This window comes from Hemitrygon akajei, chromosome 21 (genome assembly GCF_048418815.1).
Source record: "Hemitrygon akajei chromosome 21, sHemAka1.3, whole genome shotgun sequence".
NCBI lineage: Eukaryota > Metazoa > Chordata > Chondrichthyes > Myliobatiformes > Dasyatidae > Hemitrygon > Hemitrygon akajei.
Genome location: NC_133144.1, coordinates 21,593,996 through 22,170,711, shown reverse-complemented (window position 1 = coordinate 22,170,711; position 576,716 = coordinate 21,593,996). Strand labels below are relative to the sequence as shown.

Genomic DNA, 576,716 nt, shown 5'->3' with positions numbered 1-576,716 from the left:
CTTTGCCGGCAGCCCATTCCACACACTCACCACTCTCTGCGTAAAAAACTTACCCCTGACATCTACTCTGTACCTACCCCCAAGCACCTTAAAACTGTGCCTTCGTGTGCTAGCCATTTCAGCCTGGGTAAAAGCCTCTGACTATCCACACGATCAATGCCTCTCATCATCTTTTACACCTTTATCAGGCCACCTCTCATCCTCCGTCGCTCCAAGGAGAAAAGGCTGAGTTCACTCAACCTGTTCTCATAAGGCAGGCTCCCCAATCTAAGCAACATTACCTTACATAATAATAAAAACTGTAAATTACAGTAAAAATATATATACTGTATATAAGTTAAATTAAATAAGTCATGCAAAAAGAGAAAAACAAGTAGTGAGATAGCACTCATGGGTTAATTGTCCATTCAGAGATCTGATGGACAAGGGGAAGAAGCTGTTCCTGAATTGTTGAATGTGTGACCTCGGGTTTCTGTACCTCCTCCCTGACGGCAGCAAAGAGAAAGGGGCATGTCCTGGGTACTGGGGGTGGGGGTCTGTAATGCTGGAAGCTGCTTTGTTGAGGCATCACTCCTTGAAGCTGTCCTGGGTACTGGGGAGGCTAGTGCCCATGATGGAGCTGACAGAGTTCACAACTTCCTGCAGCTTATTTTGATGCTGAGCAGCGTGGCCCTGCACACCAGACAGTGGTGCAGCCAGTTAGCATCCCTTCCGCTGTACATTTGCAGAAATTTGCAAGTTTCTTTGGTGACATACCAAAGTGGAGACTTAAAGGCGAAGATTGACAGTTTTTGCTTTCAATTCTGAGAATGAAGGGACATTGAGTTAGTGCAGAAAAGTGGTCCTGAGGAAGGGTCTCGGCCTGAAATGTTGACTGTTTTACTCTTTTCCATAGATGCTGCCTGACCTGGCGAGTTCCTGCACAATTTTATGTGTGTTGCCCTGAAGTAAAAGATTAGTCATACAGGTAGAATAGAGTCCTGCAGTTTGGAAACATGCTTTGGCCCACTGATCATGAAAAACCCACCTACGTTCATTAACTTTTTATTTTCACCATGTTGCCTTCAGCTTCCCCCGGATTCTATCGGTGACTGGGGCAATTTACAACCGACCAAACTGCGCAGCTTGAGAGGAAACCAGAAAAGCTCAGGGAAACCCACAGGGTCACAGGAAGAATGAATAAGAGCCTGGTTCACTGTGACACAACAGCTGCCCTAACCTCACCTCCGCTGAACAATCTACTCCTGTTTCTATTTTTGACACTTTTATGGTGTATAACAGTCTGAATTTCCATGATTTATTATTATTTCTATTGTTTTTGGTTCAGTGGAAAGAAACCTGTGTTCTGTGCATCACCCCAGTGCATATGTTCCACTTCCTCCCTGCCTATGTTCACTGGGGGGACTCTGCTCGTCAGTCTTTCCCTTACAGAGAGAGAGACCAAATTGTTTGATGTCATGAATTGATAATCTTCCTGTCCTGCTTCACCTCTATTTGTTATAGCACTTCACAACGCTGGAATGGAAAATGATACGATCCTTTGGTGACATTCTTTTTCACAAGTAGGTCACTGCACTTATCACCATTCTGCTGGTTACCACAAAACTTCCTATTCACGCCGTTGCTAATTATTCCATCTGTGTTTGTTGGAAGGTGAACAGAAAGTGTGGTTGTCAGCCCTCCAGTCATCACCTCTGGCTGCACAACAGTTAAAAGATGATAAGATAGAGCCCTTGAAGGGTGTGTTGGCAGATCTACACATCCTCCTTGAAATATAGGGAAAGAGAGGTTAATTCTGTTACATGGGATGGGCACCAAGCTTTTGGAGCTGATGTCCCATCTCACGACTGGAATATACACTTAGTCTCCACTTTATTAGGTACAGGAATGGAAACCGGTGTGGCCTTCTGCTGCTGTAGATCATCCACTTTAAGGTTAAAGGTGTTGTGTATATTCAGAGATGCTCCTCTGTTGTAACATGTGGCTGTTTGAGTTACTGTCGTCTTCCTATCTGGCCATTCGTCTCCCACCTCTCTCATTAACAACACATTTTTGCTCACAGAGCTGGATGTTTTGGGGGAGGGGGGGGGGGGTTGCAGTATTCTCTGTAAACTCTAGTTACTGTTACTGTGTGAAAATCCCAGGAGATCAGCAATTTCCGAGATACTCAAACCACCGCATGTGGCACCATGGTCAGAGTCACTTAGGTCACATTTCTTCCCCATTCTGATATTTGGGCTGAGCAACTACTGAACCTCTTGACCACGTCTGCATGCTTTGATGCATTGAATTTCTGCCATGTGATTGGCTGTTTAGATATTGGCATTAATGAGCAGGTGTACCTAATAAGGTGGCCCACTAAGTATAGAACACAGAACAATACAATGCAAAAACAGACTCTTCAGCCCACAGTATCTGACCCACGCACAGTTACACATTGACTCAATCTCTAATGCCAGCACATGATCCATATCCTCCATTCCCTGAATATCCATGAGCCTATCTACTATTATAATCAACTTCCACCACCATCCCTGGCAGCCCATTCCAGGCACTCAATGCTCTCTGTGTAGACGATCTTGCATCACACATGTCCTTTAAACTTACCCTTCTCATCTTAAATGACAGCCTCTAGTTTTTAGCATTTCCACCTAGGGAGAAGAATCTGACTGTCTGTGCCTCCCATTATATTGTAAACTTCTATCAGATCTCCGCCCGGCCTCCAATGCTCCAGAGAAAATAATTCAAGTTAGTCCAACCTCGTTTTATAGCTCATATCATCTAAACTAGGCGGCATCCTGATAAACTTCATCTGTACCATTTTCAAAGTTTCCACCTCCTTCTTGTAATGGTGTGTCCAGAACTGCAGGCAATACAATAATCCAGCCCTGTGCCCATGAATTGAACCTTAATGGAGCTGGAGATTGCCTTCATCACCAAAAGCTGCACAATCCTTCCTGACATCCAACCTAGGCAGCTCTACCCAAAGGATTCTTTCGCTTCTATTGCTTCTTATTAACAGATGTCAGACGTACTAAAAGGGTACATTACCTGCCTCTTAATGAAGTGGAATGTGAAGAGGATTCAGGAAGTGATCCTTCCCCTACCACCACTACTCCCATGAAGAAATAATGCTAATAATAAGGATCATAATACAGGAGCCTGTAGCAGTTTAACTCAATCTGATTACTTAGACAGGCACAATCAAGTGGCAAATATCATTCATCAAAAACTTGCTTTAAAATACAAACTCATGAATGAAATCACAGTTTACTATAAATACAAACCGGATCCAATTTTAGAATCAGGTACCACAGACTATATTATGCCGATCAGTTATTACAGATAGGACAATCCATAATAACGGTCTGGATATAATAATGCAGGATAAACAAGCAAGAACAACTTATTTAATAGATATAGCCATTCCAAACACACATTACTTACAGAAAACAGTAAATGAAAAACACCAGAAATGTGCTGAATTAAAGGAGGAAATAGAAAGACTTTGGAACATTAACAGGGTATACATTATCCTGATAGTAACATCTACAACTGGTATCTTCCCAACTTCACTACATTACAGCAGTAGACAATTAGGGCTACACAGCAATATCTAAGTAAATCTTCAGAAAACCAGAATGCTGAACACCACTGGAAGTTCTTCACAATTGAGAAATGAGTGTGCTTGGCTCTGCTTGTACCTCAGGTTTTACCAGCTTGAGCTGAGAAAAAAAATAACAGTACGAAAGAAGTAAATATATAAACACCAAACGCTATTGACTTAAATTGTACTGAACAAACCAACAAGGTTCAAGAATCTAAATACTTTCTTATGCTTCTCTTGTGCTTATTACCCATATCCCACAAACTATCGTGCTTTCAATATTGCTTAACGATATTGGGTCTATTTTCTCTCCCACTCGTACGCCCTACATTTCAATATTACTTATGAGATTGTCTCTGGATGTGATACTGTCTACATTTACCTGAAATATGTTTACCAAGTCTGAGTAATGTGGCAATTAAACTAGTATAGCCAAGTCTAAGCTGAATAATTATAATTTCTTCTCCTAAGTAACCTCTTTCTGAATTCCATATAAGTGCCTCCCCTTCAATTGTGTGTCCCACAGTCTTTGCCAGATAGAGAGGATATGCTCCTTAATTAAAACCTTCACCTCCCCATTGTAATATCAATATCAACAGCATTGACGTTCATAGACTGTTTAGCCAATCTTTTGATTATTTAATTTCCTTCCACCCCTACGTGAGCTGGAATCCACAAGAAGCAGACATAAACTACTAAATACCGCAGCCATAACTGTGTTTGTCTAACTTCCAACAAAACATCCAGATAACAACTGGACAGGCCCACCTTAAGACGACTCAATACAGAGAAGGAATCAGAAGAGAGTTCGAAGTAAAATTTATTATCAGAGTACATACGCATCACCACATAAAACCCTGAGATTCTTTTTCTGCGGGCATACTTAGCAAATCTATAGAACAGTAACTGTAAACAAGATCAATGAACAACAAACTCTGCAAACAGCAATAAATAAGGAAGGTGAAAGAACACGAGAAAGAGGCAACAGCCCTGTTAGACTCTACATCCTCTATCCGCTGCAATGCAAGAAGAATTGCCACCATTTTAATAGTATAAACTGGAAGTTTATTAGGTAACTTTTTTCTAATTGACACCTGAAATCTAGGGACATAGACTGCCACACTAGTGTTGTGAGCCGCTGGGTCTTCAGAGCCATCTGTGAATACTGGATGATGCATAATTAGAGTCATCACTACTTCTTCAGCTACGCTCTGGGCATGTTCTGACAGCCTCTGCTGAACAATCAAAGAGTAAAGGAAATAGTCTGGGAGGAGTAATGGATAAAACCGCACCAGAAGAATAGGTCATATTAGACAGAACAATGTTCTCTGCCTAATCATATCCTTCCCACCCAGAACTTGCAAATCTTGTGATTTTGATGTTCCCAACAATCTTCCTTAGTTGGATGATTATCCTCATGACCACTGAGGTGTACCCAGTAATTTATAGCCATCTGCAATCTTCACAGCATCGAACCCATTTCCACCTGCAGAGGAGAAACAGGAGAATCCTAACAGTGCCACAACACCGACGTAAAGCCTGGGGTTGAACAACATCCAGTGATTTCAAAGCTGAGGGAGCAGCAGACTCAATTCTCAGAGGATATACACTCAGTGGCTGCCTTATTAGGTACACCTGTACACTACTTCGCTAATGCAAGTATCTAATCAGCCAATCACGTGGCAGCGACCTCACGCTTAAAAGCATGCAGGCATGGCCATAAGGTTCAGTTGTTGTTCAGACCAAACATCAGAATGGGGAATAAATGTGATCTAAGTGACTTTGACCGTGGGATGATTGTTGTTGCCAGATGTGATGGTTTGAGTATCTCAGAAACTGCTGATCTTCCGGGATTTTCAAGCACAACACTCTCTAGAGTTTACAAGCAGTAGTGTTGTTACGAAGGTGAAGCAACTTTGAGGGGCCGAAGTGTACAAAGTCCTTTTTGAGAATCACAAGATCGCTATTATTTCGGGTCTGAGACCCAGGAAATGAGAGACACACAGAATACACAACCAGGTGGAATGTGTCCTGACATAAGCGGAACGGAACCACTGATTACTGCCATTGTCTCTTGGAGAAGGAATTGTGTATTGAGTACTGTACTATTCATTGAAACCCCTCAGGGGACAACCAGAGTGGGCTGGTTGAGGGATTGCATCATCCCAACCTGACTGACATCTGAGACCCCGTGAGTGAGGATAAAAGAGGGGTCTGGGGAACAACCCCTTGATACACACCAGGAGAAATGCTAGAAATCCCGTGATAGCGTTTTATAGCGAAAGCCGGTGAGAGTTCGTGTGCGTCCTCCCTTGCCGGGGTGGCGGGCTCATCACGGAAGAACGGTTTAGCTAAAGGAGAGGTCACACTTGAACGGCCACGACAACGAGACCCCTGACGGATCGAAATCATAAAGGAAAGCCGGCAAGTTTTTCTCTTTCTCTCTCTCTCCAGCAATTGCAACACAGTGACACCCAAAAGACGGCAGCCTGTGGAACTGCAGTGAACTGTATATTTCCATCGGACAATTCATTATCCCCTAGACAACGATAGAGCTTATTTCTTATTGATTATTATTATACCCGCACTTTTAGATTTAGTATTGACGACGTATATTATCTGTATATTTGCATTGATATTATTTTTGTGTATTTTTACTAATAAATACTGTTACAAATAGTATCATCAGACTTCAACGGATGTCTCTACCTTTGCTGGTAAGTCACCCAGTTACAGGGTTCGTAACAGTGTGAAAAACAGGAAACGTACAGTGAGCAGCATTTCCGGGGGCAGAAATTTCTTGTTAATGAGAGAGGTCAGAGAAGAATGGCCAGACTGGTGACAGTAACTCAAATAACCTCACATTACAGCAGTGGTGTGCAGCAGAACATCTATGAACACACAACATGTTGAACCTTGAAATGGATAGGCTACAGCAACTGAAGACCATAAACCTACACTCAGTGGCCACTTTAATAGGTACAGGACTATTAAAGTGGCCACTGACTGTAATGAACTATATTACCTGATCATTTTTATATATAATTACAATATTTTTTAATATTTTATTTAGAGATACAGCATAGAATAGATTCCACAGGCCCTTCTAGCCATGCCGCTAGCACCCCTCCAATTTTAAGCCCTGCCTAAACATAGGACAATTTACAATGTCCAAATAACCTACTTGGCCTGTGGGAGGAAACCAGAGCACCGGGAGGAAATCCATGCATTCCACCAGGAGGATGTACAAACTCCTTACAGAGGACAGCAGGATTGAACTCCAAATTCTGACGCCCCAGGCTGTATTAGCATCGTACTATGCTACCATCTTGGAGCCCTTCATGAGGGGTTGCAAATTTGCTTCAACTTGTGATTCCAACATTCATTGTAAATCTGTTACAGTGACCAATTTATTGCTGATTACAACTGCTATTTTCACACTCTACTGGGCAAAAGATGTACTGTTAGGCATTTCCTATACCAAGTTCCCTTGGCATGATGACAACCCTAATATCTGGGCTGCAAAGAACTGCTTCATGAACACCAGTAAACAATCCTAATCTGATGAAAAACAGACGTGGGAGCACGGCGGAACATCTGGAAATCTCCAGGAAGGCCTTCTTCCGTGCTGCTGCTGTTGTGAGGCCCGGGTCTCTGCTGAGAAGAAAAGATCCCGTCCTCAGAGTCATGTTACCGGTGGCCGTTGGCGGGGGCGTCATAGTGCGCTCGGCAGAGGATGGTGCTCAGAGAGGCTGTGCCGGAGGGGATGGTCGGAGGCTCGGAGGTTTGACGGACTCAGAGTCCACTGCGGTCGGGGCGCTTTCACTGTGTGCTGCGTCTGCGAGGCTGAGTTCGGCGGCGTGGAAGTCCATAGTGGGATATTCCCTTCTGCTGCCTGCGTGGGCTGACGAGTCTATCGGGACCCTGGGGACTTGTGGAAACTGTGTGGTGGTTTTTTTCGAACTTATAGTCTTTTAACATCTTTGGACTATTTTTACTGTGTCCATGGTCTGTTTTTTTTTTAATCAATTATGGTATTGTCTGCACTGTTGTAACTATACGTTAACTATAACTATATGTAACTATGTGGTTTTGTGTAGGTCTTGTAGCTTTAGGTTTTGGTTTGTTGGGTGGTAGAGTTGGTCTCCTGACTTGGTGTGTCTGGGTAGTCTTGTTTTGTCTGGTGGATTTGGAGCTCCTTTCCGGGGAACGCGCTAAGATGGTAGTGCGATATCAATACACAGCAGCCTCTCCAGACTCTGGATTTGGGGATTACCAAACGTTATGTGGATTTTTTGGTGTAGTCTGTTTTGTCTTGTGCTTTTGTGATATCATTTTGGAGAACGTTGTCTCATTTCTTAACTGCATTGCATTTGTGGTTTCTAAATGACAATAAACTGAAATGAACTGAACTGAAGTTCAGCGAATAAAAATAAAACTTTGCTAAAACATAATCTTGGCAGAAAAAATCTGATATCTGGGGGAGGGTGTGGCAAGGTGTGGAGAATTAGATGGGATTAGTGTAAAATTAGTGTCAATGGGTTATTGATGGTTGGTGTGGATGCTGTGGGGCAAAGAGACTGCTTTTGTGATGTTTTGACTCCATTCCCATTAAAACTCCAACTAGCTGGTTTAGCAATACTTCTTGGAATTTGTTGATGTATAAAAAAACGCACAGAGAAATATTTAGAGTTCAGCAAATAGTTCAAACAGTGCTGAATCAAAATCACTCAGACATTTTTGTTGTTTTCCATTTGGAGTGATTAGTGAGTAATTATAGACATCCGTGAACCAGACTTTTAAAGTGTACATAAACACAACAAAATTCATTTATCCTCTTTTGATCCTAACCTTAAACAGCTTCTAAAAGATTTTTAAAAATTAAATCAGAAAAAGCTGCAAATACCCTGCAGGTTGGGCCTCACTGGTGTGAGCAGAAACAGATGCACGATCTATCTCTATGGATGTGCTACACTGGAAGATCTTCACTTCACTTGTGAAGCACTACAAGCTCAAAACCACTCAGGATATTTTTAAGACAATGGAGGAGCATTGCAGGGGACGTAAGAGCACATCGGTGCACTGCAAGTGTTTAGCCAAGGAAAGGATGGTACCAGCTATCATTGTAGTGATGCTGGCCAAGGGAGTTTTGATTGGATCACCGACAGGAGCTGCTTGAACAGTAAATAGTGTCACAGGATCTTTTGTATCCACATGAAAGGGTATGAGTGAATATGTTGTAGATACCCACCCAGCAAACAAAATCTAAAGGAGTCCATCAGGTCACTCCAGATTTAAGTCTTGTGCTTCTAAAACAGAACTCAGACCTTCAGCCATAAAGGGAATTATAGGGTGAAGAGGGTCACACCAAACTATCTCGTTGATTCAGATCCCTGGGGAGGTGAGAACTTGTAGGTTGCAGGTTGAGATGGATGTAGGTAGATTGGTGGGTGAAATTGGTTTGAAGAATCCCACTGGGTAGAGGGAGGACAGAGTGTGGGGCAATAGTTACTGGTGAGAGATGGGAAATGTCAGTTATTCTTCAATAACTAACACTTCACATCCATAACTGATGCAGGGATGTGATGCGAAGAGTCAAGGACCTAGATGACTCACATAAAACCCTACTGGGTAGATTCAATGACAACAAAGATTAACAAAATTAGAGGAACTTCCTTCTAGACCCAAAGAAAAACTTACCATAATCAGAAAAACAAAACATAATGAGTTATTTGTCACAGCTACAGAAGCTTTTACCATTTTTCTTCAGTCCTCATTAACATTAATCAACATTAATTGAAGCTTTTACATCAATTTACATTGCCTTCCCAAACAGTCTTTCAATAATCTCCAATGTTTGGCCAGAGTCTAGTTTGACTGAGGAAATGGTTGATTATTTCTGTGATCTTTATCTATTATGGATGTGCACAAGCTTGTTGAAAAGCCCTTGAGCAACAAGGGCTGTCATGAGCACTGTCTTTGTGCTGTCTTTTCAGATTATGTGATCAACAGTGAGGACTGGTAGGGGTCACCCTAGTTTGGGAAAGGAGTCCGGAAGAGACCCTATGAACTGTGCTGCTATTAAGAGAGAGAGAGGGAGACGTCCAGTGCAATGAGAGAGAGAGAGACAGAAACTGCTCGAAAGAATGATGTTATGGTTCCTCTGCTGATTGTTTACCTTTCTCCGAGGTCACTTGCCTGCTTGTAGAGAGTCTGCAGAAAGCGATGGGAGGAGCAGGTTGATGGACCGCTGGTGTCCAGCATGTGGAGATAAAAAGCAGCCACACCGAGACACACAGTGTCGAACGCTGAATGAGCTTTGTGCACCCACACGAAGGTGGGGTTTTGGAGGATCGATTCGGGGAAATCGATCAGTGGCTCACAGTGTGAAAAGGTGCGACCGGTGGGGAATTATTTGTGTGTCCACCCTCGCCTGGGTGATAATTCCACCACTGAAGAACGGACATACGTGCTATGGTCATAGTCGGAGACCACAACAGGACTTCAGAAGCCAACGGGAAGATTGACAGCATCAGCTCACCTCTCACCTCTCTCTCTCTCTCTCTCTCTCTCTCCAACATTACTCAACTAACTACCTCGAACTGAACTGAACTCTCTTCATCATCGTAAGACTGTACCCACTTAACCCCTAGGTTTGCAAGAGCCTAGTCTTGATCCTATTTCCACACACATATATATCTATTGCTAACCTGTTCAATATATTTGCATTTATATTACTGTATTGCTTAGTTACTAATAAACATTATTAGTTTATAGCGATACCAGACTCCATTGTGTTTTCCATTTCTGCTGGTTCTTTAACCCAGTCACGGGGTACATGACAGGACAATAACATTTTTCTACCAAGTCTAAACTGTTGCAAATATGTCTGCAAAGATCTCATATACCACTTCAAAGAAAGCAGGGAATTTTCTGTCCAGATTACTGATCTAGTAATTATCTCTGGAATGAAGGTATTAGCAACAAGGCCACTTGTATTGGTCCTGGAGGAGATTATGGTGACCCACCATCTGGAAATGATAAATCTCCTCTAGTGACTATAGGCCTAGTTACCCAATCTCACTCACTCACTCACTCATGCCTGATACAGAATGAGCTGCTCACGTATTCTTCATCATTGTAACTCAACCCCATTAGGAGCTTAATAATTTTAACAAGATTTAGGCCCAACAACAATGAAACACTTCAGCATGGTGCGTGACTTAGATGCGATCCTGCAGTTGACCGGGTCTCCGTGCACCTGCTGCCTTTGTCCTCCTCGGTAGCAGAGTGTTCAGGTTTGCTTTGTGTCAGATGTGACTGAGAGAGAGAGTATTATTGGGAAACCGTTTACAGTTTCTCCAGGAACTCCGCTTTCAAGACTCTCACTTCTTGTTCAAAGCTTTCGGTCTGTCTGCAGCAAACTTTGCAGGTTCCTACCTATCCACAGAATGCATACCCATCTGAATCAAAAAGGAAGTCTGTTTTATATTGATAGTCATTGGGGACAGTGATAGAGATACACCTACACTTAAACTTTAGATTGGAAATTCTACGTCTGCCTTCATACTCTTGCTCTCTCTCTCTCTCACACACACACACACACACACACACACACACACACACACACACACACACACACACACACACACACACACACACACACACACACACACACACACACACACACACACACCTAATATCCAAGTATGTAATGTATGTGCACAACTACGTTTGTGCCATATTCATATACTTGTGTGTGTGCAAACATAGTACATACATGTCAACAAGTATACAGAATGTTTAAGGATATGCCTGCATGCACAAGCACAGACATCACAGCCTCTTGTATCACACAATGCACTTCCTCAGATCGCCTAAGAGATCAGCTGCCGCTCACTCCAAACACTTCTGCTCTCTGTCAGTTCTGTTTCAGTGGTCCCTTCCTCAGATAGCTTCTGAACAGTTAACCCCCTGCCAGTTTCTGCCTTCTCTTTTACCTCATTGCCCCTGAGAATGACATTTGACTCCAGACTTCCCTGCAGTCAAAGCACTCCCACCACAAGACCATACACATAGATACCAGATAACTCAGTTTTAAGACCTGATGTAGAATCTAGCCCGAAACATCAACTGTTTTCTCCGCTCCATAGATGCTGCCTGACCTTCTGAGTTCCTCCAGTGTTTTGTGTGTGTTGCTCAAGATTTCCAGCATCTGTGGTATCTCTTGTGTTGCACTTTTCCAGGATGCTTTCTACTGCTGGTCTTATCCCAGAACAGTGCAAGAGATCCAATTCCCAGTCTCTGTGGATACCTAATCCTCTTCATTCCTCCAACCTTCCCCAAATGCCAGACTCCCAAACACACGGAATATTGATAATTGTGCTGACTGTGAACATTTCTCCACAATGCAAAGCGACAACACAATGTAGATTTTTTTCTCTCTCTTTCTCTGCCTCCATCTCTCATTCATCTGTAACTGCCTCATTAACTCTTTCCCAGTATTCTCCCCTATCTGCATCAACTTACATCCCTCCTCAGGTCCACCAATCACCTCGGGTCCCTGTCTCCTCACTCTTCACACCGGCCATCTCTCCTTTTCACTCCAATCCTTTGGAGGGTTTTGACATGAGACATCAACAATGTTTTTTCCAACCAGTGATGCTTGACCCACTGAGTTCCTTCAGCAGATTGTTGGTTATGCCAACTGCTCTTAGTTGAAGGTGAACCTTATTCTTTCCAAGTTCTCCCAAGAACTTCAGAGATTCATAGAATCTCTAAAAGTACTGGTGAACAGCCTTGGCATTTATAAAAATAGACTGGTTAGTTGGCAACACCTGTAGCATATCCAATAGTTTGATACAAATAGAAAATATATTTATATATTATTGAACCATGTATGGGTGGTAGAGGGAATGAGAGGTAAAATGGAGTTGGCAATTTGCTGATCACCTCATACCCCTTTCTCCGTGCTATTACTGGTTCAAATCTTCCAAGGTCCAACATAACTAACATTCAACAACTGCACATCATGCAGAACTGAGAATTAATGACTTCAGGCCTTGCTAACAGGACGCATTCCATTAATAAAACCAAAGCACAAGAAATAGGGGAGGCCACTCACCTTCCTCATGACTGCTCACCATTAAATATGAACAATGCAATCCACTACCCCAGCACCACGTTCCAGCTTTGGTTGCATATTTCTTGATTCCCTTAACAACCTGTAGTCTAGCGATCTCTTGCACGGAAATCTTCTTATCTCCTTCTGGAAAGGCTGAGCAACAGTTTGAGTCTCGTAGACTTTTTCCACAGAGTTCCATTATTACTTCCAAAATGCCTGATACTGCCTCCTTCAGAGATATTTCAGTATTTTCCCTACCAAAGATACCAAGCCAAATGTCTTGTAGTTCCCTCTCACCATCATTCAGAGCCCTTAACAGCCCTTCCAGGTGAGGCAATCCTTCACGTGCGTATCCTCTGCAGACAAGAGAACGTCAAGGGAAATCACCTGGGTGGTCTATAACCCGATGGCATGAACAATGAATTCTCAAAACTTCCAGTAAAATGCACCTCTTCTGTCCTTTTTCTTTCTCCTCCTGAACTAACACACCCCTCCCTCTCCTGCCTCTTTCCCCTCCTCCACCTCATTTGGATTTCATGCTCTACCTTCCTCTCTTATCAAATTCTATCATCTTCAGCCCTTTGTTACTTTCACCAATCATCTCCCTGCTTCTGACACCATTCCCAATCTCCCCTTGCCCTTGTGCCTGTCAATCAACTTCACCCGGATCCATAAATCACCTGCCAGCTCTTGTTCACCCTTTCATACATCTTTGCAACATTTTCTACCTGACACAACGTAAACAATAGTTTGTTTACTCTCCCTTCCAAATTGTAAAAGATGATGAGTTATAGATAGAGTGGACAACCAGAGACTGATTTTCGACATGCAAATAACTGATACATTTGTACATATCATTTTTAAGGTGATTTGAGGAAATTATGGGATGGTGTCAGAGGTAGGTTTTTATTTAACACAGAGAAGGGTAATTACGTGGAACAAGCTGTCAGTAGTGGAGGTAGAGGCAGCTATGTACATTAGGGACATTTAAAAAATCTTATATAGACTTGTGATTGAAAGAAAAATTGAGGCTATATGGGATGGAGAGATTAGATTGATCTTAGAGTAGGTTAGAGAGGGCAGAAGGATCTGTACTGTGCTTTACCCTTCTACGTTCTAAATGGATAACCTCACATTTTCTCAGTTTTTTTCCATTTGCCACTTCGTTTTTCTCTAACCCAGGTTTTCCCACACTGGGGTCCACGGACCTGTTGCTTAATGGCTTTGTTCCTGGCATAAAAAATATCCCAATGTTGGCAATTTGGACTCCCCATAAACAGAAGACATTCTCCAGATGCTGGAAATCTTGAGCAACACACTCAAAATGCTGGAAGAGCTCAGCAGTTTATGCGGCGTCTACAGAGGGGAATAAATAGTTTATGTTTCAGGCAGAGTTCTTTCATCAGGACTGGAAAGAAAGTGGGCAGAACCTAGAATAAGAAGGTGGGGGAGGTGGGAGGAGTACACGTTGGCAAGTGATAGGTTTGGTTGTTGTTTCATCTGGCAGGTGTTTTTCTCTTCACACTTCTAACTGGGTTCTTTCCAGCCACTCCTCCGGTGAAAAGTTGGCTTGATTCATGGTGAAGTGTGGCAGATGTGAGACCGTCCATTTGGGAACTGGGGCTGGATCAATTTTCATCTGGTATCTCATCCACAGCCGCCCCGACGTGGGTGGTCGTGGGCTGGCATCGCCTGACAGAGTCCTTGAAGCTTGCAAACCTCCACTCAACATGTTCATCCATGTCGTGGAGGAGGTGATGGATGAGGCCAGGTGAAGGGAAGGTGACAGGTGTTGGAGGAGGTATGAAGTAGGAAATTGGGACGTGCTAAGAAGAAGAGGTAAAGGGCTGAAGAAGAAGGAATATATTAGTGGATCATGGAAGAAAGGGAAGGAGGAAGGGAACGAGAGGCAGGTGATGGGCAGGAGAGGAGAAGAGAAGGGGTGAGAGTGTGGCATAATGAGGAATGGAAAAAGAGAGAAGGAAGGAGGGGGAGAAATTACAGATTGGAGACTATCCTGACGGAATATGAGATGCTGCTCCTCCAACCCAAGTTTGGCTGATCCTGGCGGTAGAGGAGGCCCTGGACAGATATGTTGGAACAGGGTCTCAAGATGGCAGCGCGACGCAGCGCACAGCAGCCACTTCAGGAGTGAATATCTGTTACCTGTAAGTAGGGGCCATGCACAATCCTGATTTGATGGAGACGGACGTGAGAAGCACGGAGGAACATCTGGTGAAACTTCTGACATGCCTGTTTCGCTGCCGCTGCTACTGTGTGATCGGAAAAATCTCCGGAGAGGAAGACCCCGAATCCTCGGCTTTGCCTGTTGCTTGGCGGCCGGTGCTGGGGTCGAAGCGCTCGGCAGAGATGGTGCTCAGTGCTCGGTGTCGGAGGCTCAAAGTTTTCAGATGGACTCTGTGGTTTTCTTGCACTTTGAAAGTTTTCCAGAGTTCCCGGACTGTTGGTTCAGAATACAATCAACACATCAACTCCCTGTACACGGCTTCTTTTAAGCCCCTGGGCTGCTGGCCAAAGGACCAGAGAAATTGACTCTGAGTCCCATCAGTTTGCCTAGTGCTTTTGTTCTAGTGACTGAGGTTATTTAAATTTCTTACCACACTACAGTCCCCTGCAACCAATCATTATTGCAGGGCTGCTTTCATCCCTTCGCCAGGAAGTCTAAAACAAAATTAATTATTTAGTACATCTGTTATTCCTCAATTATCCATTATTAATTCCCCAGTCTTGTTCTCAAGGCAGCCAATGTTTATTTTTCCCTTTTATGTTTCCATGTTATGTACTTGTAGAAGATTTCTTATTTGAAGTTATAAATTATTTCCCCTATTATTTGATAGTTTACTTTTATTTCTGATCTCCTCTCTCTTTAACATTCATTAATCATCCTCTGCTAGATACTAAAAAGTGCTGAATCCTCTGGCCTCTGTATTTTAGGCCTTTTCCTTTCAACTGCTGCCATCTTTAACTCTTTTTATCCACAGTGGATGGTGTATCTGCCTTGTATAACCTTCTTTCCTTTAATATATAGTAGAGTAGTGAAGTACCTTCTTAAATGTCTGCCCTTGCTAGAATTCCATGTTTCCCTGCCCATGTATACCAATTTTCTCAATTGCAGGCCCCTTTGTTTAAGTTTGAGATGTTGGCATGAAACACAATTTCCTCAGAATGAACTTGAAATTCTATCAAGCAATAACACTTTTCAAGGCATTCGTTATTCTGAGATTATTATTGCAGATCACTATTCCAAATCGAAATCAGTTTGCCTCCTCTGCAAACACTCTGCTGGAGGAAGTCAGCACGTTGTGCAGCATCTGTGGGGAAGAGAGGAATTGTCGACGTTTCAGGTTGAAGCCCTGCTTCTCTGAGTTTGGAGAGATAAGGAAGCTAGTATAAAGAGGTCAAAATTCAAAGTCAGTTTCAAAGTTCAAAGTAAAGTTCTTATCAAGTACATGGATCTTACCATACACTACCCCACGATTTATTTTCTTGCAGGCATTCACAGTAGATGCAAAGAAGCAACAGAATGAATAACAAAGCTATACACAAACAAAGACGAACAAATCAAAAATCAAATCAAATTTAATTATTATTCAATCACACATGGATACATCGAACAAGAGAGCGTTCCTCTGAGCCAAGGTGTAAAACATACACAGCGCATTCAAAATACTGAGGAAAAAAAACATAGTCGCGCAAGAAAACACATGTATAGTCCAAGACCCTGAGCGACATGTCCCACAAATTGATGGTACTGTTCCCAGCAATCCAGCCTGTCATTCCACAGGATGAACACTGGAAGGCAGTACCGACAGGAGAGGCCAGCTCCCAACTGAGCACAGGTGCCATGCCACACTGCCTCCGGCATCTCCCCGTCTGGACTGCAGCAGCAGGCAAGCCCGCGGCTTGAGGCCTAGTCCTTGCTACAACCGAAGCCATATTGCTGCCTCGCCGTCTGTTGCGCCACCAAATAAGGGAAACAGGCCTGCAGCATCTGACGATATCAATGTCCAACATGGTCTTGCGATCGTAAGAGAAACTTCCAAGACTGTGACTGCACGCTGCTATCGTGCATCAAATCTGATGCCTTTTGAGTAGCAGGCAGCAAGATGATCTGCACCCAGATCAGCTCCTTCAAACCCAGTCCAGCTCCACCTAATCTAATCTGGCTCCTCCATTCCACTGGTCAGCTCCTATGACTCCTTGGCCAGCTACTCCAAACAGCGAGAAGCTCACTGATGCAGTAGACCTATGTACCTCTTGTTCTTGGAGTCCAGTATAGTCCATAAAAAACACGTTTACCATTCATACTTATGATCGCAAAAATCTCAATGTACCATTGTAATGAAATGATCTGCAGAGATGGCATGCAGTACCAAGTTTTTCACTGTGTCTCAGCAATAAAACAATTTACCGATGTACATGACTAGGCATAGCCTGTGGAAAGTGAAGTGAAGGAAGAATTTTGTTCGAGGATCTGTTGCCAAGCTGAACATTGCTGACCCATCTAACTTTAGGTTAGCGGATCACCCTCTCAGTAAGGTGACGACAAAACTGAGGGCCAAACCCCAGTGCGTCACGGAATGGCTGACCCTCCATTGGAGGGGACATCGCCTGACTGAGACATCAAATAGATCCTGCCCGCTCTCTCAAGAGGAGGGAAAAAAATCTTTAGGCACTGTTTTAAAGAAGTACAGCATTTCTCGCATTAACCTTGGCTGATAGTTATCTCTCAATATTTTTCTCCAGTTGGCATTATGTTATTACAGTTCCATGGGCCTGAATTCAGTTTCCTCCACATTCTCCCTGTGACTGTGTTGTTTCCTCTGGGTGCTCCAGTTTCCTCCCACATTCCAAAACCCTATGGTTTGTAGGGTAATTGCGGGCTCATTGAGACGGAGCGGCCTGTTACCATGCTGTATCTTTTAATAACATTATAACAGCCAACATTACCAAACGAGATCACTTGGACATTGTCTCCCTGCCGCACGTCATCTAGTTGCTCCTTTTCCCAGGTCACAGTGCTGACCTGAAATCAGTGTTGCAGCTAGACAGGGTGGTGGGGGGAGGTTTTCTTCAGTAAACCAACCTTCATCAGTAAGTAAGTCCTGACGAAGGGTCTCGGCCCGAAACGTCGACAGTGCTTCTCCTTATAGATGCTGCCAGGCCTGCTGCGTTCCACCAGCATTTTGTGTGTGTTGTTCATCAGTAAGTTGTTGTTATACACCACATTGGTGGGGCCGCATTGGAATATTTGCTCACCCCGCTATAGGAAAGTGTCATTAGGCTTGGCAGAGTGCAAAGGAGATTGACTAGGATGTTGCCACTACTCCAGGGACTGAGTCACGGAGAGAGGTTGAGCAGGTTGGGATTTTATTCACTGGAATGTACGAGAATGAGGGCTGATCTTGTAGGTGGGTAAAAAAATCACAAAGAGCGTAGATAGGGTGAATGAGCAGAATCTTTTCCCAAGGTTGGGAAATCAAGAACTGGAGGGCTTAAGGTGAGAGGGGAGAGATTGAATAGGAACTTGAGGGGCACCCAGAAGGTGCTCGGTATGTGGAATGAGCTGCCAGAGGAAGCGGATGGGGCGTGCACATCAACATGTAAAAGATACTTGGACCAGTACACGGATAGGAAAGGAGGGATATAGGCCCTCTGTGGGCACTCGGGACCAGCTTTGATGGGGGTTAGCATGGAGCAGGTGGGCAGCAAGGCCTATTTCCGTGATTCATGACACTTTCACTGCCCTTCAGAAGTATTCATCTGTGGAGCTACGATACCGTGCGGAACTCTCAGACACGCACTTATAGCTAGCGGGCTCAACACTTTTACACGTTACCGTAGTTGTCAACATAGAGTGGGGAGCGAGTTTGTAAATCTGGCGGGAGCAAAGAATGGTAGGAATAGTGAGGGTGGAAGGCTAGAGGAAGGACGTGGGACAGGTGGCAGAGAAGGATTGACAGGGACAGGGTGGGGGTTAGGAATGACCCCCTTCCCACTCTCCATCTACAATAGAGACCCATATCAGGGTCTGGTACATCATCACTCACATATGTCATGATGGTTTTTCTGGCAGCAGAACCGTGCAATGCATAAAACTACTACAGTACTATGAAAAGGTCTTAGGCACCCTAGCTGTGCATATATGTGCCTAAGACTTTTGTACTGTACTGTACTTCTGACATCCTGAGGTTGTGGAGGGCAGTCTTGTTATAATTGACTCATAGCATTCAGTATTCTCATCATTATTCTGATTGGTTTTATCCACCTGAAGATAGAGTTAGCTTTAATGTCCCAAGCATGGATATCAAGGAATATTAACAATAGTGATCGATCACTGTCCGTGATGTAACAGTCTCTGCTCAAAAGACACAGCTGAGGTTGTGCTAAAGCTTTCAGAGAGAAAAACAAGAATCACAGTATCCAGGCACTGGCCCAAGACTCTGTGTGAAATAGGATCAAAGAGTTGTCAGGTCATACAGCTTACCATATACATCATCCCAATTGTCCGCAGGCGGAATAAGTGCTACACCTGCCCATTCACCTCCTCCCTCACCGCTGCTCAGGGGCCCGAGCAGTCCTTCCAGGTGAGGCAATACTTCACCTGCCTGTAGTGTTCCCAGTGTGGCCTCCTCTACATTGGTCAGATCTGACATAGATTGGGGGACTCTGCTTTGTGAAGCACCTTCGCTTCGCCAACAACAAGGAGGATTTCTAAGTGGGCAGCCATTTTAATTCCACTCCCCATTCCCATTCCGACATGTCAGTCCATGGCCTCCTTGACTGCCAGGAGGAGGCCACACTCAGGTTGGAGAAACAACACCTTATATTCCATCAATTTAACCAGTTTCTGGAAATTTCTACCCCCCCCTCCACTTTCTCTCCTTTTCCATTCATCATTCAGGCTCCCCTCTTACCCCGTCCCCTCATGTGCCTATCACCCCCTCTGGTGTCTCTCCTCCTCCCCCCCTTTCTCCCATGATCCACTGTCCTCTCCTATCAGATTCCTTCTTCTTCACCCATTTACCATTTCCACCTATCATCTCCCTGCTTCTCACTTCATCCTCCCTCTCCCACCCACCTACCTTCCCCCTCACCTGACTTCACCCCTCAACTTCCAGCACCCCCTCCCGCACCCTCTTACTCTGGCTTCTTCCCACTTCCTTTCCAGTCCTGACAAAGGGTCTCGGGCAAAAACATTGACTCTTTATTCCTCTCCATAGATGCTGCCTGACCTGCTGAGTTCCTCCATCATTTTGTGTGTATACTCCATGTCCTTCTAAGCCTTGTCCGTTGAAGCCTCTGCCTGGATGGACTTAAACACAGTGATTATATCTGATTCCATCTCCTCTGCTGTCACCCATTCTCTTTGTAAAATACTTTCCCCTTACATCCCCTTCAGACTCCTTCTTCTCACTTTAGACCTATGTCCTCTTGCTTTTGATGCACTTACCATGGGAAAAGATAAATCTCTGCACTTCTAACACTGTACTTTTATCAGGTCACCACTCAGCCTCCTTTGATCCAGGAAAAACAAGCCCAGCCTGCCCAATTTCTCCCTGTAATTGAAGCCGCTTACAAAAATCTTATAAACAAAAATGTTTATAAGCTCATAGATGTAGAGTTTGCAGTTGTCATCCAAACTAAATTAGATTAGATTAGATTCAACTACAGATACAAAGCCAAATGAAATGCAGTTAGCATCTAACCAGAAATGCAAGGAGTAGTGTTATTTACAAAATAACTGCGAATGAGAAGTAAACTTACAGGCTCAAGAGGCAGCCTAAAGACAATCAGATGTTTATACTCCTTCACGTAGCACCTCAGAATGTGACATTTCATTAGATGCGGAGAAAGCATTTGATAGAGTTGAATGGCCATACTTATTTACTGTGCTTGAGAAGTTTAATTTTAGTCCGACATTCATTTTCTGGATTAAACTGATATATCATACTCCAGTAGCCTCGGTTTTTACTAACAATCAAAGATCTCCCTTTTTTCGTTTATTTCGGGGTACTAGACAAGGCTGTCCTCTTAGTCCATTATTATTTGATATTGCTTTAGAACCTTTGGCAATTGCTATTAGAGAATCACCGAACATTTTTGGCATTACTCGTGGGATGGATATACATAAGTTATCATTATACGCAGATGATTTATTATTATTTATTTCTGATCCTGAGAAATCCATTCCTGCAGTTATATAATTGTTGGCTCAATTTAGTAATTTTTACGGGTATAAATTAAATCTTAATAAGAGTGAATTGTTTATTTTAAATAGACAGGTTCCAATTTATGGAAATTTACCTTTTAAATTAGTTAATGACTCTTACTTAGGGATTAAAATTACTAAAAATTATAAGGAGTTATTTAAGGTTAATTTTTTACCCTTAATTGATCAGATTAAATGTTTGTTCACTAAATGGTCACCATTATCTTTATCTCTGATAGGTCGGATTAATGCTATTAAGATGATTATTTTACCCAAGTTTTTATATATATTTCAAGCGATACCAATTTTTATTCCGAAATCTTTTTTTGCTAATAGATAGATAGATAGATAGATACTTTATTCATCCCCATGGGGAAATAATGTTGATTCAAAAATTTCTTCATATATATGGCAGAATAAAAATCCTAGATTAGGTAAAAAATATTTACAGAAGGCAAGGAAGGAAGGTGGATTGGCATTGCCTAATTTTAGATTTTATTATTGGGCAGTTAATATCCGATATTTGATATGTTGGTTAAAGGATTGGGATTTATCTTTTAGCCCTCATTGGGTGAACTTGGAAACTAAATCTGTACAAGAATTTTCATTGGGTTCTATTTTAAGGTCTTCTCTTCCCTTTGCTCTTTCTAAATTGCAGAAACGAATTGACAATCCGATAGTTAAACATACTTTACGTATATGGTTTCAATTTCGGAAATTTTTTGGGTTGAATCAGTTTGTTTTAACTATTCCTATTGTATCCAATTTCTTTTTTTATCCTTCTATTGTAGACCAAGCTTATTCAGCTTGGAAGACTAAAGGATTCCTACGATTTTCCGATTTATTTTTGGATAATTGTTTTATGTCTTTTGAACAATTATCTAATAAATATAATTTGCCTAGATTTCATTTTTTTAGATGTTTACAGATTAGGAATTTCTTAAATACTGTACTTCCTACCTTTCCAAATCTTGAGTCTTCGGGTATTTTGGAGAATTTGTTAGAACTAAATCCTTCTCAGAAAGGTGTAATATCAAAACTCTACAATATAATTATGAAAATACGTTCAGAGCCCTTCTGTAAGATTAAAAATGATTGGGAAAGAGAACTTAACCTTACTATCCCTATTGAGAATTGGGATAAAATTCTTCAATTAGTCAATTTATCATCTGTATGTGCTAAACATTCATTAATACAGTTTAAAGTTGTGCATAGGGCTCATATGTCTAAGGATAAATTGGCTCGTTTTTATTCCTATATAAATCCTATTTGTGACAGATGTCATTCTGGGATAGCATCCTTAACTCAGATGTTTTGGTCATGTCCGCTTTTGAAAAAATATTGGAAAGACATTTTTGATATTATTTCCATGGTATTGAACATTGATTTACAACCTCATCCTATTACTGCAATTTTTGGTTTACCAATGATGGACTCAATCCATTTATCTTCTTCTGCTTGTCGAATGATTGCATTTCTTACATTAATGGCTAGAAGATCTATTTTGTTGAATTGGAAAGAAATTAATCCCCCTACCGTATTTTATTGGCTTTCTCAAACTATGTAATGTCTAAATTTGGAGAAAATTATAAGTGTTGTATTTGACCCTTCTATTACATTTGAAAAGACATGGAGACCATTTATTCAATATTTTCATATGATGTAATGAGACCCTGTTCCAAACCTATTCGTTTTTCCAGTTTTGATTATACATATGTTGAGAGGATTGGAGTTGGCGACACTGATGATTTTGTATTTTTTTATAGATATTATAAACAGCCCATTTTTAAAAATTATTTTTTTCTCTTTTTTTCTTCTTTTTTTCTCATTATTAGGTTATTAGATTAGTTTTTTCTAGCATAATTTTTTTTTCTTTTTCTCTTTTTTGTTTTTTTTAAATATATGTTATGATATAACCTAGTTTTGCTTTGTTTATATGTTATTTGTATCATTCATGATTTGGGAAGACTTAATTATATTGTAACTATTGCTTGTGTATCCTTTCATGTTTAGTATAAATTTGTAAGTTTGTAATCCCAATATATATTGATAATAATAATAAAAAGATTGAAAAAGAAAGAAAGAAAAAGACAATCAGAATAGTTGGTCTGGAGTTTCTTGTGGGTCAGGCCAATAAGGATGGAGACTTCCTCCCCTGGATAGAGTTTTACAATAATGGAGTATCTTCATGATTATTGAGACTGGTTTATAAAATTCCTGATTTATTTAATAAATTGAGCTTACATTTCTCAAGAGTGTTTATTGCAGTTATTTGAACAGTTGACATTTCAGGCAGAAGGGTCTCAGCCCGAAAAGTCAACCTTATTCTTTTGCATAAGGAAGGGGCCTGCTGAGTTCCTCCAGCATTTTGTGTGTGCTGCTCTGATTTCCAGCATCTGCAGATTCTCCTTTGTTTGCGATGCAGAACTAAGTATTACAATTGCAGAGAAACTGTCGTGCAGGTAGACAATAAAGTCCAAGGCCATGTCGACATAGATCATGAAATCAAGAGTCAACCTGATTGTACGAGAAATCTCTTCAATAGTTTTATGAGAGTGGGATAGAAGCTGTCCTCGAGCCTGGTGATACATGCTTTCATCTTCTGCCCATTGGTAGAAGGAAGAGGAGAATGTCAGGGTTGTGTAGGGTCTTTGGCTGGCTGCTTTACTAAGGCACTGAGGAGTGTCGACAGAATTCATGGAGGGGAGGCTGGTTTCTGTGATTCTTGCAGCTTCTTGCAGTCATGGGCAAAGTAGTTACCATACCAAGCCCTGTTACGTCTGGATAGGATGCTTTCTACAGTGCATCAATAAAAATGAGTGAATCCAGGACTCCAGCAGCTTACCCTCCACCCTACCACATCTTCCTCCTGACAAGCAGTGGAATGCTGCTTCTGTCAGATTCGTTCTGTAAATGTGTGATCACTCACAAAGTCAGTGGGTGACATGGTAGCTGGGACGACACAGTAACGTAATAATTAGCATCGTGCTTTAAAGCGCCAGCGATCAGAAAATTAGGGTTCAATTTCTGCCGCAGTCTGTAGGGAGTTTGTACGTTCTCCCGTGACAGCATGGGTTTCTCCCGGTGCTCCAGTTTCATCACACATTCCAAAGATGTACAAGCTAGGGTTAATAAGTTTTGGGCATGCTATGTTAACACTGGAAGTGTGGTGACACTTGTAGGATCCCCCAACTATGTTGGTCATTGACACAAATGATGCATTTCACTATATGTTTATATCTATATGATAAAGAAAAAAAACTAATCTAATCTAAGATAATCTAAAAACCTAAACTATTATTTGTAAACTCCTGACAGGTAATTAGTTTATTGCATTAAAACTCTCCATTTTCTGTGGTGAGATAAACTCACATTATTATTGCATGCTTCAGGATTATTAGCTCAATTACATCACGATTATCCCTGTATGGTCTTGCATTTATCCTCCCAATCCCTATGAGTTAGGCTGCTTTTACTAAGTGTAAATGTGTACTCTGGTTTCAGGAGAACTGTCTAGGTAGCCAAGAAGTGCTGCTGACTCCTATCATTATCATTCCTTGCCAGCTGTGTGGAAAGGCGACAATTATGTGGGAATGACAAATGGGGAGCTTCACAATGATCTGCCCTTCGTCAACATGATGTGTGACTGAGCAGACACCCTCCTTTCAACACCTTTCCTCCCACACTGTCTCAACCCCTCAAGCTCATCTGCAGACAGGTAGGCTTCTCAGGTGTGACTGGACCAACCTCGAGACCCTCCCTCAAAGATTAAAGGCTGCTTGCAGCAACCTGGAGTTTGCTTATTCTCCCTGTGATGGGGACACCGCCTTCTCCCCATTTCCCAAAAACATGTGGATTGCTGGGTAAATTAGTCGCCATAACTGCCTGTACATTGTAGTGTGAGGTAGAATTGGAGGGGTGGCAGTACATAGGAATGTGGGGACAATTGATTACATTGAATAATTAGAAAGGAGTGGGATTGCTTTGTGGGCCATAGTTGACTGGATGGACTGAAATAGTTTCTTTCTGTGTAATAAGGAACACAGAAACATGCCGATGACAAACCCTGACTGAACATGTGAAGGTGTTTTAACAAGCAACCTATTGGCTCCACAGAAGGAATTAAATGATTCATCAGTGATAGTTTGAAGTATACATAAGAACCCTCAGGCAACAAATTTATACTGCTTCATATCTCAGATAGTAAGACTGATGATGAACTGCTTAGTCCCAAAAATAAATTTCAATGTGTGCATAAAAAATGGTGAGTCAGCAGGAAGTTGATCAGCATGCGTGAATAAAATTGGTATGTATGGAAATAAGTTGGTAAGTGGCATTGTCCTGAGAGATAGCCTGGACTTGATGGGTCAAATGGGCTATATAGTGCGAAGAACATGAAATAATAGAGGTATTGGGGAATTTTATTGCCATCAATTATCATTTCTTCTGCAAGACAGGCACACCCTCTTCAAACACATTCACACCTTCCCTGGACTGAATTAGTGTTTGGAATATTATTCAGAATGAATTGGTATTAATATCACTTCCTGATATTAAATCCCTAATTATAAACTGCGGCAGGAATTCCGGGTAGATAAATCCACCAGCTGCTACAACCCTTCCTCGGAATGTGTTCTATAGTTAACTTTAATCAGAATCAGAATCAGATTCAATATCACCGGCATATGACGGTAAATTTGTTGTCTTTGCAGCAGCAGTTCAATACAATTTGTAATAATAGAAAACCCCATGAATTATAATAAGTATATATTTTAAATAGTTGAATGAAATAAGTAGCGCAAAAAAATTGAAATAGAAAGTCATGAGATGGTATTCATAGGTTCAATGTCCATTCAGAAATTGGATGGCAGAGGGGAAGAAGTTGTTCCTGATTCATTGAGTGTGTGCCTTCAGGCTTCTGTACCTCCTTCCTGATGGTAACAATAGGAACAAGGCATAACCTGGGTGATGGGGGGGTCCTTAATAATGGATGCCACCTTTTTGAGGCATTGCTCCTTGAAGATCTCCTGGATACTACAGAGGTCAGAGCCCATAATGGAGCTGACTAAGTTTACAACCAAGTTTACAATCCCCGAATGAGTGACCAGTCTCCCTACAACACACGCAAAATGCTAGAGGAACTCAGCAGGCCAGGTAGCATCTAAGGAAAAAAGTACAGTTGATGTTTCGGGCCAAGAGTCTTCAGTGGGATCAAGCTCCTCATTGACTTCCACAGGGTTGGAATGGCATGAAGAGGAGGAAGAGGAAAGGGAATGTGTTTAGGTCCCAAATAAAGTAGGAAGACAGAAAGGAGGATGTGGAATCTAGTTCAGGAATAGACTAAGATCACTTAATGAAGCCAGGAGTTGCCCTTGACCCTGATAAATACCACAGCTTTCAGGGTTTTCCAATCACACCAATCCATGATATACAATGTACTGTACAAAAGTACTATTGTTTTGCCTCTGTGAATCAATTTGTAAGGAAAAATCTGCAAGTGTAAATGATCACCAACTCAAATGGCAAAATGAATGACTAGCAAGCTCCAAGCAGAGTTTTACAAAACTTAGGCTCAACCCCAGAGCCTATTGAAATGCCAGAACCCACCAATGTTTGGGCAATGATTGAAAAGGTCATGGTGTGGGACCGGAGGTGAGGGATGGGCTGGTTCATCTTGCTACCCAGCTCTGCACTGAACTTAGGGCCTATGGACAGACTTCCATTTTCTTGCATTATTTGCTTTTTTTTTCTCTCAGCACATTGGGTGTTTGATGGTCTTTTTTAATGTTTTTCTTGGGGGGTATTTCTTTGTTTTATAGCTTCCTGTTAGGAGACAAAACTCAAGGTTGTATAATGTATAAATATTTTGATAATAAATGTACTTTGAACTTTGAAATGAGCAAATAATGGGAGAAAGGAGGATTAAGATGAGGAACCAAGACTTAGTCCTGATGAAGGGTCTCAGCCTGAAACAACAACTGTTTATTCTTCTCCATAGATGCTGCCTGACCTGGTGAGTTCCTCCTGCATTTTGTACGTGACCAAAACTTAGACATGCATCATGAGCATTTGGTCAAGGATCTTTGTAAGATCATACCTCAGTTATAAAGCTCAATGTCTCCTCACCAGGGTCAAAAAAGCAATAGAACTGATTTAACTACAGAGATATTTATAAGGTATGCCAATTAATATACTTGTACTTTATATCCTTTTAACATTTAGAATGCTTTGAATATCGATGACCTTTAGAGCAATCTACAGCAATTTCATGAGGTTAGGTTCACGAGGTTAATTCCTGGGATGGTGGGACTGTCATATGTTGAAAGATTGGAGCGACTGGGCTTGTATACACTGGAATTTAGAAGGATGAGAGGGGATCTGATTGAAACATGTAAGATTATTAAGGGATTGGACACGCTAGAGGCAGGAAGCATGTTCCCGATGTTGGGGAAGTCTAGAAACAGAGGCCACAATTTAAGAATAAGGGGTAGGCCATTTAGAATGGAGTTGAGGAAAAACTTTATCACCCAGAGAGTTGTAATCTATGGAATGCTCTGCCTCAGAAGGCAGTGGAGGCCAATTCTCTGGATGCTTTCAAGAAAGAGTTAGATAGAGCTCTTAAAGATAGTGGAGTCAAGGGATATAGGGAGAAGGCAGGAACAGGGTACTGACTGTGGATGATCGGCCATGATCACATTGAATGGCGGTGCTGGCTCAAAGGGCTGAACGGCCTACTCCTGCACCTATTGTCTATTGCAAAATCCTTAATTTCTCAATAATTTGGTGTCGCTAATCAGCCTTGCAAAGTCCTTTGCACAAAATAATGTAAGTAATCAGAGAAATCAACAATCAGACCGGCTGCATCACTGTCTGTATGGTGGTGTGGGGTGGGCCACTACACAGGATCGAAATAAACTACATAAAGTTGTAAACTCAGTCAGCTCCATCATGGGCAATAGCCTCCCTAGCAGCCAGGATATCTTCAAAGAGTGATACCTTAAAAAGGCAACATCCATCATTAAGGACACTCACCCCCTCCCAGGACATGCCCTCTTCTCATTTCTACTATCAGAAAGGAGACACAGGAGCCTGAAGGCACACACTCAATGATTCAGGAACAGCTTCTTCTCCTCTGCCATCCGATTTGTGAATGGACGTTGAACCAATGAACACTACCTTAATACTTTTTTTTCTTTTTTTGTGCCATTTATTTAATTTAACATTTTTAATATATATAGTTGCTGTAATTTACAGTTTTTTAATGTATTGCAATGTATTGCTGCTGCACAACAGCAAATTTCATGACATATGCTGTTGATATAGAACCTAATTATGAATCTGAAATATGATTCAAAATGCCCGGAACACAGGTCAAGACTCAAGAGCACAGTGAACAGCTCGCTGTCTGGTGATGAGATCTCGGTGGTGGCAGGGTCTCACAGCCTGAGGAAAGAAGCTGTTGCCCAGTCTGGCAGTCCCAGTCCTGATGATCCTGAACCTCCTTCTTGACGCTAGTGAGTCAAAGATATTGTGGGATGGGTGGCAGGGATCCTCAACAATGCTTTGGGACCTTCGTCTACAATGTTCCTAGGAAATGTCGCAAATAGTGGGGAGTGAGACCCAGATGATCCTCTTGGCAGTTTTAACTATCCTCTGTAGGATCTTGCTAAATTGACAAACTGATTTAAATCTGGAATAATAATCACAGAATAAAGAGTGCTTTGATAAGTGTTATTGCATGATAGAATTTCAAGTTCATTCTGAGGAACTTGTGTTTCATAGTAACATCTCAAACTTAAATAAAGGGGCCTGCAATTGAGAAAATTGGTATACATGGGCAGGGAAAATATATTAAAGACTAACATGGAGTTCTAATGAGGGTGGATATTTAAGAAATTACTCCATTATGCTACTATATATTAAAGGAAAGAAGGTTATACAAGGTGGATACACCATCCACTGTGAATTAAAAGAGTTAAAGATGGCAGCAGTTGAAAGGAAAAGGCCCAAAATACAGAGGCCAGAGGATTCAGCACTTTTTAGTATCCAGCAGGTGATGATTAAAGAATGTTAAAGAGAGAGGAGGTCAGAAATGAAAGTGAACTATCAAATAATAGGAGAAATAAATTATATCTCCAAATAAGAAATCTTCTACAGGTAGATCAAATGGAAACATAAAAGGGAAAATAAACATTGGCTGCCTTGAGAATAAGACTGAGAGATTAATAATGGATAACTGAGGAGTAATTGATGTTCTAAATAATTAACTTGGTTTCCGACTTCCTGGTGAAGGGATGAAAGCAGCCCTGCAATAATAAATAACCAAGGGACTGTAGTGCGGGGGGGATCTAAACAACCTCTATCACTAGAACAAAAGCACTAGGCAAACCGAAGGGACTCAAAGTCAATGTCTGTGGTCCTTTGGTCAGCAACCCAGGGACTTAAAAGAAGCCGTGTACAGGGAGTTGATGTGTTGATTGTATTCTGAATCAATAGTCTAGGAATTCTGGAAAACTTTCAGAGTGCAGGAAAACCACATATAATGCCCCATAGATCTAAGGAGTGGAACTGAAAACAAGAAATTATATAATTATACCATTATAATTATATAATTAGGCCATTACTTTAACAACTGCCATAGAAAAATTACTAATCACTGAAGTAACAGTAGAAGATTAGAAGAGTTACAAAATGATAAATCAATCAAATAAAGTTTCAATAATATGATGGCAGGAAAATCTTGTTCTCTGAGAATGTGATGGAAAGGACAGATAAAGGGAACCTGGTGGATACAGTATATTAAGATTTACAGAAGGCTTTCAATCAAATCCCACATAAAAGGTTAATGGACAGGGTAAGATCACAGCCTGTAATGAAACAATGAAGGTAATATGTTGGTACAGATGGGGGAATGGCAATGAATAGAAAATAGTGAGTGGATAAATAGGTCGCTTTCAAATTGGTGATCCGTAATGAGTGCGTTGTCACTAGGGCCTCAATTATTTCGCGGCTCGGATGAAGGACTTGGATTTACTGTCTACACACTTTGTGAACATGCAGAACTTGCTGAACAGGTGCACAAGCAAACTATGAGGCTTTCCATTCCCATTCCAACATGTCTGTCCATGGCCTCCTCTACCACCATGATGAGCCAAACTTGTGTTGGAAGAGCAACATCTCATATTCCATCTGGGTAGCCTCCAATCTGATAGCGTGAACATTGATTTCTCAAATTTCCACTAATTTCTCCCCTTCCCTCATTCTGCTGCACTCTCACCCCTTCCCTTCTTCTCTCCTGTTCATCACTCCCTTCTGGTTCCCTTCCTCCTTCCCTTTCTTCCATGATCCACCATTATATTCCTTCTTCAGCCCATTACTTCCTCTTCCTATCACCTCCGAGCTTCCTACTTCATACCTCCTCCAACACCCACCAATTCCCCTTCACCTGGCCTCACCTATCACCTCCTCCATGACATGGATGAACATGTTGAGTGGAGGTTTGCAAGCTTCAAGGACTCTGTCAGGTGATGATGCCAACTCACGGCCACCCACGTCGGGGCGGCTGTGGATGAGAAGGACAGACTGACATCTGTCCCTCCCGGGCCACACTTCACCACGAATCAAGCCAACTTTTCACCGGAGGAGTGGCTGGAAAGAACCCAGTTAGAAGTGTGAAGAGAAAAACACCTGCCAGATGAAACAACAACCAAACCTATCACTTGCCAACGTGTACTCCTCCCACCTCCCCCACCTTCTCATTCTAGGTTCTGCCCACTTTCTTTCCAGTCCTGATGAAAGAACTCCGCCTGAAACATAAACTATTTATTCCCCTCCGTAGACGCCGCATAAACTGCTGAGCTCTTCCAGCATTTTGAGTGTGTTGCTCAAGATTTCCAGCATCTGGAGAATGTCTTCTGTTTATGGGGAGTCCAAATTGCCAACATTGGGATATTCCCAACCTTTTGTATGCCATGGACAAAACCATTAAGCAACAGGTCCGTGGACCCCAGTGTGGGAACCCCTGGGTTGGAGAAATGCTAAGTGACAGATGGAAAAAAAGAGAGAAACTGTGAGGTTATCCACTTAGAACGTAGAAGGGTAAAACACAGTACGGATCCTTCTGCCCTCTCTAACCTACTCTAAGATTAATCTAATTTCTCCATCCCATATATCCCTCAATTTTTCTTTCAATCACATGTCTATGTAGCCCCTGGGTCGCCTCAGGCTCGCTCAGCTTGTTCTCGTCTAGGGGTAGCAGCCTTCGGCCCCGCCAAACTGGGTAATCAGCTTGTGTGGATGCTGTGTGATGTCCCTGCCTCGCCCAAAAACAGACAGTACACCATATGCGATTAAATAATTACACTTTGTAGATCTTACTAGTACAAAGTGATTAATAACGATACAGTATATATGAAGGAAAAGAAAATAAAGAAAAGGCGCCAAACTTATCAAAGTCCAAACCACTTCGTGCACAACCGTTGGAGCTCAATTACTGAAATCTTCTGGCCACCATTCGATCCCCTCAAACCTCCTCGACTTGTGGCTCAGGACCACCTGAAGTGATCAACCAAGCACCCCCGGCATGTCTGTCTTCATCTCCTCTCCTCGCCAACAATCCTGGCCTCAGACCCCCGCTCGGGGTCCGTTCCATCGCACAGTTTCAAGCATCGCGTCCTCTCTCTCTCACCCCCTTGCACCGACTCCCCAAATGCCCCCCAACAATAGCTTACAGACCCAGAAGAGCGAATAACATCTATACCAATTGGTTAACAAATAAATACAATTCTCATTATCAGCAACTCTAAACCCAAACAAGCTGCGAGAGAAAGCACTTATCATAACAAAGCATTCCTACTTTTAACAAAACAAAGAAGCCATTTTGATTAACACACGCAGTAACATAAAGAAAGAAGAAACCCCCTTACATCTATATAAGATTTTAAAAAATGTCCCTAATGTACATAGCTGCCTCTACCTCCACTACTGACAGCTTGTTCCACATACTTACCCCTCTCTGTGTTAAATAAAAACCTACCTCTGACACCATCCCATAATTTCCTTAAATCACCTTCAAACTGGTACGTATCAGCCATTTGCATGTCGAAAATCAGTCTCTGGTTATCTACTCTATCTATAACTCATCATCTTTTACACTTTGGAAGGAGAAGTAAACAAACTATTGTTTACGTTGTGTCAGGTAGAAAATGTTGCAAAGATGTATGAAAGGGTGAACAAGAGCTGGCAGGTGATTTATGGATCCGGGTGAAGTTGATTGACAGGCACAAGGGCAAGGGGAGATTGGGAATGGTGTCAGAAGCAGGGAGATGATTGCTGAAATTAACAAAGGGCTGAAGATGATAGAATTTGATAAGAGAGGAAGGTAGAGCATGAAATTCAAATGAGGTGGAGGAGGGGAAAGAGGCAGGAGAGGGAGGGGTGTGTTAGTTCAGGAGGAGAAAGAAAAAGGACAGAAGAGGTGCATTTTACTGGAAGTTTTGAGAATTCATTGTTCATGCCATCGGGTTATAGACCACCCAGGTGATTTCCCTTGACGTTCTATTGTCTGCAGAGGATACACACATGAAGGATTGCCTCACCTGGAAGGGCTGTTAAGGGCTCTGAATGATGGTGAGAGGGAACTACAAGACATTTGGCTTGGTATCTTTGGTAGGGAAAATACTGAAATATCTCTGAAGGAGGCAGTATCAGGCATTTTGGAAGTAATAATGGAACTCTGTGGAAAAGACTATGAGACTCAAACCATTGCTTAACCTTTCCAGAAAGAGATAAGAAGATTTATTTTCTGTACAAGAGATTGCTAGACTGCTGGCTGTTAACGGAAACAAGAAATATGCAACCAAAGCTGGAATGTGGTGCTGGGGTAGCGGATTGCATTGTTCATATTTAATGGTGAGCAGTCATGAGGAAGGTGAGTGGCCTCTCCTATTTCTTGTGCTTTGGTTTTATTAATGGAATGCGTCCTGTTAGCAAGGCCTGAAGTCATTAATTCTCAGTTCTGCATGATGTGCAGTTGTTTGAATGTTAGTTATGTTGGACCTTGCAGGGTTTGAATCAGTAATAGCATGGAGAAAGAAGTACAGGGAGATCAGCTAAACGCCAACTCCATTTTACATCTCCATGCAACTCCCACCACCACCCATACATGGTTCAATGGATCAATAATATAAATATATTATATATTTATCAAACTATTGGATATGCTATATGTGTTGCCAACTAACTAGTCTATACAAGTTCTAAAATATCAAGGCTGTTTGCCAGAAGTTTTAGTGATTCTGTGTCCCTCCAGAGCTATTGGGAGAATCTGGAAAGAATGAGGTTCACCTTCAACTAAGAGCAGTTGGCAGAACCAACAATCTGCTGAAGGAACTCAGTGGGTCAAGCATCACTGGTTGGAAAAAAAATTGTTGATGTCTCATGTCAAAACCCTGCAAAGGATTGGAGTGAAAAGGAGAGATGGCCGGTGTGAAGAGTGAGGAGACAGGGACCCGAGGTGATTGGTGGACCTGAGGAGGGATGTAAGTTGATGCAGATAGGGGAGAATACTGGGGAAGAGTTAATGAGACAGTTACAGGTGAATGAGAGACGGAGACAGAGAAAGAGAGAAAAATCTACATTGTGTTGTCACTTTGCATTGTGGAGAAATGTTCACAGTCAGCACAATCATCAATATTCCGTGTGCTTGGGAGTCTGGCATTTGGGGAAGGTTGGAGGAATGAAGAGGATTAGGTAACTACAGAGACTGGGAATTGGAACTCTTAAACTGTTCTGGGATAAGACCAGCAGTAGAAAGCATCCTGGGAAAATGCAACACAAAAAATACCACAGATGCTGGAAATCTTGAGCAACACACACAAAACACTGGAGGAACTCAGAAGGTCAGGCAGCATCTATGGAGCGGAATAAACATTTGATGTTTCGGGCTAGATTCTACATCAGGTTTTAAAACTGAGTTATCTGGTATCTATGTGTATGGTCTTGGGGGTGAGTGCTTTAGCTGCAGGGATGTCTGGAGTCAAAGGTTATTCTCAGGGGCAATAAGGTAAAAGAGAAGGCAGAAACTGGCTGGGGGTTAACTGTGCAGGAGCTGTCTGAGGAACAGACCATTGAAACAGAAGTGACAGAGAGCAGAGATGTCTGGAGTGAGTGGCAGCTGATCTCTCGGGAGATCTGCGGAAGAGCGTTATGTTATACAAGAGACGGAGGTGTCTGTGCTTGTTTGTGCGTGAGGGCATATCCTTACACATTTTGTATATTTGTTGGCATGTATGTTTCTACAGTAAATCTTTGAACACTACAGAAGTATATGAATATGGTACAAGTGTAGTTGTTCACTACAGTACATATTTGGATATTACCGTAGATTCCGGACTACAGAGCGCACCTGATTAAAAGCCGCTGGCTCTAATTTTAGAAAGAAAATCAATTTTTTACTTGTACAGGCCGCACCGGATTTTAGGCCGCACCGGATTTTCGGCCGCAGGTGTCCCACGTTGTAATATGAGATATTTACACAGAAAGATATTACACGTGAGGATTTTTTAACTTTTAATTAAATCCATATGGTAACATAAACAAATACATATTGCAAATGCTTTTTTTCGAACCGTGCCTGTAACGCGGCTACTTTTAAATATACGTTGCGTATACTTTTTTACTGAACAACATTCCAATATCTCCTAACGACTGGTAAAAAATATATATACTGCAGCCTACCAGGAAAAGTTATTGATCGCCTTTAACTTAAAAGCAGCGTTCACTCAGATCCAATGCCGCTCCGCCGCTCGCCCCCCGCCTTCCCGTTTATCGCAAACGGCATTTTTCCCACAAGACGCGGCGAAACCGGGTGTGACGTCATAGCATCCCGCGATGTAGTACTGAAAACAAATATAGTTAAAACACTTCTAACTTTAACTAGAAAATGAATTACTAAGCGAAAATATTATAAACTAAATAACTGCCATAAAGGCAGCACAATGCTTTTCTTCGAGTGTTTTCCATGTTGATGAGGGTGAGTACAAATGACTGATTTACAATAATTTAATTGTGAAAGTGCGCTTGATTTATCGTACAATTTCATTGGACCTCTGTGAACTACTCATCAATTTTATTGGTCTACTGTTACGAGGCAAAATGTTTTTGGCGGCATGAAAAAAATCATGTATTAGCCGCACCGTAGTAAAGGCCGCAGTGTTCAAAGCTGTTCAAAATGTGGGAAAAAAGTAGCGGCTTATAATCCGACATCTATGGTAGATTTCTTTTGCATCTTTATGTACACATGTGTGTGTGTGTATGAGAGAGAGACCAAGAATATGAAGGCAGACGTAGAATTTCCAATCTAAAGTTTAAGTGTAGGTGTATCTCTATCACTGTCCCCACTGACTATTAATATAAAACAGACTTCCTTTTTGATTCAGATGGGTATGCATTCTGTGGATAGGTAGGAACCTGCAAAGTTTGCTGCAGACAGACCGAAAGCTTTGAACAAGAAGTGAGAGCCTTGAAAGTGAAGTTACTGGAGAAACCGTAGACATTTCCCAATAACTCAGTCACATCTGACACAAAGCAAACCTGAACACTCTGCCAACAAGGAGGACAAAGGCAGCAGGTGCACGGAGACCCGGTCAACTGCAGGATCGCATCTAAGTCACGCACCATGCTGAAGTGTATCACCAGCCTTTCACTGTTGCTGCATCTAAACCTTGGAAAAATATTAAGCTCCAAATGGAGTTGAGTTGCAATAATGAAGAATATGTGAGCAGCTCATTCTGTATTAGGCATGAGTGAGCGAGTGAGATTGAATAACTAGGCCTGTAGTCACAAGAGAAGCTTTAACATTTCCAGATGGTGGGTCACCATCATCTTCTCCAGGACCAGTACAGGTGGCCTTGTACCAGTACTCTCATTCTACTAGTGAATAATTTGTGATCATTTACTCTGGATGTAGAGTCTCAACCCAAAATATTCATCATCCCTCTGCCTCCATAGATGTTACTTCACCTACTCAGTTCCTCAAGCAGCTTGTTTTATTGGTCCACAGTTTGGAATCTGTGGTCTCCCCAGTCTCTGTCATCGTTATACTCTATTTATTTACACTAATTGTCTTGAAGAAGATGAACTTGGAATCAATAGTAAAAGGCTCCAGCCTTCTGCCATCGCAAGCCAGAAAAACAATCTAATGATTTTATAAAGTATTTCAAAGAATAAATAATTTGTTCTTCGAGTGGTTTTCAGTTTCTACAGAGAGTTTTGGCAAAATTAGCATTATTATATTTGTGCAGTTGAAGATTCTACAAGATTTCATTGGAACTAGAGTGAATTAGAAACATAGAAAACCTACAGCACAATACAGGCCCTTTGGCCCACAAAGCTGTGCTGACCATGTCCTTACCTGAGAAATTACCTAGGGTTACCCATAGCTCTCTATTTTTCTGAGCTCCATATACCTGTCCAAGAGTCTCTTAAAAGGCCCTATCGTATCCACCTCCACCACTGTCGCCGGCAGCCCATTCCATGCACTCACCACTCTGTGCATAAAAAACTTACCCCTGATATCTCCTCTGTACCTACTTCCAAGCACCTTAAAACTGTGCCCTCTCATGCTAGCCATTTCCGCCCTGGGAAAAACCCTCTGACTATCCACACGATTATTGCCTCTCATCATTTTATACACCTCTATCAGGTCACCACTCATTCTCCATCACTCCAAGGAGAAAAGGCCTAGTTCACTCCACCTATTCTTGTAAGGCATGCTCCCCAATCCAGGTAACATCCTTGTAGATCTCCTCTGCACCCTTTCTATGGTTTCCACATGCTTCCTATAGTGAGGTGACCAGAACTGAGCACAGTACTCCAAGAGGGGTCTGACCAGGGTCCTATATAGTGACAACATTACCCCTCATCTCCTAAACTCAATTCCATAATTGATGAAGGTCAATGCACTGTATGCTTTCTTAACCACAGAGTCAACCTGCGCAGCAGCTTTGAGCGTCCTATGCATTCTGACCCCAAGATCCTTCTAATCCTCCACACTGCCAAGGGTCTTACCATTAATATTATAGTTTGGCATCATATTTGACCTACCAAAATGAACTACCTCACGCTTATCTGAGTTGAACTCCATCTGCAGCTTCTCAGCCCATTTTTGCATCCTATCAATGTTCCACTGTAACCTCTGACAGCCCACTACACTGTCCACAACACCTCCAACCTTGTGTCATCAAATTTACTAACCCAACCCTCCACTTCTTCATCCAGGTCATTTATAAAAATCATGAAGAATAGGGGCCCCAGAACAGATCTCTGAGGCACGCCACTGGTGACTAATCTCCATGCAGAATATGACCCGTCTACAACCACTCTTTGCCTTCTGTGGGCAAGCCAGTTCTGGATCCACAAAGCATTCCCTTGGATCCCACGCCTCCTTACTTTCTCATTAAGCCTTGCATGGGGTACCTTGTCAAGTGCCTTGCTGAAAATCATGCACACTACATCTACTGCTCTACCATCATCAACGTGTTTAGTTACATCCTCAAAAAATGTAATCAGGCTCATAAGGCATGACCTGTTTTTCACAAAGCTATGCTGACTATTCCTAATCATATTATGCCTCTCCAAATGTTCATAAATCCTGCTTCTCAGGATCTTTCCCATCAACTTCCCAACCACTGAAGTGAGAATTCTCGAGTCATTCCCTGCTCTACTGCCCCCTCTGGTCAGCACAAGGATTGCTGTGGAAGAGAATAATACTGTTAGTTTGACTACATCAGGCTGTGTTGAACTCTCCAGTTTAGATCCCTGCCTAAGTCATGGAGCTATGGAGGAGGAGAGTACAGAGACAGACCCTTTACCCAAACTATCCCTGCCAAGATACCATTAGTCCTATTTGCCCCATTTGGCTCTTACCCTTTATATCTTTCCTATCCATTTACCCATCCAAGTGTCTTTTAGATGCCTCAACCAATTCTTCTGGAGCTCATTCCACACATGCACCTGTCTCTCTCTGAAGAAGTTGCCCCCTCAGGCCCTTCAAAATCTGTTTTTTCTCACTTTAAATGTTTGCCCTCTAGTTTTGATTCCTTTTACTGAGAAAGGAAGAATTGTGTTCATTCACCCTCATGATTTAATTTACCTCGATAAGGTCTATAAAACATAAGAGATTCCATCCTTGGACTTTAAACCCTGATGCTCGGGAAGTGGAGCATAGGAGCAGTCATTGTCAGAGTAGTCTGAAGCAGAGTCAGACTTTAGCTCAACAAGGCTTCAGTGAGAACAGATGGAGGCAAGGTAAGTAGGTGAGTTCATTCCTTCTTACTTACTTAATTTTAGATAGAATAATGGGTACATCTACTGAGCCAGTGTTCTGTTTTGGGTGTCAGATGTGGGATTTTCAGCAGACGCCCAGCCTCCCTGATGGCTACATCTGCGGCAGAGGCATCAAGATGCAGCTCAGTAGAGACCGTGTTGGGCAACTGGAGCTGCAGCCCAAAGACCTTCAGCTTGTTAGGGCAAGTGAAGCAGTGATAGACAGGAGCTACAGAGAAGCAGTCACCCCAAGGCTCGAGGAAACAGCTAAATGACAACAGATAGACAGAGAAGAATAGAGGAACTTAGGAGGAAAGCTGAGAAGCAGGATCTCTGGATTGCTGCCTGTGTTGCAAGGACGTGGCTGTGCGTCGAGCCCAAGTGCTGAACACGGGCGTGCAGACTGCGGAGGGAGACGTTGTCGTCGTAGCGAGCGTGGGAAGGGTTCCAAGGGGGGTTTCGTCAGAGTCTTGGTCTCAGTAGATAATTCAGGAACAAGGCTGTGCTTAATCGTTCTAACCATCATGGAGCGAGATACTCGTATACGAGTTGACCAACGAACTGGCACCTTCTAGTGGTGGTCTCAGGACTTTCATACTACTCTGTTCGATGGCATGCAGGTGTTCGTAATTCTTGGAACCTGGGATTAGATTGGGTACTAATGAGGTGTTAATGGCCCAATTCCAGAGTAAGACAGCCAGGTGCCAGAAGGGGCCATGACAGTACCCCCCACCCCCCCCAATGGGAGGCTCCCGGCGATCCTCAAGGCCTATCTGGGTGGTCCCGATGGAAGTCCTGAATGAGGGAGAGGTCCAGGATAAAGGAGCGGGAGACCCAGGAACGCTCTTCAGGACCGTACCCTACCCAGTCCACCAGGTATTGGAGGCCCTTGCCCCGACGGCGCACATCTAGCAGTTGTCAAACAGTGTATGTCGGATGGTTGTTGATGAGCTGGGCAGGGGGAGGGGTGGGGGGAGTCTCAGCTGGGGGACACAAAGGGCTGACGGAGACTGGTTTTATCTGGGACACATGAAAGGTTGGGTGAATACGCATGGACTTAGGCAGCGTGAGGCAGACCGCTGTGGGATTGATAATCCTATCGACCTTGAATGGTCCCAGGAAGCGGGGGGGCGAGTTTCCTAGGTTCGCATTTGAGCGGGATGTCCTTGGCGGAAAGCCACACCACCTACCCTGGTTGGTACTCTGGTGCTGGAGTCCAGTGTCGGTCGGCCGTTTTCTTATTTTGGTTTGTCGATCTGAGTAGGGCCGTGCGAGTCTCCTCCCAAATCTTCTGGCACCGATCAACATGGTCCCGAACCGACGGGTACCGCAATCTCTTCTTCCTGAGCGGGGAACAGCGGGGGTTGGTACCCAAGGGAGCCTCAAACGGGGACCTCCCAATGGCAGAGCTCACCAGGGAGTTGTGGGCGTACTCAACCCACGGGAAGTGGTTGCTCTAGGTCAACGGGTTGTTTGCCGTTACACAGCGTAACATCGCTTCCAGGTCCTGGTTGACCCGTTCTGTCTGCCCGTTCGTCTGGGGGTGGAAGCCAGATGACAGGCTGATCACTGCACCTAAGGCTTGACAGAAGGCCTTCCATATCTGTGAGACGAACTGGGGACCTCGATCGGATATGATGTCCGCGGGGATTCCGTGGAGGTGGAAGACGTAGCAGACGAGAAGATCTGCGGTCTCTGAGAGGAAGGGAGTTTAGGGAGGGCCACAAAGTGCACCGCCTTGGAGAATCGGTCTACCACGGTGAGGACAGTTGTGTTTCCGCGGGAAGGGGGTAGACCGGTGACGAAGTCTAGGGCGATGTGCGACCAGGGATGGGTAGAGGACGAAGTAGACACGCCGGTAGTCGATGAGAGGCCTTTCCCCGGGCACAAATGGAACACGCTGAGACGTAAGAGCGGGTGTCCTCCTCCATGGATGGGTACCAGAAGTACCTCCTCAGGAGAGCCAGGGTCCAATCACTCCCGGGGTGGCAGGCAAACCGGGATGTGTGTCCCCATTGGAGGACCTGAGGCCCGACGGAGGCCGTACAGGTGATCGCTGCGTCCACTTCCAGGATCGGGGTCATCCCGCTGGGCTTCTCTTACCTTCGCCTCGATCTCCCAAGAGAGGGCGGCCACCACGCAGGTTGGAGGGAGGATCGTCTCGAGACTGGAGGTGTCCTCCTTGGAGTCATGTTGACGGGATAGCACGTCTGGCTTCTCGTTCTTGGATCCTGGGCGGTATGTGAGGGTAAACTGGAAACGTCCGAAAAACAATGCACAACGGGCCTGACGGGAGTTCAATCGCTTGGCGGTTTTAATATACTCCAGGTTCTTATGATCCGTCCATACCACGAACGGGTGTTCTGCCCCCTCCAACCAGTGCCTCCACTCTTCCAGCGCTAGTCTGACCGCCAGCAGTTCCCGATTCCCCACGTCGTAATTCCGCTCGGCGGGGGACAGTCGGCGAGAGTAGAAGGTGCAGGGGTGCAGCTTTTCGTCCGAACTTGCCCGTTGGGATAGGACCGCTCCTACCCCGGAGTCGGAGGCGTCCACCTCCACGATGAATTGCCGGGATGGGTCCGGATGAACCAGGATGGGGGCAGTGGTGAAACGCTTCTTCAGATTGGTGAATGCTGAGTCAGCCTCAGTGTGGTGGGCAAGGTAAGCCGGGTAAGGGGGGGCCGCCACCTGACTGTAATTTCTGCTGAACCGGCGATAGAAGTTCGCTAACGCCAGGAACCGTTGGAGTTGCTTGTGGTCCGTGGGTTTGGGCCACTCCGCCACAACCCGGATCTTCTCGGGATCAGCTCTCACCTGTCCCCCCTCGATGATATACCCTAGGAAGCTGACCGAGGGGACGTGGAATTCGCATTTCTCCGCTTTACGAATACTTTATTCTCCTCCAGCCTCTGCAGAACTTGACGGACATGGTGCACGTGTTGCTGGGGATTGCCAGAAAAAAAAAATCAGGATGTCATCCAGGTAGGCAAACACGAAGCGGTTAATGAAGTCTCTTAGGACATTGTTAATCAAGGCTTGAAAAATGGCGGGGGCATTGGTGAGGCCGAAAGGCAAGACTAGGTATTCAAAGTGGCCTAAAGGGGTTTTGAAAGCCGTCTTCTATTCGTCCCCCTCCCTTATCGGGACCAAATGGTAGGTGTTTCGGAGGTCCAACTTTAAGATGGACGCAGAACTTATGAGAGGCAGTGAGTATTTGTTCTTAATGGTTATATGATTCAGGCCTCCGTAGTTGACGCAGGGAAGGAGAGAGCCATACGTCTTCCCCACAAAGAACCCTGCGCCCACCGGGGAGGATGAGGGTCGAATAATGCCCACCACGAGAGATTCACTGATGTAGCCTTCCATTGCTTCCTTCTCTGGCTGGGACAAGTTAAATAGGCGACTGGTGGGTAGCGGGGCCCTGGGGAGAAGGTCGATTGCACAATCGTATGGGCGGTGCGGGGGTAGGGAATGGGCCCGCAGTTTGCTGAACACCTGTGCTAAGTCATGGTACTCCTTGGAGACCCGGGACAAGTCAAGGGGTTCCAAAACAGGCGGGGTCACGGTAGCTTCTCTGGGAGACAGGGCCGACCGCAAGCAGTTGGTATGGCAGGACGGGCTCCATTCGGCTATCCTCCCGGTATAATGCGGGATTGTGCTGGGTCAGCCATGGGTACCCTAGGACTACCGGGGCTTGGGGTGACTGAATGAGGCTGAATCGTACCTCCTCCCGATGATTGCCGGAAAGAATCAAGGTCGGGGCGGCATACAGTGGGTCACCCGAGCCAGCAGTTTCCCGTCCAGGGCCCGTGCCTCCAGGGGGTGGTCAGCGGCTCCCGGGGTATTCCGGCCTGGGTGGCTATCTCTTCGTCCAGCAGGTTGCCCTCCGCACCGGAATCCACCAGAGCTGATAGGGACAGGGACTGCAGTTGGTGTTTCATGGTTGCCGGGATCTGCATCCGTGTCTGGGGTGCTGAAGGGAGCATCATTCGGCTCACCAGGGCTCCCTTTCGCACTGGTGCCCTCCCTTTTGTCCGCTGAGGGCAGGTATGCCGGAAGTGGCCTGGTTGGCCGCAATAGTAACAGTCCCCAGCTCTCCACCTCCGCGTTTGTTCGGCCGGGGAGAGCCGGTTTCGTCCCAGATGCATCAGTTCCTCCCCCAGGCTCCTATGTCTTATATATTATAGTACAAACTTGTGCACATCCATAATAAATGAAAATCACAGAAATATTCAACCATTTCCGGAGTCAAAATAGACACAGGCCAAACATTGGATATGTTATATTGCTTGGAAAATCAATGTAATTTGAGTAAAAAAGCTTCAATTAATGTTGATGAAGGTTAATGGAGGACTGAAGAAAAATGGTAACAGCTTCTGTGGCTATGACAAGTAACTCATTATGTTTTGTTTTTCTGATGATGGTATGTTTTGATCTGGGTCTAGAAGGAAGTTTCTCTAATGTTGTTAATCTTTGTTGTCATTGAAAGTATCCAGTAGAGTTTTTGTGTGAGTATTTTTGGTCCTTGACTCTGTGCTTCACATCCTACATCAATTATGGGGGTGAAGTGCTAGTTATTGAAGAATGACTAGCAATGTTCATCTCTCACCAGTAACTATTGCCCCACACTCTGTCCTCCCTCTACCCAGTGGGATTCTTCAAACCAATGTCAGCCACCGATCTACCTACATCCATCTCAACCTGCAACCTACAAGTTCTCCCCTCCCCAGGGATCTGAAGCAACAAGTATTAATAGAAAAGTTTGACATGACCATATTTAACGAGCTGAGCTCTACTGAGATAAACGAACAAAGGAACAAAGATGAGAGTATCTTTTTTTAATGCTCTGATGCCACAAGAGCAATGTTAAATGTATTGACGTAATTTTGTTGAAGTGTTCTTACTGATAGAGTTTTGCTTGGTTTTAAGAGTTTTTAAGAACTGGAAAGGTTTATTGAAATCAAGATCACTCTTACTTTTATTGATTTATTTGGAGATACAGCGTAGAACAGGTCCTTCCGGCCCAAGAAGCCACATTGTCCACATAAGTAGCAGTTAGCTAATCACAGGACAATTTACAGAGACTAATTAGCCTACCCACTGGTATATCTTTGGACTGTGAGCGGAAACAGAAGCAGCTGAAGGAAACCTATGCAGTCCGTGGGGGGAACAGAGAACTCTGAACTCTGGAAATCCCTGAGCTGTAATAGCATCGAACTAACTGCTACACTACCATGGTCCCCATTTCTTTCTTCCTGTTTGCTATTGGTATTGGTATTGACTTATAATTGTCATGTGTACTAAGATGCAATGAAAAATCTTTATTTTGCATGCAAGCCACAGATCATTTTATACCTAAGCATATCAGTGGTAAAGAATCAAAGTAGATTCATTATCAAAGTGCATATATGTCACCATATATAAACCTGAGATTCAATTTCATTTTCTTGCTGGTATACTCAATAAATCCATAATAGAAACAATTAGGGCACCAATTTGACCATTGGTGATGGGCATGTGAAGATGAGTGAAGTTATCCACTCTGGTTCAGGAGCCAATGATACTAAACCTGATTCTGAACATACTCAGTGACTGAGCTCCACAGTACTCTCGAGAGATGAATTCTCAAAGATTCACTCCTCTCTGGGTGAAGATATTCCTTCCCATTTTCAGTTGTGAATGACTGATCCTTTGTCTTGAGACTGTGACCCTGGCTCTGGATAACCCAGAATCACTTATTCAGCATCTCATTTCACAACATATGCCAATGATATTAAACCTGTTTTTTATTCTGAAATGATTTCCGACTGAGACTGGTTACTGGTGGTAGTTGTGAGGTTTAAGGCAGAGAAATGCGAGGTGGTCTCTTTTGATAAGAAGACTAAACACAATGAAACCATAAAGCATAGGAGCAGAATTAGGCCGTTTGTCTCATCATCTGATCTGCCATTCTATCATGTCTGATTTAGAGTCATAGAAAAGAACAGTATCGAAACAGGCTATTACAGGCTGTTTGATGCTATTACAGCTCAGGGATTTCCAGAGTTCAGAGTTCTCTGTTCCCCCCAAGGACTGCATAGGTTTCCTTCAGCTGCTTCTGTTTCCGCTCACAGTCCAAAGATATACCAGTGGGTAGGCTAATTAGTCTCTTTAAATTGTCCTGTGATTAGCTAACTGCTACTTATGTGGACAATGTGGCTTCTTGAGCCGGAAGGACCTGTTCTACGCTGTATCTCCAAAACATTTCAACTGCCTCGTCCCAATGACCTGCACCCAAACCATATCCCTCAATACCCTGCCATCCAGGTACCTATCCAAACTTTTCTTAAACGTTGATGTCGACCTCACATATACCACTTGCACTGGCAGCTCATTTCACACTTTCATAACCCGCTGAACGAAGCAGTTTCCCCTCATATTTCCCCTAAACATATCACCTTTAACCCATGACCTCTAGTTGTAGTCCCACCCAATCTCTGGAAAAAGCCGACTTGATTTACTCTAGATACACTCCTCATAATTTGGTATACCTCCATCAAATTTCACCTCAATCTTCTACATTCCAAGGAATAGAGTCTTATCCTATTTAATATTTCCTTAAAACTCAGGTCCTTCAGTCCCAGCAACATGCTTGGAAATCTTCTCTGCTCACTTTCAACCTTACTTATATCTTTCCTGAAGGAACGTTACCACATTCGCACACATTACGCAAAGCAGACCTCCCCAATGTCTTATACAATGCAGAATCAGAATCAGATTTAATATCTCAGGCATATGTCCTGAAATTTGTTAACTTTGTAGCAGTAGTATATTGCAATACATTATAAATATAGAAAAAAACTGCATTACTCTAGGTAGATATCTATATTAGATAGTTAAAATAAGTAGTGCAAAAACAGAAATTAAAAGAAGTGAGGTAGCATTCATGGATTCAATATCCATTTAGAAATCAAATGGCAGAGAGGAAGAAGCTGTTTCTGAATCGCTGAGTGTGTGTCCTCAGGCTTCTGTACCTCCTTCCTGATAGTACAATGAAAAGAGGACATGTCCTGGTGATGGGGGTCCTTAATCTTGGATGTCACCTTCTTGAGGTAAAGCTCCTTCAATGAATTATGGACCTGTGTTCGCAGATCCCTTTGTTCTACCACACTCCTCAGGACTCTATCATTCACTGTGTAAGACCTACTTTGGTTGGTCCTACTGAAATGCAGCACTTCACACTTGTCTTCCATTTTTCAATGCATATTGCCAGCTGGTCCAGATCCCAGTGCAGTCTCTGATAGTTTTGCTTGCAGTCCACTATACCCCCAATCTTGGTGTCGATTGCAAACTTGATGACCCAGTTAACCATGTTCACATCCAGATCATTGATATAGATGACAAACAGCAATGGACCCAGCACCAATCCCTGCAGCACTCCACTAGTCACAGGTCTCCAATCAGAGAGGCAATCATCTACTATCACTCTCTGGCTTCTCCCACAAAGCCGATGTCTAATCCAATTTGCTACCTCATCTTGAATGCCAAGAGACTGAAACTTCCTGACCAAGCTCCCATATGGGACCTTGTCAAATGTCTGATGAAGTCCACATAAGCAACCTCCACTGCCTCGCCTTCATCAGCTGTCCTGGTAACTTCCTCAAAGAACTCTACAGCGACAGGTGAGGCACCAGAAATTTGGAGGGTAGCTAACGTTACTCCGCCGTTTCAGAAAGGTTCTAAAAATAAACCAGGAAATTATAGGCTGGTGAGTCTGACATCAATAGTGGGAAAATTATAAGATTGGTAGATATAATCTACCATGGATAAGCCATGCTGACTAACCCTAATCATCCCCTGTCTATCCAAACACTCATAAAACTGGACCCTTAGCATACCTTCTAATTTTCCAGCTACTGACGTCAGGCTCACCAACCTATAATTTCCTGGATTATTTTTAGAGCTTTTCTGAGACAGCAGAACAACATTAGCTTTCCTCCAATCCTCCGTTACCTCACTTTTCACTAAGGATGATTTAAATATCTCTTCTCAGGCCCCAGCAATTTCTGCACTGGCCTCCCACAGGGTCCGAGTGAACCCCTTATCAGACCCTGAGGACTTATCCACTCTATGTTGCCTCCTCCGTAATCTGTATAGGGTTCATGACCTCGCCACTGCTTTGGCTTGCTTCTACAGACTGTGTCTGTTTCCTGAGCAAATACAGATGCAAAAACTCCATAATCCCCTATCTTTCTGACTAGGTGCATAGATTACCATTCTGATCTTCCAGAGGACCAATTTTGTCCCTTGCAATCTTTTTGCTCTTACCATATCTGTAAGATCCTTAGATTTCTCCTTCGCCTTGTCTACTCGGACAACTTCATGACTTCTTTTAGACCTCCTGATTTCTTTCTTAAGTGATCTCTTATACTCCATAAGCACCTCATTTTCTCCTACCTGCCTGTACCTGCAATGCACCTCCTTTGTTTACTTAACCAGGACCTCAATATCTCTTGAAAACCAAGGTTCCCTAAACCTGTATCTTTACCTTTTATTCTGACAGGAAGATAGAAGTTTTGTACTCTTCAAAATTTCTCTTTTGAAGGCCTGCCACTTACCAAGTACACACACTCTCATTGGGACTTCTACATACTGCTGAAGGAAACATCCCTGAACACACTTAACCAACATCTAGTCCTTTTACAGTATGGGAGTCCCAGTCAACTTGAGGAAAGTTCAGATCACCTACTATGAAAACCTTATGCTTCTTGCAAAAGTCTGTGATCTCTCCATTGATCTATTCCTCTAAATCCCGTGGACTGTTGGGTGGTCTATAACATGGTGGGACTTTCTTATTCCTCAGTTCCACACATAATGCTTCACTAGTCGAATTCTCCAGTCCGCCCTGAATGAGCACCACCGTGACATTTTCCCGACTGGTATTGCCGTCCTTCCCTTTTTAATCCCTCCCACTCTGTTGCATTTAAAACATTAGAACCCTGGAATATTGAGCTGCCAGTCCTGCCCCTCCTGCAACCAAGTCTCACTAACGATACAACGTAATAATTTGATGTGTTGATCCACGTCCTGAGCTCATTGAAATACATGCAGCTCTGGACATTAGTTTCTGATTTACTGTCCCTGTCAATCATTCTCCTACCTTCTCCCCAGAACCTTTGATATTCCTACGAATCAAGAACTTATCAACCTCCGCTTTAAATATACTCAATGACTTGTCCTCCACAAATTTCCATGGCAATTAATTGCGCAGATTCACCACCCTCGGGTTAAAGAAATTACTCATCTCTGTTCTAAAGGGACATCCTTGTATTCTGAGGCTAATCCCTCTGGTTCTAGACTCCTCCACTATTGGAAACATCCTCTCCACATCCCCTCTATCTATGCTTTTCAATATTCCTTAGGGTTCAATGAGAACCCCTCCTCATTCTTCTTAACTCCTGCAAGTATAGGCCCAGAGTCAGCAAATGCTCCTCATTGTTAAAGAACGACATTATAAATGTCAAAGTCATGCATGAATTCATGTGCAGGAATCACAAAGGTTAACAAGAACTCAGGCAAACCATACAGAATCTTGAAGAACTGAAATTACTCATAATACACAATATTGCAGCATGCCGCTGTACAGAGGGACTTGGGAGTGCTTGTGCATGAATCACAAGAGGTTAGTTCGCAGGTGCAGCAAGCTATCAAGAAGGTAAATAGAATGTTGGTCTTCATTGCTAGAGGGATTGAATTTAAGAGCAGGGAGGTTATGCTACAACTGTACAGGGTACTGGTGAGGCCGCACCTGGAGTACTGTGTGCAGTTCGGGTCTCCTTATTTGAGGAAGGATATACTGGCTTTGGAGGCGGTGCAAAGGAGGTTCACCAGGTTGATTCCAGAGATGAGGGGGTTAGACTATGAGGAGAGATTGAGTCACCTGGGACTGTACTTGCTGGAATTCAGAAGCATGAGAGGAGATCGTATAGAAACATATAAAATTATGAAAGGGGTAGATAAGATAGAGGCAGGAAAGTTGTTTCCACTGGTAGTGAAACTAGAAATAGGGGACATACCCTCAAGAATCGGGGGAGTAAATTTAAGATGATGAGGAGGAACTGCTTTTCCCAGAGAGTGGTGAACCTGTGGAATTCTCTTCCCAATGAAGCAGTGGAGGCTACCTCAGTAAAATTGGATAGATTTTTGCATAGTAGGGGAATTAAGGGTTGTAGGGAAAAGGCAGGTAGGTGGAGATGAGTCCTTGGTCAGATCAGCCATGATCTTATTGAATGGCGGAGCGGGCTCGATGGGCCAGATGGCCTACTCCTGCTCCTATTTTTTTGTTAACTCAGTCTGAGTTGGACCAGACATGGACTCACAATGATCGAGCAAAGGGAGGTTCAAGCCCTCCTGGAGCATACAGGAATTCAGGACCCATCAAACAGCTGGACCCGGATCCAGATAATACAATATGCCCCAAAGACAACAACCACAAGGCAAAAACTGAAAGTCTCGTGATAACTTAATTACCCTAAATTGAATAAAAGTGAGAAATACAAAGACGGCTTAAAAATCCCCAATATACAAAACAAGACACCTGCAACACAAAGGGAAAATTTAGAGTAAGTCCAAAGACAAACAACTGGACATAAAAGTTCCCCTCTACACCACTCATCTCCATCTGGCAGAACTTGGCCTCACTCTCAATAATTTCTCCTTTGGCTCATCCCACTTCCTTCAAACGAAAGGGGTAGCCATGGGCCCTCGCATGGGTCCCAGCTCTGCCTGCCTTTTTGTTGGCAACATGGAACAGTCTATGTTCCAAGCCTACACTGGTATCACTCCCCAACGTTTTCTATGCTACATCAATGACTGCTTTGGTGTGGCTTCCTGCATCATTCTAAATTTTATGGCCTTCTGCCCAGCAATGGGGTAATTAAAGACTCTCTTTAGGGCACCAAATATATCGGTCAATAAAAAAGTATTCAGAGTCCTCTCTCTCCCAAAACTTTACCAAAGAGGAGGTAAACAGTGTAAGGCTCTTTATTTTGGTCGGTTGAAAACTTGTGCAGAATCAGTTCGAACACCAGAGAACACAGTTATAAACCCACGGCACAACTGGGGATTCTTATCAAAATGCTGTAGCGTGTGGAGTAGGTGGAGTAGGGACTGTATATATTCTTTTCCCGAGAGTGTGGCGTGCCACATTCCTGGGCTTTTACATTTTCCTTGATGCAGAGAGAGACGCGACTTGGCCAGTTCCTGCTGCTGCTGCTCGTGCCCAGTGATTGTGGCCCTCTGCTTTGCCGTTATCAGGTCAGACATCGTCTCCTGCTGAGATAATCTATGGCTCAGACATAGGCAGGAAAAGGGAGGAGGTCCTGAAAGCAGACCACAGGGAGTTAGGAAGGAAGTTGGATCACAAAGATAGCCTTTTTGGGATTACTGCCTGTGCCACATGACAGTGAGTATAGGAGTAGAATGAGGTGGAGGATAAATGCGTGGCTGAGGGATTGGAGCAGGGGGCAGGGATTCAGATTTCTGGATCAGTGGGACCTCTTTTGGGGCAGGTGTGACCTGTACAAAAAGGATGGGTTGAACTTGAATCACAGGGGGACCAGTATCCTGGCGGGGAGCTTTGCGAAGGCTATTGGGGAGAGTTTAAACTAGGATTACTAGGGGATAGGAACCGAACTGAAGAGAAGGGGGAAGGGGGTGGTTAACTAACAAATAGATAAAGCTTGGAGACAGTGCAAGAGGGAGGATAGGCAGGTGATGGAGAAGGGACAAAGGTTTGAGATGTGTCTATTTTAATGCGAGGAGTATTATGAACAAAGCGGATGAGCTTAGAGCGTGGATCAGTACTTGGAGCTATGATGTTGTGGCCATTACAGAGACATGGATGGTTCAATGGCAGGAATGGTTACTTTGAGTGCCAGGCTTTAGATGTTTCACACAAAGTACACTGCAGATGCTGGGGTCAAATCAACACGTACAAACAAGCTGGAGGAACTCAGCAGGGCGGGCAGCATCCGTTGATATGAGCAGTCAACATTTTGGGCCGAGACCCTTCCTACGACCCTTTGACTTGCTGAGTTCCTCCAGTGTGTTGTACATTTAGCTGTTTCAGAAAGGACAGGGAGGGAGGCAAAAGAGTTGGGGGTGTGGCACTGTTGTCAGAGATAGTGTCACGGCTGCAGAAAAGTAGGAAGGCATGGAGGGATTGCCTACGGAGTTTCTGTGGGTGGAAGTTAGAAACAGGAAGGGGTCAATAACTCTACTGGGTGTTTTTCATAGACCACCCAATAGTAACAGGGACATCAAGGAGCAGATAGGGAGAAAGATTCTGGAAAGGTGTAATAATAACAGGGTTGTTGTAGTGGGAGATTTTTATTTCCCAAATATCGATTGGCATCTCCCTAGAGTGAGGGTTTAGATGGGATGGAGTTTGTTAGGTGTGTTCAAGAAGGTTTCTGGACACAATATGTAGATAAGTCTACAAGAGGAGAGGCTGTACTTGATCTGGTGTTGGGAAATAAACCTGGTCAGGTGTTAGATCTCTCAGTGGGAGAGCATTTTGGAGATTGTGATCACAATTCTATCTCCTTTACCATAGTATTGGAGAGGGATAGGAACAGACAAGATGGGAAAGTGTTTAATTGGAGTAGGGGAAATATGAGGCTATCAGGCAAGAAATTGGAAGCATAAATTGGGAATAGATGTTCTCAGGGAAATGTACGGAAGAAATGTTCAGGGGATATTTGCATAGGTACGTTCCAATGAGACAGGGAAAGGATGGTAGAGTACAGGAGTCGTGGTGTACAAAGGTTGTTGTAAATCTAGTCAAGAAGTAAAGAAGAGCTTGCGAAAGGTTCAATAAACTAGGTAATGATAGAGATGTAGGAAATTATGTTAGCAGGAAGGAGCTTAAGAAAGAAATTAGGAGAGCCAGAAGGGGCCATGAGAAGGACTTGGCGGACAGGATTAAGAAAAGCCCCAAGGCATTCTACAAGTATGTGAAGAGCAAGAGAATAAGACGTGACAGAATAGAACCAATCAAGTGTGACAGTGGAAAAGTGTGTATGGAACCGGAGGAGATACAGAGGTACCTAATGAGTACTTTGCTTCAGAATTCACTACGGAAAAAAGATCTTGGCGATTGTAGGGATGACTTACAGCAGACTGAAAAGCTTGAGCATGTAGATACTAATAAAGGGAATGTGCTGGAGGTTTTGGAAAGCTTCAAGTTGGATAAGCCACTGGGACCAGATGAGATGTACTCCAGACTACTTACTGTGGGAGGAGATTGCTGAGCCTCTGGTGATGATCTTTGCATCATCAATGGGGACGGGAGAGGTTCTGGAAGATTAGACAGTTGCAGATGTTGTTCCATTATTCAAGAAAGAGAGTACTGTAGAGATAGCCCAAGAAAATATAGACCAATGAGTCTTATCTCAGTTGATGGAGAAGACCCTGAGAGGCAGGATTTCTGAACATTTAGAGAGGCATAATGTAATTAGGAATAGTCAGCATAGCTTTGTGAAAGGCAGGTCATGCCTTACTCTTACGAGCCTAATTGAATTTTTTGAGGATGTGACTAAACACATTGATAAAGGTAGATCAGTAGATGTAGTATATGTGGATTTCAGTAAGGCTTTTGACAAGGTACCACATGAAAGGCTTAATGAGAAAGTAAGGAGGCATGGGATCCAAGGGGACATTGCTTTGTGGATCCAGAACTGGCTTGCCTACAGAAGGCAAAGAGTGGTTGTAGATGGGTCATATTCTGCATGGAGGTCGGTCACCAGTGGTGTGCCTCAGGGATCTGTTCTGGGACCCCAACTCTTTGTGATTTTTATAAATGACCTGGATGAGGAAGTGGAGGGATGGGTTAGTAAATTTGCTGATGACACAAAGGTTGGAGGTGTTGTGGATAGTGTGGAGGGCTGTCAGAGGTTACAGTGGGACATTGATAGGATGCAAAACTGGGCTGAGAAGTGACAGAAGGTGTTCAGCCCAGATAAGTGTGAAGTGGTTCCTTTTGGTAGGTCAAATACGATGACAGAATATAATATTAATGGTAAGACTCTTGGCAGTGTGGAGGATCAGAAGGAACTTGGGGTCCGAGTCCATAGGACGCTCAAAGCTGCTGCACAGATTGACTCTGAAGAAGAAAGCAGACATTGCATTGGCCTTCATCAATCATGGGATTGAGTTTAGGGGCTGAGAGTTAACGTTGCAGCTATATAGGACCCCAGTCAGACCCCACTTGGAGTGCTGTGCTCAGTTCTGGTCACCTAACTATAGGGAGGATGTGGAAACCATAGAAAGGGTGTGCAGAGGAGATTTGCAAGGATGTTCCCTGGATTGGAGAACATGCCTTATGAGAATGGGTTGAGTGAACTCAGCCTTTTTTCCTTTGAGCGATGGAGGATGAGAGGTGACCTGATAGAGGTGTATAAGATGACGAGAGGCATTGATCGTGTGGATAGTCGGAGGCTTTTTCCCAGGGCTGAAATGGCTAACACAAGAGGGCACAGTTTTAAGGTGCTTGGAAGTAGGTACAGAGGAGATGTCAGGGGTAAGTTTTTTACACAGAGAGTGGTGAGTGCGTGGAATAGGCTGCTGGTGATGGTGGTGGAGGCGGTTACGATAGGGTCTTTTAAGAGACTGCTGGACATATACATGGAGCTCAGAAAAAAAGAGGGCTATGGGTAACCCTAGGTAATTTCTTACTTCTTTAATATTTTTATTAATTTTCACATAGAAGAATACAGAGTACATGAGGATATATATTATGAATCAAATAAAGATAGAATAGTACCAAAGATAGAATAATACATTGTATTTGAATCACACTTGCAATCGCAGTACCCTATATTCATAATCAAAAATGAATATTAATTAAATTGTAATTTGAATTGTAACAATTTTATTATAAAAAAAAGAATCTAAACCCACTACCAAAGTTAAAACTGTATGGTAAAGAAAGAAAGACATAGTGATTTATGTTAGTAGCCATCATCTGTACTTTAACACCAAATCAAAGGTTTGGAATGTAGTTCAAGAATGGTCCCCACAATGTTTTAAAGTCCTGGTTAGAAACAGAAATTGAACAATGGAACTTCTCTAAATTTAAGCATGACATAACATCATGTAACCATTGAGTGTGAGTAGGCGGAGCAGCATCCTTCCATTTAAGCAACACCGCCCTCCTAGCTATAAGAGAAATAAAAGCCAATATATGCAAATCAGATGTCTCCAAAGTTATGCCTTTTTCTCAAACAATACCAAACAAAGCAGTCAAAGGGCTAGGCTTAAAATTTACTTTAACAAGTACAGAAAAAGTTTGGAATACTTCCTTCCAGTATTTTTCCAGACTCGAACATGTCCAAATCATATGGATTAGTGAAGCCTCTCCATTGTTACATCTATCGCAATAGGGAGATATATCTAGATAAAAATGAGATAGCTTGTCTTTGGACATGTGGGCCCAGTGGACCACTTTAAATTGTAGGAGGGAGTGGCAAGCACATAGTGATGAAGTGTTAACCAGTTTAAAAATTTCATTCCGAGTCTCTGGAAAACGCTTTTGGCACAGCTGAATGTTCAGCTGATCTCATGGTGAAGTTCAGACACACATTCTAAGAGGAAGGGGAGAAGGTTTCTGCCTATCTTTTCAGGTTAGATAAGCTGCTGCATAGGGGGCATTCAGCTGTCTGAGGTAAATTGCTTAAGAGTGGAGCAAGTTGTGAAAGGTTTACTGTCACATGACATGGTTGTTCTACGTATTTGAATAACCCCCCCGCCCCCAGGATAAGAGATCCTTCATCTTTGACTGAGTTACTTAGAGAAGTCAGTGAGGAGGAAAATATGATTGCCGAGTAATGTCTTCCGTTGTCGCCTCTGTTGCTGAAGTGCCACACAAGTAGAGCTTCTGAGAAATGAGGTGAGAAGCATTTGAGCTGAGATGACTCAGTTGAAATCTGTTACTGTTACAGCTAAACGTGACACATCAGCTGGAAAACCCAGCCTACCTGTGAGAATCACAAAGCAGAAGAATGCTGCTCCAAAGGATTTCTTGACTGAAGATAGTTACAAATGTGGAGGAGATCTTCAAGATGGCGGCACGACACAGCGCGCAGCGGCCACTCCAGGAATGAATATCTGTTATCTGTAAGTAGATGCCGTGTACAATCCTGATTTGATGGAGATGGACGTGTGAAGCACGGAGGAACATCTGGTGAAACTTCTGACATGCCTGTTTCGCTGCTGCTGCTACTGTGCGATCGGAGAAATCTCCGGAAGGAAGGCATCGAATCCTCGGCTTTGCCTGTTGCTTGGCGGCTGGTGCCGGGGTCGAAGCGCTCGGCAGAGATGGTGCTCGGTGCTCGGTGTTGGAGGGCTGGTCGGAGGCTCGAAGTTTTCGGACAGACTTGGAGTTGGCTGTGGTCGGAGCTCCCAAAGTGCTGTATCGGCAAGCTGCGGCGCTGGAGGTTCATGGCAGGAAGAGTTTTTCTTCCTTCTACCGTCTGCGTGAGATGATGGGCTGTCGGGACTTTAAGACTTTCTTTTAAACCATGCATGGACTGCTCTTTATCAGATTATGGTATTGCTTTGCACTGTTGAAACTATGTGTTATAATTACCGTAGATTCCGGACTACAGAGCTCACCTGATTAAAAGCCGCAGGCTCTAATTTTAGAAAGAAAATCAATTTTGTACTTGTACAAGCCGCACCGGATTTTAAGCCGCAGGTGTCCCACGTTGTAATATGAGATATTTACACAGAAAGATATTACACGTGAGGATTTTTTAACTTTTAATTAAATCCGTATGGTAACATAAACAAATACATATTGCAAATGCTTTTTTTCAAACCGTGCCTGTAACACGGCTACTTTTAAATATACATATGTATCGGTAACACACAAATTACGTTGCGTATACTTTTTTACTGAACAGTGCATGAACAACATTCCAATATCTCCTAACGACTGGTAAAAAAATATATACTGCAGCCTACCAGGAAAAGTTATTGATCGCCTTTAACTTAAAAGCTGCATCATCGCGCGGGTCTAATGCGCTCGCCCCCTCCTTTCCGTTTATCGCAAACCAGTATTTTCCCACAAGACGCGGCGAAACCGGATGTGACGTCATAGCATCCCGGGATGTAGTACAGAAAACAAATATACTTAAAACACTTCTAACTTTAACTAGAAAATACTAACACATGAATTACTAAGCAAAAATATTATAAACTAAATAACTGCCATAAAGGCAGCACAATGCTTTTCTTCGAGTGTTTTCCATGTTGATGAGGGTGAGTACAAATGACTGATTTACAATAATTTAATTGTGAAAGTGCGCTTGATTTATCGTACAATTTCATTGGACCTCTGTGAACTACTCATCAATTTTATTGGTCTACTGTTACGAGGCAAAATGTTTTTGGCGGCATGAAAAAAAACCATGCGTTAGCAGCACCGTAGTAAAGGCCGCAGTGTTCAAAGCTGTTCAAAGCGTGGGAAAAAAGTAGCGGCTGATAATCCAGAATCTACGGTATGTGGTCTTTGTCAGTTAGTCTTTTATCAGTTATGGTTTTGTCTGCACCGTTGAAACTATATGTTAACTATAACTATATGTAACTATGTGGTTTTGTGTAGGTCTTGTAGCTTTCGGTTTGTCTGTTGGGTTTGTAGTTCCTTTCCGGGGAACGTGCTAAGACGGTAGCGCGATATCGATATGCAGCAGCCTCTCCGGACTCTGGATTGGGGATTACCAAACGTTATGTGGTTTTTCTTGTGTGGTCTGTTTTGTGCTTTTTCGTGATTTCATTCCGGAGAACGTTGTCTCATTTTTTAACTGCATTGCATTTGTGGTTTAGAAATGACAATAAACTGAATCTGAATCTGAATCTGAATCTGAATCTGAGATAAACATTTCAAGTGAGACTATGAAGACAGGAAAACCTTTGAAAAGTAAACCGATGGTTAATTAAACAGAAAAAGAAGATGGGAAACTACAGAGGGATCCAGTAAAGGAACAGCCTGATACCCAGAGCAAATAGATTCCATCAGTGTATCAACAGAAATACTGAAACACTATTCCTGAAGGCTTAGTGGGGACAAGCTCTGATGTATCCATACAGATTGAAGGCATTTATGCTAGAACAATACTTGACACATGTTACATTACTCCACAGATCCTTTTACAACAGGTATTTGATGCAGTTGCCATTGACTCTTGTCAATGCTCTTGAGGTCTGGGGGCTTAGTACTGATGATTACCCTTATGATGGATATCTGTCATTGGAACTGGCATTTTTGGAAGCAGATTCTGGAGCAGCTGAGACTATTATACTCCAGTGTCGGTCTGCTCGGATCCAGTTGTAAAAAAATTAAAGCTTCCATTATTGTGGAAACAAACACTTCCTTTGTGAGAAGGCTCGTGGAAGCATGTAAAGAGAGAAGGGGAGAGAATGTTCGGAGAACCTTGTCTATACATTCTGTATTCAGAGCCACGTTTGAGAATATGCAAGTTTCTCCTATGCAGGATGATGAGCATAGAAAAGGACCTGTGCGGTAATAGTCTAAGTCCTGGTGGAGTAGCTAGACTGATGGGAACACCCACATTTTCCAGCACCCCAGTCATTCTCGTGGATGCTCCTGTTGATCAGGAAGAAGAGTCAGTCTTACCTCCAGGCATGCAGGTGAAACCTGAAGTGCAGAAACCATCAGCTGTTTATTCTAACAGTGATTGACAGGAACACCTTAGCAAAAGCTGTCACCCTCAACCGTGGCAAGCAGATTGCACATCTCTTTCCTGTGGCAGCAGTTTCTAGTCTTCGAATGAAGAAATAGGAAGAGAAGCAGTCTCCTGCATCAGGAAAGTTGACATCGAAATCATTCTTGACGACTCACCAAGACCAGAGGAATGGAAGAAGAGACCAACTGATAAGATGTTGGGATGCAAAGATGTCTTCTCTACAGACAAGTTTGATGCTGGTTGCTCCAAAAGTACTCATCATACTATCAGAGTGATAGAGGACACATCTTTATGAGAAGGGTCTTGCCTGGTAGCTCCAGCAGAGGATGAAGATGTTAGACAGTACTTAAGGAAGCTGGAGTTATCACAGAGTCAAGGAGTCCCTAGGCATCGCCTATAGTTGTTGTGAGGAAAATGATTGCGAAAATACAAATGCATGTTGATTATAAAACACTGACCAGACGTACAATCCCAGACCACTGTACAGTTCCATGGGTCGAGGGTACTCTGGCCTCATTAAGTGAGCTTTAGGTGGAACCTTTCAAATGTTGAAAGGCCTAAACAGAGTAGATGTGGAAAGGGTGTTTCCCTTGGTGGGAGAGTCTAGGAAAAGAGGGCACAGCCTCAGGATAGAAGGATGGCCTTTCAAAACAGAGATGAGGAAAATTTTCTTTAGCCGAAGGGTGGTGAATTTGTGGGAATTTTTGCCACATGCAGCTGTGGAGGCCAGGTCGTTGACTGTATTGAAGGCAGAGATTGATAGGTTCTTGATTAGACATGGCATCAAAGGTTACCGAGACAAAGAACTGAGGTTGAGGAGGAGATTGAAAAAAAGATCAGCCATGATTGACCATGATTGAATGGCGGAGCGGACTCGATGGACCAGATGACCTAATTCTGCTCCTATGCCTTATGGCAGGGGTGTCAAACTCATTTTAGGTCACGGGCCGGATCGAGCAAAATGCAGCTTCATGCGGGCCGGATCAGTCGGACGCGTGTGAACACAGCTTTCGTTGCCTCCGTTTTTTCAGCCTGCTCTCATGTGTCTCAGTCTCTGCTATAACTACAAAGTGTTTCACTTTACAAATTCCGTTTCTTATGAAGAAGACTGCCGAGCAAGACTGCCGAATAAACACTAAAAACCCTGAAAACCTGGTACCTGAATAAACTCAGCATTAGCCATATCATACGCCATAGGCGCTTCGATTACTGGGGCCAGCTTTAATAGTAATTAGATATTATCTCGCGGGCCAAAGATAATTCCACCGCGGGCCGGATTTGGCCCGCAGGCCTTGAGTTTGACATATATGCCTTATGGTCTTATGGTCAAATAGTTCAGTTTGTTGGATCTAAGGAGTGGGTATTACCAAATGCCAATGAGTGAATCTGATCAAGTCAAATCAAGTCAAGTCACTTTTTATTGCCATTTTGACCATAACTGCTGGTACCGTACACAGTAAAAATGAGACAACATCTTTCAGGACCATGGTGCTACATGAAACAGCACAAAAATTACACTAAACTACGTAAAAACAACACAGAAAAAAACTACACTAGACTACAGACCTACCCAGGACTGCATAAAGTGCACAAAACAGTGCAGGCATTACAATAAATAATAGACATGACAATAGGCACAGTAGAGGGCAGTAAGTTGGTGTCAGTCCAGGCTCTGGGTATTGAGGAGTCTGATAGCTTGGGGGAAGAAACTGTTACATAGTCTGGTAGTGAGAGCCCGAATGCTTTGGTGCTTTTTCCCAGATGGCAGGAGGGAGAAGAGTTTGTATGAGGGGTGCGAGGGGTCCTTCATAATGCTGTTTCCTTTGTGATGCAGCGTGTTGTTTTGTTCACATTCAGAGACAGGTTGTTGGCTCTGCACTAGTCCGTTAGCTGCTGCACCTCCTCTCTGTAAGCTGACTCATCGTTCTTGCTGATGAGACCCACCACAGTTGTGTCATCGGCGAACTTGATGATATAGTTCGAGCTGTGTGTTGCAGCACAGTCATGGGTCAGCAGAGTGAACAGCAGTGGACTGAGCACACAGCCCTGGGAGGCCCCCATGCTCAGTGTGATGGTGTTGGAGATGCTGCTCCCGATCCGGACTGACTGAGGTCTCCCAGTCAGGAAGTCTAGGATCCAGTTGCAGAGGGAGGTGTTCAGGCCCAGCAGTTTCAGCTTTCCAATCAGGTGCTGAGGGATGATTGTGTTGAATGCTGAACTGAAGTCTATGAACAGCATTCGAATGTACGTGTCTTTTTTGTCCAGGTGGGTTAGGGCCAGGTGGAGGGTGGTGGCAATGGTGTCGTCTGTTAAGTGGTTGGGATGATACACGAACTGCAGGGGGTCCAGTGAGGGGGGCAGCAGGGTCTTGATGTGCCTCATGACGAGCCTCTCGAAACACTTCATGATGATGGATGTGAGTGCAATGGGACAGTAGTCATTGAGGCAGGACACTGAAGACTTCTTCGGCACGGGGACGATGGTGGCGGCCTTGAAGCACGTTTGGAACGTTGGCACTGCTCAGGGAGATGTTGAAGATGTCAGTGAGAACATCTGCTAGCTGGTCTGCACATCCTCTCAGCACTCTACCAGGAATGTTGTCTGGTCCAGCAGCCTTCCGTGGGTTGACCCTGCACAGGGTTCTTCTCACATCGGCCACAGTGAGACACATCACCTGGTCATTTGTAGGAGGGGTGGACTCCCTCGCTGCCATGTCATTTTCCGCCTTGAAACGAGTGCAGAAGTTATTCAGTGCATCTGGGAGGGAGGCATCACCCGCACAGTCAGGTGATGTTGTCCTGTAATTGGTGATGTCCTGGATGCCCTTCCACATGCGCTGCGTATCGCCGCTGTCCTGGAAGTGACTGTGGATTCGCTGGGTGTGTGCACGCTTTGCCTCTCTGATGGCTCGGGACAGTTTGGCCCTTGTTGTTGTTAGGGCTGCCTTGTCGCCCGCTCTGAAGGCGGAGTCGTGGGTCCTCAGCAGCGCACACACCTCCACGGTCATACATGGCTTTTGTTTAGCGTGTATAGTGATGGTCTTGGACAGAGTAACATCATCAATGCACTTGCTGATGTAGCTGGTCACTGATGCTGTGTACTCCTCTCAGTTGGTAGAGTCGCCATCGGTTGCAGCCTCCCTGAACATGTGCCAGTCTGTGTGCTCACAGTAGTCTTGAAGAGCAGAGATGGCTCCTGCTGGCCAGGTTTTCACCTGCTTCTGAACTGGTCTGGAGCGCCTGACGAGCGGTCTGTATGCTGGGATTAGCATAACAGAGATGTGGTCTGAGTAACCGAGGTGGGGGTAGGGCTCTGCACGGTACGCATCGGGGATGTTTGTGTAAACAAGGTCCAATGCGTTCTCCCCCCTCGTTGCAAAGTTGCTGATAAAGAAAAGACAACATTCACATGTCTTCTTGGCTTATTTCAGTTTAGATTATTATGTGCACACTTTAGGCTAATATATGTGTAATGGGCCGTTTTCGTTATTTTGTTTGTTAGAGTTTAAAATATTTTGTCAATACAACTTTAATATAAGCTTATACTAGTGGGAGTTAAATTATTCTTTCTGGCGAACAGTGAATTTGCAGGAGTGGTCAGTGTTGATACAAGTAACAAGCCTACTTTCCCTTAAAAGAACATTCACATTTTTATGTCTGGTTTACCCGAATCATGTTTACCCTAGACATGTTTATTTATTGGAAATGGCCTTCTCATCATTACTCCCAATGCACTGTAGAGTTATATTGCTGTTACTTTAGATTCACAGTAAAAGCTGACTCATTATGAGCCTACGGTGACAGGGTTACACAGAAATTAACCAGCAAAACTATCAAGAACTCAGGCAAACTATACAGAATCTTGAAGAATGGAAATCACTCATGATACACAGAAGAACTCGGTCAGAGTTGGTGTGGTGAACTACATATACCTGTCTGGACACGCACCCCTGCTGACTGCTCCTGTGGCTCCTCCCACAGACCCCAGTATAAAGGCGATTGAGGCCTGAGCCCTGCCCTCAGTCTCCAGGATGTGGTATGGTGGTCAATTGCTGCTTGTTCTTTCTTCCAGTCAATAAAAGCCAATATCTCGCCTCACCTCTTGGAGAGTTATTGATGGTGCATCAGTTGGACCAGACGTGGACCCACAATGATCGAGCAAATAAAGGTTGGCAAACCCCTTGAAATACCCCCTGAGCAGGTAGGAATTTCAGACCAATCAGACAGCCCTGGTGTCCAGATGAAGCAACAACCCCCAAAGGCGACGACCACAATGCAAGACCTTGAAAATCCCGTGCTAATTTAATTACCCCAAACTGAATAAAAGTGATAAATACAAAGAGAGTTGGAAAAAACCCCCATGGTGACAAATGAGACCCTACAACACAAACTGAAAAACCAGAGCTAGTTCAAAGAGAGGTCAGCAATTCACATACTAACTTGAAACAGATTTCTTTTTAATAATCCCTAGCTGTGACAATAAATTAAAGGGTAATGCTAAGAACATAAGACCCTAAGAAGCAGGAACAGCAGTAGGCTATTCGGCTCCTCGAGCTTGCTCTGCCCTTGTCTAAGCTCATGGCTGACCCTACATTCTCAGCCCTTTCCCATTAACCCTTGATTCCCTCACTGAGTGGAATTTTACATCTCCCAGCCAGAAATATAGCAAAGCACTGTGCTTCCACAGATCTCTGTGGCAAGACCTCACAAATCTCTGAGAGAAGAAATGCAAAGCCATTTTAATTTTTGTCACTTATTTTGGAATTTCCCATAAAGGAATAATCCTCTCAGTTACTCTGCCCAGTCCCCAAAGAATCTTATGCATATTAATAAGAATGTATTTCATTTTAGTAAATTCCAATGAGTAAGAGAGCAAATAATGTACAAACATGTATTATCATGGGATAATCTCTTGAGAACTGAGATCATCCTGATGAAACTCCACTGCAAGTCTCTCTCCCAGTGACATATCATCTTCTCTTAAATGGAATTGTTCACAGTACTTAGCCCGCTTCCTGAAATAAGGGTAAACATTGCATTAAATTCTGTTGTATTCAACTGTACTTGTCTGTTTAAAAAAAAACCCAACAACACACACAAAATGCTGGAGGAACTCGGCAGGTCAGGCAGCATCTATGGAAATGAATGAACAGTCAACGTTTAAGGTCGAGATCCTTCTTCTGAAGAAGGGTCTTGGTCCGAAACGTCGATTGTTTATTTTTTTCCGTAGATGCTGCCTGACCTGCTGAGTTCCTCCAGCATTTTGTGTGTGTTGTTTTTAATTTTCAGCATCTGCAAAATTTCAGAAGGGGCTTGGAAGTAGGTACAGAGGAGATGTCAGTGCTAAGTTTTTTATGCAGAGAGTGGTGAGTGCGTGGAATGGACAGCCAGCTGTGGTGGTGGAGGCGGAAACGATAGGGTCTTTTAAGAGGCTCCTGGATGGGTACGTGGAGTTAAGAAAAATAGAGTGCTAAGGGTACAGCCTAGGTATTTCTAAGGTAAGGACATGTTCTGCACAGCTTTGTGGGCCGACGAAGGGCCTGTATTGTGCTGTAGGTTTTCTATGTTTCTAACCAACAACCCCCTTTGCACTGTAGCTTTCTGCAGTGTTTCTCTATCTAAATAACACAGTTCTTTTGAGCTTTCTTCCAAAATGTTCGTATACAAACATAGGTAGTAGGTACACAAACGGGTGAAAGTGGCAAGGTGATAAGAAAGCAATTAAAAGAAACATTCAGTTCTGAGACTCATATGAGAAATTCCGCAGATGCCGAAAATCATCTCAAAACACTGAAAAACCTGGAGGAACTCAGCATTTCAGACGGCATCTCTGGAAAATATCTCTCAATTTTGAGACGTATTGATAAAGGCTCAGAGTTTTGAAGAGTGGGAAGAGTAAAAGAACAATGGGATCTTGGGGTCCACATCCATAGATCCAACAAAGTTGCCGTACAAGTTGATACGTAATTAAGAAGGCATGTGATTAGTTGGACTTCATTAGTTGTGGATTGATTTCAAGAGCCACAAGGTAATGTAGCAGCTCTTAAATATTGTGTTCAGTTCAGGTCGTCTCATTATAGGAAAGATGTGGATGCATTAGAGAGGGTGCAGAGGAGACTTACCAGGCTGCTGCCAGGATTAGAGAGCACGTCTTATGAGGATAGGGTGAATGAGTTAAGGCTTTTCTCTTTGGAGTGAAGAAGGATGAGAGGCGTCTTGATAGAGGTGTACAAGGTGACAAGAGGTGCAGATTGAGCGGACAGCCAGAAACTTTTTTCCAAGGAAGAAATGGCTAATATGAGAGGGCATAATATTAAGGAGATTGGAGGAATATATAGGGAGGTATAAGAGGTACATGTTTCACACAGAGTGGTGAGTGCATGGGATATGCTGCCAGAAGTGGTGGTAAAGGCAAGTACGTTAAGGATGGAATGGCTGAGAGTGAAATGGAGGGCCATGTGGAAGAAAAGGGTTTGATTGATCTTAGAGTAGATTTAAAGATCAGCACAAACTTATGGGCTGAAGGACTTCTTATATGCTTTACTGTTCTACGTTCATACAGAGCCATGAAAACATACTAAACACAAAGTACACTGCAGATGCTGTGGTCAAATCTACACGTAGGGCCCCTGCCCCCTCCTTCTTCAGTCCTGACAAAGGGTCTCGGCCCAAAACGTTGACTGCTGGTTTCCACGGATGCTGCCCGACCGGCTGAGTTCATCCAGCGTGTTTGTACGTGTTGATGAAAACGTACTGTTCTGGCCTCAATTATTATCACAGTCAGTCCTGCTGTCATATCTGTACGTATCCTGGAAAGAATTGACCCTTGGGATGAAGGACAGCAGCTACAAGGATAGATTAGAGAGGCTGGGAGGGACTTGGGGAATGGGGGTAGTAGTTTCTTTCAGGAGAGAGGCCGAGAGGAGATTTGACAGACATATAATGACTTGGGTTTGGAAAGAGAGAATCATTTTAAATACTAAAGATGTTTAAAGATTATATTTATTTGTCACAGGAACATTAAAATGTACAGTGAAATGTGCCATTTGTGTCAATGACCAACACAATCCGAGGATGTGCTGGGGGCAGCCCGCAAGAGTCACCGCTCTTCCAGCGCCAACATAGCATACCCACAACCCTAACCCATATGCCTATGGACAGTGGGGGGAAACTGGAGCACCCAGAGGCAGCCCACGCTGTCACAGGGAGAACATACAGACAGCGGTGGGAAATGAACCCGGGTCATTGGCACTCTAAAGCGTTGTGCTAACCACTACACTATTATGCCATGCCTCATCATCTTGAAGGTTATTCCTAGTTTTGCTGGGGTGGTTGGAGGTCACAGCTATGATGCAAAAGGGGAAAAGAACTAAAAATGACAGGAGAGGAAAACTTTGTAACGCAGCGTGTGGTTAGAATTTCAGGCACAGTTCCTGCGGTAGAGGCAGGTTGCATTAAGGCCCTTAAGAAGTGCAAGCATCAATGGCGACACATTTGCAAGGCTGCAGAGAAGAGGCCAGTGGATGGCACAAGTGACTCATTCTGGAAGAGAGTCATGGAAAAATGACAGGCTGAATGATCTCCTTTTATGTTGCAATCTGCTAAGATTGTATGATTAAACTTACATAGAACATAGCACAGTACAGCACAGGAACAGGCCCTTCGGCCAGTGATGTCTGTGCCAAACGTTAAACTAAATCTCTTCTGCCTGTACATGATCTACACCCCTCCATTAACTGCACATCCACATGTCGATCTAAAAGGCTCATAAGCGCCACGTATGAGGAGTGATTGATGACTCTGAGCCTGTACTCACTGGAGTTTAGCAGAATGAGAGGGGATCTCATTGAAACTATCGGATATTGAAAGACTGACATAGAGTGGATGTTTCCTATAGTGGGGGAGTCTTGGACCCGAAGGCAAATCCTCAGAATACAAGGACGTCTCTTTAGGGCAGAGATGGGAGGGATTTCTTTAGCCAGAGGGTGGTGAATGTGTGGAATTCATTGCCACAGATGACTGTGGAGGCCAAGTTATTGGGTATATTTAAAGTGGAGGTTGATAGATTCTTGATTAGTAAAGTTCCAGGGAGAAGGCAGGAGAACGGGATAGGGAGGGGAATAATTCGGCTGTGGTGGATTGGCGGAGCAGTCTTGACGGTTGAATAGCTTAGTTCTGCTCCTATGTCCTATGGTCTTATTGTGTCTTCTTCCTCCACCACCTCTGGCAGTACATTCTTTGTCAACATCTCCTTTCAACATTGCCCTCTCACCTTAAATCCATGCCCTCTGGTGTTTGACATTTCTGCCCTGTGAAAGGGATTTGGATTGTCTGCCCTATCTGTGCCTCTCATAATCTGATAAAATTTTTATCAGGCCTCCCCTCAGCGTCCGATGCTCCGGAGAAAACAACCCAAGTTTGTTCAGTCTATTCTTATAGCTCACGCTCGCTAACCTTTGCAGCATCACGTTAAATGGAAATGTAACTGTTAGCACAATCACTTTACAGCATCAGCAATCACCGATCTGGGTTCAATTCCCGCCACTGCCTGTAGTCTGCGTACACCCACAATGTCACTGGGGGAGAGTTTCAGGATTTTGACCCAACACAGTGAAGGAAGGATGATATATTTCCAAGTAAGATGGTGTGGGGTTTGAGGGCAACTCCCAGATGGAGTGTTACCCAGGATATACAGTATAGAAGTGGTCTACTCGACCCATCCAGTCCATGCCAGCACATGCTCCAAATGAGCCTCCTATTTTCTTTCCTCATTTGTCCTTCTCTTCCCTTCCCTCTCTTGCATTTATCCATCCTTCTATTCAGTATGTCTATACTATCCACCTCAACCACTGCCTGTGTGGGTTGGGGGGGAGGGGAGGCTGGAGTTCTGTATTCTCACTGCTCTTTGAGAAGTTCCTTCTGACACCCACTTGATGACAATGTGACAACCTTACACTGATAGTCATTGCTTTAGACAATGCTTGATCATTTTAATGGCCTCTGTTATACTAGGCCTCATGCTTTTCCTCTCTCAAGACAAAAGAGACCCTTCATATCTGTATTTCTCTCTTTCAATATTTTTATTAATTTTCTACATAGAAGAATGCAGAGTACAGTAAGATATATAAGTCAAAAAAGGATTAATTATTATCAAATACATTATATTTGAATCACACTTGGAATCTCATTACCTTATATTCATGTAATTAAATTAAATCGTAATATTGAAATGTGATAATTTTATTATGCAAAAAAAGAATCTAGTCCCACTACCAAGACCAAAGCTGTTTGATAAAGAAAGAAAAAAGGAAAATAAATCCTTATCATATAGTGAAATATATTAGCCAACATCTGTACTTTAAGAGCAAATCAAAAGGTTTTGAAAATAGTTCAGAAATAGATAGATAGATAGATAGATAGATAGATAGATAGATACTTTATTCATCCCCATGGGGAAATTCAACTTTTTTTCCAATGTCCCATACACTTGTTGTAGCAAAACTAATAACATACAATACTTAACTCAGTAAAAAAATATGATATGCATCTAAATCACTATCTCAAAAAGCATTAATAATAGCTTTTAAAAAGTTCTTAAGTCCTGGCGGTTGAATTGTAAAGCCTAATGGCATTGGGGAGTATTGACCTCTTCATCCTGTCTGAGGAGCATTGCATTGATAGTAACCTGTCGCTGAAACTGCTTCTCTGTCTCTGGATGGTGCTATGTAGAGGATGTTCAGAGTTTTCCATAATTGACCGTAGCCTACTCAGCGCCCTTCGCTCAGCTACCAAATAGTTCATATCTGTACTTTTAAATTTATTTTTTAGATAATTCTTATTCTTTGTAATTGTTGAATGGTGTTTAGTGTTACATGTCACACCAACACACCACAGCAAATTCTTATTGACGTAAATGTATATGGTGAATAGAGTTAATCCTTGATCCTGTGAGTTAACTGAACTCCCTGACACTACTCACGTCATTTCACATATGAAGTGCCAGTAGCATTAAACTGTTTACTTTTAACTTGCGTCATAAGTGCGCCTTATTATTTCTTTATATATATGAGTTGTGATTACTAAGTTTGTGGCCTAACGCAGAAGGAGTCAATTTTAGAAAACCTCGCACATTTATTTTTCAACATAGTCCCCTCCTACATTTACATACTTAGTCCAGCGGTCGTGGAGCATACGGATCTTGGACCTCCAGAAAGTGTCCACAGATGTGGTGATTAATAAGTTTGTGGCCTAAGGTAGAAGGAGATGAATTATACAGCTCTCATTACATGCACATGTAGTTCAACACTTTGCGTGATTATGCAGAAAGTTTGAAGTTAAGAACTCATCTTCTTCTACCTTAGGTCACAAACTTATCAATCACCCATCTAGATGTCCAAGATCCGTATGCTCCACGACCGCTGGACTAAGTGCGTAAACGTAGGAGGGGACTATGTTGAAAAATAAATGTGCGAGGTTTTCTAAAATTGACTCCTTCTACCTGAGACCTCAAACTTAGCAATCATCCTTCGTATGTGGTAATATTATTTTATATGTTGTGAATTATACGTAGTATGTTGTACGTCTTGGCCCGGTTGTTTTGTTTGGCCGTATACATATATATGGTTCAATAACAATAAACAACACCACTGACATTTGTCCGAATGAAAGGTGTTAACAAATCAGCATATAGGAAGGAGATTTAAAAACTGTCTGAGTGTTGCCACAATAACAATCGCTCGGTCAATATCAAAAAGAGCGAGGAGATGAGGACTAGAATATCAAAGCAAGGATGTAAATGTTGAGATTTCATAAAGCACCACTGAGGCCTCACTTGGAGTAATGTATGCGGTTTTGGGCCCTTATCTTAGAAAGGACGTGCTGAAACTGGAGAGGCTTCAAAGAAGGTTCACAAAAATGATTCCAGGGTTGAATGGTTTGTTATTTGAAGAGTGTTTGATGGCTCTGGGCCAGTATTCACTAGAATTCAGAAGAATGAGGGTGACCTCATTGAAACCTATTCAATGGTGAAAGGCCTTCATAGAGTGGATGTGGAGAGAATGTTTCCTGCGGTGGGAGAGTCTAAGACCAGAGGACGCAGCTTCAGCATAGAGGGGCATCCTTTTAGAACAAAAATGAGGAGGAATTTCTTTAGCCAGAGAGAGGTAAATCTGTGGAATTCTTTGCCACAGGCAGCTGTGGAGGCCAAGTTTTTATGTACAACTAAGGCAGAGGTTGATAGATTCTTGATTGCTCAGGGCATGAAGTGATACGGGTAGAAGGCAGGAGATTAGGGCTGAGAGGAAAATTGGATCAGCCATGATGAAATACCAGAGTAGACACGATGGGCCAAATGGCCTGATTCTGGTTCTGTGTCTCATTTGTGTTATGGTCTTATGATTATTGATTTCAGGAGGAGGAAACCAGAGGTCCATAAACCAGTTCTTGTCCAGGATCAGAGGTGGAGAGAGTTTACAACTTTAAATTCCTCGGTGTTATCATTTCAGAGGATCATCCTGGGCCCAGCACATAAGTGCCATTGTGACGAAAGCATGGAAGTGCATTTATTTTTTTGGAACTTGCAAAGATTCAGCATGCCTTCTAAAATCTTGACAAACTTCTATAGATATGTGGTATATTAACTGGCCGCATTATGGCCTGGTATGGAAGCACCACTGCCCTTGTATGGAAAAGCCTACAAAAAGTAGTGGATATGTCCCAGTTTATCACGGATAAAGCCATCCCCACCGATAATCACATCTACACAGGAAACTGTCAAGGGAAAGCAGCATCCATCAACAAGGACCCACCCCTTCATCACCACCACCGTCTAGTCTATGTTCTCTTCTCGCTGCTGCTATCAGGAAGAAGATACGGGAGCCTCAGGACCTGCACGACCCAGGTTCAGGAACCATCAGGATCGTTCTTTTACTCGGGGAGTTGCGGATACCTGGAATGCCTGGTATGGTGGTAGAAGCAAGTACATTAGAGGCTTATAAGAGTCGTTTAGATGGGCGCACGAATGTGACGAATATGGACGTTGTGTCGGTAGGTGGGATTAGTTTATCGGGGGTTTTGGATTTACTTTTTAGCAGGTTCAGCACGACATTTTAGGCTGAAGGAGCTGTTCCTGTGCTGTACTATTCTGTGTTGTAATTCAGCGTATTCCTGGCGTTTTTCACTTGTTAATTTCTAAATGTTGTGAGTGTTTGGAATGGTTATAACTATTAAGTAAGTTGTTCTTGTTTGTTCATCCTGTAATATTATATCCAGATGGTTATTATGGATTGTCCTATCTGTATTAATGGATCAGCCATGATGTAATTTTTAGGCCTCTAACACTAAAACTGGATCAGACTGGTATTATAGTAAAATATGGTGTCTTTTATCTGTTTGTACCTTAAAGCAAGATTTTGGCGAATGATGTTTGGCAGTTGATTGTGCCTGCGTAAGTAATCAGATTGAGTTAAACTGCTGCGGGATCCTGTAACATGGGGGCTTGTTTCTGGTTTCTCTTGGCACTTTCTGAATTTATCATCTTGAATTTGTTGGTCTTTTATTATGTATTTTGGATCATTTTTGGTGATAACCATCTGGTCCTGTATTGCCAAAAGGAATCCCTTTATTTCTGGGAAGAGGTCTCCAACTCTGAGCCAGGAGTTCAACACTTCCTTGTTGCTCAGCTCACGGGGATGTCTTCCATGGGGGGTCATGCTCTTCCATTGGTTAACTTTTCCTTCTATAGTATTCCGTCTCCCCTCCAGTTCAGCACCTGAATTAACAACACAGGGTACCGCTGTCTACGTCTGCTCCTTGCCCTGCACCTCCACATACCAACTGCTATGGTTCTGATCTTCACCACCCACCAACTCCCCAGTTATTATGGACTCACCTTCACTACTGAACCGGTGAGAATGGCTCTGGGGAAACTCAGACACAGTAAAGCAGTGGGGCCGGATGGTGTGAACCACAAGGTCCTGAAGGAGTGTGCTGAGCTGCTATGTGGAGTTCTCCAGCGCGTTTTCAATCTGACTCTCAGCCTGGAAAGGGTCCTGACTGTGCAGAAAACATCATGTGTGGTCCCAGACCAAGAAGGGCAAACCAAAAGTCTTGAATGTGTCTGTGCAGTGGCCCAGACCTCACATATCATGAAGACCCTATAGACACTGGTCCTGGCTCACCTGCGTCCCTTGGTCAGATCAGCCCCCGATCCTCTGTAGTTTGCCTACCAGCAGCACATTGGAGTCAACGATGCTGTCATCTACCTGCTGAACTGAGCCAACTCCCATTTGGATAAGCAGGACAACACTGTGAGGATCATGTATTTTGATTTCTCAAGTCCCTTCAATAACGTACAGCTTTCATTGCTGTGGGAAAAGCTCCACTCAGAGCAGGTTGGAGGAGCAACACCTCATATACCGTCTGGGTAGTCTCCAGCCCCTTGGCATGAAAATCGAATTCTCCAACTTCTGGTAATTCCCTCCCTCTCCCTTCCCCCATCTCAGGTTCACTCTGCCTCCTCTTCCAATTGCCTATCACCTCTCTCGTGATTCTGCCTTCTTCTACTGCCCATAGTGCTTTCCCCTTACATTCCTTCTTCACCTTTTCTGCCTATCCCCTCCCTGCTTCCCCTCCCCCACCCCTTGATCTTTCCTCTGATTGGTTTTTCACCTGACACCCACCAGCCTTCTCCTTCCCACCCTCCCCCCACCTTCTTTATAGGGCCCCTGCCCCCTCCCTCTTCAGTCCTGATGAAGGGTCTCAGCCCGAAACGTTGAATGCTCATTCCCACGGATGCTGCCCGACCGGCTGAGTTCTTCCAGCGTGTTGTACATGTGGCACTTTCATTGTAGCCTGGATAAAGGACTAGCTGACTGGCAGATCACAGTTTCTGCGGTTTCAGAGCTGTATCAGACATGGCTATAAACAGCACTGGTGCCACTGTATTGGCTCCCTTCCTGTTTACTCTGTATATCTTGGGTTTTAGATACAACACGGAGTCATGTCATCTGCAGAAATTCTCTAACTCAGCAGAAATTCGCTGATGACTCATAAATAGTGGATGTATAAAGGGAGGACAGGAGGATTTATACAGGGTCCTGGTGGAGTCTTTGTCAAATGGAGCAAGCTGAATCATCTGCAGCTCAACATTAGTATGACAAAGGAGATGCTGATGGAGTTTAGGAGGACTAAGTCTGCACTGTTCCCTGTTACTATTGATGGTGAGGATGTGGATGTGGTGAGGACCTTGGGGTTGCACCTGGATGACAGACTTCAGTGGAACATGAACGCAGAGGCTGTGTACAAGTAGGGGCAGAGTCGTCTCTACTTTCTGAGGAGACTGAAGTCCTTTGGAGTCTGCAAGCCACTCCTTCACATGTTCTGTTGTCGCCAGTACAGTCTTCTATGTGGTGGCGTGTCAGGGCAATGGCATCAACACGGGTGATATCAACAGGCTCAATTAACTGATTAGAAAGCCTGGCTCTGTCACACTGGAGGGTGTAGTAAAACAAAGGACCCTACGGAAAATCCTGGCTATTCTGGACAATGTTTCTCACCCTCTGCAAGCCACCTTAGCTGAATGGAGGAGCACTTTTAGTAATAGATTAGGACAACTGTGTTGCTCTAAGAGCGCTATATGAGATCATTCTTACTTTTGTCCATTAGGCTGTACTGTGAGTCAACCTATAGCTGGGGAAGTGATGACCCCCTCCTGCTAGATTGTTTGAGGTAACCTTTTTTTAATTCTTTCTTATTTCTCTTCTAATATTTGTATATCTGTGCACTTGTAATGCTACTGTGACACTGTAATTTCCTTTGGTATCTATACAGTATCCATCTATTTCTTCACTTTTCTGGATTGTGCTTTCATTTCAGTTTAGTGGTGCATACTGCTTATCAGAATTGCATACATTTGCGTGGAATGCTGAATCCTGTTTGCATTGCTGAAAATATATTCTTAGACTTTTGGTCTGACTGTTGTGTCAAGTTTTAATGTGATATTCTGATACCTCCTTCTGTCCTAGGTAGTGTTAACCAAAGTGTGTCTTCTAAAATCTGTCATTACAGTTCTTATTTTTCTTTGTAAATTTTCCAGATCGGCTTTGGACCAAGATATAATGCCAAAAGAATACATTAATATGGGTATAGCAAACATGCTTATTGCCTTTGTTATATCTTTACTATTAAGCTCTGTTTGGCAGATTATCCTAAACTTTGAAGTAAATTTTGTCGAGTTTTCCCTTTATCAAACGATGATCTATTTTCTTGTAATTTATTTTTTATTGAAGTTCATCATCAAACAAACATTTCCATAAGATGTATTTCAGACATTGTACATATATATCATATAATCATATATATCACAAATCTCTACAAAGAATTTATCTGAGGTATATACTTATAGAAAAGAGTGGAAAGAAAAAACAAGCAAAAGGAAAGAACTATGTACAAGTAGGGAGTGATCTTTTTTTTACAACAGATTCATTGATTTGTGAGAATAAAATCAGGCCTATGAGGCATTATGTAGTTAAACCATTTTTCCCAGTATGAATCAAATTGTTCCAGCTTATGGTTAACAGATGCTGTTATCGTCTCCATTTTGTAAATGTCCATTGTAATTTCCATCCATGTATTTAAAGTTGGGCTCTCCTGTGATAACCATTTCCTAGTAAGAGTCTTTTTACCAGCCACCAACATTAAATATTTATCTCTTTTCAACCATTCCTGAGGTATATATCCAAAATATATGGTCTTACTCTCTAAGGGCATTTCACATTTAAGGATGTCTTGTAGGGCATTGTGTATCCCCATCCAATAGTTTTTGATAACAGGGCAGTCCCAAAAAATATCATAATGATTTGCATTTTGATTTCCACAATTTCTCCAGAAAACAGGGAGGTTACTATCATAATGGGATTTCTGAGAGGGTGTAATAAAATATTTTATCAAGTTTTTCCATCCAAACTCTTTGCTTCTTCAACCTTCTACCTCTCGCTTCGACAGTGCATGGTACCCATTTGATTAAAGCAAGCTTCAACCATAGCAGTGTCCAAGTAGAACATGGTAACCTGTCCAAATGATGCCGTGTATGAATGATAACTTGGATCTGCTCCAATTCACCTACCAAAACAACAGGTCTACAGCAGATGCTATCTCGTTGGCTTTGGAACATCTGGACAGCAAAGATGCATACATCAGGATGCTCTTTATCAATTACAGCTCAGCATTTAATACCATTGTCTCCTCAAAACTAGTCAATAAACCCCGAAACCTGGTCCTCAATAACCCCCTTGTGCAATTGGATCCTGGATTTCCTCACTTGTAGACCCCAGTCAGATTGGCAAAAATATCTCCTCCACCATCTCCATCAGCAAAGGAACACCGCAGGGATCTAAACTTAGCCCCCTGCTCTACTCGCTTTACACATATGACGGTGTGGCTAAGTACCACTGCAACACCATATTCTAGTTTGCTGATGACACCACTGTTGTGGGCTGTGTCAAAGGGGGTGATGAATCAGCATACAGGAGGGAGATATAAAATTTGGCTGAGTGGTGTAATAACAACCTCTCAGTCAATGTCAATAAGACCAAGGAACTGATTGTAGACTTCAGGAGAGGGAAACCAGAGGCCCATGAGCCAGCATCAGAGGATCAATTCCTGGGTGCCACTATCTCAGAGGACTTATCCTGGACCCATCATATAAACATTACTTTGAAGAAAGCACGCCAGTTCCTCTACTTCCTCAGGAGTCTGCGGAGGTTTGGCATATCATCGAAAACCTTGGCAAAATCTATATAAGTGTGGTGGAAAGTTTGCTGACCGACCGCATTGCAGCTTGGTATCAGAACACCGATACCTTTGATCAGAAAATCCTACGAAAAGCAATGGATTCAGCCCAGTACCTCACGGGTAAAACCCTCCCAACCATTGAGCACATCTACATGAAATGTCGCCGTAGAAAAGCCGCATCCATCATCAAAGATCCTCGCCACCCAGGCCGTGCTGTCTTCTCGCTGCTGCCATCAGGTAGAAGGTGCAAGTGCCTCAGGACTCGCATCGCCGGTTCAAGAACAGTTACTACCCCTCAACCATCAGGCTCTTGAACAAAAGGGATTAACTATACTCATTTAAGGACTTTGTTACTTTGTTATTTAATGTTTGTTATTTATTGCCATTTACTTATATCTGCATTTGCACAGTTTGTTTACAGTTAACAGTTCCTGATGTTTACAGTTTTCAGTTACTGTTGTATAGATTTGTTGAGTATGACCGTAGAAAAAGAATCTCAGGGCATGTATGTACTGAACTCTGATAATAAATGTTGCTTTTACTTTGCTTTTTGATATCACAAGTACATATATGTTTCTTATAATCTATGCTGTATTGTATCCTGATGGCCTGCTTTATATTCACCCAGCTATATTGCACCTTTCTTTATGTTTAATGGTCTGCACTTATCTAGTCCAAAGCTCATATCTATATTGTTCAAAAATAGTTCTACTATTTGAATTAATTGCTTTAGCTTTACTGATGAAGGAGCGTATAATTTCAGATTGTCCCAGTATAGAAACTGTGTCAAGGTATAATTCACTTGGTTGTCTTCGATTTGATATCCTGTCTTCATCCGATTCAGTAAATTAGGGAGCGGGTTTAAAGCTAGACAAATCATATTGGGATTAGAGATTCGTCCTGGAAAACGCCTCAGTTTATTTTGATAATGATGGATGTTTTTTTCTGATTGTTAATAGATAGGGTGATTAGAGTATGCTTCATCAGATGTTGCAAGAATTTCACAAGTATTGGGTGTAGTTTAGACGTATTAAGAACTTCTATTAACCATGTGTTTGGGACAGAATCTAATGCTTTTTGATCGTCAACATAACAACAAGTAAGACTTCTGCTTTTCCTCCGGATTTGATTATAAATTACAAAATCTCCTATCAGTTATTCGTTACATCATTTCATACCCTTACGACATATCCTTTCTGCTCTTCTCAAGTATATTATGATTATCTAAGTGAGTGGTGATTAGTTACGAGACACGGGATGTTACAATTACAATATGCGGCAAACACTGTAGGACAGACGGGAGGATGACTCTCCACGGGACTACATGAACATCAGCTAGCCGTATGATGCACCATCAATAACTCACGCTGAGACTTAGGAAGTGAGATATCGGCTTTTATTGACTGGAAGAACAACACTACATCCTGGGAAAATGAGGGAGAGCAGCAGACCACAGTCGCCTTTATACAGGGGTCTGTGGGAGGAGCCACAGGAGCAGTCAGCAGGGTCTGTGGGAGGAGCCACAGGAGCAGTCAGACAGGTATATCTAGTTCACCACACCGTAACAAGATATAATCTTCCATCGCTCATCTCAGTACATGAAGGTCAAGAAGGACACAATAGTAATCTAGCCAGTAATATTAATGAGGGTACCAAAAGTTTGTTCAGATACATAAAGTGTAAGAGAGAGGTGAGAGTAGATAATTGGACTGTTCGGAAACAGTGCTTAGAAGGTAGTAATGAGGGACAAGGAAATGGTGGACAAACTGAATAACTATTTTGCATCAGTCTTCACTGTGGAAGACACTAGCAGTATAGTGGAAGTTCCAGATATCAAGAGACATGAACTGTGTGAAGTTACCATAACTGGAGAGAAGGTTCTTGCGAAACTGAAAGGCCTGAAGGTGGATAAGTCACCTGGACCAGATGGTCTGCACCCCAGGGTTCTAAAACTGGTGGCTGAAGAGATTGAGGAGCTATTAGAAATGATCTTTCAAGAATCACTAGATTCTGGAATGGTTCTGGAGGGCTGAAAAATTGCAAATGTCACTCCACTCTTCAAGAAGGGAGAGAGGCAGAAGAAAGGAAACTATAGGCCAGTTAGTCTGACCTCAGTGGTTGGGAAGATGTTGGAGTCGATTGTTAAGGATATGGTTTCGGGGTACTTGGAGGGACATGATAAAATAGGCTGTAGTCAATAGGTTTCAATAGGTACATTTAATGTCAGAGAAATGATAGAATATACATCCTGAAATTCTTTTTTTCCACAAACATCCATGAAAACAGGAGTGCCCCAAAGAGTGAATGACAGTTAAATGTTAGAACACCAAAGCCCTCCCCACACCCCCCAACGTGTAAGCAGCAACAAAGCAACGAACCCCCCCCCACCAGCAAAACAGCAACAGCATCCCTACCGAGCACGCAAGCATGCAGCAAAGCATCAATAAAGTCAGAGACTTGCAGTACCCCAAAGACTACTCGTTCACTCAGTAATTCGACATACCAAGAGGCACTCTCTCTCTCTCCCCTTTCCCTAATAAGGGAAAAAAGAGGTGTCCCCATTTCACAGTGAGAGGGGAGACTTAACGAAGCAACTCGCTGATTTTCAGTGATAAAAATCTGTTGCGTCGCTTTTTCCAAGCTCTGTGCTCAAAGAACCTGTGTCTCCGGGCACACAGCCAGCAGCCAGCTCGTTGCTTACAATCCTCCATCTCCCATGATACATCATGCGGCGGTACCAACCTTAAATCCACCCGCCTCCAGAGCCATGAAAATCCGACACCCTGAAGGCACCCTAGTCTTCCAGGCCACATCCTTAGCATATCGAGAATTGGTCAGTCGTGAGGCCTTGAGAGCGGGCTTCATTTCCACAAAGAGCCAAATTCAGTACGTCACTCCAGGGTCAGGGTCTTCAAAAGAAATTTAAAAAGGGAAAAAGAGGTATCAAAGATTGAAATAGAGCTGTTTCCAAAGATGCAAGCAAAGGAGTCACCGATAGGTGCTACCATCTTCCTAAGCTCCACCCAACATGGTTTCCTCAAGAGAAAATCTAGCCTGACAAATCTGTTGGAATTCTTTGAAGAAATAACAAGCAGGATAGACAATGGATGATTGGTTGATGATGTGTACTTGGATTTTCAGAAGGCCTTTGACAAGATGCCATGCCTGAGGCTGCTTAACAAGCTATGAGCCCATGGTATTTCAGGAAAAACTCTAGCATGGATAAAGTAGTGGCTGATTGGCAGGAGGCAGAGTGGGAATATAGGGAGCCTTTTCCAGTTGGCAGCCAGTGAGCAGCGGTGTTTCACAGGGGTCTGTTATGGCTCCGATTGTTTTTACATTATATGTTAATGATTTGGTTGATAGAATTGATGGCATTGGTGCAAAGTTTGCAGAAAATATGAAAACAGGTGGAGGGACAGGTAGTTTTGAGGAAGTAGAGAGGCTATTGAAGGCCTTACACAGATTAGGAGAATGGGAAAGAAATGGAAGATAGAATACAATGTCGGAAAGTGTATGGTCATGCACTTTGGTAGAAGAAATGAAAGGATTGACTATTTTCTAAATGGAGGGAAAATACAAAAAAAACTGAGTTGCAATGGGATTAGGATTCCTTTTGCAGAATTCCCTAAAAGTTAATTTGCGGGTTGAGCCTGTGGTGAGGAAGGCAAATACAACGTTAGCATTCATTTCAAGAGGACCAGAATATAAAAGTAAGGATGTAATGTTGAGACTTTATAAAGCACTGGTGAGGCCTCCCATGGAGTATTCAGAGCAGTTTTGAGCCCCTTATCATAGAAAGAATCGCTGAAACTGGAGAGGGTTCAAAGGAAATTCATGAAAATGATTCCAGGATTGAACTGCTTGTCATATGAAAAGCGTTTGATAGCTCTGGGCCTGTACTCACTGGAATTCAGAAGAATGAGTGGTGACCTCTTTGAAAGCTATCAAATGGTGGAAGGTCTTGATATGGAGAGGATGTTTCCTATGGTGGGTGGGTCTGCAATCAGGACACAGCCTCAGAATAGAGCAGTGCCCTTTTGGAATGGAGATGAATAGGAATTTCTTTAGCCAGTGAGTGGTGAATCTGTGGAATTCGTTGCCACAGGCAGCTGTGGAGGACAAATCTTAATGTATATTTAAGGCAGAGATTAATAGATCTTGATTCGCCAGGGCATGAAGTGATTCAGGAAAAAGGCAGGAGATTGGGGCTGAGAGGAAAAGTGGATCAGCCATGATGAAATGGTGGAGAAGACTCAACGGGTCAAATGGCCTAATTCTGCTCCTATATCTTAATGTTTTATGGACATGTTGTCTGGGAAACTACAAAAATTCTGGCAGAAGCACAAAACAAGAAATCAAGAGAATTCCTTAAAATTTGGTTCTCAACAGAAGACTCTATTAAAGAGCATATTGAACTGGATGCAATTTACAAACCTTTGCACCTCTGGGATCAGGGTCGAGGGGTGAGCTGTGGACAGCCAAGGAACCAATGCTCACAATGACCGATAATCAGGGATACAGACCAGCAGAGATCACTCAGCTACCCAGTTGGCCAAGACCCAGTAGTGGCCATTATGACAGCGAACCAATCTGAAACAATGAGTTGGACCAATAACAAGACGAGCACACAGCAGAAACAACACTCAGTTGAACACTGATGGAGTCACCTCCACTGGCTATGAGACATTTACAACCCAACCTCCAGGTTCGGTGAACAACCCTACAAACAAGTGATTGATTATGCTATAGACAAGTTAGGTGAAAGGTGAATTAAATCAGAAGGTGATAAGGGCTTGATAGGTTTTGGCTTATCAGGTCATGAGGTTGATTAGCCTCAGAGTTTTTTAATCTTGGTGCTGGTTCAGTTGGAAGCTAGGCCTTAATTAAGTTAGTAATACACACAAAATGCTGGAGGAACTCAGCAGACTAGGCATCATCTATGGAAAAGACTAAACAGTTGACATTTCAGGCTGAGACCCTTCATCAGTCCTGTTTACATTGACTGTTCACTCTTTTCCATAGCTGCTGCCTGGCCTGCTGAGTTCCTCCAGCATTTTGTGTGCTTTACTTTGATTTCCAGCATCTGCAGATTTTCTCTTGCTCCTATTTAAGGTAGGGCTGGATAGGATAGGGCTGTGATTCCCAGCAGGGGTGGTTACATGTCCTAATTGGCATTAGGGGAAATAAAAGTCATTGGAAAAGTGATCAAGATTCTTTGGGGGCGGAACCATAAGCTGCACCCTAACTATGGCACTTTAATTATGAGACCTTACGTGACTGGTCAGTCGCACTAACTGGAATAGTATAAAGCTGGCTTTCCAAACACCAGCTCTATCCCGACTAACATTCAGATTCCAATATAAATTCTTGTCAATGTAATTTTCACTGTTGCGATAGTCCTCATCATCGCCTCACCGTTCCTTTCTGTGCCCCGACCATCATTCCATCCATGTCAACTGGCTGCCATCGTCAACATCAAATAGGCATTCCTAGTTTGTGTTAATTTTTTAATTTAACCCCATTAAGGATGGATAAAAACATACAGCACAATCTCTAGGAGTGTAAGGGTCCACAGGGGTAGTCAGCAGGGTCTTGGGAGGAGCCACAGGAGCAGTCAGACAGGTATATCTAGTTCACCACAAGCCTTGAATTCTAACCCTGCTAAGAAACAGAAACCACAGAAAGTGCATCAATACAATGTTACATTCCTGGAGTATGGTTTTATTCCATTTCCATCAGATCAGCAATGCCCGGTGTGTCTTATTTGTAATACTATATTATCTAATGAAGCCAGGAAGCCATCGAGATTGCAGGAGAACTTCTGTAAGAGACTCACTGAGAAGTCTACTTATGGTTTTACTCAGTTCCAGAAGATGAAAGAAGCATTTGAAAAGCACTGGAGACTCGAGTCAGTCATCAAGAAAGCTAAACATGACAAAAAGACCTTGATAGTGGTCTCATTGCTTCTTGTAACATTTCCAAAATGATAACAAAATGTGGGAAATCTTATATAATTGGTGAAAGATTAATAATGCCTGCTGTATCAGGTGCTAACCACTGTTCTTATAATGAATCGCAGTATTTTAAAATCAATTCCTCTGAGTAATAACTCATATTGACAAAATGAGTGAAGACATTGAGTACCAACTATTCACAGAGCTACAAACAACAGAGTTTGGGATACATCTGAATGGCTCGAGTGTGCAAGACTACAAGTCATTGCTAATGGCAGATGTACTGTTTATCAAAAATGGAAACGTTTATGAAGAGATTCTCTTTTGTAGAAAATTAAAAACAAATATCAATGCAGAATCCATTTATGACAAGTTCAAAATGCATATTGAGGACAAAAGTATTCTGATTAGGAACATGGGTTAGAATTCAAGGCTACACTACCCTTACACTCCTAGAGATTGTGCTGTATGTTTTTATCCATCCTTAATGGGGTTAAATTAAAAAATTTAAAAAATCAGTTATGCCAAGATAATGATGAAGAGTTTGAACACTTGCTTCTGTGCAAAAGTGTTAAGAACATATACTGCATATATATAGCTAGAGTCCCTAAGACTTCAGCACAGTACTGTGGGAACTCTATGTATTACACTGTACTGCTACTGCAAAAAATAATAACCACGACAACATATTTATTGTAGTGTTTAAAATATCACAGAACAACTAAACAATAACTGGGAACAGAAGTGCAAGGGGTGAAACTTTATTGAGAGGGTTCAAAGAAAGAAGAAAAGAAGCTTAGGCTGCTGATAACAAACTGGGTGAGGTGAAGTGATTATTATCGGGCCCGTGTGAACACTAGAACTGGTCTGTCATCGTCACTATATTTGGAGTGTGTCACTGAGTGGAAATAAGGTGCCACATTCTCCTACCATCCTCCAAGAGGACCACGACCTTGTTGTTAGGGTTGGAGGCTTGCGTGCCTCAATGACCTGGAGAGCTAAGTTATCTAGAGTCAGGGCTTTATACTTTGGTTGTTGGTAGGGTCACCCATACCGAAGATGTCAAAGGGAAAAGGCCAGATTAAGACAGGTCCACCAGTCCTCTAGGTTCTGGGGTTCAGATCAGGGTTAACAACTCTGACGGGTCAAACAAAATTGTTACAGAAACAGCAACGAAGAATCCTACAAGTCTGATGGTATTCTTGGGTCTCTACCCAGAACTTGCATGACTGACAGTAGTGAAATCCAAGAGAAAGCTACTGACAGGATGAAGGAAGGCCTGAACACTACCAGAGACAGAAGACCTTCACTGCTGCCCTAAATGCCTCAAGAATCCTGAGTGCATACAGGGATACAGAAATTCAAGTCATATCGTTTCTGTCACTTGCTCATTTCAGGAATCCATTCTGGGAAATGTTACACTTGTCTCATTCTTGTAGATCCAAGAATGACTTCAAGTGGAGTTCTCCTAAAAAGGATGAGTTTTTAAAAAATATCATTGTAGTCTTAGTTGAACTCTGTCAGGATAGTCAAGTTCCACTGCTCAGTACAGTGGATGGTTGGTCTGTGATGTAGAAAACCAAACTGGTTGGTCTGTGATGTAGAAAACCCACACTCTCACACCACCAACTCCCCCCACCTCAGACCACCCCCAGCTGAATTCTGAGTAGCTTGCTTTCTGAAGCAGACAGACCATATCTTATCAGTTCCTAGAACCCAGCGGAAGCAGCGGAAGATAAAAATACAACGTAAAAAATAAATAAGTTTCTAAGTATTCACTTCTTTCTATTGACTTACACATCAACATTATTTTAAATTTTAACTGAAATATTCTCAGAGAGCATTGGTCAAGTGCCAGAATACTACAAAACTGTGAAAAATTCTTAAGCACATATACTGTATATGTATAGCTACAGTGCCTAAGACTTCTGCAAAGTATTGTGAGAATTTTATGTGTTGCACTGTAAACAAAACATAATTTCATGACAGATGTGAGTAATAATAAACCTGATTCTGATATGGGTCTCTATTGTGGACCGAGTGTGGGAAGGGAGCACGGAGAGGGGAATCATGGAAGGGAGAGGAGAAGGAGTAGAGAGCACCAGAGAGACATTCTGTAATAATCAATAAACCAATTATTTGGAATCAAATTACCTTGCCTGGTGCCTCAGGGGTGGGTGTGCCTGCACCCGCACCATTCCCCCACCAGCCCTGGCAGTAAGATAGTGAATTAAACTTGTAGGCAACACGGAGTTCCAAGCGGTCCCCGCAGATTGGACACAAGTGATCAGCAAGCCATTAGCCAATCTGTGTTTGGTCTCTCCAATGTAGAGGACTCCCCGTCGAGGAGCAGTTCACCAGGTTGGAAAAAGGTCAAAGCAGGCAGCTTGATAGGCACAACGTCCACTCACTCCACCACCGACACACAGTAGCAGCAGTCTGCACTATCTACAGCACCTTCCAAACCCAGAGCCTCTACCAGCTAGTCAGACAAGAGTAGCAGAAGGGTGAGAACTCCACCATGTCAAAATTGACATCCAGTCCACACATCATCGACTTTCCTTCACCATTGCCGGATCAAAATCCCGTAACTCTCCCTCAGAGTATTTTGGGTATATCCACACCCAAAGGACTGCAGCAGCTCAAGAAGGTAGCTTCTTAACAACAGTTAGGTCTGTAGTTAAATGATAGCTCAACCTACAAAGCCCGCACCAGTCAATCTTGCTTCACTTTAAAGGACCATCTGGTAGATGTTGTATTTCCTGCATCTGCAGCAGTGTGTACTATCGACAAGATGCCCTGCAACAACACACCAAAGTCCTAAGGCAGCACCTTCCAGACCCACGACCATTACCATCCAGAAGGATGAGAACAGCAGATGCCTGGGAACACCACCACTTGGAAATCCCCCTCCAAGTCACTCACCATTCTGATTTGGAAACATACAATGTCACTGGGTCAAGATCATGGAATTCCCTCCCTAGTAGCACTGTGGGTGGACCTACACCTCAGGGACTGCAGCAGTTCAAGAAGGAAGCTCATCACCACCTTCTCAAGGACAACTAGGGATGGGCAGTAAATGCTGGCTTAGCTGGTGACACCCACATCCCGTAAATGAAAAGAAACTGCAGCAGGAAAGTGGAGTAAGGGGGAACCAGAAAGGCTCCTTTGAAATAGTGAAAGCAGGGGAGGGTGGGGGGGAATAAATATGTCTGGTGCGAATGTTGAGGGGGATGCATAAGGACTTGCTGTGGAGGACAAGGGATGTGGAACTGGGAAGAGGGCAGTTTCGGAAGGAGTAGAAGAATCAAAGGGTTATTCTTGAACTGTCCCTTGATTCTAGATTAGTAAAGATTTTTGGTCAGGGTGTACAGTGACCGGTGGTGTTTAACACATCCTCTAACAATGAATGTCTCAAGCAGCTGTCAATCACATCCAGGCTGGTCAGTGTATGTTGGGCACAAGAGCAGAACTACAGGTTGTACCACAGGAAGAAAGAGTAATGGTGTTGGGCAAAGGTGGAGCTAAGGATGTGGTTGAGAAGACTCGTAAGTCTTCAACAAAAAGTAGTCGATACAGCTCAGTCTATCATGGGTAAAGCTCTCCCCACCATTGAGCAGATCTGCATGGAACGCTGTCGCAGGAAAGCATCATCCATCGTCAAGGACACGCACCACCCAGGCCATGCTCTCTTCTCACTGCTACCGTCAGGAAGAAGGTACAGGAGCCACACCACCAGGTTCAGGAACAGTTATTACCCCTCATTCTTCAGGCTCCTGAACCAGAGGGGATAACTTCACTCACCCCATCATTGAAATATTCCCACAACCCATGGACTCACTTTCAAGGACTCTTCATCTCTCATTCTTGTTACTTATTGCTTATTTATTATTTTTCTTTCATATTTGCACAGTTGTTGTCCTTTGCACATTGGTTGTTTGTCCTTCCTGTTGGGTGCGGTCTTTCATTGATTCTATCGTGTTTCTTGGATTTACTGCGTACATTCACAACAACATGAATCTCAGTTGTTTATGATGACAAATATATATTGATAATAAATTGTCAGGACGCTGGAGCAGGGATCCAATCACAGACCCAGTACTGAGCACACAGCGATATTAGTTGATTAACAAATCCCGAGGTGCAAACAAAGTCGGCGTCAAAGTTCAGGCGGAGATCAAAACATCCAAAAAAAACCAAAAACCAGAATTGGGAAACAGGCAGAGTCGCTATTCAGACAGGCAGAGTACAGATATGAATTCTGGAAAGGCTCAGGAAAATTCACTGACACAATCTGGCCACAAACAGGTGAAAACACAGGACTGAAATACACTGAGCAATAAACAGAGGCAGATGCAGCTGGCAGCAATACAGGTAATAATGAGAAACAGATGAGAGACGGAGTACTCAGTGACACAGGGGCCGGAGTAGAGCAGGAGCGGGGACAGGAGCACATGGCTACACAAAACCACAGACTGACAGCTGGGGGAAACACACAAAAAGACAGAGTTCAACTGGAGATACTGACAATACACCCCATCCCCCACAGACGCCTCCTGGTGTCACAGCAGGTAGAGCTGGGTGCTGGTGATGAAAGTCCCTGATGAGAGAGGGCTCCAGGATGTTACAGGCCGGACCCAGCGCCTCTCCTCAGGACCACAGTTGTCCCAGTCCACAAGGTACTGGAGGCCCTGGCAATGAACATCCAGCATTCGACGCACCGTGAATGTCTCTGGCCCATCGATGAGCTGTGGGGGAGGGGGGGTCTGGGGACAGGACACAGGGGGTGGCTCATGAAAGGCTTGATGTGGGACACATGAAAGGTGTGATGAATGCAGCGGAGGTTGGAGGGGAGCTTGAGACGGACGGCAGCAGGGCTGATGACTTTAGTAATGGGAAAGGGGCTGATGAAGCGGGGGGGCGAGCTTGCGGGAATCCACCTTGAGGGGCAGGTCTCGGGTTGAAAGCCACACACGCTGTCCCTGACGGTAACATGGGGCCTTGGAACAATGACGGTCACCTTGACATTTGATCCTAGCAGAGACACAGAGATGGGCAGAGAGAGTGCGCCCCCACGTCCACTGACAATGGCGGATGAATGCCTCAGCAGATAGAACGTCAACCTCCTCCTCCTGGGCAGGAAACAGTGGAGGTTGGTGGCCAAGGCAGCACTCGAAGGGGGACAGACCGGTGGATGAGGACGGATGAGAGTTTATGTTGTACTCGGCCCAGGGTAGCTGCTGACTCCACGCGGAGGGGTTCTGGGAGACCAGACACCGCAATACTGTCTCTAGCTGCTGATTGGCCCATTCGGTCTGGCCATTGGTCTGTGGGTGGAATCCTTGAAGACAGACTCACGGACACACCCTGAAGATTACAGAAGGCCCTCCAGAATTTGGATGTGAATTAAGAGCCTGTCTGACACAATGTCTACAGGTAAACCATGCAATTTAAAAACATGCAATACCAGTAATTTAGCTGTTTCTTTGGACGAGGGGGGTTTAGGTAAAGGAATGAAGTGTGCAGACTTTGAGAAATGATCAACTGCTGTGAGAATGGTGGTGTGACCATCTGATGGGGGAAGACCGGTGACAAAATCCAGGGCAATGTGGGACCAGGGTCTCTTGAGCATAGACAGGGGTTGTAACTGACCAGCAGGTGACCGGTTAGAGTTCTGCCTTGAGCACAGACCAAGCAGGCTGAGACAAAGTTGTGGATGCCATCTCCCATGGAGGGCCACCAGAACCACTGACTGATGAAGGCCTGAGTACACTTGGTTCCAGGGTGACAGGATAACCGGGAATAATGACCCCACTGCAATACTTGTGAGTGGACAGAGCTGGGAACATAAACACGGTTACTGGGGCATTGACTAGGGGCTGCCTCGCTCTGTTGAGCAGCTTGCTCAATGGATTCAATGTCCCATTGCGCTGCACCCACGAGACAGTGAGCAGGGAGGGTGACATCAGGTACCTCAGGGGTCTCAGAGGAAGGAAATCTTCAAGAGAGGGCATCAGGTTTTCCATTCTTGGAACTGGGGCAGAAGCACAGAGTAAAATTGAATCTTGAGAAAAACGGGGACCAACGAGCTTGAGAGGAGTTGAGATGCTTGGCCAAATAGATATGTTCCGGATTCTTGTGATCAGTCCAGGCTAAGAATGGCACCTTTGCTCCCTCCAGCTGAGCCTCCACTCCTCCAGAGCTACCTTCACAGCCAGCAGCTCCCGTTTTCTGACATCGTAATTCTGCTCCATGAGAGTGAGACAGTGAGAGAAGGCGGCACGGGGTGAACCTTCTCATCCTTGGCCGAGCGCTGAGAGAGAACAGCTCCTACGCCAATGTCAGACGCATCCACCTCCACAATGAGCTGCCGGTCGGTGTCGTGTTGAATCAGGATGGGGGCAGAGGTGAAACGTTCCTTCAGGTCAGAGAATGCTTTTTCAACAGCAGGGGACCAGGAGAATCTGACAGCTGATGAGACAAGAGCAGAGAGTAGTGCAGCCAGTGTACTGTAATTTCTGATGAAGCAACAATAGAAGTTAGCGAAGCCCAAAAAGCATTGCAACTCCTGACAAGTCGATGGTTGGGGCCTTGACCTTCTGTTGGTCCATCTGAATGGAACCGCCTGAAATTAGATACCTCAGGAAGGAGACAGTATTGCAATGAAACTCATTTCTCAGCCTTCACGAAGAGCTGGTTCTCCAGAAGGCATTGGAGAACTCTACAGACGTGACCTTTGTGTTCAGCAAGGGACTTAGAGAAAATCAAAATGTTGTCGAGATACACAAAAACCAAATTGGTTCAGCATGTCCGTGAGAACGTCATTTACCAGGGCTTGGAAGATGGCGGAGGACTTGGTGAGACCAAATGGCACGACCAGATACTCGTATCGGCCTGAGGTGGTGTTGAAGGCCGTCTTCCACTCGTCCCCTTCGCGGATGCGGACAAGATGGTAGGTGTTACGGAGATCAAGCTTGGTGAAAACTGAGGCTCCTTGCAGTCGTTCAGATGCTGAGGTCATGAGCGGAAGAGGGTAATGGTTCCGAACAGTGACTTCATTCAGTCCCCGGTAATCAATGCATGGACGCGAGGAGCCGTCCTTTTCAACAAAGAAAAACCCGGCACCAGCAGGGGAGGAAGGCGGCCGGATGATGCCTGCAGCCGGAGACTCTTGAATGTACTCATTCAGGTGTTTCTGTTTCAGGTACGGACAGGGAATACAGGCGGCCCTTGGGGGAGATGTACCACGCAGGAGGTCAATGGATAGTCATATGGACGATGAGGCTGCAGGGAAGTGTCCCGGAACTTACTGAACACAGCCTTGAGGTCCATGTATTCCGGAGGGATGGCACTGAGGTCTGGAAAATCTTTGGAGGGGTTCTGGGCTTGGAGACAAGGGAATCTGGGCACGGCAGAGGAAGTGGGAGTGACAGAATAGGCTCCAGCCTACAATCTTGCGACTGAGCCAGTCAATGTGGGGGTTGTGTCTGACTAACCAGGACAATGGGAGCTTGAGGAGAGTCAATAACATAAAGGGTTAACTGTTCATGATGGTTGCCGGATAAGCTGAGACTCACCGGGGCCGTGACATGGGTGATGTTAGCCAGTCTCTGACCGTTCAAGGCATTGGCGATCAATGGTGACGTGGGTACTCCCAACTGGGCAGCCAATCTGGAATTGAGAGTGAGTGGTGTCGAGGAGGGCCAGACAGGGGTCACGCTCACCAGTACTCCTCATCCTACTGCTGACCGCTTGGATTTACTGGGCAGGTGGAGATGAAATGGCCTGGTTGGCCACAGTACAGACAGGACAAGTGCTGATTCTCCTTTGTCTTTCAGTCGGCGTCAGGCGGGTATGGTCAACCTTCATAGCCTCGGGCTCTGGAACAGGAATTGTAAACGGCAGGGCAATGTAGACTGATGAGGAGCTTGGAACTTGTCCAGTGCCCCCAGGGACCTTCTGGAACCCCTCCCTCTGCAGCGCTGCTGAAGGTGAAAATCAATACGGATCACCCAATCCACCAGGGCTTCAAAGGTGGCAGGAAGGTCCTGGGTGACCAGCTCATCTTTGACGTGTTCGGAGAGGCCATTCAGGAAGGTGTAGTGTGCCTCCGAGTTCCAGCCGCTGGAGGTGGCTAGGGTCCGGAACTCTATGGCATAATCTGACACAGATCTGTGCCCCTGGTGCATGTGCAGCATTTCATGGGCAGCCCCTCTCCCATGTTTGGAGTGATCAAACACTTTACTCATCTCCTCAGAAAATAATTGAAAACTGATGCAGAAAGGTGAGCCTGCATCCCAGACAGCCGTTCCCCATTCTCTCGCCTGACCGGACAGTTGGTTGATGACATATGCTACCTTGGCTCGATCAGTCAGAAATGTTGTTGGTTGCAGTTCAAAAATGAGGGTGCACTGGAAAGAAAAGAGCAGTGGGTGCTGGGCTTACCTGAGTACTTTTCTGGAGGAGGCAGACAGGAGGAGCATGCGAGGACACCGAGGACGGGGTGGAAGATGCAGTCACAGAATGTTGATGGGTGCTCTGGGACAGCTGGAGTGATTGATTCGGGGCCACAAGATCGGCTACATCGGCAGAAAGTGACTCCACTACCCTGAACACGGAGTCCGGCTGGTTCTGGTGTCTCCCCAGCATCACTCCCTGTTGTTCCAGGACAACTCTCAGACAATCAGGGTCTGCTGGATCCATTCTGGCCAGATTGTACTGTCAGGACGCTGGAGCAGGGATCCAGTCATAGACCCAGCACTGTGCACACAGTGATATTAATTGAGTAACAAATCCCGAGGTACAAACAAAGTCAGCGTCAAAGTTCAGGCAGAGATCAAAACAGCCAAAGAAACCCAAAAACTAGAATTGAGAAACAGGCAGAGTCGCTATTCAGACAAGCAGAGTACAGATACAAATGCTGGAAAGGCTCAGGAAAATTCACTGGCACAATCTGACAACAAACAGGTGAAAACACAGGACTGAAATACACTGAGCAAAAAAAAAGAGAGGCAGGTGATAGGTGGAGCACAAGGGGAATATTGAGGCCCAGGTGTTTGAGCTCATTGATGGGAGGCTGGACGTCGGAGAGGAAGGTGGTGGTGCATGTGCGAATGTGGTTTGGAACTTGTTGAGGGAAAGAGAGTGGGGAAGGAGCGGGAATTGCTGGGAGGGGGTTGCCTGGGTCTGGTAATGGCAGACAAGGCGAGAAGAGGGGCTGAGGGAAAGAGAGTGGAGAAGGAGCGGGATAGGGATTTGGGATCAGAGGTAGGCAACTGGGAAGGAATGGATTATTGTGAAGGGAGAAATAAAGGGAATAAGGAGATAGTGAGGGGATGGATGAATGAAAACCAAGACAAAGGGAATAAAAGAATAAGAAATGACAGTGGAGAGAGTTCTGAAAGTGAGGAAGATGAACAAGTTCAGAGAGGAGGTGTTGTCATAATTAGGTTTAATGAGAAGTTGCAAGGACACATGAAGAAAATTAACCCGTTTGTGCTAACAACAACTCTGGCAAATAAGATAGGGGAAATAGTATTTGCTAAAGTCCTTAATGATGGCAATCTATTGGTAAGATGTGCGAATGAGGAACAACTTGAGAAAGCACTCAAGCTAAAAGAGATAGAAAAATGCAAGGTGGAATATACAGGGAGGGTGGGAGCATGAAATGGTGGTTGTAAAGGAGTGATCACGGGTGTACCAATGAGTAGAAACATGGAGGAGTTGAAGAGGAATATCAAAGGGGGGAAAGTAATTAATGTTCTAAGACTGAAAACAACAAAGGAGGGAATGAAAAAAGAAAGTGAAACAGTATTGATTGAATTTGAAGAAGAAAGAGTGCCAAGGAAAGTGTTCCTGGGTTTCATGAGTTACCCAGTAAGGGTATATGTGTCAAAGCCATTGAGGTGCTATAATTGTCAAAGGTTTGGACACATAGCTAAAAACTGTAAAAGGCAGAGGAGATGTGCTAGATGTGGGGGTGATCATGAATATGGAAAGTGCGGAACAGGAGTGCAACCAAAATGCTGTAATTGTGGAGGAGCTCATAATGTGGTGTATAGTGGGTGTGAGGTTATGAGACGGGAGAATAAAAGTCAAGAAATAAGAGTGAAAAGAAAGATCACTTATGCAGAAGCTGTAAGAATGTCAAGAAAACAGAATAATGCTCCTAATGACCAGAGAGCAATAGGGATGCAAGAGATGCAGCGAAGAGTAAATGACAGGATTTATGTGGAAAAAAAGCTCTAGTAACATTCATTGCAGGAGTCAGTAATAGTACGGCAGAGGTAAAGTCAAAAAGTGACAAAATTCAGCTGGTGGTCAAAGCAGCAGTAAACCATTTAGGGTTAGTAGGACTGACATGGGAAGAAGTGAGGGAGAACCTCACTAATCAGTCAAGCCAGGAAGTGTCATAGGTTGGTTAGTACTCATTATGGTGATTCTTTTGCAATGGAATGCAAGGTGTTTACTGGCCAATGGCCAGGAATTTAAGGACTTTATTAAGGAAATGGTTGTAAAACCGAATGTAGTGTGTATTCAGGAAACTTGGTTGAAACCAGCTTTAGACTTTGTGGTACATGGGTATACAATGATAAGGAAAGATAGAAATCTAGAGGGAGGAGGAGGTTGTGCTATGTTAATCAAGCAAGGTATACCGTATAGAGTACTGGAAAAAGGAGACGATCAGGAATACATAGTGGTGGAAATATGGGAGAGAGGGGAGGGAGTGGTTATAATTAACTACTACAATCCATGTAAAAGGTTGGATTTGGACAGCCTACTAAGGATACAAGGACAAAATGGACATAAAGTAGTGTGATGTGCAGATTGCAATGCTCACAGCACAATATGGGGGGTGATCTGATTACAGATTCAAATGGAAAGGTAATTGAAGATTTGATGGAAGAAAGGGATTTGGTATGTATGAATGATGGTAGAGGAACAAGGATAAACATAACAACAGGAACTGAGTCGGTATTAGATATTACATTAGTGTCTAGTGTCTTGGCTGGCATCAGTAACTGGGGGGTTTGGACTGCTTCAACAGTAGGCAGTGATCACTACCCAGTTTTATGTTCAGTGGGTGAAAGAGTTGAAATAAGACCAGTTGGGGGAGTCCCAAAGTGGGTGTTTGGAAAAGCAGATTGGGGTAAGTTCCAGAAGTTAAGTGAAGAAGCATTGACAAAGATTGACATTTCTGGAGATATAGATGAATTAAACAGTCAGGTGACTTCAGCAATTATTATGGAAGCAGAAGGATCTATACCCAGGAGTAAAAACAGGATGAATAGAAAAATAGTGCCATGGTGGACAGAGAAATGTTGTCAGGCTGTAAAAAACAGAAATAGAGCATTCAGGCTAGTTAAAAGAACCCATAATATGCAGCATTTGATTCAATATAAGAAGGCACAGGCAGTGGTGAGAAGAACTATACGTCAAGCTAAAAGGGCAAGTTGGAGGAGTTTTTGCAACAAAATAGGAAGAACAACGCCTGTGGGAGAGGTATGGGGAATGATTAAGAGGATGGGGGGAGATAGAAGGGATTGGGAGTATCCAGTAATGATATCTGAGGAGGAAACAGCAGTCTCCAGCAGGGATAAGGCTGAGATCATGGCCAAGTCATTTGTAAAGATATATAGTTCAGAAAATTTGTCTGAAGAAGGGAGAAGGAGAAGGGAAAGAACAATGAGTCAATACCCAGGTGTGTTAAACAGGAGGAAAGAAACAGATGATATAATTGATGATCCATTTACTTTGGCAGAAATGGTGACAGCAATAAAGAGATCGAGACCAACCTCCCCAGGGAAAGATCTAATATGCTATGTTACGCTAAAAAATCTAGAAGGAGCACTCTTGAAGTTACTGCATTTTTATAACAGAGTGTGGGAGGAGGGAAGATTGCCAAGTGCATGGAAAGAAGCAGTAGTAATTCCAATAAGGAAACCTGGCAAGGATCCATCAAAACCCATTAGCTACAGGCCAATAGCACTAACATCAAATATATGTAAGATAATGGAAAGGATGATAACTGAAAGGTTATCGTATGATCTTGAGAAGAGAGGAATGCTGGCAAGTTATCAGAGTGGTTTTAGGAAGGGAAGGAATTCCATGGACTCAGTGATAAGGTTAGAAACTGAGATAAGAAAGGCCCAGGCAAATAAAGAATCAGTAGTTGCAGTGTTTTTTGACATTGAAAAAGCCTATGATATGATGTGGAAGGAAAGATTATTAATTAAACTGCACAAGATGGGGGTTGGGGGGAGAGTTTTTAATTGGATTAAAGATTTTTTGTTTGGTATAAAAATTCAAGTTCGGATTGGATCAGAATTATCAAAACAGTCCATAGTGGGAAATGACACACCTCAGGGTAGTGTGATTAGCCCGTTACTTTTCATCATTATGATCAATGATGTCTTCACAAAGGTACCAGTGGATATAGGTAGGTCACTGTTTGCGGATGATGGGGCCTTGTGGAAAAGAAGCAGGAACACCGAGCATATAATCAGGAAACTACAAGGAGCAATTGATGAAGTGGTAGTGTGGGGTTATGATTGGGGATGTAGATTTTCAGTGGAAAAAACTCAAACTGTATTTTTCACTAGGAAAAGAATTGAAGCAGGGAAGAAGTTAAGGATGTATGGGATTGAATTAGAAAGGGTTGGATCATTTAAATTTCTGGGAGTTATATTTGATTCACGATTAACATGGGCAGACCATATCAGGAAAGTTGAGGAGAAATGTAAAAAAGTAATAAACGTGATGAGATGTTTGACTGGTAGGGAATGGGGAGAAAGTTGTTCAGCATTAAAGAGAATGTATGTGGCTTTAGTAAGATCTGTGTTGGATTATGGAAGTGTAGCATATGGATCAGCAGCTAGGTCTCTTAGAAGGAAACTGGATGTGATTCAGGCTCAGGTTTTGAGAGTGTGCAGTGGGGCTTTTAAAACATCACCAGTATCAGCCCAGCAGGTAGAAATGGGAATAATGCCTTTGGAATTAAGAAGGATGCAATTGATGGCAAACTACTGGGTTAATTTGCAGGGACACAATGATTCTCACCCTGTTAAAGGAGTGTTGCAGGAGTCCTGGGAAAATGGGAGGTTTCAGAGGGAAAACTTTAGTCGGGTAGGGAATGATATTGCTAGATCATGTGGAGTGTTTGATCTAAGGATAAGTCCTTCAGTAGTTTATCCGGTTGTAGCTCCATGGAAGCTGGTATGTATGGCCTGACGTAGACTGGCATTTGTTAGAGGTAAAAAGGAAAGGAAAGCATAAAACTGATTTGGTAAGTGCATTTAACTGTTATGTGATGGAAAAGTATAATGATTATACTCAGGTCTATACAGATGGTGCTAAGGAACCTGAGACAGGAGTGACAGGGTTTGGGGTGGCTATACCAGCAAAAGCAATTGCAATCAGCAGAAGAACATCTGATAAGTTAGCGGTGTATACAGTGGAGATGATGGCAGTGTTGGTTGCGTTGCGTTGGGTGGAGAAAACTAAACCAGTCAAAGTGTTGATATGCTCAGATTCATCTTCAGTACTAGCAAGTTTAAGGTCTCCTCACTCGCACAGCTGGCAAGATGTACTTCATGAAGTCCTTCAGTCAGTCACAAGAGTTGCAAATCAGGGAGGTCAGGTTAAATTTCTATGGGTTCCAGCTCCTGTAGGGGTGAAGGGCAATGAAAGGGTGGATGAGTTGGCAAAGAGGGCAATAAAGAAAGAAAATATAGAAATACACATTAGTATCAGTAAAGCAGAGGTTAAGTGTGTAATCTGTGAAAAAATGAACTAAGTGTGGCAAGAAAGATGGGACAGGGAGGGGAAAGGGAGGCATTTATATCAGATACAAAAAAGTGTTGCAGGTACTAGGGTAGGTAGTAGATACAGAAGAGAGGAAATTGTGTGGACTAGGTTAAGGCTGGGGCACTGTGCACTAATCCAAACACTGAAATTGATAGGGAAACACCAGACAGGACTGTGTGAAGAATGTCAGGAAGAGGAGTCAGTAGAACATGTAATTCTGAGTTGCAGGAAGTATGGGTTACAGAGAGAGATGATGAGAATTAATCTAAGGGAATTGGGGGTGCAGGAATTCACATTAAAAGGGTTGCTGGGCATGGGTAAGAGAACACAGGTCAGGGTATTTTTAGCTTTCTTAAGGGGTACAGGGGTTTTTTATAGGATATGATGGATAAGCAGAAATAGGGTACTAGGATGGGGAGGATAAAGTGTAGGTTAGGGTATGTGTATGTGTGCGATTGGGTGAAGGGACTTAGAATGTGAGTCCATCCCATACTCCGGAGCAGAAGGTGGCGGTAATGCACCATTAAGCTGGGTGCCAACCGCCGTAAAACAAGACGGAGAAAGAGAGAGAGAGAGGTGGAGCACAATGAGACACGGGTGGCAGCAATACAGGTAATAATGAGAAGCAGATGAGAGACGGAGTACTCAGTGATACAGGGACCGGAGTAGAGCTGGAGCGGGGACAGGAGCACGTGGCAATACAAAACCACAGACTGGCAGCTAGGGGGAAACACACAAAAAGACAGAGTTCAACTGGGGGTACTGGCATAAATATACTTTGAGCTTTGAAAAGTCCAGACTGGTGAGATTTCAGAGGTGGAGATGTTTATGAATTCTGAGGTGACTTTTCTCAGCAGAGGCAGAGCAGGAGGAAGGGCTGATGAAAGTGGCTCGGGGGATACAGTAGTTGAAGCTAACAAGAGTGTTCAAGATCTGTGCATCTGCATCCCATAGTACGGTACAAGGAATGCTCAGGGTCTTTCTTCTCCAAACACAACATTCCACAAATTGTCTGAACCTTTGGAAGCTGGTGACCTAGTTGGGTTTTGCACACGAGCATCACTGGCCCAGGCTGGTGTTACAGCCGGTAAGCAACGTTGTTTCTTCTGTGGTTTACCACATCTGATGTTGATTCTCTTCCCACAACCACGCCCATCCAAATCCTCAATGATTGCTCTGCTCGATAATATTATTCCTCCGGCATGGTTTAAAGTTCAAACCAAACTGCCAAGATTTTTGTCTGCCTCACAATGCAGTGGGTGGGTGGGAAGTTCCAAGGTTTAGACCAATGATGGGAAAGGATCAGTAATGTAGTTCCAAGTTTTGATGACATTGATTGTGTTCGCTGACTTGGAGCCAAGCACAGCCAGGGATGGGAGGAGTGAACGTTGTGAAATTCTCCCATTCACACACCGTTTACCCAACACATGCTCATGATCCACCCCTTCATCTCAAACCCCTCCTGGAGAAAGGGCTCTGGAGGCTGCAATTTGTCAGCTCAACCATCTTAAGAAATATGATGTTCCTCCTCTAGTCTTCAATGGGGTCATGGCTGCAGAGTCTGAGAACAGAGGTCTCTGTCCCAGCATAGAGGGTCGACTACTGGGCAGCGAGATGACGAGAGATGTTTTCACACGGAGTGCTGCGTCCCTGGAGGGAAGTGGGATCTAGTCACTAAGTTTGTTCAGAAAAGAGATCGATAAGATATCAGGTTGGTAATGAATATGGGGATAGTACAGGGCATGGTCACGAGGAAAGTGATCAGCAGGGCACAGATCCACGGCCATGTCGTGTACATTATGGAGAATTTGTACTAATTTAAACTCACATGAATTTAAGAACGTGTCGGCAGCCCATTTCCTTCCATAGATGCTACCTGACCACTGAGTTCCTCCAGCACCTACGTCCGCTGCTTGTGATGTTTGCAATGCATGGTTGCAGCTGCTGCACAAACCTAACGCTCATGGCATTTATACCCTGGGCTCATAAGCTTAGCACAATAAACTTGAACTTGATCTTGAGTTTGACTCCCACCAAGGCAGCTGGCAAATTTAAATACTAGTAATGAATCCAGAATTTTTAAACATTTGTCTCTGTGTCAAGAAAGTTTGGTGTTGTTATAAACATCCATTTAATTCACTAATATTAATCTGCCATCCTTAACTGGCCTGGCAATATGTAGCTCCAGGCTCAACGATGAAATCAACCTGAATACTGAACAATGTGTTCAGACCTGGGCAAAAGTTCAAAAGGGGAGGAGCTCAGGGAAGAGCAACAAAAGCACCCAAGAGAGGCATCCTCTCTGGAGCTTCTGTCAGGGACCATCCACCAGCCCACAGGTTATCACAGACACAGCAGTCTGTTGGCTTCTGGCCCATTATACTCAGCCAGCAGTGTGGCTCCCCTGCCAGTGTGCACAGCCCGACAGCAGGCAGGCACGACGCTTTCAGAAAAACCCAGCCGATACACAGGAGACAGTGACCGAGAAGCCGCAGCCCTTTGTGATCTCCCTGCAAGGGAGGCGCCAGCGAGGCAGAGTTACTGGAGCACCTGGGCAATGACGTGGATGGAAGCTGACCTCCCCACCGCAGATTGATTAGATATTCCAGTTGGAGGTAGAGATGTTCCAGCCGAATAAACACACACCACAGCGCATCAGCCTTGAGCCTGTGGCTGTTGTTATGCTTCCATTTCACGCTGCCAATAGCCCATTGACAATCACTCTTGCCCATTTGAATTGAATTGAATTGAACAATCTTTATTGTCATTATACATAGGTACAATGAAACTCTGTTTGGCTTCCTCTCAGGCAATCAAACAAAGTGGTAGATAAAAATAAGATGGTAATAGAAAAACGGTATTAAATAGATAAGAAGCAGAAAATAAGTTGCAGCAGCACCAAAATGTCACAGTAATGCACAAAGTGCCATTAGTGCAAGTATTTGAGTCCTTGTGTGTGCTCACAGTTTCAGTCATTGTTCTGTGGGAGTGGTGTGATGGAGGCCACAGCTCTGGGGTAGAAGCTGTTCCTCAGTCTATTTGTTCTGGTCTTTAGTGTCCTGAACCTTTTGCTGGACGGCAGCCGGTCAAACAGGGAGTGGCCGGGGTGTGTGGTGTCTCTGGTTATGCTGATTGCTTTCCTCCTGAGTCTGCTGGAATAGATGGTGTCCAGTCCTGGGAGCTCCATCCTGACAATTCGCTGGGCCGCCTTCACCACGCGATGCAGGTCTTGCCGCTCAGTGGCTGTGCAGCTGGCATAACACACTGTGGCGCTGTTGGTCAGGATGGATTCAATTGTGCTTCTGTAGAAGTTAAGCAACAGCTTTTGTGGGAGTTTGGCCTGTTTCAGCTTTCTGAGGAAGAGGAGTCTTTGTTGTGCCTTTTTTACAAGCAGCGAGGTGTTGGTGGTCCATGTCAGCTGTTTTGACAACATAACTCCAAGGAACTTCAGGTGTTCCACACTTTCCACTACCTCTCCATGTATATGGAGGGGGTGTGTACTCTGTTCTTTGATCTCCTGAAGTCAATGATCATCTCTTTTGTTTTAGAAGTGTTAAGGACCAGGTCGTTGTCCTTACACCAATCCGTCAGATGATCCACCTCGAGCCTGTAGGCTGTTTCATCCTCGTCAGAGATCAGGCCAACCACTGTGGTATCGTCCGCAAATTTAATTATGGAGTTGGAGGTGTAGATGGGGGTGCAGTCATGTGTGAAGAGTGTGTAGAGCATAGGGCTCAGCACACAGTCCTGTGGGTTGCCTGTGTTTAAGATGAGGGTGGTGGAGGTGTGCTCACCAACTCTGACTTGCTGTGGTCGGTCTGTGAGAAAGTCCATGACCCATGAGCACAGGGAGGAACCAAGGCCAAAAGTGTTCAGTTTGCTGACCAGCCCACGGGGGATGACTGTGTTAAATGCAGAACTGAAGTCCAAAATAACATCATCACATAAGTGTTTGGTTCCTCTAAGTGAGTCAGAGCAATACGGAGGGCTGTTGTGATTGCATCCTCTGTGGAGCGGTTTGCCCGGTAGGCAAACTGGTGTTTGTCCAGATCAGGTGGGATTGTAGCCTTAATGTGTGAGAGCACAAGTCTCTCAAAGCACTTCATGGCAATGGGTGTCAGCACTACAGGGTGATAGTCATTCAGGCACTTCACAGCTGATTTTTTGGGCACTGGGATGATGGTGGAGGTTTTAAGGCATGTTGGAACAACAGCTTGTCGCAGTGAGAGGTTAATTATTCTTGTAAACACCTCAGCAAGCTGGTCGGCACACGCTTTCAGTACCCGGCCGGGCACTCTGTCTGGGCCAGCTGCCTTACTCGCATTCACTTTCCTCAGGGTGGATCCTCACCGAATCTCACCATTCGGCTTCCTCTGAGCCCCCCAGGCAGCGTGAGTGTGTGCACTCTCCGAATGAAGCCCAGCACACCAGGTTTCCATTGATTCATGTCTGACTGCAGCCCCATGATGACAAGTGTCTGTCCCTGTTCTACACACCCAGTCCAGCCTGTTTCTTCCCCACTCACCTCACGGTGTAAGCATCTGGGCTGGTGGTCATACACAATGGAGTTAGGTTTTGTCCCTCTATAGTATCAGAGACAGTCACCTTCTTCTCTTCCTCCCTAACCTCCTCTTCCTCCTCCCACTGCTCCTCCCCTTCCCACATCTCATCCTCTTCCCCACTTCCATTTCTCATCCCTTCCCTGCTCTTCCATCTCACCACTTCCTCTTCCATCAGGCCTCCACTCCACCACCTCTCTCTCTCTTCACCCTCTACCTCTTCCTGGATACGGATAAACAAAAAATGACAATGCCAGGCACTGTGGTGTTTGATGAGAAGAGTCGATACATTCATTGATTTTTTTTTCCCGAAGGAACAGCCACTTCCACACAGAGGGAGTGATGATGGGGGAAGAAAAACACTGGCATATCTCAGAGATTCTGTCCCTTCTCTGTGGTACCACTGACATAAGACCATAAGATATAGGAGCAGAATTAGGCGATTTTAACCCCTCGGGTCTGCTCTGCCATTTCATCATGGCTGACCCATTTTCCACTCCAGTCCCAATCCCCTGCCTTCTCCCTATATAGCTTCATGTCCTGGCCAATCAAGAATCTGCCTTAAATATACCTAAAGACTTGACCTCCACAGTCAGCTGTGACAAAAGGAATTCCTCCTCATCTCTATTCAAAAAAAAACACCCCTTTATTCTGAGGCTCTGTCCTCAGGTCTTAGACTCTCCCACATTAGAAAACATCCTTTCTCACATCCACTCTACTGAGGCCTTTCAACATTCGATAGGTTTCAATGAGGTCACCCCTCATTCTTCTGAATTACAGTAAGTACACACCCAGAGTCGTCAAATGTTCTCCATATGGTAAGCCTTAAAATCCCAGAATTATTTTTGTAACCTCTTTCGACCCTCCCTAGTTTCAGCACAACTTTTCTTAGAAAATGGGCCCAAAATTGCTTACAATACTCATAAAGCTTCAACATTTCATCCCTGTTTTTTTTAATTCAAGTCCTCTTGAAATGAATGCTAACATCGCATTTCCCTTCTTCACTACAGACTAAACCTACAAATTAAGCTTTAGGGAAACATGAACAAGAACTCCCAAATCCCTTTGCACCTCAGATTTTTTAATTTTCTCTCCATTTAGAAAAATATTCTACCTTTTTATTTCTTTTACCAAATTGCATGAACATACACTTCCTGACATTGTATTCCATCTGCCACTTCTTTGCTTTTCTTCTAATTTGTCTAAGTCTCTTTACTCTCAGCCTCTCCACCTATCATTGTATCAGCTGCAAATTTTTCAACAAAGCCATCGATTCCATCATCCAAGTCATTGACATATAATGTAAAAAGAAGTTGTCCCAACACAGACCTGTGTGGAACACCACCAGTCAACAGCAGCCAAACAGAAAAGCCTCCATTTATTTCCACTTTGTTGTGTCCTGCCAATCACCCACTGCTTTATCCATGATAGTATCTTTCCTGTAATACCATGGGCTCCTAACCTGTTAAGCAGCCTCATATGTGGCACTTTGTCAAAGGCCTTTTGTAAACCCAGTTAGGCACATCCACTGATTTGTCTATCCTGCTTTTTATATCTTCAAAGGATTCCAACAGATTTGTTAGGCATGATTTTCCCTAGAGGAAATAATGAGGACTACAATATATTTTATCATGTGCATCTAAGATCCCTGAAACCACATTCATAACAATTGTCTACAACATCTTTCCAACCACTGAGGTCAGACTAACTGGCCCAACATTTCCTTTCTTCTTCCTCTCTATCTTCTTCAATGGGGGAGTGACATTTCCAATTTTCCAGTATTCCAAAACTATTCCAGAATCTATTGATTCTTGAAAGATCATTACTAATGCCTCCATAATCTCTTCAGCCACCACTTTAAGAACCCTGGGTGTAGACTATCTGGTCCAGGTGACTTATCTACCTTCAGACAGAAACAGAAAACCTACAGCACGATGCAGGCCCTTTGTCCCACAATACTGTGCTGAACATGTACTTACTTTAGAAATTACCTAGGGTTACCCATAGCCCTCTATTTTTCTAAGCTCCATGTATCTAACCAAGAGTATCTTAAAAGACCCTATTGTATCCGCCCCCACCACTGTCGAGGCAGCCCATTCCACGCACTCACCACTCTCTGCGTAAAAAATTACCCCTGACATCTCCTCTGCACCAACTTCCAAGCACCTTAAACCTGTGCCTTCTTATGTTAGCCATTTCAGCCTTGCGAAAAAGCCTCTGACTATCCACACGATCAGTGCCTCTCATCATCTTATACACCTCTATCAGGTCTCTTCTCATCCTCCATTGCTCCAAGGAGAAAAGGCCAAGTTCACTCAACCTGTTCTCATAAGGCATGCTCCCCAATCCAGGCAACATCCTTGTAAATCTCCTCTGCACCCTTTCTATGGTTTCCACATCCTTCCTGTAGTGAGGCGACCAGAACTGAGCACAGTACTCCAAGTGGGGTCTGACCAAGGTTCTATATAACTGTTCACATTACCTCTCAGCTCTTGAACTCAATCCATGGTTGATGAAGGCCAATACACCATATGCCTTCTTAACCACACAGTCAACCTGTGCAGCAGCTTTGAGTGTCCTATGGATTTGCACCCCAAGATTCCTCTAATCCTCCACATTGCCAAGGGTCTTACCAGTAATACTACATTCTACCATCATACTTGACCTACCAAAATAAACCATCTCACACTTGTCTGGGTTCAACTCCATTTGCCACTTCTCAGCCCAGTTTTGCATCCTATCGATGTCCCGCTGTAATTTCTGACAGCCCTCCACACTTTCCACAACACCCCCAAACTTTGTGTCATCAGCACATTTACCAGCCCATCCCTCCACCTCCATATCCAGGTCATTTATAAAAATCACGAAGAGTAGGGGTCCCAGAACAGATCCCTAAGGCAAACCACTGGTCACTGACCTCCATGCAGAACATGACCCATCTACAACTACTCTTTGCCTTCTATGGGCAAGCCAATTCTGGATCCACAAAGCAAGGTCCCCTTGGATCCCATGCCTCCTTACTTTCTCAATAAGCCTTGCATGGGATACCTTATCAATGCCTTGCTGAAATCCATATACACCACATCTACTGCTCTACCTTCATCAATGTGTTTAGTCACATCCTCAAAAAATTCAATAAGGTTCGTAAGGCATGACCTGCCCTCGACAAAGCCATGCTGACTATTCCTAATCATATTATACCTCTCCAAATGTTCATAAATCCTGCAACTCAGGATCTTCTCCATCAACTTACCAACCACTGAAGAAAGACTGTCTGACCTATAATTTCCTGGAACATCTCTACTCCTTTTCTTGAACAAGGGAACAACATCCGCAACCCTCTAATCCTCCAGAACCTCTCCCATCCTCATTGATGAAGCAAAGATCATTGCCAGATGCTCAGCAATCTCCTCCCACACCTCCCTCAGTAGCCTGGGGTATATCTCGTCCGGTCCCAGTGACTTATCCAACTTGATACTTTCCAAAAGATCCAGCACATCCTTTTTCTTAATGTCTATATGCTCAAGCTTTTCAGCCCACTGTGAATCATCCCTACAATCGCCTAGGTCATTTTCTGTACTGAATACTGAACCAAAGTATTCATTAAGTACCTCTGCTATCTCCTCTGGTTCCATACACACTTTTCCACTGTCACACATGATTGGTCTTATCCTCTTGCTCTTCACATTCTTGTAGAATGCCTTGGGGTTTTCCTTAATCCTGCTCAGCAAGGACTTCTCTTGGCCCCTTCTGGCTATCCTAATTTCATTCTTAAGCTCCTTCCTGGTAGCCTTATAATTTTGTAGATCTCTATCATTACCTAGTTTTTTTGAACTTTTCATAAGCTTTTCTTCTTGACTAAATTTTCTATAGCCTTTGTACACCATGGTTACCATGCCCTACCATCCTTTCCCTGTCTCTTTGGAATGTACCTATGCAGAAAGCTACGCAAATATCCCCTGAACATTTGCCACATTTCTGCCATACATTTCCTTGAGAAATCTGCTCTCAATTTATGCTTCCAAGTTCCTGCCTGATAGCTTCATATTCCCCCTTACTCCAATTCAATGTTTTCCTAACCTGTCCAACCTGTTCCTATCCCTCTCCAATGCTATGCTAAAGGAGATAGAATTGTAATTGCCATCTCCAAAATGTTCTCCCACTGTGAGACCTGACAGCTAACCTTTCAGTTTGCCAAGAGTCTTTTCCCTAGTGATGGCAACTTCACACACTTCTGCTCCCTGACAGTCTTGGACATGCTGCTAGCATCTTCCCCAGTGGAGACTGTTGCAAAGGACGTATTCAGTTCATCAGCCATTTCCTTTTCTCCCATCACTACCTCTTCAGCTTCATTTTCCAGTGGCCTGTTAACCTCTCTCCCTCTCTTTTGCACTTTATATATCTGAAGAAATTTTGGTATCCTCTTTAATATTATAGGCTAGCTTACTTTCATATTCCATCTTTTCCTTATTGATGATTTCCTTAGTTGACTTCTATTGTTTTTTTTTAAAACTTTGCAGTTCTCTAACTTCCCACTTACTTTTTGCTTTTCAGCTTTTAAGTTAGATTTGAATTTGACATGTGAGCTACCCACCCTAGTACTCAGCAAGAAAAGGCCTCATATGTTATGGGTATGGGGCCGTCCCTCTGCTGTACAACCCAATGAAGAGTTTCCCCATCATTTTCCTGTTTAGATTAGATAACTATGATATTCACCATAGGGCAATGGAATCCTTTGCTCACATGAGCTGACACAATAAACATGGAAAAAGGAGTGAACGTTGCTCATTTGAATTTTCAGACGGCCTTTGATAAGGTGACACAAATGAGGTTGCTAAACAAGGTATGGAATTACAAGAAAGATACAAGCATGGAAAGAAGATTGGCTGACTGGCAGAAGGAAAAGAGAGGGCATAAAGAAGGCCTTTTCTGGCTGGCTACCAGTGACTGGTGTCAGCCGGTGGAGTAGTGGCATCAGCACCAGAGTGGTCCCAAGTTCAAATCCAGCTGGTCCCCCTTGCACACTTTCCATCTGGGCTGGGTTGAGCGTTGAGCTTGCAACTCGGCCTCATAAAAAAAAATGCTAAATGCTACAGAGGCGTCAAAAATGCTGCCTAGAAAATGCACCACGAAGTGTGAAAAGAAACAACAATTACCGGTGACTGGTGGTATCTTGCAGGGGGCTGTGCTGGGTCCATTTCTTTTCACATTTGGCTTTGTGGTAGTGTTGAGAGGAAGGATAAGACAGATAAGGAGAATGGACAACAAAGTGACAGATGTAGGGAAGTGTATGGGCATGCACCTTGGGAGAAGGAACAAAAGCATTGACTGTTTTCAAAATGGTGAGCAAATTTAGAAACCAGAGGTGCAAAGGGACTTGGGAGAATTCATGCAGGACTTCCTAAAGGTCGACTTGCAGGCTGAGCTGGTGGTGAAGAAGGCAGATGTAATGTCATCATTCTTTTCAAGAGAACTAGAATATAAAAGCAAGGACATAATGCTGAGGCTTTATAAGGCATTGGTCATTGCAAAGTCAATGGAGATATTTAAAGTGGAGGTTAATAGGTTCTTGATTATTTAGAATGTCCAAAGTTGCAGGGAGAAGGCAGGAAAATGGGGTTGGGGGGAATAATAAATCAGCCATGAGATAATACAGAGCAGGCTCAGCGGTCCAAATGGCCTAATTCTGTTCCCATGCCTCATGGTTTTATAATAAAGACAACAAATGCGATGAGTACAAAGTGACAGAATAGTGCAATGCGAAGTAGAGCAGAACAAATGCTGAAACGTCAATAGCGGAAAGGTAGAGCGAAAAGCCCAAGAACGTGACAGCACCACCGGGAAGCACGTATGAAGGGGGTGATCACTTCAGAATTCTGCTAGCGGTGGGGAAGAAGCTGTTCTTAATTCTGGGCGTTGAGGCTTTCAAGAAAGTATCGTCTCCTAGAAAGTGGAAGAGAGAAAAGAGAATGGCTAAAGGTGGCCGGCATCTTTGATGACCCTGTGAGCCTTCCTCAAACAATGCACTGTTCACCAGCATTGTTCACCTTGTGGTTCCCCTTTGGACATCACACAAACACATACCCTTCACGTCCACACTTACAACTGGGTTGATATTACTAAACTACAAAAGGCTGTCCTTAATTTAGTTAGAGAAAACAGGTGCAATATGAAATGAGTCATTAGGATACAGGACAATGTGTTTCCATTTCAGCCAAGTTGATGCAAGGCACCTCAGTTTCAAAACTCATTTCAGTAACTTCTTGTTATATTCTCCTCTCCCTGTTGAAAGGTTTCTGGCTGCATAAAGAATTGCAAAATGGCTCTTGATTAAAGCAAAGATCAAGCAGCACACCACAACGTCCTTCCCCCCCAACACCTCGGTGCAATCTACCACCCACTTCCTTGTTCCTTCATCTCACACCTCATAAAACCCCACATCTACTTTCTGCTCGTTTTACACTTCTTTCTCTTCCATCTGAGATGTGAGACTCTGAGAGACGCTTTGGTTTTCTTGGGCGGCCGAGGGTTTCTTCCCGAGAATGCAGGTGTCAGGTATCAATTTTATTACCTGCTCGGTAGGGAAACCATTGTAGCTTACATCAACCACAACACACGAAACAGACTTCAATAGTTGCTACAAAATGGTAGAAGTCATATCGCGTGGTATGCACAGTTCTTAATGATACGCTCACACTCATATAGATCACAGTAAATTGACACTGCATGGCCCTATTGACTCATACCATTCCCAACTTTCTTCTCTCCTTAACGCTTCTTAGCTTGTTGTGAGTTATCAAATGGCTAAGTACCGCTTTTGTCTGCACTTTGTCTAATTGTGATACATCTGCGTTCTGCTGTTCCTTTTGTACTACATAGGGAATGAGCTGTCTGGATGGAACCCAGACAAAACCTGAAGTTTAAGATGGCGGTGGGTTTCCACTTTAAAATGGCGCTGGGGAATCTCAGCGACTTCTGACTGAAGGCCAATGAAACAAGGAAAACAACTAAATACTGTTAATCTCTCTTCTTCTGGCAAACGATCATCACAACCAGAGCCTGTAACTTCCCTTCGGACTTGGAGGCAATTCGATGTGGCAGAACTGAGGCAAGGCAAGGCAGTGGGCCCATCGTCAAGAGCGAGGAAGACCTGAGGATCGGTTGATTTAAGCATCGGACCAAATCGGAAAGCGCAGGTAGAGGCTGAATTGAGGCAGTGGGATCCGGGCCCCAGAGCATATTGAGGCAACTGAACCCAATGTTTGGACGACCATTTAAGTGCCGGGCTGGACCGGAAAGGTCAGTTACAGGCTGAGTCGAGCTGGTGGGGTCCAGGCCACAGAGTGTATCCAAGTGACTGAATCTAATGTTTGGATGATTTAAGTGCTGGGCCAGGTTGAAAGGTCAGGATGTCAGGGCCTGAGATGAGGGACAGTGTCCTTGAAAACATAATTGGCAGGTTAGCCTTTATGAACTACACTCCTAAACTGTGGAATTCAATACCTAAAACTAAAAGGCATGCAGACTCACTTTTAAGTGCTAGCACAAATCTTATTTATTTAACCTTGCTTTCAACTAACATCATTTTCTCTTTTATTTTTGAGTTTTTTTTTAATTTTCATGCTTGCACTTTATCCCATTCTAAAGTATTTTGAACTACATCGTCTGTATGAAAAGAATCAGAATCAGGTTTAATATCACTGGCACATGTCACAAAATTTGTTGTTTCGTGGCAGCAGTACTTTACAAAAAACTATAAATCACAATAAGAAGTATATAAATAATGGGAGATTGATAAGTTCATGGCCTAAGGCAGAAGGAGTCAATTTTAGAAAACCTAGTACATTTATTTTTCAACATAGTCAACATTTACACACTTAGTCCAGCAGCCATGGAACATACGGATCTTGGACCTCCATACACTATCTGCAGCAGGGGGATTGATAAGTTTGTGGCCTAAGGTAGAAGGAGATGAGTTATACAGCTCTCGTTACATGCACATGCAGGTCAACTTTTTGAGTGATTATGCAGAAAGTTTGAAGTTAGTAACTCATCTCCTTCTACCTTAGGCCACTTCCTGGAGGTCCAAGATCCGTATGCTCCACGACCGCTGAACTAAGTGTGTAAATGTAGGAGGGGACAATGTTGAGAAATAAATGTGCTAGGTTTTCTAAAACAGACTCCTTCTACCTTAGGCCATGAACTTATCAATCACCCCTCATACATCCTTCACATACATGAAAAGTGAAAAGCTTGAAACTATGTCTCCGTCTGAATGTCCAATGTGCAATCAGTAATTTATAATAAATAGAAATCGAGAATACAGCACAGAAACGGAACCTTCGACCCAGCAAGTCCACACAGACCACGTTGTTCCTCTATCCAGTTCCAATTTCCAGCTTTCAGCCCATGTACCTCCAAGGTCCGCCTCTCCGTGTACCTATCCAAGGGCTTCTTAAAAGTTTTTATTGCACCTGCCTCAAGCACTTTCTCCAGCAGCTTATTCCTCTTCATGAAAAAGTTGCCTCTCAGGTTCCTTTGAAATTGTTCGGCTCTCACCCTAAATTTATACCTCATTCATTTTGGATTCCCTTACCCTGGGGTGGGAGGAGAGATGTCACTGTATACCTTATCTATGCCTCTCATAATTTTAAACACTTCTGTAAGTCTCCCCTTATCTCCTCCATTCCAAGAAATAAACACCTAGCCTGGCCAACCTGTCCCTATAATTCAGGTCCTCTAGTCCTGGCAACATCCATGTATAACTTCTCTGCACTCTTTCTAGTTTAACCATGTCTTTCCTGTAACAGGGTGAACAAACTTGTACGCAGTACTCCAAGTGCAGCCTCACTAGTGATTTATATAACTGCAGCATAATGTCCCAGCTCTTATACTCAACGCCCTGATTGATGAAGTCCAGTATGCTAAATGCCTTGTTCATCACCCTGTCCATCTGTGACGCTGCTTTGAGCAAACTACACACTCGTACTCCTGCGTTCCATCACACTGTCTAAAACATTTAGATAATTTGTAAATGAGTCACATCCTAATCATTTATGTAAATAATGAATAACAAGGGTTAGGAACTCTGCAGCACACCATGAGTTACTGGCGTCCATTCTGTGAAAGAACCATAACTTAAAACGTTAACATTTGCATGAAATGTTTTGAATTCCAAATACATGAGAAATTGATTAGAAAATGGGAACTTAATCTCACCTACCCACAAATTCTTGGCTAACAAGAAACAGAAGTACAACAAAAGAACAGGAACAGCAGTAGCCCACCCAGCACCTCATGCCTGCCCTACCTTTCATCGTGATCATGGCTTATCTAGACTGTAGAACAGTATACCACAGAACAGGCCCTTTGGCTCAAGATGTTGGGCTGATCTTTTTATCTACTCCATGATCAATCTAACTCTTCTCTCTTATGTAACGCATAAACATCTACTTTTCTCACCTATGTGCCTAAGAGTCTCATAAACAGCCACCAAATATATCAGCCTCTACTGTCACCCTAGCAGAGCTTTGCAGCCATTTACCACTCTCTACGATAAAAAAAACTACCTCTGACATCTCCCCTACATTTTCCTCTATTCACCTTAAAAGGATCTCTTTTGGTATTAGCCATTGCCACACTGGAAAAAGGCTTTGCTGCCCACCCCCCCCCCCCCCCATCCAGGGCAATCTAGTCTGGCCTCAACTCCCCCTCTCTAGGGTTCTTCCATTACTGCAAAGGGAGGGGCCAGGTTGAGTGAAGAAGTCCCTCAAATATTGAGGCAGTGTACTACCCAGGGGGACATATGAGTGGCAAAAGTACTTGTGCTTTTCACAACTGCAATATAACACTACTTAACGCATTGATAATGAATATATGTGCTGTTATTGATTTATTAAGTATGCCTCCAAGCAATAAATCTTGGGGCTGTATATGGTGACATATAGGGGGAGTCATAGAGGTGTACAGCATAGAAATAGGCCCTTCAGCTCATCTAGTCCATACTGAACATTTAAACTGCCTGTCCCATCGACCTGTACCGCCATAGCCCTCCATACCCCTACCAACTATGTACATATCCAATCTTCTCTTAAGCATTGAAATCGAGCATGCATGCACCACTTGCCCTGGCAGCTCATTCCACATTCCCATGACCCTCTGAGAAAAGAAGTTTCCCTTCATGCTCCACTTAAACTTCTCACCTTTCACCCTTAACCCGTGACCTCTGCTTGTAGTCCCACCCAACCTCAGTGGAAAAAGCCTGCTTGCATTTACCCTATCTATACCCCTCATAATTTTGTATGCCTGTATCAAATCTCCTCTCAGTCTTCTGCATTCTAAAGAATACTGTCCTAGCCTTTACAAACTTCCCTTATAACTCAGGTCCTCCAGACCTGGCAACACCTTTGTAAATTTTCTCTGCACTTTCTCAACCTTGTTTAATCTTTCCTATAGATAGGTGACCAAAACTGCAGAAAATACTCCGAATTAGGCCTTACCAATGTCTTATACAACTTCAACGTAACATCCCATCTCCTGTACTCAATACTTTGATTTATGAGGCCAATGTGCCAAAAGCTTTCTTTACAACCCTATCTACCTGTGACGCCACTTTCAATGAATTATGTACCTGTAATCCCAAATGCCTTTGTTCTACCACGGCCCTCAGTGCCCTACTGTGTAAAACCTACTATGGTTGGTCCTACTGAAGTGCAAAACCTCACACTTGTCTGCATAAAATCCCATCTGCCATTTTTCAACCCAATTTTCCAGCTGATGCAGATCTGCAAGCTATGATAGCTTTCCTTACAGTTCACTAGACCCCCAATCTTGGTGTCATCCACAAATTTTACATCTTCATTATCATCCAGATCATTGATAAAGATTACAACTAACAAAGGACCCAGCACTGATCTCTGTGGCACACCAGGAGTCACATGTCTCCAGTCAGAGAGGCAACCCTCTACTACCACTCTCCGGCTTCTCTAAAACACCAATGTCTAATCCAATTTGCTATCTTATCCTGAATGCCGAGTGACTGAACCTTTTTGACCAAACTCCCATGCAGGACCATGTCAAATGCCTTGCTAAAGTCCATGTAGACAACATCCACTGCCTTGCCTACATCAACTTTCCTAGTAACTTCCTCAAAAAACTGTAAGATTGGTTAGACATGATCCATGCATGAAGCCATGCTGACTATCCTTAATCAGTCCATGTCAATCCAAATACTTATATATCTGGTCCCTTAGAATACCTTCCAATAACTTTCCAACAGCTGATGTCAGACTCACCAGCCTATCACTTCCTAGTTTCTGTTTAGAGCCTTTTTTAAAAAGCAGAACAACGATGGCTATCCTTCAATCGTCTGGTACCTTTCCTGTCGCTAAGCATGTTTTAAATATCTCTGCTAGAGCCCTAGAAGTTTCTGCACTTGTCTCCTGTAGGTTCTGAGGGACCACCTTGTCTGGCGCTAGGGATTTATCTCCCCTGATTTGTCTCAGGGTAGCAATCACCTCCTCTTCTGTAATCTGTACAGGGTCCATGAAGCTGACACTGTCTCACTTCGATAGACTCTGTAGCCATCTCCTGAGTAAATACAGATGCAAAGAATGCATTTAAGATCTCCCCTAATGTTTTAGTTCCACATATGGATGACTATTCTGGTCTTCCCGAGGACCAATTTTGTCTCTTGCAATCCTTGTGCTCTTAACATATCTATAGAATCCCTTAATATTCTCCTTCACCTTGTCTGCTAGGGCAACGTCATGCCTTCTTTTAGCCTTCCTAATACTTTCTTAAGTGTTCTCTTGCATTTCTTGTTCTCCATAAGCACTCATTTGTTCCTACTTGCCTTTAGCTGCTATCCACCTTCTATTTTCTCTTAAGCAATGTCACAATATCTCTTGAAAACCAGGATTCCCTACCCTTGTTATCTTTGCGTTTTATTCTGACAGGCACATAGAAATTTTTTATTCTCAAAATTTCACTTTTGAAGGTTTCCCACTTTCTCCTATTTCTCCAATTTACTCTGATTTAGAATCTCAACCTACAGATCAGAACTAACTTTTTGCATAATTACTTCTGGCCAGTTTTGATTGTATCAGATATGATCTGTCAATTATGAATTGGGACAGGCTGTTTTCTGGCAAAGGTGTACTTGGAAAGCGGGAAGCCTTCAAAAGTGAAATTTTGAGAGTAAAAAGCTTCTATGTGCTAATGGCATTGTGGTCACTGTATGCAAAGTGTTCTCTTACACAAACTTCTGCCACCTGCCCTATCACATTCCCAAATAGTACAGTAGATACGATATCACACACTCCCTTGTAAGGACTTCTATGTACTGATGAAGGAAACTTTCCTGAGCACATTTAACAAACTCTAGCCCATCGAGTTCTTTTACGGTATGCGCTTCCCAGTCAATATGTGAAAAGTTAAAATCACCTACTCTAACAACCTTACGTTTCTTGCAATGATCTGCGATCTCTTTACAGATTTGGTCCTCTAAATCCCTAGGACTGTTGGGTAGTCTGTAATACAGTATAGCCCCATTAACATGGCCATACCTTTCTTGTTTCTCATTTCCACCCATAGCACCTCATTAATCGAGTTCTCCAGTCTGTCCCGATCGAGCACTGCCGTGACATTTTCCCTGACTAGTAACGCCACCCCTCTTCCTTTAACCCCTCCCGCATGGTCATGCCTAAAACAATGGAACCCTGGAATATTGAGCCCCCAGTCCTGCCACTGCTGCAGCCAAGTCTCACTAATGGCTACAATGTCATAATTTCAGGTGTTGATCCATGCCTTGAGATCATCTGCCATTCCTACGATACTTCTTGCATTGAAATATACGCAGCTCAGGACGATAGTTACACCACGCTCAACCTTTTGATCCATGACTTGTCTGAGGTCTTACCAACATCTGCCTCCACAATCTCTCCACTAACCGTTCTGGCACTCTGGTTCCCATCCCCCTGCAACTCTAGTTTAAACCCCACCGTGGAGCACTATCAAACCTTCCCACTAGGATATTAGTCCCCCTCCAGTTCAGGTACAAAGCATCCCTTCTGTACAGGTCCCAGCTTCCCTGGAAGAGAGCCCAATGATCCAGACATTTTATGCCCTCCCTCCTACACCAAATCCTTAGCCACATGTTAAACTGTATAATCTTCCTCGTTCTGGCCTCACTAGCACAGGGCTAGGGTAGCAATCCTGAGATCATAACACTAGAGGTCCTGCCCTTTAACTGAGCATCTAACTCCCTGAACTGCCTAATCAGAACTTTGTCACTTTTCCTATCCATGTCATTGGTACCTACTTGGACCATGATCTGCATCTGTTCACCCTCCCGCTTAAGAATGCCAAGCACTTGATCCAAGATGTTCCAGACCCTGGCACCCAGGAGGCATCATACCATTCAGGAATCTTGTTCTCATCCACAGAACCTCCTTTCTATTCCCCTAACTGACTAATCCCCTATCACAAAGCGCCTCTTCTCCCCACTTCCCTTGGGAGTCACAAAGCTAGACTGAATGTCAGAGACCTGACTTTCCTCTGTTAGGTCATCCCCATCAATGGTATCCAAAGTGGTATACCTGTTGCTGAGGGCGGTGGCTACAGGGGTACCCTGTACTGGCCATTTGACCCCTTTCCCCTTCCTGGCACCCAGTTTCCTGTGTCCTGCACCTGGGGTGTAACTGCCTCTCTGTGTGTCCTTTCTATCACCACTTCAACCTCCCGAATGATCTGGAGTTCATCCAGTTCCAGCTCCAACGCTTCAATGCAGATTGTTAGAAGCTGCAGCTGGATGCACTTCTCATAGTTGTAATCCTCATGGACACTGGAGGTCTCCCAGCCTTCACACATCCCACAAGAGGAGTGTCCAACTATCCTGCCTGACATTTCTGCTGTCCTAGTTGAGCAGAAGGAAAGGAAAAATAAACTTACCCAAGAGCTTTTCTTTTTTCTCGCTTTCTCTGACTGAAGCCTCTCTTTGCAGAAGCCTCGAAGAGCTAAAGCCTCAAGATCGCCACTCAAACTCTGTCCACTACAACGACGGCCGCTGCACTTGCCCCTGCTTTCCTTTAATTTGTTCTTGCTAATCAATTCCGAACACCGACTGGTCGCTGGTCAGAACTCAATTACACTGCCGCAACCCATACTGCCTTTTTTAACTCAGTCAGTGGACCTGATTGAAATGACCTCCTCTCAAATTTCTGATGTCCGGGTTGGTCGCTAGTCGGAGCTCAATATATTTTGATAATAAATTTACTTTGAACGTTGAACGCAAGAATAAAAAGGCATTGTGCAGTATATTCATGTAAATATTTTGTGATGAATAAAGTTTATACTGATACAGAGAAAATACTCCCCTTCTGTGCCAGTTCCTCATGACCCTCAATCTTTCAACTATTTATCTGTCTCCAACTTAAGTCTACCTAATGATCAGGACTCCACCATTCTCGGGGGTAGAGAGTTCCAGAGATTCACTACCCTCTAAGAGAAGAGATTACTACTCACTCTAGTTTAAAAGGGTTGTCCCGTTATTTCATAACCCTGTTCCCTCATTTGTAACTCTCACACTAGAGAAAGCAGCTCATCACCTACCCTTTAGAGCCCTGTTAGGATTTTCCATGTTTAAATTAGGGCATCTGTCATTCAAGTTCAAGTTTAAAGTCAGGGCATACATTCCTAGGGTATAAATGCCATGAAAATTATTGTTTCACACCGATGGCATAGTAGTTAATAATATGAGAAACATAAGCTGATGTAAACTTAAGTTAACTGAAATTATACCAAAGTTACAAAACAAAATAAGCATACTGTAACAAGCATCACACACAACATGCTGGAGGAACTCAGCAAGCCAGCTGAGTAACAACCTCAGTGCAAGTTAAGAGAGAGAAAAAGAAATAAAAGTCTGATGTAGTGTCCAGGTTTTTCAGGTCAGTTCAAGAACCAGAGTAGAAGAAGCTGTTGTTGAACCTGGAGGTTTGGGTCTCCAGACTCTTGTACCTCTGGCCTGATGGCAACATTGAGAAGAGGGCATGGCCCAGACAGTGGGTGTCTCTAAAGATGTATTTTGCTTTCCTGACACATTGCCTTTCTGTAGATGTCCTCATTGATGGGGAGAGCTCTACCTGTGACAGAACTAGCTGAGTACAACGCTCCCTGTAGCCTCTTCCAATACACTGGGGTTTCCATACCAAGTGATGCACCATCAATAACTCTAGGAGACTGGAAGTGAACGATAGGCTTTTATTAACAGCGAAAAGGGAGCACGACATCTTGGAGACTGAGGGAGGAGCAGTGCCCCAATCGCCTTTATACAGGGGTCTGTGGGGGGGAGCCACAGGAGCAGTCAGCAGAGGGGCATGTCCAGACAGGTATACATAGTTTACCACACCAAGCCACAATGAAACCTGTCAGAATGCCTTTCATTCACATCTCTAGTAGTTTTGCAGAGCATCTGATGACCATCTGAATCTCCAAAATTTCAAAGGAAGTAGAGGCACTGACACGCCTCATTCAGAGACAATCAATGTGCTGGGCCCTGGGGCAATCCTTTGAGATGTTGACACCAAGGAACCTGAAGTTCTTTACTCATTCCACAGCAGACCTTTCAATGAGAACTGTTCACCTGACTTCCCTTTCTTAAAGCCCACAACCAGTTTTTGGTCTTGCTGATACTGAGCGCAATGTTAGTTGTTATGACACCAGTCAATGACAGGTTCATTTTATTTTCAAAGTATGCATATACAATACAACTCTGACCTTAGTCTTCTCCAGATAGCAAAGAAATACAGGAAGACCACGGGGTTGCTGTTGAAAGAAAAGACATCGCTACCTCCGCTCCTCCCCCCAGCACGAAAAGGAAAAGGAAGCAAAACTTGCAAACCCCCACCCCCCTCCCTCACAGAAAAAACCTGCGACAATAGCATCAAATCCCTGACTCCCTCCTCCGCAGAAAAAAAACAGTGACATTAACATCAGATCCCTGACTCACTTTGATCTGCACGGCTTATGGTCCCCCAGTGAGGAAGTCAAGGATCCCATTGAGGCCCAAGTCTTGGAACATGATGATAATTTTTGAGGGAATGATCATGTTGAATGAACAACAGTCTGATGTGTGTGTTCCCTTTGTCTATGTGGTCCAGAGCAGAGAGGAGAGCCAGTGAGACAGCATCAGCTGTAGACCTATTGTAAATTTCACAGCTTCGGGTCCTTACTGAGCCAGCAGGTGATTCTGAGGCAGAAGGGGTGTAAGTGCTACAGGACTGTAGTTCTAGAGGCAGGTCACCCTGTTCATCTTGGGCACTGGTATAATCGTTGCCACCTTGAAGTAAATGGGAACATGAGAGCACAGTAACGAGGGGTTGAAGTTGTCCCTGATGTTCCCAACTCCCGAACAGCTGGCCAGCACAGGTCTTTAGAACTCGACCAGGAAGGCTTGACGCCTTCATCCTCTTGAAGGATGTTCTGACTTCAGCCTACAAGTTAGATAACACAGGGTCATGGTGTCTTGGAGGGGTTCACTGGGTGTGTCATTATTCTCCCTCTTATAAAGCTGTTGGGCTCATCAAAGCGTGAAGCACCGTTCAATTTCACCAGGTTGGAGCTGATGGCAAGTCATCACCACAGCTGTGAGCATCCGTTTGTATCTCCAACTTCATCCAGAATTGTTTCTTTGCTCTCACAATAGCCATTTAGATTTCCCATTTGTGCAGCTTCTCACCATAGGCTTTTAATGAGTTACCTATTACTGTGAATACACCCTAATAGCAATATAACAATAGACAATAGACAATAAGTGCAGAAGTAGACCATTCGGCCCTTCGAGCCTGCACCGCCATTTTGAGATCATGGCTGATCATCTACTATCAATACCCGGTTCCTGCCTTGTCCCCATATCCCTTGATTCCCCTATCCATAAGATACCTATCTAGCTCCTTCTTGAAAGCATCCAGAGAACTCCACAATGAAAGGATAATTTCCATTCAATAAACATATCTAGGGTAATATAAAAGATTGACTGTTCCTTCTAAGAAAAATGAAGGCAACTACTTATATGAATACTGATACAACCATGCAAATTTACAGTTCACCAGGAAACAGTAACTCACGCCAGTATAAACTTAGATCAAAATTGTATTGACAAAAATTCTTAAACTTAACGAACACAATGATTCTATATAATACAAAATAATGAAAAAGGCCCATCATATACAGTACATAAATATGAGTCTATATCGTGCTTTGGAGCTCATTGTTGCGTACTCAGTCTAGATTACTTCACTTCGTCTACTCGCAGAACGGAAACAGTTTTGCAATGAAGAACTTGCCCCAGGAAACAAATTTTTACACAATGTCCAAGGAAAAAGGAGTTGAACATTTTGCAATGTTGTGTGCTAACTACCTAACTGAAAGTTATCTGCACTTTCCCCGTGAGGCTATTGTCTGCATGAGAATTTCTCCACCGCAATATCTGTCCTTCTAAATGGGTTCCGAGAGCATTTCCCAATGTTCCTCTTCGATGTTAATTGTCCGTTTCCATTCTCCTTGTTCGAACCCACGCTCTCCAGAAAATGGATCCTCATTCTTTTCCCGCACTCTCAAAGAAAAAAAATTGTTAACAAGACAATTCCTATTGGCTAGTTCAATAAGTCTAACTTAATCAGCTGAATTTTATTTTAAACAACAAAAATGAAATACTCAGTTATCTAATGCAATGAAAGTAACACCTGTTGCATTCAGCAGCATAACTGTATTAATAAAACAACACAAGGTCTTAACAGGGTATTACACTTGGACTTCCTTTAGGTCTCTGGATTGTTAATCCTAAATCCCACAGAATGAGTCCTCAGTGCTCTAAGAACCTTTTGATTTGTCCAGGGCTTCTCGATGCGGAAGACTCAATATGTCCTAATGCAAGGTTTCAACTTGATATGTCGATGGTTCCTACACTCTCACAGGTGTTGTTTCACCCGCTGAGTTCCTCCACCAGATTCCCTGTTACCATGTGAAACGCGACCTTCCTCGTCAAGCCCCACTTAGTAAAAGGGAAATGTTTTTTCTCAAGTGCAGGGCTGCAGCTCAGTGCCAAGAACAAATTGAATACTCTGAATATCTCATTTACTAATCTATCAAAGTCAATTGTTCTCGAGTCACTTTGCACTAACCAATGTTATGACTTGATAACATTAAACTGCATTGTTCATCTAATTATAGAACCATGCTAGTGAATTTAAATGATCCAAATTTCCACAAACACAACAGATGTCTTTGAGATTACTCTGCTAGATATTAAGCGGCACATCTCAGTTTACTGAGGGGTTGTACACAGCCTGTTCCACAACAGGCACTCTCTCTGGGACACACACATGGATGGACATGATGGAATATCATTACCACTATGAAGGATGCTCTTTGGACTGCCTTGAACTTGTTAGTCCTCCGGTGCAGTGAAATGTCTGAAAGGGAATGTTGCTGGCTGGCACATTGCAGGTCACAGAAGGACTCCTTGTTCTGGGCACACACCTCGCATGCTGCACATATTGATGCACCTCTCTCTCCATTCCAGGCTGACAGTATCTTCTCTTGATGAACTCAAGGGTCCTGGCAAACCCTAGGTGAGCGGCCATTCTCGATGCACGACCCAATTGAAGTATCTGAGACTGGATGGAATTTGGAACGAACAGCTGATCCAGAAGACCATTCGTAGTAATCGTCCCGTTCGCTTGGGCCTTGTGGGCAAGAGCGTTGACTTCCCAGTGAATTTGCGCTATCACTTCGGCTTGGTGCAAAATGGTGGTAGGCTGCTCCTCTTATTCGGGGTCATTGAACTGACAGGACAACAGGTTTCGATAGTTATATTTAATGTATACAATATACATCCTGAAATTCTTTATCTTCGCAAACATCCACATAAACAGGGGAGTGCCCCAAAGAATGAATGGCAGTTAAATGTTAGAACCCCAAAGCCCCTACCAGCTCCCCCCTCCCACGCATAAGCAGCCGCAAGCAATGACCCCCTCCCCACCAGCAAAAAAGTATTGGCGCCCCCCCCAGGAGCACTCAAGCATGTAGCAAAGTATCAATAGGACACAGACTTGCAGTACCTACTCATTCACCCGGTATTCGACACACCACAGGCTCTCTTCTCTCTCTAATAAGGGAAAGGCAACTGATTTCTGTTTTTTAGTCCCCAGTTGATAGGTTAGGACAAAATTAAAGCAGTTAAAGAAAAGAGACCACCTGGCCTGCCTGGAATTCAGTCTCTTGGCCTCCTGAATATAAGCCAGGTTTCGGTGGTCTGTTCATACAATAAAAGGGTTCTTGGCCACCTCGTCAGTGATACAATTCTTCCAAAGCCAACTTAACTGTGACCAGCTCCTTATTCCTGATGTCATAGGTCACCTCAGCCAGGGATAACTGCCTGGAGAAGGATGCACACGGGTGCAGCTTACTGCCAAAGGTGTCCATTGAAACAATATTGCACCCACTCCGATGTCCGGGGCATCCACTTCCAAGATGAAGGGAAGGTCCAGGTTAGTTGAAACAAAAATGGGAGCTGTTGTGAACTGCTGATTGAGTTCTCAAAAGCACCTCTGCTTCACTAGTCCAGACAGAAGTGTCCATGGATCTCTTAGTTAGTGCTGTCAGCGGAGCCACTCCTGAGCTGAAATTCCTTTTGCACTTACAGTAAAAGTTGGAAAATCTCAGCAATCATTGGACTTGTTGCATGTTGCATGACACTGGCCTGGCTCTGTCTGCCTGGGTCTTAGATGAGACCATCTTGAGATTGCTATTAAAGGTGATAAAACCCAAAAATGAAATGGAAGTCATGTGAAATTCAGATTTCTTCAGCTTGTCATAAAGTCCATGGTCTAGAAGCCTCTTTAAAATGTTCCTGACGTGAGTGACATGCTGTTCAATGGCCTTGGAGAAGAATAGTATGTTATCCAAGTAGAAGAAGGCATATTTATGAAGAGATTCCTGGAGCACATCGCTTATAAAAGCCTAGAAAGCTGCTAGTGTCTGTGAGGCCGAAGGACATGACCAGGTATTCATAGCGCCCGGTCAGGGTGATGAATGCAGTTTTCCACTCGTTACTCTCCTTCATACAGACCAGACTGTACACATCCCACAGGTCTAGCTTCGTGATTCCTCTTCCCCTTGGAGAATCTCATAGGTAGTGTTCATGAATGGAAGGGGTTAACAAATCTTGGCCGTTATGTGATTCAATCCTCTGCAAGCGATGCATGACCATAGGCTCCTGTCCATTCTCTGTACGAATGTAAAGGGAGGGGGGGTTCTTCTTTTTCTTTGTTACTGCGTATGTTAATCAAAATGGCTTCTTTGTTTTGTTAAAAGTAGGAATGCTTCTTTGTTGCGAGAGAGTGCTGGAAGCTTGTTTGGGTTAAAATTACTGATAAGGAGAATTGTATTCCTTTGTAAACCAATTGGGATTAATGTTGTTCTTTCTTCTGAGTCTGTAAGCTATTGTTGGCGGGCTTTTGGGGAGATTCAGCGCGAGGGGATGAGAGAGGGAGGACGCAATGCTGTAAGCTGGGCGAGGAACGGACCCCAAGCGGGGGGTCCGAGACCAGGAGGTACCCCGAGGAGAGGAGACGAAGATAGATGTGCTTGGTTGACCACTTCGGGTGGTCCTGAGCTGCGAGTCGAGGAGTTCAGAGGGGATCGAATGGTGGCCAGAAGACTTCAGTAATTGAGCTCCAACGGTTGTGCACGAAGTGGTTTGGACTTTGATAAGTTTGGCGCCTTTTCTTTATTTTCTTTTCCTTCATGTATACTGTATGGTTATTAATCAGTTATAGTAATCTTTATAAACTGTAATCATTTAATCGCGTATGGTGTCCTGTTTGTTCTTTGGCGAGGCGGGGACATCACACAGCATCCACACCAGCTGATTACCCAGCTTGGCGGGGCCGAAGGCTGCTCCCCTAGACGAGAACGAGCTGAGCGATGCCTGAGGCGACCCAAGGGTTACATTGTGGGGGTGTTCGTCCGGGATTGTTTCTGTGGAAGCTGTGTGATCGCCCTCTTTAAATTATGTCTGCGGCGAAGAGCTGGTGTGCCTTTGCGGGTGTGCGACTGCTGGTTATCTCTGCATGTGTGTTGGGTGGGGTGGCTGTTGGTGCCCCAGAGGGCGTTGTTCGAGTTCCGACTAGCGCTGACGAAATGGTGGTGGGGCCATGGGCTGTCCATGCTGTTAAGGGAGCGGGGAAGGACTGGTGGGTATGTTCCAGCTATGGTGGGCTCTGCCCGGTTGTTGGAATAATGTCCAGCCCTAAAGGGGCGGAGGCGTGGGCGGAGCGGACCTCTCAGTTGTTGGGTGAGTGGCAGTGCTTGGCTGAGGGAAAGTGACAGGGATTGGTTGAAAGTTTGGGTAGGCGGGCTGGTGACGTTGTTAGAACTGTCGGGTACAATTACCTTGAAGTGACAGCTGCCAGTTCTGGGAAAGTGTGGGAAAATGCATTTGGTTCGACTGGAAGTCAAATGCCGCAGCTGGGGGGCTTATCATATCCGTGGCAGGAGATTGGTGGAAAGTTTTTAGGGTATCCCTTTTGGCTAGGGGGGCAGATAAATTGCTTACGGTGCCAGGGTGATCTGTCAAGGGGATCAGCTCCTCCCTCAGTTGTTCCGTTGATCCGAGAGGTGTCGGGAAACTTAGAGGAGGCCCAGTGGGGGAACGGCTTGGGGTCTCTGGGGGAGCACGTTCCCATCAATGTACCAAGGAACTCCCGCAAGGAACAGACCCTATTCCTGAAGGCTTAGAGGGATCACGCGCACAGGTGTTGTTACGGATGGATGGAAGTCAAGTTAAAGCCATCCTCGGCACCGGGGCGCCGGTTAAGTTGCTGTACAGTTTGTTTTATAATCGTTATTGGAAGCACTTACCCTTGATGATATTGACGGCACTGGAGATTTGGGGTACCAGTGCCGGTGATTATAAAGACGACGGTTGTGGTCAGTGAAAATGGAGTTCTTAGAGGCAAATGTGGAGGTGACTGAGGTTCGTGAATCGTTAATGCTGATGTGTCCGGACACTGTTGAGACGGGCAGTGTTTCGGTTCTGGAGAGAACCAATATCCTGCTGGTGCGCTTGGGGGCCTGCCCGGAGGAGGCGGGTGAGAGCTGTTTGGAGGCATTGTCGATGCACCCAGAGTTTCGAGCTGCTTGTGCGGACGTGTGTAGCAGCATTGGGCCAATACCGAATTCAAACAAGAGCCGGTGGTGGTACGGCCTGGGGGAAGTATCTGAGGGTGAGACCCTCTTCGTGGACACTGTGAAATACCACGAGGGAGGGGAGTTGACTGCTGAAGACACCTCGGTGAGAGAGAGGTTGCGGCAACTGGCCCCTGAAGCCGTGGAAGACGTAGGCAGCGTGTGTGTGGATTATATTGCGCTGAAGAGGCGCACTGTCAGTGACCAGAATACGGCCCTGAGGGCCGAAGAGGCGATGGCCTATCTGAGTGGTGCGAAGTGGTTTAAGGTGCTGGATCTGAGGAGTGGATGTTGCCAGATCCCGATGAGTGGGGCTGACAAGGAGAAGACGGCCGTTATACGTTCCCTAGGATTCTTCCGGTCCAAAAAGATGCCACAGGGCATATCCGGAGCCCTTGCAACCATCCCGAGGGGGTGAGAGAGGGAGGACGCGATGCTGTAAGCTGGGCAAGGAACGGACCCCAAGCGGGGGTCCGAGGCCAGGAGGTACCCCGAGGAGAGGAGACGAAGATAGATGCGCTTGGTTGATCACTTTGGGTGGTCCTGAGCTGCGAATCGAGGAGTTCGGAGGGGATCGAATGGTGGCCAGAAGAGTTCAGTAATTGAGCTCCAACGGTTGTGCACAAAGTGGTTTGGACTTTGATAAGTTTGGCGCCTTTTCTTTATTTTCTTTTCCTTCATGTATACTGTATGGTTATTAATCAGTTATAGTAATCTTTATAAACTGTAATCATTTAATCGCGTATGGTGTCCTGTTTGTTCTTTGGCGAGGCGGGGACATCACACAGCATCCACACCAACTGATTACCCAGCTTGGCGGGGCTGAAGGCTGCTCCCCCTAGATGAGAACGAGCCTGAGGCGACCCTGGGGGGTTACACGAAGAAGAAACCCATGCCGGCTGGTGAGATGGAGCGCCCGGTGAATGCCATGGCAAGAGCCTCCTTTATGAACTCCTCCACGGTGCTTCTCTCTGGGTCTGAGAGCGCGTACAATCAACCCCACAGAGGGCAAGTACCAGGTAGCAGGTCCACAGCACAAAGGGTCAGCACAGTGGAGGAGTCGAGACCATTCCTTTGTTGAAGACCTCTTCCAAATCCTTGTAGACAGAAGGGATTTTGATCAGTTTGGATGTAGTAATCTCCTCTGAACCTCGTTTCAAGGTCGTCTCCAGAGGCTTCTTAGGTGAGAGGGGTGTTTCGACAGACCTCAGAGTCTCTTCCATAGGTTCACCAGACTCTTTCCTCGAAACAGTGGCCAATCAGAGTCCAAATTCTCATCTATATTCTCAGATGACAGTAATGTGGCATTACAAACGGCCCTAGTGCCCCCGTGACAGGCTCCAAGGGTCTGCATTTAGGAGTCTATTCTTTAGTCGGGACCTGGTAGCCCGATCACTTAGGCTTGGTTGCTAGAGTTCCAGACTGCTTGGGCTCCTCCTTGGTTTGCTCCTGATCTAGAGATCCCCTCCCTCCAGTTCCAGCATGCCCTTGACTAGATAGTTCTGGGATCCGCACAGTCCTGTTAGCTGGAGCCAGCTTGTCTGCCCTTGAGGGCAGGACTGGGTCTCCAGAAGGCTTCAGGCTACCCCAAATAGGTTGTTGGTCTCAGCTTAGCCTGGGAGTTGGAACACCATGCTGAAAACATACCCTCTTGCAATAACTGGATCAAGCAATGATCCTCCATTCCTTCCAGTTCTGCTGGGACAGCCAAGGGTGCCCGAGGATCAGGGAAAAGAGAAGCGAATCGATGATATAGAAACTGATGTCCTCAATCCTCATCACAAACCCAATGCCTGTTGCTGGATCTGCCCAGACCCTCGTGGATGGACGTCCCGGACAGTTGTGGGCATGGGCTGGCTCGACTCCTGCAGTGGTATATTGAGCCAATAGGCGGTCCCCAAGTCCAGGAAATTGCCAGCTGCCCCAGAGACCACAAAAGCATTTACCCCTCTTCAGTTCTTACCTCAGGAGGTCTCTGCCTTCAGTGTGACACCAGAATCCATGGGATTGGGAGTAATGGCTGCTACAATCATAGTCCTCCTGATACTGGATGGTCTGAGCAGTTTCCTGAAAAATGCAGCTTCGGACATTTGGCCCACGGGTGAACTACTTCCCTGCAATAATAGCAGCAAACCGGACTCTGACCCCGGGTCCTCTCATCGGCAGAGAGTCTAGTTCAGCCGATTTACATGGGCTCAACAGGATCCTGAGCAGGAGTCATTGCCTGAAGTCGGGAAGTGGAACTGTGATGGGTTGTGGCTGGACTCGGGGCAGCCCTCTTCAACCTCTTGAAGTAATCCCACTTGCGTTCTGACAGACAATTATCAAGGTAGGTGGACTGACTGATCAGAACCTCTAAGTCCTCTGCTGGCTCTCCCCAGGCAAGGCATCCTTCAGTTCGTTTTGGAGCCCGTGGCACTATAGAGTGGTCAAAGCCTCCCTGTTCCAGCCTCTTGGGCCAGAGTCTGAGACTCGATAGCATAGTCAGCCACTGAACATCTGCCCTGTCGCACTTTCATCAGAGGGTCCGAGGCTCGGCTTGCGGCAGTGGGATGATGGAACATCTTCCTCATGGCGGCTATGAATTCCTCCAAGTCCGAGCAAATCTCTGACCTGCGTTCCCAATGCACAATGGCCCAGGCCAGGGCTCTCCCAGTCAGAGGAGATAATGAAGGCTACCTTTCTGTGCTCTGAATGGCACCAGGGCAGCTGGAGTTCGAACACCAATGAGAATTGAGTGAGGAAGCCGTGGCAAGAACCCAGTTACCGTTGAATCTCTCCGGGGTCAGGTGGTGTGCTGGCTCCACAGAGCAATCGACAGCCTCACCTGAGCAACTCTGGCTGCCCCCTTGCGCAAGTTGGCCCACGGGGACTTGATAGTCACATATCTCCAGGCTCTGTCTCGAAAACCTCTCGCTGAGGCTGACCGCAGTGGACGAGAGACTCTGATACCCTGCTGAGTCTATGTCTGGCTCAGTCGTACTGTGATGAGAGGCCTAGGCAAGAATGGCTGTGATGCACCATCAATAACTCTCGGAGACGTGAGGCGAAAGATAGGCTTTTATTAGCTGGAAGAGAGAGCACTATCAGCAGCAAGAGACCATCACACAACATCCTGGAGACTGAGGGAGGAGCAGTGCCTCCAATCGCCTTTATACCGGGGTCTGTGGGAGGAGCCACAGGAGCAGTCAGCAGGTGGGGGGGCATGTCCAGACAGGTATATGTAGTTCACCACAGGCTGGACCCAAGTGCTGGAGTTTCTGAGGCTGGAAGTAAGACATGACATGAGATTGAAATGAGAACAGAATACTAAACTCTAGGCTACATTAAATTACAAAAAAAAAATAAAAGTTCAAAGTTCATAGTAAATTTACTATCAAAGCACATATAAAAACATAGAATCAAAGAACACTACAGCACAGTACAGGCCCTTCAGCCCTCCATGTTGTGCCAACCCATATAATCCTTAAAAAAAGTACTAAACCCACACTACCCCATAACCCTCCATTTTTCTTTCATCCATGTGCCTGTCCAAGAGGCTCTTAAATACCCCTAATGTTTTAGCCTCCACCACCATCCCTGGCAAGTCATTCCAGGCACTCACAACCCTCTGTGTAAAAAACTTACCCCTGATGTCTCCCCTAAACTTGCCTCCCTTAATTTTGTATATATGCCCTCTGGTGTTTGCTATTGGTGCCCTGGGAAACAGGTACTGACTATCCACCCTATCTATGCCTCTCATAATCTTGTAGACCTCTATCAAGTCCCCTCTCATTCTTCTACGCTCCAAAGAGAAAAGTCCCCGCTCTGCTAACCTTAAATATGTCACCATATACAAGCTGAGATTCACCTTCTTGTGGGCATTCACAGTAAATACAAGTAACACAATAGAATTAGTGAAAGAATCCGCCCCCCACTCCCCGATCCGACAGACAATAACCAATCTGCAACAGACAATAAACTGCAAATGCAAAATGAGAAAAAAACAAAATAATAATAAATAAGCAATAAATATCAATAAAATAAGTTGTAGAGTCCTTGAAAGTGTGTTTAGAGATTGTGAGAACCATTCAGTGATGGTGTGAATGAAGTTGAGTGAAGTTATCCTCTTTGGTTCAAGAGTCTGATAGTTGTGGGTCGTAACTACTACTGAACCTGGTGGTGTGAGACCTGAGGCTCCTTTGCCTTCTTCCTGATGGCAACAGTGAGAAGAGAGTGTAGCCTGGACAGTGGGGGATTTTTGATGATGGATGTAGCTCCCCTGTGATGGTGCTTCATGTAGATGTAATCTATGGTGGAGAGGGCTTTACTCATGAAGGACTGGGCCGTAGCCATTACCTTTTGTAGGTTTTGCCATTTAAGGGCATTGGTGTTTCCATACCAGGTCATGATGCAACCAGTCAATATACTCTCCACCACACATCGATAGAAGTTTGTCAGACTTTTAGATGGCATGTCGAATCTTCACAAATTTGTAGGAAGTAGAGGCGATGCCCTGCTCTGTTTGTTTTATAAAAAGTGGGGAGGGGAAAGAGATGAAGCAGGAACTGGCAAGTGACAGGAGGATCGAGTCGGAAGGGGAAAATGGGAATCGCACCTGACAGGTGGAAGTGGCAAAAGGTCAAAGATGATGGAATCTGATAGGAAGGTGGAGGATGGGTAACAGGTGGGAAGGGCAGATGTGTATAGAAGGGGACAGATGGCAGAGAAGGAGTGCCAGGGCAGGCGATGGTGTGGGCGCAGACGCACCCAGTCCTGAGTCACCAGGAAAGGTCATTTGACTCCAAACAACTGGTTTATTGAGCATTACAGAACACCTCCCTGGTGCTTCCTACTCCCCCTCCTTTCCCTTCCCCATTTCTCAACCATAACTTCCCTCTCTCAGTCCACAATAGGGACCATAGCAGAATGAGGTTCATCGTCACTCACATATGTCATGATATTTTTGCAGCAGTACAGCGCAAAACATAAAATTGCTACAGTACTATGCAAACGTCTTTGGTACCCCAGTGTGTGTGTGTGTGTGTGTGTGTGTGTGTGTGTGTGTGTGTGTGTGTGTGTGTGTGTGTGTGTGTGTGTGTGTGTGTGTGTGTGTGTGTGTGTGTGTGTGTGTGTGTGTGTGTGTGTCTATGATTTTTGCACAGTTCTATAGAAAGAAGATTAGTGAGGACAAATATAGGTCCTTTATGGTCAGAAATGGAGAATTTATAGTTGGGTGCTCAATGAACTGGCAGAACAACGGAATGAAAACAGGTTGAAATGTTCTGGGTCAGCTCTGTGTTCTGGATCTGGCTTCATTAGTTTGCTGACCAGCCAATGTATTAGCTTTTCATATTAGCAAAGTTTTTTCTGTACTAGTAAAATTTGACATACCAAATAAAAACTTGCTCTTACAGAATTTATGTAAGAAAATAATATAAAATTCAGAGAACTGAATGAATTTCCAGCAGTTTGATTTGGAAACTGACAGCGTAAGTATCTTTTATTAATATGGTTCACAACTGAAATGGCAAGCCTAGCATTTATGTAGATGTTTAGTGAAAGTGGTTGCTAAGGCTGTGATCTGTATTTTCTGTGAAGCTGGCATTTCAACTGCACTTCCTCTTTCACAAAAGAACTTAACTAACTTCCCAGAAGTGGTGAAGGGTACCAGGGAGTTGGGGAAATAAAGGGGTTTGCAGTAGAGATAGTTGGGGAGAAATCAATAACACTGAAAGTGGATAAACTACCAAGGACCATAGAGCAGTCAAAGAAGCATGCATGGAAATGGTTGATCAATTGGTTGTCATCTTATAAAAATATGTTAAATATGGAATAGTTACTGTAAACTCAAGGGTGCTAAATCAGACTAAGAGAAAAAGGAACTACAGTCCAGCTATTTGTCATGAGTAGGGTAAATTACAAAGGACGTGATTACTGGACACTCTGAAATTTTCAACAGATTACACAAAAACATGTACAGAAAGAGAAGGTATAAGAGATTCTGCAGCTGCTGGGAAATCTTGAGAAGCTCACACACAAAAAGCTGAGGAACACAGCAATCATCCGTAGAGGGGAATAAACAGTTGACATTTCAAACCGAGGTCCTTCATTAGGTCCCTTTCAGGACAGTCCTGATGAAGGATCTCAGCCTGAAACATCAACTGTTTATCCCCTCCATAGATCCTGCCTGCTTGCTGATTTTCTTCATGTATTCTGTGTGGTACCTAAAGGGAAATCATATTAAACAAACTTAACTGAGATTTTTTCAGGAACTACCTGTTAAAATAGTTAAAGGAGAACCAATGAATGTGACGTGTTTGGATTTTCAGAAAATCTTTAATAACATACCTCATGTACAAAATGAATCCTGTTGCATTGGTGCCAGTGCACTGTACTGATTGATTCACAGGCAGTAAATGAACCTCAGGCACTTCCTCAGGCTGGGGTAGTTGAGGTAGGTTGTGTTCGTCTCTGGTGGGGTTCTGCAGGGATCAGTGCTTAGTCCGCAGCTCTGCACAATTTCCGTCAATGATTTGAATGTGGCAACACAGTGCAATATTTCTGAATTTACTGATGACAGGAAAGTGGGTGGGATTGTGAGTTCTGAAGAGACAAAAAGCTTCCAGGCAATTTTGACAAATTTGCTTCATTACATAATGGTGCCCTTGATAGAGATGCTGCCTCACCGCCCCAGTGACCCGGCTCCAGTCCTGACCTCAGGTTGCTGTCCTCTGCACTGAACTGAAGCTGAGGCCCAAGACTAACGGCCAACTGGACTGGCTGCAGTGTTGACTGGCTTCACGGATGTGCACTCATTTTCATGAACTTCAGTTATTTGCCTGCTTTTGTTTGTACGAGTTAGTTTTATTTTCTGCTTATTGGATGTTTCATGGGTTTTTTTTAAATGGGTCTTATTGGGGTTCGTTGTTTTGGGACCCCTGTAAGGAGACGAATCTCAAGCTTGTATAGAGTAGATAATCAATGTTCTTTAAACTTTGCTGTCTGTGTGGAGTTTGCATGCCCTCCATGTGTTACCTCCAGATTCCTTCCATATCCCAACAGACATGCAGATTGGTGGTTCAACTGGCCACCAGGAAGGTGATTGGTTGAATACCTCTCTGAGATTCTATGACTCTTCAGAGACTGGACAATTGAGCAGTGGGTGCAGTGGAAGGTGGATAAAAGTAAAGTTATCCACCTCATTGGGAAAAACAGGAAGATGGAGAACTACTGAATTCATGATGGACTGGAAAATGACATACGGCACTGAAGTATTGGGTGTCCTTGATGTGAACATGCAGATGCAACAGGTAACAAGGAAGGAAATGATAAATTGGCCTTGGATTTGTGTACAGGAACCAGGATGTCATGCTGCAGGTATACAGAGTCTTGGTGAGGTCACATCTGGGGTATTGTGGGTCATGCTATCCCACACCCACCCTTTGGAAAGTCTGATCATCTGGCTGTACTTCTATTCCTGAGTATAGGCAGACACTGAAGACTGTAGCACCAGCAGTGAGAACCAGAAAGGTATGGACAAGTAGGCTGCTTTGAGTCAGTGAACTGGACTGTATTCAGGGAGAACTAACTACATACCCGAATCAAAAGTCGTGGGTGAACCAGGAGGTTCATATTTTGCTGAGGGCTGGATCTGTGGCATTCAGGTCTGGTGACCCAGGTGTGGTGAACTACATATACCTGTCTGACACGCCCCCCCCCCCCCCCCCCAGCTGACTGCTCTTGTGGCTCCTCCCACTGACCCCGGTATAAAGGTGATTGGGGCCTGAGCCCTGCCTCTCAGTCTCCAGGATGTAGCATGGTGGTCAATTGCTGCTTGTTCTTTCTTCCAGTCAATAAAAGCCGATATCTCGCCTTCACGTCTCAGAGAGTTATTGATGGTGCTTCACCAGGTCTGTACAATTAAACCAGGAACAACTTGCAGAGAGCTACCTCAAGAGCAGAGGTACAATTCCAAATGACGTTGGAGGCGGAATCAAATGCACATTAACTCTGGCAGTGTTTGCAGGCTGTTACTTCCCACAAAGTGAAACCCAACATCATGAATGGCAGTGATGCTTCACTCCCAGATGAGCTCAACACCTTTTATGCTCACTTTGAAAGGGAGAATAAAACTACAGCTATGAGGATCCCTGCAGCAACCGGTGACCCTGTGATCTCTATCTTGGAAGCTGATGTCAGGTTGTCTTTTAAGAGGGTGAACCCTCACAAGACGACAGGCCCCAGTGGAGTACCTGGTGTGGCTCTGACAGCCTGTGCCAACCAACTGGCTGGGGTGTTCAAAGATACTTTTAATCTCTCATTGCTACAGTCAGAATTTCCCACCTGCTTCAAAAGGACAAGAATTATACCAATGCCCAATAAGAGCAGAGTGAGCTGCCTTAACGACTATCGCCTAGAAAGACTCACATCTACTGTGATGAAATGCTTTGAGAGGTTGGTCATGGCTAGAATTAACTCCTGCCTCAGCAAGGACCTGGACTCACTACAGTTTGCTCATGGTCACAATGGGCCTACGCAGATGTGATCTCATTGGCTCTTCATGCGGCCCTTGACAATACAAATACCCATGTCAGGATGCCCTTTATTAACTACGGCTCATCATTTAACACAATCATTCCGAAGGTTCTGATTGAAAAGCTCCAGAACCTGGGCTCTGTACTTCCCTCTGTGACTAGATGCTAGACTTCCCGACGGGAAGACCACAATCTGAAGATTGGAATTAGCATCTCCGCTTCACTGACAACCAACACTGGTGCACCTCAGGGTGTCATAAGGGGGGCATTGGGAGCGGACCCAAATGCAAGACACAGACACTGAACTATCAGGAACAGGACTAGGCATGAGAAGGAAGCAGGGGAAGAGAGGAAGAAAAAACGCTGGGCATGATACCGGCCCTGGACGAGACAAGGACTCCGGGCCTGGGCTAGGACCTGACTAGGATAGGGAACCAGGACATGGAACTGGGGACTAGGATCCTGGGCTTGGACTCCAAGCCAGAGACTGGACAAGGACCCAGAACCTGGGTCTTGACTCGTGCTCGGACTCCAGAACCCGGTGAGGACAAGACGTGGCTACAGGACGAGGAGAGGCACAGTGCTGGACATGAGACTCCTGGACATTAGATTTGTTTTTACAAGACTGTTTAATGTCCTTTTCACAGTTAATGGATAAATATGATATCTCTAATACACATTTTTTCAGATATTTACAGGTTAGGAATTTTTTACGTGATTTTTTACCAAATTACCCCTCGGCCTGCTCTTTAAATTTGGCTTATGCTATTTTTCAGTTTAAACCTTTTCAAAAACGATTAATAGCTATCATTTATAAACAGTTAATGAATGCTCACATGTTGCCTAATGATAGGGTTCAACGCATCTGGGAAGTAGAACTTCAACATTCACTTTCAGATAATCGATGGAGTAAATTTTATTATTTAGTCAATAATTCATCTATCTGCACACACCATATCTTAATTCAGTTTAAGATAGTACACAGGGCCCATATGTCCAAAGATAAACTGGTGCATATTTTTCCTAATATAAGCCCTATTTGTGACAGATGTAACGCAGAAGTGGCTACTCTAACTCATATGTTTTGGTCATGTGTAAGTTTAAACAATTTTTGGAGGGAAGTGTTTGGAATATTATCTAAAGTTATAGATGTGGATGTTCAACCTAATTCACTAACAGCAATTTTTGGGATTATTCCAGAGGAAGCAAGCAAAGTGTCTGCCTCCGTTCAACATGTGATAGCTTTTTCAACTTTACCGGCTAGGAGAGCTATTTTGCTACACTGGAAAGAACCTAACACCTACTGTTTTTTATTGCCTCTCCTCCATTATGTCATGTCTAAGCTTGGAGAAAATTAGAAGCCAGACATTTGATACATCCTTTAATTTTGAACAAGTCTGGTGACCCTTTATTCAATATTTTCATATGATTTAATTTATTTTTTTCTTCTTTATTCTCTTTGGGGAAAATCCTTATCTGTGAAGGTTCAGAGATGACTGGAAGGATTTTTTTTTCTCTTTTTTAAAAATTTTATCCTCAATTGGACTGCCCAATCTTCCTTTTTCTTTCTTTTTTCTTTCTCTTTTTTTTGTTTCAGTTAGTTAGTGGGGTTGTTTTCCTTTATCAAATAGAATTTCCAATTTTTTTTTATGATTGTTAGGAGGAGTTGTAGTTTTTTTTGACCATTGTATATATAACAGCGTAATATTTTACCTATTTGATTTTGACATTATATACTTTCTGTTTTTATTATTGCTGTTTATATGTCTTTTATATTATCTGTTTGCTAAACTCCTCCTCTGATTTGTATATTCTTTATTTGAAAATCAATAAAAAGATTGAAAAATGAAATGAGACTCCTGGACGGGACAAGGGAACCTTAGCACAGGACGAGGGAATCCCAGCACTGGGCTGGGCAAGGTACTCCTGGGCTGGGTGAGGCACATGGACATGACAAAAACCCAGAGCCTTGGTCGAGGGAGAGACAGGAACATGGAACACCGAGCCGGGACCCCTCCTTGGATACAGGACGAAGGGCCGGGACTCATTACACAGAACGCTGAACACGACGAGACAGTTCCCAATGCTAGGTAGTGGCAAAACGGCCGGACCTACCTAACAAAGGCGTGGACACAGACAGTTCCCAACAGGGCAAGGCTCCAGGCAGAGGCAGGGCGAGGCTCCAGGCAGAGGCAGGGCGAGGCGAGGCTCCAGGCAGAGGCAGGGCGAGGCTCCAGGCAGAGGCAGGGCAAGGCAAGGCTCCAGGCAGAGGCAGGGCGAGGCTCCAGGCAGACGCAGGGCGAGGCGAGGCTCCAGGCAGAGGCGAGGCAAGGCTCCAGGCAGAGGTGAGGCAAGGCTCCAGGCAGAGGCGAGGCGAGGTTCCAGGCAGAGGCGAGGCGAGGCTCCAGGCAGACGCAGGGCGAGGCGAGGCTCCAGGCAGAGGCGAGGTGAGGCAAGGCTCCAGGCAGAGGCGAGGCGAGGCGAGGCAAGGCTCCAGGCAGAGGCGAGGCGAGGCGAGACTCCAGGCAGACGCAGGGCGAGGCGAGGCTCCTGGCAGAAGCGAGGCTCCAGGCAGAGGCGAGGCGAGGCGAGGCAAGGCTCCAGGCAGAGGCGAGGCGAGGCGAGACTCCAGGCAGACGCAGGGCGAGGCGAGGCTCCTGGCAGAAGCGAGGCTCCAGGCAGAGGCGAGGCGAGGCGAGGCAAGGCTCCAGGCAGAGGCGAGGCTCCAGGCAGAGGTGAGGCGAGGCTCCAGGCAGAGGCGAGGCAAGGCTCCAGGCAGAGGCGAGGTGAGGCAAGGCTCCAGGCAGAGGCAGGGCGAGGCAAGGCTCCAGGCTGAGGCGAGGCAAGGCGAGGCAAGGCTCCAGGCAGAGGTGAGGCGAGGCAAGGCTCCAGGCAGAGGCGAGGCGAGGTGAGGCAAGGCTCCAGGCAGAGGCGAGGCGAGGCGAGGCAAGGCTCCAGGCAGAGGCGAGGTGAGGCAAGGCTCCAGGCGGAAGGTGAAGGGAAGGGATACAGACGGGGGTTTGGACAGGAACAATTCAGCAGCCAGAGTCTGAATCCTGAAGCTATTTATGAGGTCAGCCCAAACAAGAATTCCATATACCATTCCATATCCCTCCATGTTCCCATCAAAGTGTTTCTTAAAAGCCTCTAATGTATTTGCCACCATACCGAATCAGGCAGCACAGTCCAAGCATTCATGACTCTCTCAGTGAAAAACCTACCCCTCACATCCACCTTCAACCTACCCCCTGTCACCGTCTGGTATTAGACTTCTCTTTCCTGGGAAACAGATGCTCTCTGTCCATTCTGTCTATGCCTCTCATAGTCTTGTAAACGGCGATCAGAATCAGGTTTAATATCACCAGCATATGTTGTAAAATTTGTTAACTTAGCGGCAGCAGTACATTGTAATACATGATCAATATAGAAAAAAAAGCGATTACAGTAAGCATACATATGTATTTTAAATAGTTAAATTAAAAATCATGCAAAAACAGAAATTTAAAAAAATTTGAGGTAGTGTTCACGGGTTCAATGTCTATTTAGGAATTGGACAACAGAGGGGAAGAAGCTGTTCCTGAATTGCTGAGTGTATTCCTTCAGGCTGTGTACCCCCTTCCTGGTAGTAACAATGCGAAGAGGGTATGAACTGGATAATAGGGGACCTTAATAATGGACGTTGCCTTTCTGAGGCAGCACTCCTTGAAGATGTCTTGGACACTACGGAAGTTAGTAATCATGATAGGGCTGACTAATTTTACAACTTTCTGTAGCTTCTTTCAGTCCTATGCAGTAGCACCCCCTCCCCCACACCAGACGGTGATGCAGCCTGTCAGAATACTTTCCACAGTACGTCAGTAGAAACCTTTGAGCGCTTTAGGTGACAAACCACATTTCTTCAAGCTCCTACTGAAATATAGCTGTAGGCTTGCCTTCTTTATAGCTGTATCAATATGTTGGGACCAGGTTAGATCCTCGGAGATCTTGACACCCAGGAACTTGATATTGCTCACTCTTTCCACTTCTGATCCCTCTTTGAGGATTGGTTCGTGGCTCCTCGTCTTACCCTTCCTGAAGTCCACGATCAGCTCTTTGGTCTTACTGACTTTGTGTGCAAGGTTGTTGCTGTGACTCCACTCAGCTGGCTGGCTTATCTCACTCCAGTACACTCTCTTATCTCCACCCGAGATTCTGCCAACAATGCTTGTATCATAAGCAAATTTACAGATGGCATTTGAGCTATTCCTAGCCTCACAGTCATGGATATTGAGAGAGTAGAGCAGTGGGCTAAGCACACATCCCTGTGGGGCGTGTGGTAATTGTCAGTGAGGTGGAGATGTTATTACCAATCCTCACAGTTTGTGGTCTTCAGGTTAGGAAGCTGAGGATCCAATTACAGAGAGGGATACAGAGGCCCAGGTTCTGTAGCTTTTCGATCAGGACTGAAGGAATGATGATGTTAAATGCTGAGCTATAGTCGATGAACAGCATCCTGAGGTGTTTGTATTGTCCAGGTGATCTAAGGCCACGTGAAATGCCATTAAGATTGCATCTGCCGTAGACCTAGTTGGTAGCAGGGAAATTGCAGTGGATCCAGGTCCTTCCTGAGGCAGATGTTGATTCTGGCGATGACACAGTTCTCAAAGCATTTCATGACCGTAGATGTGAGTTTTACTGGACTATGGTCATTAAGGCAGCTCACACTACTCTTCTTGGACACTGGTATAATAGTGTCCTTTTGAAACAAGTGGGAACTTACGACACTAGCAATGACAGATTGATAAGTTTTTGAACACACCTGCCGGTTGGTTGGCACAAGTTTTCAAAGCCTTACCAGGTACTCCGTCAGGGCCTGCCACCTTGTGAGGGTTCACCCTACTGAAAGACATCCTGACATTGGCCTCCGAGACAGAGACCACGGGGTCACCGGGTGCAACAAGGATCCTTGTACCTGGTGTTTTATTCTCCCTTTCAAAACGAGCATAAAAGACCTTGAGCTCGTCTGGTAGTGAATCATTGCTGCCATTCACAATGTTGGGTTTTGCTGTTAAGGAAGTAATGTCCTGCAAGCCCTGCCAAAGTTGACATGCATCCGATGTCACCTCCAACCTCTCTCGGAATTATTTCATAGCCTTTGAAATAGTCCTCAGGTCAGCAAGTCATACCTGGTTTTCCTGTACAGGCCTAGGTCGCCAGTCTTAAATACCACAGACCTAGCCCACAGAAGACGATGAACCCCCTGGTTCATACATGGCTTGTGATTTGGAAATGTACAGCAAGTTTTCATGGGTATACACTCATCCACAGAGGTTTTAATGGAGTCGGTAACAACTGAGGCATACTCATCCAGACTCAAAACTGAACACCTGAATACATTCCAATCCTTATTCAAAGCAGTCCTGTAACTGCTCCTGTGCTTCCCTTGTCCATACCTTCCTGGTCCTCACTACTGGTGCTGTAGCCTTCAGACTCTACTTATACTCAGGGAGTAGAAGTACAGATCAGATCTCTCCTCAGACTCCAACGCTCCAGAGAAAACAACCCAAGTTTATCTAGCCTCTTGTGATAGCACATGCCCTCTAAACCAGGTAGCATCCTGGTAAACCTCTTCTGCACCCTCTCCTAAGCCTCACATCCTTCGTATAGTGGGGCGACCAGAAATGTGCACAATACTCCAGATGTGGCCTAAACAGAGTTCTATATTCTTGCAACAGAACCTCTTGACTTTTGAATTCAATGGGTCAACTAATAAAAGCAAATATTCCATAAGCCTTCTTAACCACCTTATTGATCTCTGTAGTCACTTTCATGGAGCTATGAACTTGGACCCCAAGATCTCTCTGCACAGCAACACTGTTAAGGGTCTTGCCCTACCATTCTCCTATATACCTCCTTGCATTAGCCCTGACAAGTTACCACACTTCACATTTATCTGGGTTAAACTTTATCTGCCATTTCTCTGCCCATATCTGCAACTGATCGATATCACACTCTATTCTTTGCCAGTCTTCTACACTATCCACAAATCCACCAATCTTGGTATCATTTGCAAATTTACTAATCCACCCATTTACAATTTTCATCCAGATCACAAACAGCAGAGGTCCCAGCACAGATTCCTGTGAAACTCCACTAATTACAGACCTCCAGCTCGAATAAGTCCCTTCAACCACTATCTTCTGTCTTCTATGTGCAAGCCAGTTCTAAACCAAACAGCCAATTCGCCTCTGATCCCATGCATCTTAATCTTCTGGATTAGCCTCCTATGAGGGACTTTGTCAAACGCCTTACTAAAATCCATGTAGACAACATCCACTGCCCTATCCTCATCAATCTTTCTCATCATCTGGTCAGAAAAACTCAAACAAGTTGGTAAAAACAACCTGCCACGCACAGAGCCATACTGGCTCTCACTAAATAGGCCATGGGTTTCCAAATGCTCCTAAATCCTATCCCTAAGAATTTTTCTCTAGCAATTACCTTACAACTGACATAAGACTTGCCTGTCTATAGTTCCCAGGATTTTCCTTTTCTCCCTTCTTAAATAGAGGTTCAACATTAGCCACTCACCAGTCCTCTGGGACCTCACCTGTGGCTAGAGAGGACACAAAGATACTAGTTAAAGGCCCAAAAAACTCTCCTCTTGCCTCCTTTAATTACTTGGGGTAAATCCCATCAGTTGGGAACTTATCCACCTTGATACTTATTTGGAGGCCCAACACTTTTCTCCTCCTTGACCTCTGAATGCCCTGAAGTATCCATACACTCAGCACTGATCTCCTGGTCCTCCATATCCTTTTTCTTGGTAACTATTGAAGCAAAGTACCGTAGATTCCGGATTTTAAGCCGCTACTTTTTTCCCACATTTTGAACAGCTTTGAACTTTGCGGCCTTTAATCCGAAGCGGCTAATGCATGATTTTTTTCATGCCGCCTCGTAAACATTTTGCCTCATAACAGTAGACCAATAAAATTGATGAGTAGTTCACAGAGGTCCAATGAAATTGTATGATAAATCAAGCGCACTTTCACAATTAAATTATTGTAAATCAGTCATTTGTACTCACCCTCATCAACATGGAAAACACTCGAAGCATTGTGCTGCCTTATGGCAGTTACTTAGTTTATAATATTTTCGCTTAGTAATTCATTTTCTAGTTAAAGTTAGAAGAGTTTTAACTATATTTGTTTTCTGTACTACATCGCGGGATGCTATGATGTCACACCCGGTTTCGCGGTGTCTTGTGGGAAAATGCCGGTTTGCGATGAAACGGGACGGAGGGAGGGAGCGCATTACGCGAGCGGCTTTGGATCTGAGCGAACGCTGCTTTTAAATGCCGTTTGCGATAAACGGAAAGGAGGGGGGGAGCGCATTACGCGAGCGGCTTTGGATCTGAGCGAACGCTGCTTTTAAGTTAAAGGTGATCAATAACTTTTCCTGGTAGGCTGTAGTATATATATTTTTTACCAGTCGTTAGGAGATATTGGAATGTTGTTCAGTAAAGAAGTATACGCAACGTATTTAAAAGTAGCCGCGTTACGGGCACGGTTCAAAAAAAAGCATTTGCAATATGTATTTGTTTTTGTTACCATATGGATTTAATTAAAAGTTAAAAAATCCTCATGTGTAATATCTTTCTGTGTAAATATCTCATATTACAACGTGGGACACCTGCGGCCGAAAATCCGGTGCGGCCTAAAATCCGGTGCGGCCTTTACAATTAAAAAATTGATTTTATTTCTAAAATTAGAGCCAGCGGCTTTTAATCAGGTGCGCTCTGTAGTCCGGAATCTACGGTAGTCATTAAGTAATTCACTCGCATTCTCTGCCTCAAAACAAATGTTCCCCTTCCCTTTATCCTTGAGTAGTGCACCCTCTCCCAAGTTATCCTCTTGCTCCTGGCGTATGTTCAGAATGCCTTGGGAGTCACCTTGATCCTAATTGCCAAGGACTTGAATGGCCCTCCTGGCTTTCCTGATTCCATTCTTTAGTTAACCTCTGGCTTTGTTATACACCTCATGTACTTTGTTTGATCCTAACCTCTGTAGATCTAAATGCTTTTCCCTTCTCTTCTTGACTAAATTCATCACCCTTCTGGACATCTGATGTTCTTTTATCATTCCCGCCCCATCTTTACCTTCTAACAGGAAAATACCTTTCCTATACTCTCTACAATTGATATTTAAATGTCTGATGCGGACTTACCAGGGAAATGATGTTCCCAATTAACTCTGTTTAGTTCCTGCCTCACGCTCTTGTAATTTGCCCTACTCCAATTTAAAGCTCTTCTGCAAGGACCATACCTACCCTTATCTATAGCTGTCCTGTAAGTTAAGGAGGTGTGGTTACTGTTCCCTAACTGTTCACACACTGAAGGCCAGGCTCATTATTTAACACCCGGTCCAGTACAGCCCTTCCTCTTGTTGGACCGTCCACATATTGATTTAAGAAACCTTCCTCGATACACTTAACAGATTCTGCTCTATCTAAACCCACGTACAGTGAAAAGAAGCGGTCCCTTGCGGAACATCACTAGTCACTGACAGCCAATGAAAAAAGGCCCCCTTTAGTCCCACACTTTGCATTCTGCTAGTCGGCTAATCTTCTATCCGTGCTCGTATATATTCTGCAATACCATGGGTTCTTGTCTTGTTAAACAGCCTAATGTGCACACTTTGTCAAAGGCCTTCTGAAGATCCATGTAAACAACACCCACTGACTCTTGTTTGTCTATCCTGCTTGTTATTTCCTCAGAGTTTCAGGAGACTTGTCAGAAATTAATTTCCCTAAAAGAACCGTGCTAATTTTGCCTTCAAGTACCAGAGGGTATGCACTTTAGGTGAGAGAAGTTAAGTTCAAATGGAGACTTGAGGGGCAAGTTTTTTTACGCAGAGTGGTTGGTGCTTGGAATGCGCTGCCTGGGGAGGCAACAGAGGCAAATACCCTAGGGACATTTAAGAGGCACATCATAAATGTGAGGGGAATGAAAGAAAATGGACACTGTGTAGTCAGAAGGGATTAGATTAGTTGATCATTTGTAACTAATTTAAATGTTTTGGCACAACATTGTGGGTCAAAGGGCCTGTTTCTGTGCTGTTCAGAAACAGTTCTCTGTGTTCTCTATGTTTCTCTACATGGAATGGACTCTCCTGATCAAATCTGAGAACAGCCATGACCCCACTAATTCTACCATCGAGAGGAACAAGTGCGGCAGGTCAAGGGGAACACCATCACCTTGCAGGTCCTCCCTTCGATTTGCACTCCATTCCGAATTGGAAATGCCACACCATTCATTCATCAGTCCCCGGGAGAACCTTTGCCCGAAAGCCTGCAGTAGTTCAAGGAGGCAGCTAACCAACAACTTCCCGAGGGCAGTTAACACATGCAGTGAAACCCTCGTTTCAAAGTTTAAGTGCAGAGATTTGTGGACAGCCCAGTCCATCATGAAAACCAGCCGCACCTGCATCGTCCCTGTCTACACTTCCTTTGCCTCAGGAAAGCAGCCAACATAATCAAGGATGTCTCCCAGCCAGTCATTGTCTCCCCTCCCTCCTCTCATTGATCCACCTCAGTGTACGCATGTTTACAACAATCTGTCTGGCTGGCAGCAAACAAAGGCACTTTATTGTATCCTGGTACATCTGTCAGCGATAAACCAATGACGAACTACCGGTTACCAATCAGTCCACTTCCTTGGATCACTGTTCTTGGAAACCAATGCAGTCAACAGCTGCAAACCTACGTACAATCTAAACCACTTTACCAGAGTTTGGACACCAGGTTACAACTAAACATAAAGGGTGCAAAAAAGATTCGTGAGGTTGTCACCAGGACTGGAGAGCTTGACTTCTAAGGAGATGCCGGATAGGCTGGGATTTTTTTCTGAGGAGTTTCGGAGGCTGAGGGGTAATATTATACCGGTATGGTATAGAAAGTTAAGAGGGGGTAGATAAGGTGGATGGTCAAAGTCTTTCTCCCGGGGTAGGGGAATCTAAAACAAGATTTAAGGTGAGAGTGGAAAAATGTAAAGGGGACCCAAGCACAGAGGGTGGGGGCATGTGGAAGAAGTGGTAGGGGGTGGATACAATTTACAACATGTAAAACATAGTTGGCCAGGGACATGGATAGAGAAGGGTGAGGGAGATAAGGGCCAAACATAGGCAAATGGGATTAGCTCAAACTTCTCAGCATGGTCAAGTTAGGACAAAAGGTCTGTTTCCACATTGTGTAACTCTATGGTTTATGACTCTGTTTATGTTGCCTGTTAACTTACCGCCATGTCCCTGTTTATGCCTTATTCTGCCTTAAACCCTTTGTCATGTGAAACTTCTGTATCGAATCTCATTTTTCTCCAAGACAATAGCAACTACACTTTATTGCACATTTGTTTGGTAATGAAACTTTGGTAGCTCCAAAGTTGTGACAGTCTCAAAAGTCCAGATTAGTCAGGAGAACTTTGGGAATCTGTTTGGAAAGTGATAGATTTTGTGAATTACTCATGTGACATGCCACAACTTTCTCACTTCACTTCAGTATTGAAAGTGAAGCTGCACAGAAATTACTCTTGGTATCGGTTCATATTATGTTTCTGGCTATAGTTCTTTACGGAGAAGGAGAACGTTTGGCCCATTCAGTCTCTGCTGGCCCCCAAAGCAATCCCATCAGTCTCACTGCCCGTCTGCCTTGCAGCAATCTATTCTCTCATAAATGACCACAAGCTACTCAACTACTGCTGGAGGAACTCAGTGGGTCGAGCAGCTTCAAAACGTTTTGAATCAAAGTCCTACATCAGGACTCAGAGTGGAGCGGGGAGATGGCCTGTATAAAGAGGAGAGGAGGAGTGGTGAGACAGGAGTCTGAGGATGGGTGTAAGATAATGGCAGGTAGTGCCAGAAAGGGAAGGGGAGTAGGATTTAGAGATAGTATCAGGTGAATGATCAATGGATGCAGACAAGGAAAAAGTACAAAGAAGCAGATGAATCCAGTGAGTTTCTCCAGCGGGTTGCGTGATGCTCCAGATTCCAGCATCCGCAGACCTTGTGCTACCATTAATTCTACTGACCCCCACCCTTCAGACTCTCCTACCACCCATTCTCTAGGGCCAATTTACCCACCAGCCCGCGTGTGCTTGGGATGTGGGAAGAAGCCAGCAGAAGGAGAGCATGCAAACTCCACACTGACAGCAGCAGAGATCAGGATCAGTGCTGTGAGGAAGCAGCTCTACCACCTGTGCACCCAAAGGAAGCCGGCTATTGTAAGGCTGTTCTTAGGGGCGCTGTAGCATAATGCTTTACCGCGCCTGTGATTGGGGTTCATTTCCTGTCGTCGTCTGTAGCAAGCTTATACACTCTCCCCATGGGCTTCCTCCAGGTTCTCCAGTTCCCTCTCACATTCTAAACACATACGGGTAAGTAAGGGTTAACAGGTTGTGGCGGTGAAGGATGGCTGCCCTCAGCACATCACCATAATGTGTTTGTTGTTGATACAAATGACACATTTTACTATGTTTTGATGTATACATGACAAACAATGCTAATTTTATTCTTATCTTTCCACGCAGAAATGGCTTGGTTACTGTTCTGAGAAACTGGGTGCTGGAAATCTAGATTAGCATGAAAGTCCATCTTTACATGAAGAGCTCTCTCACTGGGCAAGTATTGAGAGCAGGCAGGGTTCCAGTATGGCAATGGCACTGCCAAGAGCGAGGTGGCATGTCCAGGAGCTGTAACACTGTCACAAGCAGAGAGAGACAAACAAAGTGACTGGAAATCTTAGGTGCTTGATAACTAGTGTGATCTCAGTGTGCAGGAGACACCCTTTCCACAATTGTACCTCAGGGCCTCCGGGCAGAGAGAGGCAGGGAAACTTGGGTGCTTGATTGTTGGAATGGTCTTGGAGCACTGAAGGCTCTTTTTCTATGTTGTATTCAGGGGTGTCAAACTCATTTTAGGTCACGGGCCGGATTGAGCAAAATGCAGCTTCATGCGGGCCGGATCAGTCGGACGCGTGCGAACGCAGCTTTCGTTGCCTCCGTTTTTTCAGCCTGCTCTCATGTGGCTCAGTCTCTGCTATAACTACAAAGTGTTTCACTTTACAAATTCCGTTTCTTATGAAGAAGACTGCCGAGCAAGACTGCCAAATAAACACTAAAAACCCTGAAAACCTGGTACCTGAATAAACTCAGCATTAGCCATATCATATGCCATAGGCGCTTCGATTACTGGGGCCAGCTTTAATAGTAATTAGATATTATCTCGCGGGCCAAAGATAACTCCACCGCGGGCCGGATTTGGCCCGTGGGCCTTGAGTTTGACATATATGTTGTATGTGATGCACCATCAATAACTCTAGGAGACTGGAAATGAACAATAGGCTTTTATTAACAGCAAAAGGGAGCACGACATCTCGAAGACTGAGGGAGGAGCAGTGCCCCAATCGCCCTTATACAGGGGTCTGTGGGAGGAGCCACAGGAGCAGTCAGCAGAGGGCCGTGTCCAGACAGGTCCAGACAGGTATACATAGTTTACCACAGTATGACACTCTGTGTCTGCATTTCACTGCAGGAACAATCAGCTGGAGAAACTCAGCAGGTCAAGCAGCATCCGTGATGGTCAAAGGAACTGTCAATCTTTCCAGTCAAAATGCAGCATCATGACCATTTTGACAACTTTCGATTTCCCGGCCCCACAGCCTCATCTCCACTATTTCACCAATTCCTTAAGATACTTCTTGCACTTGTTAATACTAACCTATAAATAATTAAGCATTCCTCCTTTCTCAACCCTGTCTAAAAGTGAAAATGAATTCTGTAGAGTGATAAGTAAATACAACTTTAGTTTGCCTCAATGTTGAATAGCATTGAATAGCTGATGTGGGCTTGAGATACCGCTGCAAATTTATAGTCATTGTTCCGACTTCAGAGACATTGAGAGGCTGTGTCCTGTTTCACAGCCTCTTACGCTCATGGAAAAATAACCCTAAGTGACATTTCTGCTTTGTAGGAGCGTATATTGATCGGATGGCACGATGAATGGCTAATTGATTTTCCTCTTTGGTGTTCATGAATAAAATACATGTTCAAATTAAAAAGAACAAAGTCATGTTTGTAAAATGAACAGGGCTATGGGCTTCTGGGAAGTGGTACTTATCAGGTAAGATCAAAGGCAGAAAGAGTAGAGGACTGGGGTTTTAAAGTGGAAACGGGAAACGAGATAGAGATGAGAACATAGATAGGAATATGGAAATGGAGAAAGAGATAGTTGAGATAGAGAGATGGAGATAGAGAGAGGGACAGAGATAAAGGTGGAGATAGAGAGATAACCAAAAGTTTCTTCAGATACATAAAGTGTAAAAGAGAGGTGAGAGTGGATTTTGGATGAAAGGAAAATGATGCTGGAGAGGTAGTAATGGGGACAAGGAAATGGTGGATGAATTGAACAAGTATTTTGCAACAGTATTCACTGTGGGAGACATTAACAGTACGGTGGAAGTTCCAGGTGTCAGGGGTCATGAAGTGTGTGAAGTTACCATAACTAGAGAGAAAGTTCTTGGGAAACTGAAAGGTCTGAAGTCACCTTGCCAGATGGTGTACACCCGAGGGTCCTGAAAGAGGTGGCTGAAGAGATTGTGGAGGTATTAGTAATGATCTTTCAAGAATCACTAGATTCTGGAATAGTTCCAGAAGACTGGAAAATTGCAAATGTCACCCCACTCTTCAAGAAGGGAGAGAGACAAAAAGGAAATCATGGGCCTGTTAATCTGAACTCAGTGGTTGGGAAGATGTTGGAGTCAATCCTTAAGGATGAAGTCTCAGGGTACGTGGAGGTACATGATTAAAATAGACCGTAATCAGTATGGCTTCCTCAAGGGGAAATCTTGCCTGACAAATCTGTTGAAATTCTTTGAAGAAATTACAAGCAGGATAGACAAAGGAAAATAGGTTGATGTTGTGGGCTTGGATTTTAAGAAGGCCTTTGACAAACTTCCACACATGAGGCTGATTAACAAGCTATGAGCCCATGGTGTTTCAGGAAAGATTCTAGCATGGATAACGCTGTGGCTGATTGGCAGGAGGCAAAGAACGGGAATAGAGGGAGCCTTTTCTGACTGGCTGCTGGTGACTAGTGGTGTTCCACAGGGGTCTGTGTTGGACTGATTCTTTTTACATTATATGTCAATGATTTGGAAATGACATGAGTTGCAAAGTTTACAGACGATATGAAGATAGAAGGAGGGGCCGGTACTTTTGAGGAAATAGAGAGGCTATAGATTAGGAGTATGGGCAAAAGAAGTGACAGATGGCATACGGTGTTGGGGAGTGTATGGTCATGGACTTTGGTAGAAGAAATGAAAAGGTTGACTATTTTCCAAATGGAGAGCAAATACAAAAAAAACTGAGGCACAAAGGGATTTGGGATCCTTGTACAAGATTCTCAAAAGGTTAATTTGCAGATTGAGTCTGTGGTGAGGAAGGCAAATACGATCTTCGCATTCATTTCAAGAGGACTGGAACATAAAAACAAGGATGTAATGTTGAGACTTTATAAAACACTGGTAAGACCATAAGACTGTAAGATATAGGAGCAGAAGTAGGCCATTTGGCCCATCAAGTTTACTCTGCCATTCAATCATGGGCTAATCCAATTTTTCCAGTCATCCCCACTCCCCTGCTTTCTCCTCATACCCTTTGATGTCCTGGCTAGTCAAGAACCTATCTATCTCTGCCTTAAATACCCAATGACTTGGCCTCCACAGCTGCTCGTGGCAACAAATTCCACAGATTTATCACCCTCTGACTATTTAATTTCTCTGCATCTCAGTTCTAAAAGGACATCTTTCAATCCTGAAGTCATGCCCTCTTGTCCTAAAATCCCTATCATGGGAAATAACTTCGCCATATCTAATCTGTTCAGGACGTTTAGTATTCGGAATGTTTCTATGAAATCCCCCCTCATTCTTCTGAACTTCAGGGAATACAGCCCAAGGGCTGCTAGACGATCCTCATATGATAACCCTTTCATTCCTGGAATCATTCTCGTGAATCTTCTTTGAACCCTCTCCAATGTCAATATATCCCTTCTAAAACAAGGAGCCCAAAGCTGCACACAATGCTCCAAGTGTGGTCTCACGAGTGTCTTATAGAGCCTCAACATCACTTCCCTGCTCTTATATTCAGTACCTATAAAAATGAATGCCAACATTGCATTCGCCTTCTTCACCACCGACTCAACCTGGAGGTTAACCTTTAGGGTATCCCACACAAGGACTCCCAAGTCCCTTTGCATCTCTGCATTTTGAATTCTCTCCCCATCTAAATAATAGTCTGCCTGTTTATTTCTTCCAGCAAAGTGCATGACCATACACTTGCCAACATTGTATTTCATTTGCCACTTCTTTGCCCATTCCCCTAAACTATCTAAGTCTCTCTGCAGGCTCTCTGTTTCCTCAATGCTGCCCACTCCTCCACCTATCTTTGTATCATCAGCGAATTTAGCCACAAATACATTAATCCCATAGTCCACATCATTGACATACATCGTAAAAAGCAGCGGTTCCAACACCGACCCCTGTGGAACTCCACTGGTAACCGGCAGCCAGCCAGAATAAGATCCCTTTATTCTCCTTTTCTGTTTTCTGCCAACCAGCCAATGTTCCACCTTTGCAAGTAACTTCTCTGTAATTCCGTGGGCTCGTCTTTATGGGCTACTAAGCAGCCTCATGTGTGGCACCTTGTCATAGGCCTTCTGAAAATCCAAGTACACCATGTCTACTGCATCTCCTTTGTCTAATTGTAGTTGGTTTGTCAGGCAGGATTTTCCTTTCGGGAAACCACGTTGGCTTTGGCCTATCTTGTCATGTGCCTCCAGGCACTCTGTAATCTTATCCCTAACAATCAATTCCAACAACTTCCCAACCATTGATGTCAGGCCAAATGATCTTTAGTTTCCTTTCCTTTGCCTCCCAACCTTCTTAAATAGCAGAGTAACATTTGCAATTTTCCAGTCATCCAGTACAATGCCAGAATCTATTGATTCTTGAAAGATCATCGTTAAATGTGCCTCCACAATCTCTCCAGCTACTTCCTTCAGAACCTGAGGGTGCATTCCATCAGGTCCAGGAGGTTTATCCACTCTCAGACCATTAAGCTTCCTGAGCACCTTCTCAGTTGTAATTTTCACTGTACATACTTCACTTCCCTGACACTCTTGAATGTCCAGTGTACTGCAGATGTCTTGGTGAGGCCACACTTGGAGTATTGCAAACAGTTTTGGGCCTCTTACCTTAGAAAGAATGTGCTGAAACTGGAGAGGGTTCAAAAAAGGTTCACAAAAATAATTCCAGCATTAAATGGCTTGTCATATGATGTGTGTTTGATGGTGGTGGGCCTTTATTCACTAGAATTCAGAAGAACATGAGGAGACCTCATTGAAACCTATTGAATGGTGAAAGGCCTTGATATGGTGAAAGGATGTGAAGAGGATGTTCCCTTTGGTAGGAGTGTCTAAGACCAGGGTACACAGCCTCAAAATAGAGGGGTGTCCTTTTAGAACAGAGGTGAGGAAGAATTTCATTAGCCAGACAGTGGTCAATCCATGGAATTCTTTACCACAGGCAGCTGTGTAGACCGTCTTTATGTATATTTAAGGCAGAGGTTGACAGATTCTTGATTCGTCAGGGCACGAGGGGATATGGGGAGTAGGCGGGAGATTGGAGCTGAGGAAAAATAGATCAGCCATGATGAAATACTGAAGCAGACTAGATGAGTGATATGGTCTAGTTATGTTCTGGTATCTTATGATCTTAAAGACAGAGAGTCAGAGATGAGGAGAGGATAGAAATAGAGATATGGAAATGAAAGTAGACATAGTGAAGCAACACAGATGGGGATAAAGACATAAATAGAAATAAAGATGAAGATATAAAGAGAGGGTGAGAGAGATACAGAGGGGGAGAGCTAGAGACAGAGAGTGATAGAAGGATGGAGATAGAGAGAGAGGGAGATAAAAATATTGACGGATATTTGGGAAGAGAGGGAGAGAGTGACTGAAAAATGAAAAGAAATAGGGAAGTAGGTAGAGAGAGGAACAGAAACACAGAAAGATAGATACAAAAGAGCAAGCAAGAAAAACTTAGTATGTAACTGAACAAGCAAAGTGGGGTGTTGACTTTCTGGGACAGAGTGATATATTGTGAAGGTGTGTGTGTACACAAATTGGATGATCTAAACTGTTGCTGGGTAGGCCCAGGCGTTGGCTCTCTCTGAAATAAACTCTAAAACTCTGCATGCCTCCATTTGTGTTCAGTACAATTGCAGTCATTTATTTAGTGACAGAGGTCATCTGGGGTTTTGCAACATCGTTCAGTGATGACACGGTTAGAAACTCTCCCAGTGAGCTGCAGGAGGAGATGGTCAGTGATGAGGAACAATCAGCTGCAAAGACAAGAAGTTAAAGTGAGAACAACACACAAAGCACTGGAGACACTCGTGTGTCAGGCAGCATCTATGGAGGGAAATGGACAGTTGATGTTTCGGATCAAGACGCTTCATCTGCACTGGAAAAAACCATAGAAACATAGAAAACCTACAGCACAATACAGGCCCTTCGGCCCACAAAGCTGTGCCGAACATGTCGCTAGCTTAGAACTACCTAGGCTTTACCCATACCACTCTGTTTTTCTAAGCTCCATGTATCCATCCAGCAGTCTCTTAAAAAACCCTATTGTTTCCACCTCCACCACACCCGCCGGCAGCCCATTCCATGCACTCACCACTCACTGCGTAAAAAACTTACCCCTGACATATCCTCTGTACCTACTCCCAGGCACCTTAAAACTATGGCCTCTCATGCTAGCCATTTCGGTCCTGGGGAAAAGCATCTGACTATCCACACTATCAAAGACTCTCACTATCTTGTACGCCTCTATCAAGTCACCTCTCATCCTCCGTCGCTCCAAAGAGAAAGACTGAGTTCACTCAACCTATTCTCAAAAGGCATGCTCCCCAACATCCTTGTAAATCTCCTCTGCACCATTTCTATGGTTTCCACGTCCTTCCTGTAGTGAGGCGACCAGAATTGAGCACAGTACTCCAAGTGGGGTCTGAACAGGGTACTATATAGCTGCAACATAACCTCTTGGTTCTTAAACTCAATCTCACGATTAATGAAGGCCAATGCATCGTATGCCTTCTTAACCACAGAGTCAACCTGTGTAGCAGCATTGAGTGTCCTATGGTCTCAGACCCCAAGATCCCTCTGATCCTCCACACTGCCAAGAGTTTTACCATTAATGCTACATTCCGCCATCATACTTGACCTACCAAAATGAACCACCTTACACTTTTCTGGGTTGAACTCCATCTGCCACTTTTCACCCCAGTTTTGCATCCTATCAATGTCCTGTTGTAACCTCTGACAGCCCTCCACACTATCCACAACACCCCTGACCTTTGTGTCATCAGCAAATTTACTAACCCATCCCTCAACTTCCTCATCCAGGTCATTTATAAAAATCACAAAGAGTAGGGGTCCCAGAACAGATTCCTGAGGCACACCACTGGTCACCCACCTCCAAGCAGAATATGACCCGTCCACAACCACTCTTTGCCTTCTGTAGACAAGCCAGTTCTGGATCCACAAAGCAATGTCCCCTTGGATCCCATGCCTCCTTACTTTCTCAATAAACCTTGCATGGGTTACCTTATCAACTGCCTTGCTAAAATCCATATACACTACAACTACAGCTCTACCTTCATCAATGTGCTTAGTCACATCCTCAAAAAAATTCAGTCAGGCTCATAAGGTATGACCTGCCTTTGACAAAGCCATGCTGGCTATTCCTAATCATATTATGCCTCTCCAAATGTTCATAAATCCTGCCTCTCAGGATCTTCTCCATCAACTTACCAACAACTGAAGTAAGACTCACCGGCCTAAAATTTCCTGGGCTATTCCTACTCCCTTTCTTGAATAAGGGAACAACATCCACAAACCTCCAATCCCCCAGAACCTCTCCCATCCTCATTGATGATGCAAAAATCTTCACCAGAGGCTCAGCAATCTCCTCCCTCACTTCCCACAGTAGCTTGTGGTACATCCTATTCGGTCCCGGTGACTTGTCCAACTTAATGTTTTCCAAAACCTCCAGCATATCCTCTTTCTTAATATCACCAAGATCCTTTTCCATAGTGAATACTGATGCAAAGTATTCATTAAGTACCTCCACTATTTCCTCAAGGTTCCATACACACTTTTCCACTGTCACACTTGATTGGTCCTATTCTCTCAGGTCTTATCATCTTTCTCTTCACATACTTGTAGAATGCCTTGGGATTTTCCTTAATCCTGTCCACCAAGGCCTTCTCATGGCCCCTTCTGGTTCTCCTAATTTCATTCTTAAGCTCCTTCCTGCTAGCCTTATAATCTTCCAGATTCATATCATTACCTAGTTTTTTGAACCTTTCGTAAGCTCTTCTTTTCTTCTTGACTAGACTTAAAACAGCCTTTGTGCACCACGGATCTTGTACCCTACCATCCTTTCCATGTCTCATTGGAACGTACCTACTCAGAACCCCATGCAAATATCCCCTGAACATTTGCCACATTTCTTCGGTACGTTTCCCTGAGGAGAACATCTGTCTCCAATTTATGCTTCCAAGTTCCTGCCTGATAGCCTCATAGTTCCCCTCACTCCAATTAAACATTTCCCTAACTTGTCTGTTCCTATCTCTCTCCAGTGCTATAGTAATGAAGATAGAATTGTGATCACGATCTCCAAAATGCTCTCCTACTGAGAGACCTGACCAGGTTCATTTCCCAATACCAGACTGAGTACAGCCTCTCCTCTTGTAGGCTTATCTACATATTGTGTTAAGAAACCTCCCAGAACACACCTAACAAACTCCACCCCATCTAAACCCCTCATCTATGGAGATGCCAATCAATATTTAGGAAGTTAAAATCTCCCACCACACCAACTCTGTCATTATTACTCCTTTCCTGAATCTGTCTCCCTATCTGCTCCTCAATGTCCCTGTTACTATTGGGTGGTCTATAAAAAACACCCAGTAGAGTTATTGACCCCTTCCTATTCCTAGCTTCCACCCACAGAGACTTCGTAGCCAACCTCTCTATGTCTTCCTCTTTTTCTGCAAGAAAGAGGGGAGACATGTGGTATAAAATGTGGAAGGAAGGGATGGGCTGTAAAGAAAGAGAGGGGATAGTGGCAGCCACAGATCTACAGCCTTAATAAAGTCCTTGAGATGTGCACAATTCCTGGTAATGCTCTGAACCTCTTTCTTGCTAAATGCAATGTCATTAGTTCCTCTTGCATGGCCAAACACTGTGACATTCAGGAAGGGTGGGTGGGGTTAGTCTGTTCATGAGATTTCAGAAGAGGATTTTTGTTTTAGTGGAGGAGAGTGAGGCCACGTTAGTTTTCATGGCTAGAGCTGGCATTCTTCTTGAAGGCATGACATATCAGTATTCCTCATTTCAAAAGAAATAACTTTATAGTTCAAAACTTAAGCTGAGTCGGTGGAGTTCATAGATTGAAGTCTTTCCTCTATGTCTGAAGATCTCTATTAAAAAGCTACCTGGACTGTAGATCTTTAGCTCTTCATATTCTTGCTTTCGCACCAAGAGTTTGAGTGTTAGACACATTTTTTTTTGCTAAATGGATTCAAAGTGCTTTCCATCACCTGCAATTCCTTGCATTTGCAAGTGATCCTTCTATCAGGTTTCGATGGTCTTCCTGTCCATGATACCATCTTTGATCACAAGAGGGAAGGAGTTTTCCACAAGAATCTGGGCCATAAGTTACTTCAGTAGCACCATATGTCATGCCCATCCACAATCTGTTGGATCTCCCTCATGTCCTCAAACCACCCATTGCTAATTTCAGCTATTGGTGCTTGTGCCTTGATTTATCAGTGTGCTTATGAAGGATCAAGTTGGTTTTACCAGCATAAAAGATGTTCCTCATGCTTCAGTAAATTCCAGGCATCACTCCAAACCTGATGAAGCTTCGTAATGCAGTATGGAAGCTCAGTAGATAGCAGTTTTCAGAGCTTTGCACTGGCAATGTGTCATACAACACAGAAGAGTACTGTATGTAAACAAGCCTACAACACCTGTGTCAAACATGATGTTGAATTTAAGTTAAATCCCCCCTGCTTGCACATGAATCATATCCCTGTGTTCCTTGCATTTTCATGTGTCTATATAATAAGCCCTTAAATGTCACTTATCATACCTGCTACCATCAGCACCCATGGAAGTCCATTCCAGGAACCTGTCATTCTCTATGTAAAAATACCTGCCTTGTGCATTTCCTTTAATCCTTCCTCCTCTTAACAAATTAATCTCCTCATTTCTAGCAAAAAAAAGATCTGGCTACACTACTTGTGTATGACATAATTTCTTGAACTTCTATAAGGTTCCCCTCATTCTCTGATGTTCCGAAGAAAACCTCCCAACTTTATCTAAGCTCTAGCCCCTAATCCAGGTGAGCCTCTCCTGCACCTTTTCAAAGCTTTTCACACCCTTCCTGTGATAGGGTGGCCAGAATTGTTGGCCATTGCTATCAGTTCAGCAATGGAAGTGTCTGTCCTTCAACAGCCTTTCTTCTGATTCTTTGTATTTCCCAGGATGCTGCAGCACCAACGTGTTGTTTTCCACCTGGAGCCCTCTGAAGTTTCTGCATTGTATGGGAGCACCCCACCTCCCTGCCCTTAAAAGGGCATGATTTAACAAAGGAGGCAAGCACCTTTCATATCTCTAGTGATGCAAAGTCCCTTAGGATCCCAATGCTTCGTGATGATGCAGTCTGAGTGCAAGCTATTGCAAGGGATGGAAGTCTGAAACGTACTGACTTCCCCAAGACCATGGCACCAGCTGTCCCATTTCCATCCCTGTCGAGTTCAGGTCCTGTCTATACTGCCAGAAACTCACTCCCACTGCATAGCGCCCTCGGGGCAGCTGCGATCGCTCAACTCTGGACAGGAATTGGCAGTCTAGTTCCGAGACCCACCCAGAGGACTAATGAAGGGTTGAGGCCTGAAGTATTGACTGTTTGTTCCTTTCCATACGTGCTGCCTGACCCGATGAGTTTCTCCAGCATTTTGTGTGTGGTACCCTGGTTTTCCAGCATCTGCAGAATCTCCTGCGTTGTATGATCACTCACGTCTTTGTGGACTGGGTAATTGTGAGGGAGTTCTGAAGCAGGAAGCAAGGTGCCTTTTTGTGGCACATCCCAAGGAACTGTGGAACAAAGGATTTCCTGATCTCCGGGGCGAGGAACACACACACAATCAAGGGCGGCTGGCAGATGGTCAACTCAGTAAACAACGTCTGTGTGAGTCTGCTCAAAATCTGTCAGTCTTCTAGGACAACTGGATGTCCATAAGGAAATGCTCCCGCCCAGGCTGCGGGAGTACGTGCTGAAGGATGCACCAAAGGTCACTGCAGCCAACACAAAGGCTCTGTGCTGAAGAAGCAAAGACTACGCTCCTTCTGCCACCAGACATCGAGGGGATGTGCTCCTGTGTAGAAACCCCTCAAGCACTCATGTGCAGCTTTGGTCACCGAATTACAAGAAGGATATTAATAAGGTTGAAAGAGTGCAGAGAAGGTTTACAAAAGTGTTGCCGGGACTTGAGAAACTGAAAAAGGTTGAATAGGTTAGGACTTTATTCCCTGGAGCGTAGAAGAATGAGGGGAGATTTGATAGAGGTGTATACAATTATGATGGGTATAGATGAGTGAATGTAAGCAGGCTTTTTCCACTGAGGCTAGGGGAGAAAAAAACCAGAGGACATGGGTTAAGGGTGAAGGGGGAAAAGTTTAAAGGGAACATTGGGGGGGCTTCTTCACACAGAGAGTGGTGGGAGTGTGGAATGAGCTGCCAGGTGAAGTGGTAAATGCGGGCTCACTTTTAACATTTAAGAAAAACTTGGACAGGTACATGGATGAGAGGTGTATGGAGGGATATGGTCCAGGTGCAGGTCAGTGGGACCAGGCAGAGAATGGTTCGGCATAGCCAAGAAGGGCCGAAGGGCCTGTTTCTGTGCTGTAATGTTCTATGGTTCTATGGTTGTCTCGTTCCAGGAAGCCAGATCAGAGTCAATGGTGCTCAGTACACAGAACATATGAGCAAGCACTGTGTTTGATTTACACAAAAATATTTAATGTTTATTTTTGGAATAAAAATTTTAGAAGGAAATGTTATGAAGGTTCACTGGATTGAATCCTGTGGTGGCGTGTATCAAAGGAAAGATTAAACATTCTGGAACGCCTGTGTCTTATATTTATTGTATACTCCTTTTGAGGCTGAATTTTACTTTGAAGTACAAGCAGTTGCTGCACTATGCTCGGCTGCCAACAGAAAGTAAACGTGTTTCTGATCAAGAACACCAGCAGAGAGCTGTACAGCTTGAGAGAGGTCCTGTCTTTGTTGTGTGTGTGCTCTGCTACAACTCGTTAAACTGCAAATTATGTTGAATAGATAGTGTGTCAGTCTGTGGGGATATTATTAACGTCTTGCCACATAAGAGATATGTAAGCAAGCCCGCCTGTAATATGGAAGTTTCATCATAAACAATAGCATTACATTAACATCAGCACATTAACATTAGTGCGTAAAACCTCTAATTTTTATGGATTGCATCTTATTTCATTCACGCCAATTGATAAGCCACCAGCTTTGTGATTACATGCTTGCACAATTACACAAGTCTGAAATCCAGACTCTACACCTCCGTGTCTGTTCAGATTTTGCTGTGCTGAGAGATTTCTTTATTCTCAGACAAGAATCCACTGATTAATGCCCCATTCTTCCCACTCGCTGTTTCTCTGCCTTTTATTGCTCGGTGAGTAATGGTCTGTAAACCTAGCTGATCCACAAACTGGCTCATCGACGTACTGTTAACTCTCCTCTCCACCTGCTCTTGATCTTCTTCCTCCTGCCTCAGAGGAGAAGCAAGATGTCAAGCATTTATGGAACAGAGGGGGAAGGCAATGGGATGGTTGAAGTTTGGCGGAGGATGGCACGAGGAGTGCAGGAAGTGGAAACCTCTTCACATTTAAAATGTTCCTGGATCTGTGTCATGTAGCATGGAAACAGGCCCTTCAGCCCATTGGGTCTCTACAGACCATCCAAATCAGTCCCATTGCCAGTGTTTGGCCCAGAACCATCTAAATCTTTCCTATCCATGACCCTTTCCAACTGTCCTTTACAAGTCATTATCGCACCTGCTTCCACCACTTCCTCTGGCAGCTCATTACTGTTGCCACTGGGCAGGAGGCACAGAAGCTTTAGGTCCCACGCCAGCAGGTTCAGGAACAGTTATTACCCTACAACCGCCACTGGTGTGGATAACTTCACTCTCTTCAATGCTGACTGACTCCACAACCTGTAGACTACTTTTCCAAGGACTCCGCAGCTCAGTATTACTCACTTACTTCTCTTTATTATTCCCCTTTGTCTCCTTTTGCACATCTTTTGCTTGTCAGACTTCTTTATTTATAGTTTTTCATAAATGCTGCTGTATTCCTTTTAATTTGCTGTAAATGCCTGCAAGAAACCGAATCTCAGGGTTGAATATGGTGAAATATATGCACTTACGATAATGGATTTACTTTGAACTTTAAACTCCATTCCATATATGGACAGCCTGTGTGTAAAATGTTGCCTCTCATGTTCCTCTTTCACCTTCAGCCTGTGCTCTCCAAGCTCTTCGTTCCCCAATCCTGGGATTAGACTGAGTGAATCTACTCTTTCTATGGATTTCATGGCTATAAACACCTCTGTAAGATCAGCACTCAGCTCCAAGGAAAATAGTCCTAGCCTGTCAACTTCTTCCTGTCTCTCAGGCAGGATCCTTGTAACTCTTAACTCTCTCATTTAATAACATCTTTCCAAAAGCTAAGTGTCTAAAGCTGTACACCATCCTCCAAGTGTGGCCTTACCGGTGTCCTGTAGAATTATAGCATAACGTAGATCCAAGGAAGGCGACAGGCCCAGATGGTGTCCCGGGACGGGTTCTCCGGGCCTGTGCAAGTGAGCTAGCTGGAGTGTTTGCTGACATCTTCAACTGCTCCCTGCTTCGGTCTAAGATCCCCTCGTGTTTTAAGAAGGCAACGATAATCCCGGTGCCAAAGAAAAGCAAGGTAGCGTGCCTGAATGACTACCGACCTGTGGCTCTAACATCAATTGCTATGAAGTGCTTCGAGCGATTGGTTATGGCACACATCAACCATAACCGACCGGTCAACCTCGACGCTTTGCAATTCGCCTACTGGAGCAACAGGGTCAACGGCAGATGCCATCTCTCTGGCACTACATTCCCCCTTAGAACACCTGGAGAATAAAGATGCATATGTAAGGCTCCTTTTCATCGACTACAGCTCTGCCTTTAGTACCATTATTCCAAATAAACTGATCCCTAAGCTCCGGAACCTGGGTCTTAGCACTCAGATCTGCAGCTGGATCTTCAACTTCCTCACAGATAGGACCCAGGTTGTAAAAATAGGGGACAAGCTCTCCTCTACAATCATTCTGAGCACCGGTGCCCCACAAGGCTGTGTACTCAGCCCCCTGCTGTACTCACTGTTACACCCATGACTGTGCAGCCAAGCTTCCATCGAATTCAATATATAAGTTTGCTGATGACACCACAATTGTAGGCCGTATCTTGGGTAATGATGAGTCTGAGTACAGAGAGGAAATTAAGAACCTGGTGGCATGGTGCGAAGACGATAACCTATCCCTCAGCGTCAGCAAGACGAAGGAATTGGTTGTTGACTTCAGAAGGAGTAGTGGACTACACGACCCCATCTACATCGGTGGTGCGCAGGTGGAACAGGTCAAAAGCTCTAAGTTCCTCGGGGTGAATATCACAAATGACCTGATTTGGTCTAACCAAGCAGAGTCCACTGCCAAGAAGGCCCACCAGCGCCTTTACTTCCTGAAAAAGCTGAAGAAATTTGGCCTGTCCCCTAAAACCCTTACTAATTTTTATAGGTGCACCGTAGAAAGCATTCTTCTAGGGTGCATCACACCCTGGTATGGAAGTTGTCCTGTCCAAGACTGGAAGAAGCTGCAGAAGATCGTGAACCTAGGCCAGCACATCACACAAACCAATCTTCCATCCTTGGACTCACTTTACACCGCACGCACTGGAGCAGTGCTGCCAGGAAAATCAAGGACACGACCCACCCGGCCAACACACTTTTTGTCCCTCTTCCCTCCGGGAGAAGGTTCAGGAGCTTGAAGACTCGTACGGCCAGATTTGGGAACAGCTTCTTTCCAACTGTGATAAGACTGCTGAACGGATCCTGACCCGGATCTGGGCTGTACCTTCCAAATATCCAGACCTGACTTACACTACCTTACTTCCCCTTTTCTATTTTCTAATTATGATTTATAATTTAAATTGTTATTATATTTACTTTGATTTGTACTTCAGGGAGTGCGAAGCGCAGAATCAAATATCGCTGTGATGATTGTACACTCTAGTATCAATTGTTTACAATAAAGTAAAGTAACTTCCCAACTTCTATATTCAGCATTCTGATTGGAGCCAAAAATCTTAATCCTGTTTACATCCTCTAAACTCTCACGAGATGGTGTACCTAATTGCCAAGGTCATTGTTCTACAACACTCCCCAGGTTCCTGTTGTTTACTGATGTGTTCTAGTATTCATGATTAGGATCTGAGAACTAGGAAATGCCGAAGGTTTTAACTGCTCGTTGTTGTTCTTCTCCTCCTTCTTCTGTTCCATAACAGAATGTTGTGGTGGAGTGAATCTCATTCTGCCCTAAATGTATCAATGTCCATCTTGCTGCACAAAGGAGATTGGGGATTGGGGACTCAACCGCTGTCTCAGAAAAGTCTCTCCATGTTGACCTACACCTGTGACATGACCCCACCCCCACCTCCACCTCCTTCCCAGTGCAGCTTTGCCAGTGAAATGGTGGCATGCTGTTGAAGTGAGCAGTCTTCTTACTGCTGCTATCAGGAGACTCAGGACTTACACCACCCGGTTCAAGAACAATTATTACCTCTCAATCATCAGGCTCTTAAACCAGAGGGCATAACTTCTCAATCTATAGACTCACTTTCAAAGACTCTTCAGCTCATGTTTTCGATATTTATTGCTTATTTATTTATTAACTTTTTTTCATTTTTTATATTCCGTATTTGCACATTCAGTTGTCTTTTGCACACTGGTTGTCCACCTTGATGGGTGCAGTTTGTTGTTCAGTCATTGTCGAGTCCAAGTCTTCGTGACCTCCTGGACTCCTGCACACCAAGCCTCCTTGTTGGAAACTGCCTCTCTAAGATCCTCCCAAGGTCATACGCACTGTCTGAGTGATATTATCTATCCATCGTAGCCTCCGTCGTCCTCACCTTCTTTTACCTTCTGCTTTACCTAACATGAGGGTCTTCTCCAAGGAATCCTGTCTTCTCATGATGTGGTCAAATATTTGAGCTTTTGTCTCATAATCAAGCCTCCTAGTGAGCAGTCTGGCATATTTCTTCAAGTGTTGACTTGTTGGATCTTCTTGCTGTCCAACGAACTCTTAACAATTTCCTCCAGCATCCAAGTTCAAAGGTGTCGATTCTTTTGAATTCAGTCCAGCTCTCACAGCCATACATCACAATTGGAAATACTATAGACTATACAGATCTCCGTAGAAAATGTTATGTCTCTGCTCTTCAGTATTTTATCTAAATTTGCCATTGCTGCCCTCCCCAGAAGTAAGCACCGTTTATTTTCGTGGCCGCAGTTACCATCTATAGAAATCTTTGAACTGAGGAAGACAAAATCCATCACTGCCTCCACTTCTTTTCCATTTATTACCACAGAGTTAATAGGGCTGGTCAACGTAATCATGGTTTCCTTAATATTGAGCAACAATCCAACTTTTGCAATTCTTCTTTCACATTGCTCAGATCGTCCTCACTTTCAGCCATTGGAGTTGTATCATCTGTATATCTAAGGTTGCTAAAATAATGATAGAGGATTGTTGGAATCAAAATTGCCGGATAAAATGTTAACAACCTCAGATATGCAGTTAACATTACTCTAAAGCTGAAAGTGAAGAGGATTGGAGAACGCTTCTAATCAAAGTGAAAGAAGGAAGTACAACAGATGGGTGCAGTTACTGGATTTATTGAGTATGCCTGCAAGAAAATGAATCTCGGGGTTGGATATGGTGGTGACATTTACGTACTTTGATAAATAAATTTACTTTGAACTTTGACGCTCTAAGAGCTGGGGGAATGTAGAATTATCCATGATCTTGGTATGTTGCAAAGGAAGTGGGGTGCTGTGCGCAATCATAATCGATTGAAAACAGACGTGGGAGCATGGAGGAACATCAGGAAATCTCCAGGAAGACCTTCGTTGCTGCTGCTGCTGTGAGGTCCGGGACTCTGCTGGGAAGAACAGGCCCCCAATCCTCAGGGTCGCGTTGCCGATGGCCGTTGGCGGGGCCGTCTTAATACGCTCGGCAGAGGATGGTGCTCGGAGAAGCTGTGCCGGAGGGGATGGTCGTCGGCTCGGAGGTTCGACAGACTCAGAGTCCGCTGTGGTCAGATCGCTTTCGGTGTGTGCTGCATCTGCGAGGCTGGGTCGGGAAGCGCCATGGAAGTCTATAGTGGGGGTATTCCCTTCTGCCGCCGGCGTGGGATGGCGAGTCTGTTGGAACCTTGGGGACTTGTGGAAACTGTGGTGATTTCTTTTGAACTTACAGTCCTTTAACATCTTGGACTATTTTTACTGTATCCATAGTCTGTTTTTTTATCAATTATGCTATGTTTGTTTGCACTGTTGTAACTATGTGGTTTTGTGCAGGTCTTGTAGCTTTGGTTTTTGGTCTTGTTTGTCTGGTGGATTTGGAGCTCCTTTCCAGGGAACGCGCTAAGACGGTAGCGCGATATTAATACGCAGCAGCCTCTCCGGACTCTGGATTGCCAAACGTTATGTGGATTTTCTGGTGTAGTCTGTTTTGTCATGTGCTTTTGTGATATCATTCTGGAGGAATGTTGTCCCATTTTTTAACTGCATTGCATTTGGGGTTTCTAAATGACAATAAACTGAATCTGAATCTGAAGTGGCAACTTATTGAGGAAAAGGTCAAGGAGGGCAGTCATCCTAGGCGGGCATCACACAGACAATCCCTAGCCAGAGCCCCTCCCTCAGGGGAAGGAGGCTAACTGGAAGCTAATAGGTGAAGCCAGGTGTGTGGGAAAGGTCAAGGGCTGGAAAGAAGGAATATGATAGGAGGGAAGAGTGAATATGATAGGAGAAAGGGAAAGAGGAGGAGGGCGCGGGGATGATAACAGGCAGGTGAGAAGACATAAAAGGTCAGAGTGGGGAATAGAGGAGGTTGTGGGGGAGAAATTTGTTTACTGGAAGCAGAAACCAATATTCATGGTTGCAGGCTACCCAGACGGAATACAAAGTGTTACTCCTCCACCCTGAGGCACGAAAGGAGGAGGCCATGGTCGCCACATCGGGATGGGAATGGGAAATGGATTTAAAATGTTTGGCCACTGGGATGTCCTGCTTGTGGCAGATGGTGCGGAGGTGCTCATCGAAGCGGACCCCAGTATACGCCTTCTTCCCACCCTGTTTGTGTCACCACTTTCAGGGAACTGCGTACGTGTCCTGTGGAACAACACTCCCCACGGTCCTGCTCTGGTTTAACTCCGAAAATGCATCACTTTGAACCTGACTGAATTAAATTCTATCTGCCACTCGTTTGTCAACTTCTCCAATTGATCTAGATCTTATTGCAACCGGAGACTTTAACTTTCCCTGTCCATTGCCTCACTAAATTTGGTGTCATCCCCAAACTAACCAATCATGACACTACATTCTCATCCAAATCATTAAAAGATATGACAAGGAATAGGGGACTCAGCGTTGATCCCTGCAGCACACCACTGGTCGCAGGTCTCTAATCCAAAAAACAGGCCTCCACTAAATCCAGCTGCTAGTTTGCAATATCTCCTTCGAGGGAATGAATATTTGATGCCAGCTGGATCTGTTATTTGTATTGAAAATTTTAAAAAAGCTGCAAATGGGAATCTGAAATGTGAAAGGATACTGCAAACACTCAGCAGGTAAGGAGTTTAAATAGAAACAAGGTGAATGTTTTCAATGAAAGAACTTGTCACTTCTATTATTATTAATAATTTATTTAGCCATTTTATATGTCAATGAAATGATATTTCCATTACATCAAACTGAGTAATGTTTACTGACCTGAATCTGGACACATTTTTTTCAGCTTTAACTAGTAATAAAATATTAACATGTCCTTAGCAACAGGAGAAGTGCCTGACGATTGGATTTCCATTGTTTAAGCTCTAAATAAACCAGGATACTATAGGCTGGTAGGTCTGACATCTGTCGTGGACAGTTGCTGAAAGGTATTCTAAGTAACCAGATATATAAATATTTGAACAGGCAGGGTCTGATTAAGGATAGTTAAACTAATTTGCAAGGGGGATGGGACCCAGAGCAATAGAGCAGTGGAAGAAGTGCATGGAGTAATGCCAGATCTAACATATAGAGAGGCTTTGAGGAAAGAGAAATAGAATAAAGAGTGTAAAGGTAGTAAGGTAAAAGGGCTAAAGTGTGTGTAGTTCAATGCAAGAAGCATCAGGAACAAAGGTGATGAACTGAGAGCTTGGATACTTACATGGAATTATGATGTAGTGGCCATTATGGAGACTTGGCTGGCACCAGGGCAGGAATGGATTCTCAATATTCCTGGATGTCAGTGCTTTAAAAGGGATAAAGAGGGGGGAAAAGGGGAGGAGGGGTGGCATTACTGGTCAGGGATACTATTACAGCTGCAGAAAGGGTGGGTAATGTAGCAGGATCCTCTTTTGAGTCAGTATGGGTGGAAGTCAGGAACAGGAAGGGAGCAGTTACTCTACTGGGGATATTCTATAGCCCCCTGGTAGCAGCAGAGATACTGAGGAGCAGATTGGGAGGCAGATTTTGGAAAGGTGCAAAAATAACAGGGTTGTTATCATGGGTGACTTTAACTTCCCTAATATTGATTGGCACTTGATTAGTTCCAAGGGTTTAGATGGGGCAGAGTTTGTTAAGTGTGTCCAGGATAGATTCCTGTCACAATATGTTGACAGGCCGACTAGGGGGAATGCCATACTAGACCTAGTATTAGGTAACGAACTGGGTCAGGTCACAGATCTGTCAGTGGGTGAGCATCTGGGGGACAGTGATCACCGCTCCCTGACCTTTAGCATTATCATGGAAAAGGATAGAATCAGCGAGGACAGGAAAATTTTTAATTGGAGAAGGGCAAATTATGAGGCTATAAGGCTACAACTTGCAGGTGTGAATTGGGATGATGTTTTTGCAGGGAAATGTACTATGGACATGTGGTCAATGTTTAAGGTTCTCTTGCAGGATGTTAGGGATAAATTTGTCCTCGTGAGGAAGATAAAGAATGGTAGGGTGAAGGAACCAAGGGTGACAAGTGAAGTGGAAAATCTAGTCAGGTGGAAGAAGGCAGCATACACGAGGTTTAGGAAGCAAGGATCAGATGGGTCTATTGAGGAATATAGGGTAGCAAGAAAGGAGCTTAAGAAAGGGCTGAGAAGAGCAAGAAGGGGGCATGAGAAGGCCTTGGCGAGTAGGGTAAAGGAAAACCCCAAGGCATTCTTCAATTATGTGAAGAACAAAACGATAACAGGAGTGAAGGTAGGACCGATTAGAGATAAAAGTGGGAAGATGTGCCTGGAGGCTGTGGAAGTGAGCGAGGTCCTCAATGAATACCTCTCTTCGGTATTCACCACTGAGAGGGAACTTGATGATGGTGAAGACAATATGAGTGAGGTTGATGTTCTGGAGCATGTTGATATTAAGAGAGAGGAGGTGTTGGAGTTGTTAAAATACATTAGGACAGATAAGTCCCCGGGGCCTGATGGAATATTCCACAGGCTGCTCCACAAGGCGAGGGAAGAGATTGCTGAACCTCTGGCTAGGATCTTTATGTCCTCATTGTCCACGGGAATGGTACCGGAGGATTGGAGGGAGGCGAATGTTGTCCCCTATTCAAAAAAGGTAGTAGGGATAGTGCAGGTAATTATAGACCAATGAGCCTTAAGTTTGTGGTGGGAAAGCTGTTGGAAAACATTCTTAGAGATAGGATCTATGGGCATTTAGAGAATCATGGTCTGATCAGAGACAGTCAGCATGGCTTTGTGAAGGGCAGATTGTGCCTAACAAGCCTGATAGAGTTCTTTGAGGAGGTGAACAGGTATATAGATGAGGGCAGTGCAGTGGATGTGATCTACATGGATTTTAGTAAGGCATTTGACAAGGTTCCACACGGTAGGCTTATTCAGAAAGTCAGAAGGTATGGGATCCAGGGAAGTTTGGCCAGGTGGATTCAGAATTGGCTTGCCTGCGGAAGGCAGAGGGTTGTGGTGGAGGGAGTACATTCAGATTGGAGGGTTGTGACTAGTGGTGTCCCACAAGGGTCTGTTCTGGGACCTCTACTTTTTGTGATTTTTATTAACGACTTGGATGTGGGGGTAGAAGGGTGGGTTGGCAAGTTTGCAGACGACACAAAGGTTGGTGGTGTTGTAGATAGTGTAGAGGATTGTCGAAGACTGCAGAGAGACATTGATAGAATGCAGAAGTGGGCTGAGAAGTGGCAGATGGAGTTCAACCCGGAGAAGTGTGAGGTGGTACACTTTGGAAGGACAAACTCCAACGCAGAGTACAAAGTAAATGGCAGGATACTTGGGAGTGTGGAGGAGCAGAGGGATCTGGGGGTACATGTCCACAGATCCCTGAAAGTTGCCTCACAGGTAGATAGGGTAGTTAAGAAAGCTTATGGGGTGTTAGCTTTCATAAGTCGAGGGATAGAGTTTAAGAGACGCGATGTAATGATGCAGCTCTATAAAACTCTAGTTAGGCCACACTTGGAGTACTGTGTCCAGTTCTGGGCGCCTCAGTATAGGAAGGATGTGGAAGCATTGGAAAGGGTACAGAGGAGATTTACCAGGATGCTGCCTGGTTTAGAGAGTATCCATTATGGTTAGAGATTAAGGGAGCTATGGCTTTACTCTTTGGAGAGAAGGAGGATGAGAGGAGACATGATAGAGGTGTACAAGGTATTAAGAGGAATAGACAGAGTGGACAGCCAGCGCCTCTTCCCCAGGGCACCACTGCTCAGTACAAGAGGACATGGCTTTAAGGTAAGGGGAGGAAAGTTCAAAGGGGATATTAGAGGAAGGTTTTTCACTCAGAGAGTGGTTGGTGCGTGGAATGCACTGCCTGAGTCAGTGGTGGAGGCAGATACACTAGTGAAGTTTAAGAGACTACTAGACAGGTATATGGAGGAATTTAAGGTGGGAGGTTATATGAGAGGCAGGATTTGATGGTTGGCACAACATTGTGGGCCGAAGGGCCTGTAATGTACTGTACTATTCTATGTTCTATAGTCAGCATGGCTTTATGTCTGGTAGGTCATGTCTAACCAATCTTACAGAGTTTTTCAAGGAAGTTACCAGGAAAGTTGATGAAGGGAAGGCAGTGGATGTTGTCTACATAGACTTTAGCAAGGCATTGGAAAGGTTCCACGTGGAGGATGGTCAAGAAGGTTCGGTCGCTCGTATTCAAGATGAGGCTGTAAATGGGACTAAACTTTGGCTCTGTGAAGAAGCCAGAGAGTGGTTGTAGATGTTTGCCTCTCTGACTGGAGGCACATGACTAGTGGTGTGCCACAGGAATCGGTGCTGGGTACTTTGTTGTTGGTCATCTATAGCAATGATCTGGATGGTAATGTGGTTAACTGGCTCAGCAATTTACAGATAACATCAAGACTGGGGCTGTAGTGGAGAGCGAGGAAGGCCACCATGACTTGCAGAGGGATCTGCAGCAGCTGGAAAAATGGGTTAAAAATGCAGACAAGTGCGAGGTGTTGCCCTTTAGTAGGACCAACGAGGGGAGGTCTTACACAGTGAACAGTAGAGCACTGAAAAGTGCAGTAGTATCTGGGAATACAGGTCCATAATTCATTGAAAGTGGTGACACAGGTAGATAGGGTCATAAAGAAAGCTTCTATCACATTGACCTTCAGAAATCCAAGTACTGAGTACTGGATACTGGAGATGGGGTGTTATGTTGAAGTTGTATAGGACGGTGAGGCCTAATTTGAAATATTGTGTGCAGATTTGGTCACCTATCTACAGAAAATATGTAAATAAGGTTGAAAGAGTACAGAGAAAATTTACAAAGATGTTGCTGGATCTGAAGGACCTGAGTTATAAGGAAAGACTGAATAGGTTAGGACTTCATTCCTTAGAACGTAGAGGACCGAGAGGAGATTTGATTGAGGTATACAAAATTATGAGGGGTATAGATGGTGTAAGTGCAGGCTGGTTTTTTACCACTGAGGCTGGGTGGGTCTGCAACCAGAGGTCATGGGTTAAGGGTGAAGGATGAAAAATTTAAGGGAACCATGAGAAGAAACTGCTTCACTCAGAGGGTTGTGAGAGTGTGGAACGAGCTGCCAGAACAAGTGCTGCATGTGACCTCAAATTCAACATTTAAGCGAATTTTGGATAGGTATATGGAAGGTATGAGGGGTTATGGTCCCAGTGAAGGTCGATGGGAGTAAGCAGTTTAAATGATCTGGCACAGAATAGATGGGCCGAAGAGCCAGTTTCCGTGCTGCATTTATCTAAGACTCCATGGCTCTATAAATGTTTTTTTTAAAATCCAATTCCTCTTAGTTCCTTTAAAACATGTATTCCTCTTTTGTGAAGTCTCCAGAACCAAATAAGATGGTAAGTCCATGGGAGAAATGAGTTTTGGCTTATTCAATGGATAGTCACACCAACGTGTCGTACAAATGCAACAGAATATCTCAAGTCCTATCTCAGTGCCTTGAGTGTACCTGGACAAGAATGGACCACTTTGCACTACAATGGACTTTGCTTTTTCTTTGTTCTAATTATGTTCTTTCTTGTAAAACTTGTGTATGATTTACGTTTAATTTAATGTTCTCTATCTGATGTAATCTTCCTGTGATGATGCTGCAAATAAGTTCTTACAGGTCTCACTTCTGTAGTCTGAGCTTTCCACCTTCTTTAAAAATTGAGGAACAGGTATATAATTAGATTAAGGAAATATGTAAAAACAGTAGGGTTGTTGTCATGGGGAATTTCAACTTCCCTAATATAAATTTCATAGTGCATGGGATTTAGATGGGGCAGAATTTGTTAAGTGTAGCCAGGAGGGTTTCTTGAATCAATATGTGGATGGTCCAATGAGAGGAGGGGCTGTACTGGACCTGGTGTTGGGTAATTAACTCACCTTTCAGTGGATGAGCAGGTAGGGAACAATGACCACAACTCCTCAACTTTCAGGATAGCTATAGATAAGGATTGGTATGATCCTTGAGGAAGAGTTTTAAATTGGAGTAGGGCAAATTACAAGGGCAATAGGCAGGAACTAAAAGTTAATTAGGAACACCTCTTTTCAGGCAAATCCACATAGACGTGTGGAAGGTGTTTAAAAATAATCAGAGTGTAAGAAAGATATATTCCTGTTAGAAGGAAGGATGGAGATGGAAAGATCAGAAATCCTTGGATGTCCAGACAGCTAATGAATTTAGTCAAGAAGAGAAGGGAAAAGTATGTAAAGCTTCAGAAGTTAGGGTCAAACGAACCACATGAGGAGTATAAAGAATCCAGACAAGAACTAAAGAATGGAATTAGGAAAGCTAGGAGGTGCCATGAAAAGTCCTTGGCAAGTAGGATTAAGGTGAATCCCAAGGCAGTCCACACATATATCCAGAGCAAGAGGATAACTAGGGAGAGGGTCGGATCAATCAAGGACATCACTGGCTTTAATCAGCCTAGCTGTAGAGACTCAGAATGCAGCCATGAATGGGCTAATGAGTTAAACCAATTCTTCAATAGATTTGACAATTGCCCTCTTGTTCACACCCCCTCAGCATATAATTCCAGGTGCCGAGGCACTCAATGTTCCTTCAGCACCAATGCCTCCCCTCCTCCCTCCTCTCCCCTCCAATTCAGCACATGGATGAACAACTCAAGCTACCATGCCCTCTCGGTCTACACCTATAATCCACAGCTCCACGTAGCAACTGCTATTGTCCGGATCTTCACCTGCCCCAGTCCCCACCATCCACCAACTCCCCAGTCATCATGGACTCGCCTTCACTACTAAGCAGGTGAGAAGGTCCTGGGGAAACTCAGGTAAAGCACTGGGACCAGACGGTGTGAACCCTAAGGTCTTGAAGGAGTGTGCTTAGCAGCTGTGTGGGAGTTCTCCATTGCTTTTTCAATCAGAATTTCAGCCTGGAAAGGGTCCCGACTATGTGGAAAGCATCATGTGTGGTCCCAATACCCAAGAATGGCCAACCAAGTCTTCAATGACTGCCGTCCAATGGCCCTGACCTCACACATCCTGAAGACACTGGAGAGGTTGGTCCTGGCTCACCTCCGACCTTTGGTCAGATCAGCCCTCGATTCCCTGCAGTTTGCCTAACAGAAGCACACTGGAGTCAACGATACTGTCATCCATCTGCTGAACATTTGGATAAGGAGGGCAGCACTGTAAGGATCATGTTTTTTGATTTCTCAAGTGCCTTCAATACTATACAGTCCTCATTGCTCTGGGATAAGCTCTGTTCAATGCAGGTTTGCTCTTCCATTGTATCCGGGATAATGGACTCCCTGACTGGCAGACCACAGTCTGTATGGCTTCAGAGCTGTGTGCTATAAGTAGCACTGGGGTCCTACAGGGGATTGTATTGGCTCCCTTCCTGTTTACTTGAGATACAACATGAGTCATGTCATCTGTAGAAATTCTCTGATGACTCTGCAATAGTTGGGTGGCTAAAGGAAGAAGGGGATGATAAATACAGGGCCGCAGTGGAGAACTTTGTCAAATGGTGCAAAATGAATCACTTGCAGCTCAATATCAATAAGACAAAGAAGATGATGATGGAATTTCAGAGGACTAAGCCTGCACTGCTCCCTGTTACTATTGATGGTGACAATGTGGAGGTGCCTGGGGTTGCACCTGGATGATAGAATTGAGTGGAACACCAGCATAGAGGCGGTGTACAAGAAGGGCCAGAGTTGCCTCTACTTCCTGAGGAGACTGAGGTCCTTTGGAGTATGCAGGCCTCTCCTTCACATGTTCTCATGTTTTTTTGTCACCAGTACAGTCTCTTCTAATACTTATATATTAGTACACTTGTAATGCTAATGTGACACTGTAATTTCCTTCGGGATCAATAAAGTGTCTATCTATCTAGCTATGTATTTGTTCACTTTTCTTGATTGTTCTTTCATTTAAGTTTAGTGATGCATATTACTTATCAAAATTGCATATATTTGCGTGGAGTCCTGAATCCTGTTTTAATTGCTATATATGTCTTTCGTTTTCCTGACCAGAGCCTTAATACCTCTCATAAACCAGAGTTGCTTAAACTTGCCAGCACAGCTCTTCACTCTGATGGGAATCTGTTGCCACGGAACCCTGAAGGTCACACTTCCAATTGCCGGACATCACTTTACTGGAAAACAGTCTTACCCATTTGACCTTCAAATTCTCACCTAATGCTTCTAAAATTAGTTCTGCCCCAATGGACCAGCCCTACCTCCACTATAACTGTTTTAAAATGAATATAAATATGGGCATGTGTCACAAAGTTCCCCAGTGCTGACACTTCCATTACTTCCCCTACGTCACACACTCAGGGAAGGTTCAGCGCTACTCCCTCTTTAATAGGCCCCTCTGTAGATTGATAAAGAAAATTTTCTTGAACGTATTTAACAACGTGACCCGTCCAAGCCCTTTCCACTTTGGGTGACTCAGTCAATGGACTCTTGGTTGGTATGGGAATCGATGGATGTGGGGACCTGCTGGATGCTCAGATGTGACACTGAACGTCAGAGCAGTCTGGGGATGAAAGGGTTAATGCACGAGGAGAGTTTGGCGGCTCTTGGTCTATTGTTGCTGGAGTTTAGAAGAATGAGAGGGGGTGGGTAAATCACTGAAACCTACCGAATATTGATAGAGTGGGTTTTTCCAGTAGTGGGAGAGTCTCGGACAAAAGGGCACAGGCTCAGAAGGACATCCCTTTATAAAGTTGATGAGGAAGTATTTTGTTAGCCAGAGGGTGGTGAATTTGTGGAATTCATTGCCACAGACGGCTGTGGAAGCCAAGTCATTTGGTAAATTCCATGAGTGTTATCAATTCAGAGGACCTTCCTGGGCCCAGCATGTAAGTGCCATTAGGAAGAAAACACAGCAGTGCCTCTACTTCCTTAGACGTTTATGAAGATTCGGCATGACATCTAAAACTTTGAAAAGCTTCTATAGATGTATGGTGGAGAGTGTATTGACTGGCTACATCACAGCCTGGTATGGAAACACCAATGCCTTTGAAAGAAAATCCTACAAAAAGTATGGATATGGTCAGTCCATCGCGGGTAAAGCCCTCTCCACCATTGATCACATATACACAGAGCATTGTTGCAGGAAAGCAGCATCCATCATCAGGGACCCCACCACCCAGGCCATGCTCTCTTCTCATTGCTGCCATCAGGATGAAGGTACAGGAGCCTTAGGAGCCACACCACCAGGTTCAGGAATAGTAATTACCTCTCAACCATCAGGCTCTTGAACCAGAGGGGATAACTTTACAGCCTATGAACTCAGTTTCAAGGACTCTTCATCACAAGTTCTCGATATCTTTTGCTTGCTTAGTTACTAATATTATTATTTTTTTCTTTTAGTAATTGCACAATTTGTTACCTTTTGAACACTGGATGTCCACCCTTTTGGTGCTGTCTTTCATTGATTATATTTTGGTTATTGGATTTATTGAGCATGCCTGCAAGAAAATGAATCTCAGGGTTATATATGGTGACATATATGTACTATGATAATAAACTTACTTTGAACCTTTTGAATTTTGTATATTTAAAGTGGAGGTTGATAGATATTTTAAGGTGTCAATGGTTATGGGGAGAAGATAGGAGAATGGGGTTGAGAGGGAAAATAAATCAGCCATGATCAAGAAGCAGAGCAGACTTAATGGGCTGAATGGCCTACTTCTGCTCTTACATTATATGATCTTATGGTCCTATAGTTTCTCCACCTTCTAGAGCCTCCCCACATTGTATTGGTATGGACAGATCACAGTCTGCTAAGGTTGAATGAGATCTCCTTGCTCTTTGTATTGTTGGGATAAACAGGCTGCATCACTGCCATTGAAATCGTCAACTACAAGATCTGGTGCAGGTTCACTGGCCACAGTGAGAGCTGATGAAAAAGGATCATCACTGGAGCAGGACAGCGGCATTAGAGGGGCACTTTGGAACAGTCCATCCACCTAAGAAGATCCCCAATCAGCATGCACCTTACATGGGCTGTCCTCCAGCAGCAGAACATCGAGACCAGAATAATGGCATTGGTTGTGTCTTGGCCAATCAGGTGGCCTGTAGGAGCAGGACCAGTCCTTGGAGAAATGCAGTGGACACACTTCTCTCTGACGTGACGTAGAATCAGAATCACTCACTGATATGACATGAAATTTGTTACTTTACTGCAGCAACACAGTGCTAAGACAGAAAATTACTATAAATTACAAAAATAAAGTGCAAAAATGGAATAACAGGGTAATGTTCATGAGTTCGGGGACCATTCAGAAATCTGATGGCAGAGGGGAAGAAGCTATTTTTGAGTCATTCAATTTGGGTCTTCAGGTTCCTGTATCTTCTCCCTGACGCTAGTAATGAGAAGAAAGCATGTCTCAGATGGTGAGGGTCTTTAATGAGGGATGCTGCCTTCTTGAGGCACTGCCTTTTGTAGATGTCCTCAATGGTGTGGATGGTGGAGCCCATGATGGAACCCCCATCATCTACAACCTACCTCAGCCTTTCTCGATACTGTGCACTGGAAGCTTCATACCAGGCGGTGATGCAACCAGTTGGAATGCTCTGCACTGCACATCTGTAGACATTTCAAAGAAACATGTAATTTGTTGGTGAAGAACAGACAGAGAGCAGCAAGGACAGTAACAGAAATATGAAGATGCCTGGATTATCTCAATACTATGGTATTTACATTTCAATATCAAATTATCAGTTTAAAATTTGGAAGAAGAAGTTAACTGAATAGAAGTGACCTAGACCTCGATAAGATGAGGGAGTCAATTCTTGACAATCTGTGGAAAACCCTTTGAATCAACAGTCATGCCACTCTCCTAATAAGTCCTAATATTATTAGACTGCTTTGTTGAACACATTTGTTCCATACGCCTCAAAAGGGTGGATTTTCCTGGTGATAATTCTTCTTCCCATTTCCATTCCTACGGGTTGGTCAATGACCTCCTCTACTGCCATGATGAGGCCACTCTCAGGTTGGAGGAACAACACCTCATACTCCATTTGTGTAGCCTTCAGTCTTGTGGCATGAGCAACAATTTCTCTAACTTCTGGTAATTTCTTTCCCCTTTTTCTTTTTCTCCTTTTCCATTCCGGTTCCCCTCTCAACTCTCTCAACAAGAGAGCTGGACATTGACTTCAGGAGCACATGCTCCTGTCTTCATCAACGATATTGAGGTCGAGGAAGTTGAGAGCTTCGAGTTCCTCAGTGTGAACATCACTAATAACCTGTCCTGATCCAAATGCATCGATGTCACGGCCAAGAAAGCCCGCTAACTCCCGCACTTCCTCAGGAAGCTGAAAGAAATTTGCCATATCCCCGTTGACTCTTACCAATTTTCATCAGTGCATCATAGAAATCATCCTAACTGAGAACATAACAGTGGCAACTGCTCTGTACGGACCCACAAGAAACTGCATCGTGTTGTGGGCACAGCTCAGCACATCATGGAATCCAGCCTCCCCTCCATGGACTCTCCCTATACTTCTCACTACCTCAGCAAAGCAGCCAGAATAACTAAAGATCCCATCCGCATTCTCTCCTCTTCCTTCTGCCATTGAGCAGAAGACACAAAAGCCTGAAAGCACGTAGCACCGGGCTCAAGAATAGCTTCTACCCTGCTGTTATAAGAATGATTCTCTAGGATAATAAGGTGGACTCTAGACCTCATGACCTACCTCATTATGATCTTGCACTTTATAACTCACCTGCACTACACTTACTCGGTATTTCATTCTATATTGTCACTGTTTTACCATGTTGACTTCAATGCACTGAGTAATGATGGATCTGTATGATCAGCGCGTGTAATAACAAGAAACCACTTCACAGCAAGAGGCTGTAGACACTGGAACCTGGAGCAACACATTATCTGCTGGATGATAAGCAGCATCCTTAGGGAAGAAAGGAATTGTCATTTGTCCTGGATCAGGACTGAGAAGAGTGGAGAAGCGAGAGAGAGCCAATGTCACGCGGAGAGGGGGAGTGGTGCAGCGGAGGCCAGAGGTGACTGAAGGACAAAGGAGGGGGGAGATTGAGCTAGGTAGGGGATATCGCGGGGTGGAGTTGTGGGACAGAGGCAAGTGAATGATAGATGAAGATAGATGAAAAACAAGAGGCGAGGGAAGAAGGGAAGAATGAAGGTGAAGACATCTGCTGGAGGCTGATAAGCAGGATCAAGGCTAACACTGCTGGAAGTTGATAGGTAAGGAATGTGATCATGGGAACAAGTAGGGGGGAGGAGAAAGACTTTCCTGATTGGAAGAGTCAGGCACATTTCTGACATGTGACTCGGTGGAGGGGGACACTCTGCCTTGTGAGGGATATAATTTATCTAGACTTGGCTTTATTTACTAGCACAGCCCATTTGATAATTATCTCTGAATTGCTCCATTTATTACAGCAAGCCATTGCCACTTCAGCTGAAGGGAAAGACTGATTACTAATTAGTCACCATAATGAGCTAGTTATTTAGGTGGATTGTTCATTTTCTATCGGTTGAGTGTCCTACCACAGAATTAGTGGTGTAACATTCTCACAGAGATATCTTTCTATGTAGTGCTGTAGTGTTGGAATTAGTCAGGCCTCTGACAAGTTTGCTTTTTGCTCTAGATTTCGGCATTGGTGATCTCTCATGTCTTCAGAGATGCGGTGATGGAGTCAGGGGTCCAGCAGCTGCTCTGGTTTTATCGTGTGTCAGTCCCAGGGGCAGAGAGACAGTTGCAGACTCAAAGGCCATCTGTATCATTCTATCCCAGCAGTTGCACAATAATCCACTGCACAACGTCCAGCAACCTTGAAATTAATGAAAGCTCCACAATCCCACTTACATCATTGGACTGAGTCTGGAATTACAGAAGTCAACCGACACCCCCCAGGGACTGTGGGCACATGGTGAGGTCAACACTGGAAACTTAACCCCAACCCCAGCATTTCATGCATGTCAGAGAGGGATTTCATGAATAGCCTCTCACAAATTTACATCTCTTGCAAATGAGCAAATTTGCTCTCACAGATAACGGGAAAAATGTGTTCAAGGGTTCAAATTCAATAAGGAGGGGAGGCAGATGCAGACTGGATGTGCTGTCTAAAATATTATAGAAAAGTTCAAGGCTAACAGGGCCAAAGTGAAATATCCATACAAATAACACTGTACAGTACAGCAGGAAGATTTGGAGGGATACGTCACAGAACAGGAGACAGCTGTGGCACTTCGTGAAATAATTTAAGATTAACCAGTGTAGCCAACAATAGAACTCAAGGTTCAACACATCAACCATCTCTGATTTTTGTTGCATTTGAAGCTTAATTTAGAAATGCAGATGTATTGAGGAAGGGGAAATTTGATTGAGATGCTGAATCTGAAGAAATATCTGGTTAACAGGAAAACACCTGGGGAACTGTTAACTTTAAATACTAGAGCTTTCATCAAATAACTTGAAGCATGCAAATTGACAAGCCTGGGGAGTGCGGCGGGGGGGGGAGGGGGGTCTACAGAAGGGAAACGTGGCAGACGGTACCGAGTGTTTAGGAGGTAATGAAGGAGGTTCTGAGACCTGAGTTCAGTCCTGACCTCAGGTCCTGTCTATGCGGAGTTTGCATGTGTCTGTGTGGGATACTCCAGTTTCCACCCACGCTACAAAGACATGTGGGTTGGTAGGTTATTTGGTCACCTTAAATTGTGCTTGGTGTGAAGGTGAGTGGTAGAATCCGGGGGAAATTGATGGCAATATGAAGGAGATTAAAATAGCATTAGTGTAAATGGGTATTTAATGGTCAGTGTGGGCTTGGTAGACAGAAGGGCCTATTCTCATGTTGTATCTGGAGCTTCAACAGTAGAAAAACCAAGGAAGGTCAGGGAATGGGTTATCAGAGGAGGGAGTGCCACGGGGGGGGGGGGGGTGTTATAGACCCCACTTCTTATCACAGACATGATCATCTTGGGCAACAGTCCACATCAGGCAAAGCCACAGGAGGCACTGCCTGTAAGCTTTAAACACCCTAAAATATTCCAAGTCAGAATCAAGTTATCAAGTTCATTGTCATATGCAAAGTATATGATGCACAGGTGCAGTCATCAAACTTACTCCCCACAACATCACAGGAGCATTGCACCAGATAAGCAGCATTCGCAAGAAAAGCATACATAAATTGGACTGCAACACACATGTAAAATGCTGCAGGCCAGACAGCATCTGTGGGAAAGAATACAGTCGATGCTTTGGGCTGAGACCCTTTGGCAGCACTGGAGAAAAAAGCTGAGGAGTAGGAGTTAGAAAGTGGGGGGGGGGTGGTGGTGGGAGAAACACAAGGGGAGGGGTGAAACCAGGAGTGGGGGAATGGGGTGGAGTAAAGAGCTGGGAAGTCGATTTGTGAAAGTGATGCAGGGCTGGAGAAGGGGGAATCTGATAGGAGAGGACAGAAGGCCGTGGAAGAAAGAAAAGCACCAGAGAGAGGTAAAGAGTACGTAAGGAGATATGGTGAGAGAGGGAAATGGGAATGGAGAATGGTGAAGGGGGGGTGGGGGGGGCTTTACCGGAAGTTTGATAACTCGATGTTCATTCCATCAGGTTGGAGGCTACCCAGACGGAATATAAGGAGTCGCTTCTCCAACCTGAGTGTGGCCTCATCACGCCAGTAGAGAAGGCCATGGACAGACATGTCAGAAAGGGAATGGGGAAGTGGAATTAAAATGGGTGACCACTGGGAGATCCCGCTTTTCCTGGCGGACGAAGTGTAGATGCTCGGCAAAGTGGTCTCCCAATCTATATCGGGACTCACCGATACACAGGAGGCCACACTGAGAACACCAGATACAGTATATGACCCTACCAGACTCACAGGTCAAGTGTCGCCTCACCTGGAAGGACTGTTTGGGGCCCTGAACGGTAGTGAGGGAGGAGGTGGAGGGGCAGGTATAGCACTTGTTCCACTTGTAAGAATAAGTGCCAGGAGGCAGATCAGTGGGCAGGGATGAACGAACAAGGGAGTCACGTAGGGAGCGATCCCAGTGGAAAGCAGAAAGTGGTGAGGGCGGGAGGAAAAAATGTGCTTGGTGGTGGGATCCCGTTGGAGATGGCGGAAGCTCCAGAGAGTTACGTGCTGGACGCAGAGGCTGGTGTGGTAGTAGGTGAGGACAAGAGGAACCCTATCGCTGGTGGGGTGGCAGGAAGATGGCATGAGGGCAAATGTGTGTGAAATGGGAGAGATGCAGCTGAGGGAAGCATTGATGGTGGAGGAAGGGAAGCCCCTTTCTTTGAAGAAAGAGGACATTTCTTCCATTCTGGACTGAAAATCCTTATCCTGAGAGCAGATGCGGCAGAGACGGAGGAATTGAGAGAAAGGAATGGCATTTTTACAAGTAGCGGCAGGAAGAGGTATAGTCTAGGTAGCTGTGAGAGTTGATGGATTTATAAAAGACATCAGTAGATAAACTGTGTCCAGAGATTGAGAAAGGGGAGGGAGGGATCAGAAATGGACCTGGTAAATTTGAGGGCAGGGTGGAAGTTGGAAGCAAAGTTGATGAAGTCGATTAGCCCTACATGACTACAGGAAACAGCAGCAATGCAGTCGTTGATAGTGAAGGAAAAGTTGGGAAGTGAAACCAGTGTAGGCAATACTTCACCTGTGAGTCTGTTGGGGTCACCGACTGTATCCTGTGCCCGCGATGAGGCCTCCTGTATATCAGTGAGATGCAACATAGGCTGGGAGACCACTTCGCCGAGCACCTATGCTCCATCCACCAGAAAAAGCAGAATTGCCCAGTGGCCATCCATTTTAATTCCAATTCCATTTCGATATGTCTATCCATGGCCTCCTCTACTGTCACGATGAAGTCACACTCAGGATGAAGGAACAACACCTTATATTCCATCTGGGTAGCCTCCAACCTGAAGGCATGAGCATTGATTTTTCAGGCTTCCAGTAATGCCCCCCTTCAGCATTCCACACCCCTTTTCCCCTCTCTCACCTTATCTCCTTGTCTGCCCATCGCCTCCCTCTGGTTCTCCTCCTCCCTTTTTTATCTTCCATGGCCTTCTGTCCTCTCCTATCAGATTTTCCCTTCTCCAGATCTGTATCCCTTTCACCAATCAACTACCCAGCTCTTTACTTCACCCCATTACCCCCTCCTGGTTTCAACTATCACCTTGTGTTTCTTCCTTCCTCCCACTACCCCCAACCTTTTAACTCTGACTCCTCAGCTTTTTTTCTCCAATCCTGATGAAGTGTCTCAGCCCAGAATGTCGACTCTACTCTTTTCCATAGATGTTTCTGGCCTGCTGAGTTTCTCCAGCATTTTGGGTGTGTTACTTGGATTTCCAGCATCTGCAGATTTTCTATTATTTGTGATTGGCATAAATTAGACCGATTTTTACGAGAAGGGACACAATTAGTTGTGCTGCTTGCTTCAAGAACCAAATTGTTGAAGGAAAGCAGATGTTCTTGAACCTGATGTTGTGGGACTTTAGCACCCTTTGCCCGATGGGAGCTGTGAGAAGATGACTTGGCCCAGATGGTGGAGAACTTTGATGATAGATACTGCCTTCCTGAAGCAGCACCACCTATAGATGCTACAGTGGTGGGGAGCGTTGTGCCATTGATGTATTGGACAGAGTCCAATACACTCTGCAGCTTCCTACACTCATGTGCATTTGGATTACTGTCCCAGACCATGGTGCAACAGTCAGGATACTTTCAACAATACATCTGTAAAGGGTTGTTAAAGTGTTGAGTGACAAGCCAAACCTTCTTAAGCTTCTACGAGAGTAAAGACGCTGGTGTGGATTGCTTGCGATTGCATTTATGTACGGGGCCCAGGACAGGTTGTCCAATATGCTAATTCTCAGGAACTTCCAACTGATGCCTCTCTCTGCCGCCGTTCCCCCGATGTAGAGTGGCACTTGTTAGCCCACCTTCTCCTTCCTGCAGTCAACGATCAGCTTGTTAGTTCACATCCTACCCCATATCCGGCCAATCTATCATGGCAGTCTCAGCTCCCACGACTTCAGTGCAGCCCAACATACAGAAGGGGCTGCTCTCACACAACGGCTCCACCAGCTGGTGCAGTCTCACCCCCCAGACTCATTATTCACTTTACGCAACATTAAGTGAAATGGTGGGGTTTTCAGAGAGCTAAAATTTTAAAAGGAATGCTCTTCACATTCATGAAGTAAGGATTCAAACTATTGGAAATTAGCCAGAATATACAATGAGTACACAATATTCCCCCTGCCCCAGAGCCAATGTCTCCCATCCAGGTTCAGGTTCAAAGGGAGGTTTCCCAGCCTGAAGGTCAGGCTCTGTGGAAAATTGTGCTGTCCACTTGAATTGCATAAGGAGTTTGCCAGAGCAGTTTCAAGCAGGGGATGCCGGGTGAAAGATTCCACTGCCAGCCTCAATCAGATTCATGGAGCCTTAGAGTCATAAAGTCATGATCATACTGAATGGCGGTGCAGGCTCAAAGGGCCGAATGGCCTACTCCTGCACCTAGTTTCTATGTTTCTATGTATGATAGGAGAGGAGAGAGGACCATAGATGAAAGGGAAGAAGGAGGGGACACAGGGGGAGGTGATAAGCAGATGAGATGAGGTATTAGGCCTGAGTGGGAACTGAAGAAAAGGGGAGGGGGAGAGAAAAGTTTTTTTTATCAGAAGGAGAAATCAAAATTCATGCCATCAGGTTGGAAGCTCCCCAAACGGAATATCAGGTGCCGTTCCTCCACCCTGAAAGTGGCCACATCCTGGCACAAGAGGAGGCCATGGACCAACAAGTCGGAACGAGAATGGGAATGGGAATTAAAATATTTGGCCACTAGGAAGTTCCGCTTTTAGCAGATGGAGTGGACGTGTTTGAGGTATTAATTAGTCCAGGGTTTGGGTCCAGAGGCTGTACTGCAAGGGAGACATTCTGCGAATCAAATGAGAAATGAAACAAGAGAACTAACGCATTGGGTGACTAATTAAATGATTTTCAGGTAGTATCTCTCATACAATATAGGACACTTCAAAACTGTCAGTGCAACAGCATTAACCACCACATGCATACCTTTGAACCAGGAAGTTTAAGGCAGCCCTCAATCGACCAGTGTGTGGTCTCTGCTCGGGCAGGACATGGAGATCTTATCTCCTTACCAGGCAGCATGCATTTATAGTGATTTTAATTGAGATGCAATTGTAGAAAACAAAATAATGTTATGTTGTGACTTTATAAAACAGTGGTGAGGCCTCACTCGGAGTATTGTGAACAGTTTAAGGCCCTTTATCTTAGAAAGGATGTGCTGAAACTGGAGAGGGTTCAAAGGAGGTTTATGAAAATGATTCCAGGATTGAATGGTTTGTCATATGAGGAGCGTTTGAAGACTCTGGGGCTGTATTCACTAGAATTCTGAAGAATGACGGCTGACCTCATTGAAACCTATTGATTGGTGAGAGACCTTGATAGAGTTGCTGTGGAGAGGATGTTTCCTATGGAGGGAGAGCCTAAGACCAGAGGACACAGATTCAAAATAGAGGGGCATCCTTTTAGAATGAAGATGAGGAGGAATTTCTTTAGCTAAAGAGTGGTGAATTTATGTAATTCTTTGCCACAGGCAGCTGTGGTGGCCACGTCTTCATGTATATTTAATGCAGAGTTTGATAGATTCTTGATTGGCCAAGACATGTAGGGATACGGGGAGAAGGCAGGAGACTGGGGCCGTGAGGAAAATTGTATCAGCCATGTTGAAATGACAGAGCAGACTCAATGGGATAAATGGCCTAATTCTGCTCCAAATCTTATGGGCTTAAAATAGACCGCAGGTTTGCGAACGAGAAAATACTCAACTACAGAACTGAATATCAGAGATCTAATTCAAGTTCCATCTATGATACCAAAATGTTGTCAAAGCAATTTTCTGGATGTGGGGGTTCCCAATGAACTTGATATATTTTATCATTCTTGGCTGTCATTGAGAAGGAGGTTATAACCAGTGATGCCCATGCAATGAGGGTTTATGAGGAGGATTAGAATCAGATTTATTATCACTGGCATCTGCAATAAAACTTGTTGTTTTGTGGCAGCAGTACATTGCAAGACATATTGTAAGGTAAATAAATACCGAGTTTGGGTTCATGGACCATTCATTAATCTGATGGCAGAAGGCCAGTGATAGTGAGGGATAAGTGTGGTGTGGGGCCCACAATCTGGAGATGAGACTGTTTCCTACTCCTACTGTTCTTGTTTTGACAGAAGGATGAAGGCAATGATTTGGGATCTGTATCCCAATGTGCTCTAGAGTTCAACGAGCTCTGCCTGTGAAGACTACTCACCAATTCAGAGAGACCCTTAAACCGTAGTGCAGCTTCAGAGCCTGGGAAAATAATGCCCGCTACTGTTATACAGAACGTAGACACAGGAAGCTGCAGATGTGGGCATCTGGAGCAAAACGAAACAAACATACTAAAGATGTTCAGTCGTTCAAGCAGCATCTGTGGAGGCAATTAGACCGAGAGCATTTGGAGGGAAGACAGCCAGAATAAGGAGGTGGGAGGGGGAGCTGAGGCAGAGGCTGTCAGGTGACAGGTGGAACCAGGAGAGGTGGGCATTGATGGAAAGGTGGAACCAGATGAGGGAGGGAGGTTGTAGAGACGGAGAAGAGAGAAAGGAAGCAACTGAAACTGGAAGTTCATTTAGTTACCATGACCAGTTTTGTTATTACCGTAGATGTCGGATTATAAGCCGCTACTTTTTTCCCACATTTTGAACAGCTTTGAACTCTGCGGCCTTTACTACGGTGCGGCTAATGCATGATTTTTTTCATGCCGCCAAAAACATTTTGCCTCGTAACAGTAGACCAATAAAATTGATGAGTAGTTCACAGAGGTCCAATGAAATTGTACGATAAATCAAGCGCACTTTCACAATTAAATTATTGTAAATCAGTCATTTGTACTCACCCTCATCAACATGGAAAACACTCGAAGAAAAGCATTGTGCTGCCTTTATGGCAGTTATTTAGTTTATAATATTTTCGCTTAGTAATTCATTTGTTAGTTAAAGTTAGAAGTGTTTTAACTATATTTGTTTTCTGTACTACATCGCGGGATGCTATGACGTCACACCCGGTTTCGCCGCGTCTTGTGGGATACCGGTTTGCGATAAATGGGAAGGAGGGGGGCGAGCGCATTACGCGAGCGGCTTTGGATCTGAGCGAACACTGCTTTTAAGTTAAAGGCGATCAATAACTTTTCCTGGTAGGCTGCAATATATATATTTTTTACCAGTCGTTAGGAGATATTGGAATGTTGTTCAGTAAAAAAGTATACGCAACGTATATTTAAAAGTAGCCGCGTTACAGGCACGGTTCGAAAAAAAGCATTTGCAATATGTATTTGTTTATGTTACCATATGGATTTAATTAAAAGTTAAAAAATCCTCACGTGTAATATCTTTCTGTGTAAATATCTCATATTACAACGTGGGACACCTGCGGCCGAAAATCCGGTGCGGCCGAAAATCCGGTGCGGCCTGTATAAGTAAAAAATTGATTTTCTTTCTAAAATTAGAGCCAGCGGCTTTTAATCAGGTGCGCTCTGTAGTCCGGAATCTACGGTAGTTACAAAATTGTATTCATGGTCTCTAAATAGAATAATGCATCGATTTTATCAATCCCCTCCTCTTAAATATTTCTATCGTTATCATTTAGCCTATACTTTTCGAGAGTATTATCCTTTTCAAATTTTCCTATAGATGCACCCTAGTTTTGATTACCTTCTTTATGAATCTTATTTAGAAGTCAGAACTGAGTAACAAGCAGGGTCACACATGAGGGAATCTGCAGATGCTGGAAATTCAAACAACACACACAAAATGCTGGGTCATGTTGACGGGAAGTGACTGCATTTCAGCTGACACCACGAGGGGAGGTCAACAACAAAGCACCCATTGACCCACAGTGAAGATCTGGTGATGTCCAATGAGGAATATGGTAAACATGTGATAAACACATGATCCTTCTTCAGTGAGTTAATACACATTAACCTATTCCTGCCTACCCTCTCCCCATCTTGTTCCAACTGCCAATTACTTTTTCTTTCTTTGCCTCCCTCCACCTACCACTGTCTCCCAATTCCATTCCCTTCCCCTCTCCTCCCCTACCTGGCACAACCTGTCTGTCATGTTCCACTCCTCCTCTGTCCACTCTACTTCGGACTCCTGACCCACCTCTTTACCCCTCTGCACTCTCAATTCCAAGGCAGGGCTTCAACCCGAAACGTTGGTAACTCCTCCCACTTCTCCCTCCCCCCACAGATCTTGCTCGACCTTCTGAGTTCCTCCAGCCAATTATTACTCCTCACGCCACTTGCTTTGTCAAAGCCATCTATTTCTTACACACTATTAAAGAGCGCAAGGACCTGACAATAAAATATGTAATTAGCTTAGATCTTCCGGCTTTTAAATATTCATAAGTATTTTTTTGTATCAGCTCCACAGGAAATGTCTCCAAAAGGCCTTTGTTGATTTTGCCAGCTGGCTTCAGGATTAAACAAGAGGTTCTTTGAAAGAATGTAATCAGGTTGCTATTGACGGCGAGTGGGGAGGAGGGGTTTCTCTCCGATACAACCTGTGGCTCAGACCCGCAAGGGAAAGGACAGCTCAGCGGAGGGAGTGAGGACGGCGATTCGCTCTGTCCCCGCGTGGTGCTGCTGTGCGGATTTTCACTTGAAGCTCGGTGAGGAATCGGGATGGAGGGAACTGCTCACCCATTGCACTCACCAATCCACCCATTCTAGCCAGTGGGAGCACAGACGCAGACAGAGAGGCAGTAGATGCTGGAACCTGGAACGACAAACAAGATGCTGGAGGAGCTCAAGGGAGGGCATCAAACAGCCTCTATGGAGGGAAATGGACAGTTGACATTTTGGATCTAGACCCTGCATCTGGTTTGAAAGGTAGTGGGGAGATAGCCAGTATAAAGAGGAGGAGCAAGAGCTGGAAGGTGATAGGTGGACGCAGGTGAGAAGGGTATTTAGGCAGATGGAGGAGGAAAGGATAGAAATAGTGACAGGCTGTGGGGTGATAGGGCTTCAGAAGATGGATCTGATAAGAAAGGAAAGTGGAGAACGGAATCAACTACTTACTGGATGTGACGTGGGCAGCTATGGAAACTAACTTCTCCCTCACCGTCTCTAAGCACTAGTTTCAGTGTAATTCCCACAGCACTGTTGAGTGGGGTTATAATAACCTCACGGTCAACATCAGCAGGACTAAGGAACTGACTCTGAACTTTTGAAAGGGAAGTCAGATGAACAGCTCAGGAGATTTGGCAGCTCTGAAGACTGTAACAAACTCCTGTGTAAGCACAATGAAAGTCAATCCGGCTAATTGCACCGCGATGTGGTATGGGAGTTCAAATTCACAGGAAAACATGAGAGTTGTGGGCCCAGCCAATTCCGTCAGAGGTGCAGATCTCCGCATTATAGGGACGTCTACAAGAGGCAAAGTCTCAGGAAGGTAATATCCATCGTCAGGGACCCCCACCATCCACACCATGCCCTCAACTCGTTGCTGCCATCAGGCAGGAGGTACTGGAACCTGAAGGAGCACACCGGAAGTTCAACAACAGCTTCCCCACTGCCACCAGGCTCTTGAATTGATCTGAAAACCCCAAATTCAAAGTTCAAAGTAAATTTATTATTAAAGAACGTATAAGTCACCATATACAACCCGTTTTCGTGCAGGCATTCACAGTAAATTCAAGAGACAGAATGAAATCAATGAAAGACCGTACCCAACAGTACGGGTGAACAACAAATGTGCAAATGACAACCAACTGTGCAAATGCAAAAAAAATAATAATTAATATACAAGCGATAAATATCAAGAACATGAGATGAAGAGTCCTTGAAAGTGAGTCCATATGTTGTTGCAATAGTTCAGTGATAGGGTGACTGAAGTTGAATAAATTGTCCCCCTTGGATCAAGAGCCTGCTGGTTGAGGGGTAATAACTGTTCCTGAACCTGGTGGTGTGGGTCTTGAGGCTCCTGTACCCTCTTCCTGATGGCAGCAGTGAGAAACAAGCATGACCTGGGTGGTGGGGCCTTGATTACGAATGCTTCTTTCCTGCATCAGAGCGCCATATAGATGTGCTTGAAGGAGGACAAAGCTTTACCCATGACGGACTAGGCTGAATCCATTACTTTTCATAGGATATTGCATTTAAGGAAAATGGAATCTTCATACCAAGCTGTGATGCAACCTGTCAATATACTCTCCAGCGCACATCTATAGAAGTTCATCAAAGTTTTAGATGCGATGCCGAATCTTCACAAACTTCTTGCTACCTTACTTTCTGCCTAATGGACAGGTCATCTGAAATGCTATCACCGAAGAATTTAAAGTTACTGACTTCTCCGCTTCTGATCCCCCAGTGAAGACTGGCTCGTGGACCTCTGGTTTCCTCCTCCTGAAGTCAATAATCAGCTCCTTGGTCTTGCTGACATTGAGTGAGAGATTGTTGTTGTGGCACCACTCAGCCAGATTTTCAATCTCCCTCCTATCTGTTGATTCGTCACCACCTTCGATTAGGCCAATGGCAGTGGTGTCATCAGCAAACTTAAACATGCACCTTAGGCTGCATTTCCCTCAATTTGTAGTAATGTTGTTATGTTTCCCATTGTTTATTTTTTCGTGCAAATTACATATAATGAATGCTAATTTAACATTCTGTTAACTTATTTTTGTCATTTCTGTAGTGTAATGTGCTACTGCGGCAAGAATTTAGTTTTCGTGGCATTTATACACTGGGTATGTTCACCCTTGGCATCAACTTGAACTTGGACAAATTACAATGGGCCTTTTCTTGCTTGCTCTTGATATTTATCCAGCTTGCAGTCTTACCTCTACCCCCACAGCACCCCCACCCTGTGAAGCTTCAGCAGCAAAGTTGCTGCCAGATTCTGACTGAGCGGCTCAAACCCAATCAGCCAGAGGCAGAGATCTGACGGTGAAGCAGCCCTGGCCAACACTCATCTGCTTTCAACACAGGAGATTCTGCAGATGCTGGGACACACACACACACACACACACACAAAATGCTGGAGGTACTCTGCAGGTCAGGCAGCATCTCTGGAAGAGTCAACGTCTTGGGGCAAGACCCCTCTTCAGGACGTTCATTTATTTGTAATTTCATGCTCACACACCTCCTCTCCATAGCAGATCCAACAGAAACTTCCGACAGAGAACTGAGAACATTTGCAGGAAATGACGGGTTAGCGCAGACAGGGTGTGCTTCCACAATGTCAGCAAACACAATCCTTTCTACCCTTGGAGCGACAGCAGTTTGAAACTGCCACTTTATTCCATGGTGACAATGCTCCTTAGAGGCTGGCTGGCTGTTTCTCCTTTAACTTTTTGTAAACTCCTGCTCAGCACAGGATTACGTTGGGACACACATTACTTTGCAACTATTCACAGTATTGAACTCAGTCAGAATTTCCCCTGACCCCAAAGAGTTTTGCTTCCCAGGTACAAAGCACCAATAGGCAATGGAACAAAAGCATAGGGCCCTGTGTAACAGTTTTATATGAATAAGATTAGATTAGGTGATTTCCCCAAAGAAATCCTATGTCCGTATTCTGAAGTGCAGGTGGTGAAGCCCCCTTCACCCAGAAAGTATTAGAATCAGTAAAACTAACCCACGTGGTAATCACAAGAGATTCTGCAAATGCTGTAAGTCTCGAGCTGTGCACATACAAAATACTGAAACTGAGAAGGTCAGGCATATGGTATCACCTCTGCACTTTGATTCACTGTGCAACAACCGGACAGCTCATAACCCCTGTAACACCTCACAAAACTGTTCATTTCAAAAATAATTTGGCACTTGTTTTAAGTAAGTTTTCAATGTTCTCATGCAGTGACTTCACAAAAGTAAAAGACAAGTGTTCCTGAATAACACACACAAAGTGCTGGACAGAACTTAGCAGGTCAGGCAGCATCCATGAGGAGGATTAAACAGTTAATGTTTAGGGTTAACACCCTTCCTTGGGGCTAATGAAGGGTCTCAGCCTGAAAAGTCAACTGTTTATTCCCCTCCATAGATGCTGCCTGACCTGCTGAATCCTCCAGCATTTTGTGTGTAATTCTGGATTTTCAGCATCTGCAGTATCACTTGTGTGCAACTGTTCCTGAATTACTTGAATCATTTGGCTGCAAGTAAGCCAGGATTAGCTGCTGAGTTTGATTGATGTGCAGACGTTTGTGTAGTAGGTTAGGGTCACGTGCAGGAAAGGTAGAGGCTGATTGATGCACTAAAGCCAGCTCTGTGGTGTCCTCTGGCTCTCTGTCGCATGCGGTAAGCTGCCTCTATCTCTGTTAGACACAAGCAGGTTACTACATTGACAGAGAGTGGCAGTAACCTTTAGCTTGATGGGTCCCATAATCCAAATGACAATCATGCTGGTGATCATTGGGAGTTCTGCCCTCTGTAGAGTGCCCACTTTCCCTGTGAAGTCTGAACAAATTTGAAGCTTATTTCACTGTGGGGACAACCTGTCTTTACTGGACAACTATGTAAAATACAAGCAGAACAGTTCACTTCAAAAGTCCGGTTGACATTAAAGAAGCATTGCACACAGAGATTTTACAAATCAGGTCACATTAATACTTATTGGACCACTAAGTAAAACACAAGCAGAACAGTTCATTTACAAAGTCTAGTTGATATTAAACAAGAATTGCACAGCAATTTTACAAATCAGGTCACATTAATACTTCTGTCCGTTGTCAGTCGGGACACGACATCTCCAGTCACTGCACTGCAGACCCCACTTGTCTGGCACAGCTTGTGCTTCCTCCCACGCAGTCATATGGGGGGCAAAGGTCACAATGTACCAACAGGAGAACTTGTCTTATATCTTCACCTCAATCGCACATCCTCCCTCCTTTCAGCGCACTCAGGGCCCAGCCCAGCTGCAATCTCCCTGGAGGCCCCTGCGTCACAGCCGTTCACACAAATCACAACCCAAACATTCAATTATACAAGCTTAGACTCACTCTTACAGAATTTATATGAATAAATAAATAAACACTAAATATTTGTTTCCCAGCTCACATTTCTGGTACACGTGGAGATGCACGGCTTCCTATTACAGAAAATGGTGCTGCAAACACCACCCCTCCATAATGCAGGCTCTCTGTACGGCAGCGCCACAGCAAAGATTAGACCTGTTGCCGGGGTTTCAGGTCGTTGCCAGGAGCCGAGCTTCCTCCATCATCTCTCCACAAACATCTGCTGGACCTCCAGGAATATTGCCCTGAACTGGTACGACAGATTTCAGGGCATCAGAGTGCAGGGTGTATGATGCAAAGGTGAAAAAATGCAAATTGCAATCAAAGTTATATCTCATCAGTGGCAAATAGAAAAATAATTTATAATATGGTCAGTACAGTTAAACATATTCTAACAAAATGCAATAAATACAAAGTTACTGAGGTATAAATCCATCCTTCAAATGTGAACTAATCTACTCCAGGAATGTACTGGATGTCAACATTCCTGTAAAACACCATGTTAACAGCTCAGAGTTCATTCATCCATTCACAGTGAAACACAGCCCTAGACCTGTGTGCTCACTGTACTGCACACAGAGAGGAACAATCAGCATTTCGTCTTGGCAACTTTCTGATAAACAGCCAGAACTGTTAACTCTGTTTTCTTCTCTCTGTTACTCCAGGACAGTTTCTGCTTTACTTTGGGATTTCCAGTGTCCATAGTATCTGGCTTTTGTTGGGATTGTGAAGAATCTACAAGCCTGTCGGAGAAGGTGACATTTTGAGAGCGATGCCACTTATTTTAGTGGTCTCACCTCCGCTTCCCTGGGGACAATAATTGTTGGAACTCCCTCGTCAGATCCAAAGTATACAGCAGAACGTAAATCCATGAACTTCCTTTAAAATCTTCAGGACGTGCACAGCACAATGTCAGACCACCCAAAATATTTGTGTTCGGTTTGAATTGCATAAGACAAACAACAAAACTTTGAGCAGCTGGAAATATGCAACTCTGCCTTAGAATCATAGAATCCACCTGACTTCACACACACTGATGTAGTGCTCTTCTCCTTCTTCCTTGCTGTCACATTCATATGGCAGCGTTAGTTTTCACCTTCTGCACAAACTTATCCACATTACATCAAATTCCCCCACTCAGTTCCAGATTAACCCAGACCCACCCTCCCCCAACAAACCCTATGTTTATGGAAACACGTTGGCTGAAGATCCCATTAGTCAATGCCAGCCTTTGTTGAAATATCCAAACCCCATCCTCATTTCTCCATCTCCCCGATAACTACATTTCCCGGATATCGATCGGCTTCCCTGAAATACTTGTTGATAACGCCATACATCAGAAAATTCCATTCCAGAATAACTGGTGGTTAGATTTTGTTTTCCAGCAGAATGCACATTGCCTGAACATTTAAATATAGTTTTTATAAAGAAAGCCCCCAAACTTAACCCGAGCCTAATCACGGGAAATTTTCAATGGCCAATTAACCACTCGGAGGAAACCCACATGGTCTCAGGGAGAACAGACAAACTCCTTACAGACAGCAGTGGGAATTACACCCAGGGCGCTGGTACTGTAAGACATTGCTTTCCATGGCTTCTGAGGCTTAAACATCCCAGACCAAGGGGGATCTGTGTTTCCATTTTAAACTCTGACCCCCGTTGCCCCAACCCACCCCACCCCTGCCCTGGTTAACCCAAGATTTGAGCTACAGATTAGCCAGGGTTAACCTGAAGGCCAAAACAGCCTGAAGATGTCTCGGTGTACCTAGTCCCTGTAAAAAAAAACTGCGCAGAAGTATGTTGGAGCATTCCGGAAACACGTTCTGCAAGCTTGCTGTCGCTATTAGCAACGTTAGCCTTTTCATTCATGGCAGCTCTTTCTGCAGATTAGGCTGGCAAAGTTACTCAAAGCAGGAGTATCTGAAGCATCTTATCACACAACGGACTAAAGTGGCAGGTTGTACACTGTGGGGACTCTGGGTAGGGATGGATGGTGCGGGCTCCTGATGCTCAAGGTCAAATCACCTGCCAACTCCAACCAATCACGATGATTATGAGGGCAAGTTGCTAGAGTACAGTCAGAGAGAGGGCAACGGGGGAGGAAATACATGTTGAAGGAAAACATCCCTATTGAAGTACAGACTCCCATCCCACACTGTAACTTTACTGCAATGAAATAGTTTCTTGTCGGCCCTCGATAACACACGTCACTTATCAAAGTCTGTCACAGAGTCCTGATCTAGCTCACCTGATTCACATTACAGGACCTCCTTCCTCTTTCTGCCTGCTCATCAGGACCTCTGTTTGTTTATCCGACCCCTTTTAGAATGCCCCACAAACAGCCTGTGATGGCTTTGGCCCTGGCATCAGGAGGCAGGACCCCATCCTGGAAGTGACTGTCTATTCTCCTCACTATTAGTTCTCCACCCACTATCGCCCTCGGACCCTCATTCCTCTAACCCCTTCCCCACGCAGCAATGTCACCCACTCAGTGCTGTGACCTTAGATCTGGATGGATTTCCCAGAGATACAGCCACGCCTCCCAGCACCCGGCAGGAGAATGTTGCTTTGGACTGGCGTGCACGGAGGCTGCCTCCTTCCTCTGGCTAGCAGGGTTCTGAACAGAAAATTAACTTAGTTACTCAGCGCCCTTTCACCTGTGGATCACCATCATACATCAGAAAATCCCAGCGTGAGCTCCAGTTTCCTCACTGGCTCACCTGGTCCAGGTTTCTGGGGTAATGGCCAGGAGGTGGTGTGGGTTGTGACAGATTGGAGCCATGGCACACAGCACAGAAACAGGCCCTTCAGTACAACTCCATGCTAGCTGACCTACTCCCATTGCCTGCATTTGGCCAATATCCCTCTAAAGTTTTCTTGTCCGTGTATCTGCCCAAATGTTTTCAAAACATTGTGATTGTACCCACCTCTACCAACTTTTCTATCTGTATATCCACCACTTTCTGCCCCTCAGATCCCCACTCACCTTAAACCTATGCCATCTAGCTTTAGATTCCCCTACCCTGAGAAAAAGCCTGCAACTCCCCAACCTATCTGTAACCCTCATAATTTTGTAAACATCTCTAAGGGAACCTCTCACCCTTCTTCACTTCAGGAAAAGTCCTGGCCTGTCCAATCTCTCCTATTTCCTCCAATCCTCCAATCCAGGCAACAAGCCTTCGAGTCTTTTCTGCATCCTCTCTAGTTTAATGACATGCCTCCTGTGGCCTGGCAAACAGAACTGCACACAGCACTCCATGCAAACTGACCCACGTTTTGCACAACTGAGATGTGATGTACTGAGTGCCATGGCCAGTGGTACCACAAGCCTGCTTCACCACTCTGCCCACCTGCATCATCACTTTCAGGTGGCCGTGTACTTCTAGCCTTTGATCTTCTTGTTCTACGCCATTCGCCAGGGTCCGACCATTCTCACCTACTCTAACTTCCCAAAAAGCATTACTCTGCAATAGTCAGCATTCCATTCCTTTGTTCATTTTCCTATAGAATCAATATCATTTTGTAGCTTCAGACAACTTCCCTCACTGTCCACTGTATCGCCAGTTCTGCTGAGTTCAAACAACGAACAATCGTAAAAGCTTAAATCTGTTTTTCCCTCTCCCTGACAATAATGAGCTGAGTCATAAATTTACGGATGGATTCAGATTCAAACTTTGAAAACCATGCAAATTAAAAACAGAAATAAAGCAACTTTGTATAACTGACAAGTCAACATCCTGAAACTTTAACTCAGATTCTCCTTCCACAGACACTGCCTGACCTACTGAGTAATTACAGGATTTCGATCATTATTCAGCTGTTGCTTAGGTCAGTGGAAACTTCAAGGACTAAATCCGAGTTTCCAAGATAATAAAGGGCTGCATTTTCCCTCCAAATTCCTAGCCTCACAAATGAGAAGTAATGATCCGATATCTAGGAATTATTTAAAGAACCTCTGAACAAGGTCACCATTTGGAACCCTGGATGTCTGGATGTTGGCAGGCTGACTGAACCTGGAGCCTCAGGGAAGGATGGGAATTGTTTGCCGATGGGATGGCTGTGAGGAAAATGCGTCTCTATTGTCAGGGAAATATCACTCAGGTTCATTACAAAAACTGAAAATGGACTACCATCAACACAGAGAACATAACACTAGAGAGGTGAATTGAAGTGCTGCCGTTATCCTCAACAACGTAAACAGCATGACGACGTTTCATTCCTCTTTCATCTGAAAAGCATTCATAAAAGCCAGTATCAGCTTCAGAAAGTTCACTTAAGAGCAGCAGACAGTCATCATCGTTCGAAGTACAGGACAGGTCCTTCTTGTCATTGAACCTCCACCAGTAATTGGCGTGATAGGATTTCTTTGGGCAGGGCAGGTACACGGAGATGCTTTTGTCAAGAGAGAGAGGGAGCACCGGCCAGTCCTGGGGGATTTTCTGCCGTGGGGAACTCAGGCGTGCAGCTGTGAGGAAAAAGATGGAGATAATTAATTTGCTGGATTGGTCCAGCTCCCTTCAGCTCACAGAACTTCTGAGATTTTATATCAGGCTCAAGTGCCCTTGACAATTATATCAGTTCAGGCAACTGACCACTATGGATTCTTAATGTTATCAACACAGAAGGCCATTTGGCCCATCATCCACGTGAGCTAGCTGCAAAAGTTATCCCTGCAACTTGTGTTTTCCCCAAAGTTGTGCCTCTCTGCTTTAAACTGTGACTGTCACAGCCACAGACTCTGCTGCAGGGGCTCTCAGTAATTGTGCTTATGAATATGCACATTTCAGCTAATGACTGTTTAATTTTGCTGGTATTTAATTCCTTTTTCATTGTAATGCTGGTCGAGACTTGAGCAAAGCACAGCAACGCTACGTTGCCTGCTTGCATGCAACCCTCTCTGCGAAAGTGGTCTATCAGTTCGACTTACGCTGGAGATGAGCGCTACTCGTTTTACATTTAGATATTTGCAGTGTTGCATCTAGTTTTCCGATTCAGAGTTTTAGTTAACGGCCCTGTTTGGCCTAGCGTTTATTGTTTTCCAATCACAGACAAGAGTAGTTCCGCAGGTGTTGGAAATCCAAGCAACACACACAAAATGCTGGAGGAACTCAGCAGGCCAGGCAGCGTCTATGGAAAAATGTACAGTCGACGTTTTGGGTCGAGAGCCTTCGGCAGGAGCGGAGAAAAAAAGATGAGCAGTAGATTTGAAAGATGCGGGGGGAGAGGGAGAATCACAGAGTGATAGGTGAAACCACGAAGGGGGGTGGAATGAAATAGAGAGCTGGGAAGTTGATTGGTGAAAGAGATACCGGGCTAGAGAAGGGGGAGTCCGATAGGAGAGAACAGAAGGCCGTGGAAGAAAGAATAGAGGGGTTGGAGCACCTGAGGGAGGCGATGGGCAGGCAAGGAGTTAAGGTGATAGAGGAAAAAGGGGATGGGGAATAGTGAAGGAGTTGGAGGGGGTGTCGACTTCTTGAGCTTCAGGTAATGGTCCCCTCCCTTCACCATTCCCCATCCCATTATCTCCTTGCTTTCCCATCGCCCTAACCCCCTTTTCTTTCTTCTATGGCCTTCTGTTCTCTCCTATCAGACACGCCCTTCTCCAGCCCTGTATTTCTTTCACCAATCAACTTCCCAGCACTTTACTTCATTCCTCCCCTTCCTGGTTTCACCTATCACCTTGAGTTTCTTCCTCCCCTCCCACACCTTTTAAATCTACTCTTCATCTTTCTTCTCCAGTCCTGCCGAAGGGTCGCAGCCTGAAATGCTAACTGTACTTTTTTCCATAGATGCTGCCTGGCCTGTTGAGTTCCTCCAGCATTCTGTGTGTGTTGCTTTATTATTTTCCTTTCCCTTAAGATCAGGTTCAAATTAAAGTCCGTGGATTATCGGCCCACTTCAGAGTCTCTCTCTCTTTCCCCGCACTGAGCCATATCCAAAGGCCCTGAAAGTGACCACGATGATCTCTGCCTGAACCTGCTGTTTTACAGATGACCCACTGTTGCTCCTGTTCTGCATGGTCCATACAGAAAGAGGCTGCCTGTTGGCGCGTGGCCAAGTGGTTAAGGCATTCGTCTAGTGATCTGAAGGTCGCTAGTTCGAGCCTTGACTGAGTGCGTCCTTGAGCAAGGCACTTAACCACACATTGCTCTGCGATGACACCGGTGCCAAGCTGTATGGGTCTTAATGCCCTTCCCTTGGACAACTTTGATGGCATGGAGAGGGGAGATTTGCAGCATGGGCAACTTCCGGTCTTCTGTACAACCTTGCCCAGGCCTGCACCCTGGAAACTTTCCAAGGTGCAAATCCATGGTCTCACGAGACTAACAGAGGCCTACACACACTACACAGAGAAAGAGTAAGTGAGTCTTCATTTCATATCTCAAGCATCAGAAAGCAAAAGTCTATCAAAAATAGAGTAGTCTCCTTTACAGGATATGCACATTGCTTATAAACAGTTCTGACTATACTGTGTCAGTGGCCGCAAATGGACCTTGCAGAAAATGGATGCTTTGAAGTGAGAACTGAACCTGAAAACGGAGGAATGAAACAGTGCATCATCGGACTATTTCTCACCTGAAGCCTGGACACAGCCGTCACCCTTCTTGAGATTTTGTATGACAGTCCTCCTAAATGAAACGGAATGCAGAATTCAGCATCTGTACTGAGAGTGGTGAACCCACCCTCGACCAGTTAGTGTTGGCAAAATAATTCTATCACCCCCTTAGACATCCCTCCTTTACAACATCATTACATGGCCAGTGGTGAGATAGTCAGAAGCAGTGATACATAAACAAAACTGTTTTACTTCCTGTTTCCTAGATTCTCTACTTCTCTCACTAATTTGTTGGGGAAAATATCTTGGCAGCAGCTTGTGAGTGTCCTGTTGTGTCCCAGGTCCTAGCAGGTCACACTCACACCAGGACTGACCTGCCCCAGATTGTGGTCCAGCAATCCCTTGGGTCCAACTCCCCCCTAAGCCCTTGCCCCTCTGTAACACTGCATCACTCTCAAGCTCGATGACCCCCCCCCCCCCCCCCCAGAGTCCTCGGCAACTCCATTTCCAGGCTGCCGTGCATCCTACATTCTCTTGGAATTGCTACTGGCAGCCACGCCTTCTACCGCAGAATCTCCTCCCACTGGAGATTGGAGTCAAATGCCATGACACACCTTGTCTGGCTACAGTAGAAATTCATACTGAGGGCAATCTTGTTACGAGTCCAATAGCTTGTTACCCAGTGCTTTAGGACCCGGAAGTCAGGAGATTGAGCTGGTGAACGGTTCCCCTTGTGCAGCCATGAGTTTAAAAAAAACAGGATTCTAAATTCAGTTCCTCATCTACTATGGGTAGTGGCAGTGCACACCGTGCCAGATAAAGGGAACTGACCAGTAAAGGGGTCTTAATATTACACTGGCAACTGGCATTGGATTAGGTACCTGGTACCGTACTGGCAAGGGGAAACAGATTGGTTAATAGATGCTCCAGTCTTTGGACAGGATATTGGGTTATAGAATATAGAATGTAGAACATTACGGCACAGGAAGTGGCTGTATAGCCCTCCCTGTCTTCACCCACTATCATACTATTCTAACTAATCTTACCTGCCTACACAGTGTTCATATCCCTTCTCTTTCCTGTCCATCATTGTGTTTGCCAAAACCAGGGGTTCCCAACCTGGGGTCCACAGATCCCTCGGTTAATGATAGGGGTCCATGGCATAAGAAACGTTGGGAACCCCTGGTCTTCTCAATCGACGGAATTCTATCCGTTTCTAGCACTTCCGCTGGCAGCTTGTTCCAGGTTCTGCATTGATAAGGGATTGCATTGGAAATCGACTGATAGCAGCCATTAGATTCAATGTTGGGTTCTGGACCGTATTGGCCTTGGATTGGATGCCGGGTTGTTTCTAAGTGGGCATTGGTTTGGATAATGTATCCTAAACTAATAACAGGAATCAAAAAGTCAATATGCATTGGTTTGGACATTGTAGACTGCACCGAAAATTGGCCCATCATAATCGTTGGACAAATGTCCCCACATCAATGGAAAAACCTATCGCGCATCTGAACGGAGCTCCTGCACAACATTTACAAGCGATTGTCAGCCACAATGGAAATCCAACAGCAGCAAACACCATTTCCCAGCCCAGCTACCGGCTCTCGGGCACAAATACTGGGAAAAATTCCCCTCAGTGCCCACTGTATTGACCACACGTGGACTGATGGAAAAGCAAATATATAACAGTGTGTCCATGTCCCTTTCCTCTCCACAAAATACTGTTCAATGCAGAAATTACTGAAGCCAACTTATGCACCACAATCCAGCTGTATGAACAACAGCACTCGATGTGTCACTGGATGAGTGACAGTGACTGGATAACTTGTTACATGCTTAGTGAGATGTTTAGTGTCCAGCTGACAAAACAGCTGGTTTAGTGGGTCACTGAAGGGTTAATCCATTTAGTGGTGGAGCTCTCCCTCAGAACTGCACCAGACCTTCAGTCTGAATTTCATACAGAGGAAGAAAATAATTGAAGGACGTACTTAGGACTGTGTGTGTAGGGGACACATTTCTGTTCCTTAGTATCCCATCCACAGTAAGGATCTCTGGCCTGAACACAGTCTCCACAGTTTCTATGGTATAGCTCACACCGCACCAGTGAGAATCGAACCTGCTCCCTGGCAGATGTGACGTACAAAAGTTTCTGGAAAGAAAAAGTGAAATTCTTTCAATGTCAATGTTTGTACTACAGTTATTTTCAAAGTTTTAATATAAATATTTCTGGTTATTGCTACTCCTGGTTTGTGTTTGCAGGTCAGAGGTGACCACTGACCTTTGCACTTACCTCGGTAGAGTCAAGGGACATTGACAGAACTGGTGCAGATTCTTTTAAAACAGAAAGCTCTGCTATAATGAAGGCTGGGGGATCAATCTCAAGAACCTTCTGGATTTTACCATCTCCTGTGGAGGAAAAATTACCCGAGATTTCAGAAAGATGGGAACAATAGGAATTCACATTGTTCGCAGTGTAACATTCTACAGGAAAGAGGGAGAGAGAGAGGGAGAGAGAAGGGAGGAGAAGAGGGGGAGGAGCGAGGGGGAGGAGAGAGAGGGGGGAGGAGAGAGGGGGGAGGAGAGAGAGGGGGAGGAGAGAGGGGGAGGAGAGAGAGGGGGGAGGAGAGAGAGGGGGAGGAGAGAGGGGGGGAGGAGAGAGAGGGGGGGAGGAGAGAGAGGGGGAGGAGAGAGGGGGAGGGGGGAGGGGAGAGAGAGACTGACCGCACCTCAAGAACCGGGGACTAACACAGTTAATACAGTGTCCACTCCACCAAACAATCACTGAGAGTACTGACTATATAATAGTAACCATTGACTGGCTAGATAGCACCTTCTTACCCAGTCTGTTACCTTGCATAGCTGGTCCCATATGGGCTGTAAGGGACTACACCCACATTTTTCCCAGCCACCCACCCCAGTCAACCTGGGTGAACCTGACAAAGCTTAACCAGACTTGTCGACGTTGGACGAGCTCTCTGTGAGACACAGGACTTCCACACCCAGAGAGATGGTGAGCTTCCTGTGATTCACCAGCCCATCCCCTCTGGGGAAGCGATGAACTCCACCGGGTTACCATCCCTGAACAATTACCAGAAATGCAGAGAAACCATACCAACCTCACACCAGTCAGCCCAGTGCAACATCGCAAGTGACCTTAAGTTACAGTAGCCACAGTCCTAACTTGACTTGGGTCGTTGACTCGGTTGGGGTTAATTTAAGGCAGGATCTAAGAGGAATTTGACTATTTTCAACACGTTAATGTGACAAGAGTGTTTAGTCTCTGCAAGAAGGTGCCTAAGACTTTTGCACAGAATGGTATGTTTTGAAACGATCTTAATAGTTTGTTTGCAAACCAAAGTTTTTCACTGTACCTTGGTACATGCGACAATGATGAAGCAAATGTAACTATACAGGTTTACCCCAAGCTAATACACAGGTGATGTGGTAGCCAGTGTGCTCTGTATTCTCCAAAATTTGATTCCATTGAAACCCAAGGAATTTTTTATTCCAGTGACAGCTACTTCGATACCAATTCATAACACCCATCCCTACCACTGTTTGGTTGCCTGTCACATTGCTATTTGTGGGAATTCCCTGTACATAACCTTGGATGCTTACAACCATTTATTTCACACTTTGTAAAAGAATCAACTACTCTTCAATGAGAAGGATGCAAGTACTTACTTTACAATACCCTGTCACACCCTCCAAGGATTTACCTTGGGAAATTGGCTGTTCTCTCTGCACACATTACAGATGGAGAGAGTTCAATAGATCCACAACACAGACATCAAGGTGGGTCACATTCACCAGAACTGAATCATCAGCTGATTAATCACATCCTCCCATCAAATGGATTTTAACTATTTATTGAGAAGGCTCTAACATGCCCAGCTCCATCATGGGCACTAGCCTCCCCAGCTTCAAGGACATCTTCAAAAGGCGATGCCTCAAAAAGGCTGCATCCATCATTAAGGGTTCCTCTTCACCCAGGACATGCCATCTTCTCATTGCTACCATCACAGAGGAAGTACAGGAGTCTGAAAACACACACTCAACATTTCGGAAACAGCTTCTTCCCCTCCATCATCAGATTTTGGAACAGAGAATCTACGATATCTATCTCTATCTCTCTCTCTCAACCAACCATATCAGAGTCAGATTTACTATCACTGGCATATCTTGTGAAATTAGTTAACTTAGAGGCAGCAATACAATGCATACATCATAAATATAGAAATTAAATCAATTACAGTATGTGTGCATTATATATATAGTTTAATTCAAAATAATGCAAAACAGAAATAATTTTTTAAAAATGTGAGGTAGCGTTCATGGGACCAAAATCAATTGAGAAATCGGATGGCAGAGGGGAAGAAACTGTTCCTGAATCACAGAGTGTGTGCCTGCAGGCTTCTGGACCTCCTTCCTGAGAAGAGGGCATGTCCTGGGTGATGGGGGTCTTTAATAATGGATGTCGACTTTCTGAGGCGCACTCCTTGAAGATGCCTTGGATACGACTACGGAGGCTGGTAGCCGTGATGGAGCGGAGTAATTTTTATTTGACTTATATTTATACATTTACAATATTTTTATATGTTACAATATACTGCTGCCACAAGAGTATGTCAGTGATATTAAAATAGGTGTTTAATACATTGGTCAAGCCCAGATATTCCTGTGAGATTACTTACACAAACATTATGGACTCCAGGAGCAGATGCTCGGGAGTGGTGGGGATATGTGGATGGGCGGGAGATGGGGGATTGCTTAGAGATGGAAAACACTAGGATCAGGGCTTTAGAATTTCAACCAGGCTCATCTGTAGGGGAAGGAGTAGATATGGCAAGTTGTCACTTGCCTACAGTGAAAGATCTGAAGCATTGACCATCCTTCCCACACTACACTGAAAGGCAGCTGGGAGAAGGTGCAGAAATAAAATTGAGACTTAGATGGGAAGTGACGCGAGAAAGCTCATGTGGAGCTTAAAATCCTTCAGAGCAACTGCTGGTTATTATCACTTACCCATCGCCACGTACAGGACACGGGACTCTATTCCTTTGGGGCCAATAACAGAATCCACGACTATTTTCTTGAAGTGGTTCTGATAACTGATCATGAGAGGATTTTTTCCAATGGGATTGATTGAAACCGCCATTTCTGGATGGTTCTCCATAACAACGAGTACCTCATCCGGCAGTTCCTTTGTGTTATTGACACACTGCAATATTAAGGAAACAAGGTTCAAAGTAAATTTTTACTACAAAGTACATATATATGTCACCATATATAACCCTGAGATTCATTTATTTGTGGGCATTCTCAGCAAATCTATAGAATGGGAACTATAACAGGGAGCAATGAAAGATCAACAGAGTGCAGAACACAACAGACTCTGCAAATGCAAATATAAATAAATAGCAATAAATAAAAGAACATGAGGTAATGAGATAAAGAGTCCTTCAAGTGAGATCACTAGTTGTGACACAAAACAAGTTAGTCAAAGATGAAAGTCAGGGAGCCCTTCCCAATCTAAAGTACGAAGTAAAGAAGCTGTGAAGGAAAAGGACTGAAATTTAGTCAAAAGGTCTTTCTTGGAATTGTTAGTTAAGGTACGATAGTAAAATGACCAGCAAACCCAGCGGAGAGAGACTGACACTCAATATGGTTGACAGGCGGGCACTTGGAAAAGCTGAGTCAAACAATCAGCAAAGCTTGTTCTTTGGTTAATTTGATTGTGTGGAGACCTGATGTGGTGATAGTACACACTGTGCTGTAACCTTGATTTGATGGTGTGAATTACTTGATAATTTGTCCTATAACAATTCAGACCAGTCTCTGCAGTGTACCATCTAACAACTGTTGTATCAACTAACTCAGGTCGAGGTGGAAGTTGCAGATGAGCACAGGAGACTGAAGTTCTGTTATGGATCAGTCTTTCCTATCTCTTCATACATAATACATGTGTGAGGGAGAAAATGAGAAATGTGTCTACTAGTTATAAATAGTGCTTGATTTTAAATTAAAAGTGATTTAAGATGAACAAAGTGAATTTATTTTCTCCAGGAAATGGAGGCTGAGGGGTTACTGTGCTTGTAGTCTTTTAATTGCTTGCAGGTTTTGACAGAGTGTTGAAGAGAAGGGTCTCGCTTGAGGGGAAGAACGTGACTGCAGGTCATCAAAACAAGAGAGACACTAGGGAATTCAGAATGTTCCTTACACGAAGGGCAGTAATAACATGAAGCTTGCCCCCACAGAGAAGGGCTGAGCTGACAGCGTTGATGTATTTTTTATCAAGCTGGTCAGGGATATGCGGGGGGAAGGAATACAGAGTCCCATGGCTAGACTTAGATGGGAAACGAGGTGAGAAATTTGAGTGGGGCTTAAATGCTGGGATGGACTGGTTGTGCCAAATGGTCTGTTTCTGTACTGTGCATCCATGTAATTCTGTACAAGCAGGGATCCAGTCATCTCAAGGTGAAACCGTTAAACCTTCTGTATCCTTCACTTACTTTAAATTGCCGTCTAAACATGTATAATGATGATTCAATGCAAACATGCTGCTCTGTCATTTCCCCCACCTACCATGAATAGAACTGTGTCCCTGGTGTTGCACCTACCAGCTCCTCCCATTGTACTGCAGCCTTTCCCAGACACCACCCACCTCTAAATCCCTACTGCTCAAACTTCTGCCAGTTTTCAGCCTGAATCACAAATGCTGACATTAAATCAGTGGCCCAGACAGGGATTTAATACAGTTTCTAATTGACATCCACACGCACTGGTCCAATTTTTCCCCTCACTATACTCCTCACGTGCAACACCACAAGACTGTAATAAAGATTGTTCAAGTCCTGCTCTCATGAGATAATTACCCTGCGTTCATAAAAGTCAAACATCCAATTGGCAGTTCCTCACCTGGCCCGGTCTGGGGTTGGAGGGAATACTGCTCCCGTAACCCTTAAAGGCAGATTTTTCAAATGCGTCACTGATCTCCTTCATGGAGTACACACACACGGCTGTTCCGTTCCTGAAAGAGGCACGATATTAGAAAAGTGTCCAGTGAGGGAGAGGAAGAGAACAAACTGTGTTACTTCTTATCTAAAGCACTGCCCCCAATACAACCGCAGGATGTGTGGGCTATTAATGCAAAAAAAAAAGTTCACAATGTACATGGGCTAACGAAATTAATCTGATATCTCTTACTGACCTTGGATAAATTGTCTAAGAATCACTTAATAGTCACCGTATCTTATCGGTTTCATCTCTGGAGTGTGGGAGATCAGTATTACAGTATAGGTCTGGATATGACTAAGGTTACAGACTGGCTCAGAGTGATGTTACCTTGAAATGTCTGGATCTGATAAATATTTCAGAGTAAGAATCAGATTGTATAATCATTCCAGTGCGGACACTGGGTCTGATTAAAAAATGCAATAGTTCTGGATCCCATTACAGTGTAAGATAGATCTGATTTAAAAAAAGTGTAGCTCTGGTTCTAACAACACATACAAAATGCCGGAGGAACTCAGTAGGCCTGGCAGCGTCTATGGAAAAGAGTAAACAGTCGACATTTCGGGCCATAAAGTCTGGTCTGCTGAGTTCCTCCAGCATTCCGTGTGTGTTGCTTGGATTTCCAGCATCTGCAGGATTTCTCTTGTTAGGTCTGGTTCTGATTATTATTAATGAATTGGCTCTTAACCCAATATATTTCTACTGTGATTCAAAGAGGGGATCAAAAACTGAGACCTTTCCTGGACCTCCACTCAGCCCTTTCTCATTATAAGGACATCTCCACACACCTGACCCTATCCTCTCTCCATTACCCACAGAGTTCAGGTATCCCAACATATTTAGTGGCAAGACACTGAGCAGAACGCTCCCATACTTGGTTCCCAGGGATGAACCATGGCCTCAAAGAGCAGTTCCAGTAGAGTGAACTTCAGGTAAGGGACATCTGACATCAGCTGCCTCTCCTCTCACAAGTGCCTCCTGCTCAGATGGGACCTGAAGACATTTGATCCAAAGAGGGAATTCTTGTAGCATTTAGAGTCAGAGAGTCATAGAGAAGTCCAACACAGAAATAGGCCCCTTGGCCCATCTAGTCCATGCCAAAACTATTAAAACTGACTACTCCTATCAACCTGCACTAGGACCATAGCCCTCCATATCTCTACTATTCATGTACTTATACAAACTTCTCTTAAACGTTGAAATCAAGCTTGCATGCCCCACTTGTGCAGGCAGCTCATTTTACACTCTCACCACCCTCTGAGTAAAAATGCTTCCCCTCGTGTTCCCCTTAAACTTCTCACCTTTCACCCTTAACCCACGACCTCTTCTTGTAGTCCCACCCAACCTCAGTGAAAAAAGCCTGCTTCCATTTACCCTATCTATACCCCTCATAATTTTGTATACTTCTATCAACTCTCCTCTCAGACTTCTATGTTCAGAAGAATACAGTCCTAACTTAATCAATCTTTCCTTATAGTTCAGGTTTTCCAGACCCAGCAAGATGTTTGTAAATTTTCCCTGCACACTTTCAAACTTGTTTACATCTTTCCTGTAGGTAGGTGTGTGGTTCTGGACACAATACTCCAAATTGGTGTCACCCAAAGCCTTACACTACTTCAACATAACATCCCATCTTCTGGACTCAGTACATTGATTCATGAAGGCCAATGTGCCAAAAGCTTTCTTTATGACCCTATCCACCTGTGATGCCACTTTCAATGAATTATGGACCTCTATTCCCAGATTCCTTTGCTCTACCACACTTATATGCCCTACTGTTCACCATGTAAAACCTACCCTGGCTGGTCTACCGAAGCACAAAACTTCCCACTTGTCTGCCTGAAGTTCCATCGGCCATTTTTCCAGCTGATGCAGATCCCTCTGCAAGCCATGATGGCCTCCTTATAGACCACCACACTTTCAATCTTGGTGTCATCCACAAATCTTATATTAACATCCGGATAACTGATATAAGTAACAAACAACAATAGACCCAACACCGATCCCAGCAGCACTCAACTATTCACAGGCCTCCAGTCAGAGAGGCAACCCTCTACTACCACTCTCTAGCTTCTCCCCCAAACCCAAATCTAGGATCTGAACCTCCTTGTCCAGCATCCCATGCGGGACCTTGTCAAATTCCTTACTAACGTCCATGTAGACAATATCCACTGCCTTGCCTTCATCCACTTTCCTGCTAACTTCATCAAAAATCTCTCTAAGATTGGCTAGACATGAAGTACTATGTGTGAAGCCATGCTGACTATCCTTAATCAGTCCATGTCTATCTAAACGACCAATCTTGTCCCTTGTCCTTTTGCTCTTAACATATCTGAGGAAATCCTTAGGATTCTCCTTCACCTTGTCTGCTAGAATTTTTAAAAAACAATGCCGTCCTCACTGCTGGGAAGACTAAAGTGATTCCAAATTTGTCCAGAATAACAATTAGATCTGGATGGAGAGAAGGGGGATGGTGGTGCCTATGTAATTTGCAGTGTATCAGGCTTTGATGGAACAGCTTTATATTTGCTATCACCATTCTACATTCAACATGTTCTGCAGTTGGGGACTCACCAATTGCTGCTAAAAACTCCATACACTCTCTCTTCGTTGTCACGGGACGACTTGTATACAAAGACATCTTCAATTCTGTTGAAATGGACGTTCTCAGCAGGGTTGCTACAGAGCAGACGGGCTTTGAGAAAGGTTGCCCACTTACTCAGCAGTCGTTGTCTGGATCCACCTCGGTCATTCTGTGAACAAAACAGATCCGAACCTGTGACAACCCATCACATCGGCAGCTGACCCAGGAAAGGTGGAGAGGGAAGACGCCTCCTGTCAGGTGATCAGAACACTTTAAGCCACCAGAATCCTGGATCATAACAAGCGACTCTTGCAAATGCTTAACAAATCTATTGACCAGGGAAGTTTAATTATAAAGATTTTATAACCAAATAAAGGGTTCTATAGTGTTTTACAACTATACAGTGTCCTTGGTAATGTCTTAGGAGGATACCAATCCCAGATCATTGACATTTTACACATTTGGTTTAGTCCAGGATGGAATAAAATCCTCTGTGAACTCACAAGCAGAGATCATTAAAACAAGAACAGCACTAAGAAATTGAAGTTGGAATTCAGAGGAAACTCCTCTACCAAAAGAGGAGAAAGAATGTGGAACATTCTCTACAGGGAGTGATTGAAGTGAATAGAGTTGCAGATGGTTAAAGAACAGAAACAGGTCCAACAGCTCACCAGGACTGCACCAACCCTCTGAACCACCTTCGAAACTCCAGCAAGCAAAGTCCTTTTGAGAGTCCTGATGGTGCTGGGTTTTTTTCTCTCCCATATACACATTCACAACTCTGAAAAGGACTTCACTCAACTTGCGGGCAGCACTGTGTCGCGGTGGGTATTGAAGCTGTCTCACAGCTCCAGCGATGCAGGTTCAACTCTGACCCCGGACTCTGTCCGTGTAGTTTCCATGTTCGCCCTGTGACAGCGTGGACGGTCAGCTTTGCTCCCACATCCCAAACAGTGTGAGGACCGGGAGGTTAACTGGTCACTGTGAATTGCCCCTGGTGTATGGGTGAGTGGTAGATTGGTGGGAGTGTGGGGAGAATCAAGTCGGACAAGTGCTAATGGGTGTGATGGCCTGTGACCTCAGTGGGACAGAGGACCTAGTTCCATGCTGGTTAACTCCATAGCTCATGACAAAACAAGTACAGTGCAATAACAGAGCAAAATAGTGAGGTAGTGTTCGTGGACAGAGATGGATGTAAATACACTCAATGGCCGCTTATTGTTTTAGGTACACCTGTACGTTAACGCAAATATCCAATCAGCCAATCATGTGAGAGCAACTCAATGCATAAGAGCTTGCAGGCAGGGTCAAGAGCTTCAGTTGTTATTCAGACCAAACATCAAAATGGGGAGGAAATGTAATCTAAGTGGTTTTGACTGTGGAATGATTGTTGGTGCCAGACAGGGTGGTTTGAGTATCTCAGAAATTCATGCACAACTGTCTCTAGAGTTTTACAGTGTATGGTGTAAACAAACAATAAAATATCCAGTGAGCAGCAGTTCTGTGAACAAAAACACTTTACTAATGATAGAGGTCAGAGGAGAATGGCCAGGCTGGTTCAAGCTGACAGGAAGATAGCAGTAACTCAAATAACCACCTATTACATCAGAGGTGTGCAGAAAGCATCTCTGAACACACATCACATCAAATGAAGTGGGTGGGCTACAGAAGGAGAAAACCATAAGCACACACTCAGTGGCCACTTCAGTAGGTACAGGTGCTACCTAATAAAGTGGCCATGGAGAGTACAGGCAGCATCACATAAATACAATAAACTGTCCATGTGCTTTCAATCTTAAAGTGAGGGGCGGCCTTCGATATCAGAAGTGTCCCAGGGCAGGGGTGGATCATCCCCTGCACCAGGAGTTGGACCTGCAGCTCACGCTAACTGGGCGATAGAACATAGGTGACCAACCGCACAGTCTGGTCTCCTCCCTGAAAAGTGTGGCAAGAGACTAGAGGGAAGCTCCCCAGTGACGGAATAACGATCCAACTGGAAGTGGCAGCAGGTCCAGTCGTGGTCCATGGGGCACACTCACCTTACACACTCGGCCAATCCGTGAAATCCATGGGTCAATATCCCGGTTTTCCTTTGCAATCTTTTCCTTGAAGAACACGTAAATCATGTCACCCATTGGTGACATTCCCACAAACTTGGGATCTGAAGGGAAGGAAGCAGGATTACAGATAATTGATGAAGTGAAGGCTGTGGGAGGATCTGCTACAGATCAGAGAGCTCACGGTAACCACGGAATTGAAGGGTCAGGAAATGGAGGATAGTCAGGAGTTTATGACAAAACAAGTTGAATTTCTATAGCACCTTCATGATCTTGGAACATACCAAAAGGTTTCACAGCCAAACGAATACTTGTTACTGTGTTGCTGCTGATGCGTCATATGGAACATGACAACCGATTGTGCACAGCAAGCTCCCACTAACAGAAACCTGGTTAATAAATGGATGGTCCATTTTGGACACTTTGGAGGAATACCAGCTTCTTAAAACTGACACCATGGGATGTCCTGTCTCTACCAGAGGAGTCCGGCTGAAAACTGGAACTCCCACATGCCACCAACCCTTCCCCCCCAGTTTTCCACTGACATTATGAGAATGGAACATGATACCACTGACAGATGAGATGCCATGCATTATAAATGTGGCTATTTTGATGTCCTATTGTCACACATCTCACCAAAACCCAGGGAAGTCTTCCCCCTTCCCCCACAGCGGTGGTGGAAGTTTCCCCATGTGATCTTCTGTCACACCGCAAATGAAGGAATTCTTTCTGAATGCCTGGTCTCTCCTGTTGATTTCAATAATGCTGCTAAACCCCACAGCTCATTGGTCCCTACAGAGACACCACTTCACAGCACTGAAACTTCAGCTGTAAGGCCTTCGTTGTTTCAGGCTTGGTACCACAGCCCAGGCATGCCGGGAAAATAGAGATTCCTCGTCTGCAAATGTGGATTAACAACTAGTCAGCTTCCTCTTAGAGGGCAAAACTGAGGCAAAGAAGTTCCTTGTCAGTTTGTCAGCTACAGGAGACAAAATGCTCCAATTCCTGTTGCACTACTAGATGCTGGGGGATGTTAGTCAGAACCATGCACTATGCAGAGAATTCAAAAGCTGGAGAGGAGCCAGGAATCCAAGGTCCTTGCCATCAGAAATAGTTGCAGGTTAATACCAGTTAACCTGAATGGCAGTTCGGGGCATGGGATGGAGGGAACTCAAATAATTCCCCAAGGGACGTCAACTGAAGCTGAGTTCCTGCAGTGTCTTTTGGAAGACTGCATCCCTGGCTGTTCCCTGTTATTAATCACTTAGTACAGACATGGTGAATGAACCGCTTCACTGATGAGTACGTCAGCCTTTGCTGAGACATTCCTGGGTACCACACTTCAGCCCTGGCTTGCTGGGTACACTGGGTTATTTCAGCACGGGGTGGCTTCCTTCCAGCAGGGCAGGGCAGCCACAGAAAAGACAAGCAATATGTTCCATAAAGTGAACTCCATCTTTGTCACAGAGGGAGTGCTCTTTCTGGGACTTGTCAAGGATGCACCATCAATAACTCTAGGAGACTGGAAGTGAACGATAGGCTTTTATTAACAGCAAAAAGGGAGCACGACATCTCGAAGACTGAGGGGGGAGCAGTGCCCCAATCGCCTTTATACAGGGGTCTGTGGGAGAAGCCACAGGAGCAGTCAGCAGAGGGGCGTGTCCAGACAGGTATACATAGTTTACCACAGTCAACAGCAAATCAGACAAGGAATGAATCATCTCCTTTAGCTTTACGCCACAGGAGCAGAGAAGGGGAAATTTTCGCCAGTCTAAGGAAAGGCGTCAAGGTGTGGGCTTCCTGTTGTTCTTCAACCTTGCAGGAATTGTAAACTAACCATTCTGGAAATGAGGGGGAGCACTGCTTAAATATATGGGGAATGCACTTTGAACAAAATGAGGTTCCAACTCTTTTCTCTCAGAGGGTCATAAGTCCCTGGAACTCTCTTCCTCCGGGTCTTTTAAGGCAGAAGTTGTCAGATTCTTGACAGGCAAGGGCTGAAAGGTCACCAGGCACAGGGAGGGAAGCTTGGCTCAGTTTACAATCAGATGAACCACGATAATGAATGGTGGAGCAATTTTGAGGGGCTGAGTGACTCACTCCTAATTTGAACGCTCATTAGCAAGCAGCACCAGCTTGACGTAGAAGCTCCACAGAATGAGCTCTGACTGAACCCAGAATAGAAACTTCCAAGAAGTATTCAAGCTTATCTGAATTCCCATCACCCAACTGCAGAGAGCTGGTGCACTTGTGTCTCGCTGACCTGAAGATGTCCCAAGAAGGTGCAGGTGGCAGTTGGACGGGCAGTGTGGGTGGGGGTGTGACCTTGATGACCCTCCGATTTGGGAAGCATCCCTTTTCCCTTGGCCCCACTCAGAGATCCGCTTTAGTAACTGAGGAACACCCCTCCTGCCCCTCTTTTACTCAGCGCTATCTAGTTCCTGTAGGAGGTACATAGCCGAGTACTGTGTCCCTCCGGGGTGTGTGAGGAAACTGGCAGCTCTCAGAGGCAGCCATCAGGAATGACCGCACAAGGTCAGGATCCAAGATCAGGTCAGATTTCCGTGAGACATCCCAAGATGAAAGCCTGGGGTCATCACTGATCTTTGTAGTTATTTCCTGATAAAATGGGAGTGATGCTGAGCCAGTTCTCTATCCTGTAATGTGCATGTGGTGGGGAGGGTGGGGAGAGGCCTTCAGTTGATCAACAGCTAGTAGCTCAAAATAAGGAAATGAAGGTAGAGACTGAAAATGCATAATTGTGTCACCATGACAATCATTTCCGCAACTTGTGAGTAAGTGAATTATCTGGTGTGTTGCTGAGAGACACAAGCTTTGCTTTCTAGTTCGTGCTGAGAGACCTGACCTCAGCCTGCAGGATGACAGGGAGGGAGGGGTTGGGTATACTTTGGGCCTTGGGCTCCGTGAGAAATAAGTTTCAGACCCATTCCCTAGGCCAGACTTGTAGAAACAATCATGGTGTTTATTGAGTGGAGGGTTGAAAGGAGGATGATAGATGCGGAAAAATAAATGCTTCTAGTCACACAGTGAGAAGTTTGTAGGGAAGAAACCTATGCAGGAGGGGCAAGGAAATGGCATGTCACACTTACCATTCATCCAGTCGTCAGCAGACTTTAACCGTGAGGGTTGGTCGCCCTTCTTGTAGCTAATAAGGAGATTTTTGTCTCCATCAGATGCTGTTGAATAGAGTCGTTGCTCTGTAAAGAGGTAGAAAATGCACACACAAACAGAATGAGTGAACTGGCCCTAGTTCTCCAATGTAATGTGAATTGAAACTGCAAGAGGACCTACCGACAACCAGTGAAGTGAAGCCTTGTTGTGGAGTTTTTGGGCAGACACCTGATCCCAGGGCATAGTTATGTCCATTCTTAAATACCTCCCATTTATTGTTAAACTGAAAAAGAAAATTTTACATTTTACAATTCAAATGAATACATTAAAAATTTGTTCACAGTTACTTACAATGGACACATAATAAAGGGGGGAAAAGAATATTCCTGATATGCATACGTCAGTCATGGAGTCAAAGGGCTGAATGGCTTCCTTTCATGATGCAACCTTTGTGATTCTGTGAAATTAATGCTGCAGGGTCTCGCTAAACCTTTACAGAGTAAATGGTGAACTCATTTCACTTCTGGCTTTGACCCAGGATTTACTGCACTGGGCTTTCTCCTCTCCAAAACACATTTCACTCGAAGAAGGGCCTTGGCCCAAAATGTTGACTGTTTATTCATCTCCATAGATTCGTGTGTGAGTGAGAGTGAGAGTGAGAGTGAGAGAGAGCGAGAGCGAGAGCGAGAGCGAGAGCGAGAGCGAGAGCGAGAGCGAGAGCGAGAGCGAGAGAGAGAGAGAGAGAGAGAGAGAGAGAGAGAGAGAGAGTGAGAGTGAGAGTGAGAGTGAGAGAGAGAGAGAGAGAGAGAGAGAGAGAGAGTGTGCGCATGCGCACGCACACGTGTCGCTTTGCATAGCCAGTATCTGCAGAATTTCAAATCTGCAGAAGCTGGTAATCCAAGCAACACACACAAAATGCTGGAGGAACTCAACAGGCCAGGCAGCATCTATGGAAAAAAGAACAGTCGACATTTCGGGCCAAAACCCTTCACTGGGATCCTTGTTTATCACCAGTTCGATTAGAGACAGCACGGTCACTACAGTCAGTGAGAGATGAAATGGTCCTTGTTACAGTTCAGCTTCTTCGTTACCAAGCATTTGAGAGACCACGTCAACAGATTTGTCCAACTTGCTCTGTTAGAGAATGAACACTATTTTCCACACACTAACATTGTGAAAAGTTTGATGGGATCTCCATTTTTCCCACTAGGGAGGTTCACTGTGGCTCCAGAGGAGAGAATGCTTCCACTAAAGAGAGAAACCTGAATGAAGTGCCAAGATTACAGGGTAGGGGGTGATGATTTAACTTGAGGTGTGTGGGAACTTTTTCTCACAGAGGATGGTGAATCTCCGGAATTCTCTACTCCAGAGAGTTTGTCACTCAGGAGCTTCACTCTGACTCCAGGAGACTGTGCACAATGAACTATATTTGGGGAGTCTTCCACTGGACACTCTGACCACCAGGAGATGCAGACAGGTGGTCCAATATCGGCCACTGCACACACCACCAAAGTTAAAATTGTTCCCCAAGCCTTTACAATGAAGGGCACAATTGAAACGAATACATTAAAAAATTTGTTCACAGTTACTTACAAACAGCCAACACTTTGGGTCCATCCAATTGGTTCCACACACAAAGAGATTAGTTTCATTGAACTTCTGTAAGATCATGATATAATTCCCACAGGATCCCTGGAAAACAAAGGGAATCGATGTTTTAAACAGTCACTCAGTCAAAGAAACCAGGTTCCTGATACCCAGTGGAAGAGATTCTGATACGTGAAAAGGCATTATGGCACCATGACCAAACCCAATTCCAAGAGAGTGGCTGAGGCTTGAGGAGTGTGTAACTCCCTCTGCAGAACGCTAACATCTCCTTGGCCATCAAACCTCAAAGTTATCAGGGTGAGAAGAAAGAAATGGAGGAACCACCCCTCTGAGGGTTAGAGAAGGTTGCTGGAGATGCAATATCCTTCCCAAACCACTGAGGTGGAGGTCTAATGTTGTAGAGTGTATGGGCATTGAGAAAGACCATGTAGCTCACGTAACTTGACAGATTTGGATCCCAGATCCAGAGTTATAATTAAAACAGTCAATTACTGACTGCCTTTGCAAAACAGTGTCACCAGGGGAGGAAATTTCAGGAACTATGTTACAGTTCAATGACATTGTAAAACTGCTGACTCTCTTTGGAAGCTGCGTCTGGATCATCATTGAGACGTGTGTAGGCAAAATGCTTCCCTGCAGACTGAACAGACTGAAAACGATTCCAGAGCACAACTCACCCCATTGTTTTCTTGACATTCTTTGGATTCACCGGGCACGTTGATCTGTAAGGTGAAGAGACAGGTTCATGACCACTGCTGGACAATTCCCATCAATATAACTGGTGACGGAGCTCATTTTACTCCCTTAATAAACAGACCACCACACACGAAATGCTGGAGGAATTGAACAGGTGGGGCAGGATCTATAGAGAAGAATAAACCAGCCGATGTTTCAGGTCCCAATGAAGGGTCTTGGCCCTTAACAGCGATTGTTTATTCCCCTCTATTGACGCTGCCTGACATGCTGAGTTCCTCCAGCATTTTGTGTGTCTTGTTGCTCTGGATTTCCAGCATCTGCAGAATCTTATGAGAGCGCCACTCCTACCCTTTTACCACTAGATTTTATCAAAGCGCAAAGAACATTGGTTACCGACGTACGTTTACATTATACAACCTTGAGATTTGTCTCCTTTCAGGTAGCCACAAAGAAACCTCAAAAGAATCAACTGGAAAAAAAACAGAACAGTGCGCAGAGAGAGAGAAAAAAAGCAAATCATGCAAACAATAGAAGCCAGCAAATAGCATTCAGAACGTAAGTTTTATGAAAGACACAAAGTCAGGCATCAGCACAGCTGGAGGAGGCGACAGCCTCGGTTCATCATGCAGCTGAGTAAACGTCGTGGAAACAGTGAGCAGAACCAGCCCTCACCTTGCCTCTGGTCCCAACACCCTGACCTTTCCAACCTGGCCCAGTGCTTAAATTGTCCAAACATCGGGTCATTCCCCACTCTCAAGACCGCTCGAGACCTAAACCCCAAACCCCGCCGCCACTACGATTCAGCCTGTACTCCACCTTTCCAATTCAGCCCAGCGTTTAAATCAATCAGGTATCAGGACTTTCCTACCAGGGATGTCACGACTCTGCCTTGATTCTGCTTTGACCCTGCCTCCGTCTTTGTTTACCTCGACCATGCCTTTCCTGTGCCTCTGCCTCCACTCGCCCTTCCATTGTCAGTGCTGATCGCTATTAATAGTTTTCTTTGTTTTGCTTTTTGCTGCCATTAAGTAGTCGCAGGGCATCGCTAGTGCCAGAAGTTGCCGGGGGAATATCAAAGCATCTTGCAGTAAAAGGCACAAACAGTATCAGGACCTCACTCTGCCGAACCACCAGCTTTATCACATCAAGTGGGTCGTGCAGTGATGCTGCTGACCGAGCTGCTGCCGCACAGTTTCAGAAGCCCAGGTTCAGTCCTGAGCCTGCTGTTGTCTACATGGAGGTTGCACGTTCTCCTGTTCTCCCTATGATCATATGGGCTTCCACCACATCCAAATGACTTGTGGTTTGCTGTTTATTGCCCCATGGATCTGGGTGGCTTTGATAAAAATGTCATGAGAAAAAAAGACACAGGGACACTTTGTGGGAAATGAAGTCACTTGGTGAACCTGCATAAACCTGGTGGACTGGACTAACTTTCTCCTATAAGGAAGTAGAACCATATGGACAGTGTGGAGATGGGTGCAGGGTAAGGAAAACAAATGTCATGATAAGTCAATCATGACAATTACTTTTGAAAATTTTCCTTTTCCTTCCTTGCCATCTTTGGTTCCCGGCATGGAAATGCCTTTTTTGGACACATTCTGGTGTTTTTCTCTCCACTCCAGAGACACGAGTCAGCAAGCACTCCTCTATTATAGAAAATAGCCATAAAGAATTTGGACATGCCTCCATCATTTCATCTGACTACGCATTCCAGTTTATAAAAACTCACAGAAAAACATACTCATTCCCTTCCTTATATGCTTAGTCAAACTTCTCAACTCCATATCTCTGGTTGTAGGCTCGATCCCTTTTAAGAAGATGATGAATGTCCATAGTTATGTGGGCTGTTTCTCCTAAAATTGCGGGAAATGTAGACAGAGTCTGAGAAGAGGAGGCAATTGTGTGTGATGGACTGGGTGGGCTGAATTCACAGTTCTCCAAGACATATGTGGACATTACCACAATACTAATAAGTTAGTACTTGGCCAACGGCCAAGTCATGATGGGAATATTGAATAATCATTATAGAAACGCCATTAGGAAAAAATAACAGAAGCTTAGAATGCAAACAGATTGTATTAAACCAGAGCTGGTGTTTAGGTTAAGCTATTTATTCTACTTAACATAAGGGGATTGCTATTTACCAGAAATAGAACGAACAGGGTTTTGGTCTAAGTGTTGTCATAATACGAGGGGTGATTGATAAATTTGGGGCCTAATGTAGAAGGAGTCGATTTTAGAAAACCTAGCACATTTATTTTTCAACATAGTCCCCTCCTACATTTACACACTTAGTCCAGCGGTCGTGGAGCATACGGATCTTGGACCTCCAGAAAGTATCCACAGATGGGTGATTGATAAGTTCATGGCCTAAGGTAGGAGATGATAAGTTATATAGCTCTCGTTACATGCACATGCAGGTCAACTCTTGATGCAACTTACCTTGGGTAATTAACCTACCAACCTTCCTACAGGAGACAATTAGTGAGGGAATGAGATTGCTCTGAGAGTTGCATGGATTTAATGGCACCTCATTGCATTGTAAGTAAGTGTGGATCTGAGGTTTCTGCTTGTGCTATTTGGCAACAGAGGGAAATGACCCTCTGCCTGTAGTCAGTACGACCACATTAAGGAATATGGGCAGCAGTCAGCTGCTCTGAGGTTACAGAGGCAGATGCTCTGAGCTGGGCTGTTGTCTGGTAAACAACGAGCACTGAACAACAACCACCCAGGCTCATACACCACCCAACAGGTTGAGAGCCTCTTCACAAAAGTAGGCACCAAAAACGCGGATCCATCAGACAAAAGCTTTATTCTAGGAGTTGCATCTTGTACTAAACAAAGGTTTAACTATCACAATATGCTATGTATTCTTAGTGGTGATGTTATTTGAGTTCTGCAGCTATTTTTCATAAGAACGAACAGTGCCATCCGCGGTGCTCAGGAACACACTGTACCAGAATTACCTAGCCCTTTCAATTTACAGCACTCTGTGCACTTTCCCAGAATATTTGCCCTGCCGTAATTGAAATGAAAAGGAGATCAGAAGTTCCCCGAACACAGGAAATAGGCATTAAGAGGTGCAAGATGAAAAAATGTTTCAAAAGGAATGGATATAATCTGTTTCAATCCTTAGTATAATTCTTCTCTGATATAAAATGAATGCCAGTGATGAACATGCTGGCAAATTGGTACTGTCAGAAAAGCTCTCCTCAGGCACTTGAGTATATTTTAAAACCTGTACCGGCCAGAAATTTCCTGGTGTTGGTTAAATGCCAACCAGGCACAACAGTCTTTTACACTAAAAGGAAGGTGAGATCCCAAATGCCTTCCTAGGGGTACATAGATTCAAGGTGTTGGAGGAAGGTATGGAGAGATGTCGGAAATGACCTATTTACTTATATTATTTACCAGGAGAGTGGTGGGTGTGTGGAACACCCTACCAGGGGTGGTGGTAGTCGCAGTGAGATTTAGGGACATTTAAGAACATTTAGATAGGCGCACGGATGATAGAAAAATGGAGGGTTATGTCAGATTGATCTTAGAGTAAGTTACAAGTTCAGCCGCCACAGGGCCTGTATTATGCTATAGTGCTCCATGTTCTTCATCTTCTTTTCTACCTATGGTGCAACCTCCTTATGCCAGTATGTCCTAGGGTCCTTTATCTTCACAACCAAATAGAAGGGTTTTCACAGGCAATGGTGGACCATACCCTCTGACACCTGGCTGATGATCAAGGGTTAATTGACTAGGCAGTAATTAGTTCAAAGTAAGTTTATTATCAAAGTACATATATGTCACCATATGCAACCCAGAAATTTATTTTCTAGTGGGCATACTTAATAAATCTATAGAATAATAGGCATAACAGAATCAATGAAAGACTACACCAATTTGGGTGTTCAACCAGTGTGCAAAAGAAAACAAACAGCGCAAATACAACACACAGATATGTCACCGTATACTCCATGAGATTCCTTCTGGGCAATCACAGTAAATGTAAGAAGCACAATAGAATCAGTGAAAGATGATGGGTCAACAACAACCAATTTTTTTTGTTCTACGAACAATACAAATACAAAAAGAGAAAAGAAGGAGATAACAATGACAAATAAGCAATAAATATTGAGAACGTGAGATGAAGAGTCCTTGAAAGTGAGACAGTTCAGTGACGAGGCAAGTGAAGTTATCCCCTTTGGTTCAAGAGCCTGATGGTTGACGGGTGATAACTGCTCCTGAACCTGATGCTCTGGGTCCTAAGCTCTTGTACATTCTCCTTGATGGCATTAGCAAGAAGAGTGTTGCCTTGGGTAGTGGGGGTCCTTGATGATGGATGCTGCTTTCCTACGACAGCGCTCCATGTCGATGTGCTCAATAGTGGAGAGGGCATTCCCCTTGATAGACAAGGCCATAGCCACTACTTCACGTAGGCTTTTCCTACAAGGGCATACGTATTTGTATACCAGGCTGTGGTGTAATACATTCTCCCCCACACATCTATAAAAGTTTGTCAAAGTTTTAGAAGACATGCTGAATTTCCATAAACTTCTAAAAAAGTAGAGATGCTGCTGTGCTTTCTTCACAATGGCACTTATGTGCTGCACCCAGGACAAATCCTCTGAAATGATAACAACAAGGAATTTGGATTGCTGACCCTCTCCACCTCTGATCGCCCGATGAGCACTGGCTCATGGACCTCCAGCTTCCTCATCCTGAAGTCAATCATCATCTCCTTCATCTTGCTGATATTGACTGAGAGGTTGCTGCTGTGGCATCTCTGAGCCAGAGATTCAATCTCCTTCCTATATGCTGATTTATCACCACTCTCCATCTGGCCTTTGACAGTGGTGTCGTCAGCAAACTTAACTATATCATTAGAGGTGTGATTCACCTCACAGTCAAAAGTGTAAAGTGAGTAGAGCGGGGGCTAAGGACACAGCCTTCTCATACACCAGTGCTGATGAAGATTGTAGAGGAAATGTTGTTGTCAAATCTAAATTGATTCTGGTGCACAAGTGAGGAAATCAAGGAACCAATTGCACAAGAATGTATTGAGGTCCTGAAGCTTATTGATTAGTTTTGAGGGGATGATAGTGTTGAATGCCGAGCTGTAGTCATTGTTTCTGATGTATGCATCTTCACTGCCCAGATGTTCTAGGACTGAGTGAAGAGCCAATGAAATGGCATTTGTTGTAGACCTCTTGACCCCGTAGGCAAAATGGAGAGGATCCAAGTCATTCCTCAGGCAGGAGATGATGTACTTCATCACCATCCTCTCAAAGCATTTCATCACAGTAGATGTAAGTGACTTCGTCCAGGAGCATTGAGGCAAGTTACCACATTCTTTTTAGTCACCGGTATAACCAGTTGATCAGCACAGTTCATTAGTACTCAGCCAGGTATCTCATCTGGGCAGGATGCTTTCCACGGCTCATCCGACAGTAGAATGGTCTCATGTTGGCCTCAGAGAATGAAGCCACAGAGTTTGTGAAGGTGCCTCCATGTTTTGATGGTCAAAGCCGATTGGGTTGGATCTGTCCCGATCTTCAGATAGGATATGCCTGAACACCAAATCTATCTCCCCTCTATTCTTCAGTGCAGATGAAGGGTCTTGACCTAAAACAGCAACTGTCCTTTTCCCTCTGCAGATGCTGCCTGACCCACTGAATTCCTCCAGCAATTCACTTTTTGCTGCAGATACAACTTTCGGCAATCTCTTGAATAATATGCACTTTGATGCACTTGTGGGAAACTTCCCTTCAGGCAGAGTATATCAGATTTAATGAACAAGTTCAGTGACTAAAATTATATATAAAAATTCAATATGATTCTAAATGACAAAAATAGGTTCAATGTTGTTTAACCACAAGATTTAATCTCAAATGCAACACACACAAATTGCCGCAGGAACTCAGCAGGCCAGACAGCATCTATAGGAAAATAGCAAAGAGTCATCATCTTGGGCCGAGACCCTTCATCAGTCCTGACAAAGGGTCTCAGCCCGAACTCTAGAGTAGAGCTCTCTCTCCCCTGAAAGGTCCACAACCTTGTCATTGGGCTTGGAGGCTTGAATACCTCAATGACCCAGGGAGCTACTGTATGTTGGAGGGAGTCAGGACCGGACTGGTCAAACAAAACTGTTAGGGAAGCAACAATGAATAATCCTCCTACATCTGAGTGGCCAAGAACAGAGATGGGGGACCTTCATTGCTGCCTTAAACACCAGCAGCGTAACTTAGACAACATCTCTTTATGCATCAAAACAAGCCTTACATTGAAACTAGCTTAAAGTCAACACCTACTGCTTTGAATTGAACTATTCATGAAGAATGAATGAAGTATGAAGAAAGGAGAATTTTTTCCCAGATCAACAGTATGCTATTTTAGTTTATTGACACAATGGAATAATTTGTGATGATATTTTCATTTTTTAAAAATTTTGTTTCAGTCTGAGTAGAGATGCTTGGGCGTTCGGTGACTTGAAAGACCACTATTGTTAACTACCAAATCCCACTGGATGGAACACCCAACTGTCACATCTTACAATGGAAACCATTTACAGTACCAGTCATCCATTTACTTCAGGCGATAATTTAGTTTCTACAACATGTCTCTGAAACAAATGCCAGGACTACAGTCTGTGCGGATTGGAAATAACATTTCCACCTTCAGACTTCAACACCGGTGCACCACAGGGGCGTGTGCTTAGCCACTGCTCTACTCTCTCTACACCCATGACTGTGTGGCTAGGCACAGCTCAAATGCCATCTATCAATTTGCTGATGATACAACCATCATTGATATAATTTCAGATGAAAGGGCGTACAGGAGCGAGATATACTATGTAGTTGAGTGGTGTCACGGCAACAATGTTGAACAGTTCAGCAAGATCAAAGAGCTGATTATGGACTTTAGGAAGGGTAAAGGAGCTTAGGGAGAGGGGGCAAGAGGGGAGGGAGAGTGGGGAGATTGCTTTATAAAGTCTCAACATTACATTCTTGCTTTTGTATTCCAAAACGATGTGGCCTCATCTGCAGTATTGTGTGCAGCTTTGGGCTCCTTATGTTAGAAAGGATGTGTTGAAACTGGAGAGGGTTCAAAGGAGCTTCACAAAAATGATTCCAGGATTAAACAGTTAGTCATATGAAAAGCGTTTGATGGTTCTGGGCCTGTATTCACTGGATTTTAGAAGAAGGCGGGTGACCTAATTGAAACCTATTGGAAGGTGAAAGGCCTTGATAGAGTGTGGAGAGAATCTTTCCTATGGTAGGAGAGTCTAAGGCCAGAAGACACAGCCTCAAAATAGAACGGAAATGAGGAGGAATTTTGTCCGCCAGAGTGCAGTGAATCTGTGGAATTCATTGCCACAGGTAGGCGTGGAGGCCAAGTTTTTACGTATATTTAAGGCAAAGGTTGATAGATTCTTGATTGGTCAGGGCATGAAGGGATACGGGGAGAAGGCAGTGTTTTCTTTGCCTCATTGACAGCTGATTCTGAAGTTCATAGTTTCACTTGACAATAAGATGCAGAACTGAAGAGCCTTCTGGTGCCTTCTTTCCTAATGTTCAAGACACAAGACCTCTGTACAAATTCCCATCAGAATACCTGACAGCCTCCAGAATCTAACTGCTTCTGAAATTTCATACACACAAAGATAATTGTTGCAAGCCCTGGCCACTCTTCAGCATCGGAGTGGTTTCCAATGTAAAACCTGAACCTGTCTTTTGCCCATTTGTATCTTAACCTGAAGATACAAGGAGTGCAGACAGTGGAATCCGGTCCAACAAGCAATCTGCTGCAAGAACTCGGCAGGTTGATCTCAGCCCGAAACACTGACAATTTCTGTCCTCTTATAGATGCTGCATGACATGCATTTCCTCCAGTAGATTGTTTGTTGTTCCTTCTCCTCTTCTTTTGTAGTCCTGACAAACCGCTCAGGGTTAATACACACATTCTGTACAAAAACCCAGCATTTAGAAAGCTTTGGGTGTTGTGTAGTTAATATTTTAGTAATATTTGAGTAAAGCTGTTAATGAAGCATTCTTTGTTGTTTAAATAATTAATTATGGGTTATATGTAAAACTACATTAAATTGCATACATTATCAAGCCACCATGTCATATCTGCATGCCTTGTTTAAAGTAAAAATGAAACCAAGACATGCATTCCAAAAGCTCTGCATGTTTTCCTTTCAATTAGTTTTATGTTTCGGGGTTACAAAACATAATATCCTGGTTCTCCACCGTTTGGATATCCTGACATTCGGTTCCATCATCGTGTTGACAGTAAGTTTGTCTTTGAACATCAGTTTTGAACACAAAGGTGGGACACAGGTTACACTCCTTTTCATTTCTAACAGAACAGAATGGGTGGATAATACGTTTTGTTTCATTTCGCTGATGCAATCTTTCTGTAAAGACTCCCAATTACACAGGAGGCTGGCAGACCATTCTTAGAATATTGAGGATTCTCACCACCTAAGAGAGGGTGCACTTGCTTGTTATAGCAGAGCAGCAAGAGTTCACCACATTGACTGCTGGGCTGACATGGGGACGAGGTTTCTCATGGCTGGTGTCTCAGTTTTTGTTCAGTTTCTCACAAAATTCTATTGTATTTTCCTACAAATGCTTGTATAAAAAAAAAGAATCCCAAGTATATGTTAACAACACAAGTTCAAATAATATATTTACTTTGAACCTTGAGCTAGGGGTCACTGATGCAACGTAGGATGGCATAAGACCAAAAAGAAATTCTTCACCCAGAGGATGCTGAACCTTTGAGGTTCTTGACCCACGAAGGCTGTGAACTCGGAATATATTCAAGAGTGAGACTGACAGATCTTTAAGGGAATCAAGCGGTACAGAGATAGTGCAGGAACGTGCTGCTGAGAAAAAAAGGTCAGCCATGGTCTTACTGAATGGCAGGGCAGGTCTGATGGGCTGAAAGGCCTCCCCTTAAACCTAATTGTTATGTTTTATGCTCATTATGTTTACAGAAACGTGCTTTCTTTATGTGGCCTTACTCACATCACGCACACCTTTGAGAAGTTCCTCAAAGATACCATGGAGTTGGCAGGCTAGCGTAAAACTACTTCAGCACCAATGACCCAGGTTCAATTCCCACCGCTGCCTGTAAAGAGCTTGTATGTTCTCCCTGTTACCACATGGGTTTCCTCCGGGTGCTCAGCTTCCTCCCACTTGCAAAGAGGAAGTTGGCAGGTTAATTGGTCACATGGGTGTACTTGGTGAACAGTGTGGGCTCGGTGAGCCAGAAGGACCCGTTACCCTGCTGACAAATGATATTGCCGTTATATTCAGCTAAACAAAACGAAAGCAAAAATATATGAGTTCAGCGCAAACCTTAAAGATGATTTCCCTGCTGAATCAGTGGGAATGCAGATTGGTTTCTATTTTTCTAATTCAACATCTGTGAAAGTTTAAGATAAATCCCTGCCAATAATATTCATTATTTAACTCCCTCCAATAAAACCAGATTCTTGGGCATGCTATCTGACCCCAGAAATGTGGAAAAACAATGGATCACAGAACAACAGCCGACAAAACAGATGTAATGCAACACTTCAAAATGGGGCTGGAGAGTGTGGAAGCCTCCTATGGACACCTTTCAATAATGAGACCAGTTCTCGGTATCTCAGCACATTTACAAATCCAGGAGCAATTGATTCTACACTACCGTTTCCAGTGTGGGAGAGACATCAAAGTTTATCCGATGAAGGACTCCATTTCCACCAATGTAAACAGTGCTTCCCTCGCGGAGAGTGGTGGCAAACTTTCCAGTTTGGTTAAACACAGCCCGGTCTTTAATTTCAGCTGTAGGGATACAGAGGAGCAAGATGTTAATACTTTAAAATATTTTCAACTGGCATAAGGGCAACAAAGCAACATTTGAAAGAAACATCAATCGCAGTAGTTGCAAAGCAAGAATTGGATTTGCTAAGACAACTCCATTTTCCATGATATTGTCACTGGAAACATCCCAGCTCCTGAGAATCAGATAGTTAGTCAGTTACTGCCTGTTACACCACTGGCATTTAGGACAGCAATGGAACTCCACCATGAGAATCACACTGTCACACTGTCACACTGAAGGTAAATCAGTGTTGCAGGCCACGTTACTATCCTTGAGAACCCCGGAACAGAATATTTCCACAAAACAATGAGGTGCAGAAGTTCTGATAAAATATCAGCACCCTGAAACACTGACTGTCTCAATTCTGCTCTGCATAGATGCTGACTGACCAGCAGGGTATTCTGAGTACCTGATATTTTAGGTTTCAAGCTTCCTCAGTAATGTTGGATGCATGGAACAATGTTTTATTTGGAGTGTGGCATACCATGCAATATTCAGAATCCTGAAAGTTTATGTTGATGCACTTCCACCAATCAAATGAATTGTACTCATTGTGTTACCTTCTCGCAGCTACCAATCAGCAGAAGGTACAGAACTCTGAAGACCCACACTACTAAGTTCAAGAATGGCTTGAATCATTCAGCTCTTGAACCAACCAACACAACTCTAATCATTACAGTTTCGTGACATGTTTACTTTTCACTAAAGTGTACTTTTATTTGTTTCATATATAACCATATAACAATTACAGCATGGAAACAGGCCATCTCAGCCCTTCTAGTCCATTCCGAACGCTTACTCTCACCTAGTCCCACCTACCTGCACTCAGCCCATAACCCTCCATTCCTTTCCTGTCCATATACCTATCCAATTTTATTTTAAATGACAATACTGAACCTGCCTCTTCTACTTCCACTGGAAGCTCGTTCCACACAGCTACCACTCTCTGAGTAAAGAAATTCTCCCTCGTGTTACCCCTAAACTTTTGCCCCCTAACTCTCAACTCATGTCCTCTTGTTTGAATCTCTCCTACTCTCAATGGAAAAAGCCTATCCACATCAACTCTATCTATCCCCCTCATAATTCTAAGTACCTCTATCAAGTCCCCCCTCAACCTTCTACGCTCCAAAGAATAAAGACCTAAATTATTTCAGTTGTTATTTCTTGTAATACTTGTGTATAATTTAAGTTTTTCTTGTGAATGCTGCTTATTTGATGCTGCTGCAAGTAATTTTTTTTATAACATATACAATACTGTGCAAAAGTCCTAGGCACATATACGGTATATAGCTAGGGTGCCTAAGACTTTTGCACAGTTCTGTACTAATCTTATGTATTGCACTATACTGCTGCCACATTAAAAAGAACAAAATTTCATTACATATGTGAGTGATGACATACCTGATTCTGATATGGGTTTCTACTATGGACTGAGAGTCGGAAGAGGGTTATCATGGTTGGGAAAAGGAGAAGGGAGAAAAGAGGGAGTGGGAAGCAGTAGCGAGTCATTCTGTAATGATCAATAAACCAATTACTTGGAATCAAATGACCTTGCCTGGTGTCTCAGGGCTGGGTGCGTCTGTACCCGCGCTACTCCCTCCCCGCCCCCCTCCCTGGGCACTCCTTCCCTGCCACCTGTCTCACACCCCTCCTACGGTGCTCCACCCTAATCATACCCAACATCCTTTGCTCCAGCCAGATTTACAAACTCGCTCTCCACTCCACAGTAACAAGTACAGTACTGTGCAAATGACAATGGACTTGACTTTGATAAAAGAAAACAGCAGTTGTCCTACAAGTCCTTGAGCTTGCTCTGCTGTTCAATAAGATCATAGCTGATACAAATCCAGCCTTAACTCCACATTCCCACCTGCTCTCCATAAACCTTGGCTCCCACGCAATGCAAAAACCAGTTTACCTCAACTTCCAACATACACGCCCCCTCAAAGTACACATGTTCCACAAATGCTGTCAATGACTCTTCGGGTTCCATATGGATTTGTAAAGCTAAGTTTCATTAGTGTATAGCACGACTCTCTCTGTGCAAGGGAATACACTGTAGCAAAATACCCATTATCCATTTTGCCCTGCTTTTCTAACCCATGAATGCAAGTCTTCACTTGTCATAGGTCGCAGCGATAGAGTATTCCAGAGACAGGTGATCTTCTAAGAGAAGAAATTCCTCCTCACCTTCACACATGCTGCCACTACGCCCCATAGTTCTGAAGGGAAAACATCCTCTCAGCATTCCTCCTGTCAAACCCCTCACAGTCTTCTTAGCTTCAACTGTTTAATATACACTTGAGAAACAAATGAAGTGCAAGTTCATAGTTTTCTGCTGCTGTATCCCATTCGCTTCAAGATTCAACATGTTGCGCATTCGGAGATGCTTCACTGAACATCTCTGCCGTGATACGTGATTATTTGAGTTACTGGCTCCTTCTTGTCAGCTTGAAATAGTCTCTTTACTCTCCTCTGACTTGTTTCATTAACAAAGCATGTTTGCACACAAATCTGTCATTCACTAGATTTTTGTTTGTTTTTGCACTATTCTCTGTAAACTATAGAGACTGTTGTTAGTGAAAATCACAGGAGATCAGCAGTTTCTGAGATATGCAAAGCACCCTGACCTTAACAAACATCTTTCTACAGTCAAAATCAATTAGATATCATTTCTTCCACGCTTCAATGAACAACAACTGAACCTCTTGACCATATCCACATGCTTTAATGCACTGAGTTGCTGCCACATGATTGGCAGATCAAATATTTGCATTAACAAGCTAGTGCACAGGCGTACCTAATAAAGTGGCCACCACATTTACCCTTAAAACGGAATGAGTTTGGGATCAAACAGTTCAATCTTTCGGAAAAGTAACAGATGAACTTTTCATGATCATCTCCCATCGCCTCTTAAATAACTACATGAAGAACACCAAATGTAATGTCAGCTCTTTACACTTGAAGTCCATGCCCTTGCGAAAAAGGCTGACATTCACTTGCAGGTGATTTGCACGTGCTTATAAACACTCAGCAATTTGTCCCACACTGGAGGGGAGTGCATGATCACAAGATCATTCATTCATTTCAATATACCTCGGTTAACAAGAATGACCAACGAGCTGATGTGAAAGAGTATCAGCCCACCACTTCATTACCGCCTGGAACATTTGTGAAGTTTCTGCACAATGCACCAAAGAAAATGATGCTATGCAGTTGGAAAGAGACCAAACCCAGAGAGAGAAAGAAATACTGCATCTAGTTCCGAGCTTCCTAGTAGTAGGCCTCCATTAGTCTCGACAGACCATGGATTTGCACCTTGGAAAGTTTCCAGGGCAGAAGTCTGGGCAAGTTTTTTTTATATGGAAGACCAGCAGTTGCCCAAGCTGCAAGTCTCCCCTCTCCACGCCACCAATGTTGTCCAAGGGAAGGACATTAAAGTTTCCTAGTACCTGCAGGCAATTCATCAAAGGGGATTGATCTACGCCTAACATATCTCTTGCTGGACGGAAAAGGAATAGACCAACAATACTGTCACATTAGGAAAGGACAGCCAAAGCTAGGCTCAATGTCTACTTCTCATTCTTTCCCAGAGAAGGAGATCAGCCCTGGTGAGAGGCTGGCTTTGTAGGCCATTCCAACGTGAATGCATTCATGGGCTGCACTCTGGTGCAATCGTAGTGTTACATTACATCAATTGCAACATTTAAGAGAAGTTCAGATAGGTGCATGGATGACAGAGGTATGCAGGGCTATGGTCCAGATGAAAGTAGATGAGACTAGGCAGAAAACCAAGCCAGCACCAGTAGGTGGGCTGAAGGGCCTGTTTATGGGCTGTAGTGACCTACACTCACTTTATTAGGTACACCTGCTCATTAATGCAAACATCTAATCAGCCAATCATGCAGCTACAACTCAATGCATTAAAGCATGCAGACATGCCCGAGAAGTTTGATTGCTGTTCCAACCAAACTTCAGAATGGGGAAGAGGTGTTATCTAAATAACTTTGTCTGCAGAATGGTAGTTGGTACCAGATGGGATGGTTTGAGTCTCTCAATGACTTCTGAACTCCTGGGATTTTCACCCATAACAGTCTCTAGAGTTTACAGGGAATGGTGGGGGAAAAAACATCCAATGAGTGGTAGTTCTGTGGGTGAAAACACCTTATTAATAAGAGAGATCAGAGAAGAATGACAGACTGGGTCAGCTGACAGGAAGGTGACAGTAAATCCAATAACCATGCATTACAACAGTGGTGTGCAGAAGAGCATCTCTGAATGCACAACACATCAGATCTTGAAGTGGATGGCCAGGAACGTGCATTCAGGAGGTGGTACCTAATAAAGTGGCCACTTAGCGTATGACCCCATTATCGTATTGCAGCTCACAGAGACTCATTTGCAAACACTGAAGAGAATCACGGGGGGGGGGGGGGGTGAAATCTCTTTTTGTTAAAAAGCCTCCTCTTGCCTATCTTCTTCACCAGCTTGTCGTAACTCCCTTCATCTTTCAAAACTCCCCCATCTCTCCTCCATCGTTGCCGCAGCCTTCCACAAAGCAACATCAGGGTCTGGTAACTGCTTGTGTTGCAGACACGTCCCTTCCATCACAGCTTTCACGGCAAACTCTCACGGTGATGGAAAGAGAGAGCTGCTGAGTTTGAGACACTGAAGCCTTGTACTCGGACACAAAACATTGGACAAAAACCTTCCGAAAGAAGTTGGCAACGTTTCTGGACCTTTTGAAAGCAATGTAAAACACTGAGTTTAACACTAAAATTTCAGAAAGGAGAAATCATACTGCTGCATGAAAACCCTAATTTTCAATGCACAATTATTTTGAAAAAAATTATGAAGAATATAAGCTCTGCGGTGACCCTTTAAATCTTTGTATTTCAAGTGTAAATCTAACTCCCCTTTCTCTTGAATCTGTTTGATAAGCTGCTTCACATCATGTCACTACAGAAAATCACCATCCATCACTTGAGAATTTTCAATGATTTCAAATGTTGCTATTGGCCATTCTCTACTGTCATCATCACAACACTCCTATTGATGCAAGTCCTCTTTTAATAACACAGCTAGAGTCTTCATCATTCAGCTCATTTGTTAAATTCCCTGTTAACCTTCTGTGGCCAGCAGCCCTGATTACCTGTAAAAATCTTCCATCGCGCTTTGGTGCTTGATTAAAATAAAAAGGTCACAAATAAATAAATGAATAAATCAAGACAGCAAATCATACCTCATCCCAGTCCCAAAAACTGCACAGCACAATTTTTTGTTAGCAGAGAAGACTCCTGGGCCAGCTAATTATTGATGCAGCCCAACCCAGCGGCCAGGGAAACTATGTTCCCGGTGGCTACAGGAACATTATAAGCCGCTATTATTAAGTGTTTCTATTAAACACATTAAGTTACATTAATTAAGGTGCCTAGTTTACTTACAACACACACAAAATGCATGGTGGACCCTGCCCTCAAATTTTTCTTGGTCAATTTCCGACACATCTCTCCCCTTCAATCTGTCTCCATCTCTAAAGATAGTCTATCTATTGATATCTTCTATAATCCCACTAACTCTCACAGTTACCTGGACTATACCACTTCCCACCCTGTCACTTGGAAAATGCTACCACCTTCTCTCAGTTCCTCCGTCTCCACCACTTCTGCTCTCAGAATGAGGCTTTTCATTCCAGAACAAGTGAGATTTCCTCCTTCAAAGAAACGGGCTTCTGTTCCCCTTCAAAGTTGCCCTCATCCACATCTCTTCCATTGCGTGCACATCTGCCCTCGCCCCATCCTCCCGTCAAGGATAGGGTTCCTCTTGTCCTCACCTACCACCCCACCAGCACATAATTTTCCATTACTTCCACCATCTCCAACAGGATACCACCACCAAGCACATCTTACCCTCCCCATTACTTTCTGCAGAGAACACTCCCCATGTGACTCCCTTGTCCAGTCATCCCTCCCCATTGACCTCTCTCCTGGTACTTATCCTTAATAGCAGAACAAGGGCCACACCTGCCCCTACACCTCCTCCTTCACTACTATTTAGAGCCCAAAACAATCTTTCCAAGTGAGGCGACAATTCACCCGTGAATCTTTTGGGGTCATCTACTGTATCCGCTCCCAATGTGGCCTCCTGTATATTGGTGAGACCCAGTGTAGATTGGAAGACCACTTTGTTGAGGCACCTTCGCTCCATCCACCACAAAAAGTCTGATCTCCTGGTGGCTACATATTTCAAATCCACGTCCATTCCCATTCTGACATATCAGTCCATGGCCAGCTCTGCTGGCACAATGAGACCGCACTCGGGTTGGAGGAGCAACACCTTATATTCCATCTGATGGCATAAACATCGATATCTCAAACTTCTGGTAATTGCCCCCCCCCCCCACCACTCCCATTTCCCTCTCTCACCTCATCTCCTTACCTGCACATCACCTCCCTCTGATGCTCCGCCCTCTTTCCCTTCTTCTTTGGTCTTCTGACCTTTCCTATCAGATTTCCCCTTCTTCAGGCCTTTATCTCTTTCACCAATCAACTTCCCAGCTCTTTACTTCACCCCTCCCCCTCTCCCAGTTTCACCTATCATCTGCCACCTTGTACTTCTTCCTCCCCTCTCCCACCTTCTTTGCCTGACCCTTATTACTGCATTTCATTGGCTTTGAATCTGTACTCGGCACGATAGTAAAGTTGAATCTAACCTAATGTAAACAGTTGGTTTTCTTGTAAGGGGATGGTGCTGGGGAGAAATACTTGCGCCAAAGAACTGGCAGGTTAAGCTAAGAGGAAGGAGGAAGGTATGACATTGCAAGTGGTAGAAGGAGCTTGAGGGCTGTACACCTGTCTGAAACCCTGCTGAGGCCAAACAGCTTTAGTGACACTAAAATGTGATATATCATGGCATGTCAGAAGCCCGGTGGGGACTGATCACCACTGTGTTGCATCATGGCGCAGTTTGGCAATCGGAATGCATGGGAACCCAAGAAGCTGCTGAAAGTAGTGGATTCAGCCCAATACATCTTGGGCATATCCCTCCCCACCATGAGGCACTGCCTCAGCTAGGCGACACCTATCATCAAAGATCCCGGCCATCTTCTCATATGGTCAAGGAAAGGAGCTACAGATGCTGAAGTCCCACAGCACCTGTTTCAAAAACAGCTGCTTCCCTTCATCTCCCGTATTGAGTTCATTAACCAACCTGCACAACCCCAGTCACGACAGCAGCACCATGACCACTTGAGTTCTGATGAAGGGTCTCAGCCTGAAACGTCAGCAATTGATTCCCCTCCATAGATGCTGCCTGAGCTGCTGCATGCCACTAGTATTGTGTGCGCGTTGCACTCTGAGCACTCTTCACCTCTTTGGTTCGAATTGTGCTTTTCTTGTATAATTTATGTTTAATTTGCCTTTTTCTTGTGAATACTGCTTGCCCGATGTCATGTGCCTGTGCTGCTGGTGAAAGCAAGTTTTGTTATTGCACCCTGCCGACACATGTACCCACGCAACTAACAATAAACGTGAATTGGACTTCCACATTCCGTGATTCGGCGATCTCACAACAATGATACGTTTTTGTTTTGGGTGAAATTTATTGGAGTTGAGATGTTTTTCATCACTACAATACAGATAACAGGAAACAGTTGGTGCAAGGTCACTTAATCCACAGTTCCGGGCTTTTTTCAGCATTTCAGTTCCATGCCGGTGGCTTTTTGATGCAAAGGACAGACGGCCAGCCCAATAGAATGACTCATTATTGCTTGATTTCACCTGCAATTTCAGTGCCTCTCGGTTCTGGTCAATCAGACTGTTGCAGATCCACAACCAACATTCCAGCTCCATGAATTCCTCACTCCACTTAAATAGGATCCAGACAGGTGAACTGAGCTCATATCCATTAATCTGTCACATCTCAGCTTGTACACAATCACTGGAAATTACCCTGCCCGTCTATTCTATCCTGAATGATCACCAGACGGTAAAGTCCATTCTAATCAGATTACCTGGAAGATTAACTGCAACAGAAGCACGCAGCATTGCAAATCTTCACTGAATAAAAACAATGAACACTAAGAACAGCGCGATTTAATTTGGCTATAACCTGCTTGTTTATAATAAGAGATGACTGTGGAAATCAATGTTATTTCATTTGTTACAGGTCTACAGAAACACCAAAACAGGAGCAGTAAAAACACACAGACTCCTGCAATGCGTCGGGCTGTGCTTGCGCAGTACCAAGCAGAAGCAGAACCTCTCAGTACCCAGAATCAGTATCAGGTTCAATATCACCGGAATGTCATGGAACTTGTTAACTGTGCAATAGCAGTACAATGCCAAGGAAAGGGCTATTAGGTAGCAAAAATGAGTAGGAAGTTGGATGATTGGGAAGCTTAAAAAACCAAAATGGCAAATAAAAAAGCTATAAAAAAGGGAAAAGATGAATGATGCCAAAATAGCCAATAATATAAAGCAGGATTCTAATTTTTTCATTTATATAAAGAATAAAAGGGAGGTGGGAGTTGATATTGGACCACTGGAAAACGATGCTGGTAAGATTGTAATGGAGTCAAAGAAATGGCAGATGAACGCAATAAGTACTTTGCTTCAGTCCTTACTGTGAAGGACACTAGTTATACGCTTGAGGTTCATGAATGTCAGGGAGAGGGATGTGAGTGCCATTGCTATTACAAAGGAAAACATTTGAGGCAAACCGAAAGGTCTAAAGGTGGGTAAGTCACCTGGACCAGATGGACTACATCCCAGAGTCCTGAAAATAGTTGCTGCAGAGATAATGGAATAATTGGTGATGATCTTTTAAGAATCACTTTACTCTGGCATGGCCCCGGAGGAATGGAAAATTGCAAATATCACTCCACTCTTGTCAATGATTTAGATAGTAGAATTAATGTCTTTGTGGCAAAGTTTGTGGCTGACACAAAGATAGACGGAGGGTAGGTAGTGCTGAGGAAGAAATGCAGTTGCAGCAGAACTTAAGACAAATTGGAAGAATAGGGAAAAAGTGGCAGATGGGTTACAGTGTTGGGAAATGTATGATAATGCATTTTGGTTAAAAAAAAATAGTGCAGACTGTTATCTAAAAGGGGGGAAGGTTCAAACATCAGAGATGCAGAGAGACTTAAGAGTCCTCATGCAAGACTCCCAGAAGGTTAATTCACAGGGTGAGTTTGCGGTATAGAAGACGAATTGAATGTTGGCATTAATTTCAAGGGGAATAGAATATAAAAACAAGAAGATAATGCTGAAGTTTTACAAGACACTAGTCAGGCTGCATTTGGAGTATTGTTCATAGTTTTGGGCCCCTTATCTCAGAAAATATGTATTGTCATTGGACAGAGTTGAGAGGGGGTTCACGAGGATGATTCTCGGAATGAAAGAGTTAACGTGAGGAGTGTTTGGCAGCTTTGGGACTGTACTCAATGAAATTTAGAAGAATGCGGGGGGAATCTCATTGAAAACTACCAAATGTTGAAAGGACTAGATAAGGTGGATGTGGAGAAGATGTTTCCTCTGGTGGGGGTATCCAGAACTAGAAAGTACAGCCACAAAATTGAGGGGCAACCTCTTAGAGGGCAGGTGTATGGGGTTGAAGGGGATCTGGGATCAGCCATGATGAAATGTCAGAGCAGACTTAATGTGCTGAATGGCCTAATTCTGCTCCAATGTCTTGTGGTCTTATAATGCAATACATAATAAGAGAATAAAAACTGAATTACAGTATATATATATATGTAAAATAGTTACATATATAAGGGAAGAAACTCTTAACTGAATTGTCGAGTGTCTGCCTTTAGGCTTCTGTACCCCTTCCTGATGGTAGCCATGAGGAGAGGGTGATGGGGGTCCTTAATGATGGACACGGCCTTTTTGAGGCATCGCTCCTTAAAGATGTCCTGAATACCACAGAGGTTAGTGTTCATGATAGAGCTCAGAAGATCTCCCCTGTGCCCAGAGTACAGTAAAGCTCCTGATATATATTCAAAGTGTTAGAATATGAACAGGAATAACACCAAGAGTCCACACTCAAGGACAACTAAAGTCACCCACTGTTGTGAGACTGCTGGAGAGCTCCTGACCTTAATCTACCGCATTTGCCTTCATCATCTTATCGTCTACCTGCCCTCTCTTATTCTGCACTGTTATTTTCCCCCTTATATACCTAAACGGGATGGCGTACAAAATTAAGATTTTACCAATACCTCAATGCAAGTGACAATACAAAATAGCCAAAAAAAAAGACGCAGATACTGATCAGGAGAGTCTCAAATCATTAGATATTGAAAATATAAGGCAGAAATACTGAATGGCAAATACAGTTAAAGAGAAAGATACGATTTATATTCAGGGATATTGACCAATACTGAGTTTAAATGTTAATAGACGCGGACAGGTTTGCCCGTTACCCTTTGGAAGAAGCGACGTTTGTTGCATCGCAACCAGAAGCCACCAGGTCAGGCTGGACAGCCGATCGGTGAACTGATACCCGCGCCCTGAACCGGCTCCCACCCGCGGGACCCGAATCCACAACCCCGTCCACTCACCTCTCAGGTCCAGTTTGAGCCGAGGTACCCACGAATGACCCACGACCGGACTCACAAAAAGGAGAACAGGCAGCAGAGTGATCATATTTACGTGCATAACCCGGGTGTCCGACATCGCTACTGAGGAACAGCGCACAGTGTTGTTTAACAACGCAGCGCAGGATGTTCGAGCTTTGTGAAAGCTCCGCCTACCGTGTACGCACTGAAATACTCTGCAGATACTGGCGTTGAAGCAACACGCTGGAGGAACTCAGCAGGTCGGGCAGCCTCAGTGGAAATGAACAGTCAACGTTTCGGGTTGGAACCACCCCCTCCCGGTCATGGGTACCAGCCCCCGGCGGGCCATGGACTCACTCGCTTCCGACACGGACCGAGGTCCTGACCCTCTCCAGACCGGGACTGTTCTTACTACGCTCGTCTTATTCCTCTACTACCCCCTATCCTCCCCGCGACACCCAACATTCCCTACACCCCTCATCCCCCCTCCATTCTTCTGATCCCTCATCCTCCCCAACCCCGCTCTCCCTGAACATCCCAACCCCCCTCTCCCTCCTGAGACCTCCCACTCTTTACCCTCCTCAGACCCTCCCCTCTCTGAGGCAGAATGTTCTGTCCTTAGCAAAGGCCTCACTTTTGTCCCCCTCCGTCCACACCTCAGTGAGTTCCATGCCCGCCATGATGCTGAACTCTTCTTCCGTCACCTATGTCTCGGAGCCTACTACTTCAACAAGGATTCCCCTCCCTATTGATGACCCCTTCTCCTGTCTTCAACCCTCCTCCTCCTCCTGGACACCCCCACCGGGCCCTCTACCTGCACTCGATCTTTTCATCTCCAACTGTCACCAAGACATCAACAGTATCAACTTCACCACCCCTCTCTCCTGTTCCAACCTCACTCCCTCTGAACGCACTGCCCTCCACTCCGCAATAATCCTAACCTCAGCATCAAACCCGCAGACAAAGATGGTGCCGTAGTAGTCTGGCAGACGGACCTCTACCTCACTGAGGCCAAACGACAGCCCTCTGACACCTCCTCGTACTTACCCCTGGAACAGAACCCCACCAAAAAAATCAAACCCATTGTCTCCCATACCATCACCGCCCTTATCAATTCCAGAGACCTTCCATCCTCAGCCAAAAAACTCATAATTCCCTCACCCCGCACTGCTCGGTTTTACCTCCTCCCTAAGATCCACAAGCCTCACTGTCCCGCTAGACCCACAGTTTCGGCCTGCTCCTGCCCTACGGAACTTGTATCTGCCTACCTGGACTCCATTTTGTCACTCATAGGTCAGTCTCTCCACACCTACATCCAGGATACATCCCATGTCCTCCACCTCTTCAATAACTTCCAGTTCCCCGGTTCCGACCGCTTCATTCTCACTATGGATGTCCAATCCTTATACACTTCCGTTCCCCATCGAGAAGGCCCCAAAGCCCTCTGCTACTTTCTGGACAATGGACCTCACCAGTTCCCCACCACCACCACACTCCTCCAGTTGGCAGAACTGGTACTCACACTTAATAACTTCTCTTTTGGCTCTTCCCACTTTCTTCAGAACAAGGGTGTAGCTATGGGCACTTGCATGGGCCCCAGCTATGCTGCCTCTTCGTGGGTTATGTGGAACAGTCTATGCTCCAAACCTATACTGGAACTGCTCCCCAACTTCTCCTTCGCTACATTGTTTACTACATTGGTGCTGCTTCCTGCACCCATGCTGAGCTCGTCAATTTCATCGACTTTGCCTCTAACTTCCACCCCCCCCCCCCCCCCCCACCAAGCCCTCAAATTCACTTGGTCCATCTCGGACACTCCTCTCCCCTTTCTCGATCTCTTGGTCTCCATCTCTGGAGACAAACTGTCCACTGACATCTTCTATAAACCCACAGACTCTCATAACGACCTCAACTATAGCTCTTCCCACCCTGCCACATGCAAAAATGCTATTCCCTATTCCCAGTACCTCCATCTCCGCTGCATCTGCTCCCAGGATGAGGCTTTCCGTTCCAGGACATCTCAAATGTCCTCTTTCTTTAAGGATCATGGTTTCCCTTCTGCCATCATCAATGATGCCCTCACCCGCATCTCCTCCGTTTCCCACACTTCGGCCCTCACCCCATCCTCCTGTTACCACAACAGGGACCGTGTTCCCCTTGTCCTCACCTATCACACCACCAGCCTCCGGATACTTCCGCCACTTTCAACATGACCCCACCACTAAGCACATCTTTCCCTCTCTACCCCTCTCTGCTTTCCGCAGTGATCGTTCCTTCCGCGACTCCCTGGTCCACATGTCCCTCCCCATGGATCTCCCGCCTGGCATTTAACCCTGCAAGTGTAAGTGCTACACCTGTCCCTACACCTCCTCTCTTACCACCATTCAGGGCCCCAAACAGTCCTTCCAGGTGAGGCAACACTTCACTTGTGAGTCTGTTGGGGTCACCTATTGCATCCGGTGCTCTTGGTGCGGCCTCCTCTACATCGGCGAGACCCGACGCAGATTGGTGGACCGCTTCATCGAGCACCTCCACTCTGTCTGCCACAACAGACAGGATCTCCCGGTTATCACCCACTTCAACTCTGCTTCACATTCCCATTCGGATAGGTCCATACATGGCCTCCTCTACTGCATTAATGAGGCCAAACTCAGGTTGGAGGAGCAACACCTCTTATACCGTCTGGGTAGCCTCCAGCCCCTTGGCATGAACATTGAGTTCTCCAACTTCCGGTAATTCCCTCCCCCTCCCTTCCCCCATCCCAGTTTCACTCTGCCTCCTCCTCCAGCTGCCTATCACCTCCCTCATGGTTCCACCTCTTTCTACTACCCATAGTGTTTTCCCCTTACATTCCTTCTTCACCTTTCCTGCCTATTCCCTCCCTGCTTCCTCTCCCCCACCCCTTGATCTTTCCCCTTACTGGTTTTTCACCTGGCACCCACCAGCCTTCTCCTTCCCACTCTCCCCCCACCTTCTTTATAGGGCCCCTGCCCCCTCCCTCTTCAGTCCTGACAAAGGGTCTCGGCCCGAAACATTGACTGTTCATTTCCACAGATGCTGCCCGACCTGCTGAGTTCCTCCAGTGTGTTGTGCGCGTAATACTCACTAGGGAGCACCGCACGAGAAACGGCCAAGGTATTTCCAAACTTTTTTTGTTCCAATTGTGTTCTTTTTTGTAAAATGTATTTATAATTATAGTATATTTTCTTGTGAATGCTGCTTATACAATGCTATGTGCCACGATGCCTCTGTAAATATTTTTTTTATTTCACTTGTGCATACGTGTAATTCTGTATACGACAATGAACTTGGCTTTGAGAGCACTGAAGATATCTCTGGGATTCTGTCTGATAATTAATTTATCTGATATCTATGCTGCAACAGCTTCACAAATGCACTTTGTCAATTGCTGATCATGGAAGATTACCATGGGCAAATGACCAATAATATTGCACAAATACTTTCTTGGTGTTTTGAACATTTAAGTACAATCTTCCTTTCCCATCTTCCGGGTATTTCAACAGCATTTAGTTCCGCCCATGACTTCTGCTATTGATAAATTGGTCTGCAACTAAAGCTATTTCTCTGGGTGAAGGAAAGACTTGCTTCATACCAGTCTCTTTAGGTGAAGTGACTGATGAGGCCAGCGTAGGACCTGAAGCAGCGGAGCAGGAGTTGATGCTTCCCTCTCTCACATCTCCTACATTCCATGGATATCCACCCTCCCCCATCTTAGACCATAAGACATAGGAGCGGAACTAGGCCAACTGGTTGCTCCCATAACAGTATAGAAAGCCACGTCCTTACCACACCGTGAACCTTTGCACCAAAACATCATTCTCTGCACGTTCAGCTGTCTGCAGTGGAATCCTACCACCAAACACAATCTTTACCTCCCCCATCTCCCCTTTCTGCAGGGTTGCTCCTTCTGTGATTCCCTTTTCCATTCGTCCCTCCCCACTAATTTCCTTCCTGGAACTTATCCCTGCAGGAAGAACTGCTGTACCTGCCCATTCACCTCCTCCCACACCTCCATTCAGGGCCCCAAACAGTCCTTCCAGGTGAGGCAACACTTCACCTGTGAGTCTGTTGGGTTATCTGCTGTATCTGGTATCCAGTGCTCCCGATGCGGCCTCCTCTACATTTTTATTTATTTGGAGATACAGCTTGGAACAGGTACATCCAGTCCAATGAGCCACAATGACCAGTTAACTTACTAGCCTACACATCTTTTGACTATGGGAGGAAACCGGAGCACCCGGTGGAAACCTACACAGTCCACAGGGAGAATATACAAAGCGATCTGGCACTTTGCTGTCTCTGAGAGGCTTCTGTGAGGTTTCGAGTGAAGCATGCAGCCTCGAGGCCAAAAGGTCTGGAGACAGGGCACGAGCCCATGATTAACTCCATTACTTGCCGTTTAGAGAAGATTGAACTCATCGAGGAGTGAGCAGAAGGTGAGCAGGTTTTCAGTGCCATCTACCAGGCTCTTGCTCGCTGCTGTCAGAGGAAGATGTCTGCGTGTGACAATCTCTCTCTCTCTCTCTCTCTTACTCAATGCTGCTGGAGAAAGGTCTCTGCATTCAGATGATCTTTCTCTCCCTTAATGCTGTCAGAGGATGGTGTCCGAGTCCTGGGTCTTGGGCAAAGTTTAATCAACGCAGTTTGTGGGCAAGTTCACATTATAATGTGTTTCTTGTTCCATGACGTTCCTTTATTTGCAATGTTTTGGGTGATCTTGATTGGGGTGGCTGCAGATCTGAACTGAATGTGCCTGGACTCTTTCAATTTGGTGTTTTTTATATTTTGTGTTGTTTGCTCCTTTTTCTTCTCGCACGATTTGGGTTTTTTTGTGCGTGGAGGGAGGGGGGGTTTGATGTTTTTCTTTGAACCTGTTCTCGTGTTTTCTTTGTTTCTTGGCTGTCTGTGGGGAAGATGAATCTCAGGGTTGTATACTGCAGACATACAGTATATTGATGATAAATGTACTTGGGATCTTTGATCCCCTTATAGATGGTGCCAGAATTGAACTCCATACTCCAGAAGCCCGAGTTGTAATAGCATCGTAATAATCACCATGCTACCTACATTGGTGAGACTCAACATAGACTGAGGGAGCACTTTGTAAACCACCTTCGCTCCATCCAAAAAAAGCAGCATTTCCTGCTGACTAACCATTTTAATTCCATTCCCCTTTCCTATTCCTACATGTTGGTTATGGTCTCCCCTACTGCTACAATGAGGCCATTCTCAGGTAGGAACACTTCATATTCCATCTGATGGCATGAACATCAATTTCACCCGAAGAAAACCCACAAGGTCATGGTGAGAACAAACAAACTCCTTACAGGCAGCAGTGGGAATTGAACCCAGGTCTCCAGAATTGTAAAGCATTGTGCTAACCACTAAGCTACCATGCTGCCCCCATCTGCAGTTTGGGAAAAATACTTATTCCAGGCGTCTGATATTAAGTATGCCAAACAAGGTGACCTGCCCAGTGGAACTGGCTGTATATATGAGTACAGAGGATATTGGCTTGGGAGAAGATACTGACATTAATTCACTTAATCTGCTAATAGATAGAGTGATGTGGAGGGGATGTTGCCTATAATGGGGGAGTCTGGGACCAGAGGGCACCACCTCAGAATAGAGAGGCGTCCATTTAGAATGGAGATGAGGAGGAATTTCTTTAGCCAGAGGGTGGGGAATCTGTGTAAATTGTTTCCACAAGGCGCTGTGGAGGCCACGTCATTGGGTGTATTTAAGACAGAGGTTGATAGGTTCTTGATTAGTTCTGCTTGAAAGGTTACAGGGAGAGGCAGGAGAATGGGGTTGAGAGGGAGATGGATCCACTATCGTGAAATGGAAGAGCAGACTCAATGAGCCGACTGGCATAATTCTTCTCTTATGTCTTATGGTCTTATATGGAGGATTCAATGGTGTTATTGCTGATAGTATCTCTCCAGTGCTTTGAAGTGCCTGCTAAAGTTCGTCCATGTGTCAGAGACACATAAGAAGCCATAAATTTTGTATTATCTTCAAGGTCCCTTCCAAAACCCTCACTTCCCAATACACGAGTGTTCATTTCCTGACAACGTCATATGATTCTGAGAAGATCACCACTTTTGCAAGACAATGATGGAGAGCACGTTGAGGTACGTATTCCACCAACAAGGACAATCATTAGAGGAAGGGAAGGTTAAATGAAAACAGTCATGTTGAATTAAGTGTCAGAGATGAATTATATATTTTGCAAAGGAAATATTCTAATCACCCTCCATTTTAATTTCAACATTTCCAGATCATTGTCATTAAATGTACCAAAATAATTAAAACAGAATGACCAGGATATGAATCATGTGGACTCACAGAAACAGACACGTACAGTCTTCGATCTGAAAAGTCGTCTCTGGCATTTGGATCCTCTAAGTGTTTTTTTAATCACAGGAAGCTGAAAAGACAGTCCAAAGTACATTATCCTTGCAAGCTCGATATCAGATGGAGACTGTCATACAATCTGTGTTCCTGTTCAGTGGCTGCTCATCTCACAGTAACACGGCAAATGGTGTACCATTCACTCACCCATAGCAAGATTGCTCACTTCAAACACACGGGATAAAATGGCCAATGACAAGTCGTCGCCCGATGTGACAACTCAAGCCCACCAGCACAAGTATCGAGCACAGCCAATGGGAGCAAGCAGGGCAAAGGTTAATGGGCAAAGTGGTCGGGCTGTATGTGACTCCAGACCAAACAATGTGGGTGTCTCTCAATTACTTCTTCACTTCAGTTTTCTTTATTGATGGGTAACGTCCACAATCCATGAACAATACTCAGACCAGTCAGCCCATCGAGTCTGTTCTTCCATTTCACCCAGGAACTTGAAACTGCTCACTCTCTCCACTTCTGATCCCTCTGTGATCTCATTCATTGTGTCATGTTTCTGTCTCTGACGGATGAGATTACACAATATTCTGTCCTACCCTGCAAGTTCCTATACATTAATCGTATCAGCTGGAATGCATAATGCACCAATTCCACCCAAAATCTTGGACTTGCACAAGTCCATTGGCTTGTGGGCGTTTAACACAGATACAGACATGCACACACATACACTTAGTGGTGGTTGGATAGTTGGCTATAATAATAATATTTTAGAATGAGCCCATCACCTTCATTCTGTGAGATCAGCACTAAGCCTATAGTTTCTTACTTACTGCCCATTACACCACTGGCCTTTAGGACAGCAATGAAGGTCTTCCATCTCTGGCCATGTTCAGGGCTTCCTTCATCATGTCAGTAGCTTCCTCTCGGTTTTCACTACTGTCCGTCATGCAAAACCCGGGTGGAGACTCAGGAATACCGTCGCACTCAGATGCAGAAGAATTTTTCATTGCTGTTTCTGTAACCATTCTGTTTAATCCAGTCAGGGTTGTTAGCCCAGAACCTGGAGGACTGGTGGACCACTTTTAGTCTGGCCTCTACCCTTGGGCCTCTTTGGCATGGGTGACACAAAGCATTAAGCCCTGACTCCTGCCATCATAGCTCTCCAGGTCATTGAGGCACGCAAGCCTCCAAACCCCAACAAGGTTGTGGTCCTCTTGGAGGGCCTATAGCTTCAGCAGTCCCTGAATTTCATTCCACCTCCAGCCGTGTCTGACGTTAGGGGTCTGGTGTTGTCTGGTGCAGGTCTGATGTTCAGGGTCTGGTGGTGCTGTGGTTGAGTTACAGAGTTAGCCACCCGAGTCTGTGGCAACTGATGCAAGAGGCACATGTTCAAATCCTACTATGGAGTCTGGGAAATTTAAAATTAAGTTATTAAATAAAAACCGACATCAGTCATGGTCATGTGAACTTATTGGAAATTTGTAAAATCCCATTTGGTTCACTGATGCTCTTTTGTGGAAGGAAGTCTATAGGTGTCTCCAAACCCATCGACATGATGACCCTTAGCTTCCTCTCAATTCAGGGGCAAACAAGGATGGTCAATAAATGCTGTCATTGCCTATAACAACCTCTTTCTCTAAGCAAATTTCACAGTATAAACTGCTGATGTACAACATCAATGCTTTGTGCTTTTTATAGTTCATTTGGGGGTAATATAAAAAGGAAGCAATTTTATTTTTTGTCTCAAAACGAGTCTTCTCACTCCTGAGAGGATTTTTCACCATCAGACCTGCTGTGTTCCTCCAGCTTTTTGTGTGTTGCTCAAAATTAATATTACGTGAAACACAGCCGAACTAATTGTGAGCTCCATTCTGTGAAGGAGCACCCCGTAAACCCTCTCAGCTGGCATCAGTGTGCAGTACATATGGCAATCAGGGGACTGCAAAAGCCAGCACAGGTGCCTGGGTCAGCAACTCTTTCAGCGATTGAAAAGCCTCCTCACATTTTGCATCCCACCTCTGTTCGAAAGGCTCTGACGGGTTTAGATATTCTTCAACCTTCCTTTCCCTTTCTTCCCCAAGGGAGGGTAACCACACAGAAACTGGTTGAAGGAGTGACTCACTTTGACGTAGCCCTTCACGAATCTCCGATAATAACCACAGAATCCCAAGACCGAGCACAGAGTGCTCACAGCCTGGGGCCTCAGCCACGTGGTCAATGCTTCTATGTTAGCCAGGTCTGTAGCTACTCCACCATGAGATTATGTACCCAACATAGCTAACAGACATCTTGCAGAACTGGCACTTGTCCAGGGGAAGTTTTAACCCTTTATCCTTCCGTCGACTTAGCACCTTCAGTAGTCTCACTTTGTGTTCTTTCAAGGTGGATCCACATACTATCAAGTCATCCAAATATACCAACACTTCAAGCAAATTCATATCCCCCACTGTCTTTTCCATTACCCTCTGGAAGGTGGCAGGGGCTCCCGATATGCCCTGGAGCATCCTTTCGAACTGGAAAAATCCCAGAGGGCATATAAATGCAATCTTCTCTTTGTTGGCCTCACTCATGGGGATCTGGTAATATCCACTCCTCAAATCCAGCACACTAAACCACTTCGCCCCACTCAGACAGGCCAACACATCTTTGACCCTCGGGATTGTATACTGGTCAGGGCCTGTTCAGAGTCCTATAGTCCACACACATGTGTACCTTCCCGTTTTTCTTCCAGGCCTCTACTATTGGCGATACATAGGGGCTCTGAGACTCAGAGATGATCCCAGCTTCCTTCAAATTACACAAATGCTGCCGCACATCTTCCACGTCTGCAGGGGACAGTCGCCACGATCTGTCTCTAAATGGGGTGTCTTCAGACACCTGGATAGTGTGATGAGTGCTCTTGGACCAACCCACATCAAACTCACCAAGGGAAAAGACACCTTCCAGCTTCAGCATCTTCTCCACCAGCCTCCTTTTCCAAACCGGTGACACAGGAGAGTCCCCAAAGTTAAAGGCCTCAACAGTCAACTTTTCCTCTTCTCCAATAGTTTCTCCCCAGCGGGCCTCACGGGGGCGCTAGACATTACCGTCACCAGGAACAAATGAGCCAGGGGCATCTGTTTCTTCCAGGTGACTTCTCTCTTCGTAGTGTTCCTGACAATCACAGCCATCCTGCTCGCCTGCACCACCACGGGCCTCTGCACTTCGGGCCTCACCAGCACCCTAGCCGGAAATCACGACTCCCCCTCGAGGTCTTACAGAGCAGCTACTAAAAGGGCCTCACCCTCAGGCACTCTGGGAAATCTGGGGGTCTCCATCACTCTCGCTACTTCCCCGGGCTGTATTACCTTAGGCAATTACCTAAATGGACATTGAATCCTTGAACACTATATGACTTTTTAAATATATATTATTTGTTTTTTGCATTATTTTTAATCTATTCAATATACATGTACTGTTATTTATTTTTTATTGTTTATTTATTTATTTTTCTTCTTCTATATTATGTATTGCATTGAACTGCCGCTAAGTTAACAAATTTCATGTCACATGCCGCTGATAATAAACCTGATTCTGATTAACTTCCTGGGGGAAGAACTTTTAAGATGACGTGAAGTTTTAGTGCTATTAGCCCTATACTACTTTCCAATTAGGGAGCTTTTGGAAAAGAAAGTTTGCAGGGTGAGTAATGCCACAATCACTTTTCCTGCCAGCTGTTTTGTCTCGGACACGTACAGGTCCTGTGGCGATGGTAGAAATGCAGCCAATAACATTTTCTGCTGACCCTGCTGCCTTGCTCTGCTGATTCGGGGAATAGGATCTCACAGCATTGATCTTCAATTTTTCTCAAGCTCCTCAAGCACGTACTGACGACAATCTGACCCTGTGACTCTCACTCTCACGTTGGCTTTAGTGGAAGGGACTGAAACACCTGCTCAGCTGAGGCACCCACCTTTCTCCTGCTGTTAATTCTTTAAATTTTCCGTCACTGCTTACTAATCATCTCCTGTCACATTACTGAAAGTCATCACCCCTTGGTCACCTCCGTAGCTGTTCCCTCCTGCAAACACTGCAAATTTCTCTTCCTCTCCAGCAATGTTCAGCCCTCTCACCCACTCACTTTCGGTACGTTTCCACTTCCCATCCCCACACACACAGGTGAACACGGGAAGTCAAAGGAGTCACTCAGGTCCTTTAGCCTGCCATTTGAGTCAGCCTCAAATGTTCATTTACACTAAGCTTGCACCAAACCTGTTTTATTCCTCCCCCCACCCCCCCCCCCCATCAACTTCACCCACACTCTCCCTCCCCTAGATTCAACACGCCAATTAATCTACCAAGCAGCACATTGCTGGGATATTGGCGAAAGTGGAGCAGCCATAGGAACCTACTTGATCATAAGGAGAACCTGCAGACTCCACACGAACAGCACTAGAGATCAGGATCGAACCTGGATCATTGGCACCGTGAGGGAGCGGCTCTACAAACACAGCACTGCGCTGCCTAAGGCCCTGTCATATCCACTTGGTGTTCCAATATTATAGGCTATGGCCAGAGGAAAATATTCATCTATGTTTCCATGGGTACAGTTGGGTAGTGATAATAGTAATGGACAATTTGCCTGACCTCTGGACCAGAGTCATGGAGTCTTAAAGGATGGAAGCAGGCACTTTGGTACAATTTATCCATTAACTGTGTTAAATTATAATTTAACTGTGTTACCCATCGAGTTAATCCTCATCTGTCCACGTTAGCCCCATACTCATCTGATCCATGTACTTATCTAGACAGCTTTTCATGTGCCTGCCTCAACCACTATAACTGCTCATTTGTGTAAAGAATCTGTCCCGGTACCTTTTTAAATCTCTTGCCTCTGCACTTAAACCTCCTCTGGGAAAATATCTATGTATTTACCCTTTGCTACGTCTCATAAGGGTTATTCTCTTAATGGAGAACACCTGTGCATGATTTTATTTAACATGGGGAGGCTGATACAAGAGCAGCCAGCACGTGATCCATGGCATATCGGGGTCAGTGTCCAGTGGCAAGGGATGTAAGCACAGGGGACACTTCACTGCGGCAGCCTTCCTCCAGCTTCTCTGCTGTTGTGATATTTCATCATTTTCCACTAGCCCCACCATTGAAGTCTCGGTTGGATCATTCTTTGTCTGGAACCTCTGCCTTGACCTTACCGCCATGGGTGACCCTGCCTGGAGCAGCGCTCCCGAAGGCGTCACTCTCAGGATCTCAGGAACTCGCAAGCCTCTCCACCGCGGCAAGCTAACGATCCTCGGAAAAGTAGAATGTATTTCTCTAGAACTACAACCATCAATAAATTATAGAGAACCTGCTTAACTGTTGCTTCCTCGATGCGGAGAATTCAACCTGCAGACCTTGCAGCAATTGTTAGGCGTGGGCACTGTCTTGGCATTCAGTGTTCATGGAAATAACTTACATTGATTTTTAAAAGAACTGAAATAATCACTTCTTTAATTAACTGACATTAAGTTCTTCAGCTGGTTATTAGGAATCTGATCTCCAGTCTCTGGTGTGGAGTGTGGGGGTCCCTGAGCAGGACCATGGCTGATGAGAAATCAGGGGTTAAAACACAAGAGCACATTTAGTCATCAGGGTAGGAGAACAGCAAAGACCATAGATTTAAACTTTGTTTATTTCATTGACAGATCATGCAATAGAATTCTGGGCATGGATTGACATAGTTGTGCAGGTAAGAGGCAGGTAGTGGAAATCGCTCACTAAAAGTACCCTATTCTGTTTTCAACTAGCTGTGATATCTCCACATATCTGCTCTCCAGTTCCTGCCAACTGTTGAGGGGCTATAATGCAATCCCACCGGAATGACCATTCTCTTCTTATTTCTATGTTGGACGATCCCCAGGTAATTCAGTGAGCTCCCAGTCCTGCCCTTACCTCAGCCATGGCTCTGATATCCCACAACCACGTCAGTCCATGCCCTGAATTCATCTGCACTGAAATAAACAAAGTTTAAATCTATGGTCTTCCCTCTCTCTTTGCTATTCTCCTACCCTGATGACTAAATGTGCTCTTGTGTTTTATCCCCTTATTTCTCATCAGCCATGGTCCTGCTCAGGGACCCCCACCTGCCCTCTGGAGACAGGAGATCAAATTCCTAACAATCAGCTGAAGAACTTAATTTCAATTAATTGAAGAAGTGATTATTTCAGCAAATTTAAAGATCAATGTGGTCTCGGCCGGAAATGTCGACTGTACTTCTTCCTTTAGATGCTGCCTGGCCTGCTGGCCTTCCACCAGCATTTTGTGTGTGTTGCTTGAATTATTTGTGAGTAGTTTTCCATTGATTTAAACATAGAAACATAGAAAATAGGTGCAAGAGTAGGCCATTCGGCCCTTCGAGCCTGCACCGCCATTCAGTATGATCATGGCTGATCATCTAGCTCAGAACCCTGTACCTGCTTTCTCTCCGTACCCCCTGATCCCTTTAGCCACAAGGGATCTAACTTCCTCTTAAATATAGCCAATGAACTGGCCTCAACTGTTTCCTGTGGCAGAGAATTCCACAGATTCACCACTCTCTGTGTGAAGAAGTTTTTCCTCATCTCGGTCCTAAAAGGCTTCCCCTTTATCCTTAAACTGTGACCTCTCGTTCTGGACTTCCCCAACATCGGAAACAATCTTCCTGCATCTAGCCTGTCCAATCCCTTTAGAATTTTATACGTTTCAATAAGATCCCCCCTCAATCTTCTAAATTCCAGTGAGTATAAGCCTAGTCGATCCAGTCTTTCTTCATATGAAAGTCCTGCCATCCCAGGAATCAATCTAGTGAACCTTCTTTGTACTCCCTCTATGGCAAGAATGTCTTTCCTCAGATTAGGGGACCAAAACTGCACACAATATTCCAGGTGCGGTCTCACCAAGGCCTTGTACAACTGCAGTAGAACCTCCCTGATCCTGTACTCAAATCCTTTTGCTATGAATGCCAACATACCATTTGCCTTTTTCACCGCCTGCTGTACCTGCATGCCCACCTTCAATGACTGGTGTACAATGACACCCAGGTCTCGTTGCACCTCCCCTTTTCCTAATTGTCCACCATTCAGATAATAATCTGTTTTCCTGTTCTTGCAACCAGACTGGATAACCTCACATTTATCCACATTAAATTGCATCTGCCATGAATTTGCCCATTCACCTATCCTATCCAAGTCACCCTGCATCCTCTTAGCATCCTCCTCACAGCTAACACTGCCGCCCAGCTTCATGTCATCCGCAAACTTGGAGATGCTGCATTTAATTCCCTCGTCTAAATCATTAATATATATTGTAAGCAACTGGGGTCCCAGCACTGAGCCTTGCGGTACCCCACTAGTCACTGCCTGCCATTCTGAAAAGGTCACGTTTACTCCCACTCTTTGCTTCCTGTCTGCCAACCAATTCTCTATCCACATCAATACCATACCCCCAATACCGTGTGCTTTAAGTTTGCATACTAATCTCCCGTGTGGGACCTTGTCAAAAGCATTTTGAAAATCTAAATATACCACATCCACTGGCTCTCCCCATCCACTCTACTAGTTACATCTTCAAAAAATTCTATAAGATTCGTCAGACATGATTTTCCTTTCACAAATCCATGCTGACTTTGTCTGATGATTTCACCTCTTTCCAAATGTGCTGTTATCACATCTTTGATAACCGACTCTAGCATTTTCCCCACCACCGATGTCAAACTATAATTCCCCGGTTTTTCTCTCCCTCCTTTTTTAAAAAGTGGGGTTACATTAGCCACCCTCCAATCCTCAGGAACTAATCCAGAATCTAAGGAGTTTTGAAAAATTATCACTAATGCATCCACTATTTCTTGAGCTACTTCCTTAAGCACTCTGGGATGCAGACCATTTGGCCCTGACTGTCCGGATTTGACTGTCTTTCTTTGTTCTACTGTGAATGCCCACAAGAAAATTAATCTGTGTTGTGTTATGCGTTGACATACACGTACTGCAGTTGATGAGGGAGGAAGGAACCAAATAAGGGAAGTGAGAACAGTTGGAGGGAGAGGGGACACAGTGGGAGGAGTATGTGGGCGATGGACAGATGGCGTAGATGGAGGAAGGGAATGAAACAGATTGATAGGAGGCTGGGGACTAGAGCGAGGATCTTGGGCATTGCATATGCCGAGGAGGAAGTGCATGGATCAGGAGGAGAGAGGAAGGGGCAGAAGGAGGACAGGTTGTGTGAAACTGGAGAATTCAATGTTCATGTCAGGGAGCTGAATATGAGATGCTGTTCTTCTAGTTCACATTTGGCCTCACCTTGGCAGTGGAGAAGGTTGAGGACAGACAGGTTATTGTGCAATTATTGGTTATGATTGTCTGTAAAATTATCTTCTGTAATATATTCTTTAAATAGTACTAGTGATACTTTATATTTCAACAATAAACCCACATTTCAATTTAGATCAACAGCTGTAGAGAAAATGATCTGTCCTCTTTTTTTTTCAGATCAAAACTTTTTGCATTGAACTAATCCTGGAAGGCATCTTGGCCAAGAAAGGCACCTTGGCCTCTATTTTCTCAGAATAATGAGGAAATTTTTAAAGTCCTTTTTAACCTTCATTGATTTTTATAGATGCACAATAGAAAGCATCCTCTCCAGATGCAAATGTTCGGCCTGGCACCACAAGAGGTTGCCGGAGAGTTGTGGACACAGCTCAATTCACTGTGGAAGCCAGCTTCACCATTATCTACCATCTGCACTTCATGCTGCCTCAGCCAGCATACTCAAAATCCCTTTCCTCCCAGACATGCTCTCTTCTCCCCATTCTACTAGGCAGAAGATAGCAAAAGCTCAGGAGCCACTAGTATAAGACTATTGAATGGACCTTTTGTATATTAAAGGTGAACTTTTCAAATCATAATCTACCACATTATGGTCCTGCAAGTTATTGACTGCCTGCTTCAGACTATATTCTGCTTTTGATTATTGTTCTTTCCTTGTACTACCTCAATATATTTATCTTTTGAAGATGACAATACAGATGACAATAATAAACCAAATTCAATTCAAAAACTATAGATGGGACACTTAGCTCAAGAAGAGAAGACTCCAGAGTGAACTAAGGTGCTTTTTTAATTTTGCACCAAAATTAAACTGGAAATCCCTGAGATCCAAACATCCCTCTTTAATTGAATTAAGTATAAACAAAACAAAATCCTGAAATAACACAACAAACATTGGAAATGCTTGGTAAATTCTCTCATAGATGTTTTGTGGCTTCAGTGATATAACCTGCAGTAAACACAAAGTACACTGCAGATGCTGTGGTCAAAGCAACGTGTACAACAAGCTGGAGAAACTCAGCAGGTCAGGCAGCATCCGTGGAAACAGACAATCAACGTTTCGGGCCGAGACCCTTTGCCAGGACTGAAGAGGGAGGGGACAGGGGCCCTATAAAGAAGGTGGGGGGAAGGTGGAAGGTGCCAGGTGAAAAACCAATCAGAGGAAAGATCAAGGGGCGGGGGATGGAAAGCAAGGAGGGGATAGGCAGGAAATGTGAAGAAGGAATATAAGGGGAAAGCACTGTGTAGTGGAAGGCAGAATCATGAGAGAGGTGATAGGCAGCTGGAAGAGGAGGCAGAGTGAAACTGGGATGGGGGAAGGGAGAAGGAGGGAATTACCAGAAGTTGGAGAACTCAATGTTCATGCCAAGGGGCTGGAGACTACCCAGATGGTATAAGAGGTGTTGCTCCTCCAACCTGAGTTTGGCCTCATCATGGCAGTAGAGGAGGCCATGTATGGGCATATCCGAACGGGAATGTGAAGCAGAGTTGAAGTGGGTGGCAACCAGAAGATCCTGTCTGTTGTGGTGGACGGAGCAGAGGTGCTCGACGAAGCGGTCCCCCAATCTGCGTCAGGTCTCGCCGATGTAGAGGAGGCCGCACCGGGAGCACCTGATGCAATAGACAACTCCAGCAGACTCGCAGGTGAAGTGTTGCATCACCTGGAAGGACTGTTTGGGGCCCGGAATGGTGGTAAGAGAGGAGGCATAGAGACAGGTGTAGCACTTACGCTTGCAGGGATAAGTGCCAGGTGGGAGATCTGTGGGGAGGGATGTGTGGACCAGGCAGTCGCGGAGGGAACGATCCCTGCGAAAAGCAGAGAGAGGTAGAAAGTGATATAACCTGACCTGCTGTAAACTCATGTGAAACTCTGAAATTCTTGTTAACAATATTTTGGGCACTTTGGAGCCCAAATGGTGTATACATGGCAATACTTTATTCAAAGGAAATGCTTGGTGAATGATCTCTTTTGAACAGCAGCTTGATTTTTGAGTTCCGTAAATGATATTTGTTCCTTTTTGTCAATGTAGAAGCTAAAAATGGAAGACTGAGGTCAACAAAGTGACACCTTTCACTGCCATCAGGGGGCACTGTTGTTTCCAGGGTTGAGGGTAACAAGGAGAGGGGTGGTGGTAGGACTGGATGTGGGGATGGGAAGATTAATTGGCTCAGGAAGGCTTCAAATTGGCAAGGTGTAGCACATGCTTAGCTCTTTGTTCAAGGTCACTTGAAGCCATGCGAGCAAGTGGTGGATGGACATATGAGCAGCTGGTGCAGATCACAAGACCTGGTTTTGCGACCACTAACACCAGACAGACAATCCCTGAACAGTATTGATAATGTTTGGGGTCACCCATCTTGTCCAGAAGAAGGAAATGGCAAATCACTTCCATAAAAAAATTTCCCAAGTAGAATCATGGTCGCGGAAAGACCATGATCACTCACGTCATGCAACATGGCAAATAATGAACAAACAAATTATAGTATCAATTAAGAAGCACTTGGATGGGTGCACCTCACGGTTTTCACTCAGATGGCTGAAGTCAAGGCTGCATCTTTGGATGAGCTGGTTAGGGGTGGGTCAAGGGTTCAAACACAAGGAAACGAGCTAGTCCTCCTGCCTTTGACTACACACTTGGTGGATTAAATGTTACATGAGTAAAGAGCATCAGCAAGTGAGGTTTTTTTTTCCCACAGCCCTTGTAGACTGACGAAACACGGAGACCACGAATTCTGGATGCACGTGGTAAACTGCTTGGGGTGACTTAAAAGCCTGAGCAAGTAAATCACTTCCTTTCTAAAATAAAAATAATTAAATTAAGGCATGCTTATTTCCCAATTTACTTTGATGAATTCTCGTAACATCTCTGATCTGGACTATGTCCTCCCATTAATTCCTAAGTTATAGAACATAATATGCCATAGTTTGCTCCCTAACCTCATAAGGCAGACATTTAGCTCTGATGGCTTTCACGCCACTCTTTTATACTTGGCCCGTTTTGTAAATTTTAGAAAGATTATTTCATTCTTCATGAGTAAATAAGAATAACATTTCCAAAAAGAGCCTTGCATTTAATAGAATCAATTTCACTGCTCTAGGTCTAAATCTCCCCCCAAACCATTAAGCGAGAAACCTCCGCCCATGCGATCGAGTCTTCTGGGGTTTCTCCTGATGTGGATTGAGGCATGAAAGTTAGTCATTTCATGGGTGGGGTCTCCCCTCACCATCATTAAATACTCTCAGGGATATTTAATGAGGGTTTGCCTGAGTGGGTTTCAAATATTTGCAAGATTTCAAGGCAGAAGTATTGCAATAATTCTGCAAGTAAAAGAAAATATCGACTGCTGAGAATTCAGAGGTGTTTTTTTGGTGATCAGCAACTCTTTTGCCAGGATACTGCAGTATTTGTGAGTAGAACACAATTTCTTTCTCAGCAGTTGACCATCATCGATTATACCCAAGGGAGATGGTGGTGGTGGGTGGGGATGAGTCCATTCTCTCTCCCTGGGCAGTCCCTTAGGCTTAGAGATGACTCAGTTCTGCTCCAGTTCTGTGGGTTCAGAAGTAGCCGATGAAGCCGGTGTGGAATCCACAGGCGGGAGATTTACTGGCAGTGGGTTGTGGTGAGTTGATGTGCTTCTTTCCATCATTTACACGAGGCCTCAATGTGCTCATGGTGCATGACCTCATCATCTTAAATGTCTCCTCTCCACCTTGAGTCACCAGAAGTCCCTGGGAGCCTACATCAAGTTGCTGTTCCTCAGGGGGTGTGTGGGCAAAATCAGCCCTCTCCAGGACACAACATTGCACTATCATTGTTGTAGTGGTCTATAGTTCTCCAAGAGGACTGCAGTATTGTTGTAGGGTTTGAAGGCTTCTATGCCACAATGACCCAGAGAGCTATGCTGGCTGGAGTCAGGGCTTTGTGCTTTGACTCTTGGTAGGGTCACCCATGCCAAACAGGTCAAAGGGTAGAGGCCAGACTAAGAGTGGCCCACCGGTCCTCTAGGTTTGGGGGTTCAGCTCAGGGCTAACAACCCTGACGGGTAAAACAAAATAGTTACAGAAACAGCAATGAAGAATCCTTCTTCATCTGTGTGCGACAGTACGGACAGACAGAGATGGGGGACCTTCATTGTTTCCAGAAACGCCAGCAGTCTAACGGGCAGCAAGTAAGTAAGTTGTCTATCATAGATTTAAAATCCTATACAGATTGTGACTGGGTAAGAAAGTGCACATGGCGATGGATCAGACATGATCTTACCAGGTTCGAAGGGCCAAATGGAGTCATAGAGTCATATACCATGGAAACAGACCTTTCTGCCCAAACAGTCCATGCTGACCAAGATGCCTGTCTAAGCTAGTCCCATTTGCCTGTGTTGGACCCATATCCCTCTAAAACAGGGGCTCCCAACCTGGGATCCATGGACCTCTTGGTAGGGGTCCATGGCATAAAAAAGCTTAATGATGTTCTTTTCCTATAACAGGGTAATGAAAACTAGACAACACTCTGGATGTGGCTTTACCAACATCTTATACAACAAACAGTAATGTGATGTCCCAAGTCCAGTTTTCACTGGGGAAGATCAGCGCACCATACATCTTCTTCACTACCCGTGACACCGCTTTCAAGAATGGTCAGCCTCCTGCTTCCACTTTCGATATCTTCACTGAATGGAAACGCACACCAATTCTGAAAGCTCGGTATTGCTGAGAGTAGAAGTGAGGTTTTTGACACTGACACGGGCAGGGTCGGAATGAACACACGCCATGTTCACACGTTACCATAGAACATAGTGTTACGTACCCCGTAACTGGGTCACTTACCAGCAAAGATTGAGAGGTCCGTTGAAGTCTGATGGTACTATTTTTATAAGTCTTTATTTATAAAGGGGCACAAAAATAAGATTAATACAAACATTCAGATAATATACATCGTCAATACTCAATCTAAAAGCGCGGGTATAATAATAATAATCAATAAGAAATAAGCTCTATCGTTGTCTAGGGGATAATGTATTGTCCGATGGAAATATAAAGTTCACTCAGTTCATGCAGCCTTTGGGTTTAAGAGAGACAGTTTTAAACTTGCCCGGGTCTTTTATGATATCAATCCGTTGAGTTGGGGGAGTTGGTTCCCCGTTGTTAGTTCAAAGTCTTTTTCTGTGGTATCAGCCTTCCGGGATCGCTAGCGTGTCTTCTGGTGCGTCTGAGGGGGCTGTTTCTATGGCCCCTCTTTTATCCTGACTTGCAGGGTCGTAGATGTCAATCAGGTTGGGGGATGATGCAATCTCTCCCCTTCACCCAGCCCACTTTGCCCGAAGACAGTCACGTAGCAAAGGATCGCAATCCACAAATGTGTCTCCAAGAGACAATGGATATGTCTCGTGACTTTACATTGCCGGGGAACGAGGCATTTTTGCACGTCTCTCTCTCATTTCCTGGGTCCCCTGACCCAACTCAATAGTGCTCTTGCAATTCTCACAAAGGAGGGGGCTGCAGGCATAACAATAGAAATCTACAGCACATTACAGCACGTTGTACCAACCATGTAACCTGCTCTAGAAATTGCCTAGAATTTCCCCAGCACATAGCCCTCTATTTTTCTAAGCTCCATGTACCTCACTAAGAGGCTCTTAAAAGACCCTATTGTATCCACTTCCACCACCGCCACCAGCAGTGCATTCCCCACACCCACCACTCTCTGTGTGAAAAACTTACCTCTGACATCCCCCTTGTACCTGTCTCCAAGCACCTTAAAACTATTTCCCCCTCGTGTTAGCCATTTCAGCCCTGGGAAAAAATCTCTGGCTATCCACACGTTCAATGCCCCTCATCATCTTATACACCTCTATGAGGTCACCTCTCATCCTCCGTTGCTCCAAGGAATAAAGGCCAAGTTCACTCAACTTATTCTCATTAAGTTACACCCTCCAATCTAGGCAACATCATTGTAAATCTCCTCTGTACTCTCTCTAAAGTATCCACATCCCTCCTGTAGTGAGGTGACCAGAACTGAACACAGCACTCCAACTGGGGTCTGACCAAGGTCTTATAGCTGTAACATTACCTCTCGGCTCTTGAACTAATTCCCATAGTTGATGAATGACAGCACACTATAAGCCTTCTCAACCACATTGTCAACCTGCGCAGCAGTTTTGAGTGTCCTATCGACACGGACCCCAAGATCTCTCAGATCCTCCATGCTGCCAAGAGCCTTACCCTTAATATTATATTCTGTCTTCAAATTTGACCTACCAAAATGAACCACTTCATAGTTATCTGGGTTGAAGCACATCTGCCACTTCTCAGCCCAGTCCTGCATCCTATCAATGTCCCGCTGTAACCTCTGACAGCCCACCAGACCATCTACAACACTCCCAACCTTTGTGTCATCAGCAAACTTACTAACCCATCCCTCCACTTCCTCATCCAGGTTATTTATAAAAATCACAAAGAGGAGGGGTTCCAGAACAGATCCCTGTGGAACACCACTGGTCACCGACCTTCATGTAGAATACAAATCATCTACAACCACCCTTTGCCTTCTGTGAGCAGGCCAATTCTGGGTCCACAAAGCAAGGTCTTCTTGGATCCCATGCCTCCTTACTTTCTGAAGGAGCCTCACATGGGAAACCTTATCAAATGCCTTATTGAAATCCGTATACATACATCCACTGCTCTACCTTAATCTATGTGTCCTGTTATATCCTCAAATAATTCAATTAGGCTCATAAGGCATGACCTGCCCTTGACAAAGCCATGCTGACTATCCCTAATCAGATTATGTCTCTCCAAATGCTCATAAATCCTGCCTCTCAGGATCTTCTCCATCAACTTGCTCAGCACTGAAGTCAGACTTATTAGAATGTTTATAATTTCCTGGGTTATCTCTACTCCCTTTCTTGAACAATGAAACAACATTTGCAACCCTCCAATTCTCCGGTACTTCTCCTGTCTCTATTGATGACACAAAGATCATCGCAAGAGGCTCAGCAATCTCCTCCCTCGCTTCCCACAGTAACTTGGGGAATATCTCATCCGGTCCCGGTGACTTATCTAACTTAATGCTTTTCAAAAGCTCCAGCACATCCTCTTTCTTAATGTCTATATGCTCAAGTGTTTCAGTCTGCTGTAAATCATCCCCACAATTGCCAAGGTATTTTTTGCCTGGTAAATACTGAAGCAAAGTATTCATTAAGTATCTCCGCTGCCTCCTCTGACTCCAAGCACACTTTTCCACTGTCACACTTGATTGGTCCTATTCTTACACGACTGATCTTCACATACTGCCAGAATGCCTTCGCATACTTGTAGTTAAGTCATGTATCACAGCACATTCTGAAACATTGCAAATCATGCATGGCCTCTTGTTTTCCAACAGGCCATCTGTTTCCTTCTTGACATCTAACCAAACTCTCGTGCTTATCTCTGATTCCAGTTCTACCCGAGATATAATTTAGGGATCGCTCCTCCGTGACTCACTTGTCCATTCGTCCCTCTCCACTGATCTCCCTCCTGGTACTTACCCTTGCAAGCTGAACAAATGCCACACCTCCTCCCTCACTACCACTCAGGGCCCCAAACAGCCCTTCCAGGTGAGGCGACACTTCAGCTGTGAGTCTGGTAGGGTCATAAAGTGAGTGTGTCCAGTGCTCCCAGCGTGGCCTCCTGTATATTGGTGAGACCCGATGTGGATTGGTAAACCACTTTGCCGGGCACCTACGCTCCGCCTGCCAGAAGAAGCGGGATCTCCCAGTGGCCACCCATTTTAATTTCACTTCCCATTCCTATTCCGATATGTCAGTCCATGGCCACCTCTACTGACACGATGAGGCCACGCTCAGGTTGGAAGAACAGCACCTTATATTACGTCTGAGTAGCCTCCAACCTGATGACATGAACATCGATTTCTCGAACCTCCAATAATGCCCCCCTTCACCATTCCACATCCCCATTTCTCTCTCTCGCCTTATCTCCTTGCCTACCTATCACCTCCCTCTGGTGCTCCTCCCCATCTTCTTTCTTCCATGGCCTTCTCCTATCAGATTCCCCCTTCTCCTGTATCTCCTTCACCAGTCAACTTCCCAGCTCTTTACTTCATCTCTCCCCCTCCCAGTTTTACCTATCCATTTTGGGTGGCTCTCTCCCCTCCTCCACATTTTAAATCTACTCCTCATCTTTTCTTTTCTCCAATCCTGCCAAAGGTCTCGGCCCAAAACATCGACTGTACTTTTGCTGCCTGGCCTGCTGAGTTGCTCAAGCATTTTGTGTGTGTTGCTTCTTTGCCTGATCCTGGGCCTTCCCCATGCACTCACACATTACCACAAGGATACCTTCACAAGGACCTAAGTGGTTCAAGGAGCAGCTCACCGTCCCCTCTCCACCCCAGGTTAGCTGGGGCTGGGCAGTGTGGTGAGAGAAGGGCTCTGCACCCCCATCTAGTGGCGGGAAGCAGTATGTGCAGCAAGAATTCAAAATCAGGTTTGTTATACATCCTGGTGAGGGGTTTCGCCCGACACGTTGACTGTTCACTCCTTCCACAGACGCCTCCTGGCCTGCTGATTCATAGAAACGCAGAAAACCTGCTGCACAATACAGGCCCTTCGGCCCACAGAGTTGTGCCGAACATGTCCCTACCTCAGAAATTACTAGGCTTACCTATAGCCCTCTATTTTTCTAAGCTCCATGTACCTATCCAAAAGTCTTTTAAAAGACCCTTTCGTATCCACCTCGAACACCTTTGCCGGCAGCCCATTCGACGCACTCACCGCTCTCTGCGTAAAAAACTTACCCCTGACATCTCCTCTGTACCAACTCCCCAACACCTTAAACCTGCCTCTGACTATCCACACGATCAATGCCTCTCATCATCTTATACCTCCAGTAATTTGTGTCTATTACTTTGATTTCGAACATCTGCAACAGATATTCTCTTGTTTATTATCACTGGCACACACAATTAAAAGCCAGGAAGAATCAATTTACAATAATTGGGAGGAGCTAGTGGCTGAGGGCACAGCTTCAGAATAGAAGATGCACCTTTTGCACAGCGATGAGGAGGGATTTCTTCAGCCAGAGTGAAAACAGAAAAATGGAGTTGAGGGGGAAAGCGAAACAGCCATGATCAAATGGCGAAGCTTCTCGACAGGCCAAATGGCTAACTCTGCTCCTATGTTCAATGGGGTTCACGCCTCCTGATTCCAAAACACCGGAAAACTGTGGATGTGTTCCCATAATGGGATGAGATGCTACTTGGGTAGGGTGCCATTTGAAGAAGGCAAGGCAAACTGCTGCAGTGCAAATTATAGACAGTAGAAACTCCAACTAGTTTGCCACTAAAGGGGGGAATGATTGCCCAGGCTTGAAGGCGGAGTGAGAATCATGCAGGCCGTTTCTCCTGGATAATGTCATGGAGTCACAAACCATGGAAATTGGCTCTTCAGGCTGCAGCCCACATCACTCACCAGGCAGACTTTCCACCAATCCCACATCGTTCTTACCATTCAGAGTGGTCAGTTAATCCCCTGCTCAGAGCAGTAAGAGAACTGGGCTGAAATCTTAATGTGATCAGAGTACGGCCCATGCACGGAAAATGAGGTAAAACTAAACAATTGTTCTACAATGAAACGCCCACTGCAGAGGGGTCATCAAAGAATGACTCTGCCCACTGGTCACCTGAGCAATCATCACGTGTGGGTGGACCGCCAACAAGTTCATTTGCTGAATGAGTTCAGACAGAGCGGGGCTGATAGGGGAAAACCAGCTATAGGTTACTGAATAGCGTGGCTCAGAGCTCTTTTGGGAAAGTTTATCAAAATCAGAATAGATGTTAGGAATATAAACACTACAAAGAACATGACACTTTGGACTTTACATAAAATTAACAAGCTGTGCTGTAAAATTTGACAAACTTTCTCTGGTTCAGGGGTTTTCAATCTTGTTTATACTATGGAGCAACACCATTAAACAAGGGGTCCGTGGACCCCAAGGTTGGGAGGGAGCCCCTACTCTAGTGGGATTTTGGTATACTACATAATTCACAGCTTTAACTCTTCAACACAGTTCCTTTTCTCTCTCTCTCCCTCTCTTCCCCTTTCTCCCTCCCTCTCTCACACTCTCTCCTCTCTCCCTCTCTCTGTCCTTCCCTCTTCCTTCCTCCCTCCCACCTTTTCATCTCCCCTACCTTCTCTCTACCTTTCCAGTCTCTCTCTCCCCCTCCCTCTCCCCACTCTCTCTCCACACCTCTCTCCCTCTCCCTCCCCCCTCTCTCCCCTCTTCTCTTTCTCCCTCCATCTCTCCCTCCCTCCCTCCCTCTCTCTCTCCATCTCCATCTATCTCTCTCTCATCATCATCAATGCCTCTCACTCCATTTCAATTTCTCTCTCCACTTGAAACCCTGCATTAGGACCCAGGTTTCAACCCAAATTTAATTTCCTCCCACGGGCGCTGCTCGGCCCTCTGAGTTCTTCCAGCAGATAGTTTGCTGCTCCAGATTCCAGCATCTACAGTCGCTTGCATCTTCATTTTCTTGCCCACGTCCCTAAAGGTGTCACGGAACTGGCGTTGCCTGAAAATGGCTCAGTAAGGTAGGAGGGCAGACATGGATCGTTTCTGTGGCTCTGTGCACCGTCAATGGAGCAACATGGCTCCTGGAAGGAAGGAGTTGCCACAACTGTAGCACTGTTATCTCCAAGTTGTATTTTCCTTGTTCCTACTGTGTACTTGCTTTGTAAGTGTGCAATGTTTCGTTTTCAGCATGTCAGTATGACGGTGTGGCAATAAAGAAGGCAATTGTTTACAGTGAGTTTACACATACAAATAAGGGCTGAAAACTGCAGGGAGGACCGATTTGGGAAAGTGTCAGCTCCTTGCCAGTTTAACCCCTCTGACTTTTCTCTGTAGCTCCTTCATTCACTCTTCGGCAGGTCGATAATGTAAACTACACCCAGCTGATTCTGTAGCTGAAGGCTGGAGTGGGTCGGGTTCATTACCGCGAGTACTGACCACCATCACTGCGCCGTCTCTTCATTCGCTATTATCATCATTAACAATTTAAATGCAATCACCATTCTCACACACGCACACACACAACTAGAAGTGCTGGATGTGGTGGAGGTGGGTTTGGTTGCAACATTTAAGTTTGGTACATAGGTGGGAGAGGACGAAAGGGGTGTGGAGGTCTATGGTCCAGGAGTGGGTTGTCGTTCAGCACAGATCGATGAGCCAAAGAGCCTGCTTCTGAGCTGTTGTGCTCTATGACTACATCACTCTGTTTGATTGAGAAATCAAGGAACTGAGGAATAGAGCAGAATTTCATGAATGTTGTGATCCTGACATGGGGAGTTTATGGACCAGTAGATCAGGAAATCATGGGGAATTCCAACATAGACTCAGACCAGGGAAGTAAATGAGGCAAGTAGCATGGAAACTGCAGGACGTTCTGGACAAATGTGGAGCATTAGGGTCTTATCTTGCAGGCTGCCCCCACCCCCCAGAACATCCATGTGTGTGTTGGTTATTAACGCAAACAACACGGTTCACTGTGTGTTTCAAAGTACACATGATAAATCTGAATCTGAATGATCAACTCGACTAGAAGCAGGAGGTGGGGAAGTGTGGGAATCACGTCCCAGTGGTTAGACCCGTGCAAACTCTGGACAACCACCAGGAAGTTGTCTGGGTTGGAAGACTTTGGTTCTGAGGAGAGATCGGACAAGCTGGGCTTGCTTTCCCAGGAGCGAAGGAGGCTGAGAGGTGACATGATAGAAGTGCAATATGAGAGGCATAGGGAGGATTGATACAGTCGGTGTTTTTCTCTCATGGTAGTGTCCGAAATAAAAGGGTGCGAGTTTAAAGTGAGAAGAAGGAGTTTTCAAGATGCCCTTTAACACAGAAAGTAGTTGATCTCTCACTTCCGGAGGAGGTAGTGGAATCAGAGACAATCACTATATTCTCCGCACTGTCTCAGTTCAGATGTGCACAAAAGGTCAGCCTGACTATGATGGGCTGAAGAGCCATTTCGGTGCTGTACCGCTCTGTGCTCCTATCATGTCCGCTCCCTGGACTTTCCAGCTCCTGTTCACTGTCCTCTGTTTCAAGAGATGATTTTCCAGTCCACACTGTGTGCAGCCTAACCCCCACACGCTGACGTGTTTACAACTGTGACCATCCTTCGCCTCTTCATCTCCATGTTGATGTGCCCAGCTTTAATCAGTGCTCCCTCTGCATGAAGTCCTCGGGTCAACAGATCCCTGTTGCCAGAGTCCTTCCAATCTGCGTGGCTGAAACTACCCGCTAACAGTCTTGAGAAATTTTCAAACTTCTCCCTGTCACAAGTTGCTGACCGGTGACCATACTGCAGAAATAACTCATTGACTGGGAAAGCCTGACATTACTGAGGGGAGTGAAAATAACAACTATCTGTAGATGCCACAAACCTAAATGGCAGGAACTTCTGGAAATCCTCAGGTCAGGCAGCATCTGTGGGAAGAGAAACAGAGTTAACGCATTGGGTCATAGTCCCTTCGTCAGAACTGGGAAGAGGTTTTAAAGCAGAACTGAGCGATAAGGTTATTACACAAAATTATCAATATCTCGTTCTCTGAGGAACTGGTAGAGACAAATACAGTTTGTACATTTAAGGGGGGGGGGGGGAAAGAAGAGAAATGCAGTGGTAATTGGGGATTAGACAGCGTTCTCTGTCACAAGGATAGAGCATCCCAAAGGCTGGTTCAGGACATCTTCTCTGACCCACAAAGGAATTTGCAGTGGGAAGGGGAAGACCCAGTTGCAGTCCATGTGGGTACCAACAACATAGAATGAGGGAAGAGGTTCTGCTGAGGGAATTTGAGCAGCTGAGGGCAAAATTAAAAAGCAGAACCTAAAAGGTGGTAATCTCTGAATTATTAGCTGAGCCATGTAAAAATTGGCATAAGGTCAAGAAAATTAGAGGGCTCAATGATTGGTGTGGGAGAAGTGGGTTGGAATTCATGGGAAATTGGCACCAGTATTGGGGAAGGACGGAGCTGTACCAATGGGATGGGACCTGGATCCTAGTGAATCGCATTACTAGAGCTGGGGAGAGGGCTTTAAACTAAATAGTGGGGGGGGGGGGGTGTGGGTTGAACAGATTGGAGAAGAAAAGTAAAAAAGGGAAGTGTAGATAAAGATAAAGAAAAAGCAACAGATAAAAAGAGAAAAGTAAGGGTGGAGTAAAGAAAAGTCAAGTGCAAAAGAGTAAAAGATGACAAGATTTTAAAAACACAATGAGTGTAAGGGCACTTTACTTGAATGCCTGTAGTATTCGAAACAAGGTCAGTGAACTTGTGGCACAAATCAGTATAAAGGGGTATGACTTAGTGGCCACTACAGAGACATAGTTGTAGGGTGGAGAGGATTGGGAACTAAATATCCAAGGATATCAGGTAATACAGAAGGATAGGCAGGAAGGTAAGGGAGGTGGGGTAGCGCTCTGAATTAAAGATGAGATCAGGGCGATAGTGAGAGATCTAAGGAGAAGAATGTTGAATCTGCCTGGGTAGAGATCGGGAATAGCAAGGGAAAAATCACTGGTGGGAGTTGTCTGTTGGCCACCGAATAATAACATCATAGTGGCACAGGCAATAAACGGAGAAATATCTGAGGCGTGTAAGAATGGAACACCAGTGACTTTAACTTGCACATAGATTGGATGAATCAAGTTGGTCGAGGCAGACTTGAGGAGGACTTCATAGAATGCATCTGTGATGGCTTTCTGGAACAGCATGTTACTGAACCTACAAGGGAACGTGTTATCTTAGATCTGGTCCTGTGCAATGGGACAGGTAAAATCAGTGATCTTGTAGTTCAGGATCCTGTTGGAAAGAGTGATCACAGTATGATTGAGCTTTTCATACAAATGGAGGATTCAATAGTTCAATCTAAAGCCAGTGTATTATGCCTAAACAATGGAGACTACAATGGATTTGGCTAGTGTAGACTGGGAACACAGCCTATATGGGGGGATGGTTGAGGAACAGTGGAAGACTTTCAAAGAGGTATTTCATCGTGCTCAACAAAAGTATGTTCCAGTTAAAAGCAAGGACAGTGAGGGTGGGGAGAACCAGCCTTGGATAACTAAGGAAATAAAAGAAGGCATCAAACTAAAAGCTTGTGCATACAAAGTCGCCAAGTATAGTGGGAAACTGGAAGACTGGGAAAACTTTAAAAAGCAACAAAGAATCACTAAGCGAGCAATAAAGAAAGTGAAGCTAGATTATGAAAATAAACTAGCACAAAATCTAAAAACAGTGAAAGATTTTATAATTATATAAAGCGGAAAAGGTTGACTAAAGTGAACGTGGGTCCCTTGGAGAACGAGAAGGAGGAATTGATATTGGATAATGAGGAAATGGCAGAGGCTTTGAATGACTATTTTGTCTCAGTTTTCCTGGTGGAGGACACATCTAACATGCCAAAGAGAGATGTTATGGATGTGATGAGAGGTGAGGACCTCGATACAATAGCTATTATTAAAGAGGTAGTTCTGAGCAAACTTGTGGGCCTGAAGATCAATAAGTCCCCTGGTCCTGATGCAATGTATCTCAGGATACTGAAAGAAATGGCAAAGGTTATAGTTGAGGCTTTGGTGTTAATTTACCAAAATTTTCTAGAATCTGGGCAGGTCCTGGCAGATTGCAAGATGGTGAATCTCATGCCACTGTTCAAAGAATGATGGAAGCAAAAGGTAGGTAACTATAGGTCAGTAGGTTTAACAACTGTAGTTGGGAAAATGCTTGAAACAATCATTAAAGAAGAAATAGCGAGGCATCTGGAAAGAAATGGATCCATCAGGCAGATGCAACATGGATTCAGCAAAGGCAGGTCCTGTTCGACAGACTTACTGGAGTTCTTTGAGGATGTAGCCAGCACAGTAGATAGAATGGAACAGATGGACGTTATTTACTTAGATTTCCAGAAGACATTCGATAAGGTGCTGCATAAAAGACTTATTCATAAGATAGGGGTGCATTGAGTTGTGGGTAATGTATTAGCATGGATGGAGGATTTGTTAACTAATAGAAAGCAGGGCGTGGGGATACATGGGTGCTTCTCTGTTTGGCAATCAGTAGTGAGTGGTGTGCCTCAGGGGTGGGTGCTGGGCCCACAACTGTTCACGATGCACATTAATGATCTGGAAGAGGGGACCAAGTGTAGTGTATCTAAGTTTGCTGACGATACTAAATTGAGTAGAAAAGCAAATTGTGCAGAAGATGTGGAGAGTGTGCAGAGAGATATAGATAGGTTAAGTGAGTGGGTAAGGGTCTGGTAGATGGAGTACAATGTTGGTAAATGCGAGGTCATCCACTTTGGAAGGAAAAATTAAAGAGCAGGTTTTTATTTAAATGGTAAATATTGTAGCATGCTGCTGTGCAGAGGGACTTGGGAGTGCTTGTGCATGAATCACAAAAGGTTGGTTTGCAGGTGCAGCGGGCTATCAAGAAGGCAAATGGAATATTGGCCTTCATTGCTAGAGGGATTGAATTTAAGAGCAGGGAGGTTATGCTGCAACTGTACAGGGTACTGGTGAGGCCGCACCTGGAGTACTGTGTGCAGTTCTGGTCTCCTTATTTGAGGAAGGATATACTGGCTTTGGAGGCAGTGCAGAGGAGGTTCACCAGGTTGATTCCAGAGGTGAGGGTGTTAGACTAAGAGGAGAGATTGAGTCGCCTGGGACTGTACTCACTGGAATTCAGAAGGGGAGATTTTATTGAAACATATAAAATTATGAAGGGGATAGGTAAGATAGAGGCAGGAAAGTTGTTTCCACTAGTAGGCAAGTCCAGAACTAGGGGACATAGCCTCAAAATTTGGGGGAGTGGATTTAGGATGGAGATGAGGAGGATCTGCTTTTCCCAAAGAGTGGTGAATCTGTGGAATTCTCTGCCCAATGAAGCAGTGGAGGCTACCTCAGTAAATATATTTAAGACAAGATTGGATAGATCTTTGCATAGTAGGAGGAAAAGGGATGATCTTAATGAATGGCAGAGCAGGCTCGACAGGCCAGATGGCCGACCCCTGTCCTTATTTCTTATGTTTTTATGTTCTAGAGAGGAGAAGGAGATGTCTCAGGTAGTTTAGAACTGGGGTAACTATAGGGATCAGTTGTAAACAAAGTAATCTGGTGAGTGAGCAAATGGGAGCATCAAGAGAGTGAGAACGTAGACAAAAGGATGCAGGAGATGTGAAAAGCAGGGCAGGCAACAAGCCTGTCAGGTCAGGTCAATTTCCAAAGGTGGAGAAAGGAGGATAAACAGCCGGAGCCGATATCACAGATGTAGACAATCATAACAGACCATGAAATCAAGAGGCCTGAGGTTGCAGAAGACCATAAGATCATGAGATGCAGGAGCAGAGTTCACCCATTGAGTCTGCTCTGCCATTCCACTTGGCTGATTGATTATCCCTTCAACCCCATTTTCCTGCCTTCTCCCCATAACCTTCGACACCCTTACTAATCAACAACCTATCAGCCTCAGCTTTAAATATAAACCTCCTCTGAACCCTTTTCAATGTGAGCAGTTTTTTCTTAGATAAAGGGCCCAAAACTGCTCGTAATACTCCAGGCTGCAGCCAGTCCAGAAGACTGAAACATGCCCCAACATAAGATGGCCTGCTGTGGTCCTCACTCTAACAGTTGCATGGGACCACAGACTGATGGCTCAGAGTGGGAGTGGAAAGGTAAATTAAGGTGGCAGGCAATGGGAAGCTCCGGTTCATCTCTGTAGACCAAAGCAATGTAGAAATGTTTTAGGGAGGAATGGGCTGTTGATAGACATCCTAATTGGGATGGGGGCAAGGGTATTAGCTGTCAACTGTGGACCCACAACTGGAGGCAAACACACCAGGATAGGTCTGTAGTCTAGTGTAGTTTTTCTCTGTGTTGTTTTTTACATAGTTCAGTCTAGTTTTTGTACTGTGTCATGTAACACCATGGTCCTGAGAAACTGTTGTCTCATTTTTACTATGTACTGTACCAGCAGTTATGGTTGAAATGACAATAAAAGTGACTTGACTTGACAGTGGCCAATATTTTTATACACAGTTAGCGAAGGCAACCACAGATGCTGGAAATCCAGAGTAATACACACTGCAGCAGGAACGCAGCAGGTCAGGAAACGTAGGTTATTTATTCCTCTCTATAGATCATCCAAGATGGCGGCGCGACGCAGCTTGCAGCGGCCACTCCGGAACTGATTATCTGTTATTTGTGAAGTGGGGTGCCGTGCGCAATCATAATCGATTGAAAACGGATGTGGAAGCACGGAGAAACATCGGGAAATTCCAGGAAGACCTTCTTCGTTACTGCTGCCGCTGTGAGGTCCGGGACTCTGCTGGGAAGAACAGGTCCCCAGTCCTCGGGGTCGCGTTGCCGATGGCCGTTGGCGGGGCCATCTTAATACGCTCGGCAGAGGATGGTGCTCGGAGAAGCTGTGCCGGAGGGGATGGTCGTCGGCTTGGAGGTTCGATGGACTCGGAGTCCTTTTGACGGACTCAGGTCGTTTTCGGTGTGTGCTGCGTCTGCGAGGCTGGTTTCGACGGAGCTTCCATTGTGTGCTGCGTCTGCGAGGCTGAGTCAGGCAGCGCCTTGGAAGTCCATAGCGGGGGTATTCCCTTCTGCCGCCGGCGTGGGATGGCGAGTCTGTCGGGACCCTGGGGACTTGTGGAAACTGTGTGGTGGTTTCTTTTGAACTTACAGTCCTTTAACATCTTGGACTATTTTTACTGTGCCCATAGTCTGTTTTTTTTTTATCAATTATGCTATTGTTTGCACTGTTGTAACTATATGTTGTAACTATGTGGTTTTGTGCAGGTCTTGTAGCTTTAGCTTTTGGTCTTGTTTTGTCTGGTGGTTTTGGAGCTCCTTTCCGGGGAACGCGCTAAGACGGTAGCGCGATATTAATACGCAGCAGCCTCTCCGGACTCTGGATTGGGGATTGCCAAGCGTTACGTGGATTTTCTGGTGTAGTCGGTTTTGTCATATTGCTTTTGTGATATCATTCTGGAGGAACGTTGTCTCATTTTTTTAAACTGCATTGCATTTGTGGTTTCTAAATGACAATAAACTGAATCTGAATCAGAATGCTGTCTGACCTGCTGAATTCATCCATCATTTGAGCATGCGGCACAGAATTTTATTCAGTGGTAAAACGGCGCCATCTTCTGGTGAACTGAAATAACAACAGAGTCACTGAGAAAGCTTGTTTTGCATGCTACAGGTAGTCCCTGAGTTACGACCGTCCGACTTACGGACAAGTCGTACTTACGAACCGAGGAAGGAGAACGCCATCCGCCATTTTAAGTCAGATCGCGACACCGTCTGCCATTTTAAGTCGTTGCTGTTGACACTGTGTTGAGTGTGTAACTTTGTATTTGGCTTAAATTTTTCTTAGCGAGATTCACCCTAACCCCACTCCCCACCCCCCCCCCCCCCCCCACTTTCCGGTTGGCTGGTGGCGCAGTGAGATCAGCACCGGGCTCGAGATTCGAGAACGGAGGTTCCTGAGTTCAATCCAGTGATAGACCGCTCCCAAGCGCGCTGGGTGACTCCCATACCACCATACCATCCATGCCGGGTTGATGTCGAGCTTGCAACTCGACCTCGTAAAAAAAAACACTGCCACCTCCAGTTTAAATTCCCACACGGAATATTGTGGAGGATCAAATACCCAAACCCAGCACAGCCCCCACTTGTCCCATTTAACCTGTCTCAGTGCAGACCTGGGAAACTCAATGCGGTGGTTCTTAGGACCCCGCAGACCTTGGGAGCCAGCGGAGCTCAGGATCCACCGCCCGCAGTGTTTCTGTTCCATTAACAGGAAGCAATCGCGACTGAAAAGAAAGTGGAAATAATAAAGCGTTTGGAAAGAGGTGAAACGCCATCAGTCATTGGAAAAGCGTTAGCCTACAGTTGGTCAACAATCGGAACCATTTTAAAGGATGAAGTGAGAATAATGGAGAATGTGAAAGGCCCTGCCCCGATGAAAGCTACAATTATTACTAAGCAACGCAGTGGCTTAATTATTGGAATACATACGTTTCTTAAGTGTTTTATATGCATAGAAAGGTAAAATATATACTATATACTAAGACAAATGTTTGACTAACTGATGCTAAATAATACCGGATATACTTACGTACAAATCCGACTTAAAGACGGACTCAGGAACGGAACTCGTTCGTAACCCGGGGACTGCCCGTATTTATATTAGACAGTGCATGTAAGTAGCACAAGGTAAAACAATAACAATTCAGAAAAGGTGTAACAGCTACAGAGAAAGTGAAGAGCAGGTGAACAATCAGGTGCAAGAGATAGACTGTGATGTCAGAAGTCCTTATTGTGCTAGGGAACCATTTAATAGTCTTTTTTAAAAATGTTTTCAAATAGTTACAGAATAAAAGTGTGTGAAAAAGAAAATATGTGTTACCCATCCCCCCTCCCCTTAACCCCTCCCCCCTAACATCCCTATAGAAAAAAAAGAAGAAAGAAAGAAAAAAAAAGGAATGCCTGGATATTGGAAGATCCCCACATGCTCCACGGAGTTCGTAATAACTTTAGTATATATATTTATTTCTTTCCCCAAGTAACCAATTATTTCATCTTCGGAGCACCTATATATTTAATCCTATCTTTTGTAAATAAGGGCGCCAAATTTTCAAAAATGTTTCATATTTATCTCTTAAATTATAAGTAATTTTTTCAAGTGGAATACAACCATAAATTTCTTTCTTCCAACGATCTATACTTAAACATGTATCCGATTTCCAAGTCACTGCAATAGCCTTTTTGGCTACTGCCAATGCAATTTTTATAAATTCTTTCTGATATTTATTCAATTTGGATATCGGTATTATCCCTTCAATATCACCTAGTAAAAGTAATATTGGATTATGTGGAAGTTGTATTCCAATAATTTGTTCCAATAAAACTCTTAAATTTGTCCAAAAAGGTTGAATTTTAGAACAAGACCAAGTAGAATGTAAAAAAGTACCAATTTCTTGGTTACATCGGAAACAGTGATCAGATAAATTTGGGTTTAATTTATTTATTTTTTGTGGTGTAATATATAATTGATGTAAAAAATTGTATTGCACTAATCTTAATCGGACATTTATTGTATTTGTCATACTCTCAAGACATAGTCTTGACCAATTTTTTTCTTCAATTTTAATATTCAAGTCACTTTCCCATTTTTGTCTTGACTTATGGACTCCTTGTTTAATTGCCTGTTTTTGAATCAAATTATACATACAAGAGATAAATTTTTAATCTTTCCTTTTTGAATTAAAGTTTCTATTTCATTGGATTTCGGTAATAACATTGTTTGACCTAATTTTTCTCTTAAATAAGCCCTTAGTTGAAAGTAACAAAAAAGTGTTGTTTGATACTTTATATTTATTCTTTAATTGATCGAATGACATTAATATACCTCCTTCAAAGCAATCTCCTATATATCTAATCCCTTTTTGAAACCAGCTATATAAAAGTTGATTATCCATTGTAAAAGGAATAAGTCTATTTTGAATTAAAGATCTCTTTGCTAATAAGGATTTCTTTGTCTCATTGTCAACATTTATCTTATTCCATAAGTCAATCAAATGTTTTAATATAGGAGATTCTTTCTTTTCCCGTATCTATTTAGATACCCGTTTATATATAAAATCTTCTAGTGTGTTTTCTTCTATTTTATCTAGTTCTATTCTAATCCATGCCAGTTTATCTTTCTCAAAAAAAGATGCAATAAATCTAAGTTGATTTGCTTTATAATAATTCTTAATATTTGAAAGTTGTAACCCTCCTAGCTCAAATTTCCATGTCAATTTTTCCAACGATATTCTTGGCATCTTACCTTTCCAAAGAAACTTCCTCACATATTTATTTAGCTCTTGAAAAAACTTCTGGGGTAATTGTATTGGTAGTGATTGAAATAAGTATTGTAATCTAGGGAATATATTCATTTTTATGGTATTTACTCTACCTACTAATGTTATTGGTAATACCATCCATTTATCAAGATCTTCTTGAATTTTTTTCAATAGTGGTAAATAATTTAATTTGTATAAGTTCTTTATGTCATTATCAACTCTTATACCTAAATATTTTATACCATTTGCCGGCCATCTAAATTGGGTTATTAATCGACATTGACTATAATCTCCTTTAGAGGTAAAATTTCACTTTTATCCCAATTTATTTTATAACCTGATATTTTCCCATATTCTTCTAATCTATAGGATAATTTACGCAATGAGTGCAATGGGTTTGTTAGATAAAGCAGAACATCATCAGCAAATAAGTTAATCTTGTATTCTTCCTGATTAACTCTGAAACCCTTAATGTCTGGGTCCATTCTAATCAATTCAGCTAATGGCTCTATCGCCAACACAAATAAAGCAGGTGATAATGGACAACCTTGCCTAGTTGACCTTGTTAACTGAAATGGTGTTGAAATTTGACCAATTGTCACTACTTTAGCTTTGGGATTAGTATTTAAGGTTTTAATCCATTTTATAAAAGATACTCCTAATCCATATTTTTCCAATACCTTAAATAAAAAATCCCATTCCAATCTATCAAATGCTTTTTCTGCATCTAAAGCAACTGCCACACTCATTTCCTCCCTCTTCTGCGCTAAATGAATTATACTAAATAACCGAGTTACATTATCTGCCGATTGTCTATTTTTAATAAATCCTGTTTGATCCATATGTACTAATTTTGGTAAGTATTTAGATAATCTATTAGATAAGATTTTTGCTATTATTTTATAATCAGTGTTTAATAAAGAAATAGGTCTACATGATGATGGCGTTAAAAGATCTCTATGAAAAAGATTCTGGAAGTTTATGCGTTCTTTCCGCTTGGTGTATTAACTCCATAAAAGGAGGAATTAATAAATCTTTAAACTTTTTATAGAATTCAGGCGGAAAACCATCTTCTCCTGGAGATTTATTACTTTGAAATGATCCTAGGGCTTCTTCGACCTCTTTCAATGTAAAAGGCATATCTAATCCCTTCTGTTCTTCCGTATTTAATTTTGGAAGAGTTATTTGTGATAAAAACCTTTCTATCTTGACATTATCATTTTGTGATTCTGATTTATACAACTCAGAATAAAAATTCTTAAAAGCTTCATTAATTTCTAAAGGTTTATAAGTAATTTTATTTACTCTTGTTTGAATTGCATTTATTGTTTTAGAAGTCTGGTCTGTTTTTAACTGCCATGCAAGAACCTTATGTGATCTTTCACCTAGTTCATAATATCTTTGTTTAGTTCTCATAATTGCTTTTTCTGTTCGATATGTTTGGAGTGTATTATATTGTAACTTCTTGTTAATAAGTTGTCTTTGTTTTTCTTCTGTCATATTTCTTTAGGATTCTTTTTCTAATTTTGTAATCTCTTTTTCCAATTGATCTATTTCTATCATATATTCCTTCTTAATTTTAGAAGTATAACTTATCATCTGACCTCTCAAATATGCCTTCATTGCTTCCCACACGATAAATTTATCATCAACTGAATGTGAATTTATATCTAAAAGGAACTGAATCTGTTTTCTCATAAAATCACAAAAATCTTGATGTTTTAATAATATTGAATTAAATCTCCACCCATAAATTGATTCCTCTTTATCTATCATTATCATTGTCATTATTAAAGGAGAATGATCTGACAATATTCTTGCTTTATATTCCACATTTTTCACTCTATCTTGAATATTCGTTGATAATAGGAAAAAATCTATCCTTGAATATGTTTTATGTCTATTTGAATAAAATTTTAGAATCTCTTTCTTTTGGATTAATTCTTCTCCATATATCAATCAAATTTAAGTCTTTCATCAATGATAGAGTTAATTTTACTGCTTTTGATTTTGTAACAACCTTTGTTGATCTATCTAAAACTGGATCTAGACAAAAGTTAAAATCTCCACCTATTAATATTTTATCATGTGCGTTAGCCAAATTCAAAAAGACCTCCTGTATGAATTTTACATCATTTTCATTTGGTGCATAAATGTTCATAAGGGTCCATAGTTCTGAAAAAATTTGACAATGTATAATTAGATATCTCCCTGCCGAATCAATTAATACGTTTTGTATTTTAATTGGTAAATTTTTGTTAACCAAAATTGCAACTCCTCTCGCCTTTGGATTAAATGAAGCTGCAATAACATTTCCAACCCAGTCTCTTTATAATTTCTGATGTTCTATGTCTGTTAAATGAGTTTCTTGTAAAAAAGCTATATCTGTTTTCATTTTTTTAATGTATGTTAAAATTCTTTTTCTTTTTACCGGTCCATTAAGCCCTTTAACATTAAAACTTAAAAAATTCAGTAGATTAGTCATTTTTTAAAAATTATATTACTCCAATTTATAATAATACCTAATCTTTCAACTTTCGTGGTATCCTGGGAAATCTTTATAAAAATCTCCATGTTGCAATGTGTGTCCCCACCAATCATCCAGGCAAAAAGATAGAAGAAAAATAGAATATAAAGAAAAGAACAAAATACCCCCCTACTAATGTTGTGAAAAAAACACAACATTACCCCCCTCTGTTGTACAGGTCATGGCAATCGCCATGATTACACACGTGAATCCCATAGTAACCGATCCAAAGCTCCCCAGCCCCCCCGCAACATAAAAAAGTATATATATATATAAGAAGAAAAAAAATACTATTCTCAATTAGTATTTCTAAAATTTTGCTTTTCTCCTCTATAATATCCATAAATGTCCATCACTTCTGTTCGCTGACTCTATCTTCATCTGTAATCCATTACGTTTGGAAGCCTCTATGTGTAATTAGTCAATAGATGAAAGTTTTTGTGCGAACTCCTCCACTTTTCGATAATCGGAAAAAAATCTTTTTCCCTCCTCCAAAAAAATTATCAGTGTTGCTGGGTGACGCATTGTAAATTTATAACCCTTTTCCCATAAGGCTTTTTTCGTTGGGTTAAATTCCTTCTTTCTCTTTAAAAGGTTGTAACTTATATCAGGATAAAAAAGAACTGGTTTCCCTTCTATCATCAATGGCCCATTTCTATTTTTGGCACTTTGGACAGCCGCCTTCAGGATCTTTTCTTTGTCTTGGTACCTTAAGCATTTTATCAAAATTGATCGTGGATTTTGATCAGCTTGAGGTCTTGACCTTAAGGATCTATGAGCCCTTTCAATCTCAATTGGAATTTCTCTTTCCATTTCCAATTTTTCAGGGATCCATTTTTGAAACAAATTTATTGGATCTTCTCCTTCTATAGCTTCTTTAAGTCCAACAATTTTAATATTATTTCGTCTACTAAAATTTTCAAGCTTATCAATTTTTTCCATAAATTGTTTTCTTTCTGATGTCCAAGCAGTATTTTCATTTTCCATTCTGTCCATTCTTTCAACCATGTCTTCCGTTTTAGTTTCCAAGTCTTTTCCATTTTTTCCTGTCTCTTTGTCATTTTATCAAGCATAATCTCCATATTTATCATTTTTTGGAGTACTTTTTGATTACTTTTAATGCATCTAATTTACGCATTATTTGCCTCAAAGTCTTTTCTATATTTCCAGAAGAACTTTTATCTCCCTCTTCATCTGATCTTTCCGGAGAATCTGACTCTCCCTCAGATTCGCTTTCACTTTCAGTTGCAGTCGTAACTGGGCTTTGTAGTTCTGGTTGCTCCCGCTTGCGCATGCTCCTTCCTTCACGTTTGCGCAGTTCTCGTTGGTCTTTTCCTTTAGAAATGGCCGATGTTGCCGCAGTTTCCTGTTCCGTATCGCCGGTGGTATAATGTACCTGAGACCGCGGTTCTTTGGTAGACGTGGGCCTTGCTCCTGCTCCAACTTGCATAGTCTTCCCGGTATTAGTTTTCTTCATCTTCTGTTTTTGAGGCATAGCTTGAAACAATCCGGAGTAGTTTATAAGTAACTTTTAGAAAGTATTGACTAACTTTTCTTCACTTAAACATTGATTTATTAACTTTTTACGGGAGAGCTGGGTTCCAGCGTCTCGATCCTACGTCATCACGTGACATCCCCCCCACCATTTAATAGTCTTATATCAATGAAGGGAACAATTGTGGAGAGAGAAACAGAGTCAGTGTTTCAGGGTGAAGACTCTTCATCAGACATGGACACCCTGGTCACCATAGTGCAAACCTAAACATGAGAGTTTAGCAATACTGTACATTGACCACCTTCATCACTTTGAGCTAAAATGGACTTTGTCTTTTATATGTTCTCACTATGTTCTTGAAAGGATTTGCTGGCAATGGAGAGGGTCCAGAGGAGGTTCATGACAATAATTCCAGGAATGAAAGGGTTAATTTATTAGGAGCATTTGATGGCTCTGGGCCTGTACTCACTGGGGTTTAGAAGAATGAGGGGCAATCTCATTGAAACCCATTGATTACTGAAAGGCCTAGATAGAGTGGATGTGGAGAGGATGTCTCCTGTAGTGGGGGTGTCTGGGACCAGAGGATACTGTTATGCCGTTGGCCCCCTCCTTTGTGAAAATCGCAAGAACTCTAGTTAAGGGGGGTCAACTGACCCAAGAGAGAGAGACGTGCGAAAGACCACGTTCTTCCAAGAAGCAGAATAAAAGTGACTTTGACTATTGTCTCATGGAGACCACCTGAAAAGCCCTCGGGCAAAGTGGGCTGGTTGAGAGAGAGATCGCATTACCTGCAACTTGATTGACACCTGCGATCCCGTGAAGAAGTATAAAGGCGGGTCTGAGGGGAGGACCCTCAGACGCACCAAGGAGACACCAAGGAAGCATGATACCGATTCCCGTGGGAGCGGGAAGCCATTTTTTTTAGGAAGCCACGTGCGTCAGATTCCGGATCGGGAATCTGTGGCTGAAGCCAAAGGAAAATCGCTTTTAGCTAACAACTGATTCCAGGGAATTGTTTCGCAAAGACAACGGGCAAGTGTTCTTTCTTTCACCAGTCCTCTCTCTCTCCAACACGTGAAATGCCAGCGGTTCCCAAACGGAAAAGACTGCAGATTTCTAAGTGACTTTAATATTCAATTGGACTCAGTATTACCCCTAGACAACTATAGAGCTTATTTCTGATTAATTATTATTACACCGGTGTTTTAGATTGAGTATTGACGACGTATATGATCTGAATGTTTGTATTAACCTTACGTTTGTGCCCCTTTTTGAATAAAACGTTTGAAAATAGTAGCATCAGACTCAGCTGATCCATCTATCTTTGCTGGTAAGTTACCTGGTTACGGGGTTTTCGTAACAAGTGGGGGCTCATCCGGGATTTGAAACCAAACGGGAGGGTCAGTGAATTGGGCTGTAAGTCCAAACGTAAATCTGGTTACGCAGGTAGCCAGACAGGAAACCAGCAAAGATGGACGTGGGTGAATTTATGAAAAGCCCAACTATGGAGGCGCTAGAGATGGCCACCAAATCAGACTTGTTAAATTTGGGGAAGGGGTTAAACCTCGCAGAGGTGAAGTCGTCCATGAAAAACCGGGAGGTGCGAAGGGCCATAACTCAGTATTACATTGGGGAGAATGTGTTTGAAGCAGAGGAGTTGGAAAATATCCCTGAAAAAGTACCCGCTGGTACGACGGATCAGTTAGAGATAGAGAGATTACGGTGGGAACATGAAATTAAGTCAAAAGAGCTAGAAGTGGTCGGGAGAGAGAAGGAACGAGCAGAGACAGAGAAACAAAGGATCCATGAATTGGAGCTGGACAGGCGAAGGCAAGAGCGAAGAGCTCAAGGGATAGAGAGAGAGGAGGGGTTTGATGTTAGTCGGGAGCTGAGATTAGTACCTCCGTTCGAGGAGACGGATGTTGATAGTTATTTCTTGCTTTTTGAAAAGGTGGCAGTGAACCAGAAGTGGCCACAAGAGCAGTGGGTCGCGTTGTTACAAAGTGTGTTAGCAGGAGGGAGGATTTGGGCAGCCATGATGCCGACCCGCCGACCGGCGAGTACGGTGGCCCCGCCCCTGAAGTCCCAAAGCTATCGCGCATGCGCGGTCACTCGCAGCCTGTCGAGAGCGGCGGCTGGGACAGCGCGCAGTTTGAAATTGGCCCAGACGTTTTTACCGACCCTACACCACGAGAGTTCAGAGGGTGGTAAAACGGAAGGTAGTAAAGTAAAAGGGGGTAAGGGCGAGGAGATAGCTCCCCCCTTAGTGAAGAGAAAGGTCCTAGAGGTAGGAAATAAAGATGAGAAACGGATAAAGCTGTTAAAACGTCCAGAGTTGGACGTGGTTGATCTGTCTGGTTTGGCAGAATTGTTTGGAGAAGTTGAGAGTTCTAAAGATGTTCTCGATGGTCCCGAGAGTGAAATGAGGGCAGTCTTAGAGGAGAAGGGTATCCTTGCTGTGGAGAAGTCAGCTGACATGGCCGAGGAGGTTGTTTCAGCTCGCAGGGTTGCGCCTTCCCCAACGGGGGGCTGCCTAGAGAGTAACTGGAAGGATCGGGGGACGTTAGAATTTGAAAAAGGTACGGGTGTTGAAAGCCTGGAAGAGGCCAATGTCCCGTTTGAGTGTGTCCAAGATGGGGATGCACGTGGTGCTGACCCTGGTAACGGAGCTCAGGGGAAGTCTGAGGTATTTGATTCAGGGGAACGGGGCGGCCGTCCTCGTGAGTCAGATAGACCTGGTTCGGGGAAAAAGGGGTTAACCTTGGGAAGTGTGAGTTCCCAGAGGGTTGTACAGAAGGGGGTCTTCAGAGTTAATGTGGAGTTTACGAATGGGGAGATAACTGTTGTTGTGGAGGGAGACGGGAAATCTGTAATTCCCAAATCGAAGGAAGAAAATTTAATGTCTGGATTGATGTCAGAAGCAGCAACCAGGCTGCAGAGACAATGGCTTGGTAACACGGTGCCTGCGAATCAATTACAGGTTGATTTGGAATGTAAAGGTGCCCCACACGCTATTGTTATTCAAGAGGGTGCTGTGAAAAGGCAGAATTTGAAATGCTGTTTGGACCAAGAGTTTAAACTGAAAGCTAATAACATGCAGGGTCCTGAAGATAAAACCAACAACTTGCTTAAAATTAAAGAATTGTGTGGAAAAATCGGAAAATGGTCTAAGTTTGGAACACATTGTTGATAAAATAACTCATATGAAAGGAGCAGGCGAAAGCCTATTCCACACTGGTGCACAAGCTTAACTGGAAACGGGGCGAGGGTTGACGGGATGCCATTTTAAATAACAGGATCTGGTTTTAAGGGATTTCGACAAAGTATGTGAATAATAGACAACCCCATGGAAGATTGACTGTTAAGTTTGAAAGTAACATAAAAATTTGTCTTTTGCATGAACCTTTGTAGATGTATGTAAGCTAAGATCACACCTCCTTAGTTATGTTGCTGAAGAAAGCAAATAAATAAGGTGGTTATTGAGCTGAAGTTTGATGCTACCAGGCGTTAGTATGGCACATGAGGTTAAGGTATTAAAGAAAAGGGGCACTGTACTTGTTACCTGTTTAGATACTGACTTGAATGTATAACAGTAGTACTCTGTGAAGAGAAAAGCTTGTGTAGTATGTAGATTCAAAAAAAAATTCCTGTGTCAACCTGGTTTTAACCGCTGGTTAAAAACCCATTATGGGGGGAGGTGTTATGCCGTTGGCCCCCTCCTTTGTGAAAATCGCAAGAACTCTAGTTAAGGGGGGTCAACTGACCCAAGAGAGAGAGACGTGCGAAAGACCACGTTCTTCCAAGAAGCAGAATAAAAGTGACTTTGACTATTGTCTCATGGAGACCACCTGAAAAGCCCTCGGGCAAAGTGGGCTGGTTGAGAGAGAGATCGCATTACCTGCAACTTGATTGACACCTGCGATCCCGTGAAGAAGTATAAAGGCGGGTCTGAGGGGAGGACCCTCAGACGCACCAAGGAGACACCAAGGAAGCATGATACCGATTCCCGTGGGAGCGGGAAGCCATTTTTTTTAGGAAGCCACGTGCGTCAGATTCCGGATCGGGAATCTGTGGCTGAAGCCAAAGGAAAATCGCTTTTAGCTAACAACTGATTCCAGGGAATTGTTTCGCAAAGACAACGGGCAAGTGTTCTTTCTTTCACCAGTCCTCTCTCTCTCCAACACGTGAAATGCCAGCGGTTCCCAAACGGAAAAGACTGCAGATTTCTAAGTGACTTTAATATTCAATTGGACTCAGTATTACCCCTAGACAACTATAGAGCTTATTTCTGATTAATTATTATTACACCGGTGTTTTAGATTGAGTATTGACGACGTATATGATCTGAATGTTTGTATTAACCTTACGTTTGTGCCCCTTTTTGAATAAAACGTTTGAAAATAGTAGCATCAGACTCAGCTGATCCATCTATCTTTGCTGGTAAGTTACCTGGTTACGGGGTTTTCGTAACAATACAGCCTCAGTATACAAGAGATCCTTTAGAACAAAGATGAGGAAGAATTTCTACAGCCAGAGGGTGGTGAATAAATGGAATTCATTGCTAGAGGTGGCTGTGGAGGCCAAGTATTTGGGTATATTGAAAGTGGAGGTTGACAGGTTTCTGATTAGTAAGTGCATCAAAGGTTATGGGGAAAAGGCAGGAAAATGGGGTTAAGAGGGATAATGATGAAATGGCAGAGGAGACTCAATGGGCCAAATGGCCTAATTCTTCTCCTACGTTGATGGCAGCAGCGAGAAGAGAGCATGACCTGGATGGTGGGGGTCCCTGATGATGGATGCTGCTTTCTTGTGACAACGTTCTATGCAGATGGGCTCAGTGGTGGGCTGGACGGTATCCACTACTTTTTGATAGGTATTGTTGTTTCCATACTAGGCTATGATGCAGCCAGTCAATATACACTTCACTGCACATCTATAGAAGCCTGACAAGGTTTTAGATGTCATGCCGAATCTTTGCAAACTCCTAAGGAAGTAGAGGCGCTGCCATGCTTTCTCCATTACTGCACTTACGTGCTGGTCCCAGGAGAAATCCTCCCAAATTATAACACCAAGGAATTTAAAGTTGCTGACTGTCTCCACCTCAGATCCCCCGATGAGGACTGACTCCTGGACACCGGGCTTCCTCCTTCTGAACTGGAGTTGGAGCTGGATGGCCATCAGGAGAGAGAAAGGAAATGGACAATTAATGCAGGGTGCCCCCGTGGCCATTAACTTCAGTAACAAGTATAATCATTTTAGACAGCATTGGGGAAACCAGCCTGCCAAGAGACATTCGCAGCAGTCGGCTGGCGCTGTATGTAGTTCTTTGGCTCAGAAGGAAGTTGAGTTAAGAGATGAGAGGTAGTCGTGGGGGACTTTTTGATTAGGAGAACAGACTTGAGCTCTGTGGACAAGAACAGGAATCTCGGATAGCATGTTACCTCTGTAGTGCCAGGGTCAGAGATGTCTCAAATTGAGTCCGTTACATCCTAAAGGGGGAGGGTTGGCAGTCACAGGTCATGGCCCACCTCGGTACCCATCACATAGGCAGGAAGGGTGACAAGGTCCTGCAAATAGAGTTCAGGAAGGTTGGTACTTAAGTTAAGTGACAGGACCTCTGGGGTGGTGATCTCAGAATTGCTTCCCATGCCATTTGCTAGTAAGTCAAGAAATAGAACGCCAGTACAATTTGACTAAGGAGGTGGCGCAAGAGGGTGGGCTTCAGATTCTTGGATCATTGGACTCTGTTCCAGGGTAGGTGGGACCTGTACAAAGGAGATGGTTTGCACCTGATCTGAGGAGCAACAAATATCGTTGAGGGAAGATTGACTAGTGCTGCTCCAGGGGTGGGAGGTAGTTTAAACCAGATTTGTAAGGAAACAGGATACAATGTGGCAGGGACAGCAAGTGAAGTAACTGTGGGGTGGTAGATGTTTAGCCTACAAGCAAGAAAGGAAACCAAAAGATTGAGGATGTTGGGATTAATCTTCTGAGATGAAATATTTCATTTTCATTTTCAATATTTTTTATTGATTAAAAAAATAAGGATAGATACAGGTCAGAGGAGAAGTTATCTCAAATACATATTTCAGTAAAAGTACAAAGAAAGAAATGATTAGACACTGTCAAAATCATGTACAGTATAATATTGAGCTAATATAAGAAAAGAACCACAGCTCCTCTTAACAATTCATTAAAAAAAAGACTCAATAGTTCTTTTATTGAGAAAGAAAAAACCCCCACTAAACTAACCTAAAACAGAAAAAGGGGACTGGCCAGTCCATTTTGAGGATATAATTTAAAAAAAGGAAAAATCTTTCTGGTCAAATCTAAAACTTCACAGAGAGGAAAAATAATTACCTAAAAAAAGAAAAAAAGGAAAAATTAGATCATATGAAAATATTGAATGAAAGGTCACCAGGTTCGCTCAAATTTAAAAGATGTATCAAACGTCCGACTTCTAATTTTCTCCAAACTTGGACCCAACATGATAGAGGAGAGCCAGAAAAAAACAATAGGCGGATTGGGATTCTTCCAATACAATAGAATAGCTCTCCTAGCCAATAAAGTTGAAAAAGCTATCATGCGTTGAGTGGAAGCAGAAACATTTCCTGCTTCCTTTGGAGTAATCCCAAAGATTGCCGTAACTGAATTAGGTTGTAAGTCCAAACCTATGACTTTTGATAATGTTCTGAAAACATCTCTCCAAAAATTACTTAACTTTATACAGGACCAAAACATATGAGTTAAGGTAGCCCCATCAGTATTGCATCTATCTCAGGTGGGATTTATATTAGAAAAAATATGCACTAATTTATCTTTTGGCCTATGTGCACTGTGCACTACCTTGAACTGAATCAAGGAGTGACGGGCACAGATAGTTGAATTGTTAACTAAATGATAAATTTTATTCCATTGATCATCTGAAAGTGACTCCTGAATTTCCAATTCCCAAGCTCGTTTCACCTGATCATTAGACATCATTCGTAAATTCAATAGCCATTTATATATAATGGCTATCAATCCTTTTTGAAATGGTTTAAGCTGAAAGATAATATCTATCATATTTGGTAAATGAGCAAATAGGTAATTCGGTAACATATTGCATAAAAAAATTCCTGACTTGTAAATATCTAAAAAATTGTGCATTAGATATATCATATTTATCCACTAGCTGCGAAAAAGACATTAAACAATCCTCTAAAAACAAATCTAAAAAAGTTTTTATTCCCTTAGTTTTCCATTTTAAAAAGGCCTTATCCAGAATTAATGGTTTAAAAAAATAGTTAAGATGGATATTACTAGAGAGAACAAAGTTATTTAAGTCAAAAAATCTATGAAACTGAAACCAAATTTTTAATGAATGTCTAACAATGGGACTAAGATCTTATCTGCCGAGAAAGCAAAAAGGGAAGAGGCGCTCCCAGTAAAGAAGCCAAAGAAAACCCCTTACCGAGTTCTCCTCCAAGTCCAACCATATCCAGTAATAAAATCTAAAGTTTGGTAACTCCAAGCCTCCATCTGTTTTTTAATTTTTGCAATAAAGGTTTACTCACTCTAGAAATCTTATTATTCCAGATATATGACAGTATCATAGAATCTATTCTATCAAAGAACAGTTTGGGACAAAGAATGGAACAGCTTGAAACGTATATAGAAATTTCGGTAAAATTGCCATTTTTATAGCATTTATTCGACCAAGTAACGACATCGTCATAGGCGACCACTTGGAAAGCGTTTGTTGTGTATATTCAATTATAGGAAGAAAATTATACTTATATAAAATTATATACTTTTAAATACTTTAAAATTTTTAGTAATTTTAATACCAAGATTGGTAAAATAATTTTTAGCAATATTAAAAGGTATTTGATCATAATAATCAGAATAGTTATTAATAGGAAATAATTCACTTTTATGTAAATTTAATGTCAATCCAGAAAAAGTACTAAATTCAGTAAATATGGCTATCACAGAGGGAATAGGTTTCCTAGGGCCTGAAATGTAAACTAATAAATCATCTGCGTATGGCGAAACCTTATGTGCTTTATCCCCTCTCTTAATACCCTGAACAGAATTGGAATCCCTAAGAGCAATAACAAGTGGTTCTAAAACAAAATTAAATAATAAAGGACTAAGAGGCCAATGCTGTCCGGCTCCTCTATATAATCTAAAATAAGGAGATTTTTGATTGTTAGTTATAACCACAGCCATTGGGGCTTGATAAATCGGTTTGATCCAGGAAATAAATCCCGGACCAAAATTAAACCTCTCCAAAACCTGAAACAAATAAGGCCACTCCACCCTGCCAAAGGCTTTCTCTGCATCGAGAGAAACAATACATTCAGATTCTTTAACTGAGGGGGAATAAATAATATTTAACAGTATTCAAATATTAAAATGTGAATACCTATTTTTAATAAATCCAGTTTGATCATTTGAGATAACAGTAGGCAAAATATTCTCAGGTCTATTAGCTAAAATCTTAGAGAGAATTTTAAAATCCACATTCAATAAGGAGGTTGGTCTATAGAAGGCACATTCAGATAGATCTTTTCCTTTCTTAGGAACCAATGAAATTGATGCCTCATAAAAAGTTTTCGGAAGATTCCCAGAGGATATAGAATCAGTGAAAGTTTGACAAAGATGTGATGTAAGCATTTCATTAAAAGCCTTATAAAATTCCACTGTATATCCATCTGATCCCGGAGTTTTCCCTAGTTGCATAGAAGATATAGCCTTAGCTATTTCCTCTTGTTTAATAGGTGCATCTAGTGTATTAATATCTTGAATAGAAATTTTAGGTATATTTAATTTTTGAAAAAATCTATTCATAATAATAGTATTATCAGAAAATTCAGATATATAAAGTTTAAAATAGAAATCCATAAATATATTATTAATTTCATAAGGGTCTAATGCTTCAGTTCTATCTGGTCTATGCATTTTCAAAATCTGTCTTCTGACCATGTTTACCTTTAACTGACCAGCCAGCAGTTTGCCTGATTTATCAACATGTATATAAAATGACTTCTAGATTTAAAAATCTGCTGCTCAATGGGGAAGGTCAAAAGTAGATCATATTGTGTTTGCAGTTCAACCCTTTCCTTATATAGATCTTCACTAGGTCTTTCTGAATACGCTTTATCTATCTCTCTGATTGATTAGTAATCACTAAAAGTTCTGCTTTGGTTTTCCTTCTTAAACCTGCTGAATATGAAATTATCTGTCCCCTAAGAAAGGATTTCATCGTATCCCATATAATCAAATTTGACATACCTTCAGTTGTATTAAGTTCAAAAAATAAAGAAACTTGCTCCTTGATAAAACTAACAAAAGCTGGATCCTGTAACAATGCGGGATGCAACCTTCACTGAGACATTTTCAAAATATTATCAGAGAGCTTCAGAGTTAATTTCATAGGCGCGTGATCCAACAGCACAATGACGTCATACCAACACTCGACAACGGAATACAACAACCGTGTATCTAGAAAAAATAATCAATTCTTGAGTATTTATGATGAACGTGTGAAAAAAAAAGAAAAATCTTTGTCATTAGGGGTTTATATCTCCAAATATCGACCAGGCCATATTCTAATAGAAAAGAATTAATACATGTCTGCTGTGTCATCACTTCCAGTTCCTCCCTGTATTTTTGTTCCTCTTCTGGGTTCATGAGTTCATACTTTGGTTAACTCTTTATATACCAAAGGGTTGATCCTAAGAAATATGGCTCAGACTATTAATTTTGTCTCTTGGAATACCAATAGTTTAAACCATCTGATTAAACGGAAAAAGATTTTTAAAGTATTCCAAGGACTGAACATGCATATTATTTTTGCACAAGAAACCCATGTGAGGAAAGAGGACAATCAATGTTTTTTTTTAGGTTTTATAGACAATAGACAATAGACAGTAGGTGCAGGAGTAGGCCATTCGGCCCTTCTAGCTAGCACCACCATTCACTGTGATCATGACTGATCATACACAGAAGGAAGAGTTGGAAGGAACAACAGTACCATTCGAACGCCAATGCCAAAGTAAAAGGCGTTTCAATTTTTATTGACTCCTCTATCACATTTGTTCAACATGATATTATTTCAGATCCGAATGGTAGATTTTTGTTAATTACTGGGTTACTTTTTAATAACAAGGTTGCTATGGATAATGTTTATGCTCCAAACGTGGACTATCCTGAATTTTTAAGTCTTTATTTACTTCTCTACCTAATCTAAATGAATATATGTTGATAATGGGTGGTGACTGTAATTGTTGTTTAAATCCTTTGCTGGATAGATCTATATCCACTCAGACTTTACCAAATAAATTGGCTGCTTTTATCAAGTCTTTTTTGACTGATTCTGGAATTTTAGATATTTGGAGATTTCTACATCCTAAGGACAAAGAGTTTTCATTTTTCTCTCATGTTTATTATTCATACTCGAGAATTGACTACTTTTTTTTATTGACTCTTGTTTTATTCCATCTGTAATTGGTTGTAATTATGACATTATAGCCATCTCTGATCATGCTCCAATGAAACTTTCTAATAAATTAATGGACACAGCTCCTAGTACTAGACAATGGCAATTTGATTCTACTTTGCTTCAAGATTCAGATTTCATTAAATTTGTGAAGGAACAGATTGATTTCTTCTTTTCAACTAATACCATGGAAGAAATTTCCTGCGGAACACTTTGGGACACTTTTAAAGCATATATATGTGGACAGATTATCTCCTATTCTGTTGGTTTGAGAAAACATATTAAGAATGAAACTCTTTTATTGGTTGATAAGATCAAAGAAATTGATAAGAAATGTTCTATCACTCCTAGTAAGGAGCTTTATAAACAAAGAGTTGAGCTTCAAATGGAACACAGCTTATTACTTACATCCTCAATCAAAAATCAATTAATGAAAACTAGAAGTGAATTTTATATACGCAGTGATAAATCGGGCAAATTATTAGCTAACCAACTGAAGACTGCTTCAGTTAAACATCAAATTATTAAGATTTATAAACAGAATGGTGATTTGACAATTAATCATGATGAGATAAACAAATCTTTTCAAGATTTTTATACTTCTCTGTATCACTCTGAATTTCCTCGTCATCTTAATACCATGTATGATTTTTTAGGGAAATTGAATTTTCCGAAACTATCACCTGAAGAATGTTTAACATTAGAAACTCCTGTTACAGATGTAGAAATAAAAGGTGTTATTTCCTCAATGAATTCCCGAAAAGCACCAGGTCCAGATGAGTATACAGTTGAATTCTTCAAGTTTTTTTCTTCTACTCTTTCTCCTTGGTTATGTAGTGTTTTTGAAGAAGTAATTAGATTAGGTAAATTACCACAATCATTTTATAGAGCTCCTATTTCTTTAATTTTAAAAAAGATAAAGATCCTACTGATTGTGCATCCTATAGACCGATATCCTTCTTGAATGTAAATTCTAAGATCTTTTCCAAAATACTGGCAGCCAGGTTGGAGAATATATTACCTCAAATTATCTCTGAGGACCAAACTGGATTTATTAAAAACCATTATTAATTTTTTAATATTAGGAGATTAATGGATATTGTTTATACTCCTTCATGTAGCACCCCAGAATGTGCCATTTCATTAGATGCTGAGAAAGCATTTGATAGAGTTGAATGGCCATATTTATTTACCGTGCTTGAGAAATTTAACTTTAGTCCGACGTTTATATCTTGGATTAAATTGATATATCATACTCCAGTAGCCTCGGTTTTTACTAATGTACAATGTCCGGTGTATGTTACTAAAAAGGGCTTCTTTGGTTTGTTACGAGTAGGAATGCTTCTTTGTCTGTTAAATGTTTCTCTCGCCATTGTTTCGCTTTAGAATGGCTGATATGGTAATTGTATTCATTTGTTAATCAATGGGGAATGTTATTGTGTTTTGTGAGGCTGGGAACTTGGGGGAGGGGTTGCGCGGGCTTGGGGGTGAAGAGAGTCAGGAGGAGAGACGGACGAGGAAGGTGGACGGGCGCTGGACGGCTCGTAGGACCACCGCGACTGGCACTAGACGGCTCGTAAGACCACCGGGTGGTCCGACGTGGCTGTCGGATGATTCGTTGATTGAGCTCCTACGATGTGCACTACACTGACTGAACTTTGATAAGTTGGCACCTTTTGTTTTTTTCTTTCCTTGTATATATATATATATATATATATATATATATATATATATATTGTATTGCCTAATACTTCTTTAGTTATGTTAGTAAATTCTATAAAGTGTATTTCATAACGGTATTTGGTGTGAAGTTGATACGGTGAGCGGCGCGAGGCATAAACTCGATTCTCACAGCACCTGCGTGTACGGGAGGTGGGTTGGTGTGTGGCTGGATCTCCGTTTCCCCTAGACATATACCAGCCTGTTGGGTAAGTGTTACATTTGTGGGGGCTCGTCCAGGATTGGATTGTCAGGGGGCTGTGGAATCGCGCAGGTAGTGAGCGGAAATGGACAGAGATAAAATTGTTCGCTGGTGCAGATTTGAAGTTGTACCGGTACAGTATGCATTGCGTAGTGAGCGGAGTGAATTTTCGAGTTTCGGGAGATGCGGTAGTGCGGGGGTTAAGTTTGGTGAAGGGTATGGGGCAGGTAGAATTGGTAGCTAGACGGTGTGGTAAAGAGATGGAGTCTAGCTGGGTGTTGGTTAGTACGAGTGCTGACGTCAGGACGTTGGAACTGCCGGCGACGGTCAGTGTACTGGAGGAGGAGGGGCTGTGGGGGCTCCACACTATCTCCGAGGATGAGGTTGAGGAGACATCGGAGGAGGAGCTAGAGCTAGAGGAAAACCCCGGAGAGGTGGCAGGCACTAGCAAAGGGAGGAGGGAGGAGGGAGTCGTGACTAGGCCCCGCTCCCCAGGTAGGGTGGAAGCCTCCGAGCTGGCAGCCGCACTTAACTCCCTGATGGGAGTGGCCGAGAGGCCACGGCTGAAGCTGGGTGTGTTCTCCGGAGCCAAGCCTACTCCAGACGGGGAGGTGGACTATGAGACCTGGATCGAGCATACGTCCTTGATGTTAGAGGAGTGGCCAGGCTTGGAGGAAGAGAAGCGGCAGCGATTGGTGGGAAGTTTGAGGGGTTTAGCAGCCAAAACAGTTCGGGAGTGGAAAGCTGAAAAGTCTGGGGCCTCAGTGGAGGAATGTATAGAAGTTTTGGAGGGAGCATTTGGGTTGTCAGGGGAACCCTGGCTGCTTTTAGCAGAGTTCCAACGCCTGGAACAATGGAGAGGGGAAAAGCTCTCCGAGTACATATTTAGGATGGAGGGGATGCTCTCGGGGCTGCGGCGCCGGGGGGTAGTGAAGGCGCCTGACGTGGCTAGCGTGAGGATGAGTCAGTTATTCAGTGGCTCTCTGGAGGAGGACAAGGTGGCGTGGACTATTTGGCAGGCTTATAGGAAAGGCTCCCCTCCATCGTTCGGGCAACTGATTAGAGAGGTGCGGGAGGAAGAGAGAGCGTTGGGGCGGAAAAGGGGCGCGGGCCTACGGGAGCAATCCTCAGCGATACAGGAAGTGGTGGCTGGGTGGAGGAATGACAACCCACCAAGGGGTAGAGAATCCCCTCTGGAGGGGAGGGACAGGGGAGGTACCCACTCTCAGGGGCGACCAGTGCCATGGGTTGGGAGTGGGAGTCATCCTGGGAGAGGAGGGGCGGCAGGCAGTGTGTGCTTTAACTGTGGGAAAGAGGGGCATTTCAGGCGGGACTGTGGGCGGCCGAGGGTGTGCTATAGCTGTGGGGAGGAGGGACACTTTAGGTGGGATTGTGAGAGACAAGGAGTTCCGCGGAGGACATGCCCCCCTGCGACTAAGAAGGGGAAGGTGTCGGGAAACTTAGGAGAGGCTCAGTGAGGGAACGGACTGGAGCCTCTGGAGGAACACGTTCCCAGAGATCAGCCAGGGGACCACCGGGTGCCCACGCCTCTATTCCAGATGGGCTGGTAGGACCCCGTGCCAGTGTGGGTCTACGGATAGAGGGAGTTTACGCAAAAGCCGTTCTGGATCCGGGATCGCAGGTGACCTTATTGTACCGGTCTTTCTACAACCAATATCTAAAGCATTTGCCTGTAACCCCATTTGACACCCTGCAGATTTGGGGTGTGAGCGAGGGTGACTACCCATACGATGGGTACCTATCGGTGAGATTGGAGTTCTCAGAGGGCATTGTGGGAGTGTCCGAAGCTATTGAGACGTTGGTGTTGGTGTGTCCTGACCCGGTGGAAACCGGTGGTGCTGCCCTCCTGGTGGGGACTAATTCCCCCGTTGTGCGACGGCTCCTGGGAGCTTGTAAGGAGAAACGGGGGGAAGACTTTCTGGAGACCCTCTCGGTGCATCCAGTGTTTCGAGCAGTGTTCGAAGAAGGGGTTGCCTCCCTCGGACTGGACCCGGAGTGTAAACGAGGGACGGTGTGGTGTACGCAGGCCAGGCCCAAGGTGATCCGACCCGGGGAGGTAGCACTAGTGATGGGGACCCCCAGATTCCCAGGAGTGCCGACGGGCGAAGCCCTGTTAGTAGACGCCCCGGACGATCTTGAAGGGGAGACACGATTTCCGGCGGGGGCGCTGGTGAGGCCCGAAGTGCAGAGACCAGGGGTGGTACATGCGAGGCGTATAGCTATAAGCGTCAGGAACACCACGGCAAGAGAAATCACCTTTAAGAGGGGAATGCCGCTGGCACATCTGTTCCCGGTGACGGTAATGTCTAGCGCACCGGTGAGGACCCCTAACGGGGAGGGATCGGAGCATCGAAGAAAGCTGACCGCTGAAGACTTTAACTTCGGGGATTCCCCTGTGTCGCCGGAGTGGAAACACAGACTAGTGGAGAAGATGCTGAAGATGGAAGCTGTTTTTTCTCAGGGCGAGTTTGATGTTGGCTGCTCCAAAAGCACTCGCCACACCATCCGGGTGACGGAGGACACTCCGTTCAGAGAGAGATCCCGGCGGCTGGCTCCGGCAGATGTTGAGGACGTGCGGCAGCACTTGTGCACATTGAAGGAGGCTGGAATCTAAGCTGAGTCCTGAAGTCCTTATGCGTCCCCAATAGTGGTGGCACGGAAGAAGAATGGGCGAGTGCGCATGTGTGTTGACTACAGGACGTTGAATCAGCGAACTGTCCCTGATCAATATACTGTCCCAAGAGTCGAGGATGCGCTGGCCTGCCTGAGCGGTGCTAAGTGGTTCAGTGTGCTGGATTTAAGAAGTGGGTATTACCAGATCCCGATGAGTCCAGGCGATAAAGAGAAGACCGCTTTTATCTGTCCGCTGGGGTTCTTTCAGTTCGAACGAATGCCCCAAGGCATATCGGGAGCCCCAGCCACCTTCCAGAGGCTCATGGAGAGAACTGTGGGGGATATGAATCTGTTAGAGGTGCTGGTGTACCTGGACGATTTGATAGTGTTTGGATCGACTTTGGAGGAACATGAGGAGAGGCTGTTGAAGGTGTTGGGCCGGCTTAATGAAGAAGGGTTGAAGCTTTCCCTGGACAAATGCCAGTTCTGCAAGTCGTCGGTTAGCTACGTTGGCCATATCATTTCGCGAGAGGGAATGGCTACTGATCCAACCAAGATAGAGGCTGTGACCACCTGGCCGAGACCCCAGAAAGTGGGCGCTCTGCGCTCATTTTTGGGGTTCTGTAGGTATTACCGGCGATTTGTGAAAGGATACGCCAAAGTGTGTCACCCGTTGACTCAGCTGTTGTGTGGTTATCCCCCGGTGGGAAAGAAAAGGACGGGGGACCAGAGGCAGGACGCTGGAGGATACTGGAACCCGGCGGAACCTTTTGGCTCGAGATGGGATGATCAATGTGAAGAGGCGTTCCGAACTTTGAAAAGGGCACTGACCCAGGCCCCGGTGTTGGCTTTTGCCGATCCCCAGAAGCCATATGTGCTGCACACGGATGCCAGCCGAGAGGGTCTCGGGGCTGTTCTGTACCAGGAGCATGGCAAAGCATTGAGGCCGGTAGCCTTTGTCAGCCGAAGCTTGTCGCCATCGGAGAGAAACTATCCCACTCACAAGTTGGAGTTCCTGGCGCTGAAGTGGGCGGTGGTGGACAAGTTGGGCGATTACCTGTACGGAGCCAAGTTTGAGGTGCGAACGGATAACAATCCTCTCACTTATATTTTGACTTCGGCGAAGCTGAATGCCACAGGACATCGGTGGCTGGCGGCCTTGTCGGTATATGATTTCAGCCTGAGGTACCGGCCCGGAAGCAAGAATGTCGATGCGGATGCTTTGTCTCGTCGGGAGCCGGGGGAACAGGAGAGGGACGAGGAGTGGGAGAGTGTCCCTGCCCCTGGAGTGAAGGCGATGTGTCAGTTTGCTATCACCGTGAAGGCCGAGGGAAGAGGGAGGCTGGAACGAGCAGTGGATCATTTGGGGGGTTTTGACGATGCCATACCCCTAGCTTACTGTGACCTGACCGCACTGCGGACTAAACAGTTGCCGGAACTGAGTCCGGGGGAAGTGGCAGCTGCTCAGCAAAATGACCCGGGCATTGGCACAGTGTGGAGAGCGGTCGAGAGGGGGGATGTGGCGTTGGCTGAGAAGGCGAAACACCCATTTGTGCCCCTGTTGTTGAAGGAGTGGTCTCGGTTGAAGTTAAAGAACCAAATCTTGTACCGGGTAACGGCGCCTCCGGACCAACCCCACTGTTGGCAACTGGTCCTGCCGGAGGAGTATCGGCAGGCTGTACTCCAGGCCCTACATGATGATTTTGGACACTTGGGGGTGGAAAAGACCTATGGATTACTCAAAGACCGGTTCTACTGGCCCTGGATGAGGGGGGAAGTCGAAGAATACTGTAGGGGCTGCAGTCGTTGCATCCGGAGGAAGACCTTGCCCACGTTGGCGGCTCCACTGTCGCACTTGCAGAGTGCGGGACCTCTGGACCTGGTATGTATGGATTTCCTGTCGATTGAGCCTGACACCAGCAACACCGCGAATGTCTTAGTCATTACCGATCATTACACTCGCTATGCTCAGGCATTTCCCACTAAGGATCAGAAGGCGACGACAGTGGCGAAGGTGTTATGGGAGAAGTATTTTGTTCATTACGGCCTTCCCAGGCGAGTCCATAGCGATCAGGGGCGGGACTTTGAGAGCCGCCTTATCCATGAATTACTGACTATGCTTGGGGTTGAGAAATCCAGGACTACCCCTTATCACCCACAGGGAGATCCTCAGCCAGAGAGGTTCAACAGGACCCTGTTGGATATGCTCGGGACGCTGGAGATTGGGCAGAAAAGTAAGTGGAGTCGTCATATTGGACAATTGGTTCACTGTTACAATTGTACTCGCAATGATGCTACAGGATATTCGCCCTATTATCTAATGTTCGGGCGGGAAGCGAGGTTGCCCATTGACTTGTGCTTTGGGGGTGAAGTGGGTGAATTACCCGGGAAGTCCCATCTAAAGTATGTGTCCGACATGAAGAGGGAGTTACAGCGGGCGTACGAGTTGGCCGAGGCGGCGGCTACCAAACAAAATCAGAGGAATAAGATGCGGTATGATCGAAAGGTGAAGTTTGTTCAATTATTGCCGGGCGACCGGGTCCTTTTACAGAATTTGGGACTCCCTGGTAAGCACAAGTTGGCAGATCGATGGGCGGCCAGCCCCTATGTAATAGAGAGCCAGATGCCGAACCTGCCAGTTTACCGGGTGAAACCTGAGGATGGGAAAAGGCCTATCAAGGTACTACATCGGAATCACCTGCTGCCGCTGGGTCAAGCGGTGCAGGTGGATACGGAGCCAGAGTGGGAGGTTACGCCTAGTACAAGGACTCTGTGAGGGCGCAGAGAAAGGGAAGAGCCCACTGCTGAAGAGTGGGGACGGGTCCCTAACCCGGGAATGGATACCGATTCGGAAGATGACGACTCAGATGAGTGGCCCCTGTTCCCATTCGCTGGTGCTCCAGTAACAGGAGAGGAGGCTCCTGGCCCTTCCCATACTGAGTTGGGTGACAGGAGGGAAGGTCTTGAGGGTCAGATGGAGAGGCAGCCAACGTTGGGGGGAGAGAGGGTGGAGCCCGAGCGTGAGCCGGAGAGATCTCAGGTGAGGGAGGACCCCCGTGAGGAAGGGGGTGAGGGTCCGTCAGGAAGACCTGGGGTGTCCGAGACAGTGGGTTCGCAGGTGAAGAGGGAGCCCAGTGGGGCAGAAGGGGTATGGAGATCTCAGAGGATTAGGCGCCCCCGGAGCGATTGACATATGTGGTACCAGGAGAACCGAGTGTGATTTCTACTGCTCTGGGTAGTTATGTCACTGCTTTCTGCACCTGGGTGGGGTTTTGTGTGTTGCAAGAAGCTTTGGGGAACTCTAGTAATGCCATGAGGACATGACATTTGCTGGTGGGGAGAGAATGTACAATGTCCGGTGTATGTTACTAAAAAGGGCTTCTTTGGTTTGTTACGAGTAGGAATGCTTCTTTGTCTGTTAAATGTTTCTCTCGCCGTTGTTTCGCTTTAGAATGGCTGATATGGTAATTGCATTCATTTGTTAATCAATGGGGAATGTTATTGTGTTTTGGGAGGCTGGGAACTTGGGGGAGGGGTTGCGCGGGCTTGGGGGTGAAGAGAGTCGGGAGGAGAGACGGACGAGGAAGGTGGACGGGCGCTGGACCACTGCGACTGGCACTAGACGGTTCGTAAGACCACCGGGTGGTCCGACGTGGCTGTCGGATGATTCGTTGATTGAGCTCCTACGATGTGCACTACACTGACTGAACTTTGATAAGTTGGCGCCTTTTGTTTTTTTCTTTCCTTGTATATATAGTATTGCCTAATACTTCTTTAGTTATGTTAGTAAATTCTATAAAGTGTATTTCATTACGGTATTTGGTGTGAAGTTGATACGGTGAGCGGCGCGAGGCATAAACTCGATTCTCACAGCACCTGTGTGTACGGGAGGTGGGTTGGTGTGTGGCTGGATCTCCGTTTCCCCTAGACATATACCAGCCTGTTGGGTAAGTGTTACACTAACAATCAAAGATCTCCCTTTTTTGCTGATTTTGGGGTACCAGGCACGGTTGTCCTCTTAGTCCATTACTATTTGATATTGCTCTGGAACCTTTACCAATTGCTATTAGAGAATCACCTAGCATTTTTGGCATTCCTCGTGGGATGGATATACATAAATTATCATTATATGCAGATGACTTGTTATTATATATTTCTAATCCTGAGAAATCAGTTCCTGCAGTTATATCACTGTTGGCTCTGTTTCGTAATTTTTCGTGGTTACAAATTGAACCTTAACAAGAGTGAACTGTTTTCCCTAAATATGCAGGTTCCAATTTATGGAAATTTACCTTTTAGATTTGTTACTGATCACTTTATATACTTAAGGGTTAAAATTACAAAAAAAAGGATTTATTTAAGGCTAATTTCTTACCTTTAATTGATCAGATTAAACATTTGTTTACTAAATGGTCATCACTGTCTCTGTCACTGATAAGTCGGATCAATGCTATTAAGATGATTATTTTACCCAACTTTTTATATATGTTTCAAGTGGTACCAATTTTTGTTCCAAAATCCTTTTTTGATAATGTTGATTCAAAAATTTCTTCATATATATATATGGCAGAATAAAAATGCTAGGTTAGGTAAAAGATATTTACAGAAGTCTAAAAAGGAAGGTGGACTGGCATTGCCGAATTTTAAATTTTATTATTGGGCAATTAATATCCGATATTTGAAATGTTGGCTATGGGATTTGGATTTATCTTTTAGTCCTCATTGGGTAAATTTGGAAACCAAATCTGTACAAGAGTTTTCATTGAGTTCTATTTTAGGGACTTCTCTTCCCTTTGCTTTTTCTAAATTGCATAAACAAATTGACAATCCGATAGTTAAATATACTCTACTCATATGGTTTTAATTTTGGAAATTCTTTGGGTTGAATCAATTTGTTTTATCAATTCCTATTATATCTAATTTCTTTTTTCATCCCTCTATTATGGACCAAGCCTATTTAGCTTGGAAGACTAAAGGTATACTGCGATTTTCCGATTTATTTTTGGATAATTGTTTCATGTCTTTTGAACAATTATCTAATAAATATAATTTGCCCAGATCCCATTTTTTTTAGATATTTACAGATTAGGAACTTTTTAAACACTGTACATCCTACCTTTCCAAATCTGGATTCTATGGGTATTTTGGAGAAAATTTTAGAATTAAATCCTTTTCAGAAAGGTGTAATAGCAAATGTTTACAATATAATTATGAAAATACATTCAGAGGTTTCTTATAAAATTAAGAATTATTGGGAAGGGGAACTTAAGTTTATTATTCCTATTGAGAAATGGGAAAAAATTCTTCAATTAGTTAATTCATCCTCTATATGTTCCAAATATTCATTTAAAGTTTAAAGTTGTGCACAGGGCTCATATGTCCAAGGATAAATTGGCTCATTTTTATTTCCATAAAAATCCTATATGTGACAGATGTCATTTTGAGACAGCCTCTCTAACTCATATGTTTTGGTCATGTCCGTCTTTGAAAAAATATTGGAAAGATATTTTCGATATTATTTCTACAGTATTGAGTATTGATTTACAACCCCACCCTATCTCAGCAATTTTTGGTTTACCAATGATAGAGTCAATTCATTTATCTCCTTCTGCTTGTTGGATGATTGCATTTCTTACATTAATGGCTAAAAGATCTATTTTGTTGAATTGGAAAGAGATTAATCCCCCTACCACATTCCATTGGTTTTCTCAAACTATGTTATGTTTAAATTTGGAAAAAATTAGAAGCGTCATATATGATCCTTCTATTAAATTTGAAAAGACTTGGAGAGCCATTTATTCAATATTTTCATATGATGTAATTTGACCTTTTTCCAAACCTATTTCTTTCTGCTTCTGATTATATACATGTAGAGAGGATCAGAGCTGATGACACTTATGATTCTTTTTCTTTTCTCAGATGTTATAAACAGCCCTTGTTTCTTTTCTTTTCCTTTTTTTTTCATCAGTGGTTAGCTTGTTAGAGTGGTTTTTTTTAGTTTTGTTTGGGGTATAATTTTTTTTCTTTTTCTGTTTTTTTTAATATTGTTATACCTAGTTTTCTTGTCTTGTACACATTATATTTCTATCATGTATGATTTTGAGAGACTTAATTTTTTTGTACCTATTGTTTATATATCCTTATATGTTAACTTTTAATTTTGTAATCCCAATAATTATGTATCAATTTTTGTTATTTTAATACGTTGATATTCATAAAAAGATAGAAAAAGAAAGAAAGAAAGAAAGAAAGAAAGAATTAATACAGGTCGCCGCTTTATTAGGAAGCAATGGATTGGTTGATGACCTGTCAATCTCCAGATTAAGACAACAATTAAAGTCCCCACCCATAATCAACTTATATTCATTTAGATTCAGAAGCTCAGGAAAAAGCCTCTCAAAAAATCAGGACTGTCTGAATTAGGAGCATAAACACACACCAAAGCTACCTGTTGACCACATAATAGACCAGTGACAATTAAATCTCTTCCAATCAAATCAGATACAGTGTTAAAATGTACAAAAGGGATTTTAGGGTTTACAAAAATAGATACCCCTCTAACTTTATTTGTTGCTAAAGAGTGATATAAAGGTCCATTCCAGAATTTAAAAAAGTGATCTTCATCCTGTCTCCATACATGAGTTTTTTGTGCAAAAATAATACCCGCATTTAGTGTTTTTAATTTCTTAAAAATCTTTTTACGCTTAATAGGATGATTCATTCCATTCAAATTCCAAGAAATTATATTAATTTTATTAGCATCCATATTTAAGATTTAATTTAAAGTTTTATAAAGAGAACTATTGCGCAAATGGAAATTAGATCCAAAGAGAAAAAAACCAGCCTGACTTGACCGGAAGTGATGACATAATTGATAGAAAATGTAACCTCTCAGAAATGCCCAATCAAGAAAAAAAACTATTCTAATAGCCCCACCCCTCTCCCCCAAAGCGCGAGTAGCCACCCAATAGAAAGGCCACATGCTAAACCTAATGACCCTTAACCCCAACCTCCATTTTGCAACTGTATTAACAAAGTGTTATGTTTACCCCACCGATTTTAGACATAATAAAAGAGGTGAACAAGTTTCAAATACTGTAATGTTCTGTCTAACAATAATTAAAACATAACTGGTGATGGCCATCTTAAGTTCATCTAAAGTATATTAATCATGTATTCAAAAAATAAATCCAAGCAAATAATATATTACAGTTAAAGTCATACAAAAAAAAAATATATATATATATCAAACCCAAAGCTATATTAATATTAAGACAAGCGAGAGAAAAAAAGTTAAATCAAACCAGACATCCATAAAATATGGAACAGGTTTTCTTCAAAGCAACTATGAATATATACTAATTATTAACAGATAAAGAAAGAAAAAAAACTAACTCAGCCAAGTCCTATACGGACATCCATAAAGCATAGAACAGACTTCCTCAAGGCATCTATAAACATCTCCCAGCTCAGAATTACCTAATCAAGTTACAATCGGCATAGATTTAAAGTTCTTAAAAAATTCCCACCCTTCATCTGGAGAACGAATCCTTTATGGCTGTGAGTCAGGTGGAAAAATTATCAAACGAGCCAGATAACGGAGCGATGGGCGACATTTTCTTTTATACAATTCAATCATCACTTCCCGGTATTTCCTTTTTCGGCAAAAATCTCAGCAGCAAAGTCTTCCACTGTACGAATTTCTGTTGAATTGTAGACTAGTTTCCCTCTTTTTCTAGCCTCTCGGTGTATAGCTTCTTTGGTTGTAAAGTAGTGCAAGCAAAGTATGAGTGGTGGTGGACGTAGTTCAGTTGAGCGTCGAAATCTCGGAATTCTATGTGCTCTATCGAGGACAGGGTGTGCTTCAAGAATCTCACTGAAAAGTGAACACGGCACATCTGAAAAGAATTTTAACAGGTCACCAGTTTCAGTATTTTCAGGCAAACCCAATATATGTGGGTTCCTCTGGCGCGCTCTACTGTCTAAATCAATCATTTTTTACTTCGTTCTTGATAATTCCAAAGTAACTTCATTAACTTTCTTTTCCATAGATGGCACCTTCAGTTCTTGTTGTAGCCAATAATGCTGTAACCATTAATGAGACTGATCTGCAGGAAGGGAAGGACTGGCAACTCAATGTTTCATGATTCTGTTGTTTTAGACGTGATAGAAGGGGAGGTGTAGCATTACTCATTAGGGAGAATGTCACGCAGTTCTCAGTGAGGACTTACTGGAGGGGTTTGTCTACTGAGGCAGTCTGGGTGGAATTGAGGAATAAGGGATGACCAGATGATCTGAATCTGAATCAGGTTTATTATCATCGGCATGTGTTCTGAAATTTGTTAACTTAGCAGCAGCAGTTCAATGCAATACATAATATAGAAGAAAAATATATAAATAAAAACACATAAATTACAGTATATATATATATTGACTAGATAAAAAATTGTGCAAAAACAGGAATTACATATTTAAAAAGTGAGGTGGTGTTCAGAGGTTCAATGTTCATTTAAGAATCGGATGGCAGAGGGGAAGAAGCTGTTCCTGAATTACTGAGTGTGTTCCTTCAGGCTTCTGTACCTCCTACCTGATGGTAACAGTGAGAAAAAGGCATGCCCTGGGTGCTGGAGGTCTTTAATAATGGTCACTGCCTTTCTGAGACACCAGTCCTTGAAGGTATCCTGGGTACTTTGTAGGGTAGTATCCAAAATGGAGCTGACTAGATTTACAACCCTCTGCAGCTTCTTTCAGTCCTATGCAGTAGCCCCTCCATACCAGACAGTGATGCAGCCCATCAGAATGCTCTCCACGGTACATCTATAGAAGTTTTTGAGTGTTTTTGTTGACATACCAAATCTCTTCAAACTCCTAATGAAGTATAGTTGCTGTCTTGCTTTCTTTATAGCTGCATCAATTTGTTGGGACCAGGTTAGATCCTCAGAGATCTTGACACTCAGAAACTTGAGACTGTCTACTCTTTCCACTTCTGATCCCTCTATGAGGTTTGCTATGTTTTCTTTCATCTTACCCTTCCTGAAGTCCACAATCAACTCTTTTCTGTTACTGACGTTGAGTGCCAGGTTGTTGCTGTGACACCACTCCACTAGTTGACATAACTCACTCCTGTGCGCCCTCTCATATCCATCTGAGATTCTACCAACAATTGTTGTATCATCAGCAAATTTATAGATGCCATTTGAGCTATGCCTAGCCACACGGTCATGGGTATGTAGAGAGTAGAACAGTGGGCTAAGCACACACTCCTGAGGTGCACCAGTGTTGATTGTCAGCCAGGAGGAGATATTATCACCAATCCACACAGATTGTGGTCTTCCGGTTAGGAAGTTGAGGATCCAATTACAGAGGGAGATACAGAGGCCCATGTTTTGTAACTTATCAATCAGGATTGTGGGAATGATGGTGTTAAATACTGAGCTAAAGTCGTTGAACAGCATCCTGACATGGGTATTTGTGTTGTCCAGGTGGTCTAAAGCCATGTGAAGAGCCATTGAGACTGAATTCTGCCATTGACCTATTGTGGCGATAGGCAAATTGCAATGGGTCCAGGTCCTTGCTGAGGCAGGAGTTCAGTCTAGTCACGACCAACCTCTCAAAGCATTTCATCACTGTCGATGTGAGTACTACAGGTGATAGTCATTAAGGCAGCTCACGTTATTCTTCTTAGGCACTGGTATAATTGTTGCCTTTTTGAAGCAAGTGGGAACTCCTGCCCATAGCAGTGAGAGGTTGAAAATGTCCTTGAATACTCCCGCCAATTGGTTTTGCAAATGTTTTCAGAGCCTTACCAATGGGACCACCTGCCTTGCGAGGGTTCACCCTCTTTAAAGACAGCCTAACATTGGCCTCCGAGACAGAGGTCACAGGGTCACTGGGTGCAGCAGGGATCTTCACAGCTGTTCTTATATTCTCCCTTTCAAAGTGAGCATAGAAGGTGTTGAGTTCATCTGGTAGTGAAGCATCACTGTCATTCATGCTATTGGGTTTTGCTCTGTAGGAAGTAATGTCTTGTAAACCCTGCCAGAGTTGTCATGCATCCAATGTTGCCTCCAATCCCTAACTATTGGGAGGTCTATTATCTAATCTCATTAATGTAGAGAAAAAGTAGACCGTCACAGGAAATAAAAAGTTGTGAAAGTAGGTGATTTTAACTTTCTACAGGAACTCTTCTGGAACTCCAATACTATAAAAGGACTGGATAGGATGCCGTAGGGTCACACCCTGAAATGTCAACTGCACTCTTTTCCATAGATGCTGCCTGGCCTGCTGAGTTCCTCCAGCATTTTGTGTGTGTAGCTTGGATGGGATAAAATTGGACAAGTGTGGAAAGTTTCTTTAATCAATATGCTGAGGTCTCAACTAGAGCGAGCATGATACTGGATCTCCAATCAATCAGGGCAGGTGACCAGATTTTATTCATTGGATTAAATTACTTTATTTATCTCCTTCTGCCCGGGTTGTTACTAATTTTCAAAATTCCAAACCATTTAAACTTCATCGCAGAACTAGACAAGGCTGTCCGTTGAGCCCTTTGCTCTTTGATCTAGCTTTAGAACCTCTTGCCATTGCTTTTCGAGAATCTAATGATATCTGTGGTATTTTAAGGAAAGGTATTACTCACAAAATCTCGCTTTACGCAGATGATATATTGATGTTTATCTCTAATGTTGAGACCTCGTTACCTTGCGTACTTTCTTTACTTTCCAATTTGAGCCTGTTTTCAGGATATAAATTGAACATACATAAGAGCGAATTATTTCCTTTAAATAATTTGGTATCAATTAATACTAATCTCCTTTTCAAAGTTGTAAGAAATCAATTTACTTACTTGGGTGTAACAGTTACTAAGAATTACAAACACCTGTTTAAAGAAAACTTTCTTACTTTATTGAATCATGTAAAAAGGATATCATTAAATTGGTCACCTCTTTCAATATCGCTGATTGGACAAATTAATTCTATTAAAATGAATATTCTACCTAAATTTATATATCGTTTTCAGGCTTTACCCGTTTTTATTCCTAATTCCTTTTTTGACTCTCTCGATTCTATTTTATCCTCTTACATATGGAAAAATAAACATCCTCATTTAAATAAAGTTCATCTTCAAAAGTCTAAAAAGTCTGGAGGTTTAGCCTTACCTAATTTTAGGTTTTATCACTGGGCAGTTAATATATGATACTTTACATTTTGGCTATATTATATTAATCGTGTAGATTGTCCAGTAAGGGTTTCTTTAGAAGCTAACTCTGTTAATAATTTTCTATATTTCTCCTCTTGGATCATCACTTCCTTTATCTGTAAGTAAACTAACTGATAATTTAATAGTTAAACATACTCTGAGGATCTGGATACAATTTAGAAAACACTTTGGTTTATTGAGATTTTCCCTTTCAAGCACCATTTATTCTAATTTTTTTTAAACCCTCTATGATTTAGCTTTTAAAGAATGGGACAGATTGGGTATTAAATGTTTTTGGGATCTGTTTGTTGGAGGAAACTTTTGTTCATTTGAGCAATTGTCAGCTAAATATAGTTTACCCAAAACTCACATTTTAGATATTTACAAATCAGAGACTTTTTAAGATCTCAATTATGTACATTCCCTATAAGCTCAGATAAGAACTTGACATAATTTTTAGTCTGACACCTTTTCAGAATGGTTCAATATCTAATATTTATGGTATTTTACTGGAGATGAGGAATCTCCTGTGGCCACACACTTCAATTCCACAGACCACTCCCACTCCAACATGTCTGTCCATGGCCTCCTCTACCATCAAGATGAGGCCACACGCAGGTTGATGGAGCAACACCTTATCTCCCGCCTAGGTAGCCTCCTTCCTGCCGGCATGAACATTCAACTTACTGACCTCCGTTGATACCTCTGCCCCCCACCCTTACCCCGATCCCTATCTATTATTTTAGTCTGGTTCTCTTTCTCTCTCTTCCCCCCCCCCCCCCCCACTATAATCTCTCCCCCCAGCCCTACCATTCTTTCTCTTTTATTTCCCATAATTCTCCACCTTCCCCCCGGCCCATTTCCCTCCAGGCTATCACTTCCCAGCTCTCTACTTTATCCCTCCCCCCACTTCTTATCCCCCCTCGACCATCCCATGTTACTTCACTCCTGATGAAGGGTTTTGGCCCAAAACATCGTTATTACCTCCTCCCATAGATGCTGTCTGGCCTGCTGAGTTCTGCCAGCATTTTGTGTTTTTTATTTATTTCCAGCATCTGCAGATTCACTCGTGTTGCCTTTGAATTCATTAATTACCGGTATATGTTTTGGACTTGTCCAATTCTTGAATAATATTGGAAGGAAATTTTTCAAATTTTTTTCCTTGCTTTTTAAAGTCAATTTTAAGCCTAACCCTCTGACGACCCTTTTTGGTATTGTTGCAGGATAAGATATTAAGTTGAAGGCATCTAATTTACATATTTTGGCCTTTAGCTCTCTTATAGCTAGGAGGACGCTTTTGTTTAAATGGAAAGATGTTCTTCCTCCTACTCACGCGCAATGGTTATGCGATGTTATGTCATGTTTAGATTTAGAGAAGATTTGTTGTTCAATTTCTGAATCTCGTCAAGACTTTCAAACATTGTGGGGACCTTTACTGAATTATTTTCAAAACCTTCAATTTGTTATTTAAACTCAGATGTTGGCTATTATAATTTTTATTATATATATATAATATTTTATTATATAAGAAGGTATTTACCTTCTTTTCTCCTTAATGAACAGCTTCAGTCTTGGTAGGGGTTAGATTTTTTTCTTTTGCAATAAACGTATAGTTTAATATAACTATTGATTAACTTATATGAACACAGGGTAATGTTATTATTATTATGATCAGATATAATGTAACTGGTGTTTTTTTTTATCTTTTCTGACCTTTTATATACACTTTCTTGTACTCTGTATTCTTCTATGTAGAAACTAATAAAAATATTGGAAGATAAAAGATCCAATTTGCCAATTTATCTTGGATCCCATGGACCCTAAGCTTTTAGACTTGCCTTCCAAATGAGACTTTGTCAAGTGCCTTACTGCTAGAATGGCCAGGAAAAAGTAGTTGTGGTCACACTTCCACTCTGTGTTACTCCTGAGTAAGGTCATGTCCCCTACATATAGGTGCAACCAATATCAAAAGTAATTGACCATAAAGACCATAAGACAATAGGACATAGGAGCAGAATATGGCCATTCGAACCATCGACCCTGCTCCACCATTCCACCCCAGTTTATTTTTTAACACTATTATCTTGCCTTCTCCCTGTAACCTTTGATGCCCTTACTAATCAAGAACCTGTCAACCTCTGCTTTAACTAACCCAATGAAATTACTATCCCCTATGGATAGATTTAACATGACTGGGAATATATAGCCTACGTGTATAGAGGGCCAATCTTTGTCTCCTTCCACTTCATCAGAGACAGAGACAGGCTGACAAATGTGAAGTATCTGTGAGTAACTCTATGGGGCAGGTTTAGTCTTTAACGGAGGGGTTCTCAATCTGGGGTCCACAGACCCCTCGGTCATTAATAGAGGTCCATGGGATTAAAATTGTTGGGAACCCCTGCTTTAACTATTCTTTCTGCCTTCTTACTGCAGCTGTGGACATTGCTGTGAAGGTCAGTTTACATTGCCTGTCTCTAACCGTCCTGAGATGTGGAGTCACCTTCCTGTACCACTGCTGTCTATGTGGTGAAGGAGCCCCCAGAGTGGGTGTAGGGTGGGACTCTGTCACTGTGTCCAAGTTGGAATGATGTGTGACTTTAACAGTATGGAAACCGCCCCTTATGCCCACCAATCCAAATTAACCACCCATTTCATTCTTAACAGTCTCATCAACTCCTCCCAGATTCTACCAATCACCTACACACAGTGACCAATTGACAATGTTGTTCCTATTCACTCTCCCTTTAGCTTTCTTTACTGTGAGGAGAACAATGCCAGTTTGGCTAAACTCACAATTCAGCCTGAATATCTAGCCCTGGGCACCAGTCCATAAAACCTCCCTTGCATCCTCTCCAAGGTGTTCCTGTGACTGTGCCAGGAGCTGGACACAGTCCTCCAGCACCATCGTTTGGTCAATTCAATCTCTTCTCCAGTCTGACCTGGGACACACACATAAGGAAGTATATTCTCTTCAATAACTCAAATAGGAATGTCTCCAGCTGGCTGCGTGTGGGTGAGGTGACGGGCCAAACTTGGCCCGATGCTCTTTCAGGGTCAGTAGTTCAGGCAACTCCTCTTTCTAAAGATTCAATCAGTGCGGGCGTTAACTGCACTTTGTACCTCTGTAACGTGTGAATCAATACCGTGCAGATGATTTCAGATGAGATAGTGTTTTGAAAAGAATACATTAATCATGTTTGAAGGTTATTCGGTTTCCTCATCAGCTGAGAGCAATTGCAGCAAATGTCGATGAGCTGTTTACATGAAAAACATGCGAGGGGAAGAACCAAGATACAGTTGTTGTGTTGATAAAGATACAGAAGTAATTACTGCTTTTGGTTTTCCATTGGCAGGTAGCCTTGCAGAGACTCTCTGTCATTTTCTGAAACAGCTCATAGAGACAACTCCCCCAGATAAAGCAGACACAGAGGAAACAAGACTAGAAACTAATGTGGGCTACAGGAATCAATGAAATGGGAGATTTACTAAACCATGAGAAACAAATGGAAAATACTTTGGATGTGTGAAAATAAATACAGATAATTTTAGGAAGAGTCGACAGGTCAGAATGGAAAGGAAGAGTACGACCATTTCATGCCACTGACCTTTCACTGGGTCAATTGAATAGTTATTATTCTATAAACTGTGTTATTTTTCTAGAGTTCTCACTGTTTTGGAAGGATTTTACCTTCCTGTGTGTCTGTCTGATCAGACATTGGACAGAATAGTCAGGCAATTCCACAGAACAGAGGAAGGAGTGGGGAGTTCGTCCAGTATCCTGGCTGATTTTTATCTTCGAGCATAAAATAGTACAACAAAGTACAAGCCCTTTGGCTCACAAGGCTGTGCTGACCTTTTAACCTAGACCAAGATCAACCTGACCCTTCCCTCATAAATAGCCCTTCATTTTTATCCATATGCCTATGTAAGAGCCTCTTAAATGTCCCTAATATATTTGCTTGTAGCACCATGCTTGAAAGTGCATTCAATGCACTTACAACTCTCTCTGTAATGAACCTATCTCTGATATTCCCCCTATACCTTCCTCCTATCACCATCAGAGTACGCCCTCTTGTATTAGCCTTTGCTACTCCGGGTTAAGATGCTGGGTGCTCACTCTCTCTACGAGTCATGGGATCATACAGTACCACAGTACAGCACAGAAACAGGACCATCAGCTCATCAAGTCCATGCCTAATTCCATCGACCTGTACCTGGACCAGTTCTCCACACCCATAAGGTCATAGAGCAATCTTTAATGATGTTTCTCTTCCAATAGCCATCACTGAATTCTGGACATTTTGCAGTGTCTGCACCTTGCCGTGCACTCATTGCCAGCTGTGCTTCACATTACAACAGCAGCTACCCTCCTGAATTATTTTGGGCCAAAACGTTGACTGCTCATTTCAACAGATGCTGCCCGACCTGCTGAGTTCATCCAGCTTGTTTGTACGTGTTGATTTGACAACAGCATCTGCAGTACACTTTGTATTTTATTTCATTGGCTGTGAGATTTTATGTAATCTTCAGGTTCAACTGGCATTAGTCTAAGGAAGACGGTCTCTGGCCCCACCAAACGTGTGTAATCTGAGGTACAAAACCTCTCGTTTGTGTGGATTTTGTGTGATCTGTTCCCCGGTTACAAATCAGCACCACAAAATAACAGACTGTACACCATATGCAATTAAACGATTCAGCTTTATAATTTTTAATTTGACTAAAGGGTTGGTAAAGAAAAACAAACAGAAAAGGCCCATTTTAAAGAAACAGTCGAATGTGCACTAGTTGGAGCTCACAAGTTCCCTGGGCTTTGTCGACTCTCGACCCCACTCCAAGTCCACTCCACCCTGGTGTCTATGATCTCTCTGTCCTGGTTTCTTCTCTCTCCATCTTCTGCTGAACAAAAAACCCAGAACACCTCAGTCTCAGGCACAAAACAAGGAAAAAAACACTCCTTTCATCGGATGTCACACATTCCAAAGCCCCCTGTTACCTCCAGCCATAACCCAAACACTGCGGCTGCAGAAAAGCCATTACATGAGCAGTGAACCGTTTCTCAGGGTGTTACATTTATGTTACGGTTAGAATTAGCTCCTGCCTGAGCAAGGACCTGGACTCCGAAGTTCTCCTGCCTCCACAACAGGTCGACAGTGAATGCAGTGTCAGTGTCTCTCCACTCTCCTCTGGAGCACCAAGACAAACGCAAATCATACATCAGCCTGTTGCTTATTGATGACAGCTCAGTGCTCAACACCATCATCCCTCAGCAGCAATCACCAGACTCTGTGCCAGTAATGGTGGGACTTGTACCAAGCAAACAGGAGCTGCTGCAAACTGAAGGGAAGGGCATTTCACTTGAAGTTTTAGTAAAGGGGACAGAGAGAGAGAAAGAGTGAGTGAGAGGAGGCAACTTGCAAGATTCAGATTGATTTATTTATCATATGTACATTGAAACATGCAGGGAAAGGCATCATTTGTGTCAAGAACCAACATCTGAAGGATGTACTGGGCAGGCTGCTGGTGTCCCTAAGCATTCTGGCACCAAACATAGCAAGCCCACCGTGCTCAGCAGAGCAACACAGAAGCTAATAAAACCGAACACATAAACAAAGCAAAATCAACCCCATTCTCCCCCACCCCACTCACCCACAGAGTCCTCCAGCTCCAGGACAGGCCTCCAGCCTTCAGTATCCAGGCCTCAGCCGCTGAGTTTTGACTTCCGTACTACTGATCGACCTTCAGGCTCCGACCTTTGGTATCAACCGATGAAGGGACCCCACACTCTTACTCTCAAGTTATGGACACACAAGCTGACCAGGCCTCATGCCTTTTTATTGTTCCTGCCAACAGACTCTTGGTCGCTGGCCTTCAAACGTGGAGCAGAGGCCTTCCTCAGCCATCCTCATCGCTGGACTTTGTGCAGTGTAGAGCGAAGACCTGACCTCTAACTCCTCCACATCCCTGTCCCTAAATCCTAACCTGATCTCCAACTTCCTCTCTGTCCCAAAAACCATCTGTACTAATTTAAAATGTAATGAACCCCAAAACTGGGTTACTTACCAGCAAAGATAGAGACGTCCGTTGAAGTCTGATGATACTATTTTTAACAGTATTTATTAGCAAAAGTACACAAAAATAATATCAATGCAAATATACAGATAATATACGTCGTCAATACTAAACCTAAAAGTGCGGGTATAATAATAATCAATAAGAAATAAGCTCTATCATTGTCTAGGGGATAATGAATTGTCCGATGGAAATCTAAAGTTCGCTGCAGTTCCACAAGCTGCCGTCTGTTGGTTGTCGCTGTGTTGCAATTGTTGGAGAGAGAGAGAGAAAGAGAAAAACTTGCCAACTTTCCTTTATGATTTCGATCCGTTGGTGTCTCATTGCTGTGACCGTTCAAGTGTGACCTCTCCTTTAGCTAAACCGTTCTTCCGTGATGAGCCCGCCACCCAGGCAAGGGAGGACGCACACGAGCTCTCACCGGCTTTTGCTATAAAACGCTATCACGAGATTTCTAGAGTTTCTCCTGGTGCGTCTAAGGGGTGTTCCCCAGACCCCTCTTTTATCCTCACTCACGGGGTCTCAGATGTCAGTCAGGTTGGGATGATGCAATCCCTCAACCAGACCACTCTGGTTGTCCCCTGAGGGGTTTCAATGAATAGTACAGTACTCAATACACAATTCCTTCTCCAAGAGACAATAGCAGTAATCAGTGGTTCCGTTCCGCTTATGTCAGGAGACATTCCACCTGGTTGTGTATTCTGTGTCTCTCTCTCTCTCATTTCCTGACATGCTGTGTATCTCTCTCATTTCCTGGGTCTCAGACCCGAAATAATAGCGATTTTGTGATTCTCAAAAAGGAGGGGGCGACTTTGCCCAGAGTTGCTCCACATTCATAACAAAAACAACAATTACAAAGTCTCAGGCACAATCTTGACAGGGACCGCAGCGCTTAAAAACAAAAGGAATCATTGGCAAAATACCCTGAGTGGTTGCAGAAAGAGGTCTATGTAAAATCATCTGGAGTTAAAGGAGAAGTGAAAGCTAGAGTTAAGAGGCCACTTGCAAGGGAATTGCAAACCCAATTTTACACCTGGAGAGGATGAGAGAGTGAGAGAGAGGGAGAGACAGAAAAGGTAGAGGGGAGGTAGGGGAGATGAAATGGTGGGGGGAAGAGAAAGAGTAGGATGGATGGGTCAAAGATGTATCCAGGTGGGGGGGGGGGGGTGGATGGTTTAATAGGCACATGACGGAGGGAGGAGAGTGGGATTATATATGCAACTGGGAAGTAAAAATGACAAGGGACTTTAGTAGATGGGATATCATAGGAGAAGACAGTGGATCGTGGAGTAAAAGGAAGGAGGCAAGGGGGAAGGACCAGTGAGAGAAAGGTGTAGGTGATGGGCAGATAGAGAGGATGGGGAAGGAGGGAAGAGATAGGAAGTCGAGGGCCAGTGGGATTAGGAGAAAAAATTGGAATGGAACCGAGGATACCAAGAGTTGCAGTTACTAAATTGTAAGGTATAGTAGCTATTGATACAAGCAAGAAACAGTCTCCAAACTCTTTTCAAACCTAATTCACAACCTGTAATCAGTTTTCAAAATACAAAGACAACACCAATAGACAATAGGTGCAAGAGTAGGCCATTCAGCCCTTCTAGCCAGCACCACCATTCACTGTGATCATGGCTGATCATACACAATCAGTACCCCATTCTGCCCTCTCCCCATATCCCTTGACCCCGCTATCTATAAGAGCTCTATCTAACTCTCTCTTGAATGCATCCAGAGACTTGGCCTCCACTGCCTTCTGGGACAGAGCATTCCACATATCCACCACTCTCTGCGTGAAAAAGTTTTTCCGCATCTTTGTTCTAAATGGCCTACCCCTTATTCTTAAACTGTGGCCTCTAGTTCTGGACTCACCCATCAGCGGGAACATGCTTCCTGCCTCCAGCGTGTCCAATCCCTTAATAATCTTATATGTCTCAATCAGATCCCTTCTCATCCTTCTAAATTCCAGTGTATACAAGCCCAGTCGCTCCAATCTTTCAACATATGACAGTCCCGCCATTCTGGGAATTAACCTTGTGAACCGACGCTGCACTCCCTCAATAGCAAGAATGTCCTTCCTCAAATTTGGAGACCAAAACTGCACACAATACTCCAGGTGGGGTCTCACCAGGGTCCTGTACAGCTGCAGAAGGACCTCTTTACTCCTATACTCAATTCCTCTTGTTATAAAGGCCAGCATGCCATTTGCTTTCATCACTTAGCATTCTAGGTAGGACATGGATTAATAGTTCATAACAGGGAGCACTTAAGAGATATGAGGCATGATTGATAAGTTCATGGCCTAAGGTAGAAGGAATCAATCTTAGAAAACCTAGCACATTTATTTTTCAACATAGTCCCCTCCTACTTTTATACACTTAGTCCAGTGGTCGTGGAGCATACGGATCTTGGACCTCCAGAAAGTGTCCACAGGTGGGTGATTGATAAGTCTGTGGCCTAAGGTAGAAGGAGATGAGTTATACAGCTCTCGTTACATGCACATGCAGGTCAACTCTTTGAGTGATTATGCAGAAAGTTTGAAGTTAATAACACATCTCCTTCTACCTTAGGCCACAAACTTATCAATCACCCCTCGTATAAAACTGTGCAAAAGTCACGCATATAGCTAGGGTGCCAAAGACTTTTGCACAGTTCTGTAGTAATTTTATCTTTTGCACAGTACTGTAATAACTTTATCTGTTGCACTGTACTGCTGCTACAGCAAAAAGAAATTTCATGATGTATGTGAGTAATGATAAACCTGACTCTGATATGGGTCTTTATTATGGACTGAGAGTGGGAAGGGAGCAGGAAGCACCAGAGGCACATTCTGTAATAGACCAATTGTTTAAAGGAAATGACCATGCATGGTGTCTCAGGGCTGGATGTGTCTGCACTCACACAAACCCCTGCCCCTGGCACTCCTTCTCTGCCAACTGTCCCACACCCTTCCTGCATCACTCCACCCTCGCCAGTCTCAACATCCTTTGGTCCGGCCAGATTTACAGACTCACTCTCCACTCCATGTTGACAAATACAGTACTGTGCAAAAGTCCCAGGCACCCTCGCTGTATGTGTATACGTGCCTAAGACCTGCTCAGTACTTACTCCACGCTTTGGAAACTGAAATGACACATAGTGTCCTTGTATTCTAAACATGTATAGGATAGGAACAACACCCTCCTCAACTATACAATAAAAGAAGGGCTAGGTATTAGAATCAGGCATTAGACATTGTGATAGCGTAGCGGTTGTTGAAACTGTTTTACAGCACCACGGACCAATTCTCAATTCTGCCACTGTCTGTAAGGAGATTGTACATCCTCCACATAGTCCAGATTCCTCCCACATTCCAAAGACGTATGGGTCAGTAGTCTAATTGGTCACATGGGTGTACAGGCAGTCCCCGGGTTACGTACGAGTTCCGTTCCTGAGTCCGTCTTTAAGTCAGATTTGTACGTAAGTTGGAACAGGTACATCCAGTATTATTTAGCATCAGTTAGTCAAACATTTGTCTTAGTATATAGTATATATTTTACCTTTCTATGCATATAAAACACTTAAGAAACCTATGTATTCCAACAATTAAACAACTGCGTTGCGTAGTAATAATTGTAGCTATCATTGTAGCAGGGCCTTTCACATGCTCCATTATTCTCACTTTATCCGTTATCCTATAAAATTGTTCCGATCGTTGACTGACTGTAGCCTAACACTTTTCCAATGGCCGTTGGCGTTTCACCTCTTTCCAAATGCTTTATTATTTCCACTTTATTTTCAATTGCGATCGCTTCCTGTCAATGGAAAAGAAACACTGCGGGCGGCGGCTCCCGACCTCCACCAGCTCCTGAGGCCCACTGGGTCCTAAGGACCACTGCACTGAGACAGGCTAACTGGGACAAGTGGGGGCTGTGCTGGGTTTGGGTGTTTGATCCTCCACAATATTCCGCGTGGGAATTTAAACTGGAGGTGGCAGTGTTTTTCTTACGAGGCCGAGTTGCGAGCTCGACATCAACTCGGCACAGGAGCAGTCTGTCACTGGATCGAACTCAGAAACCTCCGTTCTCAAGCCTGGCGCTGATCTCACTGCGCCACCAGCCGACCGGAATGGGGGGCGGGGGGGGGGTGCAGGGTCAGGCTGAATCTTGCTAAGAAAAATTTAAGCCAAATACAAAGTTACACACTCAACACAGTATCAATGGCAGACGGCGTCGCGATCCAACTTAAAATGGCGGATGGCGTGCTCCTTCCTCAGTTTGTAAGTACAAGTTGTCCGTAAATCGGACGTTCGTAACTCGGGGACAATCTGTAATTGGGCGACACAGGGTCATTGGGCCAAAGGGCCTATCACCGTGCTGTGTCTCTAAACAAAAAACTGCACCGCAACTCGTTACAACCACAGCTCTGGACTCTGCATACCTTGTTTCTTGCTAAGGCTCAGTGCGGCTGCAATAACGCGTGGCTCTGCGGAACAGGAGTGTTTCCCTCAAATCCACCCCACCCTCACAACTCACCGGGAAAGTCTCCTCACCCCCTCGCCCCTGCTGGTCCAGCCTTCCATGCAAGAGCAATCTCGTTCAAGCGGACCGGAAGGTGACCTGATTCCTTTCCCCAGACATTCATCTGTAGAAGAATTGAGCCCAGGGTTTCAATGTGATTCGGTTAGCAGGCTGCCTGTAAATAGATAGATAGATAGATAGATAGATACTTTATTCATCCCCATGGGGAAATTCAACTTTTTTTCCAATGTCCCATACACTTGTTGTAGCAAAACTACTTACATACAATACTTAACTCAGTAAAAAAAAAATATGATATGCATCTAAATCACTATCTCAAAAAGCATTAATAATAGCTTTTAAAAAGTTCTTAAGTCCTGGCGGTAGAATTGTAAAGCCTAATGGCATTGGGGAGTATTGACCTCTTCATCCTGTCTGAGGAGCATTGCATTTGAAAGAGGTTTACAGGCTGGTCTTTGTTTGTATCAATGTCTACACTTCCATACATTTCTCTGCTCTCTGTCAATGTTATTCCCTAACAACTCTTAAAAAGGTGTCTCCATTCCCCTGCCAGTTTTGCCGAGTCCCAGAATTGGACAAGGCGTTGGGCCAGTATGTCCCATTCTCCCACTTACTGAAATTCTGCAGGAATTTCTCTTCAATCTAAAACTAGATCATGAGTATTGCTCCTAATCTTCAAATGCATGTTAAGGACCAAGACTGATGCTCAAAGTCCATCCTGTTATTTAGGCGTTAACTTGTTACTGAGGTGACATAGAGTCAGAGAGACAGATGCAACCACCCATTTACAATAATCCTGCACTATTCCCATTTCATGGAGCAGGCATGCAGAAGAAACGGTTAGCCTTGCAGGAAAAAATTACCGTCAGAATTTCTTGAACAGCTTACAGCCGGCTTCAAAACTTCACCACAGACAGTGAATGGCATGTTGGGATAAGAATAAATTTCCTTCTGTTTCTCACAGTTTCAGGATTCTCTGGTGGCACGTCCTCTTTAACCGTCTTCATTGTTAATGGACGCATTATAGAAAGCTTGATGCATCACAGCTTGGTACGGCAACTGCTCTGCCTGAGCGCAAAAAAACCCGACACAGTTGCAGACACGGCTTAGAACATCACGGAAAACAGCCTCTCCTCGATAACTCTGTCTCTGTCTCCACGTGCCCTTTCTCCCCTCACCATTCAGGCAGAAGATACCTGTATCACCAGATTCAAGCATGATGTCAATCTGCTGTAATAAGACAATTGAATGGTTGTCTAGTCCAATCAAACAGACTCTTCACCTCATAATCTACCTCGCTTTGGTCTTGCACCTTATTTTCTGCCTGCACTTCAATTTTTTGTAAATAACAGTAACACTTTATTCTGCATTTTGTTGTTTTCCCTTTACAACCTGAGTGGACTGCTTTAATAAAATAATCTATATAAGTATACAGCTGTAAATCAATGTTTTTCACTGTAGCTCAGTACATGTGGCAATCAAAACCAATTCGTTAATAAATCAATTCAAATTCCAGCTCCCACCATCCATTGTTAGACTCTAGCCTCATTTCATCCACTCCTGTCACACCTGGGTTTATGAAATGCCTTTCCTTCACTCGCTAATTTCGAGAATGATGTGTATTCTCTGCCTGGACTGCCTATTAATTGTAGCAGTAAATCTCAGCTATTTCCTTTCACATTTGCCACATACATTACTGACCAGAGTTCAAGGCTCACCGTTGTAACGCTGACTAGGGATCTGCTAAGGTGATGACCAAATAACCTTCAATCTTGATAAGTCAAAACACTGCCTCACCCATAATAGCCTGCACAGTGTTGATTCACACGTCCCAGAGGTACGAAGTTTAGTTGGCATCAGCACTGTTTGATTTGTTGGAAAGTGGAGGTTCCTGAACTACTGGCCCTAAGACTTTTTCCCAAGCTCAGCATTCTCTCGGACGTGTCACAACCAGGGCACGTCAGAGAGGATGCCGAGGCATTTTTACTTGGCAACCACAAGGGCTCTTTGAAGCGAAGCTACTTTCTCAAAGCGTGTGACCCACGTCACACTGGAGAAGACACTGAGTCAACCATCAGCAGTGATGGTGCTGGAGGACTGAGTCCAGCTCCCAGCACAGCAACGGGAGCATTGTGGAGGGGGTGCGTAGGAGGTTTTGTGGATAGTGCTCGGAGTTAGATACATTCAAGCTGTATGATGAGATTAGCCAAACTTGGATTGCTCTGTTTAGTCTTGAGTGTTAAGGGGAGAGTGAATATGAAGAGCATTGTGTTATGTTCATAGGTCACTGTAGATTGGCCCCAGGGTATAGGTGAGTGATAGAATCTGGTGGTGTTGAAGAGAGTGAAGGAAATTGAAATGGGAGAAGTGTCAATGGATGTGTAGACTGATGGGATGAAAGGTGTATTTTCACAGTGTATGATGTGTTAAAGTCACACATCATTCCAGCCTGGACACAGGGTCAGAATCCCACCCCTCACCCGCCGTGGGGGCTCCTTCACCACATAAACTGCAGAGGTACAAGAAGGCAAACCTCCCCCCACCCCGCCACCTTAGAGATGGGTAATATAAACTGACCTTCACAGTGATGACCACACTCCCAGCTGGAATAAATAGAAGGCAGCCTAATCCCCACTCCTCAATTTCAAACCCTGTTCCAATTAAGTTTCCGATTCTCCAATGTGAAAAAGAGTAGAGGCCATTGGGGCCATCGTGTCTGTGCTGGGAGTAAAGCTCCAATGAATCTCATTCCTCTTCCTATTTCCCTGTAATCCATTCTCTCATATATTCCCATCAACTCTCCCACAGTTCAACTGCACATGGGGTAGTTTATGCTGCCTGATTGTCCTACAAACCAGTGCAACCCAAGGATGTGGGAAGCAACCAGAGCACCCAGAGGAAATCCACAGAGCCACAGGGAGAACGTGCAAACTCCACACAGACAGCACCCGTAGTCAGGGCTGAGCCTGAGTCACTAGAGATGTGAGGCAGTGGTATGTCCTGCCGTACCACTGGTCCATCATACAACGAACAGCGGGGTGGTTAAAACTCATGCCCCTCTGCCGAAGGGCATTGCCAGCCAGGGTGGCAGCCGATCGAAGCCCCACTGTTAATTGGTGGGCGGACAACAAACACACCACAGCTGGGCCTGGCAGCTGTAAGAAATGCCAGTCTGAGCGGCTCACATTCCCGTTGTAGAGAGGAGTCAGTCTGTGGCTCATTCGGCACCAGGAGACATTCCTTTCTGTCTCGCCTACTGTACCTTGGTGACCTATGCCAAGGGAGTGGAGATCTTGGGCAAGACCGGAACTGATTGCCCAAACCTTTAACCACAGACGGTGCCAAGAAACTCCATCCTGAGCATATCTGGGCCTTTGGTACAACTTGAGGTCAATCAGAAGCGAACCACTTTGCTGCCCATCTGGTGAAGGCCAAGAGCTGGACTTGGTTGTCAAAGGCTGCCTGGAATTCAGACTCCTGGACTCCTGAATATAGGCCAGGTTCCTACAGTCAGTCCAAACAACAAAAGGTTTCTTCACCCCCTCCGGCCAGTGATGTCATTCCTCCAAAGCTAACTTAGCCACAAGAAGCTCCTAATTCCTGATTACGTAGTTCCTCTCGGTTGGGGATAGCCACCTGAAGAAGAAGAATGCACACAGGAGCAGTTTCCTGTCCGAATGCTATCATTGAGATAAGACAGCAACTACGTCAATGTCTAAGGCATCCACCTCCGTGATGAAGGGGAAGTTCGGGTTAGGAGAAACCAAGATGGGAGCTGTAGTAAACCAGTGTTTAACCTCTGTAAAAACAGCCTCCACTTTAGTAGTCCAGACAAAAGATTTCTTAGTTAGGGCTATCAGTGGAGATGCCACCAAGCCAAAGTTCCGAATGAACTTCCAGTAGAAGTACACAAACCTCAGGAATCGCTGGACCTGTTGGTGATATTGGATGATGGCTGTAATTTCTGACCTTTGGCCTGCAGGTTACCTGCTTCCCCTCAGTAAAAGCAGAAACTTGACTCCAATGCCTGGATCGCTCGACAGTGGAGAGTCCAGAGCAACCAACCTGCATGGGTTCAGCTGGATCTTGAACAGACGACGGGCTGGTCATGGTCAAAGGCTGGGGAGTGGAACTGCAATGTGTAGGGACCAGGCTCTGACTGGACCTCCTGAAGTTGTCCCACTGTCAGCCAGTTATCGAGATGAGCGGAATGGTCAAGCAGAACCTCTACGTTCTCCCAAGGTGAAGGCATCCTTTAGTCCATCTCAGAGTCCATTGCGGTACAGCATGGCCAAGACCTTCCTGTTCCATCCACTCCACTGGGCCAAGGTCCGGATTTTGATTGCATAGTCGGCCACTGACCATCCCCTCCCCTGTGGAATCTTCTGCTGCCGTTCTCGGTATTTGCCCAGGTACCATCCCACACCCCCTGGACCATCCTGTCCCACGTATTCCTCAGGCATTTCAGCTTCACCTGCACGTCTATATCTTTGGGGTGCATCTGGCAAATTTCAACCATTTCCCCGAGCTTGCACCAGAATTCTGAATTCCCACATGTGACTTTAAGCGAGGGCAACTCTTGACAAAATGCTCTGTTTCTCCCCTGGGGTGAAGGGCTCATGAATGGTCGTAATCAGGGTCACGGGCTAGCTCAGATTATCAGGGTCTCAAACTGACGTTGCTCGATCTCAATAGGTGCCATCCCAACAGATATACCTGGGTGAAACCTCTCCCTGAAACACCTCCACACTAGTTCCCACACTACACAAGATATAAAAGACAGGTACCAGTTAAACAGCACATACTTAAAACCGTCGAGTAGGTACTCCACAATCTGCTCCTCATGATGCCTGCTGTGTTCCTTTGCATCACACTTGCAAAACGTTTACGCTAAAATGCAGCTCCCTGAATGTGACACAGCGGCACCAAACCCAGAACAGATTTACCCTTGCAGCCGCTGCGGCGGGGTCTGTCTGTCCCGTATTGGCCTCGTCAGCCACCAGCAAGCCTGCAGCAGACGTGGGCAGCCCCCTTCCTAAATCTCCGCTCGCCAAGCCACTGTGGCGTCCCAAACTGTCGGTAGCCACCCTTCACTCTGTCCCAGCAAATTAACACACAGTTTCCCCTCTTACAGAAACACACATGCACGCGCACGCTCTACTTTACTATCCACCAGCCTCGCTCTCCGTGTTCGTGATACCTCGCGTTCCTGCGTATCACCGACCCGAACAGGCCCAAGTGCGAGTGCTATTTTTTAAAAATACTTACCCACTTAGACTGCTAAGATCGCTGGCCACACGATGGGTCACCAGGGTAACTCCTGACACCAAATGGTGTTTGCGTGTATGAAGTCACCGGAGAAAATTACAAAGCAGCTTCTTTATTTGACAAAACAAGGTACAGCAGGCATCATATGGAGATGCTTTCGGTGGAAAAGTCTGTGGGCCCAACATGGGGCTCGATATTTTATGTGCTAAACATCAAAGGACAACTCTGTAGTTACAGTGTATGGACAATGCCTTCTTCGAAACTACGTACAACCTTCACACCTCCTGATTCACATCCACACCACAGACATCCAAATGAATTTTAATCGGCATTTTGTGTGTGATGCACCATCAATAACTCTCGGAGACGGGAGGCAAACAATAAGCTTTTATTAGCTGCAAGAGACCACGATTAGCGGCAAGAGACCACCACACAACATCCTGGAGACTGAGGGGGGAGCAGTGCCTCCAATCGCCTTTATACAGGGGTCTGTGGGAGGAGCCACAGGAGCAGTCAGCAGAGGGGCGTGTCCAAACAGGTATATGTAGTTCACTACAGTGTGTGTTGCTTGAATTTCCAGCATCTGCAGATTTCCTCATGTTTGAATTTTAATCAGCTTTGTCTGCTCTGGGAGTCACTTCTTTTAGGAACCCACTGTTCAGAGCTAAGCTCCATATTAAATCCACAATACATATTCAGATGTGAAGACTGGTAGCCAAAATCAATTGCTAAATGTAAATGTCCTAAACCCAAAGATCGTTCCAACAGTGGGAAAGTTTGTTAATGCTGCACAGTGGGACTTAAAACTAGAAGTTGCAGGAGGATGGGAGCCAGAGTGCCGGAACAGTAAGTGGAGAGGCTGCAGAGTTGGTAAGACCTCAAAGTTCAGAATCAGAAGGCTGAGCATGGGGCGAATAGAGTCCTGAGCTGCGACTATTTCAGGAAGGATCATAGGAAAGGTGGATAATAATGCTGAAGATGAGGTTGCTGGTTTACAAACAGAGGCAACGTGTAGTGAGGCGAGGTTGTTGATAGGGCAATATTGCAGTCAACAGAATGAGTTGAGGATAAGATCTAAAGGAGTGAATACAGGACTGAAGGTTTATATTTGAATGCGTGCAGTATACAGAATAAGGTAGATAAAACACCGCACAGCTGCAGATTGACAGATACGATGTTGTAGGCAGCACTGAATCATGTCTGAAAGTTTATAGCTGGGAGCTTAATATCCGAGGATATACATTGTATCAAAAGAATAGGAAGGAAGGTAGAGGGGGCAGCATTGCTGCATTGGTAAAAAATTAAATCAAATCATTAGGAAGAGGTGACATAGGGTCGGAAGGTGTTGAATCATTGTAGATAAAGCTAAGGAACTGCAAGGGTAAAAAGACCCTGATAGGAGTTATATAGAGAACCCAAACACTAGTAAGGATGTGGTCTACAAATTACAATGGGAGATAGAAAATGGATGCCAAAAGGGCCATGTTACAAAAGTCATGGGGGACTTCAATATGCAGGTAGATTGAGAAAATCAGGTTGGTGCTGGATTACAGGTGGGGAATTTCTAGCGTGCCTACAAAATGGCTTTTTTAGAGCAGCTCGTGGTTGAGCCCACTTGGGGATCTGCTATTCTGGATTGTGTGCTGTGCAATGAGTCAGAATTGATCAGAGAGCTTAAGGCCAAGCGATCATAATCGGATTGAATTCACCCTGAAATTTGAGAAAGAGAAGCTGAAGTCAGATGTACCAGTATTACAGGGGAGTAAAGGGAATTTCAGAGGCACGAGAGAGGAGCTGACCAGAATTGAATGGAAAAGGACACTGGCAGGGATGACGGCAGAACAGCAATGGCTGGAATTTCTGGAAGCAATTCGAAAGGCACAGGATATATACATCCCAAAGAAGGCAAAGTATTCTAAGGGAAAGATAATTGTGGCTAACAAGAGAAGTCAAAGCCAACATAAAAGCCAAAAGCAGAGCACATATTGGAGCAAAACTTTATGGGAAGCTGGAGGATTTGAAAGCTTTTAAAAACCAACAGAAGGCAACTAAAAAAGTAATTAAGGTAAAGTTGAAATACAAAAGTAAGCTAGCCAATAATATTTAAGAGGATGCCAGAAGTTTCTTCAGATACATGAAGTGTAAAAGAGAGGCTGGAGAGGTAGTAATGGGGGACAACAAAATGAAGAAGAGCTGACTAACTATTCTGCATCAGTCTTTACTGTGGAAGACACTGGCAATATGGTGGAAGATCCAGGGGTAATGAAGTGTGAGAAGTTACCATCACTAGAGAGAAGGTTCTTGGGAAACTGAAACGTTTGAAGGTAGATAAGTCACTTGGACCAGATGGTGTACACCCCAGAGTTCTGAAAGAGGCGGCTGAAAAGATTGTGGAGGCATTAGTAATGATCTTTCAAGAATCACTAGATTCTGGAATGGTTCCGGAAGACTGGAAAATTGCAAATGTCACTCCATTCTTCAAGAAGAGAGAGAGGCAGAAGAAAGGAAATTATAGGTCAGTTAGTCTGACCTCAGTGATTGGGAAGATGCTGAAATCAATTATTAAGGATGAGGTCTCGGGGTACTTGGAGGCACTTGATAAAATGGGTCAGTCAGGATGGGAAAATCTTGTCTGACAAATCTGTTGGAATTCTTTGAAGGAATAACAAGAAAAAGGTTGATGTTGTGGGCTTAGATTTTCAGAAGGCATTTTAAAGGTACCACACATGAGGCTGATTAACAAGCCATGAGCCCATGGTATTTCAAGAAAGATTCTAGCATGGATAAAACAGTGACTGATTGACAGGAGGCAAAGAGTGGGAATAAAGGGAGCCTTTTCTAGCTGGCTGCCGGTGACTAGTGGTGTTCCACAGGGGTCTGTGTTTTGACTGATTCTTTCTACGTTATATGTCAATGATTTGGATGATGGAATTGATGGCACTGTTCCAAAGTTTGCAGATGATATGAAGATAGGGGGAGGGGCATGTAGTTATGAGGAAGTAGAGAGGCTACAGAAGGACTTAGGAATATAGAAACATAGAAAACCTACAGCAGAATACAGGCCCTTTGGCCCACAATGCTGTGCCGAACATCTACTTACTTTAGAAATTACTAGGCTTACCCAAGCCCTCTATTTTTCTAAGCTCCATGTACCTATACAAGAGTCTCTTAAAAGACCCTATCATATCCGCCTCCACCACAATTACCAGCAGCCCATTCCACACACTCACCGCTCTCTGTGTAAAAAACTTAACCCCGACATTTCCTCTGTGCCTACTCCTAAGCACCTTAAAACTGTGCCCTCACATGTTAGCCATTTCAGCCCCCCGGAAAAAGCCTCTGACTATCCACACAATCAATGCCTGTCATCATATTATACACCTATATCAGGTCACCTCTCTTTCTCCGTCGCTTCAAGGAGAAAAGGCCGAGTTCACTCAACCTATTCTCATAAGGCATGCTCCCCAATCCAGGCAACATCCTTGTAAATCTCCTCTGCACCATTTCGAAAGTTTCCACATCCTTCCTGTAGTGAGGTGACCAGAACTGAGCACAGTGCTCCAAATGGGGTCTGACCAGCTGTAACATTACCTATCGGCTCTTAAACTCAATCCCATGGTTGATGAAGGCCAATGCACCATATGCCTTCTTAACTACAGAGTCAACCTGCGCAGCAGATTTGATTGTCATATGGACTCAGACCCCCAGATCCCTCTGACCCACTGCCAAGAGTTTTGCCATTAATACTATATTCTGCCATCATATTTGACCTAACAAAATGATCCATCTCACACTTATCTGGGTTGAACTCCATTTGCCACTTCTTAGCCCAGTTTTACATCTTATTGATGTCCCGCTGTAACCTCTGACAGCCCTCCACACTATCCACAACACCCCAAACCTTTGTGTCATCAGCAGTTTTACTAACCTATCCCTCCACTTCCTCATCCAGGACCCTTATAAAAATCACAAAGAGAAGGGTCCCAGAACAGATCCCTGAGGCACACCACTAGTCACCGACCTCCATGCAGAATATGACCCATCTACATCCATTCCTTACCTTCTATGGGCAAGCCAATTCTAGATCTACAAAGCAAGGTCCCTTTGGATCCTATGCCTCCTTACTTTCCCAATAAGCCTAGCATGGGGTACATTATCAAATGCCTTGCTGAAATCCATACACACTGCATCTACCGCTCTACCTTCATCAATGTGTTTAGTCACATTCTCAAAAAATTCAATCAGGCTCGTAAGGCACGACCTGCATTTTGACAAAGCCATACTGACTATTCCTAATCATATTATGTCTCTCCAAATGTTCATAAATCCTACCTCTCAGAATCTTTTCCATCAACTTACCAACCACTGATGTAAGACTCACTGGTCTATAATTTCCCGGGCTATCTCTACTCCCTTTGTTGAATAAGGGAACAACATCCACAACCCTCTAATCCTCCAGAGACTCTCCTGTCCCCATTGATGATGCAAAGATCATTGCCAGAGGCTCAGCAATCTCCTCTCTCACCTCCCACAGTAGCCTAAGGTACATCTTGTCCAGTCTCAGTGACTTATCCAACTTGATGCTTTCCAAAAGCTGCAGCACATCCTCTTTCTTAATGTGTATGTGCTCAAGCTGTGTTGGCATGTGGCCAAGTGGTTAAGGTGTTCGTCTAGTGATCTGAAGGTCGCCAGTTCAAGCCTTGGCTGAGGCTGCATGTGTGTCCTTGAGCAAGGCACTTAACCACACATTGCTCTGTGATGACACCGATGCCAAGCTGTATGGGTCCTAATGCCCTTCCCTTGGACAACATCAGTGGCATGGAGAGGGGAAACTTGTAGCTTGGGCAACTACCGGTCTTCCATACAACCTTGCCCAGGCTTGCTCCCTGGAGACTTTCCAAGGCACAAAGCCATGGTCTCCTGAGACTAACGGAGGCCTACATACATGCTCAAGCCTTTCAGTCCACTGTAAGTCGTCCCTACAATCGCCAAGTTCCTTTTCTGTACTGAATACTGAAGTAAATTATTCATTAAGTACCTCTGCTATCTCCTCCAGTTCCATACAAACTTTTCCACTGTCACACTTGATTGGTCCTATTCTCTCACGTCTTCTCCTCTTGCTCTTCACATACTTGTAGAATGCCTTGGGGTTTTCCTTAATCCTGCTCACGAAGGCCTTCTCATGGCCCCTTCTGGCTCCCCTAATTTCATTCTTAAATTCCTTCTAGTCTCTATCATTACCTAGTTTTTTGAACCTTTTGTAAGCTTAGCTTTTCTTCTTGACTAGATTTACAACAGCCTTTGTACACCACTGTTCCTGTACCTTACCATCCTTTCCCTCACTCATTGGAACGTATTTACACAGAACCCCACGCAAATATCCCCTGAACATTTGCCACATTTCTTCCGTACGTTTCCCTGAGACCACCTGTTCCCAATTTATGTTTCCAAGTTCCTGACTGATAGCATCATATTTCCCCTTACAACAATTAAACTCTTTCCTAACTTGTCTGTTCCTATCACTCTCCAATGCTATGGTAAAGGAGGTAGAATCTCCAAAATACTCTCCCACTGAGCGACCTGACACCTGACCAGGTTAATTTCCCAACACCAGATCAAGTACAGCCTCTCCTCTTGTAGACTTATCCACATATGGTGTCAGGAAACCTTCCTGAACACACCTAACAAACTCCACCCCATCTAAACCCCTTTCTCTAGGGAGATGCCAATCAATACTTGAGAAATTAAAATTGCCCACCATGACAACCCTGTTATTATTACACCTTTCCAGAGTCTGCCTCCCTATCTGCTCCTCAATGTCCCTGTTACTATTGGGCAGGCTATAAAAAACACCCAGTAAAGTTATTGACCCCTTCCTGTTTCTAACTTCCACCCACAGAAACTCCGTAGACAATCCCTCTATAATAAATTTACTTTGAACTTTGAACTGACAATGAAATACCAAAGAGATTAATGTATTGCCGTTAGTAATTGTTTCAGAATTTAGTCTAAAAACAGTCGAGGAGAACTAGACTGCAAGAAATTCCTTGGATTGGAGGAACGTTCATCAGATTAAGCAGGGCGAGGGTGGAATATTACTGGAGGTATTGGGAAGTCATGAAGAGGTTTACAGAAATGACCCAAGCCAGAATCTATGTTGAATCCAATAGTTCTTCATGATTCAGCACACCCAGGTCATCAGTAATTCATTCACTATGTGCTGTGTCATATGATGAGGGTGATCATAATCGGCCCCTCAGAGTTGCTTCACCTTCGTAACACCCCCTTCCTTCTAAGGATTTTTGCCACAGGTAAAAATTAATGAATACAGCATCTGACAGGATTTCAGAATCTAACACAATACAAAAGAGTTTTTTTTCACTACAGAATAATACAGTTATACATTCAATTCAGCATCTAAACAGTTAGCGATTACATTGTCTTCCTTTAATATCTTAATATCTTGTACCTTAATAAATTCCTGTAGCATCAGACTCCAATTTAATAACCACCTATTTTTATTCCTTTTTTTCAGCAAAACAAAACTAAAGAGTTGTGATCTTAGCTTTCGTGTATATTACAAAAGTTCATGCAAATACTAATCTTTATTTTACTTTCAAACTTAACAGTCAATCTTCCATGGTGTTGTCTTTATTATTTACAGGCTTTGTCGAAATCCCTTAAAACCGGATCCTATTATTTAAAGTGGCATCCCGTCAACACTCACCCCTTTTCCAGTTAACTCCCACATGGTTAGCTTGCGCACCAGTGTGGAATAGGCTTTTGCATGCTCCTTTCATAGGAGTTATTTTATCAACAAGGTTTTCCAAACGTAGCCCATTTTCTGAACGTCCACACAATTCTTTATTTTTAAGCAAGTCGTTAGTTTTATCTTCAGGACCCTTCATTCTATTAGTTGTCAGTTTAATATCTGCAAGCGATCCCTCTTTGTCCAAACATTTCAAATTCTGCCTCTTCACAGCACACCCTTGAATAACAATAGCGAGTGGGGCACCTTTACATTCCAAATCAAACTGTAATTGATTTGCAGGCACCTTGTTAACAAGCCATTGTTCCTTCAGCCTGGTTACGGCTTCTGACACCAATCCAGACTTTAAATTTTCTTCATTCAATTTAGGAACTACACTTTTCCCTTTCCCTTCAATAATAATACCCACATCACCACCTTTTATCTCCTCACTAACTTCTAACACACCTTCGAACACAAACAACTGGGAATTCTCACTTCTCACTAGTACCAAGGTTAACCCTTTCTTCACTGAACCAAGTCCATCTGACCCACAAGGACTGCATTCCTTTTTAACTGAATCAAATACCTCAGACTTTTCCTGAGTTCCATTACTAGGTTCAGTACCATGTGCATCCACATCTTGAACACACTCAAACGGGACATCTGCCTCTTCCAGGCTTTCAATCCCCGTCCCCTTTTCAAATTCTAAGTTCCCCTGATCCTCCCAGTTACTCTCTGGGCAACTCCCTTCCAGAGTTAACTCAACCCTGCGGGTTAAAACAACCTCATCTGCTAACCCAGCAGACTCCTTCAAGGTAATAGCATCCTTTTCATCTAGGACTGCCCTCATTTTATTATCGGGAACACCTTTAAAATTTTCAACTTCTTCAAACAGTTCTGTCAAGCCAGACAGATCATCCATGTCCAACCCTGGACCTTCTAACAGCCTTATCTCTTCCTCATTTTTACTCCATGCCTCTATAAATTTCCTCCTGGCTAAGGGTAAGGCTACCTCCTCTCCCTTACTCTCTTTCACCTCCCTATTCTCCGTTTTTCCACCCTCTAACCCCTCTTGGTACAGGGTCGGTAAAAATGTCTCAGCCAAATTGATACTGGCCTGATTTAAACTGGTCTCTTTCTCAGCTGCCTTTCTCGACATGCTGCGAGTGATCGCGCATGCGGGATAGATCTTGGAATCTAGGGGCGGGTCCTCAACACTTACAGGCTGGCTCGTCAGCTCCATGGCCGACCAAACATCACCACCAGCTAAATCGTTACCCAGAAGGATGTCTACATCAGTTTTCGGAAATTCTGATCGCACCCCTATTTCAACTGGTCCAGATACCAGCTCACAATTTATAATGATCCTATGCAAAGGCACCGCTTCTGTCCCTTTTCCTATGCCTCTCAAAGCTACCTCTCCAGTCTCGGGACCAAAATCTAGTATTTTACTGAGAATTAATGACTGCTCAGCTCTAGTATCTCTCCAGATCCGCACTGGAACTGGTGTTTCTCCCTCTTTCACAGACATGGTTCCTTCTGAAATAAATTTCTCGTGCCCCTCTCGTATTCTGTCTACCTGGGGCTTTCTCGTCGATTTACTGATCGACACAATACACCCTGTAGGGACTGCTACTTTCCCTTTTCCTGTCTCCTTCCTCGGAGCAAAGCACTTAGATGCAATATGACCCACCTTTCCACAATTAAAACAGGTCAAGCCAGGACCCCTCCTGCTATCCTGCCTTTCTTCCTCCTTATTTTTACCACTAGCTCCCGGCTGAATCTCTGCCTCAGCCGGCGGGCTTTCTCTACCGTTCCTACAGTCTTTCTGGTAACTCTTATTTGAGGAAAACTTTGTCTTGTGGGTTAGGGCATATTCATCTGTGAACCTAGCAAATTCGGATATGGACTTATTCGGCTTCTCATTCAAATACATCCGGATATCATCTGAAACACAACCTTTAAATTCCTCAATCAGAATTAACTCCCTGAGACGCTGAAAATCCTCTTCCACCATTTCTGCTGCACACCAGCAATCCAAGAGCACACCCTTCTCATACGCAAACTCTGCATACGTCTGATTCCACACTTTCTTTAAATTTCTGAACTTTTGTCTATAGGCCTCAGGTACCAATTCGTAGGCCCGAAGAATGGCCTGTTTTACTTCCTCATAATTCTCATACTCCTCCTCGTCCACAGACAACGCCGCATATGCTCGTTGAGCCTTCCCTTTTAACACACTTTGTAACAACGCCACCCACTGATCTCTGGGCCACTTCTGACTCACTGCCACCTTTTCAAAATGCAAGAAATAACTATCAACATCCGTCTCCTCGAACGGAGGTACTAACCTAAACTCCCTACTAACATTAAATCTCTCCTCTCGATCTGGCCCTTGAGCACTTCGCTCTTTCCTTAACTTCTCCAGGTCCAGCTCATGTTGCCTCTGTTTCTCCTTCTCCTCATACTCCCTCTCCTTTTCAGCTCTTTCCTTCTCCTTTTCAGCTGCTTCCAGCTGTTTTAACTTAATTTCATGCTCCAACCTTAATTTTTCCAATTCTAACTGAGCCATCCTGCTAGCTGGTACCTTTTCAGGGATATTTTCCAATACCTCAGCCAAAAACACATTCTTCACAATATAATACTGAGTTATGGCCCTCCACACCTCCCGCTTTTTCATTGACAACCTCACCTCTGCGAGATTTAGTCTTTTTGCAATATTTATCAAGTCTGACTTTGTGGCAGCCTCTAGCGCCTCCAGAGTCGGGTTTTTTGTAAATTCGTCTACGTCTATCTTTGCTGGTTTCCCGTCTGGTTACCTGCGCAACCAGATCCAAGTTTGGACTTAAAAGCCCGATTTACTGGCCCTCCAATTTGGTATCAAATCTCGAGACGAGGCCCCACGTTGTTACGAACCCCATAACTGGGTGACTTACCAGCAAATATAGAAACATCCGTTGAAGTCTGATGATACTATTTTTAACAGTATTTATTAGTAAAAATACACAAAAATAATATCAATGCAAATATACAGATAATATACGTCGTCAATACTAAACCTAAAAGTGCGGGTATAATAATAATCAATAAGAAATAATCTCTATCATTGTCTAGGGGATAATGTATTGTCCGATGGAAATATAAAGTTCACTGCAGTTCTCACAAGCTGCCGTCTTTTTGGTTGTCACTGTGTTGCAATTGTTGGAGAGAGAGAGAGAAATAGAATGGGAACATTTACCGCTACGGGTTTTGCCAACCTTCCTTTATGATTTCGATCCGTCAGGTGTCTCATTGTCGTGGCCGTTCAATTGTGACCTCTCCTTTAGCTAAACCGTTCTTCCGTGATGAGCCCACCACCCAGGCAAGGGAGAACGCGCACGAGCTCTCACCGGCTTTGGCTATAAAACGCTGTCCCTGGATCTCTAGTGTTTCTCCTGGTGCATCTAAAGGGGTGTTCCCCAGACCCCTCTTTTATCCTTACTCACGGGGTCTCAGATGTCAATCAGGTTGGGATGATACTATCCCTCAACCAGACCACTCTGGTTGTCCCCTGAGGGGTTTCAATGAATAGTACAGTACTCAATACACAATTCCTTCTCCAAGAGACAATGGCAGTAATCAGTGGTTCCGTTCCACTTATGTCAGGATGCATTCCACCTGGTTATGTATTCTGTGCGTCTCTCTCTCATTTCCTGGGTCTCAGACCCGAAATAATAGCGATCTTACGATTCTCAAAAAGGAGGGGGCGACTTTGTACCCTTCGGCCCCTCAGAGTTGCTTCACCTTCGTAGCACAATTATAAAAAAATAAGCAACTAATATTGAGAACATAAGATGAAGAGTCCTTGAAAGTGAGTCCATAGACTGTGGGAACTGATCAGTGATGGGGTGAGTGAAGTTGAAAGAAGTTATCCCTTTGGTTCAAGAACCTGATGGTTGAGGGGAAATTACTGTTCCTGCACCTGGTGCTGTGAGTCCTGAGGCTCCTGTACCTTTTTTCTAACGGGAGCAGGAAGAAGAGAGCATAATCTGGGTGGTGGGGATGCTTGATGATGGATGTTGCTTTCTTGCGACAATGCCCTGTGTAAATGCGCTCAATGGTACAGATGGCTTTACCCATGATGGACTAGACCATATCCACTACTTTTAGACTAAACTCTGTAGCAAGGGCATTGATGTGTTGTTCTGGAGTTAAGGTAAATATAGCAAATATCCGGACCTGACTTGCACTACCTTACTTTCCCTTTTCTATTTTCTAATTACGATTTATAATTTAAATTTTTATTATATTTACTTCAATTTCTACTTCAGGGAGCGCGAAGCGCAGAATCAAATATCACTGTGATCATTGTATGCTCTAGTATCAATTGTTTGGTGACAATAAAGTAAAGTATAAAGTATTAATTTCAACAGCAACCAGTCTTTATATTTGAACATGGATCGCAGATTGAATTTAAAATGCAACTCTGACCAATTGTCTTCCTGGAGCTGAAGACTGGTGTTGATCACCTGAGATGTCTGAGTATGCATGAAAGCAGGTAGAGCTGTGACAAAAATCCTTGACGAGAATGGTTTGGACCCAAACGCTGGAGTATCCTAGGCTAGGATTGAGGCACGGAATAAAACTGGACCAAGCATTGAGCACAAAACAAAATGCTAGATGGTATCTCTGGTTGGGTTTACCATTGAGCACTGAGGCTCCATTCAGATACTGTTTAAACACTCAACTCCTGGTGCCCAAAACACGATTGCCAAAAAACAGGATGACCCTGAACCCTTAAAGCCAGGTATCCATATTCCAGAGAGTTAGAGCATCTAAACCTCAGAAGCTGGCAGAGTTGGATGTGTCTCGTAACGGGATCCCCTCCACTATGGCTGACTCCTGTTGGCTCTGGCTGCTCAGAGAGACTGTGATAGTCGACATGATGAGGAACAGACTCAAAGTGTCTTTTTCAGGCACCCAGCACCTCTCCTCAGGTCCAAATCCTTCCCAGTCTACAAGGTATTGCCAAACACCCCAAACAGTTCATGGGTCCAAAAGTCTTCTCACCATGAAGACTTGTTCTCCATCGGTAAGCCTGGATGGCGGTAGCACTGGTGGTGGTGGGAGTAAGGGGCTGGTGTAGACAGGTTTTAATTTTGAGATGTGGAAGGTGGGTTTGATCTGCAGGTTGTAAGCCACCAGGTTTACTTCAAATGAGCTTGAGCAGCAACTTTCTAAACTCCACCCAGTGAGGCATATCATGGGTGGACAGCCAGACCTGTGCTCAGGCTGCAAATCAGATCCCTGTCTTTTCCTTTGGTTTGCCTTGGTCTCCACCTTCTGGGTAGAGGCCAGCAAAATCTCTCTTGCTCTAATCCATTTCTACTTGCAGTGTTGGACGAGATTTTTTCAGCCTGAGGAACCCCAACCTCAGCCTTCTGTTCTAGAAAGAGTAGAGGATAAGCAAACTGGCACTCGAACAGTGACATCCCATGTACTGAATGCTGTAAGGTGTTGGGGGTGACCTCTGCCCATATCAAATGGCCACACCACTGCTCAGGTCTTTCTGAGGCCAGACATCTTGGGGGTCAATCCAAAATCGTGGTTGGTCTGCTCCGTCTGCAGGTGGAACCCAGAAGAAAGATTTGCCGTTGTCTCATTCAGATGACAGAACTCCCTCCAGAAATGTGATGTGAATTGCAGACCACGATCTGAGGCAATGTCCACTGGGAATGCACTTATCCTGAAGACCTGGCCCAGGACAATTTCAGCCGTATCCACAGCAAATGGTCATCTCTACAAGGCAATGAAATTGCAGGCTTCAAAAACCAATCAAAAATTGATGACAGTCTTCTCTTTGGATGGTGGAAGACCAGTGACACTGTCCATGGGGACGTGCGCCCATGGTCTTTCCAAAACAGGTAGGGGATGGAGGAGTCCATGAGGTCAGGCACAGGGCTTCTAGTTCCGGGTGCACACCTTGCATGCTTGCAAGTACTGCCGAACCTCTGTCATCATTCTGGGCCACTAATACCTTCCCTTGATAAAGCTGAGGGCCCAGCCAATCCCTGGGTGAGCAGTCATTCTCGATGAATGTCCCCATTGGAGGAACTGAGTTGAGATGGAACTTGGAATGAACAGCCGACCCAGAGGGCCGTTCTTCAGAATCTTCCCTTGCACCTGGGCCTTGCAAGCAAGAGCGCCGATTCCCCAGCGAATTAGCACCTCCTTGGCTTGAAGCACAATGATGGTCGGCTGCTCCTCGCATTCGAGTTCTTCAAACTGACAGGACAAGGCATCTGGTTTCTGGTTCCTTGACCCCAGTCAATAGGTCAGGATGAAGTTAAAGCGGTTAAAGAACAAAGACCACCTGGCCTGCCTGGAATTCAGTCTCTTGGCCTCCTGAATATAAGCCAGGATATTGCGGTCTTCCAAGCGATTAAAGGATTCGTGAGCCCTCTATCCATTCATTCCTCCATTCCTCCAAAGCTAACTTAACTGCAAGAAGCTCCCAATTCCTGATGCCATAGCTTCACTCCACCGGGGATAGCTGCCTGGTGAAGAATGCACACGGGTGCAGTTCACCGTCCAAAGGTGACCATTGAGACATCACTGCACCCACTCCGATATCTGAGGGGTCCACCTCCACGACGAAGGGAAGGTCCTGGTTAGAAGAAACCAAGATGGGAGCTGATGTGAACTGCTGTTTGGGCTCTGCAAAAGCAGCCTCCATTTCAATAGTCCAGACAAAAGGGCCCGTGACTTTCTTAGTTAGCACCATCAGAGGGGCTGCCACCTAGCTGAAATTTCTGATGAAATTCTGGGAAAAGTTTGCAAACCCAAAGGAATTGTTGGACTTGTTTGACACTGGATGTTTGTGGCCAGTCTCTGACTACCTGGGTAAGATTCATCTTGAGATTGCCATTGGAGATGATGAAACTTAAAAATAAAGTTGTCATTCCATGAAATCTGGACTTCTCCAGCTTGACATAAAGCCCATGGTCCAAAAGCCTCTTTAGGATGTCCCTGATGTGAGCAATGTGCTCCTCCATGAACTTCAAGAAGATTAGGATATCATCCAAGTAGACGAAGCCATACTTGTGGAGAATATCCTGGAGCATGTTGTTGATAAAGGCTTGAAAGGCTGCTGGAACATTCACGAGACCGAAGGGCATAACCAGGTCCTCATAGTCCCCGTCAGTGTATTGAATGCAGTCTTCCTCCCATCGCCAGACCAGATTGTATGCACTCCACAGGTCTAGCTTCATCAATACTCTTGCAACTTGGAACATCTCAAAGACCATACTGGTTCTTAGCCTTTATGCAGTTTAACCCCCTATAATCAATGCACGGCCGCAGATCCCATCTTTCTTTTGTATGAAGAAGCTGGCTCCAGCTGGTGCTGTGAAAAAGATGTCAGAATGGTGTCCTGCTTCCCAATTTCTAGAGTCCAGGATGTCTTAGAGAGGCTACAGAAAATTCTCAGGAGGCAGGAGCCAGAGGTCATAGTGCACATTGGCACCAATGACATAGGTAAAATGGGGGAACAGGTCATGTGCAGTGAGTATAGGGAGTAAGGGAAGAAGCTGAAGAACAGGATCACCAAGGTAGTAATCTCTGGATTACTCCTGTACCAGGTGCTAGTCAGAGCAGGAATAGGATGATAGTACAGATTGTTGTCGTGTGAATGAAATCACTGGAGAGAAGTACTGGGACTGTAGATATGTACTAGTACTGGTTCTGTTAGAACTCTAGAAAATTACATGGTTGTTAGGAAGGAGGTAATGAATGGAATTAGGGGAGCCAGAAAGGGCACATGAGAAGGCCTTGGTGAGCAGGATTATGGAAAACTCCAAGACATTCTACAAGTATGTGAAGAGCAAGAGCGTGAGCCGTGTGAGTCACCGGGACCAGATGAGATGTACCCCAGGCTCCTGTGGGAAGCGAGGGGAGAGATTGCTGAGCCTCTGGCAATGATCTTTGCATCATCAATAGGGATAGGAGAAGTATTGGAGGGTTGCAAATGTTGTTCCCTTATTCAAGAAAGGGAGTAGAGAAAACACAGGAAATTATAGACCAGTGAGTCTGACTTCAGTGGTGAGCAAGTTGTTGGAGAAGATCCTGAGAGGCAGGATTTATGAACACTTGGAGAGACATAATCTGATTTGGGATAGTCAGCGTGGCTTTGTCAAGGGCAGTCGTGCCTTACGAGCCTGATTGAATTCTTTGAGGATGTAACAAAACACATTGATGAAGGTAGAGCCGTGGATGTAGTGTATATCGATTTCAGTAAGGCACTTGATAAGGGTCCTCATGCAAGGCTCATTCAGTAAGTATAAGGACGCATGGGATCCAAGGAGACTTTGTTTTATGGATCCAGATTGGTTTGCCCACAGAAGGCAAAGGGTGGTTGTAGATGGTTTGTATTCTACCCGGAGGTCGGTGACCAGTAATGTTCCACAGGGATCTGTTCTGGAACGACTCCTCTTTGTGATTTTTATAAATGACCTGGCTGAAGAAGTAGAAGGGTGGGTTAGTAAGCTTGCTGATGACACAAAGGTTGGGGGTGTTACGGATAGTCTGGAGAATTGTCAGAGGTTACAGCGGGACATCAATAGGATGCAGAACCGGGCTGAGAAGTGGGAGAAGGACTTCAACCCAGATAAGTGTGAAGTGATTCATTTTAGTAGGTCTAATTTGAAGACAGAATATAAGTGGTAAGACTCTTGGCAGTGTGGAGGATCTAACAGACCTTGGAGTCCATGTTGATAGGACATTCAAAGCTGCTGTGCGCAGGTTGACAGTGTTGTTAAGAGGGTGCATGGTGTGTTGGTATTCATCAACCGTGGGATTGAGTTCAAGAGCCAAGAGGTAATGTTACAGTTATATAAGACCCTGGTCAGACCCCACTTGGAGTACTGTGTTCAGTTCTGGTCACCTCACTACAGGAAGGATGTGGATACTATAGAGAGAGTGCAGAGAAGATTTACAAGGATGTTCCCTGGATTGGAGGGTGCACCTTATGAGAATAGGTTGAGTGAACTTGGCCTTTTCTCCTTGGAGCAACAGAGGATGAGAGGTGACCTGATAGAGGTGTATAAGATGATAAGAGGCATTGATTGTGTGGACAGCCAGAGGCTTTTTCCCAGGGGAAAAATGGCTAACAGGAGGGGGCATAGTTTTAAGGTGCTTGGAAACAGGTACTGAGGGGATGTCAGGGATAAGCTTTTCCACACAGAGAGTGGTGGGTGCGTGGAATGCACTGTCATCGGCGGTGGTGGAAGCGGATACAATAGGGTCTTTTAAGAGGCTCTTAGATAGATACATGGAGCTTCATAAAATAGAGGGCTATGTGTTAAGGAAATTCTAGGCAGTTTCTAGAGTAGGTTACATGTTGGCACAACATTGTGGGCTGAAGGGCCTGTAATGTGCTGTAGATTTCTATGTTCTATGAAGCAGTCTCTTTATTGGACAAATTTTTTTAACAAAATAAACTTTATTCAAAAATAAAATTATGTACAATAAACCATTCAATGACTCTCAATCCTTTACAGACGTTTCCACTATATTCTATACATTTCACCCTTAGAACAAAACACCCTCTTTTCTAGGTCAGAACTATAGAAATCAGTTAACAATGATGTTTTTTTCTGTATATAATCTCTTATCTGAATCATCTTCCCTTTAAGATGTCCTGACTAAAACTCTCCTATATTAATAATCTTTAGCTATCTAACTAAAGTAACTGAAGTAATTGTCCATGAATACGTTGGACTTCTTGTGAATAGATATGTGAAAAATACAGCCAAATCATGATATTGTCCATCCAGAAGGATGCACGTCATTACAGCTCTGGCTGGTGCTGCTGTACCAACATGTCAGCTAAATTTCACAACTATTTGTAAGTACTTCTAGGTAAACTACAGAAGAGTTTAATAATTAATCAGCAAAGCGTGTTACATAGCTTATGCTTTTGTGATTCCACCTATGAACCCGAACAAATTATATTGTCCTGCTGCTGTGGGAGATCGCAGTAAGTTTTCTTGTACTGCAACTGGGAGGATGCATGAATGAATGCTTAATCGGTTGTTGGATTACCATATGTTGTGAGAACCACTGTAAACTGATGTTTATCTTTTATAACTGCTGTTATCTGCTGTGATTATAACACTTAATGTCTTCTAATAGCCTCTGAGTCACCAAATTAGCTAAATATTCATTCTTCTGTTTGCTGAGGACATTGTCATTTTAAATGACTTTGTCATTTAAACTCAGAGGTAGCATTTCTGTTTCTTCCAATGTGAGACGCACTTTACACATGGAGCCTTATGGAGAGGGTGCAAATTCACCAGATTAGAGTGGTGCAGTTAATGAGCATTTCCTGAGATTTTGTCCAGATTGTCACTCTGGTTCGTTGGTATTCAAGGTTTCCTGGTTTCCAGTGAGAAGCTCAGATTCCAAAGTCAGGTCAATGCTTTCAAAACTCAGTTTAGAGCTTTTGCCATGGATCACAGTCCTAACTGGCCCTGTTACTGGAGCTTTGTGTAGGTAATTTCTGGAATAGTGGGCTTGCTTGCCCCACAAGGGGATATCAACCACACTGGACCTTACCCTTTGGAGATTGGAAGAATGAGAGAGCATCTCATCAAAAGGTATGACATTCTTCAGGGGCTTGGAGGGGTAGATGTGGATTTAGTGTTTCTCTGGCTGGTGTGGCTACAACCAGGAATCAATGCCCAAAAAAAGGGGATGCCCAGATGAGGAAATATTTCTTCCATCAAAGGGTGAAGAACCTTCGGAACTCTTTGTCCAAAGGGGCTTTGGAAAATCAGTCATGGCACAGATTAATAGACTTCCATACATAAGGGGTTAGTGCAGGGAACCTATACTGAGGTCAAAGATCAGCTACAATCTCAATAAATTACTTAAGGGGCCAAACGCCTGACTCCTGCTGCCACTTACTGAGTTTTTATGGGTTCTGACCTAATGGGGTCACTTTGCATTGTTTCATAAAGGAAGTGGAATGAAACAGCTTTTATCAATGGGAAGGTCATTAACCAAACGGCGTAGTTGACAACAATTGAGAAAAGAACCCGAGGCAAAATGTAAAGTATTATCTTTGCGAAGGGTTAATTAGAATCTGGCCGGCTGGTGGCATAATGGCATCAGCGTCGGACTTCGGAGCAGAGGCTCCCGAGTCCAAAAACCTGGAGAGGGATGGGCTCCACCAGGTTTCAGATGCCCAAGATGAGCAATCACCAAAAAGATCAGTGCAAAAAGCTTGTCATGACGGCACCCCAACGACTCCACCAGGAGTTAAGGGCACACACACAATTAGAGTCTGGATGAAGATTCATTGGCAAAAGAATTGGATGTATACTTGTTATCATGAATGTGAGGGAAGTGTACAGGAGTTGGGATTCATTAGAACTTTCAGAGAGTCAGGATCAGCACAATATGAGGAACAGCTAAGGGAATCATCAAATCTATAAATTGGACTCTGTCCAGTATTTAGGCGATCACTCCTCACTCCATCCAAAGAAAAAGGAGGGGGAGCTTGCTATTCCTTCAGGAGTAAATCGCAGCTTTCCTGTATACTCAACAAAGAGGCATGGGTCTTTTTATGGGGTACCTTTTACTGCCTGACTCCCATCTCTCATCTTCTACATCTAGTCATTCAGCTGCCTGCCCTTGACTCTGGATGTGGGGAGTGGGGGTTGCTGCTGGAGTTCCCTGCCCCCAAGGGAACAGAGCGGCTTGCTTGGACATTTCAGGGTGCATTTAAGATCCAACCACGTTGGTGATCTCGTGTGCCGTATGAGCCAGACCAGGTGAGCACTGTAAATCTTCTCCCTCAATGGACATTAGTGAGCCAGGTGGGTTTTAATGACACCCGGTCTGTATTGCAAGTTCAAGTTTAAATTTATTGTTGTCATAGATAGGGTGTAACTTGTCAGGAAAATTGAAAGGGATGAGAGAGAGAGTGGGTTGAGTTTGACATCCATTTCAAGGATAATTCTGCCCTATCTCTCTCACATGGTGGATTGGATAGTGGACTACTTGACAGATAGACCTCAGTATGTGCGGTTGGGAGGCTGTAGGTCTGACACGGTGGTCAGCAGCACAGGGGCGCCGCAGGGGACCGTGCTCTCTCCGGTCCTGTTCACCCTGTACACATCAGACTTCCAATATAACTCGGAGTCCTGCCATGTGCAGAAGTTCGCTGATGACACGGCCATAGTGGGGTATGTCAGGAATGGACAGGAGGAAGAGTATAGGAAACTGATACAGGACTTTGTGATATGGTGCAACTCAAACTACCTGCGTCTCAATATCACCAAGACCAAGGAGATGGTGGTGGACTTTAGGAGATCTAGGCCTCATATGGAGCCAGTGATCATTAATGGAGAATGTGTGGAGCAGGTTAAGACCTACAAGTATCTGGGAGTACAGTTAGACGAGAAGCTAGACTGGACTGCCAACACAGATGCCTTGTGCAGGAAGGCACAGAGTCGACTGTACTTCCTTAGAAGGTTGGCGTCATTCAATGTCTGTAGTGAGATGCTGAAGATGTTCTATAGGTCAGTTGTGGAGAGCGCCCTCTTCTTTGTGGTGGCGTGTTGGGGAGGCAGCATTAAGAAGAGGGACGCCTCACGTCTTAATAAGCTGGTAAGGAAGGCGGGCTCTGTCGTGGGCAAAGTACTGGAGAGTATAACATCGGTAGCAGAGCGAAGGGCGCTGAGTAGGCTACGGTCAATTATGGAAAACCCTGAACATCCTCTACATAGCACCATCCAGAGACAGAGAAGCAGTTTCAGCAACAGGTTGCTATCGATGCAATGCTCCTCAGACAGGATGAAGAGATCAATACTCCCCAATGCCATTCGGCTTTACAATTCAACCGCCAGGAATAAGATATGTTAAAGTGCCGGGGTTAGGACTCAATGTATTTAAGTAAACTACTTAAGAACTTTTTAAAAGCTATTATTAATGTTTTTTGAGAGGGTGATTTTAGATGCATATCATATTTTGACTGAGTTAAGTATTGTATGTAATTAGTTTTGCTACAGTAAGTGTATGGGACATTGGAAAAAATGTTGAATTTCCCCATGGGGATGAATAAAGTATCTATCTATCTATCTATCTATCAGATCCATGGGAAACTGAGATTTATTCCTGAAGGAACAACAATTCGTTAATTAGGTGTTGGGGGAAAGGAGAGAATAAACTCACTGGGAACAAAGAGACCATTATCAAAATGCACATTCAACCCCAGCTTTTCTGGAATTCACTTTGGCTCTTGGATCTTGAACTTTCAGACTCTGAGATGCCATTAGATCATTACAACAAGGTCACATGGTTTTCTTAGGGGTGGGCGTTAACAGTTTTGTTAGACACTCTAAAAATAGACTGATCCCTGAGATGAGTAGTTTTCTCAGAAAGATGTTGAATGGACTGGGCTTTTATGGAGGTGATGTAACCCATGGGAGGCCACTGACATTATAAAAGTGGCTGTGATTGTGAGGATAATAACTGTCAAGCTCAAGTCAAGTCAAGTCACTTTTTATTGTCATTTCGACCATAACTGCTGGTACAGTACTGGACTGTTCTGGCACTGTTCTGTCTGGCTGGAACGAGGCTACATTCTCAGGAGAAGTCAATCATTTCACTCCGGGTGAGGAAGAATTTCACAGGTGAGTGTTGTTAAACTGAGAAACTGATTAACTCAAACTAAATTAACTCCCAGCAGAGGTCAATGGAACTTTAGACATTAAGGGCTTTGACTGAGTGGATTGTATGGGATCTGAGAGAAAAGATTGCCCATAATGCTGTAGAGCAGAGCAGGCTGATGGGCTAAGTGGTCTCTTCCTCTTTCCTCTATAATTCTTCTATGCAAAGTCTGGTTGCATGTAATAGTCAGGCAGCGAACTAAAATGAAAATAGTTAACATACTTGTATTCTGTCAATGTGCATACTGTGGCAAGATTATAATGAATAATAAAACCTGCCAGTCTGACGATTGGAACAAACCGTACAAGCCACATTATCCTCACATGGCTGAGAAGACTGGACCTCTTCCAGTGGTGTAGTGAACTTGAAGTCATTAAGTGACACTCCGGCACAGCTTTGCATCTGCTGACATCAGCTACCTAATGTTGCACTCATGCTATCCTAACCTACTTTGTTCTTCCCACGTTCTCAACAACTACTGTATCTCCATTTTCCCCACTCACCTTACACATTCAGGGCAATTAATCTACCAACCAGCATGTCTTTGGGATGTGAGAGGAAACCTGTGGGGTCACATGGAGAACATGCAAATTCCACACAGACAGGGCCACTATATTTCAGTACATGTGACAATACCTGGGGTCAGGATCGAACCCAGCTAGAGCTGCGCTGGCATGCCACCCAGCAGCTGGTGGCAGACAGTGAGGACTTCAGCCTCTTTAACTCCTTTGTAAGACTTGGCTCACTGATGCTGCTGGAGAAAAGAGCAGGAATAATCCCATGCCATTACTCCGTTCCCAAATCTGCTCCAATTCACTCCAGTATCTGTAATCTCTCCTCATAAGTCACACCCAGTGCCCAGGTACCAGTCTTAATAAATCAGGGCCAACATACTCTCTGCATTCGGACAGGTTGTATGGATAGAAAATGTTTAGAGGGATTTTGGACAATTAAGGACAGATGGAACTAGCTTCATTGGGCATATTGGTCAGCATAGACAAGTTGGGCCGAAGGGTCTGTTTCCTTGCATTCCCTGTCTCTATGACCATGACTCTATCTCCTTTCTAAGGAATACCCAGGAGTGCTCACAGTACTTCCACATATCCATCAAATTTGTCTGTCTTTCCTGTCACCCATTTACCCTGTTGGAAATTTACAGTGGCAACTTAACCTACCCATATGTATTTGGGATTGAGAAAAAAATCCACATAGTTACAAGAAGAGTGAGTAAAATCTGGAGAGACAGTGTCAGAGATCAGGATGGAAGCCAAACCACACACTTGTGACATTGGCAGGAGTATTGAGATAGTGTATTGATGAATCGAGGCAGTGGGGCCCAGACCAAGAGCGAGGAATAAGCCAATGTGTAGCCATTGCTGGAAAGGGCCCAGAGCCAACTATAAGCAGCAAATACAAGGTGAGGCAGAGCTGAGGTGACAGAGCCTGGATCCAAGATTGATAGATAGATAGATAGATAGATAGATAGATACTTTATTCATCCCCATGGGGAAATTCAACTTTTTTCCAATGTCCCATACACTTGTTGTAGCAAAACTGATTACATACAATACTTAACTCAGTAAAAAGAATATGATATGCATCTAAATCACTATCTCAAAAAGCATTAATAATAGCTTTTAAAAAGTTCTTAAGTCCTGGCGGTAGAATTGTAAAGCCTAATGGCATTGGGGAGTATTGACCTCTTCATCCTGTCTGAGGAGCATTGCATCGATAGTAACCTGTCGCTGAAACTGCTTCTCTGTCTCTGGATGGATGTAGATCTGGATGGATGGATGGATGGATGTAGAGGATGTTCAGAGTTTTCCATAATTGACCGTAGCCTACTCAGCGCCCTTCGCTCAGCTACCGATGTTAAACTCTCCAGTACTTTGCCCACGACAGAGCCCGCCTTCCTTACCAGCTTATTAAGACGTGAGGCGTCCCTCTTCTTAATGCTTCCTCCCCAACACGCCACCACAAAGAAGAGAGCACTCTCCACAACTGACCTATAGAACATCTTCAGCATCTCACTACAGACATTGAATGACGCCAACCTTCTTAGGAAGTACAGTCGACTCTGTGCCTTCCTGCACAAGGCATCTGTGTTGGCAGTCCAGTCTAGCTTCTCGTCTAACTGTACTCCCAGATACTTGTAGGTCTTAACCTGCTCCACACATTCTCCATTAATGATCACTGGCTCCATATGAGGCCTAGATCTCCTAAAGTCCACCACCATCTCCTTGGTCTTGGTGATATTGAGACGCAGGTAGTTTGAGTTGCACCATATCACAAAGTCCTGTATCAGTTTCCTATACTCCTCCTCCTGTCCATTCCTGACACACCCCACTATGGCCAATGTCTGACTGACTTAAGGGCAGGGCCAGACTGGAAAGATCAGGTGTGGGCCGAATCAAGGGCCTGGGCCTGAGAATACATCGAAGCAGCAGGGCCCTGATCCGAGAGCAAGGAACAACCCGAAGTTTGGCCAATTTAAGCACGGGCCAGATTGAAAAGGTCAGGCGAGAGACAGGCCAGTGTTCAGTTTGCTGTGTGGTGAGGTTTACTCACCTCTGCTCTGAACTGAGGCTGTGACCAGCAACTAACGGCCTCCTGGACTGGCTTCATGGCTGTGAACTCACTTTCATCAACTTCAGTTCTGAAAGTAATTTGCTTACTTTTTATTCTTTATATGATTTGTTTTTATCTGCACATTGGGTGTTTGATGGCCTTTTTTAATGGGTTCTCTTGGGTTTCTTTGTTTTATGGGTGTCTGTAAGGAGACAAATCTCGAGGTTGTATATAGTATACATACTTTGATAACAAATATACTTTCAGCTTTGAACTTTGAGAGGGATCTTGGAGTCCAAGTCCGTAGCTCGCTGGAAGTGGCCATGCAGGTGGGTAGGATGGTAAAGAAGGCATAGAGCATACTTCCCTTCATCAGTTGAGAATTTGAGTATAAAAATCGGGAATTATGTTGCAACTCTATATGAAACTTTGGTGAGACCACATTTCAAATGCTGTGTGCAGTTCTGGTTGACGCACTACAGGAGGGACATAGAAGCTTTGGAGAGTGTGCCGAAGAGCCTCTGCAGGATATTTCCTGGATTAGAGAGAATAAGTTACAAGGAGAGGATGGACAGACTTGGATTGTTCATTCTGGAGCGTCAGAGTCTGAGGCATTACCTGACAGAAGAAGACAAAATTGTGAAAGGCAATAAGTAGTCGGAGTCCTTTCCCAGGGTTGCAATTGTCAAATGCTAGTGAGCACAGGTTCAAAGTGAGAGGGGGAAAGTTTAAAGGAGATTTATGAGGCCGCATCTTTACACAGAGAGTGGTAGGTGCCTAGAACCTGCTGCCAGGGGAGGTGGTGCAAGCAAATGTGGTGAACTACATATACCTGTCTGGACTCGCCCCCCCCCCCCCCCCCTCTGCTGACTGCTCCTGTGGCTCCTCCCACAGACCCCCGCTGACTGCTCCTGTGGCTCCTCCCACAGACCCCCGCTGACTGCTCCTGTGGCTCCTCCCACAGACCCCTGTATAAAGGCGATTGGAGGCACTGCTCCTCCCTCAGTCTCCAGGATGTTGTGTGATGGTCTCTTGCTGCTGACAGTACTTTCTTCCAGCTAATAAAAGCCTATCTCTCGCCTCACGACTCCGAGAGTTATTGATGGTGCATCAGCAGATATGATAACCGTGCTTTAGGTGGACAGATGAGCAGGCAGGGAATGGGGGGTTAGAGGAATATAGACCATGTGCAGGAAGGTATACAGTTTAAGTCAGCACAGACATCGTGATCATGAGTAGAAAGGCCTGTTCCTGTGCTGTATTGTTCTCTGTTCCACTGTATGTCTCTTATTTTTCCTGAAGTGCATCGTTGCCCGATAGAAGACGCATCTGTATTTCTATGTTATATTGGCTATCCTGTTATACATTATATTTATTATAAATTACTATAAATTGCACATTGCACATTTAGACGGAGATGTAACATAAAGATTTTTACTCCTCGTGTATATGAAGGACGAAGGTAATAAAGTCAATCTGATTGAATTCAAGTTCATCATCTACATGCATACACATTCCGTCAGCTTCTGACACATCTTCAGCCTCCTCCGGAACTTGTTTCCCACACTTCCAAGTCATCTGCAAACCTGCAGAGCCAGGAATAAATCATTAACTCATTAACTTATGTTAACAAAACCAGCATTGCTGACACTGACCAAACATTCTGCAGTTTGGAAAACAACCATTAACTACAACCCTCTCCTTTCTGCACTTGAACTTGGTTCTCGCCAGGTTACTGCTGGTCTTTTAATTCCACAGGCCTCAGTATTACCAACCACATTTTAGTTTGGAACTTTAGCAATATGCTACTTTCTCGGTGTCAATGAACATCTTCATCTCTGTTACTTTCTTGTTTTGGTGAGACATTGGGTCATTATTAGCTCTCTGGGGAAGTTCGAGATGATCCACTGTAACCTCTGATGAAAAGCAAATATGCCCAACCTTTTCAAAGTTCAGTCTCACTCACAATAGACCATAAGACATTTAGGAGCAGAATAGGCCATTCAGCCCATCGGGTCTGATCCGCTATTGCATCAGGACTGATTTATTATCCCTCTCAACCCTATTTTTCTGCCTTTTCCCTGTAAACCCTTGACACATTTTCTGACCAAAAACCTATCAGTCTCCACTGAGGCAATGAATTCCACAGATTTTCCATCCTCTGGTAAAAAAAAGAAATCCTCCTCACTTCTATTCTAGAGGGATGTGCTTCTATTCTGAGGCTCTGGTTCTAGACACCCCCCTCCCCCCCCGCACTATAGGAAACATCATCCTCATATCTACACTATCTAGGCCTTTCAATTTTCAGTAGGTGCCAATGACATCCCCACCCCCTTCCAGCCTTCATTCTTCTAAACACCAATGAGTACAATCCAATAGCCATCAAATGCTCCTCATTTGTTAATCATTTAATTCCGGGGGAATCAATAGACCATAAGATACAGGAGCAGAAGTAGGCCATTAGGCCCATCAAGTCTACTTTGCCATTCAATTATGGGTTGATCCAATTCTTCCAGGCATCCCCACTCCCCTGCCTTCACCCCATACCCTTTGATGCCCTGGCTAATCAAGAACCAATCTATCTCTGCCTTAATGATTTGGCCTCCACAGCTGCTCGTGGCAACAAATTCCACAGATTTACCACCCTCTGACCAAAGTAATTTCTCCGCATCTCAGTTCTAAAAGGATGTCCTTCAATCCTAAAGTCATGCCCTCTTGTCCTAGAATCCCCTACCATGGGAAATAACTTTGCCATATCTAATCTGTTCAGGCCTTTTAATATTCAGAATGTTTCTATGAGATCCCCCCTCATTCTCCTGAACTCCAGGGAATACAGCCCAAGAGCTGCCAGACGTTCCTCATACAGTAACCCTTTCATTCCTGGAATCATTCTTGCGAATCTTCTCGGAACCCTCTCCAATGTCAGAATATCCTTTCTAAAACAAAGAGCCCAAAACTGCACACAATACTCCAAGTGTGGTCTCACAAGTGCCTTATAGAGCCTCAACATTACATCCCTGCTCTTATATTCTATACCTCTAGAAATGAATGCCAACATTGCATTCACCTTCTTCACAATCAACTCAAGCTGGAGGTTAACCTTTAGGGTATCTTGCTCAAGGACTCCCAAGTCCCTTTGCATCTCTGCATTTTGAATTCTCTCCCCATCTAAATAATAGTCTGCCCATTTATTTCTTCCACCAAAGTGCATGACCATACACCTTCCAACATTGTATTTCATTTGCCACTTCTTTACCCATTCCCCTAAACCATCTAAGCCTCTCTGCAGGCTCTCTGTTTCCTTAATACTACCCACTCCTCCACCTATCTTTGTATCATCGGCAAACTTAGCCACAAATCCATTAATCCCATGGTCCAAATCATTGACATACATCATAAAAATCAGCGGTCCCAACACCAACCCCTGTGGAACTCCACTGGTAACTGGCAGCCAGCCGGAATAGGATCCCTTTATCCCACTCTCTGTTTTCTGCCGACCAGCCAATGCTCCACCCACACCAGTAACTTCCCTGTAATTCCATGGGCTCTTAACTTGCTAAGCAGCCTCATGTGCGGCACCTTGTCAAAGGCCTTCAGAAAATCCAAGTACACCATGTCTACAGCATCTCCTTTGTCTACCCTGCTTGTAATTTCTTCAAAGATTTGCAGTGGGTTAGTCAGGCAGGATTTTCCTTTCAGGAGACCATGCTGGCCTTGGCCTATCTTGTTATGTGCCTCCAGGTACTCATTAATGTCATCCCTAACAATCGATTCCAACAACTTTCCAACCACTGATGTCAGGCTAACAGGTCTATAGTTTATTTTCTGGTGCCTCCTACCCTTCTTAAATAGCGGAGTAACATTTGCAATTTTCCAATCATTCGGTACAAAGCCAGAATCTATCGATTCTTGAAAGATCATTGTTAATGCTCTGCAATTTCTCCAGCTACTTCCTTCAGAACCTGAGGGTGCATTCCATCAGGTCCAGGAGATTTATCCACCCTCAGACCATTAAGCTTCCAGAGCACCTTCTCAGTCATAATTTTCACTGCACAAACTTCACTTCCCTGACACTCTTGAATGTCTGGTATACTACAGACATCTTCCACTGTGAAGACTGATGCAAAATACGCATTCAGTTCCTCTGCCATCTCTGCGTCTCTCATTACAATATCTCCAGCGTCATTTTGTCCTGGTCCTATATCGACATCTAGATCATTCTTGTGAACCTACTCTACCAGTAATTCTTTCTTCGATAAGGGGTCCAAAACTACTCACAATATTCCATTGAAGGGTAATGTAGCAACCACTTTAATCCACAGTGAGATAATGGCAAAAGCTGGCATTGGTCAAGGGCTAATCACTCCTGCTCCTTTGGCATATTACACCTCAAGAGTGGAATGAGAGGAGTTTTCTTCATTCAGAAGGTGGTGTGCCTTTGGAATTCTCTATCCTGAAGGTTTTTGGAGACTCCATCATTGAAAACTGTGCTTGGCAGGTTTCTGGATAATGATGGGTCAAATTCATTGAGATAGGGCATTGAGGAGGTTCACAATGCTCCTGATGAACGTCAGAACAGATCAGAGGAGCTGAATGGCCTCCCCTCCTTACAATGAACGGGAAAGTCAGCACTCTTCCGGACCAACACGAATGTACCAGCCCAGGTTGCAGTGCATGTCTCTGATGCAATACCTTAAACAGAGGATCGCCACGGCTTGCCCAAACCCTGACAGACAGAGCAGCAAAGGGTCTCAGCGACAGCCAGCGCTGCAAGGTTCAGTTCAAGGCAGTGGAAGGCTACTGTAATTCTCCTGCAAGCACGGCACAGGCAGATGGACAGTTGAACCATCAGTGCAGGGTGGGTCCATGCCAGGGAGCTCCAGGATGTCTCTCAGAGACCAGGACCTCAGTTCCATTTCCCTGCTGTGCTCTGGGTACCAGGGCTGCTGACATTGACCATTGTCAACCATTCTCCAGGCTACAGCAACCAGTAGCCACATCTGGAGACACAGGAGGCTGCAATTGCTGAAATCTGGAGCAACAGAAAGAGCACTGGAGCTCAGCGGGCCAGGCACCACTGATAGAGGGAAATGAGCTGCCTGCTTACTTATATAACCACATAACCATATAACTATTACAGCACGGAAACAGGCCATCTCGGCCCTTCTAGTCCGCGCCGAACGCTTACTTCTATAGATGTTGCCTGATCTGATGAGGTGTCCCAGTAGTACATTAACCACGGCTTTCTCCTTTCTGAGAGCTATGTATTTTCATTCCAGGCCGATCCTCGTGCTTTGATTCCATGGATCCCAAGGTTGCCCACCATTGGCAACCAAGGCTCTGGTTCTGGGAGGGCGGAAACCATACTGTGGGAGCATGGGAAGTGAGAGCAGACCCTCTTCCCCTCTACCTCCTCGGAAAAGGATACCTCACATCCCATAAGCCAAGTGACCTCAGGCAGTTCCCTTTAATACTACTCTCTGTAGAGTCACACAGCACAAAAACAGGCTCTTCAGCCCTTTGTGCCCATGCTAACCATCATGTACCTATCCACACTAATCCCATTTGCCGGCATTTAGCCCATCATCTTCAATGCCTTGGCGATAGAAGTGATCATCCAGATGCTTTTAAAAGGTTGGGAGAATCTCTGCCTCCATCACCTTCTCAAGCATTGAGTTCCAGTTTGCTACACCCCCTCCCCCCACCCCCGGTGAAAAAATATTCTTCCTCAGGTCTTCTCTAAACCTTTCACTCCTCAGCTCAAACTCTGCCCTCTGGTCTTAGACACCTCTGGCATGGAGAGAAGTTTTTTCCCCCTGTCTAGCCATCTATGCCCCTTGCAAAATTTCTATATCTCCATCAAGTCCCATTCTGGGGCCATTTCACTCCAAGGAAAATTAACTTGGCTTAACCAGTCTCTTCTTGTAACTGTAACATTTCTTCCCAGGCAACATCCTGATGAATCTCTCTACACCAGTGGTCCACAGGCCCCTTGCTTAATGATATTGGCCCATGGGTTTTCCTTCGTTCCTCCAGTCTCCTCCCACATCCAAAGAAAGACATGGAGATTTGTAGATTAATCGACCGCTGTAATTTTCTCCCTTCTGTTTAGGTGAGTGGTTGAGTCTGGGGGAGATGATGAGAATAAAAATGGGATTGACATAAGATTTGGTGTTAATGGGCATTTGATGGTCAGCATGGGCTCAGTGAGCCAAAGGGCTTAATTCTGTGCTGGATCCCTCCAAAAAGAGGCAGCCCTTCCAACAATGAGAAATTGACATAGGTGAATAAAGTGGACACAACTTTGAACATCCCCAGTTGTAGTGCCTGTCAAAAGTTGTTCTACTGGACCTTGTCTGACCCCAGGGACCTTCTCCCTGGTCCATACCCGAAAAGCTGGTGGAACTAGTCTGTAAGCTTCTGCACACCAGCTGTAGAACTGTGGACTAGTTGCATGCTCAGGTCTCTGAGGTGAGAAAATCGATTCTTCCACCAACCAGGACCACAGTAGACGCTGAGCCAATTGAATTCTAATTAAACAATAAGCAATGTCAATCTAATCACTGCTGGGTTAGTGAGATTATCATAGACCACACAATGACACATATCAGGATTGCTTCTATATCCTAATGATATTTGTATATCAAACAACATTAGCAACAAGTCAAAGCCCATTTGAATTGGAAGTGCCTGGAAAATGTTCATCAAATAAACAAATGTATTCATTTATTGTTTGACAGGATATTTAGTGTTGTTTTAAAGGGCCAGGAAAATGGTTGAGAGGTTTTTTTGATCAAGTTAATTATTGGCTAGGATGGCTTCCACTGTTGTGAGATGTTTAAAGTGGAGGGTTTGAAATCTGGTCCTCAACTCTCCCAGAACCAGAATCAGAATTGGGTTTAATATCACCAGCATATGTCATGAAATCTGCTCTCTTCGCAGCAGCAGTACAATGCAATACATAATACTAGAAAAGAAAAGCTGTACTGTAATATATATATAAATTAGTTAAATTAAATAAATAGTGCAAAACAAACAAACATTGCAGTAGTGTTCACGGGTTCAATGTTCATTCAGAGATCAGATGGCGGAGGAGAAGAAGCTGTTTCTGAATTGCTGAGTGTGTGCCACCAGGCTTCTGTACCTGCTTCCTGTTGATAGAAATGAGAAGAGGGCACATCCTGGGTGACAGGGTCCTTAATGATGGATACCTCCTTTTTTGAGGTAATGGTCTTTGAAGATGTCCTGAATGCTGGGGAAACTGGTGCCCATGTTGAAGCTGACTGAGTTCAGAACTTACTAAAGCTTCTTTCGATTCTGCGCAGTAGCCACCCACCCCACACCTCCCCCCTCCTTACCAGATGGTGATGCAGCCAGTTAAAATGCTCTCCACAGTATATCTGTAGAGATTTTTGGTGACATACCAAATCTCATCAAACTCCTAGTGAAATATAGCCACTGTCGTGCTTTCTTTGCTACTGCATCAATGTTGGGCCCAGGATAGATCCCAGGGACATTGTCACCTAGTAACTTGAAATTGCTCACCCTTTCCATTTCTGATTCCTCGATGAGGACTGTTACGTCTTCCCTCATCTTACTCTTTGTAAAGTCCATAATCAACTCTTTGGTCTTACTGGCATTGAGTGCAAGGTTGTTGCTATGACACCACTCAACCAGCTGATATATCTCGCTCCTGTACACCCTCTCATCATCATCTTAAATTCTGCCAACAATAGTTGTGTCGTCAGTAAATCTATAGATGCCATGCGGAGATGATGGTATAGATGATGGTTATGAGGCATAGCTGGGACAACATGGTCTTCACATTGCAACACAGAGCTAGAAGGCCTTTGAAGTGAACAAAATACATCTAAGTCCCTATCTCATCCTTACACATTAAATGCCCCCAATATCCTCTATCTCTAAGTAATTCCATCGGAACCCTGCCAGCCTGAAAGACTCTCCAACCTACAATGTCCCCCCATCCCAGGAGTTACACAATTCAGAAGGAGGCCTTTCAGCCCATTGAGGAATCCCATTAGCCCCACTTCCCTCTTTGTATCTCTCCAGGCCGGCAACTGATTCTCTCTCTCACATACATGCCTATCAGCTCCCCTTTGGTTCTTCAGTCACTGGAGAAACAGAAGCACTCAGTGGAAGTTGGAGGGGGGTAGACTGCGCCAACTCTACATCTCCAACACCCACCACTCCCCCCATTAGCCCCAGCCTCCAGCTGCCTCCTCCACCAGCCACAAATGCTGGTCGCTAAGGAACCAAGTCAGGTTGATTGTCACGAGAGGTGCAAGTGAAAAATTCGTCTACAGCAGCATCCTAGGCACTAGATAAAGGGGACACACCAAATATAAATTGTACAGCACGTAAGTTATACTTGAAGCCATCCTATGCAGTGAAAAGCATTTCTATGCAAAAGCAAATAATGAAACAAAGACACAGAGACAAGTCTGTGGTGGTGAAAAAGGTGGTCCATAGAGTTCTGCTGCTGAGGTGGGGTTAGGGTTAAGCAAGTCAGTTCAAGAACCTGATGGTTGTAGGGCCTTCTGTAACTCCTGACCAATGGTCACAGTGAGAAGAATGGATGCCCTAGATGCTAAGGGTCCTTCTCTATAAATGCACCTTTTTGAGGCAGTGCCTCCAGTAAATGCTGTCAGTGGCTGGGAGGGATTTGCCCATGATGTGTCCACAACTCTCTGCAGCCTCTTCCATTCCTGTGCAGTGGAATTTCTGTTCCAAGCCACAATGCAACCATTCCAACCTCTCCATTGCAGCCCACACCAACGCCACCATCTCCACTCCAAACTACCTGGACCTCCAACACTCAGCCCGACCTGGAGACCAGAAGAGAAATGTGAATTGCTCTTCTCTTTGGAAATTCTGAGCTCTGACAGAACAAGAGAATGACCCAGGTAATTGTCCCACCACATCTGCACCATAATGAATCTTTTGGAGAACATCAGAACCCAGCATCATTAAAGTCATCACTGTTACATTCTGTAGATCCAAAACATTAAATCAATTAGAAGAAAAAACAAGAGAGCCAGAAGATAGGTTGTGTGTATCATTTCCACTTTAAGCAAGGTGCGCACTTATCACGTGGTAGCAGCATGATACATGGAATTCATTTATTTTTATACATGTACAATGTCCTGTGTATGTTACTAAAAAGGGCTTCTTTGGTTTGTTACGAGTAGGAATGTTTCTTTGTCTGTTAAATGTTTCTCTCGCCGTTGTTTCGCTTTAGAATGGCTGATATGGTAATTGCATTCATTTGTTAATCAATGGGGAATGTTATTGTGTTTTGTGAGGCTGGGAACTTGGGGGAGGGGTTGCGCGGGCTTGGGGGTTTGAAGGGAGTCGGGAGGGAGACGCCGAGGAAGGAGGACGTGCGCTCGGAAGACCACCGGGGAGTCCGAGGTGGAAGACATGGAAGTCGGGGGGTTGGGGGGGGAAGCGACGAGGGGTCGAATGGTTCGCTGGTTGAGCTCCAACGAGTGCACTAAACTGACTGAACTTTGATAAGTTGGCGCCTTTTGTTTTTTTCTTGTGTATATATATTGTATTGCCTAATACTCTTCTAATTTTAGTAAACTCTTTAAAGTGTATTTCATACCGGTATTTGTTGTGGGCTTGATACTGTTGGCGGGCGCAAGGCATAAACGCGATTCTCACAGCACCTGCGTGTACGGGAGGCGGGGTTGGTGAGTGGCTGGATCTCCGTTTCCCCTAGACATATACCAGCCTTTTGGGTAAGTGTTACATACATAACCCATAATAAATTATTTTAAAAAACAAGAGTGCTTAAATAACTATTTACAGTGTTACCAAAGTATTACTCAAATATTGTTAAAATATTAAATACACAACACTCCTCCCTGCTTAGCTATAAACTCCAACTCAATAGAGAATGCATCACAGGAACATACACAATATACTATATAATACAAATACTATACAGACGCACTCTGCATAATACATTTTAAACAGTAGTTTTGTGCCACCAAAGTCAATCCTATGGCCAATATTCTGCTGCCGACGATTTCTCTGGGTAACCCAGTGAATATACCTCCTGTCCTTTTTGATGCGGGTTTCCATCATGCATCCTATCTGACCAATATAAGCTGCTCTGCATTTACAGGGAATCCTGTAAATGATAGCCATCCTAAGTCCCAGGTCACCTTTGGCCTGCATAAGCTGTGATTTGAGCTTCCTTACGGGTTTGTGGATGGTATAAGTCCATTAGATTCTAAAATCACTAGGGCCTTTTTCTTTCTCCGATATGTTGCCTACAAATACTGTTGTAATTGGACCAATGTTTCTTTCACTTTCACAATTCCTCTGAACACCATGGTCTTTTCTTGGTCCACTATGCTTTCCAACCAGAGGCACAGAGGACGGCGCCAACACCTGTTTGCCTTCTGATGGGCAGTGGTTCATGGTGTACAGCACAGAGACAGTTGTGGCATCATCTAATATCTCTCCTAATTCACTTTCAGTTAACTTTATTGCAAGGGATGTGATATGCAAATGATGGATCTCCTGTTTTTACCATATACAAGCTCAATATAGCTTATTAGTTGTATTTCACTATTACAAATGTCATCCCCACAGGAGTTAACTTTTCCACAGTATAAGTTCCTAGCTGGATACCTGCAGGCTTCAGTTCAGTATCTTTGAAATACTGTTCAATTTCATTTTGTGGAATGACTGAAACAGCCAAGCCAGTGTCCAATTACATTTTAATTAATTTGCTGTTCACTTCTGGCGTAAGCCACATTGCTTGTCTAATTAAAGAGCAAACACGAGGAAATCTGCAGATGCTGGAAATTCAAACAACAACACACACAAAATGCTGGTAGAACACAGCAGGCTAGGCAGCATCTATAGGGAGAAGCAATGTCGACGTTTCGGGCCGAGACCCTTCGTCAGGACTAACCGAAAGGAAAGATAGTAAGAGATTTGAAAGTAGAGGGGGGAGGGGGAAATGTGAAATGATAGGAGTAGACCGGAGGGGGTGGGATGAAGCTAAGAGCTGGAAAGGTGATTGGCGAAAGTGATACAGAGCTGCAGAAGGGAAAGGATCATGGGACGGGAGGCCTCAGGAGAAAGAAAGGGGGGGAAGCACCAGAGGGAGATGGAGAACAGGCAGGGTGATGGGCAGAGGGAGAGAGAAAAAACCAAACAACTAAATATGTCAGGGATGGGGTAAGAAGGGGAGGAGAGGCATTAACGGAAGTTAGAGAAGTCAATGTTCATGCCATCAGGTTGGAGGCTACCCAGCCAGTATATAAGGTGTTGTTCCTCCAACCTGAGTTGGAGCTGGGTAGCCTCCAACTTGATGGCATGAACATTGACTTCTCTAACTTCCGTTAATGCCCCTCCTCCCCTTCTTACCCCATCCTTGACATATTTAGTTGTTTGCCTGTTCTCCATCTCCCTCTGGTGCTTCCCCCCCCCCCTTTCTTTCTCCTGAGGCCTCCCATCCCATGATCCTTTCCCTTCTCCAGCTCTGTATCACTTTCGCCAATCACCTTTCCAGCTCTTAGCTTCATCCCACCCCCTCCGGTCTACTCCTATCATTTCGCATTTCCCCCTCCCCCCTCTACTTTCAAATCTCTTACTATCTTTCCTTTCGGTTAGTCCTGACGAAGGGTCTCGGCCCGAAACATCGACATCGCTTCTCCCTATAGATGCTGCCTAGCCTGCTGTGTTCTACCAGCATTTTGTGTGTGTTGTTGCTTGTCTATTGTTAGCTTTCTCATAGTAAATTTCAAGGCTAGCCATTTCTGTGGTACTCTCATCATTATCAGATTTTTCGTCAGCAGCATGCAGATTCGTGCTCTGAAACTGCTATGTGACATTTTATCTGTTTCTCTTCCATGTGCAGGCCATTTATTTTTGTCTGCCTGACATGCTGTTTGTATGTGATCTACTTTGTTATATTTTCTGCAAGTTTTGGCTTTAAACCTGCATTGGTCTGGTGTATGTGAGCCCCTGCCACAACAGTAACACAATTTGTTTGGCCAAGCTGGTTTGCAATTTTGTTCATGTACACTTTCATTCCTGACTGCAACTCAATTGCATCTGTCTGCTGTTTCCATTGAAACAGCTCTTTCCACTGCTTTTAAAAATGTAATCTGTGCTTCAGTTAGAAGCAATTTTCTAATGCTTTCTTGTAGGATTCCAAAACTAAACAATCTCTCAGTGCATCAGTAAGCTCATTACCAAACTGACAATTCTCAGACAATCACTTCAATTCAGCCATGTACACTTCCTTTTGATTCCACTCATGTGACCTGAAGTGTTCGGCAATCAACGCTAGCTTTGTTTCTAAATGTTTCTGCATTACTTTCATAGCATCAGCAAAGCTCATTTCTGCTGGTTTGGTTGGAGAAGTCAAACTTTGAAGCAAACCATATGTCTTTAAACCTAAATGTACGCAGGAAGATTGACACTTGTTTCTCATTGGCTATTTCATTTGCCTCAAAATACTGTTCAATTAGTTCAGTATACATGAGCCAGTTATTCACTGAGCAGTCAAATGTGTCTATCCTTCTGATGTTGCCAGCCCTTTCTGCTTTTTTTAATGATTATTATCATCTAGTACTCACTGTTTATGAACCCATGAATTTGTCTGTTTTCTGTCTTTTTTTAACGACCATGTCCTCCCTTCTGAAGAACACACACTGCACTTTTTTTTAAAACTCAATTGTTCCTCATTGCATTTTCTTTAATGGAATATTTTGCTGCAACAGGTTGGTAGCTGTCTCGGGTTTGTTTTAAAAAATAACTCATTGCCTCTGTTAAATTTTGTAATGTCAGAAAATATTAAACTATTTAGAAGAGAAACAAGAGAGCCAGGAGATAAATTGTGTACCTCATATTCACTTTAAGCAAGGCATGCACATGTCATATGGTAGCATCATGGCATATGCATTCACAATATTTTTACATATAACCTGTAATTAAATATTCAGATAAAGAATGCTTAATCAAACAATGTATTTACAATATTACTCAAATATTACTGAAATATTAAATACACAACATCCTACCCTGGAGAAAAGACTGTGACCACCTCATCTGTGCCCTTCGTGACTTTATGAAATTCTGTAAGATCCATTAACAAATGATTAAAAACAGATGATCTGGCCATGGTCATGCTGGTATTTGTGGGAGTTTGTTTTAAACAAATCAGCCACAGCGTTTTCTATACTGCAACAATAACTTCACTTCAGAACTAAGTGATCTCTGCAAAGTTTTTTTGGTACAATCCAAGGCTGTGGAAGGGGAAACAAAATTTCAATTCTCTTTCCTCTTCAGCTCCTAACATGATTTGGCAACACCAGTTATGAACCGTAAGACACAAATCTTTTTCAATCATCAAACTTGACATAAGACCCAGGGTAAGGTTGGCGGGTAAATCATCCTGGTTATCTATACCTGAAGAAATAATTACTCAATGTGCAGGAAGTGAACAGAGAGAGACAAAGGCAGGTTGTTTTCAGAGGTGGCAACAAGAGGACAGTCACGTTATCTCAAGCCAAGTAAGTACTGTGAGAAAACATTCCTGCCCTTTTGCTTGTGCACCTGTTTGAACAGAGATGCAGCCAGCTCGTGCTTAAGCAGTGCCACAGTGCACAACTTCACAGACACTATTAAATCTTCCCGCTCTGGAACGGCTTTGTACGTTGATAGGAGAGGCCTTGATGCAGCTGACACTCCAGGTAAGTAAAGGCTAGTGATCTGCCAGTGACTAGAGCTGTTCCGGAGGGGTCTGTGTTGGGACCGCTTCTTTTTATGTTATGTTAATGACTTGGATGAAAGAATTGAATTGTTGACTTTATGGCTGGGTTTGTGGACAATAGCAAGACAGGTGGAGGGGCAGGTAGTTTTGAGGAGGCAGAGAGGCTGCAGAAGAACTTAGACAGATTAAGAGAATGGGCAAAGAAGTGAAATGCTGTGGCAGGAAGTGTACGGTCATGCATTTTGGCAGGAGAAGTAAAAGAGTAGACTATTTTCTAAATGTTCAAAATTCAAAGTAAAATTTATTATCAGAGTACATACATATCACCACATACAGCCCTGAGATTCTTTTTCTGCAGGCATAATTAGCAAATGTATAGAACAGTATCTGTAAATTGTAAACATCAGGAACTGTAAACTAAACAAACTTTGCAAATGCAGATATAAATAAATAGCAGTAAATGCCAAGCACCGTCCTGCTTTCTTCGTAATAATGTTTCTATGATGGGTCCAGGACAGGTCCTCTGAGATAGTGACACCCTGGAATTTAAAGTTACTGACTCTCTCCACTTCTGATTCTCTGATGATTACTGGCTCATGGACCCCTGGTTTCCCTCTCCCGAAGTCTTCAATCAGCTCCTTGGTCTTATTGACATTGAGTGAGAAGTTTGTTGTAATTACACCACTTAGCCAAGTTTTCAGTCTCCCTCCAGTATGGTGGTTCATCACTCCCTTTGATACAGCCCACGACAGTGGTGTCACCAGCAAACTTATATATAGTGTTGGAGCTGGACTTAGTCAATTCAAAAATTCTAAAGTCTGAGGTGCAAAGGGACTTGGGAGTCCTCGTGCAGGATTCCCTGAAAGTTAAATTGCTGGTTGAGTCAGTGGGGCGGAAGGTAAATGCAATATTAACATTCATTTTGAGAGGGCTAGAATCTAAAACCAAGAATGCAATGTTGAGGCTTTATAAAGCACTGGTGAGGCCTCACTTGGAGTCTGGTGAGCAGTTTTGGGCTCCTTACCTAAGAAAGGATGTGCTGACATTGGAGAGGGTTTGAAGGAGGTTGACAAAAATGAATCCAGGATTAAAAGGCTTGTCATATGGGGAGCATTTGAAGGCTCTGGGGCTCTGCTCACTGGAACTCAGTTAAGTGAGGGGCAACCTCATTGAAACTTATCAAATGGTGAAAGGCCTCGATAGAGTGGATGTGAAGAGGATGTTTCCTATGGTGGGGGAATCTAAGACCAGAGGACACAGCCTCAGAATAGAGGGGTGCCCTTTAAGAATGGAGATAATGCGGAATTTCTTTAGCCAGAGAATGGTGAATCTGTGGAATTCATTTCCACTGGCAGCGTTGGAGGTGAAGTCATAGGGTATACTTAAGGCAGAGCTTGATAGATTCTTGATTGGTCAAGGAGAAGGCAGAAGACTGAGGGCGGAGAGGGGAAATGGATCAGTCATGATGAAATGGCAGAGCAGACTCAATGGGCCAAATGGCCTAATTCTGCTCAAATATCTTATGGCTTTATGGTCTGATGCCACATCAAGTCATTTTGATTATACCGTGTCGATGGTTGCAATAGTTTCTTGTTTGAGATGCCATCTTCTCACTGCCACCATCAGGCAAAAGGTGAAAAAGTCTGAAGTCCCACGCCGCCAGGTTCAAGAACAGCTGTTCCCCTTTAACTATTCGGTTCCTGAACCAAGCTGCAGAACCATAATCACCACCTCAGTACAGCAACACCGTGACCACTTTGCACCTCAATGGATTATGTTGTTTTTGTGCTAATTGTGCTCTTTTTTTTTTGATTTTTAAAATATAGTTAACTTGTTTTTTTTCTTGTCAATATTGTGTGTTGTAATACTACGTGCCTATGAAGCTGCTTCAAGTGAGTTTTCCATTTCACCTGGGCAATATGACAGACAATAAGCTCAGCAGTGATGCTGACTGATTTTGGAGACGCTAGAGACTGCAGGTGTTGGAATTTGGAGCTAAAAGAAAGCGCTAGAAGAATTCAGTGGGTCGAGCAGCTTCTGTTGGAGTAAAGCAATTGCTGAAGTTTTAGATCAAGGCTCTGCATCAATCCTGTTTTACTGCTCCAAAGCTTTATGGTTTCCCAATTACTCCACATAACAGAGCATTTTAGGGGCAGAACATGGATTTAAAGGGTTGTCCCACTCCCTTCCTGTAATCATCTCTCGACCTTTACTCCTATTGGTACTCTGACGGAGCATTCCACTTCCACACTGCTCACATTTCAGTGGATGGAAACTGGGTGCTATTAGAATTAAATGCCTTCTCTGAACAACTGATGTCAAGATTCCATCTTCACAGCGTGTTCAAAAACCTTGACTCAACTTATGATTTTTTTGTCTAATCCTCAGCAGGTCGGGCAGAAGCAGAATGAAGAGTCAATATTTAGGGCCAAGTCATAGGGTATATTTAAGGAAGAGTTTGATAGATTCTTGATTGGTCAGGGTATGAAAGGATATAGTGAGAGGGCAGGAAATTGGAAGCTGAGAGGGAAAATGATGAAGGATCTCAGCCCTAAACATTGACTTTTCATTCCTCTCCATAGATCAAGTCAAGTCAAGTCACTTTTATTGTCATTTTGACCATAACTGCTGGTACAGTACACAGTACATAGTAAAAATGAGACAACGTTTTCTCAGGACCATGCTGTTACATGACACAGTACAAAAACTAGACTGAACTACGTAAAAAACAACACAGAGAAAAACTACACTAGACTACAGACCTACCCAGGACTGCATAAAGTGCACAAAACAGCGCAGACATTACAATAAATAATAAACAGGACAATAGGGCAGTAAGGTGTCAGTCCAGGCTCTGGGTATTGAGGAGTCTGATAGCTTGGGGGAAGAAACTGTTATAAAGTCTGGTCGTGAGAGCCCGACTGCTTCGGGGCCTTTTCCCAAACGGCAGGAGGGAGAAGAGTTTGTATGAGGGGTGCGTGGGGTCCTTCATAATGCTGTTTGCTTTGCGGATGCAGCGTGAAGTGTAAATGTCCGTAATGGCGGGAAGAGAGACCCGATGATCTTCTCAGCTGACCTCACTATCCTCTGCTGGGTCTTGCGAACTGAGATGGTGCAAATTTCTGAACCAGGCAGTGGTTACTTGACCTAAGTTCCTTCAGTATTTTGTGTGTGTTACTCTAGATTTCCAGCATCTGTGGAATCTGTTGTGTTTGGTCTAGTCCTGTTACTTCTTCCAGACCACTGACACTGTCAGTCTCAAAACCAACTAGAAACTGCGAATTAAATGCTTTAGACAATAGACCATGTGAACAGGCAGCACAGAACTGGGCTCTTTATCCCCCTGAGTCAGTGTTGACCAGTGACCATATAAAACTTTGTCTAGGTTGCACTTGGAGCATTGAATGCAATTCGGATCACCCCACCACAGAAAGGCTGTCCCACACCAGCAAGACAGCCATTATAGGCTTTGCAAAGGGTGCAGAAGAGGTTTACCAGGATGCTGCCTGGATTACTTTGAGCTATAAGGAGAAGTTGGACAAATTTGAGGTGCTTTCTCTGGTGCAACAGAGGCTCAGGAGAGGCACGAATGAAGCTGGAAAATTATGAGAGGCAACGATAGGGCGGACAGACAGAATCTTTAACCCAGGCGGAAAATATCAAGTACTAGAGAACGTGCATTTAAGATGAGAGGGGGAAAGTTTAAAGGAGATGTGTGGAGATAAAGTTTTTTTATACAAAGAGTGGGTAAGTGCCAAGACCAGGTTGACAGGAGTGGTCGTGAGAATAGATATTGAAGAGGGGTTAGATGCTTGAGGGGAATTTCAGAGATGTTAGATGGATATGCAGTGGGAAGGGAGAGGGATAGGCAGAAAAGATTTAGTTTAATTTGGCATCATGTTCAGTACAGACATCATCAGCTGAGCACCTGTTACTGCACTATACTATTCTATGTTCCATGTTCCAGGAGCACCATGCTAGAACATAGAACAATACAGCACAGTACAGGCCCTTCGGCCCACAATGTTGTGCCAACCCTTAAACACTGCCTCCCATATAACCCCCCACCTTAAATTCCTCCATATTCCTCCATGTCTAGTAGTCTCTTAAACTTCACTAGTGTATCTGCCTCCACCACTGACTCAGGCAGTGCATTCCACGCACCAACCACTCTCTGAGTAAAAAACCTTCCTCTAATATCCCCCTTGAACTTCCCTCCCCTTACCTTAAAGCCATGTCCTCTTGTATTGAGCAGTGGTGCCCTGTAATTCACAAGAGCCCTGTCTGAGCTTTGCTTCCTAAACCTTAAGAATGCTTGCTTCTTCTTCTTGACTAATAGTTCCACCTCTCTTGTCAACCATGATTCCTTTTCTTTGCCTCAGTATGACAAGCACCCATAAGCAAATGTAAGTGTTCCCTAAACAACCTCCACACTTCCACTGTGCATTTCCCCGAGAACATTCTAATCCTGAATTACATTCCCTAACATCCTTGTAATTAGCCCTCTCCCAAGTTAAACATTTTCCCATGCCATCTACCCCTATTCTTGTCCACAGCTACGCTTAAAGCCAGGGATTTTTGATCACCCTCTCCGATATGCTCACCCACCAAGAGATCTGAACCTGACCTGGTTCAATGCCTAATACCAGATCCAGTATGACCTCTACTCTATTCAGCTGGCTTCACATCATGTCAGGAGCCCTTCCTGGACACATCTAACAAACCCTGCCCCCATCTAAACTTTTTGCAATAAGGGGGTACCAATCAATATTAAGGAAATTGAAGTCACCCATGAGAACAACCCTGTTACTTCTGCACCTTTCCAAAATCGACCTCCCGGTCTGCTCCTCAGTGCCTTTGTTGCTATTGTGTTGGGGGAAGGGTCTATAAAATATTCGCAACATAGTGATTTCTTCCTTCCCACTTCTGACTTCCACAAACTCCGACTCTGGGCATTTCCTCCACAACATATTCCCTTCCTGTAGCTGCAATAATATCCCTGATTAGTACTTCCACTGCTCCACTTCTTTCACCTCTTTCCTGTCCCTTTTGAAACATCGAAACCCTAGAATGCCCAGCAGCTATTCATGCCCGTAAAGCTGCCAAATCTGAGTACTGAGCGCATCGTAATTCCACTTACCTATTCAGGTGCGAAGTTCATCACCCTTATTCTTAAAACTTCTTGCCTTAAAGTAAAGAAGTACATTTTAACCCATCCACTGACGGCATTTATGTCAGATCATTTATGTAGATCTTCCTGAGCTGCGGAGAGTTGGCTGAGTTTTCAGTTTATACTCTCCTCTGAAGATCTTCTCTGCTGTAATAGTATTTGCATGACCTGTTCGAAAACCAGATCGTTCACCTCTCTGCAGCAGCTACACAACAGTTGTTGATATTCAAAGTTTAAATTTCAAAGTAAATTTATTATCAAAGTACATGTACACCACCACATACCACCCTGAGATTTGTTTTCTGGCAGACGTACTCAATAAGTCCATAGAATAATAACCTAACAGGATCAATGGAAGACGGTACCAACTATGGCATTCAGCCACTGTGCAAAAGACAACAAACTGTGCAAATATGAAAAGAAAGAATTAAGAATAATAAATAAATAAGCAATACATATCGAGAACAAGAGGTGGAGAGTCCTTGAAAGTGAGTCCATAGGCTGTAGGAACATTTTAGGCAAGTGAAATTACCCATTTGGTTCAAGAGCCAGATAGCTGAGGGGTATCAACTATTCCTGAACCTGGTGGTGTGAGTCCTGAGGCCCCTGTACCTTCTTCCTGATGGCAGCAGCAAGAAGAGAGCATGGACTGGGTGGTGGGGGTCCCTGATGATGGATGCTGCTTTCCTGCAACAATGCTCCATGTAGATATGTTGAATGATGGGGATGGTTTTACCCATGATGGACTGGGCCATATCTACTACTTTTGGTAAGATTTTCCATTCAAGGGCATCGGTGTTCCTTGAATTCATATTCAGATTCATTTATTGAAACAGACAGTGAAGTGTGTCATTTGAGTTAACAAATAACACAGCCTGAGGATGTGCTAGGACCAGGCCGCAAGTATCGCCATAAGTCATGGACCTGTAGAGTACAATTTCACAGAACAGACAAGCAACAACAGCAAAACAAACCCTTTATCTTCCACCACCCACCCACCTATGCACAAACACAGAGAGCCCTCTAACCCCAGGATAGGCCTTCTCTAGGCTTCCAGCCTCCAGACATGCAGACATTGAGCCTCCAACTTCTCCAGTGGACTGCAGAGTCTCACAAACTCAGGCTACAGAGGCAAACAGTTTTCCCTCCTCCAAGGCTTTGCAGATGCACCATTTTTAATTCTAACTCTTCTTATTTTCAAGAGACTTTAAACCTATTTTTACCCTGATAACCAAAATCAACTTCATTTATTTGACTTAACCCTGAGCATTGGACACAGTTGCTGTAGATACTTTGTCTAGAAATTGTGTACATAATACTGTATTTATGACTTTATCAATGGTCTTATCATGCACTTTTTACCCCTGTAATACAGTAATACATCAAAGTTTTTCTGAATTTTCCATATGTATAGTATATACTCAGTAGCTAGGGTGCCTAAGACTTTTGCACAGTACAGTGGTAATTTTATGTATCGTGCTGTACTACTGCCGCACCAAAGGAACAAATTTCATGGCATATATTGATGATGATAAACCTGATTCTGGCATGGGTCTCTAATATGGACTGAGAGAGGGAAGAGAGCGGGAAGCACCAGAGAGACATTCTGTAATGATCAATAAAAAAATTGGTTAGAATGAAATGACCTTGCCCAGTGTCTCAGGGCTGGGTGTGTCTGCACTTGCCCCCCGCCAACCCCCACCCCCGCACTCATCCTTCTCTGCCACTTGTCCCACCCCCCCACTCCCGGGGTGCTCCTACTCACCATTCCCAACATCCTTTGCTCCTGCCAGATTTACAAACTTGCTCTCCACTCCACATTGACACATACAGTACTGGGCAAAAATCTTAGGCACCCTAGTTTTAAATATGTCATTTTTTTTGTTTTACAATAATGGTACAGTGCAAAATGTAGAAACTACTCTAAGTGGATTGATAGTGCAAAAGAGGAAAGGTGAGGTAGAGTTCATGTGTCCATGAGCTGTCAGAAATCTGATGGCAGAAGGGAAAAAAATATTTCCTAAAACTGTCCCTAAGTTATTCAGTCTGGGTTCTCAGGCTCCTGTTCCTCCTTCCTGATGGTAAAAGTGAGAAGAGGGCATGCCCTGGGTGGAGAAGGTCATTAATTGTGGATGCTGCCTTTTGAAGATGTCCTCGATGCTGGGGAGGCTTGTGCCTCTGATGGAACCGGCTGAGTGTACAACCCTCTGCAGCCTCGTTCGACCCTGTGCACTAGAACCTCCATATCAGGCAGTAACGTAACCAGTCAGAATGCTCTCCACTGCAGAAGTGTGTTATAGTCTTTGTTGACATACCAAATCTCCCTTAAACTCCTAATGAAGTATATCCTGTGGCATGCCTTCTTTGAGATTGCATCAATGTGTTGAACCCTTGATAGATCTTATGGGATGTTGACATCCAGGAAATTGAAGCTGTTTACCCTTTCCACCACTGACCTTTCAATGAAGATGGGTGTGTGTTCTCCTGACTTTCCCCTACTGAAGTCTGCAACCAGTTCCTTGTTCCTTCTGACATTAAGTGCAAGGATTATTTGTTGCAACACCACTCAATTAGCCAATATATCTCACTCCTGTGAGCCTCCTCTTCACAGTCTGAGATTCTGCCAGTTACAGTTGAGTCATTGTCAAATTCATAGATAGTATGTGAGCTGTGTCTTGCCAAACAGTCATATTTTTTTACTGAGTTAAGTATTGTATGTAATTAGTTTTGCTACAGCAAGTGTATGGGACATTGGAAAAAAAGTTGAATTTCCCCATGGGGATGAATAAAGTATCTATCTATCTATCTATCTATGACAGTAGAGTCAAGCAGCAAGCTAAGAACATATCATTGAGGTGTACCTGTGTTAATTGTCAGCCAAGAGGAGTTGTTGTTACCAATCTGCTCTGTCTATGGTCCCCCAAAGAGGAAGTCAAGGATCTAGTTTCATAGGAAGCTACAGAGATGCAGGTTTTGAAGCTTAATGATTAGTACTGAGGGAATGATGGTTATAGATCTTCGGAATTCTCCATCCCAGAGCACTGAGGATGTTCTGTCATATTTAAGCAGAAGATTGATACCCTAAGGAAGTCAAATAATGGGAAGATCTGGCAGGAGGGTGAAGTGGATCAGAAGATTGGCCATGATCATATTGATTGGCAGAACAGGCCAATGTTCATGGCCGATTCCTTCCATTATGTTTTATCTCATTAAAACAAAGAGAATTAAACAGGATCAAAGAAGAATAGTTCAGGATGGTCTCAGCAAAGGCATAGAAAACACTGATTAGCTTCCCCCAATGTCCAAGGGATATTCACCATATTGATGTTTGGGATGAGAGGATTGTCCTGTCAAGAAAGGCCATATACTTTCAGTCTGTATTCTTTGGGGTTTAAACAATGGTTGAGGAGCAGTGACCTTATTTAGGCACACAAGAGCCCAAGAGGGTTTAACAAGGTAGGTACTGATATGTTTTCCATTGTCAAAGAGTCTTGAACAAGGGCACATACCGGTAGTTATAAAATGAGGACAGGTCATTCCAAGTGCAACTGTGCAGGAATTTCTTTCACATAGGGTGGGAATCTTTGGAACTCTCCAACCCAAAGGAACACAGAGGCTAGAAATATTTCAGTAGGAAGGTCAGCAGTTTTAGAAGGTTTGAAAAATTCAGAGTTATCAGGGGCTAGCACAGAAGAAGAGACAAAGACTGGGGCAGATCAGCCGTGGTCATATTGAATGACACTACCTTTGAGTGGCCTTCTCCTCGGGTTCTTCTATTGCCCCAATGCGTGCAGGGGCTGAAGGCCAATAAGACTTTAAAACTGAACACGAAATGCTCTCATTGGGCAAGGATGGACAAGGTTACAAGCTAGAAACAAACTTCAAAGTTCAAAATAAATTTATCATCAAAGTACATAAATGTCATGACCCTGAGATGCATTTTCTTGCAGACATTCACGGTAGAACAAAGAAATACAATAAAATCAATGAAAAACTACACACAAACAAGTTCTAACAAACAACAAATGTGCAAAAGAAAACAAACTGTGAAAATACAAGATAACAAATGTATAAACAAATAAGGAAATAATTCTGAGAACATAAGTAGCAGAGCCCTTGAAAATGAGTCCATAGGTGGTGCAGTCAGTTCAGTGTTGAGGTGAGTGAAGTTATTCATGCTGGTTCAGGATCCTGATGGCTACAGAAGTAAAAGGGGTAGGTGGTAGGGGGGTGGAATCTGGCATTATACCAGTTGCCTGGAAAATTGCAAAAGTTACTTCGCTATTTAAGAAGGGAGAGAGGCAGCAGAAAGGAAATTATAGACCTGTCAGCCTAACATCGGTGGTTGAGAAGTTGTTGGAATAGGTTGCTAGGGATGATATTACGGAGTACCTGGAGGCACATGATAAGACAGGCCAAAGCCAGCGTGGTTTTCTAAAAGGAAAATTCTGCCTGACAAACCAACTGCAATTCTTTGAGAAAATTACAAGCAGGGTAGACAAAGGAGATGCAGTAGACAAGATGTATTTGGATTTTCAGAAGGCCTTTGAGAAGGTGCCGCACATGATGCTGCTTAGTAAGATAAGGGCCCATGGAATTACATGGAAGTTTCTAGCATGGATTGTCAGGGCACTGAAGCAGGGACCCAATCACAGACCAAGTATTGTGCACACTGTGATATCCAGAGAGGCAACAAAGTCAGTGTCAAAGTTCAGGCAGAGATCAAAAATTCCAAAGAACTCCAAAAACTAGAATCAGAAACAGGCAGAGTTGATATTCAGACAGAGTTCAGATACAAATGCTGGATAGGCTCAGGAAAATTCACTGGCACAATCTGGCAACAAACAGGTGAAAACACAGGACTGAAATACACTGAGCAATAAACAGAGAGGCAGATGATAGGTGGAGCACAGTGAGACTCAAGTGGCAGCAAAACAGGTAATAATGAGAAGCAGATGAGAGATAGATAGATAGATACTTTATTCATCCCCATGGGGAAATTCAACATTTTTTCCAATGTCCCATACACTTGTTGTAGCAAAAACTCATTACATACAATACTTAACTCAGTAATAATATGATATGCATCTAAATCACTAACTCAAAAAGCATTAATAATAGCTTTAAAAAAAGTTCTTAAGTCCTGGCAGTTGAATTGTAAAGCCTAATGGCATTGGGGAGTATTGACCTCTTCATCCTGTCTGAGGAGCATTGCATCGACAGTAACCTGTCGCTGAAACTGCTTCTCTGTCTCTGGATGGTGCTATGTAGAGGATGTTCAGGGTTTTCCATAATTGACCGTAGCCTACTCAGCGCCCTTCGCTCAGCTACCGATGTTAAACTCTCCAGTACTTTGCCCACGACAGAGCCCGCCTTCCTTATCAGCTTATTAAGACGTGAGGCGTCCTTCTTCTTAATGCTTCCTCCCCAACACGCCACCACAAAGAAGAGGGCGCTCTCAACAACTGACCTATAGAACATCTTCAGCATCTCACTGCAGACATTGAATGACGCCAACCTTCTAAGGAAGTACAGTCGACTCTGTGCCTTCCTGCACAAGGCATCTGTGTTGGCAGTCCAGTCTAGCTTCTCGTCCAACTGTACTCCCAGATACTTGTACAGATACAGATGGAGTACTCAGTGATACAGGGGCCGGAGTAGAGCAGGAACGGCGACAGGAGCACATGGGGCATGGAAACAAACAAGAACACATGGCAATACAAAACCACAGACTGACAGCTAGGGGGAAAACACACAAAAAGACAGAGTTCAACTGGAGGTACTGACATGGGTGGAGCATTGGCTGGTCGGCAGAAAACAGAGAGTGGGAATAAAGGGATCATATTCTGGCTGGTTACCAGTGCAGTTCCACAGGGGTTGGTGTTAGGACCACTGCTTTTTACGATGTATGTCAATGATTTGGACTACAGATTAATGGATGTTACTGGTTTTGTGACTAAATTTGCCGATGATACAAAGACATGTAGAGGAGCAGGTAGTGTTGAGGAAACAGAGAGCCTGCAGAGACTTAGATAGTTTAGGGGAATGGGCAAAGAAGTGGCAAATGAAATACAATGTTGGAAAGTGTATGGTCATGCACTTTGGTGGAAGAAATAAACGGGCATACTATTATTTAGATGGGGAGAGAATTCAAAATGCAGAGATGCAAAGGAACTTGGGAGTCCTTATGCAAGATATCCTCCAGGTTGAGTCAGTTGTGAAGAAGGCCAATGCAATGTTGGCATTCATTTCTAGAGGTATAGAATATAAGACCAGGAATGTGATGCTGAGGCTCTATAAGACACACATTAGACTACACTTGGAGTATTGTGTGCCGTTTTGGGCTCCTTATTTTTGAAAGGATATACTGACATTGGAGAGGGTTCAAAAAAGATTCACAAGAATGATTTCAGGAATGAAAGAGTTACAGTATGAGAAATGTCTGGCAGCTCTTGGGCTGTATTTCCTGGAGTTCAGAATGAGGGTGGATCTCATAGAAACATACCGAATGTTAAAAGGCCGGAACAGATTAGATACGGCAAAGTTATTTCCCATAATACGGGATTCTAGAACAAGAGGGCATAACTTCAGGATTGAAGGACGTCCTTTTAGAACTGAGATGCGGAGAAATTACTTTAGTCAGAGGCTGGTAAATCTGTGGAATTTGTTGCTACGAGTGGCTGTGGAGGCCAAGTCATTGGGTGTATTTAAGGCAGAGATAGATAGGTTCTGATTAGCCAGGGCATCAAAGGGTATGGGGTGAAGGCAGGGGAGTGGGGATGACTGGAAGAATAGGATCAGCCCATGATTGAATGGTGAAGCAGATTTGATGGGCTGAATGGCCCACTTCTGCTCCTATATCTTATGGTTTTATAGGTGGTGATAAGGTGGCCTGAATAGCCTGATGAACTTCCCACCTTCTAGATTAAGAGTCAGAGAAACCATAGAAGTTCTTCTGAAGAACCCAAGAAAGGGACAGAGAAGGAGGACCCATATCCTCCAGTTCTACTCTGCTGTTCAAAAACATCATGGATCTCCTCACCCAGAGATCAGCAAGGGACTCGGGGAACATTCCTGCATCCAGAACAACCTGACACTAAGCTAAATATCTTCTCAGAGCGTGGTGAATCTTTAGGATTCTCTAATGTGGAGGCCCATTGAGGATAGATCTTGAGAAATATTTGAGGTGGAGATGCGGTTTTGAAAGATTGAGCAATTCGTGGTTATCAGGAATTGGGAAAGGAGTGGTAATTTTTGTGGCTTTGTTCTCAGAACATAGATCAATGTATCAACTTCATGTTACCATGTTTTCATCGACTTCCATGTATTTTGTTTTTGTGCAGGAACACAAAGGAATGTCCATAAATCAGAAGTACAGTCACTTTTGTTTTGTGGCTTTTTGTATTTTAAAGTCAGTTTATTCAGTCACCAAGATAGAGGACTCCCTCACTTGTACCTTTTGCACAAACTTCAGTGCAACCAGTCACTGTGAGGCCTCCTGGGCCAGATGCAAGAGGCTGCGAATGGAGTTAAAAACCATATGCCACCAGTTTGTGGGCACAATGCGGCAAGGGTGACTGGTTAGGACATTGCACAGGTAGTAGAATTAGTAGAGCTAATAGGACTTGATGTTTCAATCCCAATGATAAAGTCGACACTCTCGATGTTGGCAGTAGGCTTGGAGTGGTGACAAGGAGGGTAGCTACATCATCGGGGTCATCAGGTGGGCACCCTCCTTCTTTGACATTTCGTTGATAAGCCCACGACGTCTCCAGAGGGCTCAACGGTGCTACCTGGTGTCCCAGATACACCCCCCTCAGTCCCGTACCCTCCTGTCTAAATCCCAGCTTAATGTCAGCCAACCACAGGCCCATAACTTCTCACAAAATGCTGGTGGAAAGCAGCAGGCCAGGCAGCATCTATAGGGAGAAGCACTGTCAACGTTTCGGGCCGAGACCCTTCGTCAGGGTCCTGACAAAGGGTCTTGGCTCGAAACGTCGACAGCGCTTCTCCCTATAGATGCTGCCTGGCCTGCTGCGTTCCACCAGCATTTTGTGTGTGTTGCTTGAATTTCCAGCATCTGCAGATTTCCTCGTGTTGGCCCATAACTTCTGTTTAGTTAGCCTGGACCTCTGGGTCAGTAGCTTGGTCAGCTGCCATGCCGGTAGAGTCAACCCCTATGTGTATGGCCTCAACGGCTGGCCATGAGAGGCACTATTTTTCCCCTTGATAGGTTGTATACCAGTTGTGAACTCTGATATGTAGGACAGCTGGTGTTGCTGGTGCGCAAACATAGGGTTTGATATTTTGGCCATCGCTCGCACAAAGGGTTTGTGGTCAACGGACTCTGTGAAATGGCGACCCTCTAATTATACATATATGTCAAACTCAAGGCTTGCGGTGGAATTATCTTTGGCCTGCGAGATAATATCTAATTACTATTAAAGCTGGCCCCAGTAATCGAAGCGCCTATGGCGTATGATATGGCTAATGCTGAGTTTATTCAGGTACCAGGTTTTCAGGGTTTTTAGTGTTTATTCGGCAGTCTTCTTCATAAGAAACGGAATTTGTAAAGTGAAACACTTTGTAGTTATAGCAGAGACTGAGACACATGAGAGCAGGCTGAAAAAACGGAGGCAACGAAAGCTGCGTTCGCACGCGTCCGACTGATCCGGCCCGCATGAAGCTGCATTTTGCTCAATCCGGCCCGTGACCTAAAATGAGTTTGACACCCCTGCTCTAATAGGAAACAAAAATGGCAGACAGCCAGATAGAGACCTAGAAGCTTGCGGTCAAACGTGCTGGACTTCCTTTCGAGGGGTTGGAGCCGCTGTCTGAAGAAGGCAAGAGGCTGCCACATGCCTCCAACCAATTGTTCGTGCACAGCATGCAGAGCATGGTCTGAAGCATCAGCACTGATGGCTATGGGTGCATTGGGGAGCAGACGCACCAGTAGGGTCACGAGTGAAAAACTTTGTTTGGTCTCATGCCCACTGAGCAGTGAAGTGCGTGATTAGGGCATTGCCCTTAAGAGCACTGTACAAGGTCAGCAGCTCACGGAATGAAGTGGTGATGGAAATTCACCGTACCTAAAAACCCTTGTAGTTTCTTAGTAGTGCAGGGCGTGGGAAGCCCATAACAGCGGTGACTTTTGACGAAAGGGATTTCACACCTTCTGCAGAGATGTGATTGCTGAGGAAGTCAATGATTGACACACTAACTGGCATTTAACAGGAATAATAATCAACCCCTGTTGACTTAAGCCTTGGTAATTATGGGCAGGTGTGATATGTATTCAGATCGGAATGCCTTGACGACAGGTGTGTCATCCAGGTAAACAAAAATAAAATCTAAGTCTTTTAATACAAAGTCCATCAGTAATTGAATTGAATTGGCTTTATTTCTTGCATCCTTCACATAAACAAGGAGTAAAAATCTTTACGTTACATCTCCGTCTAAATGTGCAATGTGCGATTATAGTAATTTATAATAAATAGAATAGTCAATCTAACATAGAAATGCACTCAAGTCAGTGAGAGTCAAGCAGTCTGATGGCCAGGTTGAAGAAGCTGTCCCGGAGCCTGTTGGTCCTGGCTTTTATGCTGCGGTACCGTTTCCCATTTGGTAGCAGCTGGAATAGACTGTGGTTGGGGTGACTCAGGTCTCCAATGATCCTTCAGGCCATTTTTTTCACACCTGTCTTTGTAAACGTCCTGAATTGTGGGAAGTTCACAACGACAGATGCACTGGGCTGTCCGCACCACTCTCTGCAGAATCTCTGCAGAAATGGGGCTATCACAGCCATTATGGAAATGCCCTCCAAGCATACAGGCAGCTGATGGTAGCCCCTAAGTCAACTTTAGAAAAAGATTACTTGAGCACCCGTGTCACACAGGACGCGTCGTCCTGAAAGGGTGTCCATAATGAACAGTAGACGACCTTGGCAGCTGGAACCCACGGTGTTCACAGACCTCTGATGTCCTAGTGCATTGACACTGCCAATCGGCAAGGTTTGTCGGCACTTCGAGGTGTTCGTACCGAAGCAAGCGTGGTAAAAGCGTGATCATTAATGGAGAATGTGTGGAGCAGGTTAAGATCTACAAGTATCTGGGAGTACAGTTAGACGAGAAGCTAGACTGGACTGCCAACACAGATGCCTTGTGCAGGAAGGCACAGAGTCGACTGTACTTCCTTAGAAGGTTGGCGTCATTCAATGTCTGTAGTGAGATGCTGAAGATGTTCTATAGGTCATTTGTGGAGAGCGCCCTCTTCTTTGTGGTGGCGTGTTGGGGAGAAAGCATTAAGAAGAGGGACGCCTCACGTCTTAATAAGCTGGTAAGGAAGGCGGGCTCTGTCGTGGGCAAAGTACTGGAGGGTTTAACATCGGTAGCTGAGCGAAGGGCACTGAGTAGGCTACGGTCAATTATGGAAAACTCTGAACATCCTCTACATAGCACCATCCAGAGACAGAGAAGCAGTTTCAGCGACAGGTTACTGTCGATGCAATGCTCCTCAGACAGGATGAAGAGGTCAATACTCCCCAATGCCATTAGGCTTTACAATTCAACCGCCAGGACTTAAGAACTTTTTAAAAAGCTATTATTAATGCTTTTTGAGAGAGTGATTTAGATGCATATCATATTTTTTTTACTGAGTTAAGTATTGTATGTTATTAGTTTTGCTAAAACAAGTGTATGGGACATTGGAAAAAAAGTTGAATTTCCCCATGGGGATGAATAAAGTATCTATCTATCTATCTATCTATCTAAAAGCTCAGACCTGGTGATGTCTGTTTCGCAGTCGCGGGCGTACCCATGTTGGAAGCCCTACTGACCGAGCTTATTGATGCAGGGAAAAGAGGAGGACTGATACACCGCTGCCTGGCTGAGTGTAGACTATCAGCCATTTTAGTAATCTCCCTATAGTCCATTATGGATGCATTAGTGATGGCTATGTAAACTTGATCAGGCATTTGCTGCATAAAGAGTTTTAAAAAAAATAAAACGAGGATGGTGATTTCCTAGGAGAGACAGCATGTGGTCCATTAGTTCTGAAGTCCTGGCATCCCCCTGGCTGGGCAAGGACAGCAACTGTTTGGCAGAATTAGGTGACTTTATTTATAACATGCAGGCAGGTGTTGTAGCAGTCTCCCACTCTCACTGCTGTGGAACTACTGAGTGACACTACTGTGTAGTAATATCTGGTGTTGGCTGCAGAGATTCCTCATAGCACAAACTGAGCTTTGGCTTGTACAAACCAAGTAACAACATTTTGCTCCCAAAACTCCAGCAGTTTCAAAGCGACGGCATTGGCCAACATGCTGAATGACCCTGGAATCATCCTAGAGCATCGGGGTCACCAATATATAGGTTTTGGTAAATAAAATGACAGGCGTTTTAAGGTTAAAGAAAACCGTAACAACTTCCTTTTATTGCCAAATGCGGAAGATAAAGCGCAGTAAAAAACTTCACATTGCTACAACATCACGTCTGAGGAGCCTCTGAAAGTGAACTCCAACTCAATGTCAGTGTTTGTGAATTATACATGTATTTCCATCCCTTACATTACCCTACAACCTCATCCAGGTTCCCCTCCAAGCCACTAACTGTCCTGACCTCGAGATACATTGCCAGCCTTTCATTACTGTGTCTATCTTCTGGAACTGCCCGTGTGTGGCTGCATCTTCTTAGGAAGAACTATATCATTTCAAGAAGACCTTTCTCAAGAGTAGTTAGGATGGGCAATAAATGCCAGCCTGGCTAACAATACCCAGGTCTTGAAATTATTTATTAATTTATTGAGTTATAGCCCTTCCGACCCTTTAAGCTGTGCAGTCCAGCAATCCTCGATTTAACCCTAGCATAATCACATGACAATTTACAACGACCAATTAACCTACCTAACGGTACACTTTTAAACTGTGGGCGGAAACCAGAGCACTTGGAGGAAACTCACACAGTCACAAGCAGAACATACAATCTCCTTACAAACAGCGGCGGGATTTGAACCCCTGGTCACTGGTACTGTAAAGCATTGAGCTAACCTCAACGCTACTGTGCTGCCCTTTAAAAATAAAGCCAGAGAACTAAGCCATAGTCGCAGATTAATACAACACTGAAACAGAGCCTTCAAGTCAATTCATCCATGCCGACCTAGGTGTCATTTATATTAGTCTCATTGGCCTGCATTTGACTCATATCCCTCTGAGCATTTCCTATGCATGCACAGTCCAAATATCTTTTTAGCATTGCTGCCTCAATCACTTCCTCTGGCAGCTCGCTCACCCCTCTCAGGTTCCTATTAAATCTTTCACCCCCTTACCATAAACATATGCCCTCTATACCTGTCTCTGATTTCCCACCCCTAGGAACAAGACAAAGGGCATTCCGCCTGTCCATGCCTCTTGCAACTTCTGATAGTTCAGCCTCAGTCTCCGATAATTGGAACAAAGTCCTCTCCTGATCTCCTTATAACCTAGTCCCTTGAGTTCTGCCAACATCCTCTTAAGTCTTTCCTGAGCTCTTTCCTGCTTAATGAAATCAAACACAATGTTCCAAGAACAAGCAGCCTCACAATTGCAACATAACATTTAGATTTCTATACCCGTTGCTGCAACTATTGAAATCCAGCATATGTTTTATTCATCACCCTGTCTACCCTTGACGCCATTTTCAGGGAATAGTTACAGAAACTGCTGAGCAACACACACAAAACTCATCAGGACAGGCAGCATCGATGGAAAAGAGTACAGTCAACGTTTCCGGCCGAAATCCTTCGACAGGACTGGAGGAAAAAGGATGAGGAGTAGATTTTAAAGGTGGGGGGAGGGGAGAGAGAAACGCCAGGAGACAGGTGAAACCTGGAGGGGGAGGGATGAAGTAAAGAGCTGGGAAGTTGACTGGTGAAAGAGACCGAAGACCATGGAAGAAAGACAAAGGGGAGACGACCACCAGAGGGAGGCGATGGGCGGGCAAGGAGATAAGGTGAGAGAGGGAAAGGGGATGGGAAATGGTGAAGGAGGGAGATGGAGGGCTTCAAAGAAAGGGGCTTCCTTTCCTCCACCATCAACACTGCCCTGAACCACGTCTCTTCCATTTTACGCATGTCTGTTCTTACCCCATTTTCCCACCACCCTACCAGTCATAGGGTTCCTCTTGTCCTCACCTACCACCCCACCAGCCTTCGCATCCAAAACATAATTCTCCAGAACTTCCGCCATCTCCAACAAGATCCCACCATCAAGCACATCTTTCCCTCCCCCTCGACTTTCTGCTGTATGCAGGGATCACTCCCTATACGACTCCCTTGTCCATTCGTCCCTCCCCACTGACCTCCCTCCTGGCACTTATCCTTGCAAGTGGAACAAATGCTACACCTGCCCTACACCTCCTCCCTCAGTACCGTTCAGGGCCTCAAACAGTCCTTCCAGGTGAGGTGACATTTCACCTTTGAGGCTGTTGGGGTCATATACTGTGTTCGATGCTCCCGGTGTGACCTCCTGTATATGGGTGAGGCCCGACGTAGATTGGGAGACCGCCTCGTCGAGCACCTATACTTTGTCCACCAGAAAAAGCAGGGTTTCCTGGTGGACACCCATTTTAATTCCACTTCCCATTCCCATTCTGATATGTCCATCCATGGCCTCCTCTACTGTCCTGATGAAGCCACACTCAGGTTGGAGGAACAACACCTCATATTCCATCTGGGTAGCCTCCAACCTGATGGCACGAGCACTGATTTCTCAAACTTCCAGTAATGCCTCGGCCCTTTCACCATTTCCCATCCCCTTTTCCCTCTCTCATGTTATCTCCTTGTCCACCTATCATCCCCCTCCCCCCCCCCACCCCGGTGCTTCTCCCCCTTTCCTTTCTTCCATGGCCTTCTGTTTCTTTCACCAGCTCTTTACTTCATCCCTCCCCTCCACGTTTCACCTATAACCTTGTGTTTCTCTCTCCCCTTCCCCCTCACCTTTTAAATCTATTCCTCAGCTTTTTTTCTCCAGTCCTGCCGCAGGATCTCAGCCTGTAACGTTGACTGTGCTCTTTTCCATCGATGCTGCCTGGCCTGCTGAGTTCCTCCGGCATTTTGTGCGTGTTGCTCGGATTTCTAGCACCTGCAGGGTTTCTCTTGTTTGTGACAGAAACTGCTGACTTCGTTGGGAAAACAAGGATGGTCAAGGCCGACTTCAGCTACTCCAACCTGAGTGTGGCCTCACTTCATTAGTAGAGGAGGCCACGGACTGACCTGTCGGAATGGGAATGGGAAGTAAAATTGAAATAGAATTGAAGTAGAATTGAATGTCATGTTTGAAATATTACATTGTGTTCATTACTGATAGGATACAACAAAACTTTGTTTAAATATGTGTACCATTAGAGTAATTATTCAATGAAATGGAAGAGTTACTGTGAATGCACATAGGCAACATGATGTAGCTAGTTATGGATAGCTTCTGGTTTAAGGAGGAGTCGATGTATCATCAATTCTCAGGGACAGAGACTTTATGTAACTGGAAAGAACAACCTCTAATCGGAAAGTAATGGCAACAGACGGGAGGGGGAAGATTCTCCAAACACAGTGCTCTGTGCACCTGAGTTAAATGCTTTCCAGTGCTTTTTTATAATGTACCTGGGAATTCACTTCAGGGAGACCATACGGAGCACTGGAAAGTGTTTAGTTCATGTGCGCGGAGCACAGTTCCCCTGAAGTGAATTCCCAGGTACATTCCCAGAGCAATGTCCCAGGGGTGGAAGTAGACCCAAGGTAGTTTTTTTGGGATCTTGAAGACCTATCCAGGTCCTCTTAATAGAAGGCAATGAAAAGCTATGACTGAACTGCCCCACTGTCTCTGCTCATGGGTCAGCCACTGGTCTGGTTCTGCCTGGCTCGGCAGTCACAAAGACATCTCAGAGCCCAGAATGTGTAAAATGGGCATTAGTTCTGTTGCAATTACTCTCAGCCATATCTGGCTTTGGGACATGAAGAAACCATAAGGCATCGGAGCACAATTGAGTCTACTCCACTATTCATTCCATCATGGCTGATTTATTATCCCTCTCAACCCCATTCTCCTGCCTTCTCCCTGTAAGCTTTGCACCCTTACTAATCTAGACCCCACCAACCTCCACTTTAAATATACCCAATGACTTGGTCTTCACAGCTGATTCACCACCCTCTGGCTAAAGAAATTCCTCCCTATCTCCATTCTAAAGGGATGTGCTTGTATTCTGAGGCTGCACCTTCTGGCCCTAGACTCCTACTATAGGAAGCATCCTCTCCACACCCACTTTCCAAAATTCATTAGGCTTCACTACAATGGAATCAGTCCGTTTATTATCCCGGCTGTATAAATCAGCTGCAGTGGTACAGTGGAGGCGAAGAGTTAAAGCGCTGCCCTGGTTTCGATTCTGCTCAGAAGTGAGTGTTTGATGAAGGAATTTAAGACCAGAATGTCCAGGGTTAATCTGTCAAACTACAAAAAATACAATTACTGCAACTGTTAAGTCTTAGAAATTTAACCAAGCAAATGAGAAGAAAAGGTATGACAAGAATTCTGCGAACAATGGAGGCCTTATCCCTGTTCAGCTGATTTAAAGTTTAGAGGTATGAGTTCCATGACACGGATTCAGCCTTGAATTATTCATATCCTAAAATGTGATTTCTCCCCCTTTATTTACAGACGGTTTTGTTTTAGAAGGATAGGTGAAACCAGGAAAGAGGAAACACAATGTCTTCACCTGAAAACATTTATTCCTTGGACAATCCGGTGTTTGAAATGGAGGTAATTTTTCAAATATATTTGGCACAGCCCAGTCAACGTGAGGCAGCCAATTCCACTGGGTTCCTTCAACTTATTCTTTATTCTGCAGGGAGACGCACCATCCAAATCTAAAAATGAAAAACCGACCAGCTCTTCCAGGACAAAACAGAACCCCAAGGTTGTGAGGTACAGGTCTATAAGAATTAATATTTCTATTTTCAACAAGGCACCAGTCTTTCACCTGGTTCTTTCACAAAGATATAATGACAAATCAGAATGCCAGGAATGGGAGTAACCCATTGCTGATTAATTATTCACTTAGATTGCAAGTGATCCAAAATAGTTCTTTTTATTCCTCCTCTCCTCCATGTTCCATGAGATCCTTCCAAACTACGCAAGCCCTGGAGTGATGCAGCACAGGAAGCTCAGCCCACCATTTCCAGTCGGACCACCATGACTATCTGTACTATTTCCTTTTACCAGCACATACTCTGTAGCCTGCTCTTTCTTGGCAATTCAAACATGTCCCGATTTTTCTCACAAAGTTGTCAATCTCCTCCTCCTCCACCCACTCAGGCAGAACATTCTAGATTTCAGTCACCCTCTGGGTCCACTCAGGTCCACTCCAAATCTCTTAACAGATCTATTCCTCTAGTTTTACCTGCCTCTGCCATAGGGACGCATTGCTCAGTATCCACTCGATCCACTCATAATTATGTATTAGTTCACCCTTCAGCTTTCTTCACTGTAAGCTTATACTGTCTCTTCTCATAACTAAAAGGTCCCTATCTACACCTGTAAACGGCCCATACCCCTCTAAACCACTCCTGCCCATAGACCTGCCCAGATGGCTTTTGAACATTGTAATTAATCTTGCCTCTAACACTGTCTGGCAGCTTGCTCCACATATCTACCACCATCTGTATGTGAAAAACTTGTCCTTCAGAACCCCTTTAAATCTTTCCCCTCCCACGTGCTCTAGTTTTAGATCTCCCTACCCTGGGAAGAGTATTGTGACTCTCCACCCTGTCTAAGCCCCTCATAATTTTATAAATATCTAGGCATAGAAAGAGAAGCAAACTGCAACCTTTACAAACCTTAATGCACCCTATCCTTCCCCAGTTTAAATTGTCTTGAGATTGTCCTTACTCTTGTCTGTCAGAGATATTCTTGGGTCCGATTTGCTCTCCTTATTTCTGTTCTAAGTTCCCCCATACTCATACTGAATTCCTGAAGGGCCTCAGTATTTTCAGTTCTCTATACCTAGTTTTCATTTATCAAAGCTTCATTATCTCTTGACATCCAAAGTCCCTGGAATGGTCTTCCTACTTTTCATCCCCAGAGGAACACATTGACCCTAAGCTCTCACTATCTCTTTGTTAAAAGACTCCCTCTTCCCGAAAGTAGACTTAGCTGCGCCCAATCAACTTTTACCAGGCCCTGTTTTATGATGTAGAAATTGGCCTTCCCATTACTCAGGACCTTAATTTCTAGAACAACCTTATCCCTTTCCATAGTTACTTTGAAACTTAGAGTAATGGACAATTGCCTTAAAATGCTCACCCACAGACACTTCAACAATATTGTTCCAATAATCACCTGTTCAGTTAATCATAAACCCCAAAGGTTCTGCATCTGGTTCACCAGATGGTGGCTGCCATGTTCCCTTCTCACTCACCGGGACTCCAGTTCCGCTCTCCCTTCATACTCGCCAGGTCACCCTTCTATGTCATTCCCCCAGCACACCAGAGACAGACTCCTGCACTCCCTTTCAACTCACTAAGTTCTCTGGAAAATTTATTATATGACTGTGTAACATTTAAAACGAGTGAATTAAAAGTGTGCTGGAACACAAGATGGTTGAGGACTCAGTGTGTCAGGCAGTCGTCTACTCTGCGAATCTGACACCATCAAAGTCCCATGCATGTCGGATTCATGAATTTTAAGGTACTTGCCTCAGAGTAGGCCCTTCGCTGTCCCATTCTCTGGGAAAAGTATCTATGCACAGAATCAAAAGTCTCCCCAGCATTCATTTATAAACTCTACTTCCTCCATTAAATCAATCTAATTAATACCAGAGAAGTTGAAATTCCTTACAATGATAACACTGCTATTTTTATATCTCTGTGTGGCTTGTCAATATACCTGCTCCCCTGCCACCTGCTGACTGATGAGAGGCTGCAGCAAGTATTTCTCACTTCTGCACGCATGGCCTCATTTGAAAAGATTTCGAGGAAATCCTCCCTCAACACCACAGCAATGGTTTCCTTAACCGATACTGTCCAGATTCAGAATCAGATTTATTTATCACATGTACATCAAGACATACAGCGAAATGTGTCACTTCTGTTAACAACCATCACACCCGAGGATGTGGTGGGGGCAGCCCGCAAGTGTTGCCCCACTTTAAAGAGGGAATAAAACTACACCTGTGCACACCCCTGCAGCATCCAGTGACCCTGTGACCTCTGTCTTGGAGGCTGACATCAGAACATCTTTCAAGAGGGTGACCATCAGGCCCTGATGGTGTGACTGGTAAGGCACTGAAAAATCTGTGTGAACCAACTGGTGTGAGTGTTGAAGGGCATCTTGAATCTCCCTGCTGCAGTCAGAGATTCTCACCTGCTTCAAAAGGGCAACAATCGTACCAGTGCCCAAGAAGAGCAGGGTGAGCTGCCTCAATGACTATCGCCCAGTGGCACTCACACCTACTGTGATGAAGTGCTTTGAGAGGTTGGCCATGGCCAGAATCAACTCCTGCCCAAGCAAGGACCCTCTGCAATTTGCCTGTTACCACAATAGGTCTACAGTGGATACAATCTCACCGGCTCTCCACTCAGGCTTGATCACTTGGACAATAGTAATACCCACGTCAGCTGTTGTTTATTGATTACAGCTCAGTGTTCAACATCGTCATCTCCTCAGTACTAATCAACAAGCTCCAAAACCTGGGCCTTTGTATCTCCCTCTGCAACCGGATCTGTGACGTCCTCACTGGGAGATCAAGCAACATCTCCTCACTGAAAATTAGCACTGGTGCACGTCAAGGATGCATGCTTAACCTACTGTTCTACTCCCTACACCTACGACTATGCAGCAAGGCATAGCACAAATGCTTTCTATAAATTTGCTGATGACACAACCAATTCTGGCAGAATCAGATAGTGACAATGATGCATACAGGAGCAAGATAGATCAGCTGGTTGAGTGGTGTCACAATAACAACCTTACAGTCATTGTCAGTAAGACCAAGGAATTGATTGTGGACTTCAAAAGAGGAAGTTGAAGGAACACTCACCAGTTCATAAGACCATAAAACATAGGAGCAGAATTAGATTATCTGGCCCATCAAGTCCGCTCCGCTATTCAATCATGGCTGATCCTTTTTTCCCTCCTCCTCAACACCAGTTCATGATCTTCTCCCCATAACCGTTGATGCCATATCCAATCAAGAACCTATCAGTCTCTGCCTTAAATACACCAAATGACCTGACCATCACAGCTGCATGTGGCAACAAATTCCACAAATTCACCACCCTTTGGCTAAAGAAATTTCTCTGCATCTCTGTTTTGAAAGGGTGCCCCCTCTATCTTGAGGTGTGCCCTCTTGTCCTAGACTCTCCCATCATGGAAAATATCCTTTCCACATCTACTCATCAAGGGATCAGCAGTGGAAAGGGTGAGCAGTTTTAAGTTCCTGGATGTCAACTTCTCTGAAGATCAAACCTGGGCCCAACATATTGATACAAAGAAGACACAACAGTGATTTGAGGAGACTTGGATGAGTGCAACTTTCTACAGATGTACCATGGACAGCATTCTAAGTGTTGCATCACCACCTGGTTTGGAAGGACCACTGCACAGGATTAGGAAAAGCTGCAGAAAGTTATAAACTCAGCCAGCTCCATTCTGGGCACTAGTCTTCCCAGCCTCAATGACACCTTCGAAAGATCATGCCTCAAGAATGCAGCATCCATCTTTAGGGACCCCCATCTCCCAGGACATGTCATCTTCTCATTACTACAATCAAGGAGGAGGTACAGGTTCCTGAAGACACACACTCAAAATTTCAGGAATAGCTTCTTCCCCTCTGCTATCAGATTTCTAAATGGACATTGATGCCATGTACTGTAGACTACCTCACTATTTTTTGCTCTCATTTTGCACTATTTATTTAATATCATTTCTTATATACATACATATTTCTTATTTTCATTTACATTTTTAAATATTATTATGTATTGCATTGTACTGCTGCCACAAGGCAACAAATTTCATGACATATACCAGTGATATTAAATCTAATTCTGACAATCCGGCACCAACAAAGCATGCCGACAATGTTTAGCAGAATAACACAGAACACAACAAAGCAGAACATACCAAGCAACAACAGCAAAACAAACCCTGTTTCCCCCCCCCCCCCACACACACACCTTTCTGCCCACCCAAGTACACAGTCCTCTAAACTCAGACTAGACGGTTGTCTTCTCCAGCCTCCAGTGAGCTTGTGGATTGCAAGCATTGCGCCTTTGACTTCCCTAGGTATTTGCAGACTCTTCCATTCTCATCATTTGTGAAGCTTCTGCACACCAGAATGCTGTGCTGTCTGTCCTTCGCTACTTTCAGCCATCTCTCTGATAACAATGTCACATTCCCAAGTATTGTTGACCCTCTTGTGTTCATCTGCCTTACCAGCCTGAGTCCTTGCATTAAAATAAATTATCTCTTTTATGAACCTTTAAACACTCATATCTACCTGCTACCTGGCTGGTTTAGTTCTTCTTCTATATTTGGCTGCATCTCCCTCCGGCTGTACATCTACCGGTGCCCCAGTTTCCTGCTAAAATAGTTGAAAGTCTCGCTTGCCAGCCTTCCTGCAAGGATGTTGGGCCTAAGCTAGTTCAGGAGCAACCTGCCCAGTATGTACAAGTCTCACCTTGCCCAGGAACAATCCAAGTTATCCCAGTCATCCCTGTAGCCACACATCCGTCTGACCTTCCCCTTCCATTCCCACATTCACTGGCACATAATCCAGATGTCCTGCTCTTTAATCTGTGACTACACTCCCTAAAACTCCTATTGCAGGAATTCATCTGTTCTCCCCCACCTTATCTTTGGTGCCAACGTGAACCCAACCTCCTCCAAATGCCTTACGATTGCTCTGTGACATCCTTGACCTTGGCACCAGGGAGACAACACTCCATCCTGGAGTCCTATCTGTGCCCATGTGGCATCAGTCTATTTTCGTTACCCTTGAGCCTTCTACCACTATTGCCCTGGGATCATTCTCTTCTTTTCCTGAGTCAGCACAGTGCTGTGATCTTGGGTCTGATTGGAATCCTCAGAGACACACACAGAAGATAATTAAGGAGCTCAGTGTGTCAGGCAGAGTCTGCGGAGGGAAAAGAACAGTTAATGTTTTGGGACATGACCCTTTATCCAGGACTGATCAGATGAAGGGTCTCCACCTTCAACTGTCCATTTAACCCAAGAGATGTCAACAAATTAGAGAGAGTACAGAGATTTACTAGAATGTTACCTGGGTTTCAGCACCTAAGTTACAGAGAAAGGTTGAACAAGTTAGGTCTTTATTCTTTGGAGCGTAGGAGGTTGAGGGGGGACTTGATAGAGGCATTTAAAATTATGAGGGGGATAGACAGAGTTGACGTGGATAGGCTTTTTCCATTGAGAGTAGGGGAGATTCAAACAAGAGGACATGAGTTGAGAGCTAAGGGGCAAAAGTGTAGGGGTAACACGAGGGGGAACTTCTTTACTCAGAGAGTGGTAGCTGTGTGGAACGAGCTTCCAGTAGAAGTGGTAGAGGCAGGTTTGGTATTGCCATTTAAAAAAAAATTGGATAGGTATATGGACAGGAAAGGAATGGAGGGTTATGGGCTGAGTGCAGGTAGGTGGGATTAGGTGAGAGTAAGTGTTCAGCACGGACTAGAAGGGCCGAGATGGCCTGTTTCCGTGCTGTAATTGTTATATGGTTATATATGCTGCCTGACCCTCTGAGTTCCTCCAGCATCTTGTGTGTTGCTCCTGATTCCAACAACTGCAGTCTCTTGTGTATTCTTGGAGATATTGTACATTCACCCCACCAACTTCCAACAAAGAGAAATGGTTTTGAGTAAGAAGCACTCTGAGGGTTCCCTGACTATCTGCCAGCTCCACTTCCCTTGACTAGAAGTCAGCCATTCCGTCTCTAACTGCCTGGCCTCAGACCACCTCCAGGATGAGTTCTGAGCTGCATGGACACACCACAGTGCATCACAGTGCTCATGCTGACCAATCCCGCTGATGTAGTTACCCAGACTGGGGTGAGTGTCTCAAAATTCCCACAAGCTGCAACAAGCTCATCTAACATACTTTAGAAAAAGCCTCTACAAAGTAATCCAACCTGTACAGCCCACATTATGTGTGGATATAAGACATTTACATCCACCTACCTGACATAAACGGCTACAGACCAAATGCTGATAATGAGATAAGCGAAGATAGATACTGTACATAATGGTTGGCATGGACATGGTGGGTGGAGGAGGTATCCTGTACTGTATACTGTAACTCAATGGGTGTTTAACCTTGATAGTATTACATTAGAATGGTTAGTAACTATATCCAAAGTCTGAGAAGTCACATTTGCCACAATGAACAATCAATAAGATAACGTTGCTACATAAGCTTGATTCCAGGGATTGGCATTACCCCAGTAGAACAACTGAATTCAGGGGGTGGGGAGGGGGAGATGTGCCATTATAGCTGGCAGAAGTTGTGAAGGATGGTGTGCTGGAGAGGTGGTAGGCGAGGACCTGGGGTCCAATGGGACACTATGGCCTGTTCTGTTGGAGGGGGAGGAGGAGAGGAAGGTGGGCAAGGACAGAGTACGGGAAATAAAGATGTGGGTGAGGGCTCTGCCAACAGCAGCTCAGATTTCTGAAAAAGGAGGACATTTCAGATGTGCTGGAGAAGAAGGCTTCATTATGAGAACAGATGTGGAGACAGAGGAACTGAGAAAAGGGAACCTTAGAAGCTGTCGGAGTCAGTGGGTTTCTCATGTAAAACCGCAGGATCAGCTGTCATTGGAAAATGAGACGAAGAGAGCGGTCAAAAATGGACCAAGAGAATCTGAGGGTGGGGAGGAAGCTGGAAATGAAGTTGATAAAATTGATTAAATCTGCACGGGTGCAAGTTGGCACCAAGGCAGTGAAGAATGAGTTGATGAATGGTTTGGAACATGGACTGTTCCACGGGCTCCAAAGAAAGGTGACATTGCTAGGGCCTATATGGGTGCCCATGGTCTGGAGAAAGTGTAAGTGAAATTGTTGAGGAACAGCAGAAGTTCCGCCTGACGGAGGATGGTGGTGGTAGAGGGGAACTGTTTAGGTGTTTCTTCCAGAAAGAAACCAAGAGTCCTAAGGCCTTCCTAAGATGAAGAGTACAGGGACTAAATGTCCATAGTGAAAATGAGGTGGTCAGGGCCAGGGAATTGAAACTTGTTGAAGTGATGGTGAGGATGCGAGGTGTCAATGGGAAGACACTGGACCAGGGGGCACAGGATGGAGACAAGGTGCAAGGAGATGGGTGCATTTGGGTGGCATCAGTCCGAAACAATGGGCCTACCCAGGGCAGTCTTGTTTGTGAATCCTAGAAAGAGGTAGAAACAGGGCTGTGGAGCAATCTAGTTGGAGGCTGTGGTGGAGAGATCTCTGAAGGTGATGAAGTCTGTGATGATGTTGGAGATTATGTTGGTGAGGTCCTGGTCCAGGGATAAGTAGGAAAAGGAGTCTGAAAGCTGTCATTTGGCCTCTCCAAGTTAGACGTCAGTCCACCTCAGCACTGCTTTTCTGTGGGTTTGATGGCGAGCTGGTGCAGAGCAATGGGGAGGAATACATTCAGAGGGAGTGAAGTCAGAGTAGGTGAGAGGAATGGAGAAGTCAAGATGGTTAGGTACATGGATGAAAAAAATGGTGGGTTATATGTTGTGTAGGAGGAAGAGGCTAGACTGATGATGGAGAAGGTTTGTATAGGTCAGTGTGCAACATTGTGGGCCGAGAGGCCCATACTGTTCATTACTGTTCTATGTTCTATGGTTGATGTCCTATTGGCAGTTGGAAATGAAGAGAGAGCAAAAGGCTTGAGTGAGGTGTCCAGCAAGAGGTGGAGGAGAGTTTGAGGTGGGAGAAGGGGTCATTAGTGGGGGGAGGGCAGAGTCTCATTGCCGACGAACCAGGATTTGATGCAAACGTGATAGACGAAGAGCTCGGTGTCATGGCAGGAACTCAATGATGTGCAGGCACAGGGGTACAAAAGCGAAACCTCTGCTCAGTACCGACCACTCTGTTTCAGAGTGAGGGGGTGGGGAAGACATGCAGGGTTTGGAGCTGGGGTCAGCTGGGGGTTCAGAGAGGGCAGTGGGGCTGGGTATGGGACGGGGGACATGGGGTGGTGGCAAGAGGGGGACTCAGAGAAGTAAAGTGAGGTTGAGGGGCTGGGGATTGGCATGAGAGACCAGGGCAGGGAGGGGAGTGGCGGTGGGATGTGTAGTAAAGAGGAACAGCACTGGAGGCCGGGGCAGATGTGGGGAATGAATGGCAGCAGTGATTCCAGCATCTGCAGTCTGCTGTGTTTCCAACTCAGTTCACAGGCCTAGTTACTGACACTACCTATCGTTGAATGTGCAAACCAAACTACGAAATGTTCCCCTCTGAATGATGAGTTGAAAGCTTATACACACAAAATGCTAGAGGAACTCCGCAGGTCAGGGAGCATCTCTGAAAATGAACAAACAGCCAATGCTTCAGGCTGAGATCCTTCTTCGGGATTGGAAAAGAAGGGGGTGGAAGCCAGAATAAGAAAGTGGTGGGAGCTAAAGCTAAAAGAGTACAAGCTAAAACATGATAGGTTAAACCAGGTGGGTGGGAGGGGTGGGGATGAAGTAAGAAGCTGGAAGGTGGTAGGTGGAAAAGGGAAAGGGGTGGAGATGAAGGAATCTGATAGGACCATGAGAGAATGGAAAGGAGGAGGGCACCAGAGGGAGGTAATTGGCAGGTGAAGAACATAGAAAAGGTCAGGGCAAAGTCATAAAGTGTGAAACTAAGAAGAGGGAAGGGGAGGGGTAAAATTACCAGAAGGGGTGAAATCAATTTTTTCCCTTATTAGGGAGAGAGAGAGAGCCTGTAGTATGTCGACTTATCGGGTACTGCAAGTCTGTGTCTTTATTAATACTTTGCTGCATGCTAGAATGCTCAGTGGGGGGCATCAATGCTTTTTTTGCTGGTGTGGGAGGAGGGATCATTGCTTGCTGCTACTTATGCGTGGAGGGGGAGCTGGGGGGGGGGGGGGACTTTGGGGTCCTAACATTTAACTGCCATTCATCCTTTAGGGCACTTGTCTGTTTTTGTGGACGGTTGTGAAGAAAAAGAATTCCAGGATATATATATTGTATACATTTCTCTGACATTAAATGTACCTTTGAAACCTTTGAGATCGATGTTCATTCCTTAAGGTTGGAGGCTACCGAGATGGAATATGAGGTGTTGCACCTCCTGCCTGAGAGTGGATTCATTATGGCAGCAGAGGAGGCCATGGACCAACATGTCAGAATGGGAATGGGGACTGGAATTAAAATTGTTGACTACCGGGAAATCCTGCTTGTTGTAGATAGACAGAAGGTGCTTGACAAAGCCATCCCCCAGTCTACGTTGGTTCTCACTGATGCATCAGGAGCACTGGACACAGTAGATGACCTCAGGCAAAGTGTTACCTCACCTGGAAGGACAGTTTGGGGCCCTGAATGGAGGTGAGAGAGGAGGTAAATGGGCAGGTGTAGCACTTCTTCCACTTGTCTGATAAATGCCAGGAGGGAGATTAATGGGGAGGGACAAATGGACAAGGGAATCACAGAGGGAGCAATCCCTGTGGAAAGCAGAAATTGTGGGGAAGTAAAGATGTGTTTGGTGATAGTTCTCATTGAAGATGGCGGAGAATGATGTGCTGGATGTGGAGGCTCATGGTGGTAGGAGAGGACAAGAGGAATTCTATCCCTGTTAAGGCAGCAGGAAGATGGGCTGAGGGTGGATGTTTGGGAAATGGAGGAGCTTCCCTTCCACCATTGATGCTGCACTCACCCACATCTCCTCCATTTCCTGAACATCCACTTTCATCCTATCTTCCAGTTGCCTTAACAGTGATATAGTTCCTCTTGTCCTCACCTACCACCCCACGAGCCTCCGCATCCAGCTCATCATTCTCCACAACTTCTGCCACCTTCAACAGGACCCTGCCGCCAAACACATTACCTCACCCCTCCCACTCTTCACTTTCCACAGGGATCACCCACTCCATGATTCCCATGTATATTCGTTCCTCCCCACTACTCTCCCTCCTGGCACTTATCCCTGCAAGCCGAATAAATGCGACACCTGCCCATTCACCTCCTCCTTCACCTCCATTCAGGCCACAAACGGTCTTTCCAGGTGAGGCAACACTTCACCTGCAAATGTGTTGGGGTCATCCACTGTATCTGGTGCTCCCAATGCAGTCTCCTCTACATTGGTGAGACCCTGCGTAGATTGGGGGACTGCCTCGTTGAGCACCTTTGCTCTATCTGCAAAAAGCAGAATTTCCCAGTAGGCAACCATTCTAATTCCAATCCTCATTCCCATATCCTCCATGTCCTCCTGTACTGCCAAGTTGAGGTTGTTCTCAGGTTGGAAGAACAACACCTTGTATTCCACCTGAGTAGCCTCAAACCTTATAGCACGACCATCAATTTCTCCAGTTTTTTACCCCCTCCCTTTTCCCTTGTCTTCAGTTCCCCACTCCAGCCCCCCATCTCTTCACTTTTCCTCAAAGTACAAAGTAAGTTTATTGTCGAAGTACATACAGAATACATCTATATACAGCCCTGAGATCATTTTCTTGCGGGCATACTCAATAAATCCAATAACTGTAACAGAATCAATGAAAGGTCACACCAACAGGGCGGACAGCCAATCTGCAAAAGAGAACAAACTGTGCAAATACAAAAAGTAAAAAAGAAATAATAATAATAATAATAAATAAGCAATAAATATTGAGAACATGAGATGGAGTCCTTAAAAGTGCGTCCAGAGGTTGTGGGAACGGTTCAGTAATGGGGCAAGTGAAGCTGAGTGACGTTATCCCCTCTGGTTCAACAGCCTGATGACTGAGGGGTGGTAATTGTTCCTGAACCTGGTGATGTGAGTGTTGAGGCTCCTGTATCTTCTTCCTGATGGCAGCAGCGATAAGAGAGCATGACCTGGGTGGTGGGGTTCCCTGATAATAGATGCTGCTTTCCTGAAAAACCACTCCAGGTAGATGCGCTCAATAGTGGGGAGGGCTTTACCCATAATAGACTGGGAAAAACACTAGTTTTTGTAGGATTTTCCATTCAAGGACATTGGTGTTTCCATACCAGGCTGTGATGCAGCTAGCCTATCACCTACTCCCCACTGCTGCCCCCCCCCCCCCATTGCCGTCCCCCCTCATTTTTCTTTCTCCCATGGCCCATTCTCCTCTCCTATCAGATTCCTTCTTCTCCAGCCCTTTGCCTTTTCTGCCTATCACCTCCCAGCTTCTTACTACGTCCCCCTTCCCCTATCAACTATCACCTTCTAGCTTGGACTCCTTCCCCTCCCCCCCACTTTCTCATTCCAGCTCTTACCCTCTCTTTTTCCAGTCCTGATGGAGAGTCTTGGCCTGAAACGTCGACTATTTATTTATTGCCATAGTTACTACCTGACCTGCAGAGTACCTCCAGCATTTTTGTGTCTGTTGCTCTGGATTTGCAGCATCTGCAGACTCTCCTGAGTTGAAAGTTTATGTGCTTGTCTTTTGCAGAGTAATAACCCGAGGTGCTTCTACAGTAAAGTCGGCCTGCAAAACCCACTCCACAATGATTAAACGATGCATCCTCGGCTTACTGATTGCAGGTAACTGTAACTATCGGGTAATGCTGGCCGGTGTAGGGCAGCGTCAGTCACATGTGTGTCCTGAGTTCAAATCCTGCTCCCGCAGGTGAGCTGCGAGCGTCCCTTCCAGCTGTAACCTGTACAACCTTCACACTTTTACCAGGATAACCTGTCCCACACTGGGCTCAAAATTCCAGCCCATGGGGCACATTGGAATGGAAAACTAATCTGTGGACTGGTGTCACAGTGCCTGATTCTGCACTGTATGACTCTGACTCACACTCAAACTGTGTGTGTGTCAGGGTGTTACAATAGAAAACGGGCCCTTTGACCCAGCAAGTCCATGCCGACTATCATGCGCTTATCCATATTAATTCCTCTTATCAGCATTTGATTTGTAATATTGGTGCCCTGGTGATTCAGTTGTTTGACAACATATTTTTAAATGCAGTGGGAGTATCTGCACCTCCACCCAGCCAGTGCTGTCCTAAAAATTCCTCCTCAGACCTACTCTTCCTCCTTTCCTTGTACTTTATGCTATGTGGGAAGGTTTTCAGCTACGGGGTCTTCCTGGGAAATAAATGAGCTCCACCTTTACGAATGTCATGGAGTCACAGAGGATGGGAAAAGGTCTTTCGGCCCCTCGTGTTGGCCAAGATTCCCATCTGAGCTAATCCCATTTACCAGCATTTAGTCCATATCCCTCAAAACCTTTCCAATCCACATATCTCCTCTCAAGTGCCTTTTAAATGCTTTTAATGCACCTGCCTCAACTGCTTCCTCTGGCAGCTTATTCAAACTCCAGGTGAGAAATTTTGCCCCTCGGTGCCTATTAAGTCTTACTCTTCTCTCCTTAAACCTCTGTTCTCTAGTTCTTGATTCCCCAACCCTGGGAACAAGACTGTGTGCATTCACCCTATCCATACCCATCATAATTTATGCAACTCCATAAAATCATCCCTCATTCTCCTGCACTTCAATGGTTAAAGACCCAACTTGCTCAACCTCTCCCTATGGCTCAGTTCCTCGTGTCCCAGCAACATCTTTGTACATCTCCTGTGCACTCTTTCCAGCTTAAAGGTATCGTTCCTGTAGGAAAGTAACCAGAAGGCAACACAATATTTCAATGCAGCCTCACCAATATCCTGTGCAACTGCAACGTAACATCCCAATTTGTATGCTCAGTACCGTGACTGATGAAGGCCTGCGTACCAAAAGCCTTCCTCACCTCCTCTTTCACCACTTTCAGGGAATCATGCTCTCCTGTTTCTAGGCCCCTCTGTCCAACAACAGTCTCCAGGGCCCTACTATTCCCTGTGAATGTCCAACCCTCATTTGGCTTCCCAAAATGTATCACCTCACACTTACCCATGCATGTCCCTAAGTCAACTTAGTCTGTAAGTCAAAAAATACACATAAGTCACTCATTGTGACAACTCAGCTCCACATATTATAGTGAACTGCAACAAAAGTAGCTGATAAGGAAGAACAATTATTAAAAGTGGAGAGAAGAAACTAATTCTACTATTCTTAGGTCCGACCATACAGTATGCACTGTATGTTTTTTGGACTATTGAATTTAATAATATTATAGAAAGTCATTAATCAAAGTCAAAAGTGAAAGTCACATAAGTACAAGTAATTTTAAGTTAGGTACTTGTAGTATTAGACATTTTAGCCCTGGGAAACAGATACTCCCCATCTACTCTATCAATGCCTCTCATAATCTTATAAACCTCTATCAGATCTCCCCTCAGCCTATGCCACTCCAGATAAAACAACGCAAGTTTATACGACCTCTCATGATAGCACATGTCCTCTAAACCAGCCAGCAATCTGATAAACATCTTCCGCACCCTTCTCCAAATCTTCAACATCCTTCTTATAGTGGGGCAACCAGAACTGTATGCAATACCCCAGATGAGGCCGAATCAAAGTTTTATAAGTTTGCAGCATAACCCCTTGCCTACTGAAAGAAACAACATCATAGTTTCCTCATCCCGCACCTCCCTTTTCTACCTCCTATCACAAACAAGAAAAAATCTGCAGATGCTGGAAATCCAAGCAACACACAACAAACTGCTGAACGAACTCAGCAGGCCAGGCAGCATCAATGGAAAAGAGTACAATTGATATTTCAGACTGAGACCCTTCATCAGGATTGAGTGAGCACATGGTCAAAGAGTCAGAGGGCAGCAGAGATCACAGAGGGGGGAGCAGTGAGAGAGGGTCTCACTGAACTCCCGTCGAAGGGAAGATTTAAACTTTTTCAGAGCAGGCAGCCCTGGAAGTGACTTCGCAGTGGAGTAGTCCAATCACAAACAAGAGAAAATCTGCAGATGCTGTAAATCCCCAGCAACACACACAAAATACATGTACAGGAGGAACTCAGCAGGCCAAGCCACATCTATAGAGAAGAGTAAACAATTGATGTTTCAGGCCAAGACCCTTCATCATTCCGTAATTCTTCTTAACAACCTTATCAATCTGTGTAGCCACTTCCAAAGAGCTATAAACTTGGATCCCAAGATCTCTCTGCTCAGCAATACTACTAAGGATCTTACCCTTACGTCTCCTTGCATTGACTACATATAACTCCAGACCCAACAATATACCTGACTTGTAACCGCCTCATCAGTTTATGAGCATTTAAGGATTGTGGACATAGCTCAATCCACTGTGAAAACCAGCCTCCTCTCCACAGATTCTGTCAACGCTTCTCACTGTCTCAGAAAAGCAGTCAGAGATCCCTCCCACCCGGACATTTTCTACCCCTCCTATCAGGCAGAAGATACAAAATCTTGAAAACACACACCACCAGTCTCAAAGACAGTATCTCTCCCATCTTGTACATTGAAGTTAAAGTCTTAATCTAACAATCTGCCTCATTATGACCCTCGTACCTTATTATCTACCAGAATTGCACATTCTCACTAACTGTAACACCGTGGTTTGTATTCTGTAATTTATACATTCCTTTGTACTATCTCTAAGAATTTTGAAATGATCTGTCTGGATGGCTTTTAAAACTAAGCTTCTTACGATAATTCTGCACATGTGACAATAAAAACCTGTATGAATACCAATACCACCACTGAGCACATCTACATCCATCCTCAGGAGTCCCCACCACCCAGGTTCAGGAACCATCAGGCTGTTGAACCAGAGAGCTAACTGCCCACTTCACTTGCTTCACTTGCCCAATCACTAAACTGCTCCCGCAACTTATGGACTCACTTTTAGGAACTCTTCATTTCCTGTTCTTGATATTTATTGCTTATTTATTTATTATTATTATTTGTCCTTTCTCTCAGCTCTAGCTGGGAAAACCTGAGCTATTGGCATAGCCAATCGCACTCACTCTCAATTGCTAGGAACTTTCGGACTATTCTAGTTTTTGTTTAACATTGTGGCTTTCTGGATATTTACATAAATATTGCTGTGTAGGCCTAATTGTTTAGTGCTATTATTTAAAGTTATTATTATTATTTCTATTTTTTTCATTTTTGTATTTACACCGTTTGTTGTCTTTTGCACACTGGTTGTCCACCCTGTTGGTGCAGTCTTTCATTGATCCTGCTCTGATTATTGGAATTATTGAGTATGCCCATAAGAAAATTAATGTCAGGGTTCTATATGGTGACATACTGTATATGTACTTTAAACTGTGAAAGGCTGGTATTACCAGTGACGTCCAAATCCTTTGTCTAATTGAAAGTACTCTTCTACCTTGCCTGGTCCAGCATTTGACTCCATTGCAATATTTTTGTCCATTATATTAATCTATTACCCAATAAATGAAACTAGAATTAGCTGACCATTTGTTTGTTTCCCCCTAACACAGCCTTTTTGGGATTTCTTATCACCGCATGCATCTTTGATCTTCAGCGAGCTCTTGCCCTTCTCATCATAACATGCATAGTGGTGTTCTTTACGATTTACGAGCTTGTGAAAAGCTTGCTGGGAAAGCAGATCATGAACTTCTTCACGCCTGTGAGTTCCTTCCTACAGAAGTACAGCAAGTGGTTTAAATGGTAGGTCATTTCTACCTGATTAACACGATGAAGCTGCTTATTCTTTGAGCCTTGCAAAACTTAAGACTTGCTGAACCAATGCAAAGCATTAATGAGAGAAGGGGATAACATTTCTTTACGTTTTAGCTTTATTCAGGGCTGATGACCTGCATGTTCCAGAACCTCTCTGGGCTGAGGGATTAACACTGGGCAGAAAGGCAGGGAGAACCCCTTGATCGACTACCGATCTATTACAACATCTTGAGAGAACTGATCTATTTGCTCATCCAAACACTGCTCTTCCAACAGTGCAGAACTCCCACAATACTGCATTGAATCATTAGCCTAGACTTGAGTGAGGTGTCGAACCCACGACCATTGGCACATAAGCGAAATACAAGCACCTTGTAAAGCCATTTAGTGAACTCCTCACATCCCACTTCATCCTTATGAACTGTCAAAGTAATACCAGATGAAAGGCCTAATGGTTTGGGGTTTCTTCCTGCCAGGTCTGTTGCTTTGTTGGCGCTGGCGGGATTAATTACTTGGATTGGCGTTGATACTTCAAAAAGACCCGAGCAGTTAACTTCCTTCGGAGGATTGTGTATACTCGTCACCCTGCTCTTTATCTTCTCTGCAAAGCCTCTGGCGGTGAGTTCCCACTCTTCCATCTTCTAACCCGGCTCATGAATCCGCAACAAACACACCCAGACTACTTTCCCCATAAGTGAAAATCAAAATCCTGAAGATGCTGGAAATCTAAAATAAAAGACCATCGGACCATAAGGTATAGAATCAGAACCAGGCTATTCAGCCCATCAAGTCTGCTTCATCGTTCAATATTGTTACTTTTTCCAGTACCATTTCTCCCCATAACTGTTAATTGACTCCCTTATCAATCAAGAACTTATCAATCACTGCCTTAAATACACCCATGGACTTAAATCCATTCCCAGGGCTCTCTTTCATTGTGAATGTGTTACCCTGAATTGTCTTCCCAAACGACAACACATTACACTCATCCTAAATGTTTGATATAGGAGCAGAATTAGGCTACCTAATTAGGTAATAATGGGTCTGCTCCACCATTCAATCATGGCTGATTTTTTTCTCAACCCCACTCTCCTGCCTTCTCCCCATAACTCTTAATCCCTTGCCAATCAGAAACCTATCAATTTCTGCCTCAAATTCACCAAAAAGCTTGGCATCCACAGCCCCCTATGTTGATGAATTCCACAGATTAACCATTCTCTGGCTGGAAAATATCCTCCTCATCTCCGTTCTAAAAGGACACCCTTTTATTCTGAGGTTGTACCCTTGGAGCCTAGAATCTCCTACCATCTCCCATCAACTCTCCACCTCTATCCAGGCTTCTCAGTATCCATTAGTTTCAATAAGATCTACCCGCGTCCTTCCAAACTCCATTGAGTACAGGCCTGGAGACATTAAATGTTCATTGTAGGTAAGCCTTTCATTCCCAAGAACAATCTTTTTGATCTCCTCTTTAACCACATCGTGGCCGGCACATCTTTCCTTTAGAGATGGGAAAAGAAGAAAATGCTGGAGGTATTCAGCAGGCCAGGCAGCTTCTGTGGAAAGAGAAACTGAGTTTACATTTCAGGTTGGCGACCATTCATCAGAGTCATAGCATTCCAGTGTTGAACAAATAGAGCACTTGGCTTGTTGAAGAAGGTAAATGGTTGACATTTCTTGAACCGTTCACGTCAATGGCAGTGAAGGTGATGAGTGTCCAGAGCTGGATATTAACCATCCAAACAACATGCTCACAACTGCTTTGATTTAACTCCTAAATAATTGTCGGTTGTGCTGCTTCTTGGCTCATCAAAGCAGGAGGATTGTGTGCACATCTGAAACATTTCTGGGGTAATGAAGGTTGGAAGCTGGCTCCACCAGACAATGCTAGGTCCGAGTACTGAAGGAGACTTACTTTTCCACCAGAATCGGGCGTAGATCTTGTCTCCCTATTTTTAGGACCACCTGAAGATTAGCTCAGGTGGGCCAAAATCAGCCAATCAGCGGACACAATTTTTCCCTCCAACTTCTAAATGTCAGTCGTCCATTATTGCTGGGAAAACGGGAAATCAGACAAGTACATTGACAAATGATGTCAGGATGAGATCCTAAAACACTCAAGAATCCATAGGTTTGTATAGGTAGGTCAGCATAAGGAAATGTGACACATCTCTTAAATGATTTCATAGAAATCAGCCAGCTCTGAGCATCACTCTCATAGACAAATCCCAGAGGGTGGGCGGGAGATTTGTTTGAAAGGCACCAGTGATGTAGTTTCAGCATGTGGACAGACTGGACAAATTATAGCTGTTTTCCTTCAACCAGAGTGGTTAAGGGAAGAATCAAAGAATTGGGAATTCTGAAAGGCAGTGATCATTCAAGAAGAAACTAGATCCATTGGCAGTAGGTTTAACCTGGTTTTGTTCTCAAAAGATATTGTGAAATTGAGATAGGGACATACGTTTTTAAAAACTGGTTATTATTCAGGGTTAATAGAGACCTTGGTAATACTCAGAAAAAGAAAATATTGCAAGGCCGTGAGAAGTTGTTAGTTAATAGAGACATAATGGGCTGTGTCAATCTGTTCATCAATAAGATCATTAATAAAATTTCCTGCAAAACAGCAAACATTGTCAGCACACCACTCCATCCTCAAATGTTTGAAATAGTTCAGCCAACTGGGTTTGTGTGTATGTCTCAATGAGAATTTTGCAGTAACTCCATTCGGTGACATTGTCAATGTGCGTACTAACTGCCGCTTCCCACCTCTCAGGTATCCTGCCGAGCACTGTTTGTGGGACTGGGCTTACAGTTTGTTCTTGGCCTCTTTATCATCAGGACGGAACCTGGCTTTCAGACGTTCAATTGGCTTGGAATCCAGATCCAGGTGAGGTCAGAGGGAAGGAATCTCACCAGTGAGTGTCATCCACTAGCAATGTGATGTTATCATTTGCACTTTAATAGTTCCATATCATTTTAGCATTGCTCGGTGATATCCCCTAAAAACAGGAGTCACAGTATTAATGCACAATCCACTTTCTGGTCCCATAATTGAACACTTCCATCGTACACTGTTGTCTGCTAAATGAAAGAGTTACAGGATTAATGTGTGATCCAGTTTCTGGGCTCATACTTTGTGATAGGCGAACTGAAATGGTAAGAGGAGAACAAAATTAGAATGACAATCATCATCATTATGTGCTGTGTCAAATGATGTGGTCGATCATGGTCTTTCCATGACCATGACTGTTCTTGCCAAATTTTTCTACAGAAGTGGTTAGCCATTGCCTTCTTCTGGGCGGTGTCTTTACAAGACGGGTGACCACAGCCATTATCAATACTCTTCGGTGATTGTCTGCCTGGCGTCAGTGGCCGCATAACTAGGACTAGTGATATGTACCAGCTGCTCATATGACCATCCGCCACCTGCTGCCATGGTTTCATGTGATACCAATCTGGGGAGGGGGGGTGGTGTGGTGAGCACTAAGCAGATGCCACTCCTTGCCCAAGGGTGACCTGCAAGCTAGTGGAGGGAAGGGGAGCCTCACACCTCCTTTGCTAGAGACATATCTCCAACCCACCTCCGGAGTAAGACAATTGGGCTGAGGAAAGATAAGTGCGAAAGCCAGGCTCTGCATTGTTTTCAACTTGTTCATGCTTGTATGAACATTCTCTCCTCCCATTAACAATATATTGGATGTGTTTATCACTAAATATCAGCAATAAACCCACCAAAGCATCTTTATCAGCGTCCAGTCAAACCTGCTGCCTCAGTTAATTAGAAGAGCAAGACCAGTTTATCAGTGGAGATACCGCCACTCCAAATCTCACACCTTGTTGACTCAGAAATGCAGTCTATCGTTCCATTCTCTGGGTCTAAGCCCCAAAAATTCTTATCCAATACAGTGTGAGATTACTTTCTACCACAAGGAATGTGGTAGGCTCCGAGGGTCGTTGGCTGCGGCCTCCTCAACAGTTAGTAATAAAAGCTGGTGATGTTAGCTCTGATGAACAGAAAAAGAAAAGGTTTCTCTCCTGAACAGAGCTGTTCTACCTTATGTATTGTTATTTTGAGAAGAGTTCTGAGGCAGCATCGACACTGAAAGCCTTACAGCTGTAACAATAACTTGTTTTGTTTTCCTTACAGACCTTTCTGGGTTATACAACTGCAGGGTCCAGCTTCCTGTTTGGAGATAATTTGATCAATGGCATTTTTGCCTTTCAGGTCAGTTTTCTACTTCCTCTTATTCTGGTGAATGAACTAGCACCTCCAGTCCAAGTTTTACAACATTATAGACAACAAGTTGGTCCCAAAATTGCAATAAAGGACACGACTGCAGGTTAACCCAAGAAACTATTTAGCACAGAGTTACCTACTCAAGAAGGGAACCTGAGGGAAGAAATAGATACAGATTTGAGCAAATCGTAACTGGACACAGATTGCAGTTCCATGTGATTGCAGTTTTGAAAGAGTGCGTATATCAGTAAAAGCTGTAAACACTATGGAAGTTTCAGATCAATATTTCAGGCTAACAACTTTACTCATCAGTTTAAATACTGGGTATTCACATGATTGGGTTAATGTGCTTGGGTCAGGAAATTAGGTTTGTTCTAGGTGAAACCGACAAAAAGCTGGAGGAAGTCAATGGCTAAGGCAGGAAATGGACAGTCTATGTTTCGTGTCAAGACCCTTTAACTGGACTGAAAGACAGATCAGAGAGAGGTATAAATAGGTGGAGCAAGAACCGGCAAAATGATTGGCAGATCCAGATGAGGGGAACTCTTGTTCCATCGTCTTCCCCTCACCACTTGATACCAGCTCTCCCTCCTCTACGTTTCAGTGCAGATGAATGATTTGAACTTGAAACGTCAACTGTCCAATTCCCTCCACAGATGCTGCCTGACCCATGAGTTTCTCCAGTGTTTTACCAGTTACTCCAGGTTGTCTCAGTGTCTGCACTTTCTTGAGTCCCCATTTGTTCCAGGTGACGTGGAAATAAAGTCTTAAGAGTCATGGAGACATAGAGTTATACAGTACACAAACAGGCCCTTTGTCCAAGCTGCCTAATTAAGCTAGTCCCATTTGCCTGCATTTGGCCATTCCCAATCTCAGTCAATGGTAGGGGTCCATGGCATAAAAATTTTGGGAACCCCTGATCTGAATCTTTATGATCTACAAACCTGTCCTAATGCTTTTTAAATGTTGTAATTTTGCCTGCTTGAAGCAATACAGGATGTAAAGATCAGATGAAATTTCCATAAGACCATAAAACATAGAAGCAGAATTTGGCCATTTGGCCCATTGAGTCTGCTCTATCATTCAATCATGGCTGATTTATTATCCCTCTCAAACCCATTCGCCTGCCTTCTAATCATAATCTTTTACACCCTTACTAATCAACCCCAGCTTTCAATATACCCAAAGACCTGACCTCCACAACCATCTGTGGCAATGAATTCCACAGATTCACCACCTGTTGGGTACAAAAATTCTTCCTCATCTCTGCTCTAAAGGGACATCCTTGTATTCTGAAGCTATGCCCCTGGTCCGAGACTCCCCCAGTATTGGAAACATCCTTTCCATATCCACCCTATCTAGACTTTTCAACATTTGGTAGGTTTCAATGAGATCCCCCTTTGTTCTCCTATGTTCCACATATTGAGGACTGAATGTGGAGTGAGCACTGACAAACTGCAGTGGGCAGGAGCTGAGGGAAGTTGTGATGAGGCTGAGTTTGGTGTCATCATCACATCAGCAGAATCTTACAACATATCTCTGCACGGCGTGGCTGAGAAATAGAATGACTAAGGGGAGGGGTGGATGGAGGGGGAAGGGAGAACCAAAGAGGGACAGCAGGAAGAGAAGTCACTGCAGGGGATTGTTCAATTACAACTTAGTTGACAAGTGCAATATCATCTAGGAGCATAAATGAGAGGATGGGCTACTCTGTTTTGGGAACAGAAGAGACTGCAGATGCTAGAATCTGGAGCCAAAAGCTAACTCCTCCTCCTTTATTTAGTTCCACACTCCACGTTCCTCCATTGTCACATTCCACCAGCTGCAGCCCTTCATCGCCTCCACTTCAAATCTCACAGTCTCTGTCACTATCGTGACTCCTCCCTCCTCCATTCTCCTATCACACCTCCTCACCTGGATCCACCCATTGCTGGCCAGCTTTTTCAAAACCCTTTCCCCTCAGTGCTTTCTACCAGCCACCTCTCCTCTATTTTTCATTCCAAATTAAGAGTCTCAACCCCAAAATTCAACTGTCCATTTCCCACTGCCTCCAGCATGTTATTTTTGAATCTGTTTTGGTGTAACTTGGCGACGAACATTGGCCAGGTCACTCAGAGATACCCTTTTACTGACACGCTGTGAGACCTGTAACATCTCCTTGAACGCTGGACAGTTGCAAGGCCTTGGTTTTTAAGATATCGTTGGCAGAATTCCCCCAGTCCTGGAGGGTCAGCCTTGGCTTGTTGCATCCTTGAATCATTGCGTTCGCTCCTTCAGGATTTTACTCAATGTTTTGTCTCTCTGTCCACAGGCATTGCCAATCGTTGTCTTCTTCAGTTCTGTGATGTCCATTCTCTACTACGTTGGTGCTATGCAGTGGTTAGTTCTTAAGGTAGTAAACACATATCCCTGGTAGGTACTGCTGAACATATTATGTTGTAACATCAGTGAATACATTCTGCTTCCCCAAATCACTCCATTAGCTTCAATAGGATACACTTCAGAGGCAGAGCAAATATAATACATCAGCTTGAAAGTTACTTGCCTCTCCTTGTGCTTCCATCTCTGTGCCTCTATCTCCATACCATCCCACTACCATCGCACAGCTCCCATTGCTTTGATTTTCCAATAAACACTAATGTGTTAAACATGGATGTATCGCCGTCGCTCTCGGCTATCTTGCTGTATGTGGTCAGTGTGAAACCTGGTGTTGCTTTCAGATCGCATGGTTGATGCAGGTTACAATGGGCACATCCGCAACAGAGACTCTGAGTGTCGCTGGCAACATCTTTGTGGGGCAGGTAGGTAGATAATTAAGGATAACTTCTGTTAAGTTTTGTAAATCCAGAAATTAATCAAAAGAAAAACATGAGGAGATCAGAATAAATGTATACCCAAGATCCGTTCTTTACTTTTAGTGGCATCTATAACATAGTGGCATAACGACATTTGCCATTCTCATACTTCTACATAAAACTCATAATGAATTATGTAAACAACAACAAATACTTAATCAAACAATATATTTCAATATACTCAAATACTACTGAACTATTAAATACACTACACTCATTCCTGCTTAGCTATAAACTCCAACTCAAAAGAGAATGCATTTTAATTCAAATATGTAATTATTGCTCTCTAGTCATCTTGCTTGTGGAAGAGCATCTTTCCTGACAGTGGTGGTGGGGCGGTGGGTCACTCTGCTTGGTAAGTGAGACTTGTGGCTGTGAAACAATCTAAGGTTCTAGTTGTAGGAATTGACTCTGGAACAACAGGAAGTGGTTCTGACAGCTCTGGGCACCTTTCTTACGGATGTGTTGGCATCCTGAACAGTGCACGGTAAGCCGCTCCATCTGCTGATCTTTCCCAGGCCACCAGACAAAGCTTCAAACCAAGCTTGCATTTTGACCACACCTAGATAACCGGCATGTACTGTAGCTCCTCCAACATTTTAGCTCTCAGCTTGGATGGTACAACAACTGTCAATCCCCACATAAGGTATGTCAAGGGCAAGTTCATCTTGGTGCTGGTAGAATGTGGGTACTGGAAATTCTGATGCAATTTCCAGCCATTTTGGGTGGTCAAGTAGACCTGAGATGGTGTGGGGCCTTTTCTGGTTTCCCTGTGGATCATCTGTGCCGTAAGAGGGAGAATGTCGATTTGCATTATGGAGAATATGTCAAAAGGAGTGTCCTCTTTTGTAAATTTCTCAGGTATTTATTTCCTTTTCCAAAGGTAAATAGAACAATCCATCAGCATTTTCATGATTAATTGTCTTCTTGAATTAAATCTTGTAATTGCGTCCCCCAAGAAACCGAGCCCATCTCTGCATTCATGCTGCTGCTTTTCGTGGAACACCCTTCCGTGGATTGAAAATGGGCACCAGTGTTTGATGTCAGTAATGAGGGTAAACTTCCTCCCATACTAGTACTGGTTGAAACATTTTACACCCCAAACCAGACTCAAGGTGTGATGAGAGTCCTTGCCCATAAGACCATAAGACATAGGAGCAGAATTAGGCCATCTGGCCCATCGAGTCTGCTCCACCATTCAATCATGGCTGATACTTTTTTCTACCTGCTTCTCAACACCAGTTCCCGGCCTTCTCCCCATAACCTTTGATGTTATGCCCAATCAAGAACCTAACAATCTCTGCCTTAAATACACCCAACATTACACCCAAAGCCTCCACAGCTGCATGTGGCAACAAATTTCACAAATTCACTATCCTTTGGCTAAAGAAATTTCTCTGCATCTCTGTTTTGAAAGGGTGCCCCTTTATCCTGTCTAGGGCTTTCAACATTCAAAAGGTTTCAATGAGACCCCCCTCATCCTTCTGAATTCCAGTGAGTACAGACCCAGAGTCATCAAACGTACCTCATATGATAACCCTTTCATTCCTGGAATCATCCTTGTGAACCTCCTCTGGACCCTCTCCAATGCCAGCACATCACATCTTTTCTAAGATGAGGGGCCCAAAACTGTTCACAAACTCAAAGTGAGGCCTCACCAGTACCTTATAAAGCCGCAGCATCACATCCCTGCTCTTGTATTCTAGGCCTCTTGCAATGAATGCTAACATGGCATTTGCCTTCCTCACCACCGACTCAACCTGCAAGTTAACCTTCAGGGTGTTCTGCACAAGGTCTCCCAAGTCCCTCTGCATCTCAGATTCCTGGATTTTTCCCCTTTCAGAAAATAGTCCACACATTTATTTCTACTACCAAAATGCATGACCATGCACTTGAAAAAAGATGGTTTGGACTCAAATGCTGGAGTTTCTAAAGCAAGGATTGAGACATGGTATCAAACTGGATCAAGAACTGAGCACAGACCAAATGCTAGACAGTATCACTAGTAGGGCTTACATTTGATCTCTGAGGCTCCATTCAGGTGCTCTTTAAATATTCAATTCTTGGCACCCAAACCATGATTGGCAATTAACAGGATGGTCTTGAACCCTTAAAGGGGCTGTGCCAGCTGTCCATATATGGTGAGACAGTGTCTAAACTCCGGAAGCTGGCACAGATGAGTGCGTCTCATAACAGGACCTCCTCACTACGGCTGACTCCTGATGGCCCTGGCTGCTTGGAGAGACGATGGTGGTCGTGAATGCAAGCCAGATCCAAGGTGTCTCTTTTGGGCACCCAGCACCTTTTCTCGGGGCTGAATCCTTCCTAGTCCATGAGGTATTGCCGAACACCCCAAACAGTTTGTGAGTCCAAATTTCTTCTCACCGTGAAGATCTGTTCCCCATCGATAAACCTGGGTGGTGGCGGGGCTGATGGTGGAGGGGCTAAGGGGCTGATACAGATATGTTTGCATTTAGAGATGTGGAAGGTGGGATTGATCTTTAGGGTCTTGGGAAGCTGCAAGGTGTAAGCCACTGGGTTTACTTTCCTCGGGACTTTGAAGTGTCCAATGAACTTGGGCGCCAACATTCTAGACTCCACTTGGAGAGGCAAATCATGAGTGGACAGTCAGACCTGTTGCCAAGGCTGCAAAGCAGGTCCTCGACTTCTCCTTCAGTTCACCTTGGTTTCCATCTTCCAGGTAGAGGCCAGCAGAATCTCCCTTGCCCTATTCCATTTCCGCTTGTAGCATTGAATGAGACCTTCAGCTGCAGGAACACCAAGCTCAGCCTCCTGTTCCGGAAACAGTGGCAGAGGATAACCAAATTGGCACTCAAATGGTGAAATCCTGCACACCGAATGTTGTAAAGTGTTGTGGGCAACCTCTACCCACAACAAATTGTCGCATCAGGTCTTTCTGAGGCCAGGTATCTTAGGGTACGTTCCAAATCTGGCCATTAGACCGTGGCTGAAAACCAGAGAAAAGACTTCCCATTGCTCCAATCAGCTTACAGAATGCCCTCCAGAACTGTGCAGTGAATTGTGGACCATGATCCGAGACAGTGTCCAGCAGGAATCCATGGATGATGAAGACCTGTCTCAGGACAATTTTGAACAACAACACATAAAAAATGCTGGTGGAACTCAGCAGGCCAGGCAGTATCTATAGGAGAAGCACTGTCAGGTCCTGCCGAAGGGTCTCGGCCCAAAACGTCGACAGTGCTTCTCCTATAGATGCTGCCTGGCCTGCTGTATTCTACCAGCATTTTGTGTGTGTTGTTGTTTGAATTTCCAGCATCTGCAGATTTCCTCATGTCAGGACAATTTTGGCCAGTTCTGTCGCAGATGGTAGCTTCTCCAAGGCAATGAGCTTGCAGGTTTTCAAAACTGGTCAAAAATTACCGTGATGACGGTCTTCGGTTGGATGGCGGAAGACCCATGACGAAGTCCATGGAGACGTGCACCCATGCTCTTTCTGGAACAGCTAGGGAGTGGAGGAGCCCTTGAGGTCAGGTACAGGGCTCCTTGTTCTGGCCACACACCTCACATGCCTGCACGTACTGCTGGACATTTTTCATCAATTCAGACCAGTAATATGATAAAGCTGAGGGCCCTGACAATCCCTGGGTGAGCGGTCATTCTCGACCAATGTCCCCATTGGGGGACCTGAGACGAGACGGAACTTGGAATGAACAGCCGGCCCAGAGGACCGTTCTTCAGAATCTCCCCTTGCAAACAAGAGCGTTGATTCCCCAGCGAATTAACACTGCCTCCTTGACTTGGAGCACAATGGTGGTAGGCTGCTCCTCTCCTTTGGGTTCGTCAAACTGACAGGACAAGCCATCAGGTTTCTGGTTTTTTGACCCCCCGTCAATTGGTCAGGATGAATTTAAAGTGGTTAAAGAACGAAGACCACCTGGCCTGCCTGGAATTCAGTCTCTTGGCCTCCTGAACATAAGCCAGGTTCTTGAGGTCTTCCAGATGATTAAAGGGTTCTTGGCCCCCTCTAGCCAGTGACATCATTCCTCCAAAGCTAACTTAACTGCAAGCAGCTCCCAATTCCAGATGTCATAGTTTCACTCTGCCGGGGGAAGACCACGCACACGTGCGCAGTTTATTGTCCGACAGTGTCTGTTGAGACACCACTGCACCCACTCCAATGTCTGAGGCATCCACCTCCATGATGAAGGGAAGGTCTGGGTTAGGAGAAACCAAGATGGGAGCTGATGTGAACGGTTGTTTAACTCTACAAGAGCAGCCTCCACTTCGATAGTCCAGACAAAGAGCCCCGTGAATCTCTTTGTTAGCACTCTCAGTGGGGCTGCCTCTGAGCTGAAGTTCCCGATGATCTTCTGGTAAAAGTTTGTAAATCCCCAGGAATCGTTGGGCTTGTTTCACACTGGATGGTTGTGCCCAGTCTCTGACTGCCTGGGTCTTGGTAGGGTCCAACTTTAGGCTGCCATTAGAGATGAGAAAAAACAGAAATAAAAAGGTGATCATGTGAAATTCAGACTTCACCAGCTTAACATGAAGTCCATGGTTCAGAAGCCTCTTTAAGTGTCTCCGATGTGAGCAACGTGCTCCTCCATGGACTTTGAGAAGACACGGATATTGTCCAAGTAGACAAAGGTGTACTGATGGAGTGCATACGAAGCACATCATTTTTAAAGGCGTGAAAAACAGCTGGAGCATTCACAGGGCCGAAGGGCATAACCAGATATTCATAGTGACCCGTCGGTGTATTGAATGCAGTTTTCCACTCATCGTTTCCCATTATACGGACCACATTCTACGCACTCCGCAGGTCTTGCTTCATGAATACTCTTGCCCTTGGAGCATCTCAAAGGCCACATTCTTGAGTGGTGGTAGCGATTATTGGCCATTATGCGGCTTAAACATCTATAATCAATGCATAGCCATCTTTCTTTTGTACGAAGAAGACCCTGTGGGTGAGGTGGGGGGCTGAATGAAGCCCATGGCAACAGCCTCCTTTATATACCCCTCCATTGTGTTTCTCTCTGGACCTGAGAGCATGTACAATCAACCTGTGAGGGACAAGTACCGGGCAGCAGCTCTATAGCACAGTCATAGGGTTGGTGCAGTGGAAGAGTCCAGGCCTTTCCTTTGATGAAGACCTCATCCAAATCCTCGTAGACAGAATGGATTTCAACCACTCTGAATGTTGCAATCTCCTCCGGACCTTCGTTTGGCACTGACTTCTGAGGCTTCTTAGGTGGCAGGGGTGATTGGACAGACCTTAGAGACTCCTCCCTAAGTTCACAAAACTCATTCTCAGAAACAGTAACCAAATCAGAGTCCAAATCCCCATCTGTATCCTCAGGTGATGGCAGAGAGGCATTACGGATGGTTCTTGCCCCACCCCCCAGGAATAGCCTTGAAGGATCCGCCTACAGGAATCTTTCCTCAAGAGCTGACGACTGGATTCCTTAGTCTTCAGCTCAAGTTTTCCAGACTGCTTGGGCATCTCCTTAGTCTGCTCCTGAACGAGAGATTCTTTCTCTCTAGTTCATGCACAGTCCCAACTAGACAGGGTTGTAACACGCACAGTCCCGTTGACCAGGACCATCTTGCCTATCCTTGAGGGCAGGACTAGGTCTCTATAAGGCCTCAGGTTACCTCACACTGAAGGCTGTCCCCTTGTTGGTCATTGGTGTCGGGAGAGTCTGGGGGTCAGACGCCAGACTGCAAACAAACCCTCTTACAATGACTGGACCAAGCAATGATTTTCCCCTCCCTTCTGTCCATTGATGGGTTATGCTGGGATAGTTAAGAGTACCTGAAAACCAGGGGTATGATTGGAGAGTCAGTGATGTAGAAACTAATGTCTTCCACATGATCCCCTATCCTCATCTGCCCAGAACCTAGCGGGCAGCCGTCCAAGACAATTGCAGGCATAGACCAGCTCAACTCACACAGTGGTAAGTCGAGCTGACGGGCGGTTCAGAAAATTACCCTCTGCCCCAGAGTCCACAAAAGCCTTTATCTGTCTCAAGGTTCTTACCCCAAGTGAGTTCTGCCTTTCCAGCACGAAGCCGGAATCCATGGGATCGGGAGTAGTCTGCTACTGGCAGAGTCCTCCTGACACTGGACAGTCTCAGCATTTTCCCGATAGTTGCAGCCTGGAACACTTGGCCTGCGGGTGACCTGCTTCCCCGCAGTAAAAACAGCTCCCTTGACTCTGACGCCAGGACCTCTCGTTAACGGAGAGTCTAGTGCAGCTGATCTGCAGGGGTTCCACAGGACCTTGAGCAGGAGACAGACTAGTCATGGTCCGAGGTTGTGGAGCGGAACTGTGATATGTTGGGACCGGCACTCTTTGACCTCCTGAAGTAGTCCCACCATCACTCTGACAGGCAATTATCAAGACAAATGGACTTGTCAACCAGAACCTCTAAGTTCTCTGCTGATTCTCCCAAGGCAGGGCATCCTTCAGTTCACCTTAGAGACTGTGGCAGTATAGAGTGGCCAAGACCTCCCTGTTCCAACCACTCTCTTGGGCCAAAATCTGAAAATCTATCACATAGTCAGCCACTGAATGTCCACCCTGTCGAATCTTCAACAGATGGTCCGAAACTCAGTTTGCTCTGGTGGGATAATAGAACACCTTCCCCGTGGCAGCCCTGAATTCCTCTGAATCTGAGCAAATCTCTGACCTGCATTCCCAATGCACGGTGGCCCAGGCCAGGGCTTTCCCAGTCAGAGGAGATAATGAAGGCCACCTTTCTATGCACCGAAAGGAACCAGGGCAGCTGGAGTTCGAACACTAATGAGCATTGAATAGGGAAGCTGCAGCAAAAGCCCGGGTCACTGTCGAATCTCTCTGGAGTTGGAAGATGTATTGACTCCGCAGAGCAACCAGCTGTCTCTCCCGAGCAACTCTGACTTCCTTCTTGCAGGAGTTGACAAACAGCTACCTGGAGGTCGTGTAGCTCCAGACTCTGGAAATCCTTTTGCAATGGCTGGCCACAGCGGATGAAAGTCTCTGATACCCTGAGCCTGCTGGGTCTGTTGTACTGTGACGAGAGTCCTTGATAAGGATGGCTTGGACCCAGATGCTGGACTATCCGAAGCAAGGACTGAGACACGGTTTCAAACTGGATTGAGAACTGAAAAAAAACAAGCACTAGACGATATCAGTAGTAGGACTTACGATTGAGCATCAAGGCTCTGTTCAGGTGCTCTTTAAGTGCTCAATTCTTGGCACCCAAAGTGTGATTGGCAACCAGCAGAATTGTCCTGACGCTTAAAGGGACCGCGCCAGCTATCCATACTCCAGAGAGTTAGAGCGTCTAAACCCTGGTGGATGTATCTCGCCCCTCTGCCAATCTGTGCGTAATGACTCTCTGCAGCAGTAAGGGATCATGATGCAAAGGCTATTGGGCATTCACTTCCATCACTCACAACATGTGACATGACTGCACTTACACCGAAAAAGGAGGTGTCACAGTCGAGCTTCACTGGACATTGTGGATCATAATGTTGAGTACAGTGTCTGATGTCACCATTTCCTTTGTCTTTCGGAAAGCCATCTACGCTGCTATGTTCATTTCCATTTCTTCACAATCTGTAGTAATGACTTCAAGGAGTTGAGCACAGTGGCCAGGTTCTGGCAGGGATCTGTAATAGTAATTGACAAATTGTAATATGGGCCGCAACTGTGACCCGTCCTTTAGCCTTGAGGCACCCATCACTGCTTGAATTTTCTCAACAATTTTAGTAACCCTTGTGCATCGATGGTCTTAGCACAGTAAGTGATGCTTGGTTTAAAGAATTCACATATTGTGCTCTGAGCCAATAATCTTCTAATACTTTTAACACTATCTTGATATTTTGGAGATGTTCCTTGTCACCCTCACTGATAACAATGATGTTGTCCAAGTTACAGCCTGCGCGATCTTGCAGCACCTGGTCCATAGCATTCTGCCAGAGTGCAGGTGCAGATGCTGCTCCAAAAATAAGCCTATTATAGTGATAAAACCCTTTGTGAGTGTTTATGGTGAGAAACACTTTGGAGTCTCCTTCCATCTCCATTTGTAGGTAGGCCTCAGCTGTGTCCACTTCGCTAAAGTGTTTTCCTCCAGAAAGGTTCGCAAAGATATCCTCTATCCTGGGCAGATGGTATTGATCTCCTTTCAGTTGATGGTGACCTTAAAATCACCACAGATCCTGACAGACACATACTTCTTGCCCAGTGGGACCACTGGTGTTGCCCATGGGCTACACTCAAACCTGGAGAGAATTCCTTCATCCTCCTTGCGCTCTCACTTTATCATGGACAGTTTAAGAAACTGGACGGCCTTTATAAGGCTTCGGGTTTAGCATTTTCATTTAACTTCAATTTTTCTAATGCCATCCCTGAACACTGCTTTGGCATCATCCAGTATCTTTCTTAATTTGCTTTCAGTTGTCTCTGTTGCTGGGGTTATGGCATGCAAATGATGGATGGACTTCCCATCAAGCACCAATCACATCCCCACAATGCTGGTCCATCTACTTTTACCACATACAAGCCCAACGTGGCTTGTTGGTTGTTGTATTTCACTGTTACAAATATCATTCTCACAGGAGTTATCCTTTCTCCAGTATAAGTTCTTAATTAGATATCTGCAGGCTTCAGTTCAGTATCTTTGAACTGTCATTCAAACTCATTTTGTGGAATGACTGGAACAGCCAAGCCAGTGTCCATTTCCATGTTAATTAATTTGCTGTTTTTATGTGTAGTAACTAATTTCAATAAAAAGACAGCAGTCCAGGAGAATGGGTCTTAGTTTGTTCTTTACTTTAGCAAGACATGCACTTATCATGTGGTAGTATTGTGACATATGCAATTCATATATTTTTACATACAATCCATAATGCATTATTTAAATGCAGACGAATGTTTGATCAAACAATGTATTTACAATATTACCCAAATACTATTGAAATATTAAATACACAATGCCGTTCACTTCTGGTGTAAGCCATATTGTTTGTCTATTGTTAGTTTTCACATTGTAAATCTCAGGGTTACCTAGTTCTGTGTCACTCTTATCATTATCAGATTTTTCATCAAAGGCATGCAGATTAGTCCTCTTTTTGAAACTGCAACTTGACTTTTTAGTTTTTCCTCTTCCCAAAGCAGTCCATTTATTTTTGGCTGCCCATAATGCTCTTTACTTGTGTCCTACTCTGTTGCATTTTCTGCGAGTTATGCCTTGAAACCTGCATTGGTCTGGTTGGTGTATGTGAGCCCCTGCCACAATGATAACACAAATTGTTCTGCCAGATCACTTTCCATGCAGATGTTGCAATTTTGTTCACGCTCACTTTCATTCCTGACCACAACTCAAATGTGCCTTTAACTGTGGTTTCCATTGATACAGTGATTTCAACTGCTCTTTTAAATGTGAGTTGTGCTTCAGTTAGGAGCTATTTTTGAATGTTTTCTTGTTATATTCCACAGACTAAATGATCTCTCGGTGCATCATTAAGCCTATCACTGAACTGCAATGCTCAGACAATCTCTTCAATGCAGCCAGAGGTGGCTGGAGAGGCCAACTCATTGGGTATGCTTAAAGCAGATTAAAGTTGATAGGTTTTTGATTAGTCAGGACATTAAAGATTATGGGGATAGGACAGAAGAACGAGGTTGACAGGGATAATAAATCATCCATGCAGGAATGGCAGAGCAGACTCAGTGATCAAATGGCCTAATTCTGCTCCTATGTCTTATGATCTTATGGTCTAACAGTGGTTGTACCTTCACTCACTCCAAACTTCTTTGGTTTTGCCAGCACCATCTTCCATTCTTGAAATCATCATTGGTCCAAGACAACACTTCCATGTCACTGGATGTCAGTCAGGAACAACAGGACAATATTTGCAAAAATCACTTTTATGATATGATCAGTTAGGCAATAAATCTTATAGGACATACTGCAAACAGAACCCTTCATCCAAACAGTTATCTTCCAACAACCATGAGGGAATATTTATTTTCAGACAGAGGCACCTCTTCTCATCCGGCCATACTTGTCAGACATGACCAAGTCGGAGATACATGCTGTTATGACGGGAGGATTTGCCACCATCGCTGGGAGTGTTCTGGGAGCCTACATCTCCTTTGGGGTAAGTGTGTGTCAGTTGTGAAGCTCATTTTTTGCATTAATTCCTAACAATCCTCATCCCTTTCTCTCAAACCTTTCATAGATGTGACAGCAGAAATCTGGAAGTCACTGCCCAAAAACACGTTCAATTGAACAGGACAAAACTGCGTAGCTTGTCGGTTCCTGATGCAAAGGGTTAGGAAATAAAGATAGGTAGAAAGTTAATTAGTCTGGTCAAAATTTTAATGAAAGAATAGACATGAAAAGTTGGATACCCCACATTCAACTAGGAGGATAGATTATTATTTTACCTATGGGCTGTTCATTAGAGTATTTATTTCCCCACCACTCACCACTCATTATTATTTCTAACTACTGTAAAACAAAATGATTCTTGTTAAATGCAAAGAAGATTTATGAGAATGTTACCAGAATTCAAGGGCCTGAGTTATAGCTAGGGGCTGGGGAGGCGTGCTGTTCATTCCTTGGCGCATAGGACACTGAGAGATGACCTTATAGAGGTCTGTAAAACCATAAGGACCATAGATAGAATGAACACACACCATCTTTTTACCTAGAGAAAGTGACTCAAAGACTAGAGGAGAAACGAGGGGAAAGATTTAAAAAGGGACCTGAGAGGTAATTTCTTCATGACATATCCTTTAGAAACGCCCATTCTCTGCTTCCAAATGCAGGAATTCCTTGTGGAGTCTGCAGAATTCTTACCAACTCCCAAGTAAATCTACTTAATTACCCTGAGGAGCAACTTCATCATGCAGAGGGTGGTGTGCATAGGAAAGAGCTGCCAGAGAAAATAGTTGTAGTTGTAGTAGTTTTAAGAGATCGCATGCTCCTTATGTGCCATGTCGTATGATGTGGGTGATCATGGTCTTTCCATGACCATGATTATTCTTGGCAATTTTTTCTACAGAAGTGAAGAGATGGATAGGGAAGTTTTTAAGGGATACAGACCAAATATGGGCAAATGGGATTAGCCTGGGTGGTCATGTTGGCTGGTATGATTGAGTTGTTTCCATGACTCTATCGCTCTAAATTACAGTCATTAATATGAATTAGGATCACAAGGGGAAAAATATGAAAGAGACATAATATGATTGTTAATTATAAGACAATCAATCAAATGAGCTTGTAAGAGCTTTAATGCTTTTTATTCCTGTGTGTATTTGTTATAGGGTGCAAGAGTTGGGGATGTTGCTCATATACCAAGACAACATTCCAGCCCACAAGTAGTCACAACAAGGACTATTTTTCTTGGAGCATAGGAGAGTGAGGGGTGACGTTATGGCCTCATAAAAGCCATAGGTAGAGTAATTGTACTCAGTCTTTTTCCAAGGGAAAGGGTCTCAAAAACTAGTGGACACAGGTTTAAAGTGAGAGGAAAATTTTAAAGGGACCCGAAGGACAATTTCATCATGTCATCTAAAAAAAAAATCCATTCTCTGCCTCCAAATACAGGAATTCCTTGTGGAGTCTGCAGAACTCCCAAGTAGATCTACTTAATTACCCTCATCTGGCTAAGGGTCCAACTTCCCAGGAGGTCCCTTGGATATACCGTGGGTAGCACCAAACTTGGTAACATTGAATAGTAAAGTACACGTGGATATACTTGTCAATATAAAGTTGGTGTGTCAGTTTTGGAGAGTTAATAAATACTTCCCATGTGTGAAGAATTGTCCTAGGTCATATCTTTCAAGAAATTGCCTTGGACTTTTTTAATGTTAGTTGCTCTTCTTGATTAACAGATTCAGTCAGGTGACATTCTCACCTTGCCTTCCAGATTAGTGCATCCAATTTGATCGCAGCCTCTGTGATGGCAGCACCATGTGCACTCGCCCTTTCAAAACTCAGCTACCCTGAGCTGGAAGAATCCAAGTTCAAGACCGAAGAGGGAGTAAAGCTCGATAAGACGTATGTAAGATCAGCCCTGCACTGAAAGTGCTCAGAACCTCCAGTTCATGATCAAAATCCTCCAGAATAACATATCACAATACCAGGTTTAGGAGAGAGTGGGCTATAGGTTTAATTCTTGACATTAAACCAAGTCCAGGCTGCCGAGTGTGGTTTAAAGTCAGGACACTTCAGAGTAAGATTGCTGCAGGGGTTCTCCTGACTTGCCACTGTCCAAGAGCCCAAAGAAAGCCACAAATGGGAATCTGGATTAAACTGGAGAGGTTAACCAGGATGGGCCTATCCTCCATTGGAATTCAGAGCTACGAGAGACAACTCTATAGAACCATTTCAGGTTCTGAGGGGCTTGACAAGTCAAAGGCTGGGAGAATGTTTCCTTCTCTTGGTGGGACTACAGAATCAGGGGCAAGGTTTTGGAGTGAAAGGCTGGCGTTGTAAGACATAAACAAAGAGAAGGCTTGTCCCTTAGAGGGTTGTAAATCTTTGTCCCCTACCCCAAGGAGCTATATATTCAGGACTGGTGTAGATTTATGGACCACTGGGGAGGCAATTGACTAGGAGAACAGGCAAGAAAGTAGAGCTGAACCCAATATCATACCACCCATGACATACTGATGGCAGGAATGGGACTGAGGGCTGAATGGCTTTCTCCCACTCCCGTTTCTTATGTTCTCATGCCAGCCTCGTTCACAATGATAGATAATGCGGGGATTGAGAAAAGAAATTTTGGAACTGGAATTTGATTATTACTGTCACATGTACCAAGGTGAAATGAAAATCTTGTCTTGCATACTATTCATACAGATTAATTTATTACACAGTACATTTGAGGTAGAACAAGTTAAAACAATAACAATGTAGAATAAAGAGTAACAACTACAGTGAAAGTGCAGTGCAGGTGAACAATAAAGTGCAATATTATTACAAAGTAGATTGTGGAGTCAAGAGTCTATTTTATTGTATTAAGGAACCATTTAATAGTCTTATCACAGCAAGGTAGAAACTGCCCTTGAGCCTGATAGTGTGTTCCTTCAGGCTTTTGCATCTCTGCCCAGTGGAGGAGAGGAGAAGGGAGAACGTCTGAGATGGGTTGTTCAAGTGGAATGGAAGTTTTTTTTTTGTAATTTATTTTTTTATTGAAGTTCATCATCAAACAAACATTTCCATAAGATGTATTTCAGACATTGTACATATATATCATATCATCACATATATCACAAATCTCCACAAAGTATTTATCTGAGGTATACACTTATAGAAAAGAGTGGAAAGAAAAATTTGAAGGTCAGCTTTAGGTCCCACAACTTGATCTGTGGTTACACAGTAAGGCAAGGTAGAATATTTCAAGAAAGAATTTATCTAAAATGGACCGTGATCTCCATTGTGCACAGTTGGTGCCTTCCCTATGTGCATCCATCACCACAGGAAGAAACCGTGTTATCTTAGATAAACACTGGCACCTTTGATGGGCTTTGTGATACGATTCTATTGAGTGGTGCACAATAACTTTGCACGATGTGAGCCAATTTCCAGACCAAAAGCTCTCACCTTGCACCTGGCTAATACAGCTTTAAGTTGACAATATGGAAGAGATTTCAACGTGCTCTCTCCAGCACTGGAGTTAAAACCAAATTTGCGGACTTGCCACTCACTTACTGCCTCAAGCACCATCTTCCTAAGTGGAGGAGGTGCCCAAAAGAAACTCAGACGCTGGAAATTGGAAATGAAAACAGGAAATGCTGAAGTACTTAGTCTCTGAAGGAAAAGAAATAGACTAAAGGCTCAGTCTACATATTCCAATGAATTATCTTTGACTTCAAATTTAAATCTCTCTCTATAGATACTATCTGATCTGCTGAGCATTTCCAGCATTTTCTTTTCTTTTATTTTAGATAAAACACCTTCCCAGCTCAGTCAACTCACTCTGAGTTTACTAATGGGAGGAGCAGACAGTCTGACTGAAAGTCCTTCCCTCAGTGGAAGGCACTATGTGATGTGAGGTGGGCTGGGATGTTTCCCCTCTAATCCAACATTCAACTCTCAACTAGGGTCCCATTCCCCTCCCTTCCTCTCTCCCAACACCACCTCAATGTCAGGTGATATCCTTTCAAACCTCACTGCCTTGCTTCTTCAATAAATTATACACTGTCTTCTATGCATAGCTTTTGTATTTTGCCCATTCCCACCCACAAGTACTCCTCACACCTCCATCACAGTGCCAACCACTGAGACCCACAGACAAAGATGATCAGTTGGACTGTGCCAGCATTCTTCAGGGGAACCGAATCAACAACATGCATTGCCAGCCAGGAGTTCTATTGATAACGGAAAAGAATGATGGAAAAACTGCAGATGCCGGAAATCTGAAATAAAATCAGATAATACTCACTGGACCAGGCAGCATCCCTGGAGAGACATACAGGATTTGACATTGGCAATAATGAAGATTTTCCAATATCCAAACCTGCAAAGACGGATCAAGAATGAATCACTCAGACCATCAGACCTTCACTGACATTAATGGCTGCTCTGACTTTAGACTCAACTTCACATTCCCACTTACCCCTATCATCCCTCAGTTTATCAATAATCTATTTCTGATTTTAAAAATATACTCAAAGACTGATTTGAGGGAGAGAGTTCTAAAGATTCACAAGAGAAGAAAAATCTAGATTTTATGTTTTTCAGTCTCCTCTCACTCTTCAAAACCACAGCAAACCCTCATCTAGCCTGTCCAACCTGCAGCCTTAACTCTGCTTCTCTCTGTTCAGAAGTTGCCTGAACTGCTCAACGTGTCTGTTTGTATTTCAGACCTCTACTGGTGTTACAGTCTGCTGCAGGAGCTCAGTGGGTCAGGGAGCATCCATCAGACAAGAGAAATTGCCAGTGTTTCGGGATGAAACCTTGCACCAAGACTGATACAGGGTTTTGACCCAAAACATCAACACTCCTTGCCCCCCCACTCACTGATACTGCTCAATCTACAGCAGATTATGTGTTCAGATTCCACCATCAGCACTTTGTCCCCAGTAAGGTTCGTACCTCTCACATGGTGGATTGGATAGTGGACTACTTGACAGATAGACCTCAGTATGTGCGGTTGGAATACTGTAGGTCTGACACGGTGGTCAGCAGCACAGGAGCGCCGCAGGGGACCGTGCTCTCTCCGGTCCTGTTCACCCTGTACACATCAGACTTCCAATATAACTCGGAGTCCTGCCATGTGCAGAAGTTCGCTGATGACACGGCCATAGTGGGGTGTGTCAGGAATGGACAGGAGGAAGAGTATAGGAAACTGATACAGGACTTTGTGATATGGTGCAACTCAAACTACCTGCGTCTCAATATCACCAAGACCAAGGAGATGGTGGTGGACTTTAGGAGATCTAGGCCTCATATGGAGCCAGTGATCATTAATGGAGAATGTGCGGAGCAGGTTAAGACCTACAAGTATCTGGGAGTACAGTTAGACGAGAAGCTAGACTGGACTGCCAACACAGATGCCTTGTGCAGGAAGGCACAGAGTCGACTGTACTTCCTTAGAAGGTTGGTGTCATTCAATGTCTGTAGTGAGATGCTGAAGATATTCTATAGGTCAGTTGTGGAGAGCGCCCTCTTCTTTGTGGTGGCGTGTTGGGGAGGCAGCATTAAGAAGAGGGACGCCTCACGTCTTAATAAGCTGGTAAGGAAGGCGGGCTCTGTCGTGGGCAAAGTACTGGAGAGTATAACATCGGTAGCAGAGCGAAGGGTGCTGAGTAGGCTACGGTCAATTATGGAAAACCCTGAACATCCTCTACATAGCACCATCCAGAAACAGAGAAGCAGTTTCAGCGACAGGTTGCTATCGATGCAATGCTCCTCAGACAGGATGAAGAGATCAATACTCCCCAATGCCATTCGGCTTTACAATTCAACCGCCAGGAGTAAGATATGTTAAAGTGCCGGGGTTAGGACTCAATGTATTTAAGTAAACTACTTAAGAACTTTTTAAAAGCTATTATTAATGCTTTTTGAGAGAGTGATTTAGATGCATATCATATTTTTACTGAGTTAAGTATTGGATGTAATTAGTTTTGCTACAATAAGTGTATGGGACATTGGAAAAAAAAATGTTGAATTTCCCCATGGGGATGAATAAAGTATCTATCTATCATCTATCTATCTACCTTTGTCTCTCAGCGAGTTCCACATTCACCACGACGCTGAACTCTTCTTCCGCCGGCTCCGTCTTCGAGCCTACTGCTTCGGCAAGGGCTCTCCCACCCCCACCGATGACCCCTTCTCCCGTCTTCAACCCTCCTCCTCTTCATGGACACCCTGCTCTGGTCTTCTTCCTGCTCTGGATCTCTTTATTGCTAATTGCCGACGGGACATCAACCGTCTTGACTTCACCACACCCTGTTCCAATTCCAACCTCACTCCTTCCGAACGCTCTGCTCTCCGCTCCCTCCGCACCAATCCCAACCTCACTATAAAACCCGCTGATAAGGGAGGCGTTGCTGTAGTCTGGTGTACTGACCTCTACCTTGCCGAGGCACAGCGACAACTCGCTGATACCTCCTCTTACTTACCCCTCGATCATGACCCCACTAAGGAGCACCAGGCCATCGTCTCCTATATATCACCAACCTTATCAGCTCTGGGGATCTCCCATCCACTGCCACCAACCTCATAGTTCCCACACCCTGCACTTCCTGTTTCTACCTCCAAGATCCACAAACCTGCCTGTCCAGGTAGACCCATTGTCTCAGCTTGCTCCTGCCCCACCAAACTCATTTCTGCATACCTCAACACTGTTTTATCCCCCCTTGTTCAATCCCTTCCCACCTATGTTCATGACACTTCTCACGCTCTGAATTTTTTCAATGATTTTAAGATCCCTGGCCCCCACCGCCTTATTTTAACCATGGATGTCCAGTCCCTATATACCTCCATCCCCTATCAGGAAGGTCTCAAAGCTCTCCACTTCTTTTTGGATTCCAGACCTAACCAATTCCCCGCTACCACAACTCTTTCCCTTCCCCCCTCTTTCTGCTTTCCGCAGGGATCGCTCCCTATGCGACTCCCTTGTCCACTCGTCCCCCCCATCCCTTCCCACTGATCTCCCTCCTGGCACTTATCCTTGTAAACGGAACAAGTGCTACACCTGCCCTTACACTTCCTCCCTCACCACCATTCAGGACTCCAGACAGTTCTTCCAGGTGAGGCGACACTTCACCTGTGAGTCGGCTGGTGTGGTATACTGCGTCCAGTGCTCCCGGTGTGGCCTTTTATATATTGGTGAGACCCGACACAGACTGGGAGACCGTTTCGCTGAACACCTACACTCAGTCCGCCAGAGAAAGCAGGATCTCCCAGTGGCCACACATTTTAATTCCACGTCCCATTCCCATTCTGATATGTCTGTCCATGGCCTCATCTACTGTCAAGATGAAGCCACACTCAGGTTGGAGGAACAACACTTTATATACTGGCTGGGTAGCCTCCAACCTGATGGCATGAACATTGACTTCTCTAACTTCTGTTAATGCCCCTCCTCCCCTTCTTACCCCACCCTTATTTTGTTTTCCTCTCTCTCTGTCCCTCTCACAATCACTCCTTGCCTGCTCTCCATTTTCCTCTGGTGCTCCCCTCCCCTTTTCTTTCTCCATAGGCCTCCCGTCCTTTCCCATGATCCTCTCCCTTCTCTAGCCTTGCATCCCTTATTGCCAATCAACTTTCCAGCTCTTAGCTTCATTCCTCCCCCTCCTATCTTCTCCTATCATTTTGGATTTCCCCCTCCCCCTTCCACTTTCAAATCTCTTACTATCTCTTCTTTCAGTTAGTCGTGACGAAGGGTCTCGGCCCGAAACGTCGGCTGTATTTCTTCCTATAGATGCTGCCTGGCCTGCTGTGTTCCACCAGCATTTTGTGTGTGTGTTGTTTGAATTTCCAGCATCTGCAGATTTCTTCATATCTGCAGCCATTTGTGTTTCATTTGTTGACGTTGTTTTGGGTTTTATTAGTAGAAATTATAAAATCCAAGCCCAATAACATACTGAGTGCTGTCAAGAGGCTTGGCAAAACTGAAGATGTAGATCTGAGGTGTGAGGACAAAAGAAAGGGCCACAGAGGAACTGATTCTAACAGTGGCTAGTATTATTATGAAAGGCCAAAGAAATTCCTTTCAATTTATCAATTTTCCATTGTTTCACGTTCTATGCTCTTTAATCTAAAATAAAAGTAACCCTTTTTTTCTTATTTATTCCTCTTCAGTGGAGAACAGAATGTTCTAGAAGCTGCAAGTAACGGTGCCTCTGCCTCTATTGGTCTGGTTGCTAACATTGCTGTGAACCTACTTGCATTTTTAGCTATTCTGGAGTTTTTAAATGCAGCACTCTCCTGGTTTGGAGGAATGGTGGACTATCCCAAGCTCAGCTTCCAGGTATGGTCCAGCCTTCCACCTAAATCCATCTGACAGGTCCACCCACACAGACTCCGCCTTTGACCACATGTCACGGAGCGACAACTTCACTCAGTCCAAACTGATGAGAACACAGCTACAGCAAGTAATGGAGACACCCAGTAAAATGACCCACTACATAAACAGGCCCTTCAGCCCAACTGGTCTATGCTGACCAGGATTCCCATCTAATCTAGTCCCATTTGCTTGTATTTGGCCTTTGACCCTCCAAGCTTTCTCTATCCATGTACATGTCCAACTACCTTTCTAAATGTTGTTAATGTACGACCCTCTCTCAACCACTTCCTCTGGCAGTTCATTCCACATAAACACCACCCTTTAGGGCAGGAGTTCCCAACCTAACATCCACATAGCCTTGGTTAATGGTAGGTGTCCATGGCATTAAAAAGGTTGGGAACCCCTGCTTTAGGTGAAAAGTTTTCCTTCAGGTTCCAATTAAATCTCTCCCTTTTCGCCCTAAACCTATACTCTGTATTTCTTGATTCCCCAATCCTGGGAAAAGACAACGTGCATTCACCATGCCTATGCCCCTCATCATTTTTTGTACATTTCTATAAGATCACTATTCATTCTACTGTCCAGTGAAAGAACTCTCCATAACTCAGTCCCTCAAGTCCCGGCAATATCCTCCTAAATATTTGTTGCACTCCTTCCAGCTTGATAGCATCTTTCCTATAGCAGGGGAATCAAACTGAACACGTTATTCCAAATATGTCCTCACTAACGTCTTGTACCGCTCAATATACAGTAACAACCCAACTTCCATGCTGGATGCCTTGAATGATAAAGAGCAGCATGCCAAGAAGCCTTCTTCACCTGCCTGTCTACTTGCAATGCACTTTCAGTGAACCATGTACACGTACTCCTAGGTTCCTCTATTCTACAACGTTCCCGAGGACCCTCCCATTGACTGACTTTCTAGAAACTTGTTCCAGACCACTGGTTGCAGAGCATTCACAGGGCAATTGTTCACATGATACATTCCCTAAAAGGGTGCACACTACATCACATGAGCCACAACATTCGTTACCCATGTCACATTAGACACAACAGATTTAAAAAGACATTTGGATGTGCACCTGGATAGGAAAGATTCAAAGGGGTAAAGGCCAACTGCAGAAAAATGGGTCTAGCTCAGCTGGGCAACTTGGTTAGCATGGATGAGTTGGGCTGAAGGGCCTGTTCCTGGGCTGTGCTAATTCCTGATTTCTTTTGGCAATTAAAGATATAAAGGATGACATCTTGCTGAACAGGACGGCAGAGTCATGAGCGCTACAAGCATCCCCTGCTGATATTTCTTGTTTATTTATTCAGAGAGACAGCACGGTAACAGGCACCTTCCAGCCCAAAGAGCCTGCACCACCCAATTACACCCATGTGACCAATTAAACTACCAAACGTGTACATCTTTGGAATGTGGGAGGAAACCGGAGCACCCAGAGGCAACCCACGTGGTCGCGGGGAGAACGTGCAAACTCCTTACAGACAGCGGCGGTATTCAATCTGGGTTGTTGGCACTGTTAAACCAGCTGCTACGCTATCGTGCTGCCCTAAGTGCCACGCTAATGCCCATATGATGCTATTCAGTGGTACTTGCTATAAGCTCTCTGGCATCCCAGTGCCATTCCTACCTCAATGTTAGCTACTGTACCTCTCCCCCAAATTCATCCCTTATACTGGCTTCACCCTCTCCCAGTGGCAGCAAGCTGCACTTCCTAATCTCTCTTTGGAACACAGAACGCAGAACAGTACAACACAGGATATTGTGCCAGCCTTTCAATCTACACCACTATCAACCTAACCCTTCCCTCCTACGTAGCCCAAAACCCTCCATTTTCCTTTCATCCGTGTGTCTACACAAGAGTCCCTTAAAAGTTCCCAGTTCATCAGCATTCACCACCGCCGTCAGCAGTGCATTTAAGACAATTACCACTGTCTGTAAAATACCCCACCTCTGACATCTCTGCTCCTCTTAAAAGGATGTCCCCTGATATTAGTCATTGTCGCCCAGCTAAAAAGATGCTGGCCGTCTGCTCCATCTATGCACCGTATAACTTTATACACCTCTATCAGGTTGCCTCTCATCCTCCTTTGCTCCAAAGAGAAAAGTCCCAGCTCGCTCAGCCTTTTGGTTTCGAATCCACTCCTGAAATCCCTCCTGCTTTTTTATTTACTGCCTCACATTTATCAACACTTGGCTTCTTTCAACTACCCTACCAAACTTTTTCAGAACTTCAAAGGCTTCCCACCACCACTTTTCTGAAGAAAAGAGCCACAGCCCTCCCTGATAAGTTGCCAGTCAGGTCTGGTTTAAGCTAGGAAGACCACTTCCCCTAATTGCACTGTGAACTCTCTTAGTTTGAGTCTCTAGCTCAGGATGTGGGACACTTTAGTGAGGAATATTTTGTACTGTTTATGCAGAACATTTGCTCCTACATCTTCATGCCAATTGCCTTCATAATGGGAGCAGACTGGAAAGACTCCTTTCTTGTGGCTGAGTTGATTGGAACCAAACTCTTTCTCAACGAGTTTGTGGCTTACCAGCATCTTGCCGAGTACAAGACCAGACGCACGGCGGGTGTACCTGAATTTATTGATGGCCAAAAGCAGTGGATTTCAGTGAGTATGGACTATGTCCAATGTTAAATTTCAGCCAACAAGGAGCCAGGCCCCAAGGAGTTGTTGACAATAATAGGTTGAGGAAAACCTCACCTCATGGATCTGCCTCCAGGAGATCACATTAACTCAAGGTGCCCGCCGATCCTAACATAACTTCGTTAATGCAATGACAAAGATGGTGGGAAGTTTACTAAAGGGTGAAAGTTTTGGGAAGTAGGGAGAGTACGGGTACCTGGTGATGGAGGGGTGGGCAACTGGAATCAGAGGCAGATTTATTATCACTGACTTGGTGTATATGACATGAAATTTGTTGTTTTTCAGTGGCATTTTAGCGCAGACACATAAAATTATTGTAAGTTACAGAAATAATTAAAATTAGAATTAGAATTTATTTAAAACTTACGTCCATCCCACAATGTGAGGGAGTAAAAATCTTTGCATTATGACTCCATCACAATGTACAGACATTTCAATTTAAAAGTCTAATGGCTTGTAGAAAGAAGTTGTCCTATTGCCTGTTGGTCCTGGTTTTAATGCTGCAGTACCACTTGCCAGACAGAAGCAGCTGAAGAAGTTTATGGTTGGGGTGACTGGTGTCCCCAATGATCTTCCAGGCCTTCTTTACATACCTGCTGCTGTAAATGCCCTCAGTGGAGGGAAGTTCACATCCACAGATGCACTGGGCTGTCTATAACGCTCTGCGGTGCCAAGCGATCAAGATTGGTGTAGTTCCTGTACCAGTATGCTCTCAACGATGCTCCTGTAGGTCTTGAGGAATTTAAGGAATAACAAGGTAGTGCTCATGGATCTACGGAACTTTCAGAAATATACTGGTGGAGGGGTTGAAACATTGAGTGTGGATCCAGTACCTTGTCACTATAGTAACATCCGTGGCCCAGATGGTGATGGCCCTCAGTGAAGGAAACCACCCTAACCCTAACCCTAAGGCACCAACTATTGAAGATGCCCTTGATGTTGGGGAGGGTTGTGGCTGGGTCTACAACCTTCTGCAGCCTTTTGTATTCCTGTGCATTGGAGCCTCCATATCAGGCTTAGCCGATACTTTAGCCAATTTGAGCCTGTGCAGCTTTTTTATAATTGTAACATAAATAACCAGAGTATAACTGTAGCAAAGTTATAATATTAATCATCTACTACTGGTATGACCCAGAGCTCGTGTGCCTCTTCACCATAGTGCGGGCGTCAGAATACCCAGTCGTTCTGCACGGTGACTTCCAGTGAAGAGACCAGATGAAGTTTCATTTAGTTTCAACATGTTGGTAACACTTCAGTCTAGGCTGAATTTGTACTCAGGTTCTTTGGCTCAGATCCAAAACACCGCACACCCTATTACCCAAAATGTGAGGAGCATGTATTGTTAAATTGAAGGTGATATTCATTCAAACACAGGGTTAAAACTAAAGCTTTAGGGTAAGGGTGATGGTGGTGGGGAGAACTGAGGAGAAAAGCTTCTATGTAGTGCCCGGTTGGAATCTGCCTGAGGAGTTGTTGAAGGCAGAAAATATCACAACATCTGGATGAGTACTTGAATCACTGAAGCATAGAAGTTACAGACCACGTGTTGGTAAATAAGATTTGTGTAGGTCGGTATTTGAAAGCTGGTACAAACAAGGTGGGCAGAAGGACCAGTGGTGTATGACTCTGTAACCAAGTAGGAACTTTAATTAGAACCTCTAAACCAGGGGATCCCGACCATTTTTTGCCATGGATGCCTATCATTAACTGAGGGGTCTGTGGGCCTCAGGTTGGGAACCCTTGCTCTGAGAAGTCAGAGTGGTGAATGGAGAATGTTTGATTCCTGTTTTATTTTTGTAGCTCAGAGCAGAGACGATATCCACATATGCCCTTTGCGGCTTTGCTAACTTCTCTTCAATCGGTATCATGCTCGGAGGACTCTGTAAGTAGCTAATCACTGACTATGTGCTTATGGCTCCTCAATATAACAAGTTGATCTTTTGTAAGCTTTAGCTGTTCCAAACTGCATCATCAAACCATGCTCGCATATTTTACCTTCTAACAGTCTTACTAACTGTTGTTCTAACAGTCTTAATTTTCGTCTAATTCAAATGCTTCGGGGCAATCTGGAGTTGTAAAGGAGCTTGTGGAAATTCTCTCTTTCTTTCCACATAAGCCCAACAGATGTATTTCCCCTCCTGGCTGGCCTTCTTCACCCACGGGCAATTTCCATGAGTGGCCCCTGGATAAGATGTGGCTGATTTGCAGACACCATATTCCTGGAAGAGGAGGAAGTGGCAAGAATGTGTCACTGGGGAGCTAATAGATTTCTTGGAAAAACATGTTGCTGGGATACAGAGAAATAAGGAGTGAGAATGGATCTGCTGGGATTCTGCTGTTGGAAGCTGACATCAACTGCTATAACTAAGGGATGGTGTAGTAGTGTCTGATTTACACAAGGCAAACAGTAATGGCCAGGTTATCTATTGTTTCTGTAATCAGAGTGAGAAATGTTGGCCAAGATACCAGGAGAAATTCTCTGCTCCCTTTTCCACAGTGTTATGGGATCACTTGCATCCAGCTTGATGGAACAAGAAACCTTGATTAAAAATCTCATCCAAGATATAACACCTCTCACTGTGGCACCTGTTTGGAAGGCGGCCCAAATTTTATGTTTGAGCCTTGAAGGTGAACAGTAGAGAGGGATCCAGCTTGCTCGAACTGAAAAACTTTGCACTCAAAGGGTTTGCAAAGGGCTACTTCAGGAATGGAATTGATTTAAATTTCCTTTAGATTCAATGAAAAGAATTATGTAGAAGACATAGTGTCAATATGCCCAATGTAAATTGTCCATCTCCGAATCAGTAGCTTGTAGATTAATGTCCCACTCTGTAAACCTGAGCAGTTAACTCAAGCTAACTCAGCAGTTCAATTCCATTCAGGAATGAAGCAGTCCATTCATGTATGTTGCAGGACATGGACAATGTCCACTCATGGCTGGAAAATTCCACGTAACATTTGTACTACAGAAGTTTCAAGTAATTACTGTGTCCAACACTTTTCACTGAAATACAATGACATGACATCATCAACCCGCCCCCAAGCGATGACCAGCAACTCAACTCTACCAGCCATATAAACACCATGCGACAAGAGCAGTCAGACTGGGTATCCTGCAGTGAGTGACTCACTTCCATGTGCTGTCCACTCTTAGGAGATCGACATATTCTTTGTAGGGAAACATGAGAGCTTAGCAGTTAGTATAATGCTTTTCAGACTCATTTTTAGGATTGGTATTCAATTCCTGCCACCGTCCGAAAGGAGATTATACGTTCTTCCCCTTGACCATGTGAGTTTTCCTCTGCGTGCTCTGGTATCCTCACACATTCCAAAGACATATAAGCTAGGGTTAGTAAGTTGTAGGCATACAATGTTGGCGCCAAAAGGTTGGCGACATGTGCAGATTACCCCCAGCATATGACGTATTACGTTGGTCAAAGAACATAGAACATGGAAATTTACAGCACATTACAGGCCCTTCAACCCACAATGTTGTGCTGACATGTAGCCTACTCCAGAAACTGCTTAGAATTTCCCTAGCACATAACCCTCTATTTTTCGAAGCTCCACATATCTATCTAAGAGGCTCTTAAAAGACCCTATTGTATCCGCCTCCACCACGGCCGCCAGCTGTGCACTCCCCACACCCACCACTCTCTGTGTGAAAAACTTACCATAGAACTATAGAATCATAGAACACTACGGCACAGAAACAGGCCATTCAGCCTTCCTAATCTGTGCTGAAACTTTATTCCGCTAGTCCCATGGACCTGCACCCAGTCCATAACCCTCCAGACTTCTCCCATCCATGTATCTATCCAATTTATTCTTAAAACTTATGAGGGAGCCTGCATTTACCACGGCAGATGGCAGCTCATTCCGCACTCCCACCACTCTCTGAGTGAAGAAGTTCCCCCTAATGTTTCCCCTAAATCTTTCCTCTTTCATCCTAAAGCCATGTCCTCTCGTATTTATCTCTCCTAATCTAAGTGGAAAGAGCCTACTCACATTTACTCTGTCTATACCCCTCATAATTTTGTAAACCTCTATCAAATCCCCCCTCATTCTTCTATGCTCCAAGGAGTAAAGTCCTAACCTGTTCAATCTTTCCCTGTAACTCAACTCTTGAAGACCCGGCAACATCCTAGTAAATCTTCTCTGCGCTCTTTCAATCTTACTGATATCCTTCCTATAGTTAGGTGACAGAACTGCACACAATATTCCAATTTGTCCTCACCAATGCCTTATACAACCCCACCATAACATCCCAATTCCTATACTCAGTACTTTGATTTATGAATGCCAGGATGCCAAAAGCCTTCTTTACAACCCTGTCTACTTGTGATGCCACTTTCAGAGAATTATGTATCTGAACTTCCAGATCCCTTTGTTCCTCCGCACTCCTCAGTGCCCTACCATTTACCGTGTATGTCCTACTTTGATTTGTCCTTCCAAAATGTAACCCTTTACACTTGTCTGCAATAAATTCCATCTGCCATTTTCTGGCCCATTTTTCCAGTTGGTCCAGATCCCTCTGCAAGCTTTGAAAGCCTTCCTCGCTGTCCACAATGCCTCCGATCTTAGTGTCATCAGCAAACTTGCTGATCCAATTTACCACATTATCATCCACATTACCTCTGACATCGCCTCAGTACCTGTTTCCAAGCACCTTGAAACTATACCCCTTCGTGTTAGCCAGTTCAGCCCAAGGAAAAAGCCTCTGGCTGTCCACACGATCAATGCCTCTCATCATCTTATACACCTCTATCAGGTCACCTCTCATCCTCCATCGCTCAAAGGAAAAAAGACCAAGTTCACTCAACCTATTCTCATAAATTACGCCTTCCAATCCAGGCAACATCCTTGTAAATCTCCTCTGCACTCTCTCTATAGTATCCACACCCTTCCTGTAGTGAGGTGAGCAGAACTGAACACAGTTCTCCAGGTGGAATCTGACCAAGGTCTTATATAGCTGTAACATTACCTCACAGCTCTTGAACTCAATCCCATGGTTGATAAATGCCAACAGAGCGTAGAACAGTTCTTAACAACACTGTCAACCTGCACAGCAGCTTTGAGTGTCCTATGGACACAGACCCCATGTTCTCTCAGATCCTCCACGCTGCCAAGAGTCTTACCATTAATATTACCTTCTGATTTGGTCATTGATGCAAACAGCACATTTCATTGTATGTTTCGATGCTTCGATGTACTTGTGACAAATAACACTAACTTTGATGAAATACATTCTGCTAGACAAGTACAACTCTCTGTGAGTACCATGCCATCCAGGACTAAAGCAGCTCACCGTCGTCCGGATCAGCCGGCCCAGCTCTCTCAGGGAGTTCGGGGATGCTTTATTCAGGGTCAGTTGGTAGTAGATTCGCGGAATCATGAACGTCCGCATGAGCTCGATCTTTTGCAGCGGCTTCAGCTTTGCTGCCTTCAGGCTCTGGAATCACATACCCAGTTTGTCCTGCATCCCATCCATTACCATAAATTCCCTCCACCGTTGGCGCACATTGGCCACGGTGTCCACCACCTATCCTGGTGCAGTCTGAGTCAAGTTTGCATCTTCCCAATGGACTGTTCTTGGAGTTCCAGTTTCCTCCCACATCTCAAAACTGTGCAAGCCAATAGGTTACTTGGCCACTGTAAATTGCCCCTTGAGTGTAAATGTAAGGTAGAAGCTGAGGGGGGTGTTGATGGGAATGTGGGATGAAATGGGATTAGTGTAAAAATGAGAAACTGATATTTGGCACAGACTCAATGAGCCCAAGGGTCTGATTCTATAGTGAATCTCTCAATGACTCTCCATCTATAAATTCCACTGCCATTAGTCACCCTCCCAAACCAATGCCATCTACTGCCAAGAAGGACAATAAGACCTTAAGACATAGAAGCAGAATCAGGCCATTTGGCCCATCCAGTCTGCTCCATCATGGCTGATCCAATTTTCCCTCTCAGCCCCAATTTCCTGCCTTCTTCCCATGTCCCTCCATGCCCTGACCAATCAAAACTCTATCAACCTCTGCCTTAAATATATGTAATGACTTGGCCTCTACAGCTGTCTGTGTCAACAAATTCCACAGATTCACCACTCTCTGCCTAAAGAAAATCCTCCTCATCTCCGGACGCTCTTCTATTCTGAGGCCGTGTCCTCTGGTCCCATGTTCTCCCACCATAGGAAACATCTCCAGGTCTATTCTATCAAGGCCTTTCACATTTGATAGGTTTCAATAAGGTCACCCCTCATTCTTCTGAATTCTAGTGAATACAGGACAGTGCCATCAAACACTCTTCATATGACAAGCCATTCAATCCTGGAATCATTTTCGTGAACCTCCTTTGAACCTGGCAATATGATCTGATCACCCCACCACTTGTGGGTTGCCCTACAAGTCATACAACATCGTCACTTGGAAATATATTGTTGGCCATTCTTTGCCACTAGGTCTAAATCCTGAAATGCTCTCCTTAACAACACCAGAAGGACTGCAGTGGTTCGAGAAAGTAGCTATCTTTCTCGGTGGCAAGTAGAGATGTACAATAAGTGGTGGCCTTGCTCCAAAAAAAAAGATTCTTATAAAGAGTGCCAAGGTCACACTATGCTGTGAGAGTGGGGACACAAGAGGAATTTGGAGCAACACACTGTTACGTATCCCGTAACTGGATCACTTACCAGCAAAGATAGAGAGGTCCACTGAAGTCTGATGGTACCATTTTTAAACATTTTTATTCATAAAGGGGCACAAAAAGGAAGGTTAATACAAACATTTAAATACCATAAGTCGTCAATACTCAATCTAAAGCGCAGGTATAGTAATGATCAATCAGAAATAAGCTCTATCGTTGTCTAGGGGATAATATCTTGTCCATTTGAAAAAATATAACAGTCATTCAAAAAGTCGGCGGGCTTCAGCCTTCTGGGAACCGCTGAGTTTCCCGTGTTGGAGAGAGAGAGAGAGAGATTGGTGAGAAAAGGAACACTTGCCCAGGTCCTTACGAAGCAAAGCTGTGGAATCAGGAGAGCAGGCTTTCCTGTTGTTAGTTAAAAGCGATTGTCCGTGATTCCAGCCACAGACTCCCGATTCGGAATCTAACGCATGTGGCTTCCTTTAAAATGGCTTCCCGCTACGACGGGATCGCTATCGTGTCTCCTTGGTGCGTCTAAAGGGGTCCCCCCCCCCCCCAGACCCTCCTTTATACTTCCTCACGGGATCGCAGGTGTCAATCTCTCTCTCAACCAGCCCACTTTGCCCGAGGGCTTTACACGTGGTCTTCATGAGACAATGGTCAGGGTCGCTTTATTCTGCTTCCTGGTGGAACGTGGTATTCAGCACGTCTCCCTCTCTCTCCCATTTCCTGTGTCTGTCTCTATTCAGCACGTCTCTCTCTCTCTCCCATTTCCTGTGTCTGTCTCTATTCAGCACGTCTCTCTCTCTCTCCCATTTCCTGTGTCTGTCTCTATTCAGCACGTCTCTCTCTCTCTCTCCCATTTCCTGTGTCTATTCAGCACGTCTCCCTCTCCCATTTCCTGTGTCTATTCAGCACGTCTCCCTCTCTCTCCCATTTCCTGTGTCTATTCAGCACGTCTCTCTCTCTCTCCCATTTCCTGTGTCTATTCAGCACGTCTCTCTCTCTCTCCCATTTCCTGTCTATTCAGCACGTCTCCCTCTCTCTCCCATTTCCTGTGTCTATTCAGCACGTCTCCCTCTCTCTCCCATTTCCTGTCTATTCAGCACGTCTCCCTCTCTCTCCCATTTCCTGTGTCTATTCAGCACGTCTCCCTCTCTCTCCCATTTCCTGTGTCTATTCAGCACGTCTCCCTCTCTCTCCCATTTCCTGTGTCTATTCAGCACGTCTCTCTCTCTCGCTTGGGTCATTGACCCCCCCCCCCCCCTTCACTAGGGCTCTTGCGATTCTCGCAAAGGAGGGAGCTGGTATCATAACAACACAAAGTACCAGGAAGAACTCAGCAGGTCAGGAAGCATCTATGGAGGGAAATGAACATTTGACATCTCAGGTCGAGACCTTGTCAGAGATGTTTTCTGGATGATACTTTAAATAAAGCAATACACGTAAAATAATGGAGGAACTCAGCAGGTCAGGAGCATCTATGGAGGGGAAAAAGCAGTCACTATTTCAGGCCACGACTCCTCGTCCGGACTGGAAAGGAAGGGGGAAGAAGCCAGAACAAGAAGGTGGGGAGAGGGGTAGGAGCGCAAGTTAGCAGGTGATAGGCCAAAGCGGGTGAAGGGGAGATGGGTGGGTGAAGGAGGGGGAATAAAGTAGGAAGCAAGGAGGGGACAGGTGGAAAAGGTAAAAGGCTGAAGAAGAGAAATCTAATAGGAGAGGACAGTGGACCGTGGAAGAAAGGGAAGGAGGAGAAGCAGAAGGCAGGTGAAGTGAAGAGAAGGGGTGAGTGGGTATCCAGCATGGGGCAAGGAAGAAGAAGGAAGGAGGGAGGGGAGAGAAATTACTAGAAGTTAGAGAAATCGATGTTCATCCCTTCAGGTTGGAGGCTATGCAGACAGAATATGAGCCAAGACTCTTTCTGTCCTCTTAGCTGAATGGAAAAGACCCCTTGCACTGTTTAAAAAGACAGAGTGTTCTTTTCATATCCTGGCCAATATTTATCCCTCAAAGAAACAACTAAAACTGATTATCTAATTACCAGAGGCTCATTCTTTAAAAATCACTAAGAAATCTATAATGTGCTGTAATTATGCCAAGTTCACATGTTCTACACACGCTCTCTCCACCGTCCCCTTGTCCTGCCCTCTGCAGCTGCTATGGCCCCAAACCGCAGGAGTGACTTTGCGGAGGTCGTTATCCGAGCTCTCATCACCGGGTTCGTCACCTCGCTGGTGAATGCATGTGTTGCAGGTACTCAGCCATGAACTTCCACAAGTCTATCCCCACTCTGCAAAACAGAAGGAATGAAAATCAAATTTCACAGGAAGGACAGAATGCTAAAGATACTATACAGGATGGGCAGCATCTGTGGAGTCAAAAGTGGTTTTGGGTCGAGGACCTTTCATCAGAGCTAGATGGAAATACAGATGGAAGTCAAACCTGCTTTAAGTTGGAGGGTAGGCAGGTGGAGAGCAAGAAGGTCAAGCGATGGGGTGAGTGGGAGGGTTGTGGAGGTTTGTTAATCACAGCTGATCTGTCTGAAATGTGTAAATAGAGCGAGAGGGGAATGGGGGACAGAAGAGAGGGAAAAGACAAAAGCCAGGATAAAAATGGTGGAGACACTCAAAAGGCCACGTAACAAATATGGGGAGACAAACAGCTGATGTTTCAGATTGAAGACTCTGAGAAAGAAAAAAATCATGCTGGAAATAGAAAGAACAATTTACCAGAAACCTGAATTAAAAGAGATTATTGGAAATAACCAGAAAGTCAGGCAGCATCTGTGGAGAGAAAAAAACTGAGTTAAAACTGATTACCTTTTTGGTGCACGATTCATCTTTACTTTCTGTGTTTTAGGGATTTTGTTTGTGCCCAGGGAGATTTTGGACTGCATAAGTTACCTCAATAGCAGCTCCTTTAATGGGACAAGTTCGAGCCTCCAAGACTGCTGTCAGAATCTCTTTGGAAGGTGAGTTCCATTGCTGCTTAGAGCGGAAAGTGGCCAGAGGTGTGCAGATGGATATATCAAATCAAAGCAAAGCAAATACCCATTCAACACTGCTTTTCAATGTCTTTGGCAAAGACCACTTTGAAAGAACATCAATGTAAAATAGTCAACTTGAAATCCATTATAGAACTCAGAAGAAACTGCTTACACCAAGTGAGGAGACAATGAAACTCAGTCATGTTGGAAATGGCATGGATCCATTCAAGGGAATATGAGGCTATACTTACACAAAATTCTGAAAGAACTCAGGAAGTCAGGCAGCATCTATTCAGTGGACTAAGCAGTTGACGTTTTGTGTGAGACCTTTCATCAGGACAGGAAAGAAAGAGGGAAAATGCCAGAATAAGAAGGAGGGGAAGGTTGAGGAATGCAAGCTGGCACGTGATAGGTGCAACCAGGTGAGGGGGATGGTGTCTGTGTGGGGGAGGGGTGAAGCAAGAAGTTGGGAGATGATAGGTGGAAGAGGTCAAAAGCTGAAGAAGAATAAATCTGGTGAGAGAGAAAAGTAGAGCACAGGAGAAAGGGAATGAAGAGGGGCACCAGAGGGAGGTGATGGGCTGGCGAGGAGAAGGGCTGAGAGGGGAACCAGAATGTGGAATGGTAAAAGAGAGGGGGTGGGAAGGGGGAGAAACTACTGTTGGTTAGAGAAATTGATGTTCGTGCCATCAGGTGGGTGAAACCCACGCACCCGTCTCCCCTTCACCTAGCTTCATGAACCGAGATGGAACATATGAGAGGTCGCTCCTCCAGCCTGAGTGTGGCTTCATCATGGAGGAGGCCATGTGTTGACATGTCAGAAAGGAAATGGGAAGTCAAATGAAATGGGCGGTGACCGGGAAATCCCTCCTTCTGTGGCAAATGAAGCGAAGGTGCTCGGTGAAGCGGTTCCTCAATTTATATTGAGTCTCGTTGAGGTAGCAAAGCCTCAGAGGGACCCCCGGGTACAGTAGATGGCCCTGACCTTTGACAGGTGAAGTGCCACATCACTATGCTGATGGATTCAAAGAAACACAGGAAGGAGGCTTAAGAGGAGCATAAACCGTGGTTCAGACTGGATAGGCTTGTTTTTATGTTGTACCCCCTTCTTAGTTATCCTTCCAGTTCAGCAGGAAGTTTACTCTGGAAGCCGGCTACAAGCAGTTATTTGCTCAGCTCGAGCCCTTGAGCCTAAACAGCAAAGTGCTCTTTCTCACAGCCCATCAGATGTTTTAGATAAGGCAGGACTGCAGGGAATGCCAGGGCCCTTGGGGAATGGAAAGAGGCAAACAGGAGGATTTGACTTTTGTAGATGTTTCAGAGAGTGGTAGATAGTTACACAAAGATAACAGGCAAAAAATAAATCCCAGTCATTTTCAGCAGTGCGGTCGCCGAGCTGGGTTGACAGGGAGGTTACCTAGTGCTCTCTAGTCTGTCTATGGAACTAACATTCTCTTCAGTCACAAACAATTGGGAAAGAAAGCCAAGAAGGTGTGGCAGTAACTCATTATCCAACACTCCCCAGGGGGAGCTTACCTGGAAAAAATCTCACACACCAGTGGTCTTTAATATTTAATGTATGGCTGTTTTTAAGATACATGACTCGCTGAACCCACCCTTTCACACATCTTCTAGCAGATCTCCAACTCCTTCCATTTGAATGAACCAAAACAGACATGGTTCTTGAAATATGGTCTCAGTATAAAAAAGTTAAGTGCTAAAAAATTAAAAGTGTGATAAGAATGCAGACCGAAACACCCAAACCCAGTGCCGACGAACTCATCTCCATTCCCTCCTCATTTAACTCAGCCTGTGGGTGGGTATCTAGATCAGTTCGTTATGTCCCATGCAGACAGCCATCTCCCAATACAGCCTTTTTTTGGTGCATTCTTTTTGCATCATTGTGAGCAATTTCAAGAACCCGAGATTTACAGTTTTGCACATCTCCCAATGCACCCAGAACAAAAACCTGATTCCTATTGAACACCACAAATAACCTGACCATTTAAATATTACATGGCAGAAAGAAACCTTGATCAAAGGAAGATCATTGTTTCTACCTAAACGACGAGTTAATATTGTGTGGGGTTAGAAAGCTGGTTTATTCATGTGTTGGTCTATAATTCTTTGTGATCTGATTTGTCATTACAACATTATCTGTCGGAACTAATTCCATCCCATTACCATTTCTTTCCACAGTGTGGTGGTCACTGGAAATGAAACCTTTGTTTTTGAAGGACAGTGGTCAAATGTCACTCAGAGTTATTCTTTCTTCCAAAGCTGCTGCAGTCTCTATAACAACAGTGCACCATGTAAACAATACTTCTAACAAATTTGTAAATAGATTTTTTTTTAATTTGCTGTGTCTAGTCATCATGTTATTATAAAGATGGAGATTACCCCAATCAATTGTCCACAGAACAAGGTATGGAGTTGCTGGCTTTGTCATGTACACGCTGTTGTATGAATTAATTGTGTCCACAGACATGCAATTTGTAGAACACTTCCCTTTATTCCCTATGTGTAACAAACTTGACTTATACTGCAAAATCATCACAGTGTGACCATGTTCCGAGTATTTAGCCATGTGGTGGGAGGAAGGGAGTGAAAAATCATATTGAAATTAACTACAGTTTGTGGTAGCGACATTATTGCTAACGACCAATGGGCTGTGCCACTGGTAAATATGTGATTGACATGGTGACAGTGAAGAACGGTGGGAATCGCGACTTCCACATGATCATTCCCGTTGAAGCACAAGCAGATGATCTGGAGGAGGAACGCTTACTGCCTTGGTCATTTCTGTTTATTGTACAAGAACATTAAATGTGATTTGCTAAATTCTTTCAAGCTGTATTTTTTTCCCCTCTTCAAACATTTAGAAAAATAATGACATCTACACAGTGGTACTTTATTACATACTCCTCAAACTAATAAAATGGCCACTGAGTGTACGTTGGTGGTCTCCTGCTGCTTGCAGCCTATCCACTTCAAGGATTGACATGTTGTGCTTTCAGAGATGCTCTTCTGCACACCACTGTTGTAATGTGTGGTTATTTGAGTTACTGTCAGCATGAACCAATCTGGCCATTCTCCTCTGACCTCTCTCATCAACAAAAGTGTTTTTGCCTACAGTACTGCCACTCACTGGATGTTTTTTTTTCCTGTTTTTTGCACCATTCTCCGTAAACTCTATAGACTGTTGAGCGTGAAAATCTCAGCAGGTCAGCCATTTCTGAGATACTCAAACCACCCTGTTTGGTACCAACAATCATTTCACAATCAAAGTCACTTAGATCACATTTCTTTCCCAGTGAGAAGTTCGGTCCAAACAAAAACTGAGCCTCTTGACCATTCCTGCATGCTTATGTGAATTCAGTTGCTGCCACATGATTGGCTGATCAGATATTTGCATTAACAAGCAGGTGTACAGGTGTACCTAATAATGGGGCCACTGAGTGGATGGGGCAGCTTTGAATTGGAACTTATAACCTCCTATTCTTCCACCCTGTAAGAATGTTTTATTATCCGGATGGTTGTTTGCCCTTATCATTTCAAGTCTAATGAAAAGGCTTGAAGTACAGTACTTTTTGAATGGTGATCATTGCTCTGATGCAAAGAAATCGTATTGTGTTATTGGTAAATATTCACAAAAATCTACAGAAGAAGCTTGAAGTGTCTAATGCCAGCAAGGGATTGAGGAAATACATAGAGGCTTTGGGCTGAACTGGTTAATTATAACCATATAACAATCACAGCACGGAAACAGGCCATTCCGGCCCTCCTAGTCCGTGCCGAACTCTTAATCACACCTATTCCCACCTACCCGCACTCAGCCCATAATCCTCCACTCCTTTCCTGTCCATATACCTATCCAATTTTACCTTAAATGACACAACTGAACTGGCCTCTACTACTTCTACAGGAAGCTCATTCCACACAGCTATCACTCTCTGAGTAAAGAAATACCCCCTCTTGTTTCCCTTAAACTTTTGCCCCCAACTCTCAAATCATGTCCTCTCGTTTGAATCTCCCCTACTCTCAATGGAAACAGCCTATTCACGTCAACTCTATCTATCCCTCTCAACATTTTAAATACCTCGATCAAATCCCCCCTCAACCTTCTACGCTCCAATGAATAGAGACCTAACTTGTTCAACCTTTCTCTGTAACTTAAGTGCTGAAACCCAGGTAACATCCTAGTAAATCGTCTCTGCACTCTCTCTAATTTATTGATATCTTTCCTATAATTCGGTGACCAGAACTGTACACAATATTCCAAATTTGGCCTTACCAATGCCTTGTACAATTTTAACATTACATCCCAACTTCTGTACTCAATGCTCTGATTTATAAAGGCCAGCGTTCCAAAAGCCTTCTTCACCACCCTATCTACATGAGACTCCACCTTCAGGGAACTATGCTCTGTTATTCCTAGATCTCTCTGTTCCACTGCATTCCTCAATGCCCTACCATTTACACTGTATGTTCTATTTGGATTATTCCTGCCAAAATGTAGAACCTCACACTTCTCAGCATTAAACTCCATCTGCCAACGTTCAGCCCATTCTTCTAACTGGCATAAATCTCCCTGCAAGCTTTGAAAACCCACCTCATTATCCACAACACCTCCTACCTTAGTATCATCAGCATACTTACTAATCCAATTTACCACCCCATCATCCAGATCATTTATGTATATTACAAACAACATTGGGCCCAAAACAGATCCCTGAGGCACCCCGCTAGTCACCGGCCTCCATCCCGATAAACAATTATCCACCACTACTCTCTGGCATCTCCCATCTAGCCACTGTTGAATCCATTTTATTACTCCAGCATTAATACCTAACGACTGAACCTTCTTAACTAACCTTCCATGTGGAACTTCGTCAAAGGCCTTGCTGAAGTCCATATAGACTACATCCACTGCCTTACCCTCGTCAACATTCCTCGTAACTACTTCAAAAAATTCAATAAGGTTTGTCAAACATGACCTTCCACGCACAAATCCATGCTGGCTACTCCTAATCAGATCCTGTCTATCCAGATAATTATAAATACTATCTCTAAGAATACTTTCCATTAATTTACCCACCACTGATGTCAAACTGACAGGTCTATAATTGCCAGGCTTACTTCTAGAACCCTTTTTAAACAATGGAACCACATGAGCAATACGCCAATCCTCCGGCACAATCCCCGTTTCTAATGACATCTGAAAGATCTCCGTCAGAGCTCCTGCTATCTCCACACAAACTTCCCTCAAGGTCCTGGGGAATATCCGGTCAGGACCCGGAGATTTATCCACTTTTAAATTTCTTAAAAGCGCCAGTACTTCCACCTCTTTAATTGTCATAGGTTCCATAACTTCCTTACTTGTTTCCCACACCTTACACCATTCAATATCCTTCTCCTTAGTGAATACCGAAGAGAAGAAATCGTTCAAAATCTCTCCCATCTCCCTCGGCTCCACACATAGCTGATCACCCTGATTCTCTAAGGGACCAATTTTATCCCTCACTATCCTCTTGCTTTTAATATAACTGTAGAAGCCTTTCGGATTTACTTCCACCTTATTTGCCAAACCAAACTCGTAACTTCTTTTAGCTTTTCTAATCTCTTTCTTAAATTTCCTTTTACATTCTTTATATTCCTCGAGCAATTCCTTTACTCCATGCTGCCTATATCTATTGTAGACATCCCTCTTTTTTCGAACCAAGTTTCTAATATCCCTTGAAAACCATGGCGCTTTCATTATTGTCACATTTATTGAGAATAATTGTTTTGTATGCAACCCATATAGATCATTTCATTACATCAGTGCAGGCAGTAAATGGAAAGTGATAATAAAATGCAAAAACAAGTCACAGCAAAAGGGCAGTGCAGGCAAACAATAATGTGGAAGGCCATATCAAGGAAGATTGTGAGGTCAGGAATCCATCTTATACTGTGAGTGTTTTTACAGCAGTCTTTTCACAGTGGCATTGAAACTGCCCTTGAGCCTCGTGGCAAATGCTTCCGGGCTCTTCTATCTTCTGCCTGATGGGGGGGAGGGTGAGAACGTTCAGAGTCGGTGGGGTCTTAGACTGTGCTGGCTGCTTTACTGAGGCAGTTGAGAGGTGCAGGCAGAACCCATGGAGGGGAGAGGCTGGTTTCTGCCATGTGCTGAGCTGTGTCCTCTGCAGTTTCTAGTAGTCACAGGCATCCAGACAGGATGCTTTCTGTGGTCCCTCAATACAAGTTAGTGAAGGTCAAAGGAGAGATGCCAAGTTTGTTTTTAGCTGGGGTGGAATAACCCTGCGTCTTTTATTCAGGATGAATATTCTACATTTAGTATTCAGAGGAGCAGTAATACTTCTGGTTTTAGCTCATCAATTGGGAACTAGGGCTCCCATACCCTTCATTCCCTCTGACTGAGTTCATGCAGTGAACATGCAGAAGCTCAAAGCTGATGGTTAGGATTCACACAACACTGGTTGTGCCTTTGTCACTGATTCCCATGTCATCCTCATGCAGGGCTCCATGCTCATCTTCTTGGTTATCGTTCCAATTTCAGTTCATGTGCTGATGAGCATGCTCCAGAACACTCGGCAGGACCGAAAGCCTGACCCAAGTATGAAGGTGTGATGTCAGTTGTTAAATACCATATTAAGTCCATAAGAACATTTATAACTCATGCAAAGCAGGGATATCCCCTTCTCATTCAAAAAGTTGCATCCATTGTCATAGTAAGTTTATCCTTCCTAACAGTAGGTGAGTCCTCAGAATTCTCCACCCAGATAGCTACTCGTGCATTCAACATACTTAAGCTTGAGACTTGGAAGTTACAAAACAGGATGTATGAATAGGGAAGGAAAGCTAGTTGGTGTGAATATTCAGAATCAGGTTTATTATCACTGACAGATGTGAAATATACTGTCTTGTGCTTAAAAAATTCTGTAAGTTATAATAAAAAATAAATTACACATAAGAGGAATAACAAGGTAACGTTCATGGGTTCAAGGACTGTTTGGAAATCTGATGGCAGGGGTCAAGAACCTGTTCGTAAAACATTCAGCATATGTCTCCATGCTCCTGTATCTCCTCTCTGATGGATAGTCATGTAAAGAAGGCATGCCATGATTGGTGAGGGTCCTTACTGCTGGATGCCGCCTTCTTGAGGCACTACTTTCTGAAGACCTCCCTCGAGGGTGGGGGAGTTGCCTGAGTCTACAACCCTCTGCTGTTCACACATTCAATGGTAGAAGTTTGTGGGCACACCTACTCCTATTGTTTTACATCCTGCTTTCTGCCAAATTCATTGTCCTTCCTTCAAAATCTAAACTTCAAGCCTCCAGTACCACTGATCCCAGCATTTTATCACTCCTTTTCCTCCCAGAGAGCAGCCATGGTATTATGCTTTTATAGGATTTTTCCTTAGGACTGTCTGCTGCTCAAATCCATCAATTAATCTGCACATGGAGGTCTAACAGATTTAATTCTGGACAAATGCACTCCTTGTTGTAGCTATTGACTTTGCCAAATAATCTGACCATGGTTCAGGCTTAAATATCATCTGAGAATCCTTGACTCATGCAGGCGGGTTTCAGAAGAACACAGACACAGGGATCTGCAGGTGCTGGAAATCCAGAGCAGCACACACAGAATGCTGGAGGAACTCAGTAGGTCAGGCAGCGTCTAAGGAGGGGAATAAACAGTCGATGTTTTGCGCTGAGACCCTTCAGCAGGACAGGAAAGGAAGGGGGTACAAACCAGAATGAGGGAAGGGAATAACAGCTTAGGGTGCTCTGTCAAGTGAGTGCTCTCTTATTAATGTCCTGGAGTAGATTACGTGCTCAAAACCCAGGAGTGACACTTCAACCACAACCTTCAGACTCTGAGTCAGATTTTTATCCACTGAGCCACACCTAGTATGTTTGTAAATAATACAGCCACGTGAGGCACTATCAATAACTCAGAGACGTGACGCAAGATATCGGCTTTTATTGGCTGGAAGAAAGAACAAGCAGCAAATGACCACCACGCTACATCCTGGAGACTGAGGCCGGGGCTGTGTCTCCAATCGCCTTTATACCGGGGTCTGTGGGAGGAGCCACAGGAGCAGTCAGCAGGGGGCGTGTCCAGACAGGTATGTGTAGTTCACCACGGGTATGTTCAAAATAGTACAAGAAGCAGCCATAAAGTTTATGTGAACCAGTAGAACTCTTCCAACTTTGGTGACAAGTTCTGTTTACAAACAGACAAATAATCAGAACTGAAATATCCTTCTATAAAAGAGCGATTATTTCTCCAGGCACATGCAGTGAGGGGGAAGATGGTTCCATAATACAACTGATGAGCTCATAGTTAATTCCAATTCCTTTATTCCGTCCAGTCTCCAAACTTGACTGGTGAGGGAACTTTCTGGCAGATGTCAGCCAAACCTAAGTTAGAAAACATCTCCTGTACAATGGTGACGTTCTGGCGATATTCTCCATCAGCCTGCCACTGAAGCCTTACCTGCTGAAATCTGGGTGCATCTAATGTCCTCAGCAAAGCTACAAATGGGGGCAATTGGATATTGTTGTAACAGTGATGACTGATGCATTGGAAGAGAAATGTGGAATTTTAGCTTCATTGTCACTTACACCAAAACAGCTGGTGTCCCATCGATCAAGAAATGTTTAAAAAGATTTGGAATAAACCATCTCCTGTGTCGCCAGACTCCAGCACCTGCAGTAGCTTGAGTCTCCATTTTAATGATGCGAGGCGTATTGTTCACTTGTGCCCCAGAGACGTCAAGCTGCCATTTCAAGATGCATCAATTTCTGGATATTTTATTACATCACCTGCTCCCTACATCTATTTTTGCCAAAAAAGCTCACCGCCCCTCGCCCCACCAACCTGACCCTCTCTCTCCAGGGGCAACTTTATCAACTGATCGGTTTCTCGACTTCAATTCAACAGTCCTTTTCCCCATCAGAATTTGCTTATACGATAAGTGAAAAAAATTAAATGAACAAATCAACAAAGAACCCTTAAATCTGCCGGAGCAAATCTTTCTCACAAGAGACTCCAGAACAGTCCTGGAGGCCCAGCCACCCAGCAATGTGCATTACACAACCATCAGTTTCTCACAGAAATTGCTTTTAGCTTTTATCCGCAAAATAATCAAAAAAGGAGTTTCCAGGAATGTGCCGCATGAAATCTTTGAACACCTGTCAAAAGGGAGGAAAACTGATTGTGGAAGTTGGAGGCAGTGCTCTCTGATGTTAGCACAACTCGCAAGTGACTCCAGTTACTGGTTAACACTCTGCTACACAAATGTGAGCTGAAATCAGCCTCTTCGGCACGGAGTGCTCCACTTGACTTTTCACCGGCTGTTTTCCCTTGGCTGATGACTCAGTGTTCCAGCTATGAGCAGGAGATGGGCAAGGTCCTCAGTGACTACTTCTCCTCTGCTTTTTCTGCTGAGTAAGACATGAGACATCAGAACTTAAGGTAGTTAATGGGTGCAGGCCATATTACAGCAGGGGAAGTACTGGATGTCATAAAACATATGAAGGTATGAAAAACTACAGGACCCAAGAAAATTGTGAGAAACTGGAAAAGAAATTGTGGGAGCCCTGGTTGAAATGTATCCGTCATTGTTAGCAATAGGTGTTGTGCCAGAAAACTGGAGAATGGCTAAATGTTGGGCCTTTACTTAAGGAGGGCTGCATAGGTAAGTCTGGAAACTCTAGGCCAAAAACCCAACCATCTGTGGAAGGTAACCTATCATAGGGAATTCTGACAGATAAGATATACATTAATTTGGAAAGATAGGGATTGCTTAAGAATAGCCAGCATGGTTTTGTCCACAAGAGATCAAATTCAACTGAGTTTATTGAACATGTAACCAAGAAGGTCGATGGGGGCAGAGTAGTAGATGTAGTCTATGCAGACTTCATTAAGACCTTTGATAAGGTTCCTCATAGTAGGCTGCTTTGGAAAGTTAGATCACATGGGATTCAGGGAGAACTAATTGGATACACAATTGGCTTAATGTTAGGAAACAGAGGGCAATGGTGGAGGGTTGAATTTGGACTGGAAGCCTGTGACTAGTTGTGTGTTCCAGGGGTCAGTGCTAGGCACATCGCTATTTGGTACATCAATGATTTGGATGAGACTATAAAAGGCATAATTAGTAAGCTTGCAGATGGCATTACAATAGGTGGTGATAAAGACAGTTATCAGGAATAGCAGTGGGATCTTGATCCACTGGTAAGTGGGCCAAGGAATGGCAAATGGAGTTTAATTTAGATAAACATGAGGTGTTGTATTTTGGGAATACTAATGAGGATAAGAATTTCATTAATGGGGAGTGTTGTGGAACAGAAAGACCCAGGAGGACAAGTGTATGATTCCTCAAAAGTGGCATCTAGGTACATAGGATAGTGAAGAATGCTTTTGGCATGCAGGCCTACGTCAGTCAGGATTCTGAACATTGAAGCTTGGGTGATAGGTTGCAGTTGTGCGAGATGATGGTGAGGCCACATTTGGAATGTAGTGTTCAGGTTTGGGCCACCCTGCTATAGGAAAGATGTCATTCAGTGGAAAGAGTGCACATGAGATTTACAAAGTTGTTGCCAGAACTCAAGGAACTGAGTTATGAAGAGAGGTGATCAGGTTGGCACCTCATTCACTGGAGGGTAATGGATGATCTTTTAGAGGTGCAGAAAATCATGAAGTGAAAAGATGGGGTGAATGCAGAGTCTTTTACCCAGGGTTGGGGAATAAAGAATGCACAACGTGTGTTTAGGGTGATTTAATAAGAGCCTGAGAGGCAACTTTTTCACATAGAGGGTGGTACGTCCTGTCAGGGGAAGTGGTTGAAGCAGACACATTAACAACATTTAAAAGGTACTTGGACAAATGCATGAAGAGGAATGGGCACATGGGGCTTAGATGGAATCTTAGTTGACATGGGCTAGTTGTGCCAAAGGTAATATTCCCATGTAGTAAGAGGCATAACATCAGCAGGCATATAAACAATGTGAAAAATGCCACTCGACAGCATCTCCAAGCTATAATAATAATAAGTACTTTATTGATCCTGAGTCAGATACACCATAATCAATGATTGTGAAAGCAATGAAATATATCATCAACACTGCTATAAACTAGTCCACACACCCAAAATCTATTTACCAATGTTCTGTTCAGTTTATCAGAAACCCTTAACTCCGGCCTCAATAGAACTGCAGTCCAAATGTGGAAAAAAAATCAGAATCAGGTTTATTATCACCGGCATGTGACTTGAAATTTGTTAACTTAGCATCAGCAGTTCAAAGCAATACATAATCTAGCAGAGAGCGAAAAATAATAATAAATAAAAAATTTTAAAATAATAAATAAATAAGTAAATCAATTTCACGTATTGAATAGATTTAAAAATCATGCAAAAACAGAAATACTATATATTACAAAAAAGTGAGGTAGTGTTTAAAGCTTCAATGTCCATTTGTCCATTTAGGAATCGGATGGCAGAGGGGAAGAAGCTGTTCCTGAATCGCTGAGTGTGTGCCTTCAGGCTTCTGTACCTCCTCCCTGATGGTAACAGTGAGAAAAGGGCATGCCCTGGGTGCTAGAGGTCCTTAATAATGGACGCCACCTTTCTGAAACACCACTCCCTAAAGATGACCTGGGTACTTTGTAGACTAGTGCCCAAGGTGGAGCTGACTAGATTTACAACCTTCTGCAGCTTCTTTTGGTCCTGTGCAGTAGCCCCTCCAGACCAGACAGTGATGCAGCCTGTCAGAATGCTTTCCACGGTACAACTATAGAAGTTTTTGAGTGTATGTGTTGACATGCCAAATCTCTTCAAACTCCTGATAAAGTATAGCCGGTGTCTTGCCTTCTTTATAACTACATTGATATGCTAGGACCGGGTTAGATCCTCTGAAATCTTGACACCCAGGAACTTGAAGCTGCTCACTCTCTTTACTTCTGATCCCTCTATGAGGATTGTATGTGTTCCTTCATCTTACCCTTCCTGAAGCCCACAGTCAGCTCTTTCGTCTTACTGACGTTGAGTGCCAAGTTTGAAGTTACTAACTCATCAGTTAATAACTCATTAGGGGTGATTGATAAGTTTGTGTCCTAAGGCAGAAGGAGATGAGTTATTAACTTCGAACTTTCTGCATCATCACTCAAAGAGTTGACCTGCATGTGCATGTAACGAGAGCTGTATAACTCATCTTCTTCTACCATAGGCCACAAACTTATCAATCACCTCTGCTGCGGACACCTTCTGGAGGTCCAGGATCTGTATGCTCCATGACCACTGGACTAAGTGTGTAAATGTAGGATCAGACTATGTTGAGAAATAAATGTGCTAGGTTTTCTAAAATTGACTCCTTCTACCTTAGACCACGAACTTATCAATCACCCCTCGTATTTCACTAGAATTTTCAGTCAATAAAAGATCATATTGACAATTAAATTTTAAAGAGAATTAATCACAATATGTAGTTAATCATTATTGGATTTTAAAGCAGATTATTTTGGTTGCCTTGAACAATCAATAGAATTGTTAATATTTCCTCAGCTATAGCACACAACTGATAAATTTCAAGTACTTATAATTACCTTTAGCCTCAAGTGCAATGAAAGCTTCCATCTGTAGTCTTTATTGATTGATTGAAATGCAGCATGGTTTTGGCCCTTCCTGCCCTTTGAGCCACACCACACAGCAACCCACCAATTTACCACCAGTCTAATCATGGGACAATTTACAATGATCAGATAATCTACCAACAAGTACGTCCTTGGAATGTGGGAAGAAACCGGAGCACCAGAGAAAACCCACACAGTCACAGGGAGAACATACAAACTCCTTACAGTCAGTGTCGGGAATTGAATCCGGGTTGCTTATGCAGTAAAGCGTTGTGCCTACCACGATGATACCGTGCTGCCCCGTACTCTCTCATTACATAAGCTAAATTTCATTCACTTCACAAATTGTTGAGAAGCTGCTGAAAGGATTGGGTGCAACAAAGACTGTGGGACCAAACGACATCCCCATTGTAATGCTGAAGGCTTGTGCTCAGAACTAACATCTCTCCCCAAGTGTTCCACCATGTGTGCAATGTCATCAACTGACTGGCACCTACCAACTGTGTGGAAGATTGTTCAGGTATGTCCTGCCAACAAGAGAAAGGGCAAATCCAATTGAACTAACAACAACCCTACAAGTTCATTCTCAACATCAGTCAATAAATAGGTTTGCATAATGCTCCCGATTTGAACATACTTGTTAATAACTTGCATGGGACTGTTCAGATTAGTTTTTGCCATGACCACTTGGCTCCAGATCTGTGGCAAATTACTTTAATTCCTTGGGTAAGGCTCATGTAGCTGCCTTTGAAATATTTGACCAAGAATGATGTTGAGAATTCCTTGAAGGAAACCTGGTCAATAGGAATCAAATTTTGCACTGTACCTCACAAAAGGAGCATTGTTGTTCTTCATTTATTTCCAAGGATGTTACTGGGACAGGACGTCTTGAGTTATAAAGAATGACTGGATAGGCCCAAGGCTTTTTTCCTGGCGTGTAGGAGGCTGAGTGGTAGCCTCTATATAGCAAACACGAGGGGCATTAATAAAGAGGATGGCCATAGTCGTTTCCCATCGTAGAGGAGCTTAAAACTGGAAGGCATAGGTTTAAGGCAAGAGGGGAAAATGTTAAAGAGGACCTGAGGGGCAATTATTTCCCCAAAGAGGAAAATGTGTATGTAGAGCGAACAGACAGATGAAACGGTAGAGGCTGTTAAGGCTACCACATTTATGGGCCCAACCTATTGATGCAGTTATAAAGAAGACAAGAAGTGGTCATATTCATTGGGAGTCTGAGGAGATTTGGTTTGTCACCTAAACAATCACAAATTTCTACAGTTGTACCATGGACAGCATTCTGAGTGGCTGCACCACTGTCTGGTATGGGGAGGTGGGTGCTACTGCACAGGCTCAAAGTAAGCTTCAGAGGGTTGTAAGTCAGCTCCATCGTGGGTACTAGCCTCTGTAGTATCCAGACATGATCAAAGAGTGGTGCCTCAAAAGGGCGGCATCCATCATCCAGGACATGCCCATCAGGAAGGAGGAACAGAAGCCTGAAGGCACACACTCAATGATTCAGGAACAACTTCTTCCCCTCTGAATGGACATTGAACCCATGAACACTACCTCCCTACTTTCTTTTGCACTACTTATTTAATTTAGCTATTTTATACACACACTATCATTCAGTTTTTCTCTACATTATCATTATACTGCTGCTGCTAAGTCAACAAATTTCACAACCAGTGCCAGTGATATTGGACTTGATTCTGATTCTGAAATTTGGACAGAAATATGAATAGTAAAGGTTTAGAACAATATGGGACAAACGCAGGCAAGAGAGATGACTTAGGTAAGATAATTGGTTGACATTGTCAAGCTGGGCCAAAGGGCCTGTTTCAATGCTGAATAATACTATAACCTCACTCACCTGCCCAACTCCTCAAATTGTCTCCACCATGCAGGAGGTAGGGTTGTTGTGGAATGGCCTGCATTTGCCTGGAGCAGTGCCCTTCAACAACATCAAGAGGGAAGCAGCCCACCTGGTTAACACTCCACCTGTCATCCTGAGCACCCACTTCCTCCTCTACCACCAGTGAATGGTGCCTGCAGTGTGCATTATCTACAAAATGCTTTGCTGTCACTTAACTGCCCACTTCCCAAACCCATGATCTCTTCCACCAGAATTAACAAGAGAAGCAGATGGGCGGGAACACCACTGACTATTGCTTTCCTTCTGAGGCACATGTCATCCTGACATAGAAATTTATCACTGGTCCTTTAGCATCACTGGGCCCAAATCCTGCACCTCACTGGCCAAGAGCATTCCGGGATTGTATACACAGAGGGATTGCCCCATCTCCCACTTTGAGCTGTGGCACCCAGCAACCCCTGATAACCTCAATTTAACCCTAACCTTATCACAGGACAATTTACAATCACCAATTTGCCTACCCGGTACATCTTTGGACTGTGGGAGGAAGCCAGAGCAGCTGGGGAAAACTCAGGCATTCCATGGGGAAGGCATACAGAGACTCCTTACAGAGGCCATGCCTCTGGCACTGAGGCTGGCTCTGTGGCTCAGAAGAGGATGGCAGCAGTGATAGTCAGATAGTCAGCGGGACAGACATGGGACTCTATAGTCAGCAGGACAGACAGGTGATTCTATAGTCAGAGGGACAGACATGTGACTCTATAGTCAGCGGGACAGACATGTGACTATAGTCAGAGGGACAGACATGTGACTCTATAATCAGCGGGACAGACATGTGACTATAGTCAGAGGGACAGACATGTGACTCTATAGTCAGTGGGACAGACATGTGACTATAGTCAGAGGGACAGACATGTGACTCTATAGTCAGCGGGACAGACATGTGACTATAGTCAGAGGGACAGACATGTGACTCTATAGTCAGCGGGACAGACATGTGACTCTATAGTCAGAGGGACAGACATGTGACTATAGTCAGAGGGACAGACATGTGACTCTATAGTCAGCGGGACAGACATGTGACTATAGTCAGAGGGACAGACATGTGACTCTATAGTCAGCGGGACAGACATGTGACTATAGTCAGAGGGACAGACATGTGACTCTATAGTCAGCGGGACAGACATGTGACTATAGTCAGAGGGACAGACATGTGACTCTATAGTCAGCGGGACAGACAGGTGATTCTATAGTCAGCGGGACAGACATGTGACTATAGTCAGAGGGACAGACATGTGACTCTATAGTCAGCGGGACAGACATGTGACTATAGTCAGAGGGACAGACATGTGACTCTATAGTCAGCGGGACAGACATGTGACTATAGTCAGAGGGACAGACAGGTGATTCTATAGTCAGAGGGACAGACATGTGACTATAGTCAGAGGGACAGACATGTGACTCTATAGTCAGAGGGACAGACAGGTGATTCTATAGTCAGCGGGACAGACATGTGACTCTATAGTCAGAGGGACAGACATGTGACTCTATAGTCAGCGGGACAGACGTGACTATAGTCAGAGGGACAGACATGTGACTATAGTCAGAGGGACAGACAGGTGATTCTATAGTCAGAGGGACAGACATGTGACTCTATAATCAGCGGGACAGACATGTGACTATAGTCAGAGGGACAGACATGTGACTCTATAGTCAGTGGGACAGACATGTGACTATAGTCAGAGGGACAGACATGTGACTCTATAGTCAGTGGAACAGACATGTGACTATAGTCAGAGGGACAGACATGTGACTCTATAGTCAGCGGGACAGACATGTGACTCTATAGTCAGTGGGACAGACATGTGACTATAGTCAGAGGGACAGACATGTGACTCTATAGTCAGTGGGACAGACATGTGACTATAGTCAGAGGGACAGACATGTGACTCTATAGTCAGTGGGACAGACATGTGACTATAGTCAGAGGGACAGACAGATGATTCTATAGTCAGCGGGACAGACATGTGACTCTATAGTCAGTGGGACAGACATGTGACTCTATAGTCAGCGGGACAGACATGTGACTATAGTCAGAGGGACAGACATGTGATCTATAGTCAGCGGGACAGACATGTGACTCTATAGTCAGAGGGACAGACAGGTGATTCTGCAGACATAAATAAAGAAACATGGATGGTGATTTGCCTCCCAGGTGCCAGGGTCTGCGGTGTTTCTGAATGTGTCTGCAATATCCTGAGAAGGGAGGGTGGGCAGCCAGAAGTCATGGTACATATTGGTACCAACGACATAGGTAGGAAAGGGGAGGGGGTCCTGAAAGCAGAATGCAGGGAGTTAGGAAGGAAGCTGAGAAGTAGGAACTCAAGGGTAGTAATCTCAGGATTGCTGCCCGTGCCATGCAACAGTGAGGATAGGAATAGAGTGAAGTGGCAGATAAATGTGTGTCTGAAGAATTGGAGCGGGGGCAGGGATTCAGATTTCTGGATAACTGGGACCTCTTCTGGGGCAGGTGTGGTCTGCAGAAAAGGGATGGTTTGCACCTGAATCTAAGCAGACCAAAATTCTTAAGGGCGGGTTTACTAGAGCTGTTGGGAGTGGTTTAAACTAATATGGCAGGGGGATGGGATGGGAGCCAGTATGACAGAGCTGAGGATGGGCCAGCGGGTTTACAAGTAGATGATGGGTGTAAGATGATTGTAAGGAAGGACAAGCCAATGACTGGCTACAAATGCAAACAGAGCAAAGAGTTAAATTGTACCACAAGGCAAAATTCGAAAGGGTGAAGAATGCAGGTCTGAAAGTGCCATGTTTAAATGCGCGTAACTTTCAGAATAAGATGGATGAACTCGTGGCGCAATTACAGTTAGGTCGGTATGATGTTATGGACATCACAGTCAGGAGCATAACATCAAAGGACATACTTTGTATCGAAAGGACAGGCAGGAAGGCATAGGCGGTGGTGTGGCTCTGTTGGTAAGAGATGAAATTATATATTTAGAAAGAGGTGACACAGGGTCAGAGAATGTTGAATCTTTGTAGGTGGAGTTAAGAAACTGCAAGGGTAAAAAAGAAACAATTATGGGAAGCATATATAGGCCTCCAAATAGCAGCCAAGATGTGGGGTTGAGAATGCAAAGGGAGCTGGAACAGACGTGATAAGGATAATGACACAACTGTAATGGAGGACTTCAATATGCAAGGAGATTGGAAAAAATCAGGTCGGTGTTGGATTGCAAGAGAGGGAGTTTGTTTAATGCCTATGAGATGTTCTCTTTAGAACAGCTTGTGCATGAGCCTGCTCAGGGAAAAGCTATCTTCAATTGGGTGTTTGTGTAATAACACCCAGATCTTATTAGGAAGCCTAATGTAAAGGAACCTTTAGGAGGCAGTGATCATAATATGAGAGGGAGAAACGTAAGTCACGTGTATCAGTATTACAAAGGACTAAAGGGAATTTGAGGCTTGAGAGGCTTGCCTGGGTGGATTGGAGGACACTGGCAGGGATGATGACAGAGCAGAGATGGTTGAAGTTTCCGGGAATAGCTCACAAGGTGCAGGATAGATATGACCCAGAGAAGTTGTTCTCAAATGGTAGGGGTAGGCCATATATGTCAAACTCAAGGCCCGCGGTGGAATTATCTTTGGCCCGCGAGATAATATCTAATTACTATTAAAGCTGGCCCCAGTAATCGAAGCGCCTATGGCGTATGATATGGCTAATGCTGAGTTTATTCAGGTACCAGGTTTTCAGGGTTTTTAGTGTTTATTCGGCAGTCTTCTTCATAAGGAACGGAATTTGTAAAGTGAAACACTTTGTAGTTATAGCAGAGACTGAGACACATGAGAGCAGGCTGAAAAAACGGAGGCAACGAAAGCTGCATTCGCACGCGTCCGACTGATCCGGCCCGCATGAAGCTGCATTTTGCTCAATCCGGCCCGTGACCTAAAATGAATTTGACACCCCTGGTCTAAGTGTTACCTGTGCTGTGTGAGTGAAAGATACCTGTTCTGTTTGCATGTGTGTGATAGAGAGAGACTCCCCCAGGGGTGATAAGTGAAGTTAAGGATTACATAAAAACCAAAGAAAAGGCATATAAGGTTATGAAACTGAGTGGGAAGTTGAATGATTGGGAAGCTTTTAAAATCCAACAAAAGACAACTAAAAAAGCTATTAAAAAAGGATACGATGAATGGTGAGGGCAAACTAGCCGATAATATAAAGCAGAATACTAGAAGTTTTTTTTTCAGTTATATAAAGAGTAAAAGGGAGGTGAGAGTTGATATTGGACCACTGGAAAATGATGCTGGTGTGGTGGTAATGGGGGACAGAGAAATGACACATGAACTTAATAAGTATTTTGCATCAGTGTTCACTGTGGAAGATACTAGCAGTGCGCCAGATGTCAGTGACTGTCAGGCGTGATGTCTTTAGTATTACCAAGGGAAAAGTACTAGGCAAACTCAAATGTTTAAGGTGAATAAGTCACTTGGATCAGATGGACTACATCCTAAAGTCCTGAGAGAGATTGATGAAGAGAAAATGGATGCATTCGTCATGATCCTTCAAGAATCACTTGATTCTGGCATAGTCCCGAAGGACTGGAAGATTGCAAATGTCACTCCACTCTTTAAAAAAACAGGAAAGCAAAAGAAATTATAGGCCAGCTAGCCTAACCTCAGTGGTTGAGCAAGTGTTAAGAGTGCATTATTAAGAATAACGTTCCAGGGTACTTGGAGACGAATAAAGTAAGTCAAAGTCACCATGGTTTCCTGTGAAGGGGAATCTTACCTGACAAATCTGTTAGAATTCTTCAAGGAAGTAACAAGCGTGGTGGACAAAGAACAGGCAGTGGATGTCACGTAGATTTTCAGAAGGTACCTGATAATGTGTCTCCATGAGGCTACTTAACAAGATAAAATCCTAGAGTTTACTCTAGTTACTGGCATGGATAGAGGAATGGCTGACAGGCAGGAGGCAGCAAGTGGGAATAATGGGGGCCTATTCTGGTTGGTCCAGTGACTAGTGGTGTTCCTCAGGGGTCAGTATTGGGACCATTACCTTTCACATTGTTTGTCAATGATTTGTATAATGGAATTGATGGCTTTGTGGCAAAGTTTATGGATGATACACAGATAAGTGGAGAGGTGGGTAGTGCTGAGGAAGCAATGCGATTGCAGCAGGACTTAAGACAAATTGGAAGAATGGGCAAAAAAGTGGCAGGTGAAATACAGTGTTGGGAAATATTTGATAATGCATTTTAGTAGGAGGAACAATAGTGCAGTCTATTATCTAAATGGGGATAAGGTTCAAATATCAGAGGTGAAGAGAGACTTAGGAGACTCCCTAAAGACTCCCAGAAGGTTATTTGATAGTTAAGTCAGTGGTAAAGAAGGCAAATGCAATTTTGGCATTTATTTCAAGAGGAATAGAATATAAAAGCAAGGAGATAATGCTGAGACTTTATAAGACACTCGTCAGGCTGAACTTGGGAGTATTGTCAACAGTTTTGGGCCCCATATCTCAGAAAGGATGTGTTGTCATTGGAGAGAGTCCAGAAGAGGTTCACGAGGATGATTCCAGGAATGAAGGGGTTAACATATGAGGAGCGTTTGGCAGCTTTGTGCCTGTACTCACTGGAATTCAGAAGAATGCAAGGGTTCTCATTGAAACTTATGAACATTGAAGGACTAGATAGGGTAGATGTGGAGAAAATGTTTCCTATAGTGGGGGTATCCAGAACTAGAGGGCACAGCCTCAAAACTGGGGGGTGGGCAGCCTTTAAGAACAGAGGTAAGGAGGAATTTTTCTAGCCGGAGAGTAGTAAATCTGTGGAATGCTCTGCCAGAGACTGCAGTGAGGCCAAGTCCGTGCGTATATTTAAAGTGGAAATTTCCTGATCAGTTAGGACATGAAAGGTATGGCAAGAAGGCAGGTGAATGGCGTTGAGTGGGAAAATTGGAGGTGGGGGCTTCTTCACACAGAGAGTGGTGGGAGTGTGGAATGAGCTGCCAGATGAAGTGGTAAATGCGGGCTCACTTTTAACATTTAAGAAAAACTTGGACAGGTACATGGATGAGCAGTAGATGGGACTAGGCAGAAAAATGGTTTGGCACAGCCAAGAAGGGCCAAAAGGCCTGTTTCTGTGCTGTAATGTTCTATGGATCCAGGATCAGCAATGATGGAATGTTCAGACTCAATGAGCTGAATGGCCTAATTCTGCCCTCATGTCTTAAGGTCTTCTGGACACTGGGATTGAACTCCAAACTCCAACAACCTGAACTATAATATCACGCTAACCGCTACATTACAGTGACACCTTGATTCGGAAATCTCAGAGCCCTGGCTCAGGAAGATTGCTCACCATCAGCTTCTCAACGGCAATCACGGATGGGCGCTAAACGCTGGCCTTGCCTGCATCAACCACAAGATCAATCAGAATCAGATCTTTCTAACTATTGCTTTATTGATTGAGCTACAGTGCTGAGTAGAGGCCCTTCTGGTATTTCAAACCGCACTGCCCAGCAACCCCCTGATTTATCCCTAGCCTGATCATAGGGGAATTTACAATGACCAATTAACCTACCAAATGGTACTTCATCAGACTGTGGGAGGAAACCGGAGCACCCGGAGAAAACCCACGTGGTCACAGGGAGAATGTACAAACTCCTTACAGGCAGTGATGAATAATTTGGAAAGACATTAAGTTACTACAAATTACAAAAACAAAAAAAGTGCAATATAAAAGAATAATATGGTGGTGTTCTTGGACTGTTCAGAAATCTGATGACACATAGGAAGTTGTGAGAGATTTGTTGAGTGTGGGTCTTCAGACTCCTGTATCTCCTTCCTGTAGGTGGTAATGAGAAGAGTACATGTCCTGGATGTCTTCTTGAGGCCCTGCCTTTTGAACATGTCCTTATTGATAGGAAGAACTGCACACATGATGTCTACAATCTTCTGAAGCATCCTGTAATCCTTTGCTCCATACCAGACTGTGATGCAATCAGTCAAAATGATCTCCATTGTCCTTATATGGAAATGTGTAAGTCTATGGTGATGCCATTTATGCTACTTTCCTTCTGCCCTCTCCATACCCACAGCCTCTCACTATGAGTGACTTCTACCCCACAATTGTCTAATCCACAACATCTCCCCCACCCACCGATCAACAATGTCCAGCTCCACCCTAGCCCCACTCCACCTGGCGATTACCTCGCAAGTCTGGAACCCACCACAGTCAGTCACCAACCTGACTCACCAATGGAGCCCACCACCAATCACCGACCAATTGGTGACCTCAAACCATGCCACTGTGGCTCACTGGCTGGCAACTGTTCCTTTGGAAATGGCCATGGCACATTTCACTCCAGAGTAAGTTCTCATTTGGTTACGTAAAGCTGAAAAATACAGCACCGTGCAATTCAATTTCTAGGAAAACGACTCATTATAACAAGTGAGCATTTCGCTGGAGCTTGCTTCACCTGTAATAGTAAGTGTTTTCAGAACAGTGACACTACTTTACACTCCAAACTAATTTGTTAGCTGCTCTCAGCCAATTGTTGGCCTCTGCCATCACAACAGGGCAATTAGTGCAAATGGGTAATTATTGTTCACCTTTAAATTGTTATTGCAATTATATCCATCTTGAGGGCTCTGAAGTCCAATGAGGGCTCTTCAGTTACCAGTATGTGCCACATGGAGCTAAGTATCTAACTGAAGGGCAAAGAGCATTGGACATGCAATAAACAAAGTGTTATTAGATAATTAACTGGAGAAATCTGAAGCTTGTATCCCCACCCTCACACAGTATAATGTCAAAGATTACTGAACAAGGCAAGAATCATCCCATACCTGTGTGTGAGTGATTAATCAGGCTCACCTTGTTATCTAAATAGGCCATTATTATAAGGTCAAGTTGTAATAAGACAAGTGTGAGAACAAGATGTCAAGGTGAATAATTCCTCTCCAGTGTGTCACTGCTATTGAATTATGGCTTTGGTGCAATAACTAGAATTAATACTGTGTCAGAGAATCGTACTATTTAGAAGAACCTTTGTGTGCTGGATCAGCAGTAATCACTCACTGGTCCCACTCTCCTGCTCCTCCATCAGACTCACAGATTTCACAATTGAAAGTTCCCATTGAATTTGCCTGCACAATCTCTTCAGGAAGTGCCTTTCTGATCATATCTAAATTACTCCTCTTAACCCCTCAATGCTTAGGACCATATGTGTACCCAAACTTGACCGCAATTCTTCTACACTTAACTTTGTTATAAAGATGGCTTATAATAACCTCGATCCCATCAGCCACAGAAAGAGAGTAAAAAAGAATTAAGGTTCTAGTGACCTATAGTCTGGATTAATAATTGTGGGGATGTAAGTCCATGTTCCAAGGCACATCAGGAAATTGAAATCTGCAATTAATTTTAGTATCCATAACGCTGAGTACAAACCCTCTAGATCTTTGAAGAGAATGCATCTATTTTACACCATAAGACATAGAGCAGAATTAGGTCACACACACAAAATGCTGGTGGAACACAGCAGGCCAGGCAGCATCTATAAGGGGAAGCACTGTCGACGTTTCGGGCCGAGGCCCTTCGTCAGGACTAACTGAAAGGAAAAATAGTAAGAGATTTGAAAGTAGTGGGGGGAGGGGGAAATGCAAAATGATAGGAGAAGACCGGAGGGGGTGGGGTGAAGCTGAGAGCCAGAAAGGTGATGGGCAAAAGGGATACAGAGCTGGAGAAGGGAAAGGATCATGGGACGGGAGACCTAGGGAGAAAGAAAGGAGGAGGGGAGCACCTGAGGGAGATGGAAAACAGGCAGAGTGATGGGCAGAAAGAGAGAAAAGAAAGGGGAGGGGTAAAACTAAATATATCAGGGATGGGGTAAGAAGGGGAGGAGGGGCATTAACGGAAGTTAGAGAAGTTAATGTTCATGCCATCAGGTTGGAGGCTACCCAGACAGAATATAAGGTGTTGTTTCTCCAACCTGAGTGTGGCTTCATCTTGACAGTAGAGGAGGCCATGGATAGACATATCAGAATGGGAATGGGACGTGAAATTAAAATGTGTGGCCACTGGGAGATCCTGCTTTCTCTGGCAGACAGAGTGAAGGTGTTCAGCAAAACGGTCTCCCAGTCTGCGTCGGGTCTCACCAATATATAAAAGGCCACACCGGGAGCACCGGACGCAGAATACCACACCAGCCGACTCACAGGTGAAGTGTCACCTCACCTGGAAAGACTGTCTGGGGCCCTGAATGGTGGTGAGGGAGGAAGTGTAAGGGCAGGGGTAGCACTTGTTCTGCTTACAAGGATAAGTGCCAGGAGGGAGATCGGTGGGAAGGGATGGGGGGGACGAGTGGACAAGGGAGTCGCGTAGGGAGTGATCTCTGCAAAAAGCAGAAAGAGGGGGGAGGGAAAGATGTGCTTGGTGGTGGGATCCCGTTGGAGGTGGCGGAAGTTACGGAGAATTATATGTTGGACCCAGAGGCTGGTGGGGTGGCAGGTGAGGACAAGGGGAACCCTATCCCGAGTGGGGTGGCGGACAGATGGAGTGAGGGCAGATGTGCGGGAAATGGGAGAGATGCGTTTGAGAGCAGTTGATGGTAGAAGAAGGGAAGCCCCTTTGTTTAAAAAAGGAAGACATCTCCTTCGTCCTGGAATGAAAAGCCTCATCCTGAGAGCAGATGCGGCAGAGGCAGAGGAATTGTGAGGAGGGGATGGCATGTTTGCAAGAGACAGGGTGAGAAGAGGAATAGTCCAGGTAGCCGTGAGAGTCTGTAGGCTTATAGTAGATATCAGTAGATAAGCCGTCTCCAGAGATGGAGACAGAAAGATCAAGAAAGGGGAGGGAGGTGTCAGAAATGGACCAGGTAAATATGAGGGCAGGGTGAAAGTTGGAGGCAAAGTTAATGAAGTCAATGAGCTCAGCATGCGTGCAGGAGGCAGCGCCAATGCAATCGTCGATGTAGTGAAGGAAAAGAGGGGGACAGATACCCGTATAGGCGTGGAATATGGACTGTTTCACAAAGCCAACAAAAAGGCAGGCATAACTGGGACCCATACGGGTGCCCATGGCTACACCTTTGGTTTGGAGGAAGTGGGAGGAGCCAAAGGAGAAATTATTGAGAGTAAGAACTAATTCTTATTATTAGGTCATTCATTCCATCAAGACTGCTTTGCCATTTCAACATGGATGATTTATTTTCCCTCTCAACCCCATTCCCCTATCTTCTCCCTTTGAGGGCCTTGCTAATTAAGAACTTATCTACTTTTAAATATACCCAGTGATTTAACCTCCACAGTCATGTGAGGCAATGAATTCCACAGATTCATCACACTCTGGCTAAAGAAATTCCTTATCTCTGTTCTAAAGTGATGTCTGCGGTAAGAGTCCTAGACTCTTAGCTACCCTCAGAGATACCAATAGGTCAGTCAGTTCAGTGGGATTGGGGGAGGGCAGTAATGTTGATCTTGCTGGTATATCTATGTTTCTAAATAGGTACCTATTTTAAAAAATTCTTCAGATATACATGGAATTCTTCACAATGGAATACATCGATAATCACAGCTGTAACTCGCAAGGCCCCAGGAACTGAAGATGCCAACTTTTCCTCAGCTAATCTTCTTAAGTGGTTGAGAGCAATCCTGACTCTTATCAAAAAGTTGTAGCTTCAAGCTCCACTCCACAAACTTAACACAGATCTCTGTGCTGACTATCACTCCAGTGATTTACTGAGATATGACTGTATGATCCAGGGTTTTCTATATTAACCCAAGACCATGTCAGTAAATGAAAAAGATCCTGTTATGATTTTACAGAAATTTATGTGAATCCGTCTCAGAGACCTGACCATCTGGTCATTACCACATTATTGTTGTTAAGGTATGTATACTAAGGGCACTTACTGTTTACAACGCATTGGTAAGGCCGAATTTGGAGAATTGTGTACAGTTCTGGTCACCGAATTATAGGAAAGATGTCAACAAAATAGAGAGAGTACAGAGGAGATTTACTAGAATGTTACCTGGGTTTCAGCACCTAAGTTACAGAGAAAGGTTGAGCAAGTTAGGTCTTTATTCTCTGGAGCGTAGAAGATTGAGGAGGGACTTGATAGAGGTATTTAAAATTATGAGGGGGGGTAGACAGAGTTGACGTGGATAGGCTTTTTCCATTGAGAGAAGGGGAGATTCAAACAAGAGGACATGAGTTGAGAGTTAGGGGGGCAAAAGTTTAGGGATAACACGAGGGGGAACTTCTTTGCTCAGAGAGTGGTAGCTGTGTGGAACGAGCTTCCAGTAGAAGTGGTAGAGGCAGGTTCGATATTGTCATTTAAAAAAAATTGGATAGGTATATGGACAGGAAAGGAATGGAGGGTTATGGGCTGAGTGCAGGTAGGTGGGACTAGGTGAGAGTAAGTGTTCGGCACAGACTAGAAGGGCTGAGATGGCCTGTTTCCGTGCTGTAATTGTTATATGGTTATATGGTTTTGCTACTTCTGTGTTATATGGTTAAATTGCCTCCATATGCCTGTTAGGTTACCACCATAGTATGCCTGCAAGAATATGTATCTCAGGGTAGTATATGGTGGCATATACATACTTTGATGATATTAAATTTACTTTGAACTTGGAACATGAGTTCCACTTATGTGAAAGTAAAAAAAATTGCAAATCTGAAATAAAAGCCAAAGGTTTCAGCAGACCAGTCAGCATTGGTGGAGAGAGAAGCATGTTCAACGTTTTAGGTGGAAAAGGGTTCTCAACTTGAAATGTTCACTCCATTTCTCTTTCTACAGATGCGGGCCGAGCTGAGTACTGTTTCCAGCACCTATTTCTAATTACCAAATGACTTCATTAGTTGGAAGATTTCCTGGGGCTGTAAAAGATCCTTCTCACCAAAGTAGATAGGAGCTGGTTTATTATAACCAACCAGATTTGCAGAGTGGAAATTACAGTGGGTATGGTTTTACAGGACAAAGGAAGAAAGTATGAGCACATTTAACAAATACTACAGTGTGTTCTTCATTCTAGCACAACTGAGACTCAAAATGAATCCACACAAGTGCTGAACATGGATGAATGCAACCATCAATTGTTAATAGTTCCAGCCCTTTACTGATTAAGTGTGCGGCCTTTAGAAGCCTCTGTTTGCCAGAATTCAACATTGCTTTAAAATACCTGACAGGACAGTGGGTGAAGGGTTAGGGTTGGAGTTTGAACTTCGAGTGCTAGACAGAAATGGAAGTCAGCCTAGAAATTGCTTCAAAGCGCGCGCGCACACACACACAGACACAGACACACATGCAGTACTAGAGGAACTCAGCAGGTCAGGCAGCATCTATGGAAGGAAATAAACAGTCGATGTTTTGTGCCAAAGCCCACATCCTCAGAATCTATTGTGTTTATGATTCCTTCAGCTACTTATTTTTCAAGTGTATCGTAGTCAAGTTCAACTGGCTTTAACTTGTTTCTTTTTAACTGAAAGAAAAACCCAATTCCAGTTGGACAAAATTTTATTTCTTTCCTCATGATGTGATACACAGTGATGAGATTTGAAAAGACTTGAGTTTGAGGGATGAGCATATTAACCTCAGTACCACAATTATTAACATAGCCAATACATTGAAAACCAAACTTTTTATAATGAAACCATAACAATGAAACACCCTTTATTATGAAGCGTGCTATATAATGAAATCTTATAATAAAATTTATTTTTGAGTGAAATTTGTTTCATGACAAAACTCCCCTTGATAATTAAACTCCCAAATAGTGAAGTGTTTCAAAAAACCCTTGTGGAATTTGTTAATTATTTAATTCTTCAAATAATGAACACTTCTCACAATGATATTACTATTTCCGTGCTTGTATAAAGGGGGTTCCACTGTATATCAATTATATGAGCAGGAACAGTTTAAACAATATTAATATAACATATAATTCTTTTGATCAGATGGCAGCCAATGCTTACATTATACAAACATGAAATGTTTTTTCTTCACCCCACATCACGTCTGGTTTTTAAATATTCCCAAACACCCTGAATGTAATATGTGGTACAGTTCTGTACTTCTTTGTCACTATTCGAAGTGCCAGGTAGGACAGGAAGGACTCAGGACGGGAAGGAACCGAGCCCGGGATGGAATTCTCATGTGGAATCGGGCTAGGTTGGGATGAGTCTTATGGACTTCAACACAACAGTGGCCAAAGGTTTCTACAGGTAAGTCACTGCAACCAGAGGAGAACGGTCAGTCCCCCTCGACTCGGAGGAAGGCTGAAGTTCGAAAGCTTCTGGAGTTAGAAGCTGCTCAAGGACAGTTTGAACTTAAGTCAAAAGTAACCATGGGAAATAATAGCCTTTGTTTATGTTTGGCATGCCATAACAAACTAGCAGTTGGTGCAACTGGGATCAATAAGGCTCTTAATAGTTTAAAGAGGAGACTTTATTTCAAAGCATGACTTTAGATGAGATCAGGAAAATTGTCTTCCATGATAAAATGCAGCTGTTCAAATATGGCCACATTGATTTTATACTCAAGACCAGGACTTCCCAATCTTGTTTATGGCATGGACGAATACCATTAGGCAATAGGTCCATGGACACCAGGTTGGGAACCCCTGCTCAAGACTGACCCAGTTAGACTACAAAACATCAGTAATTGGAGGCTGATAACTATCAATTCAATTTTACTCTGGCTGGTTACACAGACTTTACCTGGAAGACTGGCCAATGTAGTGGCCGTGCAATGCTACTGATTCCGAGATTTTGTACCTTTACATACCTGTGCATATCTCAAATAACTCAACCTCCATGTTGAGTGGCTGACAGAGGGATACTTTAGTAGAAATCCTGATTATCATTATGAGAAATAATTTATAACAGGAGAATAGGAATGACATTGCCACTACTTTTACTTTTACAAGACTATATTTTTGACATCCACCCCAGCCCTGATCTATAAACTTATTAAGAAGTCACTACACGGGTGCAGATGGACCAGTTATTGGCCTCATTGCCTACTTATGTTTTAATCTGATCACCACGACTGAAGATTACGAAGTGAAACAGAGGCTACCACTGGAAAGAAGAGTCATCGGGGGCATTTTAATATTTTTATTAAATACGAAGAGTTTGCTTTTTAACCAGGAAGAGGGATGCATAAGCTATCCCATCTGAGCTTTCAATGATGATGTGGCTTCTTGTGAGTGATTGTCACAATGGTATAACTAAAAATCTTAAAATGTTGCTTCAACATGGGTCTTGTGTGATAAATCTGTGTGATGCTGAGGAATAAAATCTTTACTTTTAATACCGTCAAGAAATGAACAATCAATAGTATTGAGATGGATGTTATTGCCTCTGGCCTCTGTGTGTGGCAGCTCTGCAAAAAATGCACAATTCAGTTACACACCCCAGCCTTTGCCCTTTTCCAATTCAAGCCCTCCACATGAACATACTTTGGAAATTCTAATAGAATCTTCTACCACTGGATCCAGGTAACAATTAATTTTACTTCTTTACTTTTGCAAATAATTTTCTCATGTTATCCCTGGTTACGAACCTACTCCCTAGATACAGTCAGCCCTCCTTATCCGTGGGCTCCACATGCGCGGATTCAACCAACCGCGGATCGAGAAAACCCGGAAGTTCTCTCTCCAGCACTTGTTGTTTGAGCATGTACAGACATTTTTTTGTCATTATTCCCTAAACAATACAGTATAACAACTATTTACATAGAATTTACTTTGTATTAGGTATTATAAGTAAGTCAGAACAGGTACATCTGGTATTATTTAGTGTCAGTCAAACGTTTGTCTTAGTATATAGTATATACTTTACCTTTCTACGCATATAAACACTTAAGAAATGTATGTACTTTAATAATTAGATCACTGCATTACTTAGTAATAATTGTAGCTTTCATCGGGGCAGGGCCTTTCACATGCTCCATTATTCTCACTTTATCTTTTAAAATTGTTCCGATCGTTGACCGACTGTAGCCTAACGCTTTTCCAATGACTGATGGCATTTTACCTCTTTCTGATCGCTTTATTATTTCCACTTTATTTTCAACTGAGATTGTTTTCCGTCAATGGAACAGAAACACTGCGGGCGGCGGGTCCCGAGCTCCACCAGGTCCTAAAGTCCACTGCACTCAGACAGGTTAAATAAGGGACTTGAGCATCTGCGTTTTTTGGTATCCGCAGGGGGTCCCGGAACCAATCCCCCGCGGATAAGGAGGGCCGACTGTATACCTCACACCTCACTGACATACAACCTTGGAATACAATCCCTGTCCTTAATCTTCTCTGTAATAAGAATAATCCCAGCTACTCGAGTCTCTCCAAATGCATGTACCATCTTGGTAAACCTCATGTACATTTTGTAAGCACTTTGGGCTAAGTTTGGACTTTGTGAACTTGGGCATCAGATTGGTTGGAGGCAGTGAACATTGTAAAGCTGGGACTTTGGGGTTCAATCTCCAGGCATGCAATTCTGACCACCAGATCTTCTCACTTAAATTGGGAAGCCTGCTGGTACAGGTTCCTGCCAGTACTGAGCAGATTACAGACCATCTATGACAAACAGCTTCCATTTTTACTTTATGTCCATCAGTGAATTCTGTGCACAAGTTGCAACATACACAAAAATCACTCACTATAGTAACCACACCTCCATAGTACTGTGCTGAATGACATCAAAAGCACGTGAGACTAATAAGAAATAAACAGTTACTAAAAGAGGAAAGAAGCTCAGCTGTTTGTAGGAACGAACGTATATAGAAAAGTTGGACTTTTGAATTTAATATAATGCAAGCTTGTTTATATGTAGGGGTGTCCATAATTCGAGCATTCATAGATGAGGAAGGCCTGTAAATGTTCCCACTTGGGCCTCTATCTTGCCCTTCTATCCCTCAACCTTCTTCCTATAACCCTCAACCCACGAACTCTCCTGCACAGTTTCCCTTTCTCATTTACTCCTGTCACTCCCCTCCCACACCAAATACAATTTCTTACTGACCCCACACTCTCCTTTCCCCCTCTCTACTTACACACCCCCAAAGCTCATCATTCTTTTCAACCTGCCATCTTACAGAACTGAACTTTCTACCTACATCTTCACTGATCCAACAGTTACCACTCAGAAAATTCACCACTTCCTACCTCTGCCTCACAGTTCCAATAACCCAATTTCAACCCCAGACACTTGTATGGTGTTTGTACACTTTCCTCAACTGTATGGGTTCCCCTCTATGTTCTGGTTACCCCCCATACCTCAACAATAGTACAACTGGTAGGTTAACTAGTCTCTACCTGTGTATTTAAATCCTTTTGCAATAACAGTCAAAATACCAAACATACGGCCAATCACCACCACAAATGCACTGCAACTTTCAGCAGTTTATATACAAGGACACCAAGGTTGTTCTAAGCACCTTTCCTGCCTCTCCATCATTTTTGGTGAAAATCAATTCCCCTCACACGTTTTATATTAACTTCCATCTGTCACTTCCATGCCCATTCACTTAAATTGTCTCTGGCTCCCTGAAGCCTCTCTTGTATTGTTAGCAAACTTGTACCCAAAACGCTTATCCAATCGTTGGGATAGACTATGAAAAGCAAATTCCTCACCATTGCAGTGTCCCTACACAAAAATGATCCCATTATTGCTGCTGTTTTCTGTCCGTTAACCCATCCTCAGCCTGTCTCAGTCCAAGTCCAATACTAGGAACTATCATTGTCCAATAACCTCTTGTGTGGCACCTTCTTAAAGGCCCACTGGAGTTCCAACTACATCATATCAACTAGAGGTTGCAATTCCCTACTTCAAGGGATGTGACCAGTGCTGAACTAGGTCGCAGAAATCACCTCCAATCATCTTTCTCTGAGCAAAAGAACTTCTTTTAAAATAAAAGCACTCCCTAGGTCACGCAAGGGTTCCAAGACTGTTCCTTAACCCAGTTTCTGTACATCAAAATCTGTTGGGATGAGATCGGAAAAGCTGCACTAGTAGGTTAATTAGCTACAGATTAATACAAGTATACCACTTATACCACATAGAAGTGGTATGTTGGTAGTTATGGTAATTTAGTACAGATTTGTTCTACAGGCTGAGGATTGGCTAATGACCATGGAATAGCTGGACCACATAATGCCACACTGGAGAGTTTCAACCTCTTTATTGCCCTTTATCTACTCTGCTGCCTATAGCTTAAAACCTCAAAAGATTTGTCAAACTTGATTTCCCCTTCATAAATCTACTGAATGTTAATTCTGTCCATCCCTATCGTTACACAGCAAGGAGATGTACAGCACAGAATTAGGCCTTTCGGCCCACCACATTCACACTGATCCTTTTGCTCATTTATACCAATCCCGTTTGTCCGAGCAAGGCTAGTATCCCTCCATGCCCTGCCTATTTAAGACCCATGGATATACTGGTCGTATCTGACTCAACCAACTTCTCTTTCAGCCACTCTTTCAGATCCCCTTCAGAGCTCCACCTTCTCACCTATACCCTCTTGTTTTTCCAGAGTAATTTCTATATGCCCTTACTCATGTCAAGTTAAACGATCTATAATCATTTTCTCTCTCCCTCCTTAAGCATTGACGGTTTCATCTGCTACTTCCGGAATCTTTGGAATTTTGGAAGGTAACAACTGATACCCCCACTATCACTACTACCACCTTTTTTCAAAGCCTAGGGTGCATGTCACCAGTCCCATTCATTTCTCCTATCGTAATACTTTACTGTGAACTCACTCACATTAGACCTGTTGTTCTCTACTTTTTCTGGTATGTCTGAAAATAGATAAAATATTTTATCAACTTCTCTGCTAGTATACATTTCCCTGTCTGTAATAACAACATAATATGCTTTCACTTTGTCTGTACTTCCCACAACATATGAGGCTATTCAGCCTATTGAGCCTACAGCATTCACATTAATCCCACTAATTTCTTCAACCTCACACTGGAAGTTATTTATAATGGATGTTTCACCTCTCGATCAATCAGCACTTCTTTGGGATGAGGGAGGAAAGTGGAGTACAATGGAAAAATTCATGTGGTCACAAGGGGAACATTTAAAATCCACACAGGCAACACCAAGTGCCAAAACTGAACCCAGGTGTACACTAATACTGGATTAGATCATGGAAGGATCAGAAACCGAATGCCAAAATTGAAAGACAGGTGACTTCAGTAGACCAAGAGAAGATCCAGACATGGTACAGCAGAACCAGAGACTGTTAAGTAAAACTGTAAGTGAAAAATGGGAAATATTTACGACATTACTTAGTTACAGACTAGGAGAACTACCTTAAGAGGGACCTAGTCCAACGTTACTTGGATTTCAAGGAATGTAAAGAATATCATGAATTGAAAAAAAAACTGTCAGAGTGAATTCAGGCCAAATGTGAGGAACTGCACGGAGAACAGAAAAATAGACCCAACAAAGACAAAAGGGTTGGCAGTCTACCTGTGGTTAGCAGGCAGCAAGAAGTGGGTGCAACCTATTGGGAGGAATCCACATCTAGAGGGTCAGGACAGGGTAGAGGTGTGAGCAAGTGTTTCAGTGGTTACTAGGATGGAAAATGCTGTTAAAATGTCGACGGAAGTGAAATAATGGAGGGAATGAGTGGTTTGAAAATACGTGATGGAAAGGCGTGCTTGAGACCAGGTTGCTGTGGAAACAGGTGCTAAAGACAGAAAAATGAGCTTCTATAATGTTCCAGTATTCCCAGGGGTGGTTTGGGATTGGAAAGTAACATACCTACACTCCCATGCAAGGAAAGTTACAAGGACATTTCAATTACTCTCTGATAATTTATACTTGTTCTAGAAGCAATAGGGTAAAGATAAACAGGCACTTTGTGGGGTTTAGTAAAGAAAAGCCAGCACAAATGTGAAGAAGATCACGTTTAGTTGACGTAATTGAATTTATTGATAATGGAAGGAAGTCTGATTGAGGAAATTCTCTTAAAAATCCATGTTAGCAAAAAACCACTTAGAGGGCATGTTCATGAAATTGAGGAAGTCACAACAGGACAATCGCTGCCAGTTTGGGGATGCTCAATAGAGGTATGGGAAGCCACACCAGCGGCATCATTCGCTGTGGTGGGGGAATAAAATGGGCAAACTATCAGTAGATGGAGATGCGGAAAAGTAGGAGGCGAGGTATTTTGGTGGGATGGATGGGAAGAGCCTTAATGGAACAGTTCTGGGGCACGTGGGGAAAATTGAATAAAAGGTCACTGAGATAATGGAAGCTTCCGATAAAATAGACAGGGAAAAAAAAGTTCACAGTACCAGATTGTGTAGGGACTAGTTGACAGCGGTTTATAGTTTTAGACAGGAAATGCAATAAAATGCCAAAAATATTTTTTTCTCTATTCCAATCAATAAATCCCAGAACTGTCTGACAACAAGAGAGGTGGAGCAAAGAAGCAAATGATTTCAAAAGGATGCTTCCAGTAATAGGAGAGTCTAGGACAAGATAGCACAGCCTCAGAACAGAAAGCTATCCTTTCAGACAGATGAGGAGGAAATTATTTAGCCAGAGGGTGCTGAATCTGTGGAAGTCATTGCCACAGACACCATGGAGGCCAAGTCATTGGGTGTATTTAAAGCAGAGTTTGACTGGTTCTTAATTAGTAAGGGCATCATAGGACAGTAGGAGAAGGAAAATATATCGGCCATGATGGAATGGCAGAGCAGACTCGATGGCTGAATGGCCTAATTCTGCTCCTGTGTTTTTGGTCTTATGGTATGAGGGAAATGCACTTTCAAATCTTCAGAAAGAACAAGAGAACAGACATGACTACACTGCTCAGCAGAGAACCAGCATTGATTTAATGACCATATCCTCTGAAATAATGAAATGTCATGAATTTCAACCAAAACGGTGCATTACATGACTTAATTTCATTGAAAACTGTTCCAAAACAGGATGTTCATGAAATCTGTATGCACTGGAAACGTGCAGCTGATTCATGCAGGACTCAGCACACACTGTGCATATTCAAGCCAAGACTGGAGAGGAGCTCCATCATTTTCAAATCATTTAAAGTGGAGGTTAATAGGTTCTTGATTAGTCAGGGTGTCAAAGGTTATGGGGAGCAGGCAGGAGAATGGGGTTGAGAGGAATAATAAATCAGCCATGATGGAGTTGTGGAGCAGAATCGATGGGCTGTATGGCCTAATTTTGCTCCTACATCATATGATCTTGTATCTTATCACAACACCCCACCCAACAGCAATCATCACCCCAACCCACCCTTGTAATTTTCAGATCCTCCAGCTTCCACCAACTCGGAATTCTCCTAACCCAAAATGTTTCTTCACAACCACTAATTACAGCCTCTGACTACTTTTTATCCCCCTTAAGACTAATCCCGCACCTACAACCAGAGAGCCACTGTTACCACTGACTGCAAGCCTTCTCTCAACTTCCAATCCTGACCCCTGCATAGCTTTGACTGACTCTCCAACTGACTACTTCAATTGGTTATAAATCTTCCTTATGATCCCCCAATCTCTTCCCTCAGCTCTGTAATGTACTGTGTGAGTGTTCGTAGGTCAAAGTGCGCATGACGTCAGGACATAGGTAAGAAAAATGGAAGTCTGTTGAATAAATGTGGTTGTTCAATCTACAGCGGTGGCCAAGTCACATCAATGGTGTCAGAAGAAATGGCGGAAAAAAAAGGAAGAGAAGACACATAAAAGATGTCACAGTCAAGTTGAAGCCTACGAGGTAATCTTGCTGAGAACTGGAAAATATGGATCCAGAAGTTTGAGCTGTTTTACACCGTTAGCAGTGTAGCTGAAAAGACGGAGAAAGTGCAATGTGCTATGTTTCTGCATGTGGCGGGGGCAGAGGCAATAAAGGTTTGCAACATGTTTGTCTTCCAAGATGATGAGCAAGATAAAATTGAAGTGTTGAAGAAAAAGTTTCAAGATTACTGCGAACCGAGAAAAAACCTACCGTACATCCGACACGTTTTTCACGAGGGCTCAAGGACCAACAGGGACCGTAGAAACCTATGTAACAGATTTGAAGAACAAGGCAAAAGACTCAGAGTTCGGACAACTGCATGATTCTTTAATACGTGACAGGATTGTATACGGCATACAAGATGATCATGTGAGAGGCAGGCTATTGAGAGAGGAGGATCTCACATTAGAAAAGGTGATTGATGTTTGCCGTGCCAGCGAGATCACGTCAAGTCAGGTTAAAGTGCTCAATGAAGAGAACGAAGCGCACAAAATAAAAACTGTGAAAACTGACAAGAGTAGGACAAAGCCAGCGCCACAGGATAATCAAAAGGAAGTTAACTGCAACAGATGTGGTTATAAACATGGATACAGAAAATGTCCAGCCTTTGGTCAGACATGCAAGTTATTGCAGAAAAAAAAATCACTTTGCAAAGATGTGCAAATCGCAGGAGCACGCAAGGAAAATGCATGCTGTGGAACAGAGTGAGGGCAACAGTGACATGTTCATTGGCACAGTTGAAGTGGAACAGGAGGTACGCATCAAGAATATTGACAATGCAGAGATGGAGGACGAAGATGATTGGACTCGAGATCTGCTGATAAACAGGAGGAATGTGACATTTAAGCTTGTCACTGGGGCAAAATGCAATGTAATGTCAGCAGAAACATTCAACTCACTGGACATCAGAGAAAGACTGAGAAAATCCACCTGCAAGCTTGTTGCATATTTTGGCCACAAGATGGCGCCATTGGGAAAGAAAACACTCACCTGTGTGTACAAAGGACAAAAACGCAAGATAGAGTTTGAGATAGGACAGCAACATGTCCTAGCAATACTGGGCAAAGCAACATGCACAAAGCTAGGCCTGGTGAGGCCAATCTATGGTGCTGAAAAAGAAAATGACATTCTCAAAGACTTTGCTGACTTGTTTTCTGGATCAGTATGTTTACCAGGGAAACACCATATCCAGATTGATCCAATTGATCCACCAATCGTGCATGCTCCGAGAAAGATTCCAGTAGCTCTCAGGGATCGAGCAGTGGAGGAGCTACACAGAATGGAACAGATGGGATTCATAACGAGACAAATAGAACCGACCGACTGGGTGAATAGTATGGTGACAGTGGTCACAGAGAAAAAGATTAGGATTTGCATGGATCCACAAGATCCCAACCAAGCCATCAAAAGAGAGCACTATCCGCGGCTCACGGTTGAAGAGGTTGTCTCCCGCATGCCTAATGCAAAATACTTTTCAGTATTAGACACAAATCAAGGTTTCTGGCAGATCAAGCTGGATGAAGGAAGTTCCAAATTATGCACTTTCAACACGCCCATAGGGAGATATCGTTTCCTGCGTCTACCCTTTGGGATTTCTTCTGCATCAGAGGTATTCCGGAGGTCCGTGGCACAAATGATTGAAGGCCTGGACAGGGTGGTCAACATCATTGATGATTTGCTGATATGGGGTGACACCATTGAGGAGCATGATCAGAGACTGAGGAAGCTCCTGGAGAGAGCACATGAGTACAACCTAAAACTGAACAAAAGTAAATGTAGGATCAGAACTACAGAGATCAAATACATAGGTCACGTACTCAGCGCTAATGGGCTAAAACAGATAATGAAAAGGTCAGGGCTGTGGTACAGCTACCACCACCCGAAGACAAGCAAGGACTTTTGAGGTTCATGGGCATGATACAGTATCTTGCCAAGTTCATTCCCAACTTACCGGAGGTCAGCGCTCCACTTCGAAAGCTACTAGAGAGCAACACTGAATGGCATTGGGAAGACGAACAAAAGAAAAGTTTTGACACATTGAAGCAGTTGGTTACCAATGCACCAGCACTCAAGTTCTATGATGTCAATAAACCGGTGACAATGTCTGTGGATGCCAGTTCGGAAGGAATAGGAGCTGTTATACTGCAGGATGGGAGGCCTGTGGCGTATGGATCACGAGCACTCACAGACTGTCAACGCCGATATACTCAAATCGAGAAGGAATTACTTGCCATAGTTTATGGGTGTGAGAAGTTCCACCAGTATGTATATGGCAAAGAAATCCAGGTTGAGAGTGATCACAAACCACTTGAGAGCATCTTCAAAAAGCCACTTCACCAAGCTCCTATGAGGCTGCAAAGGATGCTTCTCAGGCTACAGAGGTACACTCACAGTCACCTATACACCAGGAAAAGAACTGTACATCGCTGATGCTTTGAGCCGTGCTTACCTCAAAGTGCAAAAGGAAGAGTTGCTAGGAAGAGAGCTGGAGGTCAACTGGGTTACACCTCAGCTACCTATTTCTGAGGAGAAGTTGAACATGTTCAGGAAAGCGACTGCAGATGATCCTGAAATGCAAATGCTAAGAGACATTACAATGAATGGACGGCCAACAGAAAGAAAAGATGTTCCAAAGGAAATGCAGAAATACTGGACATTTAAAGAGGAAATCAGCTATGCATCAGGACTAATGTTCAAAGCGGCAAAACTCATTGTACCAAACCGAATGAGACAGGAAATGCTCAACAGAATTCATGAGTCACACCTGGGGATAGTGAAATGTAAAGAAAGAGCAAGGGACATTCTCTATTGGCCAGGCATGTCAACTCAGATAGAGGACATTTGTCTCAGTGTGCTGTTTGTAATGAAAATAAAAACAGCAATCCAAGAGAGCCTTTGCTTCCCCACCCACTACCAGGAAGACCATGGGAGAAGATTGGCACAGATCTCTTTCACTACAATGGTGCAGAATATCTGCTTTGTGTGGATTACTATTCAAAATATCCAGAGATCACCAAGTTAAGTGACACGTCCAGTCAAGGTGTCATTACCACAATGAAGTCGACATTCGCAAGACATGGTATTCCAGATATTGTCGTTAGTGACAATGGTCCACAATATGCCAGTGGTGAGTTCAGAGGGTTTTCAGAAAGCTGGGAATTTCAACATGTTACTTCCAGTTCTGGGCACACTCAGTCTAATGGACAAGCAGAGAGAACTGTACAAACTGTCAAGAACATGCTCAAGAAGGCACAAAGCAGCAACAGTGACCCGTACATTGCTCTGCTTGAATACCGCAACACACTGATTGAGGGTGTGGGGTTTCTCTCCTGCGCAGCTGTTGATGGGACATCGTCTGAAGTCCAAGCTGCCAACATCCACAACTCTACTGACTCCTGAAGGTAATGCTCAAGTACATGACAAGCTAAAGTACAAACAAATAAAGCAAAAGAGCTACTATGACAGACGTACAAGACAGTTACCAGATCTGCATATAGGTGAATATGTCAGAATACAGAGAGGAGACACTTGGCAACCAGCTGTGGTTGTGAACAGGCATCAGCAACCACGATCCTTCATAGTTCGCACGCCGGATGGAAGAGTCTACAGGAGGAACAGGAAGCATCTGCTGAAGACCGGTGAGAGGGTGTTTCCACGTACAGATACACAGGACATTTCCACAGATACAGACATGGAAACAAACGACACCAAGAGTGATGCAGACCGCAAAGACACAGAGGTCACTCGAGAGACTGACACTGATGAAGGACAAGCACAGTCACAATCGTATCGCACATGGTCTGGGAGGCAAGTCAAACTTCCAGCTAGATACAGAGACTAGATCTACCTACAGTCTCACACAATTTGAGGCAAAGTCACACGTGTTATAAGTTCTAAGGTGCAAAATAAAAGGTTTATTAGTCTATGTTAGTAAAAGAAAATACACTGCTGTTAGTATTGTAAGATACAATGTAGAATACAGTATAGGAAGTTAAGATTTTTTTTAGTTTATGTCATGGCTGTTACAATGTAAGAAAGGCATACCTAGAGGCATTGTTTTGGTAACTCACAGTGTTGTAAAAAATATCTTGAGAAGGGGGATGTAATGTATTGTGTGAGTATTCGTAGGTCAGAGTGCGTATGACGTCAGGACGTAGGTAAGAAAAATGGAAGTCTGTTGAATAAACATGGTTGTTCAATCTACAGCGATCTCCGAGTCACACCAATACTACAAGCTCCAGGTTCTCTTCCTACGGGACATAACAGGGATGGGATAAGCATCACACTACAAGTGCCACTAATTATAATTCATGCAAATTGCTCAGTCATAATTGTATTTGACAGCACCTATTTATAAACACAATCGCAATTACATAGTTCCATCATTTTCCAATCAAGAGCAGGGAGGACTATCCATCAGCAGCCAGCAGACAGCATTATTGGGGATAAATCAACCTCTTCTAAATCCCTTCTGATTATTCTTTCAGCCAGAGTGTTGGGCTTCCCTTAAGTTGAGGTAATAAAGTTTGTTAAATAATGTTACATATTACCAAATAAAGGAAAGTATGACTGGATTTACTTATACAGGGATCCGTTAGCTAATCTTTTCAGCCAGAAGCTGAGAGTTCGGAGGTTTTATTCTGCTCAGATTGTACAAAAAGGCAGCCAGCTTATAACAACTCTTCAAATTCATTTCAAAACTAACAAATTCACCACATACCTCCATTTTGGTACTACTAAAAAGTTTATCCGAGGCAGGGCATTAAAATTAAAGGCTTTACAATATGGTCAGCACCCATTATTATTATTTTAAGGATTGAGCACATTAGCACAACCGTCTATATCTGAACTCACCGATTACTTCATGTGACTGACAGTAAGGTTGGCCAATAATATAGAAGTGCAGAGAACCAAAGGAAACTACCTTAAAGAGTAACGAAAGGAAGGAAAGTTGTATCGTCTGGTAGGTGAGACTAGAACTAGGGGACATAGCTTCAAGATTCGGGGGAATACATTTAGGACAGAGATGAGGAGGAACCGCTTTTCCCAGAAGGTGGTGGATCTGTGGAATTCTCTGCCCGATGAAGCAGTGAAGGCTGCCTCAGTAAATATATTTAAGACAAGGTTGGATAGATTTTTGCATAGTACGGGAATCTAGGGTCATGGGGAAAAGGCAGGTAGGTGGAGATGAGTCCGGTGGAGATGGCCTACTCCTGCTCCTATTTCTTATGTTCTTATAATATTATCTGGAACTTATTCACACAGTAAAGGTCAAATAAACGTAAAGTATGACCTTTTGAAATTTACCCAAGATATCTTTAAAGGTAAAACAATTGAATAAAGCAAATTACTGTATTAAATTAATTGCATATTCTCTATTTCCCAGCCTGAAACCTGCCTCTTGGACCAACCATTTGCTCATTTGTCCTAATATCTCCTATTTTGACACTACCAGTGTTTTTGCCTGATTATATTCTTGTGCTCGACAATCTTTTAAAGTTATAATCAAATTACAAGCGGAGGTGTAGCAGGGACGGCCACATCTCTTTTACTTCCATGTATCTTTGAGTAGATAACCAGTAGCAGGAAATGTGACAATGACAAACAGCATTCTCTGCCAGCACTCTGTCAATTAAACAGCCTAAAAGGGAATTTGGAATAGAAGTTCTGTGCTCATTTAAATATCACCTTTTAATAAAAGTACCAACACAGAGGTACTTGGAACTGAAAAAGCAACTTTTCCTCTTGCAGTTTGTATTTCTTAATCTGCGTTATAAAGACTTAACACCTGAATTAAGACTAATATGTTCAAAGTGAGAAAAGTTGATATATTCAATCCTTCAAAAAGGTGTTTAGTAGGAAATAAAATTTGCGCTTAAAAGGGTTGAGTGAGGCTGTGTGTAGTGTGAGTGTGTAGTGAGTGAGTGAGTGAGTGAGTGTGTGTGTGTGTGTGTGTGTGTGTGTGTGTGTGTGTGTGTGTGTGTGTGTGTGTGTGTGTCTGTGTGTGTGTGTGTGTCTGTGTGTGTGTGTGTGTGTGTGTGTGTGAGTGTGTGCATTGGTACAATAAGGCTGGGGTTCAAATCTCCAGGAAGGTTTGTCAGTTGTTCACCATAACGTGAGAGGCTCAGTCTCAGTTCAGATGAAGCACCAGATCTGAAGGGAGGAGAATGCCTGCACACAATCACAGCCTACACTGTCACTTCAAACGCCTGCTTCAAATATAATTAACGTGGTGTCTTAATTCTGCTGATTCTAAAGTCTGACTGAAATGATCTTGATTCAACAACAAGAAACAACGTGCATAGGGACATGGAGACATCATTCTGAACTGTCAATTCTCTAGCAAAGCAGCAGAGGGCACTCTGATGACATGAAATTAAAGTATATCATCCAGCAAGGCAGAGCTAGCCTTCAATGTCAGACTTACACTGGCTAGTAGGAAACAATTCCTCTGTTGGATAACATCTTGATAAACAGAAATAAGACTAATTATCATCTATCTGTCAGTGAAATCGGGAAGTATTTCTTCATCAAAAGGAAAGAGGACCTTTAAAACAGCCAAAATCTATTATCAACAATATTTTGTTAGCAGATTATCAAGAAATATGGGCCGAATGCAGTTAAATGAGATAAGGCACGGTCAAATGGTAATCTAACTGGGCAGTAAAAATGGAACAGACTCAGCTATTCCTGAAAACTGTGCAAATATTTATTTTCCCAGTAATTCCCTACATCTTTTCCAGTAAGATAGTGACATCTGCAACCTCTTGGGGTCCAACCTGAGGCACTTTTCTTTTGTAAAATGTGTTTTTTTACGATCCAGAGACAAAATTGGGTACTGTGGGGCTACTTGTTCAGTGAGCTGCTCGTTGATCAGAGTAGCTGGACTAGTGTCAGCAGCGGAGCTGATGGAAGTGTAGAAGGGGTTGGCTGAGAGGTCGAAGGACTGGTGTGTCGGAGCAGCCGGTTTGGGTTTGAAGGAGCTGACCTGGCTGCAAACCGTGTTGCTGCCTGCTAACTGGAAGCATCAGAGTTGGTGCAATATAAGCGTGGGAGATTGTCTCGGACATTCCACTCGCCATCGTAAGACTCTGTTGGACATTGATAATGTAAGTTGCTGCAGGTCTGTTATCCTTGTCTGATGGAGGGACAGTCAACATGGGAGCTGTGTAGACTCGGTTGTAGTGAGAACTAGGCCTCAAGCCTCAGGCTTGCCTGCTGCTGCAGGCCAGGTGGAAGACATGGAAGCGCTGCAGCATGGTTGAGCTCAACTGGGGCCCGGCCTCTCTCATCAGTGCTGCCCTCTGTGTTCGAGCAGTGGAATGACAGGCTGGACTGCACACATCTGTACACTGCCGGGAGACTGTACCATCAATTGATGTACATCATTGTTCAGGGTCTTAGACTATATATATTTCTTTTCAAGCAAATATCCCTTCTCTGCTCAATATTTTTAATTATGTTACTTGCTATTTTTGAACGCTCGCTTGCTATTTTGAACGTTTTGCACCTTGGCCCCAGAGGAACACTGTCTCGTTCAGCTGTATCTATGTATAGTGTGAATGACAATTAAACTTGATTTGATTTAATCATCCTCAAATCTTAAGATCAATACAGAAGTTTAAATATGAATATTTAAAGCTGTGACTAAAATTGACAGAATGTAATCTCTGATTGCACCACAAGAAGCCGTGATGGAATACATTCACAATTGGTGTACTACAAATATTTAACTCCAGGTTAGAAGCCACTGCATGCAATGTTTAGTGTGTGTGGGGTGGGGGGGGGAGAAAAAGTTCCAAACTTTGTAATGGCACACGAAAAGAAAGATAATCCAACAGAACCAATAATATCCAGAATACGTTCCTTATTACATGGTAATGCTCTTGGTATGCCCGTCGGTGCAATCAAAGGGAGAGAAGAGTAAAGAGAAACATTACCAAGCTGACATAATTCTTTAATGTAAACAGCATACCAGATTTCAAGAAAAATCGCATTGTTTTATTTCTTACTATTCCATTCTACTTTGGCGCTGATCAAACAAAACAGAGCTGCCGCAATTTGAGACACAATTCACTACCCCAGTTGTATCAATCATCACTAGTCTGAAAGCTGAAGTGAAAGAGTCACCATTGACTGTACCAAACATTTTTGGCTGCATGAAAACAGATCCCAGTCAATCATCATTGGGGCAATTCCGGTCGGTGTTGCTACATAAACCAGAGGCAGTAAAATATGCAAACCACTACATCCCCCCCCCCCCCCTCCCCTACACCCCAAGTCTACTAGCCCCTTGTGGTCTGTGCAATGATCATTCCATAATTTGTCTATGATTATTTCTCTCTGCCCATGGATTGGAGTCGACAGTGCTGACAAATGTACCACGTCTTAGGAGACAGCAGTACCAAGATCCAATGCATCACCACCCGTTCTCCCAGGTTCACCTACTTCTGAAATCCAACTGCAATTCCATAAAACTGTCAGGTCAGGCATTTCAACTTCACTTCGCAAAAAGCCAACAGCCCAATGGCAGCTGTCTACCTTGGGGGATTCCTATCACTGAGTCAGAAACCCAAATACCGGTGTGCATTTGGAAAGGGCTCCTCTTTCCTAAGATCAACCTCAAGCCGTGGGCTTGTATGCTGTCTATGATCAGACACGCTGGTTAAATATACTGCTCCCGGGGAACGTCGGGGCAACTAGCCACGACACCATGGGGGTTGCAATTCCAATTAACACTTTTGATGTGCTCATATTAAATTTTTGTATGCACACGTCAGGTAACCCAAGAACTTCCACAGTCAGTCTTCCAACCCTCCTATGGTTCCACCAAATCTCAGCTTTGAGAGTAACTTAGACCTCAAAAGCTGGGAGTGTTGGTCTGAGAGAGAGAGCAGTGACGTTAGCTCACTTATAATTCCAGTGAATTTGGAGCATTTTACATTCCGAGTGTTTTGAGATGTATGCTTTAGACAGTCCAGTCCCTGGAAGCATGGAAGAGTGCAGAGATTATTACTGTCCAGTAGACCATAAGTTCTGTGCCTCTTCTGAAGTCTTGCTATTCAAATGCCCGGTTCCTCAATCAACTAAAGACTGCGCACAAGGATTGAAGGTGATCCTGAATTTCCACCTTCATGGTGAGCTATGAGAAGTGGTCTATGTTCTCTGAGGTCTTTACTGCCAGAGAGCAGGGTGGTGCAGCCAAGGGGAAGTGATCACAGTATTCCTACGCAGAACACTCGACTCTCAAAACAAACACATTTTTCTAAACTCTGGGATGGGAAGTGATTAGCAGAGGAAAAGATTCAAAAATGTTCTCAATGTTCCCCTGAAGAAATCCAACAACTCCTGGGAATCTCTGATCCATGACTGCTCGAAGCGGAGAGGGAGCATTGAGGGTGGTGCTGAGAACCTCAAGGCATTGAGTGAATGCAGAGATCCTAAATAAGGAATACACCACCTCACAAACTACCTATCTTCCAGTCCCATTGACTACCTCCTTGCTGTGCCATCTGTAGAAGTCTGCAGTTCCTAAACTGGCTTCATCAAACACCTCAACATCCAAGTGGGAGTAAGCTAATCTGGAACCAGTGGGAATACCTCAGAAGATGGCCCACTATGAGCGACATTTTTAGAGGATCCATTCTGGCTGAACACTTGTGCTCCAAGTGAAGATCTGACAGTGGTGGAGGATTTGCTACCCATTTTTTCTTCCCTTGGCACTGGTAGACACCACTCCAAGGTCAATGAAGTTGGGAGATGCTAGAATCCAATTTTGTCAAACATTCCTCAAATTTGACATGAGAGGGACATCTGTAGCTGTGTCCTGTGATATCTCCATTTGCTTCACCAGGAATTCCAGGAGGTTACAATTGGGATTTCACCTGTTCTGTGAAACAAGAGAGGCTATAAAGACACATAGCAACATCTGCGGCGTTTCCACAAGTTTATCCGTGGGTCTGGCACTATTGTCTTACTGAATTGAGGTGAGGGGTAACATTGGGCTCTCACCAACGTAGGAACCATGTGGGTTGCGCGATGTATCCTCGGAGTGTCTTTACTTCCACAAAGCTTGTGCTTCAGCGATCAGCTGCACTAGTGACTGTGGAATGTAGGAATTTGTCTCTGGTTCTCTAAATCAGTGAGCACGAAATGGTTTCCTCAGCGGCGTCCATTTTGGGGCCTGTTGCATTCCAGTATAAAAGCATCTTATGAGTGGGCCACCACTTGAACCATGAGGACCTGAATTCAAACGATCCAGGGCAATTAGTTCATTAGCAGTTACAAACTAAATAAGTATTCAAAAAAGCTCAGCTAATCTCAGGGAGAAGAACACGATGGAGTAATCTTCCCCATTACTGTCCTTCCCTCACATTGATCTGCTGACTATAGTACAGAAGAGAAATCAGGATTACATCCTGGTTAAGAATTCCACCTAACTTTCCATCCTGCTGTAACAGGAGAGGAATATTAGGAGGGATCCATTATTTATTTGTCATTCTCCCAATCGAGTGTAAGCGGATAGTGAAAGTCACAAGAATTAAGAATGGTGCGTTTACATCGAAGGGTGTGTTTGGGAGTACAGAGTATGCTGACACTACGTGATCTAAAAAGCACTTGGAGAAGAGGCAAGGCGATCCGTGCACGTGACGTCATTCTGCAATGGCGCCTCTGGCTTTTGAGCGACCCTAACGTGAGGGCGAAGACAGACCCGTGGATGACTGTCGACCACGCAGGCCCACTGCACTTCACCACTGGCTGAGAGACAGTCGCCAACACAATCAAGTCCTCCAGTCATTGCAAAAACTCAAACACAAACCAAGTCAGTAACGGCATTTAGAAATGTTGTCCTTAAAACAATACAAAAATGTGTCAATCTCCCAATAATGGTCCCAGGTAATCCCCCATCCAACTAATTATAATATATACCAAATACTTCACTTACCCGTAATCTGTTACCAAAATAAACACTCGGAATACTGAAGTACTCATCAGTATGGAGTACTTTGAGGGTCTTAGTTGTAGTCATCATTAACGCCCTTTCTTCTGCATCTTCCCACCTCAGCATGCCTGCAGCAAAGGTTTTATCCCTGCCATAAACTTAGAAGCCAATTAATAAAAAATAATAGATCTTACACTATATATTATAAAGAACAGTTAATGCAGGTGGATATTTCAATCTCAAGATTATACTGATGCTCATAAAACATGTAAACTTTGTTCTCCTGATTTATGATTTCAGAACCTCCCAAATGGAACTAATGTCACCCACCAATGATCATACTTGTAAGTTTGAACTGATGGGAACTCTTGTGGATGTTAAGTACCCAGGGACATTATTGTTGATGACACTTAACTTTCATTGGTTTCTTGTATCCCTCATTCGACTCAAATCTTTCCAGATTAAGCAATGGTTTGTCAAAAAATAAAAGTGCTTGATATGCCCTTTCACCGTCTGAAGGTTGCTCCAACGTGCCTATCGAAGTCTGACGGGCTTGGGGATCTCCACAGTCTGGTGCTTCGCTGTTTCCTGCGAGTTTTCTGCATTGTCTGCTTTGCCAACAATGCCAGGGCTTGTCGCATTTTTTCGAGCAGCTTGTGGGCTCGTCGGGCCTTTCCGCGGAACCAGTGGGCTGGTCTGTCCCTTCCGTTGGATCAGTGGGCTGGACTGACCCTTCCTCTGGGTCTGTGGGCTGGACTGACCCTTCCTCTGGGTCTGAGGGCTGGACTGGGCTGACTGAGCCCTCCTGGTCATCGACGGACTTTTGGATCCCTTGGGTTTATGTGGCTGGAGGCTATCGATGTTCTTCAATGACTTCAACCCCAGCACCTCGCAAAAGCGGTTACAGTGATGGGTGTCGGGAAATTCGTCAATAACAGAGGAAGAGCAATTTCCTGTCAGTCCCTGATACCTGCAGAAAGAAATCCAATTATACTCTCAGCATTGCACGCAGGGCAAGACAGGGAAAAGAGGTTTTAGAGAAGAAATTATTTGAAATGCCAGACACAAGACAGACTGCAGATGCTAGAAATCTGGAGCAACACACACATCAGGGAAATGAACAGTCGACGTTTTGGGCAGAGATCCTTCATCAGGATTGGAACGAAAGAGGGCAGAAGAACCAGAATAACAGGGTGGGGGCAGGGGAGGAGTACAAGCTGGCAGGTGAGAGATGAATCCTGGTGAGAAGGGAAGATAAGTGGGTGGGGAAGGGGGAAATTGGGTAGTACGGGAGAAGTTGGAAGGTGATAGGCAGAAGAGGAAAAGGGCTGAAGAAGATGGAATCTGATAGTAGGGGAAAATGGGCCATGGAATAAAGGGAAAGAGGTGGAGAACCAGAGGGAGATAGGATGTTTCCAGCTTCCAAAAGCAAGGAGCATAAAGAAGATAACGGCTAATAACTCCAACAGGAATTCCGGGGGAACATACGTATGCAACATGCTACCATAAAGAGTAGTTGAAGTCAATAGTACAGATGCATTAAAGAGGATAAATATATGTGGGAAAATGACCAAAGGTTATGCTAATCAAAGGTTAATGAGGGGCAAAGGGAATTCATGTGGAACATTAATTCTAGCAGGGAGCAGCTGGACAGAATGGCTGGATTGTGTGCATCCTGCTACTCTCTGGCCCAAGTTCACCATCCTGCACTGGGTCTGTGGCCCTGAAGGTCACAACTCTTTAATTACACACCCGAGTACTTTTCAGATGTGAGGAGGCTTTCTTTCCTCACTATGTCTCCAGCAGAAAGTTCCAGGCCCCCGTCACCCCCGTGGACTTTACTTTCCCCATCTCCCCTCTGATCTTCCTGCCAACGACTCAGGAGTGCATGTGAAATGCCTTTGTACATCTCCCTCTGCCTCTCCAATACAATCACACCTTTCCTCTGCAGCTGAGGTCTAATTCATTCTGTATCTTACTCTAATATGAAATCCTTGCTCTTCTATGCTCTGCCTCAGCTGATAAAGAAAAGCACTCCATATGCCTTTTTAACCATCAATCCGACCCACCTTACTCCCTTTAGGGATTCCTGTATATGCACTTCAAGGTCCCTCTTTTTTTCCAATTTACCAAAACATCTTTTTCTTTGTTGCATCCAGTGCCTGCCTTCCTCACACTTTATAAATTATATTTGCCACTTGTCTGACCAGACCATCTCTAACCTCCTGCATTCTAAAACTTTCCTCTTCAATGGTTAGTTTTGGTGACCTTTTCGGACTTCTTCATTATTTACTTCTATGTATTAATACAATGAGATAAAGAGCAGAATAGGCTCTTCTGCCCAGCAACCCCCGATTTCACCCTAGCCTAATCGTAGAACAATTTACAATGACCAACTAACCTACCACCCGGTACATCTTTGGACTGTGAGAGGAAACCCACGCGGTCACGGGGAGAACGTACAAACTCCTTACAGGCAGCAGCGGGAGTTGAACCCAGGTCGCTGGTACCGTAAAGCATTGTGTTAACCACTACGCCACTGTTAGCTTTTACATGTGAATTTGTTAAGAGCAAGGGACCAAGTACTGAGCTAGTGGAACCCACTGCTAACAGTCTTCAAATCAGCAAAATGCTTAGTAACCATTAACCACTGCCTTCTGCCGCTAAAACAGTTCTGGGTCCCTTTTGTCATTCTTCCAAGGGCTTTGAGTTTTTTTTTAACCAAGCTACAATGACGAACTGACTAAAATCAATGTATTATCACATCAAATGTAGCCCCTCAACAATCCTCTCTGTTACCTCCTCAAAGAATCCAAGTTGCTAGTCAGATATGATAGCTCCTTAATTAATCCATGTTGACTATTCCTGAATCAGCTATGTTTTTCTAAATGAAAATTTACATTTATAATTAATTCTGATTATTTTCTCACTGCAGAAATTAATCCTTTGTAATTATATGGTTTATTCCCAAACTAACTTTTTAAGCAAAAGTACATTAGCTGTAGTCCACTCCTCAAACACTACTCCTTTACCTAGAGAGAGCTGGAAAACTATAGGCAGTCTTCACATTCATGCTTCTAATAACAACACAAGATTTACTAGTCTACTTATAGTGAGGCAAACAAGCCACACTACACTCTGATCATTTGTCTGTTTTATGTGTTAATAAAATCCATACTAACTATAATTTGTTTCCATTTTAAATGCTTTGAAAACTCAAGGCATACGTGGCAACGTGTTTTAATCCATCTGCCTTCAGTTCCAAAACCTGTCAAGTGTGGAACTGTCTCTCTAAACATCTCCACCCTCAGTATAAATTTTCCTCACCCAAACTAATATCGATGTGGTTCAGTGATAAATTTCACTCAAAGCACCATACAGTGGTTTCCGGTAAATTAGACCATCGACTAATCAGGGCAGCCGCTTATTTTGGACAATCTTAAAGAATGAAACCTAATCAAGAAAACAGCTGGCATTCACTTTGCTTATTTGGGACACTATGTCACTTAAACGGGACAGGAGACTGCTGTCAAACTGTTTCGAACTAGTGTTAGTCATGTGCAAAGCTTTTAGACACTACACCATGCTTAGAGCGAACAGTTTTTAAATAGTGTCAGCTGTGCGTGTTTATATTATGTACAAACAAGAGAAAATCTGCAGTTGCTGGAAACCCAAAGCAACACACACAAAATGCTGGAGGAACTCAGCAGTCCAGGCAGCATCTAGGGAAAGGGCCTAAACCTTTCGTATTATGTTATCCATCTGGGCAGACGGACGCTGTTTCAAAAGCAGTGATCCATGATAATTCTATTTATTTCAATTTCAGACCTGTGCCAAGATGCCACAAGAAGATATGACGGTAACCAAAAAAGACTACCCTACTGGACCAAATTAAAAGCCATCCGCCTAACACCACTCATAATCGGCTGGCAGGGATAACTGGAGTGCTGAGATCTACAGCTACAGGCTTGATACATCGGCAATTATCACCAACTTGAGCTAGCGACCACACAGGATGGCAGGAAGATTGCAACTCTGCTTCATGCAGGAAGGCAATAGGTATCTGCACTGATTTTGTTCATTTACAGTCAATCAAAAGAAAACAGCAGCATACACTGGATGAATTCTTCTGTTGATAAATATTAAGAACTGGTACCTAGTTTTACAGTATTATACTAGTACTGGTAGTGTTCTAATTTGTTCTGTATTTGACTTAAATACATAATTTGTTACTCAGTTAAATAGTAGTTTGCCTTTTTTTATATACCTTTTAACAATTTCCATGAAACTCTGGCTAATTGGGGCAGCTGCTTATTTGGGCCAAAATGATGTGTCCCAATTAACCAGAAACTACAGTATCCGTTGCAAGGCATCTTTGGTGCCATAGATGGCTTACCAGTTCTACTCTCAAAATTCAAATTCCATCAACTTTATAATCAGAAGTGTTTGCAATGGAAGCAAATTATAATGAATATGCAAATTAATATAATTATAAGTGGAAGAATGCACGCATAAAGTGAAAATTGGGCTGAACCAGATTAAACTTCTGGAAAAGAAGCCTTCTGTGGCGTTTGTCTGTGCTGGACGAATTATAACCTGGACTTACCCTTTGGAATTAGTTGCAATCTGCACACCTGTAATCTTCAGTCCCACTCCTGTGTGGAAAAGCAAACAGGTGGAAGAGTTTAATGAGCAAATAATAATAGTTTAATGCTATCAAAATGACTTGGGTCTCACTAGAGGCACGATGGGCCCTCGGACAGGACTGCTGCCTAGTGATGTGGCCTCACTCCAGATCTCCAGCGCTCTCCATGTGGAATTAACAGTCTCCCTGTGAAGATATTTTCCATCCTTCAGCTGCTCCAGTTTCCTGCCACCCCCAAAGACCTGCAGTTTTGAACATTAACTGGAGAATAGAATGGGACTGGCGTATGACTAATGTCAATGGGGATTTAATGGATGGCAGGGTCTCAATGGGCCAAAGGGCACGTTGCCATAACATGCAACTCCTTGGCTCTGAGCAGAAGGAATACCCAGCCCAGGGAAGCCCAGTCCCTAACTCTGTGCTTCCCAACCACCATTTTACCTTCACAGTGATGAATCTTTACAAACATCAGAGCAGAGCAACCTGTGAAGAATCCTGTCCCTTAAAGTTTCCAGGACAAACATTTAGGAATTAGTCAGGGTGTCACACAGTAACACAGCACAGGGCAGATACATTTATCTCAATGACAACTAGACCCTCGTACACTCATCCTACTCCAGCCCATTTTATTCTCTCCCCCATCTTTGCCTATATACAGTGGCAATTTAGTGACCCTTTGCCCAACCAAGTGCAGAACTTCACCTAGCTCAATGTTACTGCTTTTCCTCGAGCTCTAAGAAGGGTGTACTTTATTAAGTAGATTTTCCAGCTGGTGGGATGACTTGGACCACTGAGGAATGGGCCAGCAATTGATGTTAAATCTAACAGTGAATCTCACCAGGAATCACATGGGCAGAGGAACCAGCTTCTCCTACCCACTGCAAGAAGCTTCAACTGCCAGCCACCTCAGACAAGGTAATACTGCTACTTTATCACCAGGGAAAGCCTCCAGGAAAGATCAAGCACACAAGAACGTACGCAGCACCGTGTACGAGAGCTCCAAAATACATTGATACCCAGCGTCCACAAAACTGAGGCACGCCCACAGCTCTGCACCTACGCAGCAAGGTAACCTGCCACAGCTTTTCTCTCCTGGTAACAGTCACTCGGCCCCCTCTATTTTATCTGGTGATTTATCATCATCTTCTTTGAAAAGGGAAGGTCACTGGTGAGTCTTGTGTCGCAGTAATGTACAGTTCAGGCTGCATGATTGATTACTGTGTGCTTTGAAGGACTGCAGCCTGTTGCTATCTTAATGTCCAGATATACAAGACCATAAGACATTGGAGCAGATACAGGTCCATTGAGTCTGCCCCACCATTTGATCTACAGGCATCCGTTAGTCTCGTGAGACCATGGATTTACGCCTTGGAAGGTTTCCAGGGCGCAGGCCTGGGCAGGGTTGTATGGGAGACTGACAGATGCCCAAGTTGCCTTCCCCTCTCCATGCTACCAATGTTGCGAAGGGCACTAGGACCCCAAGCAGCTTGGCACTGGTGAAGTCGCAGAGCAATGTGTTGTTAAGTGCCTTGCCCAAGGATACAAACACGCTGCCTCAGCTGAGGCTCGAACCAGTGACCTTCAGATTACTAGTCCGGTGCCTTATCCACTAGGCCACGCGCCAACACTACCATTTGATCATGGCTGATATATTACTCCCTCTCAACCTCATTCTCCTACATTCGCCCATAACCTTTGACACCATAATTAATTAAGAACCCATTAACCCCTCATTAAATATACCTAATGGCTTGGCCACAGCTGTCCATAGTAATGAATTCTATAGATCCAACACCCTCTGGCTAAAAAAATTTCTCCTCATCTCAGTTCTAAAGGGATGGCCTTTTATTCCGAGGCTGTGCCCTTTGGTCCAAGACTCTCCCACTACTGGAACCATTCCTGTCACATCCACTTTATTCAACCCTATCAATATATGGTAGATGCATTAACAATGGGGCTTGACTCACGTTGGTACATGGTACAAATTCCCAGCCGTAAGCATCTCCCTTTCTGGCTCTGTTTCACAGCCACTGTTCTACCTTTATAAAGTAACTACGGAGGGGCAAAAATGGAGTATAACACCCTCTGAGGAATTGCATCTCTGAAGGTACCTTCTTCGTTACAGAGCTAGTCTTTCTCAAGTCTACAGAGGTACTTCATGCAAAATCCCCTCGGTTCTACAAGGTGTAACCATTATCCTACCTTGCAAGTCAGTCACTAGCAAGTTGCTGTTTGTCCATTGGTAAACCCAGTGTTGAAAGGTGTGACACTTCTGTTCAATTTCAGAGGCAGTCTCATCTACCACGTTCTTGCTCTTGTCTTCCATAGTGTACTTCATGAACTGTCCAACCAAGTCCCTCTCAATGGTTGCATAAGGTATGTTGTTGGCAGGCCGATAGAGCAAGTGCAATGGAATTACCCTAGGAGCACAAATCCAGGTGAGGCATAAAGAACCATCTTCTGAAAAGATCAGACTATAGTAATGAGGGGATATGAGATATGAGGCAAAACACTTACTCTGGCACTGAACCAAAGCCATCGACTGCCCGAGTTTCAGCTGCAAATATTTTACTGTATTCTCTTGCTGTATTTTGAAGTTTACATTCCTGTAAATTAAAAAAAGATGCTTTAGAATAAATTCAAATATTATCATAATGCCCTACATTGAGAACCCCAGGAACATTGCCATTATTATTGGAATGACAACCAGAACTACTGGCATTACCCTCACCCAAGCACCCTCAATCAGTAACACTCTTTCTCCTTCAGCAATCCCTTAAGATCAAGGGTGAATGGCTTTCTCTGTAGGTCTATAGGTTCTCCGATGGCTAAAGGGATTGATACGAGAACTGCAAACTCTTCTGTGGACGGGGCAGGAGGTGGTGGGTGGGAGCTTACCAGGTGGATGGACCATTTACGGGGAACATTCCTTCCTCAACTTGCGCAAAGCCTCTACACGCTCCCCTAATACAAAACCACAAGCTTTCCCTCTTCTCCGTTGGTCCTGGAGCCAGTGGAGGGACTGCAGCTCATCAAGGCAACTTTGATTATATCCTTCAGTCTGTTCCATTATCTGCCAGGTAATCTTTTCCCACGAAAGATCTCAGATAAAGGCTCTGGTTCAGGAGTTTGGTATCAAAGTCTAACAGCATACTTGCACCAAGACAGCTCAGATACTCTGAGGAAGGTCACAAGATCCTAGAACAACTTCCAAAAGGAGGAAGGCAAGACCCTACAGTAATCGAGTTACTTTCCACTCTGCATTAATTTGAGTCACTAGGGTGAGGGGCACTCCTCAGGAAGTCGCTGATGGAAGTAGTGATCCCCTCAAATAGTAACTACCACACTGAGGCAAAAGTATCACTATCACATCCTCCCAACACTTAAATATTATTAATTTGTTTATTATAGCCACTTCATTCATTCAAATGAGATTTCTACTTAGCGAGTGCAAATGTCACATGGAAAAGATTGTGCTGGAGAGTAGGACATGAAGGAGCTAATTAAACACAAAGTATACTGCAGATGCTGGGGTCAAATCAACACGTATAAACAAGCTGGATGAACTCAGCAGGTCGGGCAGCATCCGTTGAAAGGAGCAGTCAACGTTTCGGGCCGAGACCCTTCGTCAGGACTGAAGAAAGAGGGGGTAGGGGCCCCATAAAGAAGGTGGGGGAGGGTGGAAAACCAATCAGAGGAAAGATCAAGGGGTGGGGGGAGGGGAAGCAGGGAGGGGATAGGCAGAAGAAGGAATGCAAGGGGAAAGCACTGTGGGTACTAGAAGGCAGAATCATGAGAGAGGTGATAGGCAGCTGGAAGAGGAGGCAGAGTGAAAGTGGGATGGGGGAAGGGAGAGGGAAGAAATTACCAGAAGATGGAGAATTCAATGTTCATACCAAGGGGCTGGAGACTACCCAGACGGTAGATGAGGTGTTGCTCCTCCATCCTGAGTTTGGCCTTATTATGGCAGTAGAGGAGGCCATGTATGGACATATCCGAATGGGAATGTGAAGCAGAGTTGAAGTGGGTGGCAACCGGGAGATCCTGTCTGTTGTGGCAGATGGAGCGGAGGTGCTCGATGAAGCGGTCCCCCAACCTGTGGCGGATCGCGCCGATGTAGAGGAGGCCACACCGGGAGCACCGGATGCAATAGATGACCCCAACAGACTCACAAGTGAAGTGTTGCCTCACCTTGAAGGACTGTTTGGGGCCCTGAATGGTGGTAAGAGAGGAGGTGTAGGGACAGGTGTAGCACTTACGCTTACAGGGATAAGTACCAGGTGGGAGATCTGTGGGGAGGGACGTGTGGACCAGGCAGTCGCGGAGGGAACAATCCCTGCGAAAAGCAGAGAGGGGTAGAGAGGGAAAGATGTCCTTAGTGGTGGGGTCCTGTTGAAGGTGGCAGAAGTTGCGGAGGATAATATGCTGGATCCGGAAGCTGGTGAGGTGATAGGTGAGGACAAGGGGAACACGGTCCCTGTTGTGGTGACGGGAGGATGGGATGAGGGCCGAAGTGCGGGAAATGGAGGAGATGTGGGTGAGGGCATCGTTGATGACGGCAGAAGGGAAACCACGATCCTTAAAGAAAGAGGACATTTGGGATGTCCTGGAACGGAAAGCCTCATCCTGGGAACAGATGCGGCGGGTTAGTAATTGCTATGAACATAGGACATTAGGAGTGAGGTTAGGGCACCAAGTCCTTCCAAGCCTTACCAGCTTTCCACTACAACCATTTCCTCTTCAGTACCAATTTCCTGTAGCTCTCAATCCCCTGCTGTTTCAAAAATGCAGTCTTATGGGAGAACACGACTAATGGCCCAGCCTCCACAGCCAAGCAGGGTAGAGAATTTCAGCATTTCACCATCCTGAGGAGAGAAATAGCTGGCCTTGCCCACCATGTCCCCATCCAGTCAATGAAGAATTTCCCGAATACTGCCCTGTGAAACTCACAAATGCCACCAGATGAATGCTTGGATAGAATGGACGTAGAGAAGTAGGAGAATCTAGGCACGTCCCCAGAATAAAGAGATATCCTTTTAAAACAGCGATGAGGAGGAATTTATTCAGCCAGAGATGGTGAAGCTGAGGAATTCGCTGCGATAGAGGGCCGTGCAGGCCAAGTCATTGAGTGTATTTAAGGCAGAGATTGATATATTCTTGACAGGTGAGTGTGGGTTAAGGGTTATGGGGAGAACGTGGGAGAATTGAGTTGAAATCAGCCACAACTGAATGGCAGGGCAGACTTAGTGGGTTAAATTGTCTAATTCTGCTCCTGTATATTATTGTCCTGCAACTTTCTGGTCCTTCAGTTTCCAGAATGCCAATACCAACCCATCAAGGTTGATGAGAAAATAAGGAAAACCATCCATAGACACTGCAATAGAATCATTTCTGATGTAATTACGACTTACTTGCATAGTGAGATTGTGGTTGCTTTCAATAAGGCCACTCTCATGCTTGGTCCCATAAGAAATGTAGTTTCGCACTTTGACAATACAAGTAGCACCAGATTCGAATATCGGCTCTAATCCATAGATAACCTTCACCCGGCTCGCTTTACGCCGAAATCCATTACCAACGTAAAGGTCCTTTGTCATAATTCTGCCAAAGAGTTTGTTGCCCCAGAAACCTGTGTCAGTTAAACCTTTGGTGATTGGCATGGGGGTCATCTCGATTTCCTCACCCACTGAAACACAGACCCAAGGCAATGCAGGCACATTAGACTAGAAACAACAATGAGGAGGTGATAAAGAAACTCAGTGAACAAATCGAAGCATGAACCTTACCTTCAATTTCTTCTCTTGAAATAAATCCACTCAATACTGCAGCAATGATAAGAGATTTTAATATGCATACAAAAACAAAACCAACAGCAGCAGCATTTCTTACTAGGGTAGTTTTGAGGAAGGACATAAAATCCTAGACCAAATTAAACTAGCTCAGAGGAAATCAAGATCTAATCACGTTTTTTTTCCCATTAATTCAGGTGCAGTCCTCGGGACATCCCTGATGGGAGCAGAGGTCCTCACTATTCACAGCAGCACTCTGAGGAGGAAGTATTATTATCAAACACTCAGTGGCCGACTTTATTAGGTACACCTGTACACTTGGCCGTCAATGCAAATATCTAATCAGCCAATTATGTGCCAGCAACTCAATGCATGAAAGCACGCATGAAAACGGTCAAGAGGTTCAGTTAAGCATACAAGGTTGAAAAAAATCAAAAATGGAGGCTTCACTAATATTTTTGGGAGTTGATAGTTTTCATTTTAAAACTTTATTGAGTTATGGGAGTGACTTCAATTCACAGTAACACACACAAAATGCTGGAGGAACTCAGCAGGCCAGGCATCAACGACATTTCGGGCTGAGACCCTTCAACGGGACTGTATTCTTCTCCATAGATGCTACCTGGCCTGCTGAGTTCCACCAGCATTTTGTGCATGTTACATGTATTTCCGGCATCTGTAGATTTTATCTTGTTTGTGATTTAATTCACAGTTTTTCGTGAGTTACAATCTATAGTGCTTTCTGGGATAATCTAGTTTTCAGTTAATAAAGAACTAGTAGGACTTTTATTTCCTAACTCTCTGCACCACACTCCAGTCCAGTGGGTGGCGGTAATGCACCTTCAAGTTGGGCTGCCAACCACCATTAAAAGTCAGAAGAAGAAGAAATTTCTTTGTTGTCCAGACCAAACATCAGAAAGAGGGAGAAATGTGATCTACGTGACTGACCATGGAATGATTGTTGGTGCCAGATGGGATGGTGTAATTATCTCAGAAACTACAGATCTCATGGGATTTTTATAAACAGTCTCTAGAGTTTGCAGAGAATGGTGTGAAAAGCAAAACGTCCTGTGAGCAGCGGTTCTGAGGACCTGATGGAAGAGGAGAGAAGTCTGGAATGGTGGGGTCTCTGATTTTGATGGCAGTGAAAAGTGAGAGTCCACGAGGGAAGGCTGGCTTCTGCAATGTGCTGAGCCTAGTCCACAACTCTCTTGCAGTCTCAGCCATACCAAGCCAGCAGGAAAGGTTGTTTTCCAAGATGCACCTATAAAAATCAGTGAGGGATCAAAGGGAATGTGCCCAGTTTCATTAACCTTCTGCGGAAACAGAGGCCAGTGACCTTTCTTAGTGTCATCGCTCTATCAGACGTTTGGTTCACCAATAACGGACCTGTACTCCAATAACAGATTTTTATAAAGTCGTTGTAATGTCCAAAACAGATAAGATGATAAACATGCTACCACAGGTCAAAAGGATCTTTCACCTGCCCCTTTGTGCCTTTGTCTGCTCTTAGAAAGAACACTGCAATTCTTATTACATTTAGGTTCTTAACTATGACAAACCCATCCCCAGTGCCCCCAAAAAAACATTGGAAGCTTTACAAATCAACCTAACATCTCCACTTACTTTCATTGCTCAAGAGGAAATCGGTGGCATCCGAACCATATTCGTTTTCCATGACACACCTGTAAACACCACAGTCCTTCGCTGAAGCCTCTACAATTGCCAGTGACACCTGACTCTCATCACCAGCGCTGAAAAAATATCCACCAAGAAAGGAAAATAAATATTAGCCAAATCTAAGCCGTTCTAAGCATTACCACAGTGGAACTAGGCTTTTTCACCGTACCTTGCAAGAATCCACTGCCAAACACAAGACATGGCCCCAAAATCTTTAAAAGAGTTGCCTACAGTATTTCCCAAATGAAACCACAACAAGGAACCAATCCATTTGAAACAAATAAACCAGGTATCGATCACTGGGTCCCAGTGCACAGGAGTAAAGCTGGTGATGACTACCTTCGCTTCAGCTTGTTCAAGTGAAGTCCTTCTTTGTCCCATCTGATGGTGGAGTCACTCAGCACATTAAAGAACTGGCACCAAAGCTTCAGGTTCCCAGAAGCATCTGAAAATTGTTCAGCTCTGATCTTTCGAATCACCTGTGGAGCTAAAGATGGAACAATGTGAGAGTTGGTCACAGGCTGGTACAGACAAGCACCAGCAAATGGGGGCACTGATACAGAGTCAGCAGCTCAAGCAGAATATGCTGGAAGTTGCTTTTCAAGGATGGATATACAGTCGGCCCTCCTTATCCGCAGGGGAGTGGTTCCGGGACCCCCCCCCCCCGGAATTGTAAAGGATAAAGTGAGAAAGGCTCTGCCCCAATGAAAGCTATAATTATTACTTAGCAACGCAGTGATATAATTATTGGGTTTTGGGGTTTTGATCCTCCACATCAACCCTGCACGGTGGAGAGTGCACTCAGGAGCGGTCTGTCACTCGATAGAACTCAGGAAAGCCTGGCGCTGAAACATACGTTCTTAAGCATTTTATATGCATAGAAAGGTAAAATATATACTATATACTAAGAAAAACGTTTGACTAACTGATGCTAAATAATACCGGATGTATCTGTTCCAACTTACTTAGTAAGAGAACTTTCGATTTTTTTCGATCGCAATCTACGATAACCCACGCATATCCTCCCTAATACAATGTAAATGCTACGTAAAATAGTTGTTATACTGCATTGTTTAGGGAATAATGACAAGAAAAAAAGTCTGTACATGCTGGAACAACAATTGCTGAAAGAGCACTTCCGGGTTTTCGCGATTCGCGGTTGGTTGAATTCGCGCATGCGGAATCCGCGGATAAGGAGGGCCAACTGTACTGTGCCGTACACTGGGAGTAAGTAAGAGAGAAAGCCATGATTTACAATTAGTCCCTCTTTCTGACTGGATTATCAAACCTTTCTTAGGTCACCATAGTGTACGTCTTTCACATAGTCAGCTGGCTTCTTTAAAACTAAACCATCAGTTAAACATCAAGTTACTTTACAAATCATTAACAATATTTATTACAGAAATGGAGTATGTCTTAAGGGACACAAGAACTATTGGCTCAACTATTCACCTTAGCTTATCATTATCATCTTCGTCTAAGTTACTGTGCTTCTGTGTGGGTTTTTATTCACTAAACATGACAATGACCGTTTACTTCCCTAGTACTGTGACCTATCTAAACCCCATAACATATAATCATCTCAGCTGCTACCTGACCAGCTGAGTATTTTCAGCAATTTTGTTTCAATTTCAGAATTTCAGCATACTCAGTTTTCATTTTTTTAATTCTCACTATTAATATCTTGTTATTTTTCGAGAAAGAGCAACCCACCATTCTGAATATTCTGTTTATATCCACATTTTATTGCATCTTCAACATAACAAAACATCTCAAGCAATTCTCTGGAGTGTCAAAGTGCAAGACAGAGTCATATGCATTCAGAAGCCACTTTATTAGACAGCTTCTACACCTAATAAGGAGGTCACTGAGTGTACGGTCATGGAGTTCTGCTGCTTCAAGATTCAATGTGTTGTGCATTCAGAAATGTTCTTCTGTTGTAACGTGTGCTTATTTGAGTTGCTGTCACCTTCCTGTCAGCTTGAACCAGTCTGGCCACTCTCCTCTGACCCCTCGTTAACAAGGCATTTTCACCACAGAACTGCCACTCGCTGGGTCTTCCTTTGGCTTATCGCACCATTCTCCATAAACTCTACACGCTGTTGCATGTGAAAATCCCAGGATAGCAGCAGTTTCTGAGATATTCAAACTAATCTGACCGACACCAACGATCTTTTCTCAGTCCAAGTAGTTAAGTCACATTTCTTCCCCATTCTGAAAATACAACTGAGCCCAATGCATACTTTTATACACTGTGGTGCTGCCACATGATTGGCTAATCAGACATTTGTGTTAACGAGCAGAGGTACAGGTGTACCTAATAGAGTGGCCACTGAGTGTTTGATAATGATACTTCCTCCTCAGAGTGCTGCTGTGAATAGAGGATCTCTGCTCCCATCAGGAACTTCCTGAGGAAGACAGTGACCAAAAGTTTGGTAAGTAACATCTTTGAAAGAGAATGGAGCTGATTTAAGTGACTTTCACACATTGTCACCCATTTGACTAGAGCTATTCCTACAAATATATTACAGGGAGTAAAGCTGGATATAATTCGCTCACCAGATGATGCAGGACCAGGCATTATCTAGGATTCTTAGAGCCCTATAGGAGGTCTTATGAAGTGGGAACTCTGAACATGTTAGGTTCAGAGTCACTGAGAGCTCAGCACAGAACAAGGCCCTTCAGCACCCAGAATCCATGTGGACCGTCAACCATCCACTTACACCAACCCTACATCAGTCTTATTTTTAACCTCCCCCTCATTTCCAGCAACTCCCCCCACCTCCCACCCCCAATTCTACCACTCCCCTCCATACTAGGAGCAACTTACAGCAGCCAATTAACCCTCCGGCCTGCACGTCCGTAGGATGTGGGAGGAAAAGGGGGCACTCGAGGGAACCACAGGTGGTCGATCGAAGAGAGAACAAGTGGCACGCGAGGTCGGGACTGAACCGCATCTCCGGCCTTGTGAAGAAGCAGCAGCTCCAATAACTGCACCACTGTTCTTTCCGAAATGAATACTGAGAGCCGATGTGGGTCAGGGAGCTGCGTAGCCAGTAAATATCGTCATCATTCCAGCCCAAAGGAGTGATGAGTTATTACTTGGGCACCAATATGGTGGGTGGATAACGAGTGGGCAGACGGTTGAACATTGCCCCCAATGCAAAAGGTTTCATTTTGTACTTCCTAGAAGAGCAGGAACATATTTCAAAGGGCAGGGATAAAATATCACTCCTTTACAGAATTAATGAAAGATCCACCTAGGTTCTATACCTCAACCTCAAACTTCACAGGGAATGTAGTTAAATGGACCTACAGTATGTGTTATTTACAGCAATAAAAGCACATTGGATAAGCAGCTTTTGCCAATCCATTGGTACACACAACCTTTTGAGTCATCAGGTCATTGGGCACTACAGAAGCAGCTGTTCCTCCCATCTAGTCCATGCTGAACCATTAATCTACCTAGTCCTATCAATGTGCACACGCACCATAGCCCTTCATAATCCTCCCATCCATGTACCTATCCAGATTTCTCTTAATGTTGAAATCGAGCTCTTGTGCTGGCTGCTTGTTCCACACTCTCACCACCCTCTAAGTGAAGAGGCTCCCCTTCACGTTCCCCTTAAAGATTTCACCTTTCACCCTTAACGCATGCCCTCCAGTTCTAGTCGCACCCAACCTCAATGGAAAAAGCCTGTTTGCTCTTATCCTATCTACACCCCTCATAATTTTGTATACCACTCTCAAATCTCCCATCATTTTATTTATTTACTTACTTACTTACAGTAGGTCCTTCCAGTTCTTCAAGTCACACCACCTAGCAACATCCAACCACCTCAATTTGACCCCAATGTAATCACAGGACAATGACCAATTAACCTACCCGCAACGTTTTTGAACGGTGGGAGTAAACCATAGGACCTGGGGAAAATCCACGCATTCCACAGGGAGGACATACAGAGACTCCTTATAGAGGACACCAGAGTTGAACTCTGAACTCTGATACCCGAAGCTATAATAGCGCCATACGAACCACTATGCTACCCCGGTGCCCATTTTCCTACGCTCCAAGGAATAAATTCCTAACCTATTCAACTTTTCCTTATCCTCAGGCCTCAAGACCTGGCAACATCCTTGTAAATTTTCTCTGCACTCTTTCAATCTCACTGATAGTGTTACGTACCCGTGGGTATCTTGTGACTGTCACGTGACCATGATGTAATTGAGGCTCTGCTGGGCATGATGTAACAGCCTTGTGATGGTGGGGTGATGTAATTTTCCCGCCAGTGAGAGGTCATGTGATGGCCTCTTTCAACAGGATATAAAAGGAGCACGCATCCCCATGACACGGGTCAGTTCGTGGTTTAATTCGTCAGCGACTCCGTTCGCTCTGTATCTGATTTTATGACGCAGTTTCGTTTTAAAAGTGGGGTTTTAATTTCTACTGTACGAATCGTTGTTTGCCGGCAGTTCTGAAAATCGCTGCCAGTTAAAGTCCAGTCGGAGAGAGAAGAATTATCAAAGTTCGGAAAACCCGAAGGATCGAGAAAAGTTGGTGTTGTCGGCGGTAAAACAGTTTCGACCTTATTTGATCCTCATTCGGAAGGAATTAGTAACCTGAATCCAAGATAGTCCCTGCTAAAGAGCAGAAAGGACTGGAGCAGGGTTTCGCCAAGGAAAGGTCAGCGCCTTTAAGTCGTTTTATTACCTTCATCGTAAATCCTTTGGTCAACGTATATTTCGGCTGGGATCAGCAGTAATGTCACAGCATGAGAGAATTTATAACTTCAAGGAAAGTCTCTCCTAACTGACTGTATAAATCACTTGGACTTTTTACATTATCACTCTAAGAACTGTTTTTGCATTATCGCTTTAGGAACTGTTTGAGCTGCCGTGTAGCAGCCGACTTCCGGTTAAGTTAGTCACTTGTTTACTTTTGGGTTTTTTTGAGCAGTGTTTAATAGATGTTTTATTTGTTATAAAAAAACCTGTCTCAATTCTATATTCGTTGTTGCTGGATCGTAACAATACCTTTCCTGTAGGTAGGTGACCAAAATAGCATACTATACTCCAAACTAGCCCTCACTAACATCTTATACAACTTCAACAGAACATCCCAATTCCTGTACTCAGTACTTTGACTTATGAAGGCCAACGTGCCAAAAGCTCACTTTATGAACTTATCTACCTACGACACCACTTTAAAGGAATTATGGGTCTATCACATTCCTCAGTGCCCTACTGCTCACAGTGTAAGCCCTACTCTGGTTTGTCTTCCCAAAGTGCAACACCTCACACTTGTCTACATTAAATTCCAGCTGCTATTTATCAGCTCATTTTTCCAGGCTGGTCCAAATCCCATTGCATTCTTCGATAACTTTCATCACTGTCCATTCTACTCCCAATCTTGGTGTCATCCACAAATTTGCTGATCCGGTTTACTACATTATCACCCATATCACTGATGTAGACGACAAACGCATTTTAAAATACCCACTTAAAATCCAACAATTTGAACAGAAAAATCTGTGAATTTCCTGTGATTAGAATAGTGCAAACATCACTGTGAAGCACAATAACTATTTTCCCGTTTCCCAGCTTTCAAGTGACCCCAAAAGATGTAAAAGGCCCGGACAAAATTTTTAAATTGAGTCGAAGGATTGTACAGCACAAAATTGAGGCTTGTACATACCAACTGTGATTCCTACCTCCACTAGTCCTATTAGCCTGCATTATGCCAAAATCCCTTTAAACTGTTACGTACCCGTGTCACATGACGCATGACTGGGGTTGAAGCTATACTGGACTTGAGGTAATGGTCTTGTGATGGTGGAGTGACATCATTTTCCCACCAGTAGAGGTCATGTGACAGGTTTTCTTTTTACAGGGTATAAAAGGAGGACCCCTCCCTGTGAGGAGGGGCAGATCGTGGCTGGATTTGCCATGTTGACTTCATGCCACTGCGTGATTTAATGTTATGACGCAGTTTAGTTGAAAGATGAAGTTTTATCTAATGCCTAAAGTTTAAAAGGTCATTGCCAGCAGTTTCTTTACAATACTGCTAGTTGAGAATCAGTAGAGAGTGAAGATCGGAGTTCGGGAGTTAAAGATCGAGGAAAATTGATTTCGATGGTGAAACAGGTTCAACCTTGTTTGATCCTCATTCGGAAGGATTTCGTTGACTGTTCTCGTGTTAATCCCTGGGAAATACCAGAAAGGATTGAGAATGGTGTTTTGAAGGAAAGGTCAGTGCCTTTAAGCCGTTTTGTTTTGTTTCATAAATTCTTCGTGGGAAAAGTTCGATTTGGGAACCGAAGCAACACGACGTGAAAGAGAATTTAAATCGTCTTAACAAGTCTCTCCCTTAAATGGACTGTGAGCATTTTGAACTTTTGGCAATACTACTTTGAAGAACTGTTTTTGCAACATCGCTTTAAGAACTGTTTAAGCTTCATTGCTTTAAGAACTATTTAAGCTGCCGCACAGCCACTGATCTCCAGTTACGTTAGTGTTTTGTTTACTTTTGGGGGGTTTGTTTTCAGTGTTTAATAAACATGTTATTTGTTCTAAAAACCCCTGCCTAACTCATATATTTATTGTTGCCTGAATCCGTAACATAAATATGGGGGCTCATCCGGGATTGGATCATTTGAGTTGAAATGCTTGTTAAATTTTGAGTCAGTGTTTTGGAAACGGGGAATATTCGATTCTTTTGTTTGATTGGCTTGTGAGTGGTATTCGGCAACGATGAATATTGATGAGTTTCTGGCTTCGCCAGGTACGGAGTTGTTAGCGAAGGCGAAAAAAACTGAGGTATCTGAGATAGCTAGTAAATTGCAACTTAAAGGTATTTTGCAGACTACTTCAAAGGCTGTAATACAGAGAAAAATCGTGTCACACTATGTGGATTCGGGTGTTTTTGATGAATCGATTTTAGAGTCGTTTCCAATAAGTAATCTGGAGATGCAGTTGCAAATCGAACAAATGAAGTTGGAGTGTTGTAAGTTGGAAGCTGATCAGAAAAAGAGGGAATTTGATTATGCAATGGTGGAATTAAGGTCTGGGAATCAGTCTTCTGGTTCTAAAAAGCTGTTTGTTGCTAGTCAAGAAATTAAATTGGTCCCTCCATTTAGTGAAACAGAGGTGGAAAGATATTTCCAACATTTTGAAACTATTGCTCGGATGTCAGAGTGGCCAAAAGATAAATGGTCAGTGTTGTTACAGAGTGTAATTAAAGGCAAAGCACAACAAGTTTATACAGCTTTAACTGCTGCGCAAGCACTTGATTATGATATTGTGAAAATGCATATTCTAAAAGCATACAAATTAGTCCCAGAAGCATATAGAGAAAGATTCAGAAGTTTGAAGAAGTCTGTGGAAAAAACTTATGTGGAATTTGCCTATGTGTTGTGTGTTTTGAGAGATGGGTTTCTTCTAAAAATGTAAATGGGAACTATGATACATTGAGAGAGCTGATTTTAATGGAGGAATTTAAAAGAAGCATTCCTGTTGAAGTAAGGACTTACTTAAATGAGAGGGATACTGATAAATTACAGGACTGTGCTAGATTAACTGATGAGTATGTTTTAATCCATAAGAATAAATTTCCTCAGGGCAGAATTTTTAAGAGGAAAAATAATGGAGACAAGGTAAATCAGAAATTAAATCAGAAGTTAATGAGAAAGGTAAGGAGGAAGGAAAACCTGTGAAGGAAAGACAGTTTGGTCTTATTTGTAACTATTGTAGGAAACCTGGCCATGTAATAGCTAACTGTTTCAGATTGAAAAAGAAAGAGAAGGAAGCAGTTCCAGATGCTTGTGTGCAACATACTGAAGCACCTGTAAAATTACAGGGTTCGATAAACACAAATGAGGTTTTGTTAGAGTCTGACCAAGTTAAAAAGGAATATGATCATTTTATAACTGAAGGGTTTGTATCCTTGAAAGAAAGATCTACTCTGGTGCCAATAAAAATCCTTAGGGATACTGGAGCTTCTCAATCACTGATGTTAGACAGTGTGTTGAAGTTTAATGAAGAGTCTGATACTGGTGAGGTAAATTACATAAGAGGTGTTGGGAGTGATTTTATGCCTGTACATTTACATAAAGTAAATTTAAAATCAGGGTTAGTTACAGTATTTGTTAAAGTAGGATTACAGCATAGCTTACCTGTGAAGGGTATTTCTTTATTGTTAGGTAATGACTTGGCAGGTGGACAAGTTTTTCCTGAAGTGCATTTGACAATGGAGTCAGAGGAATCAGAGATGAATTCTAACACAGATTCTTCCTGTGTTGTGACTAGAGCTATGGCTAAAAAGATTGATGCGCAGAATGAGGTTGTTACTCATGACTGTTCAACTCAGGATTCGAGTTTTGAGGATGTGTCAGAGACTTTCTTACCTTCGTTGTTTGAACAAGATTCTGGGAGTAAGTCTGACTATGAAGATTTATCTCTGTCTCGGAAGGAGATGATAGCAGAGCAGAATAGAGACCTTGAGATTATAAAATTAAGGGAACAAGCTTTACTAGATAGTGAAATTGAGAAGGTGCCAGTAGGATATTACTTGGAAAAAGGAGTGTTGATGAGGAAGTGGAGATCGCCAACAATTCCTGCAAGTGAGGAATGGAATGTTGTTTACCAGGTAGTTGTCCCTAAAGTTTATCGAAATGAGATTTTGACTTTAGCTCATAGTGTGCCTTTAGGTGGACATCAAGGGGTAAGGAAAACTGTGGACAAGATTTTAAAACATTTTTACTGGCCTGGTCTAAGAAAAGATGTGGTGATGCTTTGTAAAACGTGCCATACTTGTCAAATTGTGGGTAAACCAAATCAAGTTACACCAGTAGCTCCATTACAACCTATTCCAGCATTTGGTGAATTGTTTTCTAAAGTTATTGTAGATTGTGTTGGTCCATTACCAAAGACAAAAACTGGTTATCAGTACTTGTTGACAATCATGTGTACTTCCTCTAGGTTTCCAGAGGCAGTACCACTTAGGGATATAAAAGCTAAAACTGTGACAAAGGCCCTTATAAAATTCTTTACTTATTTTGGATTACCTAAGGAAATACAAACTGATCAAGGCAGTAATTTTATGTCTGGATTGTTTCAACAGATAGTTTATAAATTGGGAGCTAAGCAAATCACTTCGTCTGCATACCATCCAGAATCGCAAGGTGCCTTGGAGAGGTTTCATTCTACCCTCAAGAATATGATTAGGACATATTGTGTGGAAAATGAAAGTGACTGGGATGAGGGTATAAACTTACTTTTATTTGCAGTAAGGGAATCGGTACAGGAATCTTTAGGTTTTTAGTCCATTTGAACTTGTGTTTGGGCATAGAGTTAGAGGACCTTTAGCTTTATTAAAAGAACAGTGGATTAGTAAGGAAATACACACTAATTTGTTGGACTATGTTTTGAAATTTAAGGACAGGTTGCATAAAGCTTGTAGCTTAGCCAAGGAAAATTTAAAGTTGGCTCAGTAGAAAATGAAAACTTGGTATGATAAAGAAGCTAGGATGAGGATGTTTAAGCCTGGAGATAAGGTGTTGGTTCTTTTCCCAGTGCAAACAAATCCTTTACAAGCTAGATTTCATGGTCCTTATGAAATTGTGTCTAAAATCAATGATGTGGATTATGTAATAAAAACTCCAGATCGTAGAAGGTCAACACAACTTTGCCATATAAATATGATAAAACCATATTTTGGGAAACAATCTGATACTGTGACTGTTGTGGTTAGTGAGAATGAGTTTGATTTAACTAGGAACATGATAGATGATTCATCTGAATTTCATTCTAAATCCAACATTGTTTCTGTTAGGTTACCAAATTCAACCATTCTGGAAAATATTGATGGGAAACTAGCACATTTACAGCTAGAGCAGAAACAACAGATGAAGGAATTAATTTTTAAATATAAGGATTTGTTTCCAGATTTTCCGAGAAGGACTACTATAGCTTCACATGATGTAGATGTTGGAGATGCCAAACCTATTAAACAACACCCATATAGGATGAACATAGAAAAATGTAAACTTGCTGAGAAAGAAATTGAATATATGTTAGAGAATAATATTATTAGACATTCTAACTCGAATTGGAGTTCACCCTGTGTTATGGTGCCAAAACCAGATGGTAGTATTAGGTTTTGTATGGACTATAGGAAGGTGAATGCTGTAACGAAAACAGATGCATATCCAATTCCTAGAGTAGATGATTGTGTAGATAAAGTTGGAAAAGCAGAGTTCCTTACAAAGATTGATTTATTGAAAGGGTATTGGTGTGTTCCATTAACGGACAGAGATAGAGAGTTTTCTGCATTTGTAACTCCATCTGGGTTATATGAATATAATGTTCTTCCATTTGGGATGAAGAATGCCCCAGGTATTTTCCAGAGGATGATTAACTCTGTGATTCAGGGATTGAAAGATACTGATGCTTATATTGATGATTTAGTGACAGGAAATGATACTTGGGAAGCACACATTATTGTGGTGGAGAAATTGTTTGAAAGGCTTTCAAAAGCTAACTTAACTATTAATTTAGCTAAGAGTGAATTTGGACATGCCACTGTGACTTACCTTGGTTATGTTGTGGGTCAAGGTAAGGTAGCTCCTGTTCAGGCAAAAGTTCGGGCAATTTTAGAGATCCCCACTCCAACGGGGAAAAAAACTCTCAGAAGATTCTTGGGAATGGTAGGATATTATCGGAAATTTTGTAAGAATTTTGCTAATGTTGCCCTTCCATTAACTAACCTTTTGCAGAAGAATGTGAAGTTTGTGTGGACAGTGCCTTGTCAAGAAGCATTTGAAAAATTGAAAACAATGATATGTCAACAACCTGTGCTTAAGGCACCTGACTTTGAAAAACCTTTTTCATTAGCTGTAGATGCTAGTGATGAGGCTGCAGGAGTAGTATTAATGCAAAGGAATGAGGGTGATGAGGTTGATCATCCAGTAGCTTACTTTTCTAAGAAATTTAATAAGCATCAAAGAAACTATTCGGCAATAGAGAAAGAATTGTTATCTCTTGTTTTAGCTTTAGAATATTTTGACGTATATATTGGTACAACTCAAAAACCACTTATTGTTTACACTGATCATAATCCGTTAGTGTTTCTGAGGAAGATGAAAAACAAAAACAGAAGATTATTAAATTGGAGTTTGATGTTACAAGAGTACAATATTGTGATAACTCACATTAAAGGTAAAGATAATGTGGTTGCTGATTGTCTATCTCGATGTTGAATGTACAATGTAATTTTTTTTATGGAGTGGTTTTTTTTACAATTGTAACAATCCTACTGTATTGTGAGTTGTAAGATGTCATATGATAGTATTGTATATTGTGTATGTTATAAAATTTATACATTTGTTTTTCTTGTAAATAATTGTTAAAATTTTTGTTCTTGTCAGACCAAAAATGTTTTTTTGTAGGGAGGTGTTAGGTACCCGTGACACGTGACGCGTGACTGGGGTTGAAGCTATACTGGACTTGAGGTAATGGTCTTGTGATGGTGGAGTGACGTCATTTCCCCACCAGTAGAGGTCATGTGACAGGTTTTTTTTACAGGGTATAAAAGGAGGACCCCTCCCTGTGAGGAGGGGCAGATCGTGGCTGGATTTGCCATGTTGACTTCATGCCACTGCGTGATTTAATGTTATGACGCAGTTTAGTTGAAAGATAAAGTTTTATCTAATGCCTAAAGTTTAAAAGGTCATTGCCAGCAGTTTCTTTACAATACTGCTAGTTGAGAATCAGTGGAGAGTGAAGATCGGAGTTCGGGAGTTAAAGATCGAGGAAAATTGATTTCGATGGTGAAACAGGTTCAACCTTGTTTGATCCTCATTCGGAAGGATTTCGTTGACTGTTCTCGTGTTGATCCCTGGGAAATACCAGAAAGGATTGAGAATGGTGTTTTGCAGGAAAGGTCAGTGCCTTTAAGCCGTTTTGTTTTGTTTCATAAATTCTTCGTGGGAAAAGTTCGATTTGGGAACCGAAGCAACACGACGTGAAAGAGAATTTAAATCGTCTTAAAAAGTCTCTCCCTTAAATGGACTGTGAGCATTTTGAACGTTTGGCAATACTACTTTGAAGAACTGTTTTTGCAACATCGCTTTAAGAACTGTTTAAGCTTCATTGCTTTAAGAACTGTTTAAGCTGCTGCACAGCAGCTGATTTCCGGTTACGTTAGTGTTTTGTTTACTTTTGGGGGGTTTGTTTTCAGTGTTTAATAAACATGTTATTTGTTATAAAAACCCCTGCCTAACTCATATATTTATTGTTGCCTGAATCCGTAACAAAACCTTTCCAAGTACATGTCCAAATACTTGTTAAACATTGTAATTATATCTGTCTCCACCATCTCCTCAGGCAACTTGTTCCAAATACCTACCATCCTCTGTATGTAAACTGCAACCTCTCAGATCTCGTTTAAGCTTCTCCCTTTAGTTCTAGATCTCTTGTTTCAATAGGTTCAATTAGAGAAATGTAAACAATATGAAATCCTGAAATTCTTTTTCTTTGCAAACATCCATGAAAACAGCGGAGTGCCCCAAAGAATGAATGACAGTTAAATGTTAGAACCCCAGCCCCTTCCAGCTCCCCCTCCCACTCACAAGCAGCAACAAAGCAACAACCCCCCCCCACCAGCAAAAAAGCATCGGCACCCCACCGAGCACTCAAGTGTGTAGCAAAGCATCAGTAAAGACACAGACTTGCAGTAACCCCAAAGACTACTCCTTCACCCAATAATTCGACATACCACAGGCTCTCTCTCTCCCTAATAAGGGAAAAAGAGGTGTCCCCGTTTCACAGCGAGAAGGGAGACACAACAAAACAACAAAACTTGCCGATTTATGATATTAAAAGTCTGTCATGTTGCTTTTTCCAAGCTCTGCGCCCAAAGAACTCGGGTCTCTGGGCACACAGCCAGCAGCCAGTTGCACCGTCCCACGACACACTGGACTGTGACACCAACCTCGAATCCACCCGCCTCCAGAGCCATGAACATCTCGTGTCATGCGAAGGAAAAGTCTGACTCTCTATACTGTCTAACCACTCACAATTTTATAAATTTCTATCAGGCCATCCTCTCTGCCTCCTATATTGCAGTGAAAATAAACCCAGTTTATCCAATAATCTTCTTATAACAGCATTCCAGACAACGTCTTGGTGAATCTCCTCTCCACGCTTTTCTAACACATCCTACATGTTGTGTGATGACCAGAATTATTCACATATCTCACATGAAGTCAAACCAATGTTTTATACAACTACATCATGATGTCCTAACTCTTACACTCAATGTTTCACCTTATGAAGACAAACATACCAAATGACTTCTTTACTACCTTATGGTGTCACCATTTTCAAGGTGGACTTCCACCCCAAGGTCTCTCTGTACATCAGCATTTCCAAGGTCCCTGCCACTTACTCCATACGTCCTACCAGAAGTACTTCCAAAGTATATGACCTCACACTTGTCTGGATTAAATTCCACCTGCTACGTTTCTGCCCAATTTTCCAGCTGACATATGACCTGTTAATCAGACCACATACGTTCTCATTAAAGGTGTTTATATATTACAAGTCATTTCTATACGGTACCATGGAGCTAATCAATGAGGCACACCACTTGTTACAGACATGGGCAGAAAAACCCCAATCTGTCACTAATTTCTGCCTCTTATCCCAAAGCCACTTCTGCATCTGATTAGCCAGCGTGCCTCAAATCCCTCGTTCCTTACTCTTCTGGACCAGTTTACCATGTTGTATCCTATCAAAAGCCTTATGAAAGCCCATGTAAACTACACCTACCGTAGCCTTCACCAGTTTTTTCAGTTATGTGATCAAAAATAATCAGATTTCTGTAAAATGATCTCCACCGTATAAAGCCATGCTAACTCCTCCTAGTCAATCTCTGCTTTTCCAAGTGAACGTAAATAACTGTCCCTTAGAAACTTCTCTACCAATTTCCCTACCACTAATGTAGGCTTGCTAGCTTATAGCTTCCTGTCTTATTTCTAATGTTCTATTTGAACAAGGCAGCAAAAACAGCCACCCCTGTCCCCCAGTCTTCTGGTACCTCCACCACGGCTAACAAAGATGCAGAAATCTCCATCAGAGCCCCAGCAATCTTGGCTCTTGCTTCCCTTAGCAACTTGGGATGCTACAGAAATGGATCTTTGCAGCCCAGGCTAAATTTCTGGCAAAGGTTAACTCGACCTCTTACCTTTCAAGAAGTTCTTTGTTGATTTGGTATCCTCAGTTTTCCCTCCACTTCTAGCAGAGTCCATGGCTGTCTCTGCTTTGTTTCCGGGGTCTTCGTAAAGCTTTGGTACTTCCAGCATTGACATCTTGCGTGTTGTCGTTGGGGAATACCTCTCCAGCGGCGTGGTTTGCGGCACTGCCGGAGTTTGCAGCAGTGCCGCGCTCCTTTTGGGAGTTAACGGGAATCGACTCTGTTCCTCCTCCTCCGCGTGGCTGATGCTCCCCTCAGCGTGGACCTTCCGCACTGCTTCCTCTTTCTTTGGGTGCGCTGGCAAGCCAGGCACTTCCGAAACGAGTCCTTCCAACTCGTCCACTTGCTTGGACCTGGGCAGGAAGATCTTGCGGCGGGCTCCTGAGGCAAGCTCCTCTGGAGTGGCAGACGGAATGGAAGGCAGCACATCGCCGGGCTTTGCCTTGGCGCCCGAGCCCTGCACAGTCTGTGCTGTGGGTGCGTCTTTCTTCACTGCCTTGTCATCCTCTATTCTCTCCTGCACTGTACTCTTAGCTGTTATATTGTCCACCACAATGGACGGTACCTGGCTTAGTTCTGCCACCCGCACAACTGGCATTATCTTTGCTGTCTGCAGAGCACTGCCAGGGGTTACATCTTCAGAACTTGGTGTTACAGTTTCCAGAGTGGGAACCGTTTCATCACTGGGGACAGATGACACTTTCAACAGCTTATTTCCATCTCCTATAATGTTCTCCACCCTGCCGCTTTCTTCTGCTGTGTCTACAACACACTTGTGCTCAGTAACATCAGTTTTACTTTCTTCCAAAGTACCATGCTCTTCCTCTGAACTCACAGGACTCTTAATTTCCAAGGTGACTGGAAGAGAAGACGAAGATGCCACCCCCAAGCTTGGATGCTTTAATGCCTCAGTTTTACTTGGCTTGGTAGACTTTCCGGATGGTATCTCTGGGACAGTTGGTTGAAGAGTTAACTTTGAATCACCAGTATCGACCGCAGCGACAGTGCTATCATCTTCACGGGCATGTGGGTGTACAACAGCAGAGAGGGGAGCATCGACGCTTAATTCCGACGGCGGTGTCACAATGATAATAGAGTCCATGTTAGGTTCTTCCACAGTAGTCAATAACGACCTAATGCTGAGTTCAACAGGATCAATGACTGTCTCTCCTGATGGCGCATCCGATGCATCGTCTCCACCAGTGAGATGGAGGTCTTCAGTGCTGGCCGGAAGCACACTTGCTGAAACGCGGGCGGCCTCTGTCTCCAACAGCAACTCCACACCAGTAGCTGGGGATTCAGAAAGATCTGTACGCTCTTTAGTTGTGTCTTCATTGCGCAAGTGCAGGGCAGGGACAGGTGGAAGATCAGTACTTGCCTCTGGTTTCCCAGTGCTGGTGACAGATCTTTCACCCAATAGAAAACTGGGTATTTTTAAATAAGATAGGAATTTTTCCACAAAGTTAGAGCCAAAACCATCTGGGGATACTTCTCCTTGCTCCTTCTCCTTAGATCCTGCATTCTCCACCTGATCGACTTCCAACAATTTACCTTCAACCTCAGCAACTTCTTCCTCCTCAAACCCACAACCTGCATCGTCAGGAACCTCTTCAACAATGGGAACTGCCAAGCTAATGGATGTGCTTTCAGGCTGTGAACCTGTAGCAACCTGTTGACCCGTTGCCTCCTTTGCTGTTGGGGGCACTTGATCTACAAGTACCGGCTCCTCTGGACAGGTTGGAGGGACAACAATAATTTGGGAGGTATCAACAACAGGTGCAGCAGTGAGCTCCATTGCTTTAATATCAGTTGTGAGGCCCACACTTTCCTGCTGCTCAGTCTGTGTAGCAGCATCTATCCCCCGAATGGCTGGCTTTACCGTTTCATCACTCTGAGGTAGTGATACATCTTCACTGTAACAGTCCCCTAGGTATGGCTCTGTCACCTTCAAGGTCAAGATCACTGGAGTAGGCTGCACGTCTGGGATCTCAGTTTGCTCAGGGCTGCTCGGGATATCCAATTTCTCCCACTCATCACTGAAGGCACCAACACTGCACTCACTGTCCACCCTCTCAGAGGCAGGCGAAGCATCATGTTCTGCCTGCTTCTCCAAGTCCAACATCTGAAAAACAAAAACAGAAGAGATGAACTTTTAAATCAGCATCAAAAACTATGCCACAACATTTGTCAGGGAGTTTTGCTAGGGAGGAGTTGGTAAAGTTTTAACAAGGTTTTTTTTAAAATTAAGAGTGGTTCAAATCTAACAAGATTTTCTCTTCTGACTGTAGTCGGTACATTATAGCATCTGCAACGCAAAAGTAATGACATTGGGGTTGGTTTTACACTGAAGCAAAAGTGAGAAGGCTGAAAATTATAAACTTGTGCATCCTCGAGTCAGTTAACTTCCAACAAATGATCCACCTAAGTGTCACCTGCAGAATACAAAATTAACAGAATTTTAAGAAATTTAAGGAAGAAAGAAATCCTGCATTTCCTGTTTGTACCAAGCACAGTCCAAAACTCTTTACAGCCAAAGAATTATTTCTCAAGTGCAGTCACAGCTATAATATAGGCAACTAGAATATGTACAAGCAACTAGAAAGCATGTTTTAGTTATAGTGATTGATGGATTAACAAAGGCCAGGAGCTCGGGGGTAGTCTGACTGCCTTTCGCAATTCGTGGATGTTTTATGTCTACCTGAAAGCACAGGTGGGTCCACGTTAAGGTGCTCAGTAAAAGACAGCAGTGCTGAGGAAATAAGGTTCTACACTGACCTTTGTGCCCAGTCCTCTGGCACAAAATGAAAGTCAACATATAAGCATAACGTGCGTAACAAAAAACAGGAGTGGTGGGTTGAACGAAGAGCGTTTACATTAGTTTTGGGATAGTGTGGTCAACTCAGAAGGTCGATGGAGTGGCCTGCAAACTTCAGTGGTTCTTCCATTACCCTGAAAAGAACTGTTTAAAGCCCAGAGTCTAAGGCCTCAACTTTGGTAACTATAGACACCCTGCTCTCACTTTCACAAAGCCCATCTCTGACAAATCTCTTCCACTTCCTGACCTCTGTATCTTCACCTGAGGGAACCATTAGGACACTGACCCCCCCCCCCCCCCCCACAGGTTGACCAACTGCACCTTTTCCCACTCCACTTCCATTGAAGACTTCTTTCCTTGCTCCCAGAATTTCCTCCCACATCTCTGTTGCTTAGTTTTTCATTATACCACTGGGACTGCAACACGCCTTCCCTCTGCTGCCCCCCCCACCCCCACCGCATCAGTAACAGGGCTCCCTGCGTGGTGATTCCATTTCCTGCACACCCACTCTAACCTCATCTTCTCCCAACTAAACCAAGGATTGGGTCTCCCATGTCCCCACCTTTCACACCCACCAGCAACTTTGACATGTTTACCCAGTATGTTAGTGGGAGCACAAAAATACTTGAAGCCCACGATAGGAACCTCCACTCCCAAATGTTCTAATACATTTCCTACGAACATTTCTTGCATGCTCTAATAACGCATCATAAACCTGAAACACAACTATCCACAGACCCTGCCTGACCAGCTGAGTTTTCCTAACACTGTTTTTTAATAACGTGTACTTCTCTCTTCTAGGCTTGGTGTTTATTTTTTCATTATGCAAACCCGGTTATCCAAGAAACCGAACAAATGCTCGAATTGCAGAGATACATGGTGTCCGCGGCAAACGTATAAAACCAGATACTGGGATCTGAAAGCAAAACTGAAAACGCTGGAAGAACTCGGCAAGTCTGCCAGCATCTGTTGAACATTTAATGTTTCAGGTCATCAGAACCTGAAACCCAAGCTGAATTAAGTAGCAGAGGGGAATGGCGAGGGTGAAAGCGCAGAGCAAGGGGGATGTCTGGAATAAAATTAAATGAGACAGCTGTTGAATGGGCAGCTGTCTGTCTGGTATGTTGCTAATATTATGAAGCTGAGGTGATACTGTATAGTCTGGCCCACTGAGACATGCTGAGCTGGCCAGTTTAATAAAATTAAAGAAAATAAAGAGAGAGAATAGAAAAGCAAACGCAAATGGCCAGTCATGATAAAACCGGGACTCAGTGCCGAGTCCTGAAGTGTGCAACGTGTCCACGTGGAAGTTGACCTAGTGGCCCTCAAGCTTGTGTTAGAAACATAGAAACCTAGAAAACCTACAGCACAATACAGGCCCTTCAGCCCCCAAAGCCGTGCTGAACATGTCCTTACCTTAGGACTGCCTAGGCTTACCCAGAGCCCTCTATTCATGTTGTGTCGGTACTGGAGTCCACATGCAATGTGACTGCAGTGTAGTCAGTTAAAATGGCAGGCAACCAGAAGCTCAGGGTCACCCATGAACTGAACGAGGACTCTCCGCAAAGCAAGCACCCATGGTTTGCCTAATGTAGGGGATTCCAGATGGTGAGCGGCGAATGTGGTGACCGCATTTGTTCTTGGCAAGTTCTTCTACAGAACTGGTTTGCCACTGCACCTGAATTGTTGCTTTAGCTGGTAAAATTGTTGGGTCAGGACGTTCAGAGGGAAAAGGTGAAAGGATGGATGTTTCATCTCCTCTACTTGCATGGGACAGGTGGGTGGGATGGAAGAGCAGACCAGAGAGTCACAAACTGAGCATCCCTGCAAAATGGAGAGAGAGCTAGATGCGACTAGTTGTGGGATCACGTTGGATGGCGTATCTGTCTGAACGTATCATCCATCTGAACAATCACACAGTGCTGTTAGCTGAATACATTTCATAATGACATATTAATTTACACAGTAATGAACCATAAGCCAAATGTAAAAAAAAAAAAATCTATGGTAACAAACAAGTCACAACCTTGGGCACGTAAGTTTGAGGAAGAATTTCCTTTATCTTACACTGGCTGTTATCCTTTAGACAACACTTTCTTCCTTAGTGATGAATCCAGAAAGGTTAATCTCATTTAATTTACCCCTAGAAGGAAGGCATTTAGCCAACTATGTCAGACTCTCCATTTAATCACAATCTCCACTCTTTCCACAGAACGGGAAGATTTTCAGATTCAGATTCAGTTTATTGTCATTTAGAAACCACAAATGCAATGCAGTTAAAAAAATGAGACAACGTTCCCCCAGAATGATATCACAAAAGCAATATGACAAAACCGACTACACCAGAAAATCCACGTAACGCTTGGCAATCCCCAATCCAGAGTCCGGAGAGGCTGCTGCATATTAATATCGCGCTACCGTCTTAGCGCGTTCCCCGGAAAGCAGCTCCAAATCCACCAGACAAAAACAAGATCAAAAACTAAAGCTACAAGACCTGCACAAAACCACATAGTTACAACATATAGTTACAACAGTGCAAACAATAGCATAATTGATAAAAAAAACAGACTATAGGCACAGTAAAAATAGTCCAAGATGTTAAAGAACTGTAAGTTCAAAAGAAATCACCACAGTTTCCACAAGTCCCCAGGGTCCCAACAGACTCGCCATCCCACGCCGGCGGCAGAAGGGAATACCCCCGCTATGGACTTCCCAGGCGCCGCCCGACTCAGCCTCGCAGACGCAGCACACACCGAAAGCAACCTGAGTCTTTCGAACCTCCGAGCCGATGACCATCCCCTCCAGCACAGCTTCTCCGAGCACCATCCTCTGCCGAGCGTATTAAGACGGCCCTGCCAATGGCCATTGGCAACGCGACCCTGAGGACTGGGGGCCTGTTCTTCCCGGCAGAGTCCCGGACCTCACAGCGGCAGCAGTAACGAAGAAGGTCTTCCTGGAATTTCCCGATGTTTCTCCGTGCTTCCACGTCCGTTTTCAATTGATTATGATTGCACACGGCACCCCACTTCACAAATAACAGATAATCAGTTCCAGAGTGGCCGCTGCAAGCTGCGTCACGCCGCCATCTTGGATCAAAAATTTTAAGTATTTGTTCAGTGGTGAAGTATTTATACTGTGAGAACACTCTACATAACAAAATACCTTCCTTCATAGCAGTTTTGGCAATTCATTTACATCTGCTTGCTCATCCTCCTGCCATGAGAAACAGTTCCTTCCAATTTAATCTATTAAAAAGAGAGTGAGAAAAAGTTGCAAGGCCAAAGAGAAATTTGGAGAATGGGAATGATGAGAGTTGGCATGGACTCTTGGGGCTGCATTGCTCCTTACTGAGTTATAGTAACCATATAACAATTACAGCACGGAAACAGCACATCTCGGCCCTTCTAGTCTGTGCCGAACGCTTACTCTCACCTAGTCCCTCCGACCTGCACTCGGCCCATAACCCTCCATCCCTTTCCTGTCCATATACCTATCCAATTTTTTTTAAATGACAATATCAAAGTAAGTAAGGAAAAGCTTTTTAAGTTTCTTCAGCTCCATAACATCCTCTCAGTGGAAGTCTCATTTTACCACAGAAGTCTCTTATTTGTGTCATATTTCCTTATAACATAGACAAAACCATTAATCTCCTCATCTATATCATTTCCCAATGAAATCCCATCAATTTCCCTCATAACCAATAACATAGTCATGCCTATCAACTCTCCTCATTTACCCACCACCCATTTATTTACAGCAGCCAAATGATCTGCCAGCATCTTATGATATGTGATGGAACTGGGGAATCCTCCGAGACACGGGGTAAACGTACAGACTCCACACTGGCGGCATCGGAGGTCAGGATCAAACAAAGCCAAGCCAAGCTGTGTGGCAGTAGCTCCACCATCTGCTGTCTTCCTCATTTCTTGCACCATCTTGAAATCTCTTCCACTTTCACTCCAAGTCCTTCAAAACTTGGTTTAAAGTTGTTGGACGGTGTAGATCATGACTGATATTAATCTGGCAGGTGGTTGCCATCTCAGGCCTTCTCCCAAATTCCTTTCCTTTAAAGATTAGGGAATCCCCCACACCAGCACACTGCCCGGGAATCAAAAATATCGGTTCATTAAGCCCCCATTTGCAGATTCTAATTATGTACACGGCAAACTCCCACAAAACAGAGTGATGTAGCAACTTTAAATGATGGATAAAGGCTGGTGAGTTTTAAAGGAAGTTCCCTTGTTCTTTTTACAGCAGTAGCATGGGATTATTTATATCCTAGTATCATCATCATCATGTGCTGGGACGTATGACGTGGGCGGTCATGGTCTTTGACCACGTTTGTTCTTGGCAAGTTTTTCTACAGAACTGCTTTGCCACTGCCTTCTTCTGGGCAGTGCTTTACAAGATGGGTGATTCCAGCCATCACTGATACTCTCCAGAGATTGACTACCCGGTGTCAGTGGTCGCATAACCAGGACTTATGATATGCACCAGCTGCTCATACGACCATCCACCACCTGCTCCCATGGCTTTATGTGACCCTGTTTGGGGGCATCAGGTACGGGGGGCCAAGCAGGAGCTACACCCTGCCCAAAAGTGACCTGTGGGCTAGCAGAGGGAAGGTGCGCCTTATACCTCCTTTGGTAGAGACATATCTCCATCCTCCCACCCCAGTGTTAGGGCAGATAAATCCTCCAACTGAGAACAATGGCGTTTGACAAGAGAGACAGAGAGTTCAAAGTTTGTAGTTGTTTGATCAGGGTGTTGGGATTACCTCTTGCAAGAATTATGTTAGTTCTAATGTAGAGATCAGGGGTTTTGTGCCTCTTTGTTTAAAAGTGGGTTTGTGTCACTTTCTTAACAATCAACATGTATCTGAGTAGGTCTCCCTGGGCTGTTTAAAATGGGCCCATAGCACATCTGTCCACAGGATGCGGAACAGCCACATATACTCAATGGCCACGTTGCTAGATACACCTGTACACCTGCTCGTTAACACAAATATCTAATCAGCCAATCATGTGGGAGCAACTCAATGCATAAAATCATGCAGACATGGTTTAGAGGTCCAGTTGTTGTTCAGACCAAACATCAAAACGGGGAAGAAATGTGATCTAAATGACTTTGACCGTGGAATGATTGCTAGTGCCAGAAGGGGTGGTTTGAGTATCTCAGAAACTGATCACCTGGAATTTTCATGCACAACCGTCTCTAGAAGTTTACTGAGAATTGTGTGAAAAACAAAAAAATATCCAGTGATGGGCAGTTCTGAGGGCAAAAATGTCTTGTTAATGAGGGAGGTCAGAGGAGGATGTCCACACTGGTTCAAGCTGACAGGAAGGCAACATGTAACATCCCGATAGTCTGATAAATATACTAATACCACTCCATCAAAGTCGCAAGCATGCTGGATTACTGGAGTTAAGTGAATATTAACACTAGAGGATTAGGGGCCCATTCACAATCCATCAATGTGACCACTGCATCATTCAAACTGAAGACAACGCGAGATGCAAAATATAAACAGCTTTGTAACAGGCAACTGTTCTGAGCAGCTTACAGTGCCTTTCCTTCCTTCCAACAATAACCACTGATCTAATTTCATAAAATTACGAAGCAGAAGATGAAATATTAATGCAAACTGGAAAAAAAACTGCAGCTCAGATGCATACCTCATTTAAGTGCAAAAAGCCCATAAGTCAATACATTCAACACACACAAAATGCTGGTGGAACACAGCAGGCCAGGCAGCATCTATAAGGAACACAAAATGCTGGCAGAACTCAGCAGGCCAGACAACATCTATGGGAGGAGGTAATAACGACGTTTCGGGCCGAAACATCGTTATTACCTCCTCCTATAGATGCTGTCTGGCCTGCTGAGTTCTGCCAGCATTTTGTGTTTTTTATTTATTTCCAGCATCTGCAGATTCACTCGTGTAGCATCTGTAAGGAGATGCACTGTCGACGTTTCGGGCCGAGACCCTTCGTCAGGACCTTCGTCAATACACTGTTGTTACAGCAAATGGATAAAATTCAAGTGTGTAAAATGGTTTGAAAATATTTCCTAAAGACGAAGATGATCTCTTCCCATTCACTGTTCCACTTTTTGGGGGTCTTAATATGAGTTCTATCCCTGCACACGTTAAGATACATCCTCTTCATTCCCTGCTCTTCCGAGCAACGGGATTGAGGGTTAACTTTTAACTTGGATACAGTTCTTAGCACTTTTTTAAAATCACCAGTTGGCTCTCAAACTCTCAGCTGCGTTCAGAAAGAACTTTGCAGGAAATGGAAATCTAAATTTTAAAATGAACTTGTCTTTTACTGGTACATTTCATACCCTCAGTAAATTTGAGGGCACACCTACTGCTATTGAAGTCATTTTCAAAGTATTGACACTGCTGTAGGGTAGAAAAGATAGTAAACAGTCTCACAAAGCAGACACTCTTCCAGGCTCGATCACAAGAAGAGATTACAGGTTCAAACCCTCTAGCCCAGTACAGTGCTGGACCACAGAAATTGCCCCCAATCATCTTCCTTTGAGCAGGAAAACTGTTCTTTTTAAGTACAGAAACTCACTGTGTTACGTAAGGTCGTCAAGAGCTGTGACCAAAACTTTCTGTAAACTGCAAACACTGTCAGCTACCACTGAAAAAGTTGCATGTGTCAATTAATTAAGGACAGATTGGTACAATTAGGTTTTGATCTTAGTTGGAATTAATTCATTAGTATGGATCTGCAGTACCGACTCTAAACATACTGGACAATGGAAATAGCTGGATAACCAAATGCCGAGCTGAACATTCTTGATGTGTATCAGGTAGACAGAGGAAATGATTCAACACTGTCTTCAACACGGCCTCCTTGGAAAAACGCAGCAACCTCACTGATTCCTGGGATTAACCTTCTCAAAGTAGAGAAGGAATGTTCAGAATAGAGTTGAGAACTTTGAGTCCATGCATGAGGAACTACATAGAGCAGCAGAGGAATTTACCACCTCACAAACTACCCAGCTTCCTGCCCTGTCAGCCACACCAGCTGCAGCCATGAAGGAGTGTGTGGTTCCCCACTGGCCTTTTAGCCACCTCAAAACTAACCAAACTAGTGTGGGATTAAGCCATCCTGAATCTTGTGGGCCTGTCACAAAGGAGAAGTCAGCAGAAACGAGACACTGGGGTCCCACAAACAACAATGAAATGAAAATCCAATGATCACTTTTGGTGATGTTGGTTACTGGCAGTAACATCAGGGAGAACTGCAATGTGTTTCTTTCAAATGGAATTGGGTCTTATATCCCGCTTGGCAACACAGAAGTCCTCAGTTTTGCATTGCATCTGTACCTGCACACTGTGGCCGTCCTTCGATACTACACTTGATTGCTGAAAAAACACACACAAAATGCTGGAGGAACACAGCTGGTCAGGCAGCATCTATGAAGTGGCATAAACAGTCAATGTTTTGACCCAGACCCTTCATCGGAACTTCAACAGGACCCCAGCCCTGGTGAACTACCCTGGCCTGAATCATCGACTGCTTATTCCCCCCCCATAGATGCTGTCTCACTTGCTGAGTTCCTCCAGCATTTTGAGTATGTTACTCAAGATTGCCAACATCTGCAGAAACTCTTACAGTACTATGCAAAAGTCTTGGGCGCATGTATAGAGCTGGATGCCTAAGGTTTTTGCACAGTGCTGTATTTGTCAATGTGGAGCAGAGAGCGAGTTTGTAATCTGGTGGAAGCGAAGGGGGTTGGGAATGGCGAGGGTGGAGCGCTGTGGGAGGGGTGCGGGACAGGTGCCAGAGAAGCACTGGGGGTGGGGGGGGGGGTGGTGGCATGGGTGCAGACACACCCAGCGCTGAGACACCAGGCCAGGTCATTTGATTCCAAACAATTGGTTTATTGATCATCACAGAATGTCTCTCTGGTGCTTCCCACTCTCTCCCCTCTCCCTTCCCCTTTTCCCAATGTCTCCCCTCTCCCTGCCCCCTTCCCCTCTCAGTCCACAACAGAGACTCATATTAAAGTCAGGTTTATCATCACTCACATACATCATGAAATTGGTTTACTGTGGCACTTGTACAGTGCAATACATAAAATTACCACAGTACTGTGCAAATGTCTTGGGCACCCTAGCTACATATACCATAGTGTCTAAGACTTTTGCACAGGACTACGTCTGTACTTCACTGCTGGCTTAGATCCATTCTTTCATTGGGAACTTGAGCCCAGAACCTTCTGACTCAGAGCTGAGTGTTGAAGTTGACACTCTAAGTAATCAGCTCTTGCTTGCTTTATTGACCTTTACAGACTTGCCAGAATGAAGCAGTTTGCTCTGAATCTCTGGCATTGTATCAACTAAATGTTCAGATTTCACCTTAGTCTAGCATCTTATGCAGTACATCCAGTATTGCAGCTTTCCCTCAGCCCTGTATTACCCCGAGATCTCCGGGCCTAATCACTATCGCAGCACTGAGAACGTTACAAACGGACACTGGTAGAACGAACAGCACTGCGCTGCATTTCTGTCTTTGCTGAGAAACAGTAAATCACTGTTTGCCTTTGTAGATTTAAATCCAGTTGTCAGTGTCAACTGAATGAAATTTTCTACACAATTTCATGAAATTAGAATTAATAGCAAATTGCCAATCTCAGTACGTTCATAATAAAATCACTGTGCATCCCCTCCCCCCACCAGCTGACACTAATGGTCTGATACAAAGGGTACATTTCCTGAACAAGTGGGCTTCACTTAAATGAAAAGGATACTGGAAAATGGCTTGCACAGTCACTAATCAGTGTCCTGAAATGAACAAATAAACATCATATTTGGAGACAATCTGAAACCTTTCTCTGCCTAAAGTCTCGAAACTCTCATTAACAAAGACAAAACTGCAGGTGCCCTTATGCACTGGATTGTTAAGAAACTCCCAGCACTTCCTCTTGGCCCTGAGGAAGAGCAGGATCAGGAATATCTATGCACCTGATCCATCTCCACTAACTTAACATTTCCAAAAGTGCACTGGACATCTCAATTATGCACCAAAAGTGTGCCAAGGAAGTTAACAACCACCATCTTTCCCTCACGGGCCAACGACCAAGCTGGAACAGGGCAGGTAACTCCTTAAAGGCAAGGGGTAATACTTACAATGTCCTGCTTTGAAACTAGTCTTCCCATATATAAACTGGTTCAAGCACTAATGAGACGACGAGTCAGTCAGCAGAAAGAGAGGGGGGACGTGGAAAGGGGGAGAGGGGGAGGAGAGAGGAGAGAGGTGAAAGAGAGAGAGAGAGAGAGAGAGAGAGACATTGGTACCATCACAAAAATGTTCAAAACCAAAATTATCGATGGTCAGAAGCATGAACACACAAAGAATGGCTTTGAATTGATTCCTCAGGACAGGGTCAATAGAGAAATCGGTGTTACTGACTAATCTAATTCATGACAGGCACCTTCCTTGTGGGTAGAGTTAAGAAACTGCAAAGGTAAAAATATCCTTTTGGGAGCTATACACATGCTTCCGAACAGCAGCCAGGATGTGGGATATAAATTACAACAGGAGATAGAAAAGGCATGCAATAAGGGCCATGTTACAATAGTCATGGGAGATTTCAATATGCAGGTAGATTGAGCAAATCAGGTTGGTGCTGAATCCCGAGAGGGAATTTGTGCAAAATTACAAGATGGCTTTTTAGAGCAGCTCGTGGTTGAGCCTGAGAGGGGAAAGGCAATTCTGCCTTTCTTCTGTCCCCTCCCCGCTCTCTTCTCTCTGTTTTGTGTATTGTGTGCTGTGTAATGAACCAGATTTGATTAGGGAGTTTAAGATAGAGGAACCCTTAGGAAGCAGTGATCATAATATGATAGACTTCACCCTGCAGTCTGAGAGGGAAAGGAGAAGTCAGATGTGTCAGTTTTACAGTGGAGTAAAGGGATTTGCAGAAGCATGAGAAAGGAACCGGCCAAAGTTGATAGGAAGGGGACACTCGCATGGATCATGGCAGCTCTGCATTGGTTGGAGTTTCTGAAGGCAATTCAAAAGATGTAGGATAGATATGTTCCAAAGATGAAGAGCTGTTGCCAGAGAGAAAAACCAACAACTGCACACTGCATCACCTCGACTGGCGATGAAATGTCTGCAAGCTCAGCAAACACTGCCAGAAGCCCACTAGTCCCCATCACCCAACCGGAAAAGGCTTCTGCATGGGGTCTGTTGTGGGACTGCTTCTTTTCATGTTATATGTCAATAATTTGTAAGACAGAATTAACAGAAACACAGAAGACCTCAGCCCACAAAGCTATGCTGAACATGTCCTTACCTTAGAAATTACCTAGGGTTACCCATAGCCCTCTATTTTTCTAAGCTCCATGTACCTATCCAGGAGTCTCTTAAAAGACCCTATCGTATCCATCTCCACCATCATGGACAGCAGCCCATTCCACGCACTCACCACCCTCTGTGTAAAAAGCTTACCCCTCACATCTCCTCTGTACCTACTTCCAAGAACCTTAAAACTGTGGCCTCTCAATGTTAGCCATTTCAGAGCTGGGGAAAAAGCCTCTGACTATTCACACGATCAATGCCTCCCATCATCTTATACACCTCTATCAGGTCACATCTCATCCTCCATTGCTCCAAGGAGAAAAGACCAAGTTCACTCAGACTATTCTCATAAGGTGCACTCTCCAATCCAGGCAACATCCTGTAAATCTCCTCTGCACTCTCTCAAGAATATCCACATCTTTGCTGTAGTGAGGCGACCAGAACTGAGCACAGTACTCCAAGTGGGGTCTGACCAGAGTCCTATATAGCTGTAACATTACCTCTTGGCTCCTAACTCAATCCCATGATGAAGGCCAATGCACCATATGCCTTCTTAACCACAAAGTCAACCTGCGCAGCAGCTTTGAGCGTCCTATGGACTCAGACCCCAAGATCCCTCTGATCCTCCACACTGCCAAGAGTCTTACCATTAATACTATATTCTGACATATTTGACCTACCAAAATGAACCACCTCACACCTATCTGGGTTGAACTCCATCTGCCGCTTCTCAGCCCAGTTTTGCATCCTATCAATGTCCCACTGTAACCTCTGACAGCCCTCCACACTATCCACAACACCCCCGACCTTTGTGTCATCAGCAAATTTACCAACTCATCCCTCTACTTCCTCATCCAGGTCATTTATAAAAATCATGAAGAGGTCCCAGAACAGATCCCTGAGGCACACCACCTCCATGCAGAATATGACCCATCTACAACCACTCTTTGCCTTCTGTGGGCAAGCCAATTCAAGATCCACAAAGCAAGGTTCCTTTGGATCCCATGCCTCCTTACTTTCTGAATAAGCCTTGAATGAGGTACCTTGTTAAATGCCTTGCTGACATCCATATACACTACATCTACAGCTCTACCTTCATCAATCTGTTTAGTCACATCCTCAAAAAATTCAATCTGGCTCATAATACACAACCTGACTTTGACAAAGCAATGCTGACTATTCCTAATCATATTATGCCTCTCCAAATGTTCATAAATCCTGCCTCACAGGATCTTTTTCATCAACTGAAGTAAGACTCACTGGTCTGTAATTTCCTGGGCTATCTCTACTCCCTTTCTTGAATAAGGGAACAACATCTGCAACCTTCCAATCCTCAGGAACCTCTCCCATCCCCATTGATGATGCAAAGATCATTGCTAGAGGCTCAGCAGCAATCTCCTCTCTTGCCTCCCTCATTAGCCTGGGGTACATCTCATTCGATCCCAAAGACTTATCCAACTTCTTGCTTTCCAAAGGCTCCAGCACATCCTCTTTCTTAATGTCTGTATGCTCAAGCTTTTCAGTCCACTGTAAGTAATCCCTACAATCGCCAAGATCCTTTTCCATAGTGAATACCGAAGCAAAGTACTCAATAAGCACCTCTGCTATCTCCTCTAGTTCCATGCACACTTTTCCGCTGTCACACTTGATTGGTGCTATTCTTTCATATCTTATCCTCTTGCTCTTCACATACTTGTAGAAAGCCTTGGCGTTTTCCTTAATCCTGCTCGCCAAGGCCTTCTCATGGCCCCTTCTGGCTCTCCTAATTTCTTTCTTGAGCTCCTTCCTATTAGCCTTATAATCTTCTAGATCACTATCATTACCTAGTTTTTGGCCCTTTCATAAGCTTTTCTTTTCTTCTTGACTAGATTTACTACAGCTTTTGTACACACAGTTTCTGTACCCTACCATCCTTTCCCTGACTAATTGGAACGGACCTATGCAGAACTCCACACAAATATCCCCTGAACATTTGCCACATTTCTGCCATACATTTCCCTGGGAACATCTGTTCCCAGTTTCTGCTTCCAAGTTCCTGCCTGATAGCTTCATATTTCCCCTTACTCCAATTAAACATTTTTCTAACTTGTCTGTTCCTATCCCTCTCCAATGCTACAGTAAAGGAGATAGAATTGCGATCACTATCTCCAAAATGCTCTCCCACTGAGAGACCTGACACCTGACCAGGTTCATTTCTCAACACCAGATCAAGTACAGCCTCTCCTCTTGTAGGCTTATCTACATATTGTGTCAGGAAACCTTCCTGAACACAGTTAACAAACTCCACCCCATCTAAACCCCTTGCTCGAGCAAGATGCCAATCAATATTTGGGAAATATTTTGGACAATTGCCCACCATGACAACCCTGTTATTATTAGACCTTTCCAGAATCTGTCTCCCTATCTGCTCCTTGATGTCCCTGTTACTTTTAGGTGGTCTATAAAAAACCCCCAGTAGATTTATTGACCGCTTCCTGTTTCTAACTTCCACCCACAGTAGACAATCCCTCCATGACTTCCTGCTTTTCTGCAGCCATGACACAATCTCTGATCAGCAGTGCCACACCACCACCACTTTCGCCTCCCTCCCTGTCCTTTCTGAAACATCTTCAGCCTGGCACTCTAAGTAACTATTACTGCCCCTGCACCATCCAAGTCTCTGTAATGGCCACAACATCATTGCTCCAAGTACTGGTCCACGCTCTAAGCTCATCCACTTTGTTCATGATGCTTCTTGCATTAAAATAGACACAACTCAAACCATCGGTCTGAGCGCATCCCTTCTCTATCACCTGCCTATCCTCCCTCTCGCACTGTCTACAAGCTTTCCCTATTTGTGAGCCAACCACCCCTTCCTCCGTCTCTTCAGTTCTGTTCCCACCCACCAGCAATTCTAGTTTAAACTCTCCCCAGTAGCCTCAGCAAACCTCCCCACCAGGATATTGGTTCCCCTGGGATTCAACTGCAACCTGTCCTTTTTATACATGTCACACCTGTCCCAAGAGGTCGCAGTGATCCAGAAATCTGAGTCCCTACCCCCTGCTCCAATCCCTCAGCCACACATTTATCCTCCACCTCACTCTATTCCTATCCTCACTGTCGCATGGCATAGGCAGTAATCTCGAGATTACTAACTTTGAGGTCCTGCTTCTCAACATCTTTCCTAACTCCCTGTAGTCTGTTTTCAGGACCTCCTCCCTACTCCTACCCATGTCGTTGGTACCAATATGTACCACGAACTCTGGCTGTTCACCTTCCCACTTCAGGATATCATCAACGTGATCAGAGACATCCCAGATGCTGGCACCTGGGAGGCAAACTACCGTCCGCATTTCTTTACTGTGGTCACAGAATCGCCTGTCTGACCCCGTAACTATAGAGTCCCCTATTACTGCTGCCTCCCTTCCTTTCCCTGAGCCACAGGGCCAGGCTAATGGCCAAGTTAATAGACGAAGATAGGTGGAGGGGCAAGTAGCATTGAGAAAGCAGGGAGTCTGCAGACAAACTGGCAGAATGGGCAAAAAGGTGGCAGGTGGAATATAGTGTAGGGACGTGGATGGTCATGCACTTTGGCAGAAGGAATAAAGGTGTAGAAACAGGGAGAAAATTCAAAAATCAGAGGTGCAAAAGGATTAACTTGAGTCAGTGGTAAGGAAGGCAAATGCAATGTTAGCATTCATTTTGAGAAGATTGGAAGATAAGAAAAAGGATGTGATGCTGTGGAGTTTATAAGGAATCGGTCAAACCATCCTTGGACTATTGTGAGTAGGTTTGGCCCCTTATCTAAGAAGGTGATATGTTGCCATTGGAGAGGATTCAAAGAAGGTTCATCCAAATTATTCCAGGAATGAAAGGGTTAACATACAAGGAGCATTTGAATGCTCTGGGCCTGTACTCGCTGGAGTTTAGAAGCACGAGGGTGGATCACATTTAAACCAATCAAATATTGAAACAGCCAGTTAGAATGGATGTGGACAGGATATTTCTGATAGTAGAGGAATCTAGGATCAGCCATGGTCGAATGGTGGAGCAGACTCGATGGACCAAATAGCCTAATTCTTCTACAATGCCTTATGGTCTTCCATAGAAGGCAACATCTATCAAAGATCTCCAATAGCTGGGTCAAGCCATCTTCTCACAGCTACCACCTAGCAGGAGGTACAGGAGCTAAAAGTCCCACAGCACTAGGTTCAAAAACTTTTAATTCCTTCAACCACTCATTTCTTGAACCAACATGCACAACCATGGTCACTACCTTAGTGTAGCAGCATTATGACTACTTTCATCACTTTGCATTTTTGTGCGTTCTATTTATGCTTTCTTGTAAACATTGTGTGTAACTTATGCTTAATTTATATTTTTTCTTGCACACATGCACTTGTGCATATGACAATAAACTGGACTTTAGCAAATCCAATTGGTCTTCAAGGGGTAAAGGCAGGACGTGCTCTGAGTAGCAGGGCTGGTGGGCCATATGGTGAAGCTGATCCCATCACAGTCATGCAGCACATAAGACAAAGCCAAAGAAGCCCCGAACCAGACTGACTACAAAGCAACATTTACACTCATCCTATCCTGACCAATTCTTAAATCACCCACCTTCTCATACACTCGAGCAAGTTTACAGAGAAATTAAACCTAATTCTGATCCTAGTGAATCAATCGGTATGAACAGTATGCAAGACAAGATTTTTCACTGGGCCTCAGTGAATGTGACAATAATAAATCAATTTATTAATTTACTCCCAGGAATCCTACTGCACTGTGCTTTGACTTCAATCCTACAACAGAGCAATTCTAGATATTGAACACAGTGTGCTTAAGCCGCAGTACTGGCAATGGTAATGTCAGTTAACGTTCAAAGTACAGGTCATTGTTTTTTTAACCCACAAATATGTTATCTGCCAATTTAGAGACTGAACTGGATGTAGCAAACAGTATGAACTGTAACCTTCTCATCCAGTTCATTGTTATCCCTTTAAAGCTGGTGTTACCCACCTTGTTTATGCCATGGACCAATACCATTAAGCAAGGGGATGTATCCCAGGTGGGAAGCCTTCTTTAAAACAACGTTCTACTTAGGTGTAATCCAAACACAAACACCACTTGGACTCTGAATTAATATTGCCGATTCTACTGATAGATGACTCCAACCAGACATCTGAAGGACAGAACACTCAGCTTCAAAACTGTGTGCAATTGTTCTGAAGTACCTGCACTTAGACCAAACTTTTTTAAAGTTACAGAACTAGGAAGACACGCAGGTCTGAAACGATTCATTTTTCTGTCTTAACTTGAGTTAAAAAAAGGTTGAATTTTGCATGTAGCATAGTGATTTAATTTAACCAAGCACAAAAAAGAACAATAGAAATATGGAAAATAAATTTCTTTTCCAAAATGCCTCCATTCATCTGTAGTTATAGTCTGACAGAAAAATAATTGCTTGAAACAGAATAATACGAAATTGAAAATATTAGTTGATTTAATGCTTAAAAAGTGAAAAGTGGAGGGATGGGAATACCCTGAAAGTCAGCAACTCAATGGGCCAAATGGCCTCCTTCTCTGCCAAAGTAAAAAGAAATGTTAATTGGGGAATTTTTGGCCATCTGTCCTTAGTTTTCTTCTGGGCCCTGCCCCAGATATTTATGTCTGTAGACCAAGAAATACAGTACATTCCAAAGTGCTTACAAACACCTATTCATAGCTGCAGTTCATTTGTGACCCTCTCTTGCAGAGATATTCTTGTTCGGATAATTGTTCATCAAAGGTGCATGTCAAGTGGCTGGAAGTAGAACTATGTGTCAACTTGTATATCCGCTTCAGAAACTATGAGATGCTGCTCATCAAAATCCATGATATCCCATTTACCACTAAGGCAGAGTTATTTGTATCTGTGGAGCTGGCAGAGTTAGCTATCTCTGTCAACACTTGATGAATTACTCACTATTTTATCTTGATGATTGAAACCTCCAGATTTACGATTTCCAAAGAATTACCTTGGAGACAGGCAAAGATTAGGATTCCAACATTTTCCTGGCCAACTCTCCTGCATTTTCCATAGGCATGACATCATCCATACCTCTTTCCCATTTGCACCACTCCACTCAGCCAAGTTTGCTGACAAACAGGACCCTGATGCAGCCAGTTAAAATGTATCACCCTTTCAGATACCTCAGAGACTCCAACTCCATCTTTGGAATTTCCCTCAGGAATATTCCTTTCTTTCTTAGGCAGATGGGAAGAGGATAATTTTCCCACCTGCAACTGCGCGAGTTCCAAAGCAACACACACAAAATGCTGGAGGAACTCCGCAGATCAGGAGGCATCCGTGGAAATAAATAAGCAGTTGATGTTTCGGACTGAGACCCTTTTTCAGGACTAGAAAGGGTTGAGGAAGACGCCGGAATAAAAAGGTGGAAGAGGAGGGGAAGGAGGATAGCTTAAGGTGGTAGGTGAAGTTTTCTGGGTAGGAAAGGTAAAGGGCTGGAGAGGAAGGAATCTGATAGAAGAGGAGAGTGGACCATAGGAGAAAGGGAAGAAGGGGACCCGGGAGGTGAGAAGTGGTAAGAAGCCAGAATGGAGAAATCAATAAGAGGGGAGCGAGAGGGAATTTTTTTTGGCAGAAGGAGAAATCGATATTCACACCATCAGATTGGAGGCTACCCAGACAGAATATAAGGTGTTGCTCCTCCACCCTGAGGGTGGCCTCATCTTGGCACAAGAGGAGGCCATGAACCGACATATTAGAATGGGAATGAGAATTGGAATTAAAGTGTTTGGCCACCAGGAAGTTCAGCTTTTGGGACGGATGGAGTGGAGGTGCTCGACGAAGCGGTCCCCCAATTTACGATGGATCTCACCAATGCAGGTCATGCCACATTGGGAGCACCAAAAGTGAAACTTCCCGGCACTGAGGCAGAAGATCAACCATGAATTAGACGAATGGATGAGCTTAAAGGACCGATTTAGTCCATCCATATCCTTGTTCTTACGTTCTTAGAAAGAACAATGTTGACTAGAAAACTATATAACCCTTGCTAACTAATTTTTCCTCACGACAGATTTTATTCCACACTTTGCATTTACAATAGAAAGTTAATGTTCGGAATTTACTATCTACCTACACATACATAAAGTTGAAGCATCTACTCTCTTGGTCAAATAGGTCTCACATTGTACATAAGCAAAGGCAGAAATGTGTTGAAAGTTATCCACTATCAATAATGATTGCCCAAAGATGAATGCATTAAAAAGGGTGTGAGCACCGTATCCCAGATTATTAAGGCAAGCCTCTCATGGAACACAGTTGTGGAGCTAGCAGGTCTGCGGCCTGACACCTTTAACGCTGACCGTGGTTGCTATCCGTGCAGAGTCTGCACGCTCTCCCTGTGACCACGCGGGTTTCTTCCAGTTGCTCTGGTCACCTAGCGCATCCCAAAGATGTGCAGGTCGGTAGATGAAATGGCCACTGCAAATTGCCCCCAGTTAGGAATGGGATTGCTCTGCGAGTCAGGCCAAAATCTCATAAGGAGAAATAGAGGCCACTACCTACTGACCTCAAAGTGGAAGGTATTGTACAGGGCAAAAATAAAAATGTGTAGCTGGATAAACTGAAAGGGTCAGGAAGCATCTGTGAAGGGAAATGAACAGTCGACATTTTGAGACGAGATCATTCATCTGGACAGTCTAGACCAGGGATGGCCGACCTATGGCACGCTGGATGATCAGAAGTGGTGCTTTGCACCCCAGTGATAATGAAAATGTAAGCCTACTCATACAAAAAGTATTAACCAAAAACCAATTCGTAGGAAAAAAATCTATAACAGGAATTCAAGTAGCTTAGAGCTAGAAATGGGTTTTACTGAGAATAAATCTAAAACTTCGCAATTATTTTTAGCAATCTTATTATTTCGTGCATATCTTTTGGTGAATGTTATCTTCTTTCACATTAATCTGCTTTCAATTTAAAAGAATGTTCAATGAGTCAAACTAGGAAAGAAGGACTTTTGTCCTGCATTCGTTCCATAACTGTTCAATACACATTCCATACTTGTTTGATCCTGAGGCGCCAGGCGTCTGCACCAGCGGTGCGTCGCAGGTTTTTGCCAGTTTACAATTGACACTCGTGTGCTACGAAGTTGTGTTTTGTTCATCCTTTGTGAACATTTGCAGTTTTGTACTTTTTCGAAAATTAAGCCTTTTTTTTTTACATTCAGTTACCCATCACAGTGCAAAAGAAAATGAGCAAAAGAAAAGCAGAAAGTGATAGTAAGCGTGAATTCAATGAACAGTGGGAAAATGAGCTTTTACTTATAGCGGGTCCGTCAGGAAAACCGTTGTGCATTGTTTGTGAAAACACTTTCTCACATAATAGAAGACATGATCTTAATAGACACTATAAAGCACAACATCAGACTGAAATAGTACTATCTGACTCGTTTAATTATGGTAAATTGCCACCCTCTTTTAATGAGGCATCTATTATTCTTTTATTAAAAAAGGGTAAAGACCCAACAGAGTGTTCCTCGTACAGGCCGATTTCTTTGCTTAATGTTGATGTTAAAATCTTGGCCAAAGTTTTGGCTCATAGATTAGAAACTGTTATTCCCTCTATTATTTCTGATGATCAAACTGGTTTTATTAAAAACCATCTTCCTTTTTTTAACATTCGGCGTTTATTTAACATTTTATATTCACCTTCAACTGGGATTCCTAAATGCGTTATTTCTCTTGATGCATTTGACCGTATAGAGTGGAACTACCTCTTTGCAGTTTTAGAAAAATTTGACTTTGGTCAAAGTTTTATCTCTTGGATCAAATTGCTGTATCTGTGTCCTACTGCCTCTGTTTTGACTAATTTTCAGCAATCCCAGTTATTTAACCTCAAACGTGGCACCCGTCAAGGATGCCCTTTAAGTCCCTTTCTCTTTGATTTGGCTATAGAACCTCTGGCGATAGCATTCCAAAGCTGTCCTGAACTGACTGGGATCTGGAGGTGGGTGTTGAGCATAAAGTTTCTCTTTATGCTGATGATTTATTACTCTTTCTTTCAAATCCGTCCACATCCTTACCTCCAATGTTTTCACTTCTTGATCAGTTTAGCCAGTTTTCTGGCTATAAACTTAATTTACATAAGAGTGAACTTTTCCCAATTAATAAAGAAGCACAAGAATTAGCATTTCGTGACCTCCCTTTTAAAGTAGTTCATAATCAATTTACTTATCTTGGGATTACAGATACAAGGAAGTTTAAAGATCCTTTTCGTGAAAATGTTGCCAATCTTTTATATACTACAAAACAGAGTCTGTCACAATGGTCACCTCTATCAATGTCCTTGGTAGGTCGTATTAATGTTGTTAAAATGTATGTTCTCCCTAAATTTTTATATTTATTTCAATCAATCCCAATTTTTATTCCTAAAACTTTTTTTGATTCCTTAGACTCTATTATTTTGTCATATCTGTGGAAGAATAAGCATTTTAGAATTAATAAAGTTTACCTTCAAAAATCTAAAAAAGAGGGTGGCATGGCCTTACCTAACTTTCGTTTATATTACTGGGCAGCTAACATACGTTGTACTACCTTTTGGTCTTTTTTTCATAGCCAACCCGAGTGCCCTAATTGGGTGGCAATGGAGTTGAGTTCCACTAAAGATTTATCTATTTCTGCACTTCTTGGCTCTGTACTCCCTAGTAGTTTGTTTAGACTAATTGTTAATCCTCTTGTTAGACACACTTTGCGAATATGGGCTCAGTTTAGGAAATTTTATGGTTTTTATGGTTTTTCCCTTTCTAGTCCTATCTTACATAATCACCTTTTTTTACCTACTATGTACGATTCAACATTCTATGATTGGTATAGGAAGGGCATTAGACATTCTGAAGATCTTTTTATCGATAATCGCTTCGCATCTTTTCAACAGCTCTCTGCTAAGTTCAATCTGCCTAATGCCCATTTTTTTAGATATCTCCAAATTAGACACTTTATTAATCCTTTAATTCCTAACTTCCCTGAAATGCCCGAGAAAAATGTTATGGATTTATTTATTTCTATTAGTCCACCGGGTAAAGGTTTAATATCATTTATTCGTGATAAATTAGCATTCTTACGGCGTGCCCGTGGATAAAATTAGAATGGCTTGGGAGCATGATTTAAATATCTCTTTATCTGATGAGATTTGGGACTCGATTCTCAAATCGGTTAATTCAACCTCTCTTTGTGCTCGCCATTGCCTTTTACAGTTTAAGATTGTTCATAGAGCCCATATGTCTAAATCTAAATTATCTCGATTTTACCCTAATATTAGTCCTCTTTGTGATAAATTCAAAAGGGGCGAGGCTTCTCTTATTCATATGTACTGGTCCTGTCCTGGCTTAGAGAAATTTTGGGAAGATGTTTTTATAACTTTATCCTGTATTCCGAATCACCAGTTAGAACCTAACCCTTTAATTGCTCTGTTTGGTTTTTTGGGTGAGACAGATATACGTTTGAGTTCGACTAAGTGTCGAATATTATCTTTTGCTTCTCTCCTGGCTAGACGTTTAATCCTCCTTAGATGGAGAGATGTTGCCCCTCCCACGCATGCTCAATGGCTTATGTCCTGTTTAGACCTTGAAAAATTCATTATTCAATTCTTAATTCGGATATAAAGTTTCATAAGGTCTGGGGACCTTTTATTGAGTACTTTCATAACCTTCCTCTTAATTAAGGTTTTGTTTTCAGTCCCTTACTTTCAGCTCTTTTTTTTGGTAGTAGGCATTATTATCTTCTGTTTTCAAGTGTATTTACAGTTTTGGGGGTTTGAATGTCCTGATTTATACTCTCTATATTGTGTTGTGGTTGGTCTGGAGTTTTTTTTCTGTTGTGGGGCTTGGGGAGGATACTAACTTTACATGACTTCAATTTGGGTGCTTTCTCAATGATCTTTTTTGTATTATTTATTATTGTATGTTTATTTTTGCACTGTATTAATTTTTTATTTTGGTTTGGGGTTTTTTCTTATCTGTAGTGTTGTAGAAAATGCATAAAAAAACAATTTAAAAAAAAGACTGAAATAGAAGGAAAACTGAAGCTAGTGCTTGGGTCTGAGTTACGGAAAGAATATGTGATTAAGAAAAAGGAAGAAATCAAAAGAAGACAAAATATATTTGTTAAAAGTCTCATTAAAGTAAGTAATGTTTATCTTTTTTTATATTAAATCAATATATCATGTAAAAATGCTAAATATGTCTATATTAACATTTTTTTTAGTGTTGGCGCGTGGCCTAGTGGGCAAGGCATCAGACTGGTAACCTGAAGGTCACTGGTTCGAGCCTCAGCTGAGGCAGCGTGTTGTGTCCTTGAGCAAGGCACTTAACAACACATCGCTCTGCGACTTCACCAGTGCCAAGCTGCATGGGTCCTAGTGCCCTTCCCTTGGACAACACCGGTGGCGTGGAGAGGGGAAGGCCTGCAGCTTGGGCAACTGCCCGTCTCCCACACAACCCTGCCCAGGCCTGCGCCCTGGAAACTCCAGGCGTAGATCCATGGTCTCTCGAGACCGACAGATGCCACCACCAACATATTTTTACAAGAATTGAATGGGGGTACAAGAGTTGTACGGTGCATCTGAACTCGTGCGCAAAAAAATTGACACATGAAATGTAAAAGGTTGGCCACCCCTGGTCTAGACTTTCTCGAGCTATTATTTTCCCTGTAGATTCATCTGCAGGCTCTTGTATCTCCGGGTATTGTATGGCTCCTTACTGACAACCTGGACTTTCCTTGAGAAGATATGTCCACTTGAAGAATAAAAAGGAAACACACCTCTCTGTAACTGAGAATCCAAAAAAGCTCATCCTCTAGGCTACCCCTCTGTAAGTAACATCTTCTTGCACGGTTTCCAAAAGAAAGTGTTAAAGAGAAGCTCAACTTCATTTCTAATCAGATGATATTTTCCTGGCACTAGTGCTCCTTTACACGTTGTGGTATCATATGCACCCTGTATAGATGACTGTGTGATTTTGCCACCCATTCTGGAGGTCACCCATCACTGCTATCAAAAGCACCAGCGAGAGCAGATGTCATTATATTCAACTCCTGTCAAACAGTGCGTGCTTAATGCTTCTATAAATAGGCCTGATGTGCCAACTCAACCAGAATGCAATCTTATATGAGGTCATCCAAGAAGAAGACAGCATTAGAGGCATAGATAGAGTGGATAGCTGGAGACTTTTTTCTTTTCCCAGGGCATAAATGGCTAATTCAAGAGGGTGTAACTTTAAGTTGTTTGGAGGAAAGAATGGGGTGGGGGGGGGGATGTCAGAGGAAGTTATATTTAACAGAGTGGTAGATGCATGAAACATGTTGCCAGGGGTAGTGGTAGAGACAGATAAATTAGGGACACTTAAGAAGTTCTTAGATAGGTACATAGATGAAAGCAAAACGGAAGGCCGTGTGAGCTGGAAGGGATAGACCTAGTTAGATGGTCTTTCATTGATTCTGTTATGGTTATTATTCTATAGATTTATTGAGTATGCCCACAAGAAAATGAATCACAGGGTTGTATACGGTGACATATTTGTACTTTAATAATAAATTTCACTTGGACTTTGAGATTGACTTTGAAGTAGGTTAGAGGGTTGGCACAACGTCATGGGCCGAAGGGCCTGTAATGTGCTGCGTACTACGTTCTATTTACCTCAGGAATGATTTCATGAGCCTGCTGCTGTGCTGGCAAGGCTATACATGGATGTTCTGCAGGGTCATCTTGCCCATGAGGAAGTGAAGCTTTAGGTTCAGCCGCGGCTTGAGCAGCTACCAACGAGTTCTGGAAAGTGGGCTGCAGTATTGTATCCACGGGAACGAGAGGAAAGCTAAAGCAGTCTTCGGCCTCTATCCCAGATCTATCCACAGATCTGATGCTGCTCATTACAGGTTCACTTGCGCTGGCATCCTCTTTTATTTCTAAAGACTGCTGCACATTATCACCTGCGTTTTTCTCTTGCATTTCTACGCTAACACAAGGCATTGTAATGTCCAGTTCACTCCCTGATATTTCCATACTCTGTAGTTCCTCTCTTGTCTTCATTGATTTAGTGGCATTTTCCAACTTCACATCCGCCAGATCTGGCACATCAGGGTACTCACTTGCAAATGTCTTCTGGCCAACGGTGTGATCCCGGAGGTGGGAGTCAGCCTCATTATTCTTCTCCATAACTTGAGGTAATTGTTGCTTCCCATGTACCCCTGGTCCCAAAATAGTTTCAAGGTACATTTCCTTCATAGAGAAGTACAGGTCTCTGGCAGGAGACTGGGGACTGGATTCTGTTGGCTCTTGATTTGTAAACTTTGTCAGTCCAGACTCTATGTCTTTGCGTGGCTGACAACTTGAGTCCTTTTCTTGCTTGGTTTGCTCACTTTTTGGACTAGAAGGCTCCGCAGTGTGCTGCCTCTGTCCTAATGTCACTGATGATACCTGCTCATCAATCTCCATATAATCCCCAGATACAAAGGTCTGGGGACCCCTGTGTGGCTTGCTTCTCTTCAAAGTGTCTCGGAGGTAACGTGACAAAACGCCAGAGCTCTTGTTTTGATCGACGGCATTTCGCGCAGCTTCGTCACGTGCGCTCTGAGAGTTGCTCTCTGCTCTTCTCAGTGAGAGTTTGACCTCTTCCCCTGAAAGCTTCCTTTTCTTCTTTCTCGCTGCAAACTCCTTATCTACAGGTTTAGCCAAAACGAGCGGCTCCATTTCACGGCTGCCGCTGCTGAATAAAATGTCATTTTCCAAGTCCTCCAGCGAATTGTTCCCGCCTTTAACTGCAACAAGATCAGTCCCTTGGGGACCAGTCACGTAGCCATTCTGAACCTCAGGTGCTGAAGCAGTGGGCTTCTCCATCTTGTCAACACTCCAAGCGGCCTCCACGTTCTTGTGCAAAGCAGCGTCTGGATCAGCAATGTGAACTTTGAGCCCATCCTCTTTGTTCTTCAAAGAGTCAAGGGAACCTGCCCTAGCCTCAACCTGTGACTTCCGCTTCCGCTGGGCTCTCTCCGGACTCAGCGTCCTCTGGAGATTGCTGTCCCGAACGTTGGCCATACGGGCGATGTTCTCCTTGTCCTTGATCCTGGTCTCCTCCAACTCACGCCTTTTGGCATCTGCTTTCTGCTTAAGCCTGGCGAACCACCGCTGATGGATCTTGTACTCGTTCATGGTGCCCACCTCCAGAACACCAGAACAGGACACAATCCCTTTGCTGTTTCTAGCTGAAGCTTGGTAAATGGCCGCATCATCTTCTGTGCATCTGTTGACACAAACATAGCTGGGTTACAATCAATGCTGTTGTAGCTGAAGCTAGTCAACCCAATCAACAGGTATGCTATGTGCAAAATTCAGTCCTGTTGACTACATGGTTGAAAAGGTAAGATGCTCTCGGCTGTAGGGTAAAGAAATCAGACTGAATAACCCAATGTAACTGGCACGAGCTGATATATTGTGACTACCATTATGTCCCCAACTTAAAACACTGAATTTTCTCAAATACTGTTCAGATATTAACAGAAAAGGCAAAAGCTCTCAGCAGGGCAGTCAGCATCTGAGGAGAAAGAAACAGTAGTTCAATGTTTCAGGTCAAAGACCCTTCAGCAAAGGGTTTTGAAAGATCTCACAAGTGAAACACTAACTTGGCTTCTCTTTGCACAGATACTGCATTTTGCTTCAGATTTCCAGCATATGCAGCTTTTTTAAACCAGTTCTTTGGATATAACCATTCATATCAAAAAACGCAGGAGAAAGAACTATATACTGGTGAACTAGAAAATGGCCACAAGGTAGAGAGTGGTGGAGAATGCACCCCTTGACTTCATGAACAGGAACACAGAATACAAGTGCAGAGGATTATGGTACAGCTTTGCAGAATGTTGGTCAGGGCCTCTGCTGTTGAACTGTGTGCCGTTCAAGTCACTGTGCTAATGGAAGGACATAACCACACTGGAGGGGCTACATAGCAGACTCTCTAGCGTGTTGCCTGGGATGGGGTGCTTCAGTAATGAAGAGTGACTGGGTAGGATAGGTTCGATTTCTTTGGAGTGGAGGCGGCTGAGGGAGGTCCTGGTAGGAGCGCACATTGCAAGCACGGTAGCGTTGCAGCAACACGCAATCCCGCAGGTCAAGCAGCATCGGTGGAAAGGAATTGTTGATGTTTCAGGATGATCATTGCATGAATCCTGATGCAAGGTTTTGACCCAAAATATTAAAACAATTCTTTCTCTCCCACAGTTGCTGCTCGACCCGCTGAGTTCCCCCAGATCATCTGTTGCTCCCGGTCACAGCATCTGCAATCTCCTGTGCATCCACAAGCTATGAATCATACCTCCTCCATCAACGGCACTGTAACTTCTAAAAAGAACAAAAAGATTTTTTTTTATTTTGCTTTGAGCCAGAGGATGGTATTATATCCACCTTCTGCTGTTAAAACAAAACATACATTCCTTGTGCAGTAAATAGGTGCCGTATGCCTGGTCATTAATCACAATCCCCGAGGTGACGATGACACATATTAGAGTTTACGCAGCAGCTCCCAACCTTTTTATGCCATGGAACCCTACCATTAACTGACGGATCTATGCACCCCAAGTTAGATTAGAGGAATTCTAAAAATCAGAGAACTGCAGATGCTGGAAATGTGAAATAAAATTAGAAAAAAAACTCAGCAGGTCAGGCAGCATCTGGAAAGAGAAGAGAAAAAGACCCTTCATCTTCTATCTGTAATGACAAATGATCTTGGACTTGAAGCATTAACTCTGCTTCTCTCTCTCTCTCTGCAGTTTCTGACACCTGAGCTTTTCCAGCATTTCCTGATGTTATAGAAGAAATCTGCCCCATTTCCTAGCATTGCCCTTGGGGCTATGATTACTAGATAAGTACTAATGAAATTATAAAATCTAGAGAAATATTCCTCCCTTTTTGGGGAGATGGAAGCTGGCTTAGACTGTGATACGGAGAACTTGCTAACAAAAGGAGAAGTTATGGAGAATAAATTAGAATCACTTAGAGAATGTTGCCTGCAGGTGAGAAATCAGAATAAAAGCATGCAATACTGTGTGAAATGAGCCAGAGTGGAATGAAGGTAGTAACAAATAGCAGAACCAAAGCAAAACAGTTCTACATTATTATGCAATTCTACATCAGCGTTCTGTTATCACTTTAAGGATTTTGCGGCCCTCCCCAACTTACTTATACAGCTGAAGGGAGTGCTTCTTTCCATAGTGGAATATTTGATATTTGGGAAGGCCACAGTACCGGTCCATCTCCTTGTCATCTTTGTACCATGTGATCTCTGGGGCAGGGTGGCCTAGGATAGAAAAGATTCTGGTCAGATAGAGTGCCGTTTGCATTCAAAAAGGTAAAGATTCACCCCAACCTGGATACATGAGACAACAAGCGTAGTCAAAAGCAGAGAAGTTTCAGGACAGATTGGTATTTGAATTGGTTATTTCTGAGGTAAAGTGAAAAGCTTCTCTTCCTTATTGTTCATTCAGATCAAATTATTACACAGTGTACTGAGGCAGAACAATGATAGCGCAGAATAAAGAAACCGATCTGTCAGTATTAACCTGAAGGACACACTGCACTTTGACTCGGTGACAACAGAAGTCCTGCTGCTGCATCACAGCTCCAGCATCACCACAGGGGATTCATAAGGGCCAATTAACCTATCAAGCCACGTGCCTCAATCAGGGTCCTCATGCCTCCTCATTGGCGAGTCTTGGGGCTGATACCAAACATCGAAGCCTCAAGGCCGATTGGAAGTGCTGAAGTGCGGACGTTGAGGCCTGCTGGCCGGAGACCAGAGTCTACGAATGTCTGCAAGTCCACTGGGAAGTCAAAGGCCCACTGTGAGTCCAGTGGAGCTGAAGGCCAAAGACAGCCTGTCCTGGAGTAGGAGAGCTGTGTATGTGCTTTAGGGAGGGAGGGGCCTTGTTTTGCTGCTGCCTGTTTTGTGTTGTTCTGCCAAGCACTGTGGGTATGCTAGGCTGGTGCCGGGCTGTGTGGCGACACTTGTGGGCTGCCCCCAGCACATCCTAACGCGAGTTAGTATCTAACAAAAATGACGCATTTCACTGCATGTTTCGTCATACGTGTGATAAATAAACCCGAATCTTCGGCGACTGGGTGGAAAAGGAAACATCCAGAGGACCCCAACCCTAACCCGATCATGGGGAAAACACGGAAGCTAACTCAGAGAGTACTAGAGGTGAGGACTGGATCTGAGTGTCTGAAGTCACCAGCTCTACCAGCTGTGCCACTGCGTCAACTCATTCCCTGCATAGGCATTGTGGCCACAATACTCTGACAGCACAGGTGGCTTGGAGAGCCCTTAAAACTGTAAGTGAATGCACCAGGAGCAAAGAGCTGCCAGGCTCTTCATATGGATCAAAGTGCTGTGCTGCATCCCGCTGTGAATCAGGATCTCCGTGAGGCTGCCTTCCAACGCTGGCTGACGACAGGCCAACAACTCGGGCAGAGATGAAAGCTGGCTTAGAAGTGTCAACTGCATCACCCAGCCCCAAATTGTCCCTGGTCAGCTTTAAGCTGGAAGTTTGAGCTCCAAACCATGGCCTATCCGAAATAAGAAATGTGACATAGGCTGTATCCTGTTTATAGATAACCACAGAATCAGAATCAGGTTTATTATCACCAGCATGTGATGTGAAATTTGTTAACTTAGCAGCAGCAGCAGTGCAATGCAATACATAATCTAGCAGAGAGAAAGAAAAAAAATAATAACAAGTAAATCAATCACATATATTGAATAGATTTTAAAAATGTGCAAAAACAGAAATACTGTATATTAAAAAAAGTGAGGTAGTGTCCAAAGATTCACTGTCTATTTAGGAATTGGATAGCAGAGGGGAAGAAGCCTTCAGGCTTCTGTACCTCCTATCTGATGGTAACAGTGAGAAAAGGGTATGCCCTGGGTGCTGGCAGTCCTTAATAATTGATGCACCATCAATATCTCTCGGAGACGTGACGCGAGATATCGGCTTTTACCGGCTGGAAGAAAGAACAAGCAGCAAGTGACCACCACACTACATCCTGGGGACTGAGGCCGGGGCTGTGCCTCCAATTGCCTTTATACCGGGGTCCGTGGGAGGAGCCACAGGAGCAGTCAGCAGGGGGGGGGGGGGGGGGGGCCTGTCCAGACAGGTATATGTAGTTCACCACAATAATGAACGCCACCTTTCTGACACACCGTTCCCTGAAGATGTCCTGGGTACTTTGTAGGCTAGTGCCCAAGATGGAGCTGACTAGATTTACAACCTTCTGCAGCTTCGTTCGGTCCTGTGCAGTAGCCCCTCCATTCCAGACAGTGATGTAGCCTGTCAAAATGCTCTCCACAGTACAACTATAGAAGTTTTTGAGCGTACTTGTTGACACGCCAAATCTCTTCAAACTCCTAATATAGCTGTTGTCTTGCCTTCTTTATAACTACATCAATGTGTTGGGACCAGGTTAGATCCTCAGAGATCTTGACACCCAGGAACTTGAAACTGCTCACTCTCTCCACTTCTGATCCCTCTATGAGGATTGGTATGTGTTCCTTCGTCTTACCCTTCCTGAAATCCACAATCAGCTCTTTCATCTTACTGACGATGAGTGCCAGGTTGTTGCTGTGGCACCATTCCACTAGTTGGCATGGCTGTCTATGTTAGACATGTTATCTAATTACAAGGTCTAGGTAAAGGGGTGTTAGGGTGGGACAAATCAAGTTAAAAGACACAGCACTTGCACAGTGGAGTGAACAGACTCCTGCTGTGGTTTCATTGTATGGAGATAAAGGCGGGAAATGTACAGCCAAAGCTAATGATCATATCAGGGGTTCCCAACCTGGGGTCCACAGACTCCTTGCTTAATGGTACTGGTCCATAAGAAAGGCTGGGAACCCCTGCTCTACTCTCACTTTCACAAAGTCTGGAATGGTGACTGATGATTCCTTCACATTCACATGGGTGTCCCCAAGGTCACAGCAATATGGGGTCCCGTAGCTAAGGAAATATGTGGTTGTCCTGAAGAGATTCACAAGAATGAAACCAGGAATAAAAGGCTTAATGCATGAAGACCTTTTGATGTCTCTGGGCCTGTACTTGATGGCGATCAGAAGAATGGGGGGGGGGGGGATTTCACTGAAACCTATCTTTTACTGAAAGTCTTAGATAGAGGGGACATGGAGGGGAGTCGCCATTAGCAGGAGAGTCTTGGAACCAAGGGCACAGCCTTTTAAAACTGAGATGAGGAAGAATTTCTTCAGCCACCGGTGGTGAATCTGTGGAATTTGCTGCCACAGAGGGCTGTGAAGACCAAGTCAAGGCAAGGATTGACAGGCTCTCGATAAGTAGGGAGGCAAAGGATTATAGGGGGAAGGTGGGGTCGATACCGAAGAATGAAGCCCAAAGATCGAAAACCAAAATTAGTGACTGCGGAAGCTGAGGCCCACTAGATCTGCAAACCTACTAGTCCACTGGCGAAGTCAGAGGCCCAATGTCTGGGACTCCACGATTCCACTGGGGGCCAGCTGTCCTGGGGATGGAGGCCTGACTGTGCGTGTGAGTGGGTGGGAGGGAGGAAAGCAGTTTGTTTTCCTGTTGTTGTTGCTGCTTGTGTTGTTTAGCTCTACAGTACAAACATATTATTTTTGTGCTAGAATGTGTGGTGACACCTGCAGGCGGCTCCCAGCAATCCTTAGGTTGTGTCAGTTGTTAATGCAAACGACACATTTCAAAGTAAGTCTCGGAGCGTGTACGTGTGGTACATAAATTAATCTGAATCTGAAGGTGGGAGAATGAGGTTGGAAAAAAATCAAAAATGACTGAATACCTTAATTCTTCTTCCATATCTTGTACTCTATGATCTAACAGACTGTGTGACCTGAACTCCCCACACAACTTTGACAACAACCAGACTCAAAGCACTAAAGCGTGCAAAATGTCCATGTGATCTTATCTCACATGTCTCTGCGTTTCTTCCTTGTGCAAGTCATGAGGTAGGAGACGAAAATAAATTTCAAAGTGTAACGTCATTTTTATTATTGTATAGCGTGCAAGCTGCATGTGGAAACATTACACAGTCCCGAAAGATAGCCAGCTGTTTAGCAGAGTTGGCTCTTTGCTCCGATTGATTTTTTTTGTTTTCATTACTGTTGTTGCACTTTAGGGATTACAGCCCATTTTCTTTTCCATTCCAGAACTTGATTGCATTCTGCATTAAAACATGACCATACACAGAATAACACCTTTACTTGCGACAGAATTATTGTAGATTCAAATTGCACTGTCGATTACATTATCCTACCAGTATAAACTCAGTGCTGACTTTACTAGGTACCCTGAACACCTGCTCAAATATATAATCAGCCTATCATGTGGCAGCAACTAAATGCATAAAAGAACACAGACATGGTCAAGAGATTAGTTGTTACTGAGGCCAAACAGCAGAATGTGAAAGAAATGTGATCTAAAATTACTTGGACCATGGAATAATTACATTGGACAACAAAGATTTTGCTTCCTGAATACTTTTGGGTATATCTTACATTTTTTAACCTGCTGATCATGAAAATCACCATGAAGTTTCCCTATCACGCACCATTTTTTGAAATCATTTATGCTTACTATTTCAATTCCTAATTCAAGTTAAATAAAATGTTGCCTACAATGTAAGCTGGAAAGTTTCCTATCTTGTCCAGGCATGCTTGGGTTCAGGGTTCAGGACTGTAAGGATGGAATTTGCTATCACCAGGCACAAAAATTTCTATGAAGGATTTTGATATTTGAGACAGATGCTTCCCAGAATAACTGATGCCAAGATTAAGGAAGGCATTTTTGTTGGTCTACAAATCAAACAGGTCATCAATGACAGGCAATTTGAAGAATTTCTAGTGAGACCAGAGAAAAATCACATGGAAGGCATTCAAGGAAGTCGCTGAAATTTTTCTTGGCATCTACAGAGCACCAAACTACATGCAGCTGGTTGAAAGCATGCTTCAAGCATATAAAACCATGAAGTGCAACATGTCACTAAAGATTCATTTTCCGCATTCCCATTTAGACCTCTTCCCTGCAAATCTTGGTGCTGTTAGTGACAAGCACGGTGAAAGGTTTCACCAGGACATTGCGGTCATGGAGAAAAGATACCAGGGTAACTGGAATCCATCAATGTTGGCGAATTATTGTTGGCCACTTAAGTAAGAAGCCTCAGACACTGGGTACAAATGGAAATCATTAACAAACTATTTTTAACTTAGTTGAACTATTGCAAAGCATCAGCACCATTATGCAATTAAACACATTATAGTCAATAAAAGTTAATTTGTTGTTTCTCCAAATTCCTACTTGATACAAGTAGTCTGAAATTATATTTGTGTTCATGTTCAAGCAGTCTATCATAAACAAAATAAAATTCTGAGGAAGCAACACTTCTGAAAAAATTTGTTGTCCAGTGTTATTGGTGCCAGATGGAGTGGTTTGAGTAGCTCAGAAAGTGCTAATTTCCTGGAATTTTCACACACGACAGTTTTTAGAATTTACAGAGAGAAACAAAAACATATTCAGTGAGTGGCAATTTTGAGGGCAAAAAATGCCTTATTAATGGCCAGAGGAGAATGGCCAGACTAGTTCAAGCCGACAGGAAGGCGACAGTAAATCAAATAACCATGCATTGTTTTTGATTATCTATTGGTAGGGCACCACAGTAATGTACCGTTAGCATAATGCTATAGAGGCTCATGCCTAGTTCAGAGTCCAATCCCAACGTCCTCTGTAAGGAGTTTGTATGCCCTCCCGTGGAATGCACGAGTCTTCTCCGAGTGCTCTGGTTTCCTCCCACAGTCCAAAAACGTCCCAGTTAGTAGGTTAGTTGGTCATTGTTAATTGACCCATGATTAGTCTAGGGTTAAATTGGAAGTTGTTGGGCAGAACTGCTCAAAGAGCCAGAAGGGCCTATTCCACGCTTTATCTCTAAATTAAAACAAAAAATAATCAATTACAGCAGTCACGTGCAGAAGAGCATCTCTGAATGTATAACACGTCGAACCTTGAAGTGGTAAGTGTACAGCAGCAGAAGACCATGAACACACACTCAGTGGCCACTGTATTAGGCGCAGGAGGAACCCAATGAAGTGGGCACTGAGTGACTTCTTAAGAATCATCTTTTTCTCCAGATTAGGGCATTGAGAGTGATGCCCCCCCCCCCCCAAAAGATCAGCAACATTTCTCTGACATGCCCCCAAGATGGAAACATTTCCACTGTGTGCAGCAAACTGGCTCCTTCAGACCGGGCCTCACAGAGACCTGGGGCAACTCACACCACACAGACCTGTGTGAGGGTAAGAGTCATCATCACAGAACCATGTCCCATCTCTCCATGCCGACTGTCTTCCTTCACCTCCACAGAAACTTTTACAGCCACTGTGCAGAGGCTGCCACGGAGGTTGTCCATTCAAAGCCATCAAACGCCCTCGCGGCAACCACAGTCAGGATACAGCAGCTGCGACCGCTGATGACAGAAACAGTGTAAGTGATGCTTCACCTCAGGATTTAAAGTGAAGCTGCCCTTATCACTCATTCAACTGATATTTTTTTTGCCAATTTTTAATTTTTGTTTAGCATCACCTGAATGACAACCAGAACTACACAGAACTCCTGTTTATTGTGCCCTACAAGTGCGAAGTCCAACTTTGTGGGCTTTATTCCCTGTGTAGCCCACTGACATGAAGATAAACTATAGCCTTCCAGTCAGTGATCCCTCTAAGGTGTGCAGACACACATCTTCTGCTACTAGCGCACAAAGGAATTTAAACTGCGCACAAAAGGTTGTCACCCTCTACCTCGTTGGCACATTAAGTATATTTCACAATCATACACGATCACATTTCCTTTTCCAGAAAACCCTTCACTACCTGCTTCAGGCCTGCTACGTATGTTTTCTTAGAGCACTGATGAGCAAGAGCGAAAACGATCGAACTCAGAGGAGATCAAAGTTCTTACTGACAGTGATTTGCTAGCAGTTAAAATGAATGTCTACAAATAAAATTCAGTGCACACGTTATTGTCACTGGGCAAAAAATTGCACAAGACTTCTGCGCACGTTGCTCATAAATTATAGGGAAAATCAGAAATTAGCTAACATATTTAAACCAAAATTTAGTCACCTCTTTCACATCCCCTTCCTGGTGGTTCTGCCACGTTCTCAGACTCCTAACCTACAAGAGCTCTTTCAGGTATTCCAGAATTGGCACTTTAGCCTTTCTTAGCACTATTTCAGACTGCACTACAATCTTTACACCATTCTTTTGCTTTGCACTCGTTGCTGTGTTTATTGTTGTATTTGCAATTACCATTTACACTGTTTACTCTGTGAGATTGTAAGGAGAAAGTTAAATATGTTTCCTCCTTGGTATATGCCAAAATGAAACGGAAGTCTATAAGATGAAGTGTTGTTAGCTTGGAGTGGGATTTGGAAAGTACAAGGAGACAGCAATGTTTTGAGAAAGTTAAGGGAGTACAAGTCTATAGTGAAAAACATGTTTTACATGGGAAGGCAAGGTCATTGTGCAGGTGCATCTACCAAATGCATGGAAAAGTACCAGTGTGAGGGGTTTTGGAGGGTTCAACAAAGGGCCACCTTCTTTTGAGCAGTGGGGAAGAGAGTTTTGTCTCAGGTTGGATCACAGCTGGTGCTGAGATAGGGAAGACTACATCAAAAGAGTCAATACATCACGTCAGATTGAGACTTGGAGACAGGGAGAGAGAAAACACAGACAACATATGAGATTGTCGGATCTGTGGCCCCCTCCAGATCAGCTTACATAATGAATGATCAGCATTATTTTGACAGCTGCAGACATTTATTTTCTTTCTGTTTTGTATTTGTGCTAGTTCTAATAAAGTGTTCTCTTGTGGCCTTGAACACATGTGTCACAAATACCAAACATGTGAATAACCTGAGCTGAACCAGGAAAGAACACATAACGAATTTTGGACTTCAGGCATGCTGGGAGCTACAGTTACGTCCCTATCTATGTCAATGGAGCTGTAGTGGAGCATGTATCAAGCTTCAAATTCTTTGGTGTCCACATTTCCGATGATCTCGCCTGGTCGCTAAACTCCTCCATCCTGATCAAAAAGGCGCAACAGCACCTTTATTTCTAGCGGAGCGTCAAGAAAGCTCACCTCTGTCCCAGGATACTGACGGACTTTTACCGTTGTACCAACTGAGAGCATACTCACCAACTGCATCTCAGTGTGGTATGCCAATTGTCCCGTATCGGACTGCAAAGCACTCCAGTGTGTGGTGAAAACTGCCCAGTGGATTATCGGCACCCAATTGCCCACCATTGAGAACATTTATCATAAACGCTGCCTGGGCAGGGTGAAAAGCATTATCAAGGATGCATCTCACCCTAACCATGGACTTTTTACTCTCCTCCCACCCGGTAGGTGCTACAGGAGCCTCCACTCCCGCACCAGCAGGCACAGGAAGGGCTTCTTCCCCGAGGCTGTGACCCTGCTGAACCTCACATCACAGCGCTAAGCAGTATTGCACCCATATTGTACTGTCTCAGTACTTTTATATTTGTGTGCTGTAGCACTTACTTTTTATTCGCAGTTATTTTGTAAATAACACTATTCTTTTGCACTTCTGGTTAGATGCTAACTGCATTTCATTGGCTTTGTATCTGTACTCGGCATAATGACAATAAAGTAGAATCTAATCTAATAATGAATTTTAAGATAATTTTTCATTTACAGAACTTCAGATCAGCAATGAATTTCATAGTTTATACGTGACAATAAACTAACCTGAAATTCTAAACGGGATCAAGCTTTCCTTCTGCTCCTGCACAGAAATAACCCAAAAGGGTGATTACGTAAAGAGAGAAACAAGAATAGGAGAAGGTCACGCTGTGGTACAACCTGCTCCACCATTCATCAAGATATGTCGTGAGGCTTATGTCTCACAAACTTGCTTCAGGTTCAGTTTTCACCAGAGGACCCACCCCAAATCCCAAACACCCATATTATTTCTATACGTTCACAGGAACTGAGAGCCCTTCTGCTCTCCCTCTCAATTTTCATCAGCTGCCAATTTACCATAGATATCAAGTTAAGTGGAAGTGGAGCCTACTGCATTTAAGACTCCAATGGAGAACTTCACGTGGGCCCTTTTGACTCTCTGCTGATCCTTCCTCACCATTTGCCTTCAATTAAAATCACAGATCCCATTTCCACAACACCGCAGACAGGGCAGCAGCCTATGACTAGGCCCGGATCAACAGCCCAGTGGGATAGCCTGCAACTCTATATCTCTCACATGTTCTGTCTTGCATTAAGCACAGACCAGTGTACTAGATGGTTAGAATAGCTTTAACAACATAAAATGGATCATGTGACAGAAACAGTAAATCTGGACACCAACTGAACATTGAGGAGAAATAATAAACCCCAGACAAGTTCCTTGCAACATCACTGCATGGTTTTCCTCATATCAGCATTTACATTTGATTCTGTCCTTCTCCCCAGCAACATGGCTAATTTCTGTGCAGAAATGTGGAAAAATTTTAGACACTTTAGCCTTCAGCAACAAGTACCTCGAGCTCAGTCTGAAGAGGGTGGGCGAAATCTGAAGATTAAGACCTTAAATTATCCCCAGCAGCCTCAACCCTCAGCTTCACTTCCAGGGATGCTATTCTGAGAGAAACTTGCAACTGGGACGGGGATTGTGTCATATCACGGAGCTGGATAGTGACTGGCCAGACTGTGAGAGAGAGAGAGGGGATTTTACACCTCAGCGTTCTGAGAAGCCAGATCACTGATACGTCAGAAAAATATCCTTACCAGATTCCCCCCACAGTCAGGCAATCCTAACTTCAGTTACAGATGGAAGGCAAATAGTACGACTTGAAGTCATCATTAAGCTTCTCACAATCAAGATCTTCTATACGGTTAGTTCCAGGCTGTGGACTCAGTGCAAACGAGCACTCAGACATTGCCAGATCCTTGGCACATGCTGATGACACGACGAGTGTTCCCAGCATTCTTTTTGCTTTTATTACAAATGAGACCATAAGACCATGTGACCGAGGAGAAAAATTAGGCCATATGGCCCATTGGGTCTGCTCCGCCATTCAATCATGGCTGATCCTTTTTCCCCTCCAGTAAGACCATCTCGAGGCCCCATGTGTCACCTAGGCACTAAGGGGCCAGACGATGATGACGATAAGACCACCTCCCTCCCTCTACATCATATATGTCAAACTCAAGGCCCGCGGGCCAAATCCGGCCCGCGGTGGAATTATCTTTGGCCCGCAAGATAATATCTAATTACTATTAAAGCTGGCCCCAGTAATCGAAGCGCCTATGGCGTATGATATGGCTAATGCTGAGTTTATTCAGGTACCAGGTTTTCAGGGTTTTTAGTGTTTATTCGGCAGTCTTGCTCGGCAGTCTTCTTCATAAGAAACGGAATTTGTAAAGTGAAACACTTTGTAGTTATAGCAGAGACTGAGACACATGAGAGCAGGCTGGAAAAACGGAGGCAACGAAAGCTGCGTTCGCACGCGTCCGACTGATCCGGCCCGCATGAAGCTGCATTTTGCTCAATCCGGCCCGTGACCTAAAATGAGTTTGACACCCCTGCTCTACATCCTGCCTTCCCTTTGTCGGTTGGGATGTTGAGTATAAAGATCAGCAAGTCACACTACAGCTGAATAAAAGCATTGCTTCAGCCATATTTCATACAGTTCTGATTGCCCCGTTACAGCAAGGATGTGGAGGTATTGCAGAAGATGGTCAGCTTGGATTACAAAGTATTAGGTGTAAGAAGAGATTGGCCAAACTTGGATTGTCTTCTCTGAAGTGTCGGGGGCTGAGGGGAGACCTGACTGAAGCTTATACAATTACGAGGGGCATGGGCAGAGTAGATGGCCAGTGTCTTTTTTCACAGGGTACGAATATGAAATACTAGAGCGTAGTTTTAAGGCAGGGGTTCCTACCTGGGGTCCATAAGTCCCTTGCTTGATGGTGTTGGTCCATGGCATAAAAAATGTTTGGGAACCCCTGCTTTAAGGGGGGATGAGAAATGTTTAAAGGAGATTTTCAAGACAGTTTTTTCTTTGCACAGTGAGAGGTAAGTGCCTGGAATGGACTGTCGGGGGGAAGTGGGGCAAATAAATATTAAGGAGCCTTTTAGACAGGCAGAGAATGCTACTTACCATGTACGGGCAGGTGGGATCACTTTAAGTTGGTCAACACAGATATAGTGGACTGAATGACCTGTTCCTGTGCTGCATTCTCAATGCTCTTCATTCTCCCACATTCACAACACCTACCCCTATCCCTCAACTTTACTGACTTTCAATAGGTATCATTTGCAATTAAGATCGAGTAACATTTTTGAAAATGAGCCTCTGGACAGGAGATCAGCCTGTCTGATTGTAAGTTCCTGGTGGCTCCCACAGTAAATACATGTAACAATAAAATCTCTTAAGCTTGTTTTGTACCAGCTGGTCTTTTGTTTGCAAAAGGCTGCTAACACAAGTGGGAATACTCAAAAACTCCCAAAGTAGCTGCAAATTACAATTCAGTATCAATGAAATGTGTCCAAAGCAAAGCAGAAGATTGATTTTCATATTTAGAAGTCCAGTGAAATTTTACCTACTTCTTAAAGCCAAGTCATTTGTTGACCTCTCTCCTTAAATGCAGACCATCAGGATTTGAGCTTAATAATAGTGAAGCATGAAACAAAACCTGGATCTCCCAGTATACAGTATTACTCCAGCCTGCTGTCCCCTGAGGATTCAATTTTGCATTGTCTTGTTAGGCATTGCACTCAAGACCAATATCAAGGCCCTTGCTGGATCTCCAATATTATAGCTGCATACTGGTTTGCCCCCAAGAGGACCACAACCTTGTCAGGGTTTGGAGGCTTGTGTGTCTCAGTGACCTGGAGAACTACGTTTGCTGGAGTCAGGGCTTTGAGCTTTGGCTCTTGGTAGGGTCACCCATGTCAAACAGGTTAGAGGACAGACTAAAAGTGGCCCACACCAGTCCTCCAGGTTCGGGGGGAGGGGGAGGCGGGGTCAGCTCAGTGCTTACAACCCTTACTGATAAAACAAAATTGATACGGAAACAGCAGTGAAGAATCCTTCTACATCGGAGTGTGACCGTATTCCCGAGTCTCCACCCAGCACCTGCAAGACTGACAGGAATGAAAACCAAGAGGAAACTACTGACACAATGAAGGAAGCCCTGAACACCACCAGAGATAGAGGACCTTCAGTGCTGCTCTAAACACCAGCGGTGTTTAAAAGGCTACAAAGATAATGGTTTGGATGCAGTAAACATACAAGCTACCCGGGTTAAGAATACCTGCCTTACTTGCACCCCCTACATATGAACAAACTCCCAGAATATTATTAAGTTTTAAACTCCGACATCTATACTCGCGTTCATTCTTAGTTTGCAGAACTAGCTTGCTCTCTTTCTCCACTTTTAGAAATTGTTCTTTCTTATCAGTCTCAATGTACTTTTGATTCTACTTGTGACAATACTGTGGCGGTGTGGTTACCATATTGAGTGATTTTTGTGTAATTTCTGACCAAAATCAAGTTGGAGAGATCTATAAAAACAGAACTCATTTGTTACCAAAAGGAGGCTTGTTTATCAGCAAGACAACCAGCAATGGCAACAAATCCCCATAAGAGAAAGAGCAAAGTTCCCATACCTGTAACGGTGCAGGTAAACTTGACATCAGCATTTTCAGACACTGAATGGGATTTCAGTGTGGTTTCAAAACCAGGCTGGGTCTCTTCAGTGATCTGAGCGATAATAGTACAAAATGTTTGCCTGAAAAAAAATAATTGACACGTTCAAGTTATTTGTTACAAATATCAGGATAAAAATTTCACCAAGCCCGAGTCTGAGTTGGACATGCAGTTAACCTGGAACAGCTAAGTATAACCGACTTTGATTCTACATGTTTAAGAAATAATTAATTTTAACACTATCAGTCCGCGAGAGATCCACATGTTGCAAGAGTAAAAGTCGTGCACAGGTTACGCAGCATTCATTCGCAACCCTCACGGTTCACAAGTTGGAGATGCAGCCCATGTGTTCCCACCCAGCAGAAGATGCTTGCAGCCCCACCTCCCCCAATACATGGCAAACCCTTCTCACTAGTCTCCCAAACACTTGTTCGTATTATTGGATCTCAAGCCGAAGGTTCTTTGGGAATCAAGAACGAGGTATACAACTTGTTGCTTTGAATTGTTTTGACAAGGACAAAGAGAAGAAGAGAGAGACAAAGGTAATGGAAAGAAAAACTAAAAATAATGTGGTCTTCTCATACCAGACTGCTGATAACAGAAAATTCCATTGATAACATTAACCAATCAGAAAGGCAGATTCAAGTAATATGACACCTGACAGTGAAACCAAGAAGACATCAGAAAAATACTAAGACAAATGCAGGCCACTACTGGAAAATTTATTGAACGACCACACTGATAAAGGTGATCCTATAAAAATACAAGGAAGCATAAGAAAGCTAAACAACGAGAGAAGTAACATTCTACGCCCCAATCCAACAGTATGTATAAGCTGCATATACAGTAAGCCATGCATTTGTAAGCTGGGGAGGGCACGTTATTCATGTCATGAAAAAGTCTAGTCATAAAAATGTTGTTTTTGCTCCCATTGTAGGTGGATTCCAGAGCAGATAACTGTTATGTTTTGTAACTCCAAAAACCAGTTGAAAGAAAAACATGGGAACCAGGATACCGGTCTACTAAGTTTTCCTGTGCTTTTTTTTAGTGAGGCTCTCACATATGACATGTTGGCATGATAACGTATGCCATTCACATACTTCGTACATATAACCCATAATTATTTAAACAAAGAATGCCTAATCAAATAATGTATTTACAATATTACTCAAATATTACTGAAATATTAAATACACTACAATAGACAATAGGTGCAGGAGTAGGCCATTCGGCCCTTCAAACCAGCACCGCCATTCAATGTGATCATGGCTGATCATCCACAATCAGTACCCCGTTCCTGCCTTCTCCCCATATTTCTTGACTCCGCTATCTTTAAGAGCTCTATCTAACTCTTTCTTGAAAGCATCCAGAGAATTGGCCTCCACTGCCTTCTGAGGCAGAGCATTCCATAGATCCACAACTCTCTGGGTGAAAAAGTTTTTCCCCCAACTCCATTCTAAATGACCTACCCCTTATTCTTAAACTGTGGCCTCTGGTTCTGGACTCCCCCAACATCGGGAACATGTTTCCTGCCTCTAGCGTGTCCAATCCCTTAATAATCTTACATGTTTCAATCAGATCCCCTCCCATTCTTCTAAGTTACAATAACCTCTGTAAATTACGGCAATTCAGAAGCAGTCCACGGTTGCAGTCTAACCAGGCAGCACGTTAGCACAGTAATCACACTGTTGCCCTCCATCTCCTGGTTCGATCCTGATGCAGGGTGCAGTCTATATGGAGATGCACATTCTCCCTGCAATTGCAAGAATTTTCCTCCAAGTGTTCCAACATCCTTCAACATTCCAAAGAAGTGCTAGCAACTAAGTTACTCATTGGTGTAGGTCAGGGGAAAACTGAGAAATCAAAGAGGAGATGATGGACATTATAACAGACAAATTCTACAGATAACAGAACTGCCCTGTTGGGAACCTACATGGACTCAGCAGGCTGAATGGCCTCCTGGCGAGGTAATAAATAACTGAATGCAAACAGATTCATATCAATGTAAAACGAGTTGATGGAAATAATCACTTCAATTAAAGCAATAGCAAACAGATTAGCAGATACTGGGGAGCCAGCTTGTGGCTGTCATCTTACCGGCAGATTAAAACTGATTCTGTGCTGAGCAATCATATCTGAGTGTGCTTAAAAACTGTACTGTAATCGAAAGCAAAACTCAAACCATAAAAAAAACTTACAGATGGGGTATTAAAATGAGCAGTGCATTTGTGTGACATTCCTTGCTGTATTAGGAAGCAACACTATTTTCACTGGGTACCAGGGTGGAGATACACCGCTACCAAAGGAATGTAAGGAATGCTACCAAAGGAGGTGTAAGGTGCTTCTGCCCTCACCAGCCTGCAGGGCACCCTTGGGCAAGGTGTAGTACCTGCTTAGCTCCCCTCCATCAAGGTCACGTGAAGCCATGGGAGCAGGCGGTGGATGGTCGCATGAGCTGATGGTGCAAATCGCAAGTCCTGGTTACACAACCACTGACTCCAGGCAGACATTCTCTGAAAAGTATTGATAATGGCTGAGATCGCCAGTCTTGTAAAGACACTGCCCAGAAGAAGGCAATGGCAAACCACTTCCGTAGAAAAATGTGCCAGGAGTAATAATGATCTAACTATGCCAAATGCATCTGCTCCTGATCAGCACACAGTGACTGAGAAGTCAAAATCCCATCTTCACGCAAGGGTAGCTACAATCACTCCACTTGGGATGGAACAGGGCTGGACTTAAAACTGGGCATCTACGGAGCCTTCTGCACCCATAGCAGCATCAGGAATGTCCACCACCGCAAACTCTAACCTTGATAGCCCAACATTTCCCCAACTCTACCATTACTTTCAACTCAATTCAAAGTTGGAACAAGACTTGATGCTGCTACAACAGCAACAAGAGGTGTGAAATCCAGCAACCAACAGCTCAAAGCTCTGCATTCTCGACATATCTAGTTATAAATGGCAGTGGACAGTTAAACAGGTGATGAAAGGAGGAGTCACCAGGAACATCCACACTTTCAGTGATGACTGCATCACTGAAATGTTAAAGACAAAGCTGAAGCACTTGCAATAGGCTGACATATTCATAAGTCATAGGAGCAGAATTAGGCCATTCAGCCCATCAAGTCTGCTCTGCCATTTCTTCATGGCTGATCCACTTCCCTCTCAACCCCATTCTCCTGCCTTCTCCCCATAACCTTTCATGCCCTGACTAATCAAGAACCTAGCAACCTCCACCTTAAGTGCACCCGATGACCTGGCTTCCACAGCCACCTGTGGCAACGAATTCCACAGAATCTATCACCTTCTGGCTAAAGAAGTTCCTCCTCAGCTCTGTCCTAAATGGACATCCCCCTATTTTGTGCCTGCGCCCTCTGTTCCTAGACTCCACCAAAGGAAACATCTTCTTCACATCCACTCTATCTAGGTCTTTCATCATTTGATAGGTTTCAATGAGATCTCCCCCCCTCCCCACAGTCTCTTAAATTCCAGCAAGCACAGTCCCAGAGCCTTCAACTGCCGCTCGTATGTTAACCCTTTCATTCCTGGAATCATTCTCCCGAACCTCCTATGAAACCTCTCCAATGCCAGCACATCCTTTGTTAAATAAGATGCCCAAAACTGCTCACAATTCAGATAGCAAGGAGCAACTGAGAGCACAAGATCAGCAGAAGCCGCAGCGCCACAGAATATCCTGACCGCAATGCTGAAACCCCACGTCCCAGAATTAGCCATGTGTGTAGTCATCCTGTCACACTGGGATGACAGTCCTTGATGGGGATGGCTTGGATCCAAATGCTGGAGCATCGGAGGCTGGGATCGAGACGCAGTTCCATACTGGATCAAGAATCAGAGCACCAAACAAACACTAGACAGAATCACATGTAGGCTTATGATTGAGTACTCCATCTCAGTTCAGGCACTCCTTAAATGCTCAATCCTTGGCGCCCAAAACATGACTGCCCATTAGCGGGACCGTCCTGAATCTTTATAGGGGCTGAGACAGCTACCCACTCTCCAGGGAGATAGAGTGAATCTCGGAAGCTGGCAGGGACGGGTGCGTGTCGTAACAGTTCCAGTATAGTTAGAACACTGGCATTTGCCAATAATGTGGAATATTGCCCAAGTATATACTATATACCAAACACAGGGTAAATCCAATGCAACTAACTACCAACCAGTCAGCACAGTGTGTTCTAAGTGGTTGACAATGCCACAGATCAGAAATTACTCACCAATAACCCATTTTGGATTTCACCACAGTTATTGGTGAGTAAGATCAAACTGCTGAATTCTAGAGGCACAGTGCTGTATCTCACCTTGACCTAATGGCAGCATCTGACCAAGTGTGGGGTCAAGAATCTGAAGCCAAAGAGTATCAACAGAAGGAACACTCCAATGATTAGAGTCATGTCCAGGAAAAGAGAAAACGGTTGTAGCCCCAGGATATCACTGCAGGACTTCTTTAGGGCAGTGTAAAAGACACCAACCATCTTTAGCTGCTTCATCAATGGGCTTCCTTCTACCAAAGACCAAAAGTGTGGATATTCGCTAATGATGGTGCAGCACTCCACTTTGCTCAACTCCTCAGCAAATGAAGTAGACCACATTTCATGCTGCGAATCCTGGGCAATCTGCAGGCCCGGCCTGATCATCAAGCAGTGACGTTAGTATCACAAAAGTTCTAGGCCATGGCAATCGCCACCAAGAGAATCTAACCCACGGCCCTCGGAATTAACTAGCATTATTACTACACGTAACCCACCACCAACATGGGGGCTACTGCTGACCTGAAACTCAACTGGACCCGCCACATAAATCCTGTGGGTTTATAGATTGAGTGCCTGGTAGACAGTAACTCACCTTCTGAACCCCAAAGTCTTTCCACCACTTACACAAGGGGACTGAGTATTACAAGTGTGTTGCTTTAATAATTGATACTAAGTATGCTTCTAGCAAAACAACCCTCTTTTAATTAAGTGTTGTTCATATGGCTTCTTCCTGAAAAATGTTGTTACAAATGGACCGTCAGTTTGTACTTGAATATATTATCTATATTTTCCATTCAGGAATCATGATCCCTTCTTGCTTTCAGCTCCTTAGACCTGAGAACCAGCCATTATTGGATCTAGGAGAACATTCCTGACGTGGAAATACTGTCTAGGTACTCAATTCAGTCTTAAACTCAACTGAGGTTAATTCATTCTTCATATCTGTAGCATTTGGCAGGGATTGGGGGCTTCTCGATTAGCAGTAAACCACTGCTGCAGATATACCAACATATCTGTTGACAGGGCAAGCAGCCATTGCACTGCCACTGATATCCAGCTGAGTCCATTCGTCAACATGGGTCTTACCTAACTGGCACATTTCAGAGCCACCTCATATAGTGTGGTCACCTAATGAGTAGCTATACACTACATCTCAAAGAACTACATTTGCCAAATAGTACCCCTTCAAAATTACATCACACAGTAACTGATATATCAGTTTTTTAACCATCGGACAGCACAATGACTTGTAACTTAAAATACTTCCCCCTGCTGATTGACCTGATGTTTTACCCAACCAGTTACTGTAGATTTGTTTCATCCCCCTAAGTCCAATCCATTTAACCTTATTTTCAGTTTAACCCACTTGAATTGCAGTCACATCACAAGCAAGAGAAAATCTGCAGATGTTGAAAATCCAAGCAGCACACACAAGGTGCTGGAGGAACTCAGCAGGGCGGGCAGCACCTATGGAAAAGAGTAAACAGTCGATGTTTCAGTCCGAGACCCTTCATCAGGACTGGAGAGAAAAAGATGAGAAGTCAGAGTAAGGAAGTGGGGCAGGGGGAGGAAGAAACACAAGGTGATTGGTGAAACTGGGAGTGGGGAGGTGTAAAGAGCCAGGAAGTTGATTGATAAAAGAGATACAGGGCTCGAGAGGGGGGATCTGATAGAAGAGGACAGAAGGCCGTGAAAGAAAGAAAAGGGGGGGGGGAGGAGCATTGGAGGCAAGTGATGGGCAGGTGAGGAGATATGTTGAGAGGGGGAAACAGGATTGGGGAATGATGAAGGGGGAGGGGGTGCATTTCCAGAAGTTTGAGAAGTCAATGTTCATGCCATCAGGTTGGAGGCTACCCATTCAGAATACAAGGTGGTGCTCCTCCAACCTAAGCATGGCCTTATCGCGACAGTAGAGGAAGACGTGGACTGGCATGTTGGAATGGGAATGGGAAGTGGAATTACAATGGGTGACCACTGGCAGGTGCCACTTTTTCTGGTGGATGGAGCATAGGTAAAATTAGTCCAGTAGTTGTGTCTGCGCCTTTCAAGTGCTTCCTTTCATTCCAGAATATATTGTAGATGGAAACATTCTGCTTGCCCTTACTAAGGCCTGTCATTCTAATCAGTTCAACTACTTCCTTGATGCTATCTCTAATAGCAGATTAATTAATCAAACACTGCAGGATCTGTAATGCAGAGTGCCACCTGTTTTATTGGGAACACAGACAGAGATTATTTATATAGTAAATACAAAACAAAGTCACACTTAAATTTTCACCTTCTGTGCCAAAGGGTTTCCCAATCCCACAGATAATAATTTCCAATCACCTGCCAACTTCCTTGAGCTATTTACAATTACTTTTCCTGATGGGGAGATCTGTCAGAGCGCATTGGTATTGACGTTCCCTCCCCTATGGAAAGGTGATAAAGGGTCTCAGCCCGAAACATCGACTGTTTACTCCTTTCCTTAGGGGCTTCCTGATCTGCTAAGTTCTTCCAGCATTTTGTATGTGTTACTGGGGATTTCCAGCATCTGCAGAATCTCTTGTGTTTAACATCTCACTGACAATCAACACACCTCAAGGATGCGTGCTTAGCCAACTGCACTGCTCTCTCTACACTTGTGACTCCGTGGCGAGGCACGACCCAAATGACGTCTATAAATTTGATGCTATGATGTAATGGCCCTGTGCCAGGCTTATCGGTTTTTTTCAGCTTTAATCGTATGTATGTTGAGAGGATCGGAGTTGACGTCATTGATGTTTATGTATGCTTGTGAGATACTATGAACAGCCCTTTTTTTTTCTCTTTTTTTAAAGTTTTTTTTTGTTTTTTTTTTCTTCTTTGTTTTTTTTTCTTTTTCTTGATACTAGATTAGTAGATTAGCTAACTTTCTTAGATAGATTTATTATTTTTTTTTCTCTTTTTTATACTATATATTATGGAATATCTAAACTTACCTTGTTCATATATATACTATATGGTTTATGTTTTGGGAAACTTACTTATGCTGTATTCATTGCTTATGTATTTCTTTATGTATAATGGGAGTCTATATATTTGTAATCCCTTACCATTATTTGAATTGTATCTCATTCATAATATTTTAAATATTAATAAAAAGATTGAAAGAGAGAGAAAAAAAAGAAAAAAGAAAAAAAAAAGAAAAAAAATTTGATGCTGTTGATGACAGAGAATCTTAGATAGCGACGAGAAGGTGAACAGAGTGGGACAGATCCCGTGGCTGAGCGGTGTCACTGTGACCGAGACCAAGGATGTGACTGCGGACTGCAGGAAGGGGAAGTCAGAAGAGCACACACCAATTCTCACTGAGTGATCGGCAGTGGACAGGGTGTCAACATCTGGGCCCAACGTATTGATGCAATCCTGAAGAAGGCACGCCAGTGGCTATACTTCATTAGGAGTCTATGGAAATGTAGTCACCGAAGATTCTAGCAAACTTATACAGATGTAGAGTGACATTTGATTGGTTACATTACTGCCTGGGATGGAAGCTCCAATGCACAGGTTGTAGACTCAGCCAGCTCCAGCATGGACATACATCTCCCCACCATCCAGGATATCTTCAAAAGGTAATGCCTACAGAAGGCAGCATCCATAATTCCGGACCCTCAATATTCAGAATATGCCCTCTTCGCATTACTACCATCGGGGAGGAGATACAGCAGCCTGAAGACCCACGCTCAACGTTTCAGGCCATTAGATTGCCGAATGGTCTATGAATACGGCCTCACCATTCCTCTTTCATATTATTTGATTATTTTTACTGCTTGGTGGCAGGGTGGAGATACACCTCTACCAAAGGAACTGTAAGGCGCTCCTTCCTCTGCTAGCCTGCAGGTCACCCTTGGGCAAGGTGTAGCACCTGCTTAGCCCCACCCCTGATCAGTGTCACGAGAAGCCATGGGAGCAGGTGGTGGATGGTCATATGAGCAGCCGGTGCACATCACAAGTTCTGGTTATGCAACTACTGCAGCCAGGCAGACAATATTGATAATGGCTGAGGTCACCTGTCTTGTAAAGCCCAGAAGAAGGCAATCGCAAATCACTTCTGTGGAAAAATTTGCCAAGAACAATCATGGTCATAGACCATGATCACCCACGTCATCTGACACGGCACATAATGAATAAATGTATTACACTGCTGTCACAAAACAACAAGCTTCACAGCATCTGTCAGTGATAATAAACTGATCCTGAATCTGCTTTATTTAAGGAATAGGCACAATACACAAAGCTGCATATCAGAGCAGAGTAATGCACCACATATTACATCAATGAATATGAATCATTCAATTACATGGACATGTGAATCTAACAGCATGGATCCACTTGCAGGAATGCTCAACTATGGTGGGGACGGAATAGGATATTATGCTGATGAGGTTTGAGAAGGTAAGATGCCTGGACCTCATGCAGACTCTTTAATAAAAAATTTGATACTATTGGGCCCAGTGACCTGTTTCAGCACGGTAATGGAATCATAGGAAAATCAATTTCCTATTTCACACCAGATCATTTGTAGCCAGGAAATTTTACAAAGACATTACACCATTGCACAAGACATGCAAAGGAGAAATAGAAAACTAAAGCTCCAACTTAATTTCTGAAAATCTCTACATGATCATTATCTGCACAGTGGGTTTTGGTCTTTTTTTTAAATTGGATTATCGGGGTTTCTTGCTTTGTGCCTGCCTGTAAGCAAACAAATTTCAAGGCGTATAATTTATACATTCTTTGATAATAAATATACTTGGAATCTTTGAAAATTCAGTCAGTGAAAACTTGTAAAAGCTGAATATATTAGTTATTAATCTGGAAGAAATAAATCTGTACATAAATAAATGGAATGCTCTGATATAAATAAATGAATAAAACAGATACAGATTTTTAGAAAGCAATTTATGAAACACCATATAAAATTGCAATCATACTGGTAGTAAAGATTCAGGAAATACAAATAGTACCAGGTTTTTAATTAGTATCAGGAATCAAAAGGCAAAAGACAAATACTATTAGTTTAGGAAGGTAAATAGGAGGAAGTATTTTCACACACAATGTTATTAAACTATGAGATGGAGACACCTCTTTTTCCCTCATTAGGGAGGGAGAGGGAGAGGGAGAGGGAGAGGGAGAGGGAGAGGGAGAGGGAGAGGGAGAGGGAGAGGGAGAGGGAGAAGCCTGTGGTATGTCAAATTACCGGGTGAACGGTGAACAAGTAGTCTTCAGGGTACTGCAAGTCTGTGTCGTTATTGATGCTTGCTGCATGCTTGAGCGCTCGGTGGAGGATGCCGATGTATCTTTTGCTGGTGGGGGAGTGGGGATCGAAGCTCTGCCGTTGCTTAAGCATGGGGGGGGAGCTGGGGGTGGGCTTTGGGGTTCTAACATTTAACTGTCATTCATTCTTTGAGGCACTCCTCTGTTTCTGTGGATGTTTGCGAAGAAAAGGAATTTCAGGAGGTGTATTGTATACATTTCTCTGACATTAAGTGTACCCTTGAAACCTTTGAATTGTTTTGTAATAGGTGTCTTTTGGTGAATCTGTTATAACTGTAAAGGTAAGTAGGAGCATATAAAAGGGTGTGGGTCAAAGAGAAAGGTCTAGGATCAGTAGAGTTAAAACAGCAGCTACAACAATGGACACCAAAGGACATTATGCATTGAGAGTCCAATGAGACTACAAGGGTAATATTTCCTTTAAAGATCCTAAATTCTTCTTATTGCTCATTCAACTCAGCTCTGTATTTAACAGCCATGTTTACATGTCATACCATGCTTGTAATGTTGCAGATAACAATACAGAATCACCTTTCATCTACTATACTTGGCCTGGTCTACAATGTTTGACCATGATAAACCTTCCATTGTTTTACCGAATACAGAAACTATGAAAATGCTGTACTTACCAGCACAGTAAATATCACTGAGGGAAACATAATTTATTTCATTATCAGTATTTGTGATTAAGATCCACATAAAGAGTGGGATTCTATCTCTATCACTCCCTGTGAAGAAGCAAAGATAAGATTGGTAAGACGAGAGAACTAGAGAGTTTTGCTCGGATGATGTGAAATTGTAAGGAAATACACAGAGTTTATATTTTATGATGCTACATCTAGATTTCATACAAAATACTTCAGCAAAACTCTCATATTTTGCCTTGAGCTAAAGTAGACAAATTGGATATGGACTGTAGTTTCTCCCTGCACACTCTAGCCCACTAGTCAGATTGTAACGCACATTATTTACACCCTCTTACACCCTCTGGGCTTCAGCAGGTCAACAAGATCAGTCAGATATCAACCGCAAAATCTTGGCTGACTGTCAGACACCAGTCAACTGCAGAATGTCAAGGCCATGAATAATTTGGAGGAGGCACTTACCAGAGTGGAGAATTTAGAAAGGCTGTGATTTTTCTCCTTATGAGGAAGTTTAAGAGATGAAGCCAAAATTATTAAGAGATTCTGGAGATTAAAAAATTGATCCATTGATCCATGGGCAGGGCTAGTACGTAGAGAATACAGATTTTGGATAACTCAGGCAAATGCCAAGATGGATAGAGAGAGAAATTGAGAATCATAGAGAGAAAGAGCACAGAACAAACCTTTCAGCCCACAAAGTCTGCCAACATCAACCACTCATTTACAATAGTCCTACATTAATTCCCTTTTTAATTCTCCCCACACTCTCATCAACTCCATGCAGAGTCTGCCATTCACGTGCAATTAATTGTCAAATTAGATTACTAACCTGCACATTTTTGGGATATGGCAGGAAAGTGGAGCACATGGGAAATCCTATTCGCAGAACATGCAAACTCCATACAGGACAGTACCCGAGATCGGGTTAGACCTGGATCTTTGGTGCTATGAGCCTGTCGCTCTATGAGCTGTTATAATCTGAAATGTACTTTCAAGAGATTCTCATAAAGTGCAGCTGGCTGCATCCTGCCCTGTCATCTCCCTGCTGCCTCTCTGAACCCTAAGTGCAAATGTTAACATCTAACATCCCCACTATGCAAACAGGCATCCAATCAATTAGCCAATTAGACCATCTGCTATTGGTGGTGGAGATGGCTGTTGTAATGGGGGGGGGGGTGCAAAGAGTTGAAATTAACAAACTACAAAACTTCAAATGAATTTCTATAAAAATTCTGATTAAAGGGACTAACCTAAGATGAGTGTGGACCCAGTAGGGTGAAGGACCTGTTTCTGTGCTGCATATCTCCAGGACTCCATTATTAAGCTCAGAAGATCAGCTCTTAATCAACTGCAACCTTCACCCCAATCAACACGTGACAAGTTCAGTGGATTCACTCCAATCATTACCGCTCAGGAAATGCAATCGTTCAGACCCGTCACCTGCGGAATGTCCAATAGAAGTGTGTACCCTCAGACTGAGTCAGCATCGGATACTAAGACCATAAGATAAAGGAGCAGAATTAGGCCATTTGGCCCATCGAGTTCTCTCTGCCATTTCATCATGGCTGATCCAATTCCCTCTCAGCCCCAATCTCCTGCCTTCTCGCTGTATCCCATCGTGCCGAGACTAATCGAGAATCTACCAACCTCTGTCTTAAATATACCCAATGGCTTGGCCTCCACAGCCACCTGTGGCATTGAATTCCACAGATTCACCACTCTCTGGTTGAAGAAATTTCTCCTCATCTCCATTCTAAATGGACATCTCTCTGTTCTGAGGCTTAGACTCCCCCACCATAGGAAACACCTTCTCCACATCCACTCTATCGAGGCCTTTCAACATTTGATGGGTTACAGGGAGACCACCCTCATTCTTCTGAATTCCAGTGAGTACAGGCCAGAGCCATCAAACACTCCTCCTATGGATAAGCCTTTCAATCCCAGAATCATTTTCAGGAACCTCCTTTGAAACCCTCCAACGTCAGCACATAGTTTCTTAGATAGGGAGCCCAAAACTGTTCACAATACTCCAAGTGAGGCCTCATGAGTACCTTATAAAGCCTCAACCTTCAATGTTACATCCTTGCTTTTACACTTCAGTCCTCTTGAAATGAATGCTAACATCGCATTTGCCTTCCTCACCACAGATTCAACCTACAAATCCTGCACAAGGGCTCCCAAGTCTTCTTGCACCTCAGATTTTTTAACTTTCTCACTATTTAGAAAATAGGCTACGCTTTTATTTCTTCTACAAAGTACACTACCATACACCTCTTGACGAAGTATTCCATCTGCCACTTTTTCACCCATTCATCTAATCTGTCTAAGCCTTTCTGTAGCCTTTCTGATTCCTCAACACTACCCTCACCTCTGCTATCTTCGTATCATCCACAAACTTGCCCACAAAGCAAACAATTTCATCATCTAAATCACTGACATATAACACAAAAAAAAGCAGTCCCAATACAGACCACTGTGGAATACCACTAATCACCAGCAGCCAACCAGAAAAACCTCTCTTTACTCCCACTCTTTGCCTCCTGCCAGTTAACTGCTGCTCTATCCATGTTCGATCTTTCCTATAATGGCATGGGCTCAATTTATTAAGCAGCCTCATTTGTGGCACCTTGTCCGAGGCCTTTCTGAAAATCCAAGTACTCAACATCCACTGATTCTCTTTTGTCTGTCCTGTTTGTTATTTCTTCAAGGAGTCCCAACGGATTTTGTCAGACAAGATTTTCCCTTAAGGAAACCATACTGACTTTGGCCTATTTTATCATGTGCCTCCAGGTACCCTGAAACCATATCCTTAACAATCCACTCCAATATTTTCCCAACCACTGATGTCAGAGTAACTGGCCTATAAATTCCTTTCTTCCGCCTCTCTCCCTTCCTGAAGAGTGGAGTGACATTTGCAATTTTCCAGTCCTCCAGAGTCCATTGATTCTTGAAAAATATCACTGGACAGCAAACATTTTTAAAAGTGTTGCTTCCTCAGAATTCTTTTGTGATTATGATAGACTGCTTGAAGCTGAACAGAAATATAAGTTCAAACTAATTGCATCACATAGAAATTTGAAAAAACAAGAAATTAACTTTTATTCAATATAGTGCATTTAATTACATAATGGTGCAGACGCCTTGCAATAGTTCAACTGAGCTAAAAATGTTTTTTACTCAGTGTCTGAGGCTTCTCGCTTAAGTATCCAACAATAATTAGCCAGCATTGATGGATTCCAGTTACCCTGATATCGTTTCTCCATGACGGCAATGTTCTGGTGAAATCTCTCACCATGCTTATCACTGACAATGCCAAGATTTCCGGGGAAGAAGTCTAAATGGGAATGCAGAAAATGAATCTTTAGTGACACGTTGCACTTCATGGTTTTGTATGCTTGAAGCATGCTGTCAACCAGCGGCAACATAGTCTGATGCTCTGTAATTGCCAAGAAAAGTTTCAATAATATCCTTGAATGCGTTCCATGGGATTTTCTCCGGTCCCACAAGAAATCCTTCAAAATGCCTGTCACTGATGACCTCCTTGATTTGTGGACCAACAAAAATGCCTTCCTCAATCTTGGCATCAGTTATTCTGGGACACATCTGTCACAAATATGGAAACCCTTCAACTTTCTTCTTCATCGTATTCACAAAACCTTTCAAAAGCCCCAGTTTTACATGAAGAGGAGAGAAAAAATATCTTAGTTGGGTCTACAAATAGCTTAAGTGTCACACTTTTCCACTCTGGAACCAATTGCTTATGGAGTGGCCAACCCTTTTTAATGTAATGAGATTCTGTCCCATTCACAAATGGAACAACAGTACTCAGTGTATCTGATCTGCATTCCTAGTAGCAGCACTACTACTTTCAGATCAGCACAGATGTTCCAGTTGTAGTTGCTGTACTGGATCTGGATCAGCAAGTCTGCCAAATCTCAGTAGTTCCCTTTCATGTGCCTGGACAAGCTGGAAAACTTTTTAGCTTACATTGTGGGCAATATTTCAATTGACCTGTATTATAAATTGATATAATAAAAATAGGCAATTCCAAAAAAAAGTGGTATTTTATGGTGATTTTCATGATCAGCAGTCCAAAATCCATAAGATACACCCAAAAATATACAGGGAGAAAATTCTTTGTTGTCCAATGCCATTACTAATGTTCCACAATCTCTTCAGCCACTTCTTTCAGATAACACAGGTGACTTATCTAACTTCAGACCTTTCTGTTTCCAAAGCACCATCTCCCTAGTAATCGAAACGTCACTCACTTCTGCCCCGACACTCTTTAAACTTGCGGCATACTGCTAGTGTTTTCCACAGTGAAGATTGATACAAACTACATATTCAGTTCATCTGCCATTTCCTTGTCCTCTATCATGACCTCCCCAGCACCATTTTCCAGCGGCCTCATAATTAGTCTCACCTCTCTTTTACACTTAATATATGTGAAAAAATATTTTTGGTGTCCTCCTTAATATCCTTGGCTAGCTTACTTTTGTATTCCATCTTTTCCTTCTCTATGACTTCCTTAGTCGCCTTCTGTTGGTTTTTAAAAAGCTTTTCAGTCCTGTAACTTTCCAATAAATTTTGCCCTATTTTTGCTCTCCTTGGCTTGATTGTTGGCTTTGACTTCCCTTATCAGCCAGTTACATCATCCTGTCCTTAGAATACTTCTTATTCCTTGGGATGTTTCTATCCTGCACCTTCCAAATTACTCCCAGAAACTCCAGCCATTGCTGCTCTCTCATCATCCCTGCTAGTGTTTCCTTCCAATCAATTTTGGCCAGCTCCTCACTCATGCCTCTGTAATTCCCTTTACTCCACTGTAATACTGATACATCTGACTTTAGCTTCTCCTTCTCAAATTGCAGGGTGAATTCTATCATATTAATCATACTGTTTCCAAAGGGTTCCTTTTACTTAAGCTCTCTAATCAATTCCAGTTCATTGCACAACATTCATTCCAGAAATGCTGATCCCTTAGTGGGCTCTATCACGAGCTGCCCTAAACAGCCATAGGCATTTTATAAATTCCTCTCCTGAGATCCAGCACCAACCTGATTTTCCCAGTCTACCTGTGTATTGACCATCGTAACATTGCCCTTTTGACATGCATGTCCTAACTCCCATTGTAATTTGTAGACCACATCTTTGCTGCTGTTCAGAGTCTGTACATAACTCCCATCAAGGTCTTGTTACTCTAGAAGCTTCTTTGCTCTACCCACAATGACTCTACACCTTATGATCCTATGTCATCTCTTTCTAATGCTTTTATTTCATTTTTTATCAACAATGCCACCCCACCCTTTCTGCAAATGTGCCCGTTCATTCAATACAATGTGTATCTTTGGATGTTAAGCTCCCAGCTATAATCTTTTGAGGGAAGTTGTTAAGTTCACTTTCTCAAGATATTTGAGAATCCATTTCCTGTGACAGGAAACAAAGTGACGTAGATGGAGTCAAGATAATGTTTTATTGAATGGAAAAACTTCATCCCATCTCGCGACTCCAATAAATCTGTTTCTTTTTAAGGCCACAAAGACTATGCAAACCCAGATCTAGGTTTACTCATTATTTGTTTTGGAAGTTTTGTAATTGAAACATGCTTGTTGATTTCAGCGATGCTAAATCAGTCGGCATATACACTCAGTGGCCATTTTATTAAGCACACGTGTACACTGCTCGCTAATGCAAATATCACATGGCAACAACTCAATGCATGAAAGCATGCAGACATGGTCAAGAGGTTTGGACGTTGTTCAGACCAATGGGGAAGAAATGTGATCTTTTCGGATCACATTTTGACCATTGATAATTGTTGGTACTAGCTGGGGAGATTGAGTAGCTCAGAAAATGCTGATCTGGGATTTTCATGCACAAGTCCCTAGAAGTTACAGAAAATGGTGTGAAAAACAAAAAACATCCAGTAAGCCGCAGTTCTGTGGGCAATAGCACCTTGTTAATGAGAAGGTCAATGGCCAGACTGGTTCAAGATGACAGGAAGGTGGCAGTAACTCAGTTAACCACACATTACAACAGTGGTGATCATCACTGAACACACATGTCGAACCTTGAGGTGGATGGGCTACAGCAGCAGAAGACCACAAACACATAGTGGCCACTGCATGTAGAACAAGAAGCTAGGGAAGTCAGTCTGCCACTCGAGCCTGTTCTACTGGTTAGTGGAACCATGGCTGATCTGGTTCTCATCTCAGTTCCACATTCAATCTTCTTGTTGAAACATTTCACCACTTTGTTCATCAAAAATCTTATCACATTACAACTCGGCTTCATTGGCCTTAGTACCAAAAAACATTCACCATCTCCTGAGAAGAAACGTTTTGCAATCTGTCTTAAGGGTGACTCCTTTATTTTTAATCAGTTATCTCCAACAGTACATTCCACCACCTTCTCAGGACCCTTCAAGAATTTATGCATTTCCATTGACTCACCTCTCATTTTTCGGAACACCAACAGATGCAAACCTACCTGACCAACGTTTCCTCAGAAAGCAACCAGAGATGACTCCAGAGCAGGGTGTTCCCAACCTGGGGTCCATGGACCCTTTTGTTAATAGTAGGGGTCCATGGCATAAAAAAGGCTGGGAACCCATTTAGACAGATGCAGCATTGGAAACAGAAGCTTCAGCCCATCAAGCCCATGCTGATCATCGACCACCCACTTGCACTAATTCCATTTCACTCTCTGCACATTCCCATCAACTCCCTCCAGATCCTACCCCACACCCACACACTAGGGAGCAATTTACAATGGCCAATTAACCCATCAAACTGCACATCACAGCGGTATGGTAAGAAACCAGACTGCCCTGAGGAAACCCATATAGTAACAAGGAGACCTTGCATATTCCACACAAGTGGACAGCTCTGAAGGTCAAGATCAACAGAGGCTCTACCACCGTGCCACAATGCCATATCTTCAAAAGTACATGGATAGAAAAGGCTTAAAGGGGTTTAGGCCAAATACAGGCAAATGGGACTAGATTAGACAGGAACTTTGGTTAGCATGGACCAGTTGTGTTAAAGGGACCATTTCTGTGTTGTGTGTGGCTCTAGTAAATCATTCCTTAGCCAACTCCAATACATCACCTCCTTCCTTACACATGGTACTCCAGGTATGCCCTCACCAATATCCTTTAACACTGAAGCAGAATATCTTTCCTTTGTATTCAGCACCATTAACAAAAAATATTAATCTGTTAGCCATCAAATTTCTTGCTGTACCAGCATCCTAGTCTTTTGTAAACTGAGCACCAGGATGCCCAAATCTTTCTACATCTCAGATACTCTTCCACCATTGAGATATTACACTTAATTTTTTTTACACTTCGGCCAAAATGAACAATTCCACATTTTCCTATTTTATGTTCCATCCACCTGATCTTTGCCGGCTCGCTCAATATTATCTGCAGCATTGTGCGCACAAGAGTAAGGCACCGAACTCTCAGTTGCTCTGCCATTCAGTAAGATCATGGCTGTTCAAATCTTGACAGCACCACTTTTCCACTCTCCCCCATCCCCGACTCCCCTGTAGTTTCAAGGTCAGTCAAACTTGCCCTTTCATGTTTTCAACCAGTCCACCTATGACTCTTGAGGTAGAGAACTCCGAAGCCTCACAGGCCTCTCACCATGCTCTATCTCTAAACAGAAGTAAACTGAGTTTTTAAACATCTCTACCAGCACCAACATGTCATACTTTGCCACCCAAAGATTACTTGTTCCCCATATTTTGGGTTAGCCAGCCAGTCTCCTATCAACACCAAAATGTCACCTCCTGAGCTGTGAACTTTAACTACCAGCATGACTCTATACTGAATTTTTGTAGAAATCTAGGTATACGGCGTCTACCAGCTCCCACAGCACGTGTTTCTTCATCAACAAACCCAATAAATGTGCTAAATATGATTTTCCATACATAAAAGCATATTGAGTTTGCCTCATATTCTATTTTTAAGTACCTGTTACAATATCATTAACAAAAACTTACAAAATTTTCTCTATGACAGATATTAAGCAGTCTCCTTCCTTTTCTGATTAATGCATCTATAACAGAATCTGGCCCTTCACGTGCTAAACTAGTCAGCATGGTTGAAGCATGCTTGGCATACTAGAAAATAAAGAAGTTACAATATTATAGTCTAGAGCTTTACAACATGAAGAAAGACACTTCAGCCCAACTCATGAGTGATGACCCAGTTGCCTATTTGAGCTGGTACCATTTCCCTGTTTTTGGCTCTTATCCCTCACTAAATCTTTCCTATCAGTGGAATTGCCCCAAAGCCTTTTAAATTTTGTAACTGTACCCAGCTCTACAACCTCCACATAACCCACCACCACCCTGTGTGGAAAAAATGGCCTCCAATTCCCCTTTCCCCTCGCACTTTAAACATACTCCTCTATTAAATTACCAAAACAAGTGGCAATGGCCTGGTAATGTGAAATATATATGGGGCACAAGGGGGCTAAATGGCCCTACACCTGCTCCCAAATTCCTGAAGCCAACTGGAAGCCATGGCTCGCATCTCACCTGTTCTCGGGCCGCACATTCAGAAAGTAATTGCGGCTGGACTCTCCGCGGACGGGCGGTGCATCCTCCTCGTTGTTGTCGAACGAAGGGTAACGACCGTTCGCTGAATAAGATCGGACGACCCGTTTCGAACTCATCCTTTGGAAATGGTGCTCTCAGAATTACGTAGACCCGCTCCAAAGCTCCGCCGCCAAAGATCCCCGATTCCCGACTCCTTGGAATTTTAACCCAACGAATAAAATCAGCCTCAGATCCTCTCGGTTTTATGTGAAGCTCGGGAGCTATTGGGAAATTTTACAGCAGTTTAATGTTAACGCACTTGGAAACATTTTTTAAAAAAATTTCTAATGTACAATGTTTGTTGTGCATTCGCCTAACACTGGTAATGTAGCCCTTTTTCTTACATTTCTCATATATTTAGTACAATGCAATTACAATAAAGATTTTAAAACTTACAAATTACCGACAGTATGAAAGTTCTAACATTGCTAATGTCCGAGTTTAAAAATAGACCAGAACAGCTTCATGTAGTAGCTTGCAATGAATTCATTCAGCTCCAGAAGAGACACAACTTACCGGCACTAAATCAGTGTTTTACAATGGATCCGCGGCCAAAATGTGTCTAATATCGGAAATAATGACTCTTATAAAATGGAAACTACTTTGTACTTACTATTCCGCCTCCTCGGAGATTTGTCTTGGAGTCCCTGTGCAAGAGACTGCACCTGTCAATCAACTCCCCTCCCTTCCCTGGGACTATTTAAGGAACCGTGCAGTCTGCAAATTCGAATGGCACTTTCCAAAAGTTTGTTTTCTTTTTTGAAAAAAAAACTTCAAAACAATCAACACGCGCGATGCGAAAATAATATTCGATAGAGATTGCTGGGGGGGGGGGTTGGGGGAGTGTTGCTAACTGCTGTTTAGTATTTGCATAGTATTTGGTATTATGTTAGCATGGAGCCGTGCCCCCGTGTTGTGCGTTGAGCCTGGGTGTCTGAGTCACCAGACCACGCCGGGCCAGTTAGACCATGAGTGCGAGAGGCGATAAACTCAGCCGGAGCCGTCAATCAACAGACTCGGCGAACCCTGCTGAGAGCTGCACAGAAACAATACGACAGTGAACACGCTTCACCAGACAGTGGCAGGGGGTTTAACTGGAGACCATGCGAGTAAGGTAGACAACAATACTGAAAACGTTTAATGGTAACAGCAAACAGGAGGAAATCTGCAGATAACAACACCCACACAAAATGCTGGTGGAACACACAGCAGGCCAGGCAGCATCTATAAGGAGAAGCACTGTCGATGTTTCGGGCCGAGACTCTTCGTCAGGACTAACTAATGGTAATAGAATGAGTTGGCCTTTTGGCCCATCTAGCTGTTCTATCATTCATCAGGATCATGGCTAATCTCTTACCTCAGCAATATCCCACATTCCTGAATTCCCTCTAATATATTATGCGGAAACACATTGATCTCCCTTTTCAATGAAGCTCTTCGGGTGAACTTCTGATCTCCCATTCTTCCCGCCCGTGCTCCTTCCACTCGATATGTCTGCCTGCTGTGCATTTCCAATGTAGCTGAACATTATATTCTGCATTCCGTTTTCCTTTCTACTGTGTCCTTGTGCTTATTTGTGGTAATGATGCAAAATAAAGCCTCTCGCTGCATCTCTACATGTAATAACAAGCCAATATCGCACTCCACCTTCGAGTCAGCACCCTCTGAGTGAAGAAACCTCCCCCATCCCAAACGTCCTGTTCCAACCCACCCCTCCTTCTGAGACTGTAACCCTACGTCCAAACCTCGCATCCACTTGTCAACGTAACTAATGTTGAACAATACTAACCCCACTGAATTGTTCTGAGATACAGGTTCATCACTTCCTTTCATCGAGTCCATCTTCATGGAAGGCTAACTATATCATCCAGGATGCCTGCCACCCTTTTATCTCTTCTGCCTACAGCAGCTTGAAAGTCTAGACGTCCAGACTTAAAGCAGCTTCTTCCCCACTCTATCAGACTTCTGAGTCCATTAAAGTCAGGTCATTGTCTCTTTACACTCCTTTCATTGCCAACTCGATCACTCTCAGTTATTCCCTTTAACAATTATTGTCACGTTACTTCAGACTGCACGACAATCTTTACACCATTCTGTTGCTTTGTGCCGGTTGCTGTGTTCATTTTTGTATTTATTGTTCCGACCATTTACACTGTTTATTCTGTCAGATTCATGTGAATGAGGAATTTCATTACACCCTGGTGGATGTGGGAATAAACTCATCTAATCTAATCCCTCTGTTCACTGCTGGCCTTGATCTAAAACAGGAGCAGAATTAGACCATTGAATCTGCGCTACCATTCAAACATGACTGATTAATTATCCCTCTCAACTCCATTCTCCTGTCTTCTCCCTGTGACTTCTGACACACTTAGGGATCAAGAATCCATCAGTCTCCACTTTAAATATACCCTATGACTTGGCCACCACAGCAGTCTTTGGCATAGGATTCCACAGATTCACCTGGCTAAAGAAATTCCTAAAGGGACATCCTTGTATTCTGAGGCTGTGCCCTTTAGTCCTAGACTCCCCCACTGTAGGAAGAATCTTCTCCACGCCCTGTCTAACCAGGTCTTTCATTATTCAATCGGTTTCAATGAGATCCTCTCTCATACTTGTAAACTCCAGTGAATACAGGCCGAGAGCCATCAAACGCTCTTCAAGTGTTAACCTTTTCATTCCTGGAATCACTTTTGTGAACGTCCTCTGAACCCTCTCCAACACCAGCACATCCTTTCTTAGATAAGGGACCCAGAACACTCTAAGTGTGGTCTAACCAATTCCTTATAAAGCCTTAGTGTTACATCCTTGATTTTATTATACAGCATAGTCCTCTCGAAATGAATGCTAACGTTGCATTTGCCTTCCCTACCACCGACTTAACCTGCAAGTCGACCAATGGGGAATCCTGCACAGGGACTCCCAAGTACCTTTGCACTTCTGATTTCTGAATTTGCTCCCGTTTAGAAAATAGTCTACACCTTTATTCCTTCTACCAACGTACATAACCACATTCCTACGCTACACTTCATCTGCCACTTATTTGCACATTCACCTAATCTGTCTAAGTCCTTCTGCAAATTCCCTGCTTCCCCAACACTACCTGCCCCTCCATCTATTTCTGTATCGTCTGCACACCTGACCAGATAGCCATCAATTCTGTCATCAAATCATTGACATATAACATGAAAACAAGCTGTTCCAACTCCAACCCCTACAAAACACCACTAGTCGCTGGCAGCCACCCAGAAAAGACCATCTCTCCAATCGATCCCAGCCTAGACTCACCTGCTTCTATGAAAGGCTCCACAAGCCAAATCAATTCCATCCCTGGACTGGAACAATGAACTGCAGTGTATCAACTCGTGTGCTGATGAAAATATAATAGGTATTAAGGTAAAATATGCTGCTTGTGACTTAAGAAACTTCACTTAAATGTTCCAAGAAGTCATAATGCCTTCCATTATTCCAAGTCTCGCATATCCACCCATTCCCCTATATCCATAGAACATGATTCTTCATCAAAAAGCTCTATTTGGCTAAACTCAATTTAATACTCAGCTGGTCAGGCAGCATCACAGGAGAGAGAACAGAGTAAAGGTTTCAGGTTGAAGACGCGTCAGAAGAACAGGAAAACTTCAAAAGCAAGTTTTAAGTTATAGGCAAGTAGAGATGGAGAGAAGAGGGAGATTGGTGAAGGCTTGTTAACACTGGCTGATCTGTCTAAGGGGGGTGTAAGCAGAGGAACGGGAATGAGAGAGAACAGAGAAAATAAACAAACTTTTGGACAGTTTGCAGACAACAGTTACTGGAATTCCGATTCTGATATAAAGCAGTGCAGAAATTAGGGAACAAATCAGGCAACATCTGTGGAGAAAGAAAAGCTGAAGTTGTTATCAAAAACTTTAACTTTATTCATGACTCTCTGAGCCTGTAACATGTCCTGGGCAGAGACGAGAAGTGGTTTTGTTATTCGTTTCTATTTTTACTCTTTTCCCTGCTCTCGTGTTTACACCTCCTCCAGACTCATCAGCTGGGAGTAAGAAACATTCAGTACCAGGGGTGACGAACCTGTGGTATGCATGCCCAGGATGACACATACAAAAATCACGTTGGCATGCGACATGCAGTGTCACCCCTTCGACTCTTTAAACCACATCCATAAAAAAATGCATTATGATTATCTTTACCACCAAATGAAGCAGCAAGTGATATTTTTGCGACCTGAGAGCAGTAAGAAGTTTTCACAGGAAACGTCACACGCCAGCTAGCTGTTGCAACAACACATGACATTGAATGGACCCCCAGCAGGCAGGGCATGACCTTTTCTCACAGTTACCATCAGGTGGGAGGTACAGGCGCCTGAAGTCACACACTCAGTGATTCAGGAAGAGCTTCTTCCCCTCTGCCATCCGATTCTGAAATCGACATTGAACTCGTGAACACTACCTCACTTTTTTAATACATGTTATTTGTTTTTGCATGATTTTTGATCTATTCAATATACATATATTGTAATTGATTTACTTATTATTCATTTTTACTTTTTTTTCTCCTATATTTACGTATTCCATTGAACTGCTGCTGGTAAGTTAACAAATTTCACAACACATGCCAGTGATAATAAACCTGATTCCGATTCTTCTGAAATCCTTACAGAAATGGTGAACATGTCAATAGTCAGATAGTAAACAGGTATAATGACAGTACTATTTAGAAATGATGTTATTTTTCAATTATCTTTTTAACTGATTAATATTAATAATTTTAGGTTTTCTAAATCTGTCTGTGTAATACAGTACTTTTATTAGTAGTCAAACAATGAATACATGTAAATAATCAACAGGACATCCTATTTCCTTAAAAATGCCCATAATTATTGTTACTCATTCACTAATCAAAGATCATCATTCTTCTTCTCTCTTCGGCTCTGCATCGATTTTCGATGATGACTGAGGCCTGGGCAAGGTTGTATGGAAAACCTGCAGTTGCCCAAGCTGCAAGTCTCCCCTCTCCATGCCACCGATATTGTCCAAGGGAATGGCATTAGGACCCATAAAACTTGGCACCAGTGTTGTCGCAGAGCAATGTGTGGTTAAGTGCCTTGCTCAAGGACACACACGCAGGCCTCAGCCAAGGCTCGAACTAGCAACCTTCAGATAACTAGACCGACGCCTTATCCACTTGGCCACGCGCCACACATGTGCTGAAAATTACCATGGCATATAAGGGGATTTTTTTAGAAGATTATCACCAATTTGAGCATCCACTGTCAAACAGGTTCAACTCCCCTGCTCACCACCGTCTCCAGGACGGCATTTTCACTGATGGATTCACTTGGTCCCCATCCTATCACAAGCACTCCTTTTAGCTCTGCGCCCTTTTCCAACTCCATTCAGCTTTCTTGCTCTTCTGTTCCTGTGGAGAGTCACCAACCTGAAACAGGGCTTGTCTTCTCTCTCCACCAGTGCTGCCTGACCTGCTGAGCAGTTTCAACATTTTCTGCTTATACCGTAAATTCCAGTGTATACGCCGAGAATTTGGCCCTAAATTTTGGTCCTAAAATTAGGGGGTCGGCTTATACAGAGGGTGCCAACTTTGGAAAAACGAATACTGTACACAGAATACAGGTCGGCCCGAAACGTCGACAGCGCTTCTCCCTATAGATGCTGCCTGGCCTGCTGTGTTCCACCAGCATTTTGTGTGTGTTGCTCGTATTTATTGGTTGTTTTTGAGTCAAATTGGTTCCACTGTCGACGCATGAATTCTCTGGTTTGTTTAAACTCACATCGAGTGGCTGGAGCACGGACGTCAAACCACTGGGGATGACTACAATCTCCGTATTTTCAGCTTTCAGTACTGTTTTTGCCTCACCTGACAAGTGCGCTTTGAACATGTCCCAGACAAGTAGCAGCTTTTCCTTCCTGAAACCTTCGGGACGTCGACACCACACCTCTTTAACCCGCTTCAAACAACCCGCTTCATCCATCCAGCAGCGTTCTTGAATGTAAACAACACCCCACGGGAATTTTCTGAGCAATCTTTGTTTTTTGTCTCAACACAAGATCATGTCTATTCATAAATCGGGTGCACCAACTTCGCATAGCTTTGAAATTTTCGCTAGATCTCACGGTGTTTTTCGGCCCATTTCAACGCTTGAACTCAAATCATTTCTCTGGTAACAATGTATCCGGATGATCGCTGGTGATTCACCCACTCTAAAACTTTTTCTTCCAGTTCTGGCCACTGGCATGATTTCCCGCAGTTTGCACATTTCGTCTTTGGCATTTCCCTCAGCGTGTCCTCTGCCTTTCTCCACTCTCTCACTTGTTTCTCGTTTACACTAAACTTATTAGCAGCTGCAGAATTATTTGTTCCTTTAGCAAAATCAACAACCTTCAGCTTGAAACTAGCATCGTATCGCATTTGTTTTAATCTTTTGTACATGGTGGTTGCAAACTCAATACTGAGTAGACCTACTGATCCCGCCACCCCGTGTTATGTTTTAACGAGATTATGATGGGCGCTAAATGGTTTCACGGGGGGGTTATATTTCAGAGGATTCTTTTCCATTGGGAACCTAATCCAAAATTTCTCACCCTGATTTATTTATTAAGAATTCGCTTATAATGCTCTACAATGTGTAGGCCTGTTTTCTTAGCAGGTACTGGTTCACAAAATTTCCAGGGTCCGGATCGGGCAAAGCTGAGTACTGGCATGTGAGATCTTGTGATCTTTTCTGGTTAAATCAAAAACCTTTACAAAAGGGGTCGGCTTATACCCCGGAATATACGGTATTCCAGATTTCCAGCCCTTGTACTCATTTGACTTTATATAAAGTGTCCATTTAGTTCACCTTTCAGAAAGAAATGTCCATATTGGCATTTGCAAACTACTGCAATTAATAAAATACACAGGCAATCTCTGGGTTAGGTAAGGGCTCCATTCCTATGAACTGTGCATAAGAGATGCCATTTTCTATAGTTTTATAGTTCTATAGTTTTATACACTTGCTTTATTCTTTCATTTTATTGAATAATCATCCTAACACTACCCATAGTTAAACAAATGGAAAGCAATCCATTAATGAAGACCCCAAAACCATGTATGCTCCCCCATGACCACATGGATTTTCTCCCACAGTCCAAAGACGTACCAGTTGGTAGGTTAATTGGTCATTGTAAATTATCCCTTGATTAGACTAGCGTTAAGTAAGGCTACGTCCACACCAGACCAGATAATTTTGAAAACGCCGGTTTCACGTAAAAACAATAGGCGTCCACACTATGCGTTTTAAAAAATATCTCCGACCACATTGAAACAGAGATTTCGGCGAATCTCCTCCTACTGGGCATGCGCAGGACACATCTACCGAAAGCAAGCAACATGCTTGGTGTCGAATCTCGCTGTGAAAGGTGCGCGTTTGTCCAGTTACAGACTAGAAAAACTTAAACGTTGGACAGCTGTTGGCTCTCGTGCAGGAGAACTTAAAAGTAAAAAAAAAACAAATACTGGAGCGTACAGTGGCAACCGACAGGGAGTTCACGAACAGATTGACCCGGCTGACGACGAACATTGAAAAACTGACTAACTCTGTTACATTAATAAAGCACCTTGTAAAACATGTCTGCATCAGTATTGTATTTCCATACAATGTTACATTAGACTGTTACACATCTATTGTCAGAGAAATACTTGGATAAATAGGTAAACCACCTTCATACGAGTAAGGACAGAAAACAGGGCAAAGTGAGTATCCTTATTTATTCAGTAAGTTATGGGTCAAAGTATTTGGTGAGTACATTTCTAACTCGTCTGGCTTCAGTCTTGTTGCCGTCTGTTCTGAAATTGTTAGGTTGCGTTAAAAAAACAATGAAATGGTGCCATCTGTTCTGGCACATCGTGACAGCATTTTCAGATTTCTCCTGTTACCCCATCCACACTGATCTGCCCGAGTGGCGTTTTCAAAATTACACACTTTGGAGAGCGTTTCTGAAAAGCTCTCCAGTTTCGGGGGATGAAAATGCTGTTTTAGTGTGGACGGAGGGTAAAAACGAAGAGCAATAGCTTCAGTTATGGATTTATACGGTGTAGTGTAAACGTAGCCTAAGAGGTTGTTGGGCAGCACAGCTTGAAGGGCCAGAAGGGCCTATTCCACACTTTATCTCAGTAAATAAATAAATCGATAGGTAGATAAAGAAAGAAAGTTTCTTTTATTATTACTACAAGTTTGAAAAACGCAAGATTTAATTTGCAGAAAGTGGGTTTTTCACAGATCAAGTCATTGGTAACCCAGGAACCTCCCATAATATTACTCTTCTGCAATTTTGTCAGTATTGGCTCCAAATTATTTGCATGTTTTGAAAGATCTTCCCGCAGTTTGGGCAGGGCCCTACAGATCAAGTATAGAAAATATGCATGGGTGCTTTTAAACAGTCAGCAAAGTTGGGTGACTCCCTCCCCCAGTGTCAGCGAGTTCCCCCAGGTTGGCAAGTCGTGGAATTGGAGGTCCAAGTGGGCAGGAGGCATGAGGGCCTGCGACTCCCCCCAGGTCAGTGAGCCCTGGGGTCAGAGGCCCGGAGTTCAAATCCTGTGATAGACGAGTCCTGGGGTTAATACCGAAGGTCAAAGCCCAAAGGTCACCAAGTATAGAATTTGAAGCCTGATGGTTATGGCCCCTGGGTTGGTGGGTTTGGAAATTGGAGGCCTGATGTCTGTATGAGTCTGCGAATCCAGGCAAGGGACTGTAGGCTGGAGGCCCGGAAACAGCCTGACCTGGGGATGGAGGTGTTTGTGTGTGTGTGTGTGTGTGAGAGAGAGAGAGATGGAGAAAAGGGGGCTTGTTTTGCTGTTGTTGTTATCATCGTTGTTGCTTGTGTTCTTCTGCTGAGGATTGTGCATGTGCTGCGTTGCTGCTGGAATGTGTGGTGACACCAGCAGTCTGCCACCAGCCCGTCCTTCGGTTGTGTTGGTGTTAACGCAGGTGACACATTTCACTGTACCTTTCAACGTACATGTGTTAAATAAATGAATTAGAATCTGAAATAAATGACGTTTTGTTAAATGCTCTCTATAAAAATATTGTATTGGTAGATAGATAGATAGATAGATAGATAGATAGATAGATAGATAGATAGATAGATAGATAGATAGATAGATAGATAGATAGATAGATAGATACTTTATTCATCCCCATGGGGAAATTCAACTTTTTTTCCAATGTCCCATACACTTGTTGTAGCAAAAGTAATTACATACAATACTTAACTCAGTAAAAAAATATGATATGCATCTAAATCACCGTCTCAAAAAGCATTAATAATAGCTTTTAAAAAGTTCTTAAGTCCTGGCGGTAGAATTGTAAAGCCTAATGGCATTGGGGAGTATTGACCTCTTCATCCTGTCTGAGGAGCATTGCATCGATAGTAACCTGTCACTGAAACTGCTTCTCTGTCTCTGGATGGTGCTATGTAGAGGATGTTCAGAGTTATCCATAATTGACCGTAGCCTACTCAGCGCCCTTCGCTCAGCTACCGATGTTAAACTCTCCAGTACTTTGCCCACGACAGAGCCCGCCTTCCTTACCAGCTTATTAAGATGTGAGGCGTCCCTCTTCTTAATGCTTCCTCCCCAACACGCCACCACAAAGAAGAGGGCGCTCTCCACAACTGACCTATAGAACATCTTCAGCATCTCACTACAGACATTGAATGACGCCAACCTTCTTAGGAAGTACATTCGACTCTGTGCCTTCCTGCACAAGGCATCTGTGTTGGCAGTCCAGTCAAGCTTCTCGTCTAACTGTACTCCCAGATACTTGTAGGTCTTAACCTGCTCCACACATTCTCCATTAATGATCACTGGCTCCATATGGGGCCTAGATCTCCTAAAGTCCACCACCATCTCCTTGGTCTTGGTGATATTGAGACGTAGGTAGTTTGAGTTGCACCATATCACAAAGTCCTGTATCAGTTTCCTATACTCCTCCTCCTGTCCATTCCTGACACACCCCACTATGGCCGTGTCATCAGCGAACTTCTGCACATGGCAGGACTCTGAGTTATATTGGAAGTCTGATGTGTACAGGGTGAACAGGACCGGAGAGAGTACGGTTCCCTGCGGCGCCCCTGTGCTGCTGACCACCGTGTCAGACCTACAGTCTCCCAACCGCACATACTGAGGTCTATCTGTCAAGTAGTCCACTATCCAATCCACCATGTGAGAGTCTACTCCCATCTCCGTTAGTTTGTGCCTTAAGATCTTGGGCTGGATGGTGTTAAAGGCACTAGAGAAGTCAAGGAATGTAATCCTCACAGCACAACTGACCCCATCTAGGTGAGAGAGTGATTTGTGCAGCAAATACGTGATAGCATCCTCCACTCCCACCTTCTCCTTATATGCAAACTGAAGAGGATCCTGGGCGTGCCTGGTTTGTGGCCTCAGATTCTGTATTATCAGCTGCTCCATGGTCTTCATCACGTGCGACGTCAAGGCAACAGGTCTGAAGTCATTCAACTCCTTTGGTTGTGGTTTCTTCGGTACCGGGACAATACAGGATGTCTTCCACTGTCTGGGTACTCTTCTCTGCTCCAGGCTCATGTTGAAGATGCGCTGTAGTGGTTCTCCCAGCTCAGTAGCACAGGCCCTCAGTAATCGTGGGGAAACTCCATCCGGTCCAGCCGCCTTGCTGGTACAGATCTTCCTCAGTTGACCTTCCACCTGTGCAGCCGTAATCCTGGGCGTGGGCAAGGTCTCCTGTGAGTGGCTATTTTCCTGTGAGGGAAGTAAGCCTGGTGTGGATTTCTGCGGTGAGGATGAGATTGAGCTGTCAAACCTGTTGAAGAAGTTGTTCAGCTGGTTCGCTTTCTCCACATCTCCACTTAGATCAGGCAGGGATAAGCTTGTTTCTTGCTAGAGAACATGCAATCTCCACAAGCCTGGGCAGTTCGATATGGAAAGCAAGCTGTTGTCCATGCAGTAGGAACCCCTCTCCGTGCAGCCAATGGATCCAAAGGAACAGCAGATACAGATTACAGTTTGGCACCAGCGATGTTGCAGAAGTTGCCAGTCACCATTGACACTCAAAATAGGGACTCCAGCTCCAGTTTTGTTCTCAGGGTTTACTCCCGAAGCCTTCCCCGTGAGTTGATATTGCTGCAGGGCAGCAGAGGTTTGAGATCAGATTTTTCCTTCTCCTAGATGAGCTGCCAGCCATGGCTGATGAGCCCCATCTATCCAGGGCCACTGGCTTTAAGGCACCAGTATCCCGCCTTTGCCCTTCTCCTGTCAGTCGAAATGGTTCCACTGGGCTTAGTAGGTAAGCCTAATGTGAAGGCCAGGAGCTTGCACTGGTTGTCAGAGGCCATTTGAAACGCACACTGATGGGAGCATTTAATAGGTAGTAGGAGCTTATTCCAACCCCCCCCTCCCCCCCACCCGGATACGACAACCTTACAGAATTACACTGAGGGAAAGCAATAGCAATGCTTTCTGCGGAGACAGTGCAGAACAGGCAGACAATACAGTGCAAGATTATAACAAGGTAAATTCAGAGGTTAACAATCCATCTGATCATACAAGAGGTCTTATTGTACAAGATGCTCGCAGGGTTTTTTACGTGTCCCATTCCCTCCATCCAAAGGCAGGCTATCTCATGGTCCAAATGTATCGCGTGTGCAGGGCGTGATATATCAGTCTCTGGGGGGGGGGGGGGGGATATATTCAGTATGCCCTTCTCCTGACGGCAACCTTTGTGTGGAGGCTACAAACCGTACATAGAGCCTGGGCGGACAAAACTACCACTCTGTTCAGCTGGGCCCTGCCACATCACCTGCCCTTCTCAGAAGAATTTTGTGCAGAATAACACCTCAGACCAGAAGCGAATTAGGCAGTGGTTCCCCGAGCAGACTCGCAATCTCATCTGGCAGAATATGTCATCACCAGAATTCTCAAATCTGCAGCAAGACCTCCTCTGGCTGGTGGTGAGAAGGGTCATCCCCACCAAATGCTTCATATACAGCGGGAGTCTCAGTCCGATTGCACACTGGCCTGGAGTGGACGAGGCAGCCATCCTGCTCCTTGTGGGCTGTGCGTGGTTACCAAGAATATCTGAAGAGTGATGTAAATTCAGTTTGCCCGGGTTTGGCTCTAACTCAAAGTGCTGCTGGACGATCAGCAACCCAGTGAAAAACCCACTTTGGTCTTCCAGAGTAAGCAGATGTCGGTCAGGGAAGACACAAGGTCGGTTTATTATTGCCACACGTATCAAGATACAGTGGAAAACTTGTCTTGCATACTCTTTGTACAGATCAGATCATGACATGGTGCATCAAGGTCAAACAATAACGACACAGAATAAAGTGTAAACACTACAGAGCAAGTGCAGTGCGGGTAGATAATGAACTGCAAGATGATAATGAGGTATATTGTGAGGTCAAGAGTCCTTTGTATTGAACTAAAGGTCTGTTCAAGAGTCAGATATCAGTGGGATAGAAGCTGTCCTTGAGTCTGGTGGTAAGTACTTCAGGTTTCTGTATTTTCTGCCTGATGGGAGAGGGGAGAAGAGAGAATGTCCGGGGTGGGGTGAGATGCTGGAGATCTGTCCCAACTGCAGGGCCCGAACCTGAAATGTTGATGATTCTCTTCGCCCCACGGATGCTGAGTTCCTCCAGCGGTTTGCTTTTCTCTGTTTTCGGCTGCCTGGGAAGGAATGCACATTTGCAGGCTGCAGGAGTACACACTGAAGCTCAGTGCAGCCAATGGGAAGGTCCCGCGAGGAAGGAAGCGGTCCAGTAGCCTCCAGTCACTGAACACTGAGGGGCAGGAACTGTGTAAGGATTGCTTGGAGTTATCGCTGACGGAATATTTGAGAATGAAGAACAGATATTATGTTTGCCTATTGTAAGAAAGAGCTTGTTCCAGTCAAGGAATGCAATGTGAAGTTCCCTGTTGCATCATTCGATATTGTATATTCGATGTAAGTACATTTTGGGGAAAGTAACGCTCCCAGTCTGGTGTGAACAGTGACTGCCACTAGGGGGCGGCCCAGCGGCACAGCTGCCGCCTCAGTTACACAGACTCGGTCGGGATCAGTCCTGACCTCAGGTGCCATTTCTGTGTGATTATTCTCCTTGTGCCGTAGGGAGCTGGCTTCCTCCTACCTCCCAAAAACATGCTGGTTTAGTTGATTAGTCAGTGAATTAACTTGTCCCTGATGTGCGGGTGAGTGGTAGAAGTTAATGGGACTATGGGATACCGCAGGATGCGTGTAAGTGGCTGGACTGAATGCTGTGGGCACCATGTCTCTGTGACTCTATGATCACTCTCTGTCATACAGCAGTTTATGCCATTCCACTCCCATAATCCTCCTTGACCATGACCCATGACCTCAGTGAGCTGTGGACGCAGCTCAGCCCATCATGAACACCAGCCTCCTCTCCTTACCCTTCCCATTGCCCCAGTAAAGCAACCAATACAATCAAGGATCCCTCCCACCTCAGTCATTCTCTCTTCAGTCCCCTTCTACCAGGCAGAAGATACAAAAGTTTGAGAGCCCATACCAACAGGCTCAAGGACAGGTTCCACCTCACAGTTAGAAGACTCTTGAAAGGACTTCTTACATGATAAAGATGAAGACTTGATCTTTCAATCTACCTCTTCATAACCCTCGCACTTTATTTGTCTTGTGGCACTGCACTTTCTCTGTAACTGCAACACTATATTCTGCATACACACACAAAATGCTGGCGGAACACAGCAGGCCGGGCAGCATCTATAAGGAGAAGCACAGTCGACGTTTCGGGCCGAGACCCTTCGTCTGTCCTGACGAAGGATCTCGGCCCGAAACGTCGACAGTGCTTCACCTTATAGATGCTGCCTGGCCTGCTGTGTTCCACCAGCATTTTGTGTGTGTTGTTTGAATTTCCAGCATCTGCAGATTTCCTCGTGTTTGCACTATATTCTGCATTCTCTTTTATCATCTTGTACTATATTGATGTACTTACAGCACCCTGCAAAAGATTTACGCACGTCTGTATATAGCTAGGGTGCTGAAGACTTTCGCACAGTGCTGTATTTGTCAATGTGGAGCGGAGAGCGAGTTTGTAAATCTAGTGGGAGCAAAGGATGTTGGGAATAACGAGGGTGGAGCACCGCGGGATGAGTGTGGGACAGGTGGCAGAGAAGGAGTGCCAGGGGTGGGGGATGGCGCGAGTACAGACACACCCAGACCTGAGACACCAGGCAAGGTCATTTGATTCTAAATAGTTGCTTTATTGATCAATACAGAATGTCTCTCTGGTACTTCCCACTCCCCCTCTCTCCCTTACCCTTTTCCCAACAATGATTACCCTCTCCCTGTCCCCTTACCACTCTCTGTCCAGAATGGAGACCCATAACAGAATCAAGTTTATCATCACTCACATCTGTCATGAATTTTTTTTTTGCAGTACAGTGCAATACATAAAATTACTACAGTCCTGTGCAAAAGTCTTAGGCACCCTAGCTATATGTATGTGCCTAAGTCTGTGCGTATACAGTACTATGCATATGAAATAATCTGTCTCGATGGTATGTAAACAAAAGATTTTGGTAAATTTATAAATTGGTTTATCATTGTCACCAAGATCCACTGAACAACTTGTCTTGCAGATCAACTCATTACAGCAATGCTTTGAGGTGGTACAGGGTAAAACAATAATGGAGTGCAGAATAAAGGGTTACATGTAAATTGAGAACAGTGAAGGTATACAGCAATCTACAAGGTCATAACGAAGTAGATTGTGAGATCAAAAGTTCATCTAGGGCAGGGGTTCCCAACTTTTTTATGCCATGGACCAATACCATTAAGCAAGGGGTCCACGGATCCCAGGTTAGGAACCCCTGATCTTGAGAAAAATTCAATAGTCATAGAGTTATAGAGAGGTACAGTATAGAAACAGGCCCTTTGGTCCATCTAGTTTAAACTGCCTAATCATATTGACCTGCACCAGGACCATAGCCCTCCATATACCTATCTAACTTCTCTTAAACATTGAAATCAAGCATGCACATGCACCATTTGTGCTGCAGCTCATTCTACACTCTCACGACCTTCTGAGTGAAGAAGTTTCCCCTCAATTCCCGTTGAACTTTTCACCTTTCACCCTTAACTGATGACCTCTGGTTGTAGTCCCACCAAACCTCAGTGGAAAAAGCCTGTTTGCAATAACCCTATCTACACCCCTCGTAATTTTGTATACCTCTATACAAATCTCCTCTCAGTCTTTTACATTATAAGGAATACAGTCCTAACCTACTTAATCTTTCCTTATAACTCAGGTCCTCCAGACCCGGCAACATCTTTGCAAATTTTCTCTGTACTCTTTCAAACTTGTTTACATCTTTTCTGTAGGTAGGTGACCAAAACTGCAGAAAATACTCCAAATTAGGCCTCACCAATGTCTCACACAACTTCAACATAACATCCCATCTCCTGAACTCAATACAATGATTTATGAAGGCCAATGCACCAAAAGCTTTCTTTACAACTTTATCTACCTGTGACGGTACATTCAATGAATTATGGACCTCTATTCCCAGATCCCTTTGTTCTCCCACACTCCTCAATGCTCTATTGTTCATTGTGTAAACCCTATCCTGATTGATCCTACCAAAGTGCAATATCTCACACTTGTCTGCGTTAAGTTCCATCTGCCATTTTTCAGCCCAATTTTCCAACTGATGCAGATCCCTCTGCAAGCTCTGATAGCCTTCCTCGCTGTCCACTACACTTGGTGTCATCTGCTGATCCAGTTGACCACATTATCAATCAGATCATTGATAAAGAGGACAAACAACAAAGGACCCGGCACCAATCCCTGCAGACCCACACCACTAGTCACAGGCCTCCAGTCAGTGAGGCAACTATCTACTACCACTGTCTGGCTTTTCCCCCAAAGCCAATGTCTAATCCATTTTACTACCTTATCTTCAATGCCGAGCAACTGAGCTTTTCTGGCCAACCTCCCATTCGGGACCTTGTCAACTGACTTGCTGAAGTCCATGTAGACAACATCTACTGCCTTGCCTTCATCCACTTTCCTGGTAACTTCCTCAAAAATCTCTATAGGATTGGTTAGACATGCCCTGCCATGCCCTGACTATCCTTAATCAGTCCAGATTATCCAAGTACTTATATATCCTGTCTCTTAGAATATGTTCCAATAACTTTCCCACAACTGATGTCAGACTCACTAGCCTGTAATTCCCTGATTGATATTTAGAGCCTTTTTTAAACGGTGGAGCAACATTAGTAATCCTCCAATCCTCTGGTACATCTTCAGCAATTTCTGTACTTGCCTCTTGTAAGGTGCAAGGGAACACCTTATCAGCCCCTGGGGATTTATCCACACTGATATTTGCCTCAGGATAGCAAACACCTTCTCCTCTGCAAAGTCTGCAGGGTCCATGAAGTTGTTGTCGCTTTGCCTCACTTCTACAGACTTTGTGTCCATCTCCGAGATAAGTACAGATACAAATAAAACTATTTAAGATCACCCCCATCTGTTTTGGCTCCACACATAGATTACTATTTTGGTCTTCCAGAGGACCAAATTTGTCACTTGAGTCCTTTTGCTCTTAACATATCTGTAGAATGCCTTCTTTTAGACATCCTGATTTCTTTCTCAAGTGTTTTCTTGTATTCCTTATACTCCGTAAGCAGCTTATTTGTCCTACCTGCCTATACCTGCTATGCATCTCCTTTTTTCTCTTAACCATGGGCTCAATATCTCTTGAAAATCAAGGTTCCCCACACTTGTTATCTTTTCCTTTTATTCTGACAGGCACATACAAGCTTTGTACTTTCACTTTTAAAGGCCTCCTTCTCACCAAGTACACCTTTGTCAGAAAACAGCCTGTCCCAATCTGTACTTGTCAGTCATATAAAAGTTGGACAGATAGTAGTTGTCCTTGAGCCTGGTGGGACGTGCTTTCAGACCTTTGTATTTTCTGCCTCGTGGGATGGGTGAAAATAAAGAATGTCCAGAATATTAGAGAATTTCCCCGTATCTCGGTGCATATGACAATAATATTCCAGTTACAGGCACCTCCAAAACCGGTGAGGAAGTTATAGACACAGTTTTGTGTGATATGGGGTCTGCTCGTGCAATACTGTGCATAAACACATTGCAGTGCCGAGCTGTGATTCATAAGCCACTCTTAAGCAGATGCTAGAAGCGAACTCTCGATCTCTCAGTCTCCCTTATCATGGCCTTCCATCTTTATCAGTCTACCTGCCCTGAACCGTCTATGCAGCTGCTTTGCTATATTGTGAACATTGCCCTTTACTACTTCGACAGAGTGCCTGGACTGCACACAAACAAAACTTCATCACTGCGTCTCAGCACACATGACAATAATAATAAATCAAAACATTCAAACCGAAGCAGACACCATCTTTAATGAGTTTTGAAACTAAGCCTGTTTCTGACTGTTCAGGTGGATGCTAATTCTGTCCTGGCACGGTGTAAAGAGGGGCATTTAAGTGTCTGTCCCAGCCTGCAATGGATTAGCTAGTCATTCATTCCCTTATCATGGAGCTGTGACTTGTCTAAACCAGCTGGTATATTTCATATACAACACTTCATAATTAATCCCTTTGGCAACAAAGCATTTCTTGGGACATCCTGAGGATATGAAAAAGTGCCAGAGAATGCTATCCATTTCTGCCCTTTGGGATGATCCACAGATTATCATAGGTAGTCTCTGGAGGAGTTCAATCAGAATAAGATAGCACTATTATTGGCAGTGGATTCTGAGTCTTTACAACACTCGTCTAAGTTCTGCCTTCAGTCTTTAGGTCATGGTGCCCTCTGAGTGTGTGAGGCATGGGCTAATTTTCAACGTCATGTCTTGATAATCATTTGGCAGAGTGAAGTGTGCGTCAGTTGCAAAAGCTGCCCAGTGTTTAACCCGTTTCATGAAATGGTGATTTTTGCAGTGAGGAAGATGGCTCTGAGAACAGACTTCAGCCCTTGTGATTTCTTCTGTGGGTATTGGCCGCATAAACCACATTAATCAAAGACTGAAGCCATCAGCTTTGCCACTGTGATGGCAAATAACGGTCACCAGGACTAGAAGATTTACATGAGCCAGCATAGCAGCCGTCTCCTTGCTCCAGGGGTCCAGAGTTCAGTCCTGACCTCCGTTGCTGCCTGGGTGGAGTCTGCACGCTCTTCCTGAAATCTCATGGGTTTTATTTCCAGAGTGCTCCAGTTTCACCCTCACTTGGCTCCATCTACTTGTTTCTTTTCTCGTTGGCTGCCTTCTCCAACCATCCAACTGCTTTAGTCTCTGAACTCCACCTGGCCCCATTTCCCTGCTATCCTTCCCCTCTCCTTGGTCCACCTATCACCTCGCAGTGCCTATCTCACACTTCCCCCTCTTCTCTTTATGCCAGCTATGTTCCCCTTCCACTTTTAAGTCGTGATGCAAAGTCTCCAGCCGTACATTGATATAAACCCCAACAGATGCTGCTTGATCTGCTGAGTTTCCTGGTGCTCTGCTGCATGTTCCAACATAGGCAACTGTGTAATAACTGGTCAGGTTAATTACCCACAGTGTAATTAACGTGGCCAGTTACCCTACCCACTGGCACATGGGGTATAGGCATGTGAGAGAGATATGATTTATGGTTAAGGGGGAAATAAATGGGGGATGCAGTTGATGGGATTACATTGGAAACAACATTGGCTTGATGGGCCAAATGGTTTCTTCCGTTAAAAAAACGAAATATAAAAGCCATTCACACCAAGAGCACCCCCACCATGTTTTGCAACATTTGCAAAGTGCTATTTGGTGTAGAACCAGAACAGATCTAGCAAGTCTGTACCGGGCACCCTCAGGGCATCGCGGACATGAGCAGCATGGATGTGGAAGCTCGTGGCCCAGTAAGCCGCTCTAAAATGCACCCCAGCTTTCAGCAGTGGTTCTCGAAGGAGAGCATCCGTACACACATATGAGGCATCAAACTGGTGAGGCCACGATACAGAATTATGTTCATTCTGAACACAAAAGTCAGCATGCAGTGTCAAATGCTAAAAGACCACACAAAACTGAGGCCCTACCATCCCACCAAACCTACTGGGGATGTTTACAAACACTACAACAGCCATTCGGAGAAGGTGGCTTCGAGAGCCATTTCCAGTGGTGGTGGGGCTCCATGCGTCGTTGTGTGTAACGCACAATGTTGTGGTGGTTGTAATAAAGGTTTGCATTGTGGAATGAACCACATTCCAATCTGTTCCCGTGCATGTATAATACTGGCAGCTGCTGATATTGTGGAAGCTTACCCGTGTACATCCCATTCACACAAAGAAGGACAAATCTAGTGTAGTTGATTATCACTCAATCCATTTTCAATCATAAGCAACATCCCAGAAAGTGTCATGAGAGAATCAAATAATGTCTCATCTGGTAACCTGCACACCATTTCCCAGTTTGGATTTCACCAGGATCAGCCGGATCTAGACTTCATCGCAGTCTTGCTTCAAGCATGGACCAAAGAGGAAATGTCTAGAGCTGAGGTGAGAGTGACTGGCTGCGATATCAAGGTAACATTTGTCCAAGTGTCCTGGTAAAACTGGTCAGTGGGTATTAAGGGGACAATACCCCAGGGGCTGGTTCTGACCTCATACATAGCAAGATGGGTGTGGACTCAAGACATCGCTTGCAGGAGTTCCTCAGGAGAGTTTCTTAGGGCCAACCATCTTCAACTATTGGATCAATGACCTTCCATTCTCTGGAAGATCAGAAGTGGGGATGTTGGCTGGTGATTGCACAATGTTGAATTGCATTCATAACTCTTCAGCAAATGAAGTTGCCCATACCCGCTTGGACAGTAGAAGGGTCTGGGCTGATTTAGTAACAAAGGGTCACGGCACAAAGGTGCAAACAAGAATCTTGAAGAGAGTTGTAAAGCAACTATAAGAGTGGCTGGCTTATCACGGCACTCAGTACATTGAGAGCTTGCTTGACTTTGAAAGTGAGGTAAAGATTTAGGACACCTAATAGTCTACTGAATTATACAAATGGGTGCTAGGGTCCATTTCAGGATGATTAAATACAGAACATATATTCAAAATACAAGTTTCAAGTTTATTTATCACGTGTACATCAAAACATACAGTGAAAAGTGTCATTCCCGCTAACAACCTACGCACTTAAAGGTGTGATGAGGGCAAACTGTAAGTGTCACCGCACAGGCTGGCACCAACATAGCGTGCCTACAATGCTCGGCACAACACAGAACAGCACAAAGAAAGAACAGAACATAGACAGTCGTCAAACCCTGATACAGGCCATCGTCCTCAGTCCTCAGTCTCCAGCAGACTCAGACTCGGACGTGCAGACATTGGGCCTTCGACCGTCCCAGTGGACTCGTAGAGATTCACAGACCCAGGTTCCACCCAATCGGCTTCCAGACTTCTGATTCGATCCTATGCATCAATCCCAGGATGATGGAACCCCAGATACCAGGCCTTGAACTCCAGTCTCACCGATTCATGAACCCAGGGGGGTCATTGGGCCTTGATCCTTCTGCCCGCACAGAACTCTCGAACCCACTGACAACTCGCTGACCCTGGGGGTCCCCCAGCCCAATTAATACTCCATTGTCACATTTAGTCAGGCCATCTTTAAGACTATGCCTTGTTTTAGGTCAACAAAACCCCAGCGGATAACTGGATTGGTTCCTAGTTTAAGTCTCCTTGAGGACTATAATAGATATTTACAAAATATTTTTGATATATGGGGAAAATAGTGCCAACAGGAAAACCAAGCTTTGATGGGCTCATAGCCTTTGATGTCATAACATAAGAAATTATAGAACTGCATGTATTTGGTAGTAGGTGCATACAATTTTGTATAATTCAGTACACTGTTAGGCGTCCTATATATTTATCTCCCTTTCAATGTCAAGCAAGCGCTCAGTGTATTGAGTGCCATGATTAAAAAACAAGATTAGGCCTAACCTGACACCTTTTACATCCTTGTTGGGGAGGTCACTCAGATCAGCTTGAAGAAATCTTTGTGCAACTACCAGTTCATCTGCAGAACCAGAAGACCCAACAAACTTGAACACAGCTACATTACCATCAAAGGCTGCCTACTTTTTTGTCCCTCTACTGCATTTTGGGAACTATGACTACCTGGCTATCCTCTCCCTAGCTGCATGCAGGCAGAGATTAAAGAGCAAGGCACCAGAAGTAAGGACAACAAAGAGCCGATCAGAGGAAGAAAACCGGTGGCTGCAAGAGTGCTTCAAATCCCATAGACATTCCTTTGCTTCAGTGGACTGGGCCCTGTTCATAGAAACATAGAAAACTGGTGCAGGAGTAGGCCATTCGGCCCTTCGAGCCTGCACTGCCATTCAGTATGATCATGGCTGATCATCCCAACTCAAGGACCTGAATGAATACAGCA

The 576,716-nt window shown here is 43.9% G+C and overlaps 3 protein-coding genes, 3 long non-coding RNA genes and 1 other non-coding gene across 17 annotated transcripts; 2 read left to right on the top strand and 5 right to left on the bottom strand.

Moving 5' to 3' along the window:
* The first annotated feature begins 104,618 nt into the window (after positions 1-104,618).
* LOC140714155 (uncharacterized) lies at positions 104,619-112,390 on the top strand. The gene is made up of 3 exons (XR_012095838.1): positions 104,619-104,702; positions 105,204-105,343; positions 112,150-112,390. It is a non-coding gene; the product is annotated as an uncharacterized lncRNA (long non-coding RNA).
* A 33,228-nt stretch (positions 112,391-145,618) lies between these two features.
* LOC140714467 (uncharacterized) lies at positions 145,619-168,969 on the bottom strand. The gene is made up of 3 exons (XR_012095876.1): positions 168,886-168,969; positions 167,767-167,845; positions 145,619-146,345 (listed from the first exon to the last, which is right to left on the bottom strand). It is a non-coding gene; the product is annotated as an uncharacterized lncRNA (long non-coding RNA).
* A 14,952-nt stretch (positions 168,970-183,921) lies between these two features.
* Positions 183,922-228,761, bottom strand: LOC140714153 (semaphorin-7A-like). The gene is made up of 14 exons (XM_073024997.1): positions 228,538-228,761; positions 217,794-217,930; positions 208,079-208,123; positions 207,387-207,485; positions 205,974-206,076; positions 205,772-205,879; positions 202,644-202,765; positions 200,595-200,773; positions 197,925-198,036; positions 196,032-196,227; positions 193,297-193,412; positions 192,995-193,155; positions 191,027-191,079; positions 183,922-188,915 (listed from the first exon to the last, which is right to left on the bottom strand). Exons 1-14 carry the CDS (start codon positions 228,650-228,652, stop codon positions 188,557-188,559), a joined length of 1,905 nt encoding a protein of 634 aa, XP_072881098.1. The 5' UTR covers positions 228,653-228,761; the 3' UTR covers positions 183,922-188,556.
* A 98,198-nt stretch (positions 228,762-326,959) lies between these two features.
* On the top strand, positions 326,960-424,705 carry slc28a1 (solute carrier family 28 member 1). Of its 10 annotated transcripts, none has more exons than XM_073024988.1 (19): positions 327,020-327,048; positions 328,689-328,846; positions 367,926-368,027; positions 368,113-368,192; positions 379,875-379,966; positions 383,790-383,979; positions 384,468-384,609; positions 386,765-386,878; positions 388,139-388,216; positions 390,540-390,620; positions 390,949-391,029; positions 401,089-401,214; positions 402,991-403,121; positions 409,377-409,545; positions 412,006-412,203; positions 414,040-414,121; positions 421,030-421,128; positions 421,735-421,846; positions 424,061-424,705. In XM_073024988.1, exons 3-19 carry the CDS (start codon positions 367,974-367,976, stop codon positions 424,188-424,190), a joined length of 1,959 nt encoding a protein of 652 aa, XP_072881089.1. In that variant the 5' UTR covers positions 327,020-327,048; positions 328,689-328,846; positions 367,926-367,973; the 3' UTR covers positions 424,191-424,705. The 10 variants fall into 10 exon arrangements, with proteins under 10 accessions (XP_072881097.1, XP_072881090.1, XP_072881089.1 ...); XM_073024995.1 differs by having other exon boundaries at positions 327,021-327,048; positions 368,116-368,192; XM_073024996.1 differs by lacking the exon at positions 328,689-328,846 and having other exon boundaries at positions 326,960-327,048; positions 368,116-368,192.
* Positions 424,706-428,335: 3,630 nt separating this feature from the next.
* Positions 428,336-428,439, bottom strand: LOC140714528 (U6 spliceosomal RNA). Its single transcript, XR_012095896.1, has one exon. It is a non-coding gene; the product is annotated as a U6 spliceosomal RNA (small nuclear RNA).
* Positions 428,440-448,901: 20,462 nt separating this feature from the next.
* On the bottom strand, positions 448,902-460,249 carry LOC140714151 (uncharacterized). Its single transcript, XR_012095837.1, has 2 exons — positions 453,554-460,249; positions 448,902-453,430 (listed from the first exon to the last, which is right to left on the bottom strand). It is a non-coding gene; the product is annotated as an uncharacterized lncRNA (long non-coding RNA).
* Positions 460,250-460,670: 421 nt separating this feature from the next.
* alpk3a (alpha-kinase 3a) lies at positions 460,671-556,032 on the bottom strand. 2 transcript variants are annotated; one of them, XM_073024984.1, is made up of 14 exons: positions 555,868-556,032; positions 555,195-555,475; positions 536,387-536,508; positions 523,841-523,958; positions 520,310-521,909; positions 494,482-496,612; positions 480,579-480,726; positions 480,186-480,313; positions 478,557-478,592; positions 478,182-478,456; positions 475,288-475,376; positions 474,973-475,190; positions 472,732-472,780; positions 460,671-469,095 (listed from the first exon to the last, which is right to left on the bottom strand). In XM_073024984.1, the coding sequence occupies exons 2-14, from the start codon at positions 555,329-555,331 to the stop codon at positions 468,660-468,662; spliced, it is 5,487 nt and encodes a 1,828-aa protein (XP_072881085.1). In that variant the 5' UTR covers positions 555,332-555,475; positions 555,868-556,032; the 3' UTR covers positions 460,671-468,659. The 2 variants fall into 2 exon arrangements, with proteins under 2 accessions (XP_072881085.1, XP_072881086.1); XM_073024985.1 differs by lacking the exon at positions 555,868-556,032 and adding an exon at positions 555,771-555,846.
* Positions 556,033-576,716: the final 20,684 nt, after the last annotated feature.

Coding starts and splice junctions, on each gene's coding strand:
- LOC140714153 (XM_073024997.1), bottom strand. CDS start 228,652: ATGTCGGACACCCGGGTTATGCACGTAAATATGATCACTCTGCTGCCT. Junction 202,766..205,771: donor TGCTGACGACTGGATGAATG/GTAAGTGTGACA, acceptor CCTTCCCTTCAG/ATCCCAAGTTTGTGGGAATG. Junction 191,080..192,994: donor CCCTACACACACAGTCCTAA/GTACGTCCTTCA, acceptor CGTTTCATTTAG/GAGGACTGTCATACAAAATC.
- slc28a1 (XM_073024989.1), top strand. CDS start 367,974: ATGTCTTCACCTGAAAACATTTATTCCTTGGACAATCCGGTGTTTGAA. Junction 412,204..414,039: donor GCCAAAAGCAGTGGATTTCA/GTGAGTATGGAC, acceptor TTATTTTTGTAG/CTCAGAGCAGAGACGATATC. Junction 414,122..421,029: donor TATCATGCTCGGAGGACTCT/GTAAGTAGCTAA, acceptor TGCCCTCTGCAG/CTGCTATGGCCCCAAACCGC.
- alpk3a (XM_073024984.1), bottom strand. CDS start 555,331: ATGAGTTCGAAACGGGTCGTCCGATCTTATTCAGCGAACGGTCGTTAC. Junction 521,910..523,840: donor CACTCCCTTCAGCTGTATAA/GTAAGTTGGGGA, acceptor TTGTGTCAACAG/ATGCACAGAAGATGATGCGG. Junction 475,377..478,181: donor ACCACAATCTCACTATGCAA/GTAAGTCGTAAT, acceptor TTTAATTTACAG/GAATGTAAACTTCAAAATAC.